Source organism: Desarmillaria tabescens (assembly GCF_030435595.1).
Source record: "Desarmillaria tabescens strain CCBAS 213 chromosome Unknown EV420scaffold_7, whole genome shotgun sequence".
Classification (NCBI taxonomy): Eukaryota; Fungi; Basidiomycota; class Agaricomycetes; order Agaricales; family Physalacriaceae; genus Desarmillaria; species Desarmillaria tabescens.
This window is the reverse complement of record NW_026848306.1, coordinates 736219-1241138: the sequence shown is the minus strand read 5'-3', so window position 1 is coordinate 1241138 and position 504920 is coordinate 736219. Positions and strand designations below refer to the sequence as shown.

Genomic DNA, 504920 nt, shown 5'->3' with positions numbered 1-504920 from the left:
TGTCCATCCGTAACACGGATCTCTCTTTCCTTTTCTATGGCGATGTGTCTCTGCGTCACCTGAATCGCACGTTACACACTCGTCTCAGTCTACCACCACAGTTTATAACCAACTTGGCTAATGCCGGACTGACTCACCTCTTTGACATCGCATCCTTCACCCTAGATCCCGCAAAACATGACGTTGTGCAACTACAACCTCATCCCAATGTCCACTTTCAAAATGCTACCACTCGCGCTCAAGAACAGTGGTTACAAACCTCACAGTGGCTTTCCGATTTAACGCTGATGGATCTGGTCAATGGGTATATGGCTACGGACTCGGACGTGACAGATAATGTTGTAGGGAGACGACGGAGAGCGGTTGGTTGCCAAACTCGCATACAGATCGCTGGCACGGATGACAATCTCCTCCGTGGTGCAGCTGCGAGTCAGTGTCTGGACTTGGAGCCCCTTTGGTTCCTGGGTTTACCTCCAAGGTTGCGTATGCAACAAGCACAAGATCTCATCAATGCCTACTACGCTGTTTCCCCTCACGCGCCCTTTCCCACCTCCATTCCTCCTGGGATTTTCGCATCTGACGCATCTATGCTTCCGGCTGCACCCTCTTTCCGACATCAACGTTCAGTAACCTTCTCGTCAATTTCTCATTCCTCTGCCCTGGCCATGAATCTCGACTGCTTCCGTACTTCAGCGTGGGTTTATCATGGCGAGACGTACGGACTCATAGCATCAACAATACATCAATACAATTTACCATCACCCCCTTCTCACCTACCCTCTTCTCCAACTCTCTATACCGACCACCTCAACTCTTCTCGTATTGTATCTTCCGCTCTCCACCTCCCTCCTCTGCCTCATCAATGGTCATCTCTTCCTGGTCGTTCGCTCTACCGATGGCTCCTTCATCTCTTGCAGCATTCTCCACCACCACATCATCCTCCCAATATCATCTACACTCCAGCTCACACCAACTCCTCCTCGACCCCTTCAACAGTTAATGCGCTTGCAGATCGGCTCGCATCAGGTTCTCAGCATTTACAAATTCGGCCACCTCCCGCACCCTTACCTACTTTCTTTATGGATTCTTTTATGCTTTACTCACCAAACGACGGCTACATTGAAACAAGTATATCATCATATCTGCCATCTGTACTCACTTCCGCTGCTTATTCTAGCCCAGACTTCCGCCCTGCCATGACGATGCTACTGCCGTTCCACGACCAACACACACCTCCCGAACATCCCTATTTGCGGGCCTCCTCGGCATATTCAGCCTTGGTACAGCTCTACGCGAGATCAGATCAGCTGGACACGACGTACGCACGATTCCGACGCTTCGGAAACGTATCCCCCATGTGCATCAGTGGATGCGATGCACTGGAAACCGTCCACCACGTCTTCGTCTCGTGCCCTGTGTATCGCTCCTTCCGCCAACATGCCACACAAACACTGATTACTGAGACATCCCGTATCCTGGACTCTGCAGAAGTACCCTTGCTCATTTGCAGGTCCTTTCTTCAGGTGGTCCGATGTCTCTTTGAAGATGGCCCCGTTTGGCCCCAATCTCTATCTCGCTTCTACCTTGGCCTAACGCCACCCTTGCCCGCACTTACTGGTTTGCCGGGAGCGAAGACAAGTCGTCTGTTGGTACGCATCGCTCACACGTGGCACACGTCATGCATTCGTCTGGCTGGCAGGATTTGGGCGGAATATAAGCGAAGGGTACGTCCGGCTCCATCGAAAAAGAATAATAACGCCGTAGCCATTGATTTACCATCCTTTTTATCTCCTATCTTATCGTCCTGACCGTTTCCCTTCATACGTGTACCTTTACTTACAATGAGCTACCGAGGTAGATTAGTTTGCGCTTATTTACCTGAGCTGTATCAGCAGAGGTGGCCAATAAATCCAGTTTTCCAGTTTGCGTCAGAAACATTTCTGTCCTGCTCCATCACGACGCTATATACTGTCTCATAGTCAGTCATCTCTGGTTCATACATTGCTATCCTCAACCCGAGCTCTATTCGATACATTACCTTCACTCCAACGGATACCACCAAGAGATGTTCGCGGAAGAAAATAGAAGCCAATGTCGAGGTCAAAGTACTGTCTAGGGGCACAGAGGACGATTTAGACTGCTTCGATTCGGATCTATGGGACATTTCCACTCTCGAACCAGATATAAAGGATGAAGTCAAACAGTTCTCGTCCGCTTTTCAGCAAACTATTGAACGCTATGATGTCGAGGGAGAATGCCACCGGGAGGTTCTCCGGCTCATCCGAGAGTCTGTGTTCGAATCCTGAAGTGACAAGCGTAAAGGCAAATACCAGATTTCTTACGACCTTGCGACGGGATACGTGCACCTCCTCCCGTGTACACAAGTTCCTGGCCTGAAGTTCGAATTGTTTGAGACTAAAGGTTGTTGATATCATGACGAAGTACTTTGGTGGTGATAAGCAGACGTCTTTGAATCTGTCATTTCAACGGTGGGCATGGCTTTAATTTGACTTCCAGTCGCTTATTCCATCCTTCGCAGGGTGCATCGCCCTTCCAACATTCTTCCAGATGAAGATCATCGCAAGATGATAAAGGAGCCGGACGGCTCAATCACAGACCGACTCGAAATACCACTCAAGACTCAGGATCAGCGTATACTACCCCTACTTCGAACTCGTTCTTGCCTGGTATCGTCATCGAGGTTGCCTCCCCGAAGAAACTTGCCTGGAAACTTGGCCCGCACTAATCGAGGAGATAGAAGCCTGGAGCCGATCAGCCACCAAGCGCATAAGGCAGACGTCGTTATGGCCATAGCTATCGGACCCGATACTCAAAATCCCTCTGACCCTTTCGCAGCCCCCGTTGCAACTCGTGACGATGGTCTTCCGATTGTACTTCCATTTGGATCAGGATCGCCTGTGTTACCGACCTCTGTCTTTGAGCACCGGACCCTATAATACCGCTCCATTGCGCTCCCTGGTTTTCTGGATCACAGTCCCGAGAGTTCTCAGATTAGTGAAACAAGTTCCGTTCTTCCGCTTGGAAGGATCTTCCAGCATCTTGATTCGAACAGGCCTACAAGGTCACAATCTCACCAGACGACAGGAGAGGCTTGATTTAGGACAGTCGAGGTTTGCACTCCTTTCGTTGGTTTAATAAACGGATTTCATCAGATTCATCAGGATCTTTTCTACCGTCATCACGCATTCTGAATTCTTATGGAGTATGATGGCATCGCACAGTGTCATGATGACTTTCAACAGACCTGTATATTATCTCATAATCGACTCATGCACTATTTAGAACGGGACCAGTACCGAAGACCACTAGCCAGGTCCAACAACAACTCTGAGTTTTATGTACGCCCGACTTCATTGAAAGAGGTGGTCTAAATTTCTGAAACTGCAGACTTTACGCAACTTTGATTGTGACGGTGCATAAGTTCGAAGGCGCTTCGAGAAAGCTCGCGTATATAATACCGCCCTAAAGCTTACATTCCCGAGATTCTAGATGCCAATGCAAAACCTGCCAAGGCCTCATTGACTTCGTTACATAAGTAAACAAGGCGCCCAGCCCGTTGTCCGGTCCGAATCCTTTTTTGACATTTGAAGGACTCCTTTCTTCAGCTTCCTTCCTGCCCTTGTAACCATGATACACAAGGCGCGACACCCACTGGCATTCGCGAAAGTAGCTAGTCATTTGTCCAAGGTCTAGGTTCAATGCTCTTCATTCTACCGCATCAACTTCGTTGGGGCCGGAGGAAGTCCGAGCTTCTTTGATGCGCGTCAATGTGAACGCTCAAGATTAGCGCCGTGGAACAGCTTTCGCACCCTCATGTCTGCCCAAAACTCTACAGTATGCCGTTTCTTTCTCCAAGGAAACTGTAAGTATGGGACACGCTGTAGGATGCAGCATTCTGGTGCAAGTTCTGTAGGCTTTGTTGACATATTTTCACGTTGCCTTTCACTCACAAAGGTCCTCATGGCAGGGGACACCAAGCACAGTCGTCAACAAGAAAAGGAAGAAACGACGGGGTCGTACATCGAAGAATGACAGCTCCAATCAGCGTATCATCGACAACGTTGATGCTCAACCTAATCTCAGCTTATTACAATCACCGGAAGACCGCATTTCCAACCACACAATATCGTCCTCTCTGTCACAGAGAGGAAACTGTGAGCAAGGAGAGCAGTTCAATTTTTTCGAGCTAGTATGTATCTTCCTCTTCGAACGTGGGTGGCGACATCATCTAATTCAATTATCAAGGCCGACGCGGTAGAGAGTCCACCATCAGATGCCCTAGCTAGCCTTGATCGGCAGCGGAAGGAAGAAAGTGTACAGCAAGCATCAAGTTCCCATCGTACAAAGAAAGGCGAGCAACCATGCTATTCGTGGAAGAGCGGATCCTGTGCCAAAGGCGAGAGATGTTGGTATGCTCATGATCCTGAAGTACGTAAATAATTCTGTTGGTCTCTCAATCACTAAGTCATGCGTACAGGTGCAAGCAGCTGAAGGGCGGCGCATAGAGACTGAAAGAATCAAACTGGAGCTCGAATTGGAAAGGAGGCAGAAGGAAGAGCTTGCAATGGAACATGCGAGATTGGCTCGCGAAGCTGAGGAACGAAGGGAGCAAGAGGAACGTCGACGAAAGATAGAAGAAAGGCGCCGTAAAGAAGAACAGGAACGTCAACAGAGGGAAGAGGCAAAGCGACGTTTAGAAGAGGCACGAAGATGGAGAGAAGAACAGCGCAGAATAGAGGAGGAAGCAAGGCGACGCCAGGAAGAGATTCGACAAAGGAGAGAAGAAGAACGACGTCGGCAAGAGGAGGAGCAGCGCAAAAGGGAAGAAGAACAGCGCAAAAGGGCGGAAGAACAACGTCGAAGAGAGGAGGAGGAAGCAAGACAACGGCAGGAAGAGGCTCAGCGGAAGAGAGAGGAACAGCGACGTCGACGAGAGGAAGAGCAGCGTAAAAGGGAAGAAGAACAGCGTCGACGAGAGGAGGAGGCAAGACAACGGCAGGAAGAGGCTCAGCGGAAGAGAGAAGAACAACGACGTCAGCGAGAGGAACAACGGCGTCGTCAAGAGGAAGAACAGCGGCGTATCGACCAACAGCGTCGTGCCGCCGATGCCCAGGTCACTATGCAGCGTGTCGTCCTCGCTAGTTCTATCGTCACGTTCAGTTCGGGTCTCTCCATCGAGAACACCATTACGGGTTTTGAATCCTGCAAAGTCCGCGTCAAAAATATTCCCGGCGATGCGCGCCAGGAAGAAATTGCAGCCTTGTTTACTCAACAGGGTCTTGATATGTCTGAGTTTCACGTCGTATCTGTGAAAGACACCCCTGGGAGACGCGGGAAGAAAGAGGCGGATATCATTACGAACGCCGATGTTGCACAATCATTGGCGGTTGGCCTTGAAGGTCTCGAATTCAGAGACGAGACATTGGAGTTTGAAGTCGGGATATTCAATGCACCTGGTGCAATGGGTGCTCTGACACCAAGGGACGAGAATACGTTGACAATCTCGTGCCGCGCACCTTCCGCCCGTTATGTTGTCGAATATCCCGACATAGCTTTCTGTCGCACTAAAGTGAGGGAACTCGACGGTCGTATATGTGCCGGACGGCGGGTGAAGGTGGAAATGAACCAACTCCCCCCAGGTCGTATTGTGCCCAGCTTCCAACCAAACACTATCAGGATCAGTAACCTGCCTGATGTTGTCCCTTCCTCCATTGTGATTAACTTCGCACAGTCTCACTCAATTCGTGCTCTCAAACCTCTTAGCTTCGATGTGGATTCAGCGATTCGCACTCTACGGCAACATATCATGCAGATAGAAGGCATCGAAATGCAGTCTTTCGACATTACCTCCCGAGGTGATAACGAAGCTGGGGTGCTTTCAATTCGTGCCCGATTCAGTACGTGGGATAACACAAAGAAGGTTCATGATGCTCTCCTAGACCGACGTTTCAGTTTTATCTGCAATTCCTTTTTTTGGCTCCGGATTTCCCCTCAAGCACTTTACACCATTATCATCCCATCCAGACAGTACCGCGCCCAAGAAAACCTTTGGAAAGAGCTCCAGGAGAACATCAAAGATCGTAAAGCCTGCAACATCATTATTCGTGAGCTCAACGGCGGGAACTACCGCATCCAGGTGTCAGGGACGGTCAAGGCTGCCCTTGGTGCACTCAAAGTCCGTGTCGAAAGTTTAGCTGCTGGTGAAAAGATCGATCGTTGGCACGACCATCTAGCTTTTCCTCAGGCCCCATTAATGCAGAGGATCACTGAGGCAGGCGCCTTTTTACGTTCAGATTCTCGGAAGCAGACGCTCAAGCTGTATGGAGAGCCGAGGGCGGTAGAAAAAGCCAAAGCAATTGTGGTGGAGGAGTTGGAACGCCTTGCGTCTCTGGAATTTTCTGTAACATTACGACGTCCCTCGGTTGGTTACTTTGTCCGGACTGGTCTTGCAGCGATGAGAGAAGTTTTCGGTGAAGACAACGTGGCGCTGGATATTCGTTCTGCTGTCATCACAGTAAGAGGAGGCGAGGAGGTCCGGCTCCATCTCGACAATCATATCGCCGAGTCCCTCAAGTCTGTCAATGTGAACGTCGCTCCCGGATCCCATACGTGTCCCATATGTTACGATGATGTCTCGACGCCATTTCAATTGGTATGCGAGCATGTCTACTGCACAGGCTGCATCCGCCACTTCCTCACCTCTGCCGCCGAGACTGGAATTTTTCCACTTGTATGCATGGGGAATGAATCAACCTGCGGAACGCCCATCTCCATTCCTGTCATTCAAAAGTTCCTTCCACCGACTGCCTTCAACCACCTTCTAGAAACTGTTTTCACGACGCATGTTGACAAACGTCCGCAGGAGTTCAGGTACTGCAAGACACCGGATTGTACACAGATATATCGCAGGTCGGAAGCGATGTCTGTTTTACGATGCCCGTCTTGCTTTTCAGAGATATGTTCTTCGTGTGGTGAAGATTCGCATGAAAAATTGAGCTGTGAAGATGCTCGTATTCATAATAACCCGGCAGAGCAGGAACGAATGAGTGAAGCATGGCTTTTGCAGCAGCGTAGTATCAAGAAATGTCCGACGTGCTCACGCCTCCTAGAGAAGACGGAAGGATGCAATCATATGACGTGCCCGTTCGTGTTCATTCCTTCTATTTACTCATTTGAGCTGACCAGTCTTTCTAGATGCGGAGCTCATATTTGTTGGCGTTGCATGGGAGCTTTCGACGCAGGTGAAATCTACGACCATATGAATACCGCGCACGGAGGTATATATGGCGACGAGCCTGCTCCTGCCCCACCCCAACCTCAGGCTACTGTACCCCAGCGCCAAAACCCAGATGTGGACGTTTTTCAAGGCATCGATTACCTTGAACAGGTTCGGCTTCTTAACGAGGCGCAAACTCGCCGCATTGTGCAACAGCAATATGATCGAGAGAGAAGGGAACAGGATAGAATTGCTACTCTTCTTGCAGCAGAGGCTGACCGGGAACGAGTAAGGTTAGAGCGAGTGGCCCAGTGGAGGAGGCAAGAGGCCGAACGGGAGCAGCAAGAAGCTGATCGCAGGTATCGAGAGCAGGTCAATCGATGGCGCACGGACCAGAATGAGAGAACTCGACAAGCTACGCTAGGGCGACAAACTCTCTGGCAACAGCAGCCAGCCAGGCCGCAACAGCCGTCACGCTCAGAAGGCCAAGGATCGTGGTGCGTGGTGATGTGACTAGGGTGTGGATTGGAGGTCACGGTGATGTACTATTGTTCTCGTTCCTGCTACGAATAGGTACGACTTTGTACGGCTTGCGACTTTGTAACTGATTCAATGTAACCTATCTAATGTGTTCGGAATAAGGTCAGACCGTGTCGTCGGTCTTTTTTAGAGAGAGAGAATCTATATTTCGAAAACCGCAACCCGTAATCTACGTACACTTGCATAGCCTTTCACGGTCCATCGTAGCATACACGGATGTCGTGGTCCCGAGTTTGGATAGGCTCTCCACAGGGGTACTGGATGCCTTCATGTGGGACAGTTGGTTTCGGCGCAACCTGTAGGTAGTACAACGGTGGATAGGTGAGGCAGATCAATAACAAAAAAGTTATAGCAATGCCCGCGAATGGATACAAAAGATCTTACACATCATGCATATTGTGGTGGAGGCTCATAGAGACTCCTCGCCCGCATCTCGTCCACCTCTCTCTCCGTAGGTTCTCCATCTCGCTCCGAAGTTGGATCGTGGTGTGATTGTTATCTGAGTCGGATCCCCCGCTCCGGTTCATGCTTGATGGTCCAGAGGCTGTCGTTGATACTACGGCAGCTGGCTCAGGACTCAACTTTGACGAGATAATCGGTTGTCCTCTCTTGCCTGATCGTTGCCCTGCTTGAGGATAGGGGTCTTGCGACCCATAAGAACCGTGTAGGTCGTATGGTTGGGAAGTAGTAACCGGTTCATTCTCGTGTTTTGGAGATCTCCGTTGGCGAAAAACGCCCATAAAAAAGGGAGTGACATTGCCAGATTGTTGGTTATCCTTTACCTGCTTTCGCCACTGCCTTCTTCGATACATGAAGACACCGAAAACAAGCAGAGTGAGAGCAGTAAGTCCGCCGACTACGCTACCCACAATTGCACCAATTTCGGATGAGCCTGAGGACAAAGAGGTTCGATCATTATTACTGGATGAACTATCCTCGCCGGAGACAGTCTTATTTTGAAGACTATAGACGAGGCTGCGTAAGTGACGAATAATTAGAGACATACGACAACTGAACACACCTTAGAGCCATTAATGAAAATACGGCTCCTTGGCCAGGGCTGGACAATGGTCTGTTAGTGTCTCGGCTTTGCGAAGATGAGTGTTATGTACCTAGCCCGACCACCAATCGTGCTCCCATTATTAGGATTGTAAATCAAGGGAAAGACGCCAGAAGTATTTGATCCCACTTTCGCGTGAACTAGTGATACAAGGGTATTCCGCACGGTGGTATCGCTTGAAGCTCCAGCAGCGAACATCGTCCAGTCTAAAAAGCAGCTATGATTAAGTTCCAAAAGAGAAGAAAATAGGTCAGAACATACGAGTTTTGGCTTCGTTGGTAACACTACTGTCATACTGTATCCCATATCTAGCGGCTTGACCCCAACTGAGACGCAACAAAACGAATGAGAAACGATGAACTTACATGTACTATCGGCCTCATGGGGGTAGAAATTATCTTGGTTACTGTAGATCTGTGAAGGAAATTAGCGATATATACATATATAATAGTATTCTCTCTGAAACTGACAATGGAGTCGACAAGCACTGTTCCTAACAACTTGTCCGCAAAAAGATTATATACAAGAGACCAAGATGATGAATCGGCTGTGGCTCCGTAGGTAGAGAGGAGGTGGCCTGTTGAGCCTGCCAAGGTCTGCCATTGCTTAACGTACGATTCGGCTGTGGACTACTATAAATCAGCACAAGACAGACGAAATCACAGACTTAGCCTACCAAGTATGTTTCAGCATCTTGGCTGTTTCCTAGCGCTTGACTGATCTCTGACATGGCCTTGATGCCAATGATACCCTTGACGGCTAAGTTGGTCATGTTCACGTAGTTTAGCTCATCTGCATCCATACTAGAGGAATGATGGCGATAGTAAGAGTGGAGAGCCGCTGAAGTTGCAAAGACGCACTAGTTGTTCGAACTCAACGTGAAATTAACTAGGTAGTTTGCCCATTGCTTATACAGATCATACTTTGCGCCGCATTAGTCTTGACAACCAAATGAAGGCGGAGTGCGACGTACGTATCGTGATATCACTGAACCATCGCCAGAGAACCTGGCATGAGCCCAGCCCATGATGAGCATGTTTCCAGAATCTGCAGGGTTCGTCGGGTGAATTTTATGATTTGGAGACGTAGTACGGCTCACCTTCAATGGCTCTGAATGATGATGGACCATTATTTCCCTCGGCAATTGGATACGACTGGCCTTTGAGACGGGTATCAGAACACAACTTTCATGTCTGTAGAAAGGAATAAACCGAGATCTGGGGCCGCATAAGTTTTAGTATACTGTGAAGACTGTTGATATCGAAGCAGCGGCTCAAGGAGATATCCGGCCCATGTTGAATTAAAATAGAGATAGGAAGGGAAGGTTGCATATAGTATCTCAACAGCATTGACGCGACTAGAAAGCATAAATAAATCTATTGACCAAATATGAGGTATTCCGAATTGCTCACCGTGACGGCAAATTATCCATGTCTCTCATGAAAGCCATAACATCCGATCTATTCCATTGTCCATTGTCTTGGGACACTGTGATATCTATGGCCAAGGCTTGACGTGCAGCGAGTGCAACAAGATCCGCGTAATTGTCAGAGATCTGGCGCGCGTCGTACATGACTTTCATATCGAGGTCAATAGCTCTTTGCTTAGCGTTGGAGAAATCACTAAGGAAGAAATCGATCTAGACAGTGGGTGAGTCTGCAGATCTATATCAAAAGAAAAGCACATACCGCATCGCTGACCGTATTGTATGTAGTCCAAAAGTATGAACTGCGGCTGTTATTTGCACTTGTCGAGTCAAAGCGAATTACTGGGTCACGGACAAGCCCTATTGCCCAGACAACTGACGAAGTTGTCCTAGTAATGTTTTTCAGATTAACGGCATGACCAAGCACAGGGAAGTTGCTGACAAAAGATATCAATGGACATATACATGGAGAAAAGGCAGTAACGTACTCTTCGATTCGACGGAAATTGTTGTCTTCGCTGTCAAACAAAGTACCATTTCTCATAAAATCATCACCAACATCATTATAACCGCCGGTCTCATACGTTGCGTCGTTGCTCTACAAAGAATCTGTCAAAATTCGTTGGCTGGAAGATTACACAAACAGACATACTATAGGAAATGCATAGTATACCGTTGCGTCTTCAGCTATATTATTTATCTCTTGCATAGTTTGAGGTGCCTGTCGAGCAGCTTGATGGATCGTCGAAAAATCTGTTCTAGTGGTTCTCCACGCTGCAAAAGAATTGGAATCATTAGATATCCATTCTACATAGCACGGGGTAAGCAAAGATAGTAGTCTCATAAATGTGATATATACGCGCCGGCGTTAATATCCGTATAGAGCTGGATTGAATGCTCTTGTCCGTCGTTTGACTCGACATCGATATAAACATAGGAAAATGGCAGTGACTGAAGAACTAAATTTGATGGCTAGATCCGTAAGTCAGTGAAGACAAAGGATGTATTTGCCGTAAGGTGCTCACTTCTATTGGACTCAAAAATGTCACATTCACATTCGTTGTATTGGCCTGTACGGAGAAAATGGTGCGAGTAGGAGTGACCTCGAAACCAGTCAAATTCGCAATAGATGCACCGTAGTTTCCCCACAATCTGAAAGTCGAGTTGTCGATGCGAATCCATCCACTCCAAACCAAAACCTAGGAAGGATCAGACAATATGGAAGGAAATAGCAGACAACAGCATACTCTATCATTCCAATACTGGGGACGTTGGTAAGTAACCCTGCTACCGTTGCGGGTGTCGAAGTAGCATTGGAAGTATGGGGAGCGAACGGCCAAAGGAAGGGCAGCCGGGTAAAAGGCAGAGCAGACAAGTGCCAGGCAGGTGAAGCAAACAACGAAAAAAAGGACAGGTAGCAGCATAACCAGTAGGCCCTCGAAAAAAAAAGAGACTGGGCGTTGGAGTTGGAGTTGGTCCCGACGTAGGCCTTTGCACCGCAAAAAAGATTACTGTTGTGGGCTCTCACCCCGTAGAGGACGTCAAAAAGGTTCAAATGAAAGCACCAAACTTCTGGGCATCAACGATGGATCGAAATGATAAACACGGCTGTGCTGCTAGCGATTCTATTACTATGCTTACACGATGCCAAGTACACCCTCAAACCAGAGCTAGATTGAATCTTGTCTATATTTATCCAGCAGTTGATTAGTTATTAGAACGTACTATGCACACTGCAGTGGCTGGTGGTGGTATTACCAGCGCCAGGTCCCAATATGCGTTTTTGATGGCGTAAAATGGGATTTTAAAAGGTTTCGGTTTCAGCTTCAGGTTTTTCACCCCCATCTTGGCTCTTGGCTCTTGAGTGCTGTTAAACTAAAGGTTATCTCAATTCCATTGTTCTACAGAGGGAAAGATTTGGGAAGGTTTTTCATACCGTTTTACAGACGGCCTTTTCAGCACTGACAAGAGCTTCTCATTTTTTACGAAGACTCGGCCTCCACTGTGATGGCTTCGTTGGAGTTGCGGAGTATAGTAACGGACGTATGATGTTTTTGTTTGCCCACTGTTCGGGCGGCATCTTCAAATCTGCGATTGGCTGTGGCCGTGGGTTTTGCGAGCGTCTGTAGGGTATTGTCTGTCACTGGTTCGGCTATGGTGTGGGTATGGAGACAAAAATACGTGTTACACTATATTTGCCCTAGAATCACGGTATTCACCAGTAATCACCGGGAATCACCGGTAATACCCGGTAATACCTGGTTTTTCCAGGTATTTCCAGGTATTCCCCAGTATTTGCTGGTAAATTGCAGTTGACTTAGGACAATATGGACCTCCAGCAGTACCCAGTATCACACCTAGACACCCCAATACCTCGTTTTCCTCGAACCGGAAAAAACCTTCTCAGACCGAAGAATACCGGATGTTCCCTTACCCTAGCGACCATTGTAGTAATCCAATCTGGTCCGGTTCCGGGGTCTTTTCTCTTATTTGCACCTGTTATGCCTCAGCTTATGTGTTGCAGCCACCCCCCACCTTTACCTTTTCTTACCACCACACACGTCGAACTAGACCGCCCGGTCGTTCGTTGCCTTTCCCTTGACATTGTCGAGAGCGAAACATCTTGCACCGGCCTTGAACCTTCAGAATTACTTGCCACCCCATTTACCTCACTGTCCCACTCGAATCCGCTGGTCTTACGAAGCCATACCCTTTCTGGTCCCACTCCCTGTTCTTGCTACCTCAGTCAGTGTTTTCTCTCCCAAGCTCCCCCCCAAACGTTACACTGTACCACCTGTATCTATACATGTATGTCCTGTAGATAAGATTATTACAACTTGTCCCAATGTTTTTATCTCTGCCGTGCGTGCTCTGGACGTAGTCCTATATGTTTCTCCCCAAACTGTCTTGATGAAGTCTCCCTCCATCGTCTGTCCAATCTTGTGGCCTGCCCACGTCAATGTAATCCCCACATATCTATCCCTGTCATTCCCTCCCGCTGTTATAGTATTCATGGGATTGACGAGGCGCCTATCGCTCTATGTGCAAAAATCCCGACTACTATAAAATCCCGGCTGCCAGCCCAAACGCATTCTTAACCTTCTGCTCACCTCAATATCCTGTGAGTCGTCGTCACACCTGTTGGGCCACCTACACTAATTTTGTTCGACCTCAGATGGCACACCTCTCATTATCCGTTGCCATCAGTGAGCTTCCCCTCTGGCATGCGGACGCTCTCCATCTCGTTCTCACTTGTGTGGATGCGTTCCACGATCAGATTTTTCGAGCCCTCAATGGTCGCTCTGGCATGCTAGCAGTCCGGTAAGTACCCTCCTCTTACTCACTTCATACTGCTTAACCTACATCCAGTTCAATCTGACCATGCCCCAATCATCCTCACAAAACCCTGAAGCTGTTTGACACCGTTGGAGTTCATCTGGCTTCTATCCATTTTGGTGACGCCTGACACGCAGACGAATGGTTGCCTCGTCCTCCAATCGACATAGCTCTCAATCGGCTCCGCCTCCTTATGCAACACATTTTACCCAACAATGTCCAGTATTATCCTCAGGACCATGTTGATACCCATCTTATGTTGTGAGTGCCCTCGTTGCCGTCATCCTAATCCTGCTGAGTTTCGCTCACTTACAGACTGGTTTGGCTGGCGTAACCCGGAGAATCTGGATGTATTGCAGTAGCTCATGCGCCTTGACAGTGCAGTATCCTCGTCAAAATCTAGTGTGTTTGTGTTGTCATGTGGAAAATATTGCTGAGCAACGCGTTGTGCACTTTTTCAAGCAACTGCCTTAAGGACCATTGACAAGACGATACGCGTTTCCCCTGCAACAAGTATTCCTCATCACGAAGTACATACGTACATGCATAACCTTGCCTAACGTCACACCATACACACACTCTCTCAGATATCATACCCTCTTCTACACCCACTAGCTGACTCCTGCCCTCCGTCTGGCATGTCGCTCCCATCCTGTCCTGGGTAATAACGGCCCTCCCCGTCCGCTCTCCCACACACGCCATTACTCATCACACCGGCTGGTTGGTCACAGATCACTGTAGATGGTCGTTAGTGTGCATAAACTAAGTGTAAAGGGATGTACTCACAATATTATATCAATGTTACCATCTGTACACGTACTAGCCTCATTACGCCCTAATAAACCGATCCTCATCCTGAAGCAATGAGTCCCGGTCAGCACGCCGAGCCAAGTGTTGAGGGTGGAAGAGGGTTGCTACGTTCCAGCGAGCTCTTGCAGGTCAGCCTCGGGCTTATCGCATACGATCGTACCTGGGTAGCTCTTATCGATGGCGCATACAAGTCGGCACGGTGACGAGGAAGGTACGATAGTGCAGGCCATGTTTGTGTTAGTAGATCAATGAGAAGAAAATATACGTACCTGATTAAACCTTACTGATACCCCCGGACAAGCTCGCTCTTCCCTCACAGACCCAACTAAAAGGATGCTCGACCTAGCGAAAGAGAACGATGCCAAGTTAGTAGAGAGTCAAGAATCCCAGTGATTGTAACAGCCTACTTTGTCATACCTGGCCTCACATTGCGGCCTCTTGCGTATCGTTCGTTCATTATCCAGCCTCTGAAAACACGGCGTGAGTGGGGGAATGGAGAGTCATTAGGGATCACGTACCATTCGCCACCCTGCGCAAGCAAACAGTAGGTCGTTGAGAGGACTGTCGGGGAATGAACTGAAGGGATAATTGAGAAGATAAGAGAATCATGATGGCTAGGACACACACCTTAGAACCCATGTATCCCACCAGTAATAGTCGTAGATGTTCAGCTGCAGCTAGAAAGGTATCTTTAGGAAAGTTTCAGAATGAGCAATAAAAATTTTACCTCGTGAGTCCAATCCATACATGTCGTCAGTGAGGCGTGCCGATTGCGAGATGGATGGCAGCAGAGGACTGCAGATGAGCAGTGAGAAGAGAAACGAGACGGGGGAAAGGAGCTGAGCTCACTGTCACGCTCGACGATGCCAACATGGCAGTCAACGAAGAAAACGAAGCGATCACTGGGATGTGCCAAAACAGGCACATTTCCCATCATGAGATCATGACACAACCATATTCCCACAGTGCGGAATGCGTTCCCCAAGACGAGGAGCACGTCGAGCTTGATGGATAGCTAGTGATTTGAAGAAGGTATTTGTGGGGGAGGCCTGGAGGGATCGAGCTGTAAACGGGTGAGTACTTGCAAATTAGAAGTCATGGAGGCACTTCAGCACTGACAGCCGAGGACTGATAATCTTATCAATGACTCATAGATTTCAGTCCTCAAACTCGTCTTCATGCTCTTACCACCGCCGCCGTTTTTGTGTGTTCCCCCTCCTCCTCGATCACCGATCTTGATCATGAAAAATTTTGACATTGGTAGGGCTATTCTCTGTGAGTATTGGATGCTAATTCAGATGATTGTACTGATAAAATCTTTTTCCATCCCATACTGCAGACGAACGCGAATCCCACAGACAGCTGAGGCCGCCACAGTACGCCTCGATTCTGTCGTATGTCTCCCCTTCACAACTGTCTCTCCAATTTTCAATGCATTCCAGACACTCCAGGGCACACAAATGTCCGTTCAAGTGTAAATTTGATTTTTCAAAACTTCTCTGGGGACGGCTCAGCTCGGCTGTTCAGGGATCGGCTCAGGCACAAGTGGTGATAGGTGTTCATCAGAAGTATTATGGCACCTGTAATCGCTTGCGAACGAAATTCAGAACTTTGGGAGAGGAAGATTTCAAGGTTGGGAGGGATGGAGGTGTTGGGGGTGTTGAATTGGACCGGGAAGGAGTGAGGGATGTCGTGTTTGGACGGGACAATGTGGGAGCGGACAATGTGGGTGGAGAATGGTGCGGAAATTGTGTACCATGGCGAATTCATGCCAGGATGTGCGCAGCGACATTTCAATGTGAGTTGTTCAAGATTTTGTTTGATTTCCAGGGGTTATCCGTTGACGGGTCTAAAAGCAGGTCGAAATCTCATTGGATTCCCCATCATTCAACACCCATTTTCCATCAGCTGTGCCGTTGACAGCTTTTGTTGTATCAAGCTCACAGAGGGTGCGCCGTTTGAAGAAACTAGTCAGCGCAAGGTAGGTCGCTTAGGTTTTCATGCCCTTCATCTTGTGCTGACCTCATTACTTGAGCTAGTTGCTTGGACTCAGTTTCTTCGCTCACTTACAGACATCAACCATGTACACATAAAGGTATGTAGTTGTATTCTACCTTTTCCTTTCCACTCAAACTGAAGAAGACTGGCAGGTGCCGTTACTGTAACAGAAGGGCAAGATTTCCCATCCGTTGTATTCCTCTGCACTCTCCATACTAATCTAATACTTACCTTGACCTTGCAGGTCAAGAACACGGTGTTACAATGAGACACGTCAAAGTAAGTAAGCTTTACAGCTTTAGTTTGCATTAGAATACTAACCAAGGCTTCGTAGACCTCCTCAAGACTTGTAATGTGAGATGTTTGCGTGCCGTTAACAACTTTTGCTGTATCAAACACTGAGACGGCATCTCGTTCATCGCGCTCACAAGGTAGCTCTGATTTGCGTATGGTTTATCTCGTGCTAACGATGTTCCACTAGCTAGTTGGTAGAGTCGTCATTCCCTCACTAACGAGGGGTTTACAGATCTCAACGATGCATGCACAAAGGTCAGTAGGTGTAGTCTAGACTTTCTACGTGTTCTGAACAAGCCGGTAGGCACCCTTTGCTTCTCCTTTCCACGGCGTCTACGATGTTTCGCTAGCGAATTGCTAGGTACGTGCCTTTGTTAGATAACGAAACAGATTCCTCTAACCTCTTTCCTTACAGATGCTCGACATGGAATCATGGCACCAAGTTTGACGGGCCGAGGTATGTGTATTCTTTCCATTGCTTACCCATTCGAGTGCTGATAGCCACCTTTGCAGCGCTTATCCTTGAAATTACTTACGAGGGTATGTTGTAGTCGCTTCGATTTGGTCTTACTTCACTGAGCTCATTCTGCTAGTGACAGAACTCAGCCGTTACGGCTGACCTTGGTTCGAGATCGAGACCACGTACGTGCGCGCTGTTTCAAGGTTATGAACTATAATCTTACGGGTTGCCAGTTACTGTTAGCATATTTTTACATTAAACTATGTCCATACATGAAAGCCGTATGGGCACGTTACTTACATTTTCCTATGGACACTGGTCTGAAAAGGGCTGGCCCGACTGATCCTCTTGTCAAGTCGGCAGGTACGTAAATCCGATGGCCATCCCCGTTCTCTCACTGATGCTTCGTCATGGTAATATTCTTGGTACGTATATATGTGAAGTGCTGACCTTGATTTTAAGGTAGAGCTGAGGAACGGCTGACTGCCATGGAATCGGGGACACCGTTCTTTGATTGGAAGGTATGTTCTCTTATCTCTTGTTTGCCTTGTACTGACGCTGAGTTGATTTAGGTGAGATCACATTCCAGGGTCGGGGTGGTAACCAGGCATACACTGCTATTTTGCTGATTGTGACTTTGGCAGGGAGTCATCGACAGGGTTCCCGGTGTGTGCATGTTCGCTTTTCTTTGGCCTACCTTGAATTAATGTTTGAGTTATTGAGGTGAGATAAGGTCTGGGAAAGAAGGACAGGATAGTCACAAGGGAAGAAATCTCTGTGTTTGACCTCGCGTTTAATGCCCTCGATTGCCTTGCACGATGGGTATGTAGCAGCATGTATGGACGCGTCGTGGTCTCGTGACTGGGCCCATGCAGTCATTTGCAGAGTTCAGTGATCGTTTATTTTCTCTTGACCACGATGTGGATTGGCCTAGTCGTCGTTGAGCTCGATGGTGAACTTGTTTCTTTGCCGTTCTTTCAATTTCATTCTCAATCCTTTTTTCCAGTCTTGCCGCCATCGTCGTCTCGATAACCGTGGACCCAGTCTCTACTACAGAAAAAATCAATGACATAAGCATTTTCATATTACGGCCTTTAAAGCCTTTGACTAATTTTCGTGCAGGGCAGTTCAAGATTCGATGCGTAGGAATTCACGGGGAGGTGCAGCAGGCAGGCTACAGGTGCATGTACTAACCTTCCCATCACTTTCTCCTTGCTCACCTTTCTCTCACCCAGGACTCTTCCGATCCTCTCCCCCCCGAACACGATTGACGGTGCTGCCGATGACTCGCAAAGGTGTACCATCTCCCCATCTTTCATTGATGTGTCTTCACAATGAGGGTTATCGACGCCGTCCTCCCTTCGATACCGACGGTACGCGATTTCTCCTTTTCCTTCCCTGCTGCTGCTCATGTCGTCCATTCAGATAGCAGGCGTCTTTACAGAGTGTTGAATGCTGGCTCGACACACCGTCGATAACGCCGGATCATGTACGATAAGCCAGAATTCTACCTGCCTCGCTCAGAGCATGTCCACTAAGCTGGGCAAGTGCTTGACCCCATGAAAAGGGTGTACGTCCTAACGAATAATTTTCAGTGTCACACCATTTGTCCTCCAAGGACAGGGGAAGCTGAGGACTAAACAAGTGGATGCAGGATGTTGAGAGTCGGGCCGTGGGGGAGGGAGCGCCTCTGGATGTATCTATTAAGTGGAGGTGCACCCCACCGCAGTGGTGTGTGGGAAGCTAGTATTGGGGATTTGAAGCAGAATTCGACCTGTATTTATACAAAATGAGAACGGGTCTATTCATGACAATTTCCCAACCTATTCCTTGATCTCAGGCTTTATTAGCCGCTGACTGATCAATCTTTTAAGAACTTGGTGGCGTTCTGGTTGCTAAAAGCTTATATGCTAAGGGCGGAATTCTGATGCTATAGATACTACTAGTAAATAGTTTGTTCCCAGTGGTAAAAGGTATTACAAACGCTCTAGTATGAATCTTCCATACTGAAATCATCAAAGTAGTTACGATATTGTACATTAACCTTCAGGTTTTTGGCCATTTGCCTGACACGTTCCATATACTCCGCCGTTGCGTCTGCATGCCGGCCCCCATAGTAATGGAAGCCCACCCCAAACTCCACCGCTGCTGACCATGCCAAGTATCCTTCTAACACGGGAAGCATTCCGTCAAAATCCTCCAAACACCACTGTCCCTTTGGGTCAACACATGTATGTCTAGCCAAAGTCGAATCACTCCTGTACTTGGCAACTCTCTTGAACAAATTAGCCCTGGACCGTGCATATGTCGCGTGACAAACAAGCCCTAAGACGCCTGCAACTGTGGGTTCTCCAGGATATCGGATCTTGCCCTCACATGTGTTGTCGACTACTAAGTCGATAAGCTCCTGGGCCAGCATCTGAGATCCCGGTCATTGCGTCAGTGCAGAGCTTATTATCGGAAGCCGGGATGTACCTGCAATGTCGGCACTTGCTGATGTACCATGGTTTCGTACCCTTGTGCGATGGCGGAATGAGTGTAAATGCCTAAGCCTAGTCAATCTGACTGCCTGAAAAGAGCCATGGGACTCTGGTCCATCAGAAGTCAGGTCCAGCTATAATTGTTCTCGTCGCCACATTCCGTAAACGTGTGACATCATTGCTTCCATCTTTCCGATCTACTATTGATACCGCGGATCATGTCGTGAACTGTCTTCGAACCCCAGGCCAATATTATCAGCAGCAAGACAACATATTAATTTACAATATTGAGTCTGCGTCCTGACATCCGACTATGTCGTAATTTAGGTAGTGCAGTCCAATCGAACTGGCTTCCCTGGTTCGACACATTAGTAGCCGTGACAGCAACGGTTGGTTCATGTGCGAGTCTAAATCCTAATAAGCCTACGTCACCTTAGCCGTTGCTCAGGGAGATTGGGATGGATGCACCAGCGATTGCCGAAGGAATTCCTGTGCTGGAAAGGAAATATTGATTCTGCGGGTTCTGTCCAAGTTCTGTATTTCACCATCCCATCATCTATTCCCTCCTATACGCGTTCCAAAGATGTGAAACACTCCACAAGGGACAACATCTGGGTTCATGCTGTGGGATCTGCTCGTCATGTGCAATCTGTACCCTTGATGTTCCTAGTTCGCTTCTGTTAGCGACCGATTTCACAAACAAGATCAAACAACTAAGCGTGACTCGCACTTCGGTCAGGCACTTTGTGTTGTCCGCAGGTTTGCGTTAAGGGAGCTATCGCTTAGTTGAGCGAGAGTGAGTTCAGACTAAGTTATCGGGTGAATAAACTTTAGTTCGAGACTGAGGTTTAAGACCTACAGTCGAGCTACTTAAATACAGTTTGGGTTGTGCTAAATATACTACAAGTGTCTGCAACGGTGCGGTAAACGTACTGAACCCTCATGGTGAAATGCGATCAAGTCCGGAGAATTAGCATAGCGGGATTACAATGGAGCTGATAAGATAAGATAAAGCATGAAATCATAATATTACCCCCTTGTTAAAGCAGTCGTCCCGACTGCAATACAGTTTGGTTTTGGAAGGTATGCACCCACCAGGGAAGGTGCGTTTGGTTTTACCAAGTATTCTTGGATTGCCTGTACCAATGGGTGGTTGACTTCGGACTCGGTTACGGATTCGTGTTCGGACCAGGAATCTGATTCGTCTGAGTCCTCCCACCATTCTGCGGGAGGTCGCGTGATGAAAGAGACTTGTTCAAAGTCCTCGATTGCATCCCTGGCGTTGTCCAGGTCCTGTTCGTCCACCCAAGAGTTTTCCTCCCTCGGATACCCTTTCCACTTGACGAGGTATTCGATTCCGGTGCGTCGTCTTCGTCCTCTTCCCCTGGTTCGTTCCCTCCGATCTACGATTTCTTCTACCTCATATTGTTCTTGTCTGTCCACGAGGTCTGGTGGTGGTGCTACAGGCTGTATTTGGATTGGGAACTCCGGCGGGTGATACGGAGTGAGTAGGTTTTCGTTGAAGCGATCATGGATCTTCCAGGAAGGGGGAAGACGTAGTTTGTATGCCGATGCGCCATGTTTGGACAATACTTCAAATGGTCCAACTCATTTATCTCCCAATTTCTTCATTGGTCGAGGAAGATGTAAGTTGGTGGAGTCCAACCATACCTTGTCTCCTGGTTGATACTCCACTGCTTGTTGCTGGTGTTTGTCATATTGTTGCTTCATGGTTTCAGCCGCCTTTTCCAAGGCTTTGGTGGTCTGTTCATGCACCTTCTGTATGTCCTGCCACAAATTCCCTGGCTGCCGGGTTTGTTCCTTCCTTTATCGTGAGCGGTGCGAGATGAGGTTTTTGTCCATGATTGATCTCGAAGGGAGAATAGCCGGTCGCGGAGTGCTTCCGGTTGTTATGCTGAAATGCTGCAAGAGGTAACCACTCACTCCAGTCGTTTTGCCTGTGATTGATAAATATTCGGAGATATTTTTCGATCTCCTGGTTCGCTCGCTCTGTTTGTCCATCAGTCTGGGGATGATAGGTGGTGGACAGATTTCCTTGTATGTGTAGCATATCGTATAGTTCTTTCATGAACTTGGATACGAATTGGGGTCCTCGGTCTGAGATCACCTTTTGTGGCATCCCATGTTTGGCCCAGACGTGGTCTCTGAGGATTTTTGCCCATCCTGCAGATGTTAACTCAGTGGAGCATGGTACGGGGATGACTTCCTTAGAGAAGCGGTCTACGATCATAAGGATGGCGTTATACCCATTGGAGTCGGGCAGTTCCCCTATCATGTCGATGGTGATGTGTTCCCATGGTCGGGAAGGTACAGCATGGGGATGTAGGGGTGCTCTTCGACATTGGGTGCTTGTCTTGGTGCGTTGACAGGCTTCACAGCCTTTTACGTATCGTTCTACATCGCTCTTGAGCTTTGGCCACCAATATTCTTGTTGTACGAGCTCCTTGGTTTTCTCGATCCCAGGGTGTCTGGCTGTGATGTGGTCATGGCGAATGGCGATTAGTTCTCCTCGTAGTTTGGCGTCTCGAGGCATATATAACCGTCCATCATAATGCATTAACCCCTCTTCTTGAGTTATCCCTCTAGGGTGATGAAGGGATGCTTCGATTCCCTTGTCCCACTTGGTGATATCTCTTAGCGCTGTTCGAATGCGCTTGTGAATCTCCTCTTCTCCTGGCATAATTAATGCTCGGAACATCTCCGGTTTCAGCATTACTACCTCCCGATTGTCTTCTCCTCCTTGGTCGTGATCCGCCCTTCTGGACAATAGGTCAGCCTTCTTGTTGGCTGTCCCGGGCTTATGATGTAATGTGAAGTTGTATTCCGCTAGCTCCGTTACCCATCGTGCTTGTCTGCGATTGAGTTTTTGGGGTTTTCGAAAGTACTGGAGATTTTGGTGATCTGTCCAGATTTCGAACTCCTGGTGAGCGCCCATCAAGTAATGCCTCCAGTCTTCCAGGGCTAACATGATTGCCAGTAGTTCTTTGTCATATATTTCGTAGTTCCGTTCGGTGACCATTAAGGCTTTGGATAGGAATGCTACTGGCCTCCACTTCCCTTCCTGTTCTTGTGATAGTACAGCCCTGATGGCTCCTTCACTTGCGTCTGCTTCCACTCGATATTTCCCTGTTCGGGTCGGGATCGCTAATACCACTTCTTCGGCTAACTTCCTTTTGATTTCTCGAAAAGCGCCATCTTGCGCTGGCCCCCACGTCCAGTCCGTCTTTCCCGTCAGCTGGGTGAGGGGTCTCACATGCTTGCTGTAATCTCGGATGAATCTTCGATAGAAGTTGGTGAACCCCAGAAACGATTGTAATTCTCGTTTCTTTGTGGGTTGGGGCCACTCCGTAATCCCTTTGACCTTGACAGGGTCCATGCGGACTGGATCCCTGACTGATGATTACTCCGAGGTATTCCATTTCCAATACCTCGAATTCACACTTCTCTGCCTTTAGAAAGAGATTATTGGCTCATAAAATGGCCAGCACTTCTCATATGACCTTGCGGTGTCGGTCCTTATCCTTGGTACAGATTAGGATGTCGTCTAAGTATACGGTGACGTCCCCTTGGGCGATCTGTTCTTTGAACAGGTCGTTCATCATCCATTGGAAGGTAGCTGGTGAATTGGTGAGTCCGAAAAACATCACCATGGGTTCGAAAAGACCCCAGTTTGTTTGGAAGGCTGCTTTCCACTCGTCTCCCGCTCTGATTCGCATGTTGTTGTATCCCCATCGGACGTCTAGCTTAGTGAAGTATTTGGCGTCTTTGAGCTGGTCCATTAGTTTCCCAATGAGCGGGAGAGGATAATGGTTCTTGATGGTCATTTCATTTAGCTTGCGATAATCCTGGACGGGTCGTAGCTTCCCATCCTTTTTCTTGACAAAGAAGAAAGGGGATGCCATAGGGGACTTGGAAGGCCTGATTCTTCCTGATTCTAGGTTTTCAGTCAAGGAATTTGTCCAATTCTTCTTGTTCGGTTGGGTTCAGCAGGATAGACCTTGCAGTCTAGGCTGGCATTGGCATTAGGGGTGAGCTCGATGGCATGGTCCCATGGTTTTCGTGGGGGTAGTTCGTCAAAGTTTTCCTTTGCGAACACATCTCGGAATTCCTGGTAGTGTTCTGATACTATTTCCTCAAAGGTCTTCGCCTCCTTCGCTTGATGGGCTTTGGCGGCTAACTCATTTGCTTTGCTTCCCATGGCACGAACATGGAAGGCTTCTTTCGAAGTCTATTACCAGGATAGTGTCCCCTTCTTCTACTTCCATTCCCCAGGATTGTTCTGGATCTTCGTCAGGTAAAAGGAAGGGTATTTTGCGACACGAGCATTGGGCTAGGGTGACGGCTCCTGTTTTCCAGTCGATAATGGGATTATGGCATTTGAGCCAGTCATGCCCTAGGAATAGTGATACGTTTCCTAGGTCTACGACGGCTAAGTCGATTTTCTCGCTATGATCTCCAATAGTCATGCGTAGTTCCACTACCTCTGTGATGTCTCCTCCTTTGTTCCTGCTGCCATCGGCATTGTACACTGCCTGTGCTTTGGGCAGTTTTACTGTGTTCATTTGTTGTTCCTGTACGAATGCTCGATTTATGCAGCTCCCGGTGCATCCGCTGTCTACCAGGGCGTCGACCGCTCGTACTTGAGAGGTATCCAGGGTTTCAAGTTGGATGCGGATATTGACGCTCCTTCCTCTGCCTCCTCGGATGTACTGTGGCGGAATGCGTAGGTCCTGCATGTTTTGTAGACACTGTTCCCATTGTCTATAGGTTTCGTTGGAGGATCCGATGAGGTCCAGGACGAGATCCTCGTCTACTTCGATAAGTCGTCTGGGATGTACCCACATTCGGAGGGTGGCGAGCCTTCCTTCCATGGTTTTTTCCTGTCTCATTTTTCACCTTACCCATTCGGCGCTATGTGGCTTGAGCCACCCTCTGTCCCATTTGTCATCGTAATACTCTTCTTCCAATTCTGTTACTTTGTAGTCTTCCGGGTACTCCTCAGTGTGGATCACCGGGTCTTCCCCTCGTGACTTGAGGCTTTGTTGGTAACTGTAGTCGTCTTCCTCATCGGGCACTTCTTCGAGAGAAACAGTTTTTTTATTGCAAATAGGGGGTTCACATAATGGTCCCACCGACCCACCCACTGGGGAACACGAGCCCCCGGTGCCATTATGTGTTAGTGACGAAGGGGGTAGACATACCGTAAAGGGCTGTGAAGGGATGGGGTCCCCGGTCATCTGGACTGTTCTTTGCGGGGCAGCAGTTTTCTTGCTGGGGATTCGCGTTCCCTCTTGCGGCTCTGTTCCACGATGGGGGCAGTCGGTCACTCGTGGCTGGCGCATACATTCCGCCCCCGAGTGGGATTCTTCACTGCTCACCTTGGGCTCGGCCGCTCTTCCTCTGTTCCCTGTGCCGTCATCTGCCCCCGATGGAGTGAGGTTGATCCCGAATATCCTGCCGCCTTGCGCAGCCTTTGCCGCTTGTGCTTTCGCACCGGTGGCCGAGGATCTTGAGTGGGGTTCTTCTTCGTGCACGGTGGTAATCCCCTGTACACCATTCTTTTTATGCGACTGGGTAATTTCATTTTGTGAATGCGTGGGAATTGTGTCATTGCCTCGAGATACTACATGCGGTACATTAGTCTGGCCTGCAGGCTTCTGTGATGCACCACTGAATGAAATTAAGTCCTTAGCCGACGCGCATTTGTCGCTTATGCCGCCAGCTCGTCTTTTACCTCCTCAATCTTCGACGTTGAGGCTTCCGCTTCTTCATCTTTGACTACTTGTTGGTACATTGCGCAAATCTGGGCTCGGGAGAACTTGGGCTGGTGCTTGACGAGCCAAGTACTTTCGTCCTTGGGGCACTTGTTGTCCTGTTTCCGATGGCCCTTGTGACCACAGCGGAAGCATCGCCCTTCCTTGCGGAGGCGATCTATCTCCATGGGTTGACCTTGGCCTCCATACGTGGTTCCTGTTCCTGTCTTCTTGTCACCCTGGGAGTTCCTGGAGCTTCTGGCTTTTCCCGTTCCCTTGTTCTGCTGGCCCTGCATTCCTTGATTTCTGCCTGCATCTTCTGCTAGTCCCACATGGTAGTTATAATCCATTTGTTCTACCCGGAACTTCCATTCTGCATAGGTGCGTGGAAGCGCGGTTCCGGTGGTGTGGATCGCGGTCTTGACGTTCTTTCGGATTGCCGGCTTGAGTATCTCGATCATGTACTCCTCATTGTGACGTTTTCTGGACTCCTTTGCTAGACGTTCAAAGTCCTGGAAAAATTCCTTCGCCGATTTGTAGGTATTTTGTCGGATTCGCTTGAACTCCTGTAATTTGAGTTCTACCTCCGCATCGGTCCGGAATTGGTCTTCTATGATCTGCCAGGAATGTTGGCCATGCGGGATAGCGCAGGTATCCGCACGTTTCGTCGTAGTACTCGTCCCTGGCGTGATTCCACCAGTGCAGAGCCTTATCCGCGAATCGGAACGTACAGAACACCACCCTGTTGGGGCTTTGTCCATGCAGTGTTCATTGTGAACTGCTGCAGGAATACATTGAAGTAGTCCTCGCACTGGTTGAGGAATCTGTCTATGTCACTGGATTCCCCTTTGAACTTTTCGGGGGGTTCTGCCAGTTGTGGTTTCACCTGCCCCCAAGGATTCGTATTGGCCACTCCGACTATGAAGGGTGGTGGCGTGTTTGGCGGTTGTACTGGGTCCGCGGGGATAGGTATTGCTGCCGGTCGGGGTAGTGATCATAACGCCGGATCGTGATGCAGGGAAAGGGGTCCTTGCGGTGCAGGTGGTGGTACCACGGGAACTGCTGCGGCTGCCCCGGTACTTCCTGGTGTTCCTGCCGCTGCGAATAATCGACTAGGGTCAACGTACCCTGTCCTTCTAAGAATGGATAGGTGGCTTAGATCCACCGTACTTCCTGCTCGACGCTTCTGATGGAACTGGCACCTGGTACCGTTCTCTGGGGTCCGTGTAGTTGTCCGGGTGTACTTGGTTCCACAGGATATTCGTGTGGAAAATGGCTTCTCGGTAGAGCACCTGGGCTCCAATCCTTGAGTTCTTTTCCTTTTGGAAGTACCTCCCCTGTGGTGAACCGTTCCACGATATTTCTCTCGGTAACTTTCGTTCTGTCCAGCGCAGCATCTCTAAATATGTCATATTCATTAGCTCAGCCTCGGTAGGCTCCCAAGCTAGATCCTTCCATGAATTCTGGGATGACATCTTCGTCTCCATACTCTCCGACCCTATGCTGCTGCTGTAGGTCGAAGTCCGCCCTATTCCAGGGTTCTCGTAAATTTCTCCTTCTTCTAAGTCCGATTGGTCGGACTCGCTCGAAAGGCTCCGTGCTTCCTGTGACGATTCGGTTCCAGTTGCGAATGATTCTTGCCCACTCATTGACCCTGAGTATGACTTGATCGAAGTCTGGTCTTCGGGGTCTATTCCATACCCAGGGTGCGATGAAAGGGATGGGGGCTGCATGGGGGTGTTCTGGTGTGAGAGGGTAGATGGCGTAGGGGATGACGGAGGCAGGGGCCTCGATTCCTTCGTACATGAGCCATGCGTCAGCGTAGTCCTGTACTTGTCTGCATATATCACAGCTGGCGTCGGCAGTCGTATGTGGGTCCGCACTGGTCGAGCTCGGTAGTGGCTTCCCCTGCCCTATCGTTGATGATGATTGGGGTGTTTGGGCGCGTGATGAGGTTGAGGTAGCTTCCTTCATCGTCTGAGTCGTCGCGGGTGTAGTGGTAGCCCCACGTCTCCCCTCTTGAGTCGAGTCTTGGAGGGGACCAGTTGCTGCGTGGCCCTGGGAGCTCGTCGCTGTTACTGTCCTCCTCTGTATCGCTGCCTTCTTCATCTGGACTGCTTCCAGTTCCATCTTCAGGCGTTCTTCTTTCTCCCAAATGATATCTAAGCCCTCTTTGATAGAGGCGCTGTCCGTATGAATCATACCCAGGGTTGGTGGCTGAGTTTTCAGTTGAAGTGGGAGAAGGGGCGCTCCAGGGGTTACTTCCTTCGCTTTCCCCTTCGCTTTCTTCCTCAGTAATGGGAGAGAGAACATGCTCGTCCATCCCCCTTTCATAGACTCCTCGCTCTTCTTCTTCTTCAACGATTGGGCCTCTTTGTGCAGGCCATCCTTCCATCTCGGTGTTGGACTCACTGGACTCGTCTGAGTCGGAGTCTTCTGTGATCCACTCGTCATCGGTGATGAAGATGAAATGGATGATGGGGTCGGGCCTGTCGTCAACGTAGTTGGGAGGGGGTGTGTTCAGGTCATCTAGCCTCCGGGTTGGGGGCTTCGACGGGGATAGTTTCTTCAGAGACTGGCTCCTGGGTTCGTCTGTATTCATATCCATATAGGAATGCGAGATAGGCTACGGCAATAAAGCCTTGTAGTCCAAAGAGGTCTGTGAGGTATTGTTCGACAGGGTTCATTCGTTACTGCTCGACAACTGTGGTTGTTGTTGAAGAGTAAGAAAGTCTCGAACTAATTGTTAGCGACCGATTTCACAAACAAGATCAAACAACTAAGCGTGACTCGCACTTCGGTCAGGCACTTTGTGTTGTCCTGCAGGTTTGCGTTAAGGGAGCTATCGCTTAGTTGAGTGAGAGTGAGTTCAGACTAAGTTATCAGGGTGAATAAACTTTAGTTCGAGACTGAGGTTTAAGACCTACAGTCGAGCTACTTAAATACAGTTTGGGTTGTGCTAAATATACTACAAGTGTCTGCAATGGTGCGGTAAACGTACTGAACCCTCATGGTGAAATGCGATCAAGTCCAGGAGAATTAGCATAGCAGGATTACAATGGAGCTGATAAGATAAGATAAAGCATGAAATCGTAATAGCTTCCCTGATCTAATCATTGTCAAAAGTCAGGCGCTAAGCGCTTCTCATCCGATATAGACAGTCAGTGAAAGACCTACTGAGAATTCAAGGTATTTGAGTTTCCTGACTGACCAAAATCGCCTATATCCCTTCCCTTCCTGGCCCCTTCCTTCCCCAAGTTTCATCATGAGCAATGAAATCCCCCGTCGTTTGCAGTGCATCGGACCCTGCGACTGTCAAGAGTTCTTCTCTAATGTCACCCAATTGCAAGGTCCAAGCCATCTCCAGCACCTGGTTTGTCTCGCATGTGACCATCCATGGTATTCCCACCTCGCACCGGATGTCACCGCTACGGATCCCTTATTTGCCCACCGACGTAGAGGGCTACCGACCAAAAATTGCCAGGGTTTTTACCCTCTGGTAAGGGCGGTACGTTTGATTCTTTGTCATTAGTCTCAGTGCCTGACTATTTTCGCATTGTCGTCACGTCGGTAGGTCATTCTGAGCCCACAGTGGAATCCTAAAACGCTGTGTGTCTGCAACGGAGAGTGGAAGTCCCACCTCTCCTACCATGCAGGGTATGTCATACGCTTTGTCGTCTTGTACCATTGTTGACATTGTTCATATCCATATCCGCAGAACCCCTGTTGAGAGGTTAGCAATGCCACAGAGTTTTCGCCAACTAGATTTTGCAGTGCTGACTTTTCTTGCAGTGCTACAGCAGGGTCCCAGGTTCGAACCGACCCTCCTGTCCCAACCCCGGTTCCTCTGCCTGCACCTGCACCTGCACCTGCGGTGCCGGCCTCCCTAACCAAAAGAATAGTTGGGCTGCCGCCTCCCATCGCCGCAATTCGAAGCTTGGCGACTCTTCAGCCTGAGGAAGCGAACCAACTCCGATTGGCGGCTGCTCTGCATACTCTACCTCAACATCAGCCAGTGGCATCCCACAGCAAGACAAAGGTCAAGAACAGAGCCAAGGTGACTGGAGCCAATCCCACCCCCAATCGTCTGGATTGTGATATCATGATCTGTCCTAACGTGGTGAGTCTGACATGCCGGGAATTAAATCGTTCTTACCTGCAGTCAATCCAGGGCAATCCATCCCATGGGCCAGAGGACGGTTATGGCTATCAGCAACTGTGTCTTCATGTTGATCAAACTACCAATGCCTACGACAAGGTCTTTATTCCCAACTGGCTGTTCGTGCATGCGACTTTTCAGCCTGGTGACCTCCTTCTCACCCAAGTATACAACGAGTTGAAGATGGCGGCCCGTCTGGGTAAGTACACGGTACCCGGACTGGAGGAATTTGACATCCACAATGAACCCATTGATTATGATTCTGAGTTTTCTTGGGTGTTCCTTTCCTGCAAGCGAGACGGCCCTCATTACCGTTTCTCTCCTGATCCCAACCTCGGACCTGGACCTGACAGATTTAATGCCATCGCAATCCTACAGATGGGATGCTCTTTTGTACCTTTGCGAGGAAATCGGGGAGATCGTTTCTTCCTTGTGGTTGGTACGTATACATTGTCCCCTCAATGTATGGTTGGCGCCATCTGACTGCTCCATTCAGCGCCTCGTTTCGGCAACATTACTGGTCCCATTGAGAAGCTGTTGGAACCCGAGTCTGGCGTTGTCGAACCCGAACAGGATCATGACTGTTTCGCCTATCGCGTCCTTTACGAGGCCGGACATGGTTTCTACAGAAAGCATGCAATCCGCGGTAACAATCCTCTTCCGGCTTGGCCATCCAGAGTTACATGTCTTTCCACCTGCCCCCTCGGCTTCGAAGAAGAACATGCGAATGATAGCGTGCTAATTGAGGAGGTAACCACTGACCTCACACCAGACGGCATTCTGAGGATGACTCCCGGCCCTCGATCCTCAAGTTGGTCACCTCCTCCTGTGGAAACGGTGCTTCGTCACTGAGTCACGCAGCGTCACTCCCTCCTGGACCGGTCCTCGACGACCAGGCTCTGACCATCGTACAATCACACATGACTGGCAGCGGGCTACCTACAACGAGGTCATCCATCGATCCATATATGAGGCATTCAAGATATCCGGGACGAGTGTTCCCACTGTCGCAAAAATATTGTGGGACTGGTTCCTGCACACGGTCGACAAGCCTGGTTCGACCTTCCCCCAGGATGATTATGCAGAGGTGACAGTGTTCACTCTCACTGAGCCCAATTTCGACATGATCAGCCTCTTCCACCAGTTTACCTGGAATCACCAGTTCAGAGTGTACGTCCCCTCCCACCATGTAATTATAACCTCTGAATGAGTTTCATTAGTGGAGAAGCCATAGGACCTGGCCCTGAGCATACCAGCTGGCAGGCGGCACTGAGTCTGATGGTTGCAGACCCCCGATACTGGCATCAGCGGGGTGATGGCACTTATACCTTTGTGCTGAGCGGTTCATGTAGTGCTGATGACGATCGATGAAGATATCTCACAGTGAGTGGGCGATTGATTGCTCTTGCATTGCTGCACCTCACCCAGGGCTTTGTAACCTCACCCTGGGTTGTCCTGGCATTGGTTGGGGGGGTCGATGCATTTGGCGCTCTTACTCTGGACAAAATCAAGGCCATCTCCCTGTCAGATGCTGCGACGGTCAGTTGCTGGTACGATGTTGATGCTTCCACCCGTCTCGACACGTCCTATGCCAAGTTTGACGATCTCAGAGCTCTGTTTGCTGATGCATTGTCGGCGGATGTGAGTAGTTCGACACTCTTAGTGCCATGTAGTGCTCTAACTCGCAGCAGGTCATGGAGTTTGCTGCGCCCCGATCACAAGCGGTACACAGAGGCTTGTTGGCGCAACTGAACGCTCACATCCTCCTTGATGATGACATCTTTTGGACACACCCCGACCTGGACGCCCTTTGTTCGGGGTTTGACTGGTGCCTAAGCTGGGATACCTCTGAGGGGACATCCTTCCTGAAGGTAGATGTCAGCATTTCTTGTTATTTAATCCATCATCTGGACATGTACACTCAGGTTATGCAATCGTTCCCCAGGATGCCGCTAATGGGGCGCTTGTACACTCCCTTTATTGATATCAACGAGGTAATTGAAAGGCTGAGATATGAGGGCCCCCAGTTAGAAGAGTTGCCGATGGATGTGTATCAACGTTCGGTTGTGCTGCTCTTCCGCCATCGGCTCGAAGGATATCTAAGAGGTAGCGGACATCCACCTTCCGCTCGTGGAGAGTTAGTCACATCGACCATTTTCAATCAAGAGAAAGACGATCCTCTAGTTTGTGGGCGCTTGCTTCTCGACGCTACCTGGGCGGTACCCCGTCCTCCCATGCAGCCTCACTGGAGCATCACAGTGAGTCTGCCTTCGTACTCCCCAGACGTGGACGTCAGGCTAACAGTCCCCGTGCCACTCATCACAGTTTATGTACAGGTTCAAAAGCGCCAATGAAATGGTGAGCGCAGCGCATGGTTGACTTGTACGTGTTAACTCTGCTTCATCAGGTTGGCACCTCCCTCAGTCTACATACATGCACTGGCGAGGTAAATGTCGTCTTCACACCGGAGCTCGTCAGTATGCTCGCGCTCCCCGGTAACCCAGACAACCATCCGTCATATGGCTTCTTTCATGGACAGTGCCTGCGTTCGGTTCAACAGTACTCCTGTGTTTGAGGAGACATATAGATCTGAATTTGCGCTCGAAACGGGTAGTTGGAGCCTTGCGTTTAAAAGATTACGCTGAGCAGAATGATACATATAGAACTTTTCCAATTGCATGAGAATGTCCCGAGCCTTTGGCACCCAATAACTCTTGAAAGAAATGGCAATTCTCATTGACTTAAATCGTGTTGGAAATAAGGACCACGCTGGTACGGGTCTGGGTTCACTGTGAAAACCAAATAATAGCGACAGGAGTCACTACGGCATTGACCCTACAATATTGCAGGACCATATCCTCCAACGCGTTCCTGATGTGCATCCGAACACCAGTTGTTATCAAACAGCTGTCGCCATCGGCACAATAATGTTGAGCTGTGATTGACCCAGATCTCGGAACGCGACATTCCGATCCAACCAATGGACTCCCAGATAAGTCAAGTTGGGATTTTCCCAGCACACCGACTCGACCTATCCTCCCATGCCCCCCAAAAACAAAAAACGACCTGTGACCAGCCCCGCCTCACCCAAAAACAAGAAAAAAAAGAAGACTCCGCAACCGCCTCATAGTCCACCAGCCCTGATGCGTCGAAGTTCTAGGACCGTGCGCCCTACAACCGCCCCGGACGCTCAACGCCGCTACTGCCGACACACTCCGATGACAGGAACCAGGTCCCTCCAACATATCCAACGCTTTGCAAGAGGCTGGCAAGATACCCGAGCCACCCGCAATTCAGGCCCCATCTCAGTGTACGTCTTCTTGATAACCTTGCATTGTGCAGAGCCCAACTGATCGCGACCGATACATAGTTCGCACTTGGGAAGTTACAGAAGCGACTGCATTGGATGATCTATGTATGATAGTCCAAGCCTCCCTCGCTGCTACCCACGGCGACCAGGCCCGCAGCCCATCCCCTATGAACATTGAAACCGAGGCGGAAGTTCTGGAGCACGTCGACAATCCTCATCAGGCAGACAATGATGCTCCCCTTTTTTTCACCGACTCTTCCTGCAGCCCTTCCCCTGTGAGCCAGAAGGACAATGAGCCTCTCGACGAAGCCTTTCTATACATTGGCTTGTACATTCGCCACAATAAACGTATGGTTTTGGGGGAGGTGTTTTGACCCTCCAAGAGGCAGCCGGGTTATGCAGAGATTCTCCAAAGAGTCCTTGCCCCCGGGGGGTTGCTCAAGTCACTGATGGACTATGCGTGGACTACCCACCTCGGTGTCCAGTATTACGTGGAGACCTCCTTCAGAATTTTCAGGTTGGTTTGAGAATTTCATGAATGGTTTAACGTGGATGCCATTGGGTCCGGTGAAGCCAGCTTCTGAGGGACTTCTCACTCAACTACAGCTGGTGCCTACTCCCATGTCCGTGTATGAGGAATGGGGTTCTACAACGCCTGCCATTACCTATGTCATGTATATCTATCCCGAGGTTAGTCCTAAGCTTCTTCATGGCACAGCCAATAGATCTTACCTTGATGCTGCACAGTTGCTCACTGTTTCCCTTCTGAATCTCCCTCTCAGTCAAGCCGGCGTCATCGATTCGGTCGTCCTGGTCGCTGGTGAATCCAGCTCGATGACTGAACCAGAGCTGGCAGAGGATCCTCTTGTAACTTCCACGCCACCTCCATCTGCGCCCGCCACAAGGCTCGAGGATTCTTGGTTGACAGGGCTGTTAGCCCAGCAGATCGGTTCGGCAATTGAGGAGTATCAGATCCGCAAGCAAAGTAAAAGATACGGTACTGCGTACATGGCTTTGATGCAGGATGCCCTGCTCACCAAAGCGGAGAATACTATGTTCGCCGCAGGACGTCAGGCAGAAACGTTCGACTACAATGGTATTCAACGTGAAGTCACTGTGATCGATGTGCATGTGGCGCTCTTGGGTCCTCAGAGTACATGGAAAAACCATAGAAGTTTGATTAGGAAGGCTCACAGAGCACACCAGGCACTCCAATTGGTGCATAGTCATGCTCCCAACACCCTGTCAGCAGAAGATTTGACCTGGCTGGAGGAACTCAACGCTTTCTTCGCCACCATGCCGCTCGGCCCAGCAATTACCTATCCTGACATTTCATGCATGGAGTATAGGGCGGCGACACTCAACTTGGCTCGTTTGGAGAGAAAATCGGGCGAAGTGTTGGATAAGTACCACCAAGGCAGAGGAAACTGAGTTTGAGGCGATCGAAGGCAAGGAAGGTAGGATAGATGTACCAGTAGGTACCAGCTTGAAAACTTCATATCTAAATGGGAGGTAGATGTGCGCCTCAACAATGTCGTAGGCTTCGCCCAGTGACTAGTCAGTCAAACTGAGATAGTCGTCTATATGAGGGGGTAAACATGAGGTTCGACTACGTCGTAGACCTCGAGTAGCGACTGGACAGTCCAACTACCTTACCACCATCACTGATATTACAGACGTGAGATCCTTAGTCATGATGTGGCTGCACATCCAGGCCATTGATCATGTGATAGGCAGAGATACATGTCGGCAATGCAGTGGCGGTAACACTACCACCACACCCACCTTGGGAGGGACAGCCACATCCCTCCTGCCTGAGCACCTCCTGCTGACATGGTCGAGAGGTGCCTCTCAGTGTTCCGCTCTGTTCACCGGTGTCGCTCCAATCTCGCAGTAGTCAGACACACCCTTCCAAACCTGTATGGCATATAGGAGACCCTCATCCCTGACACACCTGGCCCCTTGGGCCTTCACTCCAACTCGGATTGGCAATTTCAGTCCTTCACCATCTTCACTAGTATCACTGCCGCCATGTCCGTCGATCCAGTTGCAAATCTTCGTCAGCTGATACTACGAACTCAAACAGGAGACGGTGGTAACTGTACGCACTCAGAATGGAGTTGGGCCCTGCACTCGAGCAACAGAGGTTGGAAATCCTCCGGTTTTTTGAGGCTGCAACCATCATGAGTGCTCTGCGTTATACTCCAACTGCTGGTTCTGACGAGACTCCCACAGCATCAGAACAGTTTTCCCGCCTGTCCGAATTTGCCAGTCTTCAATTCAATATTGAGCGCCTGGTGGAGGCTTTTGACACCGCCCAACATCAATCCAACGACCCTCCCAATCCTGGACCAGTAGTAGCAGTCGCAGCCCGAGCTCAAACTGGCAAGCAGCGGGCGACCGTGAATTGAAATTGACCAGACTTACCTCACACAGACTTTTGTCGAGTCAGGGCTGGCCGCCTACCAAGAGGTGAGCAGCGCGGCTAACTGTTGTACCCGCAGCGTGCAACGCCGATGCCAGGACTATGGGTTGCTGCCACCAGGGAATCCAGTGTATATCGATGAATATGACAATCAAGGACGACGTACCCGTCGTCAATACTGTGGCTCAGGCTGGCCGCCTATCACTAGGCTTACTGACGAGGCCTTGGACGTCATGTTGCATGAGATCTTATTGATCTTTCCTCACTTTGGCAGACGCAAAATCATGGGACATCTGCGGGATCATGGGCATCATGTACCCGAATCACGCATACGAAGCTCCTACGTACGTGTGCATGGCGCTCCCGGACGTTTTGGGGATCATTCATTACATAGAAAACGGTATCATGTGGCAGGTGCTAATTCTCTGTGGCATCATGATGGCCAGCACGGTGAGTATAATCATGATGACCAGCTAGACTCTTAGAAACTGACGACTCGATTGAAGGTTTGATTCGTTATAAACTGGTAATCCATGCGTTCGTGGACAGTAAATCACATCTGGTTACCGTGATCCAAGTACACGACAACAATGAAGCGTCAAGCATTTTAAGGCTGTTTCTTCACGTGTGCGCCAAGCATGGCACCCCCAGTCGCGTTCGTGGCGACCATGGAACCGAAAATGTAGATGTAGCTCAGTGGATGATTGACAATTGAGGACCCGATCGAGGCTCATACATCTTCAGCCGGTATGTGGATCTCTTCGTCCACGGAAGCATGAGACCGAGCTGATCCCCATATTATTAGGAGTGTGCATAACACCAGGATCGAACGACTGTGGTATGAAGTGACCAGGGACTTCGGGATGAAATGGAAAGATTTTTTCCTGGACCTTGAGGTCCACCACGGGCTGAACCACACCAACCCTAATCATATATGGCTCATTCACTTTCTATGGCTGGACGCTATCAACGCTGATGCGCAGGAGTGGGCGGGAATGTGGAACAGTCATCGCATGATGCTGCCGCAAGGTCAACCCTGCACGCCACGGGAAATGTTTCGCTCTAGCATGATCCATGATGGCCCTCGAGGGCTATCGGAACTGTTCACGGTACCCATGGAGGAAGATGTGGAGGACCCGGCAGAGTATGGCATCGATTGGGTTGTCGCGCAGGACCGACAATACATGGAGCACCATCTACTCCATAACCCTCAAGAATGGGACGCAACAAACCCCTTCAGCTCGGGCCCTCCAACCCTCACTCATGTGCCATGCGTGGCCCCCAAATCGCCCCTCAACGAGGAGAGCATACTGATTCTACAGAGAGCGCTCTCCAAGCGTGTAGACTTGCAGTTGCGGTTTATGGACGTTCGTTGTTTGGTGTGGGCAGAAGCGCTCAATCTATGCGACTATCTTTTACGTACCCAGAATGCAGGTTCCGCAAATGTAGCGTTTTAAATCATAAATGATGTGTCACGCCTAATGTACAATTATTGAGGGACTTGACAGACTAGGAGACTGGTGACAGTGTGAAGGTAACTATTACGATTTCGTGCTTTATCTTATCTTATCGACTCTTTCATAATCCTGCTATGCTAACTTTCTGGACTTGATCGCATTACACCATGAGGGTTCAGTGTGTTTATCGCACCATTGCGGACAGTTGTAGTATATTTAGCACAACCCAAACTGTATTTAAGTAGCTCGACTGCAGGTCTTAAACCTCAGTCTCGAACTAAAGTTTATTCACCCGATAACTTAGTCTGAACTCACTCTCGCTCAACTAAGCGATAGCTCCCTTAACGCAAACCTGCGGACAACATAAAGTGCCTGACCGAAGTGCGAGTCACGCTTAGTTGTTTGATCTTGTTTGTGAAATCGGTCGCTAACAATTAGTTTGAGACTTTCTTACTCTTCATCAACAACCACATTGACGAACAGTAATGAATGAACCCCATCGAACAATACCTCACCGATCTTTTCGGACTACAAGGCTTCGTTGCCATAGCCTATCTCGCGTTCCTATATGGATACGAACACCGATGAAACCAGGAGCCAGTCTCCGAAGAAACTATCGCTGTCGAAGCCCCCAACCCGGAGGCTAGACGACAGAACACACCCCCTCCCAATTACATCGATGACCGACCTGACCCCATCATCCACTTCATCTTCATCACCGACGACGAGTGGATCACAGAAGACTCCAACACAGACGAGTCCAGTGAGTCCAACATCGAGGTGGAAGGATGGCCCGCACAAAGAGGCCCAGTCGTTGAAGAAGAAGAAGAGCGAGGAATCTACGAAAGGGGGATGGATGAGCATGTTCTCTCTCCCATTACTGAGGAAGAAAGCAAAGGGGAAAGCGAAGGAAGTGACCCCTGGAGTGCCCCTTCCCCCACCTCAACCGAAAACTCAGCCGCCAACCCTGGCTATGATTCAGACGGACAGCGCCTCTATCAGAGAGGGCTTAGATACCATCTGGGAGAAAGAGGAACTGGCTGAAGATGGAACTGGAAGCAGTTCAGATGAAGAAAGCAGCAATACAGAGGAGGACCACGACAGCGACGAACTCCCAGGGCCACGCAACAACTGGTCCCCTCCAAGGCTGGACTCCAGAGGAGAAACCTGGGGCAACTACTATGCCCACGACGACTCATCAGACGACGAAGGAAGCTACCTCAACCTCGTCACATGACCAAACACCCTGATCATCATCAACGATAGGGCAGGGGAAGCCACTACTGAGCTCAACCAGTGCGAGCCCACATACAACGCCGACGCCAGCTGCGCAGTATGCAGACAAACACAGGACTACGCCGACGCGTGGCGCATGTATGAAGGAATCGAACCCCCTTCCTCAGTCGTCCCCTACGTCATATACCCCCTCGCACCCGAACACCCCCTCACAGCCCCCATCCCCTTCATCGCACCCTGGGTATGGGATAGACCCCTGAAGGCCAGACTTCGATCAGGTCATTCTCAGGGTCAAGGAGTGGGCCTGAATCATTCAAAACTGGAACAGAATCATCACAGGAAGCACTGGAGCCTTTTGAGCAAGTCCGACCAATCGGACTTAGAAGAAGGAGAAATCTACGAGAACCGTGGAATAGGGTCGACTTCAATATGGAGCAGCTACACAGAGCCGGAGAGTATGGAGATGAGGACATCATCCCAGAGTTCATGGAAGGATCTAGCTCGGGAGCCTACAGAGGCCGAGCTTGAAAATATGACATATTTGGAAATGTTGCATTGGATCGAGAAGAAATTACCACGAGAACTCTTGTGGAACGGTTCTGATCAAGGGAGATACTTCCAACAGAACAAAGACTCGCAGGTGGGAGGGCAAGTATTATATCGAGAAACAATCTTCCATACCAACCTCCTATGGAACCAAGTACACCTGGACGACTACACGGACTCCGGAGAACGATACGCGGTACCAGCTAAATCAGAAGCATCAAGTGGAGAAACGGTGGACTTAAGCCACCTATCCATTCTCAAGAGGACAGGGTACGTCGACCCTAGCCGGCTATTCGCAGCAGCAGGAACCCCAGGAAGTGCAGGCGCAGCAGCAGCAGCACTGGTTAACCCTGCGGTTCCCGCACCCACACCGCAAGGCCCCCTATCCCTGCATCATAACCCTGCATTACGATCATTACCCCGTCCTGCAGCCATCCCAATCCCCGCAGACCCCATACAACCACTGAACACGCCACCACCGTTCATAGTCGGAGTGGCCAACACGAACCTGTGGGGACAGGTGAAACCACAGCTGGCGGAACCACCCGAGAAGTTCAAAGGAGAGTCCAATGACGTGGACCGATTCCTCAATCAGTGCAAAGACTACTTTAACGTATTCCCGCAGCAATTCACAATGAACGTGCATGGACAAAGCCCTAACCGGGTGGTGTTCTGCACGTTCCGACTCGCGGACAAAGCATTACATTGGTGGAATCACGCACGAGACGAATACTATGACGAGACATGCGGATACCTGCGATATCCGGTGTGGCAAATGTTCCGACAAATAATCGAAGACCAGTTCCGGACGGACATGGAAATAGAACTCAAACTACAGGAGTTCAAGCGCATCCGACAGAACACCTACAAGTTGGCAAAAGAGTTCTTCCGAGACTTCGAACGGTTAGCAAAAGAGTCTGGAAAACGCCACAACGAGGAGTACATGATCGAAATACTCAAACCGGCCATCCACAAAAACATAAAACTGCGATACATGCTACTGGAACTGCACTCCCATGAACGTACGGAGAATGGAAGTTCCAAGTTGAACAGATGGACTATAACTACTGGGTAGGACTGGCAGAAGACGCGGGCAGAAGCCAAGGGGTGCAGGGTCAGCAGAACAAGGGAACAGGAAAAGCTGGAAGCCCCGGGAATTCCCAGAACGACAAGAAGACAGGCACAGGCACCACGTATGGGGGCCAAGGCCAACCCATGGAGATAGATCATCTCCGCAAAGAAGGGTGATGCTTCTGCTGCGGTCACAAGGGACACCGGAAGCAGGACAACAAGTGCCCCAAGGACAAAAGCACTTGGCTCGTCAAACACCAGCCCAAGTTCTCCAGAGCCCAAATTCATGCCATGTATCAGCAAGTAGTCAGAGAAGAAGAACAGGAGGCCTCCACGTCAAAAGTCGAGGAGGTAAAAGACGAGCCGGCGGCGTAAGCGACAAACGCGCATCGGCTATGGACTTAATTTCATTTAGTGGTGCGTCACAGAAACCTGCAGGTTGAGCTAATGTACCGCATGTAGTATCTTGAGGCAATGACACAATTTTCACGCAATCACAAAATGAAATTAACAAGTCGCATAAAAGCAACGGTGTACAGGGGATTACCACCGTGCTTGAAGAAGAACCCCACTCAAGATCCTCGGCCACCGGTGCGAAAGCACAAGCAGCTAACGCTGCGCAAGGTGGTGGGACACATGGGATCAAGGTCAACATCGCTCCGTGGTGGGTAGGTACCGGTGCAGAAAACAGAGAAAGAGCGGCTGAGCTAGTAGTGGGCAAGGATACCTCCAGGTGGGAGAGGAACGGTGCAGGACCTCGCCCGAAGGCAGAACATACGTGCCTGCCCTATGCAGCCAACTACCCCAACACGACGGAGCTGCAAGAGGAAACGCGAATCCCCATCAAGAAAACCGCTGCCCCGCAAAAAACAGTCAAGACGCCCAGGGACCCCAGCCCTCCATACCAAGTACGTCTACCCTCTTCATCACTAACACATAATGGCACCGAGGGCTCATGTTCCTTGGTGGGCAGGTCGGTGGGACCATTATGTGATTCTTCTAGTTCCAATAAAAATATTGTTTCCCTTGAAGAAGTACCAGATGAGGAAGACGATTACAGCTATCAACAAAGCCTTAAGACATGAGGGGAAGACCCGGTGATCCACACCGAGGAGTACCCAGAAGACTATGAAGTAACGGAGCTGGAGGAAGAATACTACGATGACAAATGGGACAAAGGATGGCTCAAACCCCACAGCACCGAATGGGTAAGGCACAAGATGAGACAAGAAAAGACCATGGAGGGAAAACTCGCAACTCTTCGGATGTGGGTACACCCAAGGCACCTCATAGAGGTAGACGAGGATCTCGTCCTAGACCTAATCGGATCCTCCAAGGAGACCTACAGACAGCAAGAACAATGCTTACAAAATATGGAAAATCTATGAGTTCCCCCCCAGTACATTCGGGGAGGAAGGGGCAGGAGTGTCAATATCTGGGTGCAAATTGAAACCCTGGACACAAGCCAAGTATGGGCCATAGACGCCTTGGTGGACAGCGGATGCACTGGGAGCTGCATAAACCGATCCTTCGTACAAGAACACCAGCTTAACACAGTGAAGCTCGCTAAAGCCCAAGCAGTCTACAATGCCGATGGCAGTCGAAACAAAGGAGGAGATATAGAAGAAATAGTGGAACTCCGAATGACGATCGGAGACCACCACGAAAAAATCGACCTTGCCGTCGTGGACCTAGGAAATGTACCCATGTTCCTAGGACATGACTGGCTCAAACGCCACAATCCTATCATCGACTGGAAGACAGGAGCAGTAACACTAGCCCGATGCGCCTGCCGCAAAGTACCATTCCTGTTACCAGATGAAGACCCCGAGCAACGGTGGGGAACGGAGGTGGAAGAAGGAGACACCATACTCATGATAGACTTCGAAGAAGCCTTTCACGTACGAGCAATGGGGAGTAAGGCAAACGAATTAGCCACCAAAGCCAATCAAGCCAAGGAAGCGAAGACGTTCGAGGAAATAGTACCAGAATCGTACCGAGAATTCTGAGACGTATTCGCGAAGGAAAACTTTGATGAGCTACCACCCCAAAAGCCATAGGATCATGCCATCAAATTGGTCCCTAACACAAACACGAGCCTAGACTGCAAAGTCTACCCCCTTAATCCCACAGAACAAGAGGAGTTGGATAAGTTTCTAGACGAGAACCTGGAGTCCGGAAGGATCAGACCTTCCAAATCCCCTATGGCATCACCATTCTTTTTCATCAAAAAGAAGGATGGAAAGCTACGACCAGTACAGGACTATCGGAAGCTAAACGAGATGACCATTAAAAACCGATACCCCCTTCCCTTAATCGGGGAACTAATGGATCAACTCAAGGATGCCAAGTATTTCACGAAGCTAGACGTGAGGTGGGGATACAATAACGTATGAATCAAGCAGGGGGACGAGTGGAAGGCAGCATTCCAAACAAACCGAGGGCTATTCGAACCTATGGTGATGTTCTTTGGACTCACCAACTCGCCCGCCACCTTTCAGTGGATGATGAACGATGTTAGCCACTAACTCAAATCGACTTAGATCGTACTAAGGTCGCTACTCGCACTTCGGTAGACGACACTTTAGCAAGTCAAAGGCGACGTAAGTCGATGGGACAGATAGTCACAAAGGACGGAGTTCGATGTTAGGTAGAATAAACCTTAGCCGAAGCTGGGGTTTAGACCAGCTGAGGCTCTACTTAAATACAAATGGATACGCTAATAATAGTACCATGAGAAATGATCCGCTAGGATCGCATATGCGTAATCAGGCTGAGTAAAACGAAGAAAAATGAATAAACCGTAACATTACCCCCTCCCTAAGACTCGTTCGTCCCGAATGAGTCACTAGAACCTCCCCCATCGTATTCTGAAGATGAATGCCTTGATTCAGAGTAGAATGAATCACTATCATCGTCATCATCGTTGTCATCATCTTCATCCTTATCCCAATTCTCTGTGACCCTGTTGTAAGTGATCAACATCAGAGTCCTCGGAATCGAGATAGGCAGGCAAGAGTTCATCGAATGAAGACCTATCATCTAAGGCATTAAGCTCCTCGGAGTGTGCAGGCGCCGTACATTCAGATGAAGGGACAGTGATCACGTCGGTGACGCATGGGGTGTCTGGTTCATGATACTGGATCAGGAAGGTTCAAAGGTATTTTGTCGTCCCTCCCAACCGTTTTTTCCTTGTCGTTAACCGTCCACCAGACCTTTTGAAGTCAGGGTTTCATAGTTATTGACAAGGTCCTCCAGCGTTCGCCATTTCCGAACGTTTGACCCATGAGTTCTCCTCCATTGGGTATCCCTTCCATTTCACCAAGTATTCGGTAATGGTCCGGCGAGTTCGCCCCCTGCCGACGAGTCGGTCTCTTTCTCCCACTATTTCTTCAATTTCGTATTCTTCCTCGTCGTCGATAAGTTCTGGAGGTGGCCTCTCTGGGCGTTCTTGGTTCGAGAACTCGGGTTCGTGGTATGGAGTAAGTAGCGATTCATTGAAGCAGTTGTGGATTCGCCATTTTGTGGGAAGCTTCAGTTCGTAGGCAGATGCTCCTTTCTTGGCTATGACAGTGAATGGTCCTACCCATCTGTCCCCTAGTTTCTTGGTCAGGCGAGGAAGGTTTAGGTTGGTCGAATCCAGCCACACCTTCTCTCCGGGTCGATATTCCAAAGCCTTTCCCTTATGCTTATCGTGGGCCCGCTTCATCGATTCGGCTGCCCGCTCAAGTGACTCCTTTGCCTTTTCCTGGACCTCCTCGATTCCTTTCACCAATTGCGACGCAGCAGGAACTGCATCCGGGCATTGGATCGTTTTGATAACTTGCCCTGTCGTGCCCGAAGACGACTTTGTACGGAGAAAAGCCTGTCGCGGAGTGTTTTCGATTATTGTGAGTAAAGGCCGCTAAGGGCAGCCACTCGCTCCAGTCGTCCTGTCGATAGTTGACAAACATCTTGAGGTACTTCTCGATCTCCTGATTGACCCGTTCAGTTTGTCCGTCCGTCTGAGGGTGGAATGCGGTAGAGGGGTTTCCTGTGACTTGGATGAGGGCGTAGAACTCCTTCATGAACTTCGACACGAAGATTGCTCCCCTGTCCGAAATAACCTTCTCTGGCATTACCCCATACGGCACATAGATATGATCTCGGAGGATCTTGGTGAACCCGAGAGACGTGAGCTCTTTGGTGCAAGCAATTGGGATGATTGTCTTCGAGAATCGGTCGACGATGACTAGGATAGAGTTCGAACCCTTTGGAGTCCGGGAGTTTGGTTATCATGTCGACTGAGATGTGAGTCCATGGTCAGACTGGGATCTCGTTGGGGTGCAACGGAGCCTTTTTGGGTCGGCGATCAGCCTTGGTCCTTTGGCAAACCTCACATCCTTTTATGTAGGCCTCTACGTCCCTATGCATTCGCGGCCACCAGTAGTCCCGCAGAATCAATTCTTTGGTTTTTTCGATGCCAGGGTGTCCTGCTGGTGACATGATCATGCTTCAGGGCTATGATCTGTCCCCGTAGATCGTGGTCTACGGGTACATAGATCCGTCCGTCATACCATAGTAGATCCTGGTCCCGGGAGACGCCCTTCTCATGATTGAGGGAATTCACTATTCCTCTGTCCCAACGACGGGGATCGTGCAGTGGCTACCTTGATCCGCTCGTGTAGTTCCTCGGCCGTGGGCATGATCAATGCCCTGAAGTGCTCGGCCTTGAGGACCACCACAGTCTCAGTTGTCCTCCTTCCCTTGGTCATGATCCTGCCCTTCAGGATAAGAGATCGGCTTTACGGTTTTGAGTCCCCGGGCTTGTGGTGTAGGGTAAACTGGTATTCCGCCAGCTCGGTAACCCACCGAGCTTGTCGTCGGTTGAGCTTTTGAGGTTTGCGGAAGTACTGCAGGTTGGAGTGATCCGTCCAGATCTCAAAATCTTCCTTAGCTCCCATGAGATATTGACGCCACTCTTCGAGAGCGATCATGATGGCCAGGAGTTCCTTGTCGTAGATTTCATAGTTGCGTTCCGTGACCGAGAGGGCCTTGGAGAGGAAAGCGACCGGTCGCCACTTGTCATCTTGCCATTGGGAGAGTACGGCTCCTATCGCACCCTCACTCGAGTCTGCCTCTACTCGAAACCGTCCCTGATCCAGAGGGATAGCCAACACCACATCTTCTCGGAACAGCTCCTTGATCTTCTCGAATGCTTGTTGTTGCGGCTCCCCCCATTTCCACTCTTGCTTTCCAGTAAGGGACATGAGGGGCTTGACGTGTTTGCTATAGTCGCGAATGAACCTGTCGGTAGAAGTTGCAGAATCCAAGGAAGGACTGTAACTCTTGCTTTCGTCGGGGAACGGGCCATTCGAGTAGACCGGCGATTTTCACCGGATCCATGCGAATCTTTCCCTCGCTAATGATCACCCCTAGGTACTCGGTCTCTTCCACCTCGAATTCGCATTTCTCCGCCTTGAGAAACAACTTGTTTTCACGGAGAATTTGCAGTACCCTGCGCACTATTCGTCGATGTTCCGCCTTGGTCTTTGAGGCGATGAGGATGTCATCCAGGTATACCAACACTTCCCCGGCGGCGATGAGGTCTTTGAAAATATCGTTCATCATCCATTGGAACGTGGCGGGAGAGTTGGTAAGCCCAAAGAACATTACCAGGGGCTCGTAGAGCCCGCGGTTGGTTCGGAAAGCCACCTTCCACTCATCTCCTTGCTTGATCCTCACGTTGTTGTAACCCCAGCATACATCCAACTTGGTGAAGTATTTGGCCTTCTTCAGCCGGTCCATCAACTCTCTGATAAGCGGTAACGGATAACGATTCTTGATAGTCATCTCGTTTAGCTTTCGGTAGTCCTGGACTGGGCGCAGTTTGCCGTCTTTCTTCTTTACAAAGAAGAATGGCAAAGCCATGGGAGACTTCGAAGGCTGAATTCGGCCGGTAGACAAGTTCTCGTCTAGGAATTTGTCTAGCTCCTCCTGCTCGGCGTGGTTGAGAGGGTAGACCTTACAGTCTAAGTTGGCGTTAGCAGTTGGGGATTAATTCAATGGCGTGATCCCAGGGTTTGCGAGGGGGTAACTCGTCGAAGTTTTCTTTATCAAAGATATCCTTGAACTCCCGGTATTCCTCAGGTACGATTTCTTCAAACGATTTGGCAGTCTTTTTGGCATTTGCTTGGGCTGCCAGTTCGTTTGCTCTGGTCCCCATGGCTCGCACATGAAAGGCTTCTTCAAAATCTATCACCAAGATGGTATCCCCCTCTTCGTATTTGTCCCATCGTGCCGAAGGGTCGGTGTCAGGGAGAGAGAAGGGGATTTTCCTACACGCACATCGGGCCAGGGTAACTGCTCCGGTGTCCCAGTCGATGAGCGGGTTATGACGTTGTAACCAGTCATGTCCCAGGAATAAGGGAGTGGAGCCTAGATCGACTACCGCTAGTTCGATCCGTTCCACGTGATCCCCTATATGCAGCCGCACTTCGGCATATTCGGTAATGTCCCCTCCTTTGTTGCGAGTGCCGTCGGCATTATAAACCGGAACAGGTCAGGCCGCCTTTTTTAGATTGAGATTATGGGTCTGGGCCCAGGCACGGTCGATTGAACTACCGGTGGCCCCAGCTATCCACCAGGGCGTTCACGACGTGGGTTTCCCTCGTGTCCAGGGTTTCTAATTGCACTTTTATTGAGACGTTCCGCCCCTTCCTGCCCCGTATATACATTGGGGGTTTCTGTAAATCCTCCATCCACTGCCATCTTTCTCGAGCTTGACCAGCCGTCTCTGTCTGTTCCTCCAGCTGGTAACATAGTTGCTCGGTAACCTCCCCCCTTTGTCGAGGATGTACCCAACCGTTGAGTACTGCACGGGCGGCGGCATCCCCTTGAGCGATTTGCAAGGCCCGTCGCGTCCACAAGATGCCATGGGGCTCGTAATACATTTCCGCGATGACCTTCTTATCGTTAGGGGTCACGGTGAGAGACACTGCGGGAGAAGGGGCCCGCTTAGGGGGCACGACCGGAATGTCGGACCGTAAGTGGGCTTCTTCATCTTCTACTTCTTCTAGCGAAACGGAAGGGTTCTTGCTTCAAGGCGGCATTTGGTCACCGGGCCGAAGAGGGCCCCTCAGCGGCACTTGGGCGCCTTCCATCGAAGTGGTGGAGGAGGGCTCTCTGCCCTGTGTTCGGCCCTGGCCACGGGCGCTTGTGCGCGGCGTTGTAACCTCCACTGCCGATCCTGGCTTACCGCTCTTCCTGGACCCGGCGGTACTTCAGGTAACCCTTCGCGGGGGCACACATATTGGCTCCTTCGAAAGGTCCTCACTGTTTGCCGATGTAAGGGCTACTGGGTGAGGGTGGTCGTCCGAATTCGTCGCCTCAGCTGCTTTTCCGACGCTTCCCGCTGGAACAGACGGCCCCACAAACGGGTACGCAGGCCCAGCGGGCTGGATTGTCGACCTTTCTCCCTCTCCGGGGTGACCTCCCCACGTCTGGGGTGCAGTCGGGACTCGACTTAGGGGGCTCTGCCCTCGAGGGGCTTTCCCTGTGCGGTGAGCCGGGGGTTCCTGAGCTCGGACGGCCCCTAGGGGTTCAGTACTGAGTGCAGACTGCGCGGAGTGGCGGGAATCCCCTCCTACGCCGTCGGGGTTTTGCAATTCTTCTTCCTTAGTTTCTTCGACTGGTAACGCGGCGAAAAAGTTGATATATTGTTCAAACAGAGTACCTACATACGTAGTATAAGTCCGACTAGAAGTACATGAGTGCGCACCACAAGAAACTAAGTCCTTTGCCGACGCCGTCGAATTGCTTATTTCGACGCCGGCTCGTCTTTTGACGACTTGTCCTCCTTCACTTCCTCGACCTTCGTGTCCTTTCCTAATTCTTCTTTCTCGGCGTCAGCGAGTAGTTGTCGAAGTCGGGCGACGTTGGGTTTCTTGCGAGGTGGGAGTTTGACTGGGAGCCACTTCGACTTGTCGTCGGGGCATTTATGCTTCGGGCTCCACCCCGTATTCCCACACTTGAAGCACCGTTTGTCGGACCGCAGCTTATCGATCTCCATCGGCTGACCTACCCCGCCATACATCGTTCCAGTGGCGTCCTTCTTATTGCCACCAGAACCTTGTCCCTTCGATTGATTTTGATTGCCTCGACCCGAACCGCTTGGGTTCGGGGAGGTCTTACTGGCGAGGCCCTGGGCCACATCGTATCGATAATTGGCATCGATCCGTAGGACTCGCGCCTTCCACTGTGCGTAGGTTGTGGGGCGCTCGTTGTCCCCATGCATAACCGTCTTTCGCACTGTTGGCCTGATCGCCGCTTCTATTGCTTCAAACATCTGCTTCTCATCACCAAACTCTCCGCACTTGTGGGCCAATCGTTCGAATTTGGCGAAGAATTCCACCGTGGTCTTGAACTCCGATTGTCGGACCTTCTTCCACTCCGCCTTCCAGATGGCGAGTTCAGCCACTTCTCGGAATTCCACTGTGATGTCGTTCGAGAACTCCGCCCACGTTGGGAATCTCCAATGCCCTTGGTTGTCTCGGTAGCGATAGTACTGGTCACCCCACCAGTCCTTGGCCTTTTCCCGTAGATAGCCCTGCGCTGAAGGTTATTCGATAGGGATTCTGGCCCTGGTCATTCATCGTGAAGTGCAGCGGGAACACCTGGAAATACATTTCACAGTGATGGAGGAACCGATTAATATCCGTGGATTCCCCAGTGAAATACTCCGGCTGCGTGATGAGTTTGGGCTTTACGTCGCTCCACGGGTTACCGTCCTTCCCGGTGGCCAGCGTCCACGGAGGTATCAGGGTCCTGGGGGCGAAGGCGCTCTAGGGGGAACTTGAGGGTTGGGCGGTCGCGGTAGCGATCGCAGTCGGTAATTTTCCCCCGGCGGAGGATAGTCGCCTGGGTAGGCTGGTCGGCGCGGCGTTTGGACCGGCGGTAGGGGCGGGACCGTGGACTGCTTTCCCTTGTCCGAAGGCCCCGCACCGGGGTCGTCCATGTCGTCGTCATTGGGCCCTGCCCCTGCCCAGAACATCTCGGTTTCAAGGGGGTTAGGCATCAGGCTGAGGCCGACGATAGGGTTCGCACCCGGGTTGCGGCATCTCAGGGATTCACCACATTCCACACCAGGGACGCTCGGTGCCAAGTCTCCACTTCAAGGATGTTTTTCATGAGGTAGATGTCCCCCATGTTCTTTGCATGCTGTGATAATCTTCTCCTGCTTCCGTAAACATCCACTGCGGGTCCTTCTCCATGTCTTCCATAATGATTTCGTACAACCCGTGCCAGGGGAGAAGGTTGAAGATGGCAGGGCCATGGGATGGGCCCTTTAAGAAGGACCTGCCTCACCACCGCCATTACCGTCGGCTCGAGGGCCTCGCTTGGAGGTCGACTCGGCATCCTTGGCCTCCTTCCTCTCTCGGGCGAGGCGGTCAAGCTCTTTATTCCTTCTCCACCTGCCGATGTCCGAGTCCTCGTCGGTGATCTCGGCCTGGTAGGAGTTCCAGGCTCTCCTTCTTGCCTCGAGGTCGGTGCCCGCTCTTCGGACTGCTCCTGAGTATCGGACGGCGGCTGCTCGAATTCAGTTCCTCGACCTCGGTGTTGGTGGCATCGGGCTCGAGGGGTAGGTCCCACCACCCTCCAGGCCCTTGGAGCGCGTCCTCCTCAGCTCAGCCGGATGCGTGCATCGTGCGCTCGGCCTCGCTCCATTCGGGCCTCGACTTCTGGGGCGAGCCGGGCATCTCGAGAGAGTCCGAGGGACTCGACATACGTGTGATAGAGGAGGGGCCATGGACGCTGAGAGGCCGGTACGGGAGTGGCGAAGGCTCTCGCCGCGACGGATGGTTCCCAGTTGGAGACTCCGGCGAGTCGCTCGGAAGAGGTAATTGCTCCAAGTTCTTCGGAGTCGTAATCTGGGAACTCGCTCCAAAGCTCCCCACTCGTCGGCTCGTCCGAGGGGACGGCGGTAGGGAGCGTTGGGGTCTCGGACCCTTCAGAGACCTGGTCGGGCTCTCTTCTGGGCGCGACTCCGGCCACAGCAGCTTCTTCCCGGTCGGCGTAGACCCAGCTGGTCAGTGGGGTGCCAGGCAACTGGCTCTCCCCTATTGGTCGGCCAGGACCTTGGAAGAGACTGTGAGTCAGCTGCACGGGTGGTAGCCGCGGAGGCTCCGAGGCCAAGCTCTCCGGCATCACTGTCGTAGTCATCCTCCTGGGCGACCCGGTACCTCCTACTCTCACTCTTCCAGACTGCGTCTGTCCAACGCGTTCCTGACCTTCCGCTGAAGTTGTCTCCGGTATCGGTTGCATCTTCCTCCTCATCCGGATAGAGCTCACTGAGGAGGTCTTCGAGTCTGACTCTTTCAAGCTCTGTGAGCTCATTGCCTTCATACTCAGTGTCAATGCTTTCTTCACGTGGCTCCAGATGCCTGGTGCCTTGTCTTCTGGCTCCGTCGGCACTTGACTCGCCTTCGACTGGAGCGACGTCGAAGAGGCCTGGTAGGGGCGAGTCTCCTCAGGTTGAGGAGTACCCCCTGGGTATCGGTGATGTCGACGGAAGCGTCGGACTCAGGTGGCGCTTCTGTAGGATCCGGTGCTCGATCCTGAGGATCCCGAGCTGGATTGCGATGATGTGTAGAGGGACCTTCCAGGTCCTCTGGGTGTGATGGGTCGGCCATCGTGAAGAATTTGCTGCGAGGCCTCGGGGATGAAGATTACTTGTGGTGGGTAGGCCGGGGTTGCCGGCACGTAGTGGAACGGGAGTTGGGCTCGTACCCGCCTCTGCTGGCGACAGCAACGGTTGATCTGGTACAAGGAGATGGATAAGAAAAAGAGAATAAAAATTGCGGAGATGGCGGGAATGGCGTCTGCAAAGGGCATCCGTGCGTGGGCTTATTTTTGAGTTAACCCGGCGACTATGACAGCCCATGCAGCAGTCAGGGCGATTATGGTTAATGTGGTGAGAGTTGCGATAATCAAACTGAGGTCAGTGTCGTAGTTGACACCAGTCATCAATTCGGTATCGGTATCAAAGGAAGGGTCAGTCAGTGTCAGCAGCAGGACCGCTAACAGTGATGCTGACTTTAGGGCGATCGGGATTAGTTTCGTCTTGTCCTTAGACGAGGCGGGGGTATAATCCATACAAAGCGGCTAGCAGGCCTGCCAACAGCAATGCGGAAATCCCGAGTTCGATAAGGACGAAGGTGAAGAATACAGTCGTTAAGACTGCAAGGAATGGGTCGTAAAGAAGGAAGTGGACTGATCCAGGCGAGTACTATAAGTCGGAGCAGTAGGTCGAAGGGGACTACCCAAAGGACTACTGCGACGAAAAAGTGTATCGGCTGAATGGTGAAGACGTATGTGTTGGGCAGCGCGACGCTGAGCAACGTAGGACGAGCTTCGGCTAAATGTTAGCCACTAACTCAAATCGACTTAGATCGTACTAAGGTCGCTACTCGCACTTCGGTAGACGACACTTTAGCAAGTCAAAGGCGACGTAAGTCGATGGGACAGATAGTCACGAAGGACGGAGTTCGATGTTAGGTAGAATAAACCTTAGCCGAAGCTGGGGTTTAGACCAGCTGAGGCTCTACTTAAATACAAATGGATACGCTAATAATAGTACCATGAGAAATGATCTGCTAGGATCGCATATGCGTAATCAGGCTGAGTAAAACGAAGAAAAATGAATAAACCGTAACAAACGACTTGTTTAAGGAACAGATCGCACAAGGAGATGTTACCATATACCTGGACGAACATCTTAATCTGCACCAAGGACAAGGAAAGGCATCGTACAGTCGTACGAGAAGTCCTAGCCATCCTCCGCGCCAACAACCTTTTCCTAAAAGCGGAGAAATGCGAATTCGAGGTGCTAGAAACCGAGTACCTCGGAGTAATTATTAGCCAAGGATCAATCTGAATGGACCCTGTAAAAGTTAAAGGAATCACAGAGTGGCCCCAACCCACCAAGAAACGGGAGCTACAATCATTCCTAGGATTCACCAACTTTTACTGAAGGTTCATCTGTGACTACAGCAAACACATGAGGCCCTTAACACAACTCACCGGAAAGGCGGAATGGACATGGGGAGCCCAACAGGAAAACGCGTTCCAAGAGATCAAAAGGAAGCTGGCGGAGGAAGTGGTATTAGCAATACCCACCCGAACGGGAAAATACCGCATAGAAGCAGATGCGAGTGAGGGAGCGATAGGAGCAGTATTATCCCAAGAACAGGAAGGAAAATGGAGACCAGTAGCATTCCTGTCCAAAGCCCTGACAGTCACGGAGCGAAACTACGAAATCTACGACAAAGAGCTTTTGGCCATCATGCTCGCCCTAGAAGACTGGAGACACTACCTCATGGGAGCCTACCAAGACTTCGAAGTGTGGACGGATCACTAAAATTTACAGTACTTCCGAAAGCCCCAAAAGCTCAATCGTCGCCAAGCTAGATGGGTGACAGAGTTAGCGGAATATCATTTCACGCTACACCACAAACCAGGGACAGCAAACAAGAAGGCAGACTTACTGTCCCGAAGAGCGGACCACGACCAAGGAGGAAACGACAATGACGAGATGGTTGTCCTTAAACCAGAAATGTTCCGGGCCCTCATCATGCCTGAGGAGGAGGAAATACACAAGAAGATACGAATGGCATTGTGAGACGTAACCAGGTGGGACAAAGGAATAGAAGCGTCCCTTCACCATCCCAGAGGAATCACCCAGAAAGAAGGCCTGATGTACTATGACGAGCAACTGTATGTTCCCCGAGACACTAAACTACGAGGGGAACTCATCGCCATTCACCATGATCACATCACGGCCAGACATCCGGGAGTCGAAAAAACCAAAGAGCTCGTCCAACGCAACTATTGGTGGCCCAAGTTGAAACAAGATGTGGAAAGATACGTAAAGGGATGCAAGGCTTGTCAAAGAACCAAAACAAGCACTCAAAGGAAAAGAGCGCCCCTCCATCCACACACCATGCCGACACGACCATGGGAACATATCACCGTAGACATGATCAGCAAACTACCCGATTCCAATGGCTACAACGCAATCCTCATGATTGTAGACCGATTCTCAAAGGAGGTTATTCCCGTCCCATGCTCCACCAAACTAACCTCTGCGGGGTGGGCCAAAATCCTCAGAGACCATGTGTGGGCGAAGCACGGAATGCCACAAAAAGTGATCTCAGACAGAGGGCCCCAATTTGTGTCCAAATTCATGAAGGAACTATACGAAATGCTGCACATACAAGGAAACCCATCCACGGCATATCATCCACAAACTGATGGACAGATGGAGAGGGCGAATCAAGAGATCGAGAAGTACCTTCACATCTTTATCAATCATCAACAAAATGATTGGAGCGAATGGTTACCGCTCGCAGCCTTCCAACATAACAATTGGAAGCACTCCACCACAGGGTATTCTCCTTTTGAAATCAATCATGGGCAAAAACCTCATCTCGCACTGCTCACAATAAAGGAAGGAACAAATCCAGCAGCCAGGGACTTTGTGGCAGACATAAAAGTACACGAACAGACCGCCAAAGCTTTAGAAAAGGCGGCCGAGACCATGAAACGACAGTACGACAAACACCAATGACCGGCAGTGGAATACCAACCAGGGGACAAGGTATGGTTGGACTCCACCAATTTACATCTCCCTCGACCAATGAAGAAGCTGGGAGACAAACTGAGTCAGGACTGTTCGAAGTACTGTCCAAACACAGCGCTTCGGCGTACAAACTGCGCCTTCCCTCTTCATTGAAAATCCACGACCGTTTCAATGAAAACCTTCTCACCCCTTATCACCCGCCGGAGTTCCCAATCCAAGTACAGCCCTTAGCTCCTGCCACCGGACCTTGTAGACGGACAAGAACAGTATGAAGTGGAAGAAATCAGTAGACCGAAGAGAGCGCATGGTAAGAAGAGGAAGACGGCGGCACACGAAGATGGAATACCTTATTAAGTGGAAAGGTTACCCACGTGAAGAGAACTCCTGGGTTGACGAACAGGAATTGGACAATGCAAGAGAGGCGATCGAAGACTTTGAACAAGTCTCGTTCATAACACGACCACCTGCAGAATGGTGGGAAGGCAGCGACGAATCAGCCTCATGGTCAGAAACTGATTCTGTAACCGAATCAGAAGTCGACCATCCATTGGTACAGGCCATACAAGAATACCTGATAAAGCCAAATGCACCGTCTCTAGTGGGAGCCTACCTTCCCAAATCAAATCCACTTGTAGTCGGGACGACTGCCTTAACAGGGGGGTAATATTACGATTTCGTGCTCTATCTTATCTTATTGGCTTCCTCGTAATCTCGCTATGCTAATTCTCCGGACTTGATCGCATTCACCCATGAGGGTCCCATATGTATAACGCACCGTTGCAGACACTTGTAGTATATTTAGCACAACCCAAACTGTATTTAAGCAGCTCGACTGCAGGTCTTAAACCTCAGTCTTGAACTAAAGTTTATTCACCCGATAACTTAGTCTGAACTCACTCTCGCTCAACTAAGCGATTGCTCCCTTAACGCAAACCTGCGGACAACATAAAGTGCCTGACCGAAGTGCGAGTCACGCTTAGTTGTTTGATCTTGTTTGTGAAATCGGTCGCTAACAGTAACCAACATAGATGAACATTCTGCCCTGGCTTCTCATAGAAAGGAAGTACTTCTGCGGCTTCTCTTCTTTGGGCTCTTTTGCGTGCTTTTTTTCATGCGAACTCTCGCTGCCACCAGCTTAGCTCTTGCCCCCACCTCGTGCACAACTATGGATAATGAATACAATGACCCAACACCTAGCAAAGGCTCTGCTAGCCACAACGACATACAGACGCATTCTTCAATCGCTCTGCGCCTCATAGCCGACGAGGTAGAGCAAATGCAATGGGTAGGTCATTGGTGAACAGGACAAAGGCTTGTTGTGAAGCGTCTTCACAGAACGTGATCTATGCAGAGCACCAGCGGGCTGTTGCACTTGGGGATCTCGAACACGCTCGTAGACACCTCCTCGTAGTGCGGGATGATGCTTTGACCTGGCAAGCCCTCCAACGCACTGTAAGTTCCTTTCCATGCGATGATAACGAACACTCACTGGCAGCCTGAGACCAGATGTACCTCAGAGGTCAAGCAGAGATTGATGACCTCAAGGAGGAGATCGAAGCACTACAACAGGAAAGTTTACTTCCCGGCGCTGTACACAAGCAGAACTTGACGGCTCGAAGCATTCAAAGAGTTGTAAGGTTGGGTTTTGCTTGGCGACAAGGATTTCACACCCTCTCACAGAAACGAAACCATGCTTTAGAGTGCCTTCTTTGCTCTATGTGTACCTTGCCGATCACAGATGCTTCCCTGTGAGTGATATCCCGTTACCTCTCTTAGAGGTTTATATCTTGAATGCGATTGGGCCCCCACAGACTCTCGTGTGGTCACACCTTCCACACCCCCTGCCTGAAGGAATGGTTTCACACATTGACCACCCGTTTCATGGAAGGCGCTGAGCCTGAAGAGGGACGGACCAGTCCCAAATTGACATGCATGAATTGCAATAAGGAAGTCCTTGCCATTCTCATTCGCAACTACCTGGTTGAGAGCGCTGCCAGTGGCTTGCCAGATGCTCTCGACGTCGACCACAGCAATTGGTCGTCCCAATGGCACCACTGGTGGCTGTCAGGTCCCGAGGTCAGAGGCGACACGGTCACATCTGACGACGGTTTGCCCAACACTTTCGATGCTGAAATGAATGGGGGGCCGGGACCGGAAGAGAGCTCAACAGCGATGGAAATGTAATGGCGCGGTGATTGGAGCGATGGTGGGCTAACCCACCTGAGCGAGGTAAGAGTCCCAGCTCAATAGTGGTCATACAGAACTTAGAAAACTCATTCTAGATATTCCAACCAAGACTTACTAACAATTTTATGGCTCCTGGATGTAAATACAATAGCAAAAAGCCTGTAGTACAAGAGAGTCACGAATGCTCAAGAAAATGGTGATTATCGATGTCAGTGAACACATCGCAAGGGACTGGCCGTTGAGCAGGCATTTCAGCATTCTGGAAAAGCATGTCTGAGCTGGAGGCCGACCAGCGGCATGGACAGACAGGCAACCCGGGGCTACTGGGGGAGTCTCACGGAGTTTGAATTATAGTCAAGCGGAGATGTCTAACGTGTGTCAGCATCGTCCGTTGGACACTTGTCTTCTAAATCTAGCACACTAGGCACGCCTATCTCATGGCCAAGGAAACTGATGATTTCAACACACTTGAATCCCAACGCGAGCGGCTATTGCACAAAAGCTTGCCAGGTGATGGTGGGTACAATTGGATCCTGGGAACTCAGACATATATATTTATCAGGCGATACAGCTTTGCGAGCTTGGGACGGCCTCTGTGGTGCTGTTTACCATGAACTTGAAGATCTCCTCATCACAACACCAAATGTACCGCAGATTTGGGCCCCACCTTTGGGTGCGAAACAGGGTTGTGGTGATGCACGAAGACTATCGCTATGGTGACGATGACCCATGCTGCTGGCCTCAACCGTATATCGCTCGTCGCCCCCACCTCACCTGTATTCGAAAAGCTCTGGCAGACTCCCACGATGCAGTCTCAACAACCACTGTACTCCCTACCACATCGTGGCGATTTCGAGGAATGCGACGTTTTGTGCATGATCCAAGGTCCTGGTCTCTGGTGCAGGACACAGTACCAAGCATTCCAGCAGGCATGTGAGCTTGTCATACAAAGGTCGCTGACTGTGTCGAGTAAAAGAAGATGAGGATGTCAAGCACCTACGCAGCCTTCTGCAAATGTTCTTGCAGCACTTACAGTCTCTCCCTCTCACGTTTGAACGACTGCATCTCTGTGTGGCAGAGACACAATGGGTTGCTCTCAAATTGCAAGCATACATGGATTACTATATGATCTTCATGCTGCGCATATCCTCTCCCACTCTGACAATTTGGAAAGTGCATTCCGACCTCGTTGGCGCTTTCACTACCAGTACCCTCACTGCTCAGGAATTCCACAAAGCAGGGATTCCAGTTTGGTTGCTACGATCCGTGTTGGTGATTCCATTTACACGAATCGATCAGGTAGTTGATGTGTTCCTGCGCGAGGAGCACGTCAATCTTCACCCTTGCCCCCTCCACCTGCGCAAGGTATATGTTGGGGCTGCATCCAATGAGCTGAAATACCAGGCCATAGACACCTTCACACAGAGTCATTTCTCCAGCCCGAATCCTTTTTTTTGGACCCCAGGAGTACACACAAGTGTGCCAGCAGTGCCCAACGCCAGCAGGACATCCTCGGAGAGATATAAGCCATGTGAGTTTGGCTAGCCCATGTCGTTGTGCTTGTACTGAAGAACCTATCCCTTAGATGAGCACCAGAGGGGACACAGGCGCAAGAAGGATCGCCCCGCAAATTGCTCACCTTGTGAAGGTGCGGCGATCCTCGAACATCGCCTCTTGCTGCCTCTGCATGTAGCCTGGTGCCAGGGACTGATGGCAGCGAACACGGCACCTGAACGTTCCCAGGTCCCCGCCGCAGGCTATGCGTTTCCTCGACTAGAACTCTTCGTGACTGTGCAAAGTGTGGAGAAACTTCAGACTTTGTTGTCTGGCTGGTTACGTCTACAATCTGGAGTTTTTGCTCTCCTCACACCGCCATTCAATCCCCCTTTGCTCCCTCATCAAACCTGGTGCACCGTTCTGCAGTTTGACTGGCTGCTGGAAAGTTCCAACATCCCAGCGGATAGTGCTGCCGTGAATGATCGTGAAGCCAAACGCCATGAACACGTGTGTCCATGTTTTTAACAGGTTGTGAGGAGGAGATTAGTATTGCTACCCCGAGCTGTCAGAACCCTACTTGGGCAGGCAAATGCAGTTCGGGACCTAGACGACAACGACATCCAAGCGATACTATGGGAACTGTCGGAGGTTGGCTTTCGCATTGAAATGATGTCTTTGGATGCTCGCTTGCATGCAGGATCTATTACGATTTCGCGCTCTATCTTATCTTATTGGCTTCCTCATAATCTCACTATGCTAATTCTCCGGACTTGATTGCATTCACCCATGAGGGTCCCGTATGTATAACGCACCGTTGCAGACACTTGTAGTATATTTAGCACGACCCAAACTGTATTTAAGCAGCTCGACTGCAGGTCTTAAACCTCAGTCTTGAACTAAAGTTTATTCACCCGATAACTTAGTCTGAACTCACTCTCGCTCAACTAAGCGATAGCTCCCTTAACACAAACCTGCGGACAACATACAACGCCTGACCGAAGTGCGAGTCATGCTGAGTTGTTTGATCTTGTTTGTGGAATCGGTCGCTAACAATTAGTTTGAGACTTTCCTACTCTTCAACAACAACCACGTTGAACAGTAACGAATGAACCCCGTTGAACAGTATCTCACCGACCTCTTTGGACTACAAGGCTTCATTGCCAGTAGCCTACCTTGCATTCCTATATGGATACGAATACCAAAGAACCCAGGAGCCAGTCTCTGAAGAAACTCTCCCCGTCGAAGCCCCCAACCCGGAGGCTAGATGACCGCACACACCCCCTCCCAACTATGTCGACGACAGGCCCGAACCCATCATCCACTTCATCTTCATCACCGACGACGAGTGGATCACAGAAGACTCCGACACAGACTGAGTCCAGTGAGTCCGACACCGAGATGGAAGGATGGCCCACACAAAGAGGCCCAGTCGTTGAAGAAGAAGAAGAGCGAGGAGTCTACTGAAAGGGGGATGGACCAGCGTGTTCTCTCTCCCATTACCGAGGAGGAAAGCGAAAGGGAAAGCGAAGGAAGTGATCCCTGGGATGCCCCCTCCCCCACATCAACAGAAAACTCAGCCTGCCAACCCTGGATATGATTCATACGGACAGCGCCTCTATCAGAGAGGGCTTAGATACCATCTGGGAGAAAGAGGAGCGACTGAAGATGGAGCTGGAAGCAGTCCAGCTGAGGAAAGAAGTGATTCGGAGGAAGACGACAGTAGCGACGAGCTCCCAGGGCCGCGCAACAACTGGTCCCCTCCAAGGCTGGACTCCAGAGGAGAAACATGGGGCAACTACTATGCCCGTGACGACTCATCAGACGATGAAGGTAGCTACCTCAATCTCGTCACCCGCCCAAACACCCCAAACATCATCAACGACCGGGCCGGGGACGCAACTACCGAGCTCGACCACTGCAGACCCACATACGATGCCGACGCCAGCTGTGATGTATGCCGACAAGTACAGGACTACGCTGACACGTGGCTCATGTATGAAGGCGTCGAAGCCCCTGCCTCCATTGTCCCCTATGCCATCTATCCACTCGCACCAGAACACCCCCATGCGGCCCCCATCCCTTTCGTTGCACCCTGGGTATGGGACAGGCCCCGAAGACCAGACTTCGATCAAGTCATTCTCAGGGTCAACGAGTGGGCAAGAATCATTCGAAACTGGAACCGAATCGTCACAGGAAGCACGGAGCCTTTTGAGCGAGTCTGACCAATCGGATTTAGAAGAAGGAGAAATCTACGAGAACCCTGGAATAGGGCGGACTTTGATTTACAGCAGCAGCATCGAGTCGGAGAATACGGAGAGGAGGACGTCATACCAGAGTTCAGTGGAAGGATCTAGCTCGGGAACCTACTGAGGCCGAGCTAGAAAATATGACTTATTTGGAAATGTTGCATTGGACCGAAAGGAAGTTACCACGAGAGCTATCATGGAACAGTTCACCACAGGGGAGGTACTTCCAGAAGGAAAAGAATTTGACGATTGGGGCCCAGGTGATTTACTGAGAAACCATTTTCCACACGAACATTCTGTGGAACCAAGTACACCCGGATGACTACATGGACCCCAGAGAACGGTACCAGGTACCAGCCCCATCAGAAGCATCGAGCGGAAGCACGGTGGATTTAAACCACCTATCCATTCTCCGAAGGACAGGGTACGTTGACCCTAGTCGATTATTCGCTGGCAGCAGGGACCCCAGGAAGCGTGGGTGCAGCAGCAGCAGCCCCTCCTGCGGCCCCTGCACCAGCTCCACAAGGACCTCTCTCACCACATCACAACCCCGCATTACGATCATTACCATGCCCCGCGGCAATCCCCATACCCGCAGACCCTGTCCAGCCACCTAACATGCCCCCTCCATTCATTGTTGGAGTAGCAAACATGAACCCATGGGGACAGGTAAAGCCACAGCTGGCGGAACCACCCGAGAAGTTCAAAGGGGAGTCCAGCGATGTGGACCGATTCCTCAACCAGTGCGAGGACTACTTCAATGTATTTCCGCAACAATTTACCATGAACGCGCATGGACAAAGCCCCAATCGGGTTGTGTTCTGCACATTCCGACTCGCAGACAAGGCCCTGCACTGGTGGAATCACGCAAGGGACGAATATTATGATGAAACGTGTGGATATTTGTGATATCCAGCATGGCAGACGTTTAGGCAGATCATCGAAGACCAATTCCGAACCGACGCGGAAGTAGAACTCAAATTACAGGAGTTCAAACGTATCTGACAAAACACGTATAAATCGGCAAAAGAATTCTTCCGGGACTTCGAGCGGTTAGCCAAGGAATCCGGAAAATGCCACAATGAAGAGTACATGATCGAGATCCTCAAACCCGCCATTCGAAAGAACATCAAAACAGCGATACACGCAACCGGAACTGCATTACCGCGCACATATGCAGAGTGGAAGTTCCGAGTGGAACAAATGGACTACAACTACCGTGTGGGATTAGCGGAAGACGCCGGCAGAAACCAGGGAGCACAGGGTCAACAAAACAAGGGAACTGGGAAAAGCCAGGAAGTTCCAGGAAATTCCCAGGGTGATAAGAAGACGGGAACAGGAACCACGTACAGGGGGGCAAGGACAACCGATGGAAATAGATTGACTGCGCAAGGAAGGATGATGCTTCCGCTGCGGTCACAAGGGACATTGGAAGCAAGACAACAAGTGCCCCAAAGACGAAGGCACTTGGCTCGTCAAACACCAGCCCAAGTTCTCCCGAGCCCAAATTCGCGCCATGTACCAGCAAGTAGTCAAGGATGAAGAAGCAGAGGCCTCAAAGATCGAGGAGGTAAAAGACGAGCCGGCGGCATAAGCGACAAACGCACGTCGGCAAAGGACATGATTTCATTTAGTGGTGCATCACAGAATCCCGCAGGTCAGGACTAATATACCGCATGTAGTACCTCGAGGCAATGATTATATTTTCATGCAATCACAAAATGAAATTCGCAAGTCGCATAAAAGCAACGGTGTACAGGGGATTTCCACCGTGCTCGAAGAAGAACCCCACTCAAGATCCTTGGCCACCGGTGCGAAAGCACAAGCGGCGGACGCTGTGCAAGGCGGCAGGACACACGGGATCAAGGTCAACATCGCTCCGTGGAGGGTAGGCACCGGCGCAGGAAACGGAGGAAGAGCGGCCGAGCCAGTAGTGGGCAGGAGTGCCTCCAGGCGGGAGCAGGAACGATGCAGGACCCAGCCCGAAGGCGGAACGTACACACCTGCCCTATGCGGCCAGCTACCCCGACACGACGGAGCCGCAAGAGGGAACGCTGAATCCCCAGCAACAAAACCGCTGCCCCGCAAAGAACAGTCAAGACGCCCAGGGACCCCGAACTTCCCTATCAGGTGTGCTTACCCCCTTCGTCACTAACACATAATGGCACCGGGGGCCCGTGTTCCCCGGTGGGCAGGGTCGGTGGGACCATTATGTGAAACTCCTATTTGTAATAAAAAAACTGTTTCCATTGAAGAAGTGCCCGATGAGGAAGACGACTACAGCTATCAACAAAGCCTCAAGACACGAGGGGAAGACCCGGTGATCCACACCGAGGAGTACCCGGAAGACTACGAGGTAACCGAACTAGAAGAAGAGTACTATGACGACAAATGGGACAGAGGGTGGCTCAAACCGCACAGTGCCGAATGGGTGAGACGAAAAATGAGGCAAGAAAAGACGATGGAAGGGAAGCTCGCCACCCTCTGGATGTGGGTGCACCCGAGGCGACTCATCGAAGTAGATGAGGACCTCATCTTGGACCTCATTGGATCTTCCAAAGAGACCTATAGACAACGAGAACAATGTCTACAAAACATGCAGGACCTACGCGTTCCCCCGCAATATATCCGAGGAGGCAAAGGGAGAAGTGTAAAAATCCGCGTCCAACTAGAAACCCTAGATACCTCTCAGGTCCAAGCGGTCGACGCCCTGGTCGACAGCGGATGCACTGGGAGCTGCATAAACTGAACCTTTGTACAAGAACAACAAATGAACATGGTAAAACTGCCCAAAGCGCAGGCAGTGTACAATGCCGACGGCAGCAGAAACAAAGGAGGAGACATCACGGAAATAGTGGAACTACGCATGACTATTGGGGATCATAGCGAAAAAATTGATTTAGCCGTCGTAGACCTAGGGAACGTACCAATGTTCCTAGGACATGACTGGCTCAAATGCCATAATCCCATCATCGACTGGAAAACAGGAACCGTAACATTAGCCAGATGCGCCTGTCGCAAAATACCCTTCCTGTTACCTGACGAAGATCCAGAACAGTCCTGGGGCACGGAGGTAGAAGAAGGGGACACCATCCTTGTAATAGACTTCGAAGAAGCCTTCCACGTCCGCGCCATGGGGAGCAAAGCAAACGAACTAGCCGCCAAAGCCAATCAAGCAAAGGAGGCGAAAACCTTCGAAGAAATAGTACCGGAACATTACCGGGAATTCCGAGATGTGTTCACAAAGGAAAACTTTGATGAACTACCCCCGTGGAAACCGTGGGACCACACTATCGAGCTTCTCCCTAATGCTAATGCTAGCCTGGACTGTAAAGTCTATCCGCTTAATCCAACCGAACAAGAGGAGTTGGATAAATTCCTTGACGAAAATCTGGAATCAGGAAGGATTAGACCATCCAAATCCCCGATGGCATCCCCCTTCTTTTTCATCAAGAAAAAGGATGGAAAGCTGTGACCCGTCCAAGACTATCGCAAGTTAAACGAAATGACCATCAAGAACCGGTACCCCCTTCCGCTCATTGGGGAGTTAATGGATCAACTCAAAGATGCCAAGTATTTCACCAAGCTAGATGTCCGATGGGGGTACAACAACGTACGAATCAAAGCCGGGGATGAGTGGAAGGCCGCATTCCGAACAAACCGGGGACTCTTTGAGCCCATGGTAATGTTCTTCGGACTCACCAACTCACCAGCCACCTTTCAGTGGATGATGAATGACCTGTTCAAAGAACAGATCGCACAAGGAGATGTCACCGTGTACCTAGACGACATCCTGATCTGCACCAAAAACAAGGACAGACATCGCAAGGTTGTGTGGGAAGTTCTGGCCATCCTATGAGCCAATAATCTTTTCCTAAAAGCAGAAAAATGTGAATTCAAGGTATTGGAAACGGAATACCTTGGAGTAATCATCAGTCAAGGCTCCGTTTGCATGGACCCAGTCAAAGTCAAAGGAATCACGGAGTGGCCTCAACCCACAAAGAAGCGGGAACTACAATCCTTCCTGGGGTTCACCAACTTCTACTGAAGGTTCATCCGAGATTACAGCAAACACGTATGACCCCTAACTCAACTCACTGGAAAAGCGGAGTGGACATGGGGAGCAGCGCAAGAGAGGGCCTTCCAAGAGATCAAAAGGAAGCTAGCGGAAGAAGTAGTACTGGCGATACCCACACGATCAGGAAAATACCGTGTGGAAGCCGACGCAAGTGAAGGAGCTATAGGAGCAGTTCTATCACAAGAACAAGACGGAAAGTGGAGACCGGTGGCATTCCTATCCAAAGCCTTAACGGTCACGGAGCGGAATTATGAGATTTATGACAAGGAACTCCTAGCAATCATGCTAGCCCTCGAGGACTGGAGGCACTATCTAATGGGCGCTCATCAGGAATTTGAGATCTGGACGGATCATCAAAACCTGCAGTACTTCCGAAAACCCCAAAAGCTCAACCGAAGACAGGCATGGTGGGTGACCGAGTTGGTGGAGTACCACTTCACGCTACACCACAAACCAGGGACAGCCAACAAGAAGGCCGACCTGCTATCCAGAAGGGCAGACCATGACCAAGGAGGAGAGGACAATAAGGAAGTGGTAGTACTCAAGCCAGAGGTGTTCCGAGCCTTAATCATGCCGGGAGAAGAAGAAATTCACAAACATATCCGAACGGCGCTAAGGGACAACACCAGATGGGACAAGGGAATTGAGGCATCTATTCATCATCCCCGAGGGATAATCCAAAAGGACGGACTAATGCACTATGATGGACGGCTATATGTCCCCCGAGACGCGAGGCTACGAGGGGAATTAATCGCTATCCACCATGATCACATCACAGCCGGACACCCCGGAATTGAAAAAACCAAAGAGCTCGTGCAAAGAGAGTACTGGTGGCCGAAGCTCAAAAAGGACGTGGAACACTATGTAAAAGGCTGCGAGGCTTGCCAACGAACCAAGACGAGCACGCAAAAGAAACGAGCACCTTTACACCCACATGCCATACCCACACGACCATGGGAGCACATTACGGTTGATATGATTAGCGAGTTACCCGACTCGAATGGGTACAACGCTATCCTCATGATCGTAGACTGATTTTCCAAGGAAGTCATCCCAGTACCATGCTCCACAGAGTTAACCTCGGCGGGATGGGCCAAGATCCTTAGAGATCACGTCTGGGCCAAGCATGGAATGCCTCAGAAAGTAATCTCGGACAGGGGACCCCAATTTGTGTCCAAGTTTATGAAAGAACTTTACGAAATGCTGCATATTCAAGGCAACCCGTCCACGGCCTATCACCCCCAAACCGATGGGCAAACAGAGAGGGCCAATCAAGAAATTGAAAAGTACCTCCGTATTTTCATCAACCATCGGCAAAATGATTGGAGCGAATGGCTACCGCTCGCAGGCGTTTCAGCACAATAACCGAAAGCACTCCGCGACGGGATATTCCCCCTTCGAAATCAATCATGGGCAGAAACCCCACCTTGTGCCACTCACAATAAAAGAAGGAACGAACCCAGCGGCCAGAGACTTTGTAGCCAACATACAAAAGGTTCATGAACAGACAGCGAAGGCATTAGAAAAGGCAGCCGAAACCATGAAAAAGCAATATGACAAACATCAACAACCAGCTATGGACTATAAACCAGGAGACAAAGTATGGTTAGACTCCACCAACCTTCATCTCCCTCGACCAATGAAAAAGCTGGGAGACAAACGAGTTGGACCATTCGAAGTATTGTCAAAACATGGCGCGTCAGCATATAAACTACGCCTTCCTTCCTCGTGGAAAATCCATGACCATTTTAACGAGAACCTCCTTACTCCTTACCATCCGCCGGAGTTCCCAATCCAAATACAGCCCACAGCACCGCCCCCGGACCTCATTGACGGCCAAGAACAATATGAGGTAGAAGAGATCGTAGATCGAAGGGAAAGAGCTACAGGGAGGGGACGAAGACGACGCACTGGCATTGAATACCTAGTCAAGTGGAAAGGTTATCCAAGGGAGGAAAACTCTTGGGTAGACGAACAAGATCTGGACAATGCCCGAGACGCAATCGAAGACTTCGAACAAGTTTTGTTTATCACTCGACCACCCGCAAGCTGGTGGGAGGAGGAAGACGAATCAGACTCATGGTCCGAAACAGAGTCAGTCACCGAATCGGAAGTCGACCACCCATTGGTACAGGCCATACAAGAATACCTGATAAAGCCAAATGCACCGTCTCTAGTGGGAGCCTACCTTCCCAAATCAAATCCACTTGCAGTCGGGACGACTGCCTTAACAGGGGGGTAATATTACGATTTTGTGCTCTATCTTATCTTATCGGCTTCCTCATAATCTCGCTATGCTAATTCTCCGGACTTGATCGCATTCACCCATGAGGGTCCCATATGTATAACGCACCGTTGCAGACACTTGTAGTATATTTAGCACGACCCAAACTGTATTTAAGCAGCTCGGCTGCAGGTCTTAAACCTCAGTCTCGAACTAAAGTTTATTCACCTGATAACTTAGTCTGAACTCACTCTCGCTCAACTAAGCGATAGCTCCCTTAACGCAAACCTGCGGACAACATAAAGTGCCTGACCGAAGTGCGAGTCATGCTGAGTTGTTTGATCTTGTTTGTGGAATCGGTTGCTAACAGGATCAGAGAGAACAGCGCAGGCAGAGCAGTCTCACAGACGTCTCTTAGGTCTGTGCTTTCTGAAGCTTGAGGTCAATTTGGCCTGGATAGTGAGCATGGGGGATGCAAACCAAGGGTTGGGGAATCTGGTATGGATGGAGCGTGCTCCATATGTCTGTGCTCTCTGCCGGGTCATGTGTTCATGGCCTAATTGCCCTTCCAGACTTTGGGAAGAATGAGCTCACTATGACGAGCAACAATTCTTGCAGATGGAACACACAGCAACTACTTTCTACATCGACAGCTTCTTCATGAATTTCAGGCATGTGCCAATCTTGCCAAGAGTCCTGGCCCATCCACCACCTTTTAATGGTCCGGCACCTCGCCACGAGACGCTGCTAACTAATCGTCCCAGTATATTCAGCGACCTGACGATGTGGGAGGAGAATGAGGAGGGGCTGCCTCTAAGTCACTCGTAATGAATGTGAAGAAACAGGTATCATGTTATGGTAGAATAGCAGCTCCAATGTAATGTCTAACAATTTGTCAAGTCAATGTAATTAATGTGCCACCATAGCGGTACTTGTTCGTTCTAATTGCATGATAATCTGAACACTACCTCAGCTCTACTCCGTCTTCTACCAGCTTGCGGAGCTGTGCGTCAAAGTCATCCCAGCTTGTAGACCCCCGATATCCTAACTTGTGAGCCAAACCACCCTCACAATCACTCTGAGGGAAAACCCGAGAGAGCTGAGAAGCAACGTTTTGCAGGCGATAGTCTATCGTTGGGTGGTAGAGCACCTTCACATGACATTCAGGACAAGTAGGTTGCCTGAGAATGTCGGGGTGCGATGACAATTCTCTCTTGAACCACACCCATAGACAAGGCACACAAAAGCTATGACCACACTCTCGTAACCTGAAGAGCATTGTAAGTCAAAAGTTCTGGATGTAAAGAAAAACTGTTGTACGCAAGCGTGCAGCAGAGAGTACCGTAACAGAACTCACAGGTGAGTGACTCCTCCCATGTTTGACCCTAGGATGAATCGTCAGCCAGCCCAGGCGATTCGTTGATGTTTGTACCTGGCGATTATTGTCCTCAGCAGTGCCGGACAGGACCTCGCGCAATTCCAGCCTTGCCAGACGAAACCTCAACGCACGGTTTTCCTCCCATTGCGCATCGAACATGCCTTCATCACAGGTGCGCTGTTCCTCGATGTGCCTTAATTCCTCTTCTGTGCGACCCGCATGGCAAGCAGCATTCCTGCGTCGACGGGTGAGCTGCAAGTCCCTGCGATGAGGGAAAGGTCTATCAAAGAGGATCTGGTTACATACTGCTCGTGTATAGGCAATCTGCATCGTCAGACGCCACTCGAGAGAAGCGATGTGCTCGCTCGCTCGATGAAGTTCACCCCAGAGAAAATCAGCATCCTCCTGATAACGGTGCACGGTCTCCTTCTCTCGATTCAATGCCTGACACAGTCGGCTAGACAGGGAGGACCAGCCAGGCACCAAAGTCACTAGAACGATGGGGACGGGTGAGCAGAGAGTCTCGAGGGTCACAAGGATCCTCAAAAATCCATGACAATGTCAGCGGATCCTCTTTAGCGACGAGTTTTCGTCCAGCGTTAGGGCAGAGAAAAGAATGGTGGTACTCACAATCCTCCCCAGATGGATGCTCTGAGGGACTGGGCCGGCTGATCAGAGCCGTTGGATGACGACAAAAGACAGATGTTAAGAAGTGCATGTTGGGGAGCAGTGAACTAGAACAGTACTTCAATATGGTGCTGCAAATTTAAGAAGCATAGCACCGGGCACAGGGCTGAGGTGGAGATAAAGGGCATGCTATTGGCATATCTATTACAGATTGTATTTCACTATTTCCTGCACCGTCCCTAGTATTAGAAGCGCCTCGTGTAAGCAGTCTTCCAGGACAGAACGCCACAGTCATCTCGTCGCTAAGACAGAGGCATGCCTATGGGAGTAATCAAGACCGATGTTGAATTTTTTTAAGGGAATTACATGCACGTTTCAGGACCGGGATACAAAGTGCAAGTAACATAGTAGGAAGGGCCACTGGTCCTCACGGTGGTTGAGGGGTATGCCCCAGTCACTCCGGAGAACAGGCGGAGGTGTGCGCAGCCCTCGATGTTGTGCCCAGGCATAGACAATGTTCCTGAGAGGACGATTCTCGATGGGAGGGATGGTCAGCTCCCTTGGGCAACACGGACACGTATACTGAGGACGGGTCGTTGGTGGATGAAGGAGAAGAAACACCAGTGCGGCGAATTCCCAGAGCTCCACGTGACGGCTAGTGGCCAGAGGGTCAAACAGGAAGGAGGGTGATACGGGAGCTCTGGGATTGTAGCCTGGATGATCTCTCTCGAACGTCGTGTGCTGGTGCTGGTACCATGATGTGCAGCAATGGAAACAGGCACTATGACCGCACTGCATTCTGCACAACGAGCGTCCCCATGCCTATCAGCCACACGTAGCTACGAAAAAGATGTAAACAACTCACTGATATGGGATCCACATGATACGGTTACAGCAGGGACATTGCAGCTCATCCTGGAGGAATGAGTCCTATGAAGGTTCAACACCATGATATCTGCAACATGACGCAGGAACGAACCAGTTGCTGATTTACAGCCTCCGCCCTCTTGGCATGGTCCCAGAGATCATTCTGAGATGTCTCGAGTTGGTGCAAGCGATGCACGAGGTCGTGATTGGCCTGCCAGAAAGTCAATGTTAGTCTCACGGAAACCAGTGATAGTTAGGGCGCAGTATTTACCTGGACCAGTGCCCGGATTGCAACTCTAACGGGCTCCATCTCATCGCTGAATCCTTCATCCTCAGGAGTTCCTACGGGATTGGGAGGAGGAGACGAGGGCATAGGTGCCTGGAGGGGTTAAACAAACCAGGACTGGAAGAATTGTGGACAGCAGAGAAAAATGAATGCCGGCATTTTATCCCAGGACTTGGGAAGAGCTCCTTCTGCGGACTGTTCCGTTGGAAAGCAGCCGGTTTGGGCCGGGGGTCGCTGTCCAAGCGCTGATTGTCGAACAGAATGATAAAGATAATAAACACCATTATGAATCGTAGTAAGTATGAGTACTTTAAGTAGGGAACATCGAGCGAAGTAAATAATTGGGGCACAAAAAGAATTGCAACCTGTGAGGATTGAACTCTCAGTCAGAAAAGGTAATACCAGGAAACACTTCACCAATGCTAACCATTAAGCCATAACAGCACATAAATCTGTGGCTTCCTTCTTTATTCATTCCACCGGCAACCTTTTCTGGAGTGTCCCAATATCGTAATGTTCCTTCGCAACCTCTCTCTCACTCTACGACTTGGCCATGCCGCCCGCTGAACAGACATGTTGTGGAGATGGAGATGGGCATGACATTGTCGGCCCATCTTTGGCATGACTCATGGAGTAGATCTCCCTTCAAGATATTGGAAATGTGGCAATTTCAGCAAAAGAGGACGGATCAACCAGGGTTACACAACTATACTGGAGACTCATCGGCTGCCTGCAATACGAGTGTCCACAAAAACCCTGTTCACTTTCGCGCCTGACAGTAAAACCCTCCTTCCTACCTTGCCCACCTTTTTGGTCCAAATCACGTCGATGCGTCGTTGCTCCACTTTCTCCGTTCCTGCGTCTCTGCCCCCGGTCCAGGCCAAACGTCGACGTCAGCCAGTGTCAAATACATCACTTAACCTACTTGGTTTAATTATGATATGACTTTTCGATGGCTATCTGTACCTCTGTTCTGTCAAAATGTTGCCATGATGTCTCTGTCCGGTCAGTGTAATCATCCCTTTAATTAATGAATGCTCCTGCAGTCTATGATTATGGGTTATTCATGGGTACTATTTTGGGTGTTGATTGGAGACGACTGAGAGTGGGTGCCAACATATTCAACAGTGAAATAACCTCAGCCGTCGAGAGAGGTTTGGAGGCGGGGGCTGACGCGTGGACTGGCATGCAGGGTGTACCGTATCGAGGGTCCTGGGGGCTGCAGGTTGTTCAGTTTTGCCATCTCCTAGGTGGGGGTGTACGTATGAGCGATTCAGATCTGGTTGCCGTTCACGTTGCCATCCGACTGTTGATCCTATATTGTGGGCCATTCCCCTCTGTGATCACCAACGGGGAGGTACTTCCGCCATCAGTGTGCACATGGGGCTGCCATCGTACCGTTGGAACCCAATCAAATAGCTTGCCGGGTGGGTGTTGCTCAGCCTCCCATGATGCTTCCTGCAATACGTGCTGGATACTCATGAATGACGGTCGGGGGGAAGGAACGGAGACATACCAGCGGCATGAGCGTGGATACGCACTAGTCACATGGCTCGTTCGTCCACCTGTGGTGGCTGTTCCCACAGAGATTTTGGTGATGGATCTGCAACGAGTGAACATTGCTGGCTGAACAGGGCACGTCGGTTGTCGGTTGGGGCCGCACCATTACTGTCATTGTATACATTGGTTCTGTCCCCAAGAACCCCCAAAATACCATCGTCGTACATGTTGGTCAAGTTGGAAAAGTCACAACTAGACGAGGGCACCTCTGGCGCATATTCCGTCGTTGGATTTGAAGGGCTAGCAGATGACGTCTGAACAAAAAATACAGGTTTGATAGCATCAGCAATTAGCGAGCGTTTGAAAGCCAATTCAACCAGGTACTCTCTTTTGGAATGTGCCTATCGTAGATCTGACTTGTGAGGACTGGTGCTGTGGAAGAATCTAGGTGTGTCGCCAGGAACCACGACACCAATTTCACTGAGCTCCATGTTTGGATCACCCCCTTCCTGAACGGCGTGACCTCTCCACATCGGACATTCATCCCAGCAGATGGCTGTTCTGATAGAACTGGTCAGTGTAGTGGAGATCGAATAACAATGTGCCAATGCTAACAAGTCGGGAGCCATCCTCAATAGCACAACCATTATCGACATGAGCAGGTCCTGGCATTGGAGGTTCATGCTTGTGTGCTAACAACAGGGCAGGTTCCCGACGATGTTTTGTCACTAATATTTGCCGAGGCTGTGATCTTGGACGACCCCAGATGGACGGAAGAGCTCGCAGGGGTATGTCGACGTTTCTATGGTTTGGCGCACAAATTGTCAGCGAAAACCATCCTAATTCACGACTCCCACCACAGCAGCCACTCTCCAGAGGCTGCTGTGAAGCGTTTCAGTGCGCCGGGACACCAAAGTGATCGACGAGCAGTTCGGGACTTGCAATGGTGTGCCGACTTTTTGCGCTCCAAGGAGTTGATGAGAGTGATGGTGCTTCTATTGAACATACACACGCTCTGCTTGAAACGCGTGTGGCTAGATCAACCCATCCGCTTGTCTTCCATGCTTGGAGTGCAGGAACTGGACCTGGTGGACTGTACACTGTCTTTCGCGGTGTTGGATTGCCTGTTGCTGGCGGTGCCTAACGTCATATACTTCAGGATCCATGGTGAGGAGACGGAGTTCACACCAAGTACTACCGCCCCAGCGGAATCGGAACTGAGTCTTCTCCATCTGCCACAGATGTTGTCGGTTCTGCATCTGGACACACGGCACGTGCTGAATGCAGATCAGGGGGGACAATGGTTAGTCAGCATGCGCAACTTGCAAGAACTGACATTAGGTATGACAGGAAATCGGGGCTGGTGGTCGGGCATTGACATTATCGACGCCAGTGCGGCTTCACTGCAGGTGCTGACTCTCGTATTGAGTATGGGTTCTTCTTCATATCTGAAAACCAAGTATTTAACATTACTGTGCTACAGATCACCATTCGGAATACTGGGATATCAACCTAGACCTGTATTCATGTGTCGCACTGCAGCATGTCAGCATTTCGGTGGCTATCACAGAGGATAGCAATGAACTGCTCTACCTTTGGCGTTCTTTGTGTCACTGCAATTCACGCCGACTGCAATCAATCCATCTCCACCTCCACCTCCTATCGGGCCATCGGGAGTTCAAGGTGTCCCCAGATATTGTGCAAGGTTTACGGGACATGGATACGCTCATTATGAGACGGTTAGGTGGTAAGGCTGGTGCTGAGGTGTGTGTTCATCTCCACTTCTATCGAAGGACGGGTCGGGAGGAAACAGCTCGATCACTATGGGACGCTTTTGGGGGCTTGGCGGGAGATGGGGTCGTGTTATTGGTTGAGGCCGTAACTCGTCATGAATATGTAATGGAAATGTAGTGGAGGCATTATGGGCATCGTATATGTGTCGCTAGGTGGGAAAAAATAAACTTAACTGGCCTTGTGTATGATTGGAAGACTTTGAGTGTTATATAGATGAACCATGAACTGGAGAGAGATGTTTGACTGGCAGTCAAGGTAAGAGGGGCATTCGACTTGCTTATATTGGCCTCTCTGGGATAGACCCATGACCGTAGGCTTAACTCATGTGTTACTGTTAATAGACGGTTGGGACCCAGGACACCCCAGAAACATGGATCGATGATCGCGATTGGGATGGAGGTATTTGCAAGTATGGACAAGTATTTACAGGTATGGGTGGAATACCATTTGTCAGGCAGTACCAGTGTTGCGACTGCAGCCTATTTACGCATGTAATTTTGCAATCTAGAGTGTTTTACACGCATACTGAGAAATAGTGAGCGAGCGGACTAAAACTACATGTCGACACTAATGCTACGCGGTGCAATGATATGGAATATAACTTATGGCATAAGAAGCAACGGGATTCTAAACAGGACTTAGTCACAGCACTGTACCTGACGGGCATGCGTGATGAGAAGGCCAAACCCTATACCCAATGCCTTAGGCTCTAACTTACAAGCACACTCGCGGGAGCTAGATAAAACCTTGAAGATTGCACTGGCACCAAGAACACTTAGCGTGCTCGCTAACTGTGACGTGCCGTACCTGAAAATCCAGGGAAATCCTTAAGCGAGCTGACAGATATCACCGGCACGAGCTTGGGCAATGGGCTTCGGCCGAAGTCCGCGAGCCCGCGTTCCATTGTTCTGAGTCCCATTGTTCGAAGACTCACTTGTTGCCGTGTCTACGAGAAGCCTCTGTGAATCCAAGAAAGAAGGCCTGAACAACATACGCCAGAACTGATAGTTCCGTGCGCCTAGACCTGTCGGTCGCTAGAGAACGAGCCCGCGGGTGTCAGGAGAGCACCTCTTGGCACGCGTTTAGCGAGCTCACTATAGAAATGAGACTAAAACTGGGAAGTCCGACTCGGATGCTCAGTAAGGCGGCGGTGGCAATGTGCTACACATGTAGGAGTCTGGATACTGCACGACGTTTATAATTCTAATTCCCCTGTAGTATAAGTAGGCTGGTTACAGTAGGTAGAGGCAAGTTTCAAGCCCCTGAGTTCCTGTGCACGCGTTGAAGGCAGTACTGTAACAAAGGATCAGTTTGTGACTTCAAGCTGTGCGTAGAATTAGCGAGCTCACTCAGAGAAATACGAGATACCCTTTTGATAAGACTTTTGAGAACTTAGTCAGAGTGAATACGAATCAGTGACGCTGTTTCTGTTCTGTTAAGTGTGATAAGTCTGTTCAGAGAATGTGTTGAAGTGGAAATCTGAGATCTGTTCTGTTCTGTTCTGTTCTGTTTCAGTCTGTTCCGTGTCAGTTCTGTTCGAAGTTCTGTTTCTGAATCTGTTTTCCGAGCACTTCTGAAGTGTTCTTGAGTTGAGATAACCTGCGGGAGTTAGTTGGAGAACCCCTACATACAGTTGTGTAGCGAGCGGGCTAAGTCAGTGCTTGCCTGTGGTGTTCTTTTAGCAAGCTCACTAAAGTTTCGGTGTGTATTGCCTCTGTTTCTGTTGGGATCAGTGTCCCTTGTGTATTATAACTCAAATCTGCCTTGAAGGTTGCATCACGCCAGTGAACGACCTTCCTGTAAAAAGTTCCTAGACTTAGGAATTCATTAGAGAAAGCTTAGCTTCGCTAAGAGCGCTGAGAATAAGAGAAACTCTTCGAGATATTGAAGTATAGTCGGATCGCATTAGGAATAATCGCTCCCCCTAGAACTTACGAGGGTGATTGTAGTTTGTGTAGTTGTGTGAGTGTGTGTGTGGGTTTTTGAGGTTCGCCTTTTAGCCCGCTCACTATTCCACAGGTGCCCACAGCCAGCCTCTTCACCGGTATATACCAGGTCGGGAAATCCTGATGAATACCACCGGATACCAGTGAATACCTGGTATTACTGAGGAATACCCTAGTAATACCGGTAAATACTGGGTATTCCTGATGGAAAAGGTCAAAAATGGTCTATTGATGGGAGGGAGGGACGGTCTACCTCAGTCTACATGGGAGATCAGCTGGGTATATGTCATACACGCGTCGATATCAAGGTGTCTGAAGGCCAAACAAGTTGCAGAAAACGTAGGGCACTCGATGCTGTAAAGTAACTACTTACTAAATCATCCAGTCTGGCACACGGAAACAAATCGACATACGTTCGCTTGGTTGTTCTCATGTTACTTAAATCCTGATGTAAGACCATAGGACTTCCGCCTGACGTCGAAAGATATGAACAGCCATTTGAAGCAGGCATGATTTCATCTGAATAGCAGAGAATGTTGTCATGAGTCTGCGAAAACGGTTAATGGGTGGAGGATGATTGAAGAGTCGAGATCCCCCGATTACGTCTCACATCGGGTGTCGTGACCTTACATAACAAGTGCCCGCCATGTGCCAAGGCGAGTACGACCTTGCTGAATCTTGTCCTGAATCACATCCTTGAATCCCATCGCTATCCCTTTCTTGAGGGGTCAACCTTTTCATTGGTAATGCACCTGACTCAAAACATGTAAGGAAACACCAAAAGTGACGATTCCTCGTCGGGTTGATCTACGTAAGTCCTACTAATATGTTACAAAGTGCTTGCGTGACACGTCTGCTTCTTTGATGGTGCTTACATCAGATTCATCTACAAAATACTGATGTACCAGTCATATACCTCGTAGATCATTTGTACGTTGAAAAATTCACACCGCATAGTGCCAAACCATCTCTAATAAGAGCCCCCGAATTCAGACCCATAATCTATTCCAAAATTCCGACCAGTGCCATGACACTGTGCGCTTGTTCGCCGGACGTCAATACATCGTGTCGACGCAAAAGTCATCGTCCAGGGAGAGGCTGGGGTGCGAGGTGTACAATAACAGCCTCGACACGAAGGATCTCAATCAGTAATGAGGACAGTCAACACCGTGTGACACGTGTACTATGTCCAGTTCACCTTAGTCCTATACTCCTTGTATCCCCAACAATACCCCAACGCCATGCCCTTGCTCGCCGGACATCAATACATGACGTCGAGGCAAAACCAGCCTCTCCTAAGACTACCTGCCATCCCTACCCATGCAAAGTTTCGCCATGGGTGTGTTCGCTGGCTTTGAATACATCATTTAGGCCTAGACGTCTTGCTTGCCTGAAGACATTCTGTTGTCTCCGGCCAAGACTTGGACACCTACACACCAGGATGGGGTGGGGTCATACTTCAAAATTTCACGCAGTCTCCAGGCATACTCACTCCCTCCTCACACCAGACAGGAAGAAACGTCCTCTTCTACTTTCCAACAACACACGTTCACTAGCCATTGAGAGACCAATGCAGCGGGAACAGGTAGATGTCGTTGAGTGGTGGGGGATGATGCAATATCGGGAGGGAATGACCAACTGAAGAAGGGTCATGAGGATGGGTCATTGCATTGGGGTTGATGTCAATTTGTTGTAGTGTAGTGGATACGTGGCAAGTGGGAGGAGAGAATGGCATAGAGCACTAACAGATGTACTCACCAGTATCATATTGGACTGCGTGCATCATGCACAAACCTGGATATAATATATCGATGTCCACAAGACACTAAAACTACATGGGTACAATCTATATATCTTGATAATATACTATGCATCTGGCCTCGATGCATAGCGTCACAGTCCTAGTGTGGGCAGTGTGAAAAAAGCATGTGTATGTGAGAGTCCAGATACCCTCTGCCAGCTGATTCAGAGCCTTGAACATCATGGTTATCCAAACAGTGCAATTTCTGCAGCAAAGACGGTACAGCAGTCATGATGCTCACTAATGGAAAGAAATCTACCAGTGCCGGTAGAAAGACCAGCCAATGTCAATGCTAATGCGCACAGCGCAGCAATCATATCAACGAACCATCCAGCTGCAGGCGTTCTGCAAGTCATCCCAAAATAAGCCCTCTGGACGATATGCAATGTCTTGCAACACATGCAGAGGCTACTCAAATCCAGGGAGGAGAGAATTCCCACCCAGAGAGACAACCACGAAGAAAAGGAGGTTGGCAAACCTAAGTTGATCAGAGATTTACTAGTAAGACATACCAAGACCATTTGACAAGGTAAAAAATCCAACCATGAGCTTCAAAAGCATTTCGGAGCCGCAGCAAGGTGCGATGGCCAAAGGCAAATTTCTCTGGAGCCAAAGAGTAGGATAACGTCAGAATAGAAGCAGGTCCAACGGAGCTGGTACCACCGGCGACACCAGCTAACATTGCCCTCCTCACCAAATGCCTAGCCTTATTGATAAGACACCAAGTAACGACTTTCGATCTTCTGACCGTTAAATAACGATAGCTGATATTTCATGATCTAGGGATGTTCCAAGTATTCATGTATTCCTCGTGAGGCTGCTGTCCCACCCATCATTAACGAGCGCAACACATTTGACAGCCTGATGTCCGTCTCGGGACTAAGGGCTGACAGAAAGCATGGGAGAAGCTTCACTGTTCGAGAATGAAGACATTATAACAAGGTACAAGAAGCCAATCACGAATCAATTAGTACATTCTATAAGCAGAGAGGTTCAGAAGCATATCGGAGCCGCAGTAAGGAATGGAGGCTAAATACATAGGCAAAGAGTAGGGCATTGTCTGCAAGCAGGTCCAAGTAAGCATTAATCAAGTCAGTTTTGTTAAGAGGTCCTTTAGAGTCTGCTCCGGTCCAACATCGTCCTTATTTAGTTTCTTGCTCTGTTTATCGACCTCGGAGATAGCACGTTCCATTCTGACGGGAAGGTCTTTGAGCATGTCAATCGTTGGGTCCACTGTAACAAGTTCGAAAAGGAGAACACGTGAAGAGACGAGGTTGAGTGTACCAATCCCATTGAACTTGACCTCAAAGTCGACCCAGAGCTGGTCCCTTTGGGCATATGCATCCTCAAGTTTGGCCATGATATCCGCGATGTGTACCTGGGAAGACAAACATTGAAAAGAAAGTATTAAAACATGGAAGCCTAGCTCACCTGCACAGCTTCATACTCCTCCTTCACCTTATTCGCATCCTTCAACATCGCTACTTCTATCTTTTTACACGCGTCATGGAACTCCCACAATCCCTTCCCGAAATCCTCATCGACATGGGTGTTGAGAATATGATGGGCTTCCTTGACACGTCTGACAGCAGGAACAAGGGTCTGTGCGATGTCGTCAACAAGGGTATTGGAGTAGCACGTAAAGGAGGTTTGGAGCGAATCGATGAGCCTGAGAACTTCGTCGTCGTCTGGTTCGCCACCACTTTGGGGGCATTGAGAATGAATAAAAAACTGATTATATGCGCATCGATACTCACCCATCACGTGAGAGTTCATCTATGAGTGTCTGCTCGTCCTCCCAGGGAAACGGCACGTCGTTGTCCTCATCATCATCTTCCTCCCTCTCCTCTGGTGCATGAAAAGAATCTTCAAAGTCAAACAATACCTCTTGCCTCCGCCAGTTAGGAGGGCAGCCTGATCTGCTAGATTTCTGTTTGAAAGGTGTTAGTTGATAGTTAATTATGATACATCAGGAGTGTCAGTTTACATCCAGCCCATATACAGTAATTCCATCAGGATGACAAAGTGGCTTAATAATCTTCCCAATCTGTGTCAATGATAGCATCATTAGAAAAGAGGGCAATTCCGGAAATTGAACCCGGGACCTCAAAAATAAATCCAATAATATCACATGACTTTCTCAAGGAGGCATGCTAACCACTACACCATACTGGCACTATATATATATCTTTTCATCTCTATATATACCCTCCCTCCCTTAACATTTATGACCTCATATTGATGCCCTCCCTTTGCTCCGCTCTGGTGCGCTCTTTTGCCTTTTTAGGCTCCCCAAATCAGCCCATCAATTTTGGCTGGATCCAGTGGCAGTGCCGCATTTTTAATACCCAAAATAGGGGCCATTTTCCGGTCAAAACAGCTATTTGGGCTATTCTCAGGCTACTGGCTGGGCCAGGGGATGGCACTATAATCTGTATAGACATAAACAACGTAAAATAGAGCCCTCTAATGATACATAGGAGCCCTGGATAGTGGGATAAAAGGGTAATATAATGAAAATCGCATAAATATTCGCTTTTGGGGGCTGCTGCATGCATTGGATCGGCTTGAGGACTTCACCAATCGATTCCCTGACCTTGAAAACACCCAAACGAGCCCTCCACAGTACTTTTGGCACACTTTATTCCTGGAGATAAACGAAAATATTCGCTTTTTAGGGTGCAGCATGCTCCAGATCGCTTTGAAAACATTACCAGTCGATTCCTATGCTATAAAAACCCTAGAATACATCCTCCTTCATAATATAGGTCCAGTATAATACAGTATAAAAGGGGGTATTAGGGGGCATACATCGCTTATTTTGTTTTTCGCACTTCGGATGGCCTGGGGAGCATCACCAATGGCTTCCCTGATATTAAAAACCCCAAAACGACTCCAGCCTTCATTTATAGGGTCTCAAAAACGACAGAAATAATGATATTACAGTTTAGGAGGAGCACATGTAATAAATCCTATTTCTGGGCTTCGGACCACTTCGGAGTTTTGTCTATTGTGTTTATTGACCTAAATAACACTCAAATGACCCCACAGGACAAAGGAAACCATCAGAAATACGTGATAAAAAGAGTAATAGGGGGATGGAGGAGACATACCTTATATTTCGCATTTCTAATAGTTAGGGAGGGTATTCTTGTTATATAACAGACTGTATATATTGTACAATGTTGTGTACGAAGCCCCATGGATATCCGAAATGTATTGAATGAGATATGAGCAGATCATTCTGTAAAACAGGAGGAGCACATCCCATATTTCGATGTTCTGCTCATTCTATGGCCTGGGGACTATCAGATTCGGATTCCTTGACCCAAAAAACAGTAGGGGCACTTATCATCCATAGGAGCCATTCTACCCAGATAACACATACAGCCATATGTAGCTACAGGACAATATAAGTAACAAATGAGAGAACATTTTGTACTTCGGAGTTTGAACATCTGAATACCATGGATGATAGGTGCCCCTACTGTTTTTTGGGTCAAGGAATCCGAATCTGATAGTCCCCAGGCCATAGAATGAGCAGAACATCGAAATATGGGATGTGCTCCTCCTGTTTTACAGAATGATCTGCTCATATCTCATTCAATACATTTCGGATATCCATGGGGCTTCGTACACAACATTGTACAATATATACAGTCTGTTATATAACAAGAATACCCTCCCTAACTATTAGAAATGCGAAATATAAGGTATGTCTCCTCCATCCCCCTATTACTCTTTTTATCACGTATTTCTGATGGTTTCCTTTGTCCTGTGGGGTCATTTGAGTGTTATTTAGGTCAATAAACACAATAGACAAAACTCCGAAGTGGTCCGAAGCCCAGAAATAGGATTTATTACATGTGCTCCTCCTAAACTGTAATATCATTATTTCTGTCGTTTTTGAGACCCTATAAATGAAGGCTGGAGTCGTTTTGGGGTTTTTAATATCAGGGAAGCCATTGGTGATGCTCCCCAGGCCATCCGAAGTGCGAAAAACAAAATAAGCGATGTATGCCCCCTAATACCCCCTTTTATACTGTATTATACTGGACCTATATTACGAAGGAGGATGTATTCTAGGGTTTTTATAGCATAGGAATCGACTGGTAATGTTTTCAAAGCGATCTGGAGCATGCTGCACCCTAAAAAGCGAATATTTTCGTTTATCTCCAGGAATAAAGTGTGCCAAAAGTACTGTGGAGGGCTCGTTTGGGTGTTTTCAAGGTCAGGGAATCGATTGGTGAAGTCCTCAAGCCGATCCAATGCATGCAGCAGCCCCCAAAAGCGAATATTTATGCGATTTTCATTATATTACCCTTTTATCCCACTATCCAGGGCTCCTATGTATCATTAGAGGGCTCTATTTTACGTTGTTTATGTCTATACAGATTATAGTGCCATCCCCTGGCCCAGCCAGTAGCCTGAGAATAGCCCAAATAGCTGTTTTGACCGGAAAATGGCCCCTATTTTGGGTATTAAAAATGCGGCACTGCCACTGGATCCAGCCAAAATTGATGGGCTGATTTGGGGAGCCTAAAAAGGCAAAAGAGCGCACCAGAGCGGAGCAAAGGGAGGGCATCAATACAGTTATTTACCGGTCAATGAAACAGCAAAATTGGATATTTACTGTAGGTTCCAATTGGTTGGGAATTTTGACTAGGTTTGAATGTAAGAATGTGTAATACTATGCAACAATAAGATACAGTAAAAAAAAGATGCTCAAAGGTGCGGGTACAAGTCCACTTTCACAGCATTATTGTGGCGTGGGTATTCTGGGCTATTTTGAGTCATTGAAACAGTCTGGCCCATGTATCCAAACCTCATTAGTCAGCAACTTGGAATCACTCGAGTGCTATAAGAAAGTGAGATCTCCTTTCCAGTCTCCCTCTGATATATAGCCTCGAAATCTTTGCAGATTTTTCTTGCATCTTTCTGAGGAGCACCAGGTAGTTTGGCAAGCTCATTCTTGTGTGCAATGACTGTCTTTTCCATTAGCTGGTCATGGCATTTGTGAGTAATCTGGCACTTTTTCAAGTTTGATTTAGCATGTCCAGGCATAGTAAAAAATTGAGCAAGAGGAGAAATAAAATTTGGAGGCAATGGGGCAATAATAGGCGCATTGGACTGTCAGACTGTCCATCAAAGGCAATAGCTTAGCAGAACCACACTTTTATCTATGCCCTAGACTTCTCAGATAATGGGCACCTAGTCTCAAACTTGTCATACAGGTTCTTCAGAAGGTCATTAACATTATTGAGGCCTTTGTGGGTGATTACATTCAGATAGAGGACACACATTTCTGGGTCAGATTTTGAGTTCATGAGAAAATAGATATTTTTAGAACAGAAGCCTCAATTTCTCGAAATATTATCCATGTCATATATGAAGAATTACTGTAGAACATGAAGATACAATACACATCAGCAATGTAATACAAATTAATGATGAAGGATGAAGGGAGGGAGAGCAAGAGGCTAAGTGTTTCATTGAACCATGGTGTTGCAATGACCAGTAAATAACTGTATGAGGTCATAAATGTTAAGGGAGAGAGGGTATATATAGAGATGAAAAGATATATATATAATGCCAGTATGGTGTAGTGGTTAGCATGCCTTCTTGAGAAAGTCATGTGATATTATTGGATTTATTTTTGAGGTCCCGGGTTCAATTTCCGGAATTGCCCTCTTTTCTAATGATGCTATCATTGACACAGATTGGGAAGCTTATTAAGCCACTTTGTCATCCTGATGGAATTACTGTATATGGGCTGGATGTAAACTGACACTCCTGATGTATCACAATTAACTGTTAACTAACAGTGTTTGATGCATCAAAGTAGTAGCTACAGGTGAGGAGGGCTCTCATAGATAGGATCAAGAATAGGTGGTCGTTGGTACCAGTTATTCAAGATTCGGTGAGAATGAGATTCTGGTGGGGCACTTTGTCAGGGTCCAGGCTTGTTGCGGTTGTACTGCAGAGGTGATCACTGGATGATCATTTGTATGGTTTGATAGCTGGAAGAGAAACACCGGTCACATAGTGTAAGGTAATGTAAAAAAAAAATCCTACGAGAGTACGGCGTCCTGTATTGGGTTTTACGAGTGGTTGAGGGTGCAGGATGATAGGGAGCCATGATGGTGGCTGAAAAGCAAAGAGCGGGATAATCGGTCCAGAAATAGACTCCCTTATTTATTGCGTCAGAAACATTTCTGTCCTGCTCCATCACCTCCACACACTCACTTGACACTATATACTGTTTCATAGTCAATCACTTCCGGTTCATACACTGCTATCCTCAACCCGAGCTTCATTCGATACCTACACCCCAACGAGTACCACCAAGAGATGTTTGTGGCAGAAAAAACCCTAGGAGCCAAGGCCGAGGTCAAAGTACTGTCTAGGGGCACAGAGGTTGATTTAGACTGCTTTGATCCGGATCTACAGGACTTCTCCACTCTTGAGCCAGATATAAAGGACAAAGTCAAACAATTCTCGTCCGCTTTTCAGCAGACTATCGAGCACTATCAAGATGTCAAGGGAGAAGGCCCCTAGGAGGTTCCCCAGCCCATCCGAGAGTCTGTGTTCGAAGCCGGAGTGACAGACGTAAAGGCAGATATCAGATTTCTTGCGACCTTGAGACGGGATACATGCACATATACGGGGACCCCTTCTGTGTACACCAATTCATGGCTGGCAAGCTCACGAGAATGATTTCGAATTGTCTGGGACTAAAGTTCATTGATACCATGGCGAAGTACTTGGGGGTGGTGATAAGCATGAGGAAGGGGACGTCTTTGGATCTGTCATTTCAACGGTGGGCATGGCTTCAATTTGGCTTCCAGTCGCTTATTCCATCCTGCGCAGGGTGCATCGCCCCTCCACAGTATTATTCGTCCAGATGAAGATCATCGCAAGATGATAAAGGAGCCAGATGGCTCAATCACTATCTCTACTACTTTGTCCTTGCACAGGCCGACTTGAAATACCACATATACTACTCCTACTTCGGAATCGCCCTTGCCTGGTACCTATCGTCATCGAGGTCACCTACCAGAACGAAACTTGCCTGGAAACTTAGCCCGCACTAATCAAGGAGGTAGAAGCCTGGAGCCGATCAGCCACCAAGCACAAGGCAGATGTCGTTGTGGCTATAGCTATCAGGCCCAATACTCAAAACTCCTCTGACCCTTTCGCAGCCCTCGTTGCATCTCGTGATGATGATCCTCTGATCGTAGTCCCTTTTAGATCAGGATTACCTGTGGCAGACCCTGGAACTATAATGTCGCTTCATTCACAACTAACGCACTCCCTGGTTTTTCAGATCACAGTCTTGAGAGTTCTCATATTATGGAAACAAGTCCCATCTTCCCGCTTGGAAGTCTCTTTCAGCATCTTGATTTCGAGAGAATTGAACAGGCCTACAAGGTCACAATCTTACCAGATGACAGGAGAGGCTTGATTGAATTTGTTGATAGGCTTGATTTAGGACAATTGAGTATAATAAATTGCTTTCATCATTGGAATCTTTTTAATCGTCACCACACTTTCTGAATTCTTATAGAGTATGATTGCATCGCACAGTGGGTGCAAAATCGACATGACTTTCAACAGATTTGTACATTATCTCACAACCGACTCATGTAATCTTTAGAATGGCACCAGTCCCAAAGACCACTAGCCAGGTCTAACAACAACTCTGAGCTTCATGTATGCCAGCAGACGCATCTGGCTTTATTGGAAGAGGTGGTCTAAATTTCTGAAAACTGCAGACTTTACGCAACTTCTCTCGAGATGTTGACAGTGCATGTGTTAAGAATCAGGGTATTTTGAGCTAATACACAAAGTAATGAGTACTCGAGTAAAACCCAGGTCATGAGCGAGGATGTCCGTAAGCTGAGTTCCAACCACCAAGAGGGATCCGTAAGGGTGCTAACAAGCGCTAGGCATAGTTAATGAGGGCATCAGCAAGCGCTAGGCGTAACTGACTGGGTTTCCGAAAAGCACTAGCACAGCTGGCTGGTGACTATTTTGGGGTGGTCAAAATGCATGCAAAATGCATGAAAATGGTATAAAGTTTTGGCACTGGATTTTGCCGCATGAAAATCAATAATTTTAACTAAGCAATATACAACTAAATTATATAATCTTGCTGGTGTTTAATCCCCGGGGAATATAATCATTTTGCAGTAGCTAGAATGAAAGCAATGTTATAAATTCACGCGCACTTTGAAAACCTATTGTTTTGCCATCTGGCAAAATGCAGGATGTGATCCGCATTTTGGCTGATCCGGAATGCCTTATATAGACTTCTGACAGCAAAAGGCTGAATTTTGTCAGAAGTCTATATAAGGCATTCCGGATCAGCCAAAATGCGGATCACATCCTGCATTTTGCCAGATGGCAAAACAATAGGTTTTCAAAGTGCGCGTGAATTTATAACATTGCTTTCATTCTAGCTACTGCAAAATGATTATATTCCCCGGGGATTAAACACCAGCAAGATTATATAATTTAGTTGTATATTGCTTAGTTAAAATTATTGATTTTCATGCGGCAAAATCCGGTGCCAAAACTTTATACCATTTTCATGCATTTTGCACGCATTTTGACCACCCCAAAATAGTCACCAGCCAGCTGTGTAGGCGTAGTCGGCAAGCAATTGATTGGCAAGCGCTTGGCATAACCGATCAGAGATGCTCAGTTCACACAGTTAAGTGGACTTCGAAGATGAGTAAAATTAGCTTAAGATTCTAATACCATGGTAAAGACAATATTTATATCCTACTAGTAAGGCATTGAGTCATTATAATTCTACAATGTTCCGTAGTATTCTAGTATCAGCAAGAAGAATAGAGAAAGTAAAAGAAAATAAGAGAAGATTCTGGTAGGCCGAGGTCAAGACCGAGAAGGCCGAGAGCAGGCATGTGTTGACTCATACTCAAGTCGGAAAAGTGCATGAGATCCATAACAGCATGAATTTGAAGGCGCTTCGAGAAAGCTCGCATATATCGCCCTAAAACATACATTCCCAAGATTCTAGATACAAAACCTGGCAAGGCCTAACCGGGCCTCGCCTGCCTAACCATTGGTTTCGTTACATAATAAACAAGGCGCCCAGCCCGTTCAAGTCCGGTCCGAACCCTTTTTGACATCTGAAGGCAATCTGAAGGACTCCTTCCTTCAGCTTCCTTCCTGCTCCTGCAACCATGATACACAAGGCGCAACACCGACTGGCATTAATGAAAGGAGCTAGTCATCTGTTCTAGGTCTAGGTTCAATGCTCTTCATTCTAATGCATCGACTTTGCTGGGACCGGAGGAAGTCCGGGCTTCTTTGATGCATGAAGGCTCAAGATTAGCGCCGTGGAACGGCTTTCGCACCGTCATGTCTGCCCCAAACTCTACAGTATGCCGTCTTTTTCTCCAAGGAAACTGCAAGAATGGGACACGCTGTAGGATGCAGCACTCTGGTGGAAGTTCTGTAGGCCTTGCTGACATGTTTTCACGTCGCCTTTTACTCACAGCGGTCCTTATGGCAGGAGACACCAAGCACAGCTGTCAACAACAAAAGGAAGAAACGGCGGGGTCGTACATCGAATAACGACAGCTCCAATCATCGTGTCATCCACAACGTTGATGCTCAACCTAATCTCAGCCCACCAGAAGGCCGCATTTCCAAGGACACAATATCGTCCTCTCTGCCACAGAAAGGAAATTGTGAGCAAGGAGAGCAGTTCAATCTTTCCGAGCTAGTGCGTATCTTTCTCTTTCTCTTTCCAACGCGGGCCGTAACATCATGTAATCCAATTATTAAGGCAGACGAGGTGGAAAGTCTATCATCAGACGCTTTAGCTAGCCCTGATCGGCAGCAGAAGGAAGAAAGTGGACAGCAAGCGTCAAGTTCTCGTCGTACAAAGAAAGGCGAGCAACCATGCTATTCGTGGAAGAGCGGATCCTGTGCCAAAGGCGAGAAATGCTGGTATGCTCATGATCCTGAGGTATGTAAATAATTATGTTGGTCTCAATCACTAAGTCTTGCGTACAGGTCCAAGCAGCTGAAGGACGACGCATAGAGACTGAAAGAATCAAACTGGAGCTCGAATTGGAAAGGAGGCAGAAGGAAGAGCTTGCAATTCTTCCCGTTGTCGATGAGCAATCAAGCCCCAACACCTCGAGAACGCTGCAATATTGTAACGTGAAAAACGGAACACCGTGTCCAGGACATCGTCTACAAGGGGAGCGATGCAGACTTGTCCGTGATCCCGAGGTGGCCTTCCTGTTTTCTAGCGCGAGTCGTGATATTAATCTTGAGAAATCATTCAGGCCAGTAACGTGGAAGGCCAAACTAACACTTCAATCAATCTGGAGCCTCGACGTAACATCCGTAATACTGGGGTATGATACGACTACTTTAATCGCGTTATTATTCATTTATCAGGACAGGTCCAGAAAGTCGTCGAACTCCAGAGACGCGTCGAGATGGAAAGACTTCGATTGCTGGAGCCCGAAGGGACGCATGTGAGAGAGCCTGAAATGGAACAAGCAAGATCGACTCGCGAAGCTGAAGAACGGAAGAAACAAGAGGGCCGAAGGCGAAAGGCAGAGGAGGAGGGTCGGCGAAAGGCACAACAAAAACGGCGCAAAGAAGAGCAGGAACGTCGCCAGGAGGAGGTTAGACGACGCACAGAAGAGGCGCGAAGAAAACAAGAAGAAGAACAGCACAAAAGGGAGGAAGAGCAACGTCGACGAGAGGAGGAAGCAAGACAACGACAGGAAGAGGCTCGGCGGAGGAGAGAAGAAGAACGACGTCGGGAAGAAGAGGAGCAACGTGAAAGGGAAGAACAACGCAAAAGGGAGGAAGAGCAGCGTCGAAGAGAGGAAGAAACAAGGCAACGGCAGGAAGAAGAACGACGTCGGCAAGAGGAAGAGCAACGGAAAAAGGAAGAAGAACAAAGGAAAAGGGAGGAAGAGCAGCGTCGACGAGAGGAAGAAGCAAGGCAACGGCAGGAAGAGGCTCGACGGAAGAAAGAAGAACAACGACGCCGGCAAGAAGAGGAACAGCGGCGCAAAAGGGAAGAAGAACAGCGCAAAAGGGCGGAAGAACAACGTCGAAGAGAGGAGAAAGCAAGACAACAGCAGGAAGAGGCTCAACGGAGGAGAGAAGAACAACGACGTCGGCAAGAAGAGGAACAGCGGCGCATCGATCAACAGCGTCGTTCCACTGATGCTCAGGTTACTATGCAGCGTGTCGTCCTCGCCAGTTCGATCGTCACATTCAGTTCGGGTCTCTCCATCGAGAACACCATTACGGGCTTTGAATCCTGCAAAGTTCGCGTCAAAAATATCCCCAGCGACGCCAGCCAGGAAGAAATTGCAGCCCTGTTTACCCAACAAGGTCTTGATATGTCTGAGTTTCACATCGTATCTGTGAAGGACACCCCTGGGAGACGCGGGAAGAAGGAAGCAGATATCATTACGAACGCAGATGTTGCGCAATCGTTAGCTGCCGGTCTTGAAGGTTTCGAATTCAGACACGAGAGGCTGGAGTTTGAAGTCGGGATATTCAATGCACCTGGTGCAATGGGTGCTCTGACACCAAGGGACAAGAATACGTTGACAATCTCGTGCCGCGCACCTTCCGTCCGTTACGTTGCCGAATATCCTGATATAAATTTCTGTCGCACTAAAGTGAGGGAACTCGACGGTCGTATATGTGCCGGACGGCGGGTGCAGGTGGAAATGAACCAACTCCCCCCAGGTCGTATTGTGCCCAGCTTCCGACCAAACACTATCAAGATCAGTAACCTGCCTGATGTTGTCCCTCCCTCCATTGTGATTGACTTCGCTCAGAGTCATGAAATTCGTGCTCTCAAACCTCATAGCTTCGACGTAGATTCAGCGATTCGCTCTCTACGGCTGCATATCAATCAAATGGAGGGCATCGAAATGCAATCTTTCGATGTTACCTCTCGAGGTGATAATGAAGCTGGGGTGCTTTCAATTCGTGCCCGCTTCAATACGTGGGATAACGCAAAGAAGGTTCATGATGCTCTCCTGGACCGACGTTTCAGTTTTATCTGCAACTCCGTGTTTTGGCTCCGAATCTCTGCTCAAGCACTTTACAACCTTACCATCCCATCCGGACAGTATCATGCGCAAGAAAATCTTTGGAAGGAGCTTCAAAAGAACATCAAAGATCGTAAAGCCTGTAACATCATTATTCACGAGCTCAACGGCGGGAACTACCGCATCCAGGTGTCAGGGACGATCAAGGCTGCCCTTGGTGCACTCAAAGTCCGTGTCGAAAGTTTAGCTGCTGGTGAAAAGATCGACCGTTGGCACGACCATCTAGCTTTTCCTCAAGCCCCATTAATGCAGAGGATCACTGAAGCAGGCGCCTTTTTACGCTCGGATTCTCGGAAGCGGACGCTCAAGCTGTATGGAGAGCCGAGGGCGGTGGAAAAGGCCAAGACAATTGTTATGGAGGAGTTGGAACGCCTTGCGTCTCTGGAATTTTCTGTAACATTGCGACGTCCCTCGGTTGGTTACTTTGTCCGGACTGGTCTTGCAGCGATGAGGGAGGTTTTTGGTGAAGACAACGTGGCGCTGGATATTCGTTCTGCTGCCATCACAGTAAGAGGAGGCGAGGAGGTCCGGCTCCATCTTGACAATCATGTCACCGAGTCCCTCAAGTCTATCAATGTGGACGTCGCACCCGGATCCCATACATGTCCCATATGTTACGATGATGTTTCGACGCCGTTTCAATTGGTATGCGAGCATGTCTACTGCACAGGTTGTATTCGCCACTTCCTCACCTCTGCCGCCGAGACCAGAATTTTTCCACTTGTATGCATGGGGGACGAATCAAAATGCGGAACACCCATCTCCATCCCTGTCATTCAAAAGTTCCTTCCACAGGCTGCCTTCAACCGCCTTCTAGAAACTGTTTTCACGACGCATGTTGACAGACATCCGCAGGAGTTCAGGTACTGCAAGACACCGGATTGTACACAGATATACCGCAGGTCGGAAGCGATGTCTGTTTTACGATGCCCATCTTGCTTCTCAGAGATATGTTCTTCGTGTGGCGAAGATTCGCATGAAAGATTGAGCTGTGAAGATGCTCGTATTCATAATAACCCGGCAGAGCAGGAACGAATGAGTGAGGCATGGCTTTTGCAGCAGCGTAGTATCAAGAAATGTCCGACGTGCTCACGCCTCCTAGAGAAGACGGAAGGATGCAATCATATGACATGCCCGTTCGTGTCCACTTCCTCTATTTACTCATTTGAGCTGACCAGTCTTTCTAGATGCGGAGCTCATATTTGTTGGTGTTGCACGAGAGCTTTCAATGCAGACCAAATCTACGACCATATGACTACTGCGCACGGAGGTATATATGGTGATGAGCCTGCTCCAGCTCCAGCTCCGCCTCAACCTCAGGCTACTGTACCCCAGCACCAAAACCCAGGGGTGGACGTCTCTCAAGGCACCGATTACCTTGAACAGGTTCGCCTTAACGAGGCGGAAGCTCGCCGCATTGCGCAAGAGCAACACAATCGAGAGAGAAGGGAGAGAGATAGAATTGCTACTCTTCTTGCAGCAGAGGCTGAGCGAGAACGAGCAAGGTTAGAGCGAGTAGCCCAGTGGAGGATGCAAGAAGAGGAACGAGAGAGAAGGGAGCAGCAAGAAGCTGACCTTGAACAGGCTCGACTTAATGAAGCAGAAGCTCGTCGCATTGCGCAAGAGCAACACAATCGAGAGAGAAGGGAGAGGGATAGAATTGCTACACTTCTTGCAGCAGCGGCTGAGCGAGAAAGAGAAAGGTTAAAGCGAGAAGAAGATGAACGTCACAGAAGGGAGCAGCATGAAGCTGACCTTGAACAGGCTCGACTTAATGAGGCGGAAGCTCGTCGTATTGCGCAAGAGCAATACGACCGAGAGAGAAGGGAGAGGGATAGAATTGCTACTCTTCTTGCAGCAGCGGCTGAGCGAGAAAGAGAAAGGTTAAAGCGAGAAGAAGACGAACATCACAGAAGGGAGCAGCATGAAGCTGACCTTGAACAAGCTCGGCTTTCTAATGAGGCGGAAGCTCGTCGCATTGCGCAAGAGCAATACGATCGAGAGAGAAGGGAGCAGGATAGAATTGCTACTCTTCTTGCAGCAGAGGCTGACCGGGAACGAGCAAGGTTAAAGCGAGAAGAAGACGAACGCCACAAAAGGGAGCAGCAAGAAGCTGATCGCAGGTCTCGAGAACAACAGTGCACGGACCAGAATGAGGGAACTCGACAATCTACGCTAGAGCGACAAGCTCCCCAGCAGCTACCTCTCTCGGAAGCCCAAGTATGGTGTTGCGTGTTAATGTAATTGGGAAGCTCAGCTTCCGCGTGTAGGATGTAAATTGGAGGTCACAGTGATGTACTAGTATGTACTAATGTTCTCGTTCTTGCTGCCACTAAGTGCGACTTTGTACAACCTACTACTTTGTAACTCGTAACGGGAATAAGGTTGGGCCGCGTGGTAGGAATCGTTTTTTTTGGATCTGTATTTCGAATCCACAACCCGTAATCTATGTACAGAGAAACGGTGGCGCTTGCTCGTGGCCCATCCCAGTAGTTACAGTAGGTATGTAGAGGGATTTTCAGTCATAGTTTTCTCGTGTCTTCGTGTCTTGAGTTTTTGGTACCCAAGGGGGTCGAGGTCGCCATAACTTGGGCTACGCACGGGTTTGTGTGCACGGAGAGTGTTCCTTTGGTGTTCTCGAACTTGAAGTCTGTCAGCATTGTCGTCTTTCCCCTATTATCGTTACTATTGTTTAACCGCCGGACCCTCCCCTCGCTCCAAGTTATGATCACCCAACCAGTCTTCTAGTGTGAGCTCTTCCTCATCCAGTGCAGTTCGTATGAGCGGCCGTTCTAGGTTGCCGGTCTTCGTGAGTGTATCCGACTTTTCTTAACTTGAAGCTAAGGATGATGCCAACACTTCTATGACCTCTTTCGTCATTAGGATGCCTAGCAAGTATATGTTTCTGGAGACCTTGCGTAGCTTTTCACAGTCCATCGTAGCGAGGACATTCAGAATCACTGATCTGTCATGATAAGCTCTCCGTGAGACAGTCAGCTTTAGTGTAGGTAGTACAACAGTGGATAGATGAGACAGATAAATAACAAAGAAGCTAGAGCAATGCTCGGCGCGTCGCGCGAAGGAAAGAATGATGGATACAAAGGATCTTACACGATGTGGTTGTGTTGTTCATGTACTATATGATTCGAGGACGACGGGCGTTCTGTCTTATCTTGAGAAATAAACATCGGCTCCTTTATGGACTCACTTACACTGTCCTGCTATTTGAAAGTCTCCTTGTGTTCCTTACATATCATTGAAGTCCATAGAAGCGATAAGCGGCGTCGTATATATGTGTGCCAAGACAAAAACCTACATGTACATTCCTGTTCATGCCTCTTTCGATATTCTCTGAATCTCCTGCAGTCCTTCATCATGATTCCAGAACACCTCGTCAACATCAGCATCACCACTCTTCACCTCTCCCAAATCGTCTTCACCCTTTTCGGCAGTACCCCGTAAAAACGACTCCTTGATTTCCCTTTCTTCCCTCTCCCTCTCTTTCACTTCCTCACTGGCCTTCCAGACTATTCTCTCAACCACATGTCGAACGACGACACGCAGGAGTATATATCCATGGGAAGCAGCAAAAGCAACCAACAATGCAGTTTTCAGTAGATCCATCGTCGCGGCCTGCCCTTCGATCCCAGCAACACCAGCAGAGAAGAGCTCTTGGCTGACCTTTTCGATTGACGAGGACGTCGTCGTATTACAATAGACCTGTGATCTGGGGCAGAACAGATACACCAGCGATGCATTGGTCAATGACGCTAGCCAGGCGAGGAAAGTGAGCGCGTCAAGCCAGGGTCCGATCGTGTCAACCCTCGAGGGAATGGGTCTGCGGACGTGAGTAATGATTTTGAAAGCATCCGATCGAAGCTCGAAAAAGTTGTTGACCAGTGCCATCACTAGAATGAGGAGTTAGCATCAGATCTTTGCCAAGATTTTACAGCTTACAAGGGGCCAAAGGCCATATCGTCGACCATAACGCAACGTAGCCAAACTGAATCACCATTTCATTGTAATCTCCGAAGATGTCATATTCGGGTAAAGCGACTTCGCTGCGGACCCTTTCCAAGAATTCTCTTTCTTCCTCACCTCCCTTTTCCTTCTCATCTTCGAACACCACTTTCTTTTTGCCCTTTGGAGATGACGTTCCCGAATTGGTTTTTTTCCCGTTTCTGTATTTTTCAACAGCCCGGAGAACAAATGGCAACCCAATTTCCATGAACGTGTTTACAACCTGGTTAGTCACTGTAAACGCGAACATTTGATCGCGGAGGCGTCCTGGGTTGAGTTTGCGACCAGCTGTGGTAGCATCGACCTCCCAAATGCCTGCGGTCGGTTTGTCGGGTGAATCCGCGGGAGTACCGTGAGTGTAGAAGATCGACGACTGTACAACACGCATAACGCCTTCACCAAACGGCACGTAGACGAAGGCGCTCAAGGCGAGACCGAGGTATGCAACAAGGGCAGTCAGGACAAAGGTTTTTAGACTGAGTGAAGAGATATATGAAGAATGATGTGCATGGTTTTCCCAGTCTGTGAACTTTGAGGCTATCACTTGATAGACGTCCAGTAAACGTGGGACTAAAATCGCAAATAAGATGGTAGGGCTGAGACTCTAAAAGGAAGTTGGTTTAACAAGTCATCAGCATATACATCCGACTTACAATGTACTTGTGTCCTGGGCCTGTATACAACTGCGTGACAAAAGCTTCAAACACGAATATCGCTGTCAAGAGGACAACAAGAACACCAGCAAATAGTAAGACCACCGGAAGGCTTGCAAGCATTCGAAGTTCTCGCTTCCACCACGAAAAATTGGGATTGTACTGGGCACGCCGTTTTTCCACACGGAAGGAACCTCGTGTTCCGAAGCGGAGGGAGACAATGCGCTCCTGGACACGCCACCATTCGACGAACGTAACTGACCAAAGGAGGAGTAAGGTGGAGTACATAGGCGAATAAGGCGAGCCAAAGAAATAGAAGGCAACACCAAGGATAGCCGGAATTATAAGGGCGCGAGTGTACGAGTGGAGGAAAGAGAAGTAGAGAGCCACAGAATCGCCAAACTAAAGTAAGTCAGCTGAGTTGACTTGCTAGTAATGAAGACGTACTTGATCCCGTATTCTATCGTCTGAGACCGAAGCAATCTTTCGGCTCTTCCACGTATGCTTCCATTGGTCGTTGAAGGTTTGGTCATGCAAGCACATAACAGACTCTACGAGATCCCATTGTGAGGTTCCTGGTGTGATTCCCAAACCGCCGTCAATAGGCATCGACGTTATGTATGAATGCACCAGACGAAGGCGGTCCGAAATGCTCAGCGGCGGTAACTGGGTGCCAGATTTGATAGGTGTCGTCGGAAGGCCAGAGAGAAAATCCGAATGGCTGATAGTCAATGGGCACCACGCTGAATGGCCACGAAGGATGAATTGACATACCGCTCTCTCTTGACTAGGTTCTTGACCAAGCCATCAGGACAGTATACAAAGATAAGCAAGTGCCCGAGGGCCTCTCCCCTCCTGGATACTGCTCGAAGACCACCGTACCTCAATGTCTCAAGGAGGCGGGCATACTGTTGCTCTGCTTTCTGGGCGTTGTCGCGTATTTGCTGCTTCGACAGGGCGATTTTCTGTGACGCCCTGAATGTGACGATGAGATCCACTTGAGGCGGCATTGGCAAGGATGATGATGGTTCGGGACAGGGAGGTTGAGCTGCCTCCCTGACGCGTGTCTACCCAATGATACGGTGTATGATGTCGTTGGTGCCTCAATCGGGTCCATACCAAACGGGGATAGCCGAAAACTGACTCGTCCTCAACGTTCTGCACATCCCCCACGATGACTTCCGATGCCGCCGACCAACGCATCGTCGAAAGTCTTGCACTACGGCTACGACGGCGGTCAGTGCTAATAGAAAACAAGTGTGTTTCTCTCTCATGATTCAACAGACAAGTCGTCGGTTCACGCGCATCGGCCCTTGAGACCCTGCTTGTAATACGCCAAGTTGTCGCAAAAGCACGATTCTCCAATTTTGAACAACTCGTTGATATCATTCGTTCTGTGGGCCGAAGACTTGTGGAGGCGCAGCCAAAAGGTGTGTGCGTTTTTGTTTCATTCCACCGAGTTTTATTAAATTCATTCACCATAGAACACTCCGTTGGTAATACCGTACGAAAGGTTCTGCATCATATTCGAGAGGAATACCATACTGCTACAAAAGGAACAACAACCTCTATACCAGAATCATTTTCAATAGCGAAATTCGTTCTGCAAGGGCAGCCGCGGAAGCATATTACCGTCACAAAAGCAGAGAAGAAGGGCACGCTCAAGGAAGATGACCCAACTGATCCCGATTCATTCGCACGAGGACTGAAACCTGTCCTCATGGAGGCCATCCAAGACATATTTGACGAGCTGGAAACTGTGTACGATAACGTGTCCAAAAATGCCAAAGATCATGTACATTCAGAGTAAGGACATCGTTCCATGCGCGTCGCGACACTAACCTGCTTCCAGCGAAATCATTCTCACTCTCGGCGCATCGAAGACTGTAGAGACCTTCTTCAAGACTGCTGCACATTATCGAAAATATACTGTGATAGTTGCCGAGACAGCACCTACGTCCGTACCAGGCCTTCTGCGAAAGTTCGCTTCACTGACTTCGTTTTCTAGTTATGGCGGCCGTGATTTAGCTGCATCCCTCTCGTCTGCAGGCATCTCAACATTCCTCGTCCCCGATTCATCAATCTTTGCCCTAATGTCTCGAGTCAATAAAGTCATTCTCGGTGCTCATGCAATCCTTGCAAACGGTGGCATGTTTGCCACATCTGGTGCACAAATAGCTGCCACCGCTGCGCGAGCACATAGCACCCCGGTTGTCGTCTGTGCAGGGCAATTCAAAGTAACCCCACTTTGGAATCTCTACCATGAATACGGAGCTTTGGATTTCTCCGACCCCAGTAAGGTTCTTGGGTTTGAGGAGGGTGATTTGGTTGATAAGGTGGATGTTGTGAACCCGTTCTATGATTATGTTTGCCCCGAATTAGTTGATGCATATATCACGAACGAGTCAGTGAGTTACATATCACGAGTATGACGCATATTGACTCTCTTCCCAGTGGCGATCATCCACCTTCATCAATATATCGGTCAGCCTTTGTTTTTGTATTGGCGTCTATTACTCATTCGACCTCCTAGGCTCCTCACAGAAACCTACGACGACGAAGATACAGTGCTATAGATCCGGCGATATATTACAACAGCCAGTCATCCTATATCAGTATAATTAGAGTAGTGCTAGTGTTGTATACCATCCGACTATTTCTTGAGAATATCAAAGAAGGCCTCTTGTGGAAGCTCTACGGTTCCGACCTTCTTCATTCTGCGCTTCCCTTCCTTTTGGTTCTCCAGATGCTTTAGTTTCCGTTCATAATGGCCTACCCAATGTCAGCTCTTCGACGGCCTCGTTAATAAGCACTACGACGCACCTCCGTACAACCCTGCAGTGACATCGGCTCTCATCGCAGAGAGGGTCTCCCGGGCGATTACTTTTTTACCGATCGCCGCTTGAATGGGGACTTCGAAGAGCTGCCGAGGAATCACTTTATCTGTTCCAGCTTGAGCCATAATGTACATCAGTAATGTATTGAGGACTCACGAAGTTTCTTAACCCAAGCACGACCAATTTTGTCCTGTGCAGATTTATGTACAATAAGGGCAAGGGCATCGACGGGCTTGCCGTTCAGCAAGAAGACCATCTGTGGAATTGATATAAGCCCACATTTGTGGCGGCGCTTTCAGTCCTCTCACCTTGGCCAAATCACTCTTTTGATATCCAGCATCCTCATAACTAAAGAAAATTGCGAGGTCAAAATTGAGCTGAATTTGAAGTAGAAGATGCGCGCACTCAAAACTGGCGAACCCAGATGTCCGACTTTTCAGCTGATCGAAAAAATCGGTTACAATCTCGCTTAGAGGCATAATGCATGTAATGATGATCCTCGACGACGCAATACCCGAACCAGTATCCAGATACCTGTGATCTAGGCTCTCAGCTCGATGGGTAAAGCACAAGTCCGTGATCTCTCCAAAGTATTCTAGAGTGAACTGTTAGCTCGGAGTGGGGGTTCGTCGGTTTGCAAGGAGGCATTCTTACCTTCCGGAGCAATTATACTGGCACTAACAACCGGCTCTTGCACTTCCTTGACCTTGCCCATGCTTTCAGCAATGTCTGGGAACTCCGTCGGGTTACTGATAAAGTAGTCGCTGCCCTTTGTCGGGATTATCTTGAACGGCACTGTTGGGGCCGTAATGATGATATTTGCGTCGTACTCATCCTCCAGACGTTGCCGAAATACGTCCATGTGCAGGGTTCCCAAGAAGCCCAGACGACAGCCCTGTCCTAGAGCAGAGGAAGATTCACGTTGTATGGTAATGCTTCGGTCGGTAAGAGTAAGCTAGGAGATTCAGAGTGTCAGTGGAATAGCGGAGAATTTATATGGAGGAAGACATAAGTACCCGCTTGATGGATTCTTCAAGCTTAGGGAAGTCGTTACTGTCTACTGGGAAAACCCCAGCATAAACCATAGCTTTTGATGGCTTGAAACCAGGCATAGGCTCAACGGGTGTGCCAAGGCGATGTAGCGTGTCACCGATGTGAGCTACTCTTGAATAAGATGCCAGCAACGACAGGCATTATATTGACATCACTAACCTTCCGATGATTCCTTCATGTTGCAAGCAACATACCCTACCTGTCCGGGATAAAGACTGTTTGTGGGGACTTCTTCAGGATGCATTATCCCTATTTCTGTGATATCGTATCTTTTCCGTGTGTGACATGAAGCTATTCTGTCGCCTAGACAGCTTCAGACCAGTGAAAAGGCAGGTAGGCTGATGAGATGGTCACCTTTCCGTATAATTCCTCCCTGTACGCTGATTAAGGAAATGACACCTCTGTAACGATCATACCTGAAAATGCTCAATACGCTGTGCGAGCCCTTGAGAGCAAGGAAACACACACAGAGAATCAAAAAGAAACGTTTTCAGCGGCGCATTTTGATCACCCGTTGGTGGGAGTATCCGTTCAATAACAGCCTTCAAGACTTCCTCTACTCCTCGCCCCGTCTTGGCCGATATATGAAGAATCTCTGTCGGGTCAATGCCAAAGGCGGCTTCCATTTGTGCAGCCATGAGCTCCGGCTGTGCGGCAGGCAGGTCGATCTATGGGTCTTATTGTCGGTACAAATTCACAACCAAGGCAAAGCCCTCACCTTATTTAGAATAGGGATAATCTTGAGCCCTCGTTCTTTTGCTATATGAAATACAGATATTGATTGTGCTTGAACTCCCTGACTAGCATCAACCTGGAAGCCTCTGAGACAAAAAGATGTTGGACAACGGATGTAGTTTATACCAGCAACAAAGCTCCTTGACACGCAGCCAACGACCGAGAGACCTCCCACGCGAAATCTACGTGTCCCTTGGAAAGTTTCAGCGAAGTGAAGAACAGGGTAGTCGAAATACCTCACTGGAGTATCGATAAGGTTCAACAAATGCATCTTTTCTTCATGTTTATGGAACATGCTGGCGGTTTGGGCTTTTACTGGACGCGCAAATAGTAAGCCTACTGATTGCTAGAAGAAAAACTGACAGCACCAGTGATTCCTCTCTCCCTCTCCACCTTCAGCTTGTCTAAAACCTGCTCATTCTTCCCTGTCCGCTTCTTTTGAATCGTGTCGGTCAGCTGGGGAGGTCACGTAAGGAGACAAAATTCCAGTGCATAGTGGGGAAACGGGAACCTCTAAAAGCCTATTAAATCATGTTAGTCAAGGAAACAAGGATTATACGAGAACACACCTATCGGCAAGCGTTGATTTTCCGTGATCTGGACGTGAGCATCATCATTTCGCTCGGTAAGGCCGTAAGCTAACACCAGCTCACCGATGTGTGCTATTATTGAGAAGTTGCTACAAGTATGACTTCAATTATCACGATCCTTACTCTCAGAGTACAAGGTTTACCGTATGGCGTCGCAAGCAAAATCCTCCATGTGAATTGGTACATTTTTGGCGGCATTCCAAGGTGAGCTGGTACTGAAGACGCGGTAGTTGTTAGGTGAGACAACCCGCAGGCAGGCGGAGCGCCATATGTATACCATGTTCATCATCAAGGGAAGGAGTTCATGTCGTCCAAGGTCAAAATGCAAAGTTACGAAAAATATTGATTCGGGACCCGGGTAAATTGCGGACCGTATATCCGAGACGGGAACCAATACAGCGACCTAAAAAGAGAGTACAGGTGTACCAACCCTCGAAGCCATGTTAGATACCATGACGAGACAGACTGTTTTTCCATTGACGAAAGAGATAACGCTCATAAGATTGGATGGCACAAATAAATATTCTAAATCCTCATATTACAACAGGTGCCTAACAATCCTAATGTAAAATGATCATGCTTTACCATGATAAAAAAAGTCATGATTATCGGTTCGAAAACTAGAATAAACCAACGCCGAGGGGATCTGTATTACTGCTTCCTGGCGTTTGTGGAGGTGTCTCTTGGGCTTTCAGTGACGATTCGGTCAAGGTTAGCCTATCAAGGTTCTCGTCGACACCGCGAGGATGTGGAGAGCGTAAAGCAGGGGAAACAGTAGGGTCTAAGGGAAGAGAACCCGTGTTCAATAATTCTGAGAAGGTTTCTGGTTCTTTCAATGGAGACCCACGAGTGGAAGTCCAAGGGTTATCGAATGGCGAAGGAAGGGTGGGCGAAGACGCACTTGAAGGTATCGTCGACCAAGGATTGATTGTGTTGCTACCCATTAATTGGCTCGGTACCGATTCTCCCCAAGCATTGAGATTATCCCTGCCACGTAATTCCTCCGTCTTCGTATCGTCCCGTCGGGGATCCTGGGATAGTCCCACATAAGCCTCCTGCACCGCTGAGAATGCCGCGGAAGCATTCGATGAAAGCTTCCCCCATACGGATTTTACCCCGCCACTCCCAAAGAAATCGGGTGGCTTTGGTGTTACGCGATTTGAAGAGGAGGTAGAGGTTGTAGAGGAATTGGCGGGTTTCATGGAGATGGCAGATGTGGATGCACCGAAGGGTTTGAAGCTGTCCACCCGAGATGGAGGTCCAGGAAGGGGGTGTGACTCCATAGTCGGAGCAGAAGACGATGGGATCGGTGATATGCTTCGTGGTGCGACAGATATGCTCGTTGAGCGAGACGGTGCCAAAGAGTGCGCAGGTGATTTGGACGGGGAGGGCGGGAGTGGAATGAAGGACGGGGTATTGGTCCTTTGAATTGGATTATCCTGGCTACTTTCAACAGTCGCCTCTACCCCCAACGCCTGTACCGTAACCAGTCGACCATTCATTTCTTCGTCTGTACGCCCGTAAAGCTCATGCCAAAACCTGACATCCTTAGGATTGGGAAGGAGAACACCCATGTCCGATTTCGGGCTTCGATTCATAGGGTCATCCAAGGAAGGATCATATGCGGCGTTCCGATTTTGCTCCATCTCACTAGGAGAATTGAAGAAATCCCAAACACTGACCGTACGTTCGCAAGGTGGTGGCCCATCACCATCTCCCATGCGACGCTCCCTCTCGCAGTTGAAAAGGAAAGTTCCGAATTGACATGAATAAAGGTGGTAGTAGAGCTGATGAAGGAATCGTTCGTTGAATTCAAAACGTTCCGGGAACTGGCGCTGAATTTGTCTGACCGACTCCAAGAACTGATGGAACACCGGGCTAGTTTCTTTGATGTGATTCTGCGACGCAAATCGGTTTTGCATTGAGGCTAAAAATGCTTGCGCTGCGTCTGCGCCACTACCAGTATTCGTGTTTTCAAGCGTTGAAATGAAAAATTTATCGGAGGAGAGGTGGCCGCATCGATCTAAAAATTTATGTCCGTATGACAACCAGTCCTTTTCCACGAGGATTTCAAATCCACGAATGGTGCGGTAGAAAGGATCTAGGCAGAGTTGAGCAAGCGAGGAGAGTTGTGAGGTGCGATCCCATCCATCGGAGCAATGAATCAAAACATGAGAGGAGTTAACGTGGACGTTTCGAGTAATCACAGCTGTACCCTCCAATATGGCCGATATATGACGCAACCAACCAGAACGACGGAGAGCTTGTCTGTCCAAAACAGATATCCCCGCAACCTGGCTCGAGAGATCGGTGCTGATACTAGCTAGAGTGGTTTCGGCTTCCCGCAATGCCTCCACGACTTTTGCCAGAGACTCTCGCATTGTGTGGATATGATCAATTCCAAGATAGACCTTCTTTCCTTCTTTGTAATGGTCCATATTCTCTGTACCAGCACCCTTGGCAGTATTTGCGACAGCATTAGTCGTAGGACGCGCATCAATTATAAGATTGGTTGTCATTGCACCATAAACTGGGGCCTTTGATGCCCGAGATTCAGGTGAATGATGTGAGTGGAAGATTGCCTCTATTAGCTTCTCGTCTTGAATGGATCGGTTCTGCGTGATTCCAACCATAGGTTGACTCGACCGAGTTATGCTTCCCTGTGCCCATACCAAGTAATATGAGAGATAATAAAGGAAGGGAAGCCAGTCGCCTCACGTAATTCGACCAGTGAAGATAGCTGAGGACTGGTATTCGACATTTGCTCCTATACTTCGACGCATATTGGAGAGTCGTGTCGCTGATCCTTGTCGGGACGACTAGCCTGGCAGGATATGTAGAGCAAAACTAGGTGTACTGAGGGTCATCTATATGTGATATCGGGAGAAACATTCAAACTACCCACAGAGTAGTCTTTGTTGATGTCCGTGAATCTCCAAGCCTTGGATCGGGTCCCGACACCCATGCGGCCAAACTCTTCTCGCGAGGAATACAAAGACCACCCATCTGTTCGCGGGAATGGAGGTTTGGGGATGTAAAAAAATGCGTATAGTTGCTGGACAGATGCTGATTGTAATCAGTACGGGAGCCATGTGGAAAGAAGCACGTTCGACGCACTTGCTACGGTGAGCTCTTTCACACTTTCGAAGACATCAATGGCATCAGACTCCCTCATAAAAGACACCGTAAATGTCTCAAAAGTTCGTGAATTAAATGTCAAAGGACATTGACCCTGTATAGTCTGGGGGAGGCACGTAACAAGTGATATCAGGGGATAGGGAACCTGAGATATAGTAAGTACGCAGTCAAAAACAGTAGAACAATATCCCACCCAAAGTTCCTTCTCTTTGTCTTCGTCGTACTGAAAGATGAGGTGGTGCGCCGTAAGATGAATCGTGCCGGTCAAAGTGGATCCGGACTTAGTACAAGCGACATGTTCAACCTAGACGAGTTTGTTAGAGAACAGTGAATATATTTATGCAGTGGACAGTACCTTGGAAACACGTATCGAGTCCATGTAGAGCGCTCAGTGTCGGAGGCAGAAGGTGACGTGCTGCGTCGGACTTGTACTCAATTCGTGTGCTTGGGCCATCGGGTTGCAGACAAACAAGATCCGGCCCGAATTACCGTTTTTTGCCACTTTGAACTTCCTTCCGTATGCTTGTGACTTTCTATGCTTTGACTGTGCGACTAGTAATAGCACTGTGTACTCGAACTTTCTTTCAACCAGACGAATACTTTCAAGCTCTTGAACCAGCACATAATATCGTATTTGGGTACGGGAATCTTACATGGGAGTGGCTAAACCCATTCCCCATCCGAAGCATCCTGTACCCGGCTTTGAACGTACCTATTTACTGGGCGTTAAAGGTCACCGGTATACATGAAATCAGACCCTGGGGTGACTTCCTGCTGGTATGCTGCACATAATGGCTTCGATTCCCCTATTTTATGGAATTGACTTAGATCATTGGGCCGCGTATCTTGCACGGGACACTAGCGGCAGGCACTGACATCTGGATCTGTTCTCTGACTCGACGAACAATTGGGGAGCGGTATGTGTCTACTTCCGTAAGCTTTCTCTTCTTCTTTCTGCCCCGGTACTAAGGCACGTTCCAGTTGTTCTTGTCGCTCACTTCGTTCTTTCACGCCCTCTCGCTCTCACGGTCGTTTTCGAACTCGTTTGAGACATCCTTGACGACCATCGCCTTCTCATACTACCCTTGGGATGCCAGCACAAGATTAAGCCCCCAGCTGATATACAACAGGTACTTTGAGACTATTGCAAATCATCTCTACATTCATATGGTCCAGATCAAAGATACGGAAAAGTCTTGTGTTCGCAGCTCTTGCTTGTGCGATCCGGCCGACGAACGCAGTGATTTGGATCTATCTATTTTCCAACTTGGTTTGGGCTCTTCGGGGCTACCGGCGGACTTTACTCTTTCTTCTTTGTGACGCTATTGTTATAGGGTAAGCTTCGTGCACTGACCCCGAAGCCTTTTTTAACACCAAGAACCATAGAACGCTTGTTTTGACGTCTGTCGTCGGGCTGGACTGGGTATATTACGGCAAATTTACTTTCGCTCCAGCGAACTTCCTCATCACAAATCTGTCTGGCGTTGCCTTATTCTATGGTGGAAATCCATGGCATTACTACCTCTCTCAAGCCCTTCCGATACTTTGTACCACTTCATTGCCGTTCACTATCCACGGCTTGTGGACACAAGGGAGTGAAAGCAACACGGCTACGAGGACCATGCGGAAAATGGTGGCGTGGACGATAGGCGTCTATTCTTTCGCAGGGCACAAAGAGTGGCGTTTCATCCATCCGTTACTTCCTATCCTTCACGTACTGGCTTCTCAGTCTTTGGTCGATCTATCCGCGACGACTGTAAGGGCGAAACCCAAGCCTCGTGCATCAATAACTACGTATCTCCCACCAGTTCGCAAAAAATTTCTCGCGATTCTCCTCGTTCCTATGCCAACTGCGGCCTACGTCGTATTATTATACTGCAGTGGTCCAATTAGTGCCACATCCTACATCAGGAGCATACCCACCAATGAGCTCCAAGGTGGGAGCATCGGAATATTGATGCCTTGCCATTCCTTGCCTGGTCAAGCGTATATTCATCGCAAAGAGCTTGAGAATGGGGGAATGTGGGCATTGGGTTGTGAGCCTCCACTCGGGTGAGTAATTTAATGGTGTATTAACTGTAACTAAACTGGGAAAACAGAAAGCAAGATCTATCTACATATCGTGACCAGACAGATATTTTTTTTTCTTTCCCTTACCAATATTTTATGGAACGCTTTCCGCCTGCGGTCGATCCAACATTTCCTGCCTCTCCATTTCCCGCTTCGCCTGCAGGCGCTTCGACCGCCGACGCATTCCCCTGGGCCCACGAATGGCCCCGCCACCTAATCTTTTTTGGCGCTTTGCTGAGAGAAGAAGGCGTGAAGGACCTATTGATTGGAAAGGGTTATGAGGAGGTATGGCATCGAGGTCGGTTTTGGGAAGGTGATGGTGATGAGCGGAAAGGTGGTGTCCGTGTGTGGAAGTGGATGGGATAATTCACAAAGCAATCAAAGAATTGACCAAAATTTGTTGGACCTTTTACAAGCCGATGAAGATGAGAGTTTTGCAAATGAAATGGTCGAAGAATGTGATGGTGTGTAGCTAAGCCTGAAGGGGACCTAGCCAGCACACAGGCTTGTGGCGACGCCTTGCAAATGGAAATGTAAAGATCTGGTCTCCCAGACGCGCATCTTTTCGAAGTCAGTTGGAATCTGATAGGGCATATTCAACCCATTGTCCATGATAGTCCGTCGAGAAAATAACCCTCTATTAGAAATGATTGAGATGAACCACTGAGAATAATTAATTGGTATTACCATGTACAAGATGAGCACCCTGGATTTCGCTGTGTCGATGTCGATGTCATCCAACCACGGAGGGAATTCATCAGCGGGAGTTGTGTGTCGACTGGGTCGTTGTGCTGGCTAAGAAACCGAGTGAGAACTGACCCTTAGCTACTCTGGTCCGAGTAGACAGTTAATACCATGGAGCGTACTCGACGCCTTGGGCGTTGCGGAGGAGGGAGTAAAGGCTTTGTAGACTATGAGAGTTTTATCGTTCGTTAGTAAAGGACGCTGAACCCGAGGAAGACGCATAAGCAACTACCAAAGAACGTACAGCGTCTAACACCGGTGTCTGGGAGGAGTGCACCATTTTTATGTGTATGTGAGAGCAGATGGGGGACAAGGTGTATCCTTGTGGAAGCCTGAGGGAGCGGGGGTACAAGCTATAGAGCTCACGAAGGAATGAAATCCCGCTATAAACACGAGAAAGGCGTGGAACCCAGGGAGGCGAAAACCAATAATAGAGCACACCAAAATTGGGCACACCAGTTCAAGATATACAATCAGATAGGACAGCCTTTTCGCTGTCTTCTCGAGCTGTTGAACATGGCCTTCAGGCTCCCTGAACATTCCCGTACAAACCGGTGTGTACATTCCCAGCCTTGTCTCTTCGATTTCGAACGAATCAGAAAGAAGTTTCGCTTGTGATAGGAGATTCATAATCAACTGGTGACGAGAAAAAGTTGTTACTTGCGCTGATGGCTAGTGTACCAGTTTATACTGTGTATCCTGAGTGCCCTAAAAGTATCCTTTGATGATGATCAGGTCCTGTCGGAGCCGGCTATGTATTACACGTCCAAATCACACACCGAAACACCCGCAGAAACTGGATGGCCCAGAAAATGGACTCTGATCAAAAGAGAAGGAGGGACCTAAGGGCAAAACCAATAATCGAGTGTCCTTGTTGCGGTTAAATAAATACAGAAACTGAAAAACGGATTCTTCTGAACTTGAAGGCCAACTTCGCCCGGGTTAAAAGGGCAACTGCGTGTACCGTTTTGGATAAATTATGTTGTTGTAGGCCGTTGCTAAGCATTAGAGTGTACGACACCGGTACCGTTGAACATCGTCGACAAAGTTTATGGATGTCGCTATCAATTGACGATAAGCCCGGATCGTCGTTTACAATAAGTGATTACTGAATCTGCCGCCGCCACGCCGCAGATAGTAAATATTCCCACAGCTGGAGTAGGGACCAAAAGAACAAGCCAAAAATTTTCTGATCGCGCCGTATAGAAGCTGGGAAACCGTGTTCCCAGAACATGGTCGCGTCAAACACGATATTTATTATTCATCAGGCGACTGGAGCAGTGGAATCCTCTCAAGTAAGGAAATCTTCGACGGCAATCATTACAGCTTCATTAAGAATCCGAAGGCATTGCTAAGGTACCGGATCCGTTGTACCACAAGGTATGCAACTTGAAAACACGGCAATAAGGGGATATTGACTACGTACCATGCAGAGCCTCTTCCAACTCGCCCGCTGTGATGTGTCAACATAAACGAGGCCAACTAAGTAGATGCATGATTGATCGTTTTGGAAAGAGGTGGGTCGCGGAGGTGAAAGTCAGTTCGGAACTCAAAGTTACATCGCGACAATCTCCGCATGTAGATCTCGTTTTGAGACATCGAAGAATCCATTCCTGAACCATTGGCTAGGGCGCTAAACATTACAGATGAACAAATAAGATTTTTTATAGATATAGTTGTCGATACGACTCTAAGCATCTTCGCAAAGAACTCCCCAGTTCTCCCACTGCACTCGGCCCTCCTGAATATCTACCAGTCTGCGCCAGAGTGCGCCTCCTACTGGTCCTAACCCTTTTTCGTGGGCTGGCAACGTCAAATCACCATCTTCATAGCCAATCTTCCCAACAGGTGCCACAATGACCGCCGTCCCCACTCCAAACGCCTCCAGTAGCTTGCCTTCTTCACTCAACTTCTTCAACTCAGACATAGTTACCTTTCTCTCCTGTGTATGGAGCTTAGGCAATCCGTTCAAATTCGTCCGGCCGTCATTATGTGCCTGCATGAGCTCCAAAACGGACATACGGGTTACTCCAGGAAGAATTGTACCGTCCAACTCTGGAGTGGCGACGTCCACGCCATCTTCGTCGTCCCGCTTGATGACAACAAAGAAGTTCATAGCGCCTGCCTCAGTGACTGCGTCTCCAAGGAGCCATAGGATCTGATCGTAACCTTTCTTCGCGGCAATACGCTGAGGAAGGAACCCAGGCGCGTAGTTCAATCCGAGCTTGTGGCCACCTGTTCCTCCAGGCCAAGCGCGCACGTTCTCGTTCACAACAAGAAGGGAAAGTGGTTTGGGGCCCGTACGGAAGTAGGGACCCGTAGGGGACAGGATCACGTAGAGAAGCGCTTGATCGGAAGCGGCAACACCCAAAGCAGCACGCGTTCCAATGATAGTAGGACGGATATACAAGCTGTGTCCTTCCGCAGTGGGTATCCAACGCTTTTCAACCATGACTAGGCGTTTGATCAATGTCAGGAGAGCGTCTGTGTTGAATGGCTGAGCCACAAGCCCAAGTCAGTGGCAGATTTCATCTCCGACTTGGACGGGATACGACGTACGGGTAAAGCAACACGCTCGGCAGACCTCGCGAGACGTGCCATATTTTTGTCTGGCCTAAACAAACGAGGCTTCCCGTCTGGCCCCATGTAAGCCTGCAGTTTGAGGACTCCGGGTCAGTAAACCAGTACGTTTGTAAGATGCACTGTTTAACACACCTTCATTCCCTCAAAGAGGTTTGTACAGTACTGGAAGCAAGAGCTCATCGGATCCAAACTGAGAGGCGCATACGGTTTTATTTCAGGTACGGACCATCCCGTTGAAGGTTCGAAACTGACAACCAGCATATGGTCGGTGGTGACCTAAGAGTAAGGATAATTGGGTATGATATTCTTGCTGAAGTTGAAGAGAAGCTCACAGCTCCAAAAACCAATGATTCATTATCTGGCACAGGTTTCAGGGAGTCAGCAAGTGTAATAGTGAGCTTTGATGCCTAGAAATCGAGTCAGAATTTCAAGCAACTCACAAAACGTTCAGTAGCATGCGCACATCGAGATCCGGAACACTCGAAACACCCTCTAGGATGCAATTACCGACAGATTTCCAGAGAGACATTTCGCTTCGAGTGCAAAACGAGTCGGGCGGAAGTGGGAGATTATGGTGGGTGACAGAATGAATTTGCTTCGATCGCCAGGGAAAACTTTCTTCAAAATTTTTTTATCTTATCAGACACTCTCGGCTATTCTCGGTTCCTCTCGGACTTATCGGGGTTTCATCAGGCGCAAACAAGGAAGACAAGAACACCTCAGGTGCTTAACGTTCTTTATTGCAAAGCCTGAGCACTGCTACAGACTCCACATGCGAAGTCTGAGGAAACAGATCGAATCCACGGAGGCTCTCCAACACATACTTTTTCCCTCTCGAATCAAATTCCACTGCCCTCAAGAGCAGCCCAATATCTCTCGCCTGCGTATGGACATTACAGCTCACATACACCACCGTCTGCGGAAGAAAGCCAACCAGTTGATTGATAAAATTCATATCTGTACCCTTTCGAGGTGGATCGATAACCACCGCTGTATGTTCCGGTGGGAATTCTTTGACGACGTCAAAAATATTTGCCGCGTCACCTTTTCTGAAGGAACACTTCGTCGACGGAATGTTGTTGAGTCGTGCATTACGCTTGGCGTACATTATCGAGTCTGCAGAGAGTTCTATACCTGAGACGATATCGAAGTGGGGCGCCAGAGTAATGGCGAATAAGCCCGCTCCGCAGTAAGTATCGATAAGGTGAGTCGGCTTCGAGACGATGTCAGGAGGAAAGATGGCTTCGCGAATATATTCTGTGAAGGTGGGAAGGATGGAATTGTTGTTTTGGAAGAATGATCCTCCGTTAAATTCGAAAAATGTGTTGTCCACACGTTCTCGCACTGAAGCATTATTATTCGTAATGCAGATCTTGGTGTTCATCGCATCGGCGAGCTCATCAGGTGTCAAGGATGAAGATAAGGGAAGAGGCACATCGGTTTTTAGAGACTCCCGCAAGAGTAGGGTTGAGCCTTTCTTGAACGTTGAAAGAGTGCTGATAAGAACGTTAGCTTGGATACTCCAGGCTGGAAACGGATGAAAACACACTCATGAATTTTCTTTCGAGCAATAGGTAATGTCTCGTTCAAAATGGGAGTAGCTATTGGACATTCCTGAGAAGAAAGGTCAATTACGAGACCGTATATCAAACTTCCACTTACCTCAATGTCAACCACACGCGGTCTGGAGGCATCATTGAAACCAATACAAAAGGGATCACCGGGGGTGCCATTCGATTTCAATTGGAAATGCGGGGTAATTTTCGTCCTGTATCCGTACTGCAAAGGCGAGCCGATCGTCGGCAGAATTTCAGGCACCTCAGAATCAGGGAGTTCTATAGTAGCATGAGATATTGTGTAGCAATTACGACGCGATAACTTACTTGAATATTTTTTGTACGCGTTGATCACGACGTCTCTTTTGAATTTCAGTTGATTCTCATAAGAAACCATCTGTATCACGGCTCAGACGGCGATACCAGTGAATGCCCAAAAACCATTCTCACCTGACTCTGACACCCTCCGCACGTCCTGAAATACTTACACTTGACCAAACTCTCATCCCTGATCTCCAATTTGGGTTCCACAACTTCCAGGAGGTCGCAAAGCGAGTGCATTCTCTCGTGACGATGTACCTTGACACGAACTGTTTCACCAGGGAAACAGAAGGGTATAACCAATACCCACGGTCGGCCTTTTGATTCGGGTGCAAGAGCCAACGAAGTTGCTACCGGTTGAAAGGTTCAGAATCGATAATCTAAACGAAGTGCAAACCACGTACCATTAGAGCACATATGAACAACCTTCACTTCAAGCTCCTCAAATTTCTCGAATGGCGAAGAGAACTCGGTCTCTGATTCTATCGCACGATCCACGACGTCCTTTCCCAAAAGCGTCACAATATCTTGCCACTGGACATCCTCAGGGGAGCAATGCTCTGGCATGGTTTTGCGTAACCTTCGCATCTTCTTGTCGGCCTTCTTGCTGCTCTGCTTATCAACCCGCACTTTTTTGGTCGGAGGTGGCCCAACAGCCGGCTCGTCTCCTAGTTCCTCGACAGTCCTAACGTGCCCCACATGACTCTCGGTATCCATAGTTTCTGCTGGATCCTTCCCCACGTCCATCGAAACACCGTTCAAAGTTTCAGCTTGAATCTCCTTCGTGACTTGAGTTGCCTCAAAGTCCATTGGAGTCTCCTTTGAGTGCTCGACCTGGATCTCGACGGCCCCGAGCTCCTTGACCGCCACGGTCGGTTCAATAACATTCGATGTCATATTATTCGAGGTTTCGAATTTCTGATGAGTTAGAGGCCCCGGTTTCCCCGCGTCCGTAGGTGCCCTGCCAAATGTTGGCTTGAAGATTAAAAGCTCAGATTTTACTCTCGCCCGTGCGTTAGTGGCGTAGTACCGAAATAGAGAAAGGCCACGCCGGCGACAAAACATGCACAACGCAAGGCACGACGAGAACGCAAAAGACAGATGGAAGCAAGAAAGCGGAGTACAAGTTTTCTTAAATTTCCTGTGCCGAATTGCCGACCTCTCATCTACCGATTTGAGAATACACCACATAAACTTTCTTTGCCGTTTACCACTGCACCACCACCACCATCTTCTCCCCGTCATCGAGGACTCTGCATCGACCCGAGCACGCGCACACGAAGCCTCTCTCAACAACTAATCCTCCTGGCCAGTTCACCTAGCAAAGGCTTTCCTCACCCGATGACACGCGCACTCTAAAGACCTTCCCTCGCTCTAATGGTAGCAGCTTCTCTTGAGCGGGACTCGAACAACACATCAACAAGATAGTTTGGGGCGGAGGGAGATGTGGAGATGGGTTGGGAGGAAGGAGTAGCATCGTGCAGGCGGACGAGCAGCCATGGGCGGGCACGAGAAGACTTAGAGAGGAACGGGAGCCCTTGAGGGAAATCTCCGTCCAGATTCGTAATAATAATTCGTCGAGAGGAAGACCATCAAGTACGGCAAGAACGGGTCCTCCAGTGACGAAGCAACGAATCCAAGGAGAGTTTGTTCGTTAACAATGTCTGTGGAGCCTTCAGCACCATTGCCTCGCAACCAAGTCTACTGTCTCTTCTCTGACTACTCGCCGGTCTCCGAACACCGAGAACGCGAAATCCCCCTCTGTAAACGATGATGGCTACCCTCCCCAAAGCAGGAATATCTCGACAACCTGTTCTGGTCGTTAACTGCTTCAAAGCTGCATCCTATGGCGCATACATGCAGGGCATCGATGTACTCTGCACCTACTTGTTTCCGTCCTTCTCTCATCATGGCTCCCGTCCAAGTCAAGAAAATCTGCTGCATCGGTGCTGGATACGTTGGTACGGACACGTTTATCCGCTTTCCAGATGCTTCTTTGCCTCTGCCGTCGCGCGTCCGGATTCCGCTCCTTGCTTCTTAGGCCATAACTCTTCCCTCATTCCTACTTTGCGAAACATCCCACCTGTGCACCGATGCTCCGTTGTTACGTCCGCAGATAGAGTCCTTTACGAAGGATCTCACCTGTGCAGTGGTTACGTCCACAGGAGGTGTCCTTTGCGAAGGATCTCGCCTGTGCAGTGGTTACGTCCGCAGATGGGGTCCTTTCCGAAGGATCTCACCTGTGCAGTGGTACTCGGTTGTTGTCCGCTGGTGGTGTCCTTCGCGAAGGATCTCACCAGTCTGGTGGTACTCGGTGTTTCGTTCGCAAAGGCAGTCTCTTTTTCGAAGGAGCTTGCCTGTTTCGTCGTTCTTGGTTCCCGTTTCATCGTTTTCATGGGCTAAGGCTCGAGCATCGCTGCAGGCACGCTGTTCTGCGAAATAGCGGACCTTGTTTGTTGTGCTCACCTGATGCTTGCGTTTCGTTCCTACAGTTTGTGGCTCTTTGTTCCTTGGTGGATGAATCGTACGCCCCCATTGTGCTCGATATCTTCTCATTGCTGCTGACTTGTAACTTTCCATACACCCCATGGTCCGTGCACCATGTCTCACTCTCCCGTTACGTATTTCACATTTGTTCACATGTTCTTTCACCGTCATTACTGATGCGCATGTCTCATGAGCTGGTTCTACGTGCTCGATTGTGCTTTGTTATCTATGTTCTGTCTCATCCCCATCACTTTTCATTCAATCGTGTACCCTGCGAAGAGTCTCTACTCCGCGAGACGCACTCAATAGTGTGATTACAACGGTATGAGCCTTCGCAGCCACAGCGCATGGTTCGCCATGTCAGGGCTGTGGACCCGGCCGTTCCTTATTGGGACCTGGCGCCGGTAACACCACCACCACCACCACCTCTGATTGGTTCAAAGTCAACTAGAAAACTGTATACTACATGGTTAGTTGGTTAGAGGGTTTACTTTAGTGGTAAAGTGTATGGCTAGGGTATAGCAATGCGAAACGGTATAGTAAAAAAGGTCGAAGACTAGAATGCAAATGAAAACAAGATGAAAGGGGATATTCCATTATGCTTAAACGTTTAAACGCTCTTTGTGTGTCTCAAGACGCTGATGAAATATCTCGTAAGAAAAATACTGGGAATCAACGAGCACAGTGACTTACTATTCCAGCGCGTCTTTGTCGAAATGCGGATCTTTGCCATCACCCACTATGATCTTTCGGCCCTTGCTCGGAACGCCATCGTCAAGCACGTATATCCAACCAGGACCAGGAGGATATATCTCCTCCCTCGGAGGACCGGTGACAACAAGGTATTCGCCTTCCATAGCCGCCTCCAGATATACTAGTCGGCTATTTGCATGAACCGAATGCGTCACATATCCGAGATCCATTAGTACAACTGCATTCCAATTTATAGGCGTCAAAAGACATATACATGCATAGATGGAACACGCGTACCTTGTATAGTTCCTGTGATTGGGAAAGTGACACGCAAGCGAATCTTTTGGCCGTAGTGTATCTGCCCCGGCATTTGGTCGATAGACGGTCTGGGGCCATTCATGTATGGCGGATTGAGCCACTCTGTCCTATACTCCGTCCCATACTTCACGTCGCTGCGATCCAAGTTTGGATTACTTCCTGCAATTAGGACACTACCGGATGGCGTCAATGTAGCCACGCTATGATAGAGCCGCGCAATGTCGCTTGTCACGCCAACGGATGAAAACCTTTCGCCAGGTTTGGCAAGGGGATCATATAGGATGGGGGATAAGATTGGGTGATCTGCGTTGGAAGCTCCAACTTGATCCAAAGTGTTGCCGTAGCCGGCTATTCCGGAACCAGCGCCGTTGACAATGACAATCTGACCTGTAGGAAGGAGCACAGCATCCGGCATGAGACGAGCTTCAGGCATAAGTTCGACTTGCCAGCCTGCAGAGATCCCTTCGTCCGTAAGAACCATCCGGGAGCACTGCGAAGAGGCCGGATCTTGCGAAGAGATGCCGTATGCAGCCTTATGATCATCGATGGTGGATCCACCGCACAGAAGAATCTCCGGAGTATAATCATTCTGACTTGACAAAGGAAGAAGCAAGCCAGTACCAGCCATGGGATAGGTAACTCGAACGCCGTTAGGAATCTGAGGAAGCCTCTGCTCCCTATTGGTCTTCCAGTCATAAATCATGGCGTCACGATTAGCTGCGATGAATACTCTGCCGTCTGGGAGAGAAAACGCGATGGGAAATAAGTTGGAGTTGAGAGTGTCGACAAGGAACTGGGAATGAATCGGCATGCCACGAGATCCGTGTATAGATTTTGGAGGCCAAAACTCAAAGGTGGGATTGTTCACGGTTGCGTTATTGATCCATCCACCTTTCTTCGAACCTCCGATTATCATGGCGGATCCGTCCGAAATGCGAATAACAGTATTGTACCATCGGGAACTGGCCATTCGAAGGCGAGAATGATCCTCGAGGATATCGCAGTTGTCTATAGACTCGTGATCACAAGGTTTGAAACGACGAATAGCTTGCAATCCATTGACGTCGCCGAAATCCGCAGCAGAAGTGCGATCCTCAACAACCGGATTGCCGCCAACGTTGATCAGTTCGCCGTTACGAAGGAAGGTACCACCTGCGCAGAAGGAATTCGACTTCAAGCGAAGAGGCTTGATAGAGTGATTATCGAGATTGAGAAGTGCGCCCCAAGCAGGGTGGCCATCAACAACTAGAGGATTGTGTTCGACTTTGTCGATGACGATCGCGTGCGTATTGGAGATTACTGCCAGTTGCATAGCATGGACACCAGTCAAACCCTTTTGAGTGAGCTTCCAGGATGTAATGGACGGCGCGTCTTCCATCAAGGTAAGAAAAGGCGAAGGTGTGAGAAGGTTATGCTGTACAGATGGTGTAGCCGACGATGACGAGAAAGATTTCTGAGTAACGACGAAGGCGTTGATATCCATAACAGAACGGGAACCGTGATTAAGCCCTTTAGCGATATTCTTGACTTTCAGGATGTGCTTCCCTGGCGCGAGATCGAATATGCTGAATATCCTTTGACCCTTCCTCGACACAGGGCTCCAAGAATCGAGCTGTTGCACTAATACTCCGTCCAGATAAACATCGTGAGTGCCGTGATGCCTACCAACAGTTCCAAACCATTCGACTCCTGTACCAGTGAATGAAAATGTGATTTCAGCGCGTTTATCATTCGTCGTCCGGATAGATCCTCTGTGATGGTCGCCATGAAAGGATTCCGTCCAGTGTCCACGATAAAGAATCATTGGAGATGATGAATCATAAGATTTCGAGCCGGGCGGGATGTAGAAAGAACTGAAAGCAGCAGGAGTGGTTGATCCTGGCGTGGTATGTCCATTCCAGGCAGATTCAGCCGCTAGAGTGCTAGTGAAGAACGCCAAAGACAGAAAATATATCGCGTATAAGAGACGTCGAGATATAGCCATCCGATATTACGAAAATTGTTACGAGTAGGTAGTGGTAGGAAAACAAGAGACGCGGTTGAAGTGTTGAGGAGTTTGTATCCCCGTGATGTCATTTGTTTGAATGTAACACCGAAGCCAAGCCGCCTAATTTTTTTCCATCACTGCACGTTGAACTTAAAGGGACCAGAACACATTCAGCCGGACGCCTCGCTTGCAATGGTTGCAACTCACGCAAGCCAACCCTCCTCATCTACCTCAGCTGTACCTAAAAAGAACCGACGAAAAATAGGCAGAAAAAAGTCCAAGGCTGCAGGTGCCGACCAGGATATGCCCGACGCTCGACCCGTCCCAGTCGCAGCAGACGATGACGAGCTGATGATTGACGTCGACTCCACCCCCATAGTCCAACACACAGCAGCACCAACATTTGAGCCATTACCTGCCAATGCCGATAGAACAACTCTCAAGTCAGAAACGAGGCGGATACCTATACCGCCACACCGGATGACACCACTCAAAAAGGACTGGGTATTGATATTTGGGCCCCTTACCGAAATTCTGGGACTACAAGTACGGATGAATGTGCAACGTAGATGTGTCGAGGCACGAGTGAGTCGGTTCTGGTTCTCTATCGAACAATCCTTGATCTTGACTGCAGACATCAAAACATACCAAGGATATTGGGGCAATACAGAAGGGCGCCGACTTTGTCAAAGCCTATGCGCTAGGATTCGATGTTAATGTACGGGTACTGGCAATCTTCTGCGATCATCTTGTTGAAGCTATGTTAGGATGCTATCGCTCTTCTTCGTCTTGATGACCTCTACCTCGACTCGTTTGAGATCAAGGATGTGAAAACCCTGCACGGAGACCATCTCTCACGAGCCATTGGTGGGAATCTTCCTCGATTCCAATTCTGCTGTCCTCATCCTTCTACCCTGCAGGCCGAATCGCGGGCCAAGACGGCAAAACAAAATTCACAATCGAAAATGCTAGTAGAACACGTATAGTTCTAGCAGACACGTATGTATAGTCCCTGCATACTTTTGGTCACACTCAATTCAGTCATATTTGGTAGAAAAATTCACATCATGGGATCCTTTCAAAATATCAAAGTTGCCCGGGATGCTATTGTCTCGCTTATTCTGGGATCTCCACCCGGAAAAGTGTATGCTGGCTTGAGGACTGTTAGCAGCCGTATGCGACAACGAGCACTGTGATTCTATCCATACGTGTATACCACACTGTCTAGAGCTTTATGGCCACCTATCTTCGTCTTAATGTAATATGGGATACATTGGAAAGTTCACTTTTGGACTACCAACCTTGATGATGAATGGCAAGAAAATGTGCAGTGTCTACTTGTAGATCGCATGTACAAAGTGGATCTCAGAGTCACTGTAGCGTGTGTCAACGGCACCCGAATACCTCTTAGACATCTCATACATACGTCCCACACGAGAAGCACATTCATTATAACCCATAATATTTCTGATCTTCAAATACTGAAATACATACCACGAAATTCCAGCGAAAGCATTCCCCGATGAGCAATGGCGATGCCGACTGCTTGCGTGAAATAAGGAAACTCCACATCGTGCTACCACAATTGAACCCTCTTTTACGAGTAACCGAAATCACGCCAAACTCAGAGGTAGCATTGGAAAGCGCAGCATGAACATGGATAAAGCATGGATGCATAAATCATACAAATCAACATCTATGCCTTCTTTGCCAAGGCCTTCCTGACGAGATCCCGTCTCTGCTTCTTCAACAGCTGCACCTCGAACCGTCCAAAGTCATTGAGCTTCCGCCTCTGCTCAAGCGCTGCACGCTTCGTCGCCCACTTGCTGCCTTCCCACTTGGCTACGGTGGCTTCTTTCTCAAGCTGCTTTTTGATGATACCTGATCCTGCGCCACGGGGAAGTTTGGTGAGTTTGTGGGGCGTTAGGGTAAGGTGCTTGTAGGGGAAAGCCTGGCGGGGAACGGAGGTGGTAGGGCCATCGATTATTGCCTGTATACGCGTCATATGAGCGTCATCGTAAAGTTGGGATAGGAACACGACGCACCCGGTTGTGGTCAATTATTTCAGCGATGACTGCAATCTTACCAGCGCTGGGGCCCGACTTGAGCAAGACCACTAGCAGGATCATCAAAACAACGTTCATAAAATATAAGTCTAATCAGACGCACCACGGCCCACCTCGACGAAGCGCTTGAAGTTAGATTCCTGGACACAGAATATCAGCAAAATGCCTCCTCTGCCAAACGTCATCCAAGTTTGAATCCTTCAATCCATCCCATTCCACATCATTTTTCCACCCAAAATGACATGGTCTGGCCTAATCGCATGAAAGGATGCCTTACTCACCGACATGATGGATAGTTTTGGGTCTTGATGATGTCGACGACGACGGCGAGATTTTTCGTTGGCGTTGAGGAGGGTGGGAACAAAGTATTTGGACGTGCTTGGATTGCGGGAGGATCGGGCCGGACTCCGACCTTCGGGCCACATTAAGCAATTCGCGCTTCCTCTCTTCCACTACCTATACCATCATGACATCCGCCAAACATGTAGCTGAGGGTGGTCCTGAAGGTTCAACACCATCTTCTGTCTGCAATTTTATACTCTGCTGACCTGTATCCAGCTCTTCGTGCACTATTCAATACTATCGAACCAGGCGCCGACAAAAACATCTCCCCGGAGGCCCTTCAGCGGCTTTCTGAGAAACTAACTGAGTTCTCAGGAGGGATGGATGCTGCAAAGGATCCCTTGAATATAAACCGTGGGGGTGAGGTATGTTCTCGCTGAATGGTGTGATATGACTACTAATGAACAGCCATACAGCATGTAAATGAAGAAGGCCTCCCCATTATCGATATTAACGAGCCTGACTTCGAGATCGGATCATCTTCGAACAAGCCATTTGCTGAACCTGATCTCATTCCACTGTCTTCGCTGTCTCCTGCAGAAGTTGAAGTCCGAAAACGCGAACGGAACCGTGTATTGGATATGCTCGAGGCGGAGGAGGAAATGCTGGAGCGAAAATCAAACGAGGCAGAAAAAGAACGACGACGCGAGGCTCTTCAGAACATGAAGGAAGCCGGCCGTGAAGGAGTTAAGAATTTTGCCCAAACGCGGGAAATGCAGAAGAAGATGGGGAAAGCGCTGTTGCGTAACATGGCAGCGGCCAGGGAGAAGGAAGAAAAAGAGAAAGCTGAGAAAGAGGCAGAAGATTTGCGAAAGGAAAAGGCAAGGACGAAGAAAGGACCTCAGAAGACAGTTACGTTTGCTGTACCCGAGAAGGAGGACGACAAGGAGGAAGAGAATGTGGAGCATGAATGGGGCGACGTGGCTCAAGGAAGACTGACTTCGACCAAACGACCCACACTGCTTTCAAAATTCAATGATAGCACTCTCCCCATGAAGATGTCGGTTGTTGAGCGACCGCCTGGCCAGTCAAACTCACCTCCAGAGACGCCCCAAAATCTGGCTGACTCCGATGACGAATCCGAGCCTCCACTATCTGAAGGCGGGTCGTCATCGGATAATCCTTCTGATGCAGATGAAGATGTGGAAGAGGGTTTCGACATGGACTATGCTCAACACCAGCGCGAAATTGCCTTGGAGTACCACAAGAAACGAGAGACCATTGGCCGCGATGTCTCTCTTGCCATGCGGTCACACACACATGAAGAAGACGAAGAGGTCAGGCTGAGTTTATCATGTTGCCTTCACTCATTGAAATCATAATATCCATCAGGAGCAACCAAGCAGTTCCGCGCCCAAGAAGAAAACGCCATTATCCCATTTCAAATCTGAACGACTCGCATCCTCCTATGGCGCTTCTGCCCCCTCATCATCCTTGTCTCCCACCTCCCAGTCTCTCGGCGCTTCCATCCTCCCTGCTTCAGGCGCCGAGACCCTACGGAACGCCATTCGCGTGGGAAAACTCGACTCAGAGAACCGGCTCGTGGGAACGGAGAGCGACAGCGAAGGAGACAACGAGGAGGCCCAAGAAATCATCCGACTTCTTGAGAAGGGCGAAGCGTATAACGCCGGTCCGAGCAAGGTGCAGAGTAGTACAAATGACTCTATCCTCCCCGAAAATCTTCCCCCACTCCTACCAAAAACGAAACCATCAAAGTTTAAGGCAGCACGGTCACAGGCTGGGAGACCAGCTACGCCTTCGTCTCAGAGTGATTCATCCACACCTGTATCGAATGTAGCGAGGTCGTCGCCCAAACTCCCACCTGCTATTAAAAATGTTCCTCCCTCTGCCACGGTCATAGACTCACCGTCTTTTCCTGCAGGAGACGTGATGTCCATGATTGTAGAGTCGCCCTCTTTCCCGCAGCCTCAACCTGCACCAACATCACGCCCGATGGTGGTGTCGTCTGCAGTAAGGGAGTCATCGCAGCCTCCGAGGCGAGAGTCATCTCGTCCTCAAAGGCCGCCTACCGTAGTACCTGTGTCTTCCCTGGTGAAAGAAACTAATCCATCTGGTAGTCAACCGGTCGGAGAACCCAAACCGTTCAAGAAAGTATCAAGATTTATGGCAGAGAGATCGTAGCATATAGTATTACTTTCTGTATCATTTGTTGCAATAGGACTACTAAAAAACTAACACGGCCTTGTAGTAGCTTATAGTTTGATCATTCTGGCTTAGCGCACTTCTGGCATCTCGCCGATGCATGTCAGGAGTTGTCTCTCAGGACCACAACGTCTTAGTAGTCTATTAGTTGTATTCAATTATGAAAGGAAAATTCGTCGAAGTGACAAAAACATATTTCCGCCGATTACGGATAATTGGGGACATGTACATTACGAGTAGAACGTCCAGAGATCCCATCAAAGAACATTTGCAAGCAGCTTGGTATTGAAAACGAACTATCAGGAGAGCTATATGACTTGATTCGACATTCTGTCGTAGACTAAAAGATACAGATGCAAGTGTGGTGATATTGAACATTGGAGCAATAGACGTGAAAGTTGTATAGTGAATTATAAAGAGAAACTGGCCATGGCGAGGAATTCGAACCTATTCTACCGATCGTCATGGGAGAGGGGAATAATGAATTGTCGAAAGGGTGTCATGTCTATGCGCTACCATCGCTTAACCATATCTTCGAGTTCCAAAACAACTTCAGACATGGTCGGGCGTTTCTCGTGTTCGTGGGCCCACATACGTTCGATGAGATTGACGATATCAGGGCACCACTGTTTTCGAAGACCGGATAATGAAGGACTGTCGATTACATCATTAGGTAAAGGCTGAGTAGAGCAGCACCATAAAACATACCGCTGGCGTTTTGTTCCTACAATCTCGTAGATTGCGTGTTCATTCATGCCCTAAGTGATGCATTCAGTACGAGCGGACAACGCGTCGATCAAAGCGATGAGTACCTCCCAGGGGAATTTCTTGGTCGGCTGATGCCACTGGAGCATCTCCCAATACACCATGGCACAAGAAAAGACATCGACTTTATGATTATACTTGGGATGGGCATGCCACAGCTCTGGGGCCTGCCAATTGACCGTGCCGACTAGGCTCCGAACCATGGATCGCGTAGATTGTTTGACCTTCGCTAGACCAAAGTCAGCAATCTTAGCTATTCCTTTCGATGTGATGAGAATGTTCGAGGATTTGCAGTCACGATGGATGACAGAAGGCTTTCTGAGATGGAGATATTCTAGACCGCGAGCGATGTCTAACATCATAACCAGCTATTGAACATATTCAACGCTTTGGTTAAGTATGGGGAAAACACAACACTTACAACTTTATGCAAGGAAGGTGGGTGGACATTACGAATGTAATCAAAAAGATCACCGTTCGAACAAAGCTCGCTGATCATCATAACCGGAACCTCCTTGGTATTCTCTGGAACGCTGACACCTAGCTGTTGATAATAATCAGTATATAATACGCAGTAACATGACAGTTAACATACGAAACGAACGATGTTCGGATGGTCGAAGCCTCCAAGCAATTTCAATTCCTTGATATCCACTAGTACAAGGTCAGTACGTCGCAGAAAACTTACTGATAGTGACTTACTGGCAGTGAGCTGTCCTCGGAATTCTGATATAGCAATTTTCCTACCCTTAAACTTGCCTATGAAAACATCCTTGAACCCACCGCTACCTATCTTTTCCAATTTCTGAAGCTTGTCAGGGGGTATCTCCCGGTCCTCCAGACCAAGTGTACCAAGGTCCAACTCCAGCTCAGGCTCTTGGGACACTTGCGGAGTACGCGGTTCGTCGGTATGAACACGTTCAGAGCGAAGGAGAATAGGCGAAGAGACGGTGTCAGAACTGTTGGGCCTACGTCGCCGCCGTTTGATAGTTGACGGTGGGCGTACGGTACCGGAAGAAGATCTTGATGAGATCGCTTGCCTATCCCGCCATTGGAGGAGTGCCTCTGCAAGCTGGGGTTTAGTGCCTACAGGCTCTAAGTCACGGACTTCACACAGGCGCACGAGGTCGTTTCGCCGAAGACGAACAAGGGTTTTTGTTGTAGCGATAGTAAGATCGACTAAGAAATAGGTTAGAACTTGTCGTGTAAATTGTAATAACAAGAGGATTACCGTCATCCTCCTCCTCACCATCCTCGCCATCTTCTTCCTCCCTCTCCTCCTCCTCCTCCTCGGTGTCACCTTCAGCATCTATGTCAACATCTTCGACATCAAGGTCCTGAGCCTCATTATCTTCTACCGAAGAATCAACATCCATGTCTTCTTCCTCCTCGCCTACAATTTTCCCATTGCGTAATCTTCGGGGCTCAACGGCTATGGTGATTTCGTCGTCATCTTCTCCTTCGGCATCTTCTTCCCCTTCCTCCTCAGCGCCCGATTCTTCATCAGCATCCTCCTCTGCTTCATTGATATCCTCTTCCCCCTCAGCGTCGTCTTCGTCATCCCCGTCGCTAGCAGAGCCCTCTTGACCATGTCCAGAGCGAAGACGACGCCGTAGAGGCGTTCTTCGCCCGCGAGAGGGTGCAGGTGAAGGAGAGGCAGTGGAAATAAGTTCATCCACTTCCTCCGTCTCTACATCATCATCACTCACACTGATATCAGGGACTGCCTCCTCCTCCTCCTCCTCCTCCTCCTCCTCCTCCTCCTCCTCCGCCTCCTCCGCCTCATCTTCAGATTCCTTTAGACTCATTATCCGACCCTTCGCCTTACGCATAGGAGTCACTCTCCGTGCATCCAGGGTTCCTGTATCCTTTTCACGCTCCCTCTCCTTATCCTTGCTTCTCAACCGACGAGGACTGGGTTCGGGGCGGGCACTCAAGCGAGCTTCTAGTTCCTCTAGCTCAGTCAGATCGCTTTCTTCGTCCAATGACGACTTGGGTTGGGATTGTGTGGTATGGGCATCGAATTCGACCTGCTTACCCTTCCCTTTGCTTGATCTTTGACTGCGTACAGGCGCTGGTATAGAAGCCAAACCCTGTGACGTAGCTTCAGCGGAAACTTTGCGTGAGCGTAGACGAGTCACGGGAGGGGTCTGCACAGATGAGGATGTGGACGCAAGAGGTGATGAACGACTCGAAGTAGTGCGCCTGCTGAAGAACTGTCAGAGATGTTATTAAAAAGAGTTAAGATTCTTACCGTGTAGCATTACTTCCGGAAGATCCACCGCTACCTTTTCTAGAATTCCTTCTGTACGAATGCGATGAAGCATTGATCGCGACGTCCCCTTGGAACGTGCCCATGGACAAACTTCTGCCTTTGAGGGTTCTGCCTCGACTCTTTCCTAAGTCATTTGTTGTAGCGCGACGACGAAGATTTCCGATCGGGACATAAGGTAGTCCTCGGGCGTCGTCCACTTCATTTTCAGCGGCGTTGCCTTCATCAGATGAATAGTCACTTGAATTGCCGTGCCCAGGAGGAGAGGATGGAGGTAACGATACGATGTCATCTCGAGCCGCGATGATGTAGTCGACAATGTCGGATTTGGTCAGTTGTTCTGCATCTTCAGATAGACCAGTGAGGGTATATAGCCGCATCAGTTCATCTTTGCGAAGGCGAAGTAGTTGGTTAGGTGGTGCAGAGTTGATAAGATGATCATCGGCTAGATAGGTCAGAGTGAGTTTGTAGTCTTCATGGGAAACGGATACGGCACACGTACTGGACTCCTCGCTGTCATCATCAACTTCAACATTCTGTTCTTCTTCGCCGCTTTCGGAATCTGAATTACGTGATAAGGACCATGGGGCGGCGCTGTCAATCTCCATAGAGCTAGCATCGCTCTCGTCGCTGGTAAACTTCCTTCGACGCCCAGAGCTGCTCCTGAGTCTCTTCAGCACCCCCGAGCCACGCGTCGGACGACCGCCGTTTTGCGCGTTTTCATTGCTAGTCGCGACGCGTTTCCGTTTCGAACCTACGCAAGCATCTGCTTGACTCACGATATGCATTTCTGGAGCGCCCTTCTGGCTGGTGAATACACGAGAAGGCAGACGGCGAAGATTGGGCTGCAAAGGGACCAAAACAGGACGTGACTCTGTAGATGATGTCGAGCCGCGCAGTGGTTTATGACCGATGGATGGATCCAAATGCAAATGGTTGTTCCGCCTCCGGGAGCTGGGAGACAATCGCAGAGGGTACTTTTTTCGCGCCAGAGGGGGTGAACTGACCGACGACGAGTTCACTGTCTGGGGCGAGGGACGACGTTGGGCCATAACAAGAACCGACGACCATGCAAAGCGATGGCTTGAACGGGATCAGCACACGCTCCGTTGGACTGGTGCAGGTGAGCGAAAGGCGAAATAGCGTACAGAATGTCGTCCACAACAACGAGTCGGTGGCAGGCGAACAACATGCACAAACAGTGTTGTCCAAACCTCACGTGACTATCGGGCGGGACCGTCGGCAATTTCCATTCTCAGACTTTGAGGCGGTTCGCTCAGCGCTGTTGAATCCCAAACCATCTCTTCCCTACGATGTTCTCTTGTCACTGACGCCACATGTGATTACGCTCGGTACAGTATTAATAAGGAATGCAGGAACATTGGTCGCAGGTGACAACATAGAAACATGTAATTATATACTCAACAGCTCCCGGAATCCAGAAATTGTGTTTACTCGCATAAGCCTGAAAAGTGGACAATGGACAAGAAATCACAAGGGCTATAACCTGGTGCTTCTCACGACACCTTTTCTACTTTGCGAATTTAAAAATGCCTGGACAATCGCATTCTATCCTCGCATTCCTCTCATCGTGTCCCACAGCTCCCTCGATGTTGTTAAAGTTCGCAAATTCCGACTTTTTCCAAAGTCCCTTGATCGACGTTGACACCGGGGATTTAATGTACAACATCGTGACTGTGCATCACACGGAAGATCAAGACAAGCTTGTGGTCCTCCTGAAAAATCCGCAGGGAAAAGCAATCTCGAAAATAGTCTGGGTGAAACCCAATCCCTCGATGCTATTCAACTTTCAAAGGTTGTATAACGTATCTGCAGTCATCGACCAGGACGACGTTCAAGACATGGAATCGGCGGTCGAGTGAGTGGCATTCATAAGTTTTCAAATATTCAAACCCACAGTAAATTGTCAGAGACGGTGTGATTCGTATCCCTACTCGATTTGACACTGAGTACTTTTGGATAGTTGGGGCGGACTCTCTGACGGTAGGCAACTTGTGTTCCAGTCGTGTCACATCGTCATAGAATGTTCTGTACAGCTCTACGATGTCGATTCGGATACGACGAAGGGACGATTTTATTTCAACTGCTCCTACCATCCAGATGCCCCCAAGAAGTTTGTCCCTGCAATAGGACCGTTGGGGCACCATTATCTGGATTTTCCATCCCATGATCTCGCCCATGACACGGAGATAATCTGTGCGTGCTCAATCGAGTATTTTCTTGGATGGTGTGGCCCAAATGAACTTACCACGGTGTTTAGTGACTTTTCTGCTCCTTGAAGTCTACCGTAGAGGGATTTTCAGCCTCCCATGGCCGATATTCATCTTCAAGAACAAAGAGAGCATCAATCTAAAGAAGAAAATAGATGCTTGGAGGGCTCGTAACAAATGGCGCTGCTCATGAACTTCCATGTATCTCGTCATCTGCCAGGCGTGCTTCAGCTCGAGGAAACGGGGATATAAGTATGTAGCACCCACGTTTCCGCAACCACGACATTAAACCCAAACAGGTTCTCATAGCTTGATTGCATTCCTCACCTTGATTTCAGAGCGAAGAATGAGTCAGTCCAAACATGGACCCGGACCTGGGCCGCCATATTGTACGATATAGCACTTGCCATCAGGTACACTTTGTCATAATACGCAGCAGAACACTATCATTTATCGCAATATAGATACATTCAAGGAGTTGCATATATGACTGAAATTGAATAGGACCATGAGGCCAACAGAGACAAGTAAGAAGTAGCACACCTATTGAGACAGCGTTGATTCGATAGTAGGTAAGTAAAAACAGACCGGTCTTTTTGAGGAGAGAATGAGCGCACAGGACACAGCGAGTTAAAGGTAATCATACCAAAACATATCGTTTCACTCGATATATCTGTATCCGACGCGGGAGCATGAAAGCCAGAACTCTTTTCCGCCCTCCTCACACCAACCCATTGGACCAAGATCGCATTCAGCGCATGAAAGCAATTTAATCTTCTTGCCTGAGGGGGGGAGATAAGCAAATGAATACTCGTTTGGGTTTGGTTCGCTCACCATTCGGAGAGAGCGGTACAGAATCAACAGCTTTCGAGAATCCGATATTATCAAACTCCATCGGTGTCGGTCCAACGAGCCACCAAGATGATTTTTCAGGAGCCTCTGGGATCGGGATCATCAACGGATGTAACTCCAAATGGCTGGGTTGCATCTATGAACTAGTCAGCAGTCCTCAAGGTTGCAGAAGTCGACTCGGATGACCTGGACAGTATCCCGTTCTTCAAGACGAGCAACCCCTTCCCTCAGAATGATACTGCGACATTCGTCCCTAGGGCATATGAGCTGGTATTTATTTGTCAACATATCTGGGTAATCGCCGATAGCATAGTGCTTGTGCGAAACATCGGAGACGCCATTCTCGAAGGTTGCAAACAGCCTAAGTGGCGGCCTTGGTCGACTGGACCGACCTTGTAGAGCTTCCAATACACCTGGAGGAATTCCTTGGTTCGATTGCTCTGTCGATTCGACAGTCGGCTGTTCCAAAAATACTGGCTGAGACATAACAGATGCTAGCGACACTGGTGAAGGGTTACGGTAGGTGAAGGGTGCAATGGCACAAATCCGGCAATTGCTTCCGTGTACCCGTGCTTCCTGTGACAAACGCGTGACAGGCGCGTCGTTTTCCTCCACCATGGCGTCTGCAGCCTCCTTCATACCCAATGGCCTTCTGAGCTTGTCGAACACGGCAAGTATTCTTACTGATGAAAGCGAGACTCCAACTGCCGGTCCTTCGTCTCCACGAGTTCCCGCCATAACCACGTTTGCCACATCAACGGTGGAGACGTCACTGCCAGCTACGGAATCGAGTGCAGAAGGTGGTTTACAAGATTTGGTTGTTAACATTGACACGTTGAAGGATGTGGAGTCTCTCTTGGACGTTGTTAGGACCGGTGTGTCATCATAACAGCCCGTTTCTCTTTAGTTGTCTAATTGCGTCTAGGTGCGAGTACCTCACTACAATCAGAGTCGTCAGTGTTCCAGTCTACCGGACTTCTGTCTTCTACCAATGATATCAACTTGCTATCTGGTGCGTTATAGTCTCTTTCTATTTCGTTTTGCTAAAGAGTACCAGATCCGTTCATTTCGAATGGACTTTTATCTAACAGCTTGAGCTCACAAGGTGCGGCCTGTGTCTTGTACACTTTCAGAAAACCTCACAATCCTGATTATTAAGATGATGATCTGACACTCTCCGAAGCTTCTGGCATTCCCCTTACGTTTTCGGAAAGCACTACACCTTTCCCTCGTTTCGACCAATCCACATCAAAATTCACTCTCAAGGCAAGAACATTTGACGGTCGGACAGCCTTTATCAGGCGCAAATATAAACCTTCTCGAGACACGCGAGTAAGTGGCCAGATGTTTCGACCCGCATTTAACTGACCATCGTTGCTAGAAAACGACGGGTTTGTCCACCAAGGGAATGGGTAACCTGCTTGACGTGCCCATACACCGACTTCTCGATAATATTTCCAGGGACAAGGCGATAGAACTCAGCGAGCGGTGAGTGTACCAATTGGAACGACCAAAAAATCTCAATAGACCGTCTTTCCCAGCCAGCGACCCTCTCACGCGAGTCACGCCAGCGAGCACACGCTCTGGGTAGACCGTTATCGACCTCAGCGATTCACAGACCTCATGGGGAACGAACGCGTGGCCAGAGAGGTATTATCTTGGGTGAAGCAGTGGGATTGGTGTGTATTTGGAAAGAGCAAGGGAAAGAGGCGCGCACGAGATGGTGACGAGAACGTCGACTTCGAAGACGAGTATCATCGTCCCAAAGAAAAGGTCTGCTCCGCGCTTTCGCCTATGACCGTTTTTTGACGCATGGCATAGATCCTGTTATTATCCGGTCCTCCAGGGTTAGGAAAGACTACAATGGCTCATGTCATTGCCCGTCAAGCCGGGTATGAAGTTGTGGAAATTAATGCTAGGTATGATAGCCTGACTAACTCGTACACATTTTTTCCCTTGGACCAAATGACTTGCAGTGACGCTCGTTCTGGACAAATTGTCGACGATCGAATACGACCTACTCTTGAATCTGGTTCCACTGTCGGCAGTTCAAAACCGGTACTAGTCGTCATTGATGAAATTGACGGGGCCACGGGTGCAGGGGAGAATGTCAGGGATTTTTTCTCTGTGCTCAGATCCGTGTCCTTCTAAAAGCTGCCCATAGACGTCGAGTTTCATCTACAAACTTATTCAATTAACTTTTGACAAACCACGGAGGAAAGGTGGGAAATCTATTTGTCATCATTACTTAACTAACCATTTGGCTAGCGCGCGCAGGACAACAGCGGGATCCAAATGCCAAACGGCCTATATTGCGCCCAATCATATGTATCTGCAACGATATCAATGCATCGTCACTCGCGAAACTACGCCCACATGCCTATCAGATTAGACTGCAAAAACCAGCAGATGTGCACACCGTAAAGCGACTTCGACAGGTCTGTGAGCTCGAGGGGCTTCGAGCCGATACCCGAGCACTTTCTGCACTTGTAGGAATTGCCAGAGGCGACCTAAGAGGATGCATCAACACTCTTCAGGTGCGTGGACGGCCTTACAGAAGCGATGTCTCTGACATTGTCACAGTTCATCAAAACCCGTAGGGAAGCTGTGACAGAGGACGTCATTCGCAAAGCTACTGTTGGGATGAAAGAAGCCGAGATGTCGATCATCTCTGTCTTGACTGATCTTTTCAGTCCCTTGTCAAAACGACGTGTAAAGGAGCTCGGCATGGGAGATGAAGAAGAATCTCGTTACGTTGGACGTCTCAGTCGTGTCGTTGACTCCTGCGGCAGAGATTCCAACATTGCTATCGGTAACCATTTTTTAAGTACTCCATGAAGGATTAAACTAATACTGACATACAGGCTGTTTTTCTCACTACGCCAATCTTCGTCAGCATGATGCCGATTTCTCTCGGTATGAAAAAGCAAATGAATGGCTGATGACTTTTGACTGTTTGTCTGCGGCGATGTACTCAGAGGGAGAATTTGCGCTGAGCCAGTACTTGCCGTATACCCTCGTTCCGTTCTATCCCTTGTTTCAAGAACGAGGTGGTCCACGGGTTGAAAGGGACCAATTAGATTGGGAGGTGCGCCAATTATCAGGTGTTCGGTTGGCCGTATCCATGTTGACCTGTGAATCAGAATGTGCAAACTACCAAAGCCAATGAGGAGATCTATAAGTCTTTAGGACGGGGTCTACACACAGCCAGCACTCGTCTTGGAGGAGATTTCCGTCATCTTGTTCACACTCCTATCATGCAATTAGAATTCGCTCCGCTCTTAAATAGGATTATATCTCCGCCTTTGCGTCCGGTAAGTTTGCATCCTTGTCATTACAAACTCAATCTACAAGCCACCGTCAGGTTAACTCTCAATTCATCAAGCCTGAGGAGCGAGCACTGCTATCGAGACTCGTTCGGATTATGACGAGGCTAGAACTACGCTTCGTGCAAGAAAGAGCAGAAGATGGCCAATTGACCTATCGACTAGACCCGTGAGCTAGTCAGCCTCTCCGACGAAAATATGTATATTAATGTCGAATTCTACTTCCGCAAGGCCTATAGATGTTTTTGTCACATACGACGGGAAACGTACAGCAGATATCGCTGTCTCGCGTTATGCTGTGCGACATCTCGTTGCTCAAGAGGTTAGGGCAAGTTAATACATTCTATACTAGCATTCTGATACCGGATAGGTTGATGCTGAATTGACCGCTATGCAAACCGACATTGTTGAAAAGGGAAAGAAGGGGAAGCACGCCAACTTGTTCGACAAAACGTCAGTACTTGCCATTACCACTCTTTGGAGAGCTACTAACACACCGAACACAGATCAAAGGCGAAAACAGATGATCAGCCATCTGATCCAAGTGCTGGTCGTCCCACGAAACGGACCAGATTGGAGGTCGATATCGCAGACCGGGTATGTTATGTTGTTCTCGATCTACGCCTTACATTGTCTTGAATCTACCTCCGCTAGCCGCCAACCGACTTCTTCGGACGGCTGATTACTGCCCCAGCCGGTGGAGTTGGAGGTACGAATAATAAAATCGTTGAGAAAAAGTTCCGTGTGGCATACAAGTTCGCCGAAGGTAATTCTGCCGCAGTTCGCAAACCTATCAAAGTTGGAGCATTCTTGTAACGGTGAAGCTGTAGTGTTGAGGTGCAAGGCGAATGGCATGTTTTATGATAAGTATGTAAAACGTATATTTATGGTATATAGGATCTTTGCATATGGTTAGTATGCTATACAGATTGCACAGGGTGCGATTATTCCTGCTCTTGTTCTTTTAGAGTTTTACATAACGATTTGCGACCCGAACTTGACCGTGACCATTTTCGAAGCCGCTCAGTGAGTTGACGCGTTTTTAGAAGCCAGATGAAAAGAGGCATCGGCACATACGATATATGACGGGTCGCCTGTTTTCACAGGATCAAGCAGTGCCAATTGCGTTTCTATGTCTACATAAAGGATATGATATGCTCTAGCATGTCCTTCTTGGAAAACCTCGGCGTCTACCCTTCTATGATATGAAATTTGTGACGAGTTTCTTAAACTCCATCGGCCTGGATGGGAAAACATTAGCTTTTGCCAAAAAGCACGACATACAACTTACTGCTCAGCATGAACTAGAAAAAATGTTCATTAGTCAGGGAAGATTGCAGTGACAAGCCATAACGCACCCCAATGGCCAGCGTCCAACGTTTCGAGCACCATGTTAGGGAAGAACGATTTGGCGATCGGGATATTATGCCGATTGATGTAGCTTGTATATATGTCAGACTTATACCAAGGCAGACCCATGCGTCTAGACTTACGCGCTCTTCGCCCCTTTAATAAACAAGGCCTTTCCGTCCCACCGCCGTTCTCCGCTTTCATAAGGGAACGACCCAATATCTTGAATCGAATTCCCAAGGATGTTTATCGGAATTCGAAAATGTGTATGCTCATGTGAAGTGTGTGGAGGCACTACAAGATTTGTGAGTAGGAACATGACGATACTTGGGTCCTATACAGATGTCAACCAAAAAACGATGGCGAAGCGCTGAAAAGGCAAACCTTCTCTGTTTCATGCAAAATCTCGACAGCTTCCTTCCGTGTTTTCACCTTCATGGCCTCAATCCTCTTCATAACCTCAACATACGATTGGAACTCATTGGAGAGATTTCCTCTGGCGGGTGTTATGTCCACGGAAATAAGGTGAGAAAGCGTCGACGCTCCGAGATTGGGATCCAATGCTACGGCGGCAGCAACTTTACCTCCCCTACAAGACATTAGAAGTTTGGATGCAAGATGGCACCAGGGCCGTACATGGAGTGCCCCAGCAAGGATACATTTGTTAAATGGTGTTTCGAGATGAAGTGGAGGACGTCCGAAGCCATGGCGGAGTGGGTCATAGGCAAGGCATGCGGCGACGTTCCGTGATTGCGAAGGTCCTGGAAGATCTTATAGTTCTCTGAAAGCTACAGCGGGGAAATAAACGGACCAAAGCATATACAGGTCGATTCAGGTCGCGCAGGAAGGCTTTGGTGAGAGATGTCCAGTTCCGTTTGGAACCGCTGTCAAGGCATCAGATGCTACCCGTAACAATATATAGCAGATCCCATACAATAAGCCATGAAGTATAACGAGTGCTCGGTCAGTCTTATTGCCATTTGGTGGTATAAGCTCAGTATAGTGAAGCTCTACGGGAGTCGCAGTTATAGTTGTGTGGTGACGCTGAGGTCCTGCTGTAGAAAAAATAAATGATTAAACCAGAAAAAAAAAAAGCAAAGAAACTGACCAGCTAGTCGCCGCAGGGACCTTTGGAAGGTGGTGGTGATGTTGAAGGAGGAAGACCTTAGCATGGACGTTCTAGGCCAACTCGGGTGTACTCGGCCTTATGTTTGCCGATCGCGAAAATTCAAAGATATTTATAGAATCTAACGCGTTCAGAAACGCGAGACGTCTGAGAGCAAGCAGAAGAATGGTAACTTAATGCCGGTTGAAATTTGGAAATATGGCTAGCAAGTACTACGAAGAAGTATCTGATTTCATTTCCTAGAATCCTAGACCTTCAACTCGACAAGACTTCCGACTTCTCTTAATTGGGGATGCAGATCAAGTTGCCGCACGCGTTAGTCTGACAGGCTAATAAAGAATAATCAGTAAGATCAATCTATATGGATGCAAAACTTAAAAGATGTAGACTTACTGCCTTGAGATTCAGCAAACGCGCATGAGTGTCCCACTTCGTAGTCATTGGAACCGTTGCACGCGTCGACTAGCGCGGTAAAAGTGAATATAGAACTCATATATGTGAGTGCAAAGCCTACCGTCGTTGTCTGCAATGGCATTGACTTGTCCTGCGGATAGGAACATGGCCGTTAAGGCGATCATGGCAATGGAGGCGAATTTGAACATCATTTTCGAAAGAGGATGGGCAAGATTAGTGGTTGACTGTGAGCGGTAATATCTGTGTGGAAGGAGGTTGTTGGATAGATAAAGATAACTTAGGCAAGGTTTTATAGGTGAACGCCTTTCTAGAACTATTCTTACCCTTGTAAACTTTTTATGAGTTTCAATAGGTGGAGCTCTCACACCGAAGAAATCTATTCGAGAGAGGGTTTCAAGGAGAACTGTATCCCATGGGACGTGACCAGATGGACATAGCCTATATGAGTTGCGACGAGACGACATTCTGGACTCCACAGAAGTCAAAACAATTCAATGTCAGAGTCATAGCAATGCGGAGTGTCAGATATCTTTTTGTCTATATGGAGTTCTTAACAGAAATTAATCCATATTTTTACTTGCAAATCAGCGCTGGAAGGACTGGTTGCATCGAAGCAGACAGCTGGCATCAGGAATCTGCTACGGCAGTAAAATGCTGACTGTAATCTTTGATAGCTCCGGGCCTCTAGCTCCAAAGAAAAGTTAATGAGACCACAACAAAAATCAGTCTTACCGGGTTAGAAGTCCATGTAGGTAGAATCATCTGCTGCGGCATCTCTGCAGAAGTAAGCGGCCATCGTTCCATGATTCCTGATAGGCTGAAACAAGATGTCAAAAGCTGATCCTTGTCTCAGGAATCCATGATACTCTGGTCTACTTTGACCTACTCAATAAACGGACCATATTCTGATAGTTTCAACAAATTCGCGCTGAAAACCTATGCAACCAATGCTGAGCGCTGCGCCACCAAAATCTGATATTGAGACTAATTATAACTCGCCGTCGGACCAGTTACCTGCCATCAGGCCATGGAACTGAGAAGGTATTTCGGGACGCGTTTGTCACTCTTGAAACGTCCATGCAAGGGCCCCGCTCCTTACCTTGTGGAACTTGGAAAACACAGGTTGCATACCGCGCCTATAAAAGCCAGTCAATTCTGGTCCTAGTACATCCCACAACCACACTCTCACAGAGATAACCACCGCCTGCATACCATTCAACCATCCATTCACATCCAAAATGATGTTCCAAAGCAAGTTGACCGCCATGGCATTGGCTGCCGTGCTCCTCTTCGCAGGACAGGCAAACGCCATCGCAGCTAACGATGGTATGCATCGAACTCCTTCGCGGCTATGACAATGTTCGCTGACCATGATGCTTTCACAGTTGACGCATGTAACGGTTCTAACGAATATGGTGTCGGACACTCCTGCGCCTTCCAGGAGTCTCAAGGCAGTGAGTAGTGATTTCGAATAGATACATTCCGAAGCTCACGCTTTCGCAGTCTGCCAAACCAACAGTTGTGGCGTGCTTGTTTGTGTTCCTAACTGAACTAAGGCGGCCGTTGCCAGTTGCAGCGAGCCGAATACTTCATGGAGAGGTTAAATAGTGAATACGTCACTTCGTAGTTTTCGTACAAATCAGATGTTATTCTTGAACGAGATGAAAGTCTTAAATCCTGAGAGAAGTTATCGAACCAGATCTGTGTCAATTCAGGTTGAGAAAGCTGCGGTTGACTTTGAGCTTGACGCTTCGTTGTGTTCGTACAATTCGTGGGTGGCAAACCTATAGCCAAGCTTACATGAAAGTGACTATATCCTCTAAGATAGCGGGATCAGCACCCCAATACAACGAATATAACGGCAGACCCTACCATAAAATTGATCAGAATCTACGCCGTAGACACAACATACTCTAGGAACTTCTGCCACTGCCTATGCCATTTCTCAAGTGCGATCACCTTCCGGTCCGATTCGAGCATGGAGTGCTAGAGTTCTTCCCGTCAAGAGGAGATCCATGCTAAAAGATATTTGAAGTACCTTGATGCTATCTCTAGCCATAGCGCCTAGCTGGATAAGACCAGTAACTTCGCTTGATACAAGCACCTCCAGGAAAAAGTCAACGCATTGCGGGGTAATATACCTTGAAAGCCATACCTGAAAGAAATCAAAAGACAGTCCCATGTTACCGAAGACCGAGGGATCATCGGAGCAAAGCGCCACGGCTATCCCGTGGTTGAGAAGAATCGGAAGCGGATGCATGGGCATCGAGGATGTCAGTCTCTGCGAGACGCAGTCAGATGAAGGTGGACGAAAGAAGTCGCACGGGACGTCACCAGAATTTCATTTCTGGGAGGTATGCATGTATTAGCTAGAGCATCGAAGTATAAAAAGAAGGCGCCTACGAGATCGGGCACACTTCAAGCGCGATATTCTTCTCTTTACATATTTTCATCAGCTCAGGGTGCTTAACTAAAGAAAATCTACAGGACATGGGTGAGTACATCAAAAATCCGATAAGGCGTGATATTACCCATGTCCAATCCTTTTCGTTCCCAGCAGAATAGCATCGTAGAGATTCATGTCAGCTTTGGAACCATCACCAAGAGTCTCTCCAGCGTGAAGAATAAACGGGATATCGACGCCAGCAGCCTTCTGCATATGACGAAAGTTTAACAGCTTTTCTGTGTAATATGACAACGGGTATAAGACGTTCTCATCTCCAACAAGATCGAAGCCTGGGATAACGCGAGTCAGTGTGTGGTACTAAACGGAAAATAGAGTATACCTGCGATCAAGTGCGGAAACTCTTTTTTGAGCGCAATACAATCTTCAAAATACCAATCCAGCTCGTCTGGTTCGAGGAAACGGAGGGTGGTGTAGATGATCTGCATGGCAAAGTCCAGTTTAAGCTCGTCCGAAAGCAAAGGAGACGAACTTTTGCTCCAACAAACTCGTCTTCTCTTCCTTGAGCCTTCAAGTCGGCAATGCTCTCCTCCAGGACCGACTCGAAGATCATGAGAAGCTCTCTATGCGACACATTCTCAACGCCGTCGGCATTGACCATGTTCCTGTGAACGGGGCTCCGTGAACGACCTATGTTACTCTGTATGGACACGTACTTGATCCAAAAATTGACCCTCGGCTCGGCATACAAAATCCCGTCTTCTATGGAGCTCCGGATGAACTCGCGAATATACTTGGTAAAAATCGGCACGTAATGTATAAGGCCCTAAAATAAAATCTCAAAACATTCGAGACGAAGAGGAGAAGAGGAGCCTACGTCGGCAACACGAAATGTGCTCCCAAATTTTTGCCATATCTACAAGGATAAGATAAGAAAAGTCAGACTCTCTCGATGTAATAGATGACGGACCTTGGTAATGGTATTATGTGTTCCATATGCCTCTGCAGGATTGATCGTCAAACAGCCAAGAACCCATTGATCAAATCCATCTGGACCTCCTAGCACTGAGTCGAACTGTTCTCTGGCCTGGGAAAGAGAAACCCAGGTGTCTGGGACGTAGGATGGTGAAGTAAGGGATAATGCTTCGTTGTTGTGCAGCTCTATGGGAAGCGCCTTGAACTTTGGGAGCACGGTGTTTAGAGTTTGAGCATTGATAACTTGGGGAACTTGAATGTGAATTGACGGTTCTTGCAGTCCAAGGTCGTACAGGAATGAGGCGTTTACCGTCGCGTCGAGATGGATATGCAAAAGCGCGCCTTTGGGCATCTAGACGAAGCGTAAGAGATACCGTCACCGTAGATGAAATATTACGCGTACCTTGCACAGAATTTTGAATATTTCAGTTTGGATAATGATACTCCTTCCTGCAGACATGTATAAGTGAAATCCCAGGATAAAGGTCCAAAGATCAGCCTACCAGTCAGAAATTCCATGCCAGGGAATGGATGCGGTATCGATGGATAATCTGCACTCCATACCGACTCGGCCTCGGCAGCACGAATGCCACGAATCAAGCGGTCCGCCTGTATCTCGAGGGCGGATAGCTTATCTTGATCCAGAACGTCCAGGCGAAGAGATCGGTCTTTGGATATCAATTCATTGCGCTTGACTTCGTAGTCGGCGAGCTCATCGGCCAAAGATGGCATCGTGGTGGTGTGTGAAGACCCGAGTTGAGCATATGCCGCCCATGTGCCACAAGGGATGTGTTTGCAGACGGCAACAATCGACATGGCTCGAAAACTCCGACCTTATCGATACGTGGTGCATTCTAGGTTCACGATGACAGCAATAGTAGCGAATGGAACAAGCACCGTTCTCCCTGTGCATATATGCATGTAGATGTTGGTATTTCGTATGGCGGATGTCCAACCAGGGTCCAATAGACGGCGTTGAGACGGTGACCGTCAGTTGTGGGAAATCATTGATCTCTGTGTACGACGTTGTTGAAGAATATTTGAGTTTGTCATGAAGTCGATTGGTCGAGAGCAAGGAGGACAAGACCGTGTTCAGTTGATCGTGATCTGCTACAACCATGACCACGACTATGTCCGGCTTTATTATATGCTCGCGGAACTCGTATCTTACCGCGACTACGACTTCTGTTTCCTCTATTCGCCTCGGTGACGTCTCTTGGAGGCGCGCCGTGCGCCATACGACTGCTACATACCCCTATCGTAACAATACCTTCCAGGGACGATTCTGCGAGCCCGAAGACTCATACTTTTTCACGTATCATCGGAAGGCAGAAATTTGAAGCAATAATTTCGGGGACTCCACGGCAAGGGTGAGCATATGTGCTGGTATATTTGGCGATGGCCACTTGTCTCTAACTAGATCTCTGTAGTGTTGCAGGCCGCTATTTTCCATTATATATGCATCTGGACAAATTCTATCAGCCACCTTTGCGACTTCATGCACCTTTTGACGGAACATAGGAAGACTCAAATCCAGCTTGCACATGCGTAACGAACGTTTGAAGCCAGGATTCTTCGTCTTCCATCCCAGGAGGAGGAAGAAACCTGTCTTGAAATCTACCGCTTCCCTTCTAGGACATCTACGAGGATGTGCCTACCGAACCGAGACTTGAGGGAAACGCAGACGAGAGTAGGGACTTGATTCATGACAGCCTGAATTTTTGGTCTTTCCCCGCCCCTTTCGTGAGGAAATCCTGAACGTCCAAAAACCGTGTCTATAGACGTCTTAGAACGTTCCTGTTTTTCCCATTTTGTATTGAATATTTCTCATATAGACTACCCATATAGATTGCTTGGTCGGATAGCTGAAAACAGCGAAGTGTACGACCAAACATTGCCACCCTTCTCATTTCACAACTTGTGCGCCCATTCGAGAAGATCCAACACAGCGTTCTTCCCTCGATATCAGTTACTCTCTGCCCTGAAAACCTGTAAGGATACAGAGGTCAAGCAGTAAATGTTCAAAAAACTTACTGGATGTCGGTGGCATTTTTCTCCGAAGCGATGCCATCAAGGCAAAGGACCAATTTCGTTTCGCATCCCGTTAAGGTCTGAAAGCTATCGCATGCTCCCTTGGCTTCCGTGATGGAGTGAGCACTCGTATTCTCGCGAGAAAGACACGGCGCACTACTGACTGGTCAGGATTGGGAGGCCGATATTTGCAGCGTCCTCAAAACAGAAGCAGTATTCGCATATCAGAGCTGCGGAAGCGGCCAAGAGGTGGATGTAGACGGAGAGGATGATGTTTAGCTTCATCGGTCTGGCTAGGATCCGGGGCGGTTAGTCTTGAAGACAACATGTCTTATATGTCTGGTTTCGTGCTGAGAACCATCTTAGAATCGAAGGTCATGCCGAGTGATATGCACGCGTGGGTGCGGACGTTGACAGCCCTCTATAAGCAGAGGCTTGTGGATGTGAGACGTCAGTAGGCACCCGAAGAGAAGTGCAAGGCGAATAACCATTGGATGGTTATTCAGCCAATGCAGCATTCCTTGCCTTAACGTGCCAGAGAGAAGCTGGATTAAGGATAATAATGGCGGCGACTACCCACGACTTGTGAGAAGACTGTTGGATTCACAGCTATGCCACGTACCCGTTGCGTTCCTTTACATGTGCTAAAATCAAGAGCCTACTATTTGCGCCCAAAGAGTTAACATCAGACGGCCGGAAACAGGGGGCTACGCTTTTACGCCGAGAAATCTTATTACGACCAAGTAATCATCTTCAACACGCTCTATATCATATGGATGTACCAAACCTCTCTTTCATGGCAGTCAGAGGCGATAGATGGATAACTCACCGCGACTCGAGCATGCCCCCAAAAGGTACGGCGCATGTAATACGTAGTGTTAACAAGACTTTTACTAGGTATCCCATCGATACTTCAAGCACGAGAATTATACATAACGAGAGTGAGTCGCAATCTCTAAGCCAACGTGAATCATACTCTAACTCATCCCGCAGAGTATCTTTTTACAGCGGTCGTTCCCTGTGCCAACATTTCAGCCTAAGCTCGGACGCCCGTTCAAGGGATGTAGGATGCCAGCGTTCAGCATCGTATAGCTTTTTATAATCGAGTAACCGGCTGAAGCCTCCAGCTATCGATCCGCAATTCTTCTCCAATCTGTCGATCTTAAGACTCTTATCATCATCATATTAGTGTTGAAGCCCTACAAGGCGGAACAGAGATTGAGTTTGTGGTACCAGACGGGCTAGTGCTTAAGCTTTTTACCAAGGATGATTCGGCCCTTGGGACTCGTAAGTTACGGTTACTTACTTTATCATGTATGCACACAAACCCGTGCCCCATAGCCTGAGTTATGGTGGCGTCAACCCCCCTGGATACCAAGGACTCAACACATAAAGACACGAGAAATCTATACCATTAAAGGTCTGAAAATCCCCTTGTGTACCTACAGTAGCTACTGGGGCTGGCTATGAGCAAGCGCCGCCGCGTCTCTGCACATAGATTACGGGTTGCGGTTTCGAAATATAGATTAAAATAAATAAAAAATAAAAAAACAAACTTTATCACGTGCATTATCACATGACTAACGCGCTGCAATTGCCGAATTTTTCCAAAACCTTTGTCTTCGTGTTTTTACACATTTTCTTGATATAATGCAGTAATTCAATTGTAAAGACCACTCATCTGTAAATATATGATATAAATTGAAATATGCATGTAATAGTACTGATTTCTGCTCAACTACCTGTCACATGACAGGTAAGTTACCTCGACAAAAACCCCTCCGGCGAGGGGGGTAAGTTACTGGTAACTTACCGGGAATAAACCCAGGTGTATCAAAACCTAGGGTTTCGTGCCCAACCCTAGTGTGTAACCGGTAATGTAAGGGAGAAGCTAGAAGTTAGAACACACAGGAGCGTTTGTGCATAACTATTAACACTAGTATAGGAAAAAAGCATGAAATGAATAAAATAAATATTGAGATCCGTAGATCTACCACTCCGGGAAAGCGTGTCATCCTTGTGCAGGGGCCATGCTAATCTTCTCTGTATCGTTCCAATTTTTTCGTATGTCACCCCGAAGGGGACAATGAATAGTACAGTTGGTCTGAGGTAGGTCTAACGGTTTTGTATTCCTGTTGACTGGCTGAAGCACAGCCACCCGCAAAATTGCCATATATGGAGCCACAGCGAAGAGAGACTCAGTTACCCTGTAAATGAAGAGACGAGGAACCGGAACTGATTTATGGAAAATCGAGAGTTGAGAATTCACTTATATATCAAATAGTAGTAACTCGCACGCTACATCGATATTCCTCGTATTTCTGCCATTATAGCAAGACCCATTGCATTTGCTGGTGACTTTCGCGCGCGCATAACACTCAAAGTGACTCATCCAAAACGGAGACTAATTAACATGTTATACAGTACCCAGAGGAGCCAAGAATATAGGTATCACAGCCGACTCCGTACCTCCTTCTTCGCCAGATCACGCAGCTGCCGTCGAAGAATCTTCCCCGCAGCACTAAGCAGGTATCCATATCAACGGGTGCATCGTACAATCATCGTACACTCACCTTTTAGGTATAACATCGATTGTCAAAACGCCTATGATAAACGTCACTCATGACAAATACGAGTGGAGGCTTTGGAAACGTACCTCCACGCAAATACTTATGCTTAGCCACTTTGGACTCCATCCATTTGGCTATCTTCGCCCCCAATTCCACCTTTTGCGCGTCGGTCCTCAGTTCTTCGGGGTGCGTGGGTACGACATATGCCCTGGCGTGGGTATTAAATAGAATACGCGGGGTAAGGGTTAAGGAATTACCTCGGTAGCTCGGTAGCCTGTGCGGCGTCTTCAATACCAATTACAGCTACATCAGCCACTCCCGGATGACTGAGAAGTACACTCTCTAGCTCTGCCGGAGGAACTGAGAGTAATACTATAGATTTAGCTAATGGACACGATTTTCGGTGCAAAACTTGCCTTGGAATCCCTGGTTGTATTGTGGAAGTCAGTCCGACCTCGAGACTTCCTAATGAAGCCAAACCTCACCTTATACTTGATCAATTCTTTCACTCTATCGACGATGAAGAAATATCCCTCATCATCCCTGATAGCAATGTCACCTGTCTTTAACCACCCGTCCTTCGTAATGGTGTTCGTAGTCGCGGTCGGATTGTTGATGTATCCCTTCATCACCGTAGGCCCTTTGATCCACATCTCTCCTGTCTGAGCATCACGACCATCTTCGTCAACAATTCTGGATTGCAGATTAGGTAGGAGCAAGCCTATGCTCCCTGCCTTTCGTACTGCATCGGCTACGGGTAGTAGATGTGTTACGGGTGAAAGTTCAGTCATGCCGAAACCTTGTATAACCGACCCATTCACGTTGAGCGACGGAAGTCGAGCGGTGACCTGCATATGATTTCAACGAAGAAGGCCGAGATGGGTCTCTTTCGCCACCCACCTGGTTCGTCAATTCAGGGCCCAACGGAGCAGCTCCAGATGTCAACAACTTCAACGACGAAAAGTCGAATTTCTCCACCACTATAGAGATGAGTGAGACCCTGCAATTTTGGGGTTAACAGGACGACCTTACATGGATGCCGAGAGAGGAATACTGCTATGGGTGGAACAAGCATGACAATTTGAATCTTGTATTTCTGAATGTCTTGGCAAAATCGCAGTGGGTCAAAGCGCTCTTGGATGACGCTAGTATGACCGAGTTTTTGTGTGAGAAAGAGGATGATGACAGCGCCGTAGATATGATACATAGGTAGGAAACCGAGATGCATGTTCCCAGAACCATGAGCCCACACTGCGGCCAGCATGTCGATCTCCGAAGTAAGATTTTGGTGTGTAGTCTGAGAAAGGAGTTAGTCCACAACATATTTATTGAATCAATAAGTCGTTGGAAAGAAGAATGCGAGGTAGCGAAAGAGCGATCAAGTCTGAACTTGATGATAGCTACGATTGCAGAGATATGAAAAGGCCTGGGCTTACCTCAACACCCTACCGGATCTTTAGTATGTGATGAAATGCACATCAAGGGACAAGACGCACCTTCGGTTTACCGGTTGTTCCCTGTTTCATCGTTGAGATTAAACTGAATGCCGTAATGGAAGGTCGATGCTTACTGAACTATAACACAACAGGGCAGTCTCATGCGCACGCTTCCCATCAAATTTCTCCTCCCCTTCCAGCGAGCCGATTCCGAGCAAATCTTCCATGTGCATTAAAGATGTACGGGGAGCATCTGGACCACCCGCCCACTTTAGTCCCCTTCCAAGAACGATAATCCTCGCAGTGGCTTCATCAGCTCCCACACCAATTTCCTCGAACATCGCGCGTACAACAGGCAGGCTGTCTTCGGGCGCAAATATCAGCCGTGCCCGGCTATCCGTGTACTGATGTGCAAGCTCATGGCTAGTGTAAGCGTTATTAGCCAGCGTGCACCTCAGACCGGCGGAGATTGCTGCAGCAGGCTTCAGTCGATATAAGCGCTATCTACGCGTGGAGGACGCACCACCGAGAAGGACGACAGGATAAGAGAGTGCATTGGGCGAGAACACAAGAACCGTATCCCCTCGTTTCGTACCGTGATGTCGAAGACCGTATCCAAGAGAAAGACACAGGGAGCGCAGTTTCCTTCGAGTTAAAACAGTCCCAGTAGCAGAGTCGATGAAGACAGGTAAATCAGCGGGGTGACCACCGATGAGTTTACTATCCTTGCTCTTGTGCAGAAGATGGGTGAAAAGGGAGCGATTGACGATAGGAACATCAGGAAAGGGGGAGTTGTAGGAAGTCATTCTACGTGCCTACGAAAACTTTTCGGCGCCGACCTTTATAGTTCAGAAGCATCATGTCTGATATTTAAATGCCCTGATGCGTGGCCGGATCGGAGGTCAATTGAATAACCGAATAGATACCCAATTTGAGAATCACATGGCGTTTGGGGTCGCATCTTCAAATAAAAAACGACGGGCCACGGCTCTGTGTTCGACATTACATCCTCCACGCAACTGTATTCGAACATAGCTGTATGTAGTGCCAAGCGCTCGCTGCTCGCCACTAAACAAAGAGGAAAAAAATACAAAGATAGCCAAGTCTGCAAAAGCGACACCAGCAGGATTTGAACCTGCGCTCACATAGTGAAACAGATTAGACAAATGATTCGAATCTGTCGCCGTAACCACTTGGCTATAGTGCCCTGATTAAATGTTAACCAGAATATTACATCGCACGAGATAGGTACTTGGCATCAGGACAAAACTCTCCCGTTTTTACTTCCTCTCCCGATCCTCCATCATGCCACGCAAAGAAACAAACACGAGCTCCATCACCGCTCAGGCCCAGCAGGATGCCGTTTCCGACGGTATCGAGAACTTTGAACTCCCGAAGAGCTTGATAACCAAAATTGCGCGGTCGGCGGTTAGTCTGGCTACCCACTTTCACTTGTCTCTTTGCTTAGTGAATTTCCTCGTGACAGATTCCTGAAAATGCTAAGCTCCAGAAGGAAACGATTCTATCGCTTGTGAAAGGATCAACAGTATTCATTAACTATCTCGGTACGTTACCTGACACGGTCCAACGACGCGTCCTGACTGGGGCTCGCATTTGTAGCTGCTACGTAAGTACACTAATTCTCACGCGTTTTCTCGTATCTCATCCTCTTTAGTGCTCATGACGTTGCTCTATCGAAGCAACACAAGAGTATTAGCGCAACGGACGTCCTTCGTGCCCTCGAAGTCATGGAGCTGGGTGATCTAGTGCAGAATCTTCAGGAGGAACTGCAAGGTATGCTTCCGTCTTCTCCCATTTCTGTCGTAATCTCTGACAATGTCGAGGTTTTAGTATACCGCGAGCTCAGCAAAACCGATAAGACTAAACGAGCTACATCCTCTGTCGCTCCGGTTCCCCGCACTACACCAGGTATCAAGCTAGTAGGGTCTGTCTCTGCTCCGGCGCCAACCGTACCTACTATCAAAATCAAAGGCAAGGAGAAAGCCACTACGCCATTCACGTCGACACCGTTAGAAACTCCTCCTTCTGAATCAATATCAACGGGTCCCATAGCTATGGATGTGGACCAAGAGGTGGTGGAAGAGGAGGAAGAAGAAATAGCTGAGGAAGAAGAAATTGTTGATGAAGAACAGGAAGAAGACGAGGAAGAGGAGCTGCAGGATACCGTCGCACTCGAGGAGGAGGAGCTCAGGAAAGATGCAAAGGGGTTGGATGATACTGTCGGCCTTCACCGTCCTGAGGTGCCGCAAGACGATGATAAGATGATGGAGTGATGATAAGTCTCATTTCTCATATCTATCTTATTTGTTTTGTAAGTTCTCGTCTGTAACATTATTTGATTTTAGAATATCTTGAACTGGCTCTCTCAGGCGTAATGGCTTCATACATTATGCCCCGTTACTCCACCGACGCACTTTGTCAAGTATCTCCGCGGCCTATTTTATTGACGGCCGTTGCAATTGATTCCATGAAGCAGCACTGAAGTGCTTCAAATTATATTTCCAGAAGTCGTTGTGTCAGGTTCAGTCATGAAAACAGTGTTATACCATTCACTGGGCTACATTCAACTATATTCAAAGCAGAACCATTTTACCTTACTTTACGCTCGCGCTTTCAATGCAGCCGCATAAGAGGTTTCCAGGGCATATACGGGATCGTCAGGATAAATGGCGTATCCGTCGTCCGGAGTAGCCCCACTATGTCAATCGAGTTTAGTCCGAGTAATTCCATCGAAATTTTCGACGCAGAACGTACGATGATAAGTAAGAACCAGCTTGCCTGCAAAGGCTTAAATTTTTTCACAACGTGAAAGAGACCGCTTCTTACCAGATAAGAGCACCAGTGAGACCCGAAGAGACAATTTCCTGATACCAGGCGTCATAAACAGTAGCTTGATTGGTGGTAACTCCAAACTCCTCCATGATCACAGGCTTTCCTGCAGCGGTCATTGAGGTTGCATGATCAGCGATCCATTGTGTGCCCCATCCCTGAGGGTCGCTGGTTTGACCCCAGCTCATCTGTTATCTTATGACACCGAGTCGTGGTCACTGTTAGAGGAAATGGACGTACAGGATAGGACTAGAAACGCAAAATTTGAGCAAGAGAGCTCAGGTATTCTCTCGATAAAGGCACGCACGTGGAATGTACCGAAATCAATGCTACTAATGGCCAAATTTGCATCAAAGTCGATGCCTTCGCTACCTCTGAAACCAAAAGTATTAGTTTAGTTTACGTAGGAACGTAATTCGATAAAAAGCGCGTACTGATATGGATAAGTCGGTGCATTAGGTTCGTTATAGAATCCCTCGTCTCCTATCGCGACTAGATGGTTAGGATCGATCGACTTGATGTACGTTGAAATCATCGCAGCCCATTTTGTGATGGTCGTTGTAGTACACGATCCAGAAGTCGCCCTATTCACAAACATAGATGTTCAGCGGCCAGAATTCCAGGATATTCAACTTTCATAGTAAGCGTACCCAGTACTTCCCCTGCACCTAGGTTCATTTGCAAGTTCCCAGGCTAAAATAGTAGGTTCGTTCACGTAGCGCGAGACGAATGTCTTGACATAGTACATGTAAGCAGACTTCAGATACATGTTCAAACAGTGACAATAAAAATTAGCAATTCTGAGATCACTTACTATGACACCACAGTCGGTATAGAATAAATCGTGCGCAGAGCCAGGTCCGAGGATTTGGTTAACGTATACGTCCATTCCTCCATAGTCGGACCTAGGATGCGCCGTTAGTATGGAAGGACTTTATGGCAGCACCTTTACCAGTTGTTCGTTCTAATAAACGAAATCACGCAAAATTCTTATTGTAAGAAAAAAATAAGAGCAGACAAAGTAACAATAAGCTTTATACCGTGCGCAGCAGCAGCAGCGACGACAGCATCTAAGTAGACCATGGGTTAGATGTTCTTTATTTCGGCCATGCCTGGACGCACCAAAGTTTTGAAGACCTGTAGGACCAGTGTTGACGGTTGGTGTACTTCCGGACCAACTCTGGTAATAAATCCCGTTAGGAGTTGTTACCTCATTGAAGCCCCTAGAAGTGCAATGCTCGTTAAGAACATCGTAATATCCTCTACGCAAGCTTACAATGTACGGACGACGGTGGCACCTGTAGCCGCGATGTCTGCGAAGGCTACATTCATATCAGAAGTACTATAGCCCATCAGCCCGACCCAGTACGAGTTGGCGCTGTCAAGATTTACATTAAAACATCACTGATCACACTGGCGATGTAAACCTTACCCAATAACAGTGAATTTGGCACCGTTGAGACGGAACTGTGTGCCGGAGGTTGTCACAAAACCGGTAGAAGATGGCGCGGAAACCGTAGTCGAAGTAGCAGTGGCAGTTGTGTGAGAAGTAGAAGAAATGGTTGTTGAAGTGGCCGTTCCGGGCAGACATTGGTAATACCAATCATTGAGAACTGTACAAACTGTACCACTAATGCAAGCTATCATTATGGAATCAACTTATGTCCGATATTCTGAATGATTGTGAAAGCACGAACTGGTCTCTCCTGTCCATCCGATACCGCCACATTGACCCCATTCAGGAACAGCAGCGAACGCGGAATGCAGAACTGCACCTAGAGACAGGAAAGCCAGCAGATGCATCTTCCAAGTCAACACTCACTTCCCGTAGTGGGATTTATATACCAAAGCGCTGGCTGGATAAATTTCGCGATTGCGGGAACATACTTCAGGTACCCAGTATGTTACTCCCCATCACATTCATTGCTCTGTTTCCCATAGGAATTTCATCAGCGAAGTAGCGCCGCCTTAGAGAGAGATTGGTATAAAGTGAATACTACAGAGAACAATGGATAGACGCGTGATGAGTATAGGCGAAAATCATCCGAATCAGACGTTCCGCTAATGGACACTTGCTGATGCAGGTGAATCTTCGAGCCAGCAACGGAGAAATTAGCCGCGATGTCGACATCAATGTCTCGACATGCCATCTGTCTCGACGAATTCAGGAATGACCTTGACAGAACCAACGTCGGTGTAAGAAAACGCTCATTCCGTTCGCCCTGCATATTCGCTACGAAACCTGCTACATGAAGTTATCCATGAACACCGGGTGCACGACGCATGGTCCTTTGTCATGATCGCGGGGAAGGCGAACTCGTGCGCATCCTTCCATATGGCTGGCATCAATCATGAGGGACTGCATAGTATGATATTCCCTGGAATAGTCGACCACACGCTGGAACAATCCGTCGTAGACCGTCCTCGTCGAGAACGTTTTCTGCTGTGAGCTGGACTTCGTGACCGCAGCGATGTAGCGGTTGATGGTAGGAAGGGCACGAGTGAATTTGGTGAGGGTGGCAGCTGCAGACTGGAGACGGAATTCGTCATGGGCATGCGAGATCTGCTCATTCGAACCTTCTGCTCGCGAGCTGACGCTGAAAGTGCCCGCGTCCCCGGTCAAAGTGATCACCGTCACGACAATGCGCGTAATGGACTCGTCATATACCAAACCGTGCATGAACTTGATAGCCCGGAGGATCGCCTGTTTGTCATTAGACTCAGAACCCAGATGAATACGAGTCAAGTCGATGCCAGCAAACAACTGTTCCAGATACACGGAAGCAGGACATAAAGCTATCCCTGCAACCCGATGTCCCATAATTGAGCTCGCCAATTGACTGATAAGCGTCTCAAAGATGGACGTAAACGTTTCGACGACATTGATTCTGTTGGCGTCGACGCCCGTGTTCTCCAATAGCTGTTTGAAGAGCGTGATCTGGGTGGGAGCATGAGGACGAGTGATTGAGTGAGCCAGACCACTCTGGTTGACTTCGATGCCTCGGATGAGACGCCAAATGTTGTCGTTTTCGGCAATAGTGTCGGACAGACGCTTCAAGACGAATATCCCGCAACCTTCACTTCGGGAAGCGAATGCATCGAATGCTTTGCATTGTCCAGTTGGGCTCAGGAAATGGCCTCGATCGAGTCCTGGTAGGAAGGGCACAAGAGAATTTGGTGAAGGCTTTCTAGGATTCGGAAAGTGGTGAAGGAGAAATATCCTAGATCCCAGGAGAACGGTCGACGCTTTAAGACGAGGGTGATTTATAGCATCACTCATGCACAGCTCTTCCAATCAGCACTTCCATCTGCCATAGCGAAGGAGAGGTCTACAATTTGAGTTACGTCCTTGTCCTGCGTAACCAGTCCCGGAAACTCCTGGGCTCTAGCATGAACCGGGGGCGTTGTTCCCATCAATAGGTGATTTTTTAAAAATGATTCATTATACGAATACTGCGTAACTATCAGCAGTGGTAAGGAGGAGAGAATGAATGACACGTACCTCCTATGTACCCGATTTCCGACGCAATGTCGCTCGCCTCTGCTTCCATCTGGTCTGCCCGCCTCTTAGCACTGGACATCAGATGCATCATCTCTGACATGATGGTGGCGTTGTGTACTTCATGGCACCGTGAGAAATGCCAACGATGCTTGTCATTGCATCGACGACGCAGAGATCAATCGCAACTTTATGCAAAGGGGACAATTTCCTTCTATCTTCGTGTACATCCAAGGCGAAGGTCATGAGGAGCCGTCGAGTCGTAAAGAGCAAGGACGGAATGGTGTTGGTGGTTCGTGGTGGTTCGTGTAAAACATGCATTCATCGGGTGTCGCGGTTTGAATTTTGCCCTTGTTCTTTTACGACGAACCTTGTGCGAGGCTTGCTCTGCTGCAGTAGTTGACAATGGGCAGGCCCCGCCTCATTCCTTACGTAGAGCTCCCCTCACGGTCCCAGCCAGCAACCCCAACATCGGCTAGCCCACGTCGAGGTCGACTTCAAGCCACAAGGTTGGGGAAGAGATCTCCCGAAATCAGGTCTAGCCCTCCTAGCTCACCAATGAGAACCATTTTTCAATCACCAAATGCTTCTCCAAAGAAAAAAAGACGCGTAGAGTCACCCGCTTTCGATGACGAAGAGTTAGCTAGAGTGTGTATTCCTTGTTGCGGCGCCATAGATAACTCAACGCGTTTCTAGATGTCTACAGTTTTTGGGCTACGACAATCTCCGACTGTTTCTGATTTTGACGTGAGTCTGTGAATATAATATGCTAGTGGTTCATCATGAAGTGGTCATACAGTTTCACACACGAGGGCAAGGGCTCCGCCTGTCTCCTACGGTTTCGGACTTCTTTAACAACAATGGAGCAGGCCCATCGACAGCGGCCACCATGTCGGGAACAACTTTGAGTGCGCTGTCGCATTTCTCGCATCGGCCTATTCTTACCTCATATAAATAGACGACAACCTGCAACGGGACCTATATCAGATGAACGTCCTTGATGCAAGCGCTACGACATATCAATTTCAAGACGAAGAATTTGACGAAACAGATGGGATCGCCATTCCCGGCGAAATAGAACCCGACTGTGACCAAAGCGACAACGATGTACCTGTTCGAATTCTGGATGATTTTGTTATATACGACGATCAGCAAAATATCGTCGGCATCGAAGCACTTAACACGCTTACTCTTCCTCTTAAGAGTGGGAAAAAAGGCAAGAACAAAGCAACACGAACGTTCCGTGCAAGCGGGATTGTCAGAGCTAAGGAGGTCGAAGGTCCTGAAGATGACATTGATCATCTTTCGGACCTAGATGAGGGAGAGTCGGTTATGCGCTTGCGATTGGGGTGTATCTTGGACTTCAATGTTCATCACTTTTCCGAGAAAACGCAACAGCTAGACGGGTTAATATACTAATCTTCACGTGTCTTTGTTATCTGACCTGAGCATTCTAGGAACATATATATCTGTACAGACATGGCATGGTATATCCTGCATGTACCTTCCGACATTTATGCACCTTTTTTCCGCGACTTTTTTGTGAAACATCGCGTCGCCCATCAAGTGGCTTCTCATGCATTGCAAGATAGAAGGGCTACGTACGAAGACTTTGTCACTTCTTTGGGCGATATACATGAGAGCACAGAGTGTGTCTCATCTCAGGCTGTCATTGGGCGTGATATAAATATTGGTGATGTAGTATCTGACGACACGGTTTGTGGACTACAACCTTTTTGTAATCTCAACTTCTCATTAACCTTTCAGATTCCATATTTAATCGGCACGCTACCCGTTATATGTGCAAATGCCGATGAACGCCTCAAAACAGTGCCCCTCATCAAGCACTTCTTTGAAGCCGCTGGCACGAGTATCGAACTTTTTGACGACGGAGATTCATCCTACGCATCTATCGACACGCCTTCTTCTGATGAAACGTCCGAATCTCTTAGCGACAGAGCGATGACACCCTCTTCGACAACGTCGTTTCCGAGGTCCAAAGCGAAAAAGAAATCGCCCGAACCCCGCAAATTGCCTTCAAACAAGGAGAAAGCTGTTCTCATGCGCAGGGCAACAACGGTCGTTACGCCCATTGTGGGCTCTATAGCTGAAAAGCTTTACCGCCGAAACAGGATGGAAGTTGCGGGGACGCTGGAGCAAGATGAAGCGCCGCTTAAGGAAGTTGAAGAGAATGTTAAACTCCACTATGACAATCCTGAAAAGATCATCTGGGGAGAGCGAATCGCCAAGCATCATTATGCTACTGTACATCTCGATGGCGTGGAGTATCAGGTTCGTCATTTCTTCTTCTCTCTTCCTGTCTCATCTGTTCTTCATAGGCAGGAGACGTTATCATGGTCCTGCCGCCGAACATCTCATCCTCCAATGCAAAGCCTAGTACTGACGATGGTGAGAAGAGAGCCGAGGATGGTAAATCTCTTCCTCCGCTATCGAAGAATACCTTCGGAAATCGATACTGGTTAGTACCCCTCATCCAAGACTTCGAGGATTGACATGTACGCTGCGTACTAGGTTCTGTCGTATTTGTTATTTCTTCTACGATGAAGAGGACAAGACTAAGAAGTTTCACGGGCATTGGTCTGAACACGGCAGCAGAACACTAATGAAAGAAGTTGCTCATTCGAAGGCCCTTTTTCAGATGAAGACATGCGATGACAGTCCTATCGCATCCATCATCCGAAGAGTGGATGTCAAGATGCTAGGGGAACGTGACAATGAGTACCTCGATGACGGCGATCCCGAGTCCACGGATTATTTTTGCAGGTATGAACTTCTTTCCGTGATGAATGCACCTCTTTTGACGATGTTTTATGATCCCAGTCTTGTCTGGGACAATAAGCAACATGAATTTACAGATCTTCCATCTATTGAGGAGGTGCTGGATGCAACGTCATATCAGCCTCCGCACCTCAAATGCTATCCATGCGCGCTCAAAGCCCGAGAAGATGCTCATGGAATGGCTAGCCCTACCAAAGGTGGTGTCACCCATTACGGGATAGACTACCACATTCACGACTGCGTATATGTCCGCAATGAAGACCCTGATGTCCTGCTTTTGAGTATTGGACAAGTACGCTCTATCAATATCGACAAGGAAGAAGTGAAGGTCGTGTATCTCGGTCGCTACAATGACCATGAGTCTACGACAGACCCCAATCAAGAGGAGGTGCGACTAAGCCATACCTCTCTTTACGCGAATGTTTGTTGACGGTAACTTTCTGTTTAGCGTCAATTATTCATGAGCCAGAGGACGCAGTCCGTAGCCGTCAGGCAGTTACAAGGCCTTTGTTTTGTCAAGCACTTGGTCAATGAGGCAGCTATCAGATCATGGATCAAGCACGATGACCACTTTTACTTGAATCAAGTTGAAGATTCCGAAGGGGGACTCATACCCCTTTCTATAAAGTCGTGGAAAAAATGCAAACATGGCTGTTTTGACGACCACGAGCAGGAACTCCGCGATACACGACGACTACGGGATCGAAACTCTCCCCTTCGTGGTTTGGAACTCTTCAGTGGTGAGCCTAGTGTAATTTCATAATTCGAGTTTTCATGGCGCTTTCGTAGGTGCTGGTGGACTGGGCACGGGCATGATGTTTTCAGGTTTCGTTGAAACGAAATGGGCTGTTGAGCTTTCACCATCGGCTGCCCAGACATACAAGTATGCTAGCTGCTGTCACGTTCTTTTTGTTGCCTCATTGCCATCCCTACCTAGGTGTAATCATCCTGATACTATTGTCTACGATCAAGATGCGAACATCCTTTTGGATCATGCTGTGCAAACCGAACACGGAAAGTACCCTCGTAAACTTAAATCTTACGACGGCACATACTTGGAGAACATGCCAAAGAAAGACGAAGTTGAGTTCATCTATGGAGGTGCTGACTTGGACTTTAACACTTGGAGGCATGAAACTGTACTGATTCAATATTCTACAGGTCCGCCCTGCCAGTCTTTCAGTAAGGCGAATCATAACCCAGTAAGTCGCATTCATATCTCTACGCAGTCGCATCTAAGTGAATTCGGTCAGAAACCGGACGATATCAGATCGACGTTACCAATGGTTATGCTGGCTTATACAGAATGGTACAAACCTCGATATTTTCTTTTAGAAAATGTTGCGGGCATGTTGACGGCTCGACTGGGAGCACAATCCGCCTCACATGGTCGCTCCTTAGTTGGTGGGATGGAAATGGGGGTTCTTAAGCTCATCCTCAGGATTCTGACATCGTTAGGGTAAATTTCGACTTTTCTTCAGTTCGTAGATTATATTTAAGCACGTTGAAGGTATCAGGTGCGCGTAAAGATTCTTCAGGCCGGCGCATACGGTGCTCCTCAACAGCGCAACCGGATTCTCATCTGGGGAGCCCAACGAGGGTTGCCCTTACCTGAATTTCCCATTCCAACCCACGCTTTCCAAAGGCTAGCATTTAGGTGGAAGTTACCCAGTTTTGAAGGGGAATCGCTGTCTCGTGCAACAAGGTCTCGAAACCCAGAAGACGACCATCAGTGTGCGCCTCTAAAACCGATGACCGTTGACGAAGCTATTGGGGATCTTGTCAGTGCTTTTTCATATGCCTAATGCTTGTATTTTCTGATTCAAACATATAGCCTCCCTGGGATTGGTTAGTATGAGCTTTTCAGTATTATGTTCAAGCTTACACAATCTTTACAGGATCAACCCGCACAAGATTATCCATTCGAGCGATGACACAAAGAAAGAGACTCAGTGCAGGATCGATATTGGGATCAAACAGATTTTGGCTGTCACAAGTGTTACTCACAGAAAACCAGGCATTGATAATGCTGAATATATATTCTCGCCAAGGAACGCATATCAACGATGGATGCGCCAGGCAAACATGCCCACAGTCAATGATCATCACACCAAAACCTTTTCACAGCGGGTTGTGGAAGCGTAGGTTTTCCCCCGTTTTTCTTGGACTCAGCTAATTTCTTTTTACAGCTCCACCTCTGTTCCGTTGAAACCAAATGCAAATCAGAAAGGTGAGTATCTCCTTGTCCTCCCACATATCAAGTCCTTTTACTTGTATCCAGATATGAATCATCGTCTGTGTTCGAAGCATATGATAAATTCCAAATACGGTGGGACCAATCATCTTGACAATGACCTGTTATTAACACATTCTGCCAGTGTTTTATGGACGGCTTAATGGAAACGGGTACTTCCGCACTGCGATGACCCTCGTATCGCCTAACAGCAAGCATAGCGTATTGCTACATCCTCACGTGTGTATCCGATACAATCACAATCCAAGATACACTGACGCAAAATGTAGCAAAAAAGAATTATCAGCGTTCGAGAGGCTGCCCGAGCCCAAGGATTCCCCGACAACTACACTTTTTGTTCAATCAACAAGGCCAACTCGCAAAGCATGATTGATGATGTATGCCACTTACGTGCGCGCTTAGTCTCTATTTTCTGACATTCTTCTATATAGCAGTATCGCCAAATTGGAAACGCAGTGCCCGTGCCTTTGGCATTAGCACTAGGCAAGTCCCTTGGAGCCGCGCTCTTCAAAACTTGGAAGAAGAAAGATAGAGAGGGGAGTCCCTCTGTTTGATCTATTCGCATATATTTAAGATATACCTGGTTTCTTGGTTGTCTTGCAATCGAAATCAACTTAGACATCCTCGAAGTCGATTTGATACCCAGCAGATTATAGCTCTAGTTGCTTGTTACTTGCTCATCTTAAGTACTCATACAATATCCCCGTATCCGATACAATAGCCAATCGAATTACTAAAGGTTTGAACACCTCCACGGGGGAAGGAGTCAGCGTATCCCAACCGACGGTAGCATTCTTCGCGTCGCTCTGATCAACAAGCCATCTCGGAACATCAGCAACTCCCTCGGGATTGGAGCCTTCACTGGATCGGAGCAGAACAATAGGAGGACATACGCCCTGTGTCGCACAAGGGTCGTAATCCTTAAGCATCGCAGCGTTCATGGCGAACTGCTTCTTGATTAGCTGGCTGACTTCGGAGGCACTGCTCCGAGAATCAAACTGCACTGCAGCAGCGATCAGGTCTTTCGAAAGAGGGACGTGGTTGATGGGGTTGGGAGAGTCGATGAGAAGGATGCCCTTCACAATGATGCCTTGTTTCTGGAGTTGAAGAGCGGTCTCATAGGCAGCCACACCACCGAACGACCATCCTGTGAAGAAAAAATGAGATTATGACCAAGGAAAAGAGGAGAGAAGCTTACCTCCGAGCAAGAGTGGTCCCTTGGAAACTTGAGAGATGACCTTGGCGTACGCCTGGGACATTTCGACCACATTCTCCCAAGGCTGCGATGAAATGAAGTGCGGATTGTGAATCCCATAGATGGACCGAGCTAACGGCTGAAGGCGGGAGTAGTAATTGACTAAACCGCTACCGTCGTGGATCAAGAAAAGAGGAAGAGCGCCGTTGCCGGAATGGGTTTGGATGGAGGATGGGAGAGATTCGAGTTGTAGACTCTTGACAAGGTGAGACGCACTAGCATTATCGCTATCCAAGTTCTTCGACACAGAGATCGCCACCAACTTCTTCGCCGCCTGACGATGACGTTGTAGGTAGTCTTGAACAGAGCGAACCGTATTGCAGGTCGTGAAGAAGTCGCTTGGAAGATCTAGCCCCAGCTCGCTCTTCAGCAAATGAAGTGCCTCGATCGAGGTCAGCGAATCCAAACCGAGTTGCTCAAAGTCAATGTCATCCTTGATGTCATCGACACTGATGTCCAAAACCGTGGCAAGAACACCCTTAATGTCGGTCTCGTCGTCGACGGATAACTGGGTGGGCTCTGGAAGCTGATCGTCCGAAAGGAGCGTCGCTGGTAATGACGGAGCACTGGTCACGACACGAATAGTCGGAGACGACGGGATACTCGTAGCATGTGCCGGTCGGTTAGCCGCGACTTCACGAATGATATCCCCAGTCGTTCGGCAAGACGTCAGAGAGTGAGCGGAGAGATTGTACTCTGAGAAGGATTGTTGGAGCCGTGCAAAGATTTCGATGGACATGAGGGAGTCGACACCAATGGCTTCGAGATCTGTGGTAGTGGAAACGGAGGAAGGGCTGACGTCGCAAGTCTCGGCCACGATTGTGAGGACAGTGGACTCAACATTAGGCCCCTCCGGCTCGGAAGAACGGTGATGGTGTACAGTAGGACGACGAGCAGCAGCAGGAGCGGCAGGCTTAGGAGAGGGTTTGAGCACGGACGATTGAAGAGGCTTTCCTGCAGCTCTCGCAAGGAGGCGCGAAAACGCGTTGAGTTTAAGCCGCCGGAATTGCATACCTTTCATACAGGCCACAACCCGAGAAGGTTCTCCCTTTTGGCACGCCCACGCCTCTGCAAGAATCGCACCCTCGTTCTCCACCCACACGTTGCTGCAGTACACGACATATTCCGCGTTCGTATCGATGAATTCAGGAATGACCTTGACAGAGCCAACTTCGGTGCAGATAAACGCGTCATTCCGTTCACCCTGCATATTCGCCACGAAACCTGCCACATGAAGTAAAGTATCCATGAACACCGGGTGCACGACGTATGGTCCTTTATCGTGATCGCGGGGAAGACGAACTTGCGCGCATCCTTCCATATGACTAGCATCGATCGTGAGGGACTGCATGGTATGATACTCCTTGGAATAGTCGACCACGCGCTGGAACAATCCCTCGTACACTGTCCTCGTCGAGAACGTTTCCTGCTGTGAGCCGGGCTTCGTGACCGCAGCGATGTGGCGGTTGATGGTAGGAAGGGCACGAGTGAATTTGGTGAGGGTGGCAGCTGCAGACTGGAGACGGAATTCGCCATGAGCATGCGAGGTCTGCTCATTCGAACCTTCTACTCGCGAGCTGACGCTGAAAGTGCCTGCGTCCCCGGTCAAAGTGATCACCGTCACGACAACGCGTGCGATGGACTCGTCATATACCAAACCGTGCATGAACTTGATAGCCCGGAGGATCGCCTGCTTGTCAATAGACTCAGAACCCAGATGAATACGAGTCAAGTCGATGCCAGCAAACAACTGTTCCAGATACACGGAAGCAGGACACAAAGCTATCCCTGCAACCCGATGTCCCGTAATTGAGCTCGCCAATTGACTGATAAGCGTCTCAAAGATGGACGTAAACCCGTTCGTCGGAGACGGCTCCTGGACCCATTCATGCAGAAGGGCAGAATTGGACATAGTCCGCTTTGCATGAACTTCCACTCGAGAAACCTTTTCAACAGCCGCCTCCTCTTTGAAAGTGACCCAGAATCTCGACAACGCAAAAGGATACGACGGGAGACTAATGCACGACACATCAGGTACATGAGAGAACGTCTCTCTCCATGCAACGGGCACATTCGCTTGGTAGAGCTGAGCCAGAGTCGCCGTGAGCGTTGACCACGGGTCCTGCTGCTTTCGGATCGAACCAAGAAGTAGAGGTGCGCCAAGAGGTGCTGTGATCGCCTTGATCATCGGGAGGCATGTAGTATGGGGACCAATTTCCAACCACGCGTCAATTTTAGAGCACTCGGGTAGCGCCATTAACGCGTGAATTCCACGATCGAATTGGACCGGCTCGGCACAATGTCTGGAGAAATACTGTGCGTCGAAAACGGACGCGTCACCAGGGTGCACAACATCACCATGGACATTGGAGATGATGGGGATCGTTGGAGCTCTAAGTCACGTTCAGGGCAACTGCGTCGAGATCGTCAAGAATGGGCGCCATCGCCATGCTATGGTATCCAAATGGAACAGTAAGAAGAACGTTCTTGCAGTGGACTTCGGCATCCAAGTGCTCCTTCAATGCACGAAGCTGCTCCAATGGTCCAGACACGACACAATCAACGGGACTGTTGAAGCACGCAATGCTCAGTTTATCGAAAGCGGTCGCCTTCAAGATCTCCTGAAGTAATGATTGCGCTAGATTGACGGCAATCATGCTGGTTGACGAGACCGCACATTTCGTGACCATAAGACGCACACGGTGGGCAATGATGGTAAGAGCACCCCGCAACGATATGACATTGGCAATGACGAGCGCTGCATATTCCCCGAGACTGTGAAAGCATTAGCGTTGTCAAACATTGAGATGGAATCTAACATACCTGTGACCAACCACAGCCGTCGGTTTCACGCCCCATGACATCCACAGTTTAGCAAGCGCATACTCCAATGCGAAGATAGCCGTTTGATAGGCCTCAAATTCTTCCGTCTCCGTTAAACCCGTGCCGTCGGGTCCAGGAGCAATGATAGGCAATACACCGCAAAATCCGGATGCAGTAAGGAATGAATGGCATTCGTCAATGTGAGATTTGAAGATCGGCGATGAATCGTAAAGGACACGCCCCATCTCAACGTACTGAGCGCCTTGTCCAGAGAACACGAAAACGACCTTTCCATCTTGAGAGGAAGACTGAACAGATTTAGCTTTCTGCAGTTTCTCAATAAGCTCGTCCCTCGTAGAGGCAGCCACAGCAGTGCGATGCTCATAAAGCTGGCGACGACTCGTGGACGTGTAAGCAATATCCGCTAGTCTGAAGTCGGCGCTCTCCGAACTCTGGAGCCAGCTGATATACTTTGCTCGGAGTTTCTCCAGAGCGGTGTCAGTTTTTGCAGACAGACCGAAGACGAGAGGAATAGGTTCAAGTTGAACAGGCGAAGGACGAGCAAACTCCTCCACCAACGTGGCAGTGTTCGACCCCGCAGCACCGAAGTTATTCAACAGCGCCAATCTCGTCTGACCGCCGGGAGAAGGCTCCCAAGCAGTATGGACCCTGTCGATGATGGTGTTATCTGATTCTAATGGGGCAATGCGCGGATTTAGATCATGAAGGGAGATAAGACGGGGGATGGTACGGTGCGCCATCATGAGAAGTATCTTCGCAAGTCCTGCAGCACCAGATGCCGCCTCCAGATGTCCAATGTTTGCCTTCACGGACGTGATATGCAGTAGATTCTTCGCGCCGCGCTTCTGTGCAAATACACCACGGATACTCTCAAGCTCATTTGGATCTCCAGCTTGAGTTCCCGTTCCGTGAGCTTCGACAACATTGATTCGGTTTGCGTCGACGCCCGTGTTCTCCAGCAGCTGTTTGAAGAGTGTGATCTGGGTGGGAGCATGAGGATGAGTGATCGAATGAGCAAGGCCACTTTGGTTGACTTCGATGCCTCGGATGACACCCCAAATGTTGTCGTTCTCGGCGATAGCGTCGGACAGACGCTTCAAGACGAATATCCCGCAACCTTCACTTCGGGAATACCCATCGGCGGATGCATCAAATGCTTTGCATTGTCCAGTAGGGCTCAGGAAATGGCCTCGATCGAGTCCCAGGAACATCTAGAATCACAGAACATGAGTTAAAGTATAGAACTATGAGTAGAATGACTCACGTCTGGACTAGCGATCACGTTAACGCCGCCAACAATCGCCGCATTGCAATCCCCGTTCATGAGCGCACGCGCTCCTTGATATACAGCGACACCGGATGATGAGCATGCGGTATCTACGACGATAGACGGACCGCTAAGCTGCATCGAATAAGACAGACGTCCACTCAAGAACGCTTTCAAAGTGCCTATTCATACAGGGTAAGCAAATGATGGCGCACAAACCCGAGCAAAAGAGCTAACCAGTGCTATAGTACTCGTCAATATCGTCACGTAGATTCTGCAAGTAATCATAGTTGGCTACACCAATGTAACATCCGAAAGTATCCGGCTTGAATGAAGGAGTCGCATTGGGAACATAGCCGGCATCTTCCAGTGCCTCGTAAGTGGTGTGAAGCAGGACCCGCTGTTGAGGATCCATGCTCTTCGCCTCCCTGGGACTGATCTTGAAGAACCGGTTATCGAATTCATCAGCACCTTCGATGAAGTTACCGGTGTGAGCCTTCATCTGCCGCTTCGGATTCTTCGCCTCGTTATAGTCCGATACTTTGAACCGGTTCTCTGGGACCTTAAAGAATCATCCAGATGTCAGCGAATGACGATGAAAATGGAAACAAAGTTTAACTACCTCGCTAATCGTGTTGATACCTTGCTCCAATACTTCCCAGAGCTTAGAGACGTTGGGAGCTCCCGGCATATTGACGGCCATTCCAACGATAGCAATAGCTTCCTGCTTGCCTTTCAATTGACGCGGGGTCTTCGCGTCCAACGCCGTAAGATCGAGAAGTTTTACGCGTTCTTTGCGTAACACCCTTTCAAGACCACGACAGAGACCTGTTCCAGGCCCGACGTTAAGCAGCCGCAGAGATGCATCCTCGGGAAGGTCTCTGAGAGCACCGGATGTCACTAGGTCCCAGTTGACAGGTTGCGAAATGACCATGTCCACAACGAGCTCAACAAGCGACCCAGTCATATCCTTCTTCAATGCCTCCCCTGTGAATGTGGACCGGAAGGGAACATGGATGTCTGTGATTTGCGGGAATTGAATGCCCCTCCGAACAACGTCAGCGAGGATCTCATCCCGTGCTCCCGCCACATGAAGTGGCGCATGGTACAAGGTGTCGAGCGTCGTCTTATGCACAACAATACTAGCTCCGGACGAGTGTGCTGTAACATACTCCGAAAATGCGGACAGTGTATCAGGACGGCCTGATATAGTGACAGAATTAGCATCCATTGTTGCTGTGACATAAAGAGGGGATGGTTCAGCGACGGTCTGCTTGAATGATCAGTAAGGGGAATTTTTTAAAAATAGTGCAAAGGATCTGACCTTTGCAAAATCTGAGATCGCCACCTCTGCATCTTGTTTGCTCAATCCAAGGAACACAAGGCTCCAAGGAGAAGAGTATATGGCTTCAGGGAACGGACCCGAAAGTGTCGCGCGGCGGAAAATTTGGGCACGTACACCAATCCATATGGCCAGGCGATATGCTTCTACGGCCGTAGAGAGGAAAGAGACACTGGAAAACGAGGTAGCGACGACGGCGGCGGGCAATATCCCTGATGAAAATCCGAGGATGCCGACACCATGGACAGAGTTGGATTTCAAAACGTCGCTGAACGGGGTGAGAGACCCGTTGGAAGCAACTGAGGCGTCAATGTATGCTAGGTAGCGCAGCGTCTGTAAGAGGAAGAGTGTTGTGCCAGAAATGACTGCATTATGGAGATACCGTTCGGTGGGTAGAGCAAGGATGGACTCTTTCGTCTGGAAGTCTGACAGATCGATGTTAACTTGAGAGAGCTCTGTCGAAGAAAGCGTCTTCAATTCGGTATGGAGGGCCGCATGGCATGCAGCAAGGAGAACGGAGCCTGAAGGAGAAGAGGCATCGAGGAGAGCCTGCTGGCGCGCCTGAGGAGAGTTGGCGGCAGCAGTGCCTTGACCACCAAAGACAGGAATGTCAATACAAAAGGTGGTGGAGGCCATGTCTTACGGACCCAATGGTGAAGGTTCTAGTAGCGAGGACATAAGCTCTATATTAGCTGAAGATTTTAAATGAAATGAAATGGAGCAAGCGCACCTGCGGCAGCGTGGGGACCCATCAGAATAATCTCATTTGATCCGTGCAGCTTAACACTATACTCTAAATGTATTTAGTATCTGTCCTTGCTGCTATCCGCAAAACATGACTATTGGCGTAGCTCTGATCATTGGACTCTGAACCCTATCAAACGCAGGAAAATATTCATCAAATAATACTCCAGGACCCGTAGGGGTGCCCACTTTTTGCTAACCCGGTTTCCCGTCCGATGGTGATAGCGAGCGGGAGGACTTCAGAAGAAATCGAGCAGATATTAGGTATCAGGGATCCGGACCTTCGTGAAAAGCACCACAACGACTAGACTAAAATGAATATTCCTGGAGTTCTGAGAGAAATATGAGCGCGCGGGGCCCAATCGAGATACCATTAGATCCCATGACAGTTTAAGTACGAGCAAGAACGGAGTGAATACGATTTGTACTTGTTTGTCCGTCGTCCCCGATTCTTTCCGAAGAATGAGGAAACGACAGAGGGTGCCAAACTGTCTGGACAGGGGCTATACTCCGGGTTGGCTTAGCTAATTTGCGGTGATTGGCGAGCATGCGGCATGCTACGGCTGGCATGCCGGGTGGCTGAAAGTGATTGCCACTGTGGCTGAAAAATTCTGTCTTTCCGACTTCTCCCTATTGGTCTTTTTTTCTTTTTCTTTGAACTCTGCATTTCGTTAACCGCAACAAGTACACTAACTAGACGCGGTGGAGGTATAGGTCCTCAGGCAACTTCCTTCCCTCTTGTTCCATTTCCTCCGCTCATTCCTCTGCTTTCTCCTGATGTTTCGACGTCTGTTGTGGAGTAGAGTAACGGACTTTGTGGTGTTTTTGCGCCCTGATTGGGCTAATTGAGTTGGTTCTGCGCTTGGCCATGGCCGTGTGATGATTTGCGAGCGTTTCGTGTGTGTGTGTCATGTAGGTAATGCTCTCGTGATGTGGCAGGAGTGCGGTGACTAACCGTGCTCGTCTTCTGAGTCGTCTTCTTCTTTCTTCCACCAGTCTCCTTCAAGTTCATCTTCTTCCTCCTCCATTACTGGGGCCGGCCTAGGGTTTCGTGGTTCTCCTGCCCTAGTGAATGCACCCGTCTTCTCAATGAATTCACTCAGGGCTGAAATTCCGTCTCTGGTGCCCAGAATGTCTGGCAGGTATAGGGACCTCGACACTTTTCGGAGTGTTCCTCGCTCTGTCTCATAGAGTGGGCACTCGCGAATGATATGTTCGTGTCTGGTAGAGCTCGCCTATGTATCCATGTCCGGTTCTGCATTGTAGGACTCGGCTGTACGTCTCCCTCTTTTGCGCAAGGTCCAAGAAGTGACGTGTTGGCTTTAGCGATGGCGGGAGTCTATTTGCTGCGTATCGCCCCCGTTTCGGACTGGCCTCCCACAGTTTCTTTCATTCCTCCAATGTCTTTGCTTTCGCTTCCCTTTTGGCGTTAGCTCTTGTTTTGCTCATCATCTCCACTGACTTTTCTGCTCCTCTTTTCGCTAGGTAGTCTGCTCGCTCATTCCCTACGATATCCTTGTGGCCTGGACACCATGAGATTTCGACTGTATGTGAAGGGTTGCTGTCGAGGAATTGCCGTATTCGACGATGAAAGACTATCGAGAATTCTTGTCCGGTCTTGGGTAGGGTGTCGAATATCGCATCGACTGCTGATGCGTTGTCCGCGAAGAAGTGTAAGTGCTTTATTTCTTCATCTTCTTTTGCGTGGTTCGTCGCTTTTGTCGCTCCCATCGCAAGGGCTGCCATCTCCCCATCATAGACCTCTGCTTTCTCTCCCAGCCCCATGCTGAGCTCGAAGGCCTGTGTCCCGTCTCTGAATCCCACTACTCCTGCTCCTACTCGCCTCTTTCCCCGTACGTCCCGCTGTGATCCATCTGTGTATATTAACAGGTGTTCCCGGGTTTGCAGCCTTTTTATGTTACTGTTGTGTTGGCATGCCGCTGCATCTTTCGTCTGGCCGTTCGTTCCATTTATGCTAAGTCTTTCCCTGTAGTCGTGTTTGGTGCATCTCCATGGTGCTGCAAATTCCGAGAAGGGGTGTCTCCCTATTGATCGACGAACTGTTATGGTGTCGCAGATGCCTTTCTTTTCATTGCCATCCTTTAACATGATTCTTTTTCTTTTTAGGTTCAGTTCCAGAACACGATTTGACTTCGTGTCTGGTATCACTCAAGTACGTTGTTTCCTACTAATCAGTTTGTTGTTGTAGTGATATTTGCGTAGGCACACAACGATCAAGAACCTGCGACGATACGTCGTTACTGATGATCTACTTGGCTAAGACCAGCATTTTAGCATACAGGGAGCATGGAGTAGAGTTACCTTTGAGTGCGCGTGGGTTAGGCAAGATATTCAGAGTGGCATCGATGTCTGAGTGGGATGCAGGTGACGAGGGGAGTTGCTACGGTGTCGGCTACACGCTGCATGTGTACCTTTAGTTGCCTTTCATCCATCTATGATACTTTTGAATTCATAAAATTGATTGAGGATTTGGACTTGCTATGGTTGCAGTAGCCTCCAACTTGATTTGCATAGTACAAGGTATGCAGTAGGAAATATTTTCATTTTCAAGACCTAATGCATATGCAGGGATGGACAGAAATTCGAATGGAGAGCAAAAGCATAACATACATTATTATCACAGCTCGGATTAGATGTTAGATTGTGCAAAATGCGAGCTTTTTTGCACCACCACACTTCCAGTTTAAATCAATCAAACTGTATTATATGTTTCAGCTTGAACAAGCACGTTCACGCAGATTAATTTACAAACCGTTTCTTCATACAAAAAGGAAAGAATCGGGGACCCGGCAACTGCCGCTACTGGATAGTTCCGAAGGATCTGTTCCGAGAGTCACCAGCTGTGTGCTTCTAGCTAGCTTCTGTCTACGTGCAGAGCCTTAGTCGTTTCGCGACACGAACCAATGCTCCGGTAGCCTCTGCGAACCACCCTGATTGAAGTACTAGAAGTATATGATATTGCGATCTAGTTAGCTCTATCTATACCCATACTTCAACTATGCAATCGCTAGAAGCACCGGCATTTCAACCTAATAGTAACTGAGTTTACTAGTGATCTATGCATCGGATATAAGGATAGCTGGGCGTGGTGGCCAAATTCTACACATGAGGCTTCAGGTTTCTCATACCGGTATCAGACTTCGTACACTGGCATCTTCACCATCACCAAGGCAATCTTTGAACTACTCTTATGTTCCAACCATACGATCGCAGTAACACCGTGTTTGCTCAGTCTGGTCATAGCGTACCAAGGAATACCTGATTCACAGATGAGGACCTCGAATAATGTCTTCCTCCTTGATATCGACAATCATCACATCTTTTACGTTCGCTACTACCGAACTTCTTGCATGGTTTTCTTGTCGATGGCTGTTTGAGTGTGGGGGCTCGAGTTGTTACGGAAAAGGTGTGATGTTTATCGTATGCTGAGAAGTATCGGACCTGGCCAAATATCGAGATACTGAGTGAGAAATATCAAAGATCGCAGCAGAATGGTCGAGACAGGACATCTCATGGTCGTCGCTCTAGTATCTTGCTCAGCTCTTCCAAATCAATACTCCCATCTGCCACGCCGATAAAGACGTCTACATTCCTAGTCACGTCCTTGTTGCGTAACCAGTCCTGGAGAATCCTGCGCCTTCAGGCACATGTACCCTAGCAAGAACTCGGCGCATTTGTTCCTATCCATGAATGGGTCTACTCCTCTTCAGCACGGGTATCATGCAAAGACAACAGAGGATACACACTCTTCATGATCTCATGCGCTCTTCGCTCCTATGCGGGGCTCGTACTTACTAGCGCGCTATCAGCAAGGGACGGACTAAAACCGACTTGAACTCGTTGGGTTTGCAGATGATGAACTAGATGTGCATTGGGTATCGTTGCGATATGTCGGTGTGAGGAGGCAGGCGACTAGACTCGTAACCGTTTCTCTGTACACTTGACGTTTTTTTGCTTGCAACGTCAAGTGTGATTAGAGAGACAGTCACCAGTCTAGCGGGCGACGGAAGACGACATGAATCGTTCAGGATCATTCAACGTTCACGTTCAGGGCCACAGCTTGCCGATCCGATTGCTTCTGCACGAGACAGACATGAGCGTTTTGCCCTTCTCCCCAACTATGAGTTAAAAATGGGTGAGCTCGGCATTCTCCGTTTCTCTCTCTTCCAACCACCATGCTGGCCCTTCGCTCACACCTGCTGTCAACTGACGCGTTTCATCGGCTCATATCCCGTCATCAATATAGATACTTGAATTTCCGCGACTTACTCCCTGCCGATTCTCTTCTGCGCGTCTTCTCCACCCAGTATTGCTTTGAGAATCGACATGCACTTCTTTCTCTCCTGTCTGTACTTTGCCTTCTGCTTTTTGTCACGATATCCTTCGTATCAAAGCGAACGTACAAGTCCAAGGGAAATATTCACCTTAAAGCTCTCTCGACCGTCGTCATTCCAACACGTAACCGTTCACAGTCAATCAAATACACAGTCAACTGGAAGGACCGACGAATGGAAGTCTCTCTGGGCGCTCTGGTAGAGAAGGTCAAGACTGGAGCTATTGAAATGCGTAATCCTAGAGCAGATCTTTCGGACATGTTTCGTGAACGCTCGAAGGTGTACGGATGGACGATCGGACTGCACGTTGAACCGACGTGGTCGACCAAAACAATGGCGTGGCTCTTGAAGGATCATTTTCTCTATTCCATGGTAGACATCGTCAATTTTGGTATATCTTTGATAGACTGATTGGTTATAGGCGTCGAAAGGTGACCAAACTCTGACTATATGCGCTCATTTCACCTGAACTTGGCAAATAAAGCTCCTCCTCTGCTCTTGTTATCAAAAGGACCCTCAATGCTTCACCTCGACGTGGTTCCTCACTCTGAAATGGAGTCATCTATTGCTTCGTACATCAAGTCTCTCGCTGTCGGAAGTACGACAACGATCGAATTCACAACCATTTCGCCCCACACAGCCTGGATGAGCAAGAACTTCATTCTATGTTCTCTTCCCTTGCGTACTTCTACGCCACTTCTCGTCTCTCTCACCGGTGTCCTCTCTGTTTGTGCGCCAGCCAGGATCAAATCTGTTGTCAATATCTCTGAGAGATACGCGGACTCCCTTAGTAACTCAGGCAGAGAGATTAGTAGAGGATAGAGCAGAGAGGATCGCATTCATAGACCGGTATGGGTTGGATATGTGGAGAGAGCGACGATTCCTCATGTACTGGGAGGCTGCGTTGTTGGATGCAGGACATGTTACCCGGTGGATAGTTGAGCTACAGCAATAAATGTTCATCTTGTATCGCATCTTGTTCTATCCTTCCTCTAAATGAGAAGTGGTATAATGTAACACGCCGGAGTCCTTTTATATAACGTCCAACAAAAACAGGAATAAGTTAGCCATTGGTACACCAGTTTTTAAACTTAATCCATGTCCATAGATATCGTACGTGTGCGGTGGGGCTTCAAATGCCGTGGTCGCAGCGCAAGTGGTCGTATCCAAAGCTTGACATGACCAGATTTTGTCGCCGTCATTAATGATCTCGGAAGAAATGCCACGTCTGCCAATAGCTCGCCTTCGACCTGTTTCACCTAGCGACGAGCGTCAGGGCAAGGACGATGCCAGAAACAGACCCACAAACCAAGACAGGCTGTACGACAGCAATCTCATTCCGCGAGGGTGCAGGATGGTAACGAGGATAAGGTTTATCCTCGGTAGGCGAGGGTAGATACAATGCGGATCTATCGCGTTTAAAAGCAAGCGAAATGGTGGATGACATTGATACCCGCTGATGATGGGTTGCCTGGAATTTAGGTCGATGAAGGGCGCCACTCGAGAAATCCCACAATATGAGTTTGTTGTCTTCGCCCACGCTACCGAATCGGTATGTCCGTCCGTCACAACGCAGGTCATCGAATGCAACAGCAGTTACAAACGACGAATGTCCTTGGCATCGTGCAATTACTCGCTGTTCCCAAGGTGAGAATATAGTCAACAGGTCGTCTTGACCGCCCGTCTGCAGTAGGATGAGATTCAGACAGTCCTGGAGGAACCTCGAAACTTACCAAAATGAACCTGCCATCCGGAGACCACGCAATGCATGTTAGCGCACCAAAATAGGACGCATAGCAGTCGACTAGTCTGACGAGAATTATTCTCCGTCAATTCATCAGCCTTTGTCACTTACTGTTCGGCCAATGCATCGATTACCCTCAAACACCCGTCTTCTGAGATGGCACCCACATACTTGACGTCAGGAGAGAAGGCAAAATCTACATAGGAATACGTTATAGGAGATTTGAAATGATAAACAAAACCACGTACCCACGACACTCTTTCTGGATACCTTCCAATGGCTCACGGGGTTCTTGACAGCCTTCTCCCTCTCCCTCTCGTTTTTCAACCCAGCGCCACCGGTCACCGGATGCCAGGGTGGGATGGTCACAAATATGTTATCTATAGGATCCCAATCTTTCTGCGAAGTGTTATCGTCCGACGAAGGTAGCGACCCTGATCCCGAAGAACCGCTCTGAACCACAGGCTCTTGGGGCTTGAAAGTTCCATCGTCTCGTTCCCTGTCGTAGACAACGATTGTGCCGTCTGCATGTGATACAAGAAACAGCGTAGATGAAGATGGTACCCATCGGACGGCAGTGCAAGGGGAGTTCGATATACAACCCTGTGAAAAGGAGTTCAGTGCACTGAAAGATACTGATTGGACTAAAAATACCTGCTTGTTCAGACGAGAATACCTGGAAGAAATGGGATCTAGGCGATGATAGTTAGTACACAATTAGTTGGCAGAGAGATATGAATAATTTACCCAACCATATGAGATCGCCGGTGCTGAAGCCAATAATCACGTCGAGACACTCGGGCGAAGCTGTCAAAGTGTTTACATCATGACAAGTGGGAAAGGCGGAGAACGTTACTCTCGCCAGCGGTTCCTAGAGAGAATCCAAAGAAATAACGTCAATGAAAGGCAGGACAGGTGAATGGCAGCCACACCTTGCTCTTGGATCCAGTCTCCACCCACAAAAAGCTCTTTCCAGTATTATAGAAGAGAAATGTCATGTCGCCCTGCTTGGACTGTAGCGCCTTGGGAACGTCTGCCCGAGTAATGAACGTCGAGGAGGTTGTCCGGATATTATGTTTTGGCCTTCCGACATGCTTCTTCTTTGCCAGCCCTGAGTGAGAGAACAGGGCATGGTGCTCATGGGGTATCGTTGGATTCACAGGCAAGTCAGGACCTCCTAGCGGAGGCGATCCGTCGTCGTCCCCAGTATCACTGCTTGATTGGCTATGACCAGTCCTCTCGGCCCTTGTCCTTCACGTTCCTCGTATCCTTATCCTTATTCCCACTGAGCAGCTGAGCAAATCCTGGCGCACTCCCCGCGTGCTTGGCAGTAGGATAACGAACAACAATGGTGGATACACGAGTGGGAAATGGAGAAGCCGGGGGATTAACGTGAGCGACCAGGAAGAAAGGCTTGTGTTCCTCGATGATGGAGTACACGCCCTCGGGAGCGACGAAGGTCGATTCGCTTTCCATCAACGACGACGGCAGGCGACGAGCTGGAGGGCACAATGGTCTCCGGCCAAAGTTGATCAAATAGCAAGGGACATATTTGCTATCACACATGATGACGATACCAGGCTCGGATCTTCTTCATTCTCGCCACCATCATCTCTCATGCTCACCAACACCAGGGTCAATGCCTTAGCTCGCTGTCTATCACGACGTGGACGACTCTGGCGACGTTACTCTACCGAAGCTGTAGTGGAACCCCCTCCTGCTGGTGGGCATCTACCTTCAATAGCTACATCATCATTGCTCCGGCCTACGCGAGATTTGGCGATTCGTACCCCTGGGCTCGTGTGGACCGATGAAGACGGCTCTGGACCGTCGCGGAATATCATTGGTGGCAGAGAGACGCGCAAGATGAATCTATACCAGGCTGTCCGGGACGCGATGAGGTATGATAATCTTGTCTCCTGTAGAGAGCTCCTACCAACGGAGGTCTAGCATTGCCATGTCAAAGGATGACCACGCTGTTGTGTTCGGCGAAGATGTCGCGTTTGGTGGTGTATTTAGATGCACGATGGTGAGTTCCTTGCGACTACGCCACTTCTCCTTACCCATTTCCATTGAGGTCTTTAGGGTCTAGCAGAAGAATTTGGTCGTGAACGAGTCTTCAATACCCCCTTGACTGAACAGGGCATCGTAGGGTTCGGCATAGGCATGGCGCTGATGGGCCATACTGCCATCGCAGAGATCCAGTTTGCTGACTACATATATCCTGCATTTGATCAGCTCGTGAACGAAGCTGCCAAGATCCGCTATCGTTCTGGTGGGTCATATAACGTAGGCGGGCTCACTGTCCGTGCACCTACCATGGCAGTTGGTCATGGAGGACTTTATCATTCTCAGTCTCCGGAAGGTTTCTTTATGGGTGCGGCCGGTCTCAAACTCATCATCCCTCGCTCTCCTATCCAAGCCAAAGGTCTTCTTCTCAGTTCTATCCGCGACCCTAACCCTGTCATCTTCATGGAGCCTAAGATTCTCTATCGTTCTGCCATCGAGCAAGTACCTACGGACGACTTCACCCTTCCCGTTGGACGCGCCGAAACGCTTATTCGCGGTTCAGATTTGACATTGTTGACGTGGGGTACACCAGTGTATCACTGCGAGACCGCGATGCATATGCTCGCATCCCCAACACCGGAGATGGAACAGCATGCTCCTGCCGCGTTACGCAAAGCTCAGGTGGAGCTCATCGATTTACGGACAATACTCCCTTGGGATATTGAGACGGTAATTGAGAGCGTGAATCGCACAGGAAGACTGGTAGTCGTGCATGAAGCTGGGATGACCGGGGGTGTCGGCGCGGAAATCTGTGCCCAAGTACAGCAACGATGCTTCTTAAAGCTCGACGCACCAGTCAAACGAGTTACGGGATGGGAGTGAGTATCATCCTCTTCTCTTTATATCAAGTGCTGACTGGATGTTACACCAACAGCACTCCTGTGGCACTTCAATATGAGAAATTCGTTATCCCTGATGCGCTCCGGGTTTTTGATGCTATCGTGGAAACTCTTTCTTATTAGCTTTGTATCATTCATTCTCTCGGCTTTCAGCAAGTGTAGGAACATCGACAATCATTTTGTAAACGCAGTTGTATCAGTGACTCTAATATCACGAATATTTCGAAACGGCTTATAGAAGATGTCTACAGCAGAATATTCCTCGCATGCAATAATGAGACAATTCGGGTCGGGCCGGAAATCGCGTCTTTCATCTCTGAGAAGAAGAGATTGTAATTGAGAAAGCACCTCCCAGAGCTGATATGTTGATTAATTCCTCTCTTCGGACAAATACTTACCTGTCGCCACCACAAATCGCAAGCCGCCTTAACGATCTTCCTAAAAGGTGAGTGCCCAACCTCGCTGATTGGATTTGTGATCATGCAACTCACTTGTAAGCAAGTGTCAGTTCTAGCAACAGAAATATCCTGAAGTAGACCAGTATGGTATCCTGCGGATGTATCGTAGATGCTTTCCATCGATAAGGGATGAGTTATCTTGCTTTCTGTGATGGTCAAAGGTGTCATATTCTTTTCTAACTGGGGATTAAGACTTACCAACGCTGCAACTAGTGCTGAACAGTACCAAAGGACCATCACAGCTATGGTTCCTTTCAGCACGGTACACTTTTTGCCGTCTAGGTCCCCAAATGATGTTCGTCATACAGTCCTCGATAAAAATGTACCCACCTTAACTATATTTGATGGTAGTCAAGGAATAACAACGGTGAAAATCTTGCAAACAAGGATTATTATCGTGGCTAATGGTCGGTGGGTCATCGGTCTCCATCTAATCGTGTACTCATTGGAATAGTCAAGACTCGGAGATCTGATAGTATGGAAGAATACTCGGTCGGATTCACTCTCTGCACCTTGCGATGGCTTGGAGTCAAGTGTTTTTCTATTGGTGGACGTCTGCTTCTAACTTGATACCTCATCCAGTCGCCAAGAGACTCTCCAGTAGATCAAATCTAAAATGAACCAGCAGGTCAGTGAATTTTGCTTGAGAATCAAGGCATACCTCCAAACCTGTCTAGAGCGGAATCGTGACTGGAGGATGAGATCAGCTTTGCTTCCATGACAAACATATCTCAAGCCCGGACCAACCAATGCTTCTCCGTCCCCACTGGGAGTCCGAGACTCGGTATTTTACAGTGGCTGCTGCTGAGTTTCAACGCCGACTCGGACTCGGCTGCGTGGAATTTTTGGAACTGGAATTATTCATTGATACGAAGATGGTGGTGGTGCTAGATACGATTGCCAAGGAGTCATGATGCAATAGATGAAACCGTTCGAACTTCAGAAAACCAGTGGAAGCTCCCGCGGGCTTTCATGTTTCAAGGCTGGTATGCGCGCTAACGCGTATCTTCAGAGGCAGTAGAACGGAAACGCGTCGGGAGCGGCAATTACCGACTGTTCATGTTTCGCGGATCCAGTGCATACGCTGTATTTTTTTTAGCCATATTCGAATTGAATGCTCCAAGTGTGAGAATGACATGAACATAGCATGGGCGAACGTTTGAACTCCCGTGCTCGAGGCGCGGACACTACTAGAGCTACAACAAATTGAATACAAAAAACTCTCGAGTGAGGTAATCGACTGCCACTGGCAGAATGGAAGAATAAGAAAAGTAGCAAGCTAGTAACGATTTCGACAATACGGCGGGGGTATGTACGAGCACAACCGCTTCGATACCAGCAAGAGAGGTTGTGCGCCGGGAATGAGTGGCAAGCGATCGGAAAGGGGGTCTTAATCTAAGAAACGAGGTATGTACTTCAGGTTAGATCAAGGATAAATAATATGAAGGAATCTAGAAATTAGACCAAGAAATGATCTCTTCTCGAGAAGAGAACGCTGGACCCTCCATCTGCACAGTGATTCCAAGACTAGTGCTTCGGACGGGTCGCTCAGCCTTAAGACCCTTGACGGGCTTGATGAAGCACCATGCAGGAACAACACCAAGCTCCACGTTAGGCTCCGCTTGAGCACTCGGAGATTTGAAGAGAGATTTAGCGTTATTGAAATTCGAGGTGCTCTCCCTTCCAACGACACACCAGCCGTCGTCGAATGATTGTACGACTGTTAACCGCTCGCCGAGAGTAGTGACTAGTTCATCGGGGAGGATGGGATTAAACAGTTGACGAATTTTACGAGTTGTGCCAGTGGTGGGGGATGAATCAACTGAAGAGCTGGAAGATATAACTGAAAAGCGGCTGACTGTACTAGCAGTGCTCATGAAAGAATTTCGGATCATTGATGAACGATTTAATTGTATGACAGAACCGCGGGGATTGGGGGCTGCAGCTGTCAACGCAAACGCAAAGGGTTTGGGGGAGAAAGGGCGCGGAAAATTGCCCGATTGTCGGTGGAATTCAAGGATATCTTGAGTAGTCTCCTGTACTGGTGCAGGACGGTTTGATGTCAACACTTTGTCCGGTAGGACTACAGAAGGAGTGAGCTGCTCGCGAGAGAACGTAGAGCCTTGGATGGCTTGTAGGTTTCTAACCGAGAATACATAAGCATAATTTCAACACAAACGAAGGAACCGAAGACTGACTCGGGAAGGGGGGCCTTTTCAGTGGGGACATCACCGTCTCTGACGAGACCTTTGACAGATAAGAACGCAGCTCCAAGGTTTTCTTCCCTCTTTGCTTGGGCCCGTCGTCGATATCTTCTAATGGCGAGCCACAGAGCCACGCCGAGCAGGAGTACACCCACTACAACAAACCCAGCAATATAAATTGGGCGAAGAGAAGACGAACTCGACATCGCTGCAGAATTTTCATCTCGAACGGCAATTGCTGGCATGATAAAGGGGTTTCGATGTCGGATAGGTGTAAAGAGCGACGAATAATGAGTGGACGGACTGAAGCCGACTGGTTTACGACCTGAATAAAATAAAATAAAAATCCTCTGAGTCCTGTAGAGCACAAGACGGTCAAAAGGAAAGGTCGTGACGTTTAGAAAAAGAAGAACGAAAAGGAACTGATGGTATACGGATGGGTGTTGCACGTAACGACGTCGCTTTGCCCTAGTCGGGTTTATCCGCGGTATCGCCGCCGCAGGCCGGTGGTTATGACGACATTCAACAAGTCTGTTCCACATGGTTCGTGGGTAGCTTGAAGGTCTTCATAGTTCATGCATTCTCAAGATATAGGATATAATGACAGAGTCGAACATGTTTCTACTTTAGAGTTTGAACAGAAACTGAGGTCATGCCTTCGAAGAACCGAATGTCGGCCTTCAGATGATGAATGTAAATGGGCTCATCATTCGATATCCAGGTCTAGTTCTGATGATTTTTAAATAAGTAATCAAAATCAGCTGAACTCGTTACACAAGAATGTATTGAAGATATGGCTCATGACAATCCTCGTAAGATATAATAAGAGGATGCTTTTAAGTCTTACACTTGTATAGACAGCCGCTATAATAGCGCATTGATTTACTGGTGAGCAGCCGTGGATAGGATTCAGATTCCGACCTACTCAAACTTACGGAATTTACTGTCGCCCCTGCAACCATCGCTCCACCGCAGCAGTAAGGACACGTTCATCCCGGCCTCTCCAGAAATGTGAAGCACCATCAACGCGAACAATCTCTAAACGTTGGGCATCGGTTCCAGTTAACGTCCGCAATTCCTCAGTCCAGCGCTCGTACTTTGAGGCACTGGTAAAGTCGTCTTGATCTCCGAATACAACAAGTGCACGAGCTTCTGGACTGGAGAGAAGATCCTTCAAGGCTGAATCATATGTACTGGAACGGAAAGCTGTCAGCCACCCTCTGGGCCCGAGTGGATAAGACAAAAGGATGTGAGAAACTTTGGTTGAGGTTGAGGGTAGTGTGGGATGCAGAGAGGCAATGAGCGAGCCATGAGAATAACCCTGTGATGAAATTCAACTCTGTATAAGTGATGTACTTTAGATTCAGCTCATACCACAATGACGAGGGATTTGATATTCCCAACGGTTCCAAGCGCCCATTGCACGAGTGCTCTTAGGTCCTCTCCTTCACTTAAACCGGTCAATGACGGCCAGCCTGAAGACTTGCCGACTCCTCGAGAGTTGTAGCGCAAGAGATAATAATGAGACCTGTGCGCTTCAAAGACATCCATCAACAAGGATACGACTCTTCCTAAGGAAGTTAGCCTAGATTTGTTAGTTTGAAATGCAACATACGGATCCTGCATACAGCCTCCTAGCCACGGCCATGGATGAAGGAATATCGCCAAATTATTTCCACCATTAGCGTGGCTTGGACCGGTACCTGACGGCGATGTCAACTCAGCCTCCACAGTTATCCCAGTTGACAAGTTAATGCGCATTCGGAATGGTTTAAAGGCGATAAAAGCGTGTATTAGGTGGCTGGATGAAGGAACAAAGAAAAGCCCTAAAAGTCGGAGAATGCCGTACCCGGCCCTATCGGTCCGTATTCAAAACGTAAGTAGCAATACTGTAACCTGACTATCCAAACATCCGCGCTTATAATAACGCGAAACATATTTTCTCCAAGTCCCAGAAAAGTATCTCCATCAGTCTCTGTAATAATCGTCATATGATATCTCCTGGAGGCTGGAGGTCCCTTCTGTTGCCGTCATATTAACGGAATACCCAATATAGGCTCTGAATTTTACGGCTTCGGAGACATTCTTGACCACTAAAGGGTCCACGGGGGGAAGGCCAAGAGCACTTGCAACACTCTACACAAGAACAAATGATGAGCATTTCAAAATCTTCACGAACCAAACACCCACATCTCCAAGTGTCTTGTTAACGGCGGTGAAAATGGAAACTAGTGGAGTGTCAAGATGATGGGAGTGATAATGGAAATAGCACACGAACTTTGTCTGTTCGCTATCGTAACGTTCTTAATGTTGGCCATGTGTGCTGCTAGGTTCCCAACAGTGGCAGCACGTTGCGTATCATTCCAGATGTATGCCCAAAGACCCCGAGGCTGCTCCAAATCGACTATTAGCAGACACAAGAAGACAATAACATGAGCCTGCCGCTGTAAGGAGACATAAGATGACGAAACACTCACGTTCGGTGAATTGGCTAAGATCACGATATGCTGCACCAACGAAATTCTCGTGATTTCGCCTGCGTTCATAATCGCAACTCTCTCCTCCCGTGCAGCCCTCTCCATAGATCCATCCGGGGTTCTCCTGGTATGTCAAGGGTTGTATGCTGCTTTGGTAGTTAGGTCTGCTGCCTTGATTGAAGATCGTTCCCCATCCGTCCCGCTGGAAATTCGCCGGTACAAAGAGTGGGCAGTTGACTGGAAGCTGTTCGAAGTTTGGCCCGAGACGATGCCGTGCTGTGTCTGGGTATGAGAACATACGTGCCTGTAGAACAGGGTCTGCCGACGGCTCAATGTATGGGATCATATTCGACGGTGCGAAGGAAAGCTAGAAATAGGTCAGAACCCGAAGATTGGGTCAGATGGTGGCAAAACTGAATACCTGTTCGATCTCTGCGAAATAGTTCTCAGGATTCCTGTTGAGAACTAGCTTTCCAACTTCCTGGAAAGGATATATGGCCTGCGGCCACACCTTGGTCAGGTCGAGGATGTTGTAACGGAACCCCTCGGCTTGTTCGGGGGTCATGGTTTGCTGAGGAGATTTGAACAAAACCAAGAAGGGTATAGAGTGAACTGCTTACAATGTATACGGTGTATGTGGGATAGTCACCGGCTTCAATCGCCTCAAAGAGTAGCTGTGTACCGTAATCAGGGTTACTCCCTGCCAAATTCCCTGCAGTAACTCTGTCGAGGGTCTACAAATGCATGAGCTTGAAACGCGAAATCCCTTATCCAGCATGTCGCATTCACCTTAAATCCGGTGTCCCTGAGGATCGATGTCTTCACATAATAGAAAGTACCATCCGACTTTGTCCACTTATAGGTATGCCCCGAATATCCATGCATATTGTGGAAGCCGTCCGGGGTCCCCCGGTCAGAGAACAAATACATGACCTGGAGAATAGACTCGGGGTTTAGAGATAGATAATCCTGATCTTGCATCAGAACGGGAACAATCTGGGAATGAAACGGCGCACCCAAAACATGTCAGCATCTTTCAGATGTGTTTGGGGGTTCCGTTTTTGTGTGTGAATAAAATGAGGGAACTTAGCGCCATCCCTGATGAAGAAGACAGGTGTATCATTGAATACCCAATCCCAGTTGCCTTCATCGGTCCGGATCTTTGTGGAAAATCCACGGGGATCTCGAGCGGTGTCTGCGCTGCCGACTTCGCCGCCGACAGTGGAGAAACGTACTGTGACATTGGCTCGCGTTCCGGGGGTTGAAAGAAATTTGCTCGACGTGACGTTGCTCATGTCGTGCGTTACCTCGAAGTACCCGTGTGCGCCTGCACCCTTAGCATGGACCTAGGATCCGGTTAGTCCATCGCGTTAGAACGCCGTACAAGCGAACTCACGACGCGCTCTGGAATGCGTTCACGGTCGAAGTGGGCGAGCAGATCGATAGAGGCAAAATCTAGCAGCATATTTTTGGTCAGCTGAGGGAGACGTAACGACGATCAATATAGTGACCTTGCAATAACAGTGGCCCACTAGGACCTGCCCGCGACCACGCATACGGCTGGGCTATGGGAGCGCCATTAGAAGCCGCAAAGGTCGTTTCGGTGACGGCTGCACGAGAAAGCAACGGGAGGAGCGCGCCCAGGACAAACAGGCTAAGACCAACCATCCCGAGAAAAATCGAGAGCGAGGAATGAAGAATAACGCCATGTCCTTTATAAGATTGCAACAAGTCACAACCCCTGCTTACTACTAGACGGCTGTTTTTGCCGACTTCCGTAATGGCATTCGTTGTAAGATACTAAACTCATCAAGGAAGCGGGAGAAGCGGAGGCAGGTATTGCATATTGGGAAAAAATACTATGACGATGCTGTTGTTGTAGGGCGGATGATCGAATCTTGACATTCGGAGGCCTCGGAACGACGATCCACGTGGCTCAGGAGGGTTCGCCGTGCATCACGTGTTCGTACTAAGGCTCCAAGCGGCTGCGCAGTCGAAACGGGGTAAGGGAGCATCAGAGAGTATCGACCAATGAGATGTCTAGGATTTCAAAAGCTGGCAATGTAGAACAATGTTCCTATATGTTCGGTAGCAAAAATAACTCGAAAACGCTGGAAAACGCCGCATTTCGTGCCATTCTGATGTCCCCCTCTTCTCCAGGCCAACAGATCATCTTTAACGCGGTTCCGGGTTTATGAACGCATATGGTTGGAACATAATTGAAGTGTGGAGGGACGCTGAAATGCATGAGATGAGCGTCCACTCGCGCGGATCGAAGCTGTTTACCTCGCGTAATATTTAGGTCGATCAGAACGACGAAGCTGACCCCCAGGGGAAATTGAAAGACGAGAAGTCCAGGACGACAATTCTCCGGCTTCCATGATAATGTCCTGATCAAACATAGAGGTACGATCATGCCAAGCATAGGTCCCCAATAAAACGCTCAGTAGCGCTTGAAGTAGTTCTGGAAGACAGAACAATCCATTTTCTTGAGAAAGTTTCGGGGTCATGAGTTGCAAGATGCCAAGAGTGGATACGTACACGAGCTACGCATAAGGTCCTAAGTAGCATGCATGGTTGTATGTTATTCAATTGTCAAGAGCGTAAAGGCGAGCTGTCGGCAAAGCAGCAAATGCGACGGGGCAAAGTTCAGAGATGCCAAATTTTGAGTATTTTTCCCATAACGCCACGGGGGCGACTCACTCTTGAAGAGGGCCAGAAAGATGGTAGCTAGATATAATAAATTGCCTACACAGTTCGAGAACTCACGGCTTTTCTCGGCATCGCGACGACCTGATAGCAGATGTGTTGGCAATATGAATCTTCCCGGCATCTAGAATGAGGGTATCGGAAACGTAGCATGCTCTGTTCCAGACGCCATTCTCCTGGGAGACATCTCTGTGGTCGCTATATCACCGATATGATATGTTTAGCATAGAAGAGTGTCTGCTACCCAGCGTTTTGAAAACAACTGAATGGGTTTCGTTCATCATCTAGATATCACTCTCTAGATAGATTCTCGCAGCCTGCCATTGTTAATATTTTGGGTATGATGATCATGCATTCCTGCGATCACAGGCAATCGAGCTGTCAGAACACCGCCTAGCGAGCCGCCAACAGTTTTCGAATTTTTCATTCAGTAAAAATACGCGGTTTTTACGATGGGCCAATGCTTCAATAATTTAGTGGCAGTGCGCATGCTTGTTGGGAGAAAGGAGAGAAACCCGAGGTTGTCCCACGGTGGAAAGCCATAGCAATATGTGTTCAATGCACGGTGATAACGATACTTTCGCATGATACATAGCCCTACCAACTCGATTGAGTAATAGTACAAACGTTTGAACCGCGTCGCGGAACGCTGCGATGCTCACCTGTTCTGACTATCTAGATCCTAAGCTCTTGACATGGTGAGATGTCGCTGGTCTAAAAATAGCTTCCTGATGTGAGTTATCGTGGCGCTCACCATCTGTGATTTGGATGCGGTGATGACAGAGAAATCACAGTAGGACACTGACTGCATAGCACAATTCGGAGGACTCATTGCTTCTCTCGGGGACGTCGGAGGCCACAGCCTAGGCAGCTGTGCAAGCGTGCCATCTTTTTTTAATACAAAGAGGCGCCCAGGGTGCTGCTTTCTTATCATGCGCCACCGAAAGGTGTTATTCCAAGCGACTTGGATATAGCGCTTATTTCTACCCAATCATATCACCGATATTAGAGAGCAAGGGGAATAAACACACAAATCATGTTTGACACACTACTGTTCTGTCCAAAGTATGAGGCGAGATCAGGGCCACTGGGAAGGTCATTGATCATTTCGATCAGCCAAACCGGTAAGCGAGGTGGGGCGCTTAACTGTTAAACTTCGTAGAAAGGTGAACATAGTAGGAGTCTTCTGAAGACAATTCAGTAGTATAACGGACGGAATACAGATAATTTGTCACCTTTCTAGGGAGGAGATAGTCAAAACATTCGACGGCCTAGGTTTACGGTCCCTGCTAGTCCCTGCTAGAAGAAGTTTTGAATTTCGAATCTTTTTGCCAAGCGCATGAAGAACAGGCAGTTACCTCCATGCTCTTCGGCATCTAGCAGCATTATAAGCTTTCGATAGAATAGTCCGACAGCCATTGCAATCGACACTTATATGAACAAAGTTACAAAGATTAAGATGTATAAGGCACTGTAGCTGTTGCAAAATAGAACTAACCAGAACAGGCGCTTTTATCCGCTTCGGAGGGCCAGAAATGGTTCGGTTAGATGGCGCAAATCGACGCCCGGGGTATTGCGGCAGTTGCGATCAATTCCGACTCTGAAGGCCTGTTCGATGGTGCGACTAGTTCGGCTAGCGGCAAGGAACGAAAAGGACATAGCGGTGGGGTATACCGATCTAGGGTTCAAGGCGGTGATGCATCAAAACATTATATCCACCCCCGCATTCGCGCGCCAATATCCATGCGGCTACAGTGGGGTGACACTGGATTTTTGCCCCGATGAACAAGGGCTAATAGTGCTGCCATCAGAAGATGGATTGACGGATATCAAATTTCGAGGAATTTCAGTGTTATACGAAAACCATTGGCATGCATAACCAGCCTGTCAGAAGAATCGACTGGTCGGGCTCTCCGGTCGAGGCTTGAAGTTGATGATGAAGGATCGACAGATGCACGAAAAAGGCAACGCCTATTTTGACATGGCGTGGGAAACTTTCAGAGTAGACGCGTTTTCTTCAGTCCCAACGACGACCTTCATGACAATCACACAACGTGCCTATGCCAAGCGCGTCTTTTGTCTCTGCGACGCTTCCAGTACGTTTCAAGTGCGCTATTCACGGGTAAATACTTATATACATCTAGGTACCGTCGGAGATATTTGTGGGGTTCGAATTCCGACGTACAGAGCCGCGTAGAATCTCGAAAAAGGGACGCATTCTGGCACGAGAATTCTCTAGCTTGCTCACTGAAGACCGAAGATTATTGCCTGAAACTTGCAGGCGACAGTCGAAGGACGAGGTACGGATATCTTCAGCTGGACGGATCAACGAGGTTACACTCATGAAGCCCCACTCTGATGGCTGTCTATGTGTAACAGCCAAGCTCGGTGATTCAGGCCTTCAGTCGGACTTGCATACATCCGCTTATCTGGTTTTCCTTTTTTAAATCTTCAGCTAATAAAGAGCTTATGTCCTCGCTTCTGGAACCTTCACCATTGCGCCCTTAGACATGGCCTCCACCACCTTTTGTATTGACATTCCTGTCTTTGGTGGTCAAGGCACTGCTGCCGCCAACTCTCCTCAGGCGCGCCAGCAGGCTCTCCTCGACGCCTCTTCTCCCTCAGGCTCCGTTCTCCTTGCTGCATGCCACGCGACCCTCCATGCCGAATTGAAGACGCTTTCTTCGACAGAGCTCTCTCAAGTTAACATCGATCTGTCAGACTTCCAGACGAAAGAGTCCATCCTTGCTCTACCCACCGAACGGTATCTCCATAATGCAGTCATTTCTGGCACAACACTCTTCCTCTTACAGACGCTGCGCTACCTAGCATACATTGACGCCTCAGTTGCTTCCAACGGGTCTCTCACCCCGTTCAGCGACGTTTTGAAATCCAACTCTGTCCATGGTGTCGGCATCCTCGGATTTTCATCAGGGATATTGCCCGCCGCCGTCGTCGCTACCTCGTTTTCCAGTGTCTCTTTCCTCTCTACGGCCGTAGAAGCATATCGCCTGGCCATATGGATTGGTGTACGTGCCCAAATTTTCCGCCGCGCGACACTTTCGGGTCCGTTCCCTGAAGCCATATACTCTTCTCCTTGGAGCCTTGTGTTCCTTGGATTGAGCAAACAAGATGCAGAGGTGGCGATCTCAGATTTTGCAAAGGTCAGATCCTTTGCACTATTTTTAAAAAATTCCCCTTACTGATCATTCAAGCAGACCGTCGCTGAACCATCCCCTCTTTATGTCACAGCAACAATGGATGCTAATTCTGTCACTATATCAGGCCGTCCTGATACACTGTCCGCATTTTCGGAGTATGTTACAGCACACTCGTCCGGAGCTAGTATTGTTGTGCATAAGACGACGCTCGACACCTTGTACCATGCGCCACTTCATGTGGCGGGAGCACGGGATGAGATCCTCGCTGACGTTGTTCGGAGGGGCATTCAATTCCCGCAAATCACAGACATCCATGTTCCCTTCCGGTCCACATTCACAGGGGAGGCATTGAAGAAGGATATGACTGGGTCGCTTGTTGAGCTCGTTGTGGACATGGTCATTTCGCAGCCTGTCAACTGGGACCTAGTGACATCCGGTGCTCTCAGAGACCTTCCTGAGGATGCATCTGTACGCCTGCTTAACGTCGGGCCTGGAACAGGTCTCTGTCGTGGTCTTGAAAGGGTGTTACGCAAAGAACGCGTAAAACTTCTCGATCTTACGGCGTTGGACGCGAAGACCCCGCGTCAATCGAAAGGCAAGCAGGAAGCTATTGCTATCGTTGGAATGGCCGTCAATATGCCGGGAGCTCCCAACGTCTCTAAGCTCTGGGAAGTATTGGAACAAGGTATCAACACGATTAGCGAGGTAGTTAAACTTTGTTTCCATTTTCATCGTCATTCGCTGACATCTGGATGATTCTTTAAGGTCCCAGAGAACCGGTTCAAAGTATCGGACTACAATGAGGCGAAGAATCCGAAGCGGCAGATGAAGGCTCACACCGGTAACTTCATCGAAGGTGCTGATGAATTTGATAACCGGTTCTTCAAGATCAGTCCCAGGGAGGCGAAGAGCATGGATCCTCAACAGCGAGTCCTGCTTCACACCACTTACGAGGCACTGGAAGATGCCGGCTATGTTCCCAATGCGACTCCTTCATTCAATCCAGATACTTTCGGATGTTACATTGGTGTAGCCACCCACGATTATTTGCAGAATCTACGCGACGACATCGACGTGTACTATAGCACTGGTGAGCTTTGTGTCTCACTTGTAGTTTCTGGCCATTATTTGCTTACATCGCGTGAATAGGCACTTTAAAAGCGTTTCTGAGTGGACGTCTGTCTTATTCGATGCAGCTTAGCGGTCCGTCTATCGTCGTAGATACCGCATGCTCGTCATCCGGTGTCGCTGTATATCAAGGAGCGCGTGCGCTCATGAACGGAGACTGCAATGCGGCGATTGTTGGCGGCGTTAATGTGATCGCCAGTCCAGACGTGAGTCATTCTTCTTGTAGTTCTATACTTTAACTCATGTTCTGTGATTCTAGATGTTCCTGGGACTCGATCGAGGCCATTTCCTGAGCCCAACTGGACAATGCAAAGCATTCGATGCATCCGCCGATGGGTATTCCCGAAGTGAAGGTTGCGGGATATTCGTCTTGAAGCGTCTGTCCGACGCTATCGCCGAGAACGACAACATTTGGGGTGTCATCCGAGGCATCGAAGTCAACCAGAGTGGTCTGGCTCACTCGATCACTCATCCTCATGCTCCCACCCAGATCACACTCTTCAAACAGCTGCTGGAGAACACGGGCGTCGACGTAAACCGAATTAATGTTGTCGAAGCTCACGGAACGGGAACTCAAGCTGGAGATCCAAATGAGCTTGAGAGCATCCGTGGTGTATTTGCGCAGAAGCGCGGTGCGAAGAATCCATTGCATATCACGTCCGTGAAGGCAAACATTGGGCATCTGGAGGCGGCATCTGGTGCTGCAGGACTTGCGAAGATACTTCTCATGATGGCGCACCGTACCATCCCCCGTCTTATCTCCCTTCATGATCTAAATCCGCGCATTGCCCCATTAGAATCAGATAACACCATCATCGACAGGGTCCATACTGCTTGGGAGCCTTCTCCCGGCGGTCAGACGAGATTGGCGCATGTTGAATAACTTCGGTGCTGCGGGGTCGAACACTGCCACGTTGGTGGAGGAGTTTGCTCGTCCTTCGCCTGTTCAACTTGAACCTATTCCCTCTCGTCTTCGGTCTGTCTGCAAAGACTGACACCTGCTCTGGAGAAACTCCGAGCAAAGTATATCAGCTGGCTCCAGAGTTCGGAGAGCGCCGACTTCAGACTAGCGGATATCGCTTACACGTCCACGAGTCGTCGCCAGCTTTATGAGCATCGCACTGCTGTGGCTGCCTCTACGAGGGACGAGCTTATTGAGAAACTGCAGAAAGCTAAATCTGTTCAGTCTTCCTCTCAAGATGGAAAGGTCGTTTTCGTGTTCTCTGGACAAGGCGCTCAGTACGTTGAGATGGGGCGTGTCCCTTTACGATTCATCGCCGATCTTCAAATCTCACATTGACGAATGCCATTCATTCCTTACTGCATCCGGATTTTGCGGTGTATTGCCTATCATTGCTCCTGGACCCGACGGCACGGGTTTAACGGAGACGGAAGAATTTGAGGCCTATCAAACGGCTATCTTCGCATTGGAGTATGCGCTTGCTAAACTGTGGATGTCATGGGGCGTGAAACCGACGGCTGTGGTTGGTCACAGGTATGTTAGATTCCATCTCAATGTTTGACAACGCTAATGCTTTCACAGTCTCGGGGAATATGCAGCGCTCGTCATTGCCAATGTCATATCGTTGCGGGGTGCTCTTACCATCATTGCCCACCGTGTGCGTCTTATGGTCACGAAATGCGCGGTCTCGTCAACCAGCATGATTGCCGTCAATCTAGCGCAATCATTACTTCAGGAGATCTTGAAGGCGACCGCTTTCGATAAACTGAGCATTGCGTGCTTCAACAGTCCCGTTGATTGCGTTGTGTCTGGACCATTGGAGCAGCTTCGTGCATTGAAGGAGCACTTGGATGCCGAAGTCCACTGCAAGAACGTTCTTCTGACTGTTCCATTTGGATACCATAGCATGGCGATGGCGCCCATTCTTGACGATCTCGACGCAGTTGCCCTGAACGTGACTCTTAGAGCTCCAACGATCCCCATCATCTCCAATGTCCATGGTGATGTTGTGCACCCTGGTGACGCGTCCGTTTTCGACGCACAGTATTTCTCCAGGCATTGTGCCGAGCCAGTCCAATTCGATCGTGGGATTCACGCGTTGATGGCGCTACCCGAGTGCTCCAAAATTGATGCGTGGCTGGAAATTGGTCCCCATACTACATGCCTCCCGATGATCAAGGCGATCACAGCACCTCTTGGCGCACCTCTACTTCTTGGTTCGATCCGAAAGCAGCAGGACCCGTGGTCAACGCTCACGGCGACTCTGGCTCAGCTCTACCAAGCGAATGTGCCCGTTGCATGGAGAGAGACGTTCTCTCATGTACCTGATGTGTCGTGCATTAGTCTCCCGTCGTATCCCTTTGCGTCGTCGAGATTCTGGGTCACTTTCAAAGAGGAGGCAGCTGTTGAGAAGGTTTCTCGAGTGGAAGTTCCTGCAAAGCGGACTATCTCCAATTCAGCCCTTCTACATGAATGGGTCCAGGAGCCGTCTCCAGCGAACGGGTTTACGTCCATCTTTGAGACGCCTATCAGTCAATTGGCGAGCTCAATTACGGGACATCGGGTTGCAGGGATAGCTTTGTGTCCTGCTTCTGTGTATCTGGAACAGTTGTTTGCTGGCATCGACTTGACTCGTATTCATCTGGGTTCTGAGTCTATTGACAAGCAGGCGATCCTCCGGGCTATCAAGTTCATGCACGGTTTGGTATATGACGAGTCCATCGCACGCGTTGTCGTGACGGTGATCACTTTGACCGGGGACGCAGGCACTTTCAGCGTCAGCTCGCGAGTAGAAGGTTCGAATGAGCAGACCTCGCATGCTCATGGCGAATTCCGTCTCCAGTCTGCAGCTGCCACCCTCACCAAATTCACTCGTGCCCTTCCTACCATCAACCGCCACATCGCTGCGGTCACGAAGCCCGGCTCACAGCAGGAAACGTTCTCGACGAGGACAGTGTACGAGGGATTGTTCCAGCGCGTGGTCGACTATTCCAAGGAGTATCATACCATGCAGTCCCTCACGATCGATGCTAGTCATATGGAAGGATGCGCGCAAGTTCGTCTTCCCCGCGATCACGATAAAGGACCATACGTCGTGCACCCGGTGTTCATGGATACTTTACTTCATGTGGCAGGTTTCGTGGCGAATATGCAGGGTGAACGGAATGACGCGTTTATCTGCACCGAAGTTGGCTCTGTCAAGGTCATTCCTGAATTCATCGATACGAACGCGGAATATGTCGTGTACTGCAGCAACGTGTGGGTGGAGAACGAGGGTGCGATTCTTGCAGAGGCGTGGGCGTGCCAAAAGGGAGAACCTTCTCGGGTTGTGGCCTGTATGAAAGGTATGCAATTCCGGCGGCTTAAACTCAACGCGTTTTCGCGCCTCCTTGCGAGAGCTGCAGGAAAGCCTCTTCAATCGTCCGTGCTCAAACCCTCTCCTAAGCCTGCCGCTCCTGCTGCTGCTCGTCGTCCTACTGTACACCATCACCGTTCTTCCGAGCCGGAGGGGCCTAATGTTGAGTCCACTGTCCTCACAATCGTGGCCGAGACTTGCGACGTCAGCCCTTCCTCCGTTTCCACTACCACAGATCTCGAAGCCATTGGTGTCGACTCCCTCATGTCCATCGAAATCTTTGCACGGCTCCAACAATCCTTCTCAGAGTACAATCTCTCCGCTCACTCTCTGACGTCTTGCCGAACGACTGGGGATATCATTCGTGAAGTCGCGGCTAACCGACCGGCACATGCTACGAGTATCCCGTCGTCTCCGACTATTCGTGTCGCGACCAGTGTTCCGTCATCACCAGCGACGCTCTTCTCGGAAGATCAGCTCCCAGAGCCCACCCAGTTATCCGTCGACGACGAGACCGACATTAAGGGTGTTCTTGCCACGGTTTTGGACATCAGTGTCGATGACATCAAGGATGACATTGACTTTGAGCAACTCGGTTTGGATTCGCTGACCTCGATTGAGGCACTTCATTCGCTGAAGAGTGAGCTGGGACTAGATCTTCCAAGCGATTTCTTCACGACCTGCAATACGGTTCGCTCTGTTCAAGACTACCTACAACGTCATCGTCAGGCGGCGAAGAAGGTGGTGGCGATCTCTGTGTCGAAGAACCTGGATGGCGACAATGCTAGTGCGTCTCACCTTGTCAAGAGTCTACGACTCGAATCCCTTCCATCCTCTATCCAAACCCATTCCGGCAACGGCGCTCTTCCTCTTTTCTTGATCCACGACGGTAGCGGTTTAGTCAATTACTACTCCCGCCTTCAGCCGTTAGCTCGGTCCATCTATGGGATTCACAATCCGCACTTCATTTCATCGCAGCCTTGGGAGAATGTGGTCGAAATGTCCCAGGCGTACGCCAAGGTCATCTCTCAAGTTTCCAAGGGACCACTCTTGCTCGGAGGTAAGCTTCTCTCCTCTTTTCCTTGGTCATAATCTCATTTTTTCTTCACAGGATGGTCGTTCGGTGGTGTGGCTGCCTATGAGACCGCTCTTCAACTCCAGAAACAAGGCATCATTGTGAAGGGCATCCTTCTCATCGACTCTCCCAACCCCATCAACCACGTCCCTCTTTCGAAAGACCTGATCGCTGCCGCAGTGCAACTCGATTCTCGGAGCAGTGCCTCTGAAGTCGGCCAGCTAGTCAAGAAGCAGTTTGCCATGAACGCTGCGATACTTAAGGATTACGACCCTCGCGCGACACAGGGCGTATGCCCTCCTATTGTCCTGCTCCGATCCAGTGAAGGCTTCAATCCCGAGGGAGTCGCTGATGTTCCGAGATGGCTTGCTGACCGGAGCGACGCGAAGAATGCTACGGTTGGTTGGGATACGCTGACTCCTTCCTCCGTGAAGGTGTTTGACATCCCTGGGAACCACTTCCAACCGTTTAACACTGCTAATGTGGGCTTCTTTTGACTGCCGCTGTTGCTCTTACTAACTGCTTCATCGACAGATTGCTTCTGTTTCTTCCAAAATGGCTGATGCGTGTCGATACCTGGAGGGCGTATGAGGATTAATGGGCATTCTATATGTATTGTTAGATTAGTTATTAGACGTTAGAGTTGTGTACACAATATTTTATGCAATCATTTCAATGCAATTTCAAAGAGATTCAATTCAGCCCGAACATGCACTTTATCTCAGGATTTACAAAGTTTACAGTTCACAGTTTAGGAAAATTCTATTGACGATCGGTCTGAAACAACTCAGCCTCACCATTAACCTCCATGCCTAAAGCTCCTGTTTTTGATGTTTTCCGTATCTTCGGTGCTGTACCTCTATATAGACCTTGATTGATTGCATTATGTATATATATATATTCCCCACGTCGTGCCTCTACTCCGCGCGACGCACTCAACAGTGTGATCACAACGGTATGAGCCTTCGTGGCCACAGCGCATGGCTTGCCATGTTTGGGCTGTGGACCCGGCCGTTCCTTATTGGGTCCTTGTGCCGGTACCAACACCAACACCTGCAACCTCCTCTTCTACGGAATATACGTTTACCTTCGGCAGACACAAAGGAGAGAAGATATCTAATGTTCCGCCCTCCTACCTTGCGTTCTGCAAGGAATCAGAATGGGCAGTCAACTACCCGGGTTTGAGACACGCCATCTCAAAGCTGGAGCGAGAGCACCGGGGTATGACCGTTGCGCAGCGAATCCAACACGCGAAAAGTATTATACCTGACTGGTTCTGGAATGAATCCTATTCGTGCGCCTGCCAGCTTTATGGCGCCAATTCACTTGGGACAGCTAAAGCGATGGAAGACGCGGTCGAAAGTCGCTGTTATGAAGAAAAGTACCCACCCCGTCCGGAAACCACGGAAACGGAACTCTCATCTGGCTCAATAACGGCACTAAGACAGCTGTTGGATACCTGCCCCGTAGTAGGGCGATCAACCCCAGAGTATGGACCATTTTTCACGCAAAGAGAAGACGGCTTCACGGATGAACGCTATTGGGTTTGGTCTGACGAGTATGAAGGAAAAGTGAAAGCGGCATTTAGGGCTGTCCAAGATGAACACGGAGAGGAAGGGCTACTGGTTGCGCGATGGATGGCAAGGGACAAGGTTAGTAGTAGTCACATGTTTCGGAGACCAACGTTAACACCCTTTCAGTATGCGAAATGCACTCATAGCCTGACCCATAAGGGATGTGGCAGACATGGAAGAGAAGGCACCATGTGGTGGGATGAATCATGGAATATGGCGTGGTTTTTTAATGAATCGGTGTGATTTCTGGATACGAATCCAAAACAAGCTGTAATCAAATGAAAAGGACTTTGCTGTAGTACGCCCATATGCCTGATCCAAGCTTTCAGTGTCCGCACATCAGCAGGTAGTGGAGGTGCGCCAAGAAGGGCTGAAGCCGCTTTGAATTCGTTATCTAGAAGAAAGCTGACTATATGCATTAGTGCCTAACAGATGCACGCACCTGTTGACTGACAAGTTTCGATAAAAGTCGATGGAGGGTAACAAAAAGGCTCTCTCCCTGTGTCCACTGCATTGTACGGCCTACTAGGGCCACTTCATTACAAAATCTTCTGAGGCGAGAACGCGTGTGTTCATGCCGTCGATCTTGACCTTCAGTTAGTTAAACTGGTGCTGGATTTCACACAGAATAGCCATCGTTTCCGCAGAGGCGGAGGAGGAGGAGGAGTTGACGATAGGATTGTGCAGACTGAGACTAGGCTGCCATGATGATGGTAAGAAAAAGACTGGACAATCAAGTGCAAACATTTCACGACTGGGACTGCACGATCCCGTGATTAACTTCGACTGAGTCTGACCATCACGACGACAATATCACTGTCCGATATTTGACATCGTACTCAGAGCAGAAGCACCGAGTCCTTGATGCGTACCATACCAAACGTATCATATTCCGGTTGCTCCTTATAGCCTGCTTGCTGTCAGCCCTTCTAATTCAATTCAACATCCAAGTTTACTCGTCCTTTCCCATTCTATACAGCTCTCAGTCTGACTAATCCGTAGACCAAGAACCACATGTCATAAACAATAGACTTGTCAAAGACACCGAAAATTTTCGTCGAAGCGTTTGGGCAATGCTTCTGAGCGTTTCATTTTTGGTTCTTCGGCGACATCAACTCAACTCAATTTATTCATACAGCGAAATTTCAATCATGTGTTCGGTCATTTGTGATCAACTTGAGTGCTTAGGCCTGGGATGCTTCTGCCATCACTGATGCTAACTTTTTAGAAGTAATGATTGCTGTCTACATGCAATGCTGTTTTGTTCGGTTTCCTAACACGCGCCTAAGTCGTACTGCAGTCGCCTGCAGTTCACTGTGTATTATCTTCTAAAGTTTCTTGGCTACATGCTGTGTTACAGAAGCATCTTGGATGTCTGGTGTCTGTGCTTCTCTACTCGACAGCTGAGGGATCCATCATCATTACATCTTATTCCCTTCTAAAAATCTGAACCTTCAACATAAAGTCACCAGTCCTCCGTTATGTTAGGGAATTAAAACTTCTCGCGGCACTTGTTTCTTCTTCGATTCCGTCTGTCAGAATTTTACTATGCTGCTGAATTGCCAAGATGTCATTATGGTTTTCATGTTCGACGTGTTATTTGCTATAAAAGCAAGGCGGTAATGCACAGTCTAATCATCCACCGACAGGTAGATACTTCTCTCTCTAATGTTCGCCCGAGGTTAGCTTGCAAGCTTATTAGGCCTTCTCTTTTCTTTCCTTCTTCCCGCTCATATCGTTTCCATAGTTCTCTTGCTCTTGCCCGTCGTTCTTTCCGCGGTCTTCACGACTGCCTTCCCTGCATCGGAAAGAGGTGCGTATTTCTTTGCGGCCTACACTATGATCCCGTACTCACTCATTTTTCAGGTCTCGTTGCCGGTGCGGTGGCTGCTGAAAGCGCGTCTCTCGCAGCGCGCGCCGCAGCCCAGCCTCTTACTCTAGCCAACTCCAACTGGATTTGGACTGGAGAAGAGGCCAGCGCAGGTGGGGACGCGCCCGTCGGTTCTCGTCCCTTCCGCAAGACTATCCCTCACACCAGCACCAAGTGCCCGGTATGCGCGACAATCCTCCTTGCTACGTAGGTTCGGTTTTTTTGAATTACTTTCAGATTTCCTAAGAATTTTCTCCAGCGACAATCTCCACACACTGTACGTCAACGGCGCTGAAATCGGCTCAGGAGCATCTTTCTCAGCCGCACAGGTGTACACCGTCGGTCTCAACCCAGAATCGGACAACGTCATCACCGTCAATGGTACCAACACTGGAGGACCTGCCGGTCTGATCGCTACCGTCCTCGTTGACTACGCCGACGGCACCACAGAGACCTTTGTCACCGACGCGTCCTGGAAGACCCTCAGGTCCGCTCCCCCAGCTGGATTCGAGAACCCGAGCTTGGATGACTCGACATGGATTGCAGCAGTTGGGCAGGGCCAGGAAGGTGTATCTCCCTGGGGCCAGACCGCGCTTCCTCCCGCGCTTGATATGACCCAGAGCAACTGGATTTGGACAGGCGAGACCGACTCGGCGGGAAACGCGCCGGTCGGGCACAGGGCTTTCAGGAAGACCATCACTTCCCCGTATGGCAAGGGCGCGGTGTGTGCGAAGGTAGTCATCACTGTGTAGGTCTTTTGACTCACCCTTTGACTGGCGGTAATTGATCAATCCTTCACAGCGATAACGCTTACACTCTCTACGCCAACGGCCAGTCCCTCGGTTCGGGCACTGACTTCAACGTTGCCCAAGCGTACTCCGTACCCCAACTGGACCCCAACCAGAACGTGTTCGCAGTCGATGGAGAGAACACTGGTGGTCCGGCTGGTGTCATTGCTACCATCCTAGTAGCGTATAACGACGGGACCTCGGCTTCCTACGTCACGGATACTACCTGGAAGGCATCCACCAGTCTGCCTACTGGATTCCAGCTTCCCGCGACCGATGATAGCACTTGGAGCGGTGCTACGGTTGTAGGCAAGTACGGCGATGCTCCTTGGGGAGCTATTACCGTCCCGACTGCATAGGTGCTCGAGCAACTATCTTCGGATATCATTCCTTTACCTTGATGCTTTATCTTTACATTCACAGAAAATATATACACAAGATCTTTAATTGAATGTAACCTGTCTTCTGTCTCTAGTTTGATAAATAGTTGAATGGCTTTGATTTGAAGTTTGCGGGTATTGAGGAATCAACACAAAGCGACTGACCTGTCGCTAAGAAAAAAACAGTGTTAGTATCGACGAAATCGCAGGACATAAAGAAGGCCCTCATAATATATCGATAGCGGTAAGGGCATCATATAGTGGTTTCCATTCTTATGGGTTCACTACTCATGAAAGTCTTTCATATTATATATATACGCTTATCCAATTTATCGGTACTAGATAGGTCGCATGGGCAGCGGATACGCACAGTAAGAACGATTTGGACATACAGTAGGACATAGTTAGTATACTGCTTGGGAACAGAGGCGGGAAGTCTTCAGGCGTGAAGCTAGGATACTTGGGTATCTTATTTTCAACTCGGAAGATTGTCTGCAACGTTGCAATGCTTCCACTACGAGAACGTTGCGTGTAGAAGGATTTTAGGCCGTTGACAGAAATTCAATGCTGGACTCAAAGGAGCCCTGCAGTTTCACCGAAGGGTCGCTTTGCATATTTTGTATTTACGTCGGGTTACTGGCCAATGACCGACATGAACACTTACAACAACCGTGCCAAACCGCTCAAGCTACGCAATAGGGCTCGATAAGAGACATGTATTCTTTGACCAACAAGCAGAGAATTATTACGTGCACATGAGATGGAAAAAGTAGCCCGAATGGGAGAATGGTGTATGCTGCAATGCGTAAGCTTATCATCTGCAGAACAGTTACGGACGAACCTGTCACAGACTCAAAGAATGTTGTAAGATAATTTCAATCCTTCAGCACGGTATTCCTCCAGCTTAGACAAGGCTGATGTGCGACCAAGTTCTTCCTCTTCCCTGTCATCTTCAATATTTAATGATCGGCACAGCTCGATCGTTTGCAAACACTGGAAAGAAGGACCTTCGTACGTCCAACGCGACTTCACCATTTTCACAAAAAGATTGACGTCAAACTTCATTTCGCCGCTGATATGCAGGGTATGCAGTCTCGGCAGGAGAACATTACCCGGGTAAGATGTCACCAGAGGGGTAAGGATGTCATCTGTCAAGGCCAGAGGACCGACGTCAAGGAGCTTGACTTCTTGAAGGGTAGATGAAGCACTACGAAAGAGGGCGAGAAGATCCTCTCCGTCTATATTTCCGTGGATGAAGTGAAATGTGGTCAAAGGCGACTGTGATCGACATACCGCCCCCCGGACGGCTGTAAACGTTTCCATGGTATCGCGCACATGTCCTTCATCCACACAGCAGTGCACTGTGAGAGTAGACAGGCGAGGCAATGCGAGGGCACTAAGAAGCCGAGCAAGAACAGACCTAGGGTATTGGGATGCCCACGAGCTTAAGGTCAAAGTTTGAAGCTTTGAACAAGACCGTGAATAGTCTGCAGTCTTGGCTATCTGGAGCATTTCTTCACATCTCAAATCACATGCTTCCAGATCTTCTGCCTCCAACAAAAGCGGGAGGATATAATACGTCGAAGGTCCGGGCGAACGATCACAGAGGACGTGGTAAGTGGAATAATGGGTGATCTGACGGTAGGGCAAACGGAGAATAAGAACGTTCCCTATATCCACGGTATCAAGAGTATTCAAGAGTGGTGTGTCTCCAAATAGTTCCGTGCGAAATAACCCTCGGAACTCTTCACCATTCGTGCAGAGGAGAGTGAGTTTTCTGAGGCATGCAAAGTTGTAGAGTTGCCAAAGAAGTGAACAATGGGGCAGGTAAAAAGAGATAGAGAGATTGTATTCGATCTTGCATGGAGAACAAGAGCGTGGAAAGCTGGAGCGGCAAAGATCTGGAAAACGCCGACTCCTGGCGAGCTTCTGCGCATATCAGGATTGATAATGGATGACTTCGTGTTCGTGCAACCTGCCGAGCCAGTTTTCGCACGTAGCGAAAGTTTTCAGGCGAAAAGTTGACGCCACTAATGAATATATTAATTCTCGACCAAAGCTGGGGGAAGTCAAGGACGACGTGGCGCCATGTTTTACACACGAGCTCGACTGACCACAAAGCACTCTCGCTGGGATGAAAATCCCACCAGTGTCTAACTCTTCGGGATAGGGATCGCGGCATGGGAAAGATGATTGTACTGAAAAATATTTTGAACAGGATCTCTGGGGGTAGGCGACGGACTGGGGAGAGAATGCGTTTGCGTTCTGCTATGCGAGCTACCGCCTTTCCACGTTCGCCGTCAAGGCCTTCCAATTCAGCACCAATCGAGGCAAGCTGACTGGAAAGCGCCTGTCGGAGCTTCTTCAGAGCAGCGACATGATCGTCAATCGCGGCAACATGTGCTTCTCCGATTGATATATTATCCCGCAATTCGCATTCTTCAGATGGTGAGGGAGGGTCATTGGAACGCAAAAGGTTGTCAAATGTAGGCCCAGCATCCGTTTGTTCGTCGGACAAAGTTGTGGAAGGAGTATAATGGTTGGGACAGCCGCAGCCCAAGCATATTCGAGGTGACATCTACAAAAGGGATGAGCAAATATCACTATCGTCAAACGGTACTCACCAGTAGGACGCAGTATCTGCTTCTAAACCTCACTATGAACACGAGGATGAGGCGATAAGCACTGAGTTTGGTTTCAAACTCCGCGGGGGGCGCAGTGATTCAGACGCCCAGCTAGTGATAGGCGCTCTCATTGGAATCAACGAGCGATAGCAAAGAATATTGAGGAATTTGATGACCATTGATCGATATTGATCGGTGACCCCGTATCACCAGGTCGGATCTACTTGCAAGCGTCATCCTGATCCAAGGTAAGATTCACGAAAACGGAGGTGAGGATGATTTTGCGGTCTGTCCTGCAGACTACACTGAAGGCCCCGGGAAACTACACTGATCATGACACCTTAACAAACTCAACGAGATTAATTTGGGGATTTTTCGCTTGAGGAGCGACTCGACTCTCCGTTTTCCTAGAGAGCAGAATTCACGATCCCGTACGCCAGCTGTTATAGTGCTCGTAACGTGACATCTGTAAGCGGCGGACCCAAAGCCGACTTGGGCTTGATGGGTTTACCGACGATGGATTATAGCAATTTCGAAAAATGATGGGATTCCTGAAAAGAATCAAAAAGTTTTGGCCCCTGTTAAAACACCTCCGAGCCCGCACTCAGAGGGTTATGATGATTGACGTCGTAGGTTGTCTCAGATGGTGTGGGTGAGATCGGGCAGGATCGGGCAGGTATCAGTCGCGTCAAAACCTTTTTTTTCTTTTTTGAGAATCTCATCCTTTTTCGAAATAGCAATAAATGCGCATTGGAAATCGTCGTGTAAGTCGGCGTGATGTGGCCGCCGGCCGGTGACGGTAGATGACATAAAACGTTTGGGGGCCACGGATTGTTTCAATCCTTGAAGTACCCCTTGCACTTTGATATCCTTCTGGTTTTCCATCGTCACCCGAGAAGACGTCTCCAAGTCACTACCTGCCTCAGTTATAATAAAATAGCCTTCGCGGACATTCTATGTTGAGAGCACCTGAAATTTCAGCCTGCCAACTAAGGGCAGTCGCGAGATCCTTCGAGACATAAAGCATGAGCACCGCACGGTCGAGGAAGGCCTCGCATTCTTCCTGAGAGCTGGGAGAAAGACGACTTATGCCATGAAGGCGGCTGAAGATAGCACTTTGAAGCATAGTACATGATAGTCATCGAGAGAAAAGCGGTGCTTGAAAAGCGTGCTCGTGCGGCACAACAGGTCTATGAAATCACAAGACTAATGCAACTGCAAGGAATCGGGAGAACGATGAGAAGCTGAGTAAAAGGGAAACTTCGAAAGGCTACGGCGAGGGATAATACTTGGGGTTGTACTGTTGCAGAACGACTTGCTATTGGAAGGACTTAAATATACGTAGTTTCAAGTTTCTAAAGGCAAGAAAATTAAGCTGAGTACATGAACGCAAGGGCCAAATTCAAGGAAACAAAAAATGGAATTCATTGGAAGTTGGTCCCTGAATGAAACTTTCATGCTGGAACGAACAAAATAAATATTGAGATCCGTAGATCTACCACTCCGGGAAAGCGTGTCATCCTTGTGCAGGGGCCATGCTAATCTTCTCTGTATCGTTCCAATTTTTTCGTATGTCACCCCGAAGGGGACAATCTAAGTAGCGAGTTCAAACTAGTAGCGTTAGCAGTTTTGTATTTGTGACAGCTCACTGGAACCTTTGCCCATATCGGGAATATGCTCACTGGCTCAGCACGTTTTTGTCTCTTGACGGCCATGGTCAGCTAAAATGTCGGTAGCGACACCTACGGTTCTCCCCCGGGATCCCAGGTTCCCGCACTTGTTGCCTCCAGTGCCTAGGATCCGGCCTATACAGCTACGTACCGTTGGCTATGAGGCCATCTACGGACGTATGAAGGATTATCGCGACTTGCAACGCGAGATGGACGAACTGAGTGAAGAGGAACGCGAGCTCGAGGAATTAGTACGCTCCCTTCCTGGTTGTGTGTATTTCTTGCTTACTCCGGGATAGGATAGCAATATTCGTAACCGAGGTTTCGGGACTATCGTACCTATCGGTTGTGTCAAGACCCAGCAGGAGGAGAAACGAGAGGTGCGTATGCTTTCCTCGTCGTCGGTTCGTCTTGTGAATGAAGTTCAGTAGCTTGATGAGGCAGATGATGGGGAAGAGGATTCTATGCTTTCTGATGGACCGCCGTCCATGATAGAGGAGGAAGAGCAGGAGGAAGAGGAGGAATCAGCGGATTTGGATGCTAGTATGCAGGATATGGATGCTAGCATGCAAGATAGATGAGGAGTTTGAAGAGTTCTCGGATGCTGAGGATTTCTTAGGTAACAGATGTACCGGAGAATTAGGCAGCTTTCCCTATGTTCATCCACTTTTTCATGGAACTCGACATTCGACATTCGATATACTATGACCTTGGTATGTTTTGTATCCTTTCGATCAAAGTCAGATTACTCAAAAGTGCTTTCCTCTTCAGTCCGGTCAGGCATTTCGGTCTTATCTTTCTATTCCCAACGAGTGATACTAGTGCCTTAGGTTAGATATATTTTAGGATACGTCCTGCCGTCACGTTATCGCAGCCGAACTAGCAACTCTAAGGATTACATACATGTAGTTATTAAGTTTTACATAGTTTTCTGCACATGCACGGTCCCTACCAGGATCCTCCTCAGGGACGACATCGGTAAATAAAATCCCAGCTTTCCTGGTACAACCTCTGATTTTTTTCCAAGCGACCGAGCGCGTTGATGGCTGTCGCTGGGCAGCATGGAGTTGTCATAATGAAACGGCATCTATCTCCTTGCAGCCTCCCCCTTCCATGCCTCGAAAATCCCAAGTCGACCTCATTTCAATCTCTGGGATCGTATCCGCCCAAGCACAGCAGGAGCTCGTCACCGAGGGGCTCGATAACTTTGAGCTGCCAAAGAGCCTGGTAACGAGTATCGCAAGATCAGCGGTACGTTCCCCTGTCCCCGTCGCTGTCGACTCGCATGTGAAATTCGAATCCGGCCACTACTTAGCTCCCTGACAACTGCGAAGCTGCCCAAGGACACGATCCTTGCCCTCGTCAAGGGCTCGACGGTGTTCATCAACCACCTAGGTGCGCCTATCTATTTCTACTTCGGACGCGTATCGACTGATCCACCCCTTTGAAATTCCCCCCAGCTGGAACGCAAGTATCCCCCGCAATCAAACTACGAACCCGGATCCCCACACTGACTGCGCTGCAGGGCCTACGATGTCGCGATGTCAAAGCAGCACAAGAGCATCTCTGCCGCCGATGTCATGCGGGCGCTAGAGGTCCTCGAGCTGGGTGATATGGTAGAGACGATACAGGAGGATCTTCAGGGTGAGGGCCTTTTCGCCTTGATTTGCTTCTATTATAACATTTTCTCTCACACCGGCACTCAGCTTTTCGCGAAGAACAAGAGCGGCTGGGAAAGCCAGCAGTCACGATAGCGTATCGGCGCCTCCAAGCCGCAGACTCTCTGTCCAACCGGGAGCTCCGACTATCAGGATCAAACCACCCAAGAAAGAGACCCCATCGAGAGCTACGTCTTTGTCGTCGTATTCGAGACGATCGGAGAAAGACGAGGAACCACTCCAGGGCGATCAAGCGTACGAGGAGGCTACGCCAGGATTATATCATAATTGGCAAAGTGGACGGCGGCCATCTTGATGATCGCAACTCGGACAAGGAATAGGGACACACGGACGGACATTTCTGATTCTTGCTTTCAACTTTCTTTCGTCGTGCTTTGTTGATGTCATATGTACCGTGCTATTGTCAAACAGTGCTAGCTTTCTTCAGTCTAGCTAGAGTATCGTTTTAGGTTGTATCATAGTGTGTGTAAATATTATTGAAGGGATGGATTGCATTGAATAGTAAGTACGTGCTTGTGCAGAAAACCAGATTCCAAAACAAGAAAGAAAAGTCCCAATGTCGATGATACCTATTACTTGTAAGGAATGCCTAAAACGGAGCATAAGTCAAGGACAACATCCATGTGCATCTTTAACTGACCATTTTGAAGCTACCAAAAGGATCAGAATATATATCATCATCAAGACCGGAGCAACGTACCCTCTGGAATTCATCGTATGCCGTACTCCTCACATTCTCATGGGCATTCCTCACCACAGCCATCATATGCTCCGCCGCCTGCCGCTCATTCAGCGTCAACGCAAACCTATCGCGCAAACGCCTGATCGTGCCCTCGCCTTTGAACGACGGGAAGCCCGTGTCGAGCATAAGCTGGACGGTGCTTATCAGCTGCTCGGCGTGCGGTCGAATGGCGAGGAACGCCTTGACAGTGAGATGCTGGAAGAGTTGGTATCCTTGTGAGTATCTTCCGCCCATTAGTACTACCATCTCATGATTTAGTTTGAACGAGTGCGGCTCGAATTTGACACCCTGAAATGAACGGTGAATAGCGAATAGACGGTATGGAGGAGCTGCTTACTCCTGGACGTAAAGGCGAAGAATAACATGGTTAGTTTAGACCAGATGGTACAAATTTGAAGGAAATACATATCTATGTCGAACAAGAACCCAAAATCTAGCGCATAAATATCCGTCAGCTTGCTGCAGTCAACATACTTTCATAGAAGCCCTTACCGATATGCACTATATGACCTTCTCCGTCAATCATGATGTTTCCATTATGCCGATCCTTGATTTGCAAGATATAGCACGCAACGGAATACGCAGCCATAGGACTGTATAAAGTTCATACGCGCTTTCTGGAACGCGATCGTATCCTGACCGCCATACTTGGCGAACGAAAAAGTCAAGCAAGTCATTAACTTTTGCACGGCCCATCTCGTCCCGAGAGGTAGCATTAGGTACGACGTCAATAACGCCACACTACGCCGCAGATCAGCAAATTGGGAATTCAACTCAGGAGAGAAATAGACTGACTCCAGGGGCGGTAGCTGTCACCCGATAAGGGTACAGATACAGGGTCAAACCAACACTAGTGAAAATGTTTTTGAACATGGCTATGATCTGTAATGCGAGCACGTCTTGACGGCAATCATCCCCGACTTTGAAGATGGCTTGTTGCCACACATCGTATTCGGTGCGGACTTCGGTGCCTCCACCCTCGCCATCGAGAAGTGAGTCAGGATCGGTGTTGACTGTTACCCTTTCTTTCCTGACTTTAAAAGTGGCCATAAAGGGCGCCTATGGGACCAGATAAGCAGAGAAGCGATATAATAGAAGAACTTTTACCTTAGCGTGACTCTGCAGAGGTCGTCCAGATTTCTTGTCGATATCAACGACTTTCCCGTCAGGATTACTGGGCAGGTACACTCCGACGGCGACAACAATCTTTCCCATCTCCTCGTCAATTTTGGCCTAGGTCCAGTTACAATTGTGATATGCATATACACGCGATTCAAACACACCTTCTTTTCAGGTTTGGTTTTCTTGATAAAGGGCTTGAGTTTTCCGGATATCGACGTTACCTCATGGAAGAAGCCAAATTCGCGGTCATAGAATTCTCGAGCTTCCCCGGACAAAGATTCGACGACGAGATTCGTCATTGAGTCAAGAGTAGGCTTCAAGGGATCCTCCTAAAACCTGATTGAGCATTAAACAGAGATGGCAGTGGACGGATAACTGACCAATTCACCAGCATCATCCTTGAAGCAATTGGCCTTCATATTCCAGATAATTTGATGACAGAAGAGCTGCGATATTTTTGCAGTCTCAAATATGAATCGTGCAACGTATCCTTTGTAATGAAATGAACGTGAAGTCCAATTGCGTGAGATAGGACGAACCTAGATCATCATAACGAAGCGCCTGAACTACCTGAGGGACGAAAAAGAACGTGAGCTCCACAGGATGTTGCTCTAGAACCCGGTGGGCATATTGCAAAACCATCGGGTCACTGTTGTATCGTCGCTCGAAGAACGTGTTTGCTATTACTGGAGGAACAGGCGCCCATAGTAAAAGATACTGCTCAAGCAATCAGGATAAAGGAAGCCAGAAAAGAACTTATAAACCAGCTCACTCTAAGATCTCGGCGTACGGCAGGATCCACCCTATCTTCTACAAGGAATGGTAGAGCTTCCGGTATGTCAAGAACATCGATAGTGCTTGACTTGACAAGTCGTCCGACTTCACTACGAAGAATAGGAAGCTTGAAACGTTCGGTCATGTACACTGCAATAGCAGGGTCGATCTTCCATGTCGTCCGAAGGATTTGAATCCATGCATTCTACGTAGGGTTGTTAAGAACATATGGCCCAGATCTAAAGTGTAGAACACCAACATCTAATAAAGTTCGCTCGGATGATATTATCTGGTCGGTACCCCTACGGAGGTCGTTGGTAGGATTAGCCCAGACGTGAAGTCGATAAATCTCGCTCTCAACCAGGAGCTTTAGAGGCTGGTTAATTGTACGGAGCCCTATTTGTATAGTCTTTTGAATGCTTCAATGTCTATTCACCAGTGGAAGTAGCAGTGACACGTACATGTACTTCGAGATGGCGTCTGAGCTGGCGATAAACTTGAGATGACAGCAGACGCTCGGACAGAATCCGTTTGAAGATATGATAAAAACTCAGAGAGCACCTTGACATCAGCATCAATCTGTACTCGATTGGCACCGTACGTCCATCTATCGGTTAAAGTCAGTATTCGCTGCTGTTGAAGATATCGTAGATTCATACTGAGGCCGTACTGCGAACCATGAATAAGCAGCAGAATACAAGTTCTCACGCATTTCGTTTTCACAAAATGAGTCCAGATGAGAACTCTTAAGTGTTTCGAATCCGAAAAGCAAGAAAGAAAACCGAACTTCTCGCGCCAATGCATGAGTACTAAGATAAGAATGTGAGTAAACCCGCGACTACACGGTTATTCGCCTACCTCATGGTTTTGTGTGCTCTTGCTGACAACAAGACAAGATGTTGGATCAAAAACATAACTCCAGGCCGGCGGTATCGGGCAGCCTGCAAACGACTGAAGAGCATTTGCAAGACCAATGCATGAGGTATAAGTAACCGTCGAGCGTTTAGCATCCCACGATCGATTTCTCCCTTCTCAGTGGGGCTATAATTGACCGGCTGATAGAACGGATCACCGTAGCTATGCAGAGAGTGAATCAGAGAAACACAGGAAGAGGGCAAAACAACCTACTTCAAAGACGTTGAAAAGATACCCTTTTCTTGCCGGATAGTAGAGGACCAAGCAGACAAAACTTCGCTCATGAGAGCAACCTCGATATCGTTGTTCTCTGCGATAACCCACGTCCAGACTTCAATGCCTGTGGAAATGGCAGCCGGGGTAGCAACTGCAAACGGAAGTGCAACCAAGTAATGAAGCAACTCATAATCGCACTGTGATTAGAGTTTGAGGGAGACCGTACAAGTCATCCTTGATGTAGGCTTACATTTGACAGGGAAATGATCATAGCAGTGCATCGGAACAACAGGCGCTTCAAATCTTGAACTGTCAAGGAGCTTGTTTTGCCTCGTATTTCCTCCATCATATGTGCTAATTTCTCTTTGAGTGCAAGTATTTCGCCAGACGGGGCCAACTGAGGAGGCAGTTTCTCCAGTCTGTCGGCACCTAACAAATAGTTAGTTGAAAATGACGAGTATATAGTTATCCTTGCCTGATCGACTCGCCAACCGGATACCAGCTGCCTCACCGGCAAAGTAACCTCTGCTCGCGATTTGGCTCGCTAATATGTTAGCCTTGTCTAAGGTTCTATTTGAAAGTGCTGAAAGCGAGACTGTGGACGGATTAGCACGTAAACAAGGGAGAATTAGCGAACTTGCCCAATTGGCGCTGCACAGGACCGATTGCTTTCCCGAATTGTTCAGCGATAGAAGCCCCTAGCTCGGCACCGTCGGTTCCGGAATTTGATTGGTGTACTGCTAGATATTTTTGTAATGTTGACTGTAGCTCGACTGGGGCACGTCCAAGCGCCAACTCGAACCAGTTGTTTGCGTTCCTATGCAGCTGTGCTAATATTTCGTTTCGGACCTGATAACTGTCGGTGAGTTGGAGAGTAATCTGTGCACGTGTAGAATTGTATTCGTAGACTGGGTTGTACTGCATTGTTGGTTTTGTGAGCGTAAAGTTTTATTGCCGAACAAAATCATACCTCGTCAGTAAACTCATTCTCGCAAGATCGGCGTAATAGTGTGAGAACCTCCAGAATCGCGAATACAAGAGGTGGATCACACATGAGGGACGGAAAAGATGATATAAGCCGATTGAGAAACTTGAATGCGATGTCTCTTGCTCTGGCTACTGGATGAGTGCTGCACAATAGCAAGGCGCGCAACTCAGATGATAGTGCTTCGGGAAGGGCCTGTTGAGCTGCTTGGGCGTTCAAGTCATTGATACAACCTCGAATGACCTAAAAGCATGTGTTAAAGAGTGCGTGGTAAGGCGAGGTGTTGAAGCACCTTCTCTGCAATGGAGTCCATGCATGAGCTAAGCCCTACATGCCGATTAAGGCTATCATTGACAAAATAGGTGACCAGGGATGACGTCAATCCTGCCGCAGACCGCATAGTCTCCATATCGTGCATTGTCAACAAGAAAACGATCTGCCCCGACGATAGTGAGCGTATATCACTAGTTCGAAGTGGTATATGTCTGGTAAGAGATGTTTTATGCTTGAGAATCACCTGCAAATATGTGGGTAACGTTCCAACACAATACTGGGAAAAAAGTAGTACCGTATGTGCATACTCCTGACGGATCACTGAGTTGTACTCGACATCACTGGCCACAGCATCCTGAGATTCTTCGACTACCGTAGCGGGCGTCTTGATAGCGATACGAGCCATTGCCGGCTTTTTCCATGCCATAGCATTCGAATCTATAGCGTCGTCGGTTGTGAAGTGGAATAGAATGCAAAGGAACCACATGTTTCGGAATAGGGCAACAACTGCCGGCGATGCGTCAACATGAGGATTGAAGTCGCTATGAGATAGAAGGGCATCGATAGGCAATAACAAAGACGCTAGCTGCTCAATCATATCATCGGTCTACATGGACATTAGCATTTGAAGACCAAAGACTGAAAATTAACTCAGGACCTTAACGTGATGGTTCGCAATCTTTACGTTCTGGATAGCGACACCCTTGTCCGGCGAAAAGGGTAAGTAGCTCTGCTAAGTAAACATCATAGAGTTCAGGACGACGATGCAATTCCTGGGCCAGCCTCGTTTGTGCCGCGAGTACCTATAAATCAATCAGTCCTATGACTTAGAAGATAACGCTGAAATGAATCACCATGTTGTTCGAAAACCTGGGATCATCCGGATTGGCAGAACGATTAATAGTCGAGAAGACATGTATGATATCCACAAATGCAGTCTCAGGGAGCAGACAATGCCAAATCAACAAGATTATATGCGATCGCTGCCTCCATAGTTGGTTCCGCTGATCGAAGACGTTGCAAAAGCATCGATATGGTAAGACGCGTGACCTGCGCGTGGATTTGAATGTTAGTAGAATGCGAGAAAGGTATAAACTAGCAAGCTACCTCCTCCATACGGAACTCGAGCGCCAATCGAGTCACAACAGATATTGTACTGATACCCACAACCCTCTTCTCATCATCCGACAGCCCATGAAGTCCAGTTTCCACGGAGTGTAGTGTACCTTGATCTTGCCCAGAGTAAAGGGGGTTATTGAATATCTGAGAATTGCTAGAGCTTTCATATATTTCCTTGCTCGTTGCAGCTATGTAATTCAAGAGGGAATACATGTTCGACATGATAAGATCGTCACCAGGAGCCAACTGAAAGAGACGCGTCAGGGAAATTATAATAATGCGTCATACATAGTAAAGGGTACATTACCTTGATGCACTGAGCAAGGACACTTCGCTGCGGCTGCCAAAGGGGGAGGAGCTCTGGTCTCTGAAGCAAACTCAAATTCAAATATTGACAGGGGAGCAGTAACAAAGCGTCGCAAATGTGCTGCCATCCGGGCAGCAATTTCAGGGAAGCTTCAAAACCGTTCAATCGCCGAAAGACTTTCAAACGGAGGAATGGTACCTACTTCTGAACAAGGACAGTCGTCGCTTTCAACGCAGCCTCTTGGACAAGATTGTCAAAGATTGGCGATTCCTCGCTGAGCAATAGCAAAAGTCGCGAATACAATTCCTCGTCGAGTTCGTGAAGAGCCACGGAGCAAACGGAAGCCAGTTTCTGAAGTGGGATTAAAAGCAATTTCGAAGGCAGCTGAAAATCTCGCACCAAACTTTCCGACATGGTCTCCCATGCATACGTATCAGGTGGAGGATCAGTATCCATATCCTCAATCTGAATCAGTAAATCGTTAAAGTATTGCATTGCATAGTGGATAGTTGACTTCAGAGTGGCGACTGTGGCCTCCTCAGTGATGTCCAAGTCGATGGCGCTCCGCTTCATTAACGAATTCCAAGCCTTGTTCGCCTGCTACTGCTTCTGTGGAATTACCAATGGGGCCAGTTTGCGGTGGTGCTTGGACCTGAGCCAATACGGTCCAAGAGGTCTCTAGTACGCAGCAGACTATGAAATAACCACTGAGAGGTCGTCCAGCGAGAGAGGTAACGAGCTGAAAATGTCTCGATGAAGTGTTGAGTGTCGACGTCGACCACGTCTTCATTGACTATGTCTCCGAAGAGTCGATTCAAACGGTCGATATTGTCCACAGAGCATAGGACTGCAAGGGTTTCTCTCAACTGTTGCCATTGTGAAGTGCTCCAGGCGAATGATGTAGAGCTAATTGCACGATAGAGGCCATGTAAAGCTGGAGCTAGTTGCGTGAAGATATCCGAAGCTGTTGAAACGTATGAGGAGCAAAAGCGGAAGAAGGAACCTGGTCCTAAACTTACGGGCAGTAGTTGATATCTTTGCTTGAATATCCGAAATGAATGCAACAATGGCGCCAGTTGCTGAATCACTGTACTGTGGATGCAATCCTGACACCCGCAGCAACGCTGAGACTGTTGAAAACACCTAGTTGATCAGGAAGTGACCAGTCTGAAACCACGTTAACAGGAGCCTTAGAAACTTCTGGATATTGTCCGCACCTTCCCACGAAAGACAACGGTCAAAATCTATGTAGGGTACATCTCGAAGAACGTCGATGAGCACTGGTAGTATGGTCCCTATTCTCTCGGCAATGTGAGATTCGGGAAAATTGAAAATCAGTTCCCCAAAAGCGATGTGGCAATGAACCCTGGACGTAGTCTAGAAACATATATTAGCCTTGGGATGGATCCTACGGGTAGAGCTGTGACGGACCAGTAACACCCTGTCTTTCGTTTCCTCTTCCACTTTTCCGTTTGGCTTGGAGTAGCCGTTGAAAACATGGTCGGGTTTCTTCTCATGCTACTCTGGTCTGGACGTTCGAAGCAATGAGGGTCGCGGCATAGCGGTAGTCGTCGTCTGTTTCCCCGACGCTCGAAGCAATGTCGGAGAGAATTCGCTGATGTATGTTGAGTTCGATGCTGTAGGGATAGTTATTGAGAGAGAGTTTGGCGACATATATGTGAATGTAGGCACCAATCCATATTTCAGCAGAAAAGAGCTGAACACAGAATTTCGACGTCAGAGTAGGACGGTAGGTGTCTGTTTGCCGAAAGCCCCTCGGGTATATCCGTCGGGTAAACAAACGCGTCGCGTCACTGTTAGGGACCTCTTTCCAGCCAACCCTCACCAACAAATATGCCACGTACTCCCAGTGCGTTGCTCTTTTGTGCGCCGTCATTTCTACTCATTCTATTTGTTTAGAAGCCCGGCCTACTCGCCTCACAGCGCCGACATCCTTTGTTAATGAAAATAGCGACGACGACGACAGCTTTGGTTTCACTGGAGCCTCTCGCAGTAGAAGACAGGACGACGATGACATTGAAAACTCGGATGACGATGCCAAATCGTGAGTGTGCTGTTAACCTTTATGTTCGCTCCATGACTGGATCGTGATATTATAGAATGGCTAAGTTTCTACAGGCATACAAGAGTGCGTCTGAAAGCAATGAGCTCTCTGTTCTCTAATCTGTCATACAGAACAGCAGGCAAAGAAAAATTCTGCTCGGTCGGTCGCTTTCGATGGGCAAAAGAAGGCACTGTATGCATTGGCGCGCAAGACGGCTGAGGAGACATCAAGAGACGGCGTCGCTTACCTGTGAGTAGCCCACATTTTCCGTGACGGCATCATCTGCATTGTTCTCTAGGGAAGAACTGAAGGCTCAGGTCACTGTAATGAAACAGCAAGAGATATCTTACGAGAAGTATACCAAAGGTCTTGACCAATTTGGAGAAGATAGCAATGTTTGACTAACCTGCTGCTGTCGGCTTCATGTTTCTCGTCTGACATCTTTCTTCAGGAAGCCCTTGTTAAGCTACTGGAAATATGTCCCCCGGTTAAGGACGATTTGTTCGTTCGTCGTCGCCAAGCCCTCGAAGCCGCTGGCGAAATGCGTCAGTTAATTCTTCCTTTTTCATACCCGCCGTCTGATGCTTTTTAGTGAAATCTAACCCTTCAAGAAAGGAACAAGCTCTACAACAATTCCTAAGAAATGCTCACGGACAAGTGAAAAAAAGTCGGCAAAATGAAGAAGTACATGCGAATACGCAATTTACCAACGTACAACGCTCATTCTTCTACAGCTCGCGACTGACGCTTCAAAGCTTATCAAACACTACAAGGATCTCCTTCGTGGCTGAGACTTTCTATCCGCTGATGCTTCCGACGTATGCTTACTGTTGCTCTGCTGTTTTCTGCGTTTTCTGGATTGCAACACTCTGTATTATACACTCCAGATCCTCTAGAATGCTTGATAATGTATCTTGATCCATTCACGATATCTACTAGCGGATAACTGAATTGCAGAGAAACAACAATAACCAAGGAACTCACCAGTTCAGAATCAGAACGTGAGACATAGCTTCGTTCCCTACTTTTCAAATCGTCGGGCCGAAGATTCAAATATTCACACATGAAGACACGCAGTATGAGATTCCATCGGCGCATTGTCGGTAGGTCAAGTGCAGATGCATCGTCCTTTGATGAGGAATTAGTCAAAAAGAAGTGAGTGCCAGACGAGTCTTTACCCGCAAAGTGTGCCAGACACGAGGAAACGGTTCTGCAATTACATGCAGAACACTGATACCTCGATGCAAAAAAGGAACATGGTCGTCTCCCATGTTCCCCAGATTCTTCTCTGCCCCATTTCTCGGCGTAAAATATGAAGCCCAATGTCCAGGAGCCATGCCGGAGTAATCATCATACTGGAAGAAACCATGATCACCCAGTCTTTGCTCTGCAGATGCCATTGCATCAAAGAGCCACCCAGTCTCAGTAAAGTAGGACCTTATCTTGGGCTGCGGTGCACCAAGGAGGTCGAGTAAAATGAGGTGCTCTATGCCGTGCATCTCAGTCATTTGTGGACCAAGGAGACGTCGTTTTGAATGAGGCAGGACGTATGTTGTCTCCCATTTCTCCGCTAGATGTCTGTACGACGTCAGACACATCCAAAGGGATTAATTTTGAAACATGAACAACACACCTCGCACCATAAATTGAATCAGTATCTGTCCAGGCTACAAAGGCTTCTTCCCCATCGAAGAACACGAGTTGCAGAGTAATATCAGCGACATCTTCATCATCTTCGGTGCCTTCTTCCAGCCTCTGTTGCCGACTATCCAGAAGCGGATTCAACGCCCCAGCGAGGTCGAGCATCATAGCGCATGGTGCAGCAGAATCAGTTGCTCCTACGAACTGCGTCCCCGTCAGATCCTAGGGTACTAAGATGGAGAAGCACAGACCTGATTCGCAGGGTATGAAGGAAAATATTTGCTGTCAAAGTGCGCCGACAGAATGACCCGGCGTGGAGCTGTTGGGTCCTTTGTCGCAATGAGATTCGTGAACCTTTTTTCACCTATGGGTGTCTGTCCAGTGAATTCGTCCTCCTCGACGTGCCAATTGAGAGCCTCGAGTGTGGTCTTGATGTAGTTCCTGACTAATGTGTTGTTGTCTGTATCCGCTGTATGAATGTCGGTGAGAGTCCTCGGACTGTATTCCCAGCCAACATACGTGCACGGGGTATCAGTATCTTCGATAAATGCGAAGAAGGAACTTGACGGGTCCAGGTTTTTGAGAGGGTCGGGTGTAGAGACCAATATCGATATGTCATCGGTAGAGAGCTCTGTCAATGCCCGTTCGCCCAACGTAGACACCTGGAACGACGGCAACGGCGTCAGAAGAAGAAAGCAACAGCCATAGTGAGGGCGTCAGAAGGTGGACGGCCTTCATGGCGCTGGAGAGGGAGGAAGCAAAATAACGTACTCACGCTCATGCCCTTGGCGTCTCACCATCATGGCCATCTTCGGGCTCTGGGTACGTGTTCCCTCTCTATTGGCGAATGGCTGTCGGAACGTCGCCTATATAGGTCATCAACAAAGCAGGAGGCCTTGTGTACCAAAGAAACTTTGCAGGTCGGGATACCGGTCGTTAGCATTGTTCAATTATGCTCATTCTTCGGTAGATGGCCTAGGCCCAGCTGACATCTAATGAGTACCTCGTCCTCGCCGGTACACTGCACGGTATCCACGCTATTACAAGTCGTCTATCACCGATGGGACCAAGTTCAGGTGCTCAGGTTATCGAAGGAGAGTCCTTCAAGATGACAATATTACTCACGGCTACAGGTACGTTTCCGTACTACTACTTTACACGCTCCTAACATGGCCTAGGAACGAAATTTGTTCTTTTGACATCCCTGGCAGAGCTCTCAGCGGAATCAATATTGCAGAAAGTTCACGAAGCGTACGCCGACGATGTGATGAAGAATCCTTTTCACACTCCAGAGATGCCCATTCGGAGTGAAGGCTTTGACCTCCGAATCACTTCACTTATTGGAAACGGACAACTATGATGGCAATGGTAAGGTGCAACTCTGCCCTTAGGTTACAAGTTTCTCAGCTCTTTTCTAGAGATCACACTTATCGACAACGATTTACAAATCGAGTCAACTGCTGCGCCTTCTACGCCCCGTAACATACAGGCGACAAGCTACTCCATCCAGCTAGGGAACGTCCTTCACGTAGTGCCTGATGTTCAAGCCCTGGTACTACAGCAGACCCTGTCCTTGTGTTTAGCATATTACCAGAGACAATTCATCATAAACTCTTCTCGGCTACGGGTCTAGGTCAGCTTTTCAGATCAACAACGGTCACCGCAAAGCCGCCCAATGACACAGTATCGTTCGTCAACATTTCCCGATATCGCCAGACCAAAAGGCAACATAGTCACCTTCAAAGCCATCCAGCAGCAAACCGATGCGAGGCGCATGCCCGCTCATCGACCCATGTGTCAATGGTCATAGGAAGAGAGGTGTTACGTTGAGCGCACCGTTGCACCAAATTCCGCCAGAGCTTTGCGCCAAGCCATTCAGATGGATTTTTACGAATTCTTCAGTTTGCCAGAAACCAAGAGAGCTGCTTGTGGTTGGGGGCTCAAACCCTTCGAGGATAACTGAAGTGGTCTATCATATGATACTACAGGGCAGAAAATGGAAGCCCTTCACGAAGCAGCTTATGACTGATTGCATGTACTTGAAACAGATATACCTTGATAAAATAATGGGCTAATGTGTATGCGAAGGAGAATAAACGTACTAATAGAAAAACTAAAACTACATCAGGTCGAAAAATACAGTTACTCCCTCTCCGAAGCCTTCTCCAGCTGTTGCCGCTTTCTAGATCCCACCACTATCAAAAGAAAATGTTAGCATAGCTCAGAAACCTACTGCTATTACCACTTACGCTGTAGTATCCAGCCCCCTCTTTTTACCAGTCTTCGCTTCATCCAAGAACTGGTTGAGACCAAACACATCACCGGTATCCTTCTCGAACTGCACCGGGCCTTCCCGAACTTCTTGTTCGTTAGCACCTTCAAACCCAACCCGCACTTGACCCAGGCCAAACCGATCATTGTCCAAAGCCTTCCCAATGCCCTCATCAGTACCACCACCGAACGAGTCATCGTTGCCCTCTGCAATGTTGCCTCGAGCTTTGTATATCGCCTGCAGCCGCGGTAGAGCCATGGAACAGAGGTTTGTCGTAGAGATTGTACGCATCGTCGTCAGCGAAGCTTCCCGACAAAGACTCTTGGTTGAATAACCGTGAATCCAGCATAGACTCTTTGGACAATGTCGGCTTTGCAAGACCGAGAGCGACCTTCTCCGATATATCCCGATTCTGCTGACGAGCAAGCTGCTTTAGCGCGTTGCTCTGCACCCATGTTGTTCATCCTCATCTCCCGCTCTCGTTCCCGTCTCTTTTCCTGCCGCATCTCGTCACGTATTCTTCGGGCAGTCTTCGTCCTCAGCACTATCATTAGAGTCGGAATCGCTAGTCGCTGTCGCTTCCATAGTTGGCCAGAGAGGCTTTCATAGGCCGCCTGGCCCTGAGCAGGTTGGTTTGGGTAGCAACACCAGCCACGTTCCTCTCGAGCACGTTGTGCCAGCATACGCAAGTTCTCTTCCTTCGAGGCTTTCTCTTTCTGCATCAGTTTCTGCTGCATGAGCGACCGCTGCCGGACTTCCTCGCGTGCATGTCGGTCGGCAACAAACAGTGCTTCTGAAAACTTGGCGAAGTTGTCATTGATATGAATCTAAGTGGGATTAGCCAAGAGATGAAATGAACAGTATAGTATACGAACAGTCTTGTAGACCTCTGCCATCTGCAGCCTAATCGCTTATCCAAGTGGAATAGTGAAACCCTTGTTGTTCTTCCAGTTTGATATACATGGCGGTATCATCCACTCCTTTTGCTCAGCAGCGGTGGCTTTCCTAGGTGGACTCCTCAATACTGGGGGAGGAGGACTGGGAGGGCCCTCTAGGAATCTTCTTGTGTTTGAAGCGGGGCGGTTCCAGAGGATCCTCTACAATTTCCGACATCTTTATTATCCGCTTGCTTCAAGCCATCTCCATTTTGCTTGTCCCGGTGTGTAACGTATGAACTGACGTCTCCCTTGACTATCTGGAACAGTTTTTAGGTTGTGCAGCTTTGATTTTTCCGTTGACGAGCTTTTCAAGGGCCGCACGCGTTTTGTCGGCAGTCGCCTGGACTTCCTCTTCAGAAGGGCGGTCCATTGTGCGGTCTGAGTCTTCAAGGTCTTTTCGGTGGAGAAGAGGGAACAAGGTCTTTGAATTGAGATTGAATGTGCTTGTCGGGTCGTTGTCCTTGGTGGGCAATTGCATCGTAACGAACGTTGCCTTCACTGTCGACCTGTAATGCTAGTGTGTTCCCTGATGAAGCCTGAACGAGATGAGAAATATTATTTCGTAACAAAGGGCAGAAACGCACCTTCTTCCGGCCCATCTCCAATGGATATTGTGCTACATGACACTCCGGATACGCACCGCCATCGCCTGGCGGATTATGAGTACGAGAAAATCACCAAAAAGTGCAACATACCGTAATCCTCCGGTCTAGTGGGTTTCCATCCTTTGCGCTGTCCATACGGCGGAACGGGAATGCGTGTAGAGATTACTTGTTGCGACTGTGAAGGGGCAGACGGCCGAACGATGTCCTCCTCATCGTCAGAGACGACGGCCTCATAAACAGGTTTTGGAAGTAGCCTAGTGAATCGTTTTAGTGGAGAGCGATACCGAAAAAGCAAAAGACTGACGCAGCGAGAGCAGCCATGAAGGGAGTAGAGAAACTTAGAAGCCGAGGTGGCGGTGCTGACAAACTGTTGATAGCAAGTTGCCTCAAATTCGCCCTCCGTTACCGTGATGTGACAACCTGAAAAGGAAGTCACGCAATGAGCTGGTTCGGCTGAGGCGCTATCCACGTGGATTCGGTCCTCCACGCGTGCAAGCCACTCATTCAAAATTTTGACTTAGTAGGAATTATAACAATGCTGAATTTAGGATGAATTTTTACCAATTTACAGAAGATTTAAATCATATACAACAGGACTTGTAGTAAAAAGTAAGAGTATTTATTCAACCTAGCTAAGATTAGTGTTTCGATGACGTGACTTGGCGCAGCTCGGCGCGACTTCATTCGGCTTCGGCTTCAACGGCTTCACCAAGTCATAATTTTTGATAGCTTCGAAGCCAAGTTGCCGTCACGCCGCTCCAGCCGGTCAAGCTATGACTTCATGCATTTCCTTTAGGTAAATGGCTCATCAGTAGATTTTCAGGTAACGTAATAGTCCAGAAATTTTCGGAGAAACTGCGGGAAAAATTAAAGTCGACCTAAAATAGCATTTCGGTATTTTTTACTCAAGTCGAAGCTCGGGCAACTTCAAGTCGCGCTAAGCCGCGCCGAGCCGGTACTGTGGTGTGACTTTGCCGAAGTCATTCGGCAACATCGGCGTGACTTCGTTCGGCTTGACTGGCGTGGCGCGCGGCTTTAAGCCGAGTCATCGAAACACTAGCTAAGATATACTATCTATAAGCAAAGGAGCATCACCCCTGTTGAACAAAATCACCCCCTGGTTGACGGTGTGATGGAGGTACGGGAGGCGGCGGCGTGTAAACGTTGCAGAGCGCATGTTGGCGCGCTGGACTGGGACTGGCCCGACTTGATTGGCTTCGTGAATCGTGATCCTGAGGAGGAAGTCGGCGGTCCTGGAAGGGGCTGGCTGGGGCTGGCGTGCGCAGTGACGGAGCAGAATCGCAGGATGGTGGAAAGTGGCAGACATGGTCAAGACGAGCTGACTCGTGGCACGCGTAGGCTCAAGTGCCATTATCCTCTTTTGGGATTCACGTGGTGGCTGTACGAAGGGCGAATTTTCAAAAACTGTTGATAGCTATTTGAAGCACGTGGATATCTCCCTCCTATGTAAGTAACTTCCATCGTCGCATGGGCGAGTATGCCGAGTTCGACGCAACAGAGCCCTTGATCCTCTACGCCATGGAATCAGGAGATGTACAGCAGACAGCAGACAGCATTTCCCGCCATTGCAGACGCATTCATGTCCGATTGCCAAACCGTGGTCGATGACCTTCCTATGGAACATGCTCCTACGCTCGGACCCCCCGGAAGATTTATTCGAAGACATCCATTTGACATTTCACTGTTCACTGTCTTTGGCCTCAGAGATGTTGTCAGTGGCCGATCTGGCTGATCGTTGAAAGATGATCACATGATCATGGCACAGTTAACTGTTTATCGTTACATCCCTTAATTTGAATCCTGTCAATCTACGCCATCCACCATTCCTTGCCTCTTCTTCCTCGTATAACGCTATGCCGGAACGTCTTCCTCTCGAACTCCTTAAGGCTACTGCATCGTCGCCGTATCTACTAGCGTCTCAACCGCTTATCCAGTCCACATCCTTTGCTCGAGAAGTGAAGCCCTCCTTGGTTATGGTGGCATCCTTTTCTGAATATTCTGCTTAGCTTGATGGCCTAGAACATGCTTGGGGTCTTCAGCGCGGTGACATCAACGCGTATTTTGAGACGGACGATAACACTTTGCGGTGTATGTCCCTTTAACAGCCATTCCGACTGCTTCTAAATGTTTTATAGTGAATTATTCCTTGCTCGATTCGTTCAAAGAGTCTCATTGGCTTTTGGCTCCCACGGGAGAAACCCTTGACCGTATCGTTGACTGCTACAATCGCAACCTCAAGAGGAATGCTCCTAGCCGCATACCCTTTTATGAGGTAGACTTCAACGTCCTTTTCCACACGAGTGTCTAATTTGCGTCCCAGGTGTGTCCTCTTGCGAATGAGTATGAATACACCATAATACCTCTTTGCCTGAGTGGCCCGATATTTGGCAAATCTTCCTCTGGGGAAATTGTCTCCTTCGCTGACCCATTCAATGATCTTGTGGTTACATCGAGAGCGAACCCATTCTTCGTGGCGGCGCTTGCTTCTCGCTACAGCGGCTATGAAATTGAAGCACCCGTCTACTTAACTATAGTATTAAAACTCCTACGATTATTTCGGGGAGCATATGCTCTGGTGCCACTCAAGTTCTACGAAGGGAGCCGGCCAGGAGACTTTGGTCGAGAGCTGCCGGAAAGTTACCGTGATCTACCGCAGTTTGCTTCAGGGAAATCGGATTCCCGCGTTCCCGCCCTTACTACATCGTCTGCTTCCTCTTCCTCTGATTGTATCAGACCTTTAAAACGCAGCAAAGAGGATCTGTCTGAAGAAGAAGATGAGGATCAGTATCAAGAGCGGCACTTCTACAAACGTATTCAAGTGGATGCAGGACATAAAACCATCAGAATTTGTGTTTGATACTGGAAACGACGAAGAGATTGGAGGTTATGCTCTCGAGACGCCTCGGAAACTTGTGGATGAAATTCCGACAGATGCAGATGCGATATGGCGAGAGCTAGTGGAGGAGAAAGGAACGGTAGTGATTTACATATATTGAAACGCAAACGGACACCTGCTCGGTCGCTGTCATAATATTATTTAGGTGGATAATTCTCTAAACTTATTTGTCGTATTTGGGTCTTGTGAGTGATCAAAACCGGGGGAATTTAGCATCTGGAATCGAGTTTTCTAATTAAATACCACAGGTCTGCATCTTGTTTACATGGTCAGATAGATTATCTCATAAGAAACACTCTCGAGGGCGGAGATGACCAAATTTGGACGATCTATGTTTCCACCACCTTCCACCGATGCAGACTCCTCAATACGTTCCACCGACTCGGATGCTGCGCTCGCCAAGCTATCAGCAGTTCAAAAGCAATATCTTAGCGATCCATACATTCAATACTTTGTTCCTCGTGCTCGCTTCCCACCCTGCTCGGCCACCTCTGATCAATATTGGAACGTACGTTCGCACTGCTGCCATCGATGATCTTGTCAATCAGTGGCTCTCTCTGTCCCACGATGAAGGGAAACAATGCCAGATTGTGAGCCTTGGGGCGGGCAGTGATACGCGATATTGGCGAATTGCGGTACGTGAGAGACATTTTGACGAAGTTTGTATGCTTAAAGATCGGTCAGTAGGCAGGCCCTCAGAAGGATGCCCTATCGACCTATATAGAGATTGACTTCCCTGAAATAACAAGTAAGAAAGCGATGGCGATCCGGAAGAGTAAACAGTTGAGCGCTGTCTTGGGCAACCCAGCTGATGTTAAAGTCTGTCAGTGGGTCCTATGCATTATCGCATTCTGTAACATATTTACCCTGCGTCAGCTGGTGGAGGAACTGCTCTCCATGCTTCCAAGTACCACCTTTTACCTGCCGACCTTAGACTCTCCCCGCAAGAGACCTTGGGTCTTCTTCTAACACAAAACTCGAAACCTCTGCTCTCGCCCTCACTCCCGACACTTTTACTTTTCGAATGTGTTCTTGTATACATGTCACCATCCACCTCCTCGTCTCTTCTCAAGTGGTTCTTGCATTACTTCTCCCAGTCTGGCGACAACGGTCTTCTTGGAACTATCGTATATGAAATGTTTGGTCTTCAAGACTCTTTTGGACGCGTTATGGTTGACAACCTCAAGGTAACGTTGTTTTTATATATCTGTGTCCAAACGTTAATGATACTTCTTCCAGGCACGCAATGTCTCTCTTCCCGGGGCAGAACCATATTCCACCGTTGAAACGCTTCCCACTCGTTTCACCAGCATTGGATATACAGCCGCTCGGGCACTTACACTTCGAGACATCCGGCTTCAATACATCGAACAAACAGAATTGAATAGGTGAATTTCTACCTTTGCCAGACATTACTCCCTTGGCTCATCAATATGCAGGATATCAACTCTCGAGTTCCTGGACGAGGTGGAAGAACTGGATCTGGTCCTTAACCATTACGCTATTACGTGGGGGCTTTGGCATCCTGGAACTGACACAAAAGCATTGTGGGGTATGTGGGGTCTCAAGACGCAGTTCAGTCCAGGAAACACTTGATTACACACGATTGACGATAGCGAAGCGGTATAGAAGTCTGAATACAACCAAATCATACGAGACTACAGATACAGTGAGAGCTTTCATGCAGAAGCAGGATTGATGTCGACATTGAGCTTCTCAAGACATTCAAATATCACTCCCAACACAATCAACCCAAAGCTCTTCGCCCCAAATTCGTCCGAATGCCGAAGGCTATAGTCCCAGGCAAGCCATGCACGTTCAAGTGCGTCACGGTACGTCTCTGTGGGTATTACCTCCTTCAGTTCAAGCTGAACGTCGGTGAGACGCATCAAGCCTTGTTTCACGTCCTTCATCAACTGCGAAGCGTGACCGCGCATGCGCCACGTACGATCTTTCCTCCACCTCTTTTGCGTGCACTTGGCTAGAATCGTCCCCACGACGATTTCGGCTTCCAACAATCTGATCCCCGGTGTGTTCGAGAGCGTGTGCGTGGCGCTGATGTACCGTAATTCACTTTCATACTGGCGGAAGAGACTTGCCGTTTCAGGAGACATGCCGTCAGGTTCAATGTATGGCCAAATTTGGTGCTGAATGTAAGTCTGGAGTGCTTTCGACAATGGGTCCGTGGATAGGTGTTTACCTGAGGTAGGCGTGTCAGAGGGCAGTGCCTCAGGATTCGTCCATTTAATAGAGCGGAACATGTGTCCAAGGGCCCGGGTTGATTCATAATAGTCTGTCGAGCGCGGATCGACCACCTCAGCAGCATGCCAGTCAGGTTTGCATCGAATAAGCGTGCGCGGTAGGTTGTCATCATCAATGTCAACGGGAATCCCTTGCTTGGGATAGTCGACGGCCTACAAACAGTCTTAGTAGGACTCTTAAATGACTACGCCTAACCGACCTGAGCGCAAAGTCCTGCTAACCATTCACAGTCTTTGTCATAAATTCCCTCCTGAGATAAAGGTAAGCGGGCGGCAACGGTCGAACACGTGAAATATACTTACAGACGACTGATCTATGTTATGCGAAGAAGGTTAGATAACATGGTAGGTATATCTTTGATAAGCGCACCCGCTATAACGAGCAATCTATCTGACAATAGACCCTGTAGGAAAGTTTAACAGACGGATAACTTTCCTGTCGAGACGAAAACACACCAGAACATCTGAGTTGATGTATTCAACGATGAAATCGGCGATGTCATTAACATCACATTCTCTCGGTTCACCGTTTTCATCCCGAGCGACATAAGTCCCTGCGCTAGCATAAGACGCCGCTTCATTAATCACTGGAGGTATGAGATCTGAGTTGGGGATAACGTCGTAGATATCGCTGGTTATAGGTAGCGATTAGTAATAACAAAGTTCTGGAAAGATCGCGACGAACCCGTCCAAGTCACCACCACCAAGTTTTGACGCCAAGGATCTCTCACCTACAGAGTTTATCAGATACTGGTATCGGCCCGACCAGAAGGCACCTACCGACGGATGGGAGGACGACCGCGTTGCGGATATGGCGAAACGCACAGAACATGTTATCCTTGGGCTTGACGCCTATAACTTGCTGTACTATTATTGATCGGTATCAGAAAATGTCGCTGAAGCATTGATAGGTACTTACTGTCCCCTGGATGAACCACTGGGCTGCGAGATATGGTGCAAGGACCGACAATCCACTCTGGTTCTTCTCCGGGATGTTTCTGGACGCAAGCTGTAATGTAGAACAAGATGAATATCAACGCGCGCGCGCAAATATCAGTGGCTGACCATATATTTCATTTTGTTTCAAGGTGAAAACATCCTTATAACCGTTTTGTTCGTACGCAGGCCCCTCATCTGGCACGCCGACTAGCAGATAGCTTTCAGGAATTTTGATTCTGGCTGAATGTTTGATTTCTCGCAATAGGTCGATTTTTGTTACTTGACGTAGTTGTTCCAAGAAGGGTGTATCGATGCTAGGAGTACGTCCCTGGGGGTGAAGATCAAAGCCTAGGGCAGAAATCTTTTCAAGTATATATGATAATCGATATTGGGAGCCTAAGGAGTGATCCTTGAGAATAGCGATGAAGCTGGCCATCGAGTCATCGGCGGTCAAAATATCAGCGACCGCGTTATCCTGCAATTCCTGGAGACTATCCCTTCTAACTTGCTTGTCCTCCAATATCATTACCAACGGCCTCAATGTAGGGTGTCAGCATCCGGTGATCGAAAGCTACAGAGAAATTTCTGACCTGTTGAGGTAGGAAGTATTAGGCCTATCGAAAGCCCGAGCAATCTCTATGTCTGCTTCCGTCGATCGAGGGTCTTCGAATTTTCTCATAGTAGGCCTCAGCTTCATCCTGATGCCGTTAGGGTCGTGGTCAAGTTCAGGATCAACTGCAACGACGCCTTTGTATCCCATGAAACGTATTTGATACTTCCGGCGTCATTCAGCACTGCACCATCATAAAACTAGCAGTAGGACACTCACGACAGAAGGCTGAACAGCCTTTTCACCGTGATCTCGTCGGCCTTTGCAAAGACATGCCCAGATCTCATCTCCCAGAGACTTGGATATTGTGCCCGCGCCATCAGTATGCAAGTATTGACCTTTGGCCAAATTCTCTTTTGTTCCCATATCAGGCATCTCTGTCCATTCATGACGCTTGACTTTGACGGAAGGATCTGTTGCAGTGAAAGCCTGACCAATCCTCGCTGCCCACTTGGAGGGCTGTGTCATAAGCTCTGTGCCCTTAAAGTCTCCGATAGACTGCCGAATGTACTCTGCGTCAACATGAATTATATCTTTAGTGTCCGGGTCCTGGTATCGGAAGGGATTGATGAACCATACTGCATGCTCACGTAGTGCTGAAGAAGAGTAGGCCAGGAATTCAAAGTTTCGACCACCCAGCTCGAAACCTTGCTTCAAGGTGTCACCCACTCGCTTGCGAACGAAAGACGCTCCATCAACGGCGCGATCCCACCGATATGACAGTCTATCTTCATCACGAAAATCCACACGAATAAAATGATCGTCATATCCGGCATACTTTCTGATAATCCGGTTGGATTGGGTAGCGTAAGGGCCTTCCAGAATTATGCGAGTGGGTGAAAAAGTGACATGGCAGCACAAGAAATGTCCCGAGGAAAGTTTTTGTTTGTGGTACAAGAATTCCCGTTTGACACGGTTGAAGCAGTTCAGGGGAGATTCGCGAGCATCACGATTATCTAGAGCTTCGACATAGCTCCGCAAGAGACTGCCAACGTAGTCATCATTCTGACTAGGATGCTGGCGACAGGCTTCTTTCACAAGGGGTATGAGGGCTTCAACATCGGGTGTGAGGAGCAGACAGTTGTGAAGTAATAACTCTAGTTGGAACGCGATGGGCCAACTAAAGGCCTGAATGTGTTTTCGCAGCTTCCAGAGTCGCTTTTGCTCGAAGAAACCCTGCTTGGAAGCTTCTAGGTTCCAGGGTCGTGTGAAAGAGATGATAAGATTGGTCGCTATCCCGGCTACGGCGCAGAGGTTCTTGAATGTCTCGATGACATCGCAATTCGGATCATTGTAAAGAAGTAATCGTAGATGTTGGGCATATGGTGCGATGCTTGCATGCCCTGGATGGAGAGAATCGATGCGGTGCTTGTACTTTCTATTATCCATCCTGTCGTCGCCTGTCAACGACCTATGTAACTCGATGGCTTCAAAAACGGGAGGTGTTATGGTGTCGAAGCATATATCTAAGAGAAATATGAGAATTATTACACTAGGGGGCCCGGCCTTTAAAAGGGCGTACAAGGTTTGCCATCATAACCGATGGCTATCTTGTTGATGCTGGAGAAACTGATGGCAATTGTCTGTCCTTCATTCTCTGTGGTTTCGTTTCCAAGCTTAAGGACGATATCAGATCTATGGATGGTCACGGTATTATAAATTTGAGAGTGACTGACAGTGATACGAATCAGCTTGTGCTTGTATTCGAACTTCAACCAAGCGGCACTGTTCATTGCGTAGTCACGCTCCCACTCAATCGAGTACGCACGCGATGCAAGCCGCTGTTTGGGGGAAGTGGGATACGAAGGGCGATAATACGCGCCGAATTGAACGGCGTCAATACGGATCCTCAGATCCAGTTGCCTGCACTTATCCTCCCACTCCTCTTCGATATCGGGATTGACAAAGGGCGTCCTTTGCAGCGTTAAGGCGACATAGTTGCGGGCATGGCCCTTCGGGTACACCCTAATTTTCTTGTTTTCAATCCGTATAGGAGTCTCCTTTGCCCATCCCAGGAACTTTCGGCCAATGGCCTCTGTGGGAAGTTGTAATATGCCGGTACCGTCGTTGCGAACACCGCCCATTTTACTCGGGTTCAGCTCAACCTTGAAGTTGAGCGGACGTTCATTCTCGTGTACAGGGTGAAACTCGTCGGAATGAAGGACCTCGGCCAGTGCTCTGGTCACGTCCCATGCATTGACGGTCGTTGGAAGATAGTGCAAAGCGATATTCATGGCGAATGGTCCAGATCGAAGGAGAAGGACAGATTTGAGAAGAAAACAAAGGCAAGATGCACATCAAGCGCCGTCAAGGACGTTATCGATACATCATACAGATACCGGAAGCAAACAAAGGCAACACCTGAACAAAGGAAGCCTTCGTGCAGTCCGTGACACTGACAGGAAGAAGCTGTGGCTGATCACGTGATATATGTAACGTACGTGGGAAAACATTTCTATTACAGCGATACACCCTATTTTCTGACCACCATCATCATAAGGATGAAAATCATTGACAAAATAACAGCGCACGATGGACCTCATCCATTCTATTTCTTCGAGTTCTTTCCACCGAGAACGGATCAAGTCATGGTCCTCTCCTTATCCGCCATCGCTAGGAACTGACTTGTACGGTCTTAACAGGGATTCGAGAACCTCCTTTCTCGCATATCCAGACTGTCAAATTTGAGGCCTATGGCAGTCAGCATTACTTGGGGAGCTGGAGGTAGTACCAGAGATCGCAGTCTGGATCTCGCAGGCTTGGCACAGACAGAATACCATATCGACACCATCCTTCACCTTACATGTACGAATATGATGCAAGGGATGGTGGATGATGCATTGGCAGTATGCACCATGCTTTTTTTTTACAATTTCCCTCAAAATTAACACGATACTAGGCCGCGAAGAACAGGAAGATTGAAAACATACTGGCTTTGCGCGGCGGTACGTCATGTACGACCCTGGAGTGTCACGTCAAATTTAATCGATGAGCAGATCCACCGAGGGGGAAGGAGGAGTGGATTCCTATAGATCCTCGCTTTCAACGCGGTATTGATCTTGTTTCCTATATTCGTTCGTCGCCTCAATTTTCGTCGCAATTTTGCGTTGGCGTTGCTGGTCAGATCTTTCCTGGCGTTTCTTTCCCTTCTGAATGATGCCTGCAGCGTACCCGGATCGACACCCTGACAGCCTCCATGATGAGGATGCCGAAATTGAGTATCTGAAAGCAAAAGTAGACGCTGGAGCCGATTTCATTGTCACTCAACTTTTCTACGATGTAGACCAATTCCTTCGGTGGGAGAAGAAAGTTCGGGCGAAAGGTCTCTGTCCTTGTCTGACATTCTTTTTGAGATTTAAAGCTGAGGCAGCGTAGGTATTAACGTGCCAATCATCCCGGGCATCATGCCGATTCAAACCTATTCATCTTTCTTACGGCTAATCAAACTTTGTGGGACAAGTGTGCCGTCGTTTATCATGTCAGATCTGGATCCCATTAAGGTGTGTACCCACTTGTTCAGCACCAGAGAAATTATAATCATATAGCAGCATGACGACCAACTTGTTAAAGATTATGGTGTTAAGCTAGCCGTCAACATGATACGACGACTGACGTCTGAAGGAAAGGTTCCTGGCGTGCACTTTAGTACCCTTAACCTTGAAAAAAGTGTACAGCGCGTCCTAGAGTCGTTGCAGTGGGCTGGCACCATCCCTCCCGCTTACAATAAGTTAATCGAGGTAGTTGTCTTTTCCCTTGTTTTTAGAAATTTCCTGACGTCTCAACAATAGCAAGGCCCCCACGATGACGGTAGATCTGTCACACCCTCTTCCGCAAGCCGGGCGGCAAAGTACGGATTGGCTACTATATCCACCACCGATGGCGAAGCTGGTAGCGGAGAGTTGAACAATGCCGCTACATGGGATGACTTCCCCAACGGTCGTTTCGGTGACTTCAAGAGTCCGGCGTATGGCGATCAAGATCCATACGGCAACGTCGGAAATATAGTGAGTTATGAAATAGTGAAATGTAAGAAGCCTTGTTTTGAGCCTTATACTAGACTTTGGGCCCTTGGAGACACCCGCAGACTATTGACGACCTAACTACAATATTCTTGGATCATATACATTCGAAGATACCAACGACGCCATTCTCGCCCACGCCACTTTCTCCTGAATCGCTGACAATTCTTCCACACTTGGAGAAACTCACAAAACGTTGCTGGTGGACAGTGGGATCGCAACCCGCCGTTGATGGTGCGCCATCGAGCGATGAGATATTCGGATGGGGCCCTCGTGCTGGATTCGTATTTCAGAAAGGATTTGTGGAGTTCTTTTGCACTGAAGATGACCTGGACCTCATCGAGAAGAAAGTAACAGATAACGGGAAAGGGTGGGTACACTGGTTTGCTGGTAACTCGACGGTAGGTCGAAGCTCGCTGGCTTGGATATCGCTGAAGATTGTCTTAGGGAGACTACCGAGGCAATATACCTGATGATGGACGAAATGCGGTAACTTGGGGCGTCTTTACGGGCCAAGAGATCATACAGACGACGATTATTGAACGCGAATCGTTCCTTTCGTGGAAGGTATGTCCATTTGTTAATGAGCTCGGCAAAGTCCTTACAACCTCTCAAGGATGAAGCCTTTTCGATCTGGTCAGAATGGGCATCGCATTACCGCCCGGGGTCTGAAGAGAGGTTGTTGTTGGATTCGGTCAAGAAAGAACGATGGCTCGTCAGCATCACGCATCATGACTATAAGAACACGGAGTCGCTATGGACGTTCTTGTCCGATATTATTGAAACGACGGACACGTAGTATAAAACCTGTACAAGCTCTTCAACATTGGGCCTAAATGTATCTAGTACATCTATCTTGGTATATGTAACAAATGTCGTATAGAAAATTTTTTGGAAGTGAACTTCCTCATTGCTTCCGTGATCGTGGCGATTACTTGAGTAGCTTTGATCGAGGCTGTCTCTTACCTAGCTACTATGACCACACCTTTGCCCCAGCTATACGCCCGAGTACTCACCACGGCATCCGATGCCTACGACCTTCCCACCATTGAAGACTCAACACAGGTGTTTATTTTCAGCATCCTTGGACCGAACCCAAAATAATGTTCTTGTAGGATATCGTCAAGTCATGCATAGAGGATCTCCGCGAAATTCAAGCTCGAATAGCCGACCTCGCCCTTTTCAGCAGCAACGAAACACTTGAGGACATCTCCACGCAGAATCTGATCTACCTCACCGTGCCCTACGTGTGTGCGGAAGTACAGGGTCGCGTACGGACGACGGAGCGGGAAGATCGGTTTGTTTCCATTATCCAAGCTCAAGTATGTCTCTTTCTGTATTTTCTTTGAAACGACCTGACTTGCATTATCAAGAGTCACTATGAAACGTACTGCTCAAGCTTGGAGAATTACGGAATAGTTACAGAAGGAGACTCGAAGCTGTTTTCACGTAACAGCGCCAACGCTGCAAGCAAGCGAGAGCAGAAGATACAGCAGTACCGCCATGAGAAGGATTTGCGTACAAGAATAGAGGTGTGCTACTCTTGTAATGCATATATCGACGCTTACGTTCGTTTAGGTCATTCGCAAACGCAGAAGGCAGCGGCCCACTGAAGAATCAGCGTCTGGCACCACCGATTTTATCCTCATCAATTTCCCTCATGCCTTCTGCAACTACCTCTGGAGACGATGATGAAGATGACGAAGTGCTGCGAGAAACAACCCTTCTGCTCTTACGTCTTTTCTTCTCTCTTTCCAAGACTCAGCTCGCCCATATCGATACAGAACTGCAGCTTTTGAAGACAGCACCTCCACCACTTCCATACTCACCAAGGCCCAACGATAGCGATTCAAGGAATAAAGAGAAGGAGAGGCAGGACGAGGACATGTGGAAGTTGGATGCCCCGAAACCTAATCCGAGTGGCGGACCGTTGCTGGATCCTACAGGAAAGGTCTGCATATCCACCGAACTTGAACGTATCACACTAACTATGCTATGTAGCCTCTTCGACCATTCACCATTCTCCCTTCCGGCGCGTCTGATCGTGCTCGCCATCAGGCACAAGTTTTCGGACCGGGATACAACTTGCCGACAATGACTATCGACCAGTATCTTGAGGTAGAGAGACAGCGAGGTAATATCCTTTCTGGAGGAGGGTGCGTCGGTTGCTATGGCTTTCCATCCTTTATAATGATATATGCTTCCCAGACCTGGCTCGGAAAATACACCAACATCATCCGAGCAACTAACAATGGATTCCGAAATGGATGGCATGGTTGAAGGAGAAGCAAAAGCAGAAGAGAAGAGGCTTAAAGATGAGAATTGGGCTAGGTTCACTGATGAGAACCCGAGAGGTGCCGGGAACACAATGAATCGAGGATGATTGATAGAATTGGAAGAAGAATGGTTTGCTGTACCGCTGTATGTATTTTCTCGTCTGTAAACATAATCATGGAGCGTCATTGTTCAGAGCACAGATCGAAAGTTCAACGTTTTTGGCTCAACCGACCATATAATAGTCCGTGACCTGCAATATTGAGGCTCACTGGAGTCAGCGATTCTCGAGGTAATTTCGATAGCGAGTCTGAATGTCAGGTAACATGGATGTCTTGACAAGGATAACGTCTAGGATGGACTAATTCTAGTCTACCTCGGACATTGACCGGACCGTCCGAATTATTGAAATGAATGATGGAGCTCAATCGACTCGAAGTCGCCTTCAGAATCGCCACCTTTGAAGCCCTTGTGATATCGATGGTTTCACATCGATGTCCTATCGTCGCTTCATATGAAATTTCATAGACGAAGTATACATAAACTTCGTCATCCGAAGCACAAAACTCCCCAACTGGACCGCGAGCTCCCCCCATAAACGACATGAGGACCTTCAAGAGCGAGTGGGAGACTAAAGGACGAGCACTCGGCTGGATCCACGGATGAGAAGAGAGGTGGAGGGAATTTCATAGATTGGCAATGAAGAAATAACCAGATATGAAGACGAAGGGCCCAGTGTATCACAGTATGTTCTGCCTCTGTAAATGTGACGCCTTTAATCATGGATACCCTGGCAATTCACAGAGAACAGATCCAAGCCTTTATCTCCGCCAATTACATATCCTGAAATCTAGTATGACGGCACTTCCGGGGCTAAATCACCTCCACTGATATCGGGTTCAATAAGCCTCTTCGCTTCGACTGCTGGTCGGACAAATATTGATTTATCTTCTCATCACGTCGCACCTTGAACTTATATAAATAAGGACGTGAAAGCTCGTCTGCCCTGTGACCCTTCAGTCTTGTCTATCATGCCCGAGAAGGATAACCCAGATAACCGCACGGAAACGCTTTCTCTTTCAACAGGCTTGGACAATGATGAGGGTTTACTCGCTAGCCTTGGGTATAAACAAGGTGCTTCAGAATTCCCTCGTCGCTATATACTGATCCCTACCGATGTTTAATCCAGAGCTCAAGAGACAATTCAAACCACTAGAGATTTTTGGGATCGCTTTCAGCATTATTGGCATCGCACCTGCGTTGTCGTACGTTCTGTCTATGGATTCTAGTTATGGACGGCTATCTCATGTATCACGTAGATCTGTTCTTATCTACTCCCTCCCTAATGGAGGCGCGTTCGCGATGGTCTGGGGAGTAAGTAACACTCTTTTACAGGAAATATCAAAGACTCTGACGCTTCACCACTAGTGGACTGTCTGTTCCATATTCATTGTTGCAATTGGCCTCGCCATGGGAGACTTAGCATCTGCTGCACCAACATCTGGCGGACTCTATTACTGGACGTTCATGTTCTCGTCGGAGAAATGGCGTTGTTTTCTATGTTGGATTGTGGGATGTATGGTTTGAATTGTCGTTGCAACCAGCTGGCACTAACTTGAAGTAGATTCCAATACCATCAGTAATGTGGCTAGCGTTGCGAGCATTGACTGGGGATGTGCTCTACAAATCATGGCGGCGGTTAGTATCGGATCCAATCGGACTTTTGAAGCAACCATTTCCCAGACTTTGTGCGTTATCTCTCAATTCACTGACTTAAGGGCCTGACGAAAATCCATATGGCAGTGGACTATATTGCGCGCTTCTCCTCTGTCATGCCCTGATATGTAGCATAAACCCTAGATTTATGGCTCGTTTTCAAATCTTCTTCGTATTACTCAATGTTTTGTACGTTGCTTTTTATTTTCAATCTTTTGGTCCCCAAAACTCCTCTTGTTCCAGTCTGTGCTTCGCAATTATCATAGGTCTTCCAGCAGCGACTCCCAGGGAATTCAAAAACGACGCAAAATTTGCCTTTGGAGACTTCACTAATGGTCGGTTTTCGCGCAGGGAATCTTCATTGGCTCATTATATCAACCAGTGTCCGGATGGCCCAACGGATTTGCGTTCATACTTAGTTTTCTAACTCCTTTATGGGGCGTTGGTGCGTCCTACTTGTGGTGCAACTGTCTCATTAACTGATATATATAGGATGCTTTGATGCTCCCGTCCATATGAGTGAGGAAGCAACCAATGCCAGCGTAGCCGTTCCAATGGCTATCATTTTCTCCACCTTCTCTGCTACTATTCTCGGCTGGGGTAAAATTTCCCTGCCACTATACCACCGTCGTTCCTTGACAGCTAATGAGCCTTTACTACGAAGCCATGAACATCTCACTGGTCTTCTGCATGGGACGGGATTACCAAAGTATCATTGATAGCCCCATTGGCCAACCTATGGCCACTGTGAGTAACATTCCCATTTAAGCCATGTTGCACATGTAACGAATCTACTGGTAGATATTTTTCAACTCCTTTGGAAGGACCGGAACTCTCATTATATGGTCGTTCATCATCTTGGCACAGTAAATATCCCGAGTCCAAGAATTCTTATCATACCATCTGATATCAACGATTAGGTTCGCCATCGGTGCAGGCATAGTAAGCCCCCGAGATGGTGTCACGCGGCCTCTAAACTGACGGGTGTATAGTTGACCACATGCTCTCGACAGGTAACTTGGTTTCTCCCGTCCCAAACGTGCTGATGCTCCGAATTACAGATTTTTGCCTTCTCCCGAGATGGAGGCTTACCTCTCTCTCGATGGATTTACTACGTCAATCCTCAAACTCGGACCCCATCACACGCTGTGTGGTTTGGGACTTTCTTGTCCCTTCTCCTCGGAATTCTCGCCTTCGCTGGTGAGAATGCTATCGGAGCAGTCTTTTCGCTCGTAATTACTGGACAATACGTGTCATATTCTATACCGATGTCTGCGAGGTTTCTCGGCGGCAAAACTTCGAAACCAGGCCCTTTCCGACTAGGTTTTTGGGTCAGCCATTTTCCGTTCGCATATCGGCCGATAGTGATTAATACAATCTCTGTAACCTAGAGTCTCCCGGTTACAGCGGTTGCCGTCATCTGGATGGCTTTCATGACTGTCGTGTTTATGTTTCCTCTTACTCCCTCTCCCGGCGTCGGCAATATGAACTACACAGTCGTTGTGCAAGGTCAGCTTCTTCTGATGAGATTTGGTGCGTTGACGGAGGTCTTGCAGGTGGCGTTTTGGTGCTTTCCGTCATCTATTTCTACTGCCCTAGATATGGCGGAGTGTATTGGTTCAAAGGACCGGTCTCAACGGTCGAAGTACCTCCGGCACATGTCAAGGATGGTCCAGATGAAAAGACGATAAGGTCCTAGCAGATGAGGTCTCAACTTCAGCATATATCGGGCCCGGCCAACCTCGTATTCTAACCGGATCGTTCAATATTCATGCACAACGTTACAATGTGAATATTGATATTATATTACGAATGAATAACACATGAATTGGAGATTCATTGAAAGACTCGAACATACCCTGCGGTAGTTGGCGCAAGTCATGTATGAACAAATCATTCGGTGGTACATCCAAAGCAGCTGCGAAATACTGAGCACTCAGTTTTCTTCGACGCTTCCAGTGGAATCGCAGTTCGTAAAGAACTCCGTCCTAGAATTGAACACTGGGTTGGCGCAGCGTATGACGACGAAGTAAACACATGCCACATTCAATGTAAGAGTAGGAACACTCAAGCTTTATATAATCGTATCCAAGCTCTCTATGGATTTTCACACCATCTGTATAGAATGTGGTTACGGAAGAGCTCTCGCGTCGTATCCGGCTATCATTTAGCCCCTATAAGCATACGCATCCACAGGAACACATAGGACGAGAACGTACAAATCTCGTCAGTCCACATCTGCACCATGGTCGATATGGGAACAACGTCAAGGGCCAAAACTGTTTGTCAGAGCGGTCGATTTGGCACCGTAGTCACCAATTTGAAAGTAAATTAAGCACCTCCGTAAAGAGGAGCCAGAATGCTCTAATTCACACTGGTCAGCCAGTGCTTGAGCAACCGCGGCAGCGGGTCAGGTCACCGGTCCTGTGTTCAGCTTGAGCCTCGTTGAGCGTATATAACCACTCCCTAAATTCGCTGCATATGGTAGAAGACGAACTAGAAGACGAAGTGCCAGTCTTGGCAACGGTGGAGGTGACGCCCCCAATAACGGTAGGATACGACGATGGTGATGGACTAACGACGGAGGTAACATTCGCAATGAAGGAATGCAGCACGGATTCTTATGATTCTTGTTGGAGTCGCGTCGCCCTGGCCATCTTCGGTCGCGCTCTCGCTAAGGAAGGGTCGGCTCGCATGACGCATTCGTTACGGGACGTGGTCGGGAGACGAGGAGACGAGAAGAATAGTGTTCTAGGAGCCCCTCCCCTCGACGAGATACTGGAAGCTCTGACAGCCCTCCTCTTGTTCTTCTGCATTACTGTGAACCTAGGACGGAGAAAAGTGGCTATGTCTGACGAGTGTTATTCAGATACCTTCGGATAGCTGCAACCAAGATCTCGTTGGCCGAGGACAGAAGCCCAGAGATGAGTGTACATCCCGAACCAAGTCTTCTACCTCTCTCAACCATGACAGCAATACTCCTTGCGTCCAGTTTTCGTTGTAGAACTGGCCTGTTGACCTGCAGGTCGTCGGTAACCTTTGGAGACCACAACACGCTGGCGACTTCAGTTTCATGCTCTTTGGAGGCATCGCTCGAGAAGAAGAAAGACCAATTCATCTGCAAAAGAAAACGAGGAGGTAGGAAGGATAGATGACTAGGACGACTCTCGGACAGAGCGATAGTGTCAATGATGAGAGGCTCAGGAAGGGAAGCCTCGATAAGATCATGTGATGGTCGACGCGTAGTTGCTGGCAGCCACAGCGCATGGTTCGCTATGTCAGGGCTGTGGACCCGGCCGTTCCTTATTGGGACCTGGCGCCGGTAACACCACCACCATGTTACAAAAAGCGCGAGGCGCTGAGGAGCTGTCGTTTCTCTTTACATTACGGCTTATTGTATCACAGTATGTATTTCCCCGATACACTCAAACATCGTGGCACTCACCCGAGAACAACAGAAGTCTGAGTCCTCATCTCGACCAGCAAACCGCCTCCACTGATATCGGATCCAATAGGCCTACTTCACTCATGCTATCGGTCGGATAAGTACTACAGTGGTTTTGTCCCCCCATCACTCTCGAAACCTTGGCTTCTGGATGGCTTATGTGCGTAATCAATGACTTCACAAACTGCGAACGTAGCGAATCTACTCATAGATATTTTTCAACTCCTTCGGAAAGATCGGAACTTTGATTGTAGGTCGTTCATCATCTTGGCGCAGTAAATCTACTGAGTCTATGAACCCTTATCATCTCATCTGATATCAACAATTAGGTTTGCCAATGGTGTAGGTAACGTAAGTCCGCATGCTGGTATCACGCGGCGTCAATGTTCTCGACAGGCAGCTTAAACATCTTGCTTTCCCCGTCTCGCCCGCATTTGTGCTCAGAACCACATATTTTGCCTTCTCCCGAGATGGAGGCTTTCTACTCTCTCGACGGGTGTCCTAATCCTTGCCGCCATCTATTTTTACTTTCCGAGATATGACGGAATGTACTGGTGCACAAGACCCGTCTCGACGGTCGATGTGACTGCGAAAGAGACCAAGAATAACGTGAGTGAAAGTCAATAGGTTGTCAAACTAAAATACAGTTTGCTTACCATGGGCCTTGAACAGAATCCCGAGCCAGAGAAACATTGGGGAGATACCGTTCTTGCGGACAGGTATGTTGCTGAGGTACCTATATATTTGTACTCTCACCTATAATGCCTAGAGGAACAAGCGGTACAGATAAGCTTCGGATGTCAGAATCGGGTCAGACTAACAGTCGAGAACCTAGGAGATGTTGTGCATACCGCAAATCGGATGAAATACGCAAACCCAAAGAATCATCATCGCACGTAACGCTTTACCTAAAATCCCGGATACTTTTGGCATGTCACACAGTCTATTCTCTAGATTTCAATGCGACCAATCACATATTTTCTTATAACGACACCGCGGGGCTAGCCAATGATTGCCATGGATATCGGATCTGTGGCACTGACTCTCCGCTCCCAGTGACCATGGTTCTATCATCTCATAATATTGGACTCCGAGCTTCCTATAAATGACTGATGTCACTAGTGGATTCTCATTGTTGCCATGCTATCGGAGAAAGATCAGACCACGGAGACGATTTCCCTTTCGACACTAGACAGTGACGAAGGACTTCTTGCTCGTCTTGGTTATAAACAAGGTAGGCCAACTTCACTACGTGTCAATCCTGACTTACGCCCTTCTCTATTCAGAGCTCAAGAGACACTTCAGACCGCTAGAGATTTTCGGATTTGCTTTCAGTCTTATTGGGATCGTACCTTCTTTCTCGTCAGTGGGTTTTTTATCTCGGGATATCAATTAATGTTCGTTTTCACTGCATACAGATCTGTGCTAATCTTCTCCATCCCCAATGGAGGCGCTTTTGCGATGGTCTGGGGTGTGAGTCTCCCTCATCTACACGCAGTAATTGGAACGATCCTTTGCTTATAGTGGACTGTCTGTTCGATATTCATTGCTGCAATCGCCCTCGCTGTTGGAGACATAGCGTCTGCTGCACCAACGTCCGGCGGACTTTATTACTGGACGTTCATGTTCTCGCCAGAGAAATGGCGTGGCTTTTTATGTTGGATCGTAGGATGTAGGTCCTCTATCTTATATTCGGTGGCCTGCGTTAACTCGAGATAGATTCCAACACTATCAGTAATGTGGCTGGCGTTACGAGTGTCAACTGGGGTTGTGCCGTGCAAATTATGGCGGCAGTGAGTATTGGGTCTGATCTCGCTTTTGAGGCGACTATACCTCAAACTTTGTGAGTTATTACCTGATCACCACCTGACGGACTTGACGAGCCTATACAGTGGTTTATATTGTGCTCTCGTCCTTTGTCATTGCCTGATATGTACCTTCAACTCAAGTATCATGGCTAGATTGCAAACTGCCTTGGTAATAATCAACGTTCTGTTAGCCTCTTTCTATGTTCCTACTCGTCTACTGATAAATCTCTATATTACAGGTTGTTCTGCGTAGTTATCATAGGTCTTCCAGTAGCAACACCTGAGGAATTCAGAAACGACGCAAAATTTGCTTTCGAGGACTTCACCAACGGTCAGTTCTCATACTGGAAGTCTTCATTAGCTCACGACTTTAATCAGTATCCGGATGGCCCAACGGCTTTGCGTTTGTCCTTAGCTTTTTAACCCCTTTATGGGGCGTTGGTGCGTTCTTTTTCTCATGAAAATCCCTTTTCTTGCTGATATACTGTAGGAGCGTTTGATGCTCCCGTCCACATGAGTGAGGAAGCAGCTAATGCCAGCATAGCCGTTCCAATGGCTATAATTTGCTCCATCTTCTCTGCCACCATTTTTGGCTGGGGTAGGTTTCTGTCATCGAATTACCACCGCGCTGGCAGCTCACGAACCTTCGTTACCAAGCAATGAATATCGTGCTAGTCTTCTGTATGGGTCAAGATTACCAGAGTATCATTGATAGTCCCATCGGTCAGCCCATGGCCACAGTAGGTATTCAGCGGGTCCTATAGAAGACGGCTTGCTAACCGATAAATTAATGGCTGATTAGATATTGTTCAATTCCTTCGGGAAGACCGGCACCCTCGTCGTGTGGTCATTTGTTATCTTCACACAGTAAACATCTCAACTCCACGTGTTATCTCCTCATCTGATGCCGATCCCTAGGTTTGCCATTGGGACAAATCAAGTATGTGGACGCGGTATGCTGGCACCAGATACTATACTGACTTGGACATAGATGATGACAACCTCGAGGCAGGTAGAAAAGCTTTCACTTCCCGTCCCATTTACTCGCATTGACTGTCGGTATCAATTAAGATATTTGCCTTCTCTCGAGACGGGGGTCTTCCTCTGTCCCGATGGGTATACTACGTCGATCCCCAAACTCGGATACCAACTCATGCCATCTGGTTTGGAACATGTTGGTCCCTCCTACTCGGATGCCTTGCGTTCACTGGTAATAATACCATCGAGGCGGTCTTCTTACTCTCCGTGACTGCACAATATGTGTCATTTTGTATCCCGTTGTCAGCGAGGTTTCTTGGAGGCAAGAGAATCAAGCCAGGTCCTTTTCGGCTAGGTCCTTTGGTCAGTCGTTCTAAGCTTACTCGTTAGAGGCGATTAACAGATTCCAGAGTCTCCCAATTACTGCGGTTGCTGTCGTTTGGATGACCTTCATGACTGTCGTGTTCATGTTTCCTGCTTCCCCCTCTCCTGGGGTAGGTAGCATGAACTATGCAGTCGTAGTACAAGGTAGGTTACTTCTAATATTACAATCCATCACGTTAAAACAGACCTTGCAGGCGGTGTCCTGATCCTTGCGATCGTCTATTTTTACTTTCCAAAATATGGCGGGAGAAATTGGTTCACAGGGCCGATATCAACGGTCGAAATGCCCGCATTACAAGTTGAGAATGATGTAGTCGAAAAAGAGTAAGATGCTAGTGGATGTGGTCCGAATTGCGCTGACCGAGTGGTTCATTTTTTGTGGATCGACCGTTATACATGCGTAGTTGGATACGTTGCCAATGACTTATCCCAAATGATACGTGTGTTCAATGTTTTCATATGATATGAGAATCCGTCCGCGGTGTATGTCTTGACTACTTAAGGCTGAACGGTAGTTATAACGGCAGCCACACCTGTTACTGCTGTCGGAGAGATGTATGAGAGGCTACCGTATACTGTATACTTGGATTGACATGGCAGCTCAGAGCATAAGCCCCTTCGCCCGGCGAAAAATTTCGATTTTAGGAAGTTAACAGGATGCACTTTTAATGGTGTTTTACTCTCCCGGAGTTTCCAGCAACGGGGGATACTTTCCTTCCAATGCTACTTGAAAAGAAGAATCAAAGCTTGAAATGCGTTGGTGGCGGTGCTACGCGGGATTGACTTCGGCGTGAATGCTTAACGACGGTCAAATTTGAAATTCAATGATGTAGTCAACCTTGTTTTCTTCTTCCCAACCCATATCATCTGACTTCTACCTTTCCAAGCAAAATTCTCAAGACAGAGCAACAGTGTGGAGAAAATTTTTCTGCGGGCTACTTCATAACTCAGGCACCCGGGTGGTATATCTGTATCCTGACCTATGATGGCTAGTCCTACCTCAGAATATGTCTCGATATCTGGTCAACCGGCTCTGGCATCTGCCAGCTAAATTGTATAACATGGCTATAAACCATAAAGGGCTGCAATGTGGGGATTGGGTCCGACTAACGTTGAGAACCCGGGAGGTGTTGTGCATACCACAAATCGGATGAAATAATACCCAGATCTGAAGAATCATCATCGTACGTAACGCTTTGCCTGAATTCGCGGATGTTTTTGGCATGTTACACAGGCCATTCTCCTGGGGCCTGGCCTCGTGCGTCTCAATTATGAATGCATAGGCTTTTCCCCAGATTTTAACGCGACCAATCACTATTCATATATTTTGTATTACAACGATGCTCCCGGAGCTAGCTAATCTCCGCCATGGATATCGGATCTGTGGCACTGACTCTTCGTTCCCAGTGATCATGGTTCTATCATCTCATAAAGCTGGTCCTGAGCGTCCTATAGATGACTGAGGACCGTTTGTTTTGTGACTCCGAAGTCTCATTACTATCATGCTATCGGAGGAAGATAAAACCACAGAGACGATTTCCCTTTCGACGGCAGAGAGTGACGAGGGACTTCTTGCTCGTCTTGGATATAAACAAGGTAGACCAACTATGCTACGTACCCATCCTAGCCCACACCCTTCTCTGATCAGAGCTCAAGAGACACTTCAAACCGCTAGAAATTTTCGGATTTGCTTTCGGCCTTATTGGGATCGTGCCTTCCTTCTCGTCAGTGGGTTTTATCTAGTAATACAAGATAGCATCCTCATTCACTACACAGATCTGTGCTAATTTTCTCCATCCCCAATGGAGGCGCTTTTGCGATGGTCTGGGGAGTGAGTCTCCCTTAGTTACACGCAGTAATTAGAATAATGATTCGTTTTCTTACAGTGGACTGTCTGTTCGATATTCATTGCTACAATTACCCTCGCCATTGGAGACATAGCGTCTGCAGCGCCAACATCTGGTGGACTTTATTACTGGACGTTTATGTTCTCGTTGGAGAAATGGCGTGGCTTTTTATGTTGGATCGTAGGGTGTAGGTCCTCAATCCTATATCCGGTGGCCTGTGTTAACTCGAGATAGATTCCAACACTATCAGTAATGTGGCTAGTAATACAAGTATTAGCTGGGGATGTGCCATACAAATTATGGCGGCAGTCAGTATTGGGTCCGACCTCAAATTTCGGGCGACTATGCCTCAAACCTTGTGAGCTATTACCTGATCACCACCTAACGGACTTGACGAGCCTATAAAGCGGTTTATACTGCGCCCTCATCCTTGGTCATTGCCTGATATGCACCCTCAACTCGAGTATTATGGCTAGATTGCAAACGGCTGTAGTGATAATTAATGTTCTGTTAGCCTCTTTCTATGTTCCTACTCGTCTACTGATAAATCTCTATATTACAGGTTGTTCTGCGTAGTTATCATAGGCCTTCCAGTGGCAACTCCCGAGGAATTCAGAAACGATGCAAAATTTGCTTTTGAGGACTTTACCAACGGTTCGTTTTCACGCGGGAAATTTCATTGGCTTATAATGTCAACTAGTATCTGGATGGCCGAATGGATTCGCGTTTATCCTTAGCTTTTTAACCCCCTTATGGGGTGCTGGTGCGTCATGTTTCTTGTGAAAATTCCCTCTTGGCTGATTGACTATAGGATGCTATGATGCTCCCGTCCATATGAGTGAGGAAGCAGCCAATGCTAGCATAGCCGTTCCAATGACTATAATTTGCTCCATCTTCTCTGCTACCGTCTTCGGCTGGGGTAGGTTTCTGCGATTGACTTACCACGGTGCCGGCAGCTTACGAACCTTGTTACAAAGCAATGAATATCGCGCTAGTCTTCTGTATGGGTCAAGATTACCAAAGTATCATTGATAGTCCCATCGGTCAGCCCATGGCCACGGTAGGTATTCAACGGGTCCTATAGAAGACGGCTTGCTAACCGATGAATTAATGGCTGATTAGATATTGTTCAATTCCTTCGGGAAGACCGGCACTCTTGTCGTGTGGTCGTTCGTCATCTTGACACAGTAAACATCTCAAATACACTTGTTATCCTCTCATCTGATGCCGATCCCCAGGTTTGCCATGGGTACGAATCAAGTATGTGGACGCAGTATGCTCAGCCCAAGTACTCACGTTGACTTGGATGTAGACGATGACAGCCTCGAGGCAGGTAGCAAAGCTTTCACTTTGCGTCGCATTCACTCGCACTGACTGCAAGTAACAAGATCTTTGCCTTCTCTCAAGACGGAGGTCTCCCGCTGTCCCGGTGGGTGTACTACGTCGATCCCCAAACTAGGATACCGACCCATGCCATCTGGTTTGGAACATGTTGGTCCCTCCTACTCGGATGCCTTGCATTCACAGGTAGCAATGCCATTGGAGCGATCTTCTTACTCTCCGTGACTGCCCAATACCTATCATTTTGTATCCCGTTGTCAGCGAGGTTTCTTGGAGGCAAGAGAATCAAGCCAGGTCCTTTTCGGTTAGGTCCTTTGGTAAGTCATTTTAAGCTTACTCGTTAAACGTGATTAACAGATCTCCAGAGTCTCCCAATTACTGCGGTTGCCGTCGCCTGGATGACTTTCATGGCTGTCGTGTTTATGTTTCCTGCTACTCCTTCTCCCGGAGTAGGTAACATGAACTATGCTGTCGTAGTACAAGGTAGGTTACTTCTAATAAGATTACGATCCAGCGCGTTTTAGGCCAGACCTTTCAGGCGGTGTTTTGATACTTGCGATCGTCTATTTTTACTTTCCGAAATATGGCGGGAGAAATTGGTTCACGGGACCGATATCGACGGTCGAAGTGCCTGCGTTACAAGTTGAGAATGATGTAGCTGAAAAAGAGTAGGATGCCAGTGGGTGTGGTCCGGATTGCGTAGACCACTCAGTAGATCATTTTTCGTGCACTAACCGCGGTACATGCGTAGTTTGATATATTGCCTGTGACTAATGCATAGATGCAGATATCCTTTTGCAGATCAGCTAGCAAAAGCCATGATTATTACCCGGCTAAGCTTCACCTTTTTTTGTTACGGATGAACACCCAGGCGATGCATCTAAACCACAGGCTAGGTTCTTACTTGTATTTTCCCTCGATTTTTTCATCCAAGTAGTTGCAGAAGAGAGCGGAAGGTCTAACGTAGATAAAGCGTAGAACGTAGACCTTGTCAGTATAGAGGAAGGTAAGCGATAGTTCAAGGATATGCGAAGTATCGGAGTCTCGGAGAAGGTGTCGTTCTCCAACCTAATCATTCCTAAGTCCATGCGGTGGCTCCACAGTGTACATTTTGACTGTTTAAGACTGACGGGTACTTATAACGGTAGCCACACTTGTTGCTGCCGTCCGAGACTCGGAGATGCATGGGAGGCTAGAGTATATAGAAGACATGGCAGCTCAAAGCCGAAGCCCACCCTTCGCCCGGCAAAAATTCCATGGAAGATAGCAGGATGCACTTTGAGGGGGGGCTTACTCTACCGGAGTAGCCAACAAAACCCGGCGGATACCTTCCTTTCAATGCTACCTCGAAAGAAAAGTGAAGAATAAAACGTGTTGGGTGGCGGTGCTACGCGGCATCGACTTCGGCATGAACGGAATCAATCTAATCAAAAATTAAATAATTTAATCAATCTCGTTTTCTTCTTCCCAACACATACCATGGCCGTTCATCTGACTTCTACTCTTCCAAATTTCTCTACGCCGCAAGAGCATGCAACCATCGTCTCATCTACTCCCCAGAACTTCTCCGAAATCCCCCCTGTGCTCCGGCACCAGCAGAAAGAGGTGCAAGTCCGGTTTGAGGCCCCTCTGGAGGACAAAGCAGAATGGCGGCAGGGCACACTCTACGTGATCGATTCTGTGTTAGCGTTTGTTGAAGATGGTGAAAATGCTCAGGGCTGGCAGATCGAGTATCCTGCCATCACTCTGCATGCGATATCAAGAGCAGAGGGCGGGATTTATTGCCAGCTGGACGATAAATTTGGTCTTGTCGGGGCGGTGGAGGAAGAGGGAGATGGAGAAGACGTAATGAGAGAACTTACGATTGTTCCGAAGGATAGCGGGTCGCGTACGTTTGCTTGCCGTGTTTACTGAATGGTGTCTTACATTTTTTTTCTTAGTGAATGAGATTTTCGAAGCACTGTCCCTCTGTGCCTCGCTGCATCCCGATGAACCATCACCCTCCGACGATGAAGACGACGAGGCTTTCGTCGATGCTGATGAATTCGAAGTCTTTGATGGAACGGAAGAGCAGGAGCTCAGTGAGGTCGGGAGGGTGAGGAGCGATTTTATCAATGATTCTCGTTATCAACCATATTGATCCATTTTCGCACCATTTTTCCCATTTCGCTTGGGGTGTAGGCGGCTCTCGAGCACCTAGAGTCGATTATCGACCGTGGGGACGAACGGACAAAAGTTGTGGCGGAATCAGGTGCTGAGCAAGGAGATACCAAGGCCTTGTAATTTCAAAAACTGTATCACCATTTTATATCCGAAGTCTTCGAAGTTTATGATGAAAACTGCGATGTCGCGACACCGAGAACCTGGGGAAAGAAATTCTGAAATTATTTTTCAGTATTTTCAGTCGCGCTACGTCACGCTATCACATGACAGTGTCACGTCCAAGAGAACGCGTTTCCAAGGTGAATATTTTCATATCGCAGCAAGAAACTTGGTATATGTAGCCTGTTATAGCGTGCTCCACGGTAAGCGAGACTTGTCGGTAGAGATCTATGGCTCCTGTGGCTTAGGACCTTCATCCACTGAAGTATACCATATATGTCAGCACAGCAAATTTGCGACGAGGAGATGGATCCTTACCCCATTCAATTGTTACTCGCTCCCCTAGCCCTTTAAGGACCTTCTTTGTTGACAACTCCAGCTTTCCCATAACCTCCCCGAAATTGTATGGCATTGATATGAGAATTACAAATTTTCGCAGATTTGGGTACAGTCGCAAAACAATTTCGGCGAACAACCTCCACTTGAAAGGAAAGCTTTTCTTCAAGATATCGGTCAGTTCTTGGGGTTCGTCTGCGAAGACATCAATGCTTAGTGTTGTCAGTCCTGGGGCGGCAGGAAACAGCTGCATTGCAGCTGCACACCAGGTCAGCTGAAAGAGTGGTTCATCCGCCTCCAAACTGATTACGGCAAACTTCAGTGACCGAAGGGACGGGAATGCTCTTTTCTTGAAAGGAGGGAGCTTTGTCCAGCCAGCTTGGAGCCAAAGGGACATGTACTCCAAAGAATCAGCTGCCATGTCTAGGAGACAAATGAATGTCTTGGGAGAGAAGGGCATGTCGAATTCGTAAGATATATGCTGAAGCCTAGTAGGACGCGATATTTCAAAAACTTCATCCACGAGCCAATCTGCAATCTTGAAGAGATAAGATTCGTAGGTCCGTCATATCTCCTGTGAAAGCGCCTGCATTCGCAGAAACACGTTCAATATCAATAGAAGCCGTTTTGAAGGACTGGATGTGTTTGAACATGCTGAGAAACTGCTTGGCTTCAACGGTGCTAGGAAACACGCCCTGGAGATCGAGTTCGGTGACTGCTGGGAAGGTGGAGAGGAAAAGTTTGGTTTGAGGCGTCAAGTGAATGGGGTTGGTCATCATAGTAGACCACAAGAACTTGGTTGCTCGAGGCATAAGAGGGAGGCGAATATCAGGAGGTGGAGCTTGAATGTTCGTGTTCCTGCACGAGAAATTCGAGCATGATATCGGTCATGCCCTCCTCTCCGGGATATTTCGCCTTCAGATTGCGAATGCTTTGCTCCCTGAAACGGCCTCCGGGTTCGAAGTTGACCTGTTGGACATACATAGGGACATGTGCCATTGACGCGCCGATGTCGCGCCAGCGGGTGAAATCTTTTTCCAGGGAGAAGTCCGCCACTGAAAAGAGGTGGCGAAGGGAAGCAGCACGCCAGGCTTTGGAAACGAGCGACGAGACGCGCAGGGATGCTACATCGTCGCGAATATTTTCGATAATATCTTCCACCAACTCGAATGGGAGGTCATCGCCGTTGGCTACAGAACAGGTTCCGGTTAATGATGGCCCTTTCAGAAATAAGCATTACGTGTCTTTCTGCGCCGGCAGCACACTCATTGAAACTGTTCGACGAATTCTGACAGAATCGTGATGGATAAGCGGCGGCAAGGTGGCGGTCAAGAATGCAGTTCCAATTTTAGCACAGCCACTACGGCCAGTGCTGACCAGCAACCACCATGGCGTCTCCAACAACCTCCGAATTCTCTTCCTCTCCTCCCAAGCGAACCAAAATTGTGCTACTGGGCGACCAAAGTGTCGGAAAGACTAGTCTTATCACTCGGTATGTCGCGAAGACTCTATAGGCTGCTCTCAGGCACTGAGACACGGTTAGATTCATGTACGACACCTTCGACAACACGTACCAGGCGACAATTGGTATCGACTTCCTCAGCAAAACTATGTATCTCGAGGACCGGACAGTAAGGCTGCAACTGTGGGACACGGCTGGTCAGGTGCGATGAACGCGTCGTCACGGCTGAGCGTCGAACTGAGATTCACGACAGGAACGCTTCCGTTCATTGATACCGTCGTATATTCGTGATTCCTCAGTGGCAATTATTGTCTTTGATATAACAAGTACGTCGCGATGGTCCAGCAGCTTCGACGCACTTATAGAAATAGGTTGATAGACCGACCATCCTTTCTATCGACGACAAAATGGATAGAGGACGTACGCTCAGAACGAGGCAAGGATGTGATAGTCGTGTTAGTTGGTAACAAGGCTGACTTGTCAGACAAACGGTATGTCCCGACTACTGCTCACGTTCTTGATCTGACTTTTGCTAGGGAAGTAACGCTTGAAGAGGCCACGGCGAAAGCAACCGAGCTTGATGTGTTATTCATGGAGACATCCGCTAAAGCAGGCCACAATGTAAAAAGTCTGTTCAAAAAGATAGCCATGTCGCTGCCTGGTAAAGAGAAGGAAGAGAAGCCGGAGGCTAACACAAGTAAGTTCTAGTCTCGTTTGTTTGATAGGCTTGTCCCGCTAATGTACGTGCACAGAAATTGAGATTACGACAACAGCCGCAGACCAGAACCCGGAGGAATCGCAATGCAGCTGCTGAGCGACTTCTTGTCCCTCCATACTATTTCATGGCTGGAAGATCTAGGTCAACGGTAGGCCTAAGCTAACCAGGTATTTTGCATACTAAGGACCGTCAGATATGTATAGATCTACTAATAGCAACCTTATTTTTGCTGTTTTCTGTCATGAATCCGAGGAAAGCGCAACGAACTCTTCTCAACATAACAGAGGGCCAAATCTCTTAATATCCGCTTGCAACCTGGTAAGCAAGAGCGGTATCCGCCGAAGGACTGTGTTTTAAGCTCAGCCCGGCTTACGACTCACTAATGTTCAGTCATCATTACGGCGCGATCCCGTCACTCGCTCATTGGATGCCCTTATTGCGCCTAAGACCAGCTTCACGACCAACGCTTTGACACCACTCCAGGAAAGTTGCCCGTATAAGTTTTCACAAAAACTAGGGAATTTTCAGCTGCGCTATTCCAGCACCTTTTGTCTGTTATGGGAGTCTGGACGCGCCTCTTCTCAGTCCTGATGGTATTTCGCCGTCTCTTCTTACTAAGTAGTGCCCTCCATCAACGAAAACTTACCGGCTTTTGCTGACGGCTCCGACGACGCAACGTACCCTTTAATACATGTACAGACAGCACGCATGCTTCTTACTGGCTAGAATTCTACTAGGTTTTCGAGACCTAACAATTCTTTGCCATGTGAGTAATGCATCATAGCTAACCTCCGCACTGAAAACGTATTCGACATGCCTGCCTCTTACAGTGGTCTGTTGCTCATCTCGTGGTAATTCTGCGCTGTCTTACTCAACACAATACTCCGAAGAATAAGCTTAGCCATCGTTACCCGTCGGTCCTGCAGCGAGAGCCTTTCGTCAAGTTGTCGTTCGAGCTCGTAAAAGGTCAAATTCTTTTTTTCGAGTCGCCTTTACTCATCACGTTCAGTCTCCTTTAATATGCTACAATTGGGCAAATATTGTGCGTCCTTCCAAGCGTATCTCTGCTGCGCGCACAGATGTTCTGAACCATTTCCCGGCAGTTATGACTATTCAAAGGCCTAAGTCCTTCCCCTTACCATCGCACTTGTTTAATAAAACGCGGATCTTCATGCGGACACTGTTGAAGCATCCTGGGGACTGCCGAAAACGCGTCGGAGAGAAACTCCCGGTCGAAATTCCTTTCTCTCCCGTTCTTCCAAGGTTCTCCTACCGGAGATGACTGCCGACTTTGCCATCCATAGAGACGCCGTCACATGGAGTCTATTTTACCAGAATTTTCTTGACTGCCTCAGGACGTATATAAGAGTCCCTAGTTTGAAGGGAGAACAGCAGCTCTCAGAGTCACCGACTTCACTCTTCAGCTATCACCCACTTTTCGATTGCACACCTGCTTCCCACCATGTCCAAATTCGCCATCTTGTCCGCTCTAGTCCTGCTCTGCGCTCACCTCCCTGAAGGACTGGCCGGCCCTGCCATGATGAAAAGACAAGAGCAGGGCCTCCCTAGGCCTGTCGACGTGGCCCCAACCAATATCATCGACGCTCGACAGGCTGTCGTCACTTCCGTCGTTGGAGGAGTCACTTCGGTTGTAGGGGGAGTCACTAGTGTTGTTGGAGGAGTCACCTCTATCATCGGGGGCATCCTCGCCGATGAATCCGCCTCCGCTTCTGTACCAGCAGCTACAGCCAGCGCTGTAGCCGAAGATCTCGAAGCCCGCCAGGGTGTCGATATCCAGGATATTGTCATCTCCTTAGTTGGCGAGGTCACTTCCGTCATCGGGGGCATCCTCGCTGATGAAACCGGTGCTCCCGTGCCATCCATTACGGCCAGTGCTGTGATTTTGCCCCAAGAACTCGAAGCCCGACAAGCTGTCGTCACCTCTGTTGTTGGAGGAGTTACCTCCATCATTGGGGGCATCCTCGCCGATGAATCCGCCTCTGCTTCTGCACCAGCTGCTACGGCCAGTGCCGTGGAAAATCTTGAAGCTCGAGATAATATTATCGTCTCTGTTGGTGGAGATGTCAACTTTGGGGGCCACTTTACTGTTCAATCCAGCGCGCTACCCGCGTCGAAAGCTATTGACGCTCGACAGGCAGTCGTCACTTCCGTCGTTGGAGGAGTCACGTCAGTTGTAGGGGGAGTCACTAGTGTCGTCGGAGGAGTCACCTCCATTATCGGAGGCATCCTTGCTGATGAATCCTCCGCGGCGCCATCCGCTACCGCGATTGCTTCCAAAGCTCTTGAAGCCCGACAGGCATCCGTCACGTCTGTCGTTGGAGGAGTCACTTCTGTCGTAGGGGGAGTCACTTCTGTTGTTAGTGGTGTAACCACCGTCATCGGCGGTGTTACCTCTGTCGTTGGCAAAGTCGCACCCACGCCGTCACCCGAGCTGTGAACGTTGAGGGAAAATACGAGTAAGTAGTGACTGTTTGTTAGTCAAGTCGAATTTTTTACTGACCTGTGGTTTGGTGTAGCGAGAACTTCGGTACTTGGACGGGGTAGGTTGGTATGCTCAGTTTCTGCTGTATCGCTGTTGTGCGTTTTCATTACTGTTCTTGTTTCGATGCACCCAGTGGTTGATCCACTAATGTCAAATGTTCTCGTCGCTTGAATCAAAAGCTAAGGACCACTCCTAATTACATGTGACGTCTAACAGATAGAAAAGGTAAGCTGGCAGCAATATTTGTCTGACCTCGTAGACCATTAGCGATATTCCTGAGTCTAATATTTCCCTGTACTTATACTGGTGGCTGTACACTGCGAGCCGCCGGAATCAACCGGCTCCGAACCCGTTCTTTACCATATTGCTCCTTTCCTTTGTTTCCTTTTTACCTTTACGTCGACGTACACAGACTGAACGGGTTGTGTCTTATTCCCTTCATGCCCATCCTATGGGGCGGTAAACCAGGATCTGGGACTGTATACTAGGCCCTAGCAGGGTAATCGTGGCTTGATGTTAGAGCGGTGACATTGGGCGCTTACAATTCTTGAAGAGCGGTTATCCCAAGGATGTAAGACCGTGACAAGCATGACGAAGCCTTTTAAGTTTACCGCACTTAATCTGCATCATCGTCATAACATTTAAATCATATGGCGAATAACTGCAGAAATGCGGTAGTAGCTCTGGGTGCTTTATTTTCGTCAGGTGAGGCCAAAGTCCTTTATTTTTAAAGCCCTGTTGTATATCCTGACTCAGAGACGACAGGGAACCTCGTTTCTAATGCCATACTAAACCGCGGACTCTGCTAAGCCTGGGAACCTCGTCGCTTACAGTGTGCCGCAGCATCACCAAGCTGACCCACCGACGATTGGCTTTCCTATGTCCCCGTTATAACGCACTGTCCTACAGTGAGAAGATTCTCAAGCAGTATTGGAAAAATATCATGTGTGATTTCTAAGCTGACTAGATCGCATCTTCAAGGTTCACTGACGGAAGTTTGACGACAAGTGCATGTTGATTGATATTGAAGTACGTGTGGATACGTTCTCCGCGCAGTCGCGTTCACTGAATGTCGACCAAGATCAACACGTGCTCGTGGATAAGAGGACTTTCTGGACCCAGGGACGGTGGCAAGTGTCCCTTTACAGTGCGTGAGAGGCCCGGCGCCCATCATCTCTGCAAATACTAAATAGAAACTGTTATCTCCGCCCTTCACGAGCTGCTGGCCGCGGGGGAGATGGGTGATACTCGTCTGAAGGAGTCCTCATCAGCAATCATTACGTATCAGGGATCGTGATGGTCTCGTTCTCCGAATTTGGCGTGGAAAGTTGAAACCCTCTGAGAGCCTCTGAGGGGTTGGCTCATCACTCGGGGCGGCAGGGCAGGGCAGGGCAATCACTCGTGTTCGCACCTAGTGACCTGTCATGCTCTTACATGATTGTGTCGTTAGCCATACCGGGCATACTGATACATACGCAGTATCTAACGCGTATCGGTCGTACGTGGTCTAGGGCTCCAAGTGTTGTTCACCAAGTCTCTATCTACGTTGCGCTATACGCAGCTTGTTTCCGACCTTCTTGCGTGCGGACTTTGTTTCGAGTTCTGCACCGAAGGAATGCACACCACTGCGTTTCTGGGCTTGGCCACATGGATCACAAACCGCCGCCTCAAGAATGCAAATACACAGCATCTGTATTCAATCAGGGCCCGCGCAGGTACATACGTTGGGTGGCAACGAGCCATGCACGCAATTCAATGATTTCCAATATATCCGCCAGATCAGCGGTCATTTAAAACATTGTGCAACGTTCTTTGCGAGTCTTTGGACGCCCTCGAGCTCTTTGTGCGCTTTCCTCTTTCCCCTGTTTTGTTCGTCCTCTCGACATCTGCCCCTGCGGCAGGATGTCCTCTTTGGATACCACTTTCGATTCTGGTGTACGAACTGGGCTCATCATAATTGTTGTTTTCGCGTGTCTGTCGGCAACAGCGGTGTCTTCGCTCTTGACACTTATCGGGGTAGGCCAAGAAGTTATGGATGATGCCTACTCGATTCTTACCGGTGGATCTTGTGCTTAGTATTCAGTTGTGACGGTTCAAAGAGGCGCAACTCGAAAATGGCATGTCTCGACGCACATCCATTACTATTTTGTAAACCTCTTGGTCTGCGATTTCATCCAAGCCATAGGTGTGCTCAAATTCTTTCCATCACATGTTGGTGTTGAGCAGCCGTGATAGGCTCTATAATGAATGCTAAATGGGCTGTTGACTCTGTGCGTGGTCCCGTTTTAACGCGAGTTCACCAATACTGAACCGCATCGTAGCGAGTGACAGAAGGGTCTCTTTGTACTGCCCAAGGTGAGCAAAATGTCTCTCCCTACTTCTCGCACAATTCTGATTTATGCTCAGGAATGATGAAACAGATAGGGGATGTGGGAGTGGCTTTGTCGTACGTCGGTCCAACCTTGCTTGTGCTGTTCTTATCATATTTCCCAGGACCTTGGTGGGCACCTGCTTCCATCCAGTGACAACCAAGACTAATGAACCTAGTCCATCGCTATTCATACTTCTTTGGTTCTCGTGTTCAGGTTTTATTTGCGGCCAGAACTTGCTCTATATGTCATAGCTGGGATCTGGATATTTATTGCTTTAATTATCGGGATAAGCGCAGGAGTTCATCGTGGAGACGACTATTATGGAAGTACGCGGTATTGTGAGTGCTTTTGTCAAGCTTTACTTCTTCTAGGCCGCGTTGATCTTATTTCTTCAGGGTGTTGGATTACTGACGATTTTGACACAGAGAGGATCACGCTGGAGTATCTCTGGGTTTGGACCGCGGCTGTCCTGAATATCGTGTGCTACATTTTGATCGCATTGATGATCAGAGGTACAGACGCCGCCGTTCACTTGGGGACTTTGCAAATTGATTGAAGAATTTACTAGGCCTCATCGTTGTCAACGGACACAAGATTAGCTTCAGACACAGGTCGGCCATCGTGGAAACATTCCATCGCGTCAACAATCCTACAGCCCAACGGACCAAGCACCTCGCAGTGCAGATGCTGTTGTGAGTGTCTGCCGAACCAGGTCCACGCACATCTGACACCATTCTTTAGCTACCCGGCCGTCTATATCATCACCGTTACCCCCGTTTCAGTTGTCCGGTGGCTTGAATTCGGAGGGACGCAAGTACCCTTCAGCGCCACCGCTTTTGCAAGCGTTTGTTTTTCGTGCTCCGGACTATTCAACGTCATCCTCTTCTCCGTCACTCGACCAGGAATCGTACCAATTCGCGGTCTCACGAACTCCGACGAGCGAGACAGCGAGAGTCACGGAACCGTTATGAGCCCTATACATTCGTCGAAGCCGCCTGTATCTCCTAGAATACATGAGGCTCTTGAGGGTTATAGTAATTGGGACGCTGATGCTGGTCCTCGAAAAGGTATTAATTTTATTGAGGACCATCGTGATTCCGATTCTGTATTTCATGGTGTAAAGTAGCGTATTTTTATCATTGATACCCAAACAACTACATAGAGGACCGAGGTAATATCTAGCACTCATAACTTATATCGAGTTGTTACGAATATCCAGCACTTGTATATTGGACGGATAACAATCCCAGCAGCGAAATGGTACCAACCGATGTTATCCCAGTCGGTAAATCCAAATGCCTGACGTGACCTGGCGGGAGATTTTTGAGATATACTAGTCGTAGTCGCTAAATATGGATGCTTTTGAAAGGTCGAAGCTAACAGCGATGACATCTCGGGCGGTGTTCTACCTTCTTCAAACGCTCTGGTGTGCTCCGGTTTTGTGACTGTTTGAGTGGGAGTTTTTCGTCGTCTAGGCGGCGATCAGATAAACATCCAAGACGGGGCAAGGCGCGCGCCTGTAAATTGTATCACCAGCAGGACATCAAAGATGTCTTGTAGCCATCTAGCAGCAATTGAGCGGACAAAAATAAAGTGCTACTTGAACCTCACTTCGTAGATACGGAAGGTATCATGTGTCGCACCCTGTGTATAGGAAGGACTTTCCCTGCTCATATCGATCTAGAAGCTCGTCAAAATCTTTGTTACTGGCGATTAGGGTTCGGCCCAAGCAACTTTGAGGGCGACGCGCCTATGTGAGGAAAACAGTCGGCGCCTAAGGAGGATATGCGGCTTCTTCCCAGTCAAATTTATCGCCCCGTCTAGTTAAGTACCAAACAAGACTATAAGCTTGTTGCGGTCGACTGCTTGCTGCATTCCGTCGGAAGATACGTGGCGGTTCGAGTTAGAGGGCTAGGAATGTTATCTTTATGTTGATAAGGCGATTCGCATGGTTATCGCGATCGATCGATTAGGGGCGCACTCCGACTGTGCAGGTTAAGATAAAAATATCCGCCGGTTTATATATTTCCGAGTTACGTTGAAGCTAACCTTGGAGCGTTCAAGTCAAATTATTTATAGAATGAGGAAAAGAAACGCTCAACCCTTACGAGCTTTGAAAAATAATGACAAGAGTATTTTTGGGTGCTGTGACGGTCAGACATACTCAGTGTAATGGAATTTTGTCCAGAATCTTCCAGTCCTCAATTGGACCGTTGCATTCTGCGATCCAAATTTCACTGGCTACAAATCCACTGATCCATTCTTCGGTGAGCTCCCCACAGTCAAGGCTCCCACCATCACCCTCCTTTCGAATCTTGCTTTCAATTGCCTGATAAAAAGCTCTCCTCTCTCCATGCTGCGCATCTTCGTCTGTGATGTAGCACAACGACACATGTGGATACTTTGGCGTCCTTGGTTCCACGCCGACCTTCTTGTGTACGTGCGTGTGTATTTCCGTGAGCTCTGGCGTCAATTGCACGGCAATATAAACTGATCGAAAGAAGTGCGTCCCGATGTCGATTGATTTGAATGTTATGTCAAGAGACTGCTGGATACTGGATATAGCATCTCTCAAGGCAGAGACAGAAATAGGGGAATCCGCAGGAAGGGATAGCAAGGTTATATGTGGGTGGAATCTCGGATAGGATGAAGACGATATCGATGTGGCAGGCGGTCCCGGGCGGACGTTCATGATACGCCTTAGTTTAGCTGCACATGCAGAAGGTGGTACTATCCATAGTGTTATACCTGCGAGGTCTTCTTAGTACATGGAAATCGATGAGTCTAGATTCCGGGGCGCACCCATCCCTGACAAGTTGCGGTTATGAAAAGAAATGAGAGGTGATCGGAGGTGATCGGTGGCACCGATGCCGCACCGTGCCGGGAAGCTCCGCTCCATTCAACGAAGTCTTACCGATTTCCCTCCTCTGTAATACACTCAGTTCTACGTATTTTACTCGCATCCGTACCTTCAAATATGGCTCTTTCCAACAGAAAAAGTGCTTTTTTTCGACTTGTGGACACGGAACTTTTATAGCTGTTGCGATTTGACCGGGAACATCGCTGATATTCAATTGCATCATGTTCGAAGCCCTCGTGCTTCCTTGGCCAACCTTCATCTATCTATTCATGCCTTAGGTCTGATAGAAGAAGCATCCCTTTCTAGCAAGCCTTATATTCTTTCCCCCACACCCCACTGCCGATTTTTCAGAGCTTTAATAGTACTCAGATACGAGGCATCGACCAGCAAAAAGGACTATTGTAAATGGTGCGGTCCCAGATTCTACGGCTAGGGTTGAACTACTTGACATCTCCACGATCACAGGTCGAATTACCCATCGATTTCGTTATCATTGGAGGCGGCATAGCGGGGCTGACAGCAGCGCTGGCCTTGAGCTCCGTCGGCCACAAGGTTGTTGTTGTGGAGAAACGTAGTTCTTTAGAACAAGGAGTGAGTACGCACGAATTGTGCCCAGCCAGGTGCTGATAAAGAACAAGGCAGATGGTGGGATCCGGATGGCACCAAACTTTTCCAAAATACTTTATCATTGGGGTCTTGAGCAAGAAGTAAAGAAAATCGCCGCGACCTCACGAGCTCTACGGCTGTACATTTGTGCGTTACCCTTCTCCCTGTCGGACCATCCCTGATGGTTGTAACAGATGAGACTGGTGAACTACTTGGAGAACATGTCTGGGATGTTGAAGTCCTGAAAGAGACAAAGGGCGAATTTCTCACTGTGCATGTGCGTTCACTAACGGGTTTACTCTCCACCGGATCTGTCTGAATATCACCGCATCTTAGTATTCTGCGCTTCTACAGCTCCTCTATGACGTTGCTGTTAGTCGCGGAACAGAATTTCATTTCAATACTGTAGCGACAAACGTCGATCCCGCGAACGGCCGTGTAACCCTGCATTCTGGCAAAGTCCTGCAGGGGGATGTCATTGTGGGTGCGGATGGTCCATCCGGGATAACGCGCCGCGTATTTCCGAGGGGCTCAGAGCCAAACAGCGGGATGTCGTTGTTCAGGTAAGTGTTCTTTGCTTGATGATGTATTTTATATCTGATTGCTCCCAGCGCCACAATACATCGGAACAGCATTATCAATGACCCAGACCTTGCCTACCTCTATGATGAGCCTGTAATGTTATGCGCTGCGCAATTTTACCAGTTAGAACTTACTCTCTTCTCTTTCGAACAGGTTACGATGGCCAACTGGTGTGGCAATGGGTACTCTTCTGTCATTTATCCAACAGTGAGTCTCGCATCCTCTAGTGGCGGTTTTTCCCTTTCACACCTTGTTCCAGGGAGGAGACGGCGCCTATTCCATGCTGGTGTTCGGTCCAGCAAAGGAGCGCTTGTTGACTGAATGCCGAGATCTTCAAGATTTCGTTTCAACGGCGGACGAAAGGTAGAATTCACATCATTATCGCCTCGGCCAGGCTTCAAATTACCTATAATAGGCTACATAAACTCGCAAAAATGGCGACTTCATCGACGTACGTCCCAATAATTGACCGTCCGCTCCTCGACGAATGGGTCAGTGGGCGCTTAGTGGTAATCGGCGATGCGGCACATCCCGTCTTGGTAATACTCCTTATACTCCGTTTAACTTCCTTCTCATCTGCGCTGTTAGCCCGGAGCAGTCCAGAGTTATGCCATGTGTGCCGAAGATGGCGCTATGCTTGGAAGACTGTTCTCTCACCTGCGCTCAAGTGATCAGATCCCCGTCTTTCTGGAAGCTTTCCAAGATTTGCGTCATTCACGGTGTAGTTTCGTCATGCAGAGAGAGAAGGAACTGCTTTCCTTTTTGACGCTCCCTCCTGGAGAGGAACAGATCATGCGGGATGAGACCATGAGGGCGAAGCGAGACGCCGGATTAAGTGTACTTTCGGCTGCTGATGCTCTTAACATTGAGGAATCTGAATGGTGGCTGGAGATCAAACACATGTTTTCGTATGATGCGGAAGATGACGCCGATAATTGGTGGGTGCAATGGGGGATTTTGAGATTGAGGGCAAGTGGTGTTTCGTTGGGAGGCGGGTTGGAGGTGTTCCGGAGCACTTCTAAGGGTTTTTATGAATGGCTACCAGACCCAGATACCGACTTGAAGGTGTGTTAATCATAATATTTATGTGTTTAATTCGTTAGTATACTGTAAATCTTGGGAATGAATATGCGATCAGGAGCTGGTGCTCCGTAATTGATAGATAGATAGTCACGAAAGAGTTTCCATTGACTCGAATTGCATAGAAGCGCAAATCAAGCAGTGAAGTTAGGTTGGAGCAATTGATGGGAGGGTTATAAATAGGCCAAACAAAAAGACCTCTCATAGATTGACCGGTAGGCCAGCGCTGCCTTCGCGGGCTGTTTCAATATATTATCGGATATGTTATTCAATTGTTGAGTCGTCAAGTGGATAGTTGCGATATATTCTGACCTGCATGCGCCTAACGAATATATAGACTCCGGCATAAAGTGGCAGACATGATTTTATTTAGGCCGCTTCGTCGGCATTTCATTGTTGCTCGATTCTGATTCCGCGTGTTGATTAGTAACTCTTCTTCCCTGATACTTCGAACATGGAGTCTTTGACCGGTGAAACACAGAAGAAACGCGTCGTACGCTCCTCTGCTTATAAGCATGCTAGAATACCTTTCTTCTGACTTATGCTACTAATTGCCGCAGTGCTACTTTTTTGATTCCGACATTGGGGGGTTTCACTATGGTCCGGGTCATCCGTCAGTGCCTAGAAACATGAGACGACTTCATACTGACTGGATTTGTATACAGGATGAAGCCTACCAGGGTGCGAATGTGCCATTCACTGGTGATGAACTACGGTCTCTATAAGAAAATGGAAATTTTCGTACGTCGCTACTTTTCCGAATTGCTTGGTTGGCAACGGTTCCTCACCTGAATAACCCCAGCGGGCAAAGCCAGCTTCAAAGCGCGAAATGACGCAGTTTCATTCTGATGAATATATTGACTTCCTCAACCGCGTTACACCTAGCAACATGAAGTCGTTTGTTAAGCAGCAGCACAAATGTTGGGATCATTTTCAAAATCTATTTTACTGGGACTGCTGACGAATAAGCAAATACAGTCAATGTTTGGGATGATTGTCCAATCTTTGATGGGCTTTTTGACTATTGCTCGATATCTGCGGGTGGCTCTATGGGTGAGTCCGCTTACGTGGCGTTCGAGTTATCGCTTAGTATACTCACTCAAAACAGAGGGCGCTGCTCGGCTTAGTCGGGACAAGTGCGATATAGCTATTAATTGGGCCGGAGGTCTACACCATGCCAAGAAAGGCGAGGCCAGTGGATTTTGTTACGTGAACGGTGCGTGTCTCGTTTTTGAGTGAGTCTCTCCCGAAATCGAAGATCCGCTATAGATATAGTGTTGGGTATTCTCGAACTATTAAGGTATGTAGTGCGTATGTTTTCCCTCTTTCTGACTTAGGGCCATGTTCAGATACCATCAACGTGTGTTATACATCGACATTGATGTACACCATGGTGATGGTGTGGAGGAAGCGTTTTATATCACCGACCGTGTCATGACGTGCAGCTTCCATAAGTATGGCGAGTTCTTCCCGGGAACAGGAGAGCTCAGGGTGAGTGTTACAGTTTAATGAATCGACTTCGGGACATATGACAACCGTCATGCGATCTACAGGACATCGGCGTCCAGAAAGGGAAATACCACGCCATGAACTTCCCGTTGAGGGACGGTATTTCGGATGAGAATTACAAGTCGGTATTTGAGCCAGTGAGTTCTCCAGTCATTGAAGATCAATGCACTTTCATAATCAGGAGTAGGTGATTAGGAAAGTCATAGAAACATTTGATCCCTCGGCGATAGTGTTGCAGTGTGGGACCGATTCCCTGTCCGGCGATAAACTGGGGAGCTTCAATCTCTCAATGAAAGGTGTGATACTTCCCTACATTTTGCATAATACTAAACAAGATGCCAAGGACATGCCAACTGTGTAAAATTCGTAAAGTCGTTTAATAGGCCGTTACTTCTCGTTGGGGGTGGAGGATACACTATGCGAAATGTGAGTCGGGCGTGGGCTTACGAAACCGGCATAGCGGTAGGCGTGGAGTTGGGTCCTGGTACGTTAAAAATGTTCTATCTATCTATCATGTCTCACCATTGATAGAAATCCCGGTGAACGAGTATTATGAGTACTTCGGTCCGGAATACCAATTGAATGTCAAGCCTTCGAACGCAGACGACCTCAATACGCGTACATATTTGGATAGGGTTAAGCGAATTGTATTTGAAAATCTGAGGCATATGGGTGGTCCTCCGAGCGTGCAGATGCAAGGTGAGCCACAAACCCGGGTGCCGAAGTAGAGTACTCACCTAGACCCACTGATATACCGTCTTTACCTCATGATGAGGATATGGATGACGACGACGAACTTATACCTCCCGATGTTCGTCGACATCGGAGACTGTTAGATTCCAGGAGGCAGACAGACGGAGAGCTGTCCGACTCTGATGATGAGGGAGAGGGTGGCCGGCGTAATCATGAGAACAATCGCGACCCTGACGAGAAGCTCGGCACGGGAATGGTTGGAATTCTTGCTGCTGGTCTTACGTCTGCGCATGCAGGCCCCAGCGGGCAGACGACTGTCGAAAGGATTTTATCGTCGAAGATGGATATTGACGAGCAGGAGGACTAGAATAATTTGGGAGAAAATAGTTATCTTTTGTCTTGTTTTCCAGCTGTCTTTTATCGTGGTACAACTTGATGCTCTTTTGCTCGTTCACCGCCCATGACCGCCTACGTCGATCTAACTTCTAAGATCTGGTTCCTGGGTCCAGGGTCCGATCAGTGGCTGTGTAACGCAAGAAGGAAGTCCACGTGATACTAAGTTGAATTTGATATTTCCGAATCTCTTTCGTGTTTCTCACTCGTTCTTGTGTCAGGCATATTTTCCTCCCGAAAGGCCTCAAGCAAGGCAAATTTACTGTTATTTCCATATGATATTTGATATTGATCTATAGACAGGCTCACCTCCATGTTCATCAGCATTCCAACGGACAAATCGCGGTTCGACGCGGAACTTGTAGCATTCATCCCTGACTTGACACATCCAGTCCGCAGCAGAAATGTCGAGGTGCTGCTACAATCCAACGCGCCGCCTTCTAAGACAGAGGAAGAAGGTCTACTATCCATAGTTCAAAGGGGCGACGCTGTCGTTGCTGACCTGGATCGACGAATCAAAGCGATGAAAGACGCTCTGGACTTTTTGGTCAAAGAAAGGGATCAGGCTACTTCGAATATTACCGATGCTCAGTCATTGCTTCATTCCAGTCGCAAACTCAACGAGGACCTCCTGAGAAGGATATTCAAGTACTGTGTTGACTCCCAGCCCACAGAAACAAACTCTTTGGATTCGAGGTCATGTCCGTGGACCTTGTCACAAGTATGCAGAGAGTGGAGGAGAGTTGCAATGCAAACACCGGAGGTGTGGTCTCGCATCTCCCTATCGTTTTCTGCTGTCACCGATGTGGCCAACGATGTCATGCGTTCGTTCATGCTAGGCCTATGCTTGGGACGCGCACTCGATCACCCGCTTTCTTTGAGAATTAGTAGTGCACGGGATATCTCTAAAGATCAGTTGTTTTGGATGCTGGTACCTACAGCGTCCCGCTGGCGAGAGGTCGATTTTGACATGCCATACGAATCGTTCCAGGCATTGTCTCCTTATAAGGGATTTATGGGAGGACTAAATCGTCTTTCAGTCTGTATCAGAGGTCCAGTATTGGAAGGATCAGCAGCTATCGACGCGTTTTCCATGGCTTCGCAGCTACGAGAGCTGCACGCGACGGGTGTCGACCAACCATTCAGAGCCTTTGCTCTCGACGGAGAACGCGTACTCAAGTTTGAGGCTCTAGATGGGACAAGCGATGACCACCTTTTGTCGCTGAGATCTATGCCCTTAATCGAAAGCCTCGAGATCCAATGCGACAAGTCGAAGACCAATGACACGGTCGTTCTTCGGAATCTACGAAACCTTGGCATTACTGAACGTTTCTCCATTGACCACGGCCGCGGGAGCGCCGCCCAGTTCATGGGTTGCGCTGAAGTACCGGCGCTCGAGACGTTGCGCATGTCCCTCGTTCCCACTGCAGGCCCAGTATTCCCAGCTGCGGCTGCTTATCCTATCACCACACTTGATACCAGCTGCCGATTATCCCGTGCACAAGACTGTCAGGACTTTGCGCACTTCCTACGAACCCTCCCGCAGCTTGAAAACCTGATTACCGGCGCCGACGATATCCCCTCTGCGTTCTTCAAGAATCTTGTGTATTCCCAGCGAGGAGGCAAAGGAACCAATGTATTGCCGAAATTGCAAACGATCGACTTGCATCGTTCGACGTTGGCAGATGGCGACGAGACGATGAGTGGGCTTTTGTCGTTGATTTGGTCGAGGAGAACGGGGTCGGCGGGTAGGACAACTGGCACTCCGCGTCGTGCTAAAAGAATGTCGACTCTGGGAGTTCCGTGTGCGTTGCTACGGGAGATCTGGTTGGAAGGACCGCTGGATATTGAGCATAACCAGATGCTTTTGAATCAGTGGAAGGAACTCTGCGAGAAGGGCTTGTCGGTTGTGTACAAGAGCGCAGAGACAGTTGACTCGCAGTCATATTGATGATGTTTAATAAAGAAATGGGGTCTTGATGAGAGGTAGAATAAATTGACATATAGTTCAGTATACCTTTACTTATTTACAGGAAGAAAATCAGCTCAGCTGCCTTTCGAGGCTGGAGTGCACCCTATGAGTGACATGGTGGTAAGAGGAGAGGCTAGTGGTTCCAAAAAGGGAAAGCACCTTGACTCACGACCTTCATGTCTCGCTCGCCCTCGACCAGTGACGGATCCGATACAGACGCAGAAGACATGCCTATCGGTATCGAAAAGATCCCAACTCTGGCCCAGTTATTCAAACAGGCTGTAATCAAGGCCGCGGAGAAGCCAAAATACCCCGTTGATCCCGCTTTACTCGATAAGATATCTCTTTTGTGCGTACTTTCGGCCTCGAAGGGTCAAATGGCGACAACGAACGATGATTCACAGCCAGGGAGATATAACGAAACTTTCTGTTGACTCGATTGTGAACGCAGCCAACAAAAGTCTCCTGGGTAGGTCATGTACGATTTCGTAGTCGCACGAGCTCTCATTATACTTCTCTTACAGGCGGTGGCGGCGGTATTGTGACGTTTGAATGATTCTGGTACATGGCTGACATCGTGTAATCAGTGGATGGAGCCATCCATGCTGTGGCAGGCAGGGGTCTATTAGAAGAATGTACGTTGCGTCCCCTAAGTTCCGTATTGCTGCTGATGGCGATCTTTATCTTGCATATAGGTGGAGGCTTGAATGGCTGCGAAACAGGCGAATCGAAGATCACGAAAGGATACAAGCTTCCATCGTCAGTACCATCCTCTCTACTGCATACATTCTGCAACGAACTATCCATAGAAAGCACGTCATACACACCGTTGGACCGATATACTCTTCAAAGGACATAGAGACAAAGGCAGAGCAGCTGGCGTCGTGCTACAGGACCAGCTTAGAGCTTGCTGCGAAGAACTCCCTGAAACATATCGTGCGCCATTATCGTTCCACTAGATGCGAGTCCTGACCTAGTTTTCAGGCTTTTCCTTCAATATCCACTGGCATATACGGTTATCCCATCGAGGATGCCACCCATATCGCGTTGAAGGAGGTTCGCGAGTTTGTGACAACGGAGCCTAGATCGACGGTTGGTCTTGAATCTCCAATCTGACCCGACAGAGGCTCATTTTCTGTATTAGTTGGAACGGGTTATATTCGTAGTGTGGAGTAACAAAGATCGGGATGTGTATAGGTGAGCGCACTTTTGTACTGGTTGCACTGACCGTGGCCGACTTTCTTCTAGGGAGTTGCTTCCAGGTTATTTTCCTCCTTCTGTGTCATCAGAACCTAAGGACGAAGAATAAGATCCATTGACGGAAGAGAATTGATACTAAAGTATCTGAAGTTTGTACAATTAGTGGCGTCTCGTTAAATCCAGTATACGCTTTCTGTTTCGTCATTTGACGACAATTTCCATAGGCCGAAATCACCGAAATGGCGAAGCGAGTTCATGAAAAAACAGCCTTGCACATGAAAAATAAATGCATCGGCCCGTACGGCCCGCCAATTCAGTCAGGTGATCGACGCGAATTGCTTACTCTTATTTGCCTTCCATTAAGTGTATCCATGACCTTTTCCTCGTCCCCAATTTCGTTGCCTCGGAGTCACCATGAAGCACTCAGTCGAGCTGCCCCTCACGCCAATAGGACCTCAGCGTAATTCATCATTATTCGATGATCCATCGTTGCGGAGATTTGCAACGGATCTGCAAAACGACCCAGACGACTCTGGTTATGTATTGGGGACCGTCTTCATGGTATGGAACCATACGAGTAGGAAGAGGATGTTTTTCAAAACCTGTGCAAGTCCGAGGAGCGAAACCGACGCGTGTTTCGAAGTCGTCCTTGCAGGAGAGTGCTTCAACGCCATTTCTATGCAGGGACTTGAAATTCGCGCAAAGGACGAGCTGTGGCTTGCTTTGGAGGGAGTGACTGTTCGTACCGACGTAGAGAAATCTAGTATTCAACGGTCGCTTCCGATACGGTTGGAATATACAACAGGTATTCATCTGAAGGTCAAGCCACGCGGGGGTGCAAAGAAAGATGAACGCGTTGTTGATACCTGGCTGTGGAAACGTGAGACTTCCTTGTTATTGTGGCATCTCCTAAGCACTCATCTTTATCAGCTGCCCCGCCTTCCATCAATACGAACTGGGATAGGTTCGGTACGCCAGCTTCTCAAGCAGACCTTCCTTCAACTCCGAAGGTTAACACAATCAAGTTCTTTCGCATAAGAGATCTGACATCGTGTTTAGACACCTAAGCTCATTGTCTTTGAAACACCTACACCTCTCGCTGGAAGAAAACGCTCGCGTGCATCGACTGTCTCAGTCGACACACCAGTTCCTGTGAAGAAACTTAAACTCGACGTGGTTGCGGAATCGACTGAGCCTAAGGAACCTAAAAAGTTATCGAAGAAAGAAAGAAAGGCTCTGAGAGCGCAACAGCGACATGATCGACAGGCTTCTGAGGTGAAGGCCGAAACGACAAACCCGGCGACACACACCGATGCGTCTATGACCTTGTCTTCGAAGCCTGAATCATCTATCAAAGCACCTAGCGTCAATGTTGTTCAATCCGATAGTCCCAAGGTAGCTTCTTTGGAACTGACTTCGACTGTCGATACCAATATCTCTCGAGGTCAAGCTTCCGTACTTTTCAAGGGAAACTAAAACTGACGCAAAGATTTATTGTGCCAGAGACATCACCCGACTCACGAAGAGCTGCCAAAGCGCCAATAGAGAATCTCCTGGCTATGGTCGCCGGGCTGTATTTTGGCGGCGTAAGCGATTCGTTTGGGTTATCATTGTTCTGTAATGAACTATTTTAACTTAGAACCGATACACAGCCTTGAAGCAAGCAACAAAGGGGACGCATAGTGTCATAGGCGTCGTATCTTCTCTAAGGTATCCATCCAGGTCATCCTCTGGTACCGGAGGTACACCGTTGCTTTCCACCGTTCCACCGTATCTTCACACTGATACAACTATTGCAGATTGGTCTTGTTCCGTTACGATTGTCGATCCGAGCATCTGCTCACTTGAAGATGGCAGTCTAACGCATCCGCAGAAATACTCAGTCAACTGTTTTACGAAGACCTACGAACAGTGGCTCCCGCGCCCTGAGGTAAATGATGTGGTCATTCTTCAAGATGTCAAGGTAATGATATATTTATATTTCACTTCTACGCATAACTGAGATCGGCATAGCTGAAAGAATATGGGAGCAATACAACCGCTACAGGATATCATGGCAAGCTTCGGTGGGCCGTGTACAAGCCAGAAACAGGAAAGATAGATCACAACCGAGAAGATGCACCTCTTTCTATAAGTCTGGCAGAGGGTGGTCGAGGCGTTCGATTTTCTCCTTTCTATAATGCCCAGCCACAAGAAATTGCATATTGCTCTAAACTTACGACTTGGTGGCGCGCAGTTTTGGAGAAGAGACGTGAAGATTTAGGCACCATCCATCAAATTGGCGGAGGGATTCCCAGCAACGAAATTTTTACTGCTGAAACATCCAAGCGACAACATAGGCTCATTTGCGATGCAGGTCCTGATGTTCCTCCAAGGGGTTATTTTGATTGTATAGTCGAAGTAGTTATATCTGTCCTTCGGTTGAATCTCGCTGACAAGTTTTTAGGTGCTCTATGGATATGCCAGCGAAGCAGCCAATCAACCATATGATCTTTACGTTACGGACTACACCAAGAATGAGCAACTCACATCAGTGCAATACAAATGGTGTCCCTCAAAAGCCCTGGCGGAAACCGTCTTAAAGATCGAGATGTGGGATGGCGCGCGCGAACTTGGGAAGTCGATGCAAGCCGGAGAAATTTACGGCATGAAGAACGTACGGATGATCACTAGCAAAGGGGGATATCTCGAGGCAAAAATGCAGGAGGCAAAGATCGCCCCACTCGACGAGAAAGCCGCCGAACACAATGCACATCTACGAGCGTTTTTAGAGTAAGCCTCACCCTTGTAGACAGGTTGCCTTCTTGACCGATGTCATCTTTCAGACGCAAGAAACGCTGGCAGAGCAGCATTGATACCGGAGAGCCCCAGCCCACGTATGGTTTAATACAAGAAGCAAAACCTGATGAATTCTTCAGTTGTATCGTCGAGGTTCGGATATATTTCTTTGTGTCTATTATGACTTACAAGGATAGTAGCTCATTCACGCAACCTTCACGCATGAATCATTCATATACGTTTCGGACTATACTCGCCTTGATATTCTTCCCTGCCTGGACGGACCTTGGGCCGCCGGTCTAGAGCACTGCATTATCCGGATCAAGTTGACCGAAGGGCAGATTGAAATGGCCAAAAGGTTTGAAGTTGGGACGATCTTGTCGATCAAGAATTTGCGCTTGAGGAAGTCATATAGCGAAAAGATCTTCCAGGGACTTTTGGGTGGTGACCAGCGTCTTATTGTAAAGCTGATCGATGGAAATCCTATTCACATGGAGATGAAAACGCGGTTATTGGAGTATGCTTTTCATCCGCTGTTCTTCGTGCTGATGCTGATATGGGCGCAAACTAGGCGAAAGATGGATATTAGCAACAAGTCTACTAACGATTCGGACACTAAGAAAGGCGAACCTACTCCTAAGCCCGTGTCGACAGCAGTTATGACTGAAGTCCAGTCGAGTACTGGGGGTGCGACAATGGAAGAAACGGGTGAACTAACCAACAAATCTGAAGCTACGAGTTCAATGGGGTATGCCGCCTCTTTATCTCACGCTTAATGGAACATTGCTGATATTCTTCATTAAGGCAAGCAAAGAAGCTTACCGGAAGCCACCATGAGTTCGGCGGGGAGTTCGAAGGTTATCAAAGAGCTACAATTTCGGAGATGCAGGCTTGTGCCAAGTGTCCCTATAGATTCCGCCTGAAGGCCAAAGCCCTCAGCTTTTCCCCAAAACTGCTCCAAGATTGTGTCATTACAAGATGTACGAGGTGTAGCAAAGAGTAAGCTATCTGTGCTTGTTCTGAATTTGTATACTGACGTTGATTCTAGCCTTCCGCCAACGCGCAAGGGATGCATAGCATGTGACATCGACGATCAGTCTTTAGAGTATCAATACCGTCTATTCCTGCGACTAAGCGAGGGAGACGGAGGCGACGACCTCATGGTCGTTATCACAAATGAGGTCCGTAGACCAAAGGCCCCGTTGTTATGCCTTGCTGACACTTCAGAAGGGACCACTTCTAAAAGACCTCAAGCGCGTCAATCTGTGTGATGATCGCGGTGCCTATCTAGCGTTTGTGGACCTCGTACAGCCGTTTCTAGGTAATCTTGGTGATGTCCAGGAGGAAAGAGAGACGCGGAAGAGACTCATTGAACCATCGTCTCCGACGCTGGACTTCATGATTGAAACCTGGAACAACGTCCGAGGTGACAAGGTTTACGAGTTACGTGCTTACTCACCGATGGCCTGATCTTCTCGTTCTACTTTCTATCTACATGTTTTATGGTAATTTATCGTACACAATAAATGGAATGCACATCTCCTTCGTCATACAGGGTACTGTGGCCACTAACTACCGTCATACATTATCTTTTTCATCATCAGACAAGCTCTTTGAGTCTACTGCTGATTCCGCTCCAGCAATCCGAACAATGTCAAATTCGGTAACGCCGATCTTACGGATGACCGTCCATGCAAATGGTAACGAAAAAACAACTGTGGACGGTTAAGATTTAAATTGTTTGACATCAAAGTAGAGGGAACTTACTCAGTCCAACGTTAAGTCCAATGGACAGCCAATCGGTTGTGTTACTAGACTTGATACCATACGCGACGGCTTGGCCTGCGCATTCAACACCTCGAAGCGTTCCCGTCATGTAGGAGAGGGATATAAAATCGTTAGACACTAGGGAATGAAATGAATAAAGAGATGAGAGACGAACTGAATACCTACTATGTGAAATAATCCAGTACAAACTGGTTTGGGTCGCCATAGTGGCTAGGTCGAAAAGTAGGAACAAGGTGAACGTCCTGCCAAAGAAAGACCCTGAAGTCCAGTCGATTTCCGGTTGCTGGTCTTCCAACTGTTTGGTAACAATGGCTGCCCATACCCTGTGAAAATCTGTCAGTGGGTGGCGCGTGAGATGGGAAGATTATAATTAACCAGAGAGCCAGATTTAAGACCATCAAGGCGATGAAACTCCACCGCGCTCGCTGTTTCACTGTGAAACGTTTGTTGTCAAGGAAGTATCCGATCATGAAGCCTCCGGCAATATCACCCCAAGGGATAACGAAGGCACAGAGCGCTCTGGTTCGGACATTGAAGAACTGTGTTTGCAGGGTGCCGATGTATGAACCGTAAAACCAGGATGTGAAGAAAAGCGGACACAAAAGTAGCATCTACAAAGGGCGAAAAGTGAGAGTGCAGAATACACGAGAAAGAGCCAATTCACGTTTCTGTTGGAGACGACGTTGAACCATCTATAGAATTCCAATGTGAGAACCTTCAGGTGATGAGATGAAGCATTGCTTTACTCTGTGAAAGTTTGGATCCACCCGGTTCTCCTCAATGCAATCTTGACGCCGTCCTTCCGTTGCACCTGCTCGGGATTTGATAACAAAAGGGCGATGAACGGCCCTGCGCACATGATACCAATAATGACAAGGTATGTTTTCAAAGAAACGGCACCAGTCGAGTCGATACTAGAGTTCAGTCCAAAGATGATGGCTCCACCAATGACGGGCGCGGCGTTGCGCATAAACACCCATAGACCGAGCATACGCCCTCGCCTGTCTTCCTCAGGGTAGGCTATAATTCGCGAGATAAACTTTAGTGATGTTCGTAGAGAAAACATGCTAAGCAAAGCGCACAGGTGATAATGGGACCTTCCACCGAGTACATGAGTCCATCTGTCATTCCAGAAAGAATGGAGCCTATAGAATGATAAGTCAATTATGACAGCTGCACAATAAGGCGGACTTTCCGAACATCAAAAACCATTGCGTCCCGTTCTTTGAGTTGAGATAAAGACTTCCGGCGTAACTAGGGGTACGTTTAATCGAATGTCCAGAGCATAAATTACGTCTTCGACTGACACTATATCACCAGTGCTAGAAATCTCATGAACACTTAGTTATATACTGCAAAGATCCAGGAGAGGAACACGCTTACTAGAAGAGCCCATCGAACGCCGATCTTACTAACGACAATCCCACCGACTATACAGAGGACCGCCATGAACACTAACATGAAGTAAACATATTATTATCGCACGACCGGGGGACTTGGACGATGACGAACCATAGCCAGCAGCAGCGGTGGCGTTGGCGTACCACGGCGTAGCGAGACCACCAGCTCCCAATGAACTCAGGGCATTGTACATTCCCTATCACGCCATATAAATTCGATAGGTGAGAAATGAAAGCAGGAACATACAGGAGCCTAAATGGTAGAAAAACCAGTTAAATAAGTCTTCGCCACGATAGCAAATTGAGAATGCTCACACAGAAAAATACCCCGCCAACGACGATAATCTGAAATATAGTGCTACGGAACCAGTGCACTTTCAAGTCGTTGCGAGCATCTTCCTGGGTGACAGAAACGCTGCCACCGAAGCTCTTGGTGGTTTCCGCTGGCATGGTGAGTAAGTAAACCCTGAGAAACACATTAGAGTGTAATATATATATCTGTGCCGACCAGCATGCGGAATGACCACATGGCACCAGGCAAGATAAGTGACCGTGGTGAAACGGTAATATGAATACGATGCCCGCGGTAAAAATAGCGCACTTATCGCGATCGTCTCGATCAAGACTCGATCTCGAATAGTAAAGGGCTGTAAAAGGTAAAGGAACTAGTCAAACTGTTGGAACCATACACGGTGAACCCGGCTGCTATCCGACAGGCATCGATAGGCCAATTGGGAATCCACGCGGAATAAGATTCGGTCCAGTACTGCCGGTTCATCCTATCTGTGATGGACGCCAAATATTTCCACATGACCGGCAAAAACGACTATCGCATCATAAAAGGCCACGGCCAGGACCTGACCGTGCAGAAGATATGTAGCGCAGTGCTTCTACCTTGCAATTGCCCTGGTAGACCGTTCCATCCGTGCATATGTTTTCCTAGTATTACAAGTCTCGCCCCAAGAGAAGAGAACGAAAAGATATTATGAATGAATAACATGCAAACCAATATCACAATCCTCTATGCGTAAATAGGTTTTCCAGTATGGGAAAGGTATCATGCTTCGCTGGTATGCTGCCAACTACCATCTCCGCTGAGACTCGGGCTGGTGGGTGCCGATCTTTCGGAAGAACGCTTCCTTTCCTTCTCCGTTAGATCGACTCGACTCTCATCTTCAGGATTGTCACGATACTTTTGTTGAAGTCCTGACCCACCAGCAGATGCAGGCTCGTCATCATCCAGGAAACCTGAATGGAAACCAATTCCTTCAGATAATGGATGCCCTCCACGCAAGTGAGTCTCCTCGTCAGCATCCTCATCATCTGACACCTCTCCAAACGCATCATATAGCTCTTTGGTTGTCCGTGGTCGATGTGATGACGACCCAACTGTGCTCATCTGTAGATCTTCGTTGCCTGGGATGGTGGAATAGTCGGCATTCCGGGCTGCGCGCGCGGCACGCCTACGTCGCCATAAAAATATCAAAGCACCGATGCCAAAGACGGCGACAGCTCCAATAGCGCCAAAGAACCACTTGGGATGCGACACAAGGTTCGACAGGCCATTGAACCAGCCTTCGTCAACTGTTGGGGTGCTTAAAGCACTAGCACTTTCGGATGTGGTAGATGTCGGCGTTGACTGCGGAGGAACGGTAGGTTTGTCGTATATCTTGGTGGTCGTAGGAGGAAGATCGACGTCTGCATCCTCCGTTGGGGGAAACGTGGTCACTTCAGTTGGAAGTTCGTAAGGTGTTGCTCGAGCAGCATCCATCGCGGAACCCCAGAACATCATATTCCATCCTAGGAAACTACCGTTATTCTCAGGATTCCCTTGGTCAGAAACCCTGATGGTCCAATCGCCAATGGGATTTTCTCCCCTGCGAGCACTGTCACTGTCTGCGCCTTCATCACAAGAAGACACTCACCAGTGCTTTATCGTCATAAATCTCCATCCAGGGTATCCTGTGTGATCTGAATCCTTCTTACGCTTTCCTCCCAACATGCTTTTGATCCCATTCGGGCTCACTATCTCTACTTCAACATCACCCCGGCGACGATGGGAAATCCAGACTTTGACGTCGATGTGCTCGAGCTTCTCAAAATTGTGTTGTTGCACCATATCCTCCGTCACCGTGATTGTACTTGTCACTCCGCCCTCGCCGATGAACTGGCCTCCAAAATATTCGCCTTCTTCTGTCATCGTGCCGTTTTCCAGCTGCACAGTATGCGTCTTAATCCACGCCTGCGGCTTTACCAGCTCCCAGTCCTGTGCAGCCTTGACATAGAGGTATGCATCCAACGCCCCGAAGCCATACTTATAGCTATATTTATGTCCTGTTGCTGTTGTCTCCCAGTCTTCGTCGTCTTCGTTAACCATGCGCGCTGTCTCGACACAAAGATGTTGAATGTCACGCCAAGTGAGTTCAGGCCTATGATGTATATCAGAAGAAGCCAAAGGAAGTGATCAAAACCAGTATACCTGGCTTCTATGGCTAGAGTGAACACACCTGCCGCGTTCGGTGCTGCAGCTGAGGTTCCACCGTGACTGGTCGCACACGTGCCTTGGCCTTTGTCGGTAGTTACCTTGCTGTACGATAAGTTTTGAGTACACGGGAAATTGACGTGAACGTACTATGTGCTTCCCGGACCCCGAACTATAAGCAACGATCATATTCGCTGCACAGGGTTCCGAGTAATATGGATGAAGTCCCATGTAGTCGATGGCAGATACGGTAACCGAATAGATACTGTTCGTATAGCCATCGAAATTACATTGGTCGCCATGATCTGCACCGTTGCCACTAGCGAAAACAAAGATAGAGCCTTTGCCGTCTCTGCCCTTGTTGATACCATTGAGCACCGCCTTTTGAATGAGATAGGAAGGCCCTTCCATAGCCTGACCGTTGTCCGGGGGTCCCCAACTGCAACTGTATATTGATACATTTTGGTAACCGTAGTTGAGTGCCTTCGCTTCGTCGACGTCGGAGATTGGTCCGGACAGGATACGAACACCCGCAACCTTGGCATCATAAGCAATACCGAGACCACATGCATTGTTCTTCCCCGCAGCAACTTGTCCGGCACACCGTGTGCCATGGTGGTCGTCTATGAGTTTTGGTGTTGGAAGGTCTTGGTGGTCGTTGAAATCATACGAGTTGACAGCATCCTGAGTGAAAAGCAAGGTGAGTACGAGAACGGTTAACGAGGATTGACGACGTACGAAATTGTCTTTCAAGTCATCATGATCATAGTCCAATCCATCATCTACGAGGGAAGTGATGACGCCTTTCCCTGTAATCCCCATATCCCACACCGGTACAGGATTCATCGAATGCTCTGGATGTTCGTCGTTCACCAGGTGCCATTGCTGGTCGAAGAGCGGATCTTCTATGCCCAAACGTTGAGCAACATTCTGTGCAGAAGTTTCTGGAGGTGGTCTGATGGGCGGTGGTGCTCGCTTAACACGTTGGCGAGGCTCTTGTCGAGACAAATGTCGCACAGAAGACACCGTACTTGACCGACGGGATACCGACGAATCTCCGGCAGCACGACGGAGCTGCTTATACCTCTCCAGAATGTGGTCCTCGTCAATCTCTCTGCTACCCAACTGCCTCTGGAGTATCTCTGCTCTAACCAACCAAATATTTTCGAGCTCTCCGACAGGCTCTACGACTTGGACTCCAAGTAGGCGTGATACATCGTCCAGCGATGAAATGCGCGGGTCGTGCTCGAGGACATAGTAGTTGTGGGTGTCGTATTGTGGTGTGGTAGATAGAAGGGCAAAGCTAGAGGAATAATACGTAGACAAGGCCAGCAGCGACCATGGCAGCCGCATTGTTGAGGGGAAAGAAAAGGAAAGAGAGCAAGTAATACTATGCAGTCAAGTGTGTAGCACAGCCACTGATGCAGTGCACGTGGCTAGTCTCCACGTACACGGTCATGTACACTGCCGGCAGCCGCATACGACAATCTTTCAAGCCTAAAGCGTTAACTTGACATGTTATCTCAGTCTTAAAAAAGGGGGGGTCGAGCATGCAGCCATTCTCAATAACACTGACTTGAAAATGTTGGCTGCCGCCAAGGTAGTTCCCCAGGAGACGATACGAAACTGAAATACAACATCAATATATAGATATATACTACAGAAACTACGGCGCAAACAAGAGGATAAGGAACAGACTGAGAACCAGAAAAGTACAATGAATCATGCCATGATCATGAGTTTCGCACCATTCGATACCCTTGCCAACACGCCAAGCTCTTCGTACTGCAAAGAAATGATCAGTGTCATAATACCGACTACACCAGAATCCACACCAACCTTATCTATCGTTTCCACCAGTTGCGCTTCCGTGTATCCGGCAGTCGTTACTCGTGCACGGACATCTACCATTGACAATACCGGACCAGACTCGGGTTCATCAACATCCATGTCCCGCTCACCGCCAGGGCCTCTCCCTATCCTCTTCGCTGTCCTCCGCTTCTTGACCGGCGAGTGCTCGTCATCATCGATATTGTCCTTCATACTCTTGATGAGTCGGTATATCTGACTGACAGCCGACTTGTCTGGCTCCCGCTCTTGCTCGTCATCTTCGTACAGACTCTCCTTACTGCACTCCATCAACCGCAGCGCCTCGTCGACGTCAGAGTAGTCAACGACAGATGATGTCCTCAAACGAGCGAGAGCCTGTGAGAGACGCAAGATACCGAGGAGAGTTCGTGCCGACGTGTAGGTGTGCGATTTGTTTTGTGCTTCGTCATCTTTGGACATTTTACGCAGGCGGACGTATGAATCCACGACATGTTTGGACACCTGCGCTGAAACGGTGGGACGGATGGTCCGGGCTTGGGCAATGTAATGTCTAATGATGTGATAAGAAAACGTTTATGGCGTCAAGATCAGTCATACCTCATAATATTGGGGTCCACTGGTTCATGATCTAATTCGGGATGTTTGTTATACATATGCACGTACGTGACGTGCTGAGCTAGTCGTTCATCTTCATCTCGGGATGGCTTGTCAAGAATGAGGAAAAGAAGGTCGAAACGAGACAAAAGCGCGGCGGGAAGGTTGATGTTTTCCACTGGGGATACTTTGGGATTGTACCGCCCATATAGAGGATTGGCAGCGGCTAATATTGATGTCCGCGCATTTAGAGTCGTCGATATACCGGCTTTTGAGATCGAGATCGTTTGTTGTTCCATGACTTCGTGGATGGCTGTCCGGTCAGCTTCCTCCATTTTATCGAATTCATCGATGCAACATATTCCGTTGTCAGCAAGAACCAATGCACCGCCCTCTGTTCGGAGAATGCGTCAATAATACCTTTTACTAAAACAATGCAAAGCACCTACCCAAAACCATCTCATCGGTGACGGGATCTCGCATTACGGCTGCGGTCAAGCCGACGCCCGAAGAACCTTTACCAGTAGTATAAACACCTCTAGGAGCAATTTTGGAAATGAACTTCAGTAGCTGTGATTTAGCAACACCGGGATCTCCCATCAAACAAATGTTGAGGTCTCCTCTGATCTTCATGCCGTCCTGGGTCTCCTTTGTGCTGCCTCCCACCAGAAGAAGTAGGAGAGCCTTCTTCACATCCTCGTGGCCATATATTTCCGGTGCAATGCTCATTGCTAGTCGACTGTACAGCGCTGGGTCCCTAGTCAGCTCGTGAATCTCGGCTTGGATTTCGGGGGTGGTTTCCATATCGTGATACTGTTTCTTGAGTTGGTAAATATGGTGTACCTCGAGGTAAGTATCGGTGAGGAGGCCCGCGCGGATGGCCTGAAAGCCGGTGTAAGGAATGGGGAGGAAAATTCCGCCCAGGTGAACAACATCGCCAGGATTCATCATCCGTGTCAAATTACCGTGAACATGGACCGTCATAGACCTAGGTATGTGTCCGACGGGAACTTGATCGGCCATTTCCTGTATTTTGACCTCTTGGAAGGGGCTGAAGCGGCATGCACGCGTCTGCATGTGAAGCGAGCCTTTGATGCCGTTTTTCTTGCACTCATTGACATTCTCACAATCTGCAATAGGCTGGAATGTCTTGTTGGAGATGTCTTGGAACGTTTCAGACCCGCAGACGTCACAGGTATACGCGTTCACTTGAAGGAGGGGCTTGACTTCGGACACGCGGGTGACTATTCCCCGAACAGTGATGAGTCGACCTAGCTGGGAGCCACGTACTTCGCGAACAGCGATTGCAACGTCACTCCGGAGGGGTTGGAAGTATAGGTTACTTGAAAAGGCGCGTCAGAATGAAACACAGACTCAAGTGGCAGTGAACGCACTATCGTCGCAACAAGTGTTCGGGAAAACCGTCCTGCCCTCCTTCCATCTGGGCATTTCTCTCTCTCCTCTGGTGTAAGATGACGTCAATAACTTCATCGTAGTCGCTGATATCCTTTGTGGGGAGAGGCATGATTTGGTCGACGACCTCGCTGAACAGGCTGACGTATCGTCGCGTATTGCCCCGAATGCGCTGAACCAGTTCTGGATCTTGCTAGGAAGAGAGAAGAGTCAGAGTAGGTCAAGGGAAAGGTTTTTTTGACGCGTACTGTATGAAGGTCTTCCAGGTCAATGACTAGCATTTGTTGGTCGCGGTTCGCGATTCGTTGCTAGTGACACGGTCAGCAAAACGCGTCAAACACGTCGTTTCGGCGCACCAGTTGATTGATATACTTGATATCCCTTGTCTCTGACGTCGAAGCATCCTGGTCGTCAATGTCGATGTCGGCAACTCCGCTCGTAATGTCCTTGTCCTGACATTTGAAGGTACTCAGAAAAGATTTGATCAGTGCTGAAAAGCCGGTTAGCATAAAAATCGTGTCCTATGGAGGATATAACGCACTTTTCTCTTCGTTGTAGTCGATTGACACTGAGTGCACGGGTAGCGACATGTTGGCGGTGGTGAAAGGTTGGTTCAGGGTCCTTGCCACGGATGATGCCGAAAGTTCTCACGCAACGGCAAACACCGCTGGTTCCTTTGTTTTCGACCATCATCTGATTCATCATACCGATGCCAGAATTTCCTACCGAGCTCTTTCTTGTTGTATTCAGCTTTCTTGATGCTCGCAGTCTCATGACCTGCAAGCAGGTAACGTCCAGTCTATATACTTGTGCTTTCGACCTCACCGCAGCCTAGGTCAGTCAGCGTTTCTTGGCCTTGATAACCGAAACCGTCACTCTTGAATACACTATTGAGCTCGCTCTCCATGGGCATGTTGACTATGCAGCTGCTCCACCTTCGGCCGATCGCCTTGATCAGTTGCGTAAACATAACCATGCGTGGAACAGTCTCAACGGTACTTGGAGTGACAGTATTCCAAATCTTCAAGGTCATGTTTGGGAGCTCTTCGGCAATGTTCTAGCACAACATAATGGATCAGGAAGTCTCATCTTTACTCGATTGCCCTCATCGAGCCGTTCCATCGAGCGAAAGGAATGGTCGATTTCATTATCCGGCTTGCGTATACGTGACTTTGGAATGGATCCCTCGCAAAACTTGCTAGTTCTCATTGAGTCGCCGCGGTGGTCAGCACTCTGTATGCTCTTTTTCACCAGACATTGATTTCTTTGATCAGGGGGCGAACTCCCAATCCATCCTTCCAATTGCATCTTTGGTGCATGTCCAGTGGAAAAGTGCATGAACTCGCCTCCGTACCCATCCTCAAACATGCGCAGAAATTCCCGCAAGACGGAACGTCACTCACCATACAGATATCTGGTGATCACCTAGGTGTCGAGTTCCGCGGCATTACAACGAAAGCACTCGTTGTCTGGAACTGGAAGACTGGTCGCAAAGAGCTGGTATGTCTTGGCCGTGGTATTCTGCTTGATTCGCTGATGGATCACCGAACTAGTACCTCACTGGAGATGAGATCGACTCATTTGCGTTTTTGACTGAAAAACATGTCGTGATTTCCATGTCTAACGACACAAAGCTGCGCTTGCTCGTCGTGGACTTCATTGCGGAATCGTCTGAACAGACATGCGTCAATGATGTGACTCGCTGTCTTGCTCTTCGCCTTCCAAACCTGCATCCTTCAAATACGATCGTGGGTCTCGCAATCAGGTGTGACCCTTCACCTGCCTGGCCGAATCAGGATGATTCCATCCCATTTCATATTCATCCTGATGAAATTCTGTATCCCGTGGCACTTATCACTGAACAAGGAGACCATATTATGATCTTTATTCCGCGGCGGACAATGCTAGCACAATTACACCACTTTCTCACAGGAACACAGGAAGTTGAATGGTCAGCTTGGGGTCCGAAGGGCACGCGTATCTTTGATTGTTGGAACCAGGCTAACGTGTCCCATGTATGGCCTTGCAATACGTTTGGATCCAGATTCGTCGCTTTTGATGTCGACAAGGAGGAAATCGATGTATATGATTTCAATCAGATGACTTTGAAGCGAGAACTGGGCAGTGGATGTCCCTTGCAATATGGCAATCCCAACGACAGACTTCGGCCTCCAGTCAATCAAGAGAACCCTACCATGTTCGTAATCGATGAGACTGTAATTCCCTCGGATAGCCGGATATTCCAAGAAGAAGTCAGGACGTCGCTGCCATTTCGGGTCAGGGCGGTCCCCACTGTCCTTGGAGCAGAACGTTTTTCAGCGATGTGTAGTCAAGATAACATCATCATTGTCAATGCAAGAGGCGTCTTTGAAATATGCATCTCTCATTTTGGTTAACAACTGTTATAGAACACTCCTTATACTGATCCAAAGTACCGAGTCTTCACGCTGTGAGATCCCGGAAGCTCGGGACATGTCCAGCTCCAGGAGACCTTCAAAAGTCAAAATTGACTACGGTGATTCTTAGGCGATGGATATTCGATTCGCCAAGATCCGATGCATATATGCGCGTGCCTATGATGGATTAGGCTACTGTTATGGAGATGGATAGAGGTGTGATATAGTAGGTAAGCCAACACTGTTTTCCTTCATCATCAAACTTGGTCGAAATTTCTTTCTTTCTTGCGGATAACTTTTTTACCAATACCTTCTAGACTAATTACTTCGAATGTGAATTTATTCGTGGCACTAATACACCGTCTGGTAATGAATCGACTCACCTTTCAACCTCTTGGTACTTAATGCTTTCGACTGCGACTCACCTTACTACGGGTGGATGCCGAGGAAGTTTCTCACGCAATGGCAAAGAAAAACCACCGTACTGGTCCTTGCCATCGACCTTAAGTCAAGCCATGAATACGTATAATGCTCGACCTCCATTTCCTTTGTTGAAGTCTCTGGTACTTCCCGACTTCTTTCTGGCGGCTGTCCTCGCCACAGGGCTGTCCCAATGGGCGCGAATTGTCTCCTTCCTGCCTTTCGTTGCGTTGACTTACAGAGACTTACAGTATTCCACTGGCCCAGATAAGACGCGGCACTATGCAATGGGACCTACCTTTGGTGGACAGTTCTTTACCGCCGCTTTACAGAAGTACTAATGATCCACGAAAACGCTCGTCTCGGACTCTACGAAAGGCCTACTGAGCCGCATGCATCATACGTTCTCCTCGTGAGATTGGATGGAACTGAAACTTGTCTTGTTTTCGTCAACTTGAAAATTTTTCAACACAAACCCTGAGGTCGCCTGTGTTCCCCTCGGGCCCCTTCAGCCTGGCGTTCCACGTGGTACCTTCATATGCTCGCAATTTCTTTGTGCTCTTGTATTCTTTTTCGGGTCAAACGTTTAAGCGTGTTAATTCACATTTTCTCTTTCTGATGCTCAGCTTGGAACGGCGTCAGTCATATCCGCAGGGGTTGTTGTGTTCTCCGAACATCGTTGCATGGATAGCTAACCGGTGGGCGATAATACGGGCATACGAGGTCGGACTACGCTCTGGTTCTGGTTCTAGTTCTTTTGCCCGGTTTCCCTGGCTGCGATTCTTAAGACCATGGATCATAGTCCGGTTCGAAAATATTCCTCTGGCTCGTACATAATATCAGATATCCTTCTTCATGTTACGCGCAAAATTTAACCCTGTGACTACTCCGACTGGAAGAACTCTGTTGTTTCAAGGAAAAGGTGGGGGTGTGATCTGTTTATGCCCAAGTCATATAAGTAATCTTGGAAGCGTGTTGAATTTCCTATCTCCACCTGTGGTTTGTTCCGCCTCCACTGCTGAGGTATTGTATCATTTGAACGAAGCCGTAGGTATGTGGTGAGACGAAGAAGAAACATACGACTGCAAAGACACAGTATTGGAGACTCGTTGTCTTCCACCTTCCAAGCTATGCTTCGAGGTATGACAAGTACCGATCTTTCGGTGCACCCTTTGGACGCTGTCTCCAGAACGAGCGCATAAAACCGGAACCGTGGGCCGGGTTCCCCGCTATGCCTCACGCGAACTTTTGATTCTGTTATTTTTCCGTTAGTGGTCTGATATCGAGTCTTTCATCTTCCTACCAGTCAGAGCACGCTAAGACCATGCCCTCTGATGAAAAACGACTGCCATTCCCTTTCGTCACGTTCCTTGTGCTGCCGGACGTACTTTTGGCGCTTGTCTTGGCTTTGGGCTGTCCAAGCGAACACGTATCATCTTTTTCGCTGGTTTTGCTCTGCTCTGCTACAAAGGCCTTCAATACACCACTGGAGATAAACTGCAGAACTATTCAATGGGTTCGACGATTGGTGGCCAGTTCTTTACGGCTTTGCATCTTCTCCTTATTGTTGAGCCTATTCGGCAGTATCGTCACTTGACAGATATTGATGATCCTCGCACGCGTCCCCTTCTCAAAAGAGTATACTGGGCTGGATGTATCATACACTCACCCCGCGGCATTGGCTGGAATTATCAAGTTCGTTCTTGTCATTCGCTTTTCGACCGTAGCTTGCTGAAGGCCTCTTCGCAGACGCCCCACGACCCTGACCGGCCTACCATGAAACGAGGCTCCTTTATCATTTCGCGAGTCCTGCGTGCCATTGGATCTTTCTTGATCATAGATGCTGCTTAGTCGTTCATTCACACCAACCCATTGTTTTCGGGTTCAGTGGCGGAGCTTGAGAACGCGTCAATTACATCTCAAGGATTTTTATACCGTTGCCTAAAATTGTTGCGTGGATGTCGACACCTTATGCGGGTGTACGCATACAGTATTATTTTATCAGTGCTATAAGTGTGGCGCTTGGTCTCTCAACGGCGGCGGATTGGCCTGATCCCTATGGAAGATGGAGCGATGCGTATACCGTGCGGAAATTTTGGGGGTACGTTGTCGGTCTTTGTGATGCCTTCCATATCTCTGGTCCCTTTTTTTCGCTAGTCGGACATGGCATCAGATGATGAGACGAATGGGTGCATTCTGTTACTCGTGTAAACAAATACTCAATAATGAGCAGTATCTCTCGCCGATTGGGAAGGTGGTGGTTCAAGCCTCCGGATTCGAGAAAGGAACCTGGATCTCGTCATTTACCCAGCTGTCCGTCGGATTCTTCGTTTCTGGCGCGATGCATTCCTTCGGGGACGCAATGGTAGGAAGAAAGCATTTTGGGGCATCCTTTCCGTTCTTCATTGTACAGGTTGTGGCTATAGTAGCCGAGGACTTTGTCATTGACCTCACAGGTCGATTGGGGAAAAGACCATCGACAAAGGTGTCTTATATTATTAGTTTCGCTTGGGTCTTTTCCTGGTCGGTCATTTCCTTTCCATTATACATTGACTGGGCCGTGAGAGCCGGCCTTGGTAGCTGTGAGATCTTACCTGTCTCGCCAATCCGTGCCGCGCTAGGACTTTGGAAGTAGATACAAAGCTATATTTCTATATACAAGCCATCGAGAGGGGATTATTTAATTCCATAGATCAATACATATCGATTCATAAAATACCCTCAGTGACGAATGGGCTACCAAAGTTTACAAAGTCAAAGTTCGTCTCCTGGAGCGGCACAGAGACGTCTAAACGTGAAGCTGGAAGGAATGGTAAGATGCCACTACTTATTTACTCGGATGAATACACATACCTGAATGATGTGTTGGGAACGCAGTGCATCCCGAACCAAAGATCTTTGGGACGCTGGCCGTCTACTAAGCTAATTTCATAGTTCATCAGGATGTGGGCCATAAATGTCTTCAGCAGGTGGGACGCAACAAAACGGCCGGGCTATGAAGCAAAGATGATTAGCGGCCGCATGCATAGCATAGGACTTTTGAAATACGAATACGCACACTATGTTGAGACATCAGTCATTGAGATTAGAATGATGAGTAGCAAACCAACCAAGTATGTTTGCCGTGACCAAAAGGAAGGTAGTGACTACTCGTGTGAACCATCCCTCCTGCATAGGCCTTACGTGCAGAGGTTCCTTCCATGAATCTCATCGGGTCGAACGTTAAAGGATCTTGATAGTAGGCCGAATCGAAATGAGCGCCAAATGCCGGCGAGACAAGACAACCGGCTGGAATAATAGTTCCATCTGAGAATCGTAGCGTTTCCATGGCTTTGCGAGGAAATCCCACTACGAACTAGTCAGATAAAAGGACGTGTAAGCAGATATGGATCCTTACTGGAACCGAGACCATTAATTCTCATGGACTCCTTCAAGAAACAGTCCATGGCTGACAGCTCCTTCAACATATCCCTAGACCACCCATGGCGAGAAAAGGCAGAGGTCGCTTCTTCCCGTAATCTCACGGCCCATTCGGGATGTAATGCTAGACTGATGAGTGCCTGCGTAAGGGTCTACGAAAGACGGCACGATTTTAGTCTTGTCTCCGAAAAGGATATACAGAACGACAAACCATGGAAGACGTATGTATTGTCGCAGCATTTATCACAAGTATCCTGGCGACCAATGCTTCTGTGCTAGCTTGTTCACCTTGAGCAGCCGCCAAAAACCACCACAAAAAGTCGGTCTGAGATGCTTATATATGAGAGAGATTGCAATGTAAGTTTGACTGATTCACTTACGTCCATGTCCTCTTTGATCAAGACCCCGTTACTCATGAGCGCACGACGTTCTGCCACCAAGGGTCCGATCTGAGAGACGGCTTTCTGCACATTGGAGGAAAATCTCGAGGTAAGTCTTCCTATGACACTACAAACACGGTGGCGGTCATTCTTGAGTTCACTCCGAGACGATCGACTCACGGATGTAGGAAGCTGGGGAAGAGATTGATGATCGTGCTTGTTACCATAGTATTCACTGCGAATTGAATGCTGATTTTGTTGTAGTCTACATTGCGACCTGTTGTCGGTGTCAATAAACCTTGACGAACAGATTAAAGTGGAAATGATACATACACAAATCCGGCCCAACAAGAATCCGGTTGAATGTTTGAGCGACTATAGTTGTCACAGAGTGAAGCCCTTTGCAACGTAAGATCTTCCCTATCGCAAAAATGAGCATTATAGTTCAGTTACACGGGAAAAGTCACACCAGGTGGACAATTTTGACCGATGACGGCATCAAAGGCGGGAACAGCTTCATCCAAAATTTCAGAAACAAGATAATTTAGGTTTCGGGTGAGCTAACAGAGGTATTCCGGGGATCAGTACCGCTAGACTTATCCACGTTTTGTAGATGAATACCTTGTGACGTAGAATAGGCAAATGATACGGATCATCATGCACGGGCAAACCCATCGTGTAGGGAATTTGAAGTTCCTGTTGGAGCATGAGGCTCACGATGCATATAAAGCAGAATTAACTCACGTCTTTGGCGGATTCCAGTAATGATAGAGACTTGTCAGAGAAGCGATGGAACTCTTCAACTGTAAAGGATGATATTGAGAAACGGCAGTGTCGAGCATTGAGGACAAACTACCAAGTTCTTCCCCCGATAGTACATATACCCACGACCGCCATCGGGGAATTTTGAAAACTGTAGACTTGCTCTACGTTCTAAGTCAGAATGAATGCCGATTAAAGGCAATGATAAAATGCGAACCGCATTGTAACCTTCTGAGAGCATAGTAAAAGAGTCAACGAAAAAGCGAGCGCCTCCATAAATCCGACCAGCAGGGAGCCAGTGAGGGAAACCAAAGGCAGGGATCTGCCGCTAAAGGTAGAAGTCAGTCACGAATGCCCTGATGGCTCTGACGATACACGATCACACACCTTACTGAACAGAAAGCTGAGAACATGATACGCAATGGTGCCGTTGACAATGACAGATACCAAGAGAAGAGGGTCGGTAGTCAAAATACGCAACGAGTAGTCTGACAAGACCGTCAACAACTCCTCCAGGGTAATTCCATTGGAGGTTAGGAGTGGCAAGCGAAGAAAGACAGCAGGGTTCAGGTATGTAGCCATTTGGAAATCTGCACAGACTAGTTACCTTGCTTATATTTCTCTACTAGGGCGAGCTAAGTATATATCCCGAACTGAAAACAACAGCCCCAAAGATCATCAGGTATCAAAATATGAAGACGCTGAACACAGCAGAAAGAGACCACAGCACATGTCGAGTCAATAACTTGCCAAAGTTTGGTCGATGTCGACTTGTGGGGTCCCTTAGCCGATCGAATAGGAACAGTGTGATTTTTGTCAAGTTCGGAATCGTAGCCGGTTGTGCGTCACGGTCACGGGCTAAATTTGAACTCGGGGGTCAAACTTTTTGCCGGAGTGGCATCAGATTAGACCTGGGGACGATGGATATCTGGCCAGTGGCTTCACCTTCTGAATTCCCATTCGCTGTGCGAAAATCGGCTTTGCTTCTATATTCTGGATGTCCAGACCCTTGACTCTATATCGCATGGGTATTTCGGCCTTTAAAGTTTATACTTGACTCGGATCTCAACCAGTTGCGAATCCTTCAAGTTGGGGGCTATTTCACTGCCCTTCTTACGTTTGCGTGCCTGTGGACCCTTCCGTATGCCTGGATCTTGATGATGTGTCTGACAATTTTCGTAACAGTGCATACTGGCTAGGGCATCGTGACGAATTTAAACCTAAGGCTACTGCGGCACTCCCGACTCGGATCACTTGACCTGTGCTCGGTTCGACCCCAGCATGATGTGATGCATCACTTACATGAGAGACCCCATAATTTCACCTCCCGCTCATTCTCTTTGCTTTCTTCATATGGTTTCCTGTGTTTCATCAACATCCCATAGTCTGGACGTTCAGCACTATACTCCTTCCGGTCTTACTGGATCTGTTGTGTCTCAATAGAATCTACACGGGGTTGATGCAAAGTAGAGGGTATATTTACGTGCTGGTGGACTTGTCGGAAATGCTATTCACACGATGGAATCGGCTAGTTCTTCCTTGTCGACCATATTCATGCAAATTGACGATGTACAAGCCGTGAATCTTGCTGCTGGTATTTCTTTAATCTTTGGTCTGTATGTACTCAGCAACTAACCTGTACCAGCCAGTGCTTTGACATGGCTTGTATATGATATTTCTTTGACTGTTTCCCTCGAGGTTTGTCAACGCTCTATCATTTTTGTCGTTTTAACCGCTTCTGGGCGACAGGTATCGATGCTAATGAAGTACGGCTGAATTACGCGTAACTCATGGACGAATCTGGGCTGAAAACTCATTTCAGAGAGAGATGGACCTTCACGAAAGTTCTCTATTGTTTCATACGTTATTATACAGTGTTCACTTTGAGGTATGTGCATCCAGCATGTCTCCATTTTATCTCTCTAATTTAGGTTTACAGTATCAATCTTGCAGGAAAGTCAAACATTTCATTCTGACCCCCTCCCTGTCTTCCTGAGGCCACCATCTGTTACAGTTAACACCAGTAAGACTGTGCCTTTCCAAGTGAGACGTTCTTATGCATCCGCTTTCTCAGCGGCCACTCACGAAACTTCTAGTTGTAAGCCCACCGGCGTTCCAAAGCAAAAAAAGAAAATAACTAAAATCCGATTCCGCTTCAGCTGTCAGCACTGGTTCTGGTTTATCGGCTAGTAAGAATGTCCTTCCTTCGGGTTTCCTTTGATACCGAGACATGTTGTTGCAGCAACGGTCCAGTTCTGTCTTCAGCCATTGGGGACTGTCTACTTCTTAACAGAGTCAATGCGCTATATGGATACAATCGGGGGGGGGGGGGGGTGGGTGATGAACGTCCGTTCTACTGTCAAATGCTGACATGCTGATGTTATACCAGTTATGATTCTGACATCATTGCTCTATCTTGGTCAGTTTTCATCCTATTTCATTCTATCTTTAGGTCTTGATTCTTGTTCTCAACGAATGCAGTCGATAGATTAGTATGCTTGGCTCTTTCGTTCTGTCTTTATCTGCGCTCATAAATATGTTAAAGCTCTCTTTCAGTACTGTCGCATTTGAAATTTCTAGTATTACGGTCCTTCCTCGCACTCCCGAAACACTAGTCCCTGGCTGTCTAGCCACTCACCCCCCCTCCGAGTTGAATCAAGCTAACATTAGGTGCATGGTTTGTTCAATTTGTTTATCTTAACCCGCAACCTGTTAGTAACAATCCGATAGGATTATGGCTCTCGTGCTCTCATGTATGCCCTTGTAATTTCAACAGCTCGTAGACATGGTTCTGATCATAAACTTAGCTGTTTACTTCTTTCTCTCACTCTACAAGTTTTTCGCATCCGTTCCATCTATGCAACCAGGTAGGCCGACAGCATTCAAGGACATTTTACAAGCCGGAAAAATCATGCCTACTCTTTCACTTTTCATCCGAGATAATTCCTTCTGTTTTTTTTTGTGAGTCTACTGCCTACCTAGATCCTCTTGAATACAGCTAATTTCTCCATAGCGCTTTCAGTATGCTATATTTGAGCGATATATTCCTCAGTCACTCAAATTTATTTGGACAGGCCTACACCTCATCAGCATGGTCTTTATCGTGGGTCTTGCGGACCGTGCACTCCAGGACATGGGCACCGCGTGCGTGGTCACGTTCTTATCCCTCGAGTGACGCTTACTGTTCATTAGGTGGCTAATGGCAGGCTACGCTGTCGTGGTAAACCCCTTCAAATGTTGATTGCTATTCTGAATTTGACCCCTGCGTGCAGGCATCCCGGTTGATGTTGAACATGCGGACTCTCCCAGTTGATGTGGGCGGGTCTTTCGAGCTTAACTCAAGATTTCAATCGAGAAGCGCTATGAGGTTCGCTGATGCCAATACTCAAGGGACGGGTTACTCCGATCACGACTAAATGCACTAAATACTAAGTTAAGTACTTCTAGCTCAATATTGGCAGGATCATGTGTTTTTCCGACTTCCTCCATAGATTCCTAAATACTAATAGGAAACACCTCTCTTCGTACATAATATTTATGTCACAACTATAATCACTGCGTGCCATCCAATATACTGCTGGGTCGGTTGGTTCAAGTTAGGACTGAAAAACTTATCCTAAAATGTTGTGGATTTGGTTCTTGCAGCCATAAAACAGAGTCAAGAGATAATGAAAAAGTCTTGCTTTTTGTACTGTTTTTACGCACAACTTGAAGAAAAGGCGGTTTCCGTGTAGTGTTCTTTTTTCATCTTGTTTTCAGGATGTCCTTTTTTCCAGTCGAAAAACTGTATGGAAAGTCGCAACGTTTTTGGACCGTTTTTTCCAACCTAAAAATATACCGACTCCAGCAGTACGACAACGCAGTCGTAGCAGTCCCTGAAAAGGAAGCAGCCAGCCAGTAAGCTATTCCGATATTCAATGTCTATATTTAGTCCAGCTTCTGCCGCGTCAGGCACTCTTTCCCGATTCTTTCGGTACCGTAGCGTAGTATATTAGGTAGGTAATATGCACGTAGTACGGACTCTGGTTTGTTTCCTTCTTAGGGACAGTGATCAGAATAAAAACTCCTCCTCCTCCTCCTTTCCGAAGAATGAGGAAACGACAGAGGGTTATTATCGGGGCGTAACTGTCTTGAGCAGTGCCAAACTGTCTGGACGGGGGCTATACTCTGGGTAGGCTTAGATAATTGGGTTTGATGGGCGAGCATTCGGCACGCAACGGCTTGATTGTGGGGAGGTTGCCGCTGTGGCTGAGAAGTATCTCTTTCTGAATTGCTTCCTATTGGCTGGCCGGAAACTACGTTCTTCCTGTCATCCATCACCACCTTCTTACTGCATGGCTTGCACGTCGCAAATGATTCATGTCTTTGCTATTGTTTCCTATGCTCTGCGGGTGCCTTGCATCGACTACCATCTGTTCTACCACCCTGCTCGGCAGGTTATTGAAAATCTACTTCAGTGCTATCGCTCTGCGCTGTCTTGCGCTGTCCATATATCTCTTTATCTTTGACAAGGTTCTCCCAGTTGTGATACTTATTATGTACATTGGATATAATGAGAGAATAGTAGTAAATACCGCCTTTATGCCTGCCGGTCAGAAATGGCGGGCTCTTGCTACAGATGGCCATGTGTGCTGATAGATGTGTGTAGTTCTCAGGGAGTACATACTCATTTACGGTAGGACGTTTAGGGTCTGGATTTATCGCGGAAAACTTTGATCAGTAGCTCTTGGGTCAATGTAATATGTATTCAGCTTCCTAGGCACGAGATCAAAGCTTCAATGTTCAATGTTTCTGCGATATAAGGTATGTTGAAGGTATGTGGTGGGTAATATTTTCTTTCTCGAGACCTAATGCATCTGCAGAGATGGACAGAAGTCCAAATGGGGGCGTGCATGCATATCACAACTGAAATTAATTATTAGATTGAGATTGTGCAAAATGCGAGCTGGCAGCGCAGCCGCCGAGCGAGCTTTTTGCACCACCACTTTTCCAACATTCTATCAAGCTATATTCTATAATTCAGCTTAAATGAATACGTAGGATACAGTGTACCATTTCTTCATACAAAAGGAAAGAATCGGGGACTCGGCAACTGCCGCTACTGGATCCGCAACGCGGCTGATAAGCATGGGTTTCTACCTATGTAATTACTCAATTCCTTGTTTCCAACCCTTGACTCCATTTCAAGGGTCCGATTCGACGATGATGATCTCCCGTAGGTACAGCTGGTGTATGGAAGCATACTCTTCGGATCACCTGTGGCACTTTAGGAGGGTACGTCGCTTGGTGTCCTGAACCATACAACTGCCGCTCCAGTCTAACGCTGCAAGTTCCGTACGCCAACCATGGATCCGTACTTGCCGTACCTCCTTTCTCTTCCAATTGTCATTCTCGTATATATCAAAATGCCACCAAAGCTGTCGTCAATAATATCGATCTCGAATATAACAGGGCCGCCAGCTGTGTTTTCGAAGAAAATTTTAGGTGTGCAAATCTTCCATCGGTTTGTGCTCGTTTCTGAAACCCGTTTCAGGCAACTTTTGGGAGTATTATCATCATGGTGTTGGCGAATTCGAATTTCGATGACAGGAACAATATAGTGCTGCGTATTGATTTAAAGCCCTCTTTGGAGTACGTGACTAGACGGAACATAGAATTCTAACAAAATTTGCTGATAGGAAGACCGTCTGTTGATTGCTGACCCCAAGGTCACACATTTCAAGTTGTTGTAATGATATCTTTGACGTATCATTCTAGGCTTTGCAACATATCTATCAGACTGCGGCTATGAAGTGGCGCAAACAGAGATTCGTCACGAGTTTGGCTGCATCTACTTAGGGAACGGAATAGCTTGGGCACAAGGTAGGCTATCACCACCTTACGAATGTATTTCATTGATAATTGATATCATGTAGATGATAATCACAAGAGACTCTCACACCGGCGTTTGGCAATCTTGAGAGTCGTGGAATGATACGCGCGTTTCTGGAAAGTGCGGGACATGTGCGTGCTCGGACACTCGTGCTGGGACCCACCTCTCAGTGACATTATTTAGCTTTGTGAAAAGTGGCGGCAGATTATTGCAAACTTGGAAGAAACAACTGCAGTTGAAGTTACTGATGGCATCTCGCACGACACGTTGGAGACGGTGTGTTCTTCTTATACGCAAACTTTTGTACAACGCGCTTTCACTCTTCTCATTGGGCTGTGCTGATCGAGTTGGACAGTTCGGCACACTTGACAGCGAAAAGAACCCACTGGCTCAAGCCTACAAAAATCTTCTGTATGCCTGTTGCTCTTTCTTCTGATGCACATTCGAATTTTGAACTCACCCATAGCACAAGCACATTTGGCCTTCCATCGAAGGGTAAAATATTTGCACAACATGTTCTGGGTTATCTACCTATTCGTGCTTTCACTTTCCTGAAAAGCTTCCATCGCGGAGTCTTCAAGGCTTGAAGAATGTCGAATCTCAGGATACAACCGGTATAGCCATTTCGTTCCCGAGTTGTTGGTCTTTGACATGCCTTGGTAGCCTCCGGGATGTTTGGGGAGATAACGCGCATGACTTTGTTCCCGAACGATGGATTCACCCTACAAATGTCGACAAAGATGGCTCCACCAGTCCTTTTGGCGTTTACTCCAATCTGTGAGTATGCTGGTATCAGTTTTGAGCATGAGAATTATTTATGCCGTCTTCCAGCGGCAACTTTGTGAGTGGCGCACAGTCGTGCCTTGGGTAAATCCACCTTCTATGATAATCGTTGCCTGCTAAAAGTCAATCCAGATGGAAGTTTGCGTGAGTGCGGAGCGATGTTCCTAGTCACTGAACTAGACTCTGTTTTTAGCGTATTCGAGATCCAGGCTTTTCTCATCAAGATAGTGCAGTCGTTCGAGTGGAAGCATCCCCGCGATGGACCACGAGTTATTCGTGCAACAAGCGGTGTGATGGCACCAGTTCTTGAAGGTCAGGAGGAGAAGGGAAAACAACTAATCCTAGAATTTAGGGAAATATGAAGTAGAGTCCTCCACGTTTCTCGTTACAGGCATTTCGAAAAACCTTGTCCACGCTGCCGCTAAAAGAAATCGTGATATCATATCAAAGAGTGTGTGACTCGTACAAAAGGATCAGTGAGACAGAATAATAATGTATTTGATGAAACGAAGGTAAGATTGTGCTAGTTTGTCCTGCAGACCAAATCACGAGTTGTTGGATAATTTGCGCCGCTTCAAGACCTCGAGGACATTCATCATCGCTCGCCGGAAGAACGACTTAACTCGCCATATGCCTTAAAGCAACGTTCAACGTAAGCTCTGGGTCTGAACGTAGAGATGCTCACCTTTCTGACCGGGCACCGGTACCTGGGGAGCCTCTTCTTCCGACAAGGTCAGTTCGTGAGAGTCTGGAAAACCAGAGTCCAGCTCCTCCGTGGAATTTCCAGATGCCGATGACATTAGACTATACACGATGGAAAAGTTATCTGGGAGAGTTTCATCCTCAATCGACAGATACTCTGGCGTCTCGTAAACTACCGGACCGTATCGCTCGAGTTGATACTCCTCCACAATTCTGAAAGCGTCGTTCAGGAAAATGGGAGACGTGATTTGAAGAAGCCACCTACGCTTGAAAGAGATCCCTGTCTTCCCGTAGCTGCGAAGGGTCAGATATTTCTGTCACGTTTGACAAGACGTGTTTGATACACAAGACAGGCATGAAGATATCATCCTCTGGCTCTTCAGAGCCGGGTATGTTGGCGAGGAACGTCTGGTAAGGCTCATCGTCAGGCCGACCTGACAAGTCGACTGTATCCGGGGCATCTTCTTGACCGTCAAGAATTCGAAGAACCTGGACCTCATCTAGCCCAGACTGAAGGAGTCGGTAGTAGCGCCCATCCTCCGCCAAAGGTTTGATGAGCTGGGGAGAGAAGCCTAGCACACGTGGCGACTAAGAATAGTCACGCCATTCCGTTGGAACATGGGCATAGAAGTCATAGCAGGTGGGGTGGTAGCAGTTGTTCCAAGGCAATGGCTTCGACAATTCCAGAGGTTCCCTTGACCTGGGATGGGTCGTTTCCGGAAAGATAGGAATACACATGGCTGGTTGCGCATAACGAGGCTTCCGAGAGTAAGGCTTCGTGAGACCCTGTTGCACTGGTCGAATGTTGGTAACGTGAAACTTGTTATTCTCATCAACCCTGTCCTCAACCTGAAGAGAGGTTTCTTAGTGAACGAGTCAAAGGAAGTAGTTAGCAAAATGCACTGCCACGCAGTATCCTGCATACATCCTGTCCTTCAAACCTTCCAGTTTTTGAAGCATAAGGTCGTCACCACCATCACAGTAGATGCCCAATGTTGCAGCGACATCGATGGAAAAAGCGAAATACATACATGCTGGTGGGACGACTTGGAGGTTCATATCAGCGGATGAAAAAATGTTGCCGGAGGGCGAAGGTGAAAGGGCCGGTGACCACGCTATACATATTTATATTGCCCTTTGAGTGGCAATAAATTCAAAAAGATTAAAACAGAAACAAAGCGAGGACAAAGAGAAGAGATTCCTGAAGATTCCTGATGGTAGCAGGCAAAAGTGATCGAACCTGCCCTGGTACCTTATCAGTACTCGGACCTTGACCCCGTTTGATGCATTGCAAGTGCCTTCAGCAGAGTGCATAAAATATTAAAGAAACTGCGATATCATATCAAAGAGTGTGTAACTCGTACAAAGGAATTAGCGATACGAAATAATAATGTATTTCATGAAACGAAGGTATGATTTTGCTAGTCTAGCCTGCAGACCAAATCACGATTTGTTGGATAACTTGCGCCACTTCAAGACCTCAGCGAGATTTGAGATTGCCCGCCGGGAAAGCGACTTGATTCTCCATTTTCCTTAAAGCAAAATTCAACAGAGGCTCCGGTCTAAAGGTGTAGATACTCACCTTTCCGGTTAGGCACCGGCACCTGGCGAGATTCCTCTGTCGATGAGTGCAGTTCGTGAGAGTCCGGAGTATCAGAGCTGAGCTCGTCCGTGAAACTCGAGCAAGATTCTACCGATGCCACCGACATGGAAGTATACATACTCGAAAAGTCGTCTTGAACAGAACAGTCGTCAATCGGATCCTCTGGAGAGTCGAAAAGGGCTGATCCGTAGCGCGCAAGCTGATATTCCTGCACAATTCTTAAAACAAAAGGAACAGTTGAGGAAACGGATCGCAATAATTAGAGAGGATAACTTACTCTTGAAAGAGATCCAGGTCTCCGAACAGCTGCGATGGATCACCTATTTCGGGGACGTTTGCCAGGATTGGGTCGACACGCATAACGGGCATGAAAATAAGTTCTTCCTCGAGCTCCGACGACCCTGGTATCTTAACCATGAACATCTGGCTGGCTAGACCATCGATATCTGAAGCATTGTCTGGAACGTCGGTATCTGGGGCGTCTTCGTGACCGTCGGTAATCTGGAGTGCACGATCATCATCTACCCCAGCCTGAAGAAGGTCTCTGTAGCGGCCGTCCTCCTCGATGGCTTTGGACAGCTGGCGGGAAAAACGCACATACGGTGCTTGGGAATAGTCCTTCTGTTCTGCTGGTATACGTGCACAAAGATCGTAGCAGGTAGGATGATAGCAATTGTCCCATGGCAGTGACTTGGACAGCTCCATAGGTTCTCTCAACTTCGAATGGGCCGTTGTTGGCAAGATAGGAAGACACATCGTAGGCCGCGCATGCTGAGGTTTCCTTGGGTGAGACTTCGTGAGGCCCTGTTGCACTGGTCGGATGCGGAGAGTATAATACTTGGGGTCCTCTTCACTCGAAGCTTCGTACTAGATATTTTTCAGTAGATGTGCTTAAAGCGAGCCGTAGAATGACATACGTAGAAGCAATAACCAGCATATTTCCTATCCTGCAGGCCTTCTAGTTTTTGCAGCATAGCATCGTCGCCTCCGTCACAGTACATCTGCAGAGTGGCCGCTACATCGATGGAAAAAGTGAAATAAGAGTACCAAGGTGGAGACGTTTCAAACTTCGCCATGGTAAAGAATGGCAGCGATCAGGGGAAAACGATGAGCGGTTCCGTATAAATTGAGCATATTTATACTGTTTCTTGGGTGACAACAAAGAACAAGGACAGGACAAAGGCGTGGGAAGATCATCCAATCTCGATCGATATCGACAGCCTTGCCATCATCATGTATTTTTCCTCTCGGTATTTCGGTCCTCTCAACCGAGCTTCTTAACAATGGTTCATGTTTACACCCGACTGGGGTAGTCTTTTACCTTGAAGCTTGAATGTTGAACTCTTCCTCGCATGATATGTCCCAACTCTAAGTCATAGCTTTGGCGTGAATAAAAACCGCGATATCATACCAAAGGGAGTGTGAGTTGTAGATGAACAGGATTAGCGGTACAAATAATGTATATTTGGTAAAACGAAGGAGTGAACATTTGTCTGTCTGCCCCGCGGACCAGATCATGACTTGCTAGAGAACCTGCGCCACTTCACCAGCTCGAAGATATTCGTCATCACCCGCCGGAACAGCGACTTGACTTTCCATTTTCCTGGGGAGCAAAAATCAATGGAAACCCCACACTAAGTCTATGATTACCTACCTTTCCGCCGAGACGCTGGTGCTGTAGGAAGCTCTTCTGAACCTGAGGGCAATGAATCAAGTTCATGTGAGTCTGAAGGATCAGATTCTAGGTCTTCCGTCGAAGTTCCAGATAGCCCCGACATCATACTATACACCATCGAAGAATTATCGGAAACAGAGGTATCGTCAATGTGCGGACCCTCTGGGGGCTCGAAAAGGATCGATCCATACCGTGCAAGCTGATACTCCTGCACGATCCTGAAAACAAAACCAAATTTCAGAAGAGGAATCAACAATGAAAGATTTTTGCTTACTCTTGGAAGAGTTCCAGATCTCCGTATAGCTGCGACGGATCAGATATCCCAGGGATGTTTGACAGGACGTGTTCGACGCGTAGAACAGGCACAAAGGTCCCATCTTCTTCAGGATTCTCGAAGCCTGGTATTTTGGCCAGGAACGTCTTGCAGATTTGACTGTCGGTCTCTGACGCATCGTCCGGAATGTCGACATCTGGGGCGTCTTGCTGACCGCCGAGAATCCGAAGGGCTTGATCATCGTCTACTCCAGCTCGGAGGAGTCGGCCGTAGCGCATATCCTGCGGTATGGCTTTGACAAGCGGGGCAGAGAGCATCGCACATGGCGACTGAGAGTAGTCCCGCCATTCAGTTGGTACACGCGTGCAGATGTCGTAACAGGTAGGGTGGTAGCAATTCTCCCAAGGCAATTCCCTCGACAGCTGGAGAGGTTCCCTTGACCTTGGATGGGCTGTTTCAGGCAAGATAGGAATACACATGGTAGGCCGCGCATGCTGTGATTTCCGAGGGTGAGGCTTCGTGAAGCCTTGTTGGACTGGCCGAATATCGATAACATGGTATTTGTTATCCTCGTCAACCTCCCCCTCGACCTAAAATGAGGCTCTTCAGTCGGTGTGATTAAGGAAAGCCTCAGAGAAGACGCACCATCAAACAGTAGCCAGCGTACATCCTATCCTTCAAGCCATCCAATTTTTCCAACATGGAATCATCGCCCCCGTCGCAGTACAACTCCAGAGTTGCAGCGACGTCGATAGAAAAGGCAAAATAATGACGTTCTGGTGGGACAACTTGAGGCAGCATATCTGTACCTTGGACGACCTTGACGGAGAACGGTGAGGGGGAGGAGGGAATGACCGCCGGCAGCAGCTAAGTCAAGCATTTTATACGGTATCCTGGGTGGCACAGAGACAAAAGAAGACAAAGGAACCGTGAGAAAATGATCGCAAAATCCATTTGATCAGTTTGATCCGCCCTGGTTGCTCTTGTATTTGCAATGGTCATATCGTTCCTTGGCCAGTCTTTCATTTCCTTTCTCGCGTCAAAGCTCTTTGTCCCATTTGTCTTGCTATGATAAAAATGAACCTATGACGATGGTGTTTCTCCATATAAAATGGAAGGTCTCATTCACCGCACATTCTTTCATTCCACCAACTTTCTTCTCTTTACCCGCTCACTCCTTTTGCAACTTATAGGCCTGGTGCCTCTACGAGATGTCCCCTTTTCTCCAGACTTCAGTTTCGCGTTATGCTGTACTCTCCGAGGATTATGATGCCACCAAGCAGGTCAGCATACCGAAATCCCCTTCAATTAGGACCGTCCCAAAGGCGACCCGGAGTCACCGATCCTTCAAACCTGGACAAATCTGCATCGTCAAAGAGTCCGTATTTTCGCCGCTCTGCGCTGCTTTAAAGGATTCCTTTGGACCACTGGAACCTCGGTTAGGCTTATCACTGACCATTCAAAGTGGCAAACTCGTCCCCGTTTCTTCCGGGATAGAAAGACCCTGCATCATCATGGATGCCCCTTCTCATCTTTCGACTCGTCGAAATCAAAAGAAGGGCTATTTTATCTGTCTGATGGCCACATTTGGATCTTCCCAGGGTCAGTATAAAAGTTTTGGAAAACTTCTCCGGCGACTTGTCGTTCCCGTCGAACCAAACGAACAACTCCTCCCCGACTCGGATATGTGTGCGCTGAAGACGATCCCAGCTTGGCGTCATCCTCGGCAATGGGCAATCTGCTATATAATATATACGGAACAGCCTATGAAGCTCTATAGGTCTCAGAGCGGCAAAGGCCGTCAACTTTCCAGTGCCGAGTATAACCGCCTGGCTCAACACTGTTCCGACCAGCGGGACTTATTGGAGCGCGATACACAGGCAAACGAGCATCTGAAGCAGGATATGTATAACGAACTTGTGGTAAGTCCGAGTGGTTTTGATTTAAATTTTTATTCACTGTTAACTGGCTCTTTCTAAGAACTGGAAACCTGACGATGACACCGACGGAGGATCGGTATACACTTGCTGTTCCAATGCTTCTGGTTTGTCCATCAACACTATCAACAGTGTCCGATCGTCCTATACGCAACATTCTCGTTGCGAAAGTACTGTAACGTTGCGTACTATCTTCGAGGACATTGCTCCTACATGCCCTACCTTTACGCCTAGTGACTTCCCGCCGTTGCCCTCGAGGATGTGTGAGATACATTAAAGACTGGGCCTTTCCGTATGTCAAAGTCACTCATGCTTCCCATTCGGAAGTCAATAGACTGTAACAATAAATTGGAGCAATGTATCGCAATCGTTTATCCCTGTATCTTTACGTGAGGAATTGGATCTACTAATCATTGCTAAAGGTATCATTGGCGACGGGGAACTGCGTAAAGGTATCAAAGAAGAACGGGAACGCCGACTATTTCTATCCAGAAGCAGTGGCCTTTGTGGATCTGAATATGTAGTGGCGAGACCAAGCTCAATATTTTGGGACTATGTGAATATAGCGGGAAAGAAGAATAAAACACCACGGCTGTAACGTTGGCGTCTATTGCGGAATGGTGTTCGAGGGACATCTTCTCGCGGGCTAGTCAGTGCCACCACTCCGTTTCGCAATCGCCGGAAAGCGTGTATGGACAGCCAGCATAGAGCTCTGTCGATGCATCTGATAATGTTGGGGAGCTCGGTCGGACATCGAATGGGAGCTGCAAAATAAGAACATCCTGATCGATAGGAGAGTCGTTATCACTGTCGGATGAAGACCCGAAATTCCAATGGCTTGTCCCTGAAGACCAGCGAGGAAGGAGGACTTCGTACCCTCCAATACGCCGCAAGCTATATCTACGTTGATTACGGCTGGGGGACGCAATAAATGGCAATCCCAATAAGAGGACGATCAAACCAAACCACATCAATGCTTTGCCCCAATGGCCAAGGAAGCCAATGAAAGCAGCGTCACCAGCATGCCAGCTGCTTCCATAGAAATGTGAAAAGAAAGAATATGGCGCCTCTCCCTCCTTCGCATTTTTTCCATACAATGACTTTGGGAGGACGCGGATAGGATCACTAGCGTGGGATGAAGCGAAAATGCTGTATTGGGCCGAAAGGAACGTAGGTCCCGTGGAGAACATTACAGTTGGATAATTGAGTACCCATGAGCGACCGGATGTACCGAGGCTGCGTATAACTTGTGCCATGAAGGGATGACCTTTTTCTGAGAACATGAGGTCGTTCGAGATGCCCACGGGAGTTGTTTCTGGAAGGATGAGAGGATAGACCAGAAGGGGGTCTAGAGGACGTTCACATCCAATGTCGAGGTCCAAGTAGATGCCACCGAAGTGATGAAGAATGAAATAGCGGATGGCGTCTGCCCGCTGAATGGGATATCGGTAATCGTTGAATGTATCCAAAAACCAAGGATGATGCTCTGATATAAAATCACGAGCTCTGTCGTCAGCCCAGAGCATGTATTCACTAAGAGAACCGTCAGTCACATATATAATACGCGTGCATAGCAACGAGACGCACTAATCTGGCATCAAATCCCGACATTCTTGAGAAAGTGGCCTCCATTTCTCGGGAAGGGTCTCTGTTCGCCATGTCTGGTGGAGAATTCGTGGGATTCTTTCAACTTGTCCATGTTCTGAGGCATTCCACCGGTAGTGTCGCCCAAGTATAGGTACTTGGTCCTCGGAAAGATAGGCATTAGGGTCGATGGAAAGGTAATAAGTTATAGAGGAGAGAATGATGTGTGTTCCAAGGAGAAAAAGGCTCAAGAGAGAGATAAATATGCATAGGGGACGACGATATGCCATGGGAAGCAATGGGAGGACGAGGAGGACAGTACTCTTGTGTATAAAACTGAACCGCCAGATTCAAGCCGTTTCCAGAAGTACAGGCGCATTTTGCGTAATCTTCTATTGAAGGCTCCGCAATTGCGACGGGTACCTTGTAGACTCGTAACTGTGTCTGTACCCTTGACGTTGCAAGTAAGAAGACTGGAAAACTGGATCGATTGGCCATCTCCGATACAGAATAAGAACAGGTAAGAAAGCCTTTCGGAAGTTTCGGCCCGAAGTCTTCACGTGATACTCCACAGCCACCCGTTCAGGAATTTCAAGCTCAGATTTAAGACTGATTTCACTTTCTTGCAACGTCAAGTGTAATTAGAGAGTCGGTCACCAGTCCTGCTCGAACCTCGTTCCGGCCTCGTCGGTCTGCAGCACGAATGCTTCGAAATCACTCCAAGTTCCGGCCTTTCACTTATGAGAACGCTAACCCCGACTCACCATGACTAGTCTCGACAAGATTTTCCTGTTCCTCTACGTGTTCCCGGTACCGGAGACTACTACCTCCGCTTTGTTATGTCGGCCTGTACTCCCAAGGACTTATCCTCCCCTGCATTTCAGCTCTGGAACCGTATCACCATCATTGGTGACAGGGACTCGTCGAAGAATGGGAACACCGACTTTCCCCATCCAAGTTTAACATAGACCAGTAATGCGTAGCAGTGGCGCCAGTGTGGGGGTCGGCTGAAGGGATGGAAGATACACTTTGTGGAGAGTGTAGCATGAAATGATTCGTCGGCGGCGGTGGAAGGCTTCTCGGCTTTTGCTGGCGGCTCCGACAACGCATCGTACCCTTTAATACGGACAACATGCCTCCTTCTGACTGGCTAGAATTCTATAAGAATTTCGAGACTTGACAAATCTTCACCAAGTGAGCGATACATCGTACTCAACTTCCGCTCTGAAGACGTACTGAATATGTTTGCCCCATTCCATGCATGGTCTGTCATCCACCTTGTAGTAATCCAGTGCTCTTTTGCTCGACAAATACTCCGAGTTACAAGCGTGTCTATCGTTACCCGTCAGTTCTCAAATTAGAGCTTTTCGTCAGGCCAAGCTCGTACAAGATTAAATTCTCTTTCTCTCAAGTCGCGCCTGTTCATCGTGTCTGGCCCACTTTTCCATGCTAGTCTTATGTCCCTGCGAGCGTCTCTGCTGCACTTACGGATCTGTTGAACTGCTTCTCAGGAGTCGCAAGTTACACTCGCCCTTGACCGACAAGCAGAACAGAGTGCGGATCCTCATGCGAACATTGTACAAACTCTCTGGGGACTGCCGAACTCGCGACGGAGAGAAACCCCTGATCCAAAGTTTCGTTTTCTAAAGAATTTCTTACCGGAGGATGAATGCCTGCCGACTTACGATCTACAGAGACACCGTTGCATAGTCTATTTTCTAAGAATGACCTCTGGACGTATATAAGAGTCTCTATGTTGAGGAGGGAGAGCAACATTCTCTAGGATTCACCTTCACTTCTCAACTACACAGCTGCCTCTCACCATGTCCAAATTCGCCATCCTATCCGCTTTTGTTCTGCTCTGCGCCCAGCTCCCTGGCGGATTGGCCAGCCCTGCCATGATGAAAAGGCAAGGGCATGAGCAAGGTCCTGTCGACCCGCCGGCGGCCCCCACCAAACCCATCGAAGCCCGACAAGCCGTCGTCACTTCCGTCGTTGGGGGAGTCACCTCGGTTGTAGGGGGAGTCACTAGTGTTGTTGGAGGAGTCACCTCTATCATCGGGGGCATCCTCGCTGACGAACCAGTCGCTACCGCCACCGCCGTTCTTGATCGCCGGGATGGTGTCGCCATCTCTGTTGGTGGAGATATCACATTCGATGGACACTTCACTGTTGATACCGACGCTGCTGCGTCCAAAATCGTCGAAGCCCGACAGGCCGTCGTCACCACTGTCATTGGAGTCCTTGGTGATGAATCCACTGCCATACCAGCAGCTACCGCCAGCGCTGTAGTCGATGCCAATGCCATCTCCGTCCGTCAAAATGCCGATGGCGCCGGTCCTTACAGTTGCGATCTTGATACTGGATGCAGCAAAGTCGTTGAAGCCCGCCAGGTCGATGCATCCGCATCCGTTTCCGCTGCCGTGCCAGTCGCTACGGCAGAGCTCGAAGCCCGCCAGGGTATGGTCGTCTCTGTCGGTGGAGGAGTTGCAGGAGCCAATTTTGGGGGCCTCTTCACTGTTCAATCCAGCGCGTTGCCGGCTGCTAAGACTGTCACCTCGGTTGTAGGGGGTGTTACTTCGGTTGTTGGGGGAGTGACTACTGTTATTGGCGGCGTTACTTCTGTCCTTGGAAAAGCCGTGCCTACGCCGCCAGTTCAGCATTGAATGAGTAAGAGTGAGTAGGAATTGCTTGATGGTTAACTTGAGCGCTTGCTGACTCGGGTTTTTTGTGTAGCACGGGTGTCGAAAACTTAGATGATTAGTGGAGTAGGCTGGTGTACTCGCAGCGGTTGAATCTCTATTGTCCATCTCTTAGTTACTTTCGTTGCTTTGGTGCTTTCGTATATGACTTGGTGGTTGATCCACCTATCTGATCTTCTGAATCAAATGTTAAGGACCATTCCCAATGACTTATTCGTCTCGGTTTCATCAGCCTTGCCCTAACGTTCAGTGGCAGCCTTTCCATGCAGAAGCTTGAACGAATTGGCGGAACTCCCGCTGAGATTGTGATGAAAGCCTCGGTCAATGGAAGTGAGTCATTCGAAATGGTTGAGTACGGTAAAGATCCCGAATAACCATTCTATTGACCAAGAAGGACTTTGGATGGATGAAATTTTTGAGAATGGACACGCACACATTGTTGGATCGCCGGGTCCTTGAGGAATCGGTATTCATATCATCAGTGTCCTGAGCAAACTCAGTTGTCTTCAAAATAGGCATATCACAGCTGTGGGTAAGTCTGGCTACTCGTGTTCCCATAAGAAAGTCTATAACTAACTACCTCTCTGTACACTTGACGCGTGACGTTGCAAGCAAGAAGAGTAAGGTAATACGAGTACCGCGAGTTACCTTGCTTGTCAAGGTCTCTCTAGGTCTAAAATCCTCGCTTACACAAGCCAAGGTCTTCCCGTGATATGACATCATTCTCCACACATAATCAAAATCCTTGTTGCTGACGATTTCACCCTTTCCATCACACATCGAAGTCTTTTCACAACAGATATCAAATCACCAACATATTAAATCCTCTAGATCTACCGGTCATTGTGGATATCTTACAGCGTTACGGGGTACATTAAGTCAAATAAAACTGTATGTTCATTCGGTGTGTACTCAGATCAACGTGTCAACGGCGATATCCTGTCATCGAAGTGCAGTGTATTATTTCATTGAACAATGCAATATTCCTCTTCAAGATAGCATCCAACGGGTAGCTCTGCAAGAATCTAACCGAATCAATGAAAATTATGGACATTGAAAAAGGTGAGGCGAAGAAAGTGCGTGCTTAAATGTGATGAGTTCAGGTAACTAACAGTTCGATGCTCTTAAAGGCATGTACGTATTATTATGGCGGTGTATGATTATTTTCAAAGTGTGCCTCACATAAATTGGATTCTGCAAATTTGGGGTGGGGATGAACACCGCTTAAGCAAGGTATGATAGTCGTCGACCGACGACCGCTAGTATATAATAAAGCCGGCTTGCCTGAGGAGGGCTCCGAAACCTTCATGTGATATTCACATGATCTTTTACAGCCACCCTTTTTTTTGACTCTATATTTCAATATTTCTTCGAAACCGCAACCCGTAATCTATGTACAGAGACGCGGCGGCGCTTGCTCGTAGCCAGCCCCAGTAGGTGTACGGAGGGATTTTCGGTCCATTAATGGTACAGTTTTCTCGTATCTTTGTGTGTTGAGTCATTGGCGTCTAGGGGTGTCGTCGCCACCATAACTTAGGCTACGGGGCACCCGTATTAGCCAGTATTGGGATTTCAAACTCAAATTTACCTGTCTCTCTGTCTTGCTTACAACGTCAAGTGTAATTAGAGAGACGACCATCAGTCTATAACGAGCCGCCTACTCGACTTCGTTCCGATCATCCCAACCCCGCCGGTCTGCAGTACGAATGCTTCGCCATGCACCTTCGAGATCGCTCTAAGTTCCAGCCCATCACTTATGAGAACCCTAACCCCGACCACCATGTTGTCAATGATGTCCTCACCATCACCAGTCTCGTCAAGGTTTTCCTCCTCCTCTACGTGTTTTCCTGCTATCGTGGTACCAGAGGCTTCATCTCCTCTTTATTATGGTGGCCTGTACACCCAAGGATTCCATGGACCTGTCCTCCACCGCACTCTGGAATCATATCACCACTAAAGGTATCGTTGGTGACGGGACCTGCGTAAACGTGTCGAAGATGGATGGGAACACCGAGTTTCTCCATCCAAGTTTCAAATAGATTCAAAATGTGTAGCAGTAACGCCAGTGTGGGGGTCGACCGAAGCGATGGAAGGTGCCATACAGTTTGTGGAGAGTGTGGCTTGCAGGAAAGGATGTGTCGGCGGCGCTCGGCTTTTGCTGGCGGCTCCGACGATACATTTTACACTTCGATGCGGACAACACGCCTGGCTAGAATTCTACTAGAACTTCGAGACATATCAAATCTCCGCCAAGTGAACGACACATCGTAACCCAACTTCCGCTCTGAAGACGTACCGGCCATGCTTGCTTCATTCCATGCATGGTCTGTCATCCACCTTGTGGTAATCCAGTGCTCTTTTACTCGACAAATACTCCGAGCTACCGTGTCCATCGTTACCCGTCAGTTCTCAAGCCCGAGCTTTTCGTCAGGCCAGACTCGTCCAAGATCGAATTCTCTTTTCTAAGTTGCGCCTATTCGTCGCGTCTGGCCCGCTTTTTCATGATAGTCTTGCGTCCCTCCGAGCGTATCTGTTGCACGTACGGATTTTCTGAACCATTTCCCGGGAGTTACGGGTTACATTCGCACTTGATCGACAAGCAGGACAGAGTGCGGATCCTCATGCGAACATTATAAAGGCATTCTGGGGACTGCCGAACTCGCAACGGAGAGAAACCCCCGGTCTAAACTTCTTTCTCTCCCAAAGTTTCGTCTCTCAAGAATTTCTTACCGGAGAATGCCTGCCGACTTTTACGATCGCCCGACGCCGTTGCATACAGTATATTTTCCAAGAATTACCTCTAGACGTATATAAGAGTCTATGTTGAAGAGGGAGAACAACATCCTCTCGGATTCACTTTTACTTCTCAACTACACACCTGCATCTCACCATGTCCAAATTCGCCATCCTATCCGCTTTTGTTCTGCTCTGCGCTCAGCTCCCCGGCGGACTGGCCAGCCCTGCCATGGTGAAAAGGCAAGGGCACGAGCAAGGCCCCGTCGACCCGCCGGCGGCCCCCACCAAACCTATCCAAGCCCGACAGGCAGTCGTCACTTCCGTCGTTGGGGGAGTCACCTCGGTTGTAGGGGGAGTCACTACTGTCGTTGGAGGAGTCACCTCTATCGTCGGCGGCATCCTCGCTGACGAACCAGTCGCTACCGCCACCACCGTTCTTGACCGTCGGGATGGTGTCGCCATCTCTGTTGGTGGAGATATCACTTTCGATGGACACTTCACTGTTGATACTGACGCTGCTGCGTCCAAAGCCGTCGAAGCTCAGGTCGCTGCCGTCACCTCTATCGTTGGGGGAGTCACTTCAGTCGTCGGAGGAGTCACGTCCATCATCGGGGGCATCCTCGCTGATGAGTCTACCGCCGCGCCATCTGCCACCGCCATTGCTTCCAAAGCCGTCGAAGCCCGACAGGCCGTCGTCACTACTGTCATTAATGGAATGACCTCTGTTATTGGGGTCCTTGGTGATGAATCCACTGCCGCACCAGTAGCTACCGCCAGCGCTGTAGTCGAAGCTCGCGATACCATTGCCATCTCTGTCGGTGGAGATATCAACTTCGATGGACACTTCACCGTCGATACCGAGACTGCTGCGTCCAAAGTCATTGATGCCCGAGAGGTTGTCGCCACCACTGTCCCCGTTGTCGACACCACTGTCCCTGTCGGACGTGACCTTGTCGATGCATCCGTTTCCGCTGCCGTGCCAGTTGCTACAGCAGAGCTCGAAGCCCGCCAGAACGCCATTGCGGGACCCTTTGGGGGCGACTTCCCCATCGATACCGAGGGTGCTGCGTCCAAAGTCGTTGAAGCCCGACAGGTTGTCGCCACCACTGTCCCCGTCGGACGCGACCTTGTCGATGCATCCGTTTCCGCTGCCGTACCAGTCGCTACGGCAGAGCTCGAAGCCCGCCAGGGCGTGGTCATCTCTGTCGGTGGAGGAGTTGCGGGAGCCAATTTTGGAGGCCTCTTCACTGTTCAATCAAGCGCGTTGCCGGCTGCTAAGACTGTTGAAGCTGATGTCGCTGCTGTCACTTCGGTTGTAGGGGGTGTTACTTCTGTTGTTGGGGGTGTGACTACTGTTATTGGTGGTGTTACTTCTGTCCTCGGAAGGGCCGTGCCTACGCCCCCAGCTCAGCATTGAATGAGTACGGGTAAGTAGGAACTGTTAGATTGTTAACTTGGGCGCTTGCTGACTCGGGTTTTTTGTGTAGCATGGGCGTCGAAAACTTAGATGATTAGTGGAGTAGGCTGGTGTGCTCGCAGCGGTTGAATCTCTATTGCCATCTTTTAGTTACTTTCGCTGTTTTGGTGCATTCGTATATGATTTTGTGGTTGATCCACTTCCATGATCTTCTGATTCAAACTGTAAGGATCACTCCCAATGACATACTCGTCTCGATTTCGATGCGCTCGTCGTAACGTCCAGTAACACAGTTTTTCCACGGGAAGCTTGAACGTGTTGAAGGAACTCCTTTCACTGCTGGGATCGTGACATGGATATCGAGGAAAGAAAGCCCGGATCGATGAAGGTGAGTCATTCAAAATGGTTGAGCACGGTGTTCACGGCCCGTAGACGGTAAAGATCCCGAATATCCACCTTATTGACCAAGAAGGATTTAGAAGGATGAAATCTTTAGGAATGGACACACATACGTCGTTGGATCGGGCCTCTTGAACTGAGGAATCGGTATTCGCACTATCAGTATCGTACGGAAACTCGACTGTCTTCGGCTGGCTACTTGTGTTCCTATAAGAGAGCTTATATTGGATCGATTAAGTGACGCGTCAGGTGCATTGAGTGAGTCCCGCAAGAGATGATTCCCGCGTGATCCGCGACTAGACTTGGAGGTTATATTTGGCTTTGGTTCCAAAAAGATAGACTCGTTGGAGAAGGGTGTGATAGATACAGATAATGGTTTACATGTCATTCTAGCAATACCATTAGCACTCGACCGGTAGCTCAAGCTCAAACGCACATAATACACCTTTTCGATCATCTTCAAGTTTTCAATTCAAACTTTCGCTGCCAATATTTGTTCGACTCTCTCGACTTTATGTTTGTTTCCTGTACCAGGTGCGATCTCCTGGTCGACTCTGGTACCGATACGGATGTCGGTTGCGATACGAGGGATTCCCTGTGCGTGCACTGCGGCGTGGCAGTCATGAATGGCCTTGCAGACGTCGGACCAGGGTCCTTCTAAGGGAGATATGAGTTATATGGTGTTAGATATGATTGATACCGCACCTAAGTTTGTTCCGTACCCGCTGAAAGACGTCACGACGATGAACAGAGCATATTAATAACTTACTGCATCTGCAATGTATCGTCTTGATGAATATCAGCTTGAAAAGCAAAGGGAAAACGCACCTTGAATGTGAGACCAGACTTTTCCAAGACCCTCTGGCATTCGGCAATGAATATGGCGACCTGGGATACATTAACGGCAGTAGAATATGCTGAGAAATAGCTGACTGAAGGCTCTGGGGCATTCATAGGGATGAGGCAGAAATCAGCAACAGCATACAATTCGGAAGACATGGTGGCGGTGAAAGAAGACAGCGGTGACCAAACTTGGACTGCGACCATGACCTCGGTGCAGTCCCGCATACATGCCTTTGAGTCTCTGTCCAATAATGCCTCCTCGTCGACGTCACCGTCGTCGGCGTCGCTCATCGACCTCAAAGACTGGGTCGTCGACGTCACGCCCATCGTCGACGTCGCTCCCCCTCTACCTCCTCGCACTCTCAAGCCCCCAGTAACACACACATATCCACCAAAACACACCTCAGCGTCGTCCATCTCGTCCTTCCATTCTGTCTCTCTCGACGGCCAGACATCGACCGACGGTGACTCTATAGACGACTCGTCATACGAAAATGTGTCGCCAATACAACCGACGCCGCCGAAGCTGCCCAAAAGACCACCCTCAGCATCATCGACACTGACGAGCACGACGAGCACGACACGTCGACCTCCGCCGCCACCGCCGCCTGCTTCATCATCACGCTCTTCTATTACATCCACACGACCGTCGTCTCGTGCGTCATCGACCTCCTTTGCCCCCTCTCTTACCCGTCCCACGCCCATACCACCTGCCGCTCGTGCTCGCTATACCTCAGTTTTTGACCGCAATATCTCACAACGAAACCTAGCACGCCAGCAGCGTAAAGCCAAGCCTCCACCGACACTACCATTTCTCTCACCACGCAAGTCCCGGCAGGCCGCTGGATGGCGCGGACTTTCCGTTGATCTCATAACAGGCTCAGACGACCTGCCCGCTGCCGAGTCTGACTCGGAAGATGATTCCCCGCTAACGCTCCCACCACACATTGTGAAGCTTATATGGAGAAAATCTCGTTTGGAGGATACCAAATTGGCGCAGATATGGTGCGTTCATTTCTTCTTCGTAGTCGTGACCCCACTCATGAGACCGCAGGACGGAATGTACTCAGGGCCATCTTAGATCCCAGCCTGGTCTAACGAAAGACGAGTTTGTCAGCGGAATGTGGAAGATTGACGAAGAGCTGCGTAGACGGGGTAATCCCCCAAAAGGCCGCATGGCTCGAACCCGCTATGGATAATAATTGTATGTATTGAAACATTGTCCCCCTCCCGGTTACATACTGTATACGCGTATACATTAATCGGATATACCAGGCTGTGGAATATCTGTCTCTCTTCCTACCTGAGGTATAACAATTATGCGTTTGAGGTCCATAAAATTCCCCTGATGACTCAGGTCCAGGTTAGGTCCGTGGAACCAAATCTCGTCATATTAATTACCGAGGCTCGGATTAGTCCCCTCGATTGGTCAATTCGGTACACGCACACGCCGCTGTGGAATAGCCCGTTTGGACTCGGAAAAATTCCATCTTACATCTCTTGGTATGGGGTATGCCGTTCTAGCTAATATAGAGCCAGCTCTGGGCTAACTTTTAGGTCGGCCTATTTTTAGATTTGGCATCGGCGTTCATGCCCCAATCGGGCGACAACACACTAATAATCCCATCATGCTGGCCAACCTGTATGCATCCCCAGTCTCTGAGGTTTTCCCTCGCAACTAACAAGTACAGGCATCATGATGCAAGTATACATTCGGTCATAGCATTTGTCAGTCGTTGATCACAGGATAAAATAAAGACCGTCTCGACAACGACCTATCAGACTTGTTTTTGGCTGGGCGGTTTTCTGACCCTCTCAAGCGAATGGCCTCTTGAGTGTGTCGTACATAGCTCAGAGAGGCCTTACTCTGAAACCACAGGAAGACTTGTATTTCGATGTGCGTGAATTTAACAGGGCCGTGGCATGCACCTTCACTTTGATGGTTTAAGCTGCTTGGGCTTCTCGATTCGAAAGCCCCAACCAGCAAGGTACATACTCGCGCATCAAGTAGGAGCATTTTGAGTCATCATAGTTCAGAAAGACAAACCATTAAATCAATCCTCAGACGGGCGACAAGGAGGCTTGCTTAGCGATTGTATCGTTAATTTTTCTGTCTTGCGCTCTCGACACATCGTAATGCTTTTCTATTTGTCTTCGCTCAAAGTACGGTACTATTATTTGAAGGTAGAGAAATGTCTTGGCTTGGAAAACATGACTGACACCTTTTCGCTGCAGTACTATGCAACATATCGAGCGTCGTGGAATCTGACGTTAAGAGACGACCTTGTCCTATCAAGTGATACCACTGTGCGAAACAAACTTTCGCGTCCAGCTGAGGGCCTGTGCCAGATGCTAACTACGGTCGTTTTTATCCTTGTCCGTCCTGGTGAAGATTAATAATGGACTAGGTACTTTCTTTCCGTTGATTTCGACGCACTGACGACCTACTGTTGATGGAAACGGTAGTGAGAAAGAAACGGCGAAACAGCGTGGTCCCAATATGTGTGGCATTCAATACAAGTTCGTCTACAGATACATTGGCAGCTATATACACTGATCCGATACAGTTCATTGACTAGTGCACTATATAATCAACCTAGGTTCAGCCGATTAGCTTGAAAACAGACAACACGAATAGCTTTGACGTATGAACAGGTGCAGTTAATATACTTCACAGACCCTCGAGGGCAGGGGCGGGAAGTCCTCAGGTGTAAAAGTGGGATATGTGGAAGCGGTGCCTTCGAAGATCGTGTCCAACGTTAAAGTACTTCCACGACGAGAAGCTGGATACAATGATTGGGAGCCATCGATGGATAAGCCGGACGCGTTGGAAAGACACGAGTATAGTGATGCCTTGTCGGCATCGAGTGGATCAGGTTTCCAGTCCTGTTATCAGTTAGCAATGCGTAACACCGGAATTCAAAACCACTCGGGCTTACTACAAGTTCCTCGTACATCTCCTGCCTTAAGTTTTCATTCTCTTCTGTATCGTGCTGCCATAAGGCCCGCTGATCGAGGCAATATTGGGACAGTCTGTTGTATTCGGTGTTGGAAAGCTGGCGGCTTCGACCATCACTGCGAGCCCTAAAGAGCCTCACGGGCTGCTCCGTGAAGATTATATAAGAGATCACCCATTGTAGAGGATGGAGCCAAGCTGGGTTCGTCTTCAACGCATTAATTTCTGAGTCAGGAAGAACCTGGGCATTTGGTTCGACAGGCACGACAAATCGCTGGAGAAGCTGTCCAAAACGTTTATAATCGCCACCAGAGGATGCGAACGTGGCCATCACACAGATGAAGTGGCCTTTCCGACGACCCTTGTCAGACTTGTAACCAGCAGGAGGATCCATGATGATGCAAGGTCTTTCCTTCCCGGAAGAGACAGCTGCAGGGGAGCCATCCCGGATAGTTAATGAGCAACCTTCTCGGAGGGCCAGGGGACCTTCAGCGTTATCCAAAGCTTCCGCCAACGGTGTGAACGCGGATAATTTAAAGAGGCAGATTTGACCACGCCTGTATGTCGTAGGGGCTCTCCGTGGCCTGCGGGTAACTGAAGGAGGTTTTGAGATAAGGCTCCGCGGCCTAGCGGGTTTGTTGGGATCGTAGTCCTCAGAGAGTACAGCATAACGCGAGAACATTGAAAAATAACGAGGGATGTATAGGTGGCACCAGGCCTACCAGCTGCAAGGGAGTGTAAGGTGATGTTTGAGTGGGAATCGGGGAAAGCAAGTGCAAGACCCATGAACGATTGCCCTCCCCATTTTATAGAAGGAGATCTGCCGACACGGTTACATTGTCCCAGCAGATAAGGAACGCATTCTTTGTTACTGCATTGTTAAAGAGAGACAGGCAAGTGCGAGGACCAATTTCAAGAAGTTAACAATGACAGATCGAGATTCGAGAGGATGATCGAGATTGACGAACCTTCCCACGCCTTTGTTCTTGTTCTTTTGTTGCCACTCAGGCGACGGTATAAATATGCTCGATTCAGATTTTGTCGCTCATCGTTCCTCCTAACCTTACTGCTCCCCGCCATGGCCGTTCATGACATGAGGTATCAGCTGGCTCCGCCTTCTTATCACTATTTCACCTTTTCCATCGACGTAGCAGCAACTCTAGAGTTGTACTGCGACGGAGGCGACGAAGCTATGTCGCAAAAGTTGGAAGGTCTGCAGGATCGCCAATATGCCGGTCAATGCTTGGAAGTGCATCGTTTTGCGGCTTACTTGTGTCCGGACCACTGAAAAATCCTTAGGTTGAACGGTCAACTGGCGAAAAGACTCCGAAATACAGAGTTATCAGCATTCGGCCAGTACAACAAGGCCTCACGAAGCCTCATCCTCGGAACCCCGACCATGCGCGGCCTACTATGTGTGTTCCTATCTTGCCAACAACGGCCCATCCTAGGTCAAGGGAAGCTCTTAAGGTGTCGAAGCCACTGCCATGGGACGATTGCTACCACCCTACCTGCTACAATCTTTGGGCGCGTGTGCTATCCGAATGGCGAGACTATCATGACTCGCCACGTGCGAAATTTTCCGTTTCGCTTTTCAAAGCCCTTGAAGAGGATGAGCTTCACCGCGACTTACTCCGAGCTGGACTAGACGATGCAAAAATCCAGCGAATTCTTGATGGTCAAGAAGACGCCCCGGACACAGACGACGTTTCAGAGACTGATAGCCATACCTTGCAAACGTTCCTGGCCAAGATACCAGGTTCTGATGATCCTGAAGAAGATGAAATATTTGTGCCCGTTATGCGTATCGATCACGTCCTCTCAAATGTTCCAGAGATATCTGATCCATCGCAGCTATGCGGAGACGTGGATCTTTTCCGGGAGTAAGTAAACATCTTCCGTTGCTGGGAATCTTCTTAACTGTTTCCCCACCCCCCAAAGGATTGTACAGGAGTATCAACTCGCACGCTACGGATCTGTCCTTTTCGATCCGCCGCAGGGTCCGGAGGTCGACGACACGTCTATTCCTGACAACGCTTCGTGGAATTATAGTATCACGTCAGGGATATCTTGCTCAGGTTTGACGGAAGAACTCAGCTCTGGTTCACCGGACACACATGAACTGAACTCGACGCCCGAGGAGTCTCCTCCGGTACCGGAGCCTGTGAGCCAGAAAGGTGAGCATCTATACTTTCAGACTGGAGCCTTCATTAAATTTTGCTTCCAGGAAAATGGAGAGTCAAGTCGCTCTTCCGGCGAGTGCTAACAAATCTCGCTGAGCTGGTGAAGCCTCGCAGGTTTTTTCACAAGTTATGAATCGGTCTGCGGGACAGACGCATGAAATATTCACCTTCGTTTTATCGTATATACATTATCTTGTATTGCTAATCCTGTTGACTCGTAGAACTCGCACTCTCTTTGATATGATATCATGGTTTATATTCGCACTATTGCTGAGATTATGATGTATTGGACGGTTTTGAGATAGTCTAACTTTATGTAAAAGATTACTGCACTCAGTTTGTCAACTGATCTGAAGAAAATCCTCAAAGTTCGCGTAGCCAAAGTCTGCTGGTGTGTACTTCGAAAAGAAAGCCGGCTGACTACAATATTTTGCCGGTATCTCGAAGATGAACGAATGTTCATGTTAGCAAACCGGGTCGGTTCGCCGTAAGCCATTAATTGGCGAAGCACTCCGGCACGACGTTGCCAATGGCTTAGATACGAGTATCTAATTAACATGGATAGATGGAGATATTACCAGTCGAATTATATTTCGTCGTCACCCGAAGCTTAAAGACAGACGTTTCTGAGTTGCTCGTAAAGGCTCTTGAATCTTGAGGACCGCAAGCCGCCAGTGGGTCACGGTATTGAGGGACGAATCACGATCGGACCGAGGGAGCGTGCCGTCCCAGCCGCGAAGCGGAGCGCAAACATCTAAGTACATAATCTCTGTCCGAACCTTAATTTTTCCTCACATCGACGAGCGCGGACGAAGACATCCAAAAAACCTTCTTTACTTGTACCAACTGTTGCAAAACTAAAAAGCGAGTGCCCTGTATGGATTTCCAATGAATACATCGTACTAAATGTTATTTTCAGGATGTCTGACGCAGGAGATGACATTCAAGTCGACGCACCTGTCGAGGAAGTCGCCGCTGAGGCGCCCAAGGGCAAGCTTTCTGTTGAGGATGCTCTTCAGGTGTGTATTCTATATTTACCTCTGTTCTATTGCAACCCGCTCACAACTTCAATAGCAAGTCCTGAAGAATGCTCTCGTTCACGACGGTCTGGCTCGCGGTCTCCGAGAGTGCGCCAAGGCCCTTGACAAACGTCAAGCCCACCTTTGCGTCCTTGTCGAGACCTGCACCGAAGCCGAGTACATCAAGCTCATTGAGGCTCTCTGCGCCGAGCACAAGATCAACCTCATCAAGGTTGGTGACGCCAAGGTATTGGGAACCTGGGCCGGCTTATGCAAGATTGACCGGGAGGGTAACCCTCGCAAGGTCGTTGGGTGCAGCTGTGTTGTTGTCAAGGACTATGGTGTTGAGAGCGAGGGTCTCCATGTCGTTTTGGATTACTTCAAGAACCGTTAAGGTGAGTTGGGAAATCCCGGTTCGTGTCATTTGATGACAAAACAGACTCCCTCTACTGAGGCTTGTCCTCTGAGGAAATCGTCTATCCGGAATCATTATAACTTGTCTGACTCCTTCGTTTCTGTATCTGTTTCCTCTAAAAAACATTCAACTGACTTCTTTTCCTTTCCAGTGCCTTGACTGTATGCGCCTAACTGAATTGTATCCTTGACAATGATATATGCGTGCCCTTCCTGATTTGTGATGTTGAATTTGCTAAGTGAAGCAGGGAAAACTGCCCAAGAAGCATATCCATCTGAACGATCCCGATATTGAGGGTAATATACATGATAGTCGTGTTATGCGTAGGGATGTACAATAGTAATATAGTGACTATACAAGGCACCTCAGAGCACCCTTGTTGGGCCGTCTCTCCGGTCATAAATCTGAGCCAGCAGTCCCAAAACACCCCCATCTTCCAAACCTTCCTCCTCTTCCTCTCCTTCCCCAAATGCTCGTGTCCGTTTCGCACCATCAACATACGACTCACCCAACCCACTACCGACACCTCCATCCTCAGCCAAGTCACTCTCCGTAATCTTCGACACCTCACGAACCGGCTCCGCCTGCACACTACCCTGTGAATCTCCAAGCACCGCCGTCTGAGCCGTCGACAGTCCGCCGAATATCGACGACCCCGAAGGACCTGGGACGCCCAGTGTGGACGCGCTCAGCATACTTCCGCCCCGCCGTCGAGCCGCGAGTTGACTCTGTCGAAGCGCGCGGTCGTATTCATGCGCACGGTCAACCTCGGTTTTGTTACGCTCGCCAGTACCGTGGCTGTGATCAAGAGGCACGGCGATGCCAGTTCCGGGTCGTCGACGCCCAGGAAGATGTGTTGTTGTAAAGTCTGCCATACGGCTTAGGTATAACGAACCTGACGGGTCTGTGGGGTTCCAATCTGGATTGGCAGCCTGGATTGATGATGCATAAGAAATCGCACAGACTGTTGCTAAAACAATAACATACCTTGAAATTCAGGAAACTCTTCTCCATCTTGCCCTCGTTCGAGACCATCCGTTTGTCAATGTTCTGCGTCGGTGCACCAAACTATGAATTCCGAGCGATCAGCAGACGCCCATTTCCTTCTAAGTCTAATCCAACGGACCTTGACATTCCCGTGCCTCTCAAAGTTGAACTCGGCAAAGCTACAAACATACCCTCGTCCATCTACATGAACAGTAAATTCGCGGAAAAAGTCGATAATGGCCGGGGCGCAGGATGGAAGTGAAAACCACAGAACAAAGGGTGTCAAGACTACGGAAATCACTTCTTGCACGAAGATTATGATTTTCATGGCGTAAAGCTCGCCGAACTCCTGGTGAATCTAGATTGACGAGTGATCAGTTCAGCAAGACAGACGCCATCCGCAAGGCCTACCATTTTGCTATGCAACTGATCCTTCCACTCGTCCGGCATATAGTGCGTATAAGTGATCACCTCCGTCATCAACAACTCGGGGTCAAACACTCGATTATCTTCGGGTATCATCCCTCTCGCCACAGCCAATATCGATCCAAACACAGTGAGGTAAAACAGCACTGTACGATGAGACGTGATCTCGAGATGAACAAAGATATCAGGATCGAGGACGGTAGCCAAAAAGAGTACAGCCGCGAATGAACCGGAGATGAAGGCTACGAAACTGTACATGGCTGTTAGTAGGGGCTTCGGGCATGGATTAGAGCCGCCGAGCATACCGCATGATAAGCGTCATTTTCTCGTTTGGGAACTGTCCAATGTACATGCTAGCGGCGGGACAACTCTCGTCGAGTCGTCGCATGAAAAAATGAGGTAGTTCATTGAACTCTCTGAATTTCCATTGCGCAAAGGATGTATATCGGCGTCCTCCTATCGACGACGGATCCTTATGGTATTCCTGGGAAAGGAAGATCAGGTGGGTGGCGGTGACGGGAGATTGATAACCCACCTCGAAGTACCGGAAGAATGAATACATTAACAGATAGAGTACGATAAAAGGAGCGAAAATGGCATTTAATATTCCCATGAAGATGAATCTACGTTTGAGTCTAAAGCCCAAGCATTAGCGCCGCGTTTCAGAAAATGAATTGAAGATCAACGCGCCCTTCAATTAAAACTGTCCGATTTTTGGATTTCAGGAACACTTTTCTTACACGACCATGTTTATCGAATAGGTATTCCATCAGACAGAATCTTAGATTCCATTCAAGCGCTTGGGTTAGCATCTTTCCCTTCCCCTTGTCCTCGGCTATGTATTGTTTTAGGAAACGAGGCCACGGCACTCTCAGATCCAAGAGTTCCTTGTTGAAGAGTGCTATAAGGTAATTTTCCTGCCTCATTATTCGATTCGCGATATCATGAGCGTCAAGTTTCGCGGTGGTTGTATCATTGGTTTTTCGAGAACTCTTTGAGGAGATGGCTGTGAGGGGATTCTCCTCGCGTATAGCGCCAATGCGACGAACAACCTCGGGCCACGATATGGTTTGAATGTCAACCTGTCAACACTGCCAATTAACCAAGGAAAGATGAACGTAAAATGAACGTACGTCTGGAATCTTTAACAGATGAGTATAAAAGTTATACATATCCACGAGGCGCATGGTACCCAGGGTAAACGATGCGATTTGCCAGAGGTAAAATGCGGTAAAGAGAATGAAAAATAGTAGCGTAAAGCCTGAGAAGCTGTAACGGCGTTAGTCAAGTAGACACGAATGAATGGAAACTGACTTTGATACACAACGGTCGACAATGGCGTCTGACAGCCGCATGGTCTTATCGGGGTGTATCCGAGAATAGTCTATACATCCGAGGAGGAAGGTGGAGAAACCAATGACGAAACCGACAGTCCTATTGAATGTCAACGGAGTCGACGGGCAACAAGTAATAGTACTTACAGTAGGTTTAATCCCCTCGACAAAGCAATGCTGTATATGCCCTTGCCTTCGTAGTAGAAATACACATCTTGCAGGAAGGAATCTAGGTTGTACACGTTGACCCAATTCCATAGAGCGCGTTCGTAAGCGTCCAGCCCCCGCATGGGCCTCGGCTGTCTGGGAGAATGCGGGGAGGCATCGTCAGGCCGTGGCGTCGCCTCAGCGTCGTCGGGATCCAGTTCTGAAGGACGTGGGGGTACAGACACAGACGCATGGGTAGGCAAAACGGGAGGCAGCTTCTTTCCAGGGATAGAGAACAGCGGTTGCTGACGCCCTCCAACAAAACCAGAACCAGAACCAGAACCCGTCTCCTTCCCCTTGCCCTTCCTGGACGGCCGGTGCGAGGTGGCCTCAATCATGAAACTCTGCGGCACCTCGCCGTCGTCCGAGTCCTGGTCATGGATCTTATCTTCCTGATGGATATTGGGATGCAGTGACGGATCTGTTCTAGAGGTGGCTGCATCCCACGAGACACGAGGCTTGCCATGCGACTTGGACTTGGACCGTGACTTGGACAATGGAATGGTGTCTCCCTGGAATATCGTGCTCTGACTATGACCAGCCTCCACGTCTTCCTCTTCTTCCTCTGAGCTCCTTCTTTCCTCTTCCTCTTCCTCCAGCAGCGACTGGTTTGCTTGCGTATAGCCCTGATACGGTCGACTCATTGGATTTAGCATGTTTAAGAAGGGCCTAGAGCTCGACGCAGACTGATACAGAGACCCTTGATATGTCCTCGAGCTTGGATTTCGACGAGGGGAGGTGCTACTGGACATCATGATGGCGGGAGGTAGGGTACGACGCCTCCTCCTCCTCGTTGGACTTCAATTGGCGAATTGCGTACCTCTTGCGTGACACTCACCGTCACGATGTGATAGAACGTGTTGATCACATGATCGATGGAAACCTGGTTTTGATTCAATTTTTTGATTCTTCTGGTTGAAGGTTCTTGTCATTGATTCTGAAATAACAAGCGACCATATTCGAAACTCGGGATCTTATCTACTGCGGCCAACTTTACGCAATGATTACTATCAAAGACGGGTAAGAAAAGGGCCTTGGAAGGAAATGTACAATGTACATACTGATGATTCCTATATACAGGCACTACAGGCACCCATCAATTGTTGGATTTTGCCCCGCATCCAGCATAACCCACCTGCTCCCCGTTCTTGTCAATCGTTTCATAGCACTATGGGACTGCTCTCAAGTATCACTTTTCCTCCATCTAATGCAAGATGGACTCAGAATCAGAAGCGTCCTTGTTCTTCCCGTTATCTGATGGATTGTGTTCTTAAGCGCTGTGGCTACTGTTCAGCCAAGAAAAAGAAATCAATAACGCGCTTTGCCTTAAACTTATGGGCATACATCGGCCATCCATCCACTTGATGCTCTATATCAAGCGCATCACTAGGTGTCATTACCGTATCGAGATACCAGCGTTCCGCGGGCTTAAAGGGCATAAATTCATCTAACAGGCATTTGGTTCCCCCCCTTGCCCTCGTCTATATCTATGTCAAGCTCTTCAACGCCTTCCCCACTCTTTGATTTTGGAACGCGACTTGGACTTGTTTTCATTATTGAGGTGGCGTCTCTTTCCGCTACGGCTGTAGTATTACTCTTGGCCTTTATCTGCGTATGCTTGACTCGTCGATAAATATTTGGCGCGTGTAACTCACTGTGCCTATAGTACTCCACGTTCAAGGTTCAGCCAGGGGGACTTCGCGGATGGGCGGTCTCGTCTCATATTCATTACTACTTCGTGAACCTCCTGGCATGCGATTTGATTCTATCTATCGGTAGGTGTTTGTTTTCCTCGTCTCTTATTTGATGCTGGAAAGTCGGCAGGTGGGATAATGGATATTCGATGGGTTGCTGAGGCAGTAAGTAACACAGAATTTTACAGAGGTACCGGTCTCACGCTTCCTTCTTAAGAACGTGACAGCGGGAACGTTCTGTACTGCTCAAGGTGAGCTATCATCTCATATATTTGCCGTGGATCTCATCTCACATGTCATAGGAATTTTCAAGCAGCTAGGTGATCTTGGAGTAGCCTTATCGTACATCTTTTCCTCCCTGATACAAGCGCTGTCTGGTCTAACTTTTTTTTCGCAGGACAATGGTATTCATTATTATAAACCGCTTCGACATTTTACTAACGCACGGTAGTCCATCGCTATACACACTTTCTTGGTTCTTGTTTTCAAGTATTATTCACCTCCCAAAGTCGCCCCTTTCGTAGTCGCTACGATATGGACATTTCTTGGACTCGTCGTTGGCGTCAGCTCAGCTATACACCACGGAAAAGGATACTACGGACCTACTCAGTATTGTTTGTCCTCTGCCTGCCGATTCCCTCGGCTATTTTACCTCATATCCCTTCACAGGGTGTTGGATCACTAGCAAGTTTCGAACTGAGCAAATCGCGCTAGAATACGGTTGGGTGTGGTTTGCCGCCTCTGTAAACATCATGTGCTACGCTATGATAGCACTCGTTCTCAAAGGTACGTGTGTATTTTTTTGGAATAGATTTATACTCACCACCACTTGGCAGGCATCGTTCTCGTGGATGGATACAAGATACGGCTGCGACGGAGGTCGGATGCGAGTAGCACTAAGTCAGTTACCGACGGAACCAAAGGAATGAGCTCTTCAGCTCAACGATCCAACGCGATTGCCATGCGAATGCTTTTGTATGTGCTGTCTATTTTTGGCTGCCCATGTACTAACGTAAGAGTCTTCTCAGCTACCCTGCCGTCTACCTCGTTGCAATCTTTCCCATGTCTCTGGTCCGCTGGCTTTCTTTCTTTGGGATGAAAGTGCCCTTTATCGCCACAGCGTTTGCCAGTATTCTATTCTCGTCATCCGGTATTCTTAATGTTATCCTGTTCACGCTCACTCGACCGGGGCTAGTTCCCAACCGAGGCCCCTCCAACTCTCAGAGAAGCTGCGAACTATACGGCTCCCTCGCTAGCCCCGGCGTACAGACTGGCTTTAGACATCCTCCAGTCTCTCCGAGAACCCAGGCTGAAGACAGCATTGAGGGAGAAGAATGGAAATGCCATTCTCACGGGGGGCCGGGGGAAGTAGATGTTATCACTTTGGACATAATTAACACTCGGAGTGTATCTTCGGAGGTCTAATCCCTATTTCTCAGTTTCCACTGTTCAATGAAACTGATATAATAAGATGGTAGTGTTTTGAGGGGTTCTGATTTTTGGAACGCGAAGAATCTGGTATTCGAGAAATGCTTATCAGCCTGCTAATGTGGGCCACAAGACTGCCTCAAGGATGGTCCTGCCTCGAACCGCGGATGTGGCGTTCATGATCGGTGACCCCATATTGTGAATCGTAAATTGAAATAACGCTCAATTCTGGCAAAGACTGTATACGGCAAATTATGCAAACCACGGCGCTTGTTCAAGTCCTACAGCGCTCACCATTCTCCCAACAATGATTCCTGTCAGTCATACGACCTCGGTTCTCCCGCTCAAAAAGCGCTTCAATCGGTAGAGTGCTGTGTAGCTGCCGTTTTTGTACTAGCAGGCAATTGTGCCTGATGGCAGTGTACGAGCCCTCGGCTAATAAGGCGTATTATCTGAAGTAAAGAGAGCCGTGGTTAATCCGTGCGTCGTCCTTCTTTCTGTCATTCTTCATTGAGGTGCTGACTGTGCCGTTGAAGCAAAGCATATGTGCCCTCTGGCACCGAAAGTGCTCCTACCATATAAGAGGCGCTTTTCCCTCGCAATTAATAACACCTAAACTTTCCAACCGCTATCGTCGGCTATATACAAATAACCTTCTGCACATGCGGTCTTAGTGGTGATTTCAAATCCTCCGGTTTGCGTAACTGATAACGAGTTCTGTTGATGCTTGGAAAGGAATTTAAAGAGAAACGGAACTATATGGGTTCGCGTCGCGCGTTTTTCTTTCCTTCTGCCTTATCGTCACCACATCTTGGGGGTCGATCCTCCCGATGTCCTCTACCTTTAGTCCTGGGGTCAGAGCGGGCATTATTCTTATAACGGTGTGTGCGTCTCTGTCAGCAACGGCTGTGTTTTCGTTGCTTGTGTACATTGCGGTGAGTCCTTTTTTTGTTACGCACCTTCCAAGAAACATCATATGTGGAGTTTAGTATTCTGTCACGACCATCAACAAAGGTGCCACTCGCACATGGAGAGTCTCCACGCACATTCACTATTACTTCGTGAACCTGCTGGTATGTGACTTGGTGCAAGCCATCGGTGAGTTCTTGTTCTTCGGTTGCGTGGTGGACGTGGGAGCTAAATGGGCTTTAGGTGGTGTAATGAATGTCAAGTGGGCCGTAGATGCTGTATGTGATCTTTGTCATACCTTGCCGCGTCAGAATTAATAGCTAATATACATATCGAAGCGCGTGACGGAGGGGACACTCTGCACCACCCAAGGTACGGCCCTTTTTAATTCTTCCTCGGCCAACCTAATTATGCGGGCCAATAGGAATACTTAAGCAGCTCGGAGATGTCGGAGTGGCCTTGTCGTATGTGTTTCTGGCTCTAGCATAACGTATACAGACTAAATGGCCCCCAACATACATAGAACGCTGGTATGTATTCTCCCGCTGCCCATTTTTCCCAACTGAGCTGACGCCTCCGTAGGCAATCGCAATCCACACCTTTTTGGTTCTCGTTTGTAGGTTCTATTCGCGGCCACGAAGCGCCCTTGTTGTCATCGCTGCGATATGGGTGTTCTTGACTCTTATTGTTGGCATAAGTGAAGCCATGCACCATGACGAGGACTATTATGGAACTACTGGTTACTGTGCGTCGGTACTTTTGCAATCCATTAAGTCCGAGTTCGCTGATAGTTGTACTTACTAGGGTGCTGGATAACAAGCGACTTCGGAACCCAGAGAATTACTCTGGAATATCTATGGGTCTGGATTGCCGTATTTTTGGATATCGTATGTTATGCATTCATCTCTTTGGCTATTAAAGGTATTTGTTTTTTTTTCCGCTTGCCTTTAACTTGCAGCAAAGTTGACTTGCATCAGGAATTATCGTCCTGGATGGATACAAGATACGACTGCGACGTAGATCAGTGAATGCGGACGACTTTACTTTAAGCACTACTAGCAACAGTGCAGCAAGACATTCGAAATCCATCGCGATGAATATGCTATTGTAAGTTTTTCCCAGCAAAGCTCCGAGTTGACCATCATGTACTCAAAAATGCATAGTTACCCTGCCCTTTACATCGTAACAGTTATTCCGATATCCGTTGTCCGTTGGTGTGCATTCAGCGGAACGAATGTACCCTTCGCAGCCACGGCTTTTAGCAGCGTCTGTTTCGCCTGCTCAGGCATATTCAACGCCATTTTATTTACCCTCACCCGACCAGGCGTAGTCCCACATCGGGGACAGAATGCACACGACCGTCGCGATAGCTATGTCACGGCCATCAGCCCTATAAGTCCTGTCAGCAAAAGCTACAGGCCTTCTAGAAGCATGGATGACATCGATATAGAAACGTGGAGATATGTTCCAGACTCGACAAAAGTGATGCATCTCTCCGACTCTTCTCGAGATGGCTCCTTAAAGGGGCAGGTTTGATTAAGGAAGGTTACGAATGTACTAATGAATCATGTTGTATATTAGATTCTTTCATGAAACATTTATACCCGGATCACTTTTGGGCTGCTAGACTCATTCTAAATGTCAGCCCGGGCCTAAGGAGGAGCAGGTGCGTTTACTATTAATAGACTCGACTGTGATGGGACTCGGTTGGTACGAAACCCATCAACGTCAAGCGCAGTGCTGTTGGAAACCTATACAAGTTACGGTGCTGCGTCCCCGGCCTTCTGCTTGTTACTAAATAATATGGGCACCTACCAACATGCCTATGTCGCGTTCGCAATCGCATTCGCAAGTACCAGGAATTCTACCTACCGAATGCCCATCTGGTCACTTATCCGGCCGACAAATTTTACGCCACTCGCTTTTCTCGAAGACAAAGAACCTCCTCCAGTGAACAACACGCGCAGTAAATGACAGATTTCTCACTAGACATCTTTCAGAAGTTGGTGGACTGCATGCGCACCGGATACCCGATTCCAACAATAACTGCTACAACGAAGGCGGTACGAGAACAGCAGCGGAACTCTAGAATATTTTCTCTGGGTTCGACATCCATTCTTTTTACGTCGGGGAGCGTTCTGTCTTCCGCCCGGGTGATCAAAGTATCAGCGCTCAGCGGATAAGCGTCGGCAAATAGCAGCAACATGTAATTACCAGGCCGATTCCCATATTAATAAGTAATGCGGTAGACGGTCCTTCCTTACCGTCTCCTGCCCCATGTTCTGCTTCAGCATCTTTCTACTAGCTTGGGTGACTTTGTCGCTCGGTGACCCAATTATATGTTCCCGGACGAGGAACATAGAGCGCGACTTGGATGGCTGGGACGCGTTGTCGGATGGAAACGGGAAATTTCGGTCAGAGATGGAGTCGTCAGATCCAGGAATGCTCGAAGACTTGGCTGTGAATGGACAGCGTGAGTAGCCGCGAATACGCTTTTTGAATGTTCCCTCACGGCTGATCGGAAAACAGATCCAGAATTCATGTTCCTCGGGTGCTCTGATAGTCGGTATGTTATGCTCAACGGTGATCGATAGTCCTAGAACGCTATTGACGACGGGCGCAGTGTCAGTGAAGGAACGATTTTTGATGCGCTCCCCGGGATGTTGTTTGCGGAAAGGAATATAGCAAACCAGTTCCATGAGAGTGATGCGAATGCGTAAGATATCTTCCGTCATTCTCATGCGTTGCACTTATGATGCTCGTTATAGGAACGCGGCCTTATCATACGCCGTGGAGGACCTGGGCGTCCAGCATATCATCGTCATGGGCCATTACGGCTGCGGTGGCGTATCAGCAGCCATTTCCTCGCCCCCTTCTCAGCCGTGGGATGTAGCTGACGCTGCTGTGCAAGAATGGATCCTTCCTCTAAGAAAATTATACGCCCAATCAATGAGGTACGCATGAAACGGTATCGTTGTTGTTAGCCTGGGTAGTGAATCCAATGACAGACCGGAGATCATCGAGCACAGGAACGCGTACCCCGGAGGCATCAAAGTCCCTTCCCCAAAACTTCATGATCGTGAGATGCATGCATATCAGCTGTCGTTTTCACAGCGTTTAACGATGTCCTATAGCCGTTCTCAGAGCGCTCGTGGAAGAGAATGTCAAAGAGACTATGTCTAACATTGTTTCATCGCAGTTGATTGTGGAGGTTGGTGATAAAATGTGGAGTGTTGATCACTGTCAATGTCTGATGGATATCATGTAGCGCTACTGCAACAGCGACTGCGGCTGCAGGTATTTATTCATGGGCTGGTGTATGATGTGGAGAACTGGTGAGATAACGAATCTAGGCGTTTCTGTTGGGCCTCCTGGGATCAGCATTCCTCCGGTTCCCTTTCACACACCCACACCGTAAGACCCTTGCGACAATTTTCTCTCGTTTCAGTCTTGTGGACAGTTTTTTTTGGTTGTTATGGGAGAATTATGAGCAATTCTACTTTAGATTTGAGGAAATTCGTTGCTTGTAATAGCGTACATTTAGATTTGGGGGCAAGTTGTGTTCAAGTTCATTTCTGGCCCCTAGTATCAAGCTTTTCTCTCGATGACGTCACTGTTGACTGTCACGGTCACCCGATCTTGCCTCGGTCCGGGTCGCCAGCGCATCGATTAACTTCGTCATGTACCATGTATTTCTAGGCACCCCTTCATCGCAAGAGTTGCATGGACGCCAATCTGAATATCGTTGGGAACGTATAGGACCCTTACCCGGGCCGGCAGTATTGGATGCCCACGTGCCACCGACATCTGCAGCATTGGAAGCCGCGACGAATCATCGGATCTCGCATCTATATGAAAACACGATATTTCGAGGGGATGAACAGCTCGATGACGAATGTACGCGTTAATATTGTACCGTTTGAGACAATCTACTGACATTCGGATATAGATGAATCAACCATGATAACCTGGCCTCCGACGAATTCTGCAGATAGCAAAGAGAGATTACAAACTTCGACTACATCGTTCCTAGAAACGTCCGCGTTACTGTTAGAGACTCAGGAAATGCAAGAAACTCATTATTCGGATACCTCATCTATCGCTCGCTTCCCGAGTCCTGTCAGCAAGAGCTACAGGCCTTTTAGAAGCATGGATGGCATCGATATAGAAACGTGGAGATATGTTCCAGACTCGATAAAGGTGATGCAGCTCTCCGACTCTTCTCAGGATGGCTCTTTAATGGGGTAGGTTTGATTAAGTTTACGAATGTACTAATGAATCATGTTGCTTTCATGAGACACCTTTATACCCGGAGCGCCTTTGGGCCGTTAGACTCGATAATGACTTGCCATTCTAAATGTCTACACGGACCTAAGGAGGGACAGGTGCGTTTACTATTCATAGACCCGACTATAATGAGAGTCAGTTGGTACTTATTGAAACCCCATTAATGTCGAGCGCAGTGGTTGTTGAAATCTTACACTAATTATGGTGCTGTTTCCGTCCTTGTGTTACCAAATGGTATTGGCACCTAGCAGCACTTCTCACTCGCTCGCAATCGCAATCGCACGTATCCAAACCCAAGGGTAAACGCAGAATTTTACGTGCCGGACCATCTGGTCGATGGTCCGGCCGAGAAATTTTACCCCACTCGTTTTCCCGAAGACAAAGAACCTCCTCCTCCAGTAAACAGCGTGCGCAGTAAATGTCAGATTTCTCACCAAGACATCTTCCACCAGACATCTGATTCCAATAAGAACTCCTACAACAGGCGATATGAGAACAGCGACAGAACTCTAGAATGTTTCTCTGGTTCGACATCCATTCTTTTACGCTGGGGAGGGCTCTACCTTCTGCGATCAAGGTGTCACCGCTCAGTGGTTAAGCGCCAGCAAACAACAACAACATGTAACTCTCAGGTCGATTCCCATGTTAATAAACAAAGCGGCAGCAGCTCCTTCCTTACCATTTTCCTCCCCCATGATCTGTTCCAGCATCTTCCTACTAGCTTGTGTGACATTGTCGCTGGGTGACCCCATCATATATTCGCGGACGAGGAACACAGTGCGCGACCTGGATGGCTGGGACGCATTGTCGGATGGAAATGAGAATTTTCGATCAGAAATGGAGTCGTCATACCCAGGAATGCTTGAAGACTTGGCTGTGAATGGACAGCGTGAGTAGCCGCGAATACCCTTTTTGAACTTCTCTTACGGCTGACCGGAAAACAGATCCAGAATTCATGTTCCTCGGGTGCTCTGATAGTCGGTACGTTATGCTCAACGGTGATTGATAGTCCTAGAGCGCTATTGATGACGGGCGCAGTGTCAGTGAAGGAACGATTTTTGATGCGCTCCCCGGGATGTTGTTTGGGGAAAGGAATATAGCAAACCAGTTCCATGAGAATGATACGAATTCGTAAGATATTGTCCATCATCGTCTTCACGCGTCGCACTCATATTGATGCTCGTTATAGGAACGCAGTCTTAGCATACTCTGTGGAGGGTCTGGGCGTCCAACATATCATTGTCATGGGCCATCACGGTTGCGGTGGTGTATCAGCAGCCATTGCATCCCCCCCTTCTCAGCCGTGGGACGTAGCTGACGCTGCTGTGCAAGAATGGATCCTCCCTTTGAGAAAATTATATGCCCAATCAACGAGGTACGCATGAAATGCTATCGTTGTTGTTAGCCTGGTAGTTAACCCGACGACAGACCAGAGATCGTCGAGTACAGGAACAAGTACCCCGGAGGCATCGACGTCCCACCAAAACTTCATGAACGTGAGATTCATGCATACCAGCTGTCGTTTACACGGCATTTAACGACGTCCTATAGCTGTTCTCAGAGCGCTCGTGGAAGAAAACGTCAAAGAGACTGTGTCTAACATTGCTTCATCGCAGTTGATTGTGGAGGTTGGTAATAAAATGTCGAGTGTTGATTACTGTCGATGTCTGATGGATATCATGTAGCGCTACAGCAACACGACTTCGGCTGCGGTATTTATCCATGGGCTGGTGTACGACGTGGAGAATGGTGAGATAACGAATCTAGACGTTTCTGTTGGGCCTCCTGGGATCAGCATTCCTCCGGTTCCCTTTCACACACACCCACACCATAGACCCCAGCGGAAAGTGTCTCTCGTTTCAGTCTTGCAGACAATTTTATTTGGTCGTCATCATGAAATCGGGAATTAATACCACTTTAGATTTCATGCCTGCTGCGTTAGTACCTGTCAGGTCAACGAGGGATCATGGTTTCTCAGATTTTGTCCGGGGACCGAAGCGGAAGTCAGGGGAACTTCTATATAAATATATTAATTGCGGCTCGTCTGAAATAAATTCCCTTCAAAGTCAGAATTTTGGTGTGGCCAATTAGCTCTAATTAGGGCTAATCTCCACGGAATTGCTAGGCCGAACTTCATGATTCAGTTCGGATTTCCCTCCAACAGCAACAGAGATTCTGGGAGTAAATGCGAGCTGGTGGCGGTGCTGAGGCTCTGCCCCTGATGTAAGTTTTATTCCTCCGTAGTATCGTGCATTTGAGATTTGGGGGAAATTATGTTCAAGTTCACTTCTGGCCCCTATCGAACTTTTTCTCGATGACGTCACCGCTGACTGTCACGGTCACCCGATCTTGCCTCGGTCTAGCTCGGTCCGGGTCGCCAGCGCATCGATTAACTTCGTCATGTACCATGTATTTCTAGGCGCTCCTTCATTGCAAGAGTTGCGTGGATGCCAATCTGAATATCGGTGGGAACAAATAGGACCCTCACCCGAGGCAGCAATATTGGATGGCCATGTACCACCGACATCTGCAGCACTGGAAGCCGCGACTAATCGCCGGATCTCGCGTCTATATGAAAACACGATATTTCGAGGGGATGAAGAGGATGATAATGAACAGCTCGACGATGAATGTATGCGTTCATACTGTATTGTTGAGATAATTCATTGATATTTGGATATAGATGAATCAACTATGATAACCTGGCCACCGACGAATCCTGCAGATAGCGAGGAGAGATTACAAACTTCGACTACATCGTTCCTAGAAACATCTGCGTCACTTCTGGAGACTCAGGAGACGCAAGAAAGTCATTACTCGGATACCTCATCTATAGCTCGCTTCCCGACGTTTCATTTCAATCCCCATACTCTCGTGACATTGAACGGCTTGCGTAGTGGGGGTTCTAGGAAAATGAATTTTCTTCTCGCTGTGCTTGAGGTCGACGGACCTGATACTATTAGGATAAAAAAGGGACCTGACGCGGGTAAAGAGATTAGCATTCTTAAGATGATCCTAGGGGACGATGAAGGAAACATTTGTAAACTTACTGCGTGGAGAGACGTGGCTGACATCTGGGGAGGGATGACTGGCTCTGTAAGGGTGAAGCGCGGTGACATTGTTTTCTTAGAAAGTAAGTGACGCGTCGCTGAATATTTCTTATGATTGACGTGAGCTGTAGATGTCACTGCTACTTGCGAGCCTCGAATCTCGCCTGCACTTTCTGCCTCTCCATATCTGAAATCCAACCTTCAGATATGTTATCGAACTTTGGTGTATACCCAGGCAGATGCGAGACTTCGACCGGATCTGAGGCTTGGAATCAGCGATCCTTCCGTCAGGAAAGTGGAAAGTCTCGTTCGATGGTTTGAGACGATAGCTGGGTTGAATCGTCCTGTCAATAGATGATACCTGTTACACGGATTATTCGTTCTTCCGCTGCGAACGTGCAGCGCGCCCCGAGTCACGTGTTGCCGTTAATTCGATCATTAAGAACATGTCCCGCAGTGGATTGCAAGGTCCCGACTGTTTCCCTCTCTCGCCCTTCATGTCCTCTTCCTCTTCCGACTCTACTGCCTCCACTGGGCCCGTACAGAAGGTCACGCATTCGCTTAGCGGGAAACAAGCTTATACGCCTTCCAAATCTGTCCAGGAACCGGAGGAATCATTGCCAGAGTCCCCTGAAGAAGTTGGAGCACAAGCAGTGAACGTGGTCGTTGCCTCCTCTGACGATTCCACAAAGGCAGAGAAAGTTCGCCCTTTGGATCGCCTAAAGCAACTCGCCATAGGTCGAAAGAGCACAGATAATACCCCTGAAGCGGCAATAGGCGATACTGGCGACGATGATGATGATGGCGACGACGACAATGAACCGACAACTCTCGCCGAGAAAATTCGTTCAATGATTGATGCTCTACCTTCACCTACTCCACGTAACTCTCGCACTTTCCCGAAACCTATGCCGCCGGCTCGAGATGCCGAAGGTCGTCCCATTCCACCTCCTGGAGCCATTCCCATCAAGGACAAGAAGCTTATCGCCAAGTTGTACAACCCCAACGTTATGAATGCTGAAGGAAGCGAATCCGACAGTGTTTGGAGTATCCTCGAGAGCTTTGGTGCTAGGAGCCATGACGGTAGTACAGGAGGCGACAACAGCAGCACCTGGTCGGACGACAGTATCATGATGTACTCGCCGTTGTTCCCCACCGAAGAGTCTCTCGTTGAAATCGCAGCATCTCACATCGTCCCTGCTTCAAATCCACCTGCCCCCTTGCGGCCGCAAGCCTTGTGGCAACGCAAATGGCCTTGGTGGAAGAAGCCCGCAGTCGCACCAGCAGATGGAAGTACGGACAAGGAGAAGAGTCGTGAAGGCAACCAACCTGCTGCACCTGCAACCCCCATACGAGTTTGGATTCCATCGACCACGAAAATTTCGGTTCAAGTGATGTGGTGGGGTTACCGTCTGTACGTGTCCAGACAGTTTTCACCCGACAATCATGGCTCATTATTGGATTCAGATATCTTCCTCCGCCCGTCCTCGCCATCCTTAGTCAAGAGCAGCTTGAAGCGACTAAACGCGCTGCAACAATCACAGCAGCCTTGACTTGGCTATTCACCCATATCCCTATTTCCCTACTGCCTCCACCCGTCCAACCAGCCTTGCTTCTCCTGCAGAAGATTGTGCCGTATCTTGGGTATATCGGCACTTTTATTTCGTGGAGCTGGAGTACTATCAAGGGATATGATGTTGGTGCGTCCTGCTGCTTCCTATCTGTTGTCTCATACTGATACGCAGCAGGGTATGGCGTTATTCTCAGTGCGACGTGGTTGCTTCCCGTAGCTCTTCTCCCAGGAACGTGGCAGGAAGCTGACTTTCCCAAACCCGCACCCACCACGCCTCCTGCAGGAACGCCGTCGAGTTCGACTCCTTCCTCTCCAAGCACTGGAGCTCATACTACCACTGTTTCACCCAATACAACGTCGGCCGCCCCTGGCACTCCGATTATTGCCTTGCTAAGCACCGATGAAGCCAAGGTCCCAGTTCCAGTTCCTCCTCCGGGAGGAGAGGCTGCACTTGGTGCAAAGAAAGCTGCCTGGTGGAAGATATTTTTGCCATTCTAAGGACTACAGTTAGCGACGATTCACGATTCACGACCAGCATTATCAGCCAAGACCATTCATGACGATACCCATAATGTTCAAGTACTTCGGATATGTAGTAAATAATTTGTACACGCGGTTTTACCTTTTTTTTTTTTCCAATGACCCTGCATGTAATATCATCGTTGTCAGAGAGTTGCCTTTATGTTTGATTTTATTACGAAAAATGAAGTTCCTGGCGCTAGTCATTCGAGCGCGCTCTTGTCTTATATGCAAGAAATACACAAATATTCAACTTCTCCTATCAACCCACCCTCAATGGCCATTGACAACCTTTTTGGGTACCAGCTGCAGCCTTCCAGCCGCGCTGAGAACTGCTTTGATACCGGAAGCCGTGATATCAGCATCCGTTGCAACACCCCATGAGCTCCTCTTCTTCTCTCCCGGCAGTTCATACAAGAGCTCTACGTACGACGCAGCAACGACTTCAGCGCCCTCTCCAATCGAATGCTCCGAGTATTCCCGGATAGTTAGCGTACCTTCAACGTGAGAGTGTAGCGCACTGACAGAGGACGATAAAGGCCCATTACCCTCCCCTCTGATCTTCCTCTGAGAGCCAAATAGAACAAAGTCTCCCGTCAACACGCGCTTGGTCGCGTCAACGTGTTCGAGATTGAACGTATTCACAGAGAATTTGGGGGACGGCGTCAGGACGTCATAATCATATGTCGTCTTGAAGAGCTCTGTCAAGGCCCCCACAGAAATTTCGCCTGCATCCCTCGCTGCACGTTGCACGACTTCGAAAAACGAAGCCTGGAATCTCCGCGGGAGCTCTAAGCCGAGAGAGTTGACGATAACACTTGCTACGTCTTCCTGACCTGACTTGGCGTTGAACCCGACCGTCAACTTGAGCTCGGGAAGCTCACGATCCCCAATAGCGTTGTTCACCGCGCTGATCACTGCGCGTAAACCAGCGCCTGAGATATCAGAGTCGACACCGACACCCCACCATGATTGTGCGGATTTGCGGTCGCCGGCGGGGACGAGCTCTATGTAAGAGGCTGCACGGGCATTTTGGCCCTCTTCGATGTCTAAGGTGTGTTCGGTGTATTCGCGGACGGAAAGGTCGATGTGTAGGTAAGTGTGGAGAGCGTCGAGGATAGCGGATAAGGGTCCGTTACCGTCACCCCGCACTACGCGTAGGACGCCGTCGACAGATATAGTACCATCGAACCGTTTACGCACCTCAGCTTCATCTCCAGAGTGATCGGAAGGATCTGGATTGGGCTCGGTGGAAATTTTGAAGTTCCGTAGGTACAAACGGCCTTTGTATTTAGATCCGCCATAGTGGTACGCATTTCGGAATGCGGTGGTTATATCATCCACGGTCATCTCGCGTGCTTCGCGGTCGGAGACCTCTTGGACGACCTGGTAGAACGCTATTTGCAGTTTCCTGGGCAGGTCGAGCTGGAGATTCTGTTTGATGAGGTAGGCGATACCGCCTTTGCCGGATTGCGAGTTGACACGAATCAGAGCTTCGTAGGTCATGCCCAAGTCTGCAGGGTCAACCGGTAGGTACGGCACCTCCCAATACTGGGGTTCACCCTTCGCTGCGGCGTCCGCGTGTCGTATTTTCTGGGCTTCCAGCCCCTTTTTGATGGCATCCTGATGTGACCCGGAGAATGCAGTGAAAACGAGTTCACCAGCATAGGGATGTCTTGGATGAACAGGGAGGTCGTTGCATTGGGTAACAACATCGATGGCAGTTTGTAGGTCACTGAAGTCGAGATTGGGATGGATCCCTTGGGAGTACAAGTTAAGGGCGAGGTTAACGAGGTCGACATTCCCCGTTCGCTCTCCATTACCGAAGAAGCAGCCCTCGATACGGTCACCACCAGCTAAGAAACCAAGTTCGGCCGATGCAATTCCAGTGCCTGGAAGAAAATAAGGAAAAAGGATGGCGCTGTGAGATGGATGCGTACCTCGATCGTTATGGGGATGCAGACTGACCAGAATCTTCTCTCGCTCGGATATTTTGCTGCAGAAATATTCAATCTGGAAAGACAGTTGGAATGTGCGCGAACCTCGGAAATCAGAAATATTACCTGATCGGCGTAGTGATTTGGGGGGGCGATCTCCACTGTTGATGGAAGATTGAAGATGATCTTGTCCTCGAAATCTGTACCGGCCTTTCCCCATGCAGCTTTGACGACTTCACAAATCTCCACTGCAAAATCCGGTTCTGTTTGCGTAAATGTCTCCGGACTGTATTCGTAGCGAAACTTGGTTCCATATTTTGCGGTGCACTCTTCTGTCAGCTGTTTGACGATCTTGGTGTGAGTAACGGCAAGTTCGATGGTCTGTTCCTTTGAATTGCGAAATACGACATTTCGGAACAAGGGGGACGTTGCATTATACATGTGGAGAATGGCGTGCTTGCATCCGGCGACCGCGTCAATCGTGCGTTTTATCAAGTCTTCCCGGGCTGGTGTCAGGACCTTGCTCAATATGAGTTCAATACACCTTGTATCCAAGGACGAAAAAAATGGAAGATCGGACTAACTTGTATCCATACGTCGTCGGGAATTTCGTTGTTTTCGATGAGACCTCGTACGAAGGAGAAATCAGTGTCGCTAGCAGCAGGGTATGCGACCTCGACCTCCTTGACACCACATTTAACGATCTCCCTAAAGAAAGTCGTCTTCTGCTCGATGGTCATCGGGTTGGCCAGGGCCTGGTTACCATCCCGAAGATCGGTCGACAGCCAACTGGGAGCCTTGGTGAACGTTTTCGACGGCCATTGACGATCTTTGAGGTTCAATGGGGTGTACGGCCTGTACTTTTGGGAAGGGTCGGCTCTAGAAACAGTAAAAGTTCAGTAACAGTCATCGGAAATGGAAACGAGGGTACAGACAGCATGGGCATGGTGGTGGATCGAAGTAAAGAAAAGTTTTAGCAGAATCGTGTGCTAAAATAGAATGTCGTAAAAAACATGACTCACTAATTAGGAATCCGATTATTCCGATAGGACCGACTTTACCGATCTTCGAGTCACTAAAGGTCATTCATTTACCACCACCATCAATGGCAACCTTAACCGTGTCGGCAAAGATTTCGCCATTCCCCTTTGCTGCAGTAGCGATAGCAGCGTATACTCAAAAAGCTGAGATCGTGTACGATGAGGCAGTTACTGGACCAGTCCTGGATCTGAATGGATCGACCATCACCGTTGAAGAAGACATCGTTCACGCATTATCCAAGGCAGGTGGCCTCTCCGAAGACAGCTCCAAGGTAAAATTTCTGTCTAGTCTCTACACCAGTTTACTCAAATTTACCAGACAGCTACTTTTTTTGCACTAGCAAAGACCTTGCTCACTACAACTACGGTCCCGAAAATCATCACTGCTCTCGATTCATTAGACGACCATCTTGCGTTTAGGACCTTCCTTGTTGGACACGACCTTACTGCATCAGATTGGATACTATGGGGGACCTTGAAAGGTGACTATTGCCGCTTCCACTCAACAATAAAAAGTTAACAACCGTCAGGCAACATCAAGATCATCGGTCTTCTCAAGAACAACAAGCACGCTCACCTGAATCGATGGTTCTCGTATCTGGAGTCTTTGGAATCCACTCAAACAGCTATCGCTGGTTTGACAGCCGCAAAAGCCAGCAAGGCTAGATCTACCAAGGTTGCAGCTGGATTTGCCCTTGGTCTCGAGGGTGCAAAGATGGGCGAAGTAGTCACTCGTTTCCCTCCCGAGCCAAGCGGTTACTTGCACATCGGCCATGCCAAGGCTGCACTATTGAATCAGTATTTCGCCAAAATGTACAACGGAAAGTTAATCATTCGTTTCGACGACACTAACCCCAGCAAGGAAACGGTACGAAGAATATCTACCTTTCCCGTTCCATACTAACGATATATGCAGACTGAGTTTGAGGATACCATCCTTGAAGATCTTTCCCTTCTCGACATCAAAGGAGACGTGGTCACGCACACTTCTGACTACTTTGATACCCTATATGGCTTTGCCATCCAAATCATCAAGTCTGGTAAAGCCTATACCGACGATACCGAGCAAGCTCAGGTAAGAAAACGTGTTTGCTTCTCTTATATTAGTACTCAGTCCTTAAGCAGATGCGTGAGGAGCGTATGAAGGGAATAGCCTCAGCCCATCGAGACGACAGCGTTGAAGATAACCTCAAGCATTTCGCCGAGATGACCGCAGCATCCCCCGAGGGCCTTCGGTGGTGTCTACGAGCCAAACTGAGTGTAGACGATAACAACAAAGCTTTACGGGATCCAGTCATATACAGATGTAACACTTTGCCTCATCATCGTACTGGGTGAGTACCTCAAGCACTGACATTCCTGGATCAATATTAATGTATCCTTTAGGGATAAGTGGAAAGTATATCCTACCTACGATTTCGCGTGTCCTATCGTAGACTCCATCGAGGGTGTTACTCATGCACTGAGGACAAACGAGTACCGCGACCGAAACCCGCAGTATCGCTGGATGACCGAAGCACTTGGCATCCGCAACGTCCAAATCTGGGACTTTAGCCGTCTCAACTTCATCTACACCTTGCTGTCGAAACGAAAACTGCACCATTTCGTCAATACGGGATTGGTGCGCGGATGGGACGATCCTCGTTTCCCGACCGTGCGCGGTATCCGGCGTCGTGGACTGACTGTTGAGGCCCTTCGCCAGTTCATGCTCTTGCAAGGCCCATCCCAAGCGATAGTTTCATTGGAATGGGATTCCATCTGGGCGATGAACAAGAAAGTCATCGATCCTGTTGCTCCGCGTCACTGGGCAATCATCGGAGCCAACATGTATGTCGTTTATATGTTTGTTTTACACTCTCATGCTCATATCGCGCTAGCGTCCCTGTCACCATCAAAGGCGGACCAAGCACGCCCGAGGTGAAAAGTGTGCCGAAACACAAAAAGAACCCTGACGTTGGTGAGAAGAAGACGGTGTATTCGTCAAACATCCTTATCGATCAGGAGGACGCACAGTCGTTCGACGACCAGGAGGAGGTCAGTAACCTAATCGTCTATGCTGATTTCTCTGATTGTTGTATAGGTCACTCTTATGGACTGGGGCAACGCCATCGTTCGATCGAAAACGACCGACGCAGCAGGCCAGGTCACTTCCATCGAAATGGACCTTCATCTTGAGGGTGACTTCAAAAAGACCAAGAAAAAGATCACCTGGCTCGCTCAACCTACGCCTGAGAACCCTTTGATCCCGGTCACACTCCTTGACTACGACTACTTGATCACCAAAAAGAAGCTCGAGGAGAACGACGACGTGAACGACTTTATCACCCCCGTAACCGAGTTCCGCGAGGCCGCTCTGGCTGATGCGAATGTCAAGGACCTGAAGAAGGGCGATTATATGCAGTTTGAGCGGAAGGGATATTTCGTGTTTGATGGCCAGGGGACGGATGGGAATTTGGAGTTTATCAGGATTCCGGATGGGAAGGCTGCGGGTTTGGCTAGTAAGGCGACTTCTGTGGCAGTAACGCCTGCTGCTGCTGAGGAGCCGCCGACTAAGATGTACAAGGTGGAGAGTGTTTATGGGTCCAATGTTGTGCCGGAGGCTGATACGAAGATGTACAAGGTGAACAGTATCTACAGTTCATAAAACTTACAATATTCAGCTTAGAAATGCGTAGAAATACAGCGGGTAGTTATAGAATGTATGTACAATTGTGAATCGCACAGGTATTGTACATACCTGGAATATGTCAGAGAACACCTGCCTCTTGTGAGGACTCTCGGACGAATTCCAACATGAAAGGAACCTGCAATATGCGAGTATTGATTGGATGACAGGGGGCATCGAATGTACTCGTACAAAGTGCAGCACAAGTCGGCGTTCCGGAGACGGGCCGGACTCGGTATTCATTCCGGCGATCGCTGATATTCCTTCAATTTGCCACCATGGACAGGACCATGGACATGATTGAAGACTACCTCGACGCTCTCGAGGAGATCTTCTACTCATCGCTTTCGGCAGCGAGGCCTGATATTCCAAGGATACGCGACAGCTTCAACCAGCTCTGGACCGACGTTACTCGATACGGGCCTGGTATCCCTAAACATATCCCGGGCCTAGGCGACTTTGAGGTCCCGCCTCCTCCTCCACCACCGCCGCCTCCTGCGACATGGGTGGAGAATACGGCGGATTGGATCGAGCGGAATCCGTGGACGACAGGCGGGATTGCCGTTGGTGTCGTCGGTACCGGGCTCTTAGTCGGATATGGTGGCGTCTACATGCGCACGGTCCGTGCACGCAGGCTGAAGGCCCTTGCGACTGAGAAGCGCCAAGTCGTCGGTGAGTAGATAGATTAGTGCTTAACGAGTAGCACTGACATTTTACAGTGGTTCTTGGTGGTGACACTCCGTTGGGCCTGTCGCTCATCAGCGACCTCGAACGGAAAGGATACATCGTCATTGCCAGCGTCTCTACCCCGGAGGCGGTGGATCTACTTGAACGACAGAGCCATGGATTTGTTCGGGCCTTGGTGCTGGATCCTACTGAGGTACGTCCTGTTCAGTTGCAATTACCTCCCTACTGAAGATATACAGCCCGGCACAATACCGGTATTCTTGCGCTCATTATCCTCGGCTCTCTCCCGACGTTTCCCACTGAATTCACCGGGAGATCCTTTCACATCTCCGGCCTCGCATCCATACGTCCACGCTGTTGTCTCGCTCCTCTCGCTAGCCGGCCCGGCCCACCACGCTCCCTTTGAGCACATCTCCCTTCAATCAGACTACCTTGCTTACCTCACAGCTACTCAGATTACTCCACTACAGGTCATCCAGTCTTTACTCCCCCTCCTCCGGAACGTCCCCTCCAAAGGCAAGAAACCCATCATCGTCTGTCTTCCCGCCACAGACGCGCGTGTTGGGCTCCCCTTCTCGTCCTTGCAGAGTATGAGCGCCGCTGGTACCCTTCGCGCAGTAGAAGTTCTCCGTCGCGAGATACAGGTAGCTGCACTCACCGGCAAGACCGAGGCCATGAGGAACATCAGCGTCGTCGTTGCCGATGTTGGATCGTTCAATGTCGGGCCGCCCACGCACTTCTTACCGCCGGAGGATGTATACAAGGCTATGGAAAGTTGGAGCGTTTCTGAGAAGATCACTTATGGTCCAGGGTTCGCTGCCATGGCCCAGCAATCGATCACACCCAAGTCCAAGTGGGAGACATTTACCGGGTATTTCCAGAATGACGCTCGGTATGGCGTAGCTCGTAAACCAACGGATGTTAAAGTCTTTGTGGATAATATCGTCGGCGTCGTGAGCAATGGACAATTCGGTTGGTCCTTTCTGGGCTTCAATCTCTGCTTTGGGGTCGTAAAGAACTGGCTTCGTGGGGAACGGTTTTCAGTAGGGGCTGGTGGTGAGTACATCTCTTTTCTCTGCCATTTATATGACTTAATACGCCTTTGCAGCACACACGTACAAACTAGCTTCTGTTCTTCCGTCTCTGATCTTGGATACTCTGTTAAACATCCCGTACATCCTCATTTCTGTGCGTAATGCACTCCTCCCTACTCAGCCATTTGTCCGTCCTCCTCCTCCTACCGTGGAACAGGCCGTCGAGCCGCAGTCCGAGACGCATCCCGAGAGCGAAGCTGAGGACGGCAACGAGAGCGGGTCTGAGGCAGATGTAGAGAGCAATTCCGGCGAAGGGCCGACGGCAAGCTGGGTGAGGCTCAAAAAGTCGAGCAGTGAAGAGGCCAATGTTTGAAGGCCATTTTTAAAGGTTGGAGGTGATCTTTTTGAGGGAGCAAATCTTAAATCCCCACTCGACAACCGCGAGAGTGCTACCTACATATTGGAACCAATGGTGTAAAGAGATGTACTATAGTCAAGGATAGTCAAGGATGTAGGACTGATTGTTGTTGTTGTAACTAGCCCTTTTGTACCACTCATTGTGATAATTGAAGAAACGCAATATATTATATGTTTACGTACCATAGAAGATAAGCAAAACAGTATTTGGAGAATACAGTAGTGTAAGAACATCCATCGTGTAGGAAATTTTATTCCTTTAGCCGTCATCTATGATCAATGTCGGTTCTTCACCTTTATCGCACAACTCCGTACCCACACTGCTCTTACCAGCTTCTTGCGGTTCATCGTCATCATCCATAATCTCGATACACTCTGGCTCGACGTCCTCCGAATCCGAAATGACGATAGGATCAGGATCCAAAAGGTCAATAACCTCTGGTTCTGCTGATCCCACCAGCGGAATTAGGATGGGAAACGGTTGTTGGCTCATAGAGGCATCCACGTCGAGCGTGAAATCGTCTTTGGTCGGGTTCGTTATTCCGTGCCTGTCGCAAACAAAGTTAGTGCGTCTGAAACGACGAGAAATGAAAAGAATCAGACGAACCTCTCCTGGCAGTGGCTTCTCATCCGAGACCGGTTCACCTTTTCATCACATCGACGGCAGGTATAATCATCAGAGCCATAAGTATGTGCCTTGGTCTTGATAATCTCTTCGTTCCTCGCCGCATAGATGTCCCTGTCATTCACTAGTGCGCGCCAGACCGCCACAGTGTCACGTTCAGCGTGCTGAAGTCCATGCAAGATCTACCCAAATGATGATCGATGAACCCTCGAACTTGAGCCCTGATCAAAACTACTTACCGCCTGACGCCACTGAAAGACAACACTCCCTCTCTCCGGAGCACGGCAATTCATACATTCTAACCATACATCCGCGCGTTCCATATCCTCCACGGTAGCTTTCTCAGCTCTCAGTCCAGAGGCTCGAACGACGTCGACGGCGCAACCGCCTGCAAGTTCATAGCACTCAACGCCATTGCGATCAAAGTTCCACGGTTCTGCTTGTAGGCCCTTGCACAGTAGCACCAAATCGTCTGACCGATTACGATATCCGTGCCTTAGAGCAGTCATACATTTATGTGCAAGCACCCGGGGATACGATATCGGTTCTGTACATTGATGACATTTGAAGAACGTTGTCGCAAGAGAGAGTCGCGAGATGTCGTGTTTGTTCCCAGGCATAAGAGATAGCGAGTACATCCCTTTTGATCGTCGCCATTCTCTAGAAATCTTCGGGAGCTCGGCTTTAAGGTCGGAAAAGTCTTCTTCCTTCTCGTAGATTTCAACGTCGTTGTTCTCGAGGATGGCTTTAATCTTGGGTATCACACAGATGTCCGCGGCGCTTGGTGTTATCTTGTCGGGGTTTTCGGCAGCATGGGCTTTGACGAGGTTGGAGACGATGTTTAATCTGGTTTTGTATATAGTTTTGCGTTTCTTCTTGAGTACCTTCCCGCGAGCGTCTTCTAGTAGATTGAGAAGAGTGGGTAACATCGCACCCCATGCTATAGATTTTGTCAGAACAAGGGTCGTCGGCGAGGGATATTGGAAAGTACAGCGTTCTGTTAATTCCTTGTGTGTCCTGAGGAGGGTATGATTGCTGAGTATTTTACCGTCGTCCTCTAAATATGCTACCTCATCCTTGTAACCAAGATCATACAGTCGTTCAAAAATCCTAGGAAAAGATAAACAATAAATTGCTCACAGAAAACGTGCTGACTTACTTCTGCGTTCGTTCAGCACGAGCTGCTTCTTCTGCTAACCTTATCCTTTCCGCGCGCAGTGCTTCAGCTTTTCTGCACTGTTCTGCAAACTATTCACTGCGTAAATACTAATTTCTACAGTGATTCAGACAGTGTGCTTACCTGACGTGTCGGTTCATTGGAATCAATTCTTTGTTGCACGACCTCATGGACTTGTCCGAAACCTGCCCCCAAGGGTGCAAGGAACCCGAGTGGCGCCTCTGCCAACTCAGGATCCCCTGCAAGAGCTCGGACTTCCTCACGATTTAATATGTAAGTAAAATCTGCCAGAGCATTAGAGGCCAAGGTTGAACAAAAGCAAAGAAAACAGACCCGTCCGATCATTGCGTAGAATGTCTGGGCTTATCCGGAGGTGCTGTAAGGGAATGGAAGGTCCAAATTGACCTAGCACATTAGAGTATACGAAACTAAAACGGAGATGAGTGACAGATGTGTATGTAACGAAATATAGGACATGCTCTTTCGTAAGACAATTCTGGTGTTGGCACTAGTCAGAGAAGAGAAAAGCAATGCCAACGAAATCACGCACTGGGCATAACCTAGTTCTGAAAGTCCATAGAATGATATGTTTTCCTGAGGCTAAGCAGTTCTATGACATGACTAAGTTCGCAAGGGACGATATGAGAGAAGGAAGCATGTACATGACAGTGTTCAGAAAAGGCCAAGTTGACGTATTGTGGTTCATTAAGATCGACCGGCAAGGGAGGCAGGGTATCGCGAGACAAGGCAGCCTTCCAGATCGATATTGCTGACCGGTGCATTAGAAGACGCCTCAACGCTTTCGTAGTTCTTGACAGGCGCATGATGTCGAGGGCATCGAGGTGAGAGAATACCTGAATACGTTCACAGGGCGCCATGCACGTTGTCGCGTATGTACTCACCTCAAACAGAATATCTATCGGCATTTCGGGTATCTGCTTCAGCTTTCCTCGTTCTCTGGGCTTCTGCACTGGAATGATATCGCCTGCATCATGTGGCGTCGCCTGACGTCCGGGGGTTGCAGTTCGTCGTCGTTTCGTAGGAGAGGGCTGTACTGTACGACCCGCCGGCGGTCGTCGTCGAGTGGTCGGAGGTGCCATCTGTATCGTCAAGGTTCAGCAAGCGGGGCTGGTAGTTGCAAGTCAAGTCGGAACCGACTGCCGCTCATGAGTCCGCTTAGCTAAGCCGCCCCGACCCCGTGACCGTTAACCGCAAATTTCAAAGTTATCAGTAACTTGTTTTTGTAGCACTTTCTCGAATCAGCGCATTTGGTGAGTATGATCTATCCTCAGTAACCCGAGCTTACTCTTTCAATACTTAGATGCTGAAATCTTCTATAACTACGTCTTCCATTTCACTCCGCGCAACTACCAGGACATCCAAAAGTTGGGCTCTATGGAGGCCAGCTCTTTCTGTGGAATATGTTAGAAGCATACATGCTAGCCCTGCTCGATGCGGCTCCGGCTCATCAAGGAGTGCCAGCAAACGATATAAAGAGAGGATAAATAGGGTGCGCCTTCGCTCCCATTGCTTATTCCGAGTCCATCGAACAAACTAGCTTTCAGATGCATGTCGAGTCCTTAGACACTTTCTTCCGCCGTCTTTATGAAAAGTTCCCATCGTCATCGAAGCGGGTTGAAGTAGCCAGAATGGTCAAAGAAGCTATATCCAGAATAAGCACAAACCGGGTAGCTATTCGCTCGATGGCGACTCTGGACAGATTGTATAATGTTGTAAGCTGCCTGTTCTTCGTGCGCAAGGGTATCTCTCACGTAACCATTACAGGAAGAGACAATACTCAAGTGTATACAGCAAAAGGTCGGACTGGCCGTCTTTGTCTTCACGTCTTACCCATATCTTACCAGAAACTGCCGCCCTGGCTCACCGGTCGAGAAAGGGCTTTCGACAATTGTTATCGACTACCGCCTGAACGACTGCCACCAGGATGGTCTTCAGACTGGCCAGACTGGCCACTACGTCATCACCTGTTTCCCAACTCTGCAGGTCTATACAGCAAATCACGATTTGACCTGATGATTCGTTATACCCACGGACTTTCCGTCTACCGTCCACTCATGTACTGCGTAGAGGGTAATCACAGGGACGATTTTCTATTCGAGTGCAGAGACGGGGTCTACTACTTTGTTACCCGCGCTACTTCACCTGCTGTTCAAGTGGCTCCGATGGTTGATGGTACTACGAAACCGACATTAGGAAGCTTTTTCGCTGCATTGAAGACTCGAAAGCCGACTCAGCTGATGGGTCGAAAATGGTTGCCAGCTGAAACCGGGAGATCCTTCGTAGAGGAGGTGTGGGACCAGAAGTGTATGCGAGCGTATGCAGAACTGATATACGAGAGTCAGAACGCTTCACCGTATGTAGAAGATGTATACGACGACTTTCCTGAGAATACTTAGTTATTGAATTTAATTAAATAATTAAATAATGTATCGGGGTGCGGAGGGAGCCGGAGTGTGTGAACGTTAAATTTCTACGTGGTGTCGGAACCCGTTCGTCCTCAACCCCAACCATCATCATGCTCACCTCTCGCGGCGCCGTCGCCCGTCTCTCCAGGCGGGCTGTCTCCTCTGCCAACAAAACCAACGCGTTCTTCTCCACCGCTGCCCGTCTTCCCAGGGTTGCTGCCTCTTGCTCCTCTCGCCAGCAGCCCTCGTCGCTATCTCGTCCTCAGCGGGCTGCTCCTTCAACTCAAGGTCTGTTCTTTATTTCTCTCTTTTTTTCCCTTTTTTTCCATACCAATATCTCATACTAGCTCGTCTGTATGCGACTGAGGCAAAGGGTGCCATCGGCTCGGTGAAAACCGTCATTGGTGCCGTCGTCGACGTTCAGTTTGAGACTGAAAACCTTCCCCCCATTCTCAACGCCCTGGAGGTGGTGGATTTCCATGGAGGTCGTCTTGTGCTTGAGGTTGCGTCCCATTTGGGTGAGAACTCGGTTCGTACCATTGCCATGGACGGTACAGAGGGTTTGGTTCGGGGCCAAAAGGTCGTCGATACCGGCGCACCTATCCTTGTCCCCGTCGGCACTGCTACTCTCGGTCGTATCATGAACGTCATTGGTGAGCCCATCGACGAACGTGGTCCCATCAAGGGTGTGAAGCTTTCTCCGATTCACGCCGATCCTCCCGCTTTCGTCGAGCAGTCCACTACGGCTGAGGTTCTCGAAACCGGTATTAAGGTCGTCGATCTCCTTGCTCCCTACGCTCGTGGTGGAAAGATTGGTTTGTTCGGAGGTGCTGGTGTCGGTAAGACTGTGTTGATTCAGGAGCTCATCAACAACGTCGCCAAGGCTCATGGTGGTTTCTCTATCTTCTGCGGTATGTTTACGGAATTTTTTGCCAAGCGCTGTTCTTGCTTATGCTCACTATTCTAGGTGTCGGAGAGCGTACTCGTGAGGGTAACGATCTTTACCACGAAATGATTGAAACTGGTGTCATCAACCTCGAGGGTGACTCTAAGGTCGCTCTTGTCTTCGGTCAAATGAACGAGCCCCCTGGTGCCCGTGCCCGTGTCGCTTTGACTGGTCTGACCATCGCCGAGTACTTCCGTGATGAGGAGGGTCAGGATGTGTTGCTCTTCATTGACAACATTTTCCGTTTCACCCAGGCCGGTTCCGAAGTGTCTGCCCTACTCGGTCGTATCCCCTCTGCCGTCGGTTACCAACCTACCCTCTCTACTGATATGGGTGGCATGTACGTCCTACGCCTCCTGTTTCTTTTTTTTCGCCGTTGACGCAGCTTATGTTTCAGGCAAGAACGTATCACCACCACCAAGAAGGGTTCCATCACTTCCGTCCAGGCTGTCTACGTCCCTGCTGATGATTTGACTGATCCCGCCCCGGCCACGACTTTCGCTCACTTGGACGCTACCACTGTGTTGTCTCGTGGTATTGCTGAACTTGGTATCTACCCTGCCGTCGACCCTCTGGACTCCAAGTCCCGTATGTTGGACCCTCGTATTGTGTGTACTCTGCCTTTCATTTTAAGCCAACTATTAAAACCTTTATCAACAGGTCGGACAAGAGCACTACGATGTTGCCACCGCCGTTCAGAAGATTCTCCAGGACTACAAGTCGCTCCAGGATATTATCGCTATTTTGGGTATGGACGAGTTGTCAGAAGAGGACAAGCTTACCGTACGTCATGGTTCTATCTGCACTGATTTCCCTTCTGAGTGATGTATTTCGTATAGGTCGAGCGTGCTCGTAAGATCCAGCGTTTCATGTCGCAACCTTTCCAGGTCGCACAGGTCTTCACTGGTTATGAGGGAAAACTTGTGTCATTGAAGGACACTGTCCGGTCGTTCAAGGAGATCCTTTCTGGCGCACACGATTCGCTCCCCGAATCTGCCTTCTACATGGTATGTCCGCTGTATGTCCGGTATAGTACTCATCTCATGAGACGCTTCTTTTCTCAGGCTGGTACGATTGAGGACGTTAAGGCTAAGGCTGAGCAACTCGCTAAGGAGATGGGCAATTAAACGCACTAAATGGGACCACAGACCATAAAAGAGCTCAACGGTGCTATACCTAACAACTTACTTGCATGATGATGTTTGGATCTTACACTTTTGACTCTGCGCGAATTCAAATCAAAACAATACTTATTTTCCTCTTCTTTACGGTTGACTGGGATGCCTGACTGCTTGGGGTGATTTGGTCAAATTTCTTAGTCGGAACTGCGGAAGTGAACGGAACACCGCCGCGGACAAGTCCTTTTCCGCCGCCTGGTTCACCATCCAACTTTCTGATTGCCTGACTTCTGCAAGGATAAATGCTATGGCTGCGTATCGTGACACGTCCTACATAGTCCTCACGGCAAAGTAAGCAGGCATTAGAACACTTAAGGTCGCTTGTTGCAGTGCGCTCGAATTCATCCTTACTGACCTGTCGCTCGCAGAAGTATCTTCGTGATCCCTTGGCTATACTAGAACATACCTGACAGGTTACTATCGATTCACATTTATCAGTGCTTGAAGAAGACGATGTTGAGTACACTGCTCCAATGCTCCTGCGGTGAAGCCTTCTGGAGACGCTTTGGATACCTATCGCCAGATACACTGCTTATACGATGACTAGGAGCTTCGTTCGTCTGTAAGTCTATTCTACAGATAAAAAACACTCTTAGCGACCCGGGAAGGAGATGCGGCCTGTTTTCTTGAACTTTCTTCAGATCGTGTTAGACAGACGGCGAAGAGGGAACAAGAACGTTTTGGCGGATGGCACCAACAGGACTTGAACCCCCACCAGCATGCCCCCGCCATTGGTTTCTTCGAGTTGGAGTCAGATCTTCGGAACTTCTTTCTCTCATCTCCGTGGTTCAAAGCACTCAGTCCTACCTTCAGTATTATACTGATCCTTCGGATCCAGGTGCTACACTAATTCCTTGAACTTCCGTCTATCGATCCCTCTGGTGGCCCGAGTCATTTTCGAGGACGTACCTTCATTTTTGAGCAATTCTAACTGAAACTTTGTGGCAGAATATCTTGGCGCGTAGAGTATTAAGGGAAGATTCGAGGTCATTGGTTCGTGCGCCGTACGCCGGCCATCAGAGATTTCAAGTAGCGCTCATGCCCCCCCCCCCCCTCGGCTAAATTCCAGACTCTACTTTCATTGAACGATCCACCTTCATTGAGTCCAAACTACGAGACTAGCCAGGGCACAGAGGACATCGATCAAGGAATTACAGTCATTAATGGCATCGGTCCTGGAGTTGCAGAGGTCCGTGGAAAGGATTGAGCGACGTCTCATCAAGATCGAAATCATGACCGCCAGAGTCTCTCACTTAATATTTTGTTTTCTGTCAATTGACTTCCTGCGCTTTCGTCCAGACACATAATCTCACCTGTGCCGATGGCGTTTTGACGCCCTACGAAGTGGTACCTACTCCTACGGGGGAAGACCCTACTCTTCACGAAAGTCGCAATTTCACATTGTCTCCCGCTCATCCAGGCTTATCTTGTTCCGAAATATAGAGACTTCTGCCAAGGCTGGACACAGCCCAAGATATACGAAACCTCCGACCCATCCAGCTGAATCGCTACCTCGATAAGTATGGAATTAGGCCCAAGCGACATGCTTTGAGTCGGGAAGTGAAACTCGCGCTTCTGCGTTATCACATTGGATGCACAGTACCGTAGATGGTAGAGAGAGAGAGGTCCAGTTCGTTCATCCTAGCCAAAGATACGTTCGGAGACGGAAAACCGAAGAATGAGGTTCCATTAGGGAGGAAAGAGCCAGGCTTGTCTTATATGTTTCTCAGAAGCAAAGAAGAAGACTATTGATAGTATGTGTCATTATTCAGTATATTGATTTTTTTCTGGTTCCGTTTTGTACGATTGTACATATATCCTACCCCCTAGCACGCTGGAGTATGGTTGGATTGTCCTGTATACTATTCTGTTCTGTTCTATGTATGTAAGTATCTCATCCAGCGAGTTATCTCGCGTCCATATTCCTCATGAGTCCATGCCAGCAGTAGGATGAAAACGTGCCTGCATCTTCATCTGCTGCTCTGTGTACTGGTGTTAGTGGTATTTGCTCTATTTGCTAAGATCGAAACGTCCTGTTTCTTGATTCTTGATTCTGTCTTCCTCGTATTGCATTTGAAGATCATGGATGGTAAAAAGAAGGATTTTATCAGTGACTAACGCAAACCCGCACTCTGCGACTAACCACAAGGTCATGACGTCTCATTTGCAAGAGGGTATAGGGCTGACTCTTAGGTCGTTGGACTCGTAGGCCAAACTTTATAGTACAAAGACTGAGACCTCTATCCTCCAGAACACCCAGCTTGCCAGGATATTATAGGTTGAAGAAAGAAGTTTAAAACCGTTACGGATTGGAGGTCAGTGGACTTGTTCTTATTTGGTTCGCCGTAACAGACCGTACAAGATGTGGTAAATTTAGCCGATGACATCAACAAGACCGTGATTGCGGGGTCGCCCAACTCAATTCTTTACCACCACCACGTCGCCTCTCGCTCTTTGCTCAAGTTATATTTTCCCCTAGAATGCTGGCACGGCGCTGCTGTACGACGTCGCACAGCCTATACGTCCCAAAGACAGCCAAAATACCGCACTGGGTTCTCAGAAATGCATCTTCTCAGGCTGAAGCCTCAACAGAACGTCCACGGGCTTTACATCGAGCGCTAAAGTACGCTAAATACACAAGCTACTTCATTCTGTCGTCGGTCTTTGGTCTCGTGACAATTGGTGCTGGCATCTTCGTCCACGACGCGTTCACGTACACCGAGAAACACGCAGAGCGAGTGCCGCGTTCACCCCTCGCTTTGTACCCGGAACGCGGTGGACCCAATAACCTTCCTATTGTGAGCCTACAGGTCGATGATGAGGATGACGAGGAACACAGGAAGCTGGCTGAGAAGCCTAAGCTTGTCATTGTTGGCGGAGGATGGGGGGTGAGTCAGCATAACCGTCATTTGCGCCCATAGTGCTGAATTCGATATAGGCAATGGGCGTCTTGCAAACACTGTACCCTGGAGACTATAATATAACCGTTGTTTCGTCGGAGACCTTCACGACATTTACGCCTCTCCTTCCTTGTGCGTGAATCGGGCGCGTTATGTTGTAGGGGTGTCTTCTTACGTGTCGTGTAGCTGCTGCCGTGGGCACTGTTCAAGTGCGGTCTTTGGTTGAGCCCATTCGCAAGATCATTGCTCGTCTTCGAGGTCATTTCGTACAAGGCAAGGCGGTCGATCTGAGTATGTCTGAACGGCTACTGGAGGTGGAGACCTTGAGTGCTAGTGGAAAACCGTGTCGTATATATATTCCGTGCGTTGAGACACTTTATTTTTGTTCGCTGACCTCATGACGGACTAGTTACGACAAGCTTATCATTGCCGTTGGATCAACCTCAAGTTCACATGGCGTGCCCGGATTGGAGCATTGTTTCCAGCTCAAAACCATTGGTGATGCACAAAGCATTCGGCGACGCGTTATGGGTATACTACTGCACGTCTGCTCTTCTACCCTCGAACTCATGTTCTGCCAGACAACTTTGAAACGGCGAGTCTGCCAACAACAACTCCAGAGGAGCGTAAACGTTTACTCAGTTTTGTCATTTGCGGAGGCGGTCCTACTGGGGTAGAAACTGCGGCGGTAAGAGTGTTCTCCTTGACCTTATAATGGTAATACTCATCGTATACAGGAAATCTACGATTTTTGCCAGGAAGATATCATGAAATTCGTACGATGCAGCAACTGCCTCCATGATTTCTATACCTGACCTTATCTTTAGTTTCCAAAAATTTGCCGCGAGGAAGTATCCATTCATGTAATTCAATCTAGGGAACATATTCTGAACACGGTCTGTGGTTTCTTTACACCATCATCCCTTTCTATTGAAAGCATGCCAGTATTCAGAAGCTATATCCAACTACGCAGAAGCCAAATTTGCTAGAGATGGTGTCGACCTCATTACTAATGCGCGGTCAGTCTAACTAAGTTATTGTCATGCTTCGTATTCAAATACTGTATGAAGGGTCGGTGCCGTCAATCCTGAATACGTTCTCTACAGCAAACGGGGATCCAACGGGGAAATGGAGGAGCACGCCATCCCCCATAATTTCGTACTTTGGTCGACAGGTATAGCGATGAACCCGTTCACGAAGCGAGTAACGGACCTGCTACCCAACCAAGTGCACAAAAAGGCCATCGAGGTCGATGCACATCTTAGGGTGAAAGGCGCGCCTCTAGGAACTGTGTATGCTGTTGGTGATTGTGCGACAGTAGGCCTTGATCTCTCATACTCTTTGAGGTCGCCAACCGTCCTGCTTGTAGATTGAGACGTCCATTATCAGTCACTTTATGGAGCTGGTAGATGATGCAGATCGCGACAAGAATGGGAAGATCGATTTTGAGGAGTGGGAGATCATGGGTACGCCGGACGAAATCGTTTTTACGTATAGATTATAACGATTTTATGTCCAGTGTCAAGGATAAAGCAGCGCATTCCTATGGCTGAGGATCACGTTACTAAGGTGTGTACGCACGGCGGCTAGTGTGTTCTGTGGCGCTGATCGTTTCGCAGGTCAGGGAGCTGTTCGAGATGTACGACACGGACGCGGATGAGAGTCTTTCACTCAACGAAGTGGTTCGATTACTTGAAGACATCGGAAACAAGATCACTTCTCTCCCTGCGGTACTTTTCGCTGTCTATATTCCAAAATAAGGCATCCTCATTTCATTTCTAGACTGCCCAAGTGGCTTCTCAGCAGGGTAAATATATTGGCAAAAAGCTCCACAAACTCGCGCGCCAACAAGAAGATCTTGAAACAAAGGGCTTTGATGCCAGAGCGGCAGAAGAGAAGCTGTCTGGACCTTTCCGGTACAGGCACTTGGGCAGCCTGGCTTATATTGGGAACGCAGCCGTCTTTGACCTTGGCAAATACTCGTTCATGGGGGGTCTGGCAGCAATGTATGCGTGGAGAAGTATATATTGGAACGAGCAAGTTTCCGTGCGTACACGGGCACTGTTGATGATAGATTGGATCATTCGAGGTGTTTGGGGGCGTGATCTTTCGAAACTTTAGATACCTTCATTTGTACCACGGTTAATAAAATACTAGTATTTCCCTTGTATTTCCCACGGTGTGTTGGAACACATTACGTCATTTCTCGTGGACGCAACTTGCTCTCTACCAGTTCTGAGAAATCAATCGGTGTATTTGATTCTGCGTTTCTCTACGGCCATTGTGAACGGGATCTGTTTTCAATTATGCCCGAAGACACGCCTGAAACCAAAGAATGGGTACTGGAGCCCGAGACGGAGTACAGATTCGAACTCGATCCCGGTACTTCCCTCGCAGTCAAGGCAGGTCCGCGCCAATGCTTTTCTCGCATTTCTCTGACCGCACAAGGCATCCAGCTGTCGCGTGGGCACGCTGAAATATTCGGATTCGAGCTCGTAGAGGGGCAGACGTACGTCTTTGGTGCAGAATGTAAAGGGGCGATATTCACCTGGCAGGGCTGTATCATCGAGATGAGTCTTTTTTCTTTTTCTTACAGAGGGTACATGCCGTCCTTAACTGCTATTTTCACGTCACGGGCCATCCATCGACGGATTATGTATCTGAAGAAACGCCAATGAACGCCTACGGAAACCTTCATGTCGCATTTGAACAGATGCGGGTACGAGCGCTGGGGACCCTCAACGGATCACCTCCCCCGGATTCAAAGCCGGATATCAATGCCGAACCGCCGCGTGTCTTAATACTGGGACCCGAAAACTCCGGCAAGACGAGTGTGTGCAAGATCCTGGTCAACTATGCGGTTCGTGCCGGTCAAGGATGGACCCCGCTTCTGGTGAACCTCGATCCGAGCGAAGGGGGCTGGTCTGCGCCCGGTGCTCTGTCTGTTGCTCCCGTGAGCAGCCCCTTGCCAACTTCTTCTCCCGCGAATATCCTCGGTACAGCTGCTACTTCGGCGCCAACGTCTTTGTCTTCAAATGCGTTGCTGCCGCTTGTGTATTGGTATGGGCATCAGGAAACTAGGAAGAATACTCTTTTGATGGACAGACTCATTCGTAACCTCGGTGAGAACGTTCGGGAACGGCAAGACAACGATCCCAGAGGTAAATATTGGTTGACTCGTGTGTATAGTTTGATTTGTGTGAACTTTTTTTTTTAGGAAGCGCCGCAGGCATCATTGTTGATACCCCTTCGTCCTTGGGCTCAGGCCCCGCATCATCTGCTGAGCATCGACAAAGACTAATAAAAGCTTGCGTAGAATCTTTCCGAAGTGAGGGATATTCTTGTCTACTTGGACATGTCTAATACACAGAACAGTCAACGTCATTCTCGTCGTGGGGCACGAGAAACTGAACGTTGAAATGCAACGCACCTACGGGTCTCGGCTTACTGTGGTGAAGATACCAAAGTCCGGCGGCGTACGAACGATCTATTTTCACGTTCTTCTCTTCACTCACAATTCCCAGGTCGTCGAACTCGATCATGGATATCGGGAACGGGTACACAACTATCAGATGCACACATACATGTACGGCCAAGTCATACAGCCTCCCGCAGGAATTCCAGCATCCTCGGTCAACGCGGACACTTTCACAGACATAATACTGTCTCCGTCGTCTTCTGTCATTAGTTTTGATGATCTCACCATATACCGGATCGGTGCAGGTTTTTGTCTCGTCCTTTTCATCCCAGGTTACACATTCCTGATCTTTTGTATTCACAGCAACTATGGCCCCCTCGGACGCTCTCCCCGTAGGCGCCAAACGCGTGGTCTCAGAAACCCAGCCCGTACTCGTCAACCCCAGCCAGGCGGGTTCTGGTCTCCTGAACGCCGTAGTCGCTCTTCTATCCCCCTTCAACCCAGACGAGAACGAGCGATACGACGAAGAGATTCTCGACCTTACAGTGGTGGGATTTCTGGTGATGTGCGTTTCGCTTTCGACATGCCCGAGCGGCTTTTCGCTGATCTTCTGCTAGAACAAAGCTGGACATTCCTCAACGTAAGATGACCATTCTGGCGCCGAATCAAGGGTCTCTCGTGGGAAAGACTGCTATCGTTGGTTCGTACGAATGGCAGGATCAGTAGCTGGTAATTATTCGACTTGTTGATCCTTGTAGCTTTTACCTTAAGGCACTACCAATTGATATCGTTTCCCCCACATGGTTATTGAATGACAAAAGTTAAGGCACTTATCAATTCTCCAACTCGATTACTATTAGCCTAGGTGCCAGACGTCGCTCAAGGGAGAACGACAGCAGCGGGTTGATTTTCTGATGAACCATCGTTTTGAACCTAACCCGAAATTTTACCCATCATCTAGCATCTGATCACCGGTAGTCACCGGTCCGTGATGTAGGAATGGTATGTATGCTGTGTTTTGTTGCCTCGTTGTCGTCAAATGCGGTTCGAAAAATCAGTTTTCATTTAGCAAAATGGTTTGTACTTGATGATTGGCCCCAACAACTGTTCAACCGCAGCCGCTGCGGTACCGGCTGATTGGATACGAACCTGACGGCGCTGAAGTGCTTTGCAAGCTTTTGACATTATTGGTGCATCCCCCGATCTCGGACGCCCTAAGTAGTCAGCATTAATCGGAGTTTTTTTCTGCTGAGCCTGAGCGTGATTGACTTCCGGTTGTTCACGTCTACTGGGTATCGACGCGGCGTCTTGGTGTCTGACACATGCCCTCCGCATCGTGCAATATACCTTGTCCCTGACAGCGCGTGATGCAGAGGATGACATTGAACGGATAGCCCTGATGGAAACGTTTTCAATTAGCATTGGGAACAGTGCATTTGACCTCCGCCAACAAGCTTGATTTCGGGGTGTTGCAGCTACAGGAGATGAAACTAGCTCGGTGGTGTCCGGCTGACATGTCAATTTTACTGCCAGTAGATTTTACACGCGCTTGATGGTGCGATAAGCACAGGTTTCGCATTCCCGGGCGGCCTTAGGAGCGAGTTGCAACAAGTTCGCGAGCGCCAACTTCTTGATACATCAGTGGGCCAGAGACAAGAATATGCTCATATCTTTAACTATTCGTGGGTGCTAGTGACGGCAGACGTTGTGTCATTGATATTCAACCATGCCGTGTTTTATGAAAGAATGGCATGGAAAGGTCCAGCGGACCACTCTATCTTCGTCATTCGAAGGCGATTTATGGCGTCTGGACAAGCTCGAGCTCCTGCATCGTCCAGGGAATCATGGCGACAGAATGATCTTTCATTCAGATGAACCTTGATACGACTATGCTTCATTCCAAGATGAAGTCACCGGGCGAGACGTTAACGATAGCATAGATCCGTAGAATCCGAGTAATGGTAGTCCACGGTACACAAACTGTACCAAATGGGAGCAACCGGGCTAGTGGTGTCGGCTACCACGTCCCGAGACTAGCGGTGAGTGGAAGACTACGATTTTGAGGATAGACCCAAGTCACGGAGAAAAGTTGTAGCCATAGGACTGTTCCGGTATACATGACCCTCTGAGATTAAATTATTGCCAGCGAAACTTCGAATTCATAGAGTAGCATGCGTTGTGCCCGATTGGAAACATCCTTGGCGACCTGCATCAAGTAGGGCTTTAGAATCTAGTAAGATCGCCTGAACAGCACAAAAGGCACTAGAACGTCCCAAACTTGTTCCGGTTTTCCTCCGTCTATACAATATTCTAGGAAGAGGAGCTGTGAGCCTCCATCCCCTCCAAATCATGGAGTCAAGAACGTGATACGGTCCCCATATGGACTGTTATGTATTCCGCGTTCTCATCGGCAGACATTAGGAATCGAAAAGACGACATTGCGTAATGTGGGAACCCGAATTCAGGGCTCATCAGCATGGGTGGCAGATGATTTACAAACCCTTTTTGGGTCACCACCTCTTTTTTTATCTTCCCTCACGGAACCATTTATAAAGAAATGTTCGTTCTCGCATCACACGCGCTCCCTTCTTCCTTCCCCCCATTATCCCCTACATGGATACTGCTAGTGAGCAGTGGGAAAAACGCGCCCATCTACCCGTGAACGAATCCGAGGCCGATGTCGCCGCCAAGCTTGCCGTGGAGTCGGACAGCTTGGATCCTAAGGAAGCTGCGAGGCTGAAGTATGCTGTGTTATTGAAAATGTTCTGTCGTATTGACTTCATTTGAGGCGCAAGATTGACAAGAATATTTTACCTTTAATGTGTCGTGAGTACTAGCTTCATCATTCTGAACGTCAAATAGCTGATGTTCATCGCAGTTCTGTATCTGTATGTCTCTACTACTGGTGCTACTCGTAGCAAGGGGCTAATCCTGTCAAGGATGACATTCGCGGACAAGACAACGCTCGGACAATCCTCCATTCTTGGCATTTTGTACGTTACCTAGTCTCGTCACTCTGAAATAGGACTCAAAATATTCCAGAAAGGGTGCCAACCTGAACCAGACGCAGTTTAACTGGCTGGGCTCTGTATTTTATCTCAGCTACCTTGTCTTCGAAGTACGACCTGCTTTCCTTGAAGTTACATGACCCCGACACCCATTTCTCTCTAGTACCCCCAAAGTCTTGCGCTTCAGCGATTTCCCGTAGGAAGATGGATGAGGTAACGCAGACCTTATGACCGACCCCCATGCGCTCTCTGATTCGCGACAGTATAAACATCTTCATTTGGGCCATCGCTCTCATCTGCCACACTGCATGCTCGTCGTTCGGTGGCCTATTTGCTGTCCGGTTCATCCTTGGTGTATGTGAAGGCGCGATCACTCCAGGGTTCATGATCGTACGTCGCAGCCTCCTTCTCCGAATCCAAAAGCACCGAAATTGAGTCGGTTAGGTGACCTCCATGTTCTACACGCGGGAAGAACAGACAAAACGCACCGGTTATTGGTGTAAGTATCGATCGGGTTTTGCAAGCAAGCGACGGCTTCTCATTTCCGTTTCTAAACTCAGTCCTAATGAATGGTTTCGCCATCATCTTCCTGGGTTTCGTAGCGTTTGGCGTTCTGCACACCAGGGTCGGTATTGTGGATTTAATGCACCCCCGTTTTTGATCGCTCACATATACTTCAGACGGGTAGCTTCATGCCGTGGCAATGGTCAGTGGAAACGCCGTCCGGTCTTAATTGCTAGGCACGCTAACGATCATCGCAGGTTAATGCTCATAACCGGCCTGATCACTCTTATCTCGTCTGTGATCTTCTGGTGAGCGGCATTGTTAGGTACGGTCTCGGGACCGCAGCTCAATTCTTCGTCAGGCTCTTCTTCCCGGATTCTCCGACTACTGCACGTTTTCTTACCCCGGATGAACGTGTCAAAGTCGTACAAAGGATCAAGGTCAATCAGACTGGTGTAGAAAATAAGACATGGAAGCGTGATCAGTACGTTGTTCTTTGCCATCATCATAGCTCCATATGCACAAGTTGGCGAACTTAGATTTGTTGAAACGTTTAAAGATCCGAAAATATGGATCATGGTGTTATTCGCTGCGATTGGGTACGTGCATCTTCTACTCTTCTATCTAGGGAGATGCTGATCTATTATTGTTTCTCCGACCCAGGAATATCGTGAATTCGGTGGGTCATGTATCACACGCCGCGAAGCTGGAAGGAACTAATCCACATGTTCCACGCGCAGCTTACGAACCAACGGCAGCTTATCGTCAACCAGTTTGGCTTTAGTGACATCCAGACCACTTTGATCGGCTGTGTAGACGGTGTCGTGGAAAGTAGGCTACGCACCTTTCGTAGATGCGTACTGTGGAGCTAACACGATCCGCAGTCTTGACAATATGGCTGGGAATTACCCTCGCTTCGCTTAAACCCATCGGGCGTGGCTACGCTGGGGCTTTGATGTATATAGTCGCAATCTTGGGCGCACTGTTAGTGAATCTACTCCCTTCGAGCAACAAGGTTGGATTGTTGTTCTCCTATTGGGTTTCAAGTGAGTATCTGCTTTTAGTTCTGATTCATTCATCCATATCTCCTAGTATTCGCCATTGCGCCATTTCCCATCTTCCTCGGATGGGTAAGCGGTCTAACGTCGGGACATACAAAACGTGAGTGATCCTTCACCCCTGCCAGGTATATCGTACAATTGAGGTGTTCTGACGCAGGGATAACCACTAATGCGCTGGTCCTCATCGGATACTGTGTGGGTAACTTTGCAGGCCCCTTCGTATGGAAAAAGGAATACCAGCCGAGGTACGATTTTGAAGTTCTGATTGCTCCCCGGCTAGGACATGACCTTTCCTCAGGAATCATGTTCCATGGTCTTTGCTCGCGGCATGCAACTTGGCGTCTGGGATCCTTCTTCTCATTCTCCGGTTTATGCTTGCCACTGAGAATAAGCGACGAGATATGAATCGGCACGACGATACTTACGACGATGTGTATGTGACGCATGTGAATGCGGACGGAACGACGGAGGAGAGGAAAGTTGACAAGGTATTGGCGTCTCTTTATCTCTTCTTTGGGACTTGGCTGATATGTGCGCTCTCAAAGGCTTTCCTTGACCTTACAGATATCCAGAACAAAGATTTCAGATACCTACTATAGACGAAGATATTTATGATTCGATATGGATTGTATACTTGACATACTAGCAGCTGACTACATGATGGTCATTTGCATTGGTCGCGGTTCCGTCGCCTTTTATTTAATATCATAAGGATAGACACCATAAGGAAATCCACCGAACGAACGCCCTACAAGCTGGCTTAGACAAGGTCGTTAAATATTCGGGTGAGTAAGGTCACGATGAGTTTATGTACTGGATTGGTACGGGTACGAATAACCATATATCTACGGTTATGAATCAACTGCAGCTATTTAAAGCCTTGGCGCGCGCAATTGTACTTGGTATTCAAGATTTGAGGAAGCTAGTTACTAAGTCCATTTATTTATGCGATTATTTTGTGCTCAAAATGGCAAAACCCTCAAATCAATTCTTCACGATGTCTCTCTCTCCCAGGACGGTACTACCATTTTTCACATCATGTCCCCGACCTGCAAGACGACATTTTGTCGCCGGAGCATCTGGCCCTGAGACAGGTAGAAGCGTACGCAGACGAAGACGCGTTCTCCGCGTGGATCAACTACCCAACAATTACGATGTCACCGAATTCCTCTCCAACCAAGGCGCTTATAGAATTGAAAGAATCGATTTTTCGCCAAACTCTGTGGACCTACGCTTTTTTCGCCCTGTCGATGCTGAAGAACGCAAAGGGCGCTGGCATCAGACGCAACGGTACAAGGACGAGCAAATGAGCTTTGTAGGTCCATCTCGTTCAGTGGTGGATGCAGGAATCATTGCGAGAATTGGTGCTTGGCACGCATCCAGACGCCTCGCAATACCGGGAGAATGGACTTCTCAGGCGCTACAAGATCTTTTTACGCCGTACGGAGCCGTCTGCTTCACGGGTGTCAGGGAGAACAGAGGTCTCGTGGATTTTTTGAATATTGCGGATGCCATCAAGGTGATTAATTCTGTCGATTTGTATATCCATGATTTGTTATATCTGTCTTTAGGCGTACAAAGCTCTCCAACAGCAAAAGGTGATGTTCCGCAGAGATCCTGACCCTGTAGGGACGACACCCCGGACTGTACATATAACTGGAATTCAGAAAAATCAAGTCGAGGATCACGTCTTGACGACTTTACGTGCCGTGAAACGTTCCGGGGGTCTCAGTCTTCGCCACGACGCGAATAAAAAAACGATGGTGTGTCCTTCACCTCGTGCGAAGATTCTTTCTCAGGGATCCTCTAGGACATCGAATTTTTTGACAAGGATGAAGCCGACACCTTCTTGTCACATTTCCAGCCAATAGCAGAAGAGAAAAAACTTACTGCGATAGCGGTTGAGACGCCTAACCTTCATCCCATGATGACTCTTGCTCTAAATTTGGGGGCAAAACGGGCGTTGTGGATAAGCCTGAGGAATAAAAAGGCCAAGGACGCCAGCTCTCTTCTAGTGCAAACATTCTTGTCGCAGTTCGGCGAGGTGATGTCCGTCCGCCACCGCGCTTCAGTGTTCGCATTGATTATTTGATATCGCATGCAAAGAAACTGATGATCTTCTAGTCCAGTGCCCTATGCGTCACTCATCGTCTTCTTTACGGACGTGTATGCTGCGATGAATGCTCTCATTGGTCTTGAGAAAGGAGGTCACTTGCTTGCTGCATTTACTGGCTGTGAAGTGAATTTCGTCAAATGGGAAGGCATTAAAGACCCTCCGGGGGTGCAACGAGCGATTATTTCCGGGACCACCGTGACCATACCTGTTCCATCTGAAGAACTTTTGTGCGTGTCGTCTTCCTATCTTGATTAATACCAGGACTCACCACCGCCGTATAGTGTGGAGGTACCGCAGAAGCGACGAGAATATCGGTATACTCTTGCCTCTTTGTTGCAAGAGAGAAATGCAAAGCCGTGGCAACGGAGACAAGAACAATGTCCTCCTTGATTTCATCGAACATGCTTTCTCCCGATATTAGCGGTGAGGGCCCTCCCTTAGGTTAGGGCTGCAGAAATTACCCGACGGTTGGACTTTGTGATGAGCATGGTCGCGCTTGGGTCAGCATTCAGTTGACCTGTCTGTTGGTCTCGTTGGCGGGTATAGTCGATACGTATGTGACGGTAACTTTGACGAAGTTGCTTATCTTCGGCGTGGTACTCACCATTAAGATGGTTGCCATTGAATTGGACTTCTATTGACAGTGGGTAGCCTTTTGAATACGATACAGTCTTTGAATCCGTTGACATGGACTTTAATCTTTTGCGTCGACGTCTCAAACTCCTGTCTGCTGGTCAGAACCACACATGTTGCCAAACACAACAAAGAGCCCAGCAGCGGCATGAGCAGGTATTATTCTCTCTATTTCTGGCGCATTTTATTAAAGTCTTGACAGTATTCAAGTACCTCGCGCGGCGAAGACGTAATGGATTAGTGGCTAAGTAGCGCTATAGTTGCGGGTTCGAGTCCTGCTAACGTCCTTCACCGAAATGTTTTTTTCTCTCTTTTATAGAGGAAGAAACTGAAAATTTCAGCTAACATATATCAAGATTCAAGAGATAGCCTGGTATTAGGTATGCAAGCACTGTCATGAGGAAGCACTTACATAATTGTACTTCAGTAACTTCACTATGAATTTCGTGTGAACCCAAGTTCGGCTAAGCCCGAACGGGATTTCCTTAACACCATCACCACCTTCCAAAGTCTCTGCGGCAGCTAGTAGGTCAGGTTCTTCGCTTTGATACGGTCCAGTTATTTATTTTGACCATTATCCTGTTAGGTCCTTCATTTACGCCACCAGACGGCAATAAGAATGACTACTAAGCAGTCCGAAAGGATTTCTCAAGGCAAGACCAGGCAAATGATTGTGGTCAGTGACCTTTGTACGGTCCACAGCCGTCGTTAAATCCAACGCTGAAGTTGAAAGTCGCAATACGCCAACGACTAGCGAGCAAATACCTGCCGGATTTGAAATTGAATTGTATTCCGCCGTACTCATCCAAAACGACGAGATTTTCTCGCGTCCTTGGACGTGAGGAGCCCTCGCTCTTGGAATTTATTGGTTGCGTGCTTTTCAAGAGAGGACCACTGCTCTGTAGGCAGTATCTTTAAAAGACGTAAGTACATACGCTGTCGAGTTTTAATTTCTCACAGGAACGTTCGATAGCCGACAGCTTTACTCCGAGCGTGGACATGTGTATTAGGCGCGGACGTGAGGAATGAATGATCCACTTGTCCTCTCAGGGACATATCAAATACCAGGCGCACGCTATCCAACTGTGGAAGGCATCGTTCGAAGCACTGGTTCCATGATTGTACTGGACTTGTAGGTAAAGTGACAATACAGATGCTGACATTCAACCTTGTTCGAACGAGAAAATTGGTTATATGCGTAATTTGTGTGTATGCTCTCAGCCCAAGGCAAACCTGAGCCTCTGCCATGGCAGCTGCGTGTACGGCACACCCATTGTCCACGAGGTCGATGAAGGGTTGGGAAAGATGGTCTTGGACAGCAGCACTCGGAATACCGTGCTTTTTTTTCAGTGGCGCAAGTATCTAGTGTTTCACTTCTCTGTATATCTCGCTTATCGTTTTTCAAACACCAATAGCCCGTCTACCCTCTCGAGCTTTGGTCTTCCGGAGTGGCGGTGCTTGTGCGCCTACTTGTTTTGGGGTGAATAGTTGTAGGGAGCAAGCTTCAATGTCGAACTTTCCTCGCGGATCGGGTTTTGAATTAACGTAAACGAGCACCCGAGTTCTTCGGGTGCTCCTAGCATTCGTCACGGCAATCGGTACTCAAGGTGGCGAACGTTATCGCAAAATATGCCTCAAAAGCTGTCAGAATTCGCGCTAGCTCCTGCAGTCGCCCATACAAGTTCCTTTTCCAAATTCAATTGAAGCGGCAGATAAAAACTGGCGAAGGTCTCAGTAGGAAGGGAGGATAAACGAGGATGAAGAAGGCGATGGTCAATTCTTTAGTGTTTCTAATCATTTAGCACGGCCATAAGCAATCCGAGAATGGTGCAGAGCGCGTGGTTCAAGGTCGCTTCCAGGCAGCACACTGAAACCCCGGCAAATGCTCATTCGTCCAAAATCCGCCGCCAAGAGCTCGATGGCGCTCACAGTTATGGACCTGAAGAATTTGGCAATTTCAAGGAGCCTATCATCACTTCTCCATTACAGTGCCAGAAAATGACGAGGCGAAGATGTCCTAGCCAATTCATAGCTTCAGTCAGGCGAGTGATAATAATCTTTCTACCGTCCGAATTTTCACCTCCATAACAGCGACCGGCAGTGCTGACTTGGGTAGGCATCTTACGCGAATCCAACACCACAAATTTTAAACACGGTTCAGGCTGTCGGGCCTGTGTCAAAAAACAAAACGTTTAGGTGATACCCGGGGATCAAGATCGTCTCCCGAGTATAAAAGGCCAAAGCCTTCCCCCCTCTTCGATAGAGTTTGCTCGCTAATGCTAGCAATGCTCAGTTTAACATTATTCACTCTTTTATCTATCCCTCTCTTATCTAGCGCCCAGACCTTCACGGCTTCCAATGGTGCCCCCATCAATCAGCCTTACTCGTGGAGTCGCGCAGGACCGAATGGCGGTCTTTTATTGCAGGGTGGGTCTTCACCATATTCGACCAATCATTCTCGCTCAATGTCATCTAGACTTCGCCGCTGTCGACCTCCTCGCTCATTTTCATCGAGAACGTATTCCCGAACGCGTCGTATGTATTCCCTCGACGGTTGAGCGGTGAACTCACCGCCATTCCAGGTCCATGCTAAAGGTGCCGGTGCTCATGGCTACTTCGAAGTAACTCAGGACATGAGCGCAATCACCTCGAACAAGCTACTTTCTTCGCCCGGAACAAGAGCCAATGTTACTGTGCGGTTCTCCACTGTTGGCGGCGAATCTGGAAGTGCAGACACTGCTCGCGATCCCCGTGGTTTCTCGACGAAGATCAGAACAGACAATGGGAACTGGGACTGGGTGTTCAACGATACACCCGTCTTCTTCATCCGCGATGGTGCCAAGTTCCCACACTTCATCCATACTCAGAAGAGGAACCCTCAGACGCATTTGAAAGATCCTGATATGTTTTGGGTAGGTCCGAGATTACTTCAATAATTCTGATGCTCAAGCACATAATCAGGATTATCTGTCTCTGAATCCGGAGTCCGTACATCAGGTCATGCGCTTATTTTCAGATCGTGGAACACCGGACGGTTATCATGATACGCACGGATATTCTGGACATACTTACAAGTGGACAAAGTCGGACGGAACATTTGTTTACGTCAAGACCACTCTGCTCAGAGATACCGGTTTTAAGGTTAGTTGGCCCTCTGCTTGTGCTTGGACGGTGTTTAACGATTTTTTGGTACTTCCCGCTTAGACGCTCGACAGAGAGAACGCAAATGCACTTGCTAGCAGCAATCCAGATTATGGCACTCAGAAGCTTTTTGACGCTATTGAAGCGGGTGACTACCCTACATGGACTGTATACATTGTAAGGAGCTTTGCTCTGCACTCATGCAAGACTCATTCACGCTACTTCAGCAAACTATGACTCCCGAACAGGCTGAAGAGTTTCGCTACAACATCCTTGACCTCACCAAAGTTTGGCCTCAGAAACTATACCCTCTCCAAGAAGTCGGTCGGCTCGTCCTAAACAAGAACCCGGATAACTACTTTGCTGAGATTGAGCAAGTACGTCTCTCCGTTAAGTCATCTGAATTCCGATACTAATTCTCTTGCAAGCTTTCCTTCTCTCCTTCAAACATGGTGCCCTACATCGAACCCTCCGCAGATCCAGTTCTCCAAGCACGTCTCTTCGCTTACCCCGACGCTGCACGCTATCGTCTCGGACCCAACTATAACCAGCTTCCCGTCAACTGCCCTCTTTTCCAAGCAGCCAACTTCCAGCGCGATGGATGGGGAACGTTCTTTTCCCAAGGTAGTCGTCCGAACTACCAGAGTAGTACGGAGCCCCTGGAGTATCAGGAGAACCCTGGTTGGATATATGGCGAGAGCTGTGCAGGTGGTGAGGCGTGTGATGAGGAACGCAGAGTGAACCACGAGAATTTCGTCGGCGCGGCGTATAGAGATCTGAGCGAATTTACTGAACGTAAGTCTGAATTCATATATAGTGATGATTGCTTCCTATTTATTGATGATGATGATTGTTCCTGTCAGTGGACCTGGAACAGCCTCGAGCGCTGTGGGAACTTTGGAATGACGCGGAACAGGAAGCTATCGTTGGGAACCTCGCGTCGCACATGGTGAACATCAAGAACATAGAGATTACGAACAGACAACGTAGGTGTAACCTTAAATCGTCTGAAATTTCTCCACTGACGCAACGCAGTTTCCATATTCGCTGCCATTGACCAGGATTTCAGTGATGTGAGCCTTTTCGTTCTATTTTTCTAGGGCCATCTCATCACAATTCGATTCTTCAGCGTGTGGCCAGCGCTATCGGCATAGCCTCCGTGGCGCCTTTTACGGTCAAGCCTGCGTCTGATGCATTCAAGTTCAGGACCTATCGTGGACTTTCTGTTAATCTCACTGAGAGCGCCCAGAACGGTGATTTGACCCTTCAGCAAGTATCCACTGACGATTACTACTTGGACTAAGTAACTACTTTATTGCATGATAGTGCATTATCCTTAATAGGATTTCGATATTTTTTCAGGTTACCTCGGTGGTTAGTATTGCATTGCAAATTACGTTGGTAAAGCTTGCCTGGCATCATCAGATTCATGGTAGAGGTGGTGAGAGTTTTATGGCGATGCTACATCCAGTTGTGATCGGATCGGATCTCCCGAGTTCCTCCGCCTTACAATGTGCCTTGTTCGCATGACCCTGGGCAAACATTAATCTGAGCCTTCGGCCGTTGTACAGGATGTCAGTCCTGCCATCTGCACGCTGTGACGTTGACAGAGCCCAACCCAGCGAAGCATTTCTTTACTTTAGTGAGTTGAATCGTCAAGCAGACGATGAATGTTTTGACGATTACAGGGATTAGGCTATAGATCGCGCTCGGATATACGTTCCATTACTCGCGTCAGGCTGCGTGCAATTAACTTCGACCGGGAAGATCAATAATCGGTCGATAATTGAAGCCGACCTATGCGCACGCCCTTAAATATAACGTCAAGCCAAGAATTTCCTATTTTTCCACAAAGTGCTGCTTAACATGAGGATATACCCAAGCCCAGGTCCTTTCGTACCCATCGCCAATCGCTCCGCTTTCACACATCTTTTGAGCAAAGATGGGAATCTCGTCGGAGGGTACGATGCCAGCCTACCAGCCTACATCGATGCAGAATCCGGGACAACGTTGTCTCGAGGACAAGTCAGGTCACTGAGTCTATCTTTCGGACAAGGATTGAAGAGCTACGGTGCGAAGAGGGGGGACACCATCTTGGTATTTTCGCCAAACTGTCTTGCTTATCCTATCATTATTCTTGGAGGTGTGTTCTTATGTTTTACCCGTTCATAGAACGTAGAATCACTGACAACGTGTTGCAGCTTTGGCTGCGGGGCTACGTTGCACACTCGCGAACCCGACTTACACTCCCCATGAACTGGTTCTTCAATACACTGACAGTGATGCACATCTGATCTTCACCACAGAGGAAGAATTGGCGACGACCAAGGCCATGCTGAACGAGCTTGGCGTGCCGGAGGAGGAGAGCGTTAAGAGAGTCATCATGCTTGGTAAAAGTTTGCGCTGGGCCGGTGGACCTGACGCCACAATCAACTCCGAAGCATCCGAGCTGCCGCGATGGGAGGAACTTCTTGGTCTTGGCGCTTTGGAAAAGGAAGAGAGCTTTGATGGGCCACTTGCGGAGGAGACGGCGCTTCTGTGCTATAGCTCCGTGAGCAGCGTTTCCTCAGCGTTATAGCCCGTACTTACAATATCCAGGGTACTACAGGAAAGCCAAAGGTTGTACTTTTGTTTGAAGGTGATCTTTCTTGCTGATAGATTTTTTATAGGGTGTCGAGGCAAGCAATCATGTCTCACTAATCTTCAAGGAGATCTTATTTCAAGATTAGACAACGCACAGGAATATTATCGCGGTGTTAGATATCGGGGAAGCAAACTACCCCAAGGATGTAGGGACAGTGATACTAGGATTCCTCCCTATGTATCATATATACGGTAATTCCGCTTCCCTGTCTTCTCTTCCCTCGTTTCTTGATTTTCTGGAAGGTGCGACATCGCTGGTACTCCTGAGCCAAAAACTGGGGTTGACCGTTGTGATACAAAAACGCTTCGATCCCATCGTTTTCTGTTCCGATATTCAGAAATACAAGGTGACAACAGTAACAGTTGTACCTCCCATATTAGTGTTCCTCTCCCGACACCCAGGTGCGTTAAATTGAAGTTGTCACATGACCTCTGAAAGAAATTCGTATCCAGTTGTGGAACAATTCGACCTCTCAACGTTAAAAATGTTAGTCTGCGGGGCGGCCCCTTTGGGAATTGAGCTGTCAAAGCAGGTCAGATTGAAAGAGTATAGTCCGGGCTTCCTTGCTCATCAGTTACTATCTCGATAGGTTACGCAACGGCTACGTTCGATGAGAGCAAGCTGCGCAGTTGTGCAAGGTTGGGGTGTTTCGTACTGATAAAAGCTCTAACAACCACATACCCTTAGGATATGGAATGACGGAATTACCATCGGCACACTTTCTTTCCCCGGAAGATGCGGAAAGGAAATGCGGCAGTATTGGGAAGCTCTACTCAAACCTAGAGGCCCGTTTAGTTGCCGGGGATGTCGATGCAGAGGAGGGTCAGCCCGGGGAACTTTGGATCAGAGGACCAATGGTTATGAAGGTGATTATTATCTTGCTATCTGGTGCCCTTCCTTGATATTGTTGTAGGGGTACTTGAACAATCCTGATGCAACTCGAGACTCAATGACCGAGGACGGATGGTACAAGACCGGAGACGTAGCGATTCGGGATTCAGAAGGATATTATTATATCGTCGATCGAGTGAAAGAGCTCATCAAGTACAAGGTGCTTCACGATTCATTTCATCGTAAAGTTAGCCTATACTGAAACTTTATTCAAGGGTTATCAAGGCGAGCTGGTATCATGATATTTTAGGCTTCAATTAATCACCAGTTTCTCCAGTGCCTCCGGCCGAGCTTGAAAGTGTGCTATTGGGCCACCCTGATATCGCCGATGCCGCTGTGATAGGAGTGTACGATACATCGCAAGCTACGGAGCTACCAAGGTATATTGCCGCACGTGTCATTTTTATGTTGCTGATCCGTATTTTTCAAATCCAGAGCTTACGTCGTACCTGCAAACCCGGATAGAACAAAAACTAACGGACAAAAAGTATCATTTGAATCGGAAGTAGCGAAATGGATGGCAACAAAGGTGGCGCACCACAAGCACTTACGTGGAGGTTAGTTAGTCCAAAAGGCACATTGCGAGCGAGCGCACTGAAAGCATTTGTTTTAGGTGTTGTGGTTATAGACGTCATTCCAAAAAGGTTTGTCGATATCATGATACTGTCGCCTTCATTGTTGACTTCAAGTTTCTCCATTAGCCCTGCAGGCAAAATACTTCGACGGGAACTTCGCGAGCTCGCGAAAAAAGAAATTCGAAGTCGATTGTGATTGTGTATTCAGGCTCCAGATCCAGACGCGCGCGTTTAATTTACATGGCGGTTGTTTCTCTACTTTCGTTTGGAACTGTCAGTTCGGTATGCCCGTCAGAAGGAAGTGTTGTACGAGTCACAACTGTGGAATCGGGTCGTCTTCTATTTTGTACAACCTGTCCAAAGCATATATATATATATACTGAGACAGGACATTAGAGTTTGCTTCAACTTTTGCCGTGGTGGGAGCGGCTGATCTTGTTGCAAGGAACGAGGATAATGAGGGACGCGTCCGAACGCGTCGCGTGAATAGTGGTCCATGTCAATGTCACAATACAACCAAACAATAAGTGTCGCAAATACAAGCCTGGAAGTTGACAACGTTGAACGTTCTGAACCCCGTCCATCCTCAATCAAGCCTTCATGAATCGTATTGTTGTTCCTAATTTCCCTCGGGGCCGTGCACGAGATGTTACCCGACCTGCCACGCCTGAGGATCCCCCTTCCTTACAAGACATCGCCGACGCAAACGCCTTCCTTGAGGATGTAAAACATTCTGCAGGTGAGGCTACCCAAATTCATTTCACTTGTATTTGACGTTTACTATCTGTTTAGAGCGCGGAGATGTGAATAGGGCGACTGAGGAAGATATCGCCAAAGTAACGGCGTACAGACATTCCGTCCTCAACGCGTATGGTCCCGGTGCGCTTTCCGTCAAGTTTTAACATGTGTGGCATTCTGAGGCATCCAGTAGGTCAGGATGACATTATGCCCGTGTGGGCCCAAGCGTTGGAAGAGAGGTTGAATGAGCGTTTCACCGGAGTTGAGGAGCGTCTTGATGGAGTTGAGGGGCGTCTTGTCAGGATGGAAATCTTGGCTGCCAAAGTTGGTCTCAAATTCTCTGTTAGTTGACTTCTCCAGCTTTCATGCAGACCTATAACCTGTCCTCTTCGAGCGGACGCCGAGTCCCATTCATAGTGGTACCCACTGTAGATGGCATAGACCCTGCTGGGCGAGATAATGTTTGTCATGATTTTGTATCTTCTTGCTCATCCAAGCTCATCTACTTTGAAAATATAGCATCCGTTGCCGCCACTGCGTACAGCCCAAGATTTAGGAGATCTTACCCCCGCCCAGTTAAATGGCTATCTGGACTGCTATCAATTGCCATACAGACGGAATACCACCCGTGAAGCCAAATTAACCTTGCTCCGCAACCATATTGGATGCACAGCGAAGGTTTGATTCTTTCTAGATACACGTAGATTTCTTTCCAAGCTCCTGGACTATTATTATTATTACCAGTTAAGTATTTTAATTATTGTACCATTTTGTACAATCTGTGAAAGGCGTGTAGGTAGACTGAAGTAATGCATGACAATCATTTTTGATTCTCAGAACTTGGAAGTTATTCTTCGGGTCCATCCCAGATACATCATTTTCCGAACTCGGGTTGCTCATGTAATCACAACCAACCTTTTCCCTTCCAACACGGTGACGGCACTTGGCCTTGGTTAATTTATGGCACAATAGCAAAATTGTCGGTCGATGTCGAGAAATAATGCTTCGATGTAATCACGAAGACTGGGTGCAGCACGGCGAAAGAAGGATGAATAGTACGTATTCGATCGTGCCAATCCTTGCAAAATCCTTGATATGTTCATAATACTGAGCAAGGTTTTCATATAGTGTATCAGCTAAAGTACTCATGGACATCCCAGGAGCCGTCCGACGTTCTTCTAGGTTAACTTTGTAGGCGATGTCGCTGGTGTCCAGGCCTGCGGTGCTAGCGCAGATTATAGGACAGTCAGCCGCGCCGTTTCAATTCAGGATAATCCTTCGTCCTTTGTGGTCCTTTATAGAAGTTGACCAGTCTTCTTCTGATGTGTATCTGATGGAATTAGTTTTTTCCCGGTACATTTTCGTCCACGAATCGTTATCTCGCGAACTTCTAACCGAGTGTAAGCGCCGTGTATCGAATATATGATGGTTAGCACACAGTTAAGGGAGGGCGTGATGCGCTCTCTCTTACCAATATCTTTCTGATGTGACTCTGGGAACACCGCTGGGAAGAATACCCCACAAGGACTCGGGCATCTCGATGATGTTCCTCAAAACTTGATACACGCCGCTTCCTTCTACCTCTCCACAGGTTAGACCAAGAAGTTCTATCATCCACTTACCAGGACAGTCCCAGTATGACACTTCCAGTTCTAATTGTACGTCTCCTCGATTTCGTTTGACGCTAGCTTTCTCACTCAGTCAATAGGTCGGCGCCGGACCAGCAGGGCTCGTTTCAGCGCTTTCTTTGGCACAAAGTGGCATCCAAGTTCGCATCGTCGACAAATCCGATAGTTTTCATGTCGGTTCTCGGGGTTTTGGGGTACAAGTCCGTCTCTCTGCTCTTTTGATGTTTTCCTCCTGTAGTTGATGATATCTCTGTAGTCCCGGACCTTTGAACTATTCCAGCACCTAGGTATCATAGACGATATCCAGAAGCTGGCTACGCCAATCCCCACTATGCGCGCTTACAAACTGCCTGGTGGTACTGTGCCTGTCGAAACTTGGGATTTGTATGAGAAGAGTGGCGTATGGCCTGATCGACCCTATGTGAGCCATTTTGACGACTTTGGTATCGTTCTAAATCTTTTACAGGCAAATGGCGCATGTCTTAGTCAGTCCCTCCTGGAGGGCGTTCTCCGTGACCATCTCAGCAAGTGTGGCGTTTCCCGTCGAGCTCAACAAAGGTCTTGTGGCCATCGAACAAGATGAAAAGGCCATTATAGCTACACTTGTTGTTTTTCGGAATGGTGTAGCCACCGAAGAAAAGGAAGATGTTGTGGCGCAATATCTTATCGGATCAGATGGTGCCAAAGGTATTACGATCCTCTATCCTGAAGCAGTTTCTAACTGGATTATGTACAGGCAATTCTAGGAAATTACTAGGCCTAACGTTTCAAGGCGAAACACGCGATGCAGATGGCATGGTCTGGGGAGACGTAACAATTAAAGGATTGACTAGCGAAGTAAGTCATTTCGGCTTGCTTGACATTCGAATGATACTTATCCTTCTCACAGTTTTGGCATATCTGGGGAAAACCTGGCCATTTTACGTGCGTTTCCAGGTATATATATCTATGTTCACATTCTTACTGTTTCTATAGTATCATGGCACGTCCCCTAGGTCCGACAGGCGACAAGTTTGGCATTGGAATTACAGGCCAGAACTTCGACCCTACTCATCACGCTGATCCGGTAAAGGCCATCGAGTTCATCAAAGCCGAGACCGGGCGCGATGATCTTGAGTTTGGCGAGTTTACGTGCCTCTCTCATTTCAGGTATGTTCAATAGGTCCTATACCTATATTATCAATAACCATTGCACTTGAAGGCCAAACATGCGTATGGTCAACAAATTTCAAGAAGGACGCGCTTTTGTTGTGGGCGGTAAGCGCTCGCTTGCTCTTCGACATGTCCAGCGTGTATTGAATAAAGCCTTAAGATTCGGCGCACGTCCACTCGCCTACTGGCGGTCAAGGTATGAACTGCAGCGTCCAGGATGCGGTAAGCATCCTTCCACAATGCCGGTTCGTCGCTCTTGACATGATGATTCAGTCCAACCTCGCATGGAAATTATCTCTTGTACTCAAAGGTCTCGCATCGCCTGCTCTCCTCTCGACGTACAATGAGGAGCGCTTACCTGTCATCACACAAATGCTCCACGCTACTACCCAGCTATACACACATACCGTAGCGAAGGAAAAACAGGTCAAGGATACAAAGGAGGACGAGAAGGCGTCAGGATGGTTCCGGTGGAGAAATACTGCCCTGGAGATGTACGGTATCAATTACCGGTACAGCAGCATCGTGCTGGAAGAGCGAGGCATGGAACCACAAGATGCTGAAGACGTCCTTGCGCATGCGTACTCTGGATATGAAGGTCGAGGGTCGCTGCGTGCGGGAGATCGGGCACCCGACGCACCGCTCGGAGGGACAACTTTGTTCAATTTGTTCAAGTCGACGGTTCATACTGTGCTCATCTTCTCCAAGTGGAGTGCGGATATCGAGATGGGTTTGAGGACGCTACCTTCTGCAGTTGTTCAGACGTTCGTTATCACCAACTCGAACATGCAGCTGGGAGGTGTTTCTGTGCTAGTTGATAATGACGGACACGCCAGGAAGGCTTATATGGTGGAGGAGGGTTCTCCGGCGATTGTGATTGTTCGTCCGGACTCTTTCATTGGTGCCATTGTCACAGGTGTCGGAGGTGTTAAGCGGTATTTTTCCAAGGTTTTGGTTTGAAACGTCAAACAACAACATAGAACGAGGACGAGTTGTACAAACTTGGCGATACAATCTGCTTCGCCTCTTTCGCCGTCGTACAGCTTGGTAGAGTAGCATGTGTCTTTTTTACCAAATTGCAACATGCGCTGATTTACAAGGTCTAGAATGGTACAGAATGTTTCTCAACGGTTGGTCCTTCTGGCCAAGATTCCGAGTGACTTGTGGTTTGATAGTAAGGAAAGCAACTTTAGTCTTTCTATTTCCGACTGAGGCATCTACGGGGTCTGGCTGGCCCGACGGTGGAGAAACTGATTTACTCCGGTTCATGCTTTGCACCTTATTCAGGTCTAACGGTAACAAAAACCGCCTCTAGTCTGTGTATCTCCGACTGAACCACTTGCTTGTAGGCCTAGCTCTCTCGACGGTGAGGAAATTGGTTTACTCCGTTTTCTTCTCCGTTTCTGTCTGACCTTCGAGATCAGATGTTTTCTGAACGAATGAATGTCTATCCGAGTAATTAAGTGACGCGTCAAGTTGATTCTGGATGGCCATCCACAAATGCGAATGTGCCAAGATCACTAGCACTATGTTTGGTGGGACCAAACATGCTGCAATGAAGCTGCCACGAGGGGTTTCAAATTTAATCTGGCACTTCTGCTTTCAATGATAGCGGTGAGAGAGTATACGTCCGTATGTTCAGATCTCTCACAGAAGGACGTTCACTAAGCATTGACAATAGTGAAGCAGGATGACGATGGCATTAGAGTGTCTTTTTGATTCGGGACTTCAGTTCCGTTTGACGTTATGCCGGAGCGCCTGGTGCGGGGCTAACCGACCTTTGCTAACATTTAATTAACGAAATATGGCCATGAACATTCGTTCATCTTCGAGATGCCGACGCAACATTGTGGTTAGTCGGTCTTCTTTTTGAAGTGCACACTAGAAACTTTGGCTAAATAGCATCGGCGGTGACTGCGTGTAACAGCTCGGGGAAAGAAAGAAAGAAAATACTACTCGAACTTTGAGGATTTTATCCGGTGGAGTGTCGTTTAACAAAGCGAGTGAGTAGCCTTTTATAGAACACTATGTATTCCGAAGCTCATGGAATTTACCGAGTTTACCGACTCGAAAATCAAAGCTTATTATTTGGTATTTTAGTCATCATCATGGTCGCGTACGACTCCTTCCACTGCAGAAAACTTGCTCTCAGTACCCAGCATCGATCCGACCATTGCTATGCCTGGCCCTTGTGGAGGTGTCCACCGCGCATAAGGTGACTCGTAACAGACCGTTGTCCGCCTTACGTGTTCAAGTGGACTCGAGCGCTATGGGCTTTCTTGCACGCCAATTTTCTCTGGGAGATTTCGGCCCCATGCTGCCTTGGACTGCTTGGCGTGACTTCCTGAGGGCCGTGTCGCACGCGCCGAGTATGCATGACCTAGTCTCGAATCCGGTTGAATTGCGAGTGCATTGATCTATACCTTGACGTTAATTTCGGTGTTCTCCGATCCATATGAGAGGTGCGGACAGTTGGTTAACAGGCACATTGTATACCAGTCCGATGGTTTGCAAGAGCTTGGGGATTCCGCCGTCCAAAAGACCAACGAAGTACAACTCAGGGCAGCTTCATGCACATGCATTGGTTGTCACGTCGGAGGAGACTCCATTTGACCGTTTGTAGGCGCATGGGACACGGCTTTTACACTCATTCATTTCACCGTTTTGTCGAAAATCTCGAAGCATAATCATCTCTACCCGCACACAGGTCTATGCCTTATGTTCTTTCGAACGTTCGCACCCAATTTAGGTATGCGAGGCCGTATATAAACCTGCTGTACATTTGAGCAAGAGCCAACGATCTATCGAGAGTCCTCTCCTTCGTTAACCATGCAACTTAAACTCACCATACTTGCTCTTGCCTCCTCTGTCTTTGCGTCAGTCTTGCACGCACGCTCTGAGACTGGAATCGCCTACTATGGGTTCCAAGTAGGTGCATCGACTGTTTTTTTCGAGTGCGTTCTCATGGTGTTCTCCTCTAGAACAGTACTATGACTGCGTGCGGCATCTACGCCAATGATACGGACTTTGTCATTGGTTTGAGCACAGACTACGTGAACTGGGAGAACAGGGAAAACTGCTTCAGAAATGTACGCCAACTGTCGGGGACTGTGGAAGGTTATTTGATGATGCTTTGCAGGTCACTGTTTCTCTGACGGACGATCCTTCGACGTCTGTCGAGGTTATGGTCACGGATGCCTGCAAAGACTGGTGATTCGGCCAATGTGTATCTCTCTGTCGCTGCGTTCCAAGCTTTGGGAGAATTGGAAGTCGGCAGATGTACGTTGTTTGTCGTCCACTTTGTTGCCCTGGTCTGATCCTTTTGCCTTCTCTAGTGAATGTTACCTGGGACTATATCGACTGAATGCATATCGCATTGTATAGGAAGTTGGATCAAGTACATGCCAAAATTATCTTTGACAACACTAGGTAGTAAACGGCAGACCTTCCTATAAATCGTTTAAATGGTAGCATTGGTTTACAATGATATCTGACATCATTCCATTTTATTACAAGGGAAAGGAATGAGGCCCGGAAAACGTATTGCAGATGAACTTGGGCATGCTGCCGGCGGGTTGCAGTCAAGCTGATGGGTAACTCAATCAACGACTACTGTATCTCCAACCCTTGGGAAGTTTAGACTGTGAATGCATTATCTAACATCTTTTTCTGTGAAAACAGAAAAGCGGCATATTCCAAGGAAGATACTATACATGCATTGACACGTCTACCACTTGAGATACCCCTTCTCAATAGGCCAAAACCGTTCTTCACGACTTGGATGGAGCGGAGCCGGACCCTCATCATCAGCATCAGGATCAAAATGCAAGACTAGCCAATACCCTATCATCTTGCCGTTCTCATAAACGCGCTCCCACCTGTATACTGGGTGTTTAGAAAAAATGCTTACGACAAAATAAAGGCATACCAGGAGCCGGGCGGCCGATCATGCTCCTTTGTATTCTTCTTCTCGATGATGGTGTAGGTCTCTGGCTCTGGCCTTGGCTTACCCCCGTGCTTGTTTTTGTACTTGTTGGCAAGGTCTTGCAATCTATGACATAAGACGCGTCACAGTCCATAGCTTGAGACGGTCGCCATTATACAAACTTTTCATCAAATAACCGCTTGCCCTCTTGTAGAGCCTCGCCTTGAAAAGCACCTTCGAGTGCGCCTTGGACACCGCCGAGTACAGCCATTTTTCGATAACCTAGTCTGTGCAAGTCGAGTCGATTGAATGATCTTCCCGGGTGGTTAGGATCGTGCTGATTAAAAGGTAGTGTACGGCAGCGCCTCCATCTCTTTGTCGGAGAATCGGTAGTATTGTTTTGCTATATGGACGATGAGATTGGAGATTTACATGAATCGAGGTACGAACCGTCGGTATAATGAATGACCCGCCATCCGACCTCCTGCTTATAATTAGGGTCTTGCTCTGGCGACCATTGGTTCTCCTCGCGAGCAAGCCAGGTATCCCATGCTTGCTTCCGCTGCGCCTTTTGGGCCGATTTGGCTTTAGCTTGATCTTTCTTGGTGACCTTTGGGGGATTCTGTTTCGACGATGGAGATTTACGACTCTGAGACCTCTGAGACTTCGGAGACGAGCGTTTGCGTTTAACAGACATGTTGGACATGGTGGTAGGAAGGAAAGAAGCGCAATGACATCATGGTATTGACTTGATGTCATTGGCGATTATTTTTCTATGAAGACAATTTCTTCGTGCCGATTCTGCGCATCTATCTAGTCCCCTCGAAAGCGCCACAGACATCTGATCCCTCTCAGTCATAAGCTAATTACGATGTTTCTCAAGGGTAGACTTTCTTGATCTATTCCGAATTGCGGTTCTAAAATCCTCTTCTAATTTAGAATCATCCAGGAATATCTGATTCTGCCATACGTGTCAGTTCTAGGCACCAGAGGCACCATCGCTTGTGGACGATATTCTTATTCTCGACCGGATTCTAATCGTGTATGGCCCTACACCTGAGCCAGACCATTCTTCTGCAGAAGTTACTCGTCTCCAAATCCTTGGGCATGGCTTATCCTTCTCTAAATAGAGGAAGCCCCTCGGCTCGAATGCCCTAGCCAGAAAGGTACGTATTCACGTATCAAGTGGAGCCTTTTGGTTCATTATAATCTAGAAAGACGAAGCATCAAATCAATCTTCCAACACGAGGCTTGCTTAGCTTATAAGCTTACGTGGATGGCCCGCAGGATAGACTGCGAAATCTAACTCACTTTCCTTCCAAGATTTTTGTAACGTATACGATTGTATCGTTAATTTTTTCTGTCTCGTGCTCTCGACACATTGTGATACTTTTCCGTTTGTCCTTGCTCAAAGTGCGGTACTAGTATTTGAAGGTAGAGAAATGTCTTGGCTTGGAAAACATGCACTCCGTCGTTGCAGTACGTTTCCATCAAGGCATTAAGGGCCGGTGGTCTAGAAAGCGGATCACGTTTCTCGTTAGTCTTGTCACCCCCCCCCCCCCCCCCCCCCCCCCCCCGCCGTCACCAGACCGCCCAAATATACTCAGGTTTATATGTCACTGCTCTTCGTCTTCCCATCTCTAACCCTATTCCCCAACGTGGCCGCCCATCAGAAATTGCAGTTTGTCCCGCCTTTGAGCTACTATTTTTCCTTCCCATTCGGTGTAGCGGCAACCGTAGGGTTGAATTACTATGGTGGGAGGATGACAATGCTATGCTGTGAAAACTGCCTGGCCTGGAAAACAGGATGTACCGGTTACGGTCTAGAGGTATTCGATCTTTTATTCACCCTAAACTTGTTCACGGAAGTGTTCTATGCTTAGAGATCATTCATTCCCGGTCAAGGACGTCTCTAAAGCTCTCAGAGCCCTACCATGGAGTTGTTGTTCCCATCCCACCTGCTACAACATCCACGCTCGCACACCGAAGAGATTGTGCGATTATTCTGACATACCTGAACTACGGCATTCACCCGCTTCATAGGAAAACTCCTCATGGACGCCGAGTCCTTTGCTCACCGTCAAGACGTCGAGGAATATTATTGCAAACTCCTCCAAACTGGGTTAGACGACGGTACAGCGTTTTGAATTATTGACGGTGAGCAAAGAAGTTCAGAGATAGGCGACAACGACGACTCGTTGGAGACTAACACTATAACACATAAAACCTTCCTAGCAGATATACCTGATTTAGAAGAACTTGAACCCGACAATAAATTTATCCTAGATCTTCATATCCGAGTCGACCACGTCCTGTCAGACGTCCCAGAAATATTTAATCCGTTACAGCTGCGGGAAGACTGTGATCGCTTTTGGAGGTATGTGATTACCTTTGTTACCTGCTCTAATGTCCCTCATAGACCGTCGTTTACTTTTAGAATTGCGCGGGAGTATCAGCGTTCACGATACGAATCGTTCCTCCTACAAGAGCCAAGGAGGGAGTGCCCGTGACTGACGGTGGGCCCTGTTCCTGACGACATTCTATTCTAGGCTGATATCGTCTTTGGTTCAACTGGTGCTTCTACCGAACAATGTGGCTCTGACTCATTGTCTGATTCGGAGGCGCCCCGAATAACAGTGTCTAGTCAGAAAGGTAGGGGTCTAGTGTATTGAGATGGGTCTTCCTTGGTTGTTGCTTTGCAGGAAAAGGAAGAGTGAGGTCGCTCTTTAAACGGGCGATCACGAAGCTGGTCGGGCTCGTGAAATGGCAGGAAAGTTTTATCAAGTTATGAAACTTTATTGCTTTCGTTTTCGAGACTACCATGCTGTATACACGGTGTATCGCTAATTCTGTCGTCGCTCTCCCTTGCGGAAGAATGTGCCTAGTATTCGGCACATTTTAATTTCTTTCAAGGATATTTTATAACGCGATGATAATCTTGACAGGCATGCGATTCATTACCTCTAAGAATGGAAAGATTTATTGCGTCTTAAAGACGGCGGATCGGTGACGGCAACAAGCAAGAGGCGAGGAAATCTTCTGCATCGCCAAGACATGTATCGTAGACCGATACACTTTTTTAATTCAATTCAAAGATCCTCATAGGTTTTAGTGCCGAATGATCATCTATAACGCGGGTAATGAAAACGGGCATGCAATGGCACGGCACTGGTAGCAGTAGCAGTCCCAGCGGGGATTGCCGGGGCACGCGACGTGATATGGTGATTTGTAAATACAATGTTGTGGTTCGTTTTGTCAGTTCGAGTCTTCGAGAGCTACCTTTGTGCTTCAGTCCGAGTCTACCCCCCTGCCTTACTAGTCCTTACTAGTCACGAAAAATGATTCTGACCCAGAGACTCGTTCCTTACTCTCTTGCTGTGTAACGGCGCTCTGTATTGCTTCAGTCTTCTGTCCGAGTCATCTGCTTGGTTCCTTAGATGCTGTAATCTCTCTCTTCTGAATTCTACGGGAGATCTGGATAGAGACCGAGCCTGTAATACAGGCTGGTAGGTTCGTGTCATATTTTGGCGCTGTCTCGGCTGTAAGCTGGTTATTGGCTGGCTAGCTTCTTCACCATAACCACATTCGACCGTCGTAACAGCTATGGTACGACCTTGGGCCCAGTAAACGACTATCCATCCTCGGAACGACATCCGGACTGCAGCATTGTCTGGGACACTCTCATACAATGTCAAACATCCGGAACGGGTTTCCGACTCGCGGGATATTACGTGCAACAAGAGCGCTCCGCGGTCCATCAAGACTCTGATGCATCTTACAAGCAAGCGCCATCTCCAAGGTTCTTTGATGTACCGCTCATGGAGCCCGAAGATGATTATAGATTGCGTGGGTTTTTTCCTAGCTCATCGAATTGCAGGCAATGTGGGCCACGAACGCCAGACTGATAGATTGGCATGCTTCTGACTCTGGTCCGGACTCTGGGCCTCGGCTGCATCACCATGTTGTAGGTATCACACGGTGAGTCCAAGGCTGTTGTGGTAGGAGGTAAAGCTTCCGCGTCAAGGACCATTGTCGATATAGCTGGTCGACGTCTTGTTCAGAGTTTCCTCATTCTACAGTCCGAGTATTGTTAATGAATATCGGTATGCGACACATCACTGCAACAGTTCAGACATGTCGAGTCTCGGAGATTATGCATCCTTGCATCCAGTGTAGTAATGAAAAAAGTACCCTACCACCAGATGCGTCCTTATGAAAATCGATCGCCTTGTCCTCCTTTGGAACACTTCTGCTCAACAGCTGTGGAGTCCAGTACCCATATTTATTTGGTTCTGCTGTGGGGGGAAGCACCAGTGGGTAGTGTGCACCAATGTAGATCATGAAATTAAGGCTGCGACTACATATCGCTAAATATCTACTATGATAACGACGACGGAGCGAATATATGCGACCGTGTACTACTGCTACAGATCTTGTCGCTGGCAGTGATAACACAGCATAGAAAGATGTTGCATATTGATTTCCGAGCTACAGGATCATACCTTAGGGACATAGGGAATAAAAGAACGGTCATTCCGAGAACGCCGCTGGTAATGGGTAGAGTCCGGCGAAGCAGCAGAGTCGCGCCCCTGGTGTTGAGCGAAGTCGACATTTTCCCAAGCCGCTGCTTGTGGGACAGCACCCACATGGCCTCTGGCCTGTGGTTGTGTGGTGGGTGCAGGATCGAACGAGGTATGACTCGAAGCCTGAGTGGGTTGTCCAAGTGCTAGGATATGATCTATGCTATCATAAGCACTGAGGGCATTAGAAACGGTGTTGAACGCGCTGTTCAACTGAGCACTGCCAACTGAAATAAAGTCCAAGGGCCCATACGACTTGGATGGAGAGGGACTTGAATGATATGGACTCGGGGAAGCACCGTAGTATGAAGAGGAGGATGTCATAGACTGAAATTGCTGACGGACAGTGTCAGGGCGTTCATTGCTAGCGGCAATGAAAGCGTCCAGGCTGCTGGGTTGAGTGGTAAGACGATACGGATTTAAAACAGAAGTATGGCCATCAATTTCGATTGAACAAGTACATTGCTGCGTCAGCGCCGTCTAGAATAGCATGATTTAGCGGTACTGCCTGAGGTAAAGAGAGGCTCACTCTTTGAACAAATGCGGCACACTGAGTCGCTGAACATTGATGGACAGAACGCGAGAGATAGTCTGCATGTGAGTGAATACCATGTCCACACTTGGCGCAGAGAATCTGATAGGAGAGGATATGAGTACACAAAACTAGTGATTCATGCACAAGATCCAACCTGATCATATGGAAGTGGAAAAAATTGTGTACAAGTACAGTCTGGTAGCAGGTTGTCCTGAGCCCGATGAGTGCACTGCGCCCTCAGGCTGAAGATAGGAGATGCTGATGACATTTGTTCTGTGAGGTAGGAACAGGTGTAATATGCGCATTTATATGCAATCTGAAAAAAAAAACATACATTAAACGGTATATTATTGCTGTGTTAGTGATACGGAGATGTAGAATATATTGGATACTATGCCTTGAAAGATCCGGTGATATCAAGCAGAGTACTGAATGTCACGAAACATCGCCAAAAGTCAATCACTGAACGGGTCGAAATTTTTGGCTTATCACATACCGTGGTACAGCACCTTGAATATTGCAATAAGACTTCTGGCTGGCAATCATTGGAGGTAAAAGGAGGGGTGAGCGGTGTTTGCTAAACCGTAACAGGTTATCTTGTCCTCAAGCTTGCTTGTGTAGCTTGTGTATCAAGATGTCCTGTACTAAAATTGAGCACGGAACCGGCACCCATAGCTTCCTGATTTAGCCACTAAATTTTCATTCCCTCCAATGGTCCAGCCGCTTATGGAGAAAAGTGAACCATAAATTGGAACTTGTCGCTCAAGCAAGGAGACCAGATTACCGAGTACACCGCGGAAGAGCTCGGAAAGAAGACTGGCATCTCCCATGAGTGGCGTGTCCTCTGTGTCCGGATCATCATTGATGTCACGTGGCTCAGACCACCCCTCAAGCTCAAGGGACGTTTGAAAGTGCGAGATGACTCTTTTCTAAAATAAGTTCGCTTTGATTTTCTCCCACCTTTTTGGCACCTTCTATAAAGATGCGAAAAGAATTTTTGTTTGATTTCCGATGTCTCTGGTGAGGGCAAGGCTTGAGAAGTCTAGTCAACTTTTTTGGTGGATCTTGGCTACTCACCTTAACTATGCAGAATGAACATTGTCCTCGAAAAATAGTAGCTGTCGTGTAAACCTTCCATACTAGTATACTATAAAGGCCAAATACGGGCTCGATCAAGGTCGACAATGATCGTGACGCACTGGTTGCCAAGTTGACCATCGGCATCGACAACATATCAGTGCCGACTCGGGTTAATAAAATCTTATATTTCGATCATTGCTTTTATTTGTGTGCATGCGGTAAGAGATAAGAGTTGGTGGTTCTGGTTCTTCATGCCGAAGAACTATCCCATGAATTTTACAACCAATGTAGTTGTTCACAAAGATCAACCATTCGTGAACAAGCACTTGCAACCGTCTTAACCTACTGCAGATCTTAGTTTCTCGTAAGAAGCTCAGGCTGGTGGGAGTGATGATTTGATGGTTGAGCATGCCTTAAATGCCTGGGTGGTTAGTAAACCGTGTAACTTGCATCATGAGTTCACAGCTTAAATTAGGTATTAGGTATCTACTGTGTTTTCGACAACAAACATGCACCCTGCTCATGTTCACCTCCATGTCAACAACGTAACTTGATACCAATAGATATGCTAGCTGCCGAATACAGATGCCGGAAGAAGTTGAGTTGGACATATTCGGCAGAGTGTAGTAATACACAGGCCGACAGGATTAAGCATCGCCATTCAGAAGTGCCTCCGTGCTGTTATGTCAATCAATGTCTTCAAGTCCATATATGTATTGGCCAAGTCTATCTCAACAGCCCAGCACGCAGTGAATTAGTGGCCATGGTTCTTACCTACCTTAGAAGTCAGTTCGGATGCACGCGCTATATACTAGACCCTTACAACCTCCCGTGAAAGAAGCACATAATTTATCCTCCCTCGGTGCAAGTGAAGCGGTCTTTGCTATAAATATTACATATTGTGTTAGATCAAGTAATATTTCTGTTGATTATAGGGTTGTGGACACGAGTGGCAAAGAAACTACGATACACAAGAAGAGAATGATTTAAGCAATCAGAACTGCTCCCGACGCCTCAGAGAAACAGGCGGCCAGTGACGACTAATAGTTATTGTGATGCCTTGAATACTAAACTAACATGTAAACGGTTAAACAGGTTGCATATAGGACGCCGGAAGACAGGAAGAAACAGAAGCTACATGGTCAAGATAGCGGTGAGAGTGCGCTGGAACTGTACAAGAAGACAGCGACACGTGCTAAAGGATCCGAAAAGGCGCGCGCTCCTCTCGACACAAAGCACTATAACTTTGCCGTAAGACGTCGAGTTGAAGTCTATTGATTCTACGTCAAGAGAACACAAGTACGAATATGAATAAACCAACGATAGGGCTGACTTGGCAGGAAACGTCGTAGTTAATGATCCAAAAGCGCACCTGATGGTGGGCCTCAAAGAAGCTGTGATCGCAATCAAGGCACCAGCAGTTCTAGCATGAAGGGATAGAAGGGCGCCGTGATTCGTGCAAGGTATGAGTCAAGATCTGTCTAAACGCCGCTGTGTAGACTGCGCAACGCCATTAAACAAAGAGGAGGGCATTCTACTGTTAATGGTCATAGATCTAGTCGAGATACAAGCCAGACTGGCACAACAAAAAGCTTGAGAAACATCGGATCCGCCAAAGGAGAGAGAACAAAAAGGAAGATGGGCCCATGAGAATGGGATTAAAGAAAGACAGCCAGCGAGACCAAAAATATAGGAGGGAAACATTGCAGAGTCATCGTGGAAAGAGAAAAATACTTGATAAATAGGCACCGGTAGAACACGAGTTAACAGAATTTCGGTATAAGAGTTTCAGAGAATCGAGTCTCGACGAAGGATGGAAGGTGGTCTCGGTAAATCCCTAACTAGTACGAGCTCCAACTTGATTGATGGACGGATCGAAGAAGTGCCTCGAGACGAGGATGACAAGCAACAGTATCCTCCTGACCTCACCTGCGACACGGCGTGTGCCTGGATCTGCAATCTATGTTGTAGTTAAGTTATGATCAATTTGCATACATTAAACCTACCTTCGACCGTTCGCATGTTAAACATCCAATAGGCTGTCCAATCTAAAAAAAACTCGTCAGACTCGGATCCCTCTGTGTTCTCTTTCCCATGATCATACCAGAGGTCAGAAGATCGCAGGCGAAGGATGAAAGACGGTATACCGCTGGCTTACCACGTCTCAGTCCCTTGCCACGGTTACAAGCAGAGGATAAGTGTCAACGGGGCGTATCGGTCACAGTACAAGTTCAAAAATAGCGGATCAAATCGATCACGATCATTTTTTTCTCACGGCTGCTTCTCTTTCCGTTGCTACTCAGGATACGAAAATGTTTGATTTCGTCGCCACTTCCGGTCGTTTCCTCATTACCATTACTACTCTGCGTCAAGGTTGTAAAAACTGCTAATTTGCAGCTTCGAGCCGCCCCACCTGACGGCTGTTATTTTGCTTTTTTAATCGATGTCGTCGCAGCATTCGAATTGGACTGCGATGTGAGTGACGACTTTATATGACTGCGAAAACGGGAAGGGGTTGAAAGATGAAATGTATGTAGGATGTTGCGTGGTGGTGCGTTATGATTCTACTTCCAGTCTCGCTTACTGACAAGGTGCTATTCAGGTTGAGTTCCGGGTTGGCGAGTTTAACAAATTCCATGCAGCAAGACGTCATGATGTCTTGTCGTTGGAAGCCTATGCATGGCCAGCCATGTGTATTCCCATCTCACCGGAAATGGCCCATCTCAGGTCAAGAGAACTCCTAGAATGTCGGAGCCATCCTACCCGCTACGATATCTATGCCCGTATCCCAACGAAACGGCGGGACTGTCCTCAGCCACCGTGCGTGAGGACCCGTTTTTTCCCCAGCTCGTCGAACCTTTGACGGAGGATGTACGCTACTACTAACTTCTTCAGTCTGGACTAGACGAGGACCAAGATCTTCGAATTCTTGACGGCCAGGAAGTTGTTCCAGATACGGACGATGCGTTGGAAACTGATAATCAAAACCAGCCAGACGTTCCTCGCCAATATACCAGGCTCAGAGGAGCAAGATGGTATCTCTATACCCGCCCTGCGTGTCGGCCACCTCCCGTAGATGTGCCGGGACTATCTGATCCTTCGCAGTTATAGGAAGATCATGATCTGTCATTCTTGTGAAATTATGCCTCTAGAATTGCAGAAGAGTGTCAACTTGAGCTTTACGAGACAGCAGAGAGTTCGTTGATTGAAGACAAACCTCTCCCTGATAACTTTTCCCGCGATTTAGCGTCTATTGTCAGCGGCATCTCGAACTTCTACGGAGGAGTTGGGCCCTGGTTCTCCGGGGCTCGCGTGGACATGACCCATCGCCAGAGGTGTTTTACCATGCGCCGGAACCTAGTCAGAAAGGTGGGCATTTATGTATTTAGATTCAAGTTTCCCTTGGATTTTGCTTTGATGAAAATGGAGAGTCAAGTCGCTTTTCCGGCGGACGTTCACAGATTTCCTCGAGCTGGAGCAGGGTTTCTCACAATTTGTGATTCGGACCGAGTCTCCCCTCTTTCGTTTTATCATACACATCATGTCGTTGTTTCGCCAATCCTGTGGTCCAAGTCACACTTCCTTTAATATGGTATCACGTTTTCCCTCTGTTCTGTGGGTGAAATGCAACATGAGAACCTTGTCAGCGCGGCGTATAGGGATCTGAGCGAGTTCAACACTTGTGAGCTTGAAACCATATTCGACAATTCCTTTGATACGTTGATCGATGTCCATGGGCAGTACATCTGGAGCGACCATGCGTTGTTTGGGAGATTGTCAAAATGGTGAAGGTGGACTGTCTTCATGCATAATAATGGGTATTTTCTAGTACCAACCATCGCTTAAGTATTCCGCGACTGTACCTACATCCTCGTTAAGTTTGGACAAGATGCTCAACTTTATCTGTGATGACGATGTTATTGTGACGATTCAATACAGGCTCCAAGCGCAAAAATACAAAGGTGGTAATATACACTAATCATTCCGATTCATTGGTAAGTACAGGTGAAGGCCGGGTAATCTGATCGGCTTCTGTTAAAGTTTTTTTTTTTTTTTTTTTTGGTGGAGCAGGAATCATTCGCAGCCGACCAAATCAGCCCGTTTGAACGCTATGAAGAGGGGAATCGCACCCACTAAGAACCACCCCGAGGAAATGCATTTACGCACGGTTTCCAAACCAGTGTGGGACTCGGGCCGGTTCATCGCAAGCGTCCACGCGGACGCTTCCTCACCGGCTCAATACCCACTAAAACCTCGGTATTACCAACCCAGTCGTTGGGCAACGCATCGTTTTGCAAAAGAACACCGTTCCATGTTCTCAAGACTAGGTCTCGTCGCAGTGCCTTGTTTCCAAATCTCGCGACGTCTGTTGCCATGCAGTCCTGTGCCAGTCGATTATTCAAGGCCTGAACCCACCTATTACGGATTTCTCTGGGGCTATGCCAATCCCCCGGTGAGTCGTCTCCTCTCTGAATTCTGCGTTCACATCTAAATTTCCAGATCAGATGAGCAGATTCTGACACGATGATCTCGTACAGACGCGATCTTTCAGCAACGATCTTTCCTTTATCGTTGCTGAAGCACGATAATCCACAGGCAAGAACCTTACCCAGGGATATTCCCGGCCATGTGGCATTCTTCTTCCGCCAAAGTTCTTCGGCTAGCGACCAAACTATTAGCTGTCCAGGGATTGCGCACTCTGTTAGGATGTGTTCCATCGTTTCTGCAACTCCGCATTTGGGGCAGGTTGACCGTTCCTCATAACCTGGTATGTTTTCCCAGTACTTTCCTATTTTGAAGGCGCCATGCATCGTTTTCCATAGGAACTCTCTAATATTCCTCGATATAGACTTTTTCCGCATGGAGCGCCAGATTTTTTCATCAGTGGGTAGTACACCGCCCAGGACCTTGGCTGCCCACCTAGTGATGTCCAGATTTGCTTCCGTAGTCTGTCGAGTCACCCGTTTTTTTCTTAAACGAATTCCTGCCGACAGTGTCGCTTGAGAAACAGCATTAAGTTTCGCCCCGGAGACCGTAAATCTTTTGGGGAACACATAGTCGATTTCGTCGATGATGTCCTTCTGGGCACCTGCCAGAGCCAGCTCACTAGCCCTTTTTGCGCCTACCATGTCAACACTGTTCTCGGACATATGGAACACTATCCTGCTTCCTTGTAGGCGCAAGCGGGCTGCTACGGCACGGAGCAGATCACTGTTCGTGACTCCTATCCAGCCTCTATCCTCCCAGCTCCTTAGACGTGAGCACAGAGCTTGTATAAGAGACTTTGAAGAGGTTTTCATTACTATTTGTGTCGACGTATCCTCGATACACATCCGTGCCAGAACTGCACGTAACTCTCCAGCATATTTTGTCTTTTCAGAGTCTGGGAGACGGATACTCATGTTGCGGTCGTCACCATGCCAGCTTCTGTTAAAGTTCGACATTCCTTTCAGCCAGCGATCTGTTATACATCGTTTATCCGGAAAATGGACAGCACGAACAACATGGGCGAACGTAAAGGTACATTTAGTGTACTGCGCAGACCTGTGAAGGAAGAGGTAGGAAATCATCAAAGGTGAAGCTAGGATACGTTGGCGTGGCGGATTCGAATATGGTTTCCAATGTCGCTATACTTCCACAGCGAGGATGTTGGGTGTAGAGCGACGTGAAACTATCGACGGAAAACGAGGATGCATTGGAACCCGACGAGTACCTCGATGCTTTGTCAGAATTATTTAGATCAGGCTTCCAATTCTTGGAGACTTGTTAGAAATGCATAACATCAGTTCGAGAACCTGTTGAACTCACCACCAACTCTTCGTAAACCTCCTGTCTCAAATGCTGATTCTTCAGCACATCACGCTCCCATAGGGCCCGCTGATTGAAGCAGTGCTGAGCCAATCGATCATACTCGGCGCTGGGAAGTCGACAGCCTTTACCGTTACGAGAGATGCAAGGCTTCACTGTCAATGCACCGAAATCTCCGCCACTCAGGATTCGGAAGGCTCCCCTGCATCCCCCAACCTTCAAATGCAGTCAAATCTGCCTAGTCGAAGAGACGATCTTTTCTCCTCTCTGCGAAGCTTTGAATAGCGTAGGCGCCCCACTAGAAACTCGGACAGGTATATCACTGACCACTCGAAGTGGCAAGGTCGTCCCCGTTTCTTCTGGGCCAAAAAGAAGACCCTGTATAATCATGGAATCACCATCCGACCACGTCTCCATGGGTCCCCGGAAACAAGGCCATTCTATCTGTCTTATGGCCACGTTTGGATCGTCTGAGGGCCTGTATGAAGAACTTGGGCAACTTCTCCGGCGATTCGTCGTTCCCATCGAACCAAACGAACAGATTCTCCCTGACTCGGACATGTATGCATTGAAGACAGTTCCAGCTTGGCGTCATCCTCTACAGTGGGCGATCTCTTTTGTAATTTATATGGAGCAGCGAGGCCTATTAGGGGGGTTATAATCCTTAGATAACACGGAATAATGAGACATTGTTGGGGGAAAAGATAGTGATGGTGGGCGCCAGACCTATAAGCTGCTGAGGGAGTGTAAAAGCGCTCAACGTAGAGAGCAAGTTGGTGAGAAGAAAAAGTATAGCCCGTAGAGGGTCCGACTCGACTTCATATAGGAATTCCTGTCGCCAATATTTCATTGTCCCCATAGTAGAATACAAAGTTTCTTTTGTTTCGGCACTAGGAAGCAAAGTTGAGTATTGAGAGTACTTTATCAATTAAGGTTAGTGAAGGGTCAATAATTGATAGACCGGCGCTTGAAGGTCCCAATAAGGTAAGACCAGGGCCCACACACGACTAATACCCTTTGTTCTCCTTTTGTTTCTTCTTTCATCTTTTCGAATTTGTTGCCACTCAAAGGGGCAGTATAAATATGTATAGCGTAGGCACCGCTCCCCTTCGCCTTCATCCTCATTGCTCTCCAGTAACTTTTCTCCATCCGCTGATATGAACCTCCAAGTCGTCCCACCTCCCTGCTGTTATTTTACGTTTTCCATCGATGTCGCTGCAACACTGGACGTGTACTGTGATGAAGGTGACAATGTTATGCTGCAAAAACTGGAGGGCTTGAAGGACAAGACATATGCGGGCTACTGCGTGGCGGTACGTTATGCTATTACTTCTTCTGTCTCGCCCGCTAAAACCTGCCCTTCAGGTCGAGGGCCGGGTTGACGAGCATAACAAATTTCATACAGCGTATATTCGACCAGTGCAACAGGGTCTCACAAAACCTTACTCTCGGAAACCTCATCATGCGCGACCATCCATGTGCATTCCTATCTTTCCGGAAACGACCCATCCCAGGTCAAGAGAACCTCTTGAGTTGTCGAAGCTATTGCCTTGGAAAAACTGCTATCATCCCACCCGCTACGACCTCTATGCCCGCGTCCCGACAGAATGGCGCGACTATTCTCAGTCGCCCCGTGTGCTAGGCTTCTCACCCCAGCTTGTCAAACCTTTGGCCGAAGATTTACGCTACAACCGACTCCTTCAGTCAGGACTAGATGAGGACCGGGTTCTTCGGATTCTCGACGGTCAAGAACCTGCTCCAGATACAGACGACACCTCGGAGACTGATAATCAACCTTGCCAGTCCTTTCTCGCCAACATACCCGGTTCAGAGGAACCAAAGGACGATGATATGTTCATGCCCGTCCTTCGTATCGACCATGTCCTGTCAAATGTGCCGGAAATATCTGATCCCTCGCAGCTATGGGAAGACCGCGATCTTTTTGAAGAGTAGACGATTTTCGCTCCGAATTGCCATTGTCCTAAACCATTGATTTGCTTCTAGAATCGTAGAAGAATATCAACTTGAACGATACGGGCCGGTTGTTTACGAGACGGCGGAATGTCCACCGATTGAGGATGAAACTGACCCCGATAACTTTTCCATCATGTATAGTCTATCGTCGGCGGTATCTGGAACGTCTACGGAAGAGCTAGACACTGATTCTCCCGACTTGCATGAACTTGAGTCTCCGTACAGAGTCCCCTCAAGTGCCAGAACCTGTTCGGAAAGGTAAGCATCTATACGTTCTTACTGGAGCTTCCGTTGAATTTTGCTTTAAGGTAAATGGAGAGTGAAGTCATTCTTCCGGCGAGGCAATTACAAGTTTCGTTGAGCTGGTGAAGTGGTGCAAGTCTTCTGGGAAGTCGTGATTCGGTCTGCAGGACAGATCCGCAAACCCTCTTACCTTCGTTCTATCACATACACTCTTTTGTGTTGTTATTCCTGCACTCTCTATCAAAGATGTGATAATGTCGTTGCTATTTGTTCTGCGGCTACAAGTGCGACGTATAGAATGAGGTAGAATCTAAGGTCGAAGGGCTAACCAAATTGTGAATCGTTCTCAAAAATCGTCAAGTGGAGGTCTGCGAAAGCGGACCTAAATAAACGACTCTGGCAGATCAAGATTGATGATTTCACCTTATCCATCGATGTAGCCAGAACTCTACGACCGTACTGTAACGGGAGTGATGATATTGGTTGCAATCCTTCTCCCGAACCGCTCTTTCGCTTTCGGAATCGTGCAGGAGTATCAACTGCCAGAGAAATTACTTAGAATCAACAAATGGGATCGAGATTGGACGATCTTCCCACACTTTTGTCTTTTTGTCCTTGTTCTTCTGCCACTCAGGCGATGGTATAAATATGCTCAATTCAGGCGGACCCGCTTATCGTTCACTTCCCAGCCTTTGTTGCGCCTCAATATGGCTGTTCATGACATGAGATATCAGTTGGCTCCGCCTCTTGATCACTATTTCACTTTTTCCGTCGATGTAGCAGCAACCTTAGAGTTGTACTGTGACGGAGGCGACGAATTTATGTTGCGAATGTTGGAAGGCATGCAGGATCGCAGGTATGCCGGTCATTGCTTGGAGGTGCGTCCTTTTGCGGCTTCCTTGCTTCTGGTCCACTGAAAATTTCCTAGGTTGAAAGGCCAAAGCTAAGCGGAGAGACACCAAAGTACAAAGCTATCGAAATCCGGCCAGTGCAGCAGGGTCTTACGAAGCCTCACCCTCGGAAACCTGACTATGCGCGGCCTACTATGTGTGTTCCTATCTTGCCGACCACGGCCCATCCTAAGTCGAGGGAACCCCTTCAAGTGTCAAAGCCACTGTTATGGGACAACTGCTACCATCCTACCTACTATGATCTTTGGGCACGCGTACCATCGGAATGGCGTGACTATCAGGACTCACCAAGTGTGAACTTTTCCGTAGCGCTTTTCAAAGCCCTCAAGGAGGATGAGCGTTATGGTCAACTTCTCCGAGCTGGACTAGATGATGCAGAAATTCAAGCGAATTCTCGATGGTCAAGAAGACGGCCCAGACTTGGACGACGCTTCGGAGACTGATAATCAGACCTGCCGGACGTTCCTGGCCAAGATACCAGGCTCCGATGATCCTGAGGAAGATGGAATCTTCGTGCCCGTTATGCGTATCGACCATGTCTTGTCAAACGTTCCAGAAATATCTGATCCATCTCAGCTATGCGGGGATGTCGATCTTTTCGAGGAGTAAGCAATAACTTACATTGGCGGGAACGTTGTTAACTCTTTTTTTTCAAGGATCGTACAGGAGTATCAGTTCGCACGCTATGGATCTGTCCTTTTCGACCCGCTGCACGGTTCAGAGGTTGACGACACGCTTATTCCTGACGGCTTTTCGTGGAATTATAGTGTCACGTCGGAGGTATCTTGATCAAGTTTGATGGAAGAACTCAGCTCCAGTGATTCCCCATACGCGCATGAACTGGATTTGACGTCCGAGTCTCCTCCGATGCTGGAACTTGTTCAAAAAGGTGAATATCTATACTTTCAGAGCGGAGCTTCCGTTGAATTCTGCCTCAAGGAAAATGGAAGGTCAAGTCGCTTTTTCGGTGGGCAATAGTGACTCTCGTAGAGTCTGTCAAAGGGCATAAGGTCCCTACCAAGCTATCGTGATATGGTCTGCATGAGTGACTTACAATCATTCCACTTTCACTTCCTAGAAATTCTATGCCATATACATTGTATCAATTGTACTCGGCACTCAGTTTCAATTTAACGCGTTTTATTTTCTTATTTATTTATTCAATGTTGCTTAGTGGGGTGACATTGCTAGCACCTTAGGTAATCGCGCACCTTATCTTTCTACCACAATGTCCGTCGACAATACATCCTCGAAACACTGGCATTCACCTGATTCTGAGTCCGAGGGGAACACTTTAGATACTGAAAGCGATGCTGTTGTCCAGAAGACGCCCGCGAAACGTCGAAAGCCAGCTACCGAGGGCTCGGAGGGCTCGCCGAAGTCCAGAACCTGCGTGTCGCCTTCCTCGGCGCAGGGGTCGCCCAAGATCACTAAGAAGGCTTTAGCTGAAGCAGAGAAAGCTAAGAAGAACCACCAGAAAGAGTCCCTGGGAAGCATGGTTAGTTCGCAGTGAGAACCAGTGGAAGCCTGAACAAGACCCAAACTACAAGCAGAAGATCGGATGGAAGGTCGTGCAGTATACTGATGGTACGTGCACGTCATGTTCGTGTACATAACCCTCATCGACCTTATACCTCCGACAGCGAAAAACCACTTTCGGTTTTCTGACCAAGAGATGGGAACGCTACCGTACGTAACGTTTGAGAATCAGAACAATCCGAGCCGCCCGGGAAAGTCATACAATAAATTAGATCTATTGAGGCTTGCGTACCGTAAAGAGGCTGCGCTCAATGGTGTCGAAGGTGCCCTTGATGGAGTGCCTAACGACAGTATGTTGAAGGAGGGCCAACGTTTGTTCGATGCAAGGTCCGTTTGATCGTACACTTTATGTACTGGGATCTGCGTCTTATTCCATCGTTATAGGATGGATGATCTTGATAGCAAGTACAAGAAGAACCATGGCGGTAAATCGAGGCCCGTGCTCAGAACGTTTTCTATCATTCAACGAAGGTCGTATTCCCCCGAACCAATACGGCCATTTGGCGCATGGTCAGTACTATCTGCTTTCGCGGTCTGTTTTCTGTACTAAGATCGCTAGGTGGGAGCGCGTATGGGAAGACGGTAGAATGATTGGCTGGTGGCTGGTTTATCACTTCGATCCTGAAGCTGAATGTGGTGGGGGGAATGATGACGACGGAGATTATTATCGCAGCCTTGATAAGAGGTTCTGGCCTGTTGAGAAGGGATGTCCCAGCTGGTAAGGAACTCCTCTGGAACGGTGAAACTCGACGCCTCAAGTTGGCTAATTTATAATTACAGATTTGAGCCAAGGTTACGGTTTGATAATAATACATAATAAAGTATCGGCAAAAATTCAGCTTGAAGTAAAGCAAGTCGTGTGCAGGGTAAAGCGGTTTCAAATTGGCAGGAACGGTAGCCTTGAGTTTTTCAATGATCGACTTATGAAGATCCGAGAATACGGAGCGGTAGTGTGGGGTGGCGGATGGTCTTCTTGCGGTTTTTTACTAGTAGGATACACAATTGAGGTTCAGTACTCATGCGGGTAAGGGAATTCCTCATGGGGTACATATGTATCGTAGACGTGTTGATTCGTCGAATTCAAAACTGACCTGTTCTGCTTACTAAAATACCCAACTGCACGATGGAGAGGTGAGGCTGCCGAACGCGTAAGTTGAGGCCGCACGCTTAAACATTCCACCATGTATCGAGCCGAGTTTTGGACGGCGTTCGCCGCAGTCAATAGACAGTGTCTGATGTCCCTGTAGGTTGGGGCCCTAGCAACAGAGAATAAACATAAGTTATGCATGAAAGCATTCACGTTACCATAATGTGCCGACTACATAACCCGAAGGCTCGCTAGGCGAACACTACCTGACTGGCAGTAGCGAGGTTGAGATCGGTGTTGAAACAAATGCGACGTACTCTTTGAAATTTCATTGCTGAACAACCGCAGATACAAGATTCCGATGAAGATGCGAGACGTGCCTGAATGGAGCTCCGTCACAAGTGGATCTGAATCTCCAATCGTATCCGCTCAGATTTCGCTGGACCGGCAGAATTCTGATCTGGCGTTTGCTTTGAAGAAGCTCTCGCATCTAGATAATGTGAGAATTTCAAGTTGTCGACATAACGTGAGGATGTACGAGAGGATTCCGACCAGCGCACATTCGGTTTTGGGGAATGATGTCGGCTCCGTTATTGTAGAGTCGAGCGTGGGTTGCGGAATGAGAGAAAAGGAAACAAGTGTCATAAGGTGGTAAACGAAGTCATGTGTTCTGAGAGGGCGTGCATATCACTGTTGATCAAGTTAGCGATGTCAACGATAGTAGGTTTATTCGCGTAATGATAAGGCGGGGACCTATATACATATGGCTGGTCAACGACGGTAACATCCGACTAATGGAAAAGAGCAAACCTATTCGGATACCACCGCATAAGCCTTTGAGTTTTACTGGGTGTCTGAGATAGAGGCCGCGCAGAAGGTCGGTTTAATGCTGTTCAACTGTCACAGCAGATGCTTGGCTAGTTATAATCACCTCTAACAAGCTGAGATAATTCTAAGCAAACACAAAGGCTCAAGTGAAGGAACTATACCAATTGTCAATTTACCTGGTCGCCGTTTTTGAAAATCAAAACTTGTGTAATTCGGTGCGAGGCGATACGCTGGGCTGCCCTATGTTTATCATGTTTGCAGTCGCTTCGTGCCAGGGTACACCCATATGATACCAACCACCGGCGCCACGCCGGTTCGGGATAAGGAACATACTGTCCCCGTCCCCACAGGCACAGCCCAATCCTTCGAGAACTTTCGCAAAGTTTCGTCCGACGTCACCAGATGATCAAAGCGGCCTTTGGAGGTTCTCAAGTAGTGGCGATGACGTTAAGAGCTCGAAAAGCAGAAAGAACTAGTTGTTTCATCAAGAGCAACGGAACTGGAGGGAAAAATGTGCCATTCCGAGTCGTCTCGTCGTTCAGTTTCAGTTTCGACCTTCAGGTATGCGTACCGGAAGACACGCGTCAAGGGTTGTCGAGCCTGAGATAGAGACTGAGTAAAGCGGCCGAGAGAAGCGATTCACGTCCAAACGAGTGCGCCAATCCCAAGACGATCCACGCCCGTGCAGCAGAGCTTCGATTGCTAAAATGATATCGATCCCTCAAGTTATATGCCTAGAATCCGTGCAGGTTTGCCTGACAAAATTGTAAAACTCAGGGTTGCTAGTGTGTCATATGAGAAAGAAAATTACGGATTGGTGAAGACGAGCCCGCTCACCTGTTCTTCCTTCTACAGAGACCCAAAGCAGGAGCATGCGTAGAGGTAAGCCACAACATTTTCCCACGGTCTGTTTTCTTGATTGTCACCGTCATGTGAGTCCAAATGGTTTGCATTATCCTTTCTTCCTGTCGGCAATATATACCAGGAGGACTTTTGCAGGTTAAATTTTGACGACACCATCAGTCGGCCGCTACTCTTCCGGGGTGATTGACGGTATTGCTACCGAACAATTTTTGCGCCGCTGCCTGGGTAAGTATTACTTTACTTTCGCACTTGACACATTGGATACCCTATTGCGATGAAGGAGACATTGTTGCGCAGCGTGCTATGCGAGCCATTGAAAACAAGAAGTGAACGGGTTACTACACTCGTTCCTTCTATTTCCTTCTCAAACGGTATCATCTACAGCTGAATGACTTCCCTGTATTGGACCGGAAAGAAAGTCTCAGCAACCCTTATCAGGGCGAACAATTCTATGCGATGCCGAGTATACGTGTCCTTATCCTTCCAGAACTTACCATGGCCATCTACACTTCCAGAATCTTGTGGAAACTTCGATACCCTGACGTGGCCCAATGGTCAACACCTGCAACGCTTACGCACGTACACCGGAATATTTACCTACAAAATTAAACAACGACTACTAGTATCTTCTAGAAGACGATGATTACCGCGATCTCATAAGAACAAGTCTTGGCGACGCTCAGATCGCAGAGATATTTTCATCTGATGCTGTTGACCAAGTCGGGAGAGAAAGAAGTTTCTCTGGGCGACGACTCGGACGAACCGTTGGGACCGGACCTGCCTGAAGAAGAATTGATTCCGTACGAAATGGACGCATACTTAGATGCAGAATTAAGAAATTCTCTATGTTTTCCGGGCTCTAGCCCAAGGGAGTGAGCCAGAAGGAGACACTGTCTTCATCCCCGTCGTCTCCGGATCTTTCCACTGCCTGGCCACTTTTCTGAATTGCACAATCACTACGACATCTTTCGGCTGTAAGTGTATTAATACTATTTATCCTCGTCATGTCCAAGCCTTTACCCGGGTTACTCCACTGGCAGAATCATTCAGAAATGCCAAATTCGACGTAATGGCATATCGCAATGGCCGCTTGACCAAGGTCTTGCAGTCAGTCATGCGGACAGCCTGCCCCATTGTATCCTCACCTGAGCCACAGGACATCACGGTTCCGCCCAGACCTGAAACGGGGCATACATTGCAATATAACGATACAAACTGGAGACCACGAGGTACCTGGAAAATCCATAGGCTAAGGTACGTACGTATGATATGGAGCGTTGGAAATGGTATCTAAAGTAGGTGTTATCTAGGTTTGCAAGGGAGATCTATCCTTTCCCGGCCAGCTTCGAGGACTATAAATCCTGAAATTACGGAGCATGCCATTGAAGGATGTAATATCTTTCGGTCGAAGGCAGTGGACTGTTACCGTGTCGGCAGAGAAATGCATAAGCGTGCCCGTGGGCACATTTTCGCTACGCTCCAATCTTTCTGTAACATAAATCTGGTGCTGTCTGCAGGACATAACCAGGCAGAATTATTATTGTATTATTTTACGCATTAATTAATTGATAAATAATAATGGACAATAGTGTCGCCGCCCGTCAAATTTCGGCAGATCATCTCTACTACCACCACCATCATCATCAGACACGGCGACAGCCAGCACCGTATCTAGTAATTAAAGGACCGTCCAGGTAGCGCGGTTTCCATTCTTGCCTTCGCCGTATAAAGATTCGCCAACTATATAATTGGACCCGAGGACCATACCAGTGGTGCCCCAACAAAGCCATCTACCCATCCTCCGCGTTATTTATGCTGAACCTTCGATTTCCCTTCCTCAGGACCTCCATGAATCTCTCATACTTGTCTTCGAGGAAGGCTTCCACTACCACTGAATGGAGACGCGTAACACCAGCAGACCCGAACCATTCCTTCATTCCTCGTCTACGACAAGCCTATAGAGAAGTCACAGCAGGACGATAGAGAATACCGTATCATTCGTTTGGACAACGGCCTAGAGGCCACTCTCATTCATGATGCGACTGCCGACAAGGCTGCCGCGAGTTTGGACGTAGCGGTGGGTCATCTGTCAGATCCAGTGAGTGTCGTTCAGGTCGTCTTTGCCCTATGTTGACCTGTTGCCAGGATGACATGCCAGGACTGGCTCATTTTTGTGAGCACCTGCTATTCATGGTGCGTCTCATCGTTCTTTCACATCTTTCTGTATATCAATTTCACCCAGGGTACGGAACAATTCCCCCGAGAGAACGAATACTCGGAATTTCTGGCCAAGAACAACGGTAGCTCGAATGCGTACACATCCGTTACCAACACTAATTATTACTTCAACGTGGCCACCCCTGCCCTCGCTGGAGCACTTGCCCGGTTTTCTGGTTTTTTCCACTGTCCGCTCTTTGCCCCCTCGTGTACATCACGCGAACTCAACGCGGTGGACTCTGAGCACAAGAAGAACCATCAAAGTGACATATGGAGGGTGTTTCAACTCAGCAAGCATCTGAGCAAGGAAGGCCATGTGTGGAGGAAGTTCGGGAGCGGTAATCGGGAGAGCTTGTCTCAAGCCGGAAAGGATCTCAAAGCGCAGGGAAAGCTTGAGGCCCCGGCGACTAATGGTAGTTTTGCACCATCGCCCCTTCCGCCCCGCATATCATCGCCAGCCCCTTCCGTGGCTTCCGTTTCGAGTGACAACGAATCCGATGGCGGCGCAGTTGGTAAGGAGACGCGTAGACGGGTCGTAGAATGGTGGACGAAGGAGTACTGTGCCAGCCGGATGCATCTCTGTATCCTCGGCAAAGGTATGTCTTCCACTTCTCCTTGATAATTTATATCAATCATTGTCTCCAGAATCCCTGGATGAACTCTCCTTGCTCGCTTCTTCTCTGTTCTCACCGATACCTAACCGTGGTGTTGATCCCCTCCCGATGTTCGTTGAACATCCAATGGGGCCAGAGCAGCTAGGCGTACGTGGTTCTTCCCGAATTGCTTCTATACATCTACTGATACTCTTTGCAGACGCTGGTACCCGTTCAAACGATCATGACCGTACATGCGCTGGAATTCTCGTTCCATTTGGAGTACCAGGTACCCTTTTGGCGTCATAAACCTTCCGAATTCATCTCCCATTTTGTTGGCCACGAAGGCCCCGGATCTCTTCATTCGTATCTCAAGAACAAGGGCTGGATCACGGGTCTAAGCTCGGGACCTCAGAATCTTGGAAGAGGGTTCGGAATGTTCAAAGTAACCGTGCATTTGACTGCTGATGGCTTCAGTACGTCACTTTCCCCTCCTTCATGTGTCGTGTGCTTATGCCAACTCAGAGGAATACCGTTCCGTCATACTGGCTACTGCGAAATATTTTGCACTCCTACGTGAATCCACCTTTGCTCCATTCCATCAGAAAGAGCTGGTGACTTTGGCAAAGACGCGTTTCAGATTTCAGGAGAAGCGACGCCCCGATGATTACGCCACACGGATTGCGGAACGCATGGCTCGCGGCTACCCAAGAGATCTCCTCCTGAGCGCCCCGCTATTGGTTTGGGATTGGGATGACTACAAACACGAAGGTGGCGGTGAAGAGAAGATTCGAGAATATCTGGAAAGCTTCCGATTGGAGAATGGCAGAGTGATCCTTATGGCTCAGAAAGGAGATCTAGAAAGCTTAGGATTCCGCGATCACTGGGAAACCGAGCCCTGGTATGGCACAGAGTATAGAGTTGAGCGGTTTGACAGAGATTTCATCGCACAGGTGATTATCATGGGTCTATTTCATTACGCTATAACTAATTCTTCCTCCAGGCCAATGGCTCCAATGATATCCCACAACTGTTCCTCCCTGGTCCCAATCAATTTATCCCAACCAACTTGGATGTGGACAAGCGCGAAGTCGCGAAGGTATGTCAGTTCTATTTTGCCCAGAAAACCCTGAGTTCACCGGTTCATATTTAGCCTGTTGGACGTCCGCACTTAATCCGAGAGACTCCCCTTTCCGTTCTATGGCACAAAAAGGACGACAGGTTTTGGGTACCTAAAGGATTCGTCGTCATCGACTTGCGAAGGTCAGTAACATAGGAAATATTGCAAAATCGGCGCATCCTGACCCCCGGTATCTCCAGTCCATATGGGAATAGCTCTCCGCGTAATTCTGTCCTGACAAGGTACGTTCCCCTGCTTGTGGTTACTGTCTATGACGTCTCAATGAAATTAGGCTGTACTCCGACCTCGTCACCGACTCGCTAACCGAGTTCTCCTATGACGCTGATCTAGCTGGCATCACCTATTCTTTCTTAACACATGCCTCCGGTCTTTACGTTACTATGAACGGTTACAACTGACAAGGTGATCGTGCTGGTGCAGCACGTTCTGGAGAGGGTCAAGCAGATTACTGTTAACCCTGAGCGGCTGATTGTTATGAAAGAAGAAGTAGGTCTTTGATAACACACCTCCTTTGGATTGCTGACATGTATCCCTGCAGATCAAGAAGACATGGGAGAACTTCTTCCTTGGACAGTCATACCAGCTATCAGAATATTATGGTCGATATATGTTGACGGAACGGCAGTGGACCATTCATGAGAAGCTTCAGGAACTGCCCTGTTGAGTTACTGTCTTCTGACATGTAGATGTTGGCACTAACAAATGTTCAGCTGTCACTCCGGAGGAGGTCCAGAACCATATCAAGAAGGTTCTCTCCCAAGTGAACATCCGGATTTTAGTTACGGGCAACATGTTTAAGGAAGTAAGTCTGATTATGTGCTGCGTATATCCTCCTACAACTCTCGAACCTTGTTCTAGGAAGCTATTAAGATTGCTGAAGTGGTAGAACAAGGTCTAGGACTTTCCGGTCTACCACCGTCTCAATTGAATGAGAGGGGTCTTTTGCTACCAGAAGGTATAAATGCCTTGATTATCATGCCTTTCATACTCACTGATCCAATAGGGTGCAACTATACCTGGACATCTACGATACCCAATCCTAATCAATCCAACTCTGCGTTAACTTACTATTGCCACTATGGTTCCGTCGCCAATCAGCGCCTTCGCGTTGTGGCTGCGCTCCTAAACCAGATTCTTTCGGAACCGACATTTAACACCCTTCGGACAAAGGAACAACTCGGTTATATCGTCTCATGTTCGGGATGGAGTCTATCAGGTGGTGGTGATATCGGTGTGCGGATAGTAGTTCAGAGCGAGAAGACTCCCGGACATCTTGAGGATCGAGTCGAAGCGCATTTGTCAGCCATGAAGACGTACATCGAAGATATGACCCCGGAGGTCTTCCAGGAGCAGAAGGGAGGGTTGGAGAAGAAGTGGCGAGAGTCACACAAGAATCTCATGGAAGAGGGTAGCAACTTCATGCTTCACATCAGCACTGGACATCTTGACTTCTTGAGGGGTACGTTGTCTTCGCAGATTTCCTCGTGATGGTACTCATGGTGATTGTAGCGACAAAGGACGCAGACCTAGTCAAGGATATAACGAAGGAGGACGTTCTTTCTTTGTTCATGTCCAACGTTCATCCATCATCGAAGACGCGATCAAAGCTGTCGGTCCAGATGCGCTCTCAGAAACCACGTCCCCAGAAAGTCAGTGCACAAGCAGCTCAGCAATTTGCAGCTATTGTGCGGGCGAAAATGCCAGACCTTGACGAGAGTGCGTGGAAGGACCTTGGCGAAGGTGATCATGATGTGTCCGACTTCCAAGCGCACTGGGTACAGGCGCTACATGGAAGAGATGGTCTCCAGGACTTGGTTAGAGCTATGATGGTGCTGATGGCGAAGTACCCGGTTCAAGGAGAAGGTGAGGACGTTCCACGGCCAGGAGTGGAATATATTACGGACCCGAAGGCTTTCCGAGCCGGTTTGAAACCATCAGCGGACCTAGGGCCTATGGTGCAATGGGGAGATCTTCCTGCACCTCGACTGTGATTTGGATATTTTGGACATGGTGCTTTTATATGAGTAGAGGGATCTATTCCGTATTATTTGTTTTGTTGTTGTCGATTGTTTCAGTATAATGTGTACATGTAGTGATATGATGAACGACTTAGTAATGTGAAAGTGGCAGGCGGTGGATCAACGATACACGATGAAATGGTATTGTATAACGACAAGAGCAAGAAGAGGGGTGATTTGCGAGAGCTGGATACAGGATACGGACATCGATGAGGAGACAATTCTATATAAGATTTGATTGAGAAGAAGAGCCTGATAGAAGAGAAAGAAGATATGGAAGACAGCCCCATCTACTTTCGTCTCGCTGCGTCCTTAGCACGCCTCTGCGCTGGCTGTGTCGGCGCGACAAAGTCTTTGGGGCGACGGAAAAGGAGGATGTGAGGCTCCGGCGCTGAGGGAATTCGTATTAGAGAGATGCTACGAAGGTTCATCACGAAACTCACCGTGAATCTCATAGTGCTCCCAACCCAGGCTCTGCGTAATCCCAATATTCCTCCACTCTTTCTCCGACAACAGCCGAAGAGCAGACTGATCTGCATTCCAATAGTTCTCCGGTATTATTTTCATTTTGAAGAGCTGCTTTGGCAGGATGACATGACGATACTCGTATATATCATCGCTGTACTTGTCGGAGTAATGGATCCTAACGGAAAAGATGCAGGTTAGAAGCACTGATACTGGGATGATAATTACATGTAAAGCAGCCGCACGAGTTTATGATTTCCTCGATTTTCTCTGCCTGCTTCTTTGCCAGCTCCTCAGCGGACAGTTGTTGCGACGACATTTCGTGTGAAGGTGTTGCTTGTGGTAGACAAGTTCAAAGTTGGTACGACAAGGGCTCAGGGCTGGATTGTCACGATCTGTCACGTTTAACGCAAAACACGTGATAATGGTACGTAAAGACGCGTCACGCGTCCGCCAATCCCGACGCTGATTCCTTTCCTTCCCTTCTCTTTCTCCTTCTTCCATGTTGAGTCGTTCGAAATGAACGGTAACTACCCCATGAACTATTATGCCCCTCAGGGATATCAGAATAACGTCTACGATGAGTACGATACCGAGTTGGATGCTTATAACGATGAAATCAGTGAGTGTATGCGCTATTCCTGTGCTGCATACACTCACATCTTGTAGTGAACTCTTCTCCATCCCCGCCTGAGCGGAGTAATAGGAATAATTCTACCTATGGCTTTGCTCCACAATACGTTCAGCACTACGACGATCCAATAGAGGACTATGTCGACCCAACCTTCCCTCAAGCTTCTGACCAGCCTTACTACGAGGATGAAAAATGGGATAACCAGCAGGCTGATGGATACGAAGCATTTCCCGAAGAACAAGGTAATTTCGCGCCTACCATGGCAGCTTACCCTCCTCAGTATGACGTAGTTCCTTGTAAGTACCATTTCTTTATGGAAGAATGATTGCTAACATGCTTGCTAGCAACGCTGCAATATAATCAACACCAAGGCTACCAAAATTTGTCAAGGAACTATCACTTTCAACAGCAGCCCCCACTGTCGCAGCCTTCAAATTCATATTCCCTGAACGCAAGCCGACCGTCGAAAAATGATCTTGCCCGCGAGGCACCTTCGTGTAAGAGCGCGAAGGGAATTCGGCTGAGACCAGTTACGGAGCTTCGTACGTTCTGTACCGTCTGACTGAGAGCATCTGCTGAATCGCATGGCAGCCGATATGTATAGAGCAATATTCAAATTCGGCGTTTTCAACGCTGTTCAGTCCTCATGTTTTGACACTGTGAGATTTTATGACTATCATTTACGCTTCCATTCCTTACGTACATTAGCTCATGCAAAGCAACGAAAACATAGTACGTCTACTGGGTCTTTTCATAGCTCTCATCTCAAAACAATCATCTTGTAGGTAGCGAGCGGTAAGTCAGCGTTATATGCGTGATCACTGCACACAAATTTCACACAAACACAGCACCTACTGGTAGCGGAAAGACGGTCCTCTTTGAATTGGCAATCATACAAATGTTGACCGAGACAAATAGCGCATCGGACAACTCAGTCAAATGTGTCTACATGGCACCGACAAAGGTAGGTATCTTACTACTGATAAAGATGATGCACTAATTTCGTTGCAGGCGTTATGTTCGGAGAGATATCGTGACTGGACAACCAAGTTCAGTTCACTGGGTATCAAGTGTGAGGAGATTTTTTCCCCCGTGTGTGCGCGCTGATGGGCAAAAATAGGTTGTGAACTGACAGGCGATACCGTTCACTTTGGGAAGGGCGTGTGGGGAGATGCAAAGAATTCCACGATAATGTTAGTCGAATTCAAACCCGTATCGCACATAGCTAACTGATCTGCAGTGTCACGACGGTAAAGGGTTTTCTGGGCACATCGAGGGCCAATCCAAACTGATAGTATGACAGGCTGAAAAGTGGGACAGTCTAACGAGAAATTGGTATGAATCCAATAGCTTCGTACGAATTTCTTTGATGACGGCTACTGAACCAGGGGTGACCATGGAAGGATCTTATCTTCCATTCGGTTGCTTTTGGTCGACGAGGTATCTCTATCGAGTGACCTCATGCCTACGCCGTTACAGCTTTCATTTAGGTTCATATACTCAATGAATCTAGAGGCAGCACCCTCGAGGTCGTCATTTCTCGCATGAAACTGCGTGGATCCGGTGTCCGATTCGTGCTTGTCTCGGCGACAGTTCCTAACATCCAGGACATAGCATCTTGGATCGGGAGTGCCAGACGTGATGGAAGCTCTGCAAAAGTTTTCGAAGTACGTCGATTTCTTCAAATTTAAGAGCCGCAGCTGAGATCCATGTAGTTCGGTGAAGATTTCCGCCCTTGTAAGCTGAAGCGGGTTGTTGTCGGGGTTCCTCGACAACGCAACCAGAATGATTTTCAATTCTCCAAGCTTCTTGATTATAAATTGTTCTCAACGCTGCAAACGCACTCCGTTGGGAAGCCTATACTTGTTTTTTGTCCGACTCGGAAAGGTGCGAATCAGTTTATGTCCCATTTCTTGTATGACGAGGAAATTCCGCAGGTGTTTTCGCCACTGCTGATCATATATTCAAAGACTATATTGAAGCTGAAAAGAGGAAGCAATCTTTGCCTTGGACCCATTCCGAAAGGTTGCCTATGGCCTACTGTGTCGAGTCCATAAAAGCTGACATCAATTCTGATCAGAGTTGAACATGTTTTCCAGGACAAGCGTTTGGCAGGTGAGCTGGTATTATTTATATACACGCATTATGCTCAAATGGACAGAATGGGCATCATATGGCATCGGCGTCCATCACGCAGGACTGTCGCTAGATGACAGACGTGCAGTTGAAGGCCTCTTTTTAAAGACTGTCCTCCGCATAGTCATAGCGACATCAGTAAGTCTGGCCACTGAATTCGATTACAGTAACGAAACCTTACCTCTGCCCAGACCCTTGCTGTGGGAGTCAACCTTCGTAAGTGGCGTTCAATACATGTATATTCTTACTTTCACATTGGTCCAGCTGCCCATACCGTTGTTATCAAAGGGGTCCAGACCTTCCAAAACAATGTATCGGTCGAGTACTCTGATCTTGATGTAATGCAGATGCTTGGTCGTGCAGTAAGTACTTCCTTTCTGATTCGGGGTCTGATCTTGCCTCAGCCCTGACTTGCTTGTCACAGGGTCGACCCCAGTTTGGTGAATACTGCTGAGTATCTTGCTGTTTTCGTACAAGTGCTGACGCTTTTATAGACAGTGAAGGGACTGCCATAATATTGTGCGAGATTGAACTTGAGAGCAAATATCGAGAGCTCGTTCAAGGCAAAACCATCCTCGAAAGTTCCCTCCATGTAAATTTGTCTGAGCATCTTAACTCTGAAATTGGCTTAGGTACTGTCACAAGTATCAGCTCTGCCACCGATTGGCTTCGGAATTCGTTCTTATTCCAGAGAATTCAGAAGAATCCTCGACACTACGCGCTCGGAAAAGGCGAAGATCAGACTTGGGAGGAACGCGTTGATGATTTGGTCATGCAGAGTATAGCGAAATTGAAGGAATCTGAACTCATTACGTGTTCTGAAGACGGTGGAGATGGACAACTAATTTCTACAGAATATGGGGATATTATGAGTAAGGTGAAACCCATTCACTTATTCAGCTTCCTCAGATTCTGATTTCGTTCTAGTTCTACATTCGTCAAGCTACAGTGAGTATCTACAACACAGAGTCCTTGAGCGTAAAATTGACCTGAACACTAGATGAGGGCCATTCTTGCTCTACCAGAACAGCCAAGTCTTCGGGATATCGTAAGCGTTCACGATTGGGGTTGTCTCTTTCCTGACTATAGCTGGCGTCTGCGCATGGTAGCTCGAGATGATTTCTGCCTCAGAAGAGTAAGTTATTTTTTGGACATACGCTGCTTCCAACTGAAGGTCACGAAGGTTAAATGAATCCAAGATCCGTGCTTCCGAGAAGACGGTAAGGACCGTCATTTTCTTGCAACTCCAAGTGCTTTGATGCTTTAAATCGGTCAGTATCTGAATAAACTTCGGCGACACAATGACATTCGCTTTGAAGTTAAGAAGGTCGAGAAGACCTCGGACAAGACGTTCTTGCTGATCCAGGTAGGTGGCGTTCTCGCAGTGTTTTTTGATTGCTAACGGTTCTCATAAGGCCGTTTTGGGTGGTCTCTCCCTTAATTCGCCTGAGTACAAGACAGGGGATAGCCAGCCTCAGTTGGACGCATTCAGCGTTTTTCGTCATATACCGCGCATCGCCAGAGGTTTGCAATATTTACTATTCTTTCTGTCACATTCGAACTGATGACTGTTCCAGCTGTCGTAGAGGTGGCAATCACGAAGAAACGTGGGGCACAGCTGAAACACGGATTCGAAGTGTAGGTCTGATAAAGAGCTTGTTTTCAGAGATCTCACCAGAACACAAAGATTACGATGTCTTACTGCGAAGGCTTGGGAAGATCGGCCTGTTGTGCTGCGTCAAATCGAGTCAATCGGAGAAAAATCGTAAGAATATGGTGCTTCGTTGAAATTCAATTAATCTCTCGTCTCTAGATTAAAGGTGACAGATAAAGTTGTCTGTTAAGAAGGGTGTGATTGACCAGTCCTTAGGTGCTGGCGGAGCACGGCATAACGTCAATCGATATTCTGCGAAAGCAAGATTCTCTGAGACTCGAAGCAGTAAGACACTTTTTTCGCAGCTTGTAAATATACTCAACCTTTTATTAGCTATTAAATCGACGTCCTCCATTCGGCCTTGAGATGTTGGCATCTGCGCGAGAATTTCCCTCCTACAAGTTGAGAATAACAGAGATCGAAGTCCGCACAAGCGACGCTGAAAAGCCGGTAGAAGTCGACTTGTCCGTCGAATGCGGATTAATCGACGATTCTTTCACGTCCCATGCAAAATCCAAGAAGCCAAAAGGACACGTTTACAATATGACATCGAATTATCACCCTTACCTCTGATATGGAGCTGATTGACTTCCGTCGTATATCGTAGGCCCTTTTACCTTTATATTACGACTTGCCGTTGATGCTCTGCGTAGAACGAAGTCCTTGAAAGAAACCAAAACTTTTGAAGTTACTGCAGAGTTGGAAAAGCCGAGCCAGTCCATCATTGTCTATATATCTTCCGTAGGCATCTCTACTGGTCGGTAACTGTGAATGCTTATTGTCACACAGGAATCCGTAGCGGGAGTTACAGTGACCAAGGATTATAAACCTGACATCGCGCCATCCCAATACCCTATCAGAAATACTCGTCCCCAAACTACCCTAGTTCGTCCGTGCTATTTAGCTCCCTCAACATCAGTTTACCCCCCTCCTATAGGACCTAGAAATTGAGGGATATGAACAAGATCCCGAGTTTTGGGGCCTGATGGATAGTGCCATCGACAGTTCGGAGGAAGAGGCGGAAGTGAGAGATCTGACCAAGAAAGAAGAAGGTTCGTCGTGTAATTCATAAAACTCGCATATAGTCATCACGGACTGTCTCTCAGATGTGAGCGCCCAGCTAGCGAAAAAGAACAAACCTGGTTCCAGCGTTTTAGCGGTTCTGGATGCCTCCAAAGCGCCCCCAAAGCTACCGAACGGAAATTATCTGTCACCCTCTTTTCGCTTGACCATCCTTCATGCAAGCTGACACAATAATTAGATGCAACCATTCTTGCAAGGACAGAAACAAATGTCGTCACCTTTGGTATGACCAGCGACGTGGTAATACTCTGTTATTCTGATGCGTTTTATTCTAGCTGTAAAGAAGGCACATTGCATCCACCGAAGAAAACGATGCCCACAGCTGCGACGACGACGAAAACATTGATCTCTAGCGTTAAACCTAACGCACCCAGACCTTCCCAGACTAACCTATCAAAGTACTCAATGGCAGAGGGTCTTGACCACCAAGAAGACGCCTTCGCGCCCCGACCGTACCCTAGAAAATTTGGAGGCTTTACACAAGAACACTAACGTTCAAGACAACCTCAAACTCACTGAAGGACAAAGGATCAAACTAGAACCCATTCCTGACCTGAAGAAGCGGAAGCGAAAGGCCGCTCCTGACCCGGAGATCAAGTTCGCCGACATCGGAGATTCTCAACCGCTGCAAGATGTGTGTCGCGACATCTCGTACAACCTAGACGACGACGACGATCTTCCCGAGCCTCATGAAATCATGACTTCTGCTCCTCAAAAATACACTCCTTCCTCTGATGACTACGCTGACTCTGATATTGATACTCTGATTCGTTGTTTCCCTGATGACAACGACTTTGGCACACGTCCTGCTTCACCTCTAAATCCTCGCTTCTCACCAAGTCCTGTGCCGAAACGTATGAAGTTCAGTGATGAATCACCGAAAGTGGGTCCTTTCCCATCCTTGTCAATGTATTTATTAAAACGAGTTGGTCGTCGATTCAGAACGACCCTCTTTTCGTCCATGCCTCGGATTCTGATGACGAAGTGATTATCATTGATCATGATGAACTGGCCAAAGCTGAGAGCAAGCAAGATGACTATGACGATTTCACCTTGGACCCCAGTTGCTTTGATATTATACCTTCTACGCCGGACCTAACTATAACTTCGGACAATAGCTTTAGCAGTCAGCAGAACTTGAGTGTCCTGGTACAAGAGCATGACACAGAGAATACGGTCGAAGAGAAAATGGAAGAAATCGATGACTTCGCAGAGCTCGAGGCTTGGTTGAACAGTGGCGCTGTCGAAATCATTCCGTAATGGCCGATTTAGCTTTTCTGCTGCTTTGTACTACAGTAATCGATGAAAATTTCCTTATTCCCGTGTGCAGTGAACATTTGAATGCCGGTCTATTTGCCCGAAGTAGTACGAAAGTTCCCATTGCTCTTTAGGAAAGAGGTGAAAAACAACACTGCAAGGGTGAGGACAGTGAATATCACTCAGCAGGTCCTGCTCAACGCGCTCAGGCTAGAGGCCATCTCGGAAGGTTTGCCGCCTGGAATGGTGATGAAGTACGATGCAGCTTCTGAGTCGGCAGGACGAGCCAGCGTGGGTGGGAGTTTGGAACGACAGGAATGAAGTTTAGAGTTGAATAACGTACTTGTGTATGATAATCCTTGAACAGTGTTAATCAGCGTCATGAGCCTGCCATAAAAAAGTATGAAGTCGACAATTGTGAAGTTTGGCTGGCGGCCCAGTTTTTTTTTTACCTGGTAACCTGTACCCAACCCTCACTGTCATCTCCGGCCGCTATTGTCGCGCGACGACCTTGTGTAAAGCATGGGGTGATTATAGTAAGGATTCAGCGCTCAGCGTTGAGAAATAGGGAGGTTGTGATGTAATATAAGCACTGTTTAAATTATCGCTTAAGAATGATCCGCTACACATCCTTCCAATCATGCACCTTCCTTTCTTTCTCGTGACTACTAATTGGACTAGGCCTTCGTAGTGACACTCCTCATTGCCTCCTCCACCCATCACATTCTCCTACAATTCCAACACCCCTATCCGACCCCGCGTACGCGATGCACAACGGGTCCTTTGCCGACTGCAGCTGATGGCGCTTAGTCGCATCCTTTCGAGTGAATCTGCGCTCGCATCCTCTGCAAAAGAACGCAGGAGGCATTCCATGACTCGCTGTTTGACAGTGCCTTCTAACGTCGTTGATCCGAACAGAGGTGTACGTACAGTCACGATGAGGGCATATCAGAGTCTTGCTGTCGGGATGATAGAGATGGTGGTGAAATTTGGCGTGAACGAAGGCTTCTTCGGGTGAATTGAATCGTGAAGTACATTCGGACCAGGGGCATCGGAAAGAAGGAACCGTGGTATCGTTTTCATTGGAAGTTTGTTTATTCACTGGTGAAAATGCGGGGCGACGATGACGGAGCTGCCGAGTAGAGCCTTGTGAGGAAGGTGTTGCTGGTGTCGGACTCGTACGTCCGAACGTGCAAGGTTCAAGGGCAGGTGTCAGGCTTTGAGACGGCGCGGAGGGTACTACCAAAGTCTGCGTTTCCTCTACCATTTCTTGCATCGGGTTTTGTGTTTGCCACCCAGTCACGGAAGGCGGGATCCAAAGCGAGTCAAACCAGTCATTGTCAAACCTGTTGGCAACACCGCAGGTACTAGCCACGTCAGAATATGATAAAAGAGATGCCTCGGGACAGATAGGTTGGTCAAAGGTTGGGGTAATGACGGCACAGTTGTCGACGTCCATTCCTGATCCATTATACTCTTCCTGAATTCAGCAGACCGTCAGAACCTTACTAAGAACCCCAATGAATAAAACGTACGTTGTTCAAGAAACTGTGAGCGGAGTCCCAGTCCAGCTGGCTGCAATTTTCAAAAGCACTTGGCTCTATAAACTGGTCGAAGATGCCGTCGAGGTCCAAATCATTATCGTCAACCAGAGACGATTGGTACCGGTAATCCTCGAGATTGGTAAGAAACGAAGACATGGTAGTTTGAGTGGGCTGCATTCATTGTCGAGTTGAGAAGTCTCATATACATAGTACACCGAGTCGAATAAAGCCAATACATGTGGTGAGCTTTGGCTTTGATGAACAATGCTACACATCAAAGACAATGAGGGAAGATGAAATGCCACCGGAAGTCATTGACACACCAGGCATACTCATCGTTGACTATGTTTTTGTTCGACGAGCTAGGATTTCCAATCCGTTCGCTGATACTGCCGCATGTTCGGGAGTCAAAGCCCTGTGCCACTCTCTATCCTACATCCTGCCGAGTCGGCAGCAGGGTGATTGTGCCGGTTTTCCTCTCCAGCACTCTTATTTTCAGTAAAGTCATCTGGGGCGAGGCGTAGTTGGTCCGTCGACATGAAAAGAGAAGCAACGTTAACGGTTATGGTGGTTAGATATGGTGTTGCTGTGGCCGAGCTGCCGTACATATTTAGTTGTTAAAAAACTTAATTTATTTAAATAATATGTTCCTCTTTGAAAACAAGTTCGTATTTCCCAGTATAATCCCTCGACGTCTTGGTATATTCTGACCATTTAGGGCATGGTCATCAGTCTAAGGCAAATTTAAGCAGGACGAAAGAAAACAGTCGCCTACCTTGAGCGCGAGAAAATCCTCAAATTTGACGAAGTCTCAAGGTAAATGGAGAGTCAAGTCGCTCCTCCGGCGGGTAATCACAAATTTCGTTGAGCTGGTGAAATGGCGCAAGTTTTCTACAAATTATGATTCGTCTAGGATAGACGGACAAAAACCTCCCTCCTTCTTCAGTTCATCTTGTACAACTCACACTCCTTGATACGACATTGTGGTTTATGTTTGCACGACTTTTACTTGGGTTTGCGACATATCGAGCGGGGTAGAGTTCAGTAATAAAAGACTACCAGTCATAAGAAAGCAGATCGCGACTACGACCGAGATTCAAGTTAGCCAGAACGATCTTCCCACGCTTTTTTTCCTTGTTCTTTTGTTGTCACCCAAGAGACCGTATAAATATGTTCCATCCAGTCGTACCCGCTCGTCGTTCCCTCCTAACCTTTAATAGCTTTACTGCTCGACACCATGGCCACCTACAAGAATGACATGAGGTTCCGGCCGGCTCCCCCTCGTTACCGTTATTTCACTTTTTCCATCGACGTAGCGGCAACTCTAGAGTTGTACTGTGACGGAGGCGACGAGGTCATGTTGCAAAAGTTGAGTGATCTGCAGGATCACAAATATGCCGGTTACTGCTCGGATGTGCGTCGTTGTACAGCTTACTTGAGGTCTTGTTCACTGAAAAACTTGTAGATTGAAAAGTCAACTAGCGGAGAGACGCCGAAATACAAAGTCATCAACATCCGGCCAGTGCAACAAGGACTCACGAAGCCTCATCCTCGGAAACCAAACTATGCGCGGCCTCATATGTGCCTTCCTGTCTTTCCGGAAACGACCCATCCTAGGTCAAGGACGCCACTTAGTCTCGAAGCCATTGCCATGGGACCATTGCTACCATCCTACCTGCTATGACCTTTGGGCGCGTGTTCCATTTGAAGGGCGGAACTATGATGACTCCCCACTTGTGACGATATCCCCTGCGTTTCTCATAGCCTTCCGAGAGGATGTACGTTACGGTGAACTTCTCCGAGCCAGATTAGACGATACACAAATCCAGCGAATTCTTGATGGTCAAGAGGACGCCCCGGATACAGACGACGCTTCAGAGACTGATGGTCGAACTTGCAAGACGTTCCTGGCCAAGGTGCCGGAATCTGATGATCCTGAAGAAGATGGGATTTTCGTGCCGGTTATGCGTATCGATCACGTCCTGTCAAACGTTCCAGAAATATCTGATCCATCACAGTTATGTGGGGATGTCGATCTTTTCCGGGAGTAAGTAAAGATCTTCCGTTGCTGCGAATCTACTTAACTGTGTTTTTTTTTGTTTTTTTTTCAAGGATTGTGCAGGAGTATCAGTTCGCACGCTATGGATCCGTCCTGTTCGACCCGCTGCATGGTCCAGAGGCTGACGACACGTCTGTCCCTGACAACGCTTCCTGGACTTATAGTATCACGTCGGAGGTAGATTGCTCAAGTTTGGCCGAAGAACTGAGCGGTGCTCACATGACCTGGACTCGATCCGAGAGGAGTCTCCTCCGGTGCCGGAGCCTGTTCGGAAAGGAAAATGGAGGCCCAAGTCGCTCTTCCGACAGGTACTCACAAGTTTCGTTGAGCTAGTGAATTGGCGCAGGTCATAATTCGGTCTGCAGGACAGACACACTGGATATCTCTGCTTATATACTTTGTATCATTAATCCTGTTCCATATATCGCGATATGATATCATGATCTCTCTTCACTGACAAAATTGCGACATATTTGGAGCGACATTGAGGCAATCCTTGGGGGTAAACATCGTATCAGGCATGCAATGTAACATAGTTCTCCCACCCGCACTTTCGCATCTAATTGAGGACTTGAACTAGATACATCGCCAACGGCCCTTCCTTGTGCTGCCGGTGAAGGTGAAGGACTCTGAAGAATGCTTAGATCGATTCCGCTGTACTACGAGAAGCCGAATCTACTGTTGATAAAAAGGGCGGTAAGAAAGAAATCGGCGCGGCAGCGTGGTCCCGGTGGTGGAGGCATATTCATCAATATTACAGAAGTTCAATACAAGTTCGTGTAAAGATACATTAGGGGCTACTATACACTGATCCGACACAGTTCATTGACTCCCATTTAGTACACTGAATATCATTAACCTAGGTTTAGCTGGTTAGTTTGAACAGGGGCAGCACGGATAGCTTTGACATACGAAAGGGTACAGTTAATATACTTCACAGACCCTCAAGGGCAGGGGCGGGAAGTCCTCAAGTGTAAAGGTGGGATATGTGGAAGCGGTGTTTTCGAAGATCGTGTCCAACGTTATAACACTTCCACCACGAGAAATTGGATATAATGATTTGAGAGTGTCGATAGACAAACCAAACACATCGGAAAGGTACGAGTATAATGATGCGTTGTCGGCAAAGAGTGGATCAGGTTTCCAGTCCTGTTACCAATTAGCAACGCATAACACCGGGAGTTAAGACAATTTGGACTCACCACAAGTTCCTCGAACATCTTTTGCCTCAAGTCTTGATTCTCGAGTGTATCGCGCAGCCATCGCTTTCGCTGATTGTAACAATGCTGGGCCAGTCGGTTGTATTCGGTGTTGGGGAGTCGCCGGCCTCGACCATCACTGCGAGACTTAAAAGGCCTAACGGGCTGCTCCGTGTATATTACAAAAGCGATTGCCCACTGAAGAGGATGGCGCCAAGCTGGGTTCGTCTTCAGTGCATCCATTTCTAAGTCAGGGAGAAGCTGCACGTTCGGCTCCACAGGAACGACAAATCGCTGGAGAAGGTTTCCAAGACGTCTATAATCGCCACCAGAACATGCAAACGTAGCCATTACGCAGATGAAATAGCCCTTCCTCCGACGACCATCAGTGTGCTTAAATCCAGCCGGGGGATCCATGATAATGCAGGGTCTTTCCTTCCCAGAAGAAACGGGAGTGAGGCGACCATTGTTAATAGTCAACGAAGAGCCTTCCCGCAAGGCCAGTGGACCCTGGGCTTGCCCCAAAGCTTCGGACAAAGGTGTGAACGTGGATTCTTTGACAACGCAGATTTGACCAGGTTGGAATCGAGGTCGAGTTTTCCGTGGTCTACTGGTGACTGAGGAGGGCTTTGAGATGAGGCTGCGCGGCCTATCGAGTTTGTTAGGATCGTAGTCCTCAGAGAGTACAGCATAGCGGGAGAACATTGAAGATAATGAGGGATATACCGGTGGCACCAGGCCTACTAGCTGTAAGTGAATGGAAGGTGATGCTCAAGTGGCGATAGGAGAAAGCAAAGAAGGTAGATGACCAAGGAGCCTAATGTCACTCTCCATTTTATACGAGGGAGCGCTATCGTTATGATTACATTGGGCCCAAACTTAGTGGGGGTATTCTTTGTTCGTCATTGTGCTGAAACAGGGACAAACCAGTGCAAGAATAATGCAAGGACCAACTCCGAGAAAATCAACAATGAGATCAAGACGATGATCGAGACTTGGTGATCTTCCCACGCCTTTGTCTTGTTCCTTTGTTTTTGTTGCCACCAAGGAGACAGTATAAATATGTTGGATCCAGGAGTAGCCGCTCGCCCCCTTTGCTATTACTGCTCTCCGCCATGGCTGTCCACATCTTGGACACAAGGTTTCAACTGGCTCCACCTTACGAGCATTATTTCACCTTCTCCATCGACGTAGCGGCAACTCTAGAGTTGTACTGTGATGGGGGTGACGAGGGCATGCTGAAAAGGCTGGATGGTTTTCAGGATAGAAAATATGCCGGACAATGCTTAGAGGTGCGTAGTTCTTCGGCTTGTTCGAGCTTCACCCACTGAATAAAACTTAGATTGAAAAACCGGATAAAGAGCAACCTAAATACCACGTTATCTGCATTCGGCCAGTACAGCAAGGCCTTACGAAGGCTCATCCTCGGAAACCCGACTATGCACGGCCCACTATGTGCGTTCCTATCTTGCCGGAAACCGCCCATCCCAAGTCAAGAGAACCTCTGACGCTGTCAAAACTGCTGCCGTGGGACCATTGCTACCATCCTACTTGCTACGATCTTTGGGCGCGCGTGCGAACCGAATGGCGGGACTATCATGACTCACCTCGTGCCCAGTTTTCCGAATCGCTTTGCGAAGCCCTCGAGGAGGATGGGCGTTATCGTCAACTTCTCCGGGCTGGACTCGATGATGCAAGAATTCAAAGAATTCTCGATGGTCAAGAAGATGCCCCGGACACAGACGACGCTTCAGAGATTGATGGTCGAACCTGCAAGACGTTCCTGGCCAAGGTGCCGGAATTTGATGATCCTGAAGAAGATGGGATTTTCGTACCGGTTATGCGTATCAATCACATCTTGTCGAACGTTCCAGAGATATCTGATCCGTCGCAGCTATGCGGGGATGTCGATCTTTTCCGGGAGTAAGTAAATATCTTCCATTGGTACGAACAATCTTAACTCTTTTTTTCCAGGATCGTACAGGAGCATCAACTCGCACGCTATGGATCCGTCCTTTTCGACCCTCCAGAAGAGCCAGAGGTTGACGACACGTCTGTTGCGGACGACTTTTCATTTACTTATAGTATCACACCGGGGGGATCTTACTCAAGTTTGACGGAAGAACTCGGCTCTGACCGCCCAGACACGCATGAACTGGACTCGACGTCCGAAGAGTCTCCTCCGGTGTCGGAGCCTATTCGGAAAGGTGAGCATCTATGCTTTCAGACTGGAACCTTCATTGAATTTTGCTCTAAGGAAAATGGAGAGTCAAATCGCTCCTCCGGCGAGCGATGAGGAATTTCGTGGAGCTGGTGAAGTGGCGCAAATTCTCCAGCAAGTTATGATTCGTTCTGCAGGACAGACGAACAAAATTCTCTCACTTTCGCTTTACTATATATATAGATTATTTGTGTCGTAAACCTGCTGATCCCGTATAACACACACTCTCTTTGATATAATGTCGTATTTTTTTTTGATTGCAATATATCGTTCGGGTTAGAGTTGTGCCTTTGAAGGTCCCCCAAAGTCAAATTTCAACCGGTCGTTGCGAAAACAAAAGTGCAAGCCCTCTCCTCACATAATCGACGGGCCGTTGACGGGCCGATTCAGATCATCAAGATTTCTTCTCACGCCTTCGTCGTTTGTCCCTTGTCGTTTGTTTTTTGTCGTCACCCCGGAGGCGGTATAAAATATGCTGGACTCAAAAACGATTTCTAATAGCGTCTCCCTTATCCTTCATATTCTCAGCTCCCATCACCTAAGCCTCGCCCTTCGTACTTTCCAACCATGGTTGCTCCCTTGTTTGATTCGGACAATCAACTTGCTCCACCTTGGCACTCATATTTCACCTTCTCCGTAGTAGCCACTCTGGAGTTGTTTTGTGATGGGGAAGACGACAATATGCTATGGAAGCTGGATAGTCTGCAGGATAGGAAACATGCTGGTTACTGCATGCAGGTGGGCCGATTGGCAGCTTGCTCAAGTCTCATCCAACGAAAAATTCTCAGGTCGAGGATTCAAGTGAAGAGGATACAAAATACTATGTTCTTCAAGTCCGACCGGCACAACAGGGACTCACGAAAGCTCACTCTCGGAAATCCCAGCTTGCTCGGCCTACTATGTGCGTTCCCATACTGCCAGAAACCGCCCATCCCAAGTCAAGAGAACCCTTGGCAGTGTCGAAGCCGCTGTCATGGGAAAACTGCTATCATCCCACGTGCTACAACCTTTGCATGCGTGCGCTAGCGGAGCGGCGAGACCATTCTCAATCAACATATGTGAAGGGTACCCTCGAGTTTGACAAAGCCGTCATGGAGGACTACTGCCAACTCCTCCAGGATGGACTAAGTGATGATAGAATCCTGCGAATTCTTTCCGGTCAAGAAGGCGCACCCGACACGGATATTCCTGACGACGCTTCGCAGACTTCGACCAAAAGTGACGCGAGGAGTGAAGCGAGCCAGATTTTCCTGGCCAAGGTACCAGGGACTGATAAACTAGAAGAAGATCGTATCTTTGACCCTGTCATGCATATCAACCACGTTTTGTTAAATTTGTCCCAGAGATTTCTGATCCGTCACAACTATGCGGAGACCTGGGTCTCTTTTAAGAGTGAGCTTTCTCTAATTATTGCAATGTCTTCTACCGAACCGTTCCTTTGTTTTTAGAATTGTACAAGAGTATCAGCTTGCGCGCTACGGATCAGCCGCTTTTGGGACGGAGGATCCGCCTATTTCCGACGACTCTTCAGTGAGGTGTAGTTTAATTTCGGCAGCATTGGAAACTTCGACGGAAGACTTGAGCTCTGATTCTCCGGACTCCCATGCGGTTGATTCATCCTTAGCTGATGAATCTGAGGACACAGAAAATCCACCCGCTCCAACACCTAGTCGGAAGGGTGCGTACATATATGGTTTATGCAGAGCATTCATTTATCTTTTCCTTATAGGCAAATGGCTAGTCGAGTCACTCTTCCGGCGAGCAATCACGAATCTCGTAGGGTTTGTCAAGGGACATAAGTTCTCTACCAAGGCATGGTGATTTAGTCTGCAGGACAGACTTGCAACTACCGCGCATTCGTTTTCAAGAAATTTGTATCATCCTCATGATTTAATGTATCACCAATGATATTGTACTTACACTCTTGTGAAATAAAGAACACGCTTTTTTCTCTCAGTATTGCTTTTTGACCAGGTCATGCTTCTTCATCCGGAGAGCATCCAATCCATTGAATTCTATTTCTACCCTGGATGTTTCGAAGAAACGTTCCCATCCCATGTAATGGACAACTTCTCCGCGTTGGTGGGTGCACGTCATATCGCCATTCCGGGCCCGGACGAATACGGCCATTCGACTCTCCAGCGCCATGCTCCTCTCCGGCTCTCAAGGAGCTCCAAATCTACTCCTCGTCAAAACGCAACCTCGAGCTCGAGGACATTGATCCCGTCTGTCTATTGACGCGTCTCACTATCAATTCATGCATCAGCACCTTCGTATTTCGTTTTCCCATAGGCAGCTTCACTTCTCTCTGAGCTCTTACCAGACTGGATGTAACGCTTGATGAAATCGGCGGATAGTCTCGATTGCTCTATAACTTCAAGGAAGCGCTCTCGTAGCTTACGCCTCTCTGGCATCTTGTGATTTACGCGCTACGAAAATATTGCCGAGCCTTTTCTTGAGGATGTCATAACGCGCCTGGCGTTGCATGCGACCTCGAGGTCATACAGCGCTTTCCTCTTTGATCGTCTACTTCTCACTATGCGGTGCCTGAGCCTCAAAGGATTTTGGAAAGAAGCACTGGCTCCGCTGATGGTGACCTTTGCTTATCTACTCCAACCTTTTCACCTTGGTATGGCGGTCGCACCCTCGGAATCACGGTTCAATAGATGACTTTCAATTTGTCAGATGCATGCGTGGCTCGGAACAGTATACGATTCCGAGTACCCAATGGAGCGGGGGGGTACGCGTCGGCCTTCATCGCCACTATTCCGTATGATAACAAAGCTCGTATTTATATATTCTTCTTGTGCGTTAGTTAGCCGATCTATAGCGTATAGAAAATGAAACTGCCATGTACAGGTGGTAATCTATATCCAAACCCGTACAACAGTAGTTACAAATATGTGATACCGAACAGCGATTCCGAGGTTTTTCGATCCACTATTCTCCGTTGGCGGTCGTAGGCAAAATGCCGCTTCTCGTCCTCCAGATCTTGTTCCTGAGTCTGCATAGATTCTCACGAGACAATGTGAAACGTAAGGCATTCTTTGTGTACGAAAGGAGATCTCTCTGGAACACTAAGAATCGTTTTATCCATTGGTCGCTGTCCTCCCAGAACAATGAAAGGCACCACAAACCAAGCACCGTGATCAAAACGTACGCGAGGATCACGAAAGCTTTGAGCGAGCGTGGGTTTGGAGCCTCAAAGCACATGGATAAGAACGAGACCAAGAAAGAAGTCATCCTGGTTTTCTCGTTTGGTCTGAGAAAATATTCAACGGGATCCGTTACTCACCCCCATATCAGAAGCGCTTGAGGGACGCTGGATATAATCGCCAGCCTTTCAAACCCTAGATTCATCCGCCAGTGCCGCGGCAGGAAAGAGACCTACCAGGCTGTGAGATATACCCCAGACCAATGTCCAGAAACCTCACCACAACGTAACGATCAGTTTGCTTCAGGGCAGTATGCTGGCTTATGAGGAAGAAACCGATGATAATGCTGCCAAAGCTAAGGACAACGGAGAAGCAGATGAGAATCTTTGTCACAGGAAGTTGTTGGTCCGCACTCATATTATCGACCGAAGGTATGACCAGAAAAGACATATTCACTGACAGAAGAACTGTGGCCTGTAAGCAATTAATTACGTTGGTCAAATTGCCATGTAAGGCATGGCAAAGAATCGTACCTACCAGTCCGTTGGACAAGTTCAGCTTGTTTATGGTCTGTTCTACCAGAGCAGTCCTTCGACTCCGTAAAAAGGTTCGATCTACAAAGACCTTATTCAGAGAAGTATAGTGCTAAATCGGTGCATAGAATAGTAAGATGTTTGCTATCCTGAACGGAACGGTGCGTGGCTCATTTGCATAATCGTTTCCGTAAATAGATTCACCCCGATCGGTTCTTGCATCCCGCTGACCGTAATAATTGAGAATTTGGTCATGTACTGGTCATTGCAATGAGTTGGTATTAAGAAACAGAGAAAAATGTGACACTCATACAAAGCCATCATGTACGATGCTGAATGTTATTTCAGCGAAAAAGACTGGCTAATATGGTTGACTAGGCTTGCCTGCCACTTCGGAAGTATCCAATTCTGAGACGAGGGCTCCGTTGATGGAAATGTCATTACTAAAATGAGACACCTTACTTTCTGCTATAATGATGTTTTTGCTCATGTTCTTCAGTTTATCGATGCCTTCAAGTCACGGTTGAAGTTTCAGACATGTTTACATCTGCAGAAAAAAAGAAGTGGGTGCACGACAAGGATAAACAGACAGAATCAACCTGTTTCCGCGAGTAAGATGTATTTTTTGACTGTATTCCACTGCGCTTTCGTAAGTGGGTGAATGTCGCTGAAAAAATATTGATGATTCCTGGGAAATATTACTATTGGCAACCACTCAAAGATGCGAAGAAAAGTACCAATATCCTCTTTGTAATAATCCTTATGAAATAGGTAAGCAGCGCGGCACAAATTGTTCAAGCTCCTACTTACTGCGAATGAAATCCGGGCTTATTTCACCCCTGAGTTCCCATATATAATCATCCAATCGGCACCCGGAGAGCCATAAGATGGACTCCTCATCATGATTGGCAAAGTAGTATTTGCAGCGACAGCAGTTATCACCGACCCACGAAGGTTCATCGTATTCTGCGATTTCTTCATATAGATGCCAGGATTTGATGCGACCAAACGATTCGGCCCTCCTCAAAATGGCGTCGTTGAGTATGGCGATGTATCTAGATACCTTCTCGGCAATTTCTCTGTCATATAACCACTCCTCGGTGATTACTTTCTATAAAGGTTCTCAGAGACGATTCTGGGATCGAATTAGATAGACGTACATCTTTATCGTTATAAAAATATGGCTTTCCATCTGAATGTGTATGCTTTGTCCAACCCTTAAGCAGAACTTCTCCCTCTCCCCTAGTGCAACAAAGAGTCAAGATTCTGACAAGATTGGGAGAAGGAGCATGTACGTTTGGGGCGAGATGCGTCTAACTGTATTGAATTCGGTTTGCATAGCAGGCACTGTGAGTTTCGCTGGGATCCATTCGTCTCTAAACACTGTTGTTACTTATCATTAAACCGAGCGAAACTAGAGCACCGACATGTAGTACTTCCTGGTATAGTGATTTATGCCACATGGAAGACATTCTTCGAACTCTTTCTCGTCCCTGGACCAATCGTATGTATACGCTTGAGCATCACTTTGCGGCAGGACTATCGATTCCCTAGACTCTACCTGAGCAGGGGACATTCTGCCTTCAGTCTCCGAAAATTGTGAGTGTAACAACTGGAAGGCACACAAATAGATATTGACATTACTTATAGGTGAAAAATCCGATCCGAAGGGAGATTCTGTATGAATAGTTCCTGCGCGAAAAGATGAGGGGGCCCTTGACAAAACAAGTAAAGTTGCGGTTATGCGATGCTGGCTGTCGAAAGCTCCAGGGGCCAGCTTTAGTGTGAAGGTGTAGCAGAGTTTGGCACACTTGTAGGTGTGGTGCATAGTATAACAACCTCTGAGACCTTCGCAACAGCGCTGTATCAACATATGGCCAAGTCATGGTTCTGATGAAGGGACGCGAGAGCGAAGGCGGAGACTCATCGATCGAATGATCGCTGGCGACTCTGAGGATCACGCGATGGAGGATGGGATAACTAGGAGGAGAACGAGGTGGATCGTGTGATGCGTGCCGGGTATGGGAGCTCGCCATCCAGATCATCCATACCGGGCTCGGTAGACGATACAGTTAAGCTCAGCATAGCTGCTTCGATTACAGTCTGTCGTATCCAAGCCCATTTAGTCTGCGGATACGAGATCTTGAAGCTTGAAGCTTGAATTGTTAGACATGACGATGGAAAGAAGGACAACCACATCTTCTATTTCATGAAAAGCTGTTAGACACAGCCACCATCGCTCAGAAGGAACATCCAGCACAGTTCGCCGAAGGAGGGTCGAAGCTATTCGAAGGCACATGGGACTACGATTGTAGCGAGACCTAAAGTTTGAGTGCAAGCATTGCTTGAAGATCGGAGAAAACTGTAACGATGCTCATTGGACAGGACCGCGGCACAATTTCGGTCGAATCGCGTACTATTCCTTGATATTTTAGATATTTTAGCAGGTTCGGGGCGCTGCATGACGGTTGCGGGAGCCAGGAATACTGTATTTCCTGTGGTCACCGAGGATTCCGGACGACACAAGCAGTAAAGTGAGTATCGGAGTAATGCCCCAGCTTCATCCTCCGAGTCATCCATAGGGAACCATTCTGCAACTGCTTGAGATCTCGGGTCAGTCGTGAGCTCGGGTTGGGGATTGATTAGAAGTTAGGGAGACAATTGGACTTGGTAGTACAGTCGCCTGTACCGTGCCGTGTAATGATGAGTTGAGGGTCCGATCCAGGGTCGTTCGGCATTTGCCGAGCCAACATACTCCTACTTATTCTTGACTACTTATTACAGCCGCTTGGGGAGTATACTTGAATTCAAACTGATGAGACCCCAGGCATGAGGCCTGAATGCGCGAAAATCTCATTTTCACTGATTGGCTTTCATCCTCCTGTGATCAACTACGATTCTGTCTCCGTACGTACTGACACGGTACACCTTGGACTACGCAGACCGTCGACACCAGCCTAGCTCAAATACTTCCGTGTGTGACAGTATCTACGTGACTTAACAGTCTCTCGATAGGCCTTCGGCTGTCTGTCTGGATACACCGAGGAATGTCGTATAGTGCCAATCTGTCAATTCGGGGCTTCGTCAACTTTTTCTGACAGTTGGGCCACGCAGATCACGACACTCACTGAACAACTTGCTTTGGCTCTGGGTTCTTCATGATATGTGCAGTTAAATGGGATCAATTTTCTAATGGCGACATTCGACAAAGGTTCTTACTCCGTATGACACTTTCCTACGCCTAGCCTTCCTGATCTACAACACAGCGACTCCAAGTACAGAGATAATTGGGCTATCCGTTCTCCCGTTTCTACTAGACATTCTTGGAGCGAAACTCAGGAGTGATCAATTGAAAGCTCCTCTGTACCCTAATATCCCGCTAAATGCGTGGGGAATAACGCTCGTCTTATTCCTTGAAACCGAAATATCCCAAAACCACTACACGAATCTATCAACGCCATCACTGATATATCATTGCGAAGACTAAAATACAGCCCTCTTACAAGGGACTGGGCCTTGTGGAGCAGGCTGACTAGTATTGAAGAGAATTCGATCAAGAAACTGAATTCAATGATGAAGGTCTCGAGTCTACAGTCCCCACCTAGCTTTGGATACCCTTCGATGGGGATTCGTTATCTGGAACAACACGTTTATGTATCATGGCCTCTCTCTTATGACATGCGAAGGGAGTACGTGCTTCTCAGATGATTGTGAAACGCAGGGCGAAGTAATAACGCCGTTATCGATCTTCTAAAGTGCCGGTTGAGCCAACTATATGCAAGTCTTCCCATCCCAGAGGACAGGACGAACAGGATTAGTAGATGCCTCCCAGTGACCCCTGCTGTCGCTCTTGACCAATCCCCGGCGTGCCATTCTGTTCGGGGCAATCTCTTGGTCATATCCTCAAGGCGTGTCATCCAGTGGGACTCAGATGCTCTGCGGACAGTTTCCCGGATCATTCAATAATTGTATTTGCCTCGTTGCAACTTTTCAATGGGACAAACTGGCATGTGAGAGACGAGTGACGATATGCAAGTGTCCACCGAATCTGTTGTGCTATTCTGACCTGAGTATATGAGTCATGACAGCCAGACTGGACCCAAGGTGCTAATGATTTTTCGAGATATATTGGCTCCCAACAGCACGCTGCCATATATTTATACCATCAAGATACCCGACTAATCTACTACTATCCTATGCGTGCTGTATACTGACTTGCGATCCCATTCAGATCGAAAACCGAGCAAAGGATCGCGCATAATCACCTAAGACTTCTCTCCCAAGCATCTTTGACTACACGTTTCGCAGTTCAGTAAATTCGTGGGTGCTTCTGCGACGGTAATGAGCAAGAAGACTAGCCAAAGTCCTCACCGGCTTACCCGTAGTCTGCGTGGGAACTCTCCTACAGGGGTTCTAAGAATTGTGACTCTGGTCCAACCTCAGGCTTCTGACCGTGTCACAGGCTGATTGAAACAGACCCCACGAACAGACGGTATATCCATATTGGTCAGAAACAGCAGGAAGGAGACTCAGGTTGGAACGTCTAGCTGTTGAAAAAATGAATGCTCAACTCAATGGTGTAACCCTTAGTCAGCCACACGAGCTGTATATCCATCCGTGTCTGCCGGAGTCTAACTAATTGTCGGCGCAAGATTAGAACCGTGTCGAGTGAAGATCGTCCAAAGTTCGTATATAATATGCCTTGTTCCTCGATGTAGATAGATAGACAGAAATGGGTTACTATTCTACCCTTTTAAATAGAGGCCTCGTCTTAACGCGTAAAGTCTTTCTCGGGCTCACGCGGAGCATCGAAATTGGATGGAAGTACTTGGATAACGATAGATTCAGAAGTTTCTACGTTTCGTCAACGTCCACTGTACTACCACTGGTGTACACGGCTCCTGATGGCAAGCTTCGGAAAGGAATGGGACGCATTGGACGCACGTCCCGGAACTTCAAGCTGGTAGCAAACTAGAAAGACCTGCCTGAACAAGCCGAACCATTAAGGCACCATGCCTTGCTCAAAAATGTAGTTTGTCTATGGAAAGATTTTGAAGAGAGTGAGACTAAAACGAGGCACGGAAATGGTGGAACTGTGGGACGGTGCTGGCGGTGCTGATTGCCGGATTTTCCGGTTCGCCCGATTTGGCCTTCTGGCACCGGTAGCACCATCACCACCACCATTCCTCCCTTCAAAAATCACATCAATCTCGAAAACAGTGAATCTTAACTTATAGTTCGCCATTAATTGTGTATCCTGTGAAACAAGGACTCTTATCATCCCACAGATGACAAGAGGAAGGCGTTCCGGTTCCCTGAGGTAGAGTCACCACCACGTTCCTGTTCTCTGTTCTAATCCAAACACCACAAGTCCTCGCATCGCGAACGGATCCACATTTTTTAAGCTCGAAATTCTCTATTAATGTCTTGCCACCACAGCACTAAATGCATCCGCCCTAAACCCGCTTGTGCTTTGTTTGGGACTCTTCTTATGCCCCCCCCCCCGGTCCGATTTCATTCCCTTCTACGGTTCTTGGCCAAAATGCGTCTTGCCACGGGTTCTTGGGCTATCCTTCAGTTGACACATAGCACCTCCCATCAGATCAGAAAAGATGTATACGCTTCTTCAGGCCCCACCTGCTGGGCTGGCTGTATCAATATGCGGTTTCAACTAAGGTCCTACAACTTTCGACAACCAATCGGAAAATGCACCCGTTCTCCAGAAACCTATTTCTAACAGCAACTGCTTCTGTTAAACGGAAGGCATCGAACTAGCCAGTCCCATCCTTACGCCATGTCTGCCACTTTTACCTCCAAGCAGCACAGTCCTTGGCCTAATCAACGAGCAAGAGTGCATCCTAGAAGATGGTCCTTGAAGTTTTGGAATCCACGAAACCGTTTCGACATGCGTCGCCCTCAGTCTGTTTCATCAAGCGAGGATGGCGCTGATTCTGCAGGTCTCGAGTTATCCTTCCCCGCGAGGCCATCCCCTTGCTCGTCATTGACGGAAATCGACTCGCAGGATCGCTATCGCCCCCGTCGATCGATCACGCAGTCAGCCTCCAGCCTTGCTGCACCATCCCGCGATGAGATAGACACTCCTGATAAAGACTACGTGTCGGTGTCGAGCTGTTCGCATGTCGCTAGAAGTATAGTAGAGATCGTCGAACGGGAGGTTACCGCAGTTGCCAGCTCACCGAACCCTATGCCTGCCTCGATGGTGGTCACCGAACAAGACTACCCTCGACATTCGATCTCCAGTCGTGGTGATTCTTCCTTCAGCCAAACTTCTCCTTCTCCCGGTGTTAGCAGCATTGATCCCGACGTTGCGAGTACTATCCCTCATATTGTCGTCTCAGGGGACACATCACCAAGATCTGCAGAACCATCGCTGTCTACGCCTGATGTTCTATGTAGCCCCCAGAATCTGCCGACTTTACCGATACCGGAGCCCACAACTAGGGAGACCACTGGTCGAGTTGCGGAGTCCAGCGAATTGATGGTCCTGACGCAAAACAGTACCCTCGCGTGTACAGATGATTGGTCCAGGGACGAGAAAGAGTTCCAAGAATGTCTTCCATGTGGCATAAGCCACTACGCCAGGAAGTCTTACATGTAGGTGCTCTCGTTTCGCTCGGTTTCATGACAAGTAATAACAGTGTTTAGAGATGAATGGGCCATAGCAAAATTCACAGTGCCTGCTATGCAAATCGAATTCAATACATGCATCTCACCTCAAACGTATGTGCATCTTCTTCCAATTTTGTCAGATTCTTGACCCATTGTCGCACTAGGGGAGAGAAAGTTCTGCCTGAGGGTTGGACAAAGCATACACATTCAGACGGGAAGCCATATTTTTATCACAATAAAGATGTACGTCTTTTTAATTCAATCGCAGACTCATCTCTGAGAATCTTTATAGAAAGTAATCACTCAGGAGTGGTTGTATGACACAGACATTGCCGAGAAGGTATCTAGATACACCAGCATACTCAGTGACGCCATTTTGAAAAGGGCTAAATCATTTGGTCGCATCAAATCCTGGCATCTATATGTAGAAATCGCCGAATACGATAAACCTTCGTGGGAAGGTGATAACTGCTGTCGCTGCAAATACTACTTTACCAACCACGATGAGGAATGCATCTTCTGGCTCTCCGAGTGCCCACTGGATGATTATCTATGGGAATTCAGGGGAGATATGAACCCAGATTTCATTCGCAGTAAGTAGGAGCTTGAATAATTTGTGCTGCGAGACTTACTTATTTCGCAAGGATTCCTACAAAAAGAATATTGGTGATTCTCTTTGCATCTTTTAGTGTTGCCGATAGTAATATTTCCCAGGAATCACCAATATTTTTTCAGCGACATTCACCCACTTACGGAAGCGCAGTGGAAGACAGTCCAAAAATACGTCTTACTCGCGGAATCAGGTTAATTCAGTCTGTTTACCCTTGTCGTGCAATGTGGAACTCACTTCTTCTTTCCTGCAGATGTAAACATGTCTGACACTTCAACTGTGACTTGGAGCATCGATAAACTGAAGAACATGAGCAAAAACATTATCATAGCAGAAAGTAAGGCATCGTACTTTAGTAATGAGATTTCCATCAACGGAGCTCTCGTCCCAGAATTGAATGTTTCCGAAGTGGCAGGCAAGCCTAGTCTACCATATTTACCTGTCCTTTTCGCTGAAATCACATTCAGCGTCGTACATGATGGCTTTGTGTGAGTGTCACATTTTTCTCTATTTCTGAGCACCGACTCATTCCAACGAACAGTACGTGACCAGATTCTCAACTATTACGGTCAGCGGGATGCAAGAACCGATCGGGGTGAATCTATTTACGGAAACGATCATGTAAATGAGCCGCGCACCGTTCCGTTCAAGATAGCGAACCCCTTGCTATTCTATGCGCCGATTAAACATTATACTTCTCTGGATAAGGTCTGGGTGGATAGACTCATTTCAAAGGGGCCGTGGCAGCGTCTCATAGAGCAGATTACGGACAAATGGCAACAACATGTCGGACTGGTGCGTATGGTCCTTTGATTGCTTTAATGAAGAGTCGTATGAATGTCATGGCTAGGCTACAATCCTTCTGGCAGTTAACATGGCTTTTCTCGCTATACCTTCGGTCGACGAGATGGGTGCAGGTCAACAGCACCATTTTTTGGTACAGGTCCTGTGCTATTTGTCTGTCGCAAGTAGCATGGGAACTATCATCATCGGCCTTCTACTTATGAGCCACCACAATGCCATGAAATATGTCGGCGTTGACGTTGTGGTGCGCTTGGTCTCTTTGCCCTGGGTTCGGACGACGAACTCATTATCTGAATAGACGTCTTTTCTTGAGCGGCATTGGCAGATGAGACTAGGGTTTGAACGATTGTCGATCGTGTATAGCATCCCCTATGCACTTCTTATGTGGGGGTGAGTTGGTGATTTCTGATTTCGTCTTCTAAACTGACCTAGGAGATTAGGATGGTATCTTTTCTAGCATCATTCTTTTTGATGTGCTTGGAATCTTCCAATCCCATTTTATTGAAGGTTTTCGTGATATTAGCGCTCCTTCTGGGAACCGTACTTTGTCTGTGGTGCATATACTTGTTCTGGGAGGGAAGCGACGAGTGGATACAGCGATGCTTTGAGCTGCAGCACGGATCTCTTTCCAGTTTAAAGGCTACGCTGCGTTCAATCCTGTCGTATGATAACATCTGCCGATTCCGCGATAAAATCCGAAGGGCGGCCTTTCGAACGACAGAAAGTATCTTACCTACCACCGCTAGCGGGGTGGTATGAGCTGACGATAAAACAAAATGGGGTCAGAAGTTTCCTATATCTTTCTTTTGTACTTGAACCCGTGTATATATTCCTTTGTATGCTCCATGTTAGATAAAGGAAGGAAGTTCGTTGGTGCGGCGGTTTTCTCCTGGGCGGCTTGCGTAGCTTCTGCGTAACCTGTTGCACCTGTTACGGTATCCGTTAACGGTGCCCCCCATCTTCAAGTCGTGTCCGAGCGCTGATAACATTCAGACTTTGTGGAAGAATTTCATGAACCTCTAGCATACTTCAGTGGTTGAGTACTAGCTGAGTATTAATTTGAGCTGGCCCGGTAAAATGTTTGTTGCAGATAATCTGCCTCCTTCTATTAGGAAGTCTGGACTGTGCGGTCGCCTGTTGGGGGGGGGGGCGTGCGCACTGCAGTAAAAAGAAAGTCTTTCTTCAACTTGACTCTCTGGCTGGGAGTCGAACCCAGCTTTCGCGCGACAATAGACTCAGGTCTGATATGACAGGCGCGTGTACTAACCGATATACTACCAGAGACTCGCAACTTTTTTAAACAGAATAGTACTAGTGGACAAAAGATACGGCTTTTTATCTCCACTCAATATAATTCCTGTTTTAGTCTTTAGAGAGGAATGCGGGGCAACAGGGGATTGTCGGTCTTGGCTGATCTCGACAAGGAATCAACAACCCGAAGTCGAATCGTCAATACAGTTTCTCAACCGTTAACGCCCACTCAAAGATACCCTCGATGCCCGTAGTTCATCAGAGAGTAATCTTGCCGATATCATATAAGGCCCTTCATTGAAGCTGACACCACGCATTCAAAGATCCATCTTCCCCCAAACAAGATCAAAGAAAAGTACGAGCTTGCAAACAAATCTCTAGCTGTGCTCATCGAGGAATTTGTAGAATGGTTCTCCTATCCGCAATACACCGGTTCGCCTCCGAGATCGCTCTCTTCGTCACCGGCCAGCCTTCGAAAGAATGGCTGGCCAAAGCCAAGAAACAAGCCGACGATGGGGACGAGAGCGGAACCGCAACACTCACTATCATAGGTAATGAGGGGCAATTCACAGGATGGTGCATCCAGAAGTTGGGCGAATACCTCATCAATAACTTTGCGGACCCGGAGTGCCCGGTGGCTTGTGGTTCGTTCGCCGTAGCAGATGAAGAGAGCGAGGAGACGGATTCCTTCCTCTTGGTCGAGTTAACTCCTCGATACCTCCCAATCCTGGGCGATCGGAAAATTGTGATTGAAGGAACGATGCGCGTAGGACCAAAATATGGAGTTGGAATGCCTGTGATCTTTCACGGCGGAATAAAGAGTATTGGTATCTTTTCTGGGGAGCCCAGAGACATTCTCCGACAATAACTGGAGTACAGAGGGGCGGGGGTAGATTTCATTCATCAGTGCCTTTCCTGCGAGATTTCCGGGAACTTGTCTTACAATTATCTGTGACGGTAGAGAGAGTCCAAGTGATCCAGAATACAATAGTGACACTCACCGTAGTCTCCGAGAAATAATGCCTTTTATACCACACCACTACTGCCGCTAGGATGCGAGTAGACAATGATTACCCTCTCGCACTCTAAGCAAAATGTGATGATCATCTTAGTATAACACATTCCGAGTCAAGGAATGTGAGTGCAATAACGATAGCCGTAATACTCTTTCGGAAAACAAATGAGTAGTACGCTTCTGTCATACAGGCCGCATCTTCATTCGGTGGGAGAGCTTATCGCTATCTCCCATCTTGAGTAGCTTCACCATGGCTCGGCCCAGCAAAGATTTCATGGGGTCTAAAAAGGATGGTCATAGGTGCACGCACCAATTGGTATATTCGTCTGAGGGGCGGCTCTCTTGGGGAGTGTCGACATAAGGTAACATAGGACCATTAGAATCTGAAGAATCTAAACCCTCTATAGGGGTGAATAGCGACACAATGTGATGCCTCCGAACGATCCTGGAAAGATATATAGATTAGCATTTGAGAACGGAGTCCAAATCGCATACCGTCGAAAAGCGTCGTATAATTCTGATGGTTCCGAATCTCTCTGATTAGTCGAAAGATCAGGATCGATACGTAGAGTTGGCACGAAAGTGCCATCTTCCTTAGATTCGTCAGAACCAGGAATGTTTGCGATGAAGGTTCTGCGACACGTTGTCGACCTCATTGACCTTTTCCTCCTATCTGGGTTGCTCTTCGCTGTCGAGAACCCAATAAGCCCGATCGTTGTTTAAGCCAGCTCTGATGAGTTTGGAATAGTCAAAATCTTCCTAAAGACTCTGGTAGATATCAGATGGTAGGCTTTCTAGACGATGGGCCCCAGAAAAGTCGCCTAGTTCTGTCGGTACAAGTGCATAGACGACTAAATGGTAGCATTTGCTCTACACCAACGGTTCTGAGAACTGCAAAGTCGGTCTGTCTCTGGCTCGCACAATTTCTGGGAGGATAGGAATACACACGTCAGGCAGCGCATAGGGATCCTTGCGGTAAGGCGTAGTCAATCAAGGCTGGATTGGTCGCACGTTAATGGTGTGAGACCTGCGATCTGGATGGACTCCGTTGTCTGTCTAAGAGAGCATGACCTTTAAGTTGACGACGCTGGGGTCGTAGAATACAACTTATATCTAGGCAGTAACCAGCGTACATCCTATCCTGCAGAGGGGAGTGCCTTTTCATCATCTTCGTTCTCTCCACCACAATACAGCTTCAGAGTTTCTGTTACGCCGACCGAAAAATCGAAGTAACAGTGACGAGGAGGGACGAAAAACTGAGAGCAATGCATTGAGATCATTGAAAGTAAGCGGAGAAAGGGAAGGGACCACCGGGATGAAGACCAGCCATACTAAAATCATGTGTATCTCTGACGCATTCCCTGGGTGGCAAATTGGCAGATTACGAGAAAACGGACACAGCAGGGGGAAAAAACAAGGAGCTGAGATAGCGATAGCCCAACTGGTAACGTTAGCCTGCCAATGAGTGGCGTGAGAAAATGGATCGGAACTGGGTTGATCTGTCGATAATCTTCTGCCAAACTTTTTGCTTGACTCTCACTCGATCTTCGCTCCACCTACGTTAGGCCCTCCTTGCAGGAGGCGTTTAATCCGGAAAATGGCGGTCTTGCTTGGTCCTGATTACGCTGGGATATTGCGGCTGCGCAGAGCGTCTTATTTCGGCAACTACCGCAAAATCTCAACGTTGAACGGACATTCCCTTACAGCCTCATGTCAGCACAGCCCCTCTTTATAGTCTAAACTATCCTTGTCTTTCTCAGTGCTGTAGGACACAACTCCACGTACAGCTTCCAAGCCAGGGCAACTGGAAAGTTCCCTGAATCCTACAGCTCGGTTACGTCTGTTTGATCTTATCTTTACGCTGTTATGCTTCGCGCTGGATTTAGAAGCGGTGTTTAGTTCACTTGAGTTCCAGGAAGGCTGTATCTTGGCTGTAGCGCTCGTCCCCGTTTCTTGCAGAACGGCGAGGCCCTGTCTTTTCATAGACGTTCCAGGAAGGGACGTGACTCGTTCGAAGGGATTCTCTTTCTGATGCAGGAAGAAAAACTTTCTCACAGCAACATTTTCATCCTCCTGGAGTCAGTTCGATCGTCTTGGAAAGCTTCTTCAGGCTTCAGCGCTTATCGTTCCTGTGGAACCAGACCGGCAAGTCGTACCGCACCTTGATATCGCATTCGGGGATGTCCAGTTTGGATTCGTTCTGAGCCGCGAATCCGTATTCTGTGATTAAGCTTCTGAAGGCTTGGAAGACCTGGAAAGATGACGGTTTCCGCCTTCCGGAGGATGGATATGTGAGGCTTGAACACTGGCATCCAAGATACCGCGCGGTTGTAGGACACCGAAGAAAATGAGGCCTTGCAGCAGGAGATGTCTGACGAATTGGCGGTAAGTCATAGAAGTTATTGAACTCTGCGTAATCTGCATTTTCGACTTGTCGTTAAAGGACTGGAAGCCTCTTCCAGGAGACGCTAACAAAAGATATGTATATATTCCTGCTTTTCCATGGCATCTACCATTACCGTTAACAGCATGTTATTGTTCTACACGCAGAAACCTCGCTGTGGAGGCATTGCAGCCTTGCATACTATCTTTGAAGACACAACCTCCGTGTATCCTAACTTTACGTTCGACTTCCTTCCTTCCTTTACCTTCTAAGGCTTGCGTATGTTGAATGAATTTCGGCCTCCATCAATGGATCTTAGCCTTCTCACATCGGGGTTCCATTAAATCGGTGATGCGTGGACTATTTGTGTATTAATGAATCATTCAGTATACGGGGAATAAACTTAAGGATTATAACTTCTTGATCCCGAGTATTGCCTCCCTCTCAAACTTGAATCCGCTCCTAAAATTGCCTTCAAATTCCATCATCTGAAGGCTGAATGAGTATAATATATACCATAGATTCAAAAGAGGTCCTCAGTTTGAACTGGACGCAATGGTTCAACCGGCTACAAAGTCATAAAGGGATATGACACAACCTTTCCGTGCGCGATAACTGTCTAATCTTCCTTCACAAGTTCAAACTCACAAACTTCAAGCTGATGTAACACGACAGTAGGCCTGGAAATGAGCGTCGGCATTTTCCGAACCTCGTCTGCCATTGATCTCGACAACGATGACAACGATTGCGGTTGCGACATTTTCTCGCTCGCTGTATTTTCTAGCGGGTAGAACAACAGTACGCACTCATGGTAATAACGGACCTACGGCGACGTACCAACGAGTGTTTCAGAACTGAAGTTGAGGTCCTGTCATTTGCCTTCAACGTATAGCTCTCCTACTCGCTGTGCCAACATCAACGCGACGACGGTTCTTTGCCCGCCTTTGTTGTACACGTGTGTAACATGGTACGTCTATTTTGTCTTTGGGAAGCTTTTATTCACTTCATCGTGCCAGGCCTCAATAACGCTGCAAACGACTTTGTGCCAGTAAAGCATGTCCCAGGAGGATACCAATCATACGCGTTATCCATACGCTGTGGAATAAACAAACCGCTTTCACGCCGCTATCGTCAAGGCCACATCCTGGCGTGAATGTTTTCCCTTTCCTACGCGACTCGAATTCGCCTTCACAACTTGCCTACCGTGCATATATTATCAACACGGAAGGAAGTCACACAATAAAACATCGAGGACTATGGAATCGCGAAATAAAGCGAGATATTACTTCATTCCGGACCAGGCTCAGAGAGCCTCCAGGATGGTCAGTGAGGAGGGTGTCGGTGTGGTTGGGAAGCCTCAGGCGGACTTAGATGCCGAGGAAGAAGAGGACCAAACCGAGTGTTGCTCGTGCATCATCCAACGTATAGACCCCATTTCTTCACGTAATAATTGGTCGTTTGAAGAGGAGTTGGCATCTTGAGTGAAATCGTGCCAGCAATGTAGGTCTTGCCTTAATGCCTCTTTATGATGCTCTGCTTACGCTTCTGCTAATACTAGACTAGGAATGAAACAGACGCTCTCTTCCCTACCCCGCCTATCTCTCCTACAAGGTTGCGATGCTCTCACTGCGTCCCACTCCCAAATCAGAACCTGCTCTTCCGTTGTCGTTTTCTGATTATCCTTGCTTTGAGCGTGGGAGGATAGTCTATAGACGCTGTGTTCGAACCATAGCCCCCAGATTCAGATCATCATCTCTCCGCTTGCTGTCCCTGTACTGGACGGTGGCGCTATTCACAGCCCCATATGCATTGTCGCAGCTAGCTATCCTCCTTTGCCATCTTTTCCCGCTGTACCTATCAATGCCGTCGCCATCGCTGACGTCATGTTCCATTGAGTCTAAATATACTCATATCGCACCTTCAGCGGATACCTGACATCCTTCTACGGAGGCGTGCGTCTTATCATTCCGGAGGGTCCTACTTATGTGTCAATGACTTGTAAAATATGGTCCACCTCCCAAAATCCTACTCTTTCCCTTGCTTTGTTCCACGGGTGCTGGTCCCGTCATGAACGTTCAAATTTTTGAGCAACAAACGAGATGCAGATGTTATGAAAATACGCTGGAGACGCTGGAGTCATTTGTTTGCACGTTGTCCCTGATAGCAACAGCTCAGATTCTAAATATACATAGTAGGAAAGGACGTTCCAAGTGTACACCACCCCCTCATTGTATCCACAATTACATGGGGGGCAGACTCTACGCCTTAGCTCCTGCAACCGTTACATAGTCATGATCCTCTATAAACGAGAGGAACTGTACTGCAGTTTCGTCGTCCATTTTGCGTCTTCACAGTCTGTCCTATTCTTATCAACCAGTTGAATCTCCGAATTCAACTGATGCTTATACTCAAACCTCACAGACCTCGTGGTTCCGTCTTCGAACAACCCGGAGCCTTCGTAGACGAATAGGAAAATGTATCGGATGTTGCCTTCGAGCTTCCCTCAAAGATGGTCGTGTCTAACAGCCTTCCAGCACTCATAAAATAGAAGGTGTCGTTATTATATTGACCTCTCAGACTTTTCCGTCGTCATGTCTAGCGCCTCGACATCGTCAACCTTCAAGAGTTCATTGCCACAGACTGAATGGAGGTGGATACGACAGATTCTCATCGAAGCAGTTTTGCTGAGCTCAGCCATCAAACTGCATCTTCTACCGAGCCCGGTATGGATGATATGGGTGGCGAGCTCTCCTTCCCGGCATGCATCACAGAGTCTCCCCCGTCCTCTTCCAAGTCGGCCTGTCCTCAGTCGCATGATTCTCAAAGTCGCCAGCGATCAATTGATTGATGAATCTTCACCTCCGTTGTCGCGTGCGTTAGCTGGGGCCATGGCTCGGCCACATCTTGATACAGTGCTGCTACGAAGGTCCCAGAGATTGCTATATCAGGTACCACACTGGCAAATGAACCAGTCTCTCCTACCTCTTCGTACGAAGCCTGGTCCTTGGGGCATCCGACCATCTCATTGCGACAAGTTTTACTTCAGCGAGACCTCTTCATCACTTATTGGCACTGATGACTATACAAAGTCCCCATTCGCGTCAGTTTTTCCCACGAGTTACATCAATTCCTTTGCCTTCCAGTTCTTACAGTCGCCGTTTTCGGACAATGAAGTCAGAAATGCCGCTGTTCGAGTTGCGAAGTCTAGTCAATCAGTTGTCCTGCTTCAAGGTAGTGCTGTAGAGTCTGCATCAGTCTCTCATTGCGATGTCCATTCCTTCAGCAAAATATCTTCGTCCCGTGGTGTTGGCAGCATTGATCCCGATGTTGCGAGTAATATCCCACATATTGTCATCTCAGGGGACACATCACCATCTAGGGAGTCCACAGGTCAAGTTGCGGAGTCCAGTGAATTGACGGTCCTGCCGCAAAGCAGTACCCTTGCGTGTACAGATGATTGGTCCAGGGACGAGAAAGAGTTCCAAGAATGTCTTCCATGTGGCATAAGCCACTATGCCAGGAAGTCCTACATGTAGGTGCCCACGTTTCGTTCGGTTTCATGACAAGTAATAACAGTATTTAGAGATGAATTGGCCATAGCAAAATTCACAGTACCTGCTATGCAAACCGAATTCAGTACATGTATCTCGCCCCAAACGTACGTGCATCTTCTCGCAGTCTTGTCAGAATTTTGACTCGTTGTGTTAGTGGAGAGGAAAAGGTTCTGCCTGAAGGTTGGACAAAGCATACACATTCAGACGGGAAGCCATATTTCTATCACGATAACGATGTATGTCTCTCTAATTCGATCACAGAATCGTCTCTGAGAACCTTTATAGAAAGTAATTACTGAGGAGTGGTTGTACGACAGAGCCATTGCCGAAAAGCTATCTAGATACATCAGCATACTCAACGACGCCATTTCGAAAAGGGCCGAATCGTTTGGTCGCATTAAATCCTGGCATCTATATGTAGAAATCGTGGAATACGAAGAGCCTTCGTGGGAAGGTGATAACTGCTGTCGTTGCAGATACTACTTTGTCAACCACGATGAGGAATGTATCTTCTGGCTCTCCGAGTTCCGACTAGATGATCATCTATGGGAGCTCAGGGGAGATATGAGCCCTGATTTCATTCGCAGTAAGTAGGAGCTTGAACAAGTTGTGTCGCGAGGCTTACTTGTTTCATAAGAATTCCTAGAATATTGGTAATTCTCTTTGCATCTTTTAGTGGTTGCAAATAGTAATATCTCCTAGGAGCCATCAATATTTCTTTAGCGACATTCACCGACTTACGAAAGTGCAGTGGAATGCAGTCAAAGACTATGACTTACTCGCAAAAGCAGGTTATTTCCTTCTCTCCATCCCTTGTTATAAAACTCGATTCTTCTTTCCTGCAGATGTAAACATGTCTGACACTTCAACTGTGACTTGGAGCATCGATAAACTGAAGAACATGAGCAAAAACATTATCATAGCAGAAAGTAAGGCATCGTACTTTAGTAATGACATTTCCATCAACGGAGTATCGTCTCAGAATTGGATACTTCCGAAGTGGCAGGCAAGCCTAGTCTACCATATCTGCCGGATCTTTTCGCTGAAATAACATTCAGCGTCGTACATGATGGCTTTGTGTGAGTGTCACATTTTCTCTCTGTATTTCTTAACACCAACTCATTCCAATGACCAGTACATAACCAAATTCTCAACTATTATGATCAACGGAATGTACGAACCAATCGAAATGAATCTACTTCTGGATCCGATCATAACAAGGAGCTCACACAAATAATATCTTTTTTCGAACCGCAGCTCACCGTTTCATTCAAGATAGCAAACATCTTACTGTTCTATGCGCCGATTAAACACTATACTCTTCTGAATAAGGTCTGGGACGATAGAATGCTAATGGATCAACGGACTGTTCTCGTAGAACAGACTATAAGCAAGCTGAACTTGTCCAACGGACTGGTACGTACAATTCTTTGCCACCCCTTACAAAATTTGACGAAGGTATTAATTAATTGCCTACAGGCCACGGTTCTTTTAGCTGTGAACGTGGCTTTTCTGGCCATACCTTCGGTCGATAATATGGGTGCCAACCAACAATTTTCTGTGACAAAGATTCTCGTCTGCTTCTCCGTTGTCCTTAGCCTGGGCAGCATTATCATCGGTCTCTTCTTCATACACCAGTATACCACCCTGAAGCAAGTTGATTCTTCTGTTGTGGTGCGCATGATGCTTTTGGACATTGGACATCTTGGAGTATATCTCACGACTTGATAGATCTCTTTCCTGGAGCGGCACTGGCAGATGAAACTTGGGTTTGAAAGGTTGGCGATCATATCTAGTGTCCCTGATGCGCTTCTGATGTGGGGGTGAGTGACGGATGCTGTTGAATTTCTTCTAAGACCAAACGTGAAATTCAGGATAACTTCTTTCTTGGTCTCCTTCTTATCCATGTGCTTTGAGGCTCCAAACGCACCATCGCTCAAAGCTTTCGTGATCCTCGCGTACGTTTTGATTACTGCGCTTGGTTTGTGGTGCACTTTTTTCTTCTGGGAGGGCAGCGACCAATGGATAGATCGATTCTTCAAGTTAATGTTCCAGAGAGATCTCTTTTCAGACAGAAAGAATTCCTTACGTTTCATATCGTCTTTTAGTGAAAAACTACGCCGATTTCCTCTGGAACTGGAACTGGCGGATGGTCTCGCAGGGGAGAAACAGCATTTTGCCCACGGCCACCAGCGGAGAATGGTAGATCAAAAAGCTTTGGAATCTCTGTTCAGTATCACAGATTTGTAACTACTGTTATACGCTGTGTGTTAGGTTTGGATGTAGATTACTGCTTATATATGAAACTTTCATTTTTAATACGCTATAGATCGGCTAACTAACGCACAAGAAGCATATATAAAAACGAAGTTTGTCATTATACGGAATATTAGCGATGAAGGCCGACGCCCTCTGGGAACCGTACATCCCGAGCCATGCATGGATCTCTGACGGATTGCAAGCTGTCTATTGAACCGCGAATCCGCGGATGCGACGACCATACTAAGATGTCATCCACACGGCTGGAGTAGATAGAGGTCACCATCGGAGCCAGTGCTTCTTGAATCTTTTCAAAATCCTTTGAGGCTCAAGCACCACATGATGAGAGATAGACTAGACGATCGAAGAGGGCTGTGCTGTATGACCCCGAGGTCTCATGCAAGGATTCCAGTACAGGGAGGCGCGTTACGACGTCAAGAAAAGTCTCAGCAATACGCCGTAACACGTAACTCACAAGATGCCTGAGAGGTGCAAGCTACGAGAGCGCTTCCTCGAAATTATAGAGCAATTGAGACTTTCCTTCGATTTTCATCAAACGCTACATCCAGTCGGGTGAGAGAGGTAGTGAAGCTGCCTATGGCCCCGGCTATGGGCAAGCGAAACGCAAAGGAGCTGGTGCATGAATTGATAGTAGGACGCGTCAGTGGGCAATGTGACCATCTATTTCACAGCTCAGCATAGAATACATAGGGCACTAGGAGCGACGTACAGCTGGATAACATCGTAACAAAGTGGGTTTTCAGCAATGACCTTAGGGTGACTATAAGACGATTTGATAACAAAACCGCGTCAGAATTAGTCAAAATCTCCACAAACCTGTCATGAGACACCCAGCGGAAGCCGGTTACCTGACCCTCGCGCGTTCCAGAGGAGTGCAGATAACAATCATGTTCGAGCAGGTGAGAGATCTCTGCAGGTGAAAAATCAGAGCTTGATTCTTCTGGTAAATTTTAGCGAGATTCCACCGGCACATATAAACCATCAAGAAGTCAAAATAGGTACGTGATCAATCTATGGACCTTCTGGCGTATTGAAAAGGATCGATCCAATTCACGCAAGCTCATACTCTTGCACGGGTTTGAATTAAAATTCGCAGCAGTGGACGACATTCGCTTATTCTTGCAAAAGACCGACGTCTCCACATAGCTGTGATGGAACGATTGAAGGGGCGTAATCGATACGTATAACGGGCACCATCTTTATTCAGTATTATCGGGGCCCGGTATCTTGATAGTATCTAGCCGGCTGGACTATTTATTAGCCTTAGTCTCCGAAGCGCCGTCCAGAAAATCTGCAGCTGGAGTGTCTTCATGACCTCAGAGAATTTGAAGGACATGATCATCGTCGGCTCTAGCTCGCAGTAGTTGGCCATAGCGTATATCCTCCTCGAGGGTGTTGAAGGAGAAAGGTTCCAAGTCAAAAATGGCGACTGAGCATAGTCCCGCCATTCGTTTGGTACACGTGCGCAAACGTCGTGCCAGAATAATAATGAATATCCTTTCACGATGCCCTCGCCAACTCAAGAGTCAGCCTGTCTCTCGACCTAAAGATTGGCTCTTCATTTGATGAGATTGAAGCAAACAGCCAAAAGACGCACCAACAAGCAATGGTTAACATATCCTATCTCATAAACCATCCAGTTTTTGCGACATTTAATCGCCGCAGTAAAACTCCAGACACAACGATGTCGATGAAAAAGGCGAAATGATGACGCTCATGACATAGCGGCGACGGTGAGAGACGAGAGAACACAAAGGAAAGGAATCGTGAGAAAATGATCTCCCCGGAGTCGGGCTCGTACCATGATGTCATCGCACCTCTTTCCTCACCGTTACGAAGGATCTCACTGTTAGTTTTTATCTACAACTTTGGGTTATCTTTCTCAGCAAGGACATCGTCGGCGGCTCTCAGGATCGCCGCCGCCCTCGCAGTTCAATCACGGAGTGTATGTCTAGACTTGCTGGGTCATCATCCCACGATGAGATAGAGACGCCCGAGGTTTACTGACTTACGAAAGCGCAGAGGCAGTGGGTCCAAAAATCCATCTTTTAGTCCGTTATTGTGAAACCTGACTCGTCTTTCACAGATATTGCCATGTTGGACGCTTCAACTGTGACTTTATATTGAGCAAACGCATTATCAAAAGCAGAAAAGATATCGCGCTCTATTCACGATATTGCCAGCAATGGTACCCTGATCTTAGATCTGGATGCAGCCAACGTGGCAGACAGGTGAAGTCCATGATATGTGTCGATTCTGTCTGTTCAATGACATTCAGCATCGTACACGCTGCGAGTTCCATGGTATCCCAGATTTGTTATTTCTATGCAATGCTAGAACGCGCAGAAATTACCACCTATACACGAGTGTTTGGTTTTCTATACGCTATAAATCTGTTAACTAACGCACAAGAAGAAGATATAAAAACGAACCTCATTATCATACGGAAAATTAGCGACGAAGGCCGACGCGTCTCTTGCGGCGATGACTCGAAACCGTACATTCTGAGCCTCACACGCATCTCGGACGGGTTGTAGATTTTCAGTCGAGCCTTGATTCTGCGGACGTGTTGGCCATACCAGGACATCGTGCAAACGGCTGGAATGGATGAAGGTAACCATTGGGAGTAGTGAACCTTGCCAAATTCCTTTAAGGCTCAGACACCGCATCGTGAGAGGTAGGCGGTCAAAGAGGACGGCGCTGTATGACCCCGAGGTCGCGTGCAACGATTCCAGCGCAGGGAGGTGCGCGACAACATCATCAAGGAAGGGTTCAGGAATATGTCGTAACGCGTAAACGACAAGATGCCGGAGGAGCGTGAGCTGCGAGAGCGCTTCCTTAAAGTTACGGAGCGATCGAGACTCTCCATCGATTCCATCATCCCGGTCGAACCTATCAAACGCTACATCCAGCCGGGTGAGAGAGGCAGTAAAGCTGCCTATGGGGAAGCGAAACACGAAGGAACTGGTGCATGAATTGATAGTGAGACGCGTCAATGGGCAAACGGGATCAATGCCCTCGAGGTCGCACATTGACGAGGAGTAGATTTGAAGCTCCTTGAGAACCGGAGAGGAGCATAAGCGCTGGAGAGTCGAATGGCCGTATCCGTCCGGGCCCTGGATAGTGATATGGCGTGCACCCGCCAACGCGGAGAAGTTGTCCATTACATGGGATGGGAACGTTTCTTCGAAACATCCAGGGTAGAAGTAGAATTCAATGGATTGGATGTTCTCCGGGGGAAGGAGCGTCACCCAGTCAAAGTTGGCGTCTGCATGCCATTTCAGCCGCAGGCGTCGGATGCATGCTCGGATTGCTGGACTGGTGGACAAGGTCTCTTCGAGTTTGGGAGAAGGGTACGTGAAGGTCAGGTATCGGTAGAGACATCGGCGGGAGGCGAAGGTCCAAGCATAGCAAACTCGCGCTGCGGACGCGGCCGACTCGTCGTCTAGGCAATGTATGATATGTTCCCAGACCTCTTGCGGGCACCGTTGGAGAGCAGGGATATGAGTACCTGTTTCACAAGTTAGCATGGCATATACAGAGCATTAAGAGCGACGTACAGGTAGACAACATCGTAACAAAGTGGGTGTTCAACAATGAGCATAGGCCGACCATCGTAAGGGGTTATCTTGATAACAAAATTAGTCATATAATCGTATCAGGCGGTTTGTCAGTAATCTGTCATGAGGCACCCAGCGGAAGACGGCTGCCCGAGCCTTGTGCGGTTCAGAGAAGTACAGATAGCGACCATGGTTAAGCAAGGGAGAGATCTTTATAGGTGGCCGTGTAGCAAATGGGATCAGAAGCACGGACGGTATATGGTTGGGTGTTAAAAACAGCAACAAGAAGTTGCCACAGAAGCGTTTAAATGAGGGAACTAGAATGGTTAGCGGTGATGCGATTCGGAAAAAAACGCGAAAAGAGTGCACGGGACATGATGATTTGATGAGGCAAATGCCGATGGGTCACGACATTCCTGCCACTTGTATGGCGGTATGAAACTGTGAAAGGGCCGAACATTGGTCGCAACGGTGTGCATCCCATCTCCAGAGGGAGCGAAAGATAAGCTTCGACCGTCTATCAGCATCGAGGTCCAGATTCTCGACCTGAACGAGCCTATGATGTCTGAGCACTATCATCATTACGGCGAATTTAGCCGAAAGAACATATCCCGGAAGATTTTATTCACCAGCGGCATGAGGAATGGACTGAATAAGGACATCGTTACCATATTTGTTCGACTAGATGTGAAGGTCTTTGGGCCCGGGAACAGATTCACTTTGCGCATCGGACGAGAGGCATCCACCTGATACGATGTTTGAAGAGGCTTCACTAATTGACTTGGGTCATCCTTCAAGGTCAGATTTATCTCGTTCGACATACAATCCTAGCACTGGAAAGAAATCAAGATAATCAATGGCACCAAGGAGAGTGCGATTTGTGCAACAACATTGACGATAAAAGGCAATGTACATCATAGAACGAAGTTGATTTTGTGAGTCTTACAGTCCGAATCACTTGCTAGAGAACTTGCGCCACTTCACCAGCTCGGCGAGATTCATGATCGCCCACCAGAAGAGCGACTTGATTCTTCCTTCACGCAAATTCAATGAAGGTTCTGACCTAAGCATAAAAATGCTCACCTTTCCGACTACGCACCGGCACCAAGGGAAATTCCTTGGACGTCAAGTCCAATTTATGTGAGTCTGGGGAGTCAGGGCTGAGTTCTTCCGTCGAACTTGAACAAGATACCCCCGATGTGATACTATAAACAGACGTGTCATCAACCTCTGTAACCTGCGGTGGGTCGAAAAGGATCGATCCATAGCGTGCGAGTTGATACTCCTGCACGATCCTGGAAAAAAAGAGTTAAAAAAAGAGTTAAGAAGGTTCACAGCAACGGGGGATAGTTACTCACTCCCGGAAAAAATCCACATCTCCCCACAACTGCGATGGATCAGATATCTCTGGGACGTTTGACAGGACGTGATCGATACGCATAACCGGCACGAAGATCCCATCTTCTCCAAGATCATCAGAGCCTGGTATCTTGACTAGGAACTTTTGGCAGGCCTGGCTATCAGTCTCTGAAACATCGTCGGTGTCCGGAGCCTCTTCTTGACCATCAATAATTCGCTGGATTCTATCATCGTCTAGTCCAGCCCGGAGAAGTTCACCGTAGAGGTTATCCTCCTGGAGGGCCCTGTAAAGTGGAAGGGACAAGATCACATATGGTGTGTAAAGATAGTCTCGCGATTCGGATGGCACGCGCGCCCAAAGGTCGTAGCAGGTAGGATGGTAGCAATGGTCCCATGGCAATGGCTTCGACACTCTAAGGGGTTCCCTTGACCTAGGATGGGCGGTCTCTGGAAAAATAGGAATGCACATCTGAGGCCGTGCATGATCTGGTTTCCGAGGATGAGGCTTCGTGAGGCCTTGCTGCACTAGCCGAATGTTGATAACTTTGTATTTTGGTGTCTCTTGGCTTGGATCGTCAATCTACGGGCTGTTCAGTGGACGAGATCCCAAGTAGCTGAAAAACGGCGCGCCTTCACACAGTAACCAGCATATTTGTGCTCCTGCAGACCAGCCAACTTCTGCAACATGACCTCGTCACCCCCGTCACAATAGAACTCCAGAGTTGCTGCCACATCAATGGAAAAGGTAAAATAATAGTGATAAAGTGGAGTTCGTTGAAATCTCGTGTCGAACAGAGGGCCAGCCATGGCGGGGAGTCGCGACGGTAAAGAAGAAACGATGTGTGGCTATGTATAATCGAGCACATTTATACCGTCTCCAGGATGGCAACACCAGGAAGAAGATGAACAAAGGCGGGAGAAGATTATCTGATTCTCTTAGTCATTGCGTTTCGGTTTTTCACTGCAGCACTGGTTTGCCTTCGAAGAGGGTAACTGTTTCAAGGCCATCACGCACTATCAGCAGTGCACAACGAGCGACACTCACGAGCAGGGAACCACCATAACCTCTACTGGATATACCGATCGTGATTCGATACCAGAGGTATCAAGAGTACGTTTCAAACGAATGTTACCCAGCTATGTGAGCCATATATGCACCAGCGACTGGGTCTTCGGCAGGGAAGACGGCTCATCGTTGCGATCATTACTTTCATTGTCATCATCTGCCTAGATCTGCTCCTGATGGTCATTTCCTCGCTTTCTTTATCCTCTTGGTGGTCTTGAGCGACCTCGGCGCCGAGGAGGGTGATGAGCGAGTTCCGGAGTTCCTCAGTGCCTATTTATTTCGACCATTTACGGATGTCTTCTCGCCGACAGCATCTCTTCTGGTAGTCGCAGTTCTCCCTTCGAGCTGAAGTCGAGCAGACAGCAGCCCTTCGACGATAGACGTGGTGGTGCAAAGGTAAGGTGCGGGATTACCTAAGGCACCAGGCAATACTACATACTGATTAGCTTCTAAGGTAAAACTTAAAATGCAGGGTCCAGGATCAAAATGCAGCGAAGGATACGAAAGAGTATTTAAGTAGCTCCTCCTAAGCAAACATGGACTGCTCAAACGTGCCTGTTATCCAACATATGTATCATGCATACAACTTCGATGGTACGCTCATTCTTGGTAAGGGATCACTGTCAGATGATAGAACTTCCTTCCTTCCTTGTAATAAGGCTAAGTGAAGTACATACGCCAACCGGAGCCATGAACGTGCTAGTCGGATGTGTCCAAAGGCGACCGCAGACCTCCTTGATAGAAAACAGTAGATTATCTGCAACAAACATCTTACGGGCCAGCTCAAATTATTACTCAGCTAGTACTTAACCACTGAAGTACACTAGGGTTTCAACGAAATCCGTCCACAAAAATAAAACGTCATCAGCGCCCTGACACGACTTGGAGACGGGACAGCTGTTAACACGAATATCGCAACAGTGCAACGGGAGCCGTGCGCGCCGTTCAGGACAAAACCATCGTACTAACAAACTTCCTTCCTTAATCTAATGTGGAATATACCAAGGCATATATACACAGTTTCAAGTACAAAAGAAAGATACAAAAAACTTCTGACCCACTTTGTTTTATCGTCAGCTCATACCACTCCGTCAGCGGTAGTAGGTAAGATACTTTCCGTCGTTCGACGGGCAGCCCTTCGGATTTTATCTCGGAATCGGCGGATGTGATCATACGACAGGATTGAACGCAGCCTATCCTTTAAACTGGAAAGAGACCTTTGCTGCAGCTCAAAGCATCGCTGTATCCACTCGTCGCTTCCCTCCCAGAACAAGTATATGCACCACAGACAAAGTACGGTTCCCAGAAGGAGCGCTAATATCACGAAAACCTTCAATAAAGTGGGGTTGGAAGATTCCAAGCACATCAAAAAGAATGATGCTAGAAAAGATACCATCCTAATCTCTTAGGTCAGTTTAGAAGACGAAATCAGAAATCACCAACTCACCCCCACATAAGAAGTGCATAGGGGATGCTATACACGATCGACAATCGTTCAAACCCTAGTCTCATCTGCCAATGCCGCTCAAGAAAAGATGTCTATTCAGATAATGAGTCCGTCGTCCGAACCCAGGGCAAAGAGACCAAGCGCACCACAACGTCAACGCCGACATATTTCATGGCATTATGGTGGCTCATGAGTAGAAGGCCGATGATGATAGTTCCCATGCTACTTGCGACAGACAAATAGCACAGGACCTGTACCAAAAAATGGTGCTGTTGACCTGCGCCCATCTCGTCGACGGAAGGTATAGCGAGAAAAGCCATGTTAACTGCGAGAAGAATTGTAGCCTGATCATGACATTCATATGACTCTTCATTAAAGCATGTCGAGGAATCATACGCACCAGTCCGACGTGTTGTTGCCATTTATCCGTAATCTGATCTATGAGACGCTGCCACGGCCCCTTTGAAATAAGCCTATCCACCCAGACCTTGTCCAGAGAAGTATAGTGTTTGATCGGCGCATAGAATAGCAAGGAGTTCGCTATCTTGAACGGAACGGTGCGCGGCTCATTTACATGATTGCTTCCGTAGATAGATTCACCCCGATCGGTTCTTGCATCCCGCTGACCGTAATAGTTGAGAATTTGGTCATGTACTGGTCGTTGGCATGAGTTGGTGTTAAGAAACACAGAGAAAATGTGACACTCACACAAAGCCATCATGTACGACGCTGAATGTGATTTCAGCGAAAAGGACAGGCAAATATGGTAGACTAGGCTTGCCTGCCACTTCGGAAACATCCAATTCTGAGACGAAGACTCCGTCGATGGAAATATCATTACTAAAGTACGATGCCTTACCTTCTGCTGTGACAATGGATTTGCCCATGTTCTTCAGTTTATCAATGCTCTAAGTCACGGTTGAAGTGTCAGACATGTTTACATCTGTAGGAGAGAATTGAGTTCCACATTGCACGACAACGACAAGGGTAAATAGACTGAATTAACCTGATTCTGCGAGTAAGACGTATTTTTGGACTGTTCTCCACTGCGCTTTCGTAAGTGGGTGAATGTCGCTGAAAAAATACTGGTGATTCCTAGGAAATATTACTATCGGCAACACTAAAAGATGAAAAGAGAATTACCAATATTCTCTTTGTAGGAATCCTTGCAAAATAAGTAAGTCTCGCAACGCAACTTGTTCAAGCTCCTACTTACTGCGAATGAAATCCGGGCTCATATCTCCCCTGAGCTCCCATAGATAGTCATCCAGTTGGAACTTGGAGAGCCAGAAGATGCATTCTTCATCGAGGTTGACAAAGTAGTATTTGCAGCGACAGCGATTATCACCTTCCCACGAAGGTATTCCGTATTCCGCGATTTCCACATATAGATGCCAGGATTTGATACGACCAAATGATACGGCCCTTTTCGAAATGGCATCGTTGAGTATGGCGATGTATCTAGATACCTTCTCGGCAATGTCTCTGTCATACAACCACTCCTCGGTGATTACTTTCTATAAATGTTCTTAGAGACGATTCTGCGGTCGGAGTGGGAAGGCGTACATCTTTATCGTGATAAAAATATGACTTCCCATCTGAATGTGTATGCTTTGTCCAACCCTCAGGTAGAACCTCTTCCTCTTCGCTAGTGCAAGAACGAGTCAAGATTCTGACAAGATTGCAAGAGGATCCACGTACGTTTGAGGCAAGATACGTCTAACTGTATTGAATTCGGTTAGCATAGCAGGCACTGTGAATTTCGCTGGGTCCCATTCGTCTCTAAACATTGATGTTACTTGTCATGAAACCGAGCGAAATGAGAGCACCGACATGTAGGACTTCCTGGCATAGTGGTTTATGCGACATGGAAGATATTCTAGGAACTCTCTCTCGTCCCTGGCCCAATTGTACGTACCCGCGTGGGTACGGCTTTGCAGCGAGACCATCAATTCGCTGGACTCCGAAACTTGACCGGTGGCCTCCCTAGTTGGTGATGTGTCCTCTGAGACAATAATATGAGGGATATTAGTCGCTGCGTCGGGATCAATGCTAGAAGTTTGGCGGAAGGGAAAACCAACACGGCTGGGGATCGAATGTCGAGGGTATTCCCATCCGATGGCTACCGTCGAGGCAGACACAGGGTTCGGTGAGCTGGCAACTGTGGTAACCTCCCGTTCAACAACCTCTGATAAACTTCTAGCGACATGCGAACAGCCCGAAACCGACATGTCGTCTTTATCAGGAGTGTCTATCTCGTCGCGGGATGGTGCAGCAAGGTTGGATACTGACTGTGTGATCGGCCGGCGGGGGGGATAGCGATCCTGCGAGTCCATCCCCTTCAATGACAAGCAAGGGGATGGCTTCGCTAGGAAGGATAACTCGAGACCTGCGGAATCAGCACCATCCTCGCTTGATGAAACAGACTGAGTGCGACGCATGTCAAGATGGTATCGTGGTTTCCAAAACTTCAAGGTCCGTGTGCTAGGATGCATCCTTGCTTGTTGATTAGGCCAGGGACTGCGTCTATTGAAGGTAGAAGTGGTAAACATGGCGTAAGGATGGGAGTGGCTGCTTCGATATCTTCTGTTTTAGTCGATGCCGGTAGAAATAGGTTTCTGCTGAGACCAGTGCATGTTCCGATTCGTCTTCCCAAGCTGTAGATTATATGGGAGTAAAACGGCAATTTGATACAGCCAGAAGCCCTTGAAAGACACGGGAACTGATGACTTGAATTGATACCTTAACTTTCGTAGAAATCCGACCAGGTACAGGTGTCGGAAAAGATACCCTGCATCAACAGAGGAAACAGCTGAGATACTAGAGCCATAAATATTGCCCTCAGAAGTATGAGAAGTATGGTATTCCGGGGATTTGTCGAGAGCGGTGGCAGAGACCATTAGATGACATCTCTACTAGTCCCGCTCCTCCTGTCCTCTGGGATGAGAAGACTTGTACATAGCTGGTCCAGTTGATACTTGAGAAGATCGATAACGGCGTTATTACTTCGCTTTGCATTTTTGCAATCATCTGAGAAGCACGTACTCCCTTCGCATATTATGAGAGAGAGGCCATGATGCATAAACGTGTTGTTCCAGATAACGCATTCCCATTGAAGAGGACCCAGAGCTAGGTGGGGACTGTAGACTCGAGACCTTCGCCAATTCAGTTTCTTGATCAAATTCTCCTTCAATACTAGTCGGCCTGCTTCACAAGGCCCAGTCCCTTGTAAGAGGGCTGTATTTTAGTCTTCGCGATGATATATCAGTGGTGGTGTCAATAGATTCGTGTAGTCCGCTTGAAATAGCTCTGTTTCAAGGCATAAGACAAGGGTTGTTCCCCACACAGCTAGCGGGATACTAGGGTGCAGAAGAGCCTTCGATTGATCATTCCAGAGTTTCCCCCCAAGAATGTCTAGCGGAAACGGGAGAACGGATAGCCAATTATCTCTGTACTTGGAATCGCTGAGTTGTAGATCAGGAAGGCTAGGCGTAGGAGAGTGTCACACGGAGTAAGAACATTTGTCGAATGTCGCCATTTGAAAATTGATGTATTAGAGCGTAGAAGAGCCCCCTTTCAACCGTACAGATCATGAAGAACTCGGAACCAAAGCAAGTCGCTCAGTGAATATCGTGATCTACGTGGTCCAACAGTCAGAAAAAGTTGACGAAGGCCAGAATTGACAGATTGGCACTATACGACATTCCTCGGTGTATCGCCGCAGACAGCCCTAGACAACCGAAGGCCTATCAAGAGTGTGTTAAGTCATGTAGACTATACGCAGAAGTATTTGAGCTAGGCTGGTGTCGACGGTCCGCGTAGTCCAACGTGTTAGTATGTACGAAGACAGAATCGTAAGGAGATGAAAAGCCAGAGTCAATGAAAATGACATTTTCGGGCCTTCAAGCCTAAATAATCGCTAATCACGAGGGGTCTTGGGACGATAATGTTCCCCCCAGCGTAGAAATTAACAGAAATGTAGAGAGATAGTCTGTGTGGTCGAAGCCCAGCCCACTGACCGTGTCATCTCCGGCGATACAAATATGTGGTAAAAACCGGTGATGACGCGCTGTCCGGTGTCGAGGGGCAGTCATCGGGCAAAAACATCGAGAAGAGTTCGTAAGAATTGCTTGCGTTTGAGAGCAGGACGAGAAGGCAAGCTTTCAACGTCTTCCCCCGATGACGAAACCAGTCTCGCCGCTCGCTCGGACCATGAAAGCGCCCAAGCGATCGAGTGGCTGTGTGGTTCCTCTTCCGCATTTTGACCACCGCCTCGGCTTGCTATCACACCTTTCTCCAACACAAATCAGACATAACCTTCATATAAATGGTACTTTCTCTTATTTGATTATTCTTACCTTTTTACAGGTCTTTTCCACCCGTCGTGCGGCCCCAAGAGCCCCGTATTGTGTGCATTCTTCCCCACAACCCGCGTAAGCCCTCTGCAGGCAGCTTGCGATTTATCCATCAACCACGATGGCCATGACGATGATGTCCACCGGCACCTGCCCCGGCCACGATTATTACCCCCATCCCTACTGCGACCGACGCAGCGCACCCTGCATCAACATCGGGGGAAATCGCCGATGCGTGCGAGGGTCGTAGGCTTTCAAGAACTTAAATTTGTCTGTGAGCCCAACATCAAACACCATCTGGCTTGTAGGAGTCCATAACGGCTGCAAACGGACGACGACGACGACGACGACGACGAATGGCTCGACAACGCCGGCGGCGGCGGAGACGACCATCATGCTGCGATGCAGGGCCAAGGAGGGATGGGTAGAAGGGCTCGTGCAAAAAGAGAGCAGGCTGGGGAGAAGCAGGACGGCAAGAGAGGACGAGCAGGACGGTGGGACAAGACTGGGACACCGACGACGGCACCCTTTTGGGCATTGACAGAGGGCTCGAGGGAACGATAAATGTGTCCAAGATAACGGCCGTATGATCACGACCCCGCCCACCGGCTCTCCTGCCCCATATTATTATCAGTCCCTACAACGGGTCTATGGCTCTTGTAACCTCACCACCCCTGTTTTCGACATCATGGAACATGGTAGTGATGTCCTTTTCACGCCGTCGCTATCGAGATATCGACAGGCCGTCAACCCTTCGGTTTTCTGTTTCTGATCAATGCTACGTTGTCCCCAGCTACCAATAACGACGTTCGATGCTGAGTACCTTGTTTCCCTTGATGACACTGTGTGGGGCTCCTCGCTGATGCGTGCACCTGCTGTAGCTATTGCAGTGGCATAGTTTTTATTTGCAGAATATTGGGTTTCGCGGAATATAAGATATACACTCTGTATACTTTCTAGCATATTGGTCAAGTGAGCTCCTGATCTTTAAGCGGCACGGGTCCAACTCTTGCCTGAGGCCTGAGTACTGACTGAGTGCCGAGTGCTGCAAAAACACCAGATTCCAAATATTTTTTGACAGCAATGCGCATTCGGCTTACGGTCTAGAGATGCACGGACTCGTATGTGCCGTAGCTTGCTAGCGACTAGAACGGAGAATAGGAAGGATAATGGAAGCACTATTAGAGGTCGTGTTTAAGTCCAACATGTTTTATACCGTCTCCGGGGTGACAACAAAAAACAAAGGACAAAGCGTGAGAAGATGACGGTCCAATCTTGATGCCAATCTGAATCGGCCCGTCGTTTATGTCGGTGACAAGTAAGCGACTAGACCTGTAACCGGTCGTCTTCTATATATGGGAGCAAGCTCACGATATATTAAGCGACGAGAGTCCCCGTTCGACAGAGTTGCACTTAGTTACGTTTTCGCATCGTCTGAGGTTAGTTAAGATTTGATTTTGGGGACCTTCAAAGCCAGACTCGGACCCGAACAATCTATCGCAATTAAAAAGAACCTTGACCACCACCGAGACCACGCTACCGCGCCGATTTCTTTCTTATCACCCTTTTTATCAACAGTAGGCTCTGTTTCTCGTAGTACAGCGGAATTGATCTAAGGAGCATACGTCGGAGTCCTGGCTCTATTATTCACCTTCACCGGCAGCACAAGGAAGGGCCGTTGGCGATGTATCTAGTTCAAGTCCTCAATTAGATGCGAAAGTGCGGCCCGGTAGGAGAACTATTTTACATTGCATGCCTGATACGATGTTTGCTCCCAAAAATGACTTTTAATGTCACTCCAAATATGTCGCAATTTTATTAGTGAAACGAAATCACGATATCATATCTGGAACAGGATTAACGATACAAAGTATATAATAAACTGAGAGATCTCGTGGGTCCGTCCTGCAGACCGAATCATAGCTTGCGAGAATTCACTAGCTCAACAAAAGTTGTAACCACCTGTCGGAAGAATGACTTGACTCAACTTTTGGCTCTCCATTTTCCTGGAAGCAAGATTCAACGAAAATTCCGGTCTGAACGTACAGATGCTCACTATTTCGAATACTGACCATTTTTTCCAATTTCTTTCCACACTTCAAGTTTTAAAATCTTTCCCTTACGATAAAAAGAAATAATCTCAAATATCAGTGTAAACCAATGCTACCGTTTATTTATAGGAAGCGCTACCGTTTACTACTACCTAGTGTTGTCAAAGATAATTTCGGTATGTACTTGTTCCAGCTTCCCATACAATACGACTTATGCTCAGTTAACAAAGTCCCAGGTAACGTTCACTAGAGAAGGAAAAGGATCAGGCCAGGGCAACAACATGAAACCGAGCAAAAAAACATACATCTGCCAACTGTCAAATTTCCTAAGGCTTGGAACGCAGCGACAGAAAGATAGATATTGGCCGAGTCGCCACAGTCTTTGCAGGCATCTGTGACCATAACCTCAACAGACGTCGAAGGATCGTCCGTCAGAGAAACAGTGACCTGCAAAGCGTCATCAGATAAGCTTCCACAGATCCGACTCGGACAGTTGGCGTACATTTCTGAAGCAATTATCCCTTTGCTCCCAGTTCACGTAGTCTGTGCTCAAACCAACGATAAAGTCGGTATCATTGGAATAGATGCCGCATGCAGTCATGGTACTGTTCTAAAGGGCAACGCCGTCAGAATATACTTGAAAAATGCCAGCAGATGCACCTACTTCGAACCCATAGTAGGCGATACCAGTCTCAGCGCGCGAGTGCAAGACCGACGCAAAGACGGAGGAGGCAAGAGCAAGTAAGGTGAGTTTAAGCTGCATTGTTAACGAAGGAGAAGACTGCTCGATAGATCGCTGGTTCTTGTACCAGAGGTACCCTAGGTTTATATACGGCCTCGCCTACCCAAAGAGATCGTAAAAGTTCGAAAGAACATAAAGCGCAAACTTGCGGGCTAGTAGGGATCGAGGTGTCAAAGAAAGGTGGAGTTGGGTGCAGAAGCCGCCGTGTCCGACGCATGCGCATCTACACGCGACCACATGGAATTTCTCCGTCGTGACAACCAATACCTAGGCATGAAGTTACGCTTAGTTGAATTTCCATATTCTTCTACGGATGTCGGGTCCTCCAAGCGACAAACCAGCACAGGCCACTGTCTAACATGTCTGTTAACTAGTTATTCCGCTCCTCTCAGGATCGGGAACCCGAAATGTCGTCAAGGTATAGACCACTGCACTCACGATTCTATCATATTCGAGACCAGGTTATACATGCTTCATGGCTTTGCAACGAGCCGCCCTCGGGGCGCCTGCACCTCATACCAAGCAGCGTCCGAGGTAACGACGCATCGTAGTGCCAAGTTCTAACAGAGAAAATTTGCGTGCAGAGTCGAGAAAGCCCATACTAGTAACGCTCGAGCGCACAACACGTAAAGCGGAGAACGCTTTGTTGCGAGTCACCTCGTGCGCGATGGACATACCAGGTCCAGGCATAATAACGCCCGGATTGATATTGCATACTGGAATGAAGTAGAAGGAACCGCTTCCAAAAGCAACACGGCGCACTTACCCGACCACAATGACTAAGATCCCAGATAATAAGCTTTGATTTCTCAGTCTGTAAATTCGGTAAATTCCGGAATACGTACAAAGTTTAGAGCCTCTCACACGCTCAATCGGCAAATTATGCTCTACTGGCCTGGAGAATATCCTCAGTGTTCGAGTATTTCCTCCCTGTAGTGTAACTGTTTATGGTCAAGTATCCCCGCGGAGCTGTTCCAAACTTGCGTGCGGTCAACACTGGTGCTTTTTAGCTGATTGTTTCCTTCCAGAATAAAATTGACTGACCACAATGATGTGCTGATATCTCGAAGGGTGAACGAATGTTCGTGGACATATTTCGTAGAATTACATGTTACCAAAGCTCGGTTAGCCATAAGCCATTGGCGCACCAGGCGCTCTGGCATAACGTCAGGCGGAACTGAAGTCCCGAGCCAAAAGTACACCCTAATGCCATCGTCGCACCATTTCACCACTGCCGATGCTTAGTGAGCACTTTTTTGTGAGAGAAGATTTATATACATACGAGCATATACTCCGCCACCGTCGGGATTGAAAGTAACATGGAAGGAGACGTCAGAGAAGAGCGGCATCTGCATTCGTGGACGATAATCACCACCCAGAAACAACATGAACCATTGCTTTATTGGTCATGTAGCAGTTCATGTCCTTCACATATACCTAACCCTGATGGTTGTCGCCCAAGACACAAACGGAGAAGTGTAGGATGGAAAGTATCAATTTCTCCCATGCCACGTTGGGGAAGTTACACCTAAGTACAAATTCAGTCGGAAATAGACAGATCAGACGCTTTTTTTTTACTATTCGACTAATATGCACGGAGAAAGGTCTGAAGCATAGACCGGAGTAAACCAATTTCTCCACCGTCGGGGGTCTTGGTAAAATGGTCCGATCGGAAATAGACAGACCAGAGGTGCTTTCGATACCATCAAACCACTGTATGCTGAGCCATAAGTTATCCGGCAGGCCCGCAGAGAAAATGTGTGTCAAGTCCTAGACCTTGCTTATCAACGCATATTGTAAAGTCCGTAGAAATGGTAGGCCACGAAAGGGATGAAGCAGTTGGCGAAGCGCTGCAGGCCTCGAGAGGCTCGGCCGGTCACTAAGAGGCCAGAATTTCGCAACAAAGGACAGTAAACTGTAACATCAGAGGTGCAGCCATAGATATCTTGTTTCCGAACATTGCGCTAACAATGCCGCCTGATTTTAGAAGCAGAAGAGGGCTCTTAAGATCAAGACTCGGAGCGTCGTACAGTGCTTGAACCGGAATGCACTTTCAAGTTTCTGTCCATTATGCTGTGCGAATTGTCTTTTGTAACATAGAACTGCACAGGAACGACCACGAGGTTAGCCTCGAGCATGTATAAGTGCATCTGTTCCAAAGCGTTGGTTCATGCAGAAATGAACATTGGGTGCACCATAGGACCACCAGCTTGATACCTTTTTGATCGTCGTGACGAAAAGGTAAACATTGAAGCCAGTTCGAGACCGGAGAATCTCTCCAAAACTACTCTTGACCTGAAAACTGGCAAGAAAGACCCTCCCACGACAAACCAGAATCCCCTCAAAAACCCAAACGATGCTGGGACTCCCGGACGCATTGTAGTGATGAGATTTAACGCCGGACACGCATATAGCCGCATATATGTGTGCGTGGAGTTTGCTATTTCCGCTGGTATACATATCGACAAGGAGAAACCTGCTAATGCTTCAATTCTTGCAGTCTAATATTCTGTGTCAGTCCGTGAACCGTATAGCATCGAATACGAAAGGATGAATACATGAATGTACAGACCGGTATTTCGACACGCGACTCGGACATCGAAGGAAAGTATTCTTCAACTAATTAGGCACCAATCCATGTCCACTCAGTACTCATCCGCCATCGACCGTTCGCCATTGAATCCGTGTTGCCCAAAATAAACGATTGGAAAATTTCTGTTTGACACCTACAGACGGCAATAGCATTGGCACCGTCTGTTTCTTTATTCTATTTGGGACCCCTGGATGTAGCTTTGATTTAAACGCCTGTCTGAATCAGAAAAATTGGAAAGTGGAGGAACGGGCGAGTAAAAGATGATGACGCAGAGGAAAATTGCCCACCTCGGCCTTCCGGACCGGACCCCGACTCCCTAATCAAGGAAATTCAATTGAAATTCAACACTCTTTCGCAGAACTATCGAGGCAGACTGACATCGTACGGTCAAGTCATCAAGCACGTATTTTCCGCTTTGTAGTTACCACATATGCATTCAAGGACATGTGAGATGCGTCTTGATGTGTCTCAAATCAGATACAACCGGCTTTCCGATTCTTCCTGGTACTCTTGTTATCTTGTCAACCGGCGATGTGTATGCCTGCTTGATAGATCTACCTCACTCGTATCACCCTCGGGATAGCTCAGATATTCAAACCCGCAAAATATTGGTTGTCTATGCACTGTCTTGACCTCATCAGTGGATACTAGTGTTGGGTAAATATGTGCTGACACTCTTGTCTCATAGACGTTGACGCGTCTCCATGAACTCGCACTTCCCTGTGATAGCGTTACTTATGCCGATTAACCAGTGTCTTTGAGCAGGGCTCCTAATGCATTTTTACCGCAAAATCACGATCACATGATATCAACCTTCGCGTCCTATTTTATTAGCCCAGAATAATATGCCCCTCTAATCATTCACTTGAGTCTTCTTACAATTTCGAAAACATTTGTTTCCTCCCTTTGAGGACTGCTCAAAGATGTAGCCCACTAAACAAACAAGGCATGAATAAGCACTAGTACTAACTCTCGTTGTACAGTAAATCTCTAAATATACAGCGCTGGGTGGCAGATGTATTATAATATCAACACATATGAAAATAATGTTTTCTGACTTCGCACTGAAACAAGATGTAATCATTTCGTACTTTTAAGACAGTGTATAGTGGAAGTACTTGCCTCGGCAGTCAATCGTCTTGAGCTTCGAAATATATCCGTGCGATGAAACGAGCCACTTCAAGGATTTGGCTCAACTGTTCCCAAAAGGGCTCGACGGCCCTAAAAAAATCCAATACCGACACCACACATGGACCAAGGTCTCTGAGCTTATGATTGTCCACCAACCCTTCGATTTTGCATCAGAACGACCCAGGCTCGGAACGTGGGTTCCATGTTGCGATTGACCATGCAGCCACGCATGTAAAGAAAATGAAGGAAGCGTAAATCATCCATCTGAACCCTCCTGTTAACCTTTTGCGGCGCGCACTGCTCGACGACAATCCTAATACTTGCACCAGTTGACGGTTTTCCTCATCTCTGATGAATGACTGAGCTCGGCATGCGTGCAGGTCGTTGAACAGGACCTGTTGCGACTCACGGAGTGACATCTCTCTATCGAAGGTTTCTTCTCTAACCAGAGCCCTGGACATATTGAGACCGTTGTCTATAGCGGTATACGAGTCAGTGCACACTGATAGAGGTTTGAGCTTAAAGAGACATTACACCGTATCGGTATTGCGAGGTGGGCGTAGGAAGCAAAGGGTTTCTTGCATCAATGCCACAAATCTCGAGTATAAAAATGAACCCCTGAGCCTTTGTTCGTCTGCCATCACTGGTACCCGGGGTGAGCGAACAAAGACAGGACAAGAACACATGGCGCTCGTGCTTCTTGAGTACCTACCTATTCCTGGAGTGACATATTCGATGGATGTGGCATTGTACACGATTATCATTACTGCTAAGATGTATAAAATGGGATGAGGCATATAAGAATCACAGTATCGATACAGTTAGAATCAGATAGAAGAAGAATGGCTTCGATAGGTACGCGATACACTAAGAAAGAAAGGAAATCCACATGTGCCGTATTCGAGTCATGAGAAGCGATAGTGACTCACTTCAACATGCCATCCACCTTCACGAGCCAATCACGAGCATATGAAGCGCCAACTCGGTCCGGAGACGTGTTCTTTGTATAGTTAGTTAGCTCTTTCCACCACGGTCCATTCCGGAGCTCGCGGAGGAGTTCCTGGAATGAGGAAATTCTGATCACCCCCCCATCCTCCCCCCGCTCGAATTCAATCGTCCCTCCATGTTCTATCCAGTTCCTCAGTCCACCGCTGTTGTCCTTGATGCGGAACCACCGCTCATTGAATAGCTCCTTGTCCTCCTGTCTGAGCAATAAGAGCTCCAAGAAGCCAAAAACTGCTGTATAGAGATTCGGCTTGTGCTGAGATCCAAGCCAATTGCTCAGTTGACGATACTCTAAAACAGACTGAATGACTCTCGGAAGCAAGGACAGGCGTAGCAGATTGTCGCAATACCACTGGCTGTTGTCTTTGGAGCTACATTCATAGTAGAACGTCAGCGCCTTGAAAGCCTTGTGGAGGGTCTCCCAAGCACGAATATTGGTCAGGAACTTAAAGATTCCCCCAGAGTGGATGATTTCCTCTTCCATGGATGCGATGATCTCGTAGGAAGCAACAGAACGACGCCGCTTACAGTTCTTAGGAGAGAGACACTGAGGACCTCTATGACATCCACGGCAATAGGTACCGCAGTTCCAGCAGCAACGTACGAGAACCACGTCGAGCGAAGGACAAGGAGAGGTATCGGTAGCCTTCAAATCGACGTCTTTGATAGAGAATTTGGGTATCTAGACAAGTATGCGATTAACGTCGCTAACTCAGAATACAGTTCAAATAGCGTTTGCCTGATTTCCTCCGCACACAGCTGTTCCATTACATTTGGAACATACGATAGTCCGTTTCCACAGGTCTGCTGCTGTGTTTCGGGCAGTGTCAAGATCAGCGACAACATCGCTACCACTGCATTCGTGAACGGCAAGGTCGCTGTCAGATGGTGCCATTGAAGCATAGCGCGGAAGAGTCGTGACACTTTCAGTGGCTAGGATTCTAGCCAGCTCAGCTCCAGGACTTCGACCCGGAGAAAAGGAGGTAGGATACGCGGCTTCGTCGTACACTAAGGCATTACGGCGAGGAGAATCGGGACCAGGTGGGGGATGGAGAATACTAAGATCCTCAAGGCGTATTGTGGAAACTGTCTGGACAGAACGGGTGGACTCCATACGCTGGGGCGGCTGACTGGTAACATCATCGAACGTGAGAGAGGCCGCACGCTCTGGCTCAGTTTGATCTACTTTCAAGTAGGTCGTATACTCGGGGCTATCTGGTGGAGTCGGATAGGCAGTATGGGATTTGCGATGAGGAGTTTTAAGGGATGTGACAGATGGATTGGTGTGGTAGGAGGGGGGTGGACCCGCATAATTGTGATTGTATTGTGTGTAGGGAGGGTAGGGCTGTCGCGGCTGATCGATAAGAGGTGCCTCGACTGGGGCGCCTGGTTGTGGATTCCGACGTTGGGACGGAACCGCATCGTGGGCACAGTTGTCCCGTTGCGGAATATCTCGGGCATCGCGGCGGGTCTTGGCGTATCCTGGTGCTTGAGAGGAAAGCATAGTGATGTGTTAGGGAAGATATAGAGTGAGAGTAGCGTAGATAGAGAATATGATTATCTCGCGGGATGTTTTGTGTGCAGTGGAAACCTGAATGACTAAGGTCTTCAGACGCTGTATTTATGCAAGATCCAAGCGCTGAACTCACCTATAGGTGGACATAAGCTGTAACGCCCGGCTGTGAAGTTCTTTAGCGTGACGTCAGTTACAGCTGACGGTCGAGATGACCCCACAAGCACAGGAAGAGCAGATGCGGTAGGATGCATATGAATAGTACCGTGGTATACAATGATCGCGGATCATCGCGATCCATTTTTAACAAAAAGGGAATAGTTGTCGCAGAAGTTTAGAAAGGAAGAGGACTATCTTGCCAGCGAAGCATAGTTATCGCTGTTCTAAATGGGCAACCAAGATGCGCTGTATTTCTCATTGATTCGGGTGCATGTAATAGATTCCAAGGAGGTGATGCACAGCGATAAACAATAATCACTTTGTGTGTTCAATATCACCCGAACGTCGGACACTGCACGGTTGTACGGCATTGCACTAGTACGGAACTTAAGAATAACTCAAAAAAACTGTTCAGAAGTAGCGACGAGAGCTCACCACACGTCTCGCGTGCAGACACATATTGTACATGACGAGAATGTCCAGATTTCGAACGTGAATGATAAAATTCAGTCCTGGCTCTGACCTTGGCGTATGAGAATACGGGAATACCTTTGAGAAATGACTTTCCACAGGTTCGTTACCGACCAAAACCGAGTCATCCGCCATCGCACCAAATCTCTTTATGTGAACGGGCACATGTTAGGAATGTCATTCGTGTTAGGATAAAGGGCTGTATCTTGCTGTGTCGATTCCTGCTGTACCGGCAGGCTTCTTTTCGATTCAAGTCGGCTACGAGTGGTGGCTGACTCCTCTACATCATCATCGGGATTTGCCCTGATGAAGAAGCCCTAACATCAATTTTGGATGAGAGAACGAAACAAGGGATCAGCATTATGGTCAACTTACCGGAGCATGAAATCAACAAAGAAACGAGCGAGGAGTTCAAAAGCTAAGTAGTTTCTGGATGGATGACCTGAAACTGGTGACCTGAAGTAGATTAGTGACTATGCCTCCGTTTCACAACTGCTACTGCACCCGCGAATCAAGATGATTTCTCTTCTACTTCTTGGCCACAATGGCACATTACAAGCGTATTTGTAGTTCCAGCCGACCCTAGCGGCTATTCCTGTGAAGGAAACCCACTCTTCAGGGCTCTTGGAAGCCTGCTTCGTGATTTAAGACGATATTGTGCCTGGTGGTGATATCCAATGATCCTGTGCAGGTAAACGCTGTCCGATCTCTATCGCATCATTCCTGCTGTTACTATTGCAGAGCATATTTGACTTTCCGTTCGACAGCTGATCAAATAGGAACATCGGTCATTTGTACAAACCGAGTACAACATATTGCATACAATTAGATGTACATCCCCCCTTCGCCGATGTCGCCTTTCTGTCTTTTGGTAGTGTGAATGGTGGTTCCCTTCGAAGACTTGTTTACCCATGCGTCTGGGGCTTTCTCATCGATAGCCTTGAACAGCAAGGTCTGTGCAGTAGACATGGTGTCCTCGTTCCAGGGTGCAAAGTCATCTGAAAGCTGCTCGATATTTGACGGAGAGAGCTTTCTGGGCGCTGGAGCAGGTATCCGTGGGTAGGGCAGAACAAGCAAGACGCCTTGGACTTTGGAGATTGACAGGTTTGCCATGAAGGCAGCTGAGGTAGAGGAGATGAGATTGGGCGGAGAGAACTTTGCTGCATGCTCAGCCTGTATATTCCAATGAGCAAATCGAATGGCCTGTAAAAATGTATACGTGCAATGACAGGATCCACGTTAGTAGTGGAGAGGTACCGAATGGGCGCATTTTGGAAAGTCAGCGGCTCGGAAGTTATATATGAAGGCACAGGATATATGTCCAACAGGGAAACCCTGAAATTTCGGTTATACTGGATGAAGTAAGGCGAGAGTCAATTCCCACCTTGAAGGCCTGAGCGTTTCGAGGATTTGCTTCCCGTATTCGTTCATCGCCCATATTGGCAATCTAGTCGTGACTTCTGATATGATTATTGTAGCACTTGTCCATTTTGGATTGAAACAGAGGCCCATCTAAGTACCGTTATTTTCAGACCGGACGGAGATGAAATTTGAACGCACTGAGATATCATTCACGTAAACAGCGCCTGTCTGCTCTCCCAGATTGGCTCCACGTGCCCAAATCCTTCCCGCATCTCCAGAAGCAACGATGAGCTTTCCGGCCGTCGATACACTGCCAACCATCTTGATGCTCACAGGTTCTGAGACGTCCTGCGATGGGCGGAGTTGTAGAGGATTAAATTCATCTTCTTCATCGGATTCGATCGCATAGCGAGATGGCACAGTGTCTTGTAGAGGGTCTACATCCTGAAAAGAAAAGGTGAACGGTTGGTTCACGGCTACGATGAGACGATAATCACCATGGTACAAAGGCAAGAATGACGCGCGTCTGGTACATCGGTCCGTGTCCCGATCGTTGATCGCCTCTTATGGCGTGGGTTCCAAACAAAGCATTCTACGGTTTCCAACCGACCATATCCATCCTTTCCTTTCGACGAACACATCATGGTACGTCCTTTGTCCTTGTACTCTGCCGCGTAGCTAATCAATCTTTACTGCTTAGAGTGACAACGCAGGTCAGCAAATCATCTTGTTTCTAATACTCAGGCCGCCAACGTTCTTCAGAATACAAGGAGGCATTCGCGCTGTTTGACAAGCGAGGCAAGGGCGCCGTACCAAGGGAGACGCTGGGTGACCTTCTCAGGGCACTTGGACAGAATCCTACGCAGGCTGAGGTTGCCGAGATCGTAGCATCAGCGCCCCAAGATGGTGTGGCAATCCTCCTGTCTATTATTCAGCTTCGCTGACCAGCATTTACCAACAGTCGACTACAAGACATTTTTGACTATCTTGAACCGTCCTGACGGTTTCAAGCCGGCTGGTACACCGGGTGAGTTGCGAGTGTTCGGCTAGAATATGCTCTGGCTGATTAGGATGATCCTACAGAGGAATTCATTCGCGGTTTCCAGGTCTTTGATAAAGAGCACAATGGCTTCATCGGCGCGGGTGAGCTGCGGTATGTCCTCACGCAGTTAGGAGAGAAAATGACAGATGAAGAGGTGGATGAGCTGTTGAAGGGTGTACAAATTGGAGCGTACGTGTTTTCCTTGTCCAACTTTATTCGTTACTTTGGCTCACAGACGAATAGGGATGGAAATGTAAACTATGAGTCCTTTGTACGCACTATCCTTAGCCAGTAGGACGCCCTTCCTGGCCTTGCACATATACGACATTGTCATGATTCCCCTTTGTGTACTCGAAGTAATTGATACATATCCATCCTTCTTTCAAGCCGTACCGTAAGCTTCGTACATTCGCGTCGAAGACAGAACATCCCCGATGCCTCTTCGAAGTCATTACATCGTGATTCGTGACTTAGATACATTTATTGCTTCGACACATAGTCCTTATGTGCTTCCTAGCATTTGTTTCATGTATGAAATTATACTCGTAGTATGTGTATGACGAGGGTATCAGAATAATTAGTACTAAGGCAGTCCAACCCTTCCATCCATGCATACAAATTTGAAATAAGATACCACCTACGACCTCGGGAAAGCACCAGGTATTGGCTGCCTCCTCCGCTCTGGATGGTGGAAGTACGTGCCGTACCTTGAACGTCCTGGACTCATCGGTACCGGCTGGCTCCTTGCCACCGTCTCGCTCATAGCCCCGGGGGGTGTACTATCCCCAGTGACCGCCCCATAGTCCTCCTCATCACTGTCAATCTCATCTCCCATCCAATGGTCGTCATCCGGCAGCATGATAACCCCCGAGGCCTGATCATAGCTCAACCGATGTGAGAGTGGCACTGGCTCCGTTTGCACGCGTCGCGCAGGAGGCGCCTGTGTATCCTCCCAGCGGTTGCTCGATACACCCGAATCTGACGGTCCTGGCACACCATCGACATAAGGCTCTTCCGTGGGAGGGTTGGATGCTTTTGTGCGCCGTACTTTGCTCGGTTTTTTGCGCAGCGTCAGAACAACAGCTTGGTTTGAATCCCGGCTTTGTCGATGGGTAATACTCCGATCGCCGTTGACAAGCGTTTGACCCTTCTTGAGAGGTAGCCAAGGTTCGGGGAGAACACCATTGAGTGCCGGATGCCCGTACCGTCGTTTGCCAGTGCTATAAAACATTGTTTAGGAGAGAGCAAGGATAGTCCGGAAACCGGCTTACTTTAGAACACCGCTGTACCAGTTAGCCATTGGCGGTTGTGACTTGACGAGACGGTCAGTACAGTGTCCGATTGAAATGTACGAAGATAACGTACATAATCCGTTCGCTCGTCTTCAGGCGCAACATACAACGTATCGTCATTCTGGGCATACCTCCTCCGATTCAAATTGCTAAAAATGATACGACGTCATGAGCACGATGCAGTAAAACCAAGTAAACGACAAACCTCTGCGACCATGTAACCGGGTGGCCTGCTCTTAATCTCACTACATCTGCTGTCTCTTCCCCCCTCTCAACCTCATACACAGAGCTCAGACTCACGAACTCGCTCAACGGCTTCAGTGACTTGTCAACCCACCAAGACCATACAACTGTTCCCACCAGCAAAGGCGTGAGCAGGGACGCCATTACGAATGACTTAGAAAGAATGAAGAAGCCAGTCATGAAGACCAAGAATATCACAACACCCCATATCAGGCGTACGAAGGTCAATGGCCAAGCCTGCCCCTGGGACTCGTAGGGTTTGTAGAACACTGCATATGAGAAGTCAGCAGGGCCGATGATCGAAATGGTTAGAAACATACCAAACAAGAGCTTGTACTTGTAAACAACATAGGCAACGCCGAAGTACACAGATCCGAAAATGACGATAAGCGGCTGTACAACACTGTAGAGAATCGTAATAGTGAAGATGAGTATAGCCTGGGGATAGACTACGCCGTAGTTGATCATAGGAGGGGCATTTAGCTCCGCAAAATCTACGGGATTATTAGAAGCATGAGGATAGACATGCCAGAAGCACCCACCACGCGGAGTTCGCGTAACAAATAGTCGTAAAATAAATCGAGGTACAATTATACCGAGATTTAGGAGCTGCAACGGCATTATACCCAGGCCTTGAGGATGTCAAGACTATGAACGACTGAAGAAAAATCCAAAGTACCTTGTAGAATAACATAAGAAAGGAAGAAATTCCGAGCTTTGCCCGACTGAAGGGCTTTTGCCAATTTCTCTGGAATCTTCGCTGGGTAATTGGCTAGATCTCGAACGAGTTGCCAATATGTCGTCGCAAGGAGGAAGATGAACACCACGTTGATCAGAAGAAAGAGGAAGTATCTGGGTAACTTCCGTTAGATTTGTGGTATGAAAAAGCAGGTAGGAGTACTTTTTCAACAGCGAGTATTCGATCCAACTTCGAGCGCGATAGCCCTGTAGGTAAGTCAACCCTAAGGAGGATAAGTTACGGTCGACACGATTAACAAAACAATGACATACCTTCCAGCAGGAAAGGTAGCAATGCATTCAGAGTGATCATAGCAACAGACGGCAGTGAGTTTTGTACCACAGCCTGCACCTTAGCATTGCTATCAATAAGCCTGCCTAACCAAGGTAAAGTCCTCTTGATTTCGTCGTAACTGAGAAGACTAGCAAGTGCCGTGATAGGGAAGAACCAGAAGAAGAACAATAGAGCTAAGGCGCCTAACACCAGGGCATCTCTCGTCCGTATGTGAGCCTGAGATGGCGTCATGTTTGACCAGACAATATCACGCGGCTCGGGAGCAGCATACGTCGTACACTGCCATGGATTATTTGCATGGACGACCTGCAGGGCTACTTGCTTGAAACGGTATTAACATCTTTGCTAGAACATATGCGGCGCAAACCCAATGTGCTGGCGATCCATTTCAAGTGTTCGTATGCAATATTTTCAAGTTGTCGCGTGATGGACAACTCGCAAATATTCACGCGAACATTGTGATTGAAACGGAGAGCCTGCCTATCGGATCTTCGCCGCCGAGAGTTTGAAAATGCACTCACTGCACTAGACATTTTCTCGAATGTCACAAAGGCAGCTTGGGTGGCTTTGAACCTACCAGTTCGCCGTTTCTTCTTCACCTGTTCGTCAAGCTCCTTGAAACGCGTCTCCAGGTATTCCAATGCATCCACCTTGGGCTTAAACCAGCCTAAACGAAGCGTTGGACGTTTTCGGTGAGGAACGACAAGCCGTGTCGGGAGTGCTTGAGGTGCTTCGACATCAACATCAACCAGAGGCATCACAGTTTCCTCCGGATCATAGGCTTCGACGGAGCTAGGATTTCCAACATAAGCCGCCCATGCTCTCTCCAGGGCCAAGAGCGCAGCAGTTCGCTTATCCAAAAGTTTCTTGAGAGCACCAACCTCGCGACAGACCGTCACGCTCTCGACCGCGAGAGACATGTTTTCGAAGTATTCTGCTAGAGCGCGTTCCCCCTGGAGATGTGACGGGAGGTTCGTAATCATGACTGTACGCGCAGGTATGGAATGCACCAGCTCCAACGAGAAGAGTTGCCGCGAACGGATGAAACGGCGATAGTTCTTGTACGTAAGATAAAGCGCGAGAAGCGTGAAGAGGTAGGTGAAGACGAGGTGTATCGAGAGATAAGTACTTGCATCGGTCAGGAGGTCGAGCCAATCGCTCCCCGGCTGAGTAGGAAAGGTGGCATTGAATGTCGTAGCGAACGAGGTGCGTAAAAGAGAAGGCCAATCGTTATTGTAGTCATCGCCTGACCAATCCTCGCCTTCATCAGGCCAATCCTCAGCATCCCCCAGATCTTTGTTATGCTGCAGGCGATTAGCTGGAATACGGTGAGGTACATACGAAACACACCTTCCAATTGATGGGCATGAGAATTCCGATTGCGAATAAGGAGCATATGGAGAAGAGATAGAAGGACATTTTGTAGAAGTTGAGGAGCTTTTAGGGAAAGAAGTCAAGAACTGGGATGAACCGAAAACACTGAATGACCACGCACCACAGCTGCATCCAGACCGACTATCTGCAGTACTGTGAACTCTGACGTCCGTATGGTGGGCAGGATCCATCCAAAGAATGCCGGGTGAGTGTGGGCCTCGTGAGGAGAGAAACCTGGCGCACGACCATGAGTTCTGACTATCATAGAATGATACCAGCAACTAGTACCTTTCAGTTTCGTTCTTGGGGCAAAATACAGAGGCCACCGGGTCCGACAATACGAGAATATGAGAAACGCCCATAATCCTATCGAACCGGAAAGTACGAGCTGCGTGGTGAACCAGGGCCCCTCGTACTTCACTACAATATCGCCATAAATTTCTTGTATGCATCGTATGGTACGGCTCGCTTACTGGTAGGAGGGCTTCCAGGCGGCGGCCCTCCTGGCTCGGTGCCGTTGAACATCGGTGGTAATTGGACGTCGTCGTCGAGAGACAAATCGGGAAGCGCAGCGCGATTGCCTCCCGTTATACGTAATATATAATTTTCCCAGGATTCCGTCTTACTCTTCGACCACCATGTACCAGTACGAGACTCTCTGACAATAAACCGGAATCTTCTCACTGCCTGCTCCTAGCGGTGCGCATTACCTCATTCCGGTAGGGCGCGCTGCTCGACCTTGCACCACGTATTCGCTTCGGAATGCGTTGCTGATGGTACTCGTTGTCTTGGCCGCCTTTTACCCATCCGAATACTGGAATGAAGTAGTTTTATTAGTCGTCGATGCTCCTGAACAGAACGTAACGACCGTCTCCGTACTATAACTGGAGACACCGTTTGAGTTTTTTCACCATGGACTTTCTCTCGACGTCAGATCATTCTGAATTCACAGGCGGGAATGGAAACGTTTGAAGAGCCTCGGTGTAACTTTGGACATTGTCATGAGGATTTCTACAGGCCAATAGAGAATGTATGCTGTATGTTCTGGTATGCCTCAACCCATCCACATGTAAACCTCGCTTGACATTTATTCATACTTAATACAGGACATGTCCGAGTTCTCTTGCGATTCTAGTGCACTTGTGTCGGTATCTCTTTTCATTTACAAATAATGCAGAATCTTCTAAACAGTATATGTTCATCTCCGTTTGAGGCGTCAAGACATGTGGTGTGCGAATCATCGCGGACGCCGGCTTGTGTGCACTCATTAAAGGATATTCAAGGATGATGGTATCGACAATCCTCCGGGATCTAAGCCTCCGTTGACTTGGCATCGTTCCTTGACAACAGGTCGCGTGTACGGGTCCCTATCATTGACTAGAAGCTTTTTAGCGGATGGCATCTGGTCGGAATGGGCGTAGTTGTTGACAACTGAAGCGTATAAAAGATGGGTCAAGACTACAACAGTCACTGCAGGTCTACCTTATCGCCATGTTCACTCCATCTCTTCGTTCTTTCTTGTATGCCTTCTGTCTCTCAGCGGCTGTCGTCTCAGCTGCTCCAGGACTGTCTCTTTCCCTATCCGGTACTGGTTTTTCAATCACTTGTCTTCGATAGTGCTGACCGTCACCACAGGTGCTGATTCTGTGGTTGATGTTGAGAACCTTTCCGTTTCAGCCACCCTCACCAACACTGGTAATACGACCATGAAGATTCTCAACGACCCTTCTAGTATCTTGTCGCCGACCTTTTCAACCAACACCTTCGCTATCAACAGCGCCTCAGGTTCTCCGTCTTTCGTCGGTATGAAGGTCAAGTACAATCCTTTGTCCGTCGTGAAAAAGAACCGAGAACAGTCTTTCACCGTTCTTTCTCCGGGTGAATCCGTCACTGTCGATCATTCATGTGCGCAGTTGTAGTTCCAGGAATCATAGCGGCGAGCTAATTACATTTTAGTGGCCAACGCGTACAATTTTACTGGATCCGGAGAGACCTCTTACACCATTGCGCCGTCCACGTTGTTCTACTACATCGATGCCGATACCAACGAACTTAGGACCATCAACGCTGAGACCGCCCAGAAACATAGTGCTAAGCTCTCTGGGACCCTGGCCGTTGCCCGCCGTGAACTAGATAAGAGGATTGCTTATAACAGCTGCTCCACTTCCGAGCAGAGCACACTCGTTACTGCCGCTGCTGCTGCTCAGACCTATGCCGAAAATGCCCAAGCGTACGCCTTCTCGCATAGTTTACTGATTCATACTTGAACCATTTATATAGATACCTCGACGAGAACACTTCCTCGACCACTCGCTACACGACATGGTTTGGTGAATACAATTCGTCCCGCCACGCAGAGGTCCTCAGCCACTTCTCCAACATGCTCGATCACCCTTACGCCGACTACACGTACGATTGTAGTTGCACCGATACTGACACCTATGCCTATGTGTACTCCGATTCGTAAGTCGCCGTATGTCTACAATCGTGAATAGTTATCATAAGTTATCGATAGCTTTGGTACCATCTATCTCTGCGGCGCCTTCTGGGATGCTCCCACCACTGGCACTGATTCTATGGTATGCATTTAAGTATCTTCTTCCTTTGCTTCAGCTAATCTGTTCTAGGGCGGAACTCTAATCCATGAATCCTCTCACTTCACCATCATCGCTGGTACTGACGACTACGTCTATGGCCAGTCTGGTGCCCAGTCCCTCGCTGAGAGCAACCCAGATGAAGCCATATTCAACGCCGATAGCCACGAGTATTTCGCTGAGAACAACCCTGAACTGTCTTAAATGTGTAAATGAAGGAAATATCTAGTTCTAATGCTGACATCATGTGAATGGATACCATTCAAATGTTTATGTCTTTATATGCCAGTGTTGTCGTTGGCTATCGAAAAGTGCCTTGTGTATTTATTGAGGACGGAACAGGATCAATTCACCAATTCCGACGAGCTCCTAGACAAGAGAAGGTGAGGTCATGGACAAATCACTAGCATAATGACATAATCGCATTTTGACTGGCACTTGTTTACGGCCATCGTAGGTCCTGAAAGAGTCTACAAAATTGAGAGGAGGACGCGAAAAATGAAGTGAATTCATGGCGTTAAGGAAACATGCCGGGCCGGATCCAGAGTACTTGTGTATCTATTATTGTTTCATCTTGGACCTGTTACCACCTTACCACCACCACTATGTCGAGTCGTAAGAAACGCAGAACTTTGGCCGCTTCCACCGCAAACAATGAGTCTGCGAGCATCCCAGGACCTTCTCAACTCGTCAAATCCAAGGGGAGCCGCAGGACGAGAGGAAAACTGTCGGCACTATTGGAACTACCACTGGACATTATCCTTGAGGTGCGTCATGAGATTATTCACGTCTTCTGCTTTCTGATAGTCATATATTCAGATCTTCAGTTTTCTTTTACCACTAGACCTCCTTCACCTTTCACGTCTTAACAAAGACTTCCGAAAGGTTCTCATGAGCAAGTCATCCATAGGCGCTTGGAAGGCTGCCCGTCAGAATCTTCCTGGATTTCCAGGTCCGTTTCTAGGCATGTCGGAACCTGCGTGGGTAAATCTCGCGTTCATGGCAGAGTGTCACGTAGGATCCTCTTCCCGACCAGCCGTTCAAATTACTAAAAATTTCATCCAGTTTTGCACCAGAACTGTCCGCAATGCGGACATGTACCTTATGACTCGCGTCTGTCCTCCTTGTGCTTCTGAGAGGTATGCATAAAGAAAAAATGATACCACTGTTCATCGTGTCTGATATGGCACAGATTGATAAAGATCAAAACGTTTGAACTCCAGGCCAAGCCGCCCTCAGCGCATGTTTCTGTCGCAGATGTAACCAAGCTCATACCTACTCATCGCACCGGTACCTATGCTTTATTGCTTATACTTAGCCGCTCATCAAGATTAATGTAGGCTATCGTCGCGGCGATCATACAAGTCCTAAAGACTGGGACTGGTGGTCATTGCGTCGCGATTATGATGTTATGTGCGCAAAACTACTGTCATTTGATACCTCAAGGGAACGGAGCGAATTTATCAAGAATCAGACTGCGTTCGTGTCTGCTAATTTCACGGTTTGTCGCATTTCATCTTCTAAAATTCGGAGCCTCTTACAAATCGACAGCATTCACGTATCTGTCATACTTGGAACCTCCAACGGGCAAACGAGCGCTATCGCGAAATCCATCAAGGGAAGAAAGACAGACTACAAGCGTAACTTCATGTTCTTGTTGACTCGTTCTGGGCTAAATCGCACCTGTAGGATACATGATAAACTCAAGGAACTCGGTTACGAAGAAGACCTAAAAGGAACCCACCCATACCTTGACCCCCTCGCTAGTCATCCCCTGGTCAAGAAGAATGCCCCATTAACTGAAAGAGGTGGGTTGTACATGTGAGCTTTTGGAACCTAAAAGTAATACTTATTTCAGGATGGTCTAAAATACGGGACGAACTAGTCAGTTGGGCAGAGCTAAGGCGAGCCAATCGCCTGGCCGTGGAACATGAAAAGCTGGTCAACTCTCGCAAGCCAATCGCTGTATCTATCCTTCAACAATATAAGAACGACCGCGCCCATTACCCCGTAACGACCTTCTTCCCTTCCGTGGCTGATTTCTGTCAATTTCTTCCTATCAAAGAGATCCTAGACCTCCCGTCCGACACTGAAGTCAATGAAGAAAGCTTTTCCGGGGTCATTCCCCAACTTCCGGAACTCTGCAGGCAATGGAGAGGCCGGATTAAGAGGAAACTAACCAAATTACTCCTCCAGCCTAATCCAAAGCGCACAAGGGACGAAACAGTTCATCAGTTGCAACTGGCTTGCAATGTAGTGATCTGTCACCGATGTAGCGAGTTCCCTGACACAGCACGTAGGCATAGAGGGCAAAGTGCTAGCCAAACGTTTTTTGTCATGCCTCTCTTCTATCCTCAGATGCTCTCGCATCAGTGTATGCAAGCCAGCGCTCGTCCCGTGTACAAGTTCGCATCACTTGAAGATCGTACCGTCAGGCTCAACTATCCGGCATGGCATGTCCGTGCACCATGGTCCACGGAATACCTCGTAGAGAATGACAAGTTCAGGAGCATCGTCCAGCGTATCGTGAAGATGGTGAATCTGGATCCGGCCACGACGACTGTGGCAGAAATGGACGCTGACGCGTCGCGTTTTGCTTGTCTCTTGTGCGAAAAGGAGCAACTGCCAGAATTAAGCTCGCAGATGTTTATCTTGTATCGGTGGAGAGAACTGGTGAGTTTATGCCTGTGCCTTGTCCTACGCGTACTGATACTGACTGGGTTTGAGGCGCAACATATATTCCAGAGCCACTTCTACGTGACTGCCACCTTCCCACGCCGTGTACTCAAGTTCGATCATGGAGAGCTTCCTTCTAACTATCGATATGTTGCTCCAGCGAGCACGGTCATGTTCCGCTGCGTTCATTGCCATGATCTTCCATCTGAAAGTCCAAAAAACAATAATGGGCCCGAGGACATCACGAGACATATGAATACCTTGTATATTGCTCGTTTTTATTCTCCTACCGTCGCTGACTCCCTTCAAGGCACCCGGATGTAACGACGCCCAAGCTGAACAAGGATTTCTACATACCCTTTGGCACACCGTCTGAACCTCACAAGGGTCAAATTTTCGTAGCGGAACTATCAAACCATATCAGCGAGGAGTCGCTGATCAACTATGAACATGCTCTAGAGGGCTTTTGCCAATCCTATCAATCGCAGTTCCAGTGGGAGACTGACCCTGACGCAGGCGTCCATTTCGATGAGCTCGATGAAGATGACCTTTTGGACGAGGATAGTTCCGATGATGAGAGTGGCAGCGATGAGGGCAGCGATGAGGACAGCGAGGCGTTAAGTTCGAGCTAGTCCTACGACTTGTCATTCCACGGATGAATTACCCGTAGACCATACTGTTAGAATATGGATTCCTAATTCGGAAGTGCGAGCTTGCATGAACATTCTCGCTGGTTCTCCTCATATTCACCGGGACGCTTACTCATCTTAGTGATATATTACTCATTTATTCTAGTACATTCTACATATTCCGGTAGTATAAAAGCCATGTAGTTAGTAGGGCATCACTAGCGCGATTGCCGTGGACATTAGTTCCTTTTTGTGCTTACCTGTGAACTGCAAGTTTTTACACATGCGGGGACACAAGGTCATGTGAAGCTGTGATGACTTCGCCGGAGCTCAGCACATAAGATTCAGTTTCAGGTTACACGACTACTTGGTGAAGACTAGAAGTTGACTATAGAAGCCCGAGAGAAGTCAAGCAGAGGTGGCGTATATACAGATACGAGTTCCGCGAATATCTAATAAAGCGGCTTGCCAGGCTAAGGTGGCGGCCCGAAGCTATTGCTTTTCACGTGATCGTGAGAGCCATCCAACTGTATAAAGCCGGCACCCGAAAAAAAATTTTCTTTGATTCTTCCACAATCATACACGCCCATGACGAAAAGTAACGGTGCAGTTCGTTGAGCACGACCCCCTTCTGGTGCGGTCGGCGTTGACATCGCCCGTTCGGCACCCATACCTTGTTACATCAAAGGGACGGGCTGGAGGCATCTGATGGCGTCCGTGATGATTGTGGTTCCTCAACGTCGGCGGTGGATTAATAATGTGCATTTTCTCCTTTCGATACTGTGCTGTTACATTCCCCGATGTCGGAGGATTTTTGATTTTGTCCGTAGTTCGACAATGCCTTTCCAACACTTCATCCTTGTATTTCAAAGTGGTGATGAAGCCATACTTTTCACGGTCATGCTTCCAATAGTCACTATTCCCGCGAGAACATCTCGAATTGGTGCTGTTTATTAGTTCCATTGCGCCTCGCAGCGGTGCCAACAATACCTTGAACCTAGGTGTATGATATACACTATAAAAATTTACCACTTGCCTGTAGCTGCTCGTTCGTAGCGATGATTAGGAATGATATACGCTCGTGTATTGCTATACTGTATAGTTGTAACTAATGTATTACTTCAGTGTAAAGGTGATACTAAACTTTCATACATAAAAGTCCCCTTCATTGTCAAAGTTTCTAGACGATATGTCGATGCTGAGCTTCTCCATCTGGCAACGCTTCAAGTTAGTTATGTCGCCCGGTAACAGCCCAGGAAAATTCCAAGGCAAATGACTAAAAAACGTCACTGACACGGAGGACAAAGATGGTTCATCAGTATCCCATCTTGAGATGACCATTTCTGCAAAATCATGGTTGACAAAGCAGTGGAAACAGGAATCTTGAGGTGTTTTCGTCATGATGCTGAAGTCCAACTTCTCCAATTGAGGAAGGAGAAGGTGATACGGCTTCCCATTATCATCGATTGCTGTAGCCTTCATACAGGATATCAGCGCTTGTAAGATATCATCGTAATGTTTTGGCCATGCATGGCTCTGTGCAAAGATCAATGACGTGAGCGTTGGAACAAGCTCGAGGACAGCGAGGAGGTGATGATCTGGTGTAACATCGGACATTGCAAGTTGTGTTAAAGAACAGTGGGATTGATTCAATAGGGTACGAAGACCAGGAAGTGCATTCGGAGGGCAGGACACATCGTCTGAGAAAGGCGTCATTGATACCATCTCCAGTGCCGGAAGCACAAGACTCCCTAAGAAGCCCCCTTCACAAGCATAAAGTTTGCGCAAGGAGGTGTTTACCACTCGAGTAGAGGGCACTGGCGATGATGAACTAGCCGCATACAGTCCGCGGTGAGCGGCCTCAAAACTTTCAAGATCAGGAGACGTCTGAATAACATTTAGTAGATAGGCATTCGTTGGGGCGCTTTGGGGCCTACAATCGGAGAAGTGGACAAGGTTTGAATTTGTGAAATGAACATGGATGCCTTCTGGTAAATCGATCAACTGTGCTCGAGCTAAACGAGGCGCGATGGAAAAGGCGTCAATATGGAAAGTTGGAACATCGCCAACGTCAAGGAACGTCAGTTCCAGATCTGTTAACATGGGGAGGCGACCGCGGATTGATGACAGAGCCGCTACGATGGGAGCTGGGATTCTGAGGGTGACGTTTCCCCAGCGAGTGCAATGACTTGATAGCAAGTGGAAGAGTGTGGTCATTATCGCCGGGATATTCTTGTCCATGGGATCATCACAACAGAACTTGAAAGAAAGAGCATGCTGCCCGGATCGGCTCAGTGCCGAGCTCAGCATCGGAATCGGACCTTTCAACCTTGCTACCCGCCTCGGTGTTCTCGAGATTTGACAGCCTCTTATACTGCGCCATGAATGCATGAGGCACGAAGCCGCATCGTAGACCACAAGGTTGAATGAGACACAACAATAGCCCGCCATTTGCTGCAAACCTGACCAACGAGCCAAGGACCTGAGGTGGGATCGAAAACGTCGTAGACACCAGACTCTCCAAGGTAATGATAGGTGGCGAGGAAGATCTGCACCAGTATTTCAGGATGAAGGCGTCGGATTGGGGATAAAATGATATTATGCATATTTTGCGCATCTCTGAAGAGCTTCCGTCTCTCCTTCAATCGACTGACGATGTCAGAGAGACGACGAATATCTGCTTCGACAACTCCGAGGGCATCATCGATGTATTGTGCTGATTCTTTGAGTGTGTGAATATCAGAAGCGCTGGGGCAGTCGTTGGTGTGTAGAAGTGATGATACCGCAGGGGAAAGCACCGGGACATTGAGTTGGTCCACAGAGGTGAAAAAGACGTCAGAGCTGCATTTTGGGCAGGAAACGCATCCTGAGGCCATAGTAGCAGAAATCCTGCTTTATATAATGATTGAGTCTCTCGATTTCTGTGAACAGAGGCATGGCGACGTACGAACGGCTGAACGGCAGTGGTAGACGCGTTGACCGGTGGCCCGTCTAACAGTTCAGACACGTAATTTTCTCTGTAAAGTAGTCGTAAGCATATATCTTCTTCAGTAAATGTGTCAATAAGGTGGTACTCGCCAGAAAATGGCTGCTAGACGAGGGGGACGTGACTGCAGCTGACGAAAGGAGAAATCAGGCGGCCCATCGGTCCGATTTGCATGTTAGCTCTCCCCCTCATCTTGCTCTTACTCTTCTGGACCGCCATTCATGCAATAGTTCGTTCCTTGAACTCAGAAAAGGGTTCGCTGCTGCCTACTGAGCTGCGCAGCTCACGGCCGAGTAGGAAGCTGCGAGGCGGTACCCATGTCACTGCACGGTATTTTCACCTGAAGATCGAATCGTCGGCCTGGAACCGATACCACGATAGTCTCATCGGCAAACTAGTATCCAGACGATTTCAACGGTCAAGCAGAGCTTTGGGATATTTCTATGATGCTGGGGTCGCGTTTGGGGTCCTGGGAATGTTATGTGCTATAGGATTGTTGCTTTGGACCTGCGCAAATCTTTTCACGGAAACGTTTCTTCGTGACTCCGTCGTAGAAGTGCATCGTGTCGTTAAGAGGGACAAGCAGGAGGCTTCTCGTATTGATGTAAGGGGATCAGGGAGTTTCGTCCAAGCTATAGTTTGTGATTATCTTTCCTCAGCTGTCGCAACATCTAATGCAGTTGATAGATTCCCGGTGTGACCGTTCCTTTCAGTCATATCACACCCATATTGCTTGCGATATTTTTGACCCAAGTGATTCATGAGGTTGGACACGCAGTCTCTGGTGCACTGTATGTTTGCCGTCTAATCTGCACCATCCTCACGTCGCTTACTCTGTCCTAGCGAATCTGTCCCCATTGATTCGGTTGGCACAGCACTAACCCTAATCATTCCTTCTGCATTCGTGTCCTTTCCTGGTTCATACCTCGAGACACTGAAGCCGGCATCAAGAGCTAGGATCATCGCCGCTGGCCCGTGGCACAACGCCGTTTTTTGGATCATTCTGGTTTTCTTGGGATGGCTCCGGCTGAGCTACTATTCACTAACGTTGTTCGCCTATGAAGATGTATCAGGACTCGGTAGAGTTGTTTTGGACGTGGAAAGTGTAAATCTTCTCAGTTGGTCACAACGTAGATGTTGACGATCAGTTTATAAGGGTACAGTTTTGGATGAATACCTTCCCAAAGGGTCTATCATTACCCAGCTAGACGATATGCGCGTCAATGGAACTGATGATGTTTGGAGTACCTACCTAGCTGCGTCACAGCCCGCCACTTCAGACGGGTGGTGTGTTGACAAGGACACCTTTTTTGGTATGACTTTCTCCTACTTGAAAACTGAGCATATACTAAAGTACTGCTCAGAGAGTCCTAGGTCATGTTGTTTAGAAAGAGTTGCGGTATCGCTGCTTTCCTGCTTTACCACCGACAGTGATACGAGCTGTCTAGACGCTGTCCCGCTTCTAACGAAACCCAAAGAAAGTGTACGATGCGGCTCTATCTCAAGTTGTGAAGGGAACATGATATGTGTCCGACCAACCGAATCAGCTCAGCTGCTGCGTATCTCAGTCCGACTACCTGGCCAGGAGGACGACGAAATCATATTGTGGCGTGGGCCCAAGAAAGAAGTCTTGCAGCAAGGTGAGAGCAATGAAGCGGAGGCACTGCAGCACATTCATTGCTATACCTCCAGTGCAACTTGGAATACTGAGGCCTCGGCTCAGTTTGTTCCCGCTATGGCTCCCCTCGATACTATTCGTGTTGGAAGGGTATATTCGCATCAAGATCTGCGCTGCCTTGTCTGATATCATTATCACACAGGTATCTCAAGATGGCTACGTTCTCACTATATCTCTTCAATCTACTTCCATTGCCCTACCTTGATGGAAGCCGATTTTTGGAGGTCCTTCTGAGTATGGCGTCGCATACCCAAGTGCGGGAGATCTATGATCTTGAGGCGGGTATCAATACTAGTCGTCATCTTTGCACCGCATGGACGGTAAGAATAGAGAAAGCACTCCGGGCGGGGACAACGACAGTCTTCATTGTGTGTGTGTTGATGGCGGGCTGGAATAGTTTCTGAGGCGGACAAGGTGAGCACGTCATCCTGCGCATATCAGTATCGTATTCCTTACGGCCATAATAGCAGGTACTTTCGTGTAATTGTGAAACGTGAATCAGAGATATTGATGAAGCATCAGTCCAACGATCAATTCCCAAAATGCTTCAGAACTAGCAAATACAGTTGTCGTCATCATCAACGTTGTCGTTTCCATGAACGAGACACTTATATATAAAAGCTCAGACGGTATGGATATGATTATCGGCTCTGTGCCGCTGCTGGATTTCTTCTGGTGCTTTTGTTTCTTCTTGACTCTTTCTTTTTCTTTTTCTCTCTTTCTTTCGAGCTTCAATGGCTCTTATTCGTTTACGCAAATTCTTTTATTATTTCTCTCTGAGGATGGGTATCTCTGTGCGTGGTGGAATTCATTCCCCCCGAGGTGGTAGCTAACGACGTCGGGTTTCAGGTCCTCTCGTTCTTTAAGATGGTCGGTGGGACCGTCATTGCAGCGGCTGGCTGGTTGCAGGTTGCCCAGCTAGGTGTGCTTGATCATATCCTATCCGTCTTCTGTCTGCTGATATAATTCTTAGATGCACATCCCTTGGCGGTTTTTGACACATTCGCGTTATATTTCCATACGGTAGTATTCTCCCTCCTTGCCTTAGTTGGATTGTTTGGGTGATGCCTTAATTCACTCTCTGTGCGCATGACCTGGATTCTGATGCGATTATTAGGTTAATTAGTGCAACAATGAAGAAACGAAATCCCGTCCAGGTCTATGGCATCTTCGTCGCCATTATTCTGGCAGTGAGCGTCGCATCTGGCGTGGTGGTTCTGTACTCTTTATTTCGAGCGAAAGATGCACAGACTATCAAACGATGTATGCACGGAGCCACAGACAGGTTGACGGAGAATGTGTGTCAGAATGGAATAGCGATATTCAAGGCCACCGGTGTCGCCATCTATGTGGTATCCTGGGCCATCCTCGCATGTCTGTTCGCGTTTTCTGTCTAAGTTCTTACTTTCTTACTTTCTGGACAGACAGCTATCTCATTGCAGCAAGCTACGCTGCACACCCACGGCAGGATGCAGAGGATCAAGAGACGCAGTCGCCAGTAACGTTAAAAGGGAAGGCCATCAGCGGTCCGGAACCATTGGTGACCTACAATTCCGTTGGTGCTCCTGGGTATAACCAAGGATATGCGTTTTCGCGCGTACACGAGCCCAAGGATATCGGACAGGCTGTATAGAGACTACAGATAATTTTTGGCCATATTAAGATCATTCGCTTCGAATAGTAGTTATCGCACTCGTGTTTGAGGGAAGGAAGTCATGATTAAAGCATGCATAAGAGCAATAGTTTTCGCGCTGCACAAGTGTATCCGTACATATCCTCCCCGGATATACAACAACCCAGACGCAGCCGGCTGCAAAACCGTCCCAACATACACGTGTAGAATATAAGGAAGGAAGCAGTAGAATCTACTTCTTCTTTGGTGTCTGGGAGATCTCCTTGACAGTCAGACCTGCGGGTCATCAGTACATTGGGGATAACCGTGGCACGGACGAACACACCAGGAGGAAGACTCTGCTTGAGCTTCTCTGCCTTCTCTGGGTCGTCTATCGACAGTGTGTAGAGATACCGTGAGCACCTGACTTTGAACTTGGTCTGTTGCTTGCCGCCAGCGACCTTGGGAGCTGTCTTTTTTATCCGTGCCTCTATCGAGTACAAATTAGCAGGATAGTCGAAGACGGAAAAGTAGCACACGCACGGACAGCATCCTTTCGCTGGGTGATTTTAATGAACTCCTTGATGTCGCTGATTTGCTTAGGCTGTATTGCTGGGTCGTTAGAATGTCATGGTGGAAAAGAAAAAACGGTGTACTCGCCATCGTCGGTGATCTTGAGGGTATGCAGCCGGACGTACAATATTTTCGTTGGAAGAGAGAAGGGTGGCTGAAACCTTAATTCAGCAGTCCTCTTTCGGCACGGAGATTGCCGGCTCGGCAGACGACGATTTGTCTAACTCAAAATTCAACAAGTTCGTAGCGACTGCTCATGCACGTGAACAGGGTATGTAGTGGTATTTATTCAGCTAATTGTAAGAACTCAGTTCAGCGACTCCTATCCCAAAAAATTCATCGGTCTCCGAGGACGGTGTTGTGGCACAATGAGATCGATGCAAGTACTAACGTTGCTTTCGACGATAAGACGATGGACAATGCGACAACACCAGTATAGTAGATATCGCGCGGAAATCTCGAAAGAAAGTTGTCGTAAAATATCGAGTCTGCCTGTCATGGACGCGATGATGACTTGCTAGAGGCCTGCTACCACCTCACGAGCCTAGCGAACTTGGTGATTGCCCGTTTAATCGGTGACTTGATTTTCCATTTTCCTTGAAAGCAATGTCATTACATGCCGCACTGGAAAGTCAGTGTTAAAGCGCACCTTTTCGTCTATGGGATAGTGTTTGAGAAACCTCATCCGAGTCAGGTAACGACCGAACTCCATATGTATCCGAGAAATCAGATCCAGAACCGAAATCTTCCATAGAATCCTCAGACGGCTCAAGAGTGGTATCATCCTTGGATAGAGTGTCATCAAGGATCGGTTCCTCTGGCCTTACCAAAAGAACTGGTCCGTATCGTGAAAGTTGATACTCACGCACAACTCTGAAACTAAATATCAGTTCAAGAGGAACATATGAGAGAATCGAACATCGTGGCGTACCTCCGAAAAAGACTGCGGTCTTCCCAAAGGTCCGACGGGTCAGATATTTCTGGGACATTCGTCAGGATATGGTCGATGCGAAGAACTGGTATAAATCCATTGTCCGCTTCGAGCTCATCGATGCCTGGTATCCTCGCTAGGAAGGTTCTACAAGTCTCCGAAGTGTCGTCTGGAGGGTCCATGCATATGTCTGGACACTGTTCTATACCGTCGAGAATTCTCAAGATTCGATCCTCGTTGACTCCAGCCCGAAGGAGGTGGTAGAATTCCTCATCCTGCAAGAGAGGTTTGGTGAGCGCAGGGGATGGAGACCGTAGTCGAGGTGTTTGAAGGTAGTTGCGTACTTCCTTCGGTACGCGCGCGCGAATATCGAAACAGGTGGGATGGTAGCAGTTGCTCCAGGGCAAAGGCTTCGAAAGCTTCAGAGGGGTCCTGAATCGCGGATGAGCTGTCTCTGGTAGGATCGGAATGCACATTGCAGGCCGTGAACGGGGAAAATCTCGAGGGTAAGGCTTCGTGAGGCCCTGTTGTACCGGTCGAATGCTGATTGTATGAAATTTGATATCCCCCTCGGTTGAGGGGTCTTTCTAGAGCAAGCAAACCCATCAGCTAGACTGAAATGGGCAGAAGATCTTAGGTAGTACCTCTATGCAGTAACCAGCGTACTTTCTGCTCTCTAGACTAGACAGCTTTTGCAGCATAGCATCGTCGCCTCCGTCGCAGTACAGCTCCAGAGTTGCGGCCACATCAATAGAGAAGGTGAAATAAAAGCGACAAGGTGGGGTGAAATAGTTCATATCAGTACGCCGAGCAACCTCAGAGTTGTGAAGAGGGAGGTGAACATAGTATCGAGTATATTTATAATGCCTCCAGAGTGGCAGGGAGACAGATTCGGACAGTAAGCCATAGGACAATAGAATACTGCTAGCCTAACGGAGAGAAATCTCGTTAGAAGTTCATTGAATACGTAAAGTCCACATGGTAACGATTCGATTGTGGCAGACAGCTCGAGTGAAGTTACTTTGTAGAATCATTGTTCGTTTTTGGTAAGTTTTTCTTTTTCGGCGGCGATTCGGCTTGAGGCTAGTTTCGGCCTAGTCCCGTCCCTGATGCCGAGCCCCAACAATTCGAAATCGTCAACAGGTAAGCGTGTCACTGCTTGGTAGCCGTCTACCCTTCCTCCTTCTACGTGGTCCAGTCCAGAGTACAGCACTTGGACGCGCCGCCGCTGTTCTTCCCTTTTATACTGTAATGTGGGTGCATATTATTGTACGGCGTTGACGGTCGCTTATGTGTTATTTTTCAGGACCTCCATCGCGGTCAATTCCCTGGATATTGCTGGGGCTACACTTCATGCAACGATTCCATGGTACACGCATATATACACGATTCCATTCCTGTGTCTCTATCCCCTTCTGGCGTACGCATACTACATCAAGTACGACCAATGGCTCGTGAGTGAAGAGTGGACGTTTCTGGCATGTGTTTCTTTGGGTGCAGGACATGCGTTGAGTTTCCTTGTTACAAAATGGAGTACCGGAGCAAGGGCTTGGATAACAACGAGAAAGGTGCGCAGCAACTGTGGCTCCATTCTTCTTTGACGATTAACGGGTGCTACATAGGCATTAACGCTGGCCGACGCCGACTGCATACGCATTATTCCCCATTTACATCGTGGAAAGGGCGAAATCGTTCCCTTGCACAAGAAGGATCCCCAGGATATCTCGACGTACACATTCAGCTACCAGCGAGATACATATAATGTCTGCTCAACGTCGCCTCTGACTTTCGAGCGGCTTCCCTATCCGTCCTCAAGCAAACCACCCTTGTCGACATTCCTGGCACCTACCGGTCTATCATCGAAGAAATTAGAGTCGCTGCAGTCGCTTTACGGAGGCAACGAATTCGACATTCCCATTCCTTCGTTCACGGAGCTGTTTAGTGAACACGCAACAGCACCTTTCTTCGTCTTCCAGGTCTTTTGTGTCGCACTCTGGTGTCTAGATGAATATTGGTACTACAGTCTTTTTACGCTGTTCATGCTGGTGGTGTTCGAATGCACTGTGGTTTGGCAGGTACGCATTCATATGGTTTATCCGTGGAACTCTTTGACCAATTTTGTGTCAGCGAGTGCGGACCTTGTCCGAGTTCAGGACGATGTCAGTTGTCCCTTATCCCATTCAATGCTATCGAGATATGAAATGGTCCGAGATACAAACTGATAAATTACTTCCTGGGGATGTGGTGTCTGTTGGTGCGTCAGTCATGTTCGTTGGGAAGCAAACGCTCATCATTGCCTAGCCCGCCAGCAAACGGAGACAACGGTCCCGGCTGATATTCTTCTCGTGCATGGTACCTGCATTGTCAATGAGGCTATGCTTTCTGGGGAATCGACCCCGTTACTGAAGGAGTCCATCCAACTTCTGGATGCCAAGGAGAACCTAGATGTCGACGGCAATCACAAAAATGCTGTCTTGTTTAGTGGTACCAAGATTCTCCAAGCCACACCTAGCAGTACGGACGATACCATTTGATATGTGGGCAGATTGATCATAAATGTTTACAGCACAACTGGAATCGCCGATCCAGACACCAGACAACGGATGTCTTGGCATCGTCCTCCGTACTGGGTTCGGAACATCACAAGGACAGCTTGTCCGAACCATGATATTTTCGACAGAACGCGTGTCTGCGAACAACTTGGAGTCGTTCTTATTTATAGGGTTCCTTCTCATCTTTGCTATCGCCGCAAGTTGGTATGTATGGGTGAAAGGTTTGTGCTTCATGTGTTTCTCCACGCCCGGTTGGCTCACACCTTCTAACCAGGCATCGAGAGAGACCTCAAGAAATCAAAGCTTCTGCTGGACTGTGTACTCATTATCACCAGCGTGGTACCCCCAGAACTGCCTATGGAGTTGTCCCTTGCCGTAAACACATCTCTTGTCGCGCTTTCCAAATTCGGTCTGTTGCAATCAAGTGATCGCGCATCTGCATCTGACTTCCATTCTTTTCGTAGCTATTTTCTGCACAGAGCCATTCCGGATACCTGCAGCCGGCCGGGTTGATGTGTGTTGCTTTGATAAAACTGGTACCATTACGGCCGAGAACCTGGTTTTGGAGGGTATCGTTGGCGTGGAGTATGTCTTCTACTAAATTCTTTTTTTTTCTCACTGCTAACAAATTTCTAGTCTACATGATGCCAAGAAACTCATAAGTGTCAAGGAAGCTTCCAGAGAAACAATTCTCTGCTTAGCTGCGGCCCATGCTCTGGTCAGGTTAGATGATGGCACTATTGTTGGCGATCCTATGGAGAAGACGACACTTGAAGCGCTAGCATGGGACCTTGGCAAAGGTTAGTAACACCAAAGGAATGCTCTACCACGTCTGATGCGAAACCGTAGGCAATATCGTGGGCCCTTCGGGCGCTGGAAACAAGCACCAGATAGCAATTCGTCGGCGATTCCAGTTTTCTTCAGCCCTCAAGCGCATGTCGACTCTTTCGAGCCTTCCTGGAGGTAAGACGTTAGCTGCGGTCAAAGGCGCTCCCGAAACGATCAAGACTATGCTTTCTTCTGTTCCTGACCACTACGATGACACGTATAAATGGTTTACGAGGAACGGAAGCCGTGTTTTGGCGCTCGGAATGAAGGAGATGGATCCGATGTCGGTGGACAAGGCAAGTTGACTCATTGTGATCGGGTAGTGGCATTCACTAAACACTGCAAGAACAGATTAACAAGTTCCCTCGAGAACAAGTCGAAAGCAATCTCACCTTTGCTGGTTTCTTAGTCTTCCATTGTCCCCTGAAATCCGATGCGGTTGACGTGCTCAAGATGCTGGCAGACTCGTCTCACCGAGTAATGTTTTTCTTCCGGAGTCGTACCCTATGACTTACGCTACCTTCTCAGTGTGTTATGATTACCGGCGACAACCCTTTGACGGCAGTTCATGTTGCCAGGGATGTCGAAATTGTTGACCGTGAGGCTCTGATCCTTGATCTGAAGGAAGATGCCGAACATGAAACTGGTCAGTAACGCTTAAAACGTCTATTCTCCCTCAATCTCACGCTATCTCTTAGACCTCGTATGGCGTACGGTGGACGAGAGCAAAATTATCCCCGTCAATCCGGAAGACCCTATCGATACATCCTTGTTTGAGGAGTACGATATCTGCATCACAGGAGCTGCTATGAAGCAATATGAGAACCGTCCTGCTTGGAAGGATCTCGTGCAGAACACATGGGTCTATGCCCGTGTGTCTCCTGCCCAAAAGGAATATATTCTCACGACACTCAAAACTCTGGGATATATCACTCTCATGGCTGGTGACGGTACCAACGATGTTGGGGCGCTGAAGCAGGCACATGTAGGTGTAGCTTTGTTGGACGGGACGCCTGAAGACCTCCAGAAGATTGCGGAGCATCAGAAGTTTGAACGTATTAAGAAGGTTTATGAGAGCCAGTTGAAGATATCTGCGAGGTTCAACCAACCGCCTCCTCCTGTGCCGCCTGCTATCGCGCATCTTTTCCCTGATGCCGTTCAGGCTCAGCAGCAGGCCGCAGCTGATTTACAGGTTGCTCGAAAGAGAAACCCCATGGAAAAGGTAAAGTGTCCTGTCTTGATGATGAGCATCGTCTTAATGGCTTTGTAGTTCGATTTGGCCGGTATCACGGACAAGCTCGCAGAAATGGAGGGTGAAGATGACGTTCCTAAGATTAAACTGGGTGACGCCTCCTGTGCGGCTCCGTTCACGTCGAAGCTATCTCATGTATCAGCCAGTACGTCTCCCTTTCTCGATGCATTCCCCCCCTGCTGATAGGTTCCTTGCTAGTCGCGCATATTATTCGACAAGGTCGTTGTACCCTTGTCGCGACAATCCAGATGTACAAGATTCTAGCGCTGAACTGTCTGATTACCGCGTACAGTTTGAGTGTCCAGTATCTGGACGGAATCAAATATGGAGACTATCAGGTTACAATCACGGGCATGCTGATGTCGGTCTGCTTCCTGTGTATATCTCGCGCTAAGGTTGGTCTATGCGCCAAGTCTCGAGATCGTGATAACTTACCTGCATTGCTGTAGCCGGTGGATAAATTATCCCGAGAGCGTCCATTGGGCAATATCTTCAATTTCTATGTTCTGTTGTCTATCCTCCTCCAGTTTGCACTGCACATAGCGACGCTCGTCTATATCACAGAGCTGTCGCGTGCCTTCGAGGAGTTAGTATTCTAAGTGTCATGCTCGTACAAATTCTAATCCAACATTCTAGGCGTGGTCCCATCGACCTCGAGGCTAAATTCGAGCCAAGCCTTTTGAACACTGCCATCTACCTCTTGGGACTATCGCAGCAAGTCTCTACGTTTGCCATCAACTTCCAGGTTCGTGATCAGTGTTTTCTTCCGTATATACGGGGCTAAATTCTTTTCGCTGGTTGTAGGGTCGTCCATTCCGCGAAGGTATTAGCGAGAACAATGCGCTGTGGTGGGGACTCGTTTCTGCAAGCGCCGTCGCCTTCTCTGGTGCCACTGACTTTATGCCTGAACTGAACCGATGGCTCCAGATCGTGGAGATGGAAACTTCTGTATGTGTTCCTCCTCCTCTTCAGCGTTGCACATACCCAGTCTGATGTTGCCTTCCAGTTCAAAGTTAGATTGACTACAAGCATGATTGTTGACTTTGCTGGATGCTGGGCCATTGAGATCGCGTGCAAGTATCTGTTTGCCGAACTTGAACCCAAGAAGATGGTGACACGCGGAAGGGAGAGGCGGGAACAACGCCGCGCTCAGCAGGAGGTGGAAAAGGCTAATAGTATCGCGGAGTCAGAGGCTAAGAAAAACGTGTAAATACGGCCTTGGGGATAGTTACTATACGATATTATTAGAAATAGTACATAGGTGCGACTAGTGTGGAAATAATGCTAGATGTAGGCGTAATTGCAGAGGCCTGCTCATCGCTGTCTTACATAGAACACGTACAGCAATATTGATCATGGAAGTGAGACAACCTGCATTCTCAACACTAGACATGCAGCACATAAACCGTATTGAGCTGAGCCTACCACGACATACCATGAAATCAGTTTCGAAGTCGAGCCAGGTCCAAGTGCTTCATGCAGAGAGGAAGAATCTGAGATTCAAAATCGTGTCGGGCGCTGAAAGAGGGGTTCACAAGTCAACTACATCGAGAAACGACACCCAACAACGACCAGCTGATTGGTAAAGCATATTCGTAATTCCCGCTGCCTTGATCCCAAATTCTTTTATAGGTAAACATCTTGGATCTATTCGCCTGTATAGTGCTGCTGCCTACCTCTAATTCGACTCATGACCCAACGAGCAAAGATATCAGTGCGTAATGAATTTGAATGGTGTTATTGCATTTCTGACCATAATGACTATCGACATCTAACAGAGGGAGAATGGATTATTGACCGCCCTCTAGACACAAGCTATTTGCCGCAAGCATATTACGTCGGACCGGATAATAAAGAGGAAATATCACCGCGGGAGATTTTGCATGCGACGTATCCAAAATTCTACCTGATTACAGGTGCCGATGGGTCTGGCAAGACGACGCGACTGATTGACTTCAAATATTACGCAGAGGCCAGATACCCGGTCATTTGGTACGTTCTTTCACAGACAAATATGGGAGCACTCACTACTGACTAAGAGCAGCTTGCCTGTGCCCTTGCCGCTGAGCGATGTCCCGAAGGCATTCTGGAATTCCATCTACAGGGCCATTCAGCCCACCCCAAAGGATTTGGAACCATTCTCTCACCAACATGACTTCATATCATACCTGAGAGGATTCAAGGAGAAGTTTTACCTTCTAATCGATGACATCGACAGACTCGCTACCGCTTCACCGGATTTATGCAATGACTTTTTCACTGCCCTTTCTGTCGTTAAGGACACAGACCCTCAAGTTCATGCTGTTGCCACAGGGACGTGGGGGGTCAGGGGATTCGGGGTTATATGTCATATGAGTTCTTTCAATGAATCTCTAAATGACCTAAATAGTACTCGAATTCCTTACTTTTCTCGTTCCCAAGTGGAGGATCTCTTCGACAAGTTCCAAAATGACGATCATTTCGTTCTGGATCCCAATGTGGTTGGTGATATATGGTTGAGATCTGGTGGGTACGTAGCCAGTTACAGTTGAATGCGTAAATCATCCTTTATTAACGCTGCCTAGCCATCCCGCTACAGTCTGCCTTTGTGGACAGTTCATACGAGATAGATTACCAGTGTTACTTGACGACCAGACCCGACACGTGTCGTTTACCGCTTGGAAACGTTGTACCGTCGAGGAGTTGTACCAGTGGATCGGCCTCAACCCAGCTTACAAAAGAATGCTCCAGGCGTTCCCGTCGGAAAACCCCGATTCCGAGGGATCGCGATCAATACTCTTTCTCAGCTATCGCTTCTTTGGCAGTCTGGACCCCGTTCGCATCCTTCCTGATGAACTTTACTTCTCAGAATCCCTGATGGCTAAGGGTGTACTCACGGGCACTCAACCTAATTATCGGATCGCCTCAGCTTTCGTAGACAGCTTTGTACGCAAAACCCTGCTCACCGCCCGATTTCCTAAACGTCCTGATGATGCGCCGCCTGTGATTGACGGAAAAATCGATGCCCTCGATGCGATTAAGAAGGCAACGCGGCGTTTCGATTGGGGTTTACTGTATCATTCTGACGGCGCCCCACTGCGCCAAGGCCTGTATGATACCGAGTTGGCGAGAATCCTCATGAATTGGATGAATACATCGGAAGGCTGGTCGGCCACCAGCGACTGGCACTCGGGCACTATCGGCATGCATTCGTATATCATCATAAAGAAAGGAACACCACCCGCCGAGCACACCATCGTTATAGCTGTGTTGGCGACACGGGACGCAGCTTTCGCCCACTTACGGCTCTTGGGGTTGATTGAGTACAAGGAACTCATGGGGGCGGATGAAGCCTGGCTTGTCCAATATTCGCGTGAAGATGACTTCAGGAAGATTTGGCGGTCCTACGACCCGCTGGAGAAGGGGGTTAATGTGATCTATTTTCAGCATGGTGTCTATTTTCCGAGGAATAAGATGAGCGCACGGTGGAAAGACGCTCAAGGTCAGACCCATAAAATTTTAAAGGAGGCCTCCAAAGTATCTGTAATCCCGGAGTCGCGGCTATGAGATGATGTATTTGTATGCGAGCATACCGTCCTCCTCTCCCTTCAGTAGGTATTTATCGTCTTCTGTCTATTACGAGAGACTACTTCAGCGATCTCGTGTGCGTTTGCAGATCAGGCATCAACTTATTTGTCTTGCCATCGGCTTTCCATCAGTGTCGAAAGTGTGACCACGGCCGTCGAATAGTCTTGTTTAATGGACATGATCGCTTGCTCTGTTGCTACATCCTCTAAGGCACTCCTTCATCCCGTACCGCCTATCTCACCTGCCTACAGATGTCCCGCCACACGACGGCGTAGAAATCTGATGTGGCAGTCTCTCGTCCTTAACTCAACGTACCTATTCCGGAACATACAAAAGCTTTTGACGTCTTCCTATACTCTCGCAGTCGAAGTCCCCAGATGGGCTTAACGGCACTACCCGCCTGTTCCTCGCTGGAGGTGCTTCTATAGTACCATTATTGCCACTCAAGAGGTCATGTCTTGCTGGCCATTGTGATACATTGCTTCCCATAGGATTAAGGCAGTTCTTTCAATTTTTTTGCTCTTGCAACCTCTCCCCTTCCAGTGACCTTTCGATCCACGTCCTCTGTATTTGATGTTATACACATTCTTTCGATGAGTAAGTATCCATCATGTCCTCAGTTGCGTTCACTGGCAAGTACGTTTTTGAGGATCTTCGCGGGTTGAGTTCTGCACCTTTGTATCCTGTAAATAAAATTCCTCTCCGAATATGGTTTATTCATCATTATGAATATCCTTGTCACTGTTCATGTAGTTTTGTACTCGGCAGTTACTTTCGCGGCCACCTGAGCCACAGGGTCGTGGATCTTCCTTATTAGGACCAAGACAACGGAGGGTTAGGGTTACATAAGAGTTTCAAATTTTTGTTGCTCGTCTCCACGATGAGCCTCAACGACGTCAAGGTGCCTGTACCGGAATTCTCTTTTCCCCAATGGTCAGCATGGCACAAAGGCACCAATATTCGCCACTGTGATGATGACCACCGCGTTCAGGAAGAGCCATTACGCCAAAAATTGAGGATGGGCGAACGATATAAGTCCAGGCAAGGTATCCCGTATATAATGATTTACTAATTCCATTTCATTACTGACATTTTCTAGGATTTGTCTTCGACTCGACATTTGATTTCAAACAGAGATATCCAGCAGATGCAGTAGGAGAAGAAATGGCACCCAATGCAAGATTCTGGAGGACCTATAATGACGAGGCAGCAGTGTCTGATGCTGAGGTCATGGAGCAATACAGAGATACAATCGACATTCTCCTTGTTTTCGTACGTCTGATACCATCTCGCTGCACTGAAATCTTACTGACGGTCAACAGGCAGGTCTATTCTCTGCCGTAGTGACAACGTTCGTTGTCCAGGCATCAGATAGTCTAAAACCGGACTTTGCGCAGATTTCTTCTCTGCTTATGGTCGAGCTCATCGCGGTACAACGTGCTACGGCCAAGGGAACACCGGTTGATGACGTCCCCATGATTGAGCCCTTCAACACGTTTTCGCCAGAAATTCTCGACGTCTGGACGTACAATTTGTGGTTCACGAGCCTCCTTCTCAGTCTCATTACAGCTCTAGTAGCGGTTCTCGCGAAGCAGTGGATGCACCATTATGTTTCGGGTACATCTGGGACCGCCCGTGAACGCGCCCGTCTACGACAGTCTCGGTACACAGCCCTGCACAAGTGGCAGGTTCCCATGATTATAGGATGCCTTCCCGTACTGCTACACCTCTCCCTTGCGATTTTTCTCGTCGGACTGATCCTTTCCCTACTGTCGCTGCAGCTCAGTGCAGCCTATATCGTGGCCGCAATTTCAGTGATTGTCTATTTGGCCTACGTGATATCCAACCTGCTACCTATCGCATACCACCAGTGTCCGTATAAGACACCTCTGAGCATTTACGGCTATATTCTTCGTCGGCTGGTTGATAGGCTATGGCATGTAACTGCAACCTGGCTTACTGTCTGCCGACAGCAAAAGCGTTGGATCTTTCCCACGGATCGTCTTATTCGTAGTCGCGTTGTTTTCCCACCGTCTTTGTCGTTGAAGGAAGCCGAACGCAGCGCTGTTCACGATAAGGCTGACCAAATTGACGCCGGGTGTATATCCTGGCTTTACACTACTTCCTCCAATCCAATGATCAGACAGATCGCTCTTGAGTCTGTTAGCGGCCTCAGATCGGGCTTCCCTCAGGGTCTCTTGGACGTAGAGATGTTTTCCAGTGATTTAGTGCAGGAAATACACTCGTGTTACCCCGCTCACGTGCCTACATCGTGGCAAGAGCCCTGTTGTGGTGCGGAGCGAAAGGCTGAGGTCATGTGGAGGACATTGCTACAGCTGAAGCAGTTCGACGCTGAGTTATCCATTGGGCGTGATGGATCTTTTCACCGAACCATTACACTGGATGACCCAATGCTCCGTCCACCCGATCTATCATTTACCAAGCACCCAGCACTCCTGGCTACCACAACATGTGTGTTGGGTCGTGGACCCTCAGCTCGCCGACTCTTGAAGCGTTGTTTGCTGGGACATCTGGCAGATTTAAGGCTACCCCCTTTCCTTTGGATCCTCCTCTTGCGCCAAGCACGATTACAGCTCCTCAATTACCGGCTGAGTTCGATGCAGTTGGCCTTGTTCGAAATACTGAAAGACAACTCATTTTTCCTTCTTGGAACAGAACTTGAAGATGATCATCCTTCGACTACAATCACCGCGCCTAATAAAGACATGGTGACGTCGATGGTAGATTTACTCTTCGACGTGTACCGCATCCAAGGCGGCAGCAGCCCATTTCACTTCATCTCTCCTCAACTCGAGCTTCTACTAGGATTTGTATCATCAGTCTGTGAAGTATCCCGCCAGAGCAGCGATCCTTCACTACCCGGTGACGTCTCGGAAAGTAGGCCATCCGTTCTTAAATGGTGTTCCATGTTGGTGCAGTGCCTCTCTCAGTACATGCGCCGTCACAAACTTCCTCTTGGATCTGAAGAAGAAATGCGTGCACGAGCGCATGAATTGCGAACCATTCGACAGACTCTATGTCGTCTAGTTGAAACCAGAATATTTTCTGGTCTGGAATCAACTACCGAGGAGATGAACATACGCTTAGCGACTTTGGCTACGCTTGCGCCTCTTTTTGTGATGCCTTCTCCCTACAATGTTGTTTTGGAGATAACGAGCACCCTGGGTAGAGTCTTTGCAACCAATGTGGTTCGAACCCTACTCTCTGCTACCCAGACCGACGCTGGCCCTGAGCAAGACATCCATGCCCGTGCTAATAGACTGTTGCTTTATTGCCTGAGTCCTCAATGGCAGTCAGTCATCTTTTACCAAGTGTTCCGAGATGAACATTCTCTACAAGTTACATCACCGTATCCGTCTTGACGGTATGGCAACTTGGAAGCATATCGTTATTACTTATATCTCCACCATTGTCGCCGAGCCATCTTTCTTCACCTTACAGGAGCACGAGCTCCAGCTGGCATACATCTACGACTCCGACAATCTCTGTTCAGTATGCCAGGTTTTACTCCACAACAACCGCGATGATCTCGTTTATGCCTTGGCCAGCCTATATCCTCAAAGTAATGCATGGGATGAGTGCCTTGCCAGGTTACTCGTCTGGGCAAGCAACCACTTGGACGGTGGTCATCGTGGTCGTACTGTATCCACCATCAAAGACTTAGGAGACGAACTCCGAGCTTCTCCTTCGTTAACACGTCTTGAACTTTAATTTAGACATGCTAAGGCTTTCGAAGTAGAATTTCGACCAAAGATATATACTTCGTTATCAATATCAAAACGGGGCGAGGCCTTCCATCTGCGCTTTGATTCTCAACGCGAGCCGCTTACTCATGAACCTAGCCTGAGCAAGGTTTCCTCCGAAGGTGTATATGCCAGCTATAAAAGTCCCCACATCAGTCTTGGCGAGCAATAAAGTGATCATGAGACGTACGATGCCCAGAAGGTTTCGCGATACCCTTGAGTTCTCCCTCGGTATCAAGGCCCCACACTTCGCTGATGCGTTCTGCTTCGGATCCGAGGATCCTGATGGCCGTGGTCTTCATATTCTGGTATCCCGTGGCTAAAATCACGATATCCGCTTCGATTGCCGTCCTATCGTCGAAGACAAGAGTGTTTTCAGTAAAATGGCCTGCTTCTTGTTAGTGTTTGCTCTTGAGGTGGAACGGCATAGCCTACTGATTTCGTGACCCTGCTTGATTTTGATCTTCTTCTCAGCGATGAGTTTCGATGCGCCAACGTCGATGTCTAAACAAGATCAACGAACAGCATAAACAAAACGTAAACGCTTTCTTACAGTACCCCCCTCCCTTGGACAGGTATGTCATCATCAATCCCGCATCGTTTATACCTAACCGTCAAATCAATGAAAAAGTAACTTGGCAAACACCGAGGAAGCTCACCAGTGTTAAGCTTGAACCCAGCTTTCCGCAATCCTTCCAACAAATCGCGATCTAGTTCAGCTATTTGCTCGGTTGCATGCTTGTGCAAGTTGTTATACATGAGAACAGGAAGCGAGAAGTTAATGATATCGGCATCTTCTGTTGGCGGCGTGTCTTCCCCATACAAAGGGCCAAGTAAGCATCCGACACCGGTGGAGGATCTAGTAAGATGTTATGTAAATAGAAAAGCAAAGGTACGATACTTCGGAAACTCACATAACGTAGGTGCTGGATCTCTGTACGATCGTGACGTCTGCACCATGTTCATACAAGGTCTGAGCAATACTTAGAAAAAATGATCAGAACCATGGCAATACAAGTACGAGGAGTGAGACACACTCGTGGCCGCTATTGCAACACCCGACGACAATAGCCTTGTCGATAAGAATATCAATACTCCGAAGAAGAAAGACATCGGATCCTCACCTTCTTATCTTTGAATCCTTCTCCAGACTTGAACTGGCTAGAATGATAAACAGGACCTTTGAACACACTTTGGTCTTTGAACGTGGGGATATTTGGCTCTCCGCTGACTCCCGTTGCAAGGACGATGAATTTCGGTTTGATGACCTGGTCGGGATGGCCCATGCGGGATATCGTCACTGTCCAGGTGTGAGAGACCTCATCATATGTGGCGGATTTGATTGAGCTCCGCGTCCAGATGTTCAAATTCATGATGATGGCCTAGATATAGACCGCTCATAAACTTTCGGATGGTTGGAGTAAATCGACAACATACGTATGCTTCGAACCAGTCTGCAAGCTTGTCTTTGGGTGAGCTAGATGTAGGTTAGTCGACTATGATCGCGCCATAGAATGGCCGGGCTCACAATATGGGCCAGTGGTCGGGGAAAGGGACATAAGGGAGGTGGTCGAACCAAACGGGATCTGCAATGGCAGCATATCAGACCGTTCCTTTGGAAGTAACGGGGAGATAGGGCCCACCGTGCAAAACAAGAGACTTGTACCGCTTTCGCCAATTATCACCAACTCTATCATTCTTGCTGTCACGTTGTCAGGATAGATTTGGAGAAGTAAGAAGGAAGACTTACTCGATGAGGACTGTGTTGATGTTGAGTTGTTGAAGTCGTGCGCCAAGGGATAGACCGGATTGTCCCACTCCGACTATCAGTACTACTGGCCCTTCGTCGTCAATACGGTTCGTGTGGTTGGTATAATTGACACTGGAAGGTCGCGTCTGGATCAAAAGTCTTTAGACTTTGCCTTGCAAACAAGATCATCGAAGGTACACACCTTCCCCTGCCTCTCTTCATGTCCCTTCAGTTCTTCGATTCCGGTGTAAAGCGTTCTGAAAGATAGTCGAAGGACAATATCAACAACAGCTAAAATGACTGCTTACTTTGCTTTCCAAAGACTGTCATGACTGTCCTGCATCAACCGGAAGAATCCTCGTCCTCGGGCGACGTCGGTTTCAAACGTGAATAAACATTGTATCCAAGTAAATCCTAGTCGTATCGATATGGTACAAACTTCGCAACGCGTGTAGAAGAGGGCTCACCAGGCTTGGCCTCTACAAGGACCGGGTCACCCTCAAGTTTCAACTCACGCAGCCCGGAGCTCTGTAGGCGACTGTCTGTTTCCAAGAACGTCTTGATAGTCGAAGCAGTATGCAAGGTGCGAATATCCCACGACAGAGTAAGAAGGTCGCGCCAGTATCCATCTGAGAAGAGGCAAGAAGAGACAGCGTTGGCGTCTTGGGACCGTATAGCTTCCGAAAACGACTGGAACCACCGTTCTGCTATCTGAAGAGGTGGTTAGCGGGGTGGCTCTGGGAAACACATATACTTACAGACGTGGGTTCGGTGTCCATTTCAATACGGAGAGGATCAAAAGAAGTTCGATAGTGGGGGGAAGGTATAACGGCACAGCTAGCGCCGCCAGAAGATCTGAGCTCAAAACCCCTTGGTCGCCGGATACAGTTAGATACTCACGGTAAATCGTGTGGATCCAATCGTACAATTCAGTCTTACTTCCAGAAAGTCTGGTGACGTCGCCGTTTGCGAGCCGAACACGATTCTCATGCGGATCCAGTGGAGCATCCATTCCCGATGACAACGGTGCTGTACGTGTTTTTGACGCTATGGAAGCTGAATTTACAGAGTGCATGAAGGTACTTCAAAGAAAGTCTAAGGGAGAGAAGATCAATAATGGCTCCTGGAGAGCTTTAGGAATAGAGTACTATACCTCTCCGGCACTTGAACTGATAAATCTCTTCCCCGAGAGTGGGGTTGAGTCGTTGACTCAGGGTATGCTGACCCTTTCATTAGGTCCGTACAATTGATTGTTATGGAAAAGAATGTTCGGAGAAAATCGGCCGGCGGGCCCGAGTTCGGAGGACATGATTTTGGTCACCTTCGCGGCAGGGGGTGTGGACACCGCTCGCCTTCAAGCTGCCAAGGGGCGGGATGTCAGTGGACGTTGGTGTTTCGTGGCTTTGTCCCGTCTCGAGCCGGAGAGCAGGATTCTGGACCCTGGAAGTGTATGTTCTCGCTGTCAAGCAAAAAGCACCATTTAAACTTTGCGGAATACTTTGTGCTGAATGAGGACCTGAATGTTGGCGTCTAGACTCCGACTCTAGTATTGTATGATACATAGCTCTCAGAAAAAGCATATGGGAAGAATATTTGTAACAATAGTACTGATGATTTGCCCTCTGCACTGTCTGATGGACTCAATGTGTAACAAGGAAGGAAGGCATATATATGATATATATATTACAAGCAGGGCGGAGGTATGGTGACTATCCAGTTATACAACTCGATGTATGGATCACATATGAAAGGTATCAGCGCTCGCCAGACAGCGTCACATTCTTGGTCCTGTGCACCGACAAATTGATCACCCAGCATGTTAACAAATTCGAACCATGGTGGATAAAACCCGGCCTGCCCAAAATCTATCAACCATAGTTGCCCGTCATCCCCAACCATGAGATTGCGCATGACAAAGTCAACATGTGAGAATACCAGCGGGCCTGCCTCATTTCGTGAAGGCAACGCCGGCGCAACACTACCGGGCCAGGCGGCTTTCTCCTTGGCCGTGTTGAAGAATTGAATGAAGTCATGTTGGGAGGGAAAGGGGCCCCGTTCGACTGCGGTAAAGAGGACCGACGAGATACATGGGAGTGGCTCCCGCCCCTCTCCTAAGGGACCAGGTATGTCATCCCTGGGGTGACGGATGGAGCGAAGCTCGCGAACATATCGACGCAAGGTAACAGCGGTACTGATTTTTTTCCAGATCGACATGGTGTGCCAAACAGTCGACAGAGTGCGGCCAGGTATGTAGTCCATAACAAGCACGCAGAGATCATCCATAGGGAGAACTCGACGGACGGCAGGGACCGGGATGTTGGTCTGATTACGAACAAGTTCCTGAGCCTGCGCTTCTGGCGACCAACCCGTATCGCTGCAGGTAACCAGCTTGCCGACCACATCAGGGCTGAGCCTCACTGCACATTTGTCCCAACTAGAAAAGGGTGACCACTGTTCGTCAGAAACAGACTTGCAACGGGCGAGCAGCTGCTCGTCTGTTTCGGCATCAATATCCACTTCCTGTGCGGTAGTCACTGATCAGATCAGGGGGGCACTTATGTTGAACAAAATACGCACTCTTGGGGCAGGCAGGCACCTGCGAGAGGGGAAGAAGCAAGACCAAGTATCAGCTAGGGCAATGGCGGCCCTGTAGAGGAACAGCAGCACCGGGTTGGCACTCATCGACATCTTCGAGATCGATAGTTGTGTGTAAATAGCGAAACGTAGTACACAGTGGCCCTCCCTGCTATTGACTTTTGTTTGGAACGCACTACGAGCCGAACATGCTTCTCATGCGGATCCCAAGCGGATTCCAGATGACAACGGGGTTGAACGTTTTCTGACGTTATTGAAGCTTAATTTACAACACGAAGTTGAAGGTAAACCTAAGGGAAAGAATATTAATAAGGGAGAAAAACCAGTTTCGGGAAGAGCCCACTATGCCATTTCATGCTTGAACTGATATATCTCTTCCCAGGGAGTAAGGTTAACTCAGGTGTGCTGGCCCTTTCATTAGGTCCGTACAATTAATTGTATGCATGGAGAAGGAAAAGAGTCGACTTGATGAATGTTCGGAGCAAATCGGCCACCGGGCCCGGGTAACGTAAAGCCGGACCACACGCCTTCTCAACCTTGACCTTCCATACACGACGTGAGTGTACGTACTTGCACTTTGACCTACAACAAAGTATTATCAAGATGGGAAAAAAGCAGAACTCGCAAACAGATACTTACTCCGTCTTATCGGGGCGGCATTGCAAATATCATTATGGAGGCTAAACCTACCTACTCGTAGTCATCTTCGCGCGTATATTGGACAAGTCTGGCTTCATCCATCTCATAGTTCTTTATATAGTTCTGAGTAAAACCGCCTAGGCTTCAAGGGGCTGGCAGGGAGAACAAATACTAGATCGGAGACCATCTACATTCCTTTCTTCCTGACTGGTGATAAACCGGCTTTCGCGGAACTTAATCCAAATTCCTCTCGCCACTGCCGCGAAGCGTGTGCTTGGCAACTCTTTGGCAATTTCAGCGGCCCGTATCTCTCACTTGCGGACGTGAAATTCACTGATGGACGGCACAGTACGCATCGTGAGACTCAGCGAGAGAATATTGCTTGGTTTATAAATCTACATGTGCTTTCTACTACTGGGCAGCAACCATGCAAAGTTTATCTAGCAAATCTTGCTCACTCAAGAGCGAGTTCCCCGTAGACTTTCGCTGGGTATAGCCATCATCATCACAGGTGGGAACACTGGAGTTGGATATTTAGCAGCCAAGGTGGGCCTGATGTCCTCTGCAAGCGCGATTGAAATCAACTCAAAACTTTCCAGGATCTATTTTCGCCGCGTAATGTTCGAGTCAACACCGCTTTCCGGGGTGAGAACACATCAAATCAAAAGAAGCCTACGCGAAGAACTCGGAGGCAAAACCAAAAAACACCTTGTCCCTCAAGACCTAGCCAACCCCACCTCCATTCGCTCCACCGCCAAAGGTACCCGTATTCGTTCTCCATAGTGTTTGAAACACCATTATACTTTTCAAATTTCCCAGTAAAAAAAAACCCCCCGAGGTGCATGCTTTTTTCTCTTCAACAACGCGCGGGAGCGGGTGTATTCTTTCTCCCCATCTTCAGTGGCGTTTGTGTTTGTGGTTGCGAGATGAAATGCGGACTCACGCACCACGAGTGACGATGAACCAAACCAAGGTTCGCTGGTAGTTCTATCACCACGGGGTGTTAGTACATACCCCCGTTCCGTTCCGAGAATTCTGCCTAACGACATGCGAGAAGGAGAACAACAATTTATCACTGAAATTCGTACTCGCGAACTTTGCTCTTCTGGTGAGTACTCCCGTTCCAACAATGCATCATAGTTTATTTTGGACGTCCGGTAGCGAAAGAAGAAGTGTCGACGATTTAGCTCTGTTCTTCCCCAAGGTGAGAAGAGGAGGAAGTGACCTGGAGGCTCTGGAACTTCAGGCCTCAGGTTTGCAAGTTTTTTGAGCGGCCGCCACATACCGATTACCCATCTGGAGGTCGTACCCTTCTACTCACAAAAGTTCGGCGGATTATGTGGGATGGTGCTGCAATGCCCGAAGGAGCGAATTTGGAGGGAAAGGTACCGCTCGCTCACCCTGGAGCTTCTTGATGTAGCGAAAATAGCGTGGGCGTGGGCCCAAGTCTATGCGCCACCCCCAGCTGCGCATGGACTATAAAATCAGGCTTTGGAGGAATATGAATTCGGGTGTATAGAAGATCAGACGAAGGGATCCGTGACTGAAATTCAATAGGGAACGCCTTTTAATTCTAGATCTGCTCTTTTACTTGTGTGTGTGGAAGGAAAATGGATATAAGTTACAAATGATGCAATAGTTTACAGGCTTCCATGCTTTAGCGGGGCAAATATGACTTGAGTATGTGTGTGTGTGTGGTAACTAGGTGAAGAACTACTACAGCCATCTGATTCTTTAGTGTTTGAAAACGCCCTGGGGCAAGAGGAAGGGAGGATTCGGGTCTGCTCCGAGGAGTTCCCCGAGACCGACGTAGAAAGCGCCAAAGCCTGTGATAGTCCCAATGACACCCGTTGCCTTTGCGACACTAAAAGAAATAAGACGATGAGTACCGTGGGTGTGGAGCGGGGGAGGGATGGTATACTTGCCTTGAATTTCCGTGCGTGAATTCCGTGATCCCGAAGAACAAGAAGGTCAAGGAGAGCAGGGAAAGGAGGATGACCAGTGCCAGGGTTTTGCGTAGAGCGGTTAACCTGGTGGATGAGTGTGAGATAGGGAGACATGAAGATAAGGAGTTGGGAGAACGTACAAGAACATGACGGTGATGATGCTCCAGATGATAAAGTAGATGCCTAGGGCGTTTTGCAGCATACCGGTGTCGGCCTCGTACGCAGCCGCAATACCGGTATTGGGAAGAAGAACCGCGGCATACGACAACCAGAAGGTTCCGTAGATGCAAAATACTGCAAGGGGGGATTGCGTTAAAAAATTATCACTACATGGTAGAGGATGCAACGTACCCGAACCGGTGAAAGTGACGCCTCTAGCGAACTCGACTACACCACCAGTGTACTGAGCGACGCCGCCGGTGAAGAGAGCGAGCCCGACGATGGCGTTGGGGACTGAAATACCACTGGCGCCCGCAGTGTAGAGGGAAATGCCAATGCAAGTTGAGCCGAAGGCGAAGAGACCTCTGCAAAAGAAAAAATTAGCTTGGGGTCAGTGGGATGAGGTAGTGACTGATACTCACAAAGCTGCACCGTTGGGGAGAGCAGGACGCACGATAGCCGGAGGGGGAGGCGGCTGGTTGGCGTTGGCAAAGTGATTGCGGTGATGAACATCCTCATAGGTGTTAGCTTCGAGCTTCTCAGCTGTGCTAGTTGACGACATTTTTTCAGACAGCGGGAAGTGGGGAGTAGGCAAGCGGACAGTAGAGATCCCAGGTTCGACTAGCGCTCCTTTATCTCTTTATCCAGCCACAGGGGGGATAACCCGTAAAGAGACGATCGATTTGAAAACAGGTCCGGGATGTTTTAAAATAGGCTGCAAGTGCGGGGAACTGTCAACGATTTTCATATTTTGGAGAATTTTTTTGTCTTTGTCAGAATTTTAGCACAGAAGAGAGGCGCCCAGGGAGAACGATCGTATAGTAAAGAGGGGAACTGCGCGATCACGAAATAAACTAAGAAGGTCACGGGTCACATGGACGGTCTCCCGGACTTCCGACTACGAGTTATGATTTAGGAGGCTTATTCTTGGTGATGACACTGGCCCAGGCGTGGACGCCGAACCCGCAATCAGCAGACCATACACAAGGTTACCCCACGTTGTTTTTTTAGTACTCCGCCTTCTTTCTGGGGTTGTGGGGTTCCAATTTCAAATCCCATCAATCTCAGATCCGGATGCCGCACAAGCTTCTGGAGAAGAACGTTCACATGGGTGGCTCAGGCGACTCGGTTAACCTTCGAACAGTATACTTTTAGTGCAAGATAAAGGTACACTTTCGTGAACTATGAACCTCGGCAAGTCTTCGTTATCTACTATAAAGGCGAACAAGCTGTGAATGATTCCTAAGAATGCTCGCCCACGCTCTTCCGCCACCCGTTCCCAGTCTAGACACGTATCATAGCGATGTAACGAACTCACCCGAGGTTTCGCACATAGAGGACACGCCGTCTGTTGTAAGTACGCCTCATTTACATCGATTGGTCATCCTTCCCTCATTCGGATATCATAGGCTGCAAAGCACTGGTTCAAGTCGCTTTCAGATGCAATAGAAGCAAAGGACTCAACAACCATCACAGCTCATTTTTTAGCGGACGGGTATTGGCGTGATCTTTTGTCTTTGTCATGGGATAATCGTACCTTGCATACTATCCCGGTCATTAAGAATTTCCTCGACGACAACGACCGTCTAAAATCCTCAGGACTCCGCAATTTCAAGCTTGAAGGCAAGCCAGTTCTACTCAGAGCCAACCGAGGTGGCCGCTTTTTTTTCATTCCGTATTGCATGCAACCCCAGTCTCAACGATTTTCTAGATTTTACCTGGGTACAATGCTTCTTCACGTTTGAGACGAACGTCGCCCGAGGTCGAGGCTTCTTCAGGCTAATGCGTGGCGCCGATGATGGTGCATGGAAAGCAAAGTAGGCGCTTTGCAACCGTCAACCTTGCATATTTGAATTTTTCGTCTCTCAGGACATTTTACACTGGAATAGAGGAGCTCAAGGGATATGAAGAACACAGGGGCAGCGTAAGAACAAGGCACATCGACCCTGTAGTGATCTGAAACCATTTGCAGACGCGCCCTGTCGGTGTCAACCATGGAGCTAACACAGATCGCAAGTCTTGGAAAGACTCACGCGCAGAGAAGCGCGAATTTATCGATGCAGAACCAACAGTGCTCATCATAGGTGCTGGTCAGTCTGGTTTGGCCGTAGGCGCCAGACTAGGCCAGCTCAGTGTCGACACGTTACTTATCGAGTATACTTCTCTATATTTTACCCGATGATCGACAATTACTGACCGTTCCCGTCGGCAGCAAGAACGATCGAGTGGGGGACAACTGGAGGAAACGTTACAATTTCCTCGTCCTTCACGGTAAGAATTTATTCTACTTTGCTCGACAGGGCTAACCAATCGCGCCCTCAGATCCAGTCTGGTATGACCACCTTCCCTACGTCACATTCCCCCCACACTGGCCGGTTTTGTAAGCCCAATAACTGCGTAAACTCGATTGACACTCACTGTTCGACAGCACACCAAAGGACAAGCTAGGCGACTGGTTCGAGGCCTATGTACGTCCCTACCCCACGAGGTCACTAAAATCTACTGAACCCTCCCCTTCTAGGCAGCGACAATGGAGCTCAACATCTGGATGCAAAGCACCATCACCTCCGCCACGTACGACGAACCCTCACATCTCTGGACCGTCACCATCGCACGTGTAGGCCATCCCAACCGCATCATCAAACCAAAGTTCATCGTCCTCGCCACCGGACACAGCGGAGAGCCTAACATCCCTGTCTTCAAAGATCAGAATATCTTCAAGGGCCACCTCTGTCACTCGAGTCAGCACACCACAGGAGGCTCCTTCAAGGGCAAAAAGGTGGGGGGCGACACAGGGGTGTAGTAGCGCATCACCGAATTCTGACAGGTTTTGATTTTCATGCCAGGCTGTTGTCGTCGGCTGCTGCAATAGTGGTCACGAGTGAGTTTTCTTCTTGCATTTGAAACGCACGTTTAATTGAACCCTTTCCAAAATTAAAAGTATCGCACAGGACTTTTATGAGCAAGGGGCTGACGTTACTATCGTACAGCGATCCAGTACCTATGTGATGTCAGTGCCATGTTTTTCATTATGCGAGTGTGTGAAATAAATTTGATGGAGGTTAGGTCATCGGCCGCTGGGCTCGGGGTGTTGTTCCGGGGTTTGTACGAAGAGAATGGGCCTCCTACTGAGGATGCGGATATCATGTTCTCGTCGACGCCTAACCATATGTTCCAGGTGCGTCTGCCAAGTGAATAACTCTGAAGATGATGTCCGAGTCCTGCGACTTAGATCTTGCACAAATACACCACTGAAGAGATCGCTGAGATCGACCGTCCTACGCTCGACGGACTACAGAAGGTCGGGTTCAAGATTGACTATGGTCAGGACCATGCCGCCGTTTTTATTTGACCTCACGCAATATTATAATCTAGGTATCGGCGGATCCGGGTTCATAACCAAGTACTTTACCCAGGGCGGGGGATATTGTAAGAGATGAGTACGTCAGCTGAATGGAATGATTGACTGACAGGGATGGATTCCCAGATATAGACGTTGGCGCATCCAAGCTGATCGCAGAGAGGAAGATCAAGCTGAAGCAGGGGCACGAAATCAGTAAGGCGGCCGCCAGTACCGATGAATGTTACTGACAGAAGGGCAGGTCATTTTACGGAGACCTCTGTCGTCTTTGATGATGGTACAGAGATCGAGGCGGATATCGTCGTTCTAGCGACAGGATACAAGGTAAGGGACCCTCATCACCAAGCTTGGCTGCATCTTGAGTATGAGCAAAAAATCAGAATATGAAGACCACGGCGGTGAAGATCCTCGGTTCAGAGGCTGAGCGAATGAAAGACGTGTGGGGTCTGGATTCTGAGGGAGAGCTGAGCGGGATTTACAGGAATAGTGGACATCGTAAGTCGTGTTGGAATGAGATGAACTTTACTGACCTCGGGATGTAGCCGGGATCTACGCTATGGGAGGTAACCTTGCGCTTGTGAGGTTTTGGAGTAAGAGGTTGGCGTTGAGGATTAAAGCGCAGGTAGAGGGCCTTGCGCCTATGTAAAGTTAGGTGCACTCAGGGTCGTCGATCAGAGATAACGAGGACAAAGACAGAAAGGACGATTTCTTGACGAGGACTGGGGCGATAAGAGGAGAAAGGAGATGGGATGTATTTTGATACTGCTAGGATACAGAAAGTAAATAGATCGGACGGAGAATCGAAAGTGAGTTTTCGACCAAAAAAAAAAATACCCCGGTGTGGTTGAAAAAAAAAGGCCTAAGTCCAGCTCAGTTGGAGCTCATAGGATCATAATTTCCCCACCCCGAAGGTATTCAAAAAATGCACGAACGGGAGGGGGCTTCCTCCCATTCGTGCGCCGGCCAAGCGTAGTCTCCCGTTCAAATCGTTCCAACGGGAAACCGAGGCTCGCCGTTGTGGGTCCGATTTGCCCAAAAAAAAATAAGAGAGTCCTGAATGCGATCTGCTGTGAGTAACCCTAACCCCAATAGGACAGACCTACCTTGGAGGAGACGGTAACAAGCTGAAATAGAGGCAAGTTAGCATTGGGTGCACAAACAGAGACATGTCAGCTCACCTTTTCACTCCTAGTCAACGCTATACGAGTCGACCACAAGACGCCGTTCCCCAACCCCGAGTCCTCCTCAAACGGCGGCTATTTAATCAGGCGCAACGGGTTAAACGGGGGTGAACAAAGGCGTCTGGTGGTTGACTCCCTGCTTGTTGAGGAACTTGGTCTTGACGCGTTAGGTAGGTATGCTGCAGGAAGAATGTCAGCCGTCACATCAACAACTTGACAGGCAAGCACGTACCTCTTTATCACCCATTCCCTCTCAGATCTCATCCTTCAGCTTCATTTATCATATTGATGCGGCTGCCAACAACTCTCTCCCACAGCACAACTTGAACAAGCAAAATCCCGCCAAATCACACAAACGGCGACTCTGAATGCGGCAGGGAGAGGGATGAGGTGGTGCGCGGGTGAGAGAGTGCGCGTGGGAGTGGTGGAGGGTGTGCGTGTGCATCCCTGCGTAAATGGGTGCGGACCTTGCATGTGATCGGCGGATTGTCGTATAGTCGTCCTCCCTTCTCGTGCGCAGAATCTCCTCCTTTGGCAATGCATCTATCCTTGTTCTGCACATTGCTCGCCGGAACACGATGCATCGTCTCGGCGCAAAATTCCATTGGTCGTTGGCCAGAGTAACATCGAGGTTGTCATGCACGTGTGAGCATCGAAGGATATAGTACAAGGATCTGTTGGAGCAAATTAGCTTGCAAAAAAGTGAGCAAGAATACAAAACTTACATTTAAACTCTCCAGAACACGAGCACCTTACACCTCGCTGGTGCAGCTCACCGGAAAGCGATACATCGTCTCCACGCAAAACTCGTCCCGTATTCGGCATATTTTGAGTAATATCGAGGTCCGAGGAGATGTGGTATTCACAAAGGAGGATGGTACTGGGATGAACATCAATGAACACTTGGTATACGGATGGATGTTACTCTAAGGGAGCAGAGGAGCTCAATGAGAGTACGTAATACAGATCGGAATAGAACACACTTTGTAATGCCATGAAATACGTTACACCATCCCTGCCTTGAACGTTGAACATTGTACTCGAACCTTGGAGCTTCAGCCTTGATGCGTGATGGACGTGAGGGTCCAAGTTCCAGCACTCCGAACAGAAAAGATACAAAGTCCTCCAAGGAGAATAAGCAAACAGAGAAGGGATGAGTATAAAGTAAACACCTACATGAGGCTACACCTCGGTACTGTGTCGGCTCCCAACTCCTCTCCCTCACAGGCACATCCACCCTCCCTTGACACCTTGCTCGCCGGAAGGCGATACGTCGTCTCGAGACAATTCTAACCTGTTCCCAAGGTAGGCGACGACGCTACGGAGCAGGAGGGGATCGCTATTGATGTCGTGCTGCAAGAGGTACGTGGTGACTAGGCGCAGTACAGTGGACGAGGGAAGACCGAGTGATCCAGGTGGATGGCCCCTCCTGCCGACACGTCCCCACCTCTCTCCACACACCTCGCTTGCCGGAAATCGATACATCGCGGCAACGCAAAATCGGCTTCCTCAGCCAATACTGAGGCCTAGTAAAAACGGGCTACGACGCAGAGAAATGAACGGATGCAATGGAGGAGGGCTGAAAGAGAAGGGAAGGTGGGGGATGGGCTTGAAGAGGTTGATACGAGATCTGCAGGGAAACGTCAGTTTGACTGACAGAACTTTGACAAGGAAGCACCCACCTTCCTAGCATGTTTGCAGTCGGAATCGCCTCACTGGCCCTTTACTCCTCATAGCACAGCCTTCGAGCATTATTGACGCGACCGTACAAGATCGAGACCTACGATAGAGTACATGAGCAGTCAGAAACTAAAGAGAAATGTTCAACTCACCCTGAGCATCGTGAACGTAGACGTCATTTTCAGGTTCCAATGTGATCATCCAGGAAAATCGAGATTGAGCTAGTCAAAAAAAAATACCCAAATGGAAGACCTAAATACGACCCCAAAGGTAAGCAAACGGCAGTTATCCTGAAGGGGATAAAACAAACCTTCCTCGACACAAGATGCATATCACACAATCGAAGGGGGGGACAGTGAGGAAGAGAGACGGAAGAGGATGCGCAAACGACATCGGTATATGAAGAATAGAAGAGGGCCATGCCAAACATCCCCCTTTGAGCATTCAACGCCCATCACGATCCTCGGACAACGACACGCCCTCAAGAGAAAACAACGTTGTGGAAGGGTATATGGATGACAGAAAGAACCTTGCTGCACCAAAAAGTTGCACAACGGCCCAGCATAATGACAGCACGGAGGTAAGAAACAGGAATAGTCGATCACCTGCTTTCTGAACCTTATATACTCTCGCAGCTCGGTTCCACGGTCTGTAACTTGTCAGATCAACAAAAAAAAACTTTCGGAAGAACTATTCATTCACATGCTGGGCTGTGCATCCACATGCCTACCGCGTAGATTTCGCATCAATCCCATATTACACTCGGATATTTCTGTCATTTGTCATGGTTCCAAGGCCTTCCAGTGGCATGTGAAGGCTCGGATGAGCTTTCATATGCTACTGGAATATCCTGTAACCATGATGTCCCTATTTTTCTCTCTAACCGACCTGTAAACATCCGACTTATCACCAACATGAATATTTCAAGACCCTCAATTCATTCAAAATTGACAAGAAAGGATCCAATTTTCAGCTCATTCCAGTCCAGTCTCTTAGATTCATAATTCTCCTGAGTAATTCACTGCTTCTCAAGGTACCTGTCAAGAATGCAAATTGGTTCCGACACGGTGTGATGCAAATTCTCAAGATGAAAGTTAAAATACATCTTCCATATATCTCCAGGGTAACTGATGAGAAATACCTTCTTCTCCATGTGCATATCCCAGGATGCCGTCATATGAAGATACACCAATTGAGTTTTGAGCAGCTGGAAACACGATGATCTGCCGATATTGGTGCAAGCAGGGTGATCACATACAGGGCTATACAGTTGCATGAGCGCAACCATCCAATATGCCATGTAATTGCAATCAATGTCAGAAGCCGTCTTCAAGCAATGGCTGAGAGAATTTCCTGGGTATAACCGGCTGATTCTCATGACATTGCAGGGCTGAAGAGATACTCACTAGCACAGTGAAGGGCTGGATGCACTGCGGCATGCCATACATCAAGAAAGAATTCATAGATCATGAAATCCAAGTCTACACCTTCTATTCACCAATGAGTGAGTCTACTCTCATTCAAAGAGCAAATATTTGCCTTACTATTACAAGATATGTAGTTGGCTACCAGAGAATCTTACAAAGATAATCCAATACTTAGACCGTTTGGCACGAATTCTAAAATACGGATCAATCAAGTATGCCGCTCAGAATTTACTAACACGTACCACATGGATAGCTCGCTAGTGCCGGTTTTTATGACAAGCTCATTAGATATACTTTCTCCACAAGATGTATGGTTCATGTTTCATGTCCACTGCCCTGATACTTGGTGAGTTGCCATTGATTCAATATTATCCAACAATTAAACGAATACTTGCCTTGGAATATGGATGCGACTAGTCACCTACGCCACCAATTCAAAAATGAAGACGTACACATGCATGTGAAGTGTACCTAGGATGTTCCTGAATTATACGGGTGATCGCAGCCGTCTGAAAATTGGAAGGATTCTGTGGTGCGAGTTTTCACGTTGATGGCAAAGCCATTCTTCCTAGTAACAGCCTAATCATTAAGCAGGCGACCACTCTACCACAACATCTTTACTTCTGTTTAGAAACATTGATATGGCGTTGTTGAGTAGTCTAGTAAGTCTCATTCAATCAGTTTCGGTGGTGTTCACCCACTAGTCGAGTAGCAAAGCCCAGATGGCTCTGCCATCTTCCCAGAGGATACTTATTTCCATGTGATCAAGGTCGCACGAGAAATCGGTTCCTATATTGGATATGGCACTATTATCAGGGTCACCGTTAGTATTATTTTCTTGCCTTCCACAATGACTAACCCTAGTTCAGGCTAGAGCGATGGAGATGACCCCATGGCCACCCTGTATTCACTTATTTGGTTGGGTGCCATCACGGTGCAGTCATTCTTCCTCAGGATATGTCGAGGTATGTACAGTGTGCTAGCAAAGAATGGTAAGTAATTTATTCGTTAAGCTCAGAAAATAGCTGCTCACCTGTGAATTAAAGGACGCATGAACACAGCTTCACCATCCTCTTGCGATCGTCGTTCAATGTTTGATGCTCCAGAAGTCGAGCTTGGAGGTTGGGAGGGGGGATCACGCCAACACGACACGTAGTATAGGCATACACTGCTGAAATTAAATGGAAAATACAATGTTTCGCTAGTATATAGAAGACCTGCAGTGAATAAGCACTTGAGATACACGAGAATGGAAAGATATACGCACCAAACGTATAGAAGTTCGTGGGTGAGCTATGTGTGCCCCGATCCCTCCAGTTAATTACCCAAAGGTTCCCATCAGAGCTCCTGCGTGTTACCGAATATCCTCCATCGAGACCATCAACGACCAAACAGCTCAGGGAAAGCCAATTACTCCCTACCGGTTCCCCAGCGTCTCTGTAACAAGATACATCAGTGAAACAAACGAGCACCAGTAGTGTTTTACCATAGGTCGTTACAATACAGACATCTAGCAAACTATCAGCCATCTTTATGCATGATCATACGAACCCCACGTACCAAACTACGCTTCCGATATGCGTGCTCTGCACGGCATCCATACCCTCGAATTGAGTTAAGTACCAAAGGTCGACTATTCGATATCTAGGCCCTACCAAATGTCTGCCGGCCAAGATGATCGACGTCCAAACAACCCAACGTCCACCGAATCAATTGCTGTCTAGATCCTGCAACGAAACCTCTCATTACAATAAGCAAAAACTAAGGCTGGGACAGCACGCACCACCGAATACATAATATCATCCTCAGATACTCGTTGTCAAAGTGTCGCCTCGTAAATTCAACACCGGTCCAAGTTGGTAATACCGTGAGACTTGAAGAGAGGGTTTCGTGGTGGTGCTACAATGCATCATTCCGTGTTTCAAGGCCGGAACTGGAAGTTATCAGAACAGAGGAACGATCGCTCAACCAAGGTGGTGGTGGTGTTACCGGCGCCAGGTCCCAATAAGGAACGGCCGGGTCCACAGCCCTGACATGGCGAACCATGTGCTGTGGCTGCAAAGGCTCATACCGTTGTAATCACACTGTTGAGTGCGTCTCGCGGAGTAGAGACTCTTCGCAGGGTGCTCAAGTGGGTATCGAAATGGAGAAACGAAACACGGAAGTTTACAGAATTCGAGTATTTATGGATGATACAGTGGTGTACAGTTGATAACTCGGAACACGTCAAAAACATACTTGGCAAAAGAAGTAAGGACTCAACTATCGTCACTATCCAGAAGGATATGGAGAACATGGAGTCCAAATGATGCGGACTTCAGCGCAGCTGCAAGGGGAGGACTTGCCAGTGCGAAAATGTTGTGAAAGAAACGGGCACGTAAATCCTGTAAGTCGCCAGTTCCATCGCAGTACAGCAAAACATGTGCCTCATCCTCGACCTCTGAACCACAAAGACGGCACAAACGCTGACAGCGGGGAACGGGAGGACGCCTTCGTTGGTGGTGGTACGAGCAAAAGAGGAAGTTGCCGGATCCAAGTCCGCACTTCTCCCGAAGTCAGGAATGTTCCCAGTTCCCTTCTTGCCACTCTGTCCCATTGTTCAATATCGTCACTTCTCAGCTACACTTGGCATATCTACCACTCACTTCACCTGGTATCTGTAACTCTGTTATTTACAGCCCGTGTTCAATCAACATCACGTGATTACGTGTTTTTTGCCACTCTCAGAGGATGGGAAATGACCTGCATTGATTATCGACGATTCTGAGTGCTATATATGACCCTACATGACGCGTCTCATGTTAATGAAAGCTGTCGGACCGAGACACCGACATGTCAGATCATGATGTCGCTGCTGCCAACCCTGAGCTTGAACAGGAGCTCCACTGCCGATGCGTAAGTTTTCATTTGTTCACTGCGCCTGGGATTAGATTTTGATTTAGAACCGATTATCAGGACGGATACAGTCTACGATCATTGGATATAACATTCCAGGCATTCAGGGAAGGAAGTAGTTGTGTTTGAGATCGAGATTCTATTCAGCTTTGTAAAGTTGGTACGTTCTCTAACGTTTGTGTGTCATTATTCAAGCTTACGACCCCCAAAAATATAGTACCATGTTCAGTTTTTATTAATACAGCTATGACGACGGGGCCCAGATGTTTTCCTCGCAGCCTAACCAGTTGAAGACGACAACGGAAACATTCCATCGCAAGTTCCCAATTTCCGGATTTCAAAGTTCCCATATTAGTTTGGTTTCAAGGTGACCCTACTACGTGGTCAGGGTCACCGTGTGATCAGGAACCTACCCTGTACCTGCTACCCAACCCACTTGAAAGTCAGAATCCTCAAGAGTGCGTACTTTGTCTCCTTGTGTTCAGCGTCTAATCATGCTCATCTTTCTACCAGATTGATTCTTCTTGGGGGGGACAGCAAGAACAGACTAGTAGCTTTTTTCAAACATGGTCAGACCTTGGCTCGTCCGTAATATCGGGAGCACTACGTTCATAACGACACTGGTAACTCATTCTGCCCTTGCAATCTAAATTTTGGATCTTCCAATTTTCGGGTGTTGTGGATTCTAAGGCCCGATGTTCACCCGATATTCCATTAGTCGGCATGGATTTTCCGTGTTTTCCCTGTGCTCCAGGCCTCTGTGAAAGGTTTAAATACGAGGTCCGTTCTCCCTTTCTTCTCATCATCCCATTCATCCCCACTTTTCTCCCTCTCTAGCTTTCCCCCTCTTCCCCCTTCCTCTCAAGCATTTCACACCACTATTTTCTCATTGTCGAGCCTTTCCTTGGCACGTCTCCCGCCATCGTATGCCTCCCTGTCGACTTCGTCGTACTCGATGGCACTGGTCTCATGACCGCCATCATTTCCCTTTTCGCTTCATTGGTTGATTCCCAGGGTGTCATTTTGACCCTCACCACGACGGTTTTGCCAAGTGTACCGTGAACGAGGGTGAGCTTTCTTTTCAACCTTTTGTTTCTTTCATTCTAACATCGTGTAGGCCCGAGTTAACGCCTTCAACGCGACATGCCAGCTCTAATAGTGACAGTCGACAGCTCATGAAATGGGCCAACGAGCATTTCACTCAACAAAGGTAGGCTTCTTGCCACTATCATTTAGTTGGTCTCTTACTATTTTGTTCTCAGTTTGCTTCCAAATATATGGTAAGCTTTTGCTGTAGCGTTTATTTAGCTTCGCCCGGGCTGACAATTTCCTTAGCTCAACCACGACATCTCCTGCTTCGGTTCATTTACCTGCAGTGACAGGCAGGTACGTGCTTATTGTTATGCATATCTTCAAGCTAATTTCTCTCGATAGTGAGTCAGCCAAATATTCAAGATCAGCAGTGTGTACACTGGTACGGTGAGTTCCCTTCAAGCTCGATTGCTTGGCTTTTTCCCGATGTCTGACAGTGTGCAGCCTCTCTTTCATGCCGTTGAACTCGGTACATGTTTACTTGACATGCCTCCATTGCGAAGACTCAAGTCAAGAAGGTAAGGGATTGTAGACCGTCATCTTGCCTGCATACTGACGTGTTTCCCTTCCAGACTTGGTGTGTAATCTGGTAAGCGTTCTTTTCCGGTTCCCCTTCAAAACTTAATACTGACACGCATCGTCCATAGCTCATTCAAAGCCCAGCCAAGGCTCTCGTCATCAATGTATCGGCTGCAAGCTAATGCGCCGGTACCGCCAGATCTCAACCTTTGACTCTAGCTTCGTCGATGCATTGACAGCCCCATCTTTACGAATCCGGTTCCGTTCTGTACGTTGTTCAATACTACATTGTTTTCTTTGAACTTATGGCCTTTTATTCTTTTTGTAGGACTATGACGACGTTATTGGATTGGAGACACTTTGCCCCTGAGTTGTTGTGTTCCTCAGACACCTCGTTGGGTACCCAGTTGTCGGGTACATTCCCTAGCACTGAACACATGGTAAGCTTTAACTTGTTTATTCCAAGGTTTGAGAACTAACCTTGTCATCAGGTCACTGACTTATCTTCAAGGGTTCCCGTATCAACAGTAAGTCTAGCGGTATAATAGGTACGTGTTCCGTATGAAATGACTTACTGTAAGCTAACATCTTTATTCTGACTAGATCATCGATGCAAGCACGGCAACGAACTCGCCATACCGCGGTGCATAACACCCCAAGGTATGTTGACCGTTTGCTACTCCCATTTATTAGCTCATGCCGGATTCATATTGTAGGCTTCTCTTCGAGTCACTGAGGTTGTGCGGCAGCTCACCGGCGCCTATCCTAATGGTAAGCACATCTGTGTTCTCAAGCAAGTGCAATGGTACCTGATCGGATACATAGCCTTGATGGTGTACCCACGTACTAGGTACATTGCCGACGTTTACAGCATCATTTCGCAGGCCAATGCTTCTTTCTCCCTGGCTAAGACAATCCCATTCAGAAGCACGGCGACGACTCGGATGTGCTCTATGGAAACGACACGTAGAGTTAGGTATGTACAGCGTGTTACTCTTCTACTTCACAAGCTTACAGGTTGTCCAGATAATGCGGTCCCTCTGCCTTCCGTATCCCTAAAGATCTCAGCAAAGAGAGGCAGTGGCTTGAGAGCATGTCTTTGCGTTAAAGTTTCCGTGCTTTGGTGCTCGAGAGCTTGATCAAAAGTACGTACTCGTGAGAGTCCGATAAGCTACCTTTTTCTTGGTTCATTTGACTCGTTTTAATGCATATCTTTGCTAGCTAGCATTCTCGGTTCCATCGTGGATTTGGCTGCACACGAGGTAAGAGAACCCTTCACTATTGGAACGGTGCTAGCAGCTGATGGTTTGATGCTAGCTCATCGAGGCTTGAAGAACCCTTGACCTTGAAGTCAAGCCTTCAGACGGCGACTCTCTAAGTTAATCTAAACAGATACGTAACCTCGATTTCACTATACATACGAGTTCTCAGTTGCATAGTATATTGTAGGATCGAGCATTGGCTCCCGATGCCAAGTCTGACGTGTTTCTGTTCCAGACTTACCTTGAAATCGACTGTAAGCTTTCGTTTTGTTGATTTCCTTCAAGGAGATACTGACCAGCGTCGTGCATAGCTCGCCTGAAACGGTAACGACACGGACTGAAGCTTTCCCCAAGCATGTATGCGATACGGACAAGTCGTCGCAACCAATGTCGACGTCGATCCGTCACTTCCTGGGCTAGACTCGTACCTTGAAGTGTACGCGACAACCTGGTATATGGTACGTACACCTCATCTTGGCTACCCATTCTGACGGCTAAAGTACATTCAGTATATCCTATCGAGGACGGTGCTCGGGAGGTATCGAGTGTTGGTGGAAGGAGGACTGAGGATGGTATGTGAGAGGTACGGAGACTCTTCTTTATTGCCTAGATACTAGCTGAGGTCGGTGTAGGAGTGCATTCTACATTCTGAGATGATGACGATGGAAGGGCGGCAGGACAACAGGATGGCAGCATACCCGAGGGAGTGGGTGCAGGGAGATGGGTGTGACGTGCGCACGGGGATGGCTGGAGGGAGCAGTGTAGGAGGGAATGATGGAGGTCGTCTGTGGCTGTGAGGGACGGTCATACTGTGGCTGTGAGGGGACGAGGTTGCGGTGTGTAGGGCAAAGTTTATAGAGACGAGCTGTGAGGTTGAAGCGCAAGTTTGTAGAGACAGGCATTTTCACGGAAGACGCATCGGATTGCCGAAGGGGGTTGGACAAGGCAGAGAATGAGCTCGACAAGGCGAGGATAGACAGAGATGGCGAACGAGTTTGAACGCGACAGACCACACACAACACACTTGGTGATGACATTGGCTCAGGCGTGGATGCCGAACCCGCAGTCAGCAGACCATACACAAGGTTACCCCATGTTGTTTTTTTAGTACTCCACCTTTCTGGGGTTGTGGGGTTCCAATTTCAAATCACATCAATCCCAGATCTGGATGCTGCACAAGCTCTGGAGAAGAGCGTTCACATGGGTGGCTCAAGCAACTCGGTTAACCTTCGAACAGTATACTTTTAGTGCAAGATAACGGTACAGTTTCGTTAACTTTGAACCGCGCCAAGTGTTCGTTATCTACTATAAAGGTGAAGAAGCTGTAAAAGATTCCTAAGAATGCTCGCCCACGCTCTTCCGCCACCCCGTTCCCAGTCTAGACACGTATCATAGCGATGTAAAGAACTCACCCGAGGTTTCGCACTTAGAGGACTCCGCGCTGTCTGTTGTAAGTACGCCTTATTTTCATCGATTGGTCATCCTTCCTTCATTCGGATATCCTAGGCTGCAAAGCACTGGTTCAAGTCGCTTTCAGATGCAATAGAAGCAAAGGACTCAACAACCATCACAGCTCATTTTTTAGCTGACGGATATTGGCGTGATCTTTTGTCTTTGTCATGGGATAATCGTACCTTGCATACTATCCCGGTCATTAAGAATTTCCTCGATGACAACGACCGTCTAAAATCCTCAGGACTCCGCAATTTCAAGCTTGAAGGCGAGCCAGTTCTACTCAGAGCCAACCGAGGTGGCCGCTTTTTTTTCATTCCGTATTGCATGCAACCCCAGTCTCAACGATTTTCTAGATTTTACCTGGGTACAATGCTTCTTCACGTTTGAGACGAGCATCGCCCGAGGTCGAGGCTTCTTCAGGCTAATGCGTGGCGCCGATGATGGTGCATGGAAAGCAAAGTAGGCGCTTTGCAACCATCAACCTTGTATATTTTGATTTTTCGTCTCTTAGGACATTTTACACTGGAATAGAGGAGTTTAAAGGATATGAAGAACACAGGGGCAGTGTAAGAACAAGGCACATCGACCCTGTAGTGATCTGAAACCCTTTTCAGACGCGCCCTGTCGGTGTCAACCATGGAGCTAACACAGATCGCAAGTCTTGGAAAGACTCACGCACAGAGAAGCGCGAATTTATCGATGCAGAACCAACGGTGCTCATCATAGGTGCTGGACAGTCTGGTTTGGTGGTAGGCACAAGGCTAGGCCAGCTCAATGTCAACACGTTACTTATTGAGTATACTTCTCTATATTTTACCCGACGATCGACAATTTCTGACCGTTCCCGTCAGCAGCAAGAACGATCGAGTTGGGGACAACTGGAGGAAACGTTACAATTTCCTCGTCCTTCACGGTAGGAATTCATTCTACTCTCCTCGACGAGGCTAACAATTACCCCCTCAGATCCAGTCTGGTATGATCACCTTCCCTATGTCACGTTCCCCCCACACTGGCCGGTATTGTAAGTCCAAAAACTGCGTAAAATTGATCGACACTCACTGTTCGACAGCACGCCAAAGGACAAGCTAGGCGACTGGTTCGAGGCCTATGTACGTCCCTACCCCACAAGGTCGCAAATAACTACTCAACTCGCCCCCTCTAGGCAGTGACAATGGAGCTCAACATCTGGATGCAAAGCACCATCACCTCCGCCACGTACGACGAACCCTCACATCTCTGGACCGTCACCATCGCACGTGTAGGCCATCCCAACCGCATCATCAAACCAAAGTTCATCGTCCTCGCCACCGGACACAGTGGAGAGCCCAACATCCCGGTCTTCAAAGATCAGGATATCTTCAAGGGCCACCTCTGCCATTCGAGTCAGCACACCACAGGAGGCTCCTTCAAGGGCAAAAAGGTGGGTGTTGGGGGGTGACACAGGGGCATAGCGTATCACCGAATTCTGACAGCTTTTGATTTTCATGCCAGGCTGTTGTCGTTGGCTGCTGCAATAGTGGTCATGAGTGAGTTTTCTTCTTGCATTTGAAACGCACGTTTAATTGAACCCTTGCCAAAATTAAAAGTATCACACAGGACTTTTATGAGCAAGGGGCTGACGTTACTATCGTACAACGATCCAGTACCTATGTGATGTGTTAGCGACCGATTTCACAAACAAGATCAAACAACTAAGCGTGACTCGCACTTCGGTCAGGCGCTTTATGTTGTCCGCAGGTTTGCGTTAAGGGAGCTATCGCTTAGTTGAGCGAGAGTGAGTTCAGACTAAGTTATCGGGTGAATAAACTTTAGTTCGAGACTGAGGTTTAAGACCTGCAGTCGTGCTACTTAAATACAGTTTGGGTTGTGCTAAATATACTACAAGTGTCCGCAACGGTGCGTTGAACACACGATACCCGCATGGTGAATGCGATCAAGTCCGGAAAACTAGCATAGCAGGATTACGATGAAGACGATAAGATAAGATAAAGCGTGAAATCGTAATATTACCCCCCTGTTAAGGCAGTCGTCCCGACTGCAACATAACTTGGTTTTGGAAGATAGGCTCCTACGAGAGAGGGTTCGTTTGGTTTTATCAGGTATTCTTGAATTGCCTGTACCAATGGGTGGTCGGTTTCCGACTCGGTTACCAATTCATGTTCAGACCAAGAGTCGGATTCGTCCTCGTTTTCCCACCATTCCGTGGGAGGTCGGGTGATGAACGATATTTGTTCAAAGTCCTCGATTGCGTCCCTTGCGTTGTCTAGGTCTTGTTCATCTACCCACGAATTTTCTTCCCGTGGATACCCTTTCCACTTGACAAGGTATTCGATTCCGGTTCCACGCCTTCTTCCCCTTCCTCTTGCTCTTTCTCTTCTGTCTATGATTTCCTCCACTTCATACTGCTCTTGTCCATCTATTAGGTCTGGTGGCGGTGGTAACGGCTGTACTTGGTTTGGGAACTCCGGCGGCTGATATGGAGTAAGAAGGTTCTCGTTAAAACGGTCATGGATTTTCCACGCGGCAGGGAGTCGTAGCTTGTATGCAGACGCGCCATGTTTGGAGAGTACTTCAAAGGGTCCAACGCGTTTGTCTCCTAACTTCTTCATTGGTCGAGGAAGGGATAGGTTCGTAGAGTCCAGCCATACTTTGTCTCCTGGTTGGTACTCTATTGCCGCTCGTTGTTGCTTGTCGTATTGTCGTTTCATGGCTTCCGCCACTTTTTCCAACGCCTTTGCTGTTTGTTCATGTATTTTCTGTATGTCTGCCACGAATTCCCTGGCGGCCGGATTGGTTCCTTCCTTGATTGTAAGGGGAACGAGATAAGGCTTCTGTCCATGATTGACCTCGAAGGGGGAATACCCGGTCACGGAATGCTTTCGGTTGTTATGCTGGAAAGCTGCGAGGGGTAACCACTCACTCCAATCGTTCTGTCGGTGATTGATGAAGATGCGGAGATATTTTTCAATCTCTTGGTTTGCTCGTTCGGTTTGTCCATCGGTTTGGGGATGATACGCCGTGGATGGGTTTCCTTGGATGTGTAGCATCTCGTACAATTCCTTCATGAATTTTGACACAAATTGCGGTCCTCTGTCTGAGATCACCTTTTGTGGCATTCCATGCTTTGCCCATACGTGGTCCCGTAGGATCTTTGCCCATCCCGTGGAGGTTAGCTCAGTCGAACATGGTACCGGAATGACTTCCTTGGAGAAGCGGTCCACTATCATTAGAATAGCGTTGTACCCGTTTGAGTCGGGCAGTTCGCCTATCATGTCTACCGTAATGTGTTCCCATGGTCTGGAAGGTACAGCGTGAGGATGCAGAGGTGCCCTTCATCGTTGAGTGCTTGTCTTGGTACGTTGACAGGCTTCGCAGCCTTTTACGTATCGCTCTATGTCATTTTTGAGCTTGGGCCACCAGTACTCTCGCTGTACAAGTTCCTTGGTCTTTTCGATTCCAGGGTGTCCGGCTGTGATGTGGTCATGATGGATGGCGATTAGCTCCCCTCGTAGCTTGGCGTCTCGAGGAACATATAGCCGTCCATCATAGTGCATGAGCCCTTCCTTTTGTGTTATTCCTCTGGGATGATGAAGGGAAGCTTCAATCCCTTTGTCCCACCGGGTAACATCCCTTAGCGCCGTTCGGATTCGTTTGTGAATTTCCTCCTCTCCCGGCATGATTAAGGCTCGGAACATCTCCGGTTTGAGTACCACTACTTCCCTGTTATCTTCTATTCCTTGATCGTGGTCCGCCCTTCTGGATAACAGGTCGGTCTTCTTGTTAGCCGTCCCTGGTTTGTGATGCAACGTGAAATGGTATTCTGCTAGCTCTGTTACCCATCGCGCTTGTCTTCGATTGAGTTTTTGAGGTTTGCGGAAATACTGCAGGTTTTGGTGATCTGTCCAGATCTCAAATTCCTGATGAGCGCCCATTAGGTAGTGTCTCCAGTCCTCTAGGGCCAACATGATGGCCAGGAGCTCTTTGTCGTATATTTCGTAGTTTCGTTCCGTAACCGTTAGGGCTTTGGATAAGAACGCCACCGGTCTCCACTTTCCTTCTTGCTCTTGGGATAGAACCGCTCCTATGGCTCCTTCACTTGCGTCTGCTTCTACACGATATCTCCCCGTTCGTGTAGGTATGGCCAATACCACTTCCTCCGCTAGTTTCCTTTTAATTTCTCGGAAGGCATCCTCCTGCGCCATTCCCCACGTCCACTCTGTCTTTCCCGTGAGTTGAGTTAGGGGTCGCACGTGTTTGCTGTAATCCCGGATGAATCTTCTGTAGAAGTTTGTGAATCCTAAAAACGATTGGAGTTCTCGTTTTTTAGTAGGGTGGGGCCATTCCGTGATTCCTTTAACTTTGATGGGGTCCATGCGAATTGACCCTTGACTAATGATCACTCCGAGGTATTCGGTTTCCAATACCTCGAATTCGCACTTCTCCGCTTTGAGGAATAAGTTGTTTGCCCTGAGGATGGATAAGACTTCTCGCACAATCTTGCGATGCCTGTCTTTGTCCTTGGTACAAATCAGGATGTCATCCAGGTATACGGTGACGTCCCCTCTGGCGATTTGTTCCTTGAACAAGTCGTTCATCATCCACTGGAATGTTGCCGGGGAATTGGTGAGTCCGAAGAACATCACCATTGGCTCGAACAACCCTCGGTTGGTTCGAAACGCTGCCTTCCATTCGTCTCCTCCTTTGATCCTTACGTTGTTATACCCCCATCGTACGTCCAATTTTGTGAAATACTTGGCGTCCTTGAGTTGATCCATCAACTCCCCTATAAGTGGAAGGGGATATCGATTCTTTATGGTCATCTCGTTTAGCTTCCGATAGTCCTGTACGGGTCGGAGCTTTCCGTCCTTCTTTTTGACAAAGAAGAATGGTGACGCCATCGGGGATTTGGATGGTCTAATCCTTCCTGATTCCAGATTTTCGTCGAGGAATTTGTCCAACTCTTCTTGTTCAGTAGGATTGAGTGGATAGACCTTACAGTCTAGGCTTGCGTTGGCGTTGGGGGTTAGTTCTATGGCATGGTCCCATGGCTTTCGCGGTGGTAACTCATCGAAGTTCTCTTTGGCGAACACGTCTCGGTATTCCCGATATGGTTCAGGTACTATTTCTTCGAATGACTTGGCTTCTTTTGCTTGATTGGCCTTGGCAGCCAACTCATTGGCCTTGCTCCCCATGGCTCGTACATGGAAAGCTTCTTCGAAGTCAATGACTAGGATCGTGTCCCCTTCTTCTACTTCCGTTCCCCACTGCTGCTCCGGGTCTTCGTCTGGCAACTGGAAGGGTATTTTTCGGCAGTCGCATCTGGCTAATGTTACCGCCCCTGTTTTCCAGTCGATGATTGGATTATGGCATTTGAGCCAGTCGTGTCCTAGGAATAATTGTACGTTCCCCAGATCCACGACGGCCAGATCGATCTTCTCGTGATGGTCTCCAATCGTCATGCGCAATTCTACTACTTCCGTGATGTCTCCTCCTTTGTTTCTGCTTCCATCCGCATTGTATACGGCTTGTGCTTTGGGTAATTTTACCGTGTTCATTTGATGTTCTTGTACGAACGTTCGGTTTATGCAACTCCCCATGCATCCGCTATCGACCAGAGCGTCGACGGCGCGGACTTGGCTGGTGTCTAGGGTTTCAAGCTGCACCTGTATATTAACGCTCCTTCCTTTTCCTCCACGAATGTACTGGGGAGGTGCTCGTAGATCGTGCATGTTTTGAAGGCACTGTTCTCGTTGTCGATAGGCTTCGGAGGAGGATCCGATGAGATCCAGGACGAGGTCTTCGTCTACCTCTATTAAGCGTCGGGGATGTATCCACATTTTGAGGGTTGCTAGCTTTCCTTCCATGGTCTTTTCTTGCCTCATTTTTCGTCTTACCCACTCGGCACTATGTGGGTTGAGCCACCCTCGGTCCCATTTGTCGTTGTAATATTCTTGTTCCAGTTCAGTTGTCTCGTAATCTTCCGGGTA

General features: G+C 48.2%; 171 protein-coding genes, 2 non-coding genes and 2 pseudogenes across 175 annotated transcripts in view; 100 read left to right on the top strand and 75 right to left on the bottom strand.

Annotated features, from left to right (window-relative positions):
• Positions 1-1808, top strand: part of EV420DRAFT_1303669 (uncharacterized protein) — a gene marked incomplete at both ends in the record, with an annotated part of 2715 nt that extends 907 nt beyond the window's left edge. Inside the window, 3 exons of the mRNA XM_060468438.1 lie at positions 1-296; positions 435-882; positions 1012-1808. The exon at positions 1-296 is cut by the window's left edge and continues 907 nt beyond it. Of these exons, the coding sequence (XP_060335164.1) occupies positions 1-296; positions 435-882; positions 1012-1808 (1541 nt within the window). The remainder of the gene's footprint in view (positions 297-434; positions 883-1011) is intronic.
• A 2026-nt stretch (positions 1809-3834) lies between these two features.
• Positions 3835-8008, top strand: EV420DRAFT_1729513 (uncharacterized protein; the record flags this gene model as incomplete). Its single annotated transcript, XM_060479892.1, has 6 exons — positions 3835-3855; positions 3913-3930; positions 3989-4210; positions 4267-4449; positions 4499-7164; positions 7216-8008. The coding sequence occupies 6 exons, from the start codon at positions 3835-3837 to the stop codon at positions 7748-7750; spliced, it is 3645 nt and encodes a 1214-aa protein (XP_060335163.1). The 3' UTR covers positions 7751-8008.
• An 844-nt stretch (positions 8009-8852) lies between these two features.
• EV420DRAFT_1264522 (uncharacterized protein) lies at positions 8853-11687 on the bottom strand (the record flags this gene model as incomplete). Its single annotated transcript, XM_060467227.1, has 15 exons — positions 8853-9043; positions 9099-9197; positions 9304-9466; positions 9514-9640; positions 9698-9759; positions 9811-9884; positions 9937-9996; positions 10049-10194; positions 10250-10476; positions 10526-10700; positions 10752-10861; positions 10916-11102; positions 11123-11235; positions 11289-11462; positions 11511-11687. The coding sequence occupies 15 exons, from the start codon at positions 11685-11687 to the stop codon at positions 8853-8855; spliced, it is 2085 nt and encodes a 694-aa protein (XP_060335162.1).
• A 1766-nt stretch (positions 11688-13453) lies between these two features.
• EV420DRAFT_1476505 (uncharacterized protein) lies at positions 13454-15282 on the bottom strand (the record flags this gene model as incomplete). The annotated part of the gene is made up of 12 exons (XM_060469339.1): positions 13454-13573; positions 13608-13622; positions 13664-13789; positions 13913-13998; positions 14212-14334; positions 14420-14434; positions 14570-14579; positions 14679-14751; positions 14827-14876; positions 14928-14985; positions 15037-15086; positions 15259-15282. The coding sequence occupies 12 exons, from the start codon at positions 15280-15282 to the stop codon at positions 13454-13456; spliced, it is 750 nt and encodes a 249-aa protein (XP_060335161.1).
• A 305-nt stretch (positions 15283-15587) lies between these two features.
• On the top strand, positions 15588-17320 carry EV420DRAFT_1638778 (uncharacterized protein; the record flags this gene model as incomplete). The annotated part of the gene is made up of 10 exons (XM_060476878.1): positions 15588-15684; positions 15749-15803; positions 15852-16187; positions 16240-16390; positions 16463-16504; positions 16900-16960; positions 17006-17062; positions 17117-17158; positions 17215-17241; positions 17295-17320. The coding sequence occupies 10 exons, from the start codon at positions 15588-15590 to the stop codon at positions 17318-17320; spliced, it is 894 nt and encodes a 297-aa protein (XP_060335160.1).
• Positions 17321-28680: 11360 nt separating this feature from the next.
• Positions 28681-32149, top strand: EV420DRAFT_1638772 (uncharacterized protein; the record flags this gene model as incomplete). The annotated part of the gene is made up of 13 exons (XM_060476877.1): positions 28681-28923; positions 28990-29072; positions 29134-29148; positions 29208-29535; positions 29587-30013; positions 30071-30411; positions 30506-30744; positions 30795-30886; positions 30959-31215; positions 31266-31445; positions 31500-31832; positions 31900-31932; positions 31982-32149. 13 exons carry the CDS (start codon positions 28681-28683, stop codon positions 32147-32149), a joined length of 2739 nt encoding a protein of 912 aa, XP_060335159.1.
• Positions 32150-32615: 466 nt separating this feature from the next.
• On the top strand, positions 32616-34315 carry EV420DRAFT_1476501 (uncharacterized protein; the record flags this gene model as incomplete). The annotated part of the gene is made up of 5 exons (XM_060469338.1): positions 32616-32738; positions 32800-32884; positions 32945-33249; positions 33491-33574; positions 33632-34315. 5 exons carry the CDS (start codon positions 32616-32618, stop codon positions 34313-34315), a joined length of 1281 nt encoding a protein of 426 aa, XP_060335158.1.
• A 1432-nt stretch (positions 34316-35747) lies between these two features.
• EV420DRAFT_1618729 (uncharacterized protein) lies at positions 35748-36766 on the top strand (the record flags this gene model as incomplete). The annotated part of the gene is made up of 3 exons (XM_060475381.1): positions 35748-35763; positions 36026-36056; positions 36115-36766. 3 exons carry the CDS (start codon positions 35748-35750, stop codon positions 36764-36766), a joined length of 699 nt encoding a protein of 232 aa, XP_060335157.1.
• A 17582-nt stretch (positions 36767-54348) lies between these two features.
• Positions 54349-55421, top strand: EV420DRAFT_1638761 (uncharacterized protein; the record flags this gene model as incomplete). Its single annotated transcript, XM_060476876.1, has 5 exons — positions 54349-54522; positions 54573-54689; positions 54744-54869; positions 54918-54985; positions 55049-55421. The coding sequence occupies 5 exons, from the start codon at positions 54349-54351 to the stop codon at positions 55419-55421; spliced, it is 858 nt and encodes a 285-aa protein (XP_060335156.1).
• A 725-nt stretch (positions 55422-56146) lies between these two features.
• Positions 56147-57695, top strand: EV420DRAFT_1638760 (uncharacterized protein; the record flags this gene model as incomplete). Its single annotated transcript, XM_060476875.1, has 4 exons — positions 56147-56357; positions 56404-56955; positions 57010-57395; positions 57450-57695. The coding sequence occupies 4 exons, from the start codon at positions 56147-56149 to the stop codon at positions 57693-57695; spliced, it is 1395 nt and encodes a 464-aa protein (XP_060335155.1).
• An 8738-nt stretch (positions 57696-66433) lies between these two features.
• EV420DRAFT_1638754 (uncharacterized protein) lies at positions 66434-68714 on the bottom strand (the record flags this gene model as incomplete). Its single annotated transcript, XM_060476874.1, has 8 exons — positions 66434-66737; positions 66790-66854; positions 66902-67099; positions 67154-67338; positions 67906-68273; positions 68340-68404; positions 68454-68552; positions 68613-68714. The coding sequence occupies 8 exons, from the start codon at positions 68712-68714 to the stop codon at positions 66434-66436; spliced, it is 1386 nt and encodes a 461-aa protein (XP_060335154.1).
• A 905-nt stretch (positions 68715-69619) lies between these two features.
• Positions 69620-72001, top strand: EV420DRAFT_1476496 (uncharacterized protein; the record flags this gene model as incomplete). The annotated part of the gene is made up of 7 exons (XM_060469337.1): positions 69620-69632; positions 69674-70054; positions 70459-70507; positions 70576-70700; positions 70830-71468; positions 71611-71891; positions 71921-72001. The coding sequence occupies 7 exons, from the start codon at positions 69620-69622 to the stop codon at positions 71999-72001; spliced, it is 1569 nt and encodes a 522-aa protein (XP_060335153.1).
• A 4754-nt stretch (positions 72002-76755) lies between these two features.
• On the bottom strand, positions 76756-77508 carry EV420DRAFT_1264659 (uncharacterized protein; the record flags this gene model as incomplete). The annotated part of the gene is made up of 3 exons (XM_060467236.1): positions 76756-77046; positions 77100-77370; positions 77426-77508. Coding segments are annotated over 3 exons (645 nt in total), but the record flags the coding sequence as incomplete, so codon positions are not given.
• Positions 77509-77745: 237 nt separating this feature from the next.
• On the bottom strand, positions 77746-77843 carry EV420DRAFT_t81 (annotated as a pseudogene). The gene has a single exon. The product of its transcript is annotated as a tRNA-OTHER (tRNA).
• Positions 77844-80446: 2603 nt separating this feature from the next.
• EV420DRAFT_1520331 (uncharacterized protein) lies at positions 80447-80735 on the bottom strand (the record flags this gene model as incomplete). The annotated part of the gene is made up of 1 exon (XM_060472161.1): positions 80447-80735. One exon carries the CDS (start codon positions 80730-80732, stop codon positions 80502-80504), a length of 231 nt encoding a protein of 76 aa, XP_060335151.1. The 3' UTR covers positions 80447-80501.
• Positions 80736-81259: 524 nt separating this feature from the next.
• EV420DRAFT_t84 lies at positions 81260-81357 on the top strand (annotated as a pseudogene). Its single transcript has one exon. The product of its transcript is annotated as a tRNA-OTHER (tRNA).
• A 3701-nt stretch (positions 81358-85058) lies between these two features.
• Positions 85059-90043, top strand: EV420DRAFT_1264092 (uncharacterized protein; the record flags this gene model as incomplete). The annotated part of the gene is made up of 5 exons (XM_060467209.1): positions 85059-85230; positions 85517-85671; positions 86498-88935; positions 88987-89155; positions 89489-90043. The coding sequence occupies 5 exons, from the start codon at positions 85059-85061 to the stop codon at positions 90041-90043; spliced, it is 3489 nt and encodes a 1162-aa protein (XP_060335150.1).
• Positions 90044-90892: 849 nt separating this feature from the next.
• Positions 90893-93570, bottom strand: EV420DRAFT_1520316 (calcium-activated chloride channel-domain-containing protein). The gene is made up of 6 exons (XM_060472160.1): positions 93247-93570; positions 92920-93193; positions 92473-92874; positions 91757-92423; positions 91012-91707; positions 90893-90962 (listed from the first exon to the last, which is right to left on the bottom strand). Exons 1-5 carry the CDS (start codon positions 93480-93482, stop codon positions 91130-91132), a joined length of 2157 nt encoding a protein of 718 aa, XP_060335149.1. The 5' UTR covers positions 93483-93570; the 3' UTR covers positions 90893-90962; positions 91012-91129.
• A 34-nt stretch (positions 93571-93604) lies between these two features.
• Positions 93605-95317, top strand: EV420DRAFT_1329271 (eukaryotic translation initiation factor 2B beta subunit). Its single transcript, XM_060468792.1, has 7 exons — positions 93605-93708; positions 93757-93902; positions 93957-94278; positions 94325-94429; positions 94481-94876; positions 94927-94956; positions 95006-95317. Exons 1-7 carry the CDS (start codon positions 93647-93649, stop codon positions 95046-95048), a joined length of 1104 nt encoding a protein of 367 aa, XP_060335148.1. The 5' UTR covers positions 93605-93646; the 3' UTR covers positions 95049-95317.
• EV420DRAFT_1520312 (P-loop containing nucleoside triphosphate hydrolase protein) lies at positions 94837-98010 on the bottom strand. The gene is made up of 20 exons (XM_060472159.1): positions 97831-98010; positions 97751-97776; positions 97667-97694; positions 97609-97618; positions 97466-97553; positions 97339-97412; positions 97224-97289; positions 97081-97173; positions 96831-97030; positions 96717-96778; positions 96522-96665; positions 96326-96468; positions 95964-96264; positions 95715-95904; positions 95618-95657; positions 95466-95565; positions 95296-95415; positions 95007-95244; positions 94927-94957; positions 94837-94876 (listed from the first exon to the last, which is right to left on the bottom strand). The coding sequence occupies exons 1-18, from the start codon at positions 97974-97976 to the stop codon at positions 95126-95128; spliced, it is 1950 nt and encodes a 649-aa protein (XP_060335147.1). The 5' UTR covers positions 97977-98010; the 3' UTR covers positions 94837-94876; positions 94927-94957; positions 95007-95125.
• Positions 98011-98307: 297 nt separating this feature from the next.
• Positions 98308-101204, bottom strand: EV420DRAFT_1264048 (protein phosphatase; the record flags this gene model as incomplete). The annotated part of the gene is made up of 6 exons (XM_060467205.1): positions 98308-100347; positions 100406-100534; positions 100593-100753; positions 100805-100970; positions 101019-101129; positions 101181-101204. The coding sequence occupies 6 exons, from the start codon at positions 101202-101204 to the stop codon at positions 98308-98310; spliced, it is 2631 nt and encodes an 876-aa protein (XP_060335146.1).
• Positions 101205-101344: 140 nt separating this feature from the next.
• Positions 101345-103261, top strand: EV420DRAFT_1638746 (glycosyltransferase family 22 protein; the record flags this gene model as incomplete). Its single annotated transcript, XM_060476873.1, has 6 exons — positions 101345-101602; positions 101654-101758; positions 101807-101955; positions 102002-102160; positions 102212-102877; positions 102925-103261. The coding sequence occupies 6 exons, from the start codon at positions 101345-101347 to the stop codon at positions 103259-103261; spliced, it is 1674 nt and encodes a 557-aa protein (XP_060335145.1).
• A 492-nt stretch (positions 103262-103753) lies between these two features.
• Positions 103754-104394, bottom strand: EV420DRAFT_1110274 (uncharacterized protein). The gene has a single exon (XM_060465876.1). The coding sequence runs from the start codon at positions 104267-104269 to the stop codon at positions 103922-103924; it is 348 nt and encodes a 115-aa protein (XP_060335144.1). The 5' UTR covers positions 104270-104394; the 3' UTR covers positions 103754-103921.
• Positions 104395-105209: 815 nt separating this feature from the next.
• Positions 105210-106843, bottom strand: EV420DRAFT_1110223 (aminotransferase). Its single transcript, XM_060465875.1, has 5 exons — positions 106686-106843; positions 106555-106629; positions 106355-106498; positions 106199-106291; positions 105210-106136 (listed from the first exon to the last, which is right to left on the bottom strand). The coding sequence occupies exons 1-5, from the start codon at positions 106749-106751 to the stop codon at positions 105330-105332; spliced, it is 1185 nt and encodes a 394-aa protein (XP_060335143.1). The 5' UTR covers positions 106752-106843; the 3' UTR covers positions 105210-105329.
• A 106-nt stretch (positions 106844-106949) lies between these two features.
• Positions 106950-108666, bottom strand: EV420DRAFT_1264491 (S-adenosyl-L-methionine-dependent methyltransferase; the record flags this gene model as incomplete). The annotated part of the gene is made up of 6 exons (XM_060467224.1): positions 106950-107718; positions 107772-107836; positions 107885-108057; positions 108106-108175; positions 108229-108449; positions 108504-108666. 6 exons carry the CDS (start codon positions 108664-108666, stop codon positions 106950-106952), a joined length of 1461 nt encoding a protein of 486 aa, XP_060335142.1.
• Positions 108667-110313: 1647 nt separating this feature from the next.
• EV420DRAFT_1520269 (uncharacterized protein) lies at positions 110314-110667 on the top strand (the record flags this gene model as incomplete). The annotated part of the gene is made up of 3 exons (XM_060472158.1): positions 110314-110398; positions 110431-110479; positions 110543-110667. Coding segments are annotated over 3 exons (259 nt in total), but the record flags the coding sequence as incomplete, so codon positions are not given.
• A 246-nt stretch (positions 110668-110913) lies between these two features.
• Positions 110914-113610, bottom strand: EV420DRAFT_1520266 (copper radical oxidase). Its single transcript, XM_060472157.1, has 3 exons — positions 111577-113610; positions 111280-111517; positions 110914-111224 (listed from the first exon to the last, which is right to left on the bottom strand). Exons 1-3 carry the CDS (start codon positions 113579-113581, stop codon positions 111197-111199), a joined length of 2271 nt encoding a protein of 756 aa, XP_060335140.1. The 5' UTR covers positions 113582-113610; the 3' UTR covers positions 110914-111196.
• A 112-nt stretch (positions 113611-113722) lies between these two features.
• Positions 113723-115092, top strand: EV420DRAFT_1520265 (uncharacterized protein). Its single transcript, XM_060472156.1, has 5 exons — positions 113723-114169; positions 114219-114302; positions 114352-114451; positions 114505-114583; positions 114639-115092. The coding sequence occupies exons 1-5, from the start codon at positions 113777-113779 to the stop codon at positions 114778-114780; spliced, it is 798 nt and encodes a 265-aa protein (XP_060335139.1). The 5' UTR covers positions 113723-113776; the 3' UTR covers positions 114781-115092.
• Positions 115093-116019, bottom strand: EV420DRAFT_1520262 (translation protein SH3-like domain-containing protein). The gene is made up of 4 exons (XM_060472155.1): positions 115932-116019; positions 115754-115790; positions 115630-115700; positions 115093-115574 (listed from the first exon to the last, which is right to left on the bottom strand). Exons 1-4 carry the CDS (start codon positions 115935-115937, stop codon positions 115281-115283), a joined length of 408 nt encoding a protein of 135 aa, XP_060335138.1. The 5' UTR covers positions 115938-116019; the 3' UTR covers positions 115093-115280.
• Positions 116020-116116: 97 nt separating this feature from the next.
• Positions 116117-118134, top strand: EV420DRAFT_1638740 (uncharacterized protein; the record flags this gene model as incomplete). Its single annotated transcript, XM_060476872.1, has 4 exons — positions 116117-116156; positions 116209-116357; positions 116409-117269; positions 117325-118134. 4 exons carry the CDS (start codon positions 116117-116119, stop codon positions 118132-118134), a joined length of 1860 nt encoding a protein of 619 aa, XP_060335137.1.
• Positions 118135-118400: 266 nt separating this feature from the next.
• On the bottom strand, positions 118401-122620 carry EV420DRAFT_1110063 (uncharacterized protein). Its single transcript, XM_060465874.1, has 9 exons — positions 121695-122620; positions 121175-121637; positions 120152-121125; positions 119623-120099; positions 119516-119574; positions 119342-119464; positions 118968-119288; positions 118864-118913; positions 118401-118809 (listed from the first exon to the last, which is right to left on the bottom strand). The coding sequence occupies exons 1-9, from the start codon at positions 122242-122244 to the stop codon at positions 118668-118670; spliced, it is 3159 nt and encodes a 1052-aa protein (XP_060335136.1). The 5' UTR covers positions 122245-122620; the 3' UTR covers positions 118401-118667.
• Positions 122621-122802: 182 nt separating this feature from the next.
• EV420DRAFT_1476482 (uncharacterized protein) lies at positions 122803-123616 on the top strand (the record flags this gene model as incomplete). Its single annotated transcript, XM_060469336.1, has 4 exons — positions 122803-123071; positions 123124-123196; positions 123250-123409; positions 123474-123616. The coding sequence occupies 4 exons, from the start codon at positions 122803-122805 to the stop codon at positions 123614-123616; spliced, it is 645 nt and encodes a 214-aa protein (XP_060335135.1).
• Positions 123617-123786: 170 nt separating this feature from the next.
• Positions 123787-124836, bottom strand: EV420DRAFT_1520255 (Mss4-like protein). The gene is made up of 4 exons (XM_060472154.1): positions 124462-124836; positions 124258-124411; positions 124070-124205; positions 123787-124015 (listed from the first exon to the last, which is right to left on the bottom strand). Exons 1-3 carry the CDS (start codon positions 124759-124761, stop codon positions 124084-124086), a joined length of 576 nt encoding a protein of 191 aa, XP_060335134.1. The 5' UTR covers positions 124762-124836; the 3' UTR covers positions 123787-124015; positions 124070-124083.
• A 54-nt stretch (positions 124837-124890) lies between these two features.
• Positions 124891-128640, top strand: EV420DRAFT_1520250 (P-loop containing nucleoside triphosphate hydrolase protein; the record flags this gene model as incomplete). Its single annotated transcript, XM_060472153.1, has 18 exons — positions 124891-125150; positions 125201-125287; positions 125333-125380; positions 125435-125607; positions 125657-125763; positions 125817-126048; positions 126097-126194; positions 126252-126384; positions 126440-126497; positions 126544-126812; positions 126859-127087; positions 127140-127363; positions 127419-127589; positions 127640-127770; positions 127833-127923; positions 127972-128054; positions 128108-128198; positions 128256-128640. Coding segments are annotated over 18 exons (2647 nt in total), but the record flags the coding sequence as incomplete, so codon positions are not given.
• Positions 128639-130142, bottom strand: EV420DRAFT_1520248 (alpha/beta-hydrolase). Its single transcript, XM_060472152.1, has 9 exons — positions 130060-130142; positions 129886-130006; positions 129763-129835; positions 129588-129712; positions 129336-129540; positions 129095-129285; positions 128960-129042; positions 128893-128905; positions 128639-128842 (listed from the first exon to the last, which is right to left on the bottom strand). Exons 1-9 carry the CDS (start codon positions 130121-130123, stop codon positions 128800-128802), a joined length of 918 nt encoding a protein of 305 aa, XP_060335132.1. The 5' UTR covers positions 130124-130142; the 3' UTR covers positions 128639-128799.
• A 28-nt stretch (positions 130143-130170) lies between these two features.
• EV420DRAFT_1520247 (uncharacterized protein) lies at positions 130171-130814 on the bottom strand. The gene is made up of 3 exons (XM_060472151.1): positions 130592-130814; positions 130471-130539; positions 130171-130406 (listed from the first exon to the last, which is right to left on the bottom strand). The coding sequence occupies exons 1-3, from the start codon at positions 130680-130682 to the stop codon at positions 130360-130362; spliced, it is 207 nt and encodes a 68-aa protein (XP_060335131.1). The 5' UTR covers positions 130683-130814; the 3' UTR covers positions 130171-130359.
• Positions 130815-131475: 661 nt separating this feature from the next.
• EV420DRAFT_1761061 (uncharacterized protein) lies at positions 131476-132152 on the top strand. The gene is made up of 3 exons (XM_060480648.1): positions 131476-131817; positions 131877-131945; positions 131995-132152. Exons 1-3 carry the CDS (start codon positions 131730-131732, stop codon positions 132039-132041), a joined length of 204 nt encoding a protein of 67 aa, XP_060335130.1. The 5' UTR covers positions 131476-131729; the 3' UTR covers positions 132042-132152.
• Positions 132153-132381: 229 nt separating this feature from the next.
• EV420DRAFT_1264009 (uncharacterized protein) lies at positions 132382-134602 on the bottom strand (the record flags this gene model as incomplete). The annotated part of the gene is made up of 13 exons (XM_060467203.1): positions 132382-132477; positions 132530-132595; positions 132647-132772; positions 132826-132838; positions 132895-132972; positions 133023-133227; positions 133278-133377; positions 133428-133560; positions 133612-133721; positions 133773-133811; positions 133866-134222; positions 134274-134320; positions 134374-134602. 13 exons carry the CDS (start codon positions 134600-134602, stop codon positions 132382-132384), a joined length of 1599 nt encoding a protein of 532 aa, XP_060335129.1.
• Positions 134603-135487: 885 nt separating this feature from the next.
• On the bottom strand, positions 135488-136186 carry EV420DRAFT_1476478 (uncharacterized protein; the record flags this gene model as incomplete). The annotated part of the gene is made up of 4 exons (XM_060469335.1): positions 135488-135667; positions 135844-135859; positions 135905-136007; positions 136066-136186. 4 exons carry the CDS (start codon positions 136184-136186, stop codon positions 135488-135490), a joined length of 420 nt encoding a protein of 139 aa, XP_060335128.1.
• Positions 136187-138140: 1954 nt separating this feature from the next.
• Positions 138141-140836, bottom strand: EV420DRAFT_1520232 (AMP binding protein). Its single transcript, XM_060472150.1, has 12 exons — positions 140431-140836; positions 140042-140379; positions 139968-139988; positions 139908-139916; positions 139504-139768; positions 139372-139451; positions 138957-139319; positions 138888-138897; positions 138729-138831; positions 138558-138679; positions 138475-138505; positions 138141-138422 (listed from the first exon to the last, which is right to left on the bottom strand). Exons 1-12 carry the CDS (start codon positions 140711-140713, stop codon positions 138353-138355), a joined length of 1695 nt encoding a protein of 564 aa, XP_060335127.1. The 5' UTR covers positions 140714-140836; the 3' UTR covers positions 138141-138352.
• Positions 140837-141021: 185 nt separating this feature from the next.
• EV420DRAFT_t80 lies at positions 141022-141114 on the bottom strand. Its single transcript has one exon. It is a non-coding gene; the product is annotated as a tRNA-Ser (tRNA).
• Positions 141115-141204: 90 nt separating this feature from the next.
• EV420DRAFT_1520223 (histone-fold-containing protein) lies at positions 141205-142442 on the top strand. Its single transcript, XM_060472149.1, has 5 exons — positions 141205-141335; positions 141394-141472; positions 141528-141534; positions 141583-141701; positions 141759-142442. The coding sequence occupies exons 1-5, from the start codon at positions 141213-141215 to the stop codon at positions 142199-142201; spliced, it is 771 nt and encodes a 256-aa protein (XP_060335126.1). The 5' UTR covers positions 141205-141212; the 3' UTR covers positions 142202-142442.
• Positions 142443-142527: 85 nt separating this feature from the next.
• EV420DRAFT_1638730 (mannanase) lies at positions 142528-144560 on the bottom strand (the record flags this gene model as incomplete). Its single annotated transcript, XM_060476871.1, has 14 exons — positions 142528-142624; positions 142683-142706; positions 142755-142945; positions 142998-143006; positions 143065-143131; positions 143192-143341; positions 143408-143514; positions 143572-143662; positions 143710-143721; positions 143776-143827; positions 143880-143980; positions 144034-144135; positions 144190-144397; positions 144455-144560. 14 exons carry the CDS (start codon positions 144558-144560, stop codon positions 142528-142530), a joined length of 1317 nt encoding a protein of 438 aa, XP_060335125.1.
• Positions 144561-145002: 442 nt separating this feature from the next.
• Positions 145003-146359, bottom strand: EV420DRAFT_1638729 (thiolase-like protein; the record flags this gene model as incomplete). The annotated part of the gene is made up of 3 exons (XM_060476870.1): positions 145003-146003; positions 146060-146218; positions 146260-146359. The coding sequence occupies 3 exons, from the start codon at positions 146357-146359 to the stop codon at positions 145003-145005; spliced, it is 1260 nt and encodes a 419-aa protein (XP_060335124.1).
• Positions 146360-146771: 412 nt separating this feature from the next.
• EV420DRAFT_1109577 (S-adenosyl-L-methionine-dependent methyltransferase) lies at positions 146772-151925 on the top strand. Its single transcript, XM_060465873.1, has 21 exons — positions 146772-146904; positions 146953-147164; positions 147215-147662; positions 147714-147972; positions 148024-148548; positions 148596-148735; positions 148789-149040; positions 149098-149443; positions 149504-149795; positions 149845-149938; positions 149993-150156; positions 150217-150257; positions 150309-150514; positions 150566-150836; positions 150890-150903; positions 150954-151196; positions 151245-151285; positions 151337-151384; positions 151434-151528; positions 151579-151686; positions 151741-151925. Exons 2-21 carry the CDS (start codon positions 147023-147025, stop codon positions 151861-151863), a joined length of 3852 nt encoding a protein of 1283 aa, XP_060335123.1. The 5' UTR covers positions 146772-146904; positions 146953-147022; the 3' UTR covers positions 151864-151925.
• Positions 151865-158723, bottom strand: EV420DRAFT_1520202 (putative polyketide synthase; the record flags this gene model as incomplete). The annotated part of the gene is made up of 13 exons (XM_060472148.1): positions 158000-158723; positions 157298-157945; positions 156913-157237; positions 156673-156857; positions 155388-156619; positions 154967-155339; positions 152878-154878; positions 152810-152838; positions 152668-152779; positions 152508-152643; positions 152044-152456; positions 151924-151967; positions 151865-151889 (listed from the first exon to the last, which is right to left on the bottom strand). The coding sequence occupies exons 1-13, from the start codon at positions 158651-158653 to the stop codon at positions 151865-151867; spliced, it is 6177 nt and encodes a 2058-aa protein (XP_060335122.1). The 5' UTR covers positions 158654-158723.
• Positions 158724-160283: 1560 nt separating this feature from the next.
• Positions 160284-161564, top strand: EV420DRAFT_1520183 (uncharacterized protein). Its single transcript, XM_060472147.1, is given in 7 exon segments — positions 160284-160434; positions 160569-160571; positions 160673-160735; positions 160888-160950; positions 160963-161335; positions 161393-161479; positions 161535-161564. 5 exon segments carry the CDS (start codon positions 160294-160296, stop codon positions 161197-161199), a joined length of 507 nt encoding a protein of 168 aa, XP_060335121.1. The 5' UTR covers positions 160284-160293; the 3' UTR covers positions 161200-161335; positions 161393-161479; positions 161535-161564.
• A 1393-nt stretch (positions 161565-162957) lies between these two features.
• EV420DRAFT_1638725 (uncharacterized protein) lies at positions 162958-164071 on the top strand (the record flags this gene model as incomplete). The annotated part of the gene is made up of 4 exons (XM_060476869.1): positions 162958-163488; positions 163538-163547; positions 163601-163846; positions 163908-164071. The coding sequence occupies 4 exons, from the start codon at positions 162958-162960 to the stop codon at positions 164069-164071; spliced, it is 951 nt and encodes a 316-aa protein (XP_060335120.1).
• A 182-nt stretch (positions 164072-164253) lies between these two features.
• EV420DRAFT_1520175 (WD40-repeat-containing domain protein) lies at positions 164254-166442 on the bottom strand. The gene is given in 8 exon segments (XM_060472146.1): positions 164254-164800; positions 164850-164925; positions 164972-165056; positions 165109-165463; positions 165515-165552; positions 165608-165731; positions 165793-166072; positions 166092-166442. 8 exon segments carry the CDS (start codon positions 166334-166336, stop codon positions 164372-164374), a joined length of 1632 nt encoding a protein of 543 aa, XP_060335119.1. The 5' UTR covers positions 166337-166442; the 3' UTR covers positions 164254-164371.
• On the top strand, positions 166417-167953 carry EV420DRAFT_1109001 (pyruvate dehydrogenase). Its single transcript, XM_060465871.1, has 4 exons — positions 166417-166761; positions 166811-166889; positions 166946-167748; positions 167805-167953. Exons 1-4 carry the CDS (start codon positions 166478-166480, stop codon positions 167890-167892), a joined length of 1254 nt encoding a protein of 417 aa, XP_060335118.1. The 5' UTR covers positions 166417-166477; the 3' UTR covers positions 167893-167953.
• On the bottom strand, positions 167884-168553 carry EV420DRAFT_1109224 (uncharacterized protein). Its single transcript, XM_060465872.1, has 3 exons — positions 168430-168553; positions 168261-168369; positions 167884-168203 (listed from the first exon to the last, which is right to left on the bottom strand). Exons 1-3 carry the CDS (start codon positions 168462-168464, stop codon positions 168015-168017), a joined length of 333 nt encoding a protein of 110 aa, XP_060335117.1. The 5' UTR covers positions 168465-168553; the 3' UTR covers positions 167884-168014.
• A 1125-nt stretch (positions 168554-169678) lies between these two features.
• Positions 169679-170676, bottom strand: EV420DRAFT_1618708 (uncharacterized protein; the record flags this gene model as incomplete). The annotated part of the gene is made up of 2 exons (XM_060475380.1): positions 169679-170369; positions 170426-170676. The coding sequence occupies 2 exons, from the start codon at positions 170674-170676 to the stop codon at positions 169679-169681; spliced, it is 942 nt and encodes a 313-aa protein (XP_060335116.1).
• A 454-nt stretch (positions 170677-171130) lies between these two features.
• Positions 171131-172236, bottom strand: EV420DRAFT_1520156 (Alpha/Beta hydrolase protein). Its single transcript, XM_060472145.1, has 3 exons — positions 172047-172236; positions 171806-171998; positions 171131-171752 (listed from the first exon to the last, which is right to left on the bottom strand). Exons 1-3 carry the CDS (start codon positions 172190-172192, stop codon positions 171372-171374), a joined length of 720 nt encoding a protein of 239 aa, XP_060335115.1. The 5' UTR covers positions 172193-172236; the 3' UTR covers positions 171131-171371.
• On the bottom strand, positions 172237-174699 carry EV420DRAFT_1520151 (catalase-like domain-containing protein). Its single transcript, XM_060472144.1, has 10 exons — positions 174420-174699; positions 174305-174363; positions 173925-174254; positions 173698-173877; positions 173529-173642; positions 173330-173479; positions 172909-173275; positions 172710-172835; positions 172622-172659; positions 172237-172567 (listed from the first exon to the last, which is right to left on the bottom strand). The coding sequence occupies exons 1-10, from the start codon at positions 174574-174576 to the stop codon at positions 172400-172402; spliced, it is 1689 nt and encodes a 562-aa protein (XP_060335114.1). The 5' UTR covers positions 174577-174699; the 3' UTR covers positions 172237-172399.
• Positions 174700-178011: 3312 nt separating this feature from the next.
• EV420DRAFT_1520112 (polyketide synthase) lies at positions 178012-185055 on the top strand. The gene is made up of 10 exons (XM_060472143.1): positions 178012-178781; positions 178836-179483; positions 179544-179868; positions 179928-180112; positions 180166-180780; positions 180916-181124; positions 181156-181401; positions 181450-184283; positions 184335-184780; positions 184833-185055. The coding sequence occupies exons 1-10, from the start codon at positions 178128-178130 to the stop codon at positions 184887-184889; spliced, it is 6219 nt and encodes a 2072-aa protein (XP_060335113.1). The 5' UTR covers positions 178012-178127; the 3' UTR covers positions 184890-185055.
• Positions 185056-185278: 223 nt separating this feature from the next.
• Positions 185279-186115, top strand: EV420DRAFT_1638717 (uncharacterized protein; the record flags this gene model as incomplete). Its single annotated transcript, XM_060476868.1, has 2 exons — positions 185279-185950; positions 185999-186115. The coding sequence occupies 2 exons, from the start codon at positions 185279-185281 to the stop codon at positions 186113-186115; spliced, it is 789 nt and encodes a 262-aa protein (XP_060335112.1).
• A 1396-nt stretch (positions 186116-187511) lies between these two features.
• Positions 187512-189075, top strand: EV420DRAFT_1303594 (lectin). Its single transcript, XM_060468437.1, has 5 exons — positions 187512-187553; positions 187620-187685; positions 187739-187949; positions 188002-188490; positions 188544-189075. The coding sequence occupies exons 1-5, from the start codon at positions 187541-187543 to the stop codon at positions 188887-188889; spliced, it is 1125 nt and encodes a 374-aa protein (XP_060335111.1). The 5' UTR covers positions 187512-187540; the 3' UTR covers positions 188890-189075.
• Positions 189076-189762: 687 nt separating this feature from the next.
• EV420DRAFT_1761043 (uncharacterized protein) lies at positions 189763-191596 on the bottom strand (the record flags this gene model as incomplete). The annotated part of the gene is made up of 3 exons (XM_060480647.1): positions 191535-191596; positions 190886-191488; positions 189763-190839 (listed from the first exon to the last, which is right to left on the bottom strand). Exons 2-3 carry the CDS (start codon positions 191486-191488, stop codon positions 189763-189765), a joined length of 1680 nt encoding a protein of 559 aa, XP_060335110.1. The 5' UTR covers positions 191535-191596.
• Positions 191597-193223: 1627 nt separating this feature from the next.
• EV420DRAFT_1520101 (uncharacterized protein) lies at positions 193224-194127 on the top strand. Its single transcript, XM_060472142.1, has 4 exons — positions 193224-193455; positions 193504-193584; positions 193636-193917; positions 193976-194127. Exons 1-3 carry the CDS (start codon positions 193261-193263, stop codon positions 193783-193785), a joined length of 426 nt encoding a protein of 141 aa, XP_060335109.1. The 5' UTR covers positions 193224-193260; the 3' UTR covers positions 193786-193917; positions 193976-194127.
• A 110-nt stretch (positions 194128-194237) lies between these two features.
• On the top strand, positions 194238-194848 carry EV420DRAFT_1520096 (uncharacterized protein; the record flags this gene model as incomplete). The annotated part of the gene is made up of 3 exons (XM_060472141.1): positions 194238-194455; positions 194520-194599; positions 194665-194848. Coding segments are annotated over exons 1-3 (272 nt in total), but the record flags the coding sequence as incomplete, so codon positions are not given.
• EV420DRAFT_1108523 (uncharacterized protein) lies at positions 194591-195321 on the top strand. Its single transcript, XM_060465869.1, has 3 exons — positions 194591-194599; positions 194665-194848; positions 194911-195321. Exons 2-3 carry the CDS (start codon positions 194746-194748, stop codon positions 195201-195203), a joined length of 396 nt encoding a protein of 131 aa, XP_060335107.1. The 5' UTR covers positions 194591-194599; positions 194665-194745; the 3' UTR covers positions 195204-195321.
• EV420DRAFT_1108612 (phosphatidylinositol 4-kinase alpha-like protein) lies at positions 195207-196011 on the bottom strand. Its single transcript, XM_060465870.1, has 3 exons — positions 195963-196011; positions 195584-195913; positions 195207-195533 (listed from the first exon to the last, which is right to left on the bottom strand). The coding sequence occupies exons 2-3, from the start codon at positions 195869-195871 to the stop codon at positions 195456-195458; spliced, it is 366 nt and encodes a 121-aa protein (XP_060335106.1). The 5' UTR covers positions 195872-195913; positions 195963-196011; the 3' UTR covers positions 195207-195455.
• EV420DRAFT_1520089 (uncharacterized protein) lies at positions 195839-203073 on the bottom strand. The gene is given in 38 exon segments (XM_060472140.1): positions 195839-195913; positions 195963-196058; positions 196118-196172; positions 196207-196242; positions 196274-196366; positions 196421-196684; positions 196733-196858; positions 196909-197076; positions 197128-197237; positions 197287-197464; positions 197520-197726; positions 197781-197917; positions 197983-198128; positions 198181-198330; positions 198380-198598; positions 198650-198849; positions 198903-199081; positions 199128-199247; positions 199294-199570; positions 199623-199880; positions 199930-200154; positions 200206-200517; positions 200569-200613; positions 200654-200713; positions 200765-200848; positions 200877-200960; positions 201018-201275; positions 201347-201485; positions 201539-201687; positions 201736-201903; positions 201941-202029; positions 202073-202300; positions 202356-202460; positions 202480-202503; positions 202554-202713; positions 202768-202812; positions 202859-202973; positions 203029-203073. The coding sequence occupies 38 exon segments, from the start codon at positions 203034-203036 to the stop codon at positions 195873-195875; spliced, it is 5358 nt and encodes a 1785-aa protein (XP_060335105.1). The 5' UTR covers positions 203037-203073; the 3' UTR covers positions 195839-195872.
• A 117-nt stretch (positions 203074-203190) lies between these two features.
• EV420DRAFT_1729367 (uncharacterized protein) lies at positions 203191-204336 on the top strand (the record flags this gene model as incomplete). Its single annotated transcript, XM_060479891.1, has 8 exons — positions 203191-203206; positions 203257-203401; positions 203457-203485; positions 203533-203650; positions 203700-203796; positions 203853-203946; positions 203994-204085; positions 204136-204336. The coding sequence occupies 8 exons, from the start codon at positions 203191-203193 to the stop codon at positions 204190-204192; spliced, it is 648 nt and encodes a 215-aa protein (XP_060335104.1). The 3' UTR covers positions 204193-204336.
• Positions 204181-205810, bottom strand: EV420DRAFT_1761039 (glutaminyl-peptide cyclotransferase-like protein). The gene is made up of 6 exons (XM_060480646.1): positions 205562-205810; positions 205294-205511; positions 205035-205246; positions 204580-204979; positions 204386-204529; positions 204181-204333 (listed from the first exon to the last, which is right to left on the bottom strand). The coding sequence occupies exons 1-6, from the start codon at positions 205659-205661 to the stop codon at positions 204325-204327; spliced, it is 1083 nt and encodes a 360-aa protein (XP_060335103.1). The 5' UTR covers positions 205662-205810; the 3' UTR covers positions 204181-204324.
• Positions 205811-205843: 33 nt separating this feature from the next.
• On the top strand, positions 205844-206402 carry EV420DRAFT_1618701 (TRAPP complex subunit Trs23; the record flags this gene model as incomplete). The annotated part of the gene is made up of 4 exons (XM_060475379.1): positions 205844-205864; positions 205917-205940; positions 206022-206175; positions 206221-206402. The coding sequence occupies 4 exons, from the start codon at positions 205844-205846 to the stop codon at positions 206400-206402; spliced, it is 381 nt and encodes a 126-aa protein (XP_060335102.1).
• A 782-nt stretch (positions 206403-207184) lies between these two features.
• EV420DRAFT_1618700 (SKIP/SNW domain-containing protein) lies at positions 207185-209178 on the bottom strand (the record flags this gene model as incomplete). The annotated part of the gene is made up of 11 exons (XM_060475378.1): positions 207185-207224; positions 207292-207551; positions 207677-208104; positions 208190-208210; positions 208249-208331; positions 208354-208443; positions 208507-208601; positions 208669-208788; positions 208837-208901; positions 208948-209111; positions 209162-209178. The coding sequence occupies 11 exons, from the start codon at positions 209176-209178 to the stop codon at positions 207185-207187; spliced, it is 1383 nt and encodes a 460-aa protein (XP_060335101.1).
• Positions 209179-210313: 1135 nt separating this feature from the next.
• On the top strand, positions 210314-211993 carry EV420DRAFT_1520071 (uncharacterized protein). The gene is made up of 4 exons (XM_060472139.1): positions 210314-210833; positions 210885-210966; positions 211014-211150; positions 211199-211993. Exons 1-4 carry the CDS (start codon positions 210732-210734, stop codon positions 211733-211735), a joined length of 858 nt encoding a protein of 285 aa, XP_060335100.1. The 5' UTR covers positions 210314-210731; the 3' UTR covers positions 211736-211993.
• Positions 211989-213434, top strand: EV420DRAFT_1520069 (leucine carboxyl methyltransferase). Its single transcript, XM_060472138.1, has 6 exons — positions 211989-212228; positions 212323-212409; positions 212462-212597; positions 212651-212961; positions 213014-213162; positions 213214-213434. The coding sequence occupies exons 1-6, from the start codon at positions 212085-212087 to the stop codon at positions 213368-213370; spliced, it is 984 nt and encodes a 327-aa protein (XP_060335099.1). The 5' UTR covers positions 211989-212084; the 3' UTR covers positions 213371-213434.
• On the bottom strand, positions 213435-217977 carry EV420DRAFT_1520057 (RNA dependent RNA polymerase-domain-containing protein). Its single transcript, XM_060472137.1, has 13 exons — positions 217261-217977; positions 217107-217200; positions 215804-217050; positions 215565-215749; positions 215101-215510; positions 214955-215044; positions 214816-214902; positions 214721-214766; positions 214492-214666; positions 214406-214439; positions 214339-214349; positions 214236-214286; positions 213435-214188 (listed from the first exon to the last, which is right to left on the bottom strand). Exons 1-13 carry the CDS (start codon positions 217816-217818, stop codon positions 213454-213456), a joined length of 3723 nt encoding a protein of 1240 aa, XP_060335098.1. The 5' UTR covers positions 217819-217977; the 3' UTR covers positions 213435-213453.
• An 85-nt stretch (positions 217978-218062) lies between these two features.
• On the top strand, positions 218063-220496 carry EV420DRAFT_1520054 (methylenetetrahydrofolate reductase-domain-containing protein). Its single transcript, XM_060472136.1, has 11 exons — positions 218063-218169; positions 218227-218430; positions 218484-218529; positions 218581-218703; positions 218751-218906; positions 218960-219084; positions 219133-219321; positions 219373-219588; positions 219642-220004; positions 220051-220170; positions 220220-220496. Exons 1-11 carry the CDS (start codon positions 218086-218088, stop codon positions 220400-220402), a joined length of 1809 nt encoding a protein of 602 aa, XP_060335097.1. The 5' UTR covers positions 218063-218085; the 3' UTR covers positions 220403-220496.
• Positions 220497-220546: 50 nt separating this feature from the next.
• On the top strand, positions 220547-221986 carry EV420DRAFT_1729325 (TAP42-like protein; the record flags this gene model as incomplete). The annotated part of the gene is made up of 6 exons (XM_060479890.1): positions 220547-220668; positions 220719-220925; positions 220977-221137; positions 221182-221554; positions 221605-221759; positions 221812-221986. Exons 1-6 carry the CDS (start codon positions 220579-220581, stop codon positions 221984-221986), a joined length of 1161 nt encoding a protein of 386 aa, XP_060335096.1. The 5' UTR covers positions 220547-220578.
• Positions 221987-222678: 692 nt separating this feature from the next.
• EV420DRAFT_1107833 (APC amino acid permease) lies at positions 222679-225453 on the top strand. Its single transcript, XM_060465868.1, has 16 exons — positions 222679-223011; positions 223067-223142; positions 223197-223251; positions 223306-223453; positions 223502-223625; positions 223681-223782; positions 223837-223928; positions 223976-224038; positions 224086-224193; positions 224258-224340; positions 224395-224459; positions 224514-224535; positions 224586-224606; positions 224655-224924; positions 224985-225102; positions 225150-225453. Exons 1-16 carry the CDS (start codon positions 222909-222911, stop codon positions 225290-225292), a joined length of 1593 nt encoding a protein of 530 aa, XP_060335095.1. The 5' UTR covers positions 222679-222908; the 3' UTR covers positions 225293-225453.
• Positions 225454-226832: 1379 nt separating this feature from the next.
• On the top strand, positions 226833-227578 carry EV420DRAFT_1520027 (uncharacterized protein). Its single transcript, XM_060472135.1, has 6 exons — positions 226833-226997; positions 227021-227022; positions 227109-227198; positions 227250-227288; positions 227368-227380; positions 227435-227578. The coding sequence occupies exons 1-6, from the start codon at positions 226930-226932 to the stop codon at positions 227541-227543; spliced, it is 321 nt and encodes a 106-aa protein (XP_060335094.1). The 5' UTR covers positions 226833-226929; the 3' UTR covers positions 227544-227578.
• Positions 227579-227936: 358 nt separating this feature from the next.
• EV420DRAFT_1107509 (amino acid transporter) lies at positions 227937-230882 on the top strand. The gene is made up of 18 exons (XM_060465866.1): positions 227937-228272; positions 228325-228400; positions 228457-228511; positions 228563-228710; positions 228758-228881; positions 228931-229032; positions 229086-229177; positions 229225-229287; positions 229337-229444; positions 229504-229586; positions 229649-229713; positions 229765-229786; positions 229838-229858; positions 229918-230187; positions 230235-230352; positions 230403-230532; positions 230613-230763; positions 230814-230882. Exons 1-17 carry the CDS (start codon positions 228179-228181, stop codon positions 230629-230631), a joined length of 1590 nt encoding a protein of 529 aa, XP_060335093.1. The 5' UTR covers positions 227937-228178; the 3' UTR covers positions 230632-230763; positions 230814-230882.
• A 690-nt stretch (positions 230883-231572) lies between these two features.
• EV420DRAFT_1107599 (APC amino acid permease) lies at positions 231573-234245 on the top strand. The gene is made up of 17 exons (XM_060465867.1): positions 231573-231804; positions 231857-231932; positions 231985-232039; positions 232095-232242; positions 232290-232413; positions 232463-232564; positions 232618-232709; positions 232756-232818; positions 232867-232974; positions 233033-233115; positions 233178-233242; positions 233294-233315; positions 233368-233384; positions 233444-233484; positions 233583-233713; positions 233762-233879; positions 233935-234245. Exons 1-17 carry the CDS (start codon positions 231711-231713, stop codon positions 234066-234068), a joined length of 1473 nt encoding a protein of 490 aa, XP_060335092.1. The 5' UTR covers positions 231573-231710; the 3' UTR covers positions 234069-234245.
• A 606-nt stretch (positions 234246-234851) lies between these two features.
• EV420DRAFT_1519983 (regulator of volume decrease after cellular swelling-domain-containing protein) lies at positions 234852-235798 on the top strand. Its single transcript, XM_060472134.1, has 2 exons — positions 234852-235284; positions 235337-235798. Exons 1-2 carry the CDS (start codon positions 234876-234878, stop codon positions 235534-235536), a joined length of 609 nt encoding a protein of 202 aa, XP_060335091.1. The 5' UTR covers positions 234852-234875; the 3' UTR covers positions 235537-235798.
• EV420DRAFT_1729319 (uncharacterized protein) lies at positions 235518-236866 on the bottom strand (the record flags this gene model as incomplete). The annotated part of the gene is made up of 3 exons (XM_060479889.1): positions 235518-235978; positions 236037-236585; positions 236659-236866. The coding sequence occupies 3 exons, from the start codon at positions 236864-236866 to the stop codon at positions 235947-235949; spliced, it is 789 nt and encodes a 262-aa protein (XP_060335090.1). The 3' UTR covers positions 235518-235946.
• A 547-nt stretch (positions 236867-237413) lies between these two features.
• EV420DRAFT_1329188 (ras family-domain-containing protein) lies at positions 237414-238465 on the top strand. The gene is made up of 6 exons (XM_060468791.1): positions 237414-237546; positions 237598-237718; positions 237770-237842; positions 237896-238007; positions 238053-238213; positions 238269-238465. The coding sequence occupies exons 1-6, from the start codon at positions 237443-237445 to the stop codon at positions 238328-238330; spliced, it is 633 nt and encodes a 210-aa protein (XP_060335089.1). The 5' UTR covers positions 237414-237442; the 3' UTR covers positions 238331-238465.
• A 1231-nt stretch (positions 238466-239696) lies between these two features.
• On the top strand, positions 239697-240886 carry EV420DRAFT_1761022 (uncharacterized protein; the record flags this gene model as incomplete). The annotated part of the gene is made up of 2 exons (XM_060480645.1): positions 239697-240711; positions 240772-240886. One exon carries the CDS (start codon positions 239697-239699, stop codon positions 240690-240692), a length of 996 nt encoding a protein of 331 aa, XP_060335088.1. The 3' UTR covers positions 240693-240711; positions 240772-240886.
• Positions 240887-242639: 1753 nt separating this feature from the next.
• On the top strand, positions 242640-244235 carry EV420DRAFT_1264059 (uncharacterized protein; the record flags this gene model as incomplete). Its single annotated transcript, XM_060467207.1, has 9 exons — positions 242640-242753; positions 242814-242922; positions 242973-243007; positions 243059-243092; positions 243144-243187; positions 243285-243447; positions 243505-243621; positions 243678-243801; positions 243851-244235. The coding sequence occupies 9 exons, from the start codon at positions 242640-242642 to the stop codon at positions 244233-244235; spliced, it is 1125 nt and encodes a 374-aa protein (XP_060335087.1).
• Positions 244236-245273: 1038 nt separating this feature from the next.
• Positions 245274-246008, bottom strand: EV420DRAFT_1618685 (2',3'-cyclic-nucleotide 3'-phosphodiesterase; the record flags this gene model as incomplete). The annotated part of the gene is made up of 2 exons (XM_060475377.1): positions 245274-245857; positions 245912-246008. The coding sequence occupies 2 exons, from the start codon at positions 246006-246008 to the stop codon at positions 245274-245276; spliced, it is 681 nt and encodes a 226-aa protein (XP_060335086.1).
• Positions 246005-248316, top strand: EV420DRAFT_1519952 (uncharacterized protein). Its single transcript, XM_060472133.1, has 10 exons — positions 246005-246377; positions 246435-246560; positions 246608-246722; positions 246770-246852; positions 246912-247138; positions 247187-247250; positions 247311-247364; positions 247417-247520; positions 247573-247696; positions 247746-248316. Exons 1-10 carry the CDS (start codon positions 246375-246377, stop codon positions 248229-248231), a joined length of 1386 nt encoding a protein of 461 aa, XP_060335085.1. The 5' UTR covers positions 246005-246374; the 3' UTR covers positions 248232-248316.
• A 325-nt stretch (positions 248317-248641) lies between these two features.
• EV420DRAFT_1519948 (histone deacetylase complex, catalytic component RPD3) lies at positions 248642-250895 on the top strand. The gene is made up of 13 exons (XM_060472132.1): positions 248642-248730; positions 248798-248850; positions 248903-248978; positions 249040-249157; positions 249216-249290; positions 249346-249453; positions 249507-249537; positions 249587-249728; positions 249791-249883; positions 249934-250042; positions 250090-250230; positions 250278-250444; positions 250495-250895. The coding sequence occupies exons 1-13, from the start codon at positions 248692-248694 to the stop codon at positions 250804-250806; spliced, it is 1464 nt and encodes a 487-aa protein (XP_060335084.1). The 5' UTR covers positions 248642-248691; the 3' UTR covers positions 250807-250895.
• Positions 250896-251002: 107 nt separating this feature from the next.
• EV420DRAFT_1519945 (uncharacterized protein) lies at positions 251003-252869 on the top strand. The gene is made up of 2 exons (XM_060472131.1): positions 251003-251085; positions 251136-252869. The coding sequence occupies exon 2, from the start codon at positions 251146-251148 to the stop codon at positions 252781-252783; it is 1638 nt and encodes a 545-aa protein (XP_060335083.1). The 5' UTR covers positions 251003-251085; positions 251136-251145; the 3' UTR covers positions 252784-252869.
• Positions 252870-252955: 86 nt separating this feature from the next.
• On the top strand, positions 252956-254219 carry EV420DRAFT_1329177 (A1pp-domain-containing protein). Its single transcript, XM_060468790.1, has 9 exons — positions 252956-253153; positions 253209-253273; positions 253329-253340; positions 253392-253439; positions 253500-253563; positions 253614-253740; positions 253789-253896; positions 253949-254001; positions 254053-254219. Exons 1-9 carry the CDS (start codon positions 252981-252983, stop codon positions 254111-254113), a joined length of 711 nt encoding a protein of 236 aa, XP_060335082.1. The 5' UTR covers positions 252956-252980; the 3' UTR covers positions 254114-254219.
• Positions 254220-254366: 147 nt separating this feature from the next.
• EV420DRAFT_1107156 (uncharacterized protein) lies at positions 254367-257948 on the top strand. The gene is made up of 13 exons (XM_060465864.1): positions 254367-254884; positions 254935-255014; positions 255064-255448; positions 255508-255590; positions 255644-255746; positions 255804-255967; positions 256018-256404; positions 256451-256776; positions 256830-256935; positions 256983-257299; positions 257354-257530; positions 257592-257781; positions 257831-257948. Exons 1-12 carry the CDS (start codon positions 254419-254421, stop codon positions 257617-257619), a joined length of 2622 nt encoding a protein of 873 aa, XP_060335081.1. The 5' UTR covers positions 254367-254418; the 3' UTR covers positions 257620-257781; positions 257831-257948.
• Positions 257949-258360: 412 nt separating this feature from the next.
• Positions 258361-260420, bottom strand: EV420DRAFT_1264568 (major facilitator superfamily domain-containing protein; the record flags this gene model as incomplete). Its single annotated transcript, XM_060467230.1, has 12 exons — positions 258361-258497; positions 258550-258687; positions 258736-258893; positions 258946-259181; positions 259235-259262; positions 259317-259590; positions 259653-259715; positions 259742-259824; positions 259878-259900; positions 259954-260024; positions 260083-260167; positions 260286-260420. 12 exons carry the CDS (start codon positions 260418-260420, stop codon positions 258361-258363), a joined length of 1431 nt encoding a protein of 476 aa, XP_060335080.1.
• A 573-nt stretch (positions 260421-260993) lies between these two features.
• On the bottom strand, positions 260994-263805 carry EV420DRAFT_1729261 (peptidase S8/S53 domain-containing protein; the record flags this gene model as incomplete). The annotated part of the gene is made up of 5 exons (XM_060479888.1): positions 260994-261847; positions 261896-262399; positions 262450-262553; positions 262603-263136; positions 263191-263805. The coding sequence occupies 5 exons, from the start codon at positions 263803-263805 to the stop codon at positions 261028-261030; spliced, it is 2577 nt and encodes an 858-aa protein (XP_060335079.1). The 3' UTR covers positions 260994-261027.
• Positions 263806-263953: 148 nt separating this feature from the next.
• EV420DRAFT_1627745 (DNA replication licensing factor MCM7) lies at positions 263954-266896 on the bottom strand. The gene is made up of 8 exons (XM_060476043.1): positions 266831-266896; positions 266646-266779; positions 266538-266597; positions 266271-266482; positions 265326-266218; positions 264880-265270; positions 264292-264832; positions 263954-264237 (listed from the first exon to the last, which is right to left on the bottom strand). Exons 1-8 carry the CDS (start codon positions 266877-266879, stop codon positions 264175-264177), a joined length of 2343 nt encoding a protein of 780 aa, XP_060335078.1. The 5' UTR covers positions 266880-266896; the 3' UTR covers positions 263954-264174.
• A 102-nt stretch (positions 266897-266998) lies between these two features.
• Positions 266999-268685, top strand: EV420DRAFT_1638686 (uncharacterized protein; the record flags this gene model as incomplete). Its single annotated transcript, XM_060476867.1, has 4 exons — positions 266999-267076; positions 267125-267513; positions 267564-267789; positions 267843-268685. 4 exons carry the CDS (start codon positions 266999-267001, stop codon positions 268683-268685), a joined length of 1536 nt encoding a protein of 511 aa, XP_060335077.1.
• A 1863-nt stretch (positions 268686-270548) lies between these two features.
• EV420DRAFT_1264132 (membrane bound O-acyl transferase family-domain-containing protein) lies at positions 270549-271740 on the top strand (the record flags this gene model as incomplete). The annotated part of the gene is made up of 4 exons (XM_060467211.1): positions 270549-270800; positions 270855-270918; positions 271008-271206; positions 271263-271740. Coding segments are annotated over 4 exons (993 nt in total), but the record flags the coding sequence as incomplete, so codon positions are not given.
• On the bottom strand, positions 271656-274499 carry EV420DRAFT_1519923 (cytochrome P450). Its single transcript, XM_060472130.1, has 14 exons — positions 274055-274499; positions 273885-273995; positions 273762-273831; positions 273650-273708; positions 273527-273601; positions 273375-273465; positions 273239-273325; positions 273086-273182; positions 272906-273032; positions 272737-272850; positions 272503-272677; positions 272212-272453; positions 271959-272098; positions 271656-271905 (listed from the first exon to the last, which is right to left on the bottom strand). The coding sequence occupies exons 1-14, from the start codon at positions 274247-274249 to the stop codon at positions 271860-271862; spliced, it is 1629 nt and encodes a 542-aa protein (XP_060335075.1). The 5' UTR covers positions 274250-274499; the 3' UTR covers positions 271656-271859.
• A 1902-nt stretch (positions 274500-276401) lies between these two features.
• Positions 276402-277083, top strand: EV420DRAFT_1638684 (uncharacterized protein; the record flags this gene model as incomplete). Its single annotated transcript, XM_060476866.1, has 6 exons — positions 276402-276420; positions 276475-276628; positions 276681-276688; positions 276742-276811; positions 276860-276887; positions 276940-277083. The coding sequence occupies 6 exons, from the start codon at positions 276402-276404 to the stop codon at positions 277081-277083; spliced, it is 423 nt and encodes a 140-aa protein (XP_060335074.1).
• A 1929-nt stretch (positions 277084-279012) lies between these two features.
• EV420DRAFT_1476435 (uncharacterized protein) lies at positions 279013-280684 on the top strand (the record flags this gene model as incomplete). The annotated part of the gene is made up of 10 exons (XM_060469334.1): positions 279013-279151; positions 279425-279529; positions 279597-279670; positions 279744-279815; positions 279895-279950; positions 280006-280034; positions 280203-280316; positions 280371-280380; positions 280455-280466; positions 280516-280684. 10 exons carry the CDS (start codon positions 279013-279015, stop codon positions 280682-280684), a joined length of 780 nt encoding a protein of 259 aa, XP_060335073.1.
• Positions 280685-280867: 183 nt separating this feature from the next.
• On the bottom strand, positions 280868-282083 carry EV420DRAFT_1638683 (uncharacterized protein; the record flags this gene model as incomplete). Its single annotated transcript, XM_060476865.1, has 5 exons — positions 280868-280956; positions 281008-281237; positions 281290-281582; positions 281643-281873; positions 281928-282083. The coding sequence occupies 5 exons, from the start codon at positions 282081-282083 to the stop codon at positions 280868-280870; spliced, it is 999 nt and encodes a 332-aa protein (XP_060335072.1).
• A 384-nt stretch (positions 282084-282467) lies between these two features.
• Positions 282468-283801, bottom strand: EV420DRAFT_1729216 (uncharacterized protein; the record flags this gene model as incomplete). Its single annotated transcript, XM_060479887.1, has 5 exons — positions 283545-283801; positions 282905-283494; positions 282748-282845; positions 282607-282714; positions 282468-282556 (listed from the first exon to the last, which is right to left on the bottom strand). The coding sequence occupies exons 1-5, from the start codon at positions 283701-283703 to the stop codon at positions 282468-282470; spliced, it is 1044 nt and encodes a 347-aa protein (XP_060335071.1). The 5' UTR covers positions 283704-283801.
• A 209-nt stretch (positions 283802-284010) lies between these two features.
• EV420DRAFT_1761013 (uncharacterized protein) lies at positions 284011-285496 on the bottom strand. Its single transcript, XM_060480644.1, has 4 exons — positions 285222-285496; positions 284577-285166; positions 284282-284520; positions 284011-284230 (listed from the first exon to the last, which is right to left on the bottom strand). Exons 1-4 carry the CDS (start codon positions 285375-285377, stop codon positions 284142-284144), a joined length of 1074 nt encoding a protein of 357 aa, XP_060335070.1. The 5' UTR covers positions 285378-285496; the 3' UTR covers positions 284011-284141.
• Positions 285497-287466: 1970 nt separating this feature from the next.
• Positions 287467-288387, bottom strand: EV420DRAFT_1222720 (glycosyltransferase family 32 protein; the record flags this gene model as incomplete). Its single annotated transcript, XM_060466476.1, has 2 exons — positions 287467-288046; positions 288101-288387. Coding segments are annotated over 2 exons (867 nt in total), but the record flags the coding sequence as incomplete, so codon positions are not given.
• Positions 288388-289920: 1533 nt separating this feature from the next.
• EV420DRAFT_1745271 (uncharacterized protein) lies at positions 289921-290996 on the top strand (the record flags this gene model as incomplete). The annotated part of the gene is made up of 2 exons (XM_060480124.1): positions 289921-290773; positions 290834-290996. One exon carries the CDS (start codon positions 289921-289923, stop codon positions 290761-290763), a length of 843 nt encoding a protein of 280 aa, XP_060335068.1. The 3' UTR covers positions 290764-290773; positions 290834-290996.
• A 2693-nt stretch (positions 290997-293689) lies between these two features.
• Positions 293690-294952, top strand: EV420DRAFT_1638677 (uncharacterized protein; the record flags this gene model as incomplete). The annotated part of the gene is made up of 1 exon (XM_060476864.1): positions 293690-294952. One exon carries the CDS (start codon positions 293690-293692, stop codon positions 294950-294952), a length of 1263 nt encoding a protein of 420 aa, XP_060335067.1.
• Positions 294953-295823: 871 nt separating this feature from the next.
• EV420DRAFT_1618677 (uncharacterized protein) lies at positions 295824-296350 on the bottom strand (the record flags this gene model as incomplete). The annotated part of the gene is made up of 5 exons (XM_060475376.1): positions 295824-296008; positions 296057-296076; positions 296121-296125; positions 296180-296239; positions 296285-296350. 5 exons carry the CDS (start codon positions 296348-296350, stop codon positions 295824-295826), a joined length of 336 nt encoding a protein of 111 aa, XP_060335066.1.
• Positions 296351-296396: 46 nt separating this feature from the next.
• On the top strand, positions 296397-297393 carry EV420DRAFT_1638675 (uncharacterized protein; the record flags this gene model as incomplete). Its single annotated transcript, XM_060476863.1, has 2 exons — positions 296397-297199; positions 297249-297393. The coding sequence occupies 2 exons, from the start codon at positions 296397-296399 to the stop codon at positions 297391-297393; spliced, it is 948 nt and encodes a 315-aa protein (XP_060335065.1).
• Positions 297394-298855: 1462 nt separating this feature from the next.
• Positions 298856-299832, bottom strand: EV420DRAFT_1638674 (uncharacterized protein; the record flags this gene model as incomplete). Its single annotated transcript, XM_060476862.1, has 2 exons — positions 298856-299080; positions 299134-299832. 2 exons carry the CDS (start codon positions 299830-299832, stop codon positions 298856-298858), a joined length of 924 nt encoding a protein of 307 aa, XP_060335064.1.
• A 305-nt stretch (positions 299833-300137) lies between these two features.
• Positions 300138-301409, top strand: EV420DRAFT_1106646 (uncharacterized protein). The gene is made up of 5 exons (XM_060465863.1): positions 300138-300399; positions 300450-300954; positions 301005-301033; positions 301092-301327; positions 301378-301409. The coding sequence occupies exons 1-4, from the start codon at positions 300229-300231 to the stop codon at positions 301179-301181; spliced, it is 795 nt and encodes a 264-aa protein (XP_060335063.1). The 5' UTR covers positions 300138-300228; the 3' UTR covers positions 301182-301327; positions 301378-301409.
• An 844-nt stretch (positions 301410-302253) lies between these two features.
• EV420DRAFT_1264557 (50S ribosomal protein L30e-like protein) lies at positions 302254-302746 on the top strand (the record flags this gene model as incomplete). Its single annotated transcript, XM_060467229.1, has 2 exons — positions 302254-302352; positions 302408-302746. The coding sequence occupies 2 exons, from the start codon at positions 302254-302256 to the stop codon at positions 302744-302746; spliced, it is 438 nt and encodes a 145-aa protein (XP_060335062.1).
• Positions 302747-302909: 163 nt separating this feature from the next.
• Positions 302910-306536, bottom strand: EV420DRAFT_1106553 (putative transmembrane protein). Its single transcript, XM_060465862.1, has 10 exons — positions 305662-306536; positions 305495-305614; positions 305314-305449; positions 304871-305262; positions 304716-304815; positions 304486-304664; positions 304166-304430; positions 303894-304112; positions 303755-303835; positions 302910-303699 (listed from the first exon to the last, which is right to left on the bottom strand). The coding sequence occupies exons 1-10, from the start codon at positions 306474-306476 to the stop codon at positions 303133-303135; spliced, it is 2874 nt and encodes a 957-aa protein (XP_060335061.1). The 5' UTR covers positions 306477-306536; the 3' UTR covers positions 302910-303132.
• A 559-nt stretch (positions 306537-307095) lies between these two features.
• Positions 307096-309154, top strand: EV420DRAFT_1106427 (uncharacterized protein). Its single transcript, XM_060465861.1, has 10 exons — positions 307096-307333; positions 307388-307496; positions 307546-307580; positions 307633-307666; positions 307718-307757; positions 307813-307819; positions 307867-308029; positions 308085-308201; positions 308252-308390; positions 308444-309154. Exons 1-10 carry the CDS (start codon positions 307211-307213, stop codon positions 308838-308840), a joined length of 1164 nt encoding a protein of 387 aa, XP_060335060.1. The 5' UTR covers positions 307096-307210; the 3' UTR covers positions 308841-309154.
• A 519-nt stretch (positions 309155-309673) lies between these two features.
• EV420DRAFT_1638670 (uncharacterized protein) lies at positions 309674-311288 on the top strand (the record flags this gene model as incomplete). Its single annotated transcript, XM_060476861.1, has 10 exons — positions 309674-309778; positions 309833-309941; positions 309996-310030; positions 310091-310124; positions 310177-310216; positions 310276-310282; positions 310335-310497; positions 310557-310673; positions 310730-310859; positions 310916-311288. 10 exons carry the CDS (start codon positions 309674-309676, stop codon positions 311286-311288), a joined length of 1113 nt encoding a protein of 370 aa, XP_060335059.1.
• Positions 311289-312374: 1086 nt separating this feature from the next.
• Positions 312375-312729, top strand: EV420DRAFT_1519877 (carbonic anhydrase). Its single transcript, XM_060472129.1, has 2 exons — positions 312375-312468; positions 312521-312729. Exons 1-2 carry the CDS (start codon positions 312413-312415, stop codon positions 312714-312716), a joined length of 252 nt encoding a protein of 83 aa, XP_060335058.1. The 5' UTR covers positions 312375-312412; the 3' UTR covers positions 312717-312729.
• A 703-nt stretch (positions 312730-313432) lies between these two features.
• On the top strand, positions 313433-314000 carry EV420DRAFT_1638668 (uncharacterized protein; the record flags this gene model as incomplete). Its single annotated transcript, XM_060476860.1, has 2 exons — positions 313433-313649; positions 313702-314000. The coding sequence occupies 2 exons, from the start codon at positions 313433-313435 to the stop codon at positions 313998-314000; spliced, it is 516 nt and encodes a 171-aa protein (XP_060335057.1).
• Positions 314001-314509: 509 nt separating this feature from the next.
• EV420DRAFT_1106363 (carbonic anhydrase) lies at positions 314510-316134 on the top strand. Its single transcript, XM_060465860.1, has 7 exons — positions 314510-314928; positions 314984-315020; positions 315078-315170; positions 315229-315414; positions 315468-315535; positions 315591-315667; positions 315725-316134. Exons 1-7 carry the CDS (start codon positions 314682-314684, stop codon positions 315947-315949), a joined length of 933 nt encoding a protein of 310 aa, XP_060335056.1. The 5' UTR covers positions 314510-314681; the 3' UTR covers positions 315950-316134.
• A 288-nt stretch (positions 316135-316422) lies between these two features.
• Positions 316423-317447, top strand: EV420DRAFT_1729152 (uncharacterized protein; the record flags this gene model as incomplete). Its single annotated transcript, XM_060479886.1, has 3 exons — positions 316423-316671; positions 316723-317172; positions 317221-317447. The coding sequence occupies exons 1-3, from the start codon at positions 316440-316442 to the stop codon at positions 317445-317447; spliced, it is 909 nt and encodes a 302-aa protein (XP_060335055.1). The 5' UTR covers positions 316423-316439.
• A 460-nt stretch (positions 317448-317907) lies between these two features.
• EV420DRAFT_1222948 (uncharacterized protein) lies at positions 317908-318899 on the top strand (the record flags this gene model as incomplete). Its single annotated transcript, XM_060466479.1, has 3 exons — positions 317908-318503; positions 318557-318789; positions 318835-318899. Coding segments are annotated over 3 exons (894 nt in total), but the record flags the coding sequence as incomplete, so codon positions are not given.
• A 324-nt stretch (positions 318900-319223) lies between these two features.
• EV420DRAFT_1106267 (uncharacterized protein) lies at positions 319224-322131 on the bottom strand. The gene is made up of 5 exons (XM_060465859.1): positions 322054-322131; positions 321703-321997; positions 321245-321637; positions 321122-321194; positions 319224-321073 (listed from the first exon to the last, which is right to left on the bottom strand). The coding sequence occupies exons 1-5, from the start codon at positions 322062-322064 to the stop codon at positions 319455-319457; spliced, it is 2391 nt and encodes a 796-aa protein (XP_060335053.1). The 5' UTR covers positions 322065-322131; the 3' UTR covers positions 319224-319454.
• Positions 322132-322202: 71 nt separating this feature from the next.
• Positions 322203-324962, top strand: EV420DRAFT_1519859 (glutamate-tRNA ligase). The gene is made up of 8 exons (XM_060472128.1): positions 322203-322430; positions 322478-322640; positions 322689-323026; positions 323075-323233; positions 323284-323492; positions 323545-323985; positions 324036-324192; positions 324239-324962. Exons 1-8 carry the CDS (start codon positions 322224-322226, stop codon positions 324800-324802), a joined length of 2238 nt encoding a protein of 745 aa, XP_060335052.1. The 5' UTR covers positions 322203-322223; the 3' UTR covers positions 324803-324962.
• A 128-nt stretch (positions 324963-325090) lies between these two features.
• On the top strand, positions 325091-327142 carry EV420DRAFT_1519858 (uncharacterized protein). The gene is given in 5 exon segments (XM_060472127.1): positions 325091-325495; positions 325543-325703; positions 325750-326566; positions 326619-327033; positions 327044-327142. The coding sequence occupies 4 exon segments, from the start codon at positions 325102-325104 to the stop codon at positions 326915-326917; spliced, it is 1671 nt and encodes a 556-aa protein (XP_060335051.1). The 5' UTR covers positions 325091-325101; the 3' UTR covers positions 326918-327033; positions 327044-327142.
• Positions 327143-329987, bottom strand: EV420DRAFT_1519856 (uncharacterized protein). Its single transcript, XM_060472126.1, has 11 exons — positions 329666-329987; positions 329426-329617; positions 329314-329373; positions 329243-329259; positions 329097-329191; positions 328887-329047; positions 328746-328834; positions 328578-328696; positions 327826-328526; positions 327569-327768; positions 327143-327509 (listed from the first exon to the last, which is right to left on the bottom strand). The coding sequence occupies exons 1-11, from the start codon at positions 329861-329863 to the stop codon at positions 327221-327223; spliced, it is 2121 nt and encodes a 706-aa protein (XP_060335050.1). The 5' UTR covers positions 329864-329987; the 3' UTR covers positions 327143-327220.
• On the top strand, positions 329988-331211 carry EV420DRAFT_1519851 (uncharacterized protein). Its single transcript, XM_060472125.1, has 5 exons — positions 329988-330034; positions 330085-330273; positions 330329-330496; positions 330549-330581; positions 330629-331211. The coding sequence occupies exons 2-5, from the start codon at positions 330085-330087 to the stop codon at positions 331178-331180; spliced, it is 942 nt and encodes a 313-aa protein (XP_060335049.1). The 5' UTR covers positions 329988-330034; the 3' UTR covers positions 331181-331211.
• A 3-nt stretch (positions 331212-331214) lies between these two features.
• Positions 331215-333452, top strand: EV420DRAFT_1519850 (P-loop containing nucleoside triphosphate hydrolase protein). Its single transcript, XM_060472124.1, has 7 exons — positions 331215-331477; positions 331537-332100; positions 332157-332475; positions 332533-332743; positions 332796-332918; positions 332975-333142; positions 333200-333452. Exons 1-7 carry the CDS (start codon positions 331300-331302, stop codon positions 333260-333262), a joined length of 1626 nt encoding a protein of 541 aa, XP_060335048.1. The 5' UTR covers positions 331215-331299; the 3' UTR covers positions 333263-333452.
• A 2262-nt stretch (positions 333453-335714) lies between these two features.
• On the top strand, positions 335715-338423 carry EV420DRAFT_1519829 (uncharacterized protein). Its single transcript, XM_060472123.1, has 13 exons — positions 335715-336201; positions 336252-336345; positions 336400-336574; positions 336623-336744; positions 336795-336901; positions 336951-336989; positions 337041-337109; positions 337159-337232; positions 337284-337530; positions 337583-337679; positions 337733-337782; positions 337833-337943; positions 337996-338423. The coding sequence occupies exons 1-13, from the start codon at positions 335794-335796 to the stop codon at positions 338332-338334; spliced, it is 1932 nt and encodes a 643-aa protein (XP_060335047.1). The 5' UTR covers positions 335715-335793; the 3' UTR covers positions 338335-338423.
• EV420DRAFT_1519817 (uncharacterized protein) lies at positions 338424-340848 on the top strand. The gene is made up of 7 exons (XM_060472122.1): positions 338424-338615; positions 338670-338783; positions 338843-339374; positions 339431-339541; positions 339589-339936; positions 339995-340196; positions 340249-340848. The coding sequence occupies exons 1-7, from the start codon at positions 338520-338522 to the stop codon at positions 340355-340357; spliced, it is 1512 nt and encodes a 503-aa protein (XP_060335046.1). The 5' UTR covers positions 338424-338519; the 3' UTR covers positions 340358-340848.
• Positions 340849-341919: 1071 nt separating this feature from the next.
• Positions 341920-345103, top strand: EV420DRAFT_1519810 (major facilitator superfamily domain-containing protein). The gene is made up of 20 exons (XM_060472121.1): positions 341920-342372; positions 342420-342457; positions 342510-342519; positions 342571-342624; positions 342674-342749; positions 342803-342852; positions 342903-343029; positions 343084-343138; positions 343200-343264; positions 343320-343345; positions 343401-343451; positions 343505-343627; positions 343683-343742; positions 343807-343822; positions 343884-343974; positions 344028-344189; positions 344236-344304; positions 344362-344449; positions 344503-344692; positions 344750-345103. The coding sequence occupies exons 1-20, from the start codon at positions 342245-342247 to the stop codon at positions 344801-344803; spliced, it is 1533 nt and encodes a 510-aa protein (XP_060335045.1). The 5' UTR covers positions 341920-342244; the 3' UTR covers positions 344804-345103.
• A 4042-nt stretch (positions 345104-349145) lies between these two features.
• Positions 349146-351529, top strand: EV420DRAFT_1105219 (catalase). The gene is made up of 10 exons (XM_060465855.1): positions 349146-349380; positions 349430-349488; positions 349536-349865; positions 349915-350094; positions 350158-350271; positions 350322-350471; positions 350523-350889; positions 350958-351080; positions 351130-351167; positions 351224-351529. The coding sequence occupies exons 1-10, from the start codon at positions 349230-349232 to the stop codon at positions 351395-351397; spliced, it is 1686 nt and encodes a 561-aa protein (XP_060335044.1). The 5' UTR covers positions 349146-349229; the 3' UTR covers positions 351398-351529.
• Positions 351530-351960: 431 nt separating this feature from the next.
• EV420DRAFT_1264435 (AMP binding protein) lies at positions 351961-354400 on the top strand (the record flags this gene model as incomplete). The annotated part of the gene is made up of 12 exons (XM_060467223.1): positions 351961-352237; positions 352296-352645; positions 352693-352716; positions 352824-352929; positions 352981-353139; positions 353191-353270; positions 353368-353604; positions 353652-353811; positions 353907-354009; positions 354065-354186; positions 354243-354273; positions 354331-354400. 12 exons carry the CDS (start codon positions 351961-351963, stop codon positions 354398-354400), a joined length of 1719 nt encoding a protein of 572 aa, XP_060335043.1.
• Positions 354401-354734: 334 nt separating this feature from the next.
• On the top strand, positions 354735-355785 carry EV420DRAFT_1519769 (uncharacterized protein). The gene is made up of 5 exons (XM_060472120.1): positions 354735-354943; positions 354997-355083; positions 355136-355266; positions 355314-355403; positions 355462-355785. The coding sequence occupies exons 1-5, from the start codon at positions 354805-354807 to the stop codon at positions 355624-355626; spliced, it is 612 nt and encodes a 203-aa protein (XP_060335042.1). The 5' UTR covers positions 354735-354804; the 3' UTR covers positions 355627-355785.
• A 794-nt stretch (positions 355786-356579) lies between these two features.
• On the top strand, positions 356580-358682 carry EV420DRAFT_1638653 (uncharacterized protein; the record flags this gene model as incomplete). Its single annotated transcript, XM_060476859.1, has 11 exons — positions 356580-356600; positions 356651-356770; positions 356827-356991; positions 357037-357055; positions 357096-357257; positions 357307-357407; positions 357460-357494; positions 357546-357719; positions 357772-357827; positions 357883-357944; positions 357996-358682. 11 exons carry the CDS (start codon positions 356580-356582, stop codon positions 358680-358682), a joined length of 1602 nt encoding a protein of 533 aa, XP_060335041.1.
• A 1869-nt stretch (positions 358683-360551) lies between these two features.
• EV420DRAFT_1476412 (uncharacterized protein) lies at positions 360552-361086 on the top strand (the record flags this gene model as incomplete). The annotated part of the gene is given in 5 exon segments (XM_060469333.1): positions 360552-360650; positions 360704-360811; positions 360862-360909; positions 360929-361001; positions 361058-361086. The coding sequence occupies 5 exon segments, from the start codon at positions 360552-360554 to the stop codon at positions 361084-361086; spliced, it is 357 nt and encodes a 118-aa protein (XP_060335040.1).
• Positions 361087-361988: 902 nt separating this feature from the next.
• Positions 361989-362353, bottom strand: EV420DRAFT_1638650 (uncharacterized protein; the record flags this gene model as incomplete). The annotated part of the gene is made up of 2 exons (XM_060476858.1): positions 361989-362050; positions 362098-362353. 2 exons carry the CDS (start codon positions 362351-362353, stop codon positions 361989-361991), a joined length of 318 nt encoding a protein of 105 aa, XP_060335039.1.
• Positions 362354-366066: 3713 nt separating this feature from the next.
• EV420DRAFT_1104832 (uncharacterized protein) lies at positions 366067-367112 on the bottom strand. Its single transcript, XM_060465854.1, has 3 exons — positions 366917-367112; positions 366757-366861; positions 366067-366707 (listed from the first exon to the last, which is right to left on the bottom strand). The coding sequence occupies exons 1-3, from the start codon at positions 367028-367030 to the stop codon at positions 366144-366146; spliced, it is 783 nt and encodes a 260-aa protein (XP_060335038.1). The 5' UTR covers positions 367031-367112; the 3' UTR covers positions 366067-366143.
• Positions 367113-370136: 3024 nt separating this feature from the next.
• On the top strand, positions 370137-370953 carry EV420DRAFT_1760984 (uncharacterized protein; the record flags this gene model as incomplete). Its single annotated transcript, XM_060480643.1, has 3 exons — positions 370137-370393; positions 370445-370713; positions 370738-370953. The coding sequence occupies exons 2-3, from the start codon at positions 370522-370524 to the stop codon at positions 370951-370953; spliced, it is 408 nt and encodes a 135-aa protein (XP_060335037.1). The 5' UTR covers positions 370137-370393; positions 370445-370521.
• Positions 370954-372041: 1088 nt separating this feature from the next.
• EV420DRAFT_1303501 (ribonuclease H-like protein) lies at positions 372042-373286 on the bottom strand (the record flags this gene model as incomplete). The annotated part of the gene is made up of 1 exon (XM_060468436.1): positions 372042-373286. One exon carries the CDS (start codon positions 373284-373286, stop codon positions 372042-372044), a length of 1245 nt encoding a protein of 414 aa, XP_060335036.1.
• Positions 373287-373612: 326 nt separating this feature from the next.
• EV420DRAFT_1104777 (uncharacterized protein) lies at positions 373613-374570 on the top strand. The gene has a single exon (XM_060465853.1). It carries the CDS (start codon positions 373793-373795, stop codon positions 374309-374311), a length of 519 nt encoding a protein of 172 aa, XP_060335035.1. The 5' UTR covers positions 373613-373792; the 3' UTR covers positions 374312-374570.
• A 75-nt stretch (positions 374571-374645) lies between these two features.
• On the top strand, positions 374646-375650 carry EV420DRAFT_1104745 (uncharacterized protein). Its single transcript, XM_060465852.1, has 2 exons — positions 374646-374963; positions 375016-375650. The coding sequence occupies exons 1-2, from the start codon at positions 374808-374810 to the stop codon at positions 375601-375603; spliced, it is 744 nt and encodes a 247-aa protein (XP_060335034.1). The 5' UTR covers positions 374646-374807; the 3' UTR covers positions 375604-375650.
• Positions 375651-376283: 633 nt separating this feature from the next.
• On the top strand, positions 376284-377662 carry EV420DRAFT_1104718 (uncharacterized protein). Its single transcript, XM_060465851.1, has 3 exons — positions 376284-376745; positions 376796-377383; positions 377435-377662. The coding sequence occupies exons 1-2, from the start codon at positions 376341-376343 to the stop codon at positions 377219-377221; spliced, it is 831 nt and encodes a 276-aa protein (XP_060335033.1). The 5' UTR covers positions 376284-376340; the 3' UTR covers positions 377222-377383; positions 377435-377662.
• A 344-nt stretch (positions 377663-378006) lies between these two features.
• EV420DRAFT_1729064 (uncharacterized protein) lies at positions 378007-379301 on the top strand (the record flags this gene model as incomplete). The annotated part of the gene is made up of 5 exons (XM_060479885.1): positions 378007-378276; positions 378332-378365; positions 378422-378644; positions 378702-378827; positions 378877-379301. The coding sequence occupies 5 exons, from the start codon at positions 378007-378009 to the stop codon at positions 379037-379039; spliced, it is 816 nt and encodes a 271-aa protein (XP_060335032.1). The 3' UTR covers positions 379040-379301.
• Positions 379302-382944: 3643 nt separating this feature from the next.
• Positions 382945-387038, top strand: EV420DRAFT_1638644 (Metalloenzyme, LuxS/M16 peptidase-like protein; the record flags this gene model as incomplete). The annotated part of the gene is made up of 17 exons (XM_060476857.1): positions 382945-383001; positions 383051-383194; positions 383242-383289; positions 383339-383909; positions 383959-384074; positions 384127-384382; positions 384432-384859; positions 384910-385005; positions 385060-385169; positions 385227-385268; positions 385319-385421; positions 385468-385533; positions 385586-385706; positions 385758-385849; positions 385906-386002; positions 386051-386506; positions 386557-387038. The coding sequence occupies 17 exons, from the start codon at positions 382945-382947 to the stop codon at positions 387036-387038; spliced, it is 3285 nt and encodes a 1094-aa protein (XP_060335031.1).
• Positions 387039-387355: 317 nt separating this feature from the next.
• Positions 387356-387849, bottom strand: EV420DRAFT_1618660 (cyclin-dependent kinase regulatory subunit; the record flags this gene model as incomplete). The annotated part of the gene is made up of 3 exons (XM_060475375.1): positions 387356-387456; positions 387509-387708; positions 387776-387849. The coding sequence occupies 3 exons, from the start codon at positions 387847-387849 to the stop codon at positions 387356-387358; spliced, it is 375 nt and encodes a 124-aa protein (XP_060335030.1).
• Positions 387850-388039: 190 nt separating this feature from the next.
• EV420DRAFT_1729062 (uncharacterized protein) lies at positions 388040-394332 on the top strand. The gene is made up of 40 exons (XM_060479884.1): positions 388040-388152; positions 388200-388460; positions 388509-388706; positions 388756-388823; positions 388873-388896; positions 388950-388959; positions 389013-389128; positions 389176-389236; positions 389285-389357; positions 389405-389414; positions 389468-389499; positions 389553-389604; positions 389655-389831; positions 389880-390051; positions 390102-390189; positions 390245-390279; positions 390326-390438; positions 390492-390516; positions 390565-390662; positions 390725-390740; positions 390795-391177; positions 391228-391248; positions 391301-391348; positions 391410-391435; positions 391484-391520; positions 391577-391666; positions 391716-391824; positions 391878-391938; positions 391988-392065; positions 392114-392120; positions 392171-392239; positions 392288-392418; positions 392608-392695; positions 392744-392839; positions 392892-393006; positions 393061-393163; positions 393216-393260; positions 393313-393391; positions 393450-393920; positions 393980-394332. The coding sequence occupies exons 1-40, from the start codon at positions 388050-388052 to the stop codon at positions 394295-394297; spliced, it is 4107 nt and encodes a 1368-aa protein (XP_060335029.1). The 5' UTR covers positions 388040-388049; the 3' UTR covers positions 394298-394332.
• A 511-nt stretch (positions 394333-394843) lies between these two features.
• EV420DRAFT_1519668 (uncharacterized protein) lies at positions 394844-396424 on the bottom strand. Its single transcript, XM_060472119.1, has 2 exons — positions 395830-396424; positions 394844-395774 (listed from the first exon to the last, which is right to left on the bottom strand). Exons 1-2 carry the CDS (start codon positions 396013-396015, stop codon positions 394995-394997), a joined length of 966 nt encoding a protein of 321 aa, XP_060335028.1. The 5' UTR covers positions 396016-396424; the 3' UTR covers positions 394844-394994.
• Positions 396425-396824: 400 nt separating this feature from the next.
• EV420DRAFT_1745247 (uncharacterized protein) lies at positions 396825-398428 on the top strand (the record flags this gene model as incomplete). The annotated part of the gene is made up of 4 exons (XM_060480123.1): positions 396825-397252; positions 397344-397885; positions 397951-398205; positions 398377-398428. The coding sequence occupies exons 1-4, from the start codon at positions 397076-397078 to the stop codon at positions 398426-398428; spliced, it is 1026 nt and encodes a 341-aa protein (XP_060335027.1). The 5' UTR covers positions 396825-397075.
• A 393-nt stretch (positions 398429-398821) lies between these two features.
• EV420DRAFT_1638639 (uncharacterized protein) lies at positions 398822-399801 on the bottom strand (the record flags this gene model as incomplete). The annotated part of the gene is made up of 2 exons (XM_060476856.1): positions 398822-399046; positions 399100-399801. The coding sequence occupies 2 exons, from the start codon at positions 399799-399801 to the stop codon at positions 398822-398824; spliced, it is 927 nt and encodes a 308-aa protein (XP_060335026.1).
• A 297-nt stretch (positions 399802-400098) lies between these two features.
• On the top strand, positions 400099-401472 carry EV420DRAFT_1104445 (uncharacterized protein). The gene is made up of 4 exons (XM_060465850.1): positions 400099-400388; positions 400439-401019; positions 401071-401303; positions 401354-401472. Exons 1-4 carry the CDS (start codon positions 400212-400214, stop codon positions 401440-401442), a joined length of 1080 nt encoding a protein of 359 aa, XP_060335025.1. The 5' UTR covers positions 400099-400211; the 3' UTR covers positions 401443-401472.
• Positions 401473-401745: 273 nt separating this feature from the next.
• On the top strand, positions 401746-402982 carry EV420DRAFT_1104434 (uncharacterized protein). The gene is made up of 3 exons (XM_060465849.1): positions 401746-402055; positions 402106-402709; positions 402766-402982. The coding sequence occupies exons 1-3, from the start codon at positions 401885-401887 to the stop codon at positions 402849-402851; spliced, it is 861 nt and encodes a 286-aa protein (XP_060335024.1). The 5' UTR covers positions 401746-401884; the 3' UTR covers positions 402852-402982.
• A 1103-nt stretch (positions 402983-404085) lies between these two features.
• EV420DRAFT_1519655 (uncharacterized protein) lies at positions 404086-405086 on the bottom strand. The gene is made up of 4 exons (XM_060472118.1): positions 405006-405086; positions 404752-404946; positions 404613-404704; positions 404086-404561 (listed from the first exon to the last, which is right to left on the bottom strand). Exons 2-4 carry the CDS (start codon positions 404920-404922, stop codon positions 404258-404260), a joined length of 567 nt encoding a protein of 188 aa, XP_060335023.1. The 5' UTR covers positions 404923-404946; positions 405006-405086; the 3' UTR covers positions 404086-404257.
• A 634-nt stretch (positions 405087-405720) lies between these two features.
• EV420DRAFT_1638636 (uncharacterized protein) lies at positions 405721-406581 on the bottom strand (the record flags this gene model as incomplete). Its single annotated transcript, XM_060476855.1, has 5 exons — positions 405721-405764; positions 405816-406116; positions 406166-406247; positions 406301-406381; positions 406433-406581. The coding sequence occupies 5 exons, from the start codon at positions 406579-406581 to the stop codon at positions 405721-405723; spliced, it is 657 nt and encodes a 218-aa protein (XP_060335022.1).
• Positions 406582-410512: 3931 nt separating this feature from the next.
• Positions 410513-413900, top strand: EV420DRAFT_1104221 (uncharacterized protein). The gene is made up of 12 exons (XM_060465848.1): positions 410513-411620; positions 411672-411746; positions 411800-411878; positions 411928-412228; positions 412295-412301; positions 412350-412438; positions 412499-412660; positions 412713-412733; positions 412787-413040; positions 413096-413293; positions 413348-413439; positions 413490-413900. The coding sequence occupies exons 1-12, from the start codon at positions 410800-410802 to the stop codon at positions 413806-413808; spliced, it is 2418 nt and encodes an 805-aa protein (XP_060335021.1). The 5' UTR covers positions 410513-410799; the 3' UTR covers positions 413809-413900.
• Positions 413901-414240: 340 nt separating this feature from the next.
• EV420DRAFT_t79 lies at positions 414241-414333 on the bottom strand. The gene has a single exon. It is a non-coding gene; the product is annotated as a tRNA-Asp (tRNA).
• EV420DRAFT_1104182 (uncharacterized protein) lies at positions 414327-415442 on the top strand. Its single transcript, XM_060465847.1, has 3 exons — positions 414327-414565; positions 414624-414655; positions 414706-415442. The coding sequence occupies exons 1-3, from the start codon at positions 414545-414547 to the stop codon at positions 415166-415168; spliced, it is 516 nt and encodes a 171-aa protein (XP_060335020.1). The 5' UTR covers positions 414327-414544; the 3' UTR covers positions 415169-415442.
• A 4847-nt stretch (positions 415443-420289) lies between these two features.
• Positions 420290-423502, top strand: EV420DRAFT_1638634 (uncharacterized protein; the record flags this gene model as incomplete). The annotated part of the gene is made up of 12 exons (XM_060476854.1): positions 420290-421230; positions 421282-421356; positions 421407-421488; positions 421538-421838; positions 421890-421905; positions 421955-422043; positions 422098-422181; positions 422311-422331; positions 422388-422668; positions 422732-422926; positions 422984-423075; positions 423109-423502. The coding sequence occupies 12 exons, from the start codon at positions 420290-420292 to the stop codon at positions 423500-423502; spliced, it is 2571 nt and encodes an 856-aa protein (XP_060335019.1).
• Positions 423503-425802: 2300 nt separating this feature from the next.
• On the bottom strand, positions 425803-427509 carry EV420DRAFT_1519592 (uncharacterized protein). Its single transcript, XM_060472117.1, has 3 exons — positions 427093-427509; positions 425965-427043; positions 425803-425917 (listed from the first exon to the last, which is right to left on the bottom strand). The coding sequence occupies exons 1-3, from the start codon at positions 427145-427147 to the stop codon at positions 425882-425884; spliced, it is 1170 nt and encodes a 389-aa protein (XP_060335018.1). The 5' UTR covers positions 427148-427509; the 3' UTR covers positions 425803-425881.
• A 537-nt stretch (positions 427510-428046) lies between these two features.
• Positions 428047-429258, bottom strand: EV420DRAFT_1638632 (uncharacterized protein; the record flags this gene model as incomplete). Its single annotated transcript, XM_060476853.1, has 4 exons — positions 428047-428126; positions 428176-428387; positions 428451-429031; positions 429088-429258. 4 exons carry the CDS (start codon positions 429256-429258, stop codon positions 428047-428049), a joined length of 1044 nt encoding a protein of 347 aa, XP_060335017.1.
• Positions 429259-430578: 1320 nt separating this feature from the next.
• EV420DRAFT_1519585 (uncharacterized protein) lies at positions 430579-431618 on the bottom strand. The gene is made up of 4 exons (XM_060472116.1): positions 431365-431618; positions 431111-431308; positions 430965-431056; positions 430579-430914 (listed from the first exon to the last, which is right to left on the bottom strand). Exons 2-4 carry the CDS (start codon positions 431282-431284, stop codon positions 430596-430598), a joined length of 585 nt encoding a protein of 194 aa, XP_060335016.1. The 5' UTR covers positions 431285-431308; positions 431365-431618; the 3' UTR covers positions 430579-430595.
• On the bottom strand, positions 431541-433611 carry EV420DRAFT_1103971 (uncharacterized protein). Its single transcript, XM_060465846.1, has 8 exons — positions 432798-433611; positions 432666-432746; positions 432531-432612; positions 432181-432481; positions 432108-432129; positions 431971-432059; positions 431673-431907; positions 431541-431618 (listed from the first exon to the last, which is right to left on the bottom strand). The coding sequence occupies exons 1-7, from the start codon at positions 433514-433516 to the stop codon at positions 431873-431875; spliced, it is 1329 nt and encodes a 442-aa protein (XP_060335015.1). The 5' UTR covers positions 433517-433611; the 3' UTR covers positions 431541-431618; positions 431673-431872.
• Positions 433612-437482: 3871 nt separating this feature from the next.
• On the bottom strand, positions 437483-438169 carry EV420DRAFT_1103949 (RlpA-like double-psi beta-barrel-protein domain-containing protein-containing protein). The gene is made up of 4 exons (XM_060465845.1): positions 438035-438169; positions 437873-437980; positions 437676-437817; positions 437483-437616 (listed from the first exon to the last, which is right to left on the bottom strand). The coding sequence occupies exons 1-4, from the start codon at positions 438131-438133 to the stop codon at positions 437588-437590; spliced, it is 378 nt and encodes a 125-aa protein (XP_060335014.1). The 5' UTR covers positions 438134-438169; the 3' UTR covers positions 437483-437587.
• Positions 438170-443445: 5276 nt separating this feature from the next.
• Positions 443446-444571, bottom strand: EV420DRAFT_1103835 (uncharacterized protein). Its single transcript, XM_060465844.1, has 2 exons — positions 444491-444571; positions 443446-444432 (listed from the first exon to the last, which is right to left on the bottom strand). The coding sequence occupies exon 2, from the start codon at positions 444343-444345 to the stop codon at positions 443566-443568; it is 780 nt and encodes a 259-aa protein (XP_060335013.1). The 5' UTR covers positions 444346-444432; positions 444491-444571; the 3' UTR covers positions 443446-443565.
• A 1238-nt stretch (positions 444572-445809) lies between these two features.
• Positions 445810-446846, bottom strand: EV420DRAFT_1618658 (uncharacterized protein; the record flags this gene model as incomplete). Its single annotated transcript, XM_060475374.1, has 5 exons — positions 445810-446144; positions 446204-446319; positions 446369-446496; positions 446545-446790; positions 446844-446846. The coding sequence occupies 5 exons, from the start codon at positions 446844-446846 to the stop codon at positions 445810-445812; spliced, it is 828 nt and encodes a 275-aa protein (XP_060335012.1).
• A 66-nt stretch (positions 446847-446912) lies between these two features.
• Positions 446913-447933, top strand: EV420DRAFT_1729026 (myosin regulatory light chain cdc4; the record flags this gene model as incomplete). The annotated part of the gene is made up of 5 exons (XM_060479883.1): positions 446913-446991; positions 447091-447252; positions 447308-447373; positions 447430-447577; positions 447632-447933. 5 exons carry the CDS (start codon positions 446913-446915, stop codon positions 447681-447683), a joined length of 507 nt encoding a protein of 168 aa, XP_060335011.1. The 3' UTR covers positions 447684-447933.
• Positions 447934-448025: 92 nt separating this feature from the next.
• EV420DRAFT_1638625 (uncharacterized protein) lies at positions 448026-451855 on the bottom strand (the record flags this gene model as incomplete). Its single annotated transcript, XM_060476852.1, has 14 exons — positions 448026-448608; positions 448660-448700; positions 448754-448829; positions 448886-449192; positions 449244-449417; positions 449466-449555; positions 449603-449775; positions 449825-449885; positions 449935-450270; positions 450324-451260; positions 451307-451393; positions 451452-451564; positions 451619-451750; positions 451804-451855. 14 exons carry the CDS (start codon positions 451853-451855, stop codon positions 448026-448028), a joined length of 3162 nt encoding a protein of 1053 aa, XP_060335010.1.
• A 966-nt stretch (positions 451856-452821) lies between these two features.
• On the top strand, positions 452822-454128 carry EV420DRAFT_1618655 (peptidyl-Lys metalloendopeptidase; the record flags this gene model as incomplete). Its single annotated transcript, XM_060475373.1, has 6 exons — positions 452822-452915; positions 452966-453235; positions 453287-453560; positions 453611-453793; positions 453846-453909; positions 453958-454128. The coding sequence occupies 6 exons, from the start codon at positions 452822-452824 to the stop codon at positions 454126-454128; spliced, it is 1056 nt and encodes a 351-aa protein (XP_060335009.1).
• Positions 454129-454505: 377 nt separating this feature from the next.
• Positions 454506-457465, top strand: EV420DRAFT_1519542 (uncharacterized protein). Its single transcript, XM_060472115.1, is given in 12 exon segments — positions 454506-454691; positions 454744-454938; positions 454971-454973; positions 454993-455063; positions 455117-455214; positions 455265-455425; positions 455476-455564; positions 455614-455732; positions 455783-456597; positions 456652-456863; positions 456911-457189; positions 457202-457465. The coding sequence occupies 12 exon segments, from the start codon at positions 454530-454532 to the stop codon at positions 457230-457232; spliced, it is 2235 nt and encodes a 744-aa protein (XP_060335008.1). The 5' UTR covers positions 454506-454529; the 3' UTR covers positions 457233-457465.
• An 871-nt stretch (positions 457466-458336) lies between these two features.
• On the bottom strand, positions 458337-460348 carry EV420DRAFT_1519538 (uncharacterized protein). The gene is made up of 4 exons (XM_060472114.1): positions 460308-460348; positions 460177-460246; positions 459645-460121; positions 458337-459603 (listed from the first exon to the last, which is right to left on the bottom strand). The coding sequence occupies exons 3-4, from the start codon at positions 460103-460105 to the stop codon at positions 458376-458378; spliced, it is 1689 nt and encodes a 562-aa protein (XP_060335007.1). The 5' UTR covers positions 460106-460121; positions 460177-460246; positions 460308-460348; the 3' UTR covers positions 458337-458375.
• Positions 460349-460387: 39 nt separating this feature from the next.
• On the top strand, positions 460388-462098 carry EV420DRAFT_1638620 (uncharacterized protein; the record flags this gene model as incomplete). The annotated part of the gene is made up of 6 exons (XM_060476851.1): positions 460388-460852; positions 460903-461006; positions 461059-461320; positions 461372-461528; positions 461580-461983; positions 462036-462098. 6 exons carry the CDS (start codon positions 460388-460390, stop codon positions 462096-462098), a joined length of 1455 nt encoding a protein of 484 aa, XP_060335006.1.
• Positions 462099-462489: 391 nt separating this feature from the next.
• On the top strand, positions 462490-463569 carry EV420DRAFT_1103537 (uncharacterized protein). The gene is made up of 5 exons (XM_060465843.1): positions 462490-462687; positions 462743-462815; positions 462867-462954; positions 463011-463267; positions 463318-463569. The coding sequence occupies exons 1-5, from the start codon at positions 462628-462630 to the stop codon at positions 463524-463526; spliced, it is 687 nt and encodes a 228-aa protein (XP_060335005.1). The 5' UTR covers positions 462490-462627; the 3' UTR covers positions 463527-463569.
• Positions 463570-463591: 22 nt separating this feature from the next.
• On the bottom strand, positions 463592-464220 carry EV420DRAFT_1519531 (ribosomal protein L38e). The gene is made up of 4 exons (XM_060472113.1): positions 464166-464220; positions 464049-464109; positions 463852-463995; positions 463592-463802 (listed from the first exon to the last, which is right to left on the bottom strand). The coding sequence occupies exons 1-4, from the start codon at positions 464166-464168 to the stop codon at positions 463759-463761; spliced, it is 252 nt and encodes an 83-aa protein (XP_060335004.1). The 5' UTR covers positions 464169-464220; the 3' UTR covers positions 463592-463758.
• Positions 464221-464320: 100 nt separating this feature from the next.
• On the bottom strand, positions 464321-466045 carry EV420DRAFT_1745229 (uncharacterized protein). The gene is made up of 4 exons (XM_060480122.1): positions 465654-466045; positions 465010-465596; positions 464728-464951; positions 464321-464674 (listed from the first exon to the last, which is right to left on the bottom strand). Exons 1-4 carry the CDS (start codon positions 465804-465806, stop codon positions 464607-464609), a joined length of 1032 nt encoding a protein of 343 aa, XP_060335003.1. The 5' UTR covers positions 465807-466045; the 3' UTR covers positions 464321-464606.
• A 112-nt stretch (positions 466046-466157) lies between these two features.
• On the top strand, positions 466158-471032 carry EV420DRAFT_1519529 (endoplasmic reticulum Ca-transporting P-type ATPase). Its single transcript, XM_060472112.1, has 19 exons — positions 466158-466262; positions 466316-466577; positions 466632-467084; positions 467137-467263; positions 467311-467523; positions 467576-467782; positions 467836-467970; positions 468026-468146; positions 468198-468361; positions 468411-468685; positions 468741-468866; positions 468918-469035; positions 469088-469611; positions 469660-469786; positions 469840-470036; positions 470091-470227; positions 470278-470386; positions 470446-470589; positions 470648-471032. Coding segments are annotated over exons 1-19 (3645 nt in total). The 5' UTR covers positions 466158-466260; the 3' UTR covers positions 470852-471032.
• Positions 471033-471836: 804 nt separating this feature from the next.
• Positions 471837-473388, top strand: EV420DRAFT_1103486 (uncharacterized protein). Its single transcript, XM_060465842.1, has 3 exons — positions 471837-472150; positions 472206-473231; positions 473297-473388. The coding sequence occupies exons 1-2, from the start codon at positions 471993-471995 to the stop codon at positions 473185-473187; spliced, it is 1140 nt and encodes a 379-aa protein (XP_060335001.1). The 5' UTR covers positions 471837-471992; the 3' UTR covers positions 473188-473231; positions 473297-473388.
• Positions 473389-474330: 942 nt separating this feature from the next.
• On the top strand, positions 474331-474986 carry EV420DRAFT_1214848 (uncharacterized protein; the record flags this gene model as incomplete). The annotated part of the gene is made up of 2 exons (XM_060466389.1): positions 474331-474480; positions 474531-474986. Coding segments are annotated over 2 exons (606 nt in total), but the record flags the coding sequence as incomplete, so codon positions are not given.
• Positions 474987-476930: 1944 nt separating this feature from the next.
• Positions 476931-479964, bottom strand: EV420DRAFT_1519520 (putative dimethylaniline monooxygenase (N-oxide-forming)). The gene is made up of 18 exons (XM_060472111.1): positions 479876-479964; positions 479623-479817; positions 479481-479559; positions 479190-479433; positions 479031-479136; positions 478925-478979; positions 478723-478868; positions 478616-478674; positions 478501-478558; positions 478410-478449; positions 478097-478354; positions 478010-478044; positions 477887-477955; positions 477632-477831; positions 477526-477579; positions 477408-477476; positions 477163-477360; positions 476931-477107 (listed from the first exon to the last, which is right to left on the bottom strand). The coding sequence occupies exons 3-18, from the start codon at positions 479499-479501 to the stop codon at positions 477004-477006; spliced, it is 1716 nt and encodes a 571-aa protein (XP_060334999.1). The 5' UTR covers positions 479502-479559; positions 479623-479817; positions 479876-479964; the 3' UTR covers positions 476931-477003.
• A 346-nt stretch (positions 479965-480310) lies between these two features.
• Positions 480311-481841, bottom strand: EV420DRAFT_1745225 (kinase-like domain-containing protein). Its single transcript, XM_060480121.1, has 3 exons — positions 481661-481841; positions 481300-481607; positions 480311-481242 (listed from the first exon to the last, which is right to left on the bottom strand). Exons 2-3 carry the CDS (start codon positions 481408-481410, stop codon positions 480406-480408), a joined length of 948 nt encoding a protein of 315 aa, XP_060334998.1. The 5' UTR covers positions 481411-481607; positions 481661-481841; the 3' UTR covers positions 480311-480405.
• Positions 481842-483516: 1675 nt separating this feature from the next.
• EV420DRAFT_1329089 (GPR1/FUN34/yaaH family-domain-containing protein) lies at positions 483517-484999 on the bottom strand. Its single transcript, XM_060468789.1, has 5 exons — positions 484484-484999; positions 484254-484426; positions 484043-484196; positions 483882-483986; positions 483517-483820 (listed from the first exon to the last, which is right to left on the bottom strand). The coding sequence occupies exons 1-5, from the start codon at positions 484621-484623 to the stop codon at positions 483691-483693; spliced, it is 702 nt and encodes a 233-aa protein (XP_060334997.1). The 5' UTR covers positions 484624-484999; the 3' UTR covers positions 483517-483690.
• Positions 485000-485139: 140 nt separating this feature from the next.
• EV420DRAFT_1303475 (dimethylaniline monooxygenase) lies at positions 485140-488166 on the top strand. The gene is made up of 18 exons (XM_060468435.1): positions 485140-485414; positions 485471-485714; positions 485773-485878; positions 485931-485985; positions 486034-486215; positions 486274-486332; positions 486384-486441; positions 486490-486529; positions 486583-486840; positions 486908-486942; positions 487003-487071; positions 487128-487239; positions 487294-487384; positions 487437-487490; positions 487549-487617; positions 487664-487746; positions 487803-487917; positions 487965-488166. Exons 1-18 carry the CDS (start codon positions 485310-485312, stop codon positions 488066-488068), a joined length of 1839 nt encoding a protein of 612 aa, XP_060334996.1. The 5' UTR covers positions 485140-485309; the 3' UTR covers positions 488069-488166.
• Positions 488167-488285: 119 nt separating this feature from the next.
• Positions 488286-488623, bottom strand: EV420DRAFT_1519494 (uncharacterized protein). Its single transcript, XM_060472110.1, has 2 exons — positions 488526-488623; positions 488286-488475 (listed from the first exon to the last, which is right to left on the bottom strand). Exons 1-2 carry the CDS (start codon positions 488588-488590, stop codon positions 488304-488306), a joined length of 237 nt encoding a protein of 78 aa, XP_060334995.1. The 5' UTR covers positions 488591-488623; the 3' UTR covers positions 488286-488303.
• A 6951-nt stretch (positions 488624-495574) lies between these two features.
• On the top strand, positions 495575-500463 carry EV420DRAFT_1745222 (uncharacterized protein; the record flags this gene model as incomplete). The annotated part of the gene is made up of 31 exons (XM_060480120.1): positions 495575-495663; positions 495723-495815; positions 495868-495885; positions 495941-495991; positions 496048-496084; positions 496201-496215; positions 496270-496286; positions 496345-496405; positions 496456-496484; positions 496545-496656; positions 496728-496743; positions 496820-496876; positions 496946-496987; positions 497042-497192; positions 497327-497361; positions 497438-497478; positions 497666-497732; positions 497833-497936; positions 497988-498050; positions 498111-498261; positions 498587-498714; positions 498884-498928; positions 498985-499228; positions 499287-499392; positions 499445-499499; positions 499548-499729; positions 499788-499846; positions 499897-499954; positions 500003-500042; positions 500096-500353; positions 500425-500463. 31 exons carry the CDS (start codon positions 495575-495577, stop codon positions 500461-500463), a joined length of 2463 nt encoding a protein of 820 aa, XP_060334994.1.
• Positions 500464-504920: the final 4457 nt, after the last annotated feature.

Coding starts and splice junctions, on each gene's coding strand:
- EV420DRAFT_1520316 (XM_060472160.1), bottom strand. CDS start 93,482: ATGCCGCCTCAAGTGGATCTCATCGTCACATTCAGGGCGTCACAGAAA. Junction 93,194..93,246: donor AACCTAGTCAAGAGAGAGCG/GTATGTCAATTC, acceptor ATTGACTATCAG/CCATTCGGATTTTCTCTCTG. Junction 92,424..92,472: donor GCCCAGGACACAAGTACATT/GTAAGTCGGATG, acceptor ACTTCCTTTTAG/AGTCTCAGCCCTACCATCTT.
- EV420DRAFT_1329271 (XM_060468792.1), top strand. CDS start 93,647: ATGACTTCCGATGCCGCCGACCAACGCATCGTCGAAAGTCTTGCACTA. Junction 93,709..93,756: donor GCACTACGGCTACGACGGCG/GTCAGTGCTAAT, acceptor ATGATTCAACAG/ACAAGTCGTCGGTTCACGCG. Junction 94,279..94,324: donor AAAGATCATGTACATTCAGA/GTAAGGACATCG, acceptor ACCTGCTTCCAG/CGAAATCATTCTCACTCTCG.
- EV420DRAFT_1520312 (XM_060472159.1), bottom strand. CDS start 97,976: ATGATGAACATGGTATACATATGGCGCTCCGCCTGCCTGCGGGTTGTC. Junction 97,695..97,750: donor CTCAATAATAGCACACATCG/GTGAGCTGGTGT, acceptor GCTCACGTCCAG/ATCACGGAAAATCAACGCTT. Junction 97,290..97,338: donor TGAACCTTATCGATACTCCA/GTGAGGTATTTC, acceptor AAACTTTCCAAG/GGACACGTAGATTTCGCGTG.
- EV420DRAFT_1110274 (XM_060465876.1), bottom strand. CDS start 104,269: ATGAATCTCCTATCACAAGCGAAACTTCTTTCTGATTCGTTCGAAATC.
- EV420DRAFT_1110223 (XM_060465875.1), bottom strand. CDS start 106,751: ATGTCTCTCTGGAAATCTGTCGGTAATTGCATCCTAGAGGGTGTTTCG. Junction 106,630..106,685: donor CGAGTGTTCCGGATCTCGAT/GTGCGCATGCTA, acceptor CTCGATTTCTAG/GCATCAAAGCTCACTATTAC. Junction 106,499..106,554: donor AATCATTGGTTTTTGGAGCT/GTGAGCTTCTCT, acceptor CCTTACTCTTAG/GTCACCACCGACCATATGCT.
- EV420DRAFT_1520266 (XM_060472157.1), bottom strand. CDS start 113,581: ATGGCTATATCTCGACGTCTCTTATACGCGATATATTTTCTGTCTTTG. Junction 111,518..111,576: donor AATCACAGGAACTATACAAG/GTACGCGTGTTC, acceptor ATTGGAATGCAG/TTGTACTAATGGATCTCGGA. Junction 111,225..111,279: donor GACAAAGACGCGCTGGAATA/GTAAGTCACTGT, acceptor ATATTTCATCAG/CGTCTTGAGACACACAAAGA.
- EV420DRAFT_1520265 (XM_060472156.1), top strand. CDS start 113,777: ATGGTTGCAACTCACGCAAGCCAACCCTCCTCATCTACCTCAGCTGTA. Junction 114,170..114,218: donor GTAGATGTGTCGAGGCACGA/GTGAGTCGGTTC, acceptor TCTTGACTGCAG/ACATCAAAACATACCAAGGA. Junction 114,452..114,504: donor CCATCTCTCACGAGCCATTG/GTGGGAATCTTC, acceptor TCTACCCTGCAG/GCCGAATCGCGGGCCAAGAC.
- EV420DRAFT_1520262 (XM_060472155.1), bottom strand. Junction 115,701..115,753: donor CTTCGTCGAGGTGGGCCGTG/GTGCGTCTGATT, acceptor TGATCCTGCTAG/TGGTCTTGCTCAAGTCGGGC. Junction 115,575..115,629: donor AAATAATTGACCACAACCGG/GTGCGTCGTGTT, acceptor ACGCGTATACAG/GCAATAATCGATGGCCCTAC.
- EV420DRAFT_1110063 (XM_060465874.1), bottom strand. CDS start 122,244: ATGGCCCAACGTCGTCCCTCGCCCCAGACAGTGAACTCGTCGTCGGTC. Junction 119,465..119,515: donor ATCCGAACATCGTTCGTTTC/GTATGTTAACTG, acceptor TATTATCAACAG/CTAGGTGTCAGCGTTCCAGA. Junction 119,289..119,341: donor CACCTTCCTTGCATAAAGTT/GTAAGTGTTGTG, acceptor TATGTTCAATAG/CTGGTTATGATGTTAGACAT.
- EV420DRAFT_1520255 (XM_060472154.1), bottom strand. CDS start 124,761: ATGTCTCAGCCAGTATTTTTGGAACAGCCGACTGTCGAATCGACAGAG. Junction 124,412..124,461: donor AAGAACGGGATACTGTCCAG/GTCATCCGAGTC, acceptor ACTAGTTCATAG/ATGCAACCCAGCCATTTGGA. Junction 124,206..124,257: donor TGTACCGCTCTCTCCGAATG/GTGAGCGAACCA, acceptor TCCCCCCCTCAG/GCAAGAAGATTAAATTGCTT.
- EV420DRAFT_1520248 (XM_060472152.1), bottom strand. CDS start 130,123: ATGCTAAGGTCTTCCTCCTTCAACATCACCACCACCTTCCAAAGGTCC. Junction 129,541..129,587: donor TCCTTGCTGGGGCACTCCAT/GTACGGCCCTGG, acceptor AATGTCTTGTAG/GGGAGGTAAAGTTGCTGCCG. Junction 129,043..129,094: donor ATTAAAGGGGCGAAGAGCGC/GTAAGTCTAGAC, acceptor CATATATACAAG/CTACATCAATCGGCATAATA.
- EV420DRAFT_1520247 (XM_060472151.1), bottom strand. CDS start 130,682: ATGATGTTCAAATTCGCCTCCATTGCCATGATCGCCTTAACGGCCATG. Junction 130,540..130,591: donor TGCCATTGCAGACAACGACG/GTAGGCTTTGCA, acceptor TTACCGCGCTAG/TCGACGCGTGCAACGGTTCC. Junction 130,407..130,470: donor GTTTGCTGAATCTCAAGGCA/GTAAGTCTACAT, acceptor ATTCTTTATTAG/CCTGTCAGACTAACGCGTGC.
- EV420DRAFT_1761061 (XM_060480648.1), top strand. CDS start 131,730: ATGATGTTCCAAAGCAAGTTGACCGCCATGGCATTGGCTGCCGTGCTC. Junction 131,818..131,876: donor CGCCATCGCAGCTAACGATG/GTATGCATCGAA, acceptor ATGCTTTCACAG/TTGACGCATGTAACGGTTCT. Junction 131,946..131,994: donor CTTCCAGGAGTCTCAAGGCA/GTGAGTAGTGAT, acceptor ACGCTTTCGCAG/TCTGCCAAACCAACAGTTGT.
- EV420DRAFT_1520232 (XM_060472150.1), bottom strand. CDS start 140,713: ATGACTTCCTACAACTCCCCCTTTCCTGATGTTCCTATCGTCAATCGC. Junction 139,989..140,041: donor CCCTGTTGTGTTATAGTTCA/GTAAGCATCGAC, acceptor ACGATGAAACAG/GGAACAACCGGTAAACCGAA. Junction 139,452..139,503: donor ATTCCTCTCTCGGCATCCAT/GTAAGGTCGTCC, acceptor TCATCTCTATAG/TGGTGGAGAAATTCGACTTT.
- EV420DRAFT_1520223 (XM_060472149.1), top strand. CDS start 141,213: ATGCCACGCAAAGAAACAAACACGAGCTCCATCACCGCTCAGGCCCAG. Junction 141,336..141,393: donor CCAAAATTGCGCGGTCGGCG/GTTAGTCTGGCT, acceptor TCCTCGTGACAG/ATTCCTGAAAATGCTAAGCT. Junction 141,702..141,758: donor TCTTCAGGAGGAACTGCAAG/GTATGCTTCCGT, acceptor TCGAGGTTTTAG/TATACCGCGAGCTCAGCAAA.
- EV420DRAFT_1109577 (XM_060465873.1), top strand. CDS start 147,023: ATGCTAGTGGTTCATCATGAAGTGGTCATACAGTTTCACACACGAGGG. Junction 147,663..147,713: donor AAAACGCAACAGCTAGACGG/GTTAATATACTA, acceptor TGAGCATTCTAG/GAACATATATATCTGTACAG. Junction 148,736..148,788: donor ACCTTCGGAAATCGATACTG/GTTAGTACCCCT, acceptor GCTGCGTACTAG/GTTCTGTCGTATTTGTTATT.
- EV420DRAFT_1520183 (XM_060472147.1), top strand. CDS start 160,294: ATGAGATTTCGACTGTATGTGAAGGGTTGCTGTCGAGGAATTGCCGTA. Junction 160,736..160,887: donor TGGCCGTTCGTTCCATTTAT/GCTAAGTCTTTC, acceptor TTTTTCTTTTTA/GGTTCAGTTCCAGAACACGA.
- EV420DRAFT_1520175 (XM_060472146.1), bottom strand. CDS start 166,336: ATGGAAAGCGAATCGACCTTCGTCGCTCCCGAGGGCGTGTACTCCATC. Junction 165,057..165,108: donor ATCCAGAAAGAGTGTCGTGG/GTACGTGGTTTT, acceptor ATTCCTATGTAG/ATTTTGCCTTCTCTCCTGAC. Junction 164,926..164,971: donor ATCGATGCATTGGCCGAACA/GTAAGTGACAAA, acceptor AATTCTCGTCAG/ACTAGTCGACTGCTATGCGT.
- EV420DRAFT_1109001 (XM_060465871.1), top strand. CDS start 166,478: ATGCTCACCAACACCAGGGTCAATGCCTTAGCTCGCTGTCTATCACGA. Junction 166,890..166,945: donor GTGTATTTAGATGCACGATG/GTGAGTTCCTTG, acceptor TGAGGTCTTTAG/GGTCTAGCAGAAGAATTTGG. Junction 167,749..167,804: donor AAACGAGTTACGGGATGGGA/GTGAGTATCATC, acceptor TTACACCAACAG/CACTCCTGTGGCACTTCAAT.
- EV420DRAFT_1109224 (XM_060465872.1), bottom strand. CDS start 168,464: ATGGTCCTTTGGTACTGTTCAGCACTAGTTGCAGC. Junction 168,370..168,429: donor TGTTCAGCACTAGTTGCAGC/GTTGGTAAGTCT, acceptor CATCACAGAAAG/CAAGATAACTCATCCCTTAT. Junction 168,204..168,260: donor GAACTGACACTTGCTTACAA/GTGAGTTGCATG, acceptor CCTTTTAGGAAG/ATCGTTAAGGCGGCTTGCGA.
- EV420DRAFT_1520156 (XM_060472145.1), bottom strand. CDS start 172,192: ATGCGCATTAACTTGTCAACTGGGATAACTGTGGAGGCTGAGTTGACA. Junction 171,999..172,046: donor GGAGGCTGTATGCAGGATCC/GTATGTTGCATT, acceptor TTCCTTAGGAAG/AGTCGTATCCTTGTTGATGG. Junction 171,753..171,805: donor TCAAATCCCTCGTCATTGTG/GTATGAGCTGAA, acceptor ATTTCATCACAG/GGTTATTCTCATGGCTCGCT.
- EV420DRAFT_1520151 (XM_060472144.1), bottom strand. CDS start 174,576: ATGGTTGGTCTTAGCCTGTTTGTCCTGGGCGCGCTCCTCCCGTTGCTT. Junction 173,643..173,697: donor TCAGGGACACCGGATTTAAG/GTGAATGCGACA, acceptor ATGCATTTGTAG/ACCCTCGACAGAGTTACTGC. Junction 173,276..173,329: donor ATTTCGCAGAGATCGAACAG/GTATTCAGTTTT, acceptor ACCTATTTCTAG/CTTTCCTTCGCACCGTCGAA.
- EV420DRAFT_1520112 (XM_060472143.1), top strand. CDS start 178,128: ATGGCCTCCACCACCTTTTGTATTGACATTCCTGTCTTTGGTGGTCAA. Junction 180,113..180,165: donor ATGTGATCGCCAGTCCAGAC/GTGAGTCATTCT, acceptor CTGTGATTCTAG/ATGTTCCTGGGACTCGATCG. Junction 184,781..184,832: donor AACCGTTTAACACTGCTAAT/GTGGGCTTCTTT, acceptor CTTCATCGACAG/ATTGCTTCTGTTTCTTCCAA.
- EV420DRAFT_1303594 (XM_060468437.1), top strand. Junction 187,686..187,738: donor CTTCCCTGCATCGGAAAGAG/GTGCGTATTTCT, acceptor CTCATTTTTCAG/GTCTCGTTGCCGGTGCGGTG. Junction 187,950..188,001: donor GCGACAATCCTCCTTGCTAC/GTAGGTTCGGTT, acceptor AATTTTCTCCAG/CGACAATCTCCACACACTGT.
- EV420DRAFT_1520101 (XM_060472142.1), top strand. CDS start 193,261: ATGTCGGTAGCGACACCTACGGTTCTCCCCCGGGATCCCAGGTTCCCG. Junction 193,456..193,503: donor AACGCGAGCTCGAGGAATTA/GTACGCTCCCTT, acceptor ACTCCGGGATAG/GATAGCAATATTCGTAACCG. Junction 193,585..193,635: donor AGCAGGAGGAGAAACGAGAG/GTGCGTATGCTT, acceptor GAAGTTCAGTAG/CTTGATGAGGCAGATGATGG.
- EV420DRAFT_1108523 (XM_060465869.1), top strand. CDS start 194,746: ATGTCAAAGCAGCACAAGAGCATCTCTGCCGCCGATGTCATGCGGGCG. Junction 194,849..194,910: donor GATACAGGAGGATCTTCAGG/GTGAGGGCCTTT, acceptor ACCGGCACTCAG/CTTTTCGCGAAGAACAAGAG.
- EV420DRAFT_1108612 (XM_060465870.1), bottom strand. CDS start 195,871: ATGGTAGTACTAATGGGCGGAAGATACTCACAAGGATACCAACTCTTC. Junction 195,534..195,583: donor CATACGATGAATTCCAGAGG/GTACGTTGCTCC, acceptor TCCTTTTGGTAG/CTTCAAAATGGTCAGTTAAA.
- EV420DRAFT_1520089 (XM_060472140.1), bottom strand. Junction 198,129..198,180: donor TGGTTCGCAGTACGGCCTCA/GTATGAATCTAC, acceptor TTTAACCGATAG/ATGGACGTACGGTGCCAATC. Junction 196,859..196,908: donor AAACCAAACCTGAAAAGAAG/GTGTGTTTGAAT, acceptor AACTGGACCTAG/GCCAAAATTGACGAGGAGAT.
- EV420DRAFT_1761039 (XM_060480646.1), bottom strand. CDS start 205,661: ATGACATATCGATATTGGTCTCTACACCCGACCCTCTCAAAAACCTGG. Junction 205,247..205,293: donor CTTCATACCCTGCGAATCAG/GTCTGTGCTTCT, acceptor ACGGGGACGCAG/TTCGTAGGAGCAACTGATTC. Junction 204,530..204,579: donor GTGTCTGGCACACTTTGCGG/GTAAAGACTCGT, acceptor TCCTCATCAAAG/GACGATGCATCTGCACTTGA.
- EV420DRAFT_1520071 (XM_060472139.1), top strand. CDS start 210,732: ATGCCGGAACGTCTTCCTCTCGAACTCCTTAAGGCTACTGCATCGTCG. Junction 210,834..210,884: donor CCACATCCTTTGCTCGAGAA/GTGAAGCCCTCC, acceptor TATTCTGCTTAG/CTTGATGGCCTAGAACATGC. Junction 211,151..211,198: donor GCCGCATACCCTTTTATGAG/GTAGACTTCAAC, acceptor TTTGCGTCCCAG/GTGTGTCCTCTTGCGAATGA.
- EV420DRAFT_1520069 (XM_060472138.1), top strand. CDS start 212,085: ATGACCAAATTTGGACGATCTATGTTTCCACCACCTTCCACCGATGCA. Junction 212,229..212,322: donor ATCCATACATTCAATACTTT/GTTCCTCGTGCT, acceptor CTTGTCAATCAG/TGGCTCTCTCTGTCCCACGA. Junction 212,410..212,461: donor CGCGATATTGGCGAATTGCG/GTACGTGAGAGA, acceptor ATCGGTCAGTAG/GCAGGCCCTCAGAAGGATGC.
- EV420DRAFT_1520057 (XM_060472137.1), bottom strand. CDS start 217,818: ATGAATATCGCTTTGCACTATCTTCCAACGACCGTCAATGCATGGGAC. Junction 215,511..215,564: donor AATACTTCCTACCTCAACAG/GTCAGAAATTTC, acceptor CCCTACATTGAG/GCCGTTGGTAATGATATTGG. Junction 214,189..214,235: donor TAGCAGGACTTTGCGCTCAG/GTCGGTTAGGCG, acceptor GACTGTTTGTAG/GCCGTCGACTATCCCAAGCA.
- EV420DRAFT_1520054 (XM_060472136.1), top strand. CDS start 218,086: ATGAAAATCATTGACAAAATAACAGCGCACGATGGACCTCATCCATTC. Junction 218,530..218,580: donor CATACTGGCTTTGCGCGGCG/GTACGTCATGTA, acceptor ATCGATGAGCAG/ATCCACCGAGGGGGAAGGAG. Junction 220,171..220,219: donor AATCGTTCCTTTCGTGGAAG/GTATGTCCATTT, acceptor CAACCTCTCAAG/GATGAAGCCTTTTCGATCTG.
- EV420DRAFT_1107833 (XM_060465868.1), top strand. CDS start 222,909: ATGCCCGAGAAGGATAACCCAGATAACCGCACGGAAACGCTTTCTCTT. Junction 223,143..223,196: donor GGCATCGCACCTGCGTTGTC/GTACGTTCTGTC, acceptor TGTATCACGTAG/ATCTGTTCTTATCTACTCCC. Junction 223,252..223,305: donor CGTTCGCGATGGTCTGGGGA/GTAAGTAACACT, acceptor CTTCACCACTAG/TGGACTGTCTGTTCCATATT.
- EV420DRAFT_1520027 (XM_060472135.1), top strand. CDS start 226,930: ATGTTACAAAAAGCGCGAGGCGCTGAGGAGCTGTCGTTTCTCTTTACA. Junction 227,199..227,249: donor TTGGCTTCTGGATGGCTTAT/GTGCGTAATCAA, acceptor ATCTACTCATAG/ATATTTTTCAACTCCTTCGG.
- EV420DRAFT_1107509 (XM_060465866.1), top strand. CDS start 228,179: ATGCTATCGGAGAAAGATCAGACCACGGAGACGATTTCCCTTTCGACA. Junction 228,882..228,930: donor GCGACTATACCTCAAACTTT/GTGAGTTATTAC, acceptor GAGCCTATACAG/TGGTTTATATTGTGCTCTCG. Junction 230,353..230,402: donor CTATGCAGTCGTAGTACAAG/GTAGGTTACTTC, acceptor CAGACCTTGCAG/GCGGTGTCCTGATCCTTGCG.
- EV420DRAFT_1107599 (XM_060465867.1), top strand. CDS start 231,711: ATGCTATCGGAGGAAGATAAAACCACAGAGACGATTTCCCTTTCGACG. Junction 231,805..231,856: donor TCGTCTTGGATATAAACAAG/GTAGACCAACTA, acceptor TTCTCTGATCAG/AGCTCAAGAGACACTTCAAA. Junction 232,819..232,866: donor AACCCCCTTATGGGGTGCTG/GTGCGTCATGTT, acceptor GATTGACTATAG/GATGCTATGATGCTCCCGTC.
- EV420DRAFT_1519983 (XM_060472134.1), top strand. CDS start 234,876: ATGGCCGTTCATCTGACTTCTACTCTTCCAAATTTCTCTACGCCGCAA. Junction 235,285..235,336: donor TCCGAAGGATAGCGGGTCGC/GTACGTTTGCTT, acceptor TTTTTTTCTTAG/TGAATGAGATTTTCGAAGCA.
- EV420DRAFT_1329188 (XM_060468791.1), top strand. CDS start 237,443: ATGGCGTCTCCAACAACCTCCGAATTCTCTTCCTCTCCTCCCAAGCGA. Junction 237,547..237,597: donor AAGACTAGTCTTATCACTCG/GTATGTCGCGAA, acceptor AGACACGGTTAG/ATTCATGTACGACACCTTCG. Junction 237,843..237,895: donor TATTGTCTTTGATATAACAA/GTACGTCGCGAT, acceptor ATAGGTTGATAG/ACCGACCATCCTTTCTATCG.
- EV420DRAFT_1519952 (XM_060472133.1), top strand. Junction 246,561..246,607: donor GTAGTTCTTTAGAACAAGGA/GTGAGTACGCAC, acceptor ATAAAGAACAAG/GCAGATGGTGGGATCCGGAT. Junction 247,521..247,572: donor GTTTCAACGGCGGACGAAAG/GTAGAATTCACA, acceptor TACCTATAATAG/GCTACATAAACTCGCAAAAA.
- EV420DRAFT_1519948 (XM_060472132.1), top strand. CDS start 248,692: ATGGAGTCTTTGACCGGTGAAACACAGAAGAAACGCGTC. Junction 249,291..249,345: donor ATCTGCGGGTGGCTCTATGG/GTGAGTCCGCTT, acceptor CACTCAAAACAG/AGGGCGCTGCTCGGCTTAGT. Junction 249,538..249,586: donor GGTATTCTCGAACTATTAAG/GTATGTAGTGCG, acceptor GGCCATGTTCAG/ATACCATCAACGTGTGTTAT.
- EV420DRAFT_1519945 (XM_060472131.1), top strand. CDS start 251,146: ATGTTCATCAGCATTCCAACGGACAAATCGCGGTTCGACGCGGAACTT.
- EV420DRAFT_1329177 (XM_060468790.1), top strand. CDS start 252,981: ATGTCTCGCTCGCCCTCGACCAGTGACGGATCCGATACAGACGCAGAA. Junction 253,154..253,208: donor CTCGATAAGATATCTCTTTT/GTGCGTACTTTC, acceptor GATGATTCACAG/CCAGGGAGATATAACGAAAC. Junction 253,897..253,948: donor CAACGGAGCCTAGATCGACG/GTTGGTCTTGAA, acceptor TTTCTGTATTAG/TTGGAACGGGTTATATTCGT.
- EV420DRAFT_1107156 (XM_060465864.1), top strand. CDS start 254,419: ATGAAGCACTCAGTCGAGCTGCCCCTCACGCCAATAGGACCTCAGCGT. Junction 255,747..255,803: donor GTCATCCTCTGGTACCGGAG/GTACACCGTTGC, acceptor CAACTATTGCAG/ATTGGTCTTGTTCCGTTACG. Junction 256,777..256,829: donor CATCTACGAGCGTTTTTAGA/GTAAGCCTCACC, acceptor GTCATCTTTCAG/ACGCAAGAAACGCTGGCAGA.
- EV420DRAFT_1627745 (XM_060476043.1), bottom strand. CDS start 266,879: ATGTCGCTACCCGTGCACTCAGTGTCAATCGACTACAACGAAGAGAAA. Junction 266,219..266,270: donor GAACACTTGTTGCGACGATA/GTGCGTTCACTG, acceptor CGCCTTTTCAAG/TAACCTATACTTCCAACCCC. Junction 265,271..265,325: donor CACCGATGAGATGGTTTTGG/GTAGGTGCTTTG, acceptor TTCTCCGAACAG/AGGGCGGTGCATTGGTTCTT.
- EV420DRAFT_1519923 (XM_060472130.1), bottom strand. CDS start 274,249: ATGGCTACATACCTGAACCCTGCTGTCTTTCTTCGCTTGCCACTCCTA. Junction 273,832..273,884: donor TCTCAGAAGGTTACAATGCG/GTTCGCATTTTA, acceptor CTTAGAACGTAG/AGCAAGTCTACAGTTTTCAA. Junction 272,851..272,905: donor TGATCAAAGAGGACATGGAC/GTAAGTGAATCA, acceptor TAAGCATCTCAG/ACCGACTTTTTGTGGTGGTT.
- EV420DRAFT_1761013 (XM_060480644.1), bottom strand. CDS start 285,377: ATGCTGCCTCAAGTTGTCCCACCAGAACGTCATTATTTTGCCTTTTCT. Junction 285,167..285,221: donor ACGCTGGCTACTGTTTGATG/GTGCGTCTTCTC, acceptor GCCTCATTTTAG/GTCGAGGGGGAGGTTGACGA. Junction 284,521..284,576: donor GATCTGGAACTCTTCCAAGA/GTAAGCAAAAAT, acceptor TTTTGTTTTCAG/GATCGTGCAGGAGTATCAGC.
- EV420DRAFT_1106646 (XM_060465863.1), top strand. CDS start 300,229: ATGGCCGTTCATGACATGAGGTATCAGCTGGCTCCGCCTTCTTATCAC. Junction 300,955..301,004: donor AATATTTGTGCCCGTTATGC/GTATCGATCACG, acceptor GATCCATCGCAG/CTATGCGGAGACGTGGATCT. Junction 301,034..301,091: donor GACGTGGATCTTTTCCGGGA/GTAAGTAAACAT, acceptor CACCCCCCAAAG/GATTGTACAGGAGTATCAAC.
- EV420DRAFT_1106553 (XM_060465862.1), bottom strand. CDS start 306,476: ATGATGTCCAGTAGCACCTCCCCTCGTCGAAATCCAAGCTCGAGGACA. Junction 304,816..304,870: donor CGGACAGTTTTAATTGAAGG/GCGCGTTGATCT, acceptor CTTGGGCTTTAG/ACTCAAACGTAGATTCATCT. Junction 303,700..303,754: donor AGAGTTTCCTGAATTTCAAG/GTATGTTATTGT, acceptor TCATCAATCCAG/GCTGCCAATCCAGATTGGAA.
- EV420DRAFT_1106427 (XM_060465861.1), top strand. CDS start 307,211: ATGTCAAGCTCTTCAACGCCTTCCCCACTCTTTGATTTTGGAACGCGA. Junction 307,581..307,632: donor TTCGATGGGTTGCTGAGGCA/GTAAGTAACACA, acceptor TTCCTTCTTAAG/AACGTGACAGCGGGAACGTT. Junction 308,391..308,443: donor ATTGCCATGCGAATGCTTTT/GTATGTGCTGTC, acceptor GAGTCTTCTCAG/CTACCCTGCCGTCTACCTCG.
- EV420DRAFT_1519877 (XM_060472129.1), top strand. CDS start 312,413: ATGTTGTTTGCGGAAAGGAATATAGCAAACCAGTTCCATGAGAGTGAT. Junction 312,469..312,520: donor CATGAGAGTGATGCGAATGC/GTAAGATATCTT, acceptor TGCTCGTTATAG/GAACGCGGCCTTATCATACG.
- EV420DRAFT_1106363 (XM_060465860.1), top strand. CDS start 314,682: ATGTTAATAAACAAAGCGGCAGCAGCTCCTTCCTTACCATTTTCCTCC. Junction 315,021..315,077: donor CTCGGGTGCTCTGATAGTCG/GTACGTTATGCT, acceptor TGACGGGCGCAG/TGTCAGTGAAGGAACGATTT. Junction 315,668..315,724: donor CATCGCAGTTGATTGTGGAG/GTTGGTAATAAA, acceptor GATATCATGTAG/CGCTACAGCAACACGACTTC.
- EV420DRAFT_1106267 (XM_060465859.1), bottom strand. Junction 321,638..321,702: donor CCGACGACGTATGGATACAA/GTTAGTCCGATC, acceptor ATATTGAGCAAG/GTCCTGACACCAGCCCGGGA. Junction 321,195..321,244: donor CAAATCACTACGCCGATCAG/GTAATATTTCTG, acceptor CTGTCTTTCCAG/ATTGAATATTTCTGCAGCAA.
- EV420DRAFT_1519859 (XM_060472128.1), top strand. CDS start 322,224: ATGGCAACCTTAACCGTGTCGGCAAAGATTTCGCCATTCCCCTTTGCT. Junction 322,641..322,688: donor ACTATGGGGGACCTTGAAAG/GTGACTATTGCC, acceptor AACAACCGTCAG/GCAACATCAAGATCATCGGT. Junction 323,986..324,035: donor GCAATCATCGGAGCCAACAT/GTATGTCGTTTA, acceptor ATATCGCGCTAG/CGTCCCTGTCACCATCAAAG.
- EV420DRAFT_1519858 (XM_060472127.1), top strand. CDS start 325,102: ATGGACAGGACCATGGACATGATTGAAGACTACCTCGACGCTCTCGAG. Junction 325,496..325,542: donor TGAGAAGCGCCAAGTCGTCG/GTGAGTAGATAG, acceptor GACATTTTACAG/TGGTTCTTGGTGGTGACACT. Junction 326,567..326,618: donor GTTTTCAGTAGGGGCTGGTG/GTGAGTACATCT, acceptor ACGCCTTTGCAG/CACACACGTACAAACTAGCT.
- EV420DRAFT_1519856 (XM_060472126.1), bottom strand. CDS start 329,863: ATGGCACCTCCGACCACTCGACGACGACCGCCGGCGGGTCGTACAGTA. Junction 329,374..329,425: donor CCTTTTCTGAACACTGTCAT/GTACATGCTTCC, acceptor GTCATGTCATAG/AACTGCTTAGCCTCAGGAAA. Junction 327,510..327,568: donor AGAAGCCACTGCCAGGAGAG/GTTCGTCTGATT, acceptor TGTTTGCGACAG/GCACGGAATAACGAACCCGA.
- EV420DRAFT_1519851 (XM_060472125.1), top strand. CDS start 330,085: ATGCTGAAATCTTCTATAACTACGTCTTCCATTTCACTCCGCGCAACT. Junction 330,274..330,328: donor ATAAAGAGAGGATAAATAGG/GTGCGCCTTCGC, acceptor ACTAGCTTTCAG/ATGCATGTCGAGTCCTTAGA. Junction 330,582..330,628: donor TCAAGTGTATACAGCAAAAG/GTCGGACTGGCC, acceptor ATATCTTACCAG/AAACTGCCGCCCTGGCTCAC.
- EV420DRAFT_1519850 (XM_060472124.1), top strand. CDS start 331,300: ATGCTCACCTCTCGCGGCGCCGTCGCCCGTCTCTCCAGGCGGGCTGTC. Junction 332,744..332,795: donor GTATGTTGGACCCTCGTATT/GTGTGTACTCTG, acceptor CTTTATCAACAG/GTCGGACAAGAGCACTACGA. Junction 332,919..332,974: donor CAGAAGAGGACAAGCTTACC/GTACGTCATGGT, acceptor TATTTCGTATAG/GTCGAGCGTGCTCGTAAGAT.
- EV420DRAFT_1519829 (XM_060472123.1), top strand. CDS start 335,794: ATGCTGGCACGGCGCTGCTGTACGACGTCGCACAGCCTATACGTCCCA. Junction 336,346..336,399: donor ATTTACGCCTCTCCTTCCTT/GTGCGTGAATCG, acceptor CGTGTCGTGTAG/CTGCTGCCGTGGGCACTGTT. Junction 337,110..337,158: donor GGGAACATATTCTGAACACG/GTCTGTGGTTTC, acceptor AAAGCATGCCAG/TATTCAGAAGCTATATCCAA.
- EV420DRAFT_1519817 (XM_060472122.1), top strand. CDS start 338,520: ATGCCCGAAGACACGCCTGAAACCAAAGAATGGGTACTGGAGCCCGAG. Junction 338,784..338,842: donor GGCAGGGCTGTATCATCGAG/ATGAGTCTTTTT, acceptor TGCTATTTTCAC/GTCACGGGCCATCCATCGAC. Junction 340,197..340,248: donor GTGGTGGGATTTCTGGTGAT/GTGCGTTTCGCT, acceptor ATCTTCTGCTAG/AACAAAGCTGGACATTCCTC.
- EV420DRAFT_1519810 (XM_060472121.1), top strand. CDS start 342,245: ATGGATACTGCTAGTGAGCAGTGGGAAAAACGCGCCCATCTACCCGTG. Junction 342,373..342,419: donor AAGGAAGCTGCGAGGCTGAA/GTATGCTGTGTT, acceptor ACTTCATTTGAG/GCGCAAGATTGACAAGAATA. Junction 343,265..343,319: donor TTGGCGTTCTGCACACCAGG/GTCGGTATTGTG, acceptor CATATACTTCAG/ACGGGTAGCTTCATGCCGTG.
- EV420DRAFT_1105219 (XM_060465855.1), top strand. CDS start 349,230: ATGCTAGCAATGCTCAGTTTAACATTATTCACTCTTTTATCTATCCCT. Junction 350,095..350,157: donor TCAGAGATACCGGTTTTAAG/GTTAGTTGGCCC, acceptor CTTCCCGCTTAG/ACGCTCGACAGAGAGAACGC. Junction 350,272..350,321: donor CTACATGGACTGTATACATT/GTAAGGAGCTTT, acceptor ACGCTACTTCAG/CAAACTATGACTCCCGAACA.
- EV420DRAFT_1519769 (XM_060472120.1), top strand. CDS start 354,805: ATGAATCGTATTGTTGTTCCTAATTTCCCTCGGGGCCGTGCACGAGAT. Junction 355,084..355,135: donor CCTCAACGCGTATGGTCCCG/GTGCGCTTTCCG, acceptor GGCATCCAGTAG/GTCAGGATGACATTATGCCC. Junction 355,267..355,313: donor TGGAAATCTTGGCTGCCAAA/GTTGGTCTCAAA, acceptor GCTTTCATGCAG/ACCTATAACCTGTCCTCTTC.
- EV420DRAFT_1104832 (XM_060465854.1), bottom strand. CDS start 367,030: ATGTCATCAGCATCTCCTATCTTCAGCCTGAGGGCGCAGTGCACTCAT. Junction 366,862..366,916: donor TTCCACTTCCATATGATCAG/GTTGGATCTTGT, acceptor CTCTCCTATCAG/ATTCTCTGCGCCAAGTGTGG. Junction 366,708..366,756: donor GTGCCGCATTTGTTCAAAGA/GTGAGCCTCTCT, acceptor ATGCTATTCTAG/ACGGCGCTGACGCAGCAATG.
- EV420DRAFT_1104777 (XM_060465853.1), top strand. CDS start 373,793: ATGCAAGGCTTCACTGTCAATGCACCGAAATCTCCGCCACTCAGGATT.
- EV420DRAFT_1104745 (XM_060465852.1), top strand. CDS start 374,808: ATGAACCTCCAAGTCGTCCCACCTCCCTGCTGTTATTTTACGTTTTCC. Junction 374,964..375,015: donor ATGCGGGCTACTGCGTGGCG/GTACGTTATGCT, acceptor CCTGCCCTTCAG/GTCGAGGGCCGGGTTGACGA.
- EV420DRAFT_1104718 (XM_060465851.1), top strand. CDS start 376,341: ATGATATTGGTTGCAATCCTTCTCCCGAACCGCTCTTTCGCTTTCGGA. Junction 376,746..376,795: donor ATGCCGGTCATTGCTTGGAG/GTGCGTCCTTTT, acceptor AAAATTTCCTAG/GTTGAAAGGCCAAAGCTAAG.
- EV420DRAFT_1729062 (XM_060479884.1), top strand. CDS start 388,050: ATGAACGGTAACTACCCCATGAACTATTATGCCCCTCAGGGATATCAG. Junction 388,461..388,508: donor TCAGTATGACGTAGTTCCTT/GTAAGTACCATT, acceptor CATGCTTGCTAG/CAACGCTGCAATATAATCAA. Junction 392,696..392,743: donor TCATTGTCTATATATCTTCC/GTAGGCATCTCT, acceptor ATTGTCACACAG/GAATCCGTAGCGGGAGTTAC.
- EV420DRAFT_1519668 (XM_060472119.1), bottom strand. CDS start 396,015: ATGCAGCCCACTCAAACTACCATGTCTTCGTTTCTTACCAATCTCGAG. Junction 395,775..395,829: donor CTCACAGTTTCTTGAACAAC/GTACGTTTTATT, acceptor TGCTGAATTCAG/GAAGAGTATAATGGATCAGG.
- EV420DRAFT_1104445 (XM_060465850.1), top strand. CDS start 400,212: ATGGCTGTCCACATCTTGGACACAAGGTTTCAACTGGCTCCACCTTAC. Junction 401,020..401,070: donor GATGTCGATCTTTTCCGGGA/GTAAGTAAATAT, acceptor CTTTTTTTCCAG/GATCGTACAGGAGCATCAAC. Junction 401,304..401,353: donor GTCGGAGCCTATTCGGAAAG/GTGAGCATCTAT, acceptor TTTTGCTCTAAG/GAAAATGGAGAGTCAAATCG.
- EV420DRAFT_1104434 (XM_060465849.1), top strand. CDS start 401,885: ATGGTTGCTCCCTTGTTTGATTCGGACAATCAACTTGCTCCACCTTGG. Junction 402,056..402,105: donor ATGCTGGTTACTGCATGCAG/GTGGGCCGATTG, acceptor AAAAATTCTCAG/GTCGAGGATTCAAGTGAAGA. Junction 402,710..402,765: donor GACCTGGGTCTCTTTTAAGA/GTGAGCTTTCTC, acceptor CTTTGTTTTTAG/AATTGTACAAGAGTATCAGC.
- EV420DRAFT_1519655 (XM_060472118.1), bottom strand. CDS start 404,922: ATGTCTTTTCTGGTCATACCTTCGGTCGATAATATGAGTGCGGACCAA. Junction 404,705..404,751: donor AAACTGATCGTTACGTTGTG/GTGAGGTTTCTG, acceptor ACAGCCTGGTAG/GTCTCTTTCCTGCCGCGGCA. Junction 404,562..404,612: donor CAAGCGCTTCTGATATGGGG/GTGAGTAACGGA, acceptor CGAGAAAACCAG/GATGACTTCTTTCTTGGTCT.
- EV420DRAFT_1104221 (XM_060465848.1), top strand. CDS start 410,800: ATGTCTGCCACTTTTACCTCCAAGCAGCACAGTCCTTGGCCTAATCAA. Junction 411,621..411,671: donor TACGCCAGGAAGTCTTACAT/GTAGGTGCTCTC, acceptor AACAGTGTTTAG/AGATGAATGGGCCATAGCAA. Junction 412,661..412,712: donor GAATGTTTCCGAAGTGGCAG/GCAAGCCTAGTC, acceptor AATCACATTCAG/CGTCGTACATGATGGCTTTG.
- EV420DRAFT_1104182 (XM_060465847.1), top strand. CDS start 414,545: ATGCCCGTAGTTCATCAGAGA. Junction 414,566..414,623: donor TGCCCGTAGTTCATCAGAGA/GTAATCTTGCCG, acceptor ACGCATTCAAAG/ATCCATCTTCCCCCAAACAA. Junction 414,656..414,705: donor CCAAACAAGATCAAAGAAAA/GTACGAGCTTGC, acceptor AGGAATTTGTAG/AATGGTTCTCCTATCCGCAA.
- EV420DRAFT_1519592 (XM_060472117.1), bottom strand. CDS start 427,147: ATGGTCGGCCTATGCTCATTGTTGAACACCCACTTTGTTACGATGTTG. Junction 427,044..427,092: donor TGTTACGATGTTGTCTACCT/GTACGTCGCTCT, acceptor CTTGTGAAACAG/GTACTCATATCCCTGCTCTC. Junction 425,918..425,964: donor ATTTTCCGTATGATAATGAG/GTTCGTTTTTAT, acceptor ACAGATTTATAG/CGTATAGAAAACCAAACACT.
- EV420DRAFT_1519585 (XM_060472116.1), bottom strand. CDS start 431,284: ATGGCTTTTCTCGCTATACCTTCCGTCGACGAGATGGGCGCAGGTCAA. Junction 431,057..431,110: donor ATGTCGGCGTTGACGTTGTG/GTGCGCTTGGTC, acceptor TTATCTGAATAG/ACATCTTTTCTTGAGCGGCA. Junction 430,915..430,964: donor TATGCACTTCTTATGTGGGG/GTGAGTTGGTGA, acceptor CTAAGAGATTAG/GATGGTATCTTTTCTAGCAT.
- EV420DRAFT_1103971 (XM_060465846.1), bottom strand. CDS start 433,516: ATGTTTACCACTTCTACCTTCAATAGACGCAGTCCCTGGCCTAATCAA. Junction 432,613..432,665: donor AGACGTATCTTGCCTCAAAC/GTACGTGGATCC, acceptor TTCTTGCACTAG/CGAAGAGGAAGAGGTTCTAC. Junction 432,130..432,180: donor GAGCCCGGATTTCATTCGCA/GTAAGTAGGAGC, acceptor TTATTTTGCAAG/GATTCCTACAAAGAGAATAT.
- EV420DRAFT_1103949 (XM_060465845.1), bottom strand. CDS start 438,133: ATGCAGCTTAAACTCACCTTACTTGCTCTTGCCTCCTCCGTCTTTGCG. Junction 437,981..438,034: donor TCGCCTACTATGGGTTCGAA/GTAGGTGCATCT, acceptor GTTGCCCTTTAG/AACAGTACCATGACTGCATG. Junction 437,818..437,872: donor GGGATAATTGCTTCAGAAAT/GTACGCCAACTG, acceptor GACGCTTTGCAG/GTCACTGTTTCTCTGACGGA.
- EV420DRAFT_1103835 (XM_060465844.1), bottom strand. CDS start 444,345: ATGCTTTCCTCTCAAGCACCAGGATACGCCAAGACCCGCCGCGATGCC.
- EV420DRAFT_1519542 (XM_060472115.1), top strand. CDS start 454,530: ATGTCGAGTCGTAAGAAACGCAGAACTTTGGCCGCTTCCACCGCAAAC. Junction 454,692..454,743: donor CACTGGACATTATCCTTGAG/GTGCGTCATGAG, acceptor TCATATATTCAG/ATCTTCAGTTTTCTTTTACC. Junction 455,733..455,782: donor TGCCCCATTAACTGAAAGAG/GTGGGTTGTACA, acceptor TACTTATTTCAG/GATGGTCTAAAATACGGGAC.
- EV420DRAFT_1519538 (XM_060472114.1), bottom strand. CDS start 460,105: ATGGCCTCAGGATGCGTTTCCTGCCCAAAATGCAGCTCTGACGTCTTT. Junction 459,604..459,644: donor GTGTCTCATTCAACCTTGTG/GTCTACGATGCG, acceptor TTCATGGCGCAG/TATAAGAGGCTGTCAAATCT.
- EV420DRAFT_1103537 (XM_060465843.1), top strand. CDS start 462,628: ATGGCTCTTATTCGTTTACGCAAATTCTTTTATTATTTCTCTCTGAGG. Junction 462,688..462,742: donor CTCTGAGGATGGGTATCTCT/GTGCGTGGTGGA, acceptor GTCGGGTTTCAG/GTCCTCTCGTTCTTTAAGAT. Junction 462,955..463,010: donor GCCTTAGTTGGATTGTTTGG/GTGATGCCTTAA, acceptor TGCGATTATTAG/GTTAATTAGTGCAACAATGA.
- EV420DRAFT_1519531 (XM_060472113.1), bottom strand. Junction 463,996..464,048: donor CCAGCGAAAGGATGCTGTCC/GTGCGTGTGCTA, acceptor TGTACTCGATAG/AGGCACGGATAAAAAAGACA. Junction 463,803..463,851: donor CAAGCAGAGTCTTCCTCCTG/GTGTGTTCGTCC, acceptor GATGACCCGCAG/GTCTGACTGTCAAGGAGATC.
- EV420DRAFT_1745229 (XM_060480122.1), bottom strand. CDS start 465,806: ATGAACTATTTCACCCCACCTTGTCGCTTTTATTTCACCTTCTCTATT. Junction 465,597..465,653: donor ACGCTGGTTACTGCATAGAG/GTACTACCTAAG, acceptor TGCTTGCTCTAG/AAAGACCCCTCAACCGAGGG. Junction 464,952..465,009: donor GACCGCAGTCTTTTTCGGAG/GTACGCCACGAT, acceptor ATTTAGTTTCAG/AGTTGTGCGTGAGTATCAAC.
- EV420DRAFT_1519529 (XM_060472112.1), top strand. Junction 469,036..469,087: donor AGATGCCGAACATGAAACTG/GTCAGTAACGCT, acceptor GCTATCTCTTAG/ACCTCGTATGGCGTACGGTG. Junction 469,787..469,839: donor GCTATCTCATGTATCAGCCA/GTACGTCTCCCT, acceptor GTTCCTTGCTAG/TCGCGCATATTATTCGACAA.
- EV420DRAFT_1103486 (XM_060465842.1), top strand. CDS start 471,993: ATGAGTTCTTTCAATGAATCTCTAAATGACCTAAATAGTACTCGAATT. Junction 472,151..472,205: donor ATATGGTTGAGATCTGGTGG/GTACGTAGCCAG, acceptor AACGCTGCCTAG/CCATCCCGCTACAGTCTGCC.
- EV420DRAFT_1519520 (XM_060472111.1), bottom strand. CDS start 479,501: ATGGACACCGAACCCACGTCT. Junction 478,559..478,615: donor CAAGTCTCTTGTTTTGCACG/GTGGGCCCTATC, acceptor CTGCCATTGCAG/ATCCCGTTTGGTTCGACCAC. Junction 477,477..477,525: donor GTCCAAGGGAGGGGGGTACT/GTAAGAAAGCGT, acceptor GATCTTGTTTAG/ACATCGACGTTGGCGCATCG.
- EV420DRAFT_1745225 (XM_060480121.1), bottom strand. CDS start 481,410: ATGTCGATGAGTGCCAACCCGGTGCTGCTGTTCCTCTACAGGGCCGCC. Junction 481,243..481,299: donor GGTGCCTGCCTGCCCCAAGA/GTGCGTATTTTG, acceptor ACTACCGCACAG/GAAGTGGATATTGATGCCGA.
- EV420DRAFT_1329089 (XM_060468789.1), bottom strand. CDS start 484,623: ATGTCGTCAACTAGCACAGCTGAGAAGCTCGAAGCTAACACCTATGAG. Junction 484,197..484,253: donor CGTCACTTTCACCGGTTCGG/GTACGTTGCATC, acceptor CCCCCCTTGCAG/TATTTTGCATCTACGGAACC. Junction 483,987..484,042: donor ATCATCACCGTCATGTTCTT/GTACGTTCTCCC, acceptor CTCATCCACCAG/GTTAACCGCTCTACGCAAAA.
- EV420DRAFT_1303475 (XM_060468435.1), top strand. CDS start 485,310: ATGCTCGCCCACGCTCTTCCGCCACCCGTTCCCAGTCTAGACACGTAT. Junction 485,879..485,930: donor GATGGTGCATGGAAAGCAAA/GTAGGCGCTTTG, acceptor TTCGTCTCTCAG/GACATTTTACACTGGAATAG. Junction 487,618..487,663: donor GAAGCAGGGGCACGAAATCA/GTAAGGCGGCCG, acceptor ACAGAAGGGCAG/GTCATTTTACGGAGACCTCT.
- EV420DRAFT_1519494 (XM_060472110.1), bottom strand. CDS start 488,590: ATGTCTCTGTTTGTGCACCCAATGCTAACTTGCCTCTATTTCAGCTTG. Junction 488,476..488,525: donor TTGTTACCGTCTCCTCCAAG/GTAGGTCTGTCC, acceptor GATCGCATTCAG/GACTCTCTTATTTTTTTTTG.